A 576,716-nucleotide genomic window follows, 5' to 3' on the forward strand; every position below is an offset into this window, starting at 1 on the left:
GCTTTGCCAACCGCCGCCGCGGTGTAGGTCCCCGACTACGCGTTGGGGATTTGGTATGGCTTTCTTCCCGCTTTGTTCCTATGAAGGTCTCCTCTCCCAAATTTAAACCTCGTTTTATTGGGCCTTACAAGATATTGGAAATCCTTAATCCTGTATCTTTTCGTCTGGATCTTCCTGTGTCATTTGCTATTCACAATGTATTTCATAGGTCCTTGTTGCGGCGGTACATTGTGCCTGTAGTTCCTTCTGCTGAGCCTCCTGCTCCGGTGTTGGTTGAGGGCGAGTTGGAGTACGTGGTGGAGAAGATCTTGGATTCTCGCCTCTCCAGGCGGAGGCTTCAGTACTTGGTCAAGTGGAAGGGCTATGGTCAGGAGGATAATTCCTGGGTGGTCGCCTCTGATGTTCATGCGGCCGATTTAGTTCGTGTCTTTCATGCCGCTCATCCTGATCGCCCTGGTGGTCGTGGTGAGGGTTCGGTGACCCCTCACTAAGGGGGGGGTACTGTTGTGATTTTGCTTTTTGCTCCCTCTAGTGGTTACTAGTTTTTTGACTCTGGTTTTTCTGTCATTCCTTTTATCCGCACCTGAGGTCGTTAGTTAAGGGTGTAGCTATATATTCTCCCTGGACCTTCAGTTCTGTGCCTGGCAACGTAGTTATCAGAGCTAGTCTGCTGTGCTCTTGTCTATTGATCCTGGTTCCAGAAATATCAGCTAAGTCTACTTTTTGCTTTTTGCTATTTGTTTTGGTTTTTGCATTTTTGTCCAGCTTGTTCCTAATCTGCATCCTGACCTTTGCTGGAAGCTCTAGGGGGCTGGTGTTCTCCCCCCGGACCGTTAGACGGTTCGGGGGTTCTTGAATTTCCAGTGTGGATTTTAATAGGGTTTTCGTTGACCATATAAGTTACCTTTCTTTATTCTGCTATTAGTTAGCGGGCCTCTCTGTGCTAAACCTGATTCATTTCTGTGTTTGTCATTTCCTCTTACCTCACCGTTATTATTTGTGGGGGGCTTCTATCCAGCTTTGGGGTCCAATTCTCTGGAGGCAAGAAAGGTCTTTGTTTTCCTCTACTAGGGGTAGCTAGATTCTCCGGCTGGAGCGTGTCATCTAGAATCATCGTAGGAATGATCCCCGGCTACTTCTAGGGTTGGCGTTAGGAGTAGTTATATGGTCATCCCAGTTACCACTGCCCTATGAGCTGGTTTTTTGTATTCCTCAGACTTCCACGTTCCTCTGAGACCCTCGCCATTGGGGTCATAACAGTGCAGTCCTGTGGTACTTGTGCTCGAGCTAAGCCTTGCTGTTCTCGTGCCAGCGGGTTGCTCTTGCCCTTGCCTGTCCCGAAGAGACCTTGGACACACATCTCTATGGATTTCATTTCGGATCTTCCGGTGTCTCAGGGCATGTCTGTCATCTGGGTGATATGTGATCGTTTCTCCAAGATGGTCCATCTGGTTCCTTTGCCTAAGCTGCCTTCCTCTTCTGATCTGGTTCCTGTGTTCTTCCAGAGCGTGGTTCGTTTGCACGGCATTCCTGAGAATATTGTGTCGGACAGAGGATCCCAGTTTGTTTCCAGGTTCTGGCGATCCTTTTGTGGTAGGATGGGCATTGATTTGTCGTTTTCGTCCGCTTTTCATCCACAGACTAACGGACAAACGGAACGAACTAATCAGACTCTGGAGGCGTATTTGAGGTGTTTTGTCTCTTCTGATCAGGATGATTGGGTGACCTTCTTGCCGTTGGCCGAATTTGCCCTTAATAATCGGGCTAGTTCTGCCACCTTGGTTTCGCCATTTTTCTGCAACTCTGGTTTCCATCCTCGTTTTTCCTCGGGACATGTGGAGCCTTCTGACTGTCCTGGAGTGGATTCTGTGGTGGATAGGTTGCAGCAGATCTGGAATCATGTGGTGGACAACTTGAAGTTGTCACAGGAGAAGGCTCAGCGTTTTGCCAACCGCCGCCGCGGTGTGGGTCCCCGACTTCGTGTTGGGGATTTGGTATGGCTGTCTTCTCGATTTGTTCCTATGAAGGTCTCCTCTCCCAAATTTAAGCCTCGATTCATTGGTCCTTACAAGATATTGGAGATCCTTAATCCTGTATCCTTTCGCCTGGATCTTCCGATGTCGTTTGCCATTCACAACGTATTTCATAGGTCCTTGTTGCGGCGGTACGTTGTGCCTGTGGTTCCTTCTGCTGAGCCTCCTGCTCCGGTGTTGGTTGAGGGCGAGTTGGAGTACGTGGTGAAGATCTTAGATTCTCGTCTCTCCAGGCGGAGGCTTCAGTACCTGGTCAAGTGGAAGGGCTATGGTCAGGAGGATAATTCCTGGGTGGTCGCCTCTGATGTGCATGCGGCCGATTTAGTTCGTGCCTTTCACGCCGCTCATCCTGATCGCCCTGGTGGTCTTGGTGAGGGTTCGGTGACCCCTCACTAAGGGGGGGGTACTGTTGTGAATTTACCTTTTGGCTCCCTCTAGTGGCTACTAGTGATTTGACTCTGGGTATGTCTGTCATCCCTTGTATGCTCACCTGGGTCGTTAGGTCAGGGGTGTTGCTATATAAGCTCCCTGGACCTTCAGTTCAATGCCTGGCAACGTTGATATCAGAGCTAATCTGTAGTGCTCTTGTCTGCTGATCCTGGTTCCTGCTTGATTAAGCTAAGTCCGCTTTCTTGCTTTTTGCTATTCGTTTTTGTTTGCATTTTTGTCCAGCTTGTATATAATCTGTATCCTGACCTTGCTGGAAGCTCTAGGGTGGCTGGTGTTCTCCCCCCGGGCCGTTAGAAGGTTCGGGGGTTCTTGAATCTCCAGCGTGGATTTTTGATAGGGTTTTTGTTGACCATATAAGTTATCTTACTACATTCTGCTATTAGTAAGTGGGCCTCTCTTTGCTAAACCTAGTTCATCTCTGTGTTTGTCATTTCCTCTTACCTCACCGTTATTATTTGTGGGGGGCTTGTATCCTACTTTTTGGGGTCTTTTCTCTGGAGGCAAGAGAGGTCTTTGTTTTCCTCTTCTAGGGGTAGTTAGCTCTCCGGCTGGCGCGAGACATCTAGCGACCAACGTAGGCATGTTCCCCGGCTACTTCTAGTGTTGGCGTTAGGAGTAGATATATGGTCAACCCAGTTACCACTGCCCTATGAGCTGGATTTTTGTACTTCGCAGACTTGCTGATATCTCTGAGACCCTCGCCATTGGGGTCATAACAGTGAACCATGACAATTGGTGGCAGCGGTGGGATATTAGAGCATTAGTGATTTGGTTTGAGCAATCATTCCTCTCACTAAAAACTTGCAGAAAGTTCTTGCGAGAACTCTGCACAAATAAGTTTGGGAGAACGAACTCAGTGCTTATTAGTTGTGAGACAATTGTGTACTGGTAATTATCCCTTCCCTTTCTCTTCGTTTTTCTATCCTATCTTTTATTTGGCAACCATGGTTGAGCTGGGAGAAACCTTCTATGAGCAGCAGACCAAAGACACCCTTGTGGCCTTATGCAAGTCACAGCACATTGACTATGCAATCAAAAACAAAAGCCAACTGGTCGCAGTCCTGATGCAATGGGAAGCCACTCTAGACCACTCACAGAGCCCAGAGGCCGCAGATGCCAGCACCAGCGAACATGGTGCTGCAGCAGAGGTCCAACCACTGAATGCTGGCCCTGTTAGCAATCCGGGCGAATTGGACCCCCACCTGCAGGCGGTCTTGAAAGAATTCCCCACTGACGACCATGAGGGACGTCGGCAGCTGATTCAGCAATACCGGAAGGAGGCTGAGGCCCAAGCCCAGCGAGAGGCAGAGAGAGCCGAGCGAGAGGCCCAGCGAGAGGCAGAGAGAGCCGAGCGAGAGGCCCAGCGAGCCGAGCGAGAGGCCCAGGCCCAGCGAGCTGAGCGCCAAGCCCAGCGAGAACATGCACTGGAGATGCTCCGGCAGGGGGGGACGCCTTCCACCGCCCAGAGCCGTGAGCCCAGCAGCGCTCAGACACCAAAGCCCCGGCCCGACCACTTTCCTGTTATGGAAAAGGATGGGGACTTGGACACTTTTCTGCGGGCCTTTGAGAAAGCCTGCAGACAGTACCAGCTGCCTACACAAGAATGGGCACGATACCTGACACTAGGGCTGAGAGGAAAAGCTCTGGAGGCGTTTGCTGCACTCCCTCAAGAACAAGATGGTGACTATGAGGCTATCAAGCAGGCCCTCATAGCCAAGTACCAGCTTACACCCGAGGTGTACCGTAAAAAGTTCTGGACCCTCCAACGTGGCCCACACGACAGTTACAGTGATGTGGTGCATGGACTGGGGACCCACTTTGACCAGTGGACCCAAGGACTGTCAGTGACCACCTTTGCACAGCTGCGAGACCTGATGATCAAAGACTAGTTCTTCCATCTTTGCCCAACTGAGATGCGACAGTTCGTGATGGACAGAGAACCCAAAGACGTGACGAAAGCAACGCAGATTGCCGATTCCTATGTGGCCAACCGTAGATCGGAAGTGCGGAAGCCAGTCACCACCAGCTGGAGAGGGGGTAAGCCTGCACCCAACGCCAGTACCCCTGCCAGCCAACATACCAGAGGTCCTGTCCCCGTGGCCAACAGCCCCAGACCTACCACCGAACTTCGCCAGTGTTACCACTGCAGGCAGACTGATCATATCAGTCCCCAATGTCCAGCCAAGCAGAAGAACTCCTCATCCAAGGCCCCAGGGCCTAATGCAGCAGTTCTTTTGGTGGGTGGTGTGGCTGGGAGGGGGTGTGATAACGTACAGCATGTCATTGTGGGAGGTCATGTTGCTACAGGCCTCAAAGGACACCGGGGCTGAACGAACCCTCATCCGACCCGAACTGGCGGCCCCTGAAGAAATCATTCCGGGGAAAACCCTAACTGTCACTGGGATTGGGGGCATCAGCTGTCCCTTACCGATGGCCCGGGTTTTTATTGATTGGGGTGCCGGGAGCGGGGTGAAGGAAGTGGGGCTGTCTGATAATTTGCCCACTGATGTTTTGTTGGGGACTGATTTGGGGAGGTTGGTGGCACACTTCGTCATTGACACCCCTCCCAATCTACTAATGAGGGTAAAGTTAACCCTGATGATGATGATGGGAAATCACATGTGTTACCTGACCATGCTTTATCTTGTAATGTTGCATCTGATAACCATTTTTTCCCTAGGATTGATGGTGGAAATGTTGTACCTGTGCCATCTGTATCTGATAATGATGTTTCTGTGAAAGTTGATGTGTCCATAGGTACAGGAGTGCTCAGCCACGTCGCTCTGCGGAGTGAGACGGCTGAGGAACCCCTAGCAGGGGCAAGTGTCGGTGCTACAAGAAATGGGGAGATACATGGGAACCGTGAGGAAGGTGATGCCATGCAATTGACCAGTGCCATCGAGGAAGGTAACTGGCCCATAAGTAGCAATGCTCCTGAGGTAATGGGGGTGGATGGGGAGGTAGAGCCCATAGCAGCGTCGGCTGATGGGTCTGTAGAAACCCCCGGGGAGACAGCCTACGTAGCTGCTGTCACCCGCAGTCAGAGTGCCCGGAACGCAGATAACTGTCTGCCTCCCGGACCCTCCTCAGTCATCAGTATGACTGAACCAGAGGTGGACCCAGAGCAGGTCCCAGAGGGCTCCCGTGGGGAAGGGACCCTGACGTCGCTTCTGGCTTCCCCTAGCCAGGAGTTTCAGGCCGCTCTGCACACCGATGCGAGCCTAGAGAGTTTGAGACAACTCGCCGGGACGTCATTCTCCGAGACTGATAAGGAGAAGGTGTTCTGGGAAGGAGGAAGGTTGTACCGGGAGACAGTACCCGGAGAATCACAAAAGGAGTGGTTGAGGGAAAGACAGCTGGTCGTCCCGCAGCAATTCCGGGGTGAGTTGTTGCGGATTGCCCATGAGATCCCGCTAGCTGGACACTTGGGGATAAGCAAAACTAAGGCCCGGCTGTCTCAACACTTCTATTGGCCTAAGATGGGGACAGATGTGTCAAACTACTGCCGCTCCTGTGTCACCTGTCAAAGAGTGGGGAAGGTGGGGCCTGCTCTTAAGGCTTTCCTCATCCCTTTGCCAGTGATAGAGGAGCCTTTCCAGAGGATCGCGGTGGACATTGTGGGCCCGCTGGCCATCCCCAGCAGCTCTGGAAAGCGATATATCCTTACTGTGGTAGACTACGCTACCAGGTACCCAGAGGCAGTAGCTCTGTCGTCAACTAGGGCAGATAAGGTGGCGGATGCCCTGTTGGCCATCTTTTCACGTGTAGGATTTCCCAGGGAAATGCTTACTGATCGAGGGACCCAATTTATGTCTCACCTAATGGAGGCTCTCTGTAAGAAAATGCAGGTGAAGCACCTGGTATCGAGTGCGTATCACCCACAGACCAATGGCTTGTGTGAACGCTTCAATGGTACCCTCAAACAGATGCTACGCATGCTGGTTGAGACACAAGGGCGCGACTGGGAGAGGTACCTCCCACACCTGCTTTTCGCTTACCGAGAGGTTCCGCAGGCCTCGACGGGGTTCTCCCCCTTCGAGCTCCTGTACGGCAGGCGAGTCCGGGGACCCCTTGGGTTGGTAAGAGAATCCTGGGAAGAGGAGCCGAACCCTTCTGAAATGTCCATAGTGGAGTATGTCATGCGCTTCCGTGACAAGATGCAGACCTTGACGCAGTTGGTGCATGACAACATGACGCAGGCTCAGGCTGATCAGAAGCACTGGTACGACCAGAACGCCCGGGAGCGGACCTACCACGTGGGTCAAAAGGTGTGGGTGCTGGTTCCCGTACCAACGGATAAGCTTCAGGCAGCCTGGGAGGGCCCGTACGTCATCCACCAACAGCTCAACCCAGTCACCTATGTGGTCATGCTTGACCACACTCGGGGTAGGCGAAAGGCCTTTCACGTCAACATGATGAAGGCTCATCACGAACGTGAACCTTTCGTCCTACCGGTCTGCAGCGCACCCGAAGAAGGGGAGGAAGACACCCTCCTGGACATGCTGGCCCAAGCCAAGGCCCATGGGTCCATTGAGGACGTGGAGGTGAGCGCCTCGCTAGATGAACCACAGCGGTTGCAGTTGCAAACCACACTGGAACCCTTCCGGGTCGTGTTCTCCAACCGGCCGGGAAGGACTTAGTTAGCCGTCCACGAGGTGGGCACCGGGAATCACGCCCCACTACGGCGAACAGCCTATCGAATCTCTGACCAGGTGCAGCAGATTATGCACCAGGAGATCGATGAGATGTTACAGCTGGGGGTGATTCGACGGTCAAAGAGCGCGTGGGCCTCACCTGTAGTTCTCGTGCCAAAGAAGGACCGGACCACCCGGTTCTGCATGGACTACAGGGGGCTCAACGCCATTGCAGCCTCTGACGCGCACCCAATGCTGCGCATCGAAGAGCTGCTTGAGAAGTTAGCTGGCGCAAAATACCTGACAATAATGGATCTGAGTCGCGGATACTGGCAGATTCCCCTGAGCCCCGAGGCGCAGGAGAAGTCCGCCTTTATCACACCCTTTGGACTGTACGAGTCCACGGTCATGCCCTTCGGCATGAAGAATGCCCCTGCCACTTTCCAGCGGATGGTCAATCTCCTGCTTCAGGGACTGGAGAAGTACGCCGTGGCGTACTTAGATGACATTGCCATCTTCAGTCCCTCCTGGGATGAGCACCTGCAGCATCTCGAGGAGGTGCTCAGGCGAATTCACCAAGCAGGACTGACTATCAAGCCGGGAAAGTGCCAGATGGGCATGAGGGAGGTCCACTACCTGGGGCACCGGGTAGGTGGAGGCACCCTGAAACCAGAGCCTGACAAAGTGGGCATGATCGTGAACTGGCCCACTCCTGGGACCAAGAAACAGGTGATGTCCTTCCTGGGCACTGCAGGGTACTATAGGCGCTTTGTGCAGCACTATAGTAGCCTGGCAAAACCTTTGACGGACCTCACCAGGAAGAAGCTACCCCACATCGTCAACTGGACAGATGGCTGTGAGGGGGCCTTCCAGGTGTTGAAAACAGCACTGTGCAACGCCCCTGTGTTGAAAGCAGTCGACAGCAGTCGACCGTTCTTGGTACAGACCGACGCCAGCGAGTTTGGCCTCGGTGCTGTGCTCAGCCAGGTTGACTCGGAGGACCAAGAGCACCCCGTGTTGTACCTGAGCCGGAAACTTTTGCCGAGGGAAGTGGCCTACTCCACCATCGACAAGGAGTGCCTGGCCATAGTCTGGGCCCTGCAGCGCTTGCAGCCCTACTTGTACGGTCGCACCTTCACTGTGGTGACCGACCACGACCCTCTGCGCTGGCTAAGCACCATGTGTGGAACCAACGGCAGGTTGCTACGCTGGAGCCTTGCCCTTCAGCAATTTGACTTCACCATTAAACACAAAGCGGGCAAAGAGCATGGGAATGCAGATGGACTGTCCCGCCAGGGTGAACCCACTGAGGTGCGCATGGAGGCATACCATGGGGTTCTACCTCCCTAGCGCACGCAAAAAGGGGGAGGTGTCACGATCTCATATAAGTAGTTTCTCTTGCTAGCAAGCTGTGGGCTAAAAAGCTCCCCTTCCCTTTCACTCAGCCAAGAGCTGCCTTGCCAATGTACATGGGGGAAGAGCGTTTTATTGCCTAAAGGAATTTTTACGACCAGGTTAGAAGCTTCCTCCAACAAGAACTGGATTCTAAGTCTCTAGAACCATGCGGTCCTTTGTTCCATTTTTGTAAGATATTAGTCAGACGATGTAAGATAGGAAAATGGTAGATATATCTTCTTATTCTCCCTCGGTAGATCTACGCATCACTCTAAATACGGGCGTCTAACTCCATCGGGTGAAGAAGTAGGGATTGCTCTGTAAATAATAGGACATATTTGATCTCATCGGAATGCCCACGATAATACGAGATGTATGCTGGGTATGGTACGTTTATGACATGTGCTGTAGCGAAGTTATAGAAATTAGACAAATTTAAGGTTGCCTTACTCAAACTGAAGAAAGGGGAGGGCGATCCTAACTCAACCCTTTCTGTGAGGTCACAGGCTGTAGGTTATAAAGTTGCTGGCAGGCTTCCAGGGGGGAGTTGTGAGTTTTTACCTGAAGCGACCTGACTGCGAGTGCTAATGCACTGGGATAGATGGAAACCCTCCTAGCCTGGTTGCCTGCAATGCTCTGAACAACTGTAAGTGTATTTCTCATGTTATTCCCTGTTTTTTATAATTACCTTGTACATATTTGCAATTGTCTCATTTGTAACATCTTTGTAAAATATTTAGATAAAGCACTGCCTAACCTTTCTGGAGTATAATATTCAATACTAGTTCGTTCTTTATGCTCTAAAAACGTACCCTGTCTCTTGAAGGGAAATTACGCTACTGTTTTGGGTTAGCTCCGGACCCGTTTAATCGGAGCTGGTGGCAGCTTACCGTGTGCAGGCTTTTGGGGGTTGTTTCAGCGACTGCGGCTTGATAATTATTGTTCCTGCCTGAGTGGGAGTAGTTATTGCATCGCTGCAGCGCGCCCAATAGCCAGTACATAGCAGGCAACGTTTCTGGCGACTAATCACCCTAGAGCATAAACTCACAGACATAATATGGAGAGGCGGCTAGTGAAGAGAGGGGTGCATGAGGAGGCAAGAGGACGACGGCCGTTTCGCGCCTACGCACTTCCACGGGTCCTGGACCCGTGGAAGCGCGCAGGCGCGAAACGGCCGTCGTCCTCTTGCCTCCTCATGCACCCCTCTCTTCACCAGCCGCCTCTCCATATTATGTCTGTGAGTTTATGCTCTGAATAAAGGACACTATTATACAGCATCATCGGGTGAGTGCCACTTCTGTTTCTTCATGTTCTGGATAAGATAAGCCCCCTGCACATGTGATAGCCGTCTGTTGGTCTAAAGTCACCCTAATCCGGGACATATTGGTGGCAGTGGTCAGAAATCCCTGTGGATTTCGTGACAATCTGCTGGCCGCAGCTAAGGGATCTTGACAGTCACGGTGTGAACCGTGACACCCCAGATCCGGGCTGTGCGGAGATCGGGGGTCAGAAATGTAAGCTCCTGCCGTTACCCCCACGTCCTGCGCCTCATGCCCCAGATCCGGGCTGTGTGGAGATCGGGGGTCAGAAGTGCAATCTCCTGCCGTTACCCCCATGTTTTGAGCCTCATGCCCCAGATCCGGGCAGTGCGGAGATCGGGGGGCAGAAATGTAAGCTCCTGCCGTTACCCCCACGTCCTGCGCCTCATGCCCCAGATCCTGGCAGTGCGGAGATTGGGGGTCAGAAGTGTAAGCTCCTGCCGTTACCCCCATGTCCTGCGCCTCATGCCCCAGATCCGGGCTGTGTGGAGATCGGGGGTCAGAAGTGCAATCTCCTGCCGTTACCCCCACGTCCTGCGCCTCATGCCCCAGATCCGGGCTGTGCGGAGATCTGGGGTCAGAAATGTAAGCTCCTGCCGTTACCCCCTCTGGGGCTGTGCGGAGATCGGGGGTCAGAAATGTAAGCTCCTGCCGTCACCCCCACGTCCTGCGCCTCATGCCCCAGATCCGGGCTGTGCGGAGATCTGGGGTCAGAAATGTAAGCTCCTGCCGTTACCCCCTCTGGGGCTGTGCGGAGATCGGGGGTCAGAAATGTAAGCTCCTGCCGTCACCCCCACGTCCTGCGCCTCATGCCCCAGATCCGGGCTGTGCGGAGATTGGGGGTCAGAAATGTAAGCTCCTGCCGTTACCCCCACGTCCTGCGCCTCATGCCCCAGATCCGGGCTGTGCGGAGATCGGGGGTCAGAAATGTAAGCTCCTGCCGTTACCCCCATGTCCTGCGCCTCATGCCCCAGTTAGAAGTCCCACATGTGGGGGTCATTCTCTGTGGCTTTCTTGATACATGAAGCATTGGAAAGTCACCAGCAGATAAAAGGAGGAGTTTCTCCAGTTACAGGTTTCTACATGTGATGACTGGAAACATATTGTACTTCTTCACTGCACTGGTCTGCAATCTGTCGTATCCAGCAGCTGGGAAATGCCTTGATGTCAATGCTGGGGACAGGACATGATGGCATACCTCCCAACTTTTGAAGATGGGAAAGAGGGACAAAGCTTGCGGCGCGCTTTGCGCGCCGCGGCAAATTTTAGGTCACACCTCTGACCACACCCATTCATAACTAGCCACACCCATATCCACGTCCCAATCACACCCATTTAGCACTGCTGATCACACTTTCATAAAGAATAATTATAAACAAAAAACTATGGCCACACAGTGCTCCATACTGTATAATGGCCACACATGATGCTCCATACTGTATAATAGCCCCACATGATGCTCCATACTGTATAATGGCCATACATGACGCTCCATACTATTATAATGGCCACACATGATGCTCCATACTGTATAATGGCCACACATGACGCTCCATACTATATAATGGCCACACATGACGCTCCATACTATATAATGGCCCCACATGATGCTCCATACTGTATAATGACCGCACATGATGCTCCATACTGTATAATGACTGCACATGATGCTCCATACTGTATAATTTCAAAAAAAGCAGTAAAGCCGCACCCTATAATTATATAGTCTCTATGGACATCGGGGCGCACGTCCTCACCAGGGGGTCTATCCCAGACAGAACAACCAAATCCAATTTGAAGAAAAGGACAGCGCCACACCGGATAGTGAAAAGCAGCTCACATATTTATTCTGCCTCCTGCAGCAATGTTTCGGTCCAAAGACCTTTGTCAAGCATGACAAAGGTCTTTGGACCGAAACGTTGCCGCACGAGGCAGGATAAATATGTGAGCTGCTTTTCACTATCCAGTGTGGCGCTGTCCTTTTCTTCAATTTGGATTTGGCCATACTGTATAATGACTGCACATGATGCTCCATACTGTATAATGGCCACACATGACACTTCGCACCGTATAATGGCCACACATAGCTACTCCTACACACGCGGCTGCGCTCCGTACACACACGCTCTACTCCATACACCTCGTATACACACGGCTCCGCTCCGTACACCTCGTATACACACGGCTCCGCTCCGTACAACTCGTATACACACGGCTCCGCTCCGTACAACTCGTACACACTCAGCTTCGCTCCGTACACATTCAGCTCTGCTCCGTACACCTCGTACAGACACGGCTCCACTCCGTACAACTCGTACACACTCAGCTCCGCACACATTCAGCTCCGCTCCGTACACCTCATACACACACGGCTCCGCTCCGTACACCTCGTACACACACGGCTCCGCTCCGTACACCTCGTACACACACGGCTCCGCTCCGTACACCTCGTACACACACGGCTCCGCTCCGTACACCTCATACACACACGGCTCCGCTCCGTACACCTCATACACACACGGCTCCGCTCCGTACACCTCGTACACACACGGCTCCGCTCCGTACACCTCGTACACACACGGCTCCGCTCCGTACACCTCATACACACACGGCTCCGCTCCATACACTTCATACACACATGGCTCGGCTACATCCACACTGTAAACACCTCCTGACCCCACACATAACAGGCAGCACATCACCAGGGCACGTGCTTCTCACCAGAGAAGGGGCTGTGTGAGCCCTGTGCCAGTGCTGCATGGCGCTCACCTGCGGGTGCCCTCACCAGGGCATGTCTGGCTTCCCTGGCAGTGATGGAGGGGCAGCGACAGCACAAAGCCTCATTAGGTGCAGATCAGTAAATCTGGACACATTTCTCTGCACGGTGAGAACTAGTTTCCTTACAAGCAGAGCAACAAGCAGCCTGCTGCAGCACATGGCTACTGAGCACGCCCACTCCAGCTCATTATCCTGCTGGCACCGCACACAGGGGCAGGAGGGTCGGTGTGCCTGCTCGTCCTGCACAACATCCAGCAGAGCTCCTCGTCTTCCTCCTCCAGCAGATCATGACCCCGTGCCCAGCGCTGGCAGCGCCTCCTTCATGCCACAGGCAGGAAGCCCTAAGAGTAAGACTCAGGAACATGGGGAAGGGGCGTGGCCTAACGCAAGGGGGCGTGACGGCAGCTTCTCCTGTGTTGTATGCGGGATCAGCGCGTCGGGCGCTGGACAGCAGGACAAAGCATCAAATCCGGGGCAATCCCGCAGAATGAGGGACGGTTGGGAGCTATGTGATGGGGGGTTGTAGTTTTAGAGCCACAGGTTACGGACCAGCACTATGCACAGCACTGTTATCTGCGACTGAGCGCCGCCATCTTGTCGGAGCCCGACCGCACAACGTCCGCTGTGAGGAAGAGGCAGTGCGGCCTCTAGTGACGGGATCGGTGACCCGCAAACCCGGAAGTGCTTCCTCGGACGAGAACTGTTGGGCTGAGACAGTTTCAGTTTCAGTTTGTGCTGCGGAGACTGACGAGAAAACAGAGTCCGGACACCGGCGGCTGCATGGACCGGTGAGTATCCGTGACCGGGCCTGTGGTGTACACACGGATATACGCCTGCTGTATACTGCTCCCCTGTATACCTCCCCCCCACCGTCACTGCCCTCCACAGTCACTACGGTTGTGGCTAAATCCCAGTCGGCTAAAGGACCAGGTCCTTCTGTGCACTGGGATTTAGCTTTCTCACACAGAGTGGGCTATTTCCCAGTCGGCAGAGGGACCAGGTCCTTTAGCCGACTGGGATTTAGCCTGCTCTATATAAGAATGCTAAATCCCAGCAGATAGAAGGACCCTTATTGTATATAGATAGATATGAATACTGTCATGTGATTTTTTTGAAGTAATATTGAGCCGCAGCCTGGATATGACATCTGATTACATATTTATTTATATGTGACAATTATACACACAAATTTTCCCCGTAATCCCAGTGTGTACAATATTCTGTGCCAATCTCATCTGCGACACGTTTTATTTACTGGTGATCATTTTTGTAGATCACACAACCACAGATTTTTTTTCCATGCATGCACCTAGGAGTGTTTTAACCCTCGGGTGATTTTCCGTTTTTTTTTTTTTTTTTAAATTTTCTTCCCATAACTTATTTTTCCATCCACATCGCCATTGGGATTTTTTATTTATTTTGGCCCCGGGACGTTCTTATTTATACCATTTTGGCGGGGATTTTTTATTTTTTTTTGTAATGGAGCAAATGCGATTTTTTTTTTTGTTTCTTATATTTTTATGATATATGACGTAACTTGTAGATCATGCAACCACAGATTTTTTCCATGCATGCACCTAGGAGTGATTTAACTCTTTGGCGATTTTCATTTTTTTTTACATTTTTCTTCTTTCCCATAACTTATATTTTCATCCACATCACCGTTGGGAATTTTTTTTATTTTGGCGGGACGTTCGTATTGATACCATTTTGGCGCGGATACCATGTTTTGATCACCTCTTATTTCATTTTATTGCAATGTTGCGGCGACCAAAAAAAACGTAATTATGGCGTTTCTAGTTTTTTTCTCATTATGCCGTTTACCGATCAGATTATTTTACATTTTGATTGGTCAGACCTTTCTGAACACGTCAATTCCAAATTTATTTATTTTTTTAAATGGAGCAAAAGCGATATTTTTTTTTTCTGCTATTTTTATGTTATATGATGTAACTGCATCATGCGTTGTGAAGGGGTCAATACTATAATTATTGGCCAAATGGACCAGGTCCTTCTGCCGACTTGGATTTAGCCTGCTCTCTGTGAGAAAGCTAAATCCCAGTAGGCTAAAGGCCCAAATCCTTCTGTGCACTGGGATTTAGCTTTCTCACACAGAGTGGGCTATTTCCTAGTCGGCAGAGGGACCAGGTCCTTTAGCCGACTTGGATTTAGGGTATGTTTCCACGTTCAGGAAACGCTGCGTTTTTCCGCAGCGTCAAAAACGCAGCGTCCAGATGTTACAGCATAGTGGAGGGGATTTCATGAAATCCAGACTCCACTATGCGTTAAAAAACGCATGCGTTTTTGCCGCGAAAACGCATGCGTGGTGCGTTTTTTCTAAACGCAGCATGTTGCTACTATGAGCAAAACACGCAGGCACACAGCAGGTGACCTGCCAGTGACCTCAGGTGCAGTTTTGGTCAGGATTTTACCTGCATAAAATCCTGACCAAAGCCTGAAGCAAAACTGAACGTGGAAACATACCCTTAGCCTGCTCTATATAAGAATGCTAAATCCCAGTAGATAGAAGGACCCTTATTGTATATAGATAGATATGAATACTGTCATGTGATGTTTTTGCAGTAATATTGAGCCGCAGCCTGGATATGACATCTGATTACATATTTATTTATATGTGACAATTATACACACAAATTTTCCCCCTAATCCCAGTGTGTACAATATTCTGCGCCAATCTCATCCTCGTCCCGTTTTATTTACTGGTGATCATTTTTGTAGATCACACAACCACAGATTTTTTTCCATGCATGCACCTAGGAGTGTTTTAACCCTCAGGCGATTTTCCGTTTTTTAATTTTTTTTTCCTTCCCATAACTTATTTTTCCATCCACATCGCCGTTGGGAATTTTTTTTATTTTGGCGGGACGTTCTTATTGATACCATTTTGGCGCGGATACCATGTTTTGATCACCTCTTATTTCATTTTATTGCAATGTTGCGGCGACCAAAAAAAGTCATTATGGCGTTTCGAGTTTTTTCTCGTTATGCCGTTTACTGATCAGATTATTTTACATTTTGATTGGTCAGACATTTCTAAACATGTCAAGTCCCAATTTGTGTATTTTTTTAATTGAGCAAAATCAATATTTTTTCTTATATTTCTATGATATATGACGTAACTGCATCATGCGTTGTGAAGGGTTAATACTATAATTATTGGCCAAATGGACCAGGTCCTTCTGCCGACTTGGATTTAGCCTGCTCTCTGTGAGAAAGCTAAATCCCAGCTGGCTAAAGGACCAGGTCCCTGTGAGTGTTTTAATACTAGACCTAGCAGGCTAAAGGACCAGGTCCTTCTGCCGACTTGGATTTAGCCTGCTCTCTGTGAGAAAGGTAAATCCCATTTGGGTAAAGGACCAGGTCCCTGTGAGTGTTTTAATACTAAATCTAGCAGGCTAAAGGACCAGGTCCTTCTGCCAACTTGGATTTAGCCTGCTCTCTGTGAGAAAGCTAAATCCCAGCTGGCTAAAGGACCAGGTCCCTGTGAGTGTTTTAATACTAGACCTAGCAGGCTAAAGGACCAGGTCCTTCTGCCGACTTGGATTTAGCCTGCTCTCTGTGAGAAAGGTAAATCCCATTTGGGTAAAGGACCAGGTCCCTGTGAGTGTTTTAATACTAAATCTAGCAGGCTAAAGGACCAGGTCCTTCTGCCAACTTGGATTTAGCCTGCTCACTGTGAGAAAGCTAAATCCAAGTGGGATAAAGGACCAGGTCCCTTGGAGTGGTTTAATACCAGACTTAGTAAGCTAAAACACCAGGTCCTTCTGCCCACTTAGCTTTAGCTTGCTGTATATAACAAAGTCTAGTGGGCAACGCAGTCCACCAGTGATTCACCAATCTGATGCACTGTGATGATTCCACGGTTCACTGTCGGACATCCGTACTGTAGTGCCCCTGTCACGCAGGGGGCAGTCCGGCAATCCAACCTACTACAATGTTTCCGCCAGGTTATGCATATTGCCGGTCACTGTGCTCCTTGACTTCACCTCAAGTGACAGCTCAGAGGGTGCTGTGATAACCGCAAACTGTCATCTCCAGTGACCTCACAGGTGGCGGCTTCCATGCCACCCTTAGTGTGTGTACGGCGGACACGGGGAGGGGTCACGTTTTATGATGTCACTATGGCTTCTGTATGTATTGGAGCAGGGGATCGTCTTGGGACCTCGATGTGGATTACGCTGGACCTTGTGGATCTCATTGAACCTGCAGGTGTTTTTTTGGGGGATAAATGGGTGAAAGAGGGTGTCTGTTTTTATATTTTAATTACATGTTTTTAATCTGTGTTTCTTTAGTTTTACTTACAGTGTTAGTAAACGGGGTGTTTCATAGACACCTCTCTTTTACTAACCCTGGGCTTGATGTCAGCTGTGATTTTTGACAAATCACAGTTGTAATTATACTTACAGCCCTGGCAAAAATGAAGAGACCACTGCAAAATGTCCAGTTTGTCTGATTTTTCTCTTTATAGGTATATTTTTGAGTAAAATGTAAATTGCTCTTTTATTCTATAAACTTCTGACATGTCTCAGAATTTTCAAGCAATAAATTTATTATTTTTTTCTAACAAAGAAAAATGGTCAAAATAAAAAAAACCCAGTGCTTTCAGACCTCAAATGATGCAAAGAAAACAAGTTCATAATCATTTAGAAACAACAGTACTAATTTTTTAATTCAGGAAGAGTTCAGAAATAGTGATGAGTGAAAGTGCTCGCCACTACTCGTTACTCGCCCAGGTATCGGTGTACTCGGCGAGCAGCGAGCATTTCCGGTATTATTCGGCGGTAACTGCAGTCTCCACCCAGCAATTTTGGCGGACTTAAGAGACCCAATCACGGTGCAGGGATTGTCTGCCAGGCCATGAAACGCCGCAGCCATCTTTGTTGTGGTCGTGCAGTGACTGGCTTGGCCGTACAGCATCATCCCGAGTATAAGAGACCTTGTGCCGCCCTGCTCGCCGCATGCTGTTCCTGTTTCAGCGAAGAATAGGGAGAGCTGCTGCCGAGATAGGGTCAGAATCGTGGTTTTAGAGTTAGTGTAGGCCTGCAACTCTTACATCCACAACTCCTCAGAAACCAAAAGTCCTTTGTAGGGCTAATTTGTGGGTCCCGATATTGCAGCGCTAGGCAGGCAGGGCACAGCATATCCACATCAATGCAAGGTCTGCAGGCACTGTATGTGCGTCTGCAGCGCCCCAGAGTCCTGGTCATTGCAGTAATGTCGCTCTGCCACTAAGGGGAGTGATGTTATGTCTGATTGCACTAAAGGAGTTTCTCTGACCAGGTAACACTCGCACTACACTTCACACTCCGGCCACCAGGGGGGGGTGGTTCTATCTAATAGGCCACTCCTCACACTCTGGTAAAACTGGGGGTTGGACAGGAAGACAGAGAGAAGTAACTGGGAAGAGCTAGAGAGAGGACCTGTCAGGGATGGGATCCTGGCAGACTCCTAAGAGCAGAACTAACGAGTGAACAACGGGAATACAGAAAAGAGGCATTAGGACCAGAAGGAGTCGTGCTGTTAGACCGAGGCAACATCCTTCTGAGGCGCAAACAGTCGGTGGCCGGAACGCCGAGCAAGTAAGAGACTCTAAGTACTACTGCAAACCACGGCCGGACAGCCAATTATAGGTTGGCTGTCTCACACAAATCACCTAAGCAGACAACGGAGGCAGCTGTAGGAGAGGGGCGACTCTAGGGTCCCGGAAGAACTCCAGGCCTACCCCATCATACGGGTGCTTCCTACCATATCACCTGGGGGACAGAGAGAACGAACATCAGAGACAGACAGAATCAGTTGTGAGGACTATCCCAGGAGCTCAGCAGGGAAGGACTACAACACACAGCGCTAGAAGGGAGACACTGATTCCCACCTGTAAAGAGAACTCCTGATGTGCCTTTGGACCGGCCGGTCTCAAACAGCCCTGTTGACAGCGCTCTGGACTGAGGACTCTAAAACCTTCAGTAAAGAGGTAAAGAGACTGCAACCTGGTGTCCTCGTTATTTACTACGACCTACACTGCGCTGCAATATCACCACCATTTACCACCACCTTTCACTGGACGCCCCTCAGCAGGGTCACGGACCGGGTCTAGCCACCGTGACAACCCCAGAACAGAGACTCAGAGGCCCGGTACCGGGTGCCCCTCGGCCATGCGGCAGTGGGGGCGCTCCACGTCCATTGCTCCCACTGCATCCCTCCCAAAGCTCCATAACCGCCTGCTGCTGCTGCAGCTTCTTTACTGTCTATATACCTATTTCTCCTTCTTTTTTTTTCCAAAAATCCCCCCCCCCCAAAAAAAAAAAAAAATACAGTCTGTTCTGTCAGACTGAGGCCTGTTGAAAAGTTATAGTTTGTCAGGCATACGTAGCATAGTTGTCTGTGCGATCCTTGTGCTCCCTTTTTTTTGGTGTTTTAAATTCACTGAAAAAGGCCTCATATATCTGCGTCCTCCATGTTTGGTCATTGGAGGCCTGTGTACTTATTTTTTGACTGTGTGATACTCAAATTCTATACGGCGCTATTTCGTATAAAAAAATTCAAAGGCCACAGATTTGCCAGTGTGGTATTTCTGTTAGAGCCGTCATATATCTCTGTGCTCCTAGTTTGGGCATTGGAGACCGGTGTACTTATTTTTTGGCTGTGTGATACTCAAATTCTATACAGCACTATTTTGCATGAATTAACTTAAAAAAATTGAATACAGTCTGTTAGGTCAGGCTGAGGCCTGCCTGGTGTTTGGGTTTGAAAAATCATAGATTTGCAGGCATACTGATCACATATTATTTCGCTACTAATAAAGACATTTGTGTTGAGCATTTGAAATAGTGCAGTAGTCCATTTAAAATGGTTAAGGCAAGGGACAGGGAAGTGGATGTGATGCTGATGGTGCATCCAGAGGATGAGGCCATGGGCAAGGTGAAAGTGGGCAACAACAAAGACCCACATCTTCTCTCTCGACATTCCTGTCCCAGTTTCTAGGGGACCACAGGACACAACTATTGAAGCCAGAGCAGTGTGTATCGGTGGTTGGCTGGATAGCGGAAAATGCTTCCAGTCACTTAGCCACCACCACCTTGTCTTCCACACAGTCAAGTCTGAGTAGCCATGAGTGAGGCCAGGATATTCCTCACCCTGATCCTCCTTCCTCCCACCATGCCGAGTGCCCTGAGACAACTGATCCCACACTTGGACACTCTGAAGAGCTGTTCAGTTTTCCATTTCAAGATTCAGAAATCTCTCCCAGTCAACTTGAAGTGGGGAAAGATGAGATCGCATGTAGAGCTGCCCAAAGCTTTGACCAGCCCCAGTCACACGAAGGCAATGGTGGGAAAGTGTCACAAGAGGTGGACCATGATGAGACACAATTTCTAGAAAGTCAGGAGGAGGATCAGAGTGCAGATGTGGAAGACGAGGTGGTGGATGACATAGTAACTGACCCAAGCTGGCAGGAGGACATGCGTAGCGAGGACAGCAGCACAAATGGGGAAGGAGGCATATCCCTCAACAGGCAGGAAGAAGCAGTGTGGTGGCCACAGACAGAGGGCATGCATCCGTTCCCTGTAACGCCAACATGAGTGAAGTTGCCATTCCACCTGTGAGATCTTCCAGAGTCTGGCTATTTTTTCAAGACTCTGCCGATAACCCTAAACAGGCCATTTGCAGCACCTGCCGTGCCTGCTTCAGCAGGGGTAGTAAAACAACCAGCCTGACCACCAGCATGATCAGGCACATGCAAGCAAAGCACCTGACTTTGTGGGCCGAACCCCCAGGCTCGAGGACCACTGCCTGCTGGTCACACCACTGCTTCTTCCACTGTTTTGCATAGAAGCCAATCCCAAGTACACCGTGCATGTGAAGATGCCTCTAGCCCTGCACCTGTTGTGGCCCACAGTCAAGCAGCACCATCAGCAAGCCCGTCCACGTCCTTGACCCAGCACAGCGTTCAGTTGTCTATAACCCAGTCTTTGGAACGCAAGCAGAAATACCCAGCCAACGCCCCACAGGCCACAGTCCTCAATTCTAATATTTCTCTTCTGCTTGTGCTAGAAATGCTGCCTTTTAGGCTTGTTGAGACAGAAGCATTCCGCAACCTGATGGGGGCGGTTGTCCCAAGGTACTCGGTCCCCAGTCGCCACTATTTCTACCGGTGTGCCGTACCGGCATTACACCAGCATGTGTCCCACAACATTACCCGTGCCCTCAACAATGCTGTTACCGGGAAAGTCCACCTAACCACGGACACGTGGACAAGTGCTTGTGGGCAGGGACGGTACATCTCAATGACGGCACACTGGGTTAACATAGTGGAAGCCGGGACCCAGTTGGACCTTGAGATGGAACACTTCCTCCCCACGCTGAGGATTGCTGGCCCTATGTCAATCAGGGTTGCCCCCACAGTCTACAGCTCCTGCACCTCCTCCTCTTCATCCTCCATCTCTGAAGTCAACACATCAGTCAGAAACTGGAAGCACTGCAGCACTGCCTCAGTCAAGCGGCAACAGGCTGTGCTGAAGCTAATCTGCATAGGTGACAAACCGCACAATGCAGAAGAGTTGTGGACCGCGCTGAAAAAGCAGTCAGATGTTTGGATGACACCACTGAACCTTACAGCCAGGCATGGTCGTGTGTGACAATGGCCGTAACCTGATGGCTACTCTGAGGCAAGGTGAGCTCATACACACACCTTGCTTGGCCCATGTGCTTAACCTCTTGGTTCAACGATTTCTGAAAAGCTACCCGGAGCTGCCGGATCTGCTAGTGAAAGTATGCCGTCTGTCTGACCATTTTAGAAAGCCAGCTACAGCTTCAGCCGCCCTTGCCATGCTTCAGCAGCGTTTTCAGATTCCAGCTCACCGACTATTGTATGATGTCCCCATCCCCACGCGCTGGAACTCTACGCTGCATATGTAGGAAAGGATTTGTGAGCAGAAGAGGGCCGTTGTTGACTACCAACATCAACAAGGCCATCGAATTTCAGATCAGACTCCACACATAAGACCTCAGTAGTGGACATGGATGTAAGACATATGTAACATCCTCCAAAACTTTGAGGACTGCACTAAGATGGTGAGTGGTGATGATGCCATAATTAGCATCACTATCCCGCTTCTCAGCATTCTGAAAAACTATCTGCTCACAATCAGAGAGGATGCATTGCAGGCGGAGCACGAGGACATGGAGCAAGGAAACATACAGGGAGATTACACTCAGCCCAGCCTCATGTCTTCTCAACCTGGATTGTTAGGCAATGAGGAGGAGGAGGAAGAACAGGAGCTACTTTCATGTGCTATAGATGGTACTACAAACACATCTGTATTAGCTTCTGTTCAGTGGGGATGACCTGAGGACAGGGAGGAGGATGAGGACAGCATCATCAGGCGTCCTGTTGATGAGGACACGGAAGTCTTGCCTGTTAGCAGTCTGGCACGCATGGCTGACTTTATGTTGCACTGTATTTCACGTGACCCTCGGATTATCAAAATTTTGGGTGACACTCATTACTGGTTGGTGACACTTCTAGACCCACGCTACCAGGAGAACTTTCAATCTCTTCTGCCTGAGGCAGAGAGGTGTGCTAAAATTTTGCAGTACCACAGGGCCCTTGTAGCGGAATTACTTAGAAACGTGCTCTGTACGGTGCATTTTGGCCAAGGGGGCTGTGATGGCACTCTCTTATTTTTTTTAAAAAGGATCCCACATTGGGGAATTGGGCATGACATTCCATTGGGCCGACTTCTTAACTCGGTCTCCTGCAATCTAAAATGTTCCTGCCACTAGATCACCAGGGTAAACGTGCTCAGTACTGTTATAGGCCGTTGATATTTGGGCTAGGGGCATGCGATGGCACTAGTGTACTTTTAAAAAAGGTACCCCCATTGGGGAATTGTTTGGCAGATCATGCACTGCATTACAAGTCTCAGAGACCCACACCACTACATTGGCCCTAATTCTTAACTGTCTCCTGCAATGTCTCTTCCTTATCTCCGACGACATGACCTGGGTGAACATGCTTTGAATTGTTATAGGCCCGTAAAGTTTGGGCATGGGTGGCTGTGATGGCAATAGTATATTTTTAAAAAAGGTACCCCCCATTGGTGAAACCAGATCCTTGATGGCAAACACTTCACATTTGTGTACCTTAAAGAGCTCACTGGAAAAGCTCCTTTTTGTGTTGCCTGGTTGCGCAAATTGGACACAATACACTTCATATAAATTTGATAATGCAATGATGTTAGTTTGGCTCAGTAGTTTATTACAAATATTTCTTTGTCCACTATATTAGTTTCTCTCCTTGAGAGCCATAACTTTGGCTGCCTCAAATGTACAAATGGCGATTTGTAAACAAGATTTAAATACTGTATACCGAATGCATTCAGACAATCACATAGCTGCATTTCTTGTAAAACATTTACAGATGTGACAGACAATGCTCATAGTGACACAATCTTGATAAATGTTTGTTTTCTCACTTCAGAAACAGTTCGAAGCCTCTATATGTTTGCTGTTTGTCATTGTAAAACATTAAGGTTTACTGAAACTCTGCCTGTGGTGGTTTGGTCTAATTCCTTGTGGCTTTTATATTCTAGTGGTTTATGGCCACTTGTCTGATGACTCCATGATATCTCAGTTTAACCCTGTTTTCTATTTTCTGTAAAAGTACTTTAGTTAGAATTTTGAAAATCTAGGTAATCCTCAGGTATATAGTTGTTAGTAATTTCCAGTTAGTCATATATTTTTATGTTACAGACATTTCGGTATAACAACCTTTTTTTGGGACTACCCCATATTCACGCTCCTGGGGCCTTTTAGGCCTGTACTAGGTTTACATGTGATACTCAATCTTTTTGTCTGTATTGTTGCTGGGGAAGAACTTTTATGACTCTGCTATTGCTGGGAAGAGTGTGGATTCTGCATGACAGCGCTGCTATGTTTGTCCAGCAAAGAAGGAAAGAAAATCGGAGCGTTTCTGTTCTACTTGCGGACAAAATGTATGCAAGGAACATTCAGCCGAAAAAATAATATGCGAGAATTGTCGGGGGAATATGTAAAGTTACAAATAAATATTCCTGCACCAAGTTTGCTACAACCAAAAAATGTTTTCATAAAAAAATTGCATATAAAATGCCTATATTTGGCGTGCCCATTTACTTACTTTTTTGTTGTTTTATGCACATAATTATGTTTTGAAATATACACATCTTAGGCTGTGTTCCCAGTAGCGCTGGGGTTCGCCAGAAGGGTATCCATAATGGATCTGACCTCCTGGTAACTCCAGGATTCTGCCAGCCTTAGCTGGGGTCACCAGGAGGTCAGATCCATTACGGATCACCTCCTGGCGGACCCCAGCGCTAGTTGGAATGCATCCTTACCTTGCAATTGTAAAATCAATTTTGAAAAGTATTTTTGACATTTCCCAGTGAATGCATTTGTAGTGGTTGAAAGCAATGTTAAAGTTGAAAAACGCTTCAAAAACGCTGCGTCTGAACTAAGCCTAAGAGGGAGAGGAAATTTTCGGTCTGGGGTTAAATATTTGGCCTTACAGGCAAGTGGTTAACCTACAAAGGATGTACCTTGACATATTTCGCAGCAAAACCTGTTTTGGTTTCGTTTTTAATGTGGTTTTTGTGGCACCGGGAAAAATGGCATGAATCTCGGAAAAAAATGATTAAGGCCGGTTTCACACTTGCATTGGTAGCAGCTGCGGACTTCCTCCTTGAAGCCCCGCCCTCCGCTGCTAGCTCCGCCTATTTCTGCATGCGGCCGGTATGCAGCCTGTGTACCTATATTTAACATTAGAGATTAGAAAAAGGAAGGCAGCACTCCAATATTTGTAAAGGTGAAAAAAGCTGTGACGTTTATTTCAGACCCACATCTTCATACGACGTTTCGGCTCACACTGAGCCTTTCTCAAGCAGTGGGAGGTTACAATTCATATGCTTATGTACATGTGATTCACAATTATTTGCATACCATATAGCCATAAAAGTGTTTGCAGTGTTAATTAAAAGTTAATTCATTTCATAAGTGTTTGTTTGATATATAAAGTGCATTGTGCTAAGGTGCTGTTTATGGACTGTTTAGACTCCATTAATCCTCCAATCATTTACTTCCAACTTATTACCTTCTCCTATAACCAGATATTGCCATAATGCTTCATATTTACCGGTATCATTAAGGTTTTTAGCGCTTACCCCACCAAATGAACGAGACCCACATGGAGGACTGCATGGACGCCAGTCTCGGCGTTCCCTATACTCTACTGCGCATGTCTGAATATTAACTTCCTGGTGTGCGAGTCAGTGAGATTGCGCCTGCGCATAGGTGCCTTGTCAGTGCCGCTCCACCATCTTAGTTGTGGCATTCCACTTCATGTTGCTTATTATTTAGCGCTTCTGCGCTGGGCACTATATTTGCCACACTGCACCAACCTGTACGTTAATGATGGTATTAATAGCATTGGTCTAATAATTTTTATTACTTATATGGTTCACTCTTGGCTAGCAGGAAAATACCTTATTCAGGCTATCTCCCACTGCCAATGAGCCTCTGCACTGATCCATGTCCTTCTCAGGTCACATGACCACCGCAGCAGGACCCATATGAGTGTATAACTAAAAAATGAGTATTCCTTAGACCAAATTAGTTGAAATTTATTTTATTGACGCCATATTTGTATATTATTCTCATTTCAATCTCACTGGCCAGCAGACCAAGACATTTTTTATATATATGATAAATTACCAAAAATTATACCATATTTTTTGTTTTTTTTTATTTTTTTATTTATTATGTCCTCCTCTGTGGATTTCTTCCATATATCAGTAGGGCAGGGGCCTTTTTGTTGAGGATGGAGTCGTATCTAAAATTACAAACAAAACACTTAGTAAAAATGAAATAATAGAACAGTCCACATTCCATATATTCCATATATATCCAACAGTGTAAAGACACCAAATTTGAAGAACACATAATTTTAAGACTTTTTTCCATATTAATGAATTTTAAACTCTACATTTAGGCCTCTTGGCTTCAGTGTGTCCAACTCATAAATCCAACGCAGTTCCAATTTTTTCAATAGGTATGCTCTATCCCCCCCTCTCCTTTGGACAGGGACTCTGTCTATGATTCTAAATTTCAAGTCCTTTTCCGTGTGGTTAAAGTCCAAGAAGTGTTTTGAGACTGGCAAGTCCTGTCTTTTCTTTCTTATCGTATGCCTATGATTATTCATACGCGTTTTAAGCTCACACGTTGTCTCCCCAATATACCACAGTTTGCAAGGGCATTCCAATAGGTAGATGACATAGTCTGAGTCACATGTGACATATTCCTCAATAGTATATTGTTTATTTGTTACTGGGTGGCTAAACTTAGATCCCTTTATCATATGTTTGCAGTTCACGCATGATAGACACGGGAAGCTACCATGCTGTTTTGCACCTGTTATTGTGGTTTGACCAACAGCCTTTAGAGGGCCAATATCCGATTTAACTATCTGGTCTTTAAGATTTTTACTTCTCCGATATGAGAAGAGTGGAGGTTCTCTAAATTCTTTAATTTTTGGAAGGCACTTTCCCAGCATACTCCAATGTCTCCTAATCACCTCAGCAATGGGCCCACTTTCCTCCGTATATGTTGTGACAAATGGTATTCTTTTTAACACTTTTTTTGCTGTACTGTTTTTAAGCAACTCCCTTCTATTTCTTTTTAGGGTATTGTCTTTTACTCTATTTAACAATTCCTTCGGATATTCTCTCTCCAAAAATTTTTTTGTTAAGCCATCTATTACTTCCTCAATCTCATTTTCATTTTTGACAATTCTACGCACCCTCAACAGTTGGCTAAGAGGAATTGATCTCACCATACTGCGAGGGTGTTGGCTATCAAATACCAAGAGGTTATTCCTGTCTGTCTCTTTAACGAACAGGGTTGTTGTCAACTCCCCATTCTCTTGCTTTATCAGTACATCTAAAAATTGTATACTGGACTTTGAAGAGGTTAGTGTAAACTTAATTGTTTCATCAATTTCATTTAGATACTCATGGAACGTGTTGAGTTCTTTCTCTGTACCTGTCCATAGGAGGAAGATGTCGTCTATGTATCGCCACCACACCAACACATGTTGGAAGTGGTGGGACACATAGACGAGATCCTCCTCCAGTACACTCATTACAAGATTAGCATAAGCGGGGGCCATACTGGCCCCCATTGCTGTTCCGCATTGTTGCGCATAAAATGTATCACCAAAGAGGAAATAGCTACGCCTCAAAATAATTTCCAATAATTTTAGTATAATTTCTTTACCATCCACAGATATTTCAATTGTATTTAGCTTCTTTTCTATTGCTTTCAACCCAGATTGGTGTGTTATTGATGTATATAGAGAGATGACATCATAAGATGCCATAATCACCTCCCCTTTTAATTTCACGTTTTCCAATTTGTTTAAAAAATCTGTTGTGTCTTGGATGTAAGATTTGCTTTCTTTGGCTATCGGATTGAGGATTCTATCAAGAAATGTTCCTAACCCACTGAACACTGAGTCCACCCCCGACACTATAGGGCGTCCCGGGGGGTCCCTCAGTGACTTATGGATTTTTGGTGTAGTATATAGTACTGGCGTTCTAGGAAATTTAACATATAAATAATCCATAAGTTCTTGATCAATTATTTTTTTATTAACTGCATCTTCTAGGCAATTCTTGATTTCCGCCATAATGCTGAATTTAGGGTCCCCCTCTAGTTTTTGATACACTTTTTCGTCTTGCAATTGGCTGTTAATTTCTGCTATATATTTATGCCTGTCCATGATGACGACCGCACCACCCTTATCTGCAGGTTTAATGATGAGGTCGCCATCATGGACAAGTTCCTGCAACGCTTTAGATTCCTCAACAGTCATATTGGGATGTTTAAATTTTTTTATTCCCCCTTTTCTTATTTCCTCAATCTCCTCTCTTACAGCTTTTTCAAAAGCATTAATCACTGCTGAATTAACGGGCGGCGTAAATTCACTACGTTTTTTAAGTTCCAAAGATCTAGAATTAAATTCACTTTCCCCCTCCATGGTTTTTGTATCCTTATTCTGAAACCACTCCTTTAATTTTATGGATCTAAAAAACCTCTCCAAATCTATTTGTAAATTGAACCAATTGGTATGTGCACATGGAGAGAAAGATAGTCCCGTGCTGGGGAGAGTACCTTGTCAGAAATATTGATTACGAGGTCTGCTCCCGCTTCTTGTTGGCTGCCTGTCTCTGGGGCTGTGATCTGTTTTTCTCCGGTTTTCTTTTGTTCCCGGTGGTGCCGCTTGCCTCCTCTCCTCTTACGTTTGATGCTCCTTCTTGTGTCTTTTCCTGGTCTATAAGAAAAATCAACATTATATATCTGCCCAGTTCTTTCATCACCATATCGATTTTGCCCATGGCCACCTTTCTTTTTCCATATGGGTTTGTTATTTTCTCTCTGCCATGTATAAATATTCCCTGCTTCATAATCTTCTAAATCTCTATTCCACTTTTTCCTTTTGATTTCTTCCAAATCATTACGTAATTTAATACTTTCTTTCTCAACTTTTTCTTTAAAAATATTCCATTTATATTTATTCCGTATACTTGATCTCAAGCCAAACACCATCTACATTAGAACTTAAACGCAAGTATGAAAGTGATGTCAAACGTATGATTAATTTGCAGTTACATATGATAACCTTAGGCCAATATTATAAAGAAGGTAAAATTCCAAGAGGCTTGAGATCAAGTATACGCCCAAATTTATTTCAAAGTAACGCTATATACTGTGCACGTTTTGTTATGTTATCCAATAAGTATGCCATGGACACTATCCTGTTAAACATTGAATTTTTGCAAGAAGAAATCAAGAAATTACAACAGAATATAGAAGGATTTGAATGCAAGATTAAATTATTAATAACAATTGAAGAATGGAATATTTTTAAAGAAAAAGTTGAGAAAGAAAGTATTAAATTACGTAATGATTTGGAAGAAATCAAAAGGAAAAAGTGGAATAGAGATTTAGAAGATTATGAAGCAGGGAATATTTATACATGGCAGAGAGAAAATAACAAACCCATATGGAAAAAGAAAGGTGGCCATGGGCAAAATCGATATGGTGATGAAAGAACTGGGCAGATATATAATGTTGATTTTTCTTATAGACCAGGAAAAGACACAAGAAGGAGCATCAAACGTAAGAGGAGAGGAGGCAAGCGGCACCACCGGGAACAAAAGAAAACCGGAGAAAAACAGATCACAGCCCCAGAGACAGGCAGCCAACAAGAAGCGGGAGCAGACCTCGTAATCAATATTTCTGACAAGGTACTCTCCCCAGCACAGGTCTCTATCCTGAGCAAGGGACTATCTTTCTCTCCATGTGCACATACCAATTGGTTCAATTTACAAATAGATTTGGAGAGGTTTTTTAGATCCATAAAATTAAAGGAGTGGTTTCAGAATAAGGATACAAAAACCATGGAGGGGGAAAGTGAATTTAATTCTAGATCTTTGGAACTTAAAAAACGTAGTGAATTTACGCCGCCCGTTAATTCAGCAGTGATTAATGCTTTTGAAAAAGCTGTAAGAGAGGAGATTGAGGAAATAAGAAAAGGGGGAATAAAAAAATTTAAACATCCCAATATGACTGTTGAGGAATCTAAAGCGTTGCAGGAACTTGTCCATGATGGCGACCTCATCATTAAACCTGCAGATAAGGGTGGTGCGGTCGTCATCATGGACAGGCATAAATATATAGCAGAAATTAACAGCCAATTGCAAGACGAAAAAGTGTATCAAAAACTAGAGGGGGACCCTAAATTCAGCATTATGGCGGAAATCAAGAATTGCCTAGAAGATGCAGTTAATAAAAAAATAATTGATCAAGAACTTATGGATTATTTATATGTTAAATTTCCTAGAACGCCAGTACTATATACTACACCAAAAATCCATAAGTCACTGAGGGACCCCCCGGGACGCCCTATAGTGTCGGGGGTGGACTCAGTGTTCAGTGGGTTAGGAACATTTCTTGATAGAATCCTCAATCCGATAGCCAAAGAAAGCAAATCTTACATCCAAGACACAACAGATTTTTTAAACAAATTGGAAAATGTGAAATTAAAAGGGGAGGTGATTATGGCATCTTATGATGTCATCTCTCTATATACATCAATAACACACCAATCTGGGTTGAAAGCAATAGAAAAGAAGCTAAATACAATTGAAATATCTGTGGATGGTAAAGAAATTATACTAAAATTATTGGAAATTATTTTGAGGCGTAGCTATTTCCTCTTTGGTGATACATTTTATGCGCAACAACGCGGAACAGCAATGGGGGCCAGTATGGCCCCCGCTTATGCTAATCTTGTAATGAGTGTACTGGAGGAGGATCTCGTCTATGTGTCCCACCACTTCCAACATGTGTTGGTGTGGTGGCGATACATAGACGACATCTTCCTCCTATGGACAGGTACAGAGAAAGAACTCAACACGTTCCATGAGTATCTAAATGAAATTGATGAAACAATTAAGTTTACACTAACCTCTTCAAAGTCCAGTATACAATTTTTAGATGTACTGATAAAGCAAGAGAATGGGGAGTTGACAACAACCCTGTTCGTTAAAGAGACAGACAGGAATAACCTCTTGGTATTTGATAGCCAACACCCTCGCAGTATGGTGAGATCAATTCCTCTTAGCCAACTGTTGAGGGTGCGTAGAATTGTCAAAAATGAAAATGAGATTGAGGAAGTAATAGATGGCTTAACAAAAAAATTTTTGGAGAGAGGATATCCGAAGGAATTGTTAAATAGAGTAAAAGACAATACCCTAAAAAGAAATAGAAGGGAGTTGCTTAAAAACAGTACAGCAAAAAAAGTGTTAAAAAGAATACCATTTGTCACAACATATACGGAGGAAAGTGGGCCCATTGCTGAGGTGATTAGGAGACATTGGAGTATGCTGGGAAAGTGCCTTCCAAAAATTAAAGAATTTAGAGAACCTCCACTCTTCTCATATCGGAGAAGTAAAAATCTTAAAGACCAGATAGTTAAATCGGATATTGGCCCTCTAAAGGCTGTTGGTCAAACCACAATAACAGGTGCAAAACAGCATGGTAGCTTCCCGTGTCTATCATGCGTGAACTGCAAACATATGATAAAGGGATCTAAGTTTAGCCACCCAGTAACAAATAAACAATATACTATTGAGGAATATGTCACATGTGACTCAGACTATGTCATCTACCTATTGGAATGCCCTTGCAAACTGTGGTATATTGGGGAGACAACGTGTGAGCTTAAAACGCGTATGAATAATCATAGGCATACGATAAGAAAGAAAAGACAGGACTTGCCAGTCTCAAAACACTTCTTGGACTTTAACCACACGGAAAAGGACTTGAAATTTAGAATCATAGACAGAGTCCCTGTCCAAAGGAGAGGGGGGGATAGAGCATACCTATTGAAAAAATTGGAACTGCGTTGGATTTATGAGTTGGACACACTGAAGCCAAGAGGCCTAAATGTAGAGTTTAAAATTCATTAATATGGAAAAAAGTCTTAAAATTATGTGTTCTTCAAATTTGGTGTCTTTACACTGTTGGATATATATGGAATATATGGAATGTGGACTGTTCTATTATTTCATTTTTACTAAGTGTTTTGTTTGTAATTTTAGATACGACTCCATCCTCAACAAAAAGGCCCCTGCCCTACTGATATATGGAAGAAATCCACAGAGGAGGACATAATAAATAAAAAAATAAAAAAAAACAAAAAATATGGTATAATTTTTGGTAATTTATCATATATATAAAAAATGTCTTGGTCTGCTGGCCAGTGAGATTGAAATGAGAATAATATACAAATATGGCGTCAATAAAATAAATTTCAACTAATTTGGTCTAAGGAATACTCATTTTTTAGTTATACACTCATATGGGTCCTGCTGCGGTGGTCATGTGACCTGAGAAGGACATGGATCAGTGCAGAGGCTCATTGGCAGTGGGAGATAGCCTGAATAAGGTATTTTCCTGCTAGCCAAGAGTGAACCATATAAGTAATAAAAATTATTAGACCAATGCTATTAATACCATCATTAACGTACAGGTTGGTGTAGTGTGGCAAATATAGTGCCCAGCGCAGAAGCGCTAAATAATAAGCAACATGAAGTGGAATGCCACAACTAAGATGGTGGAGCGGCACTGACAAGGCACCTATGCGCAGGCGCAATCTCACTGACTCGCACACCAGGAAGTTAATATTCAGACATGCGCAGTAGAGTATAGGGAACGCCGAGACTGGCGTCCATGCAGTCCTCCATGTGGGTCTCGTTCATTTGGTGGGGTAAGCGCTAAAAACCTTAATGATACCGGTAAATATGAAGCATTATGGCAATATCTGGTTATAGGAGAAGGTAATAAGTTGGAAGTAAATGATTGGAGGATTAATGGAGTCTAAACAGTCCATAAACAGCACCTTAGCACAATGCACTTTATATATCAAACAAACACTTATGAAATGAATTAACTTTTAATTAACACTGCAAACACTTTTATGGCTATATGGTATGCAAATAATTGTGAATCACATGTATATAAGCATATGAATTGTAACCTCCCACTGCTTGAGAAAGGCTCAGTGTGAGCCGAAACGTCGTATGAAGATGTGGGTCTGAAATAAACGTCACAGCTTTTTTCACCTTTACAAATATTGGAGTGCTGCCTTCCTTTTTCTAATCTCTGATACTTGGGTGGATAAGTGGACTGTCCTGCCTGGAAGGCCTGGCACCCGTCGGTGAGCTTGTGCTGTTTTCACTTTTTTTGTATATATTTAACATTAGGTACGCAGGTCGTGCCGCAGTATGCAGATGTTGCCGCATGCGTCGTTTTGACGATGCGGAGACCAGCGTAGGACGCAGCTTGTAGCAATTTTTCTTCTCTGCATCGTCAAAACGACGCATGCGGAAGCATCCGCATACTGCGGCACGACCTGCGTACCTAATGTCAAATATAGGTATACAGGCTGCATGCCGGCCGCATGCAGAAATAGGCAGAGCTAGCGGCGGAGCTTCACGGAGGAAGTCCGCAGCTGCTACCAACGCAAGTGTGAAACCGGCCTAAGGGTATGTTTCCACGTTCAGGATTGCATCAGGCTTTGGTCAGGATTTTATGCAAGTAAAATCCTGACCAAAACTGCACCTGAGGTCACTGGCAGGTCACCTGCGGTGTACCTGCGTGTTTTGCTCATAGTAGCAACATGCAGCGTTTTGAAAAAACGCACAACGCATGCGTTTTCGCGGCAAAAACTCATGCGTTTTTTCACACATAGTGCAGTCTGGATTTCATAAAATCCCATCCACTATGCTGTAACATCTGGACGCTGCGTTTTTGACGCTGCGGAAAAACGCAGCGTTTCCTGAATGTGGAAACATACCCTAAGGCTGTGAACTAGGAGTCAGGAATGCTTCTAGGGCTTATCCCCATGATGTTCCTGTGTCTTTTGAGCAGTGTTTCCATCATTTTCAGATGTTTTTAGAAATTAAAAGGACCCCCGGGGGGATCGCAGTAAAAATACTCTGGTCTCACGTAGACTTATATTGGGTTCGCTGTTCTGGCCGAGTACCTGAGAATTCCAATTTGCCCGACCCGAGCAACGAGCACCCGAGCATTTTAGTGCTCGCCCATCACTATTCAGAAATTAATATTTTGTGTAATAACCATAATTTTTAATCACAGCTTACATGCATCTTGGCATGCTTTCCAGCAGTGTTTCACACTGCTTCTGGCGCAAAAATGTAAGCAGTTCTTCTTTGTTTGATGGCTTGTGACTATCCATCATCCTCTTGATTACATTCCAAGTTTTCCAATTGGGTTCAGGTCTGGAGAATGGGCTGCCCATGACAGGGTTTTGATGTGGTGGGTTCTTAATTTTGGCCAGAGCTGTATATATTACCCCAATTGCCACTGCACAAAAGCAATCAGGATGCTCCATTTCTCGTGCAGCTGAGGACTAGTCTTATTAGTGTTGGTAGGGGCCAATATCCATGGACCTTCACAGCTATTTAACATCAGCCCTTAGCGGTCTGTTTTGCCTTAGCTGGTTATTAAAAATGGAGGGGGCCCAATTAATTTTTTGGGTGAGTCCACCCATTTTTTAATAACCAGCTAAGAAAAAGCAGAGAGCTGTTCACTGATTAATAGGCTGAAAAGGTAAATGTTTATTGGGCCCTTCCCAGCATAATGAGACCAGCTCACAGCCAATGTGGTCTCGAACTTTCGTGCTGTAAAATGGGGGTAGTAAGCGGTAAAGGTGAAAAATGGAACAACAGAGAATAAAAAGTAATAATAATAATCTTGAAAAAAGAGGCATAGGTCCAAATGTAGGAGGTGTAGTAGGTGGAGGAGCTTGAGGCGAATGTGGCGATGAAGGTGGAAGAGGCAGGGGATGAGGTATCCAAGTTTGTTTTTTTTTCTTCTAGGGACAGCACTTAGAAGAACATAATATAAAATAAAAAAGAACAATGTAGATACAGTAGTCGGATGTCCTAGTGGAGGAGGAGGTGGTGTAGGTGGACTAGCAGGAGGTGGACATTGCAGTGTAGGTGGAAGAGGCAGGTCTGATGGTATCCAACATTATTTTTGTGGATTTTATTTCTCTTCCTTTTTGGTAAGGCCCCAAAATAAAACAAATGGCAAATAAAATATAACAATGTCTGGGTGCAGATGGTACATTTGTCTGGTTTGCCAGAGGTACAGAAAAGTCCTGTGGACTCCACTCCTGGTTTCTTTTAATGAATGCGAGAGTGCTTATGTTGGCTTTGGACAGGTGGATGCGCCTATGTGTGATATCCCCTGCTGTGATTAACACATGTTCCAACATTACACTTGCAACGGGGCATGCTGGCACTTCCAAGTCAAAAAGTACAAGCCTAGGCCATGTGTCCAGTTTGGAAACCAAGAAGTTAAATGGGCAGACCCAACTTAGACATGTACTCTTCCACCATGTTGTTATAACGCTGGCACCTGGTTGTATAGACCGTATCAGATGGTGGTGCTGGATGATGTGTCATGCTGATGAATTTTTTTCACATTTTAGCCATGTTAACGCTCCCTTCTGAGGTGGTGCCCCAGCTGCGTTGGCGACTTCCTCCTCCTCTGCCTTGTGTTTCTTCTGTCAGGTGGGAATGCCGTCAGTAGTGCCCCTACCAGCATGTGCTTGTATTCACACATTTTGCCATCCCGCTCCAGTGACGGAAGTAATAATGGTACTTTGCAGCAGGGATGCAGCAGGGTGGCCACCCAGTAATCAGTAGGGGTATGATCTGGGCAACTCTGCGGTCGTTGGGCAGGCACAGCAGACTGTATTGGCTCATTCCGCCCTCTCTCTGTTGGAGTCCCTCAAGGCTCTGTCCTGGGGACCCTAATTTTTTCCATCTATACCCTTGGCCTAGGATAACTCAAAGTCCCATGGCTTCCAGTATCACCTGTATGCTGATGACACTCAGATCTACCTCTCTGGCCCAGATGTCACCTCTCCGGTGTCCAGAATCCCGAAGTGTCTATCAGCCATATCCTCCTTCACCTCTCGCTTCCTAAAACTCAATGTAGACAATGCCAATCTCCCCTACCTGATCTATCTATTATGGTAAGCAGAATCACGTTCTCTCCCACACCTGAAATCCGCTACCTCACGGTAACTCTCGACTCTGCCCTGTCCATCAAACCGCACGTCCAAACTCTTGCCACCTCCTGCCGCCTCCAACTCAAACATATTGCCAGAATCCGTCCCTTCCTCTGCCCTCAATCTACTAAAATGCTTGAGCATGCCCTTATCTCTCACCTCGACTACTGCAACATCCTCCTCTGCGGCCTCCCCGCTAACTCTCTTGCACCACTCCAGTCTGTCTTTAACTCTGTTGCCCGGCTAATCCACCTCTCTACTCCCGTTTCTCCCCTCTGCAAATTTCTCCACTGACTCCCAATTCCACATCGAATCCAGTTCAAACTACTAAAACTGATCTACAAAGCCATCCACAACCTGTCCCCTCCTTATATCTCTGAACTAATCTCCCAATATCTTCCCTCACGTAATCTTCGATCCTCCCAAGACCTCCTACTCTCCTCCACACTTATTCATTCCTCACACAACCGCCTCCAAGATTTCTCCCCAATATCCCCCATCCTCTCGAATTCCACGCCTCAACACGTCCAATTATCCACCACCCTTGGATCCTTCAGACGGAACCTGAAAACCCACCTCTTCAGGAAAGCCAACAGCCTGCAATAACCATTCTGCCGCCTCACCACCACCCGAGCTGCTGCACCCCCGACCTTTTGTCTCTTCCCCATAGAATGTAAATCCGCAAGGAAATGAAATTTCAACTCATAGCTGTCAAACAAGTTTATTACAAGTCAAATAGTTAGAAATAAAAAAAAAGAGAAATATAAAAGTATGCATACATACAAATCAATAATAAAGAGTTTTAGAAATTAAAACAATGAATTAAACATTAAAGACAGATTAATTACAAAAAAGAAAAACACATTTTGTACCAAAGTCCCCTGTGCTTTAGCTGCAAAAATTGTATTGTGGTGCTTAAAGGCAACCTGTCACCCCCAAAATCGAGGGCGAGCTAAGCCCACCAGCATCAGGGGCTTATCTCCAGCATTCTGTAATGCTGTAGATAAGCCCCCGATGTATCCTTAAAAATTAGAAAAAGAGGTTATATTATACTCACCCAGGGACAGTCCCAGTCCTGTCCGATGGGCATCGCGGGCCGGTCTGGCGCCTCCTATCTTCATCGGATGATGTCCTCTTCGTGTCTTCACGCTGCGGCTCCAGCACAAAGTACTGCAGTGTGCAGGCCCCAGGCCTCTCTGACCTTTCCCGGCGCCTGCGCACCGCAGTGTGAAGACAAGAAGAGGAAGTCATCCTATCAAGATGGGAGGCCCAGGACCGGACCGCGACTTGGATCAGACCGCCCGCTTGAGTATAATATAACCTCTTTTTCTCATCTTTTAGGATACATTGGAGGCTTAACTACAGCATTACAGAATGCTGTAGATAAGCCCCTGATGCTGGTGGGCTTATCTATAGAGCGGGGAGACAGGGCGCGAGAGCGGGGAGACAGGGCGCGAGAGCGGGGAGACAGGGCGCGAGAAAATCGAGAAAAAGGGTTTATTTTTTGTTTTTTTTAAAGTAATTATACTCATCTATCTGACATTATCAGATGCACACAGTGTCATCCCTTTGGGTCCTCACATGGATTGTGGGGGCACCGCCATTCCACTTGGTGAAAAGAAGTCCAGTGATGTAACGACATCTGCAGGGAGGTCACTGCTCTGGGGGGGGGGGGGGGGGGGCACAGGATGGGGAAAAGTCAGAATACCTAGAATAAAACAGAAAAAAAAATCATGCAGAAAACTGGATACAAGTAGTGGCTGACACCAGTGGCCATCGGGCTAATACTGAGCAGCACAGCGTGCGAGGGGAGAATAAAGCCAGGGATCTGGAGACATTGTTGTAAAGCTGTTTCGCTCCCAGAGGTCATAGGTCTGTCATCAACCTGACAGCATGTGTCCCCAATAATATTAATAATATTAACAGGACCGACTCCTCACCATCAGGCAGAGATTCTCATGCCAAGTAATATCAATCCCTCAGATCTCCATCATCATTCATCCCCTCCCCTGTTCGCCCCCACACACGTAGCACTATACTTCCCTGCACCCCCCACCGCAAGTGACATCACACACACTGACCTGCACAGCACGTGACATCAGCCCCCCACACCACATAGACCCATGCGAGTAGCATCAGCCCCATTCTGCAGGTAGACCCCCCTGCACGCAGATCCCCCATGCAGGCAACATGACCCCCTTCCTAACAGAGACTCCAGCACACAGCCTCTCTTCCCCAGAGACCTGCAGCCCCCCTTCACAACAGACACCCAGCCCCACTAGCAAGAAACATGACCCCCTTCCCACTGAGACCCCCAGCATGCAGTCACCTTTCCCCAGGCAGGCCCCTCCAGCACGCAGTCCCATGCAAACAACATCTCCCCCTTCTCCCCAGGCGGACCCCCCCCCCCCGTCCAGCATGCACATGCAGCCCCATGCAAGCACCACCACCCGATTCTCCCCAGGCAGCCCCATGCAAGCACCACCACCCGATTCTCCCCAGGCAGACCCATGCAAGCAACATCCCCCCATTCTCCCCAGGCAGCCCCATGCAAGCAACATCCCCCCCATTCTCCCCAGGCAGCCCCATGCAAGCATCACCCCCCCCCCATTCTCCCCAGGCAGCCCCATGCAAGCAACACCACCCCATTCTCCCCAGGCAGCCCCATGCAAGCATCACCTCCCCAGGCAGCCCCATGCAAGCATCACCACCCCATTCTCCCCAGGCAGCCCCATGCAAGCAGCACCACCCCATTCTCCCCAGGCAGCCCCATGCAAGCAGCACCACCCCATTCTCCCCCAGGCAGCCCCATGCAAGCAGCACCACCCCATTCTCACCCAGGCAGCCCCATGCAAGCAGCACCACCCCATTCTCCCCAGGCAGCCCCATGCAAGCATCACCACCCCATTCTCCCCAGGCAGCCCCATGCAAGCAGCACCACCCCATTCTCCCCAAGGCAGCCCCATGCAAGCAGCACCACCCTATTCTCCCCCAGGCAGCCCCATGCAAGCAGCACCACCCCATTCTCCCCCAGGCAGCCCCATGCAAGCAGCACCACCCCATTCTCCCCCAGGCAGCCCCATGCAAGCAGCACCACCCCATTCTCCCCAGGCAGCCCCATGCAAGCAGCACCACCCCATTCTCCCCAGGCAGCCCCATGCAAGCAACATCCCCCCCATTCTCCCCAGGCAGCCCCATGCAAGCAACATCCCCCCATTCTCCCCAGGCAGCCCCATGCAAGCATCACCCCCCCCCCATTCTCCCCAGGCAGCCCCATGCAAGCATCACCACCCCATTCTCCCCAGGCAGCCCCATGCAAGCATCACCACCCCATTCTCCCCAGGCAGCCCCATGCAAGCATCACCACCCCATTCTCCCCAGGCAGCCCCATGCAAGCATCACCACCCCATTCTCCCCAGGCAGCCCCATGCAAGCATCACCACCCCATTCTCCCCAGGCAGCCCCATGCAAGCATCACCACCCCATTCTCCCCAGGCAGCCCCATGCAAGCATCACCACCCCATTCTCCCCAGGCAGCCCCATGCAAGCATCACCACCCCATTCTCCCCAGGCAGCCCCATGCAAGCATCACCACCCCATTCTCCCCAGGCAGCCCCATGCAAGCAACACCACCCCATTCTCCCCAGCAGCCCCATGCAAGCAACACCACCCCATTCTCCCCAGGCAGCCCCATGCAAGCATCACCACCCCATTCTCCCCAGGCAGCCCCATGCAAGCATCACCCCATTCAAGCAGCACCACCCCATTCTCCCCAGGCAACCCCATGCAAGCAGCACCACCCCATTCTCCCCAGGCAGCCCCATGCAAGCAGCACCACCCCATTCTCCCCAGGCAGCCCCATGCAAGCAACACCACCCCATTCTCCCCAGGCAGCCCCATGCAAGCAGCACCACCCCATTCTCCCCAGGCAGCCCCATGCAAGCAGCACCACCCCATTCTCCCCAGGCAGCCCCATGCAAGCAGCACCACCCCATTCTCCCCCAGGCAGCCCCATGCAAGCATCACCACCCCATTCTCCCCCAGGCAGCCCCATGCAAGCAGCACCACCCCATTCTCCCCCAGGCAGCCCCATGCAAGCAGCACCACCCCATTCTCCCCCAGGCAGCCCCATGCAAGCAGCACCACCCCATTCTCCCCAGGCAGACCCATGCAAGCAACATCACCCCATTTTCTGCAGGCAGACTCCCACTTACCTGATCTATGACTTTGGAGAATGACCCCCATAATACCCCAAATCTTGCACAAAAATCCTCGAAATCCAGCCATGACATCCACAGCCGCCTCCTGTCTGCTCTGCTCTATGGAGGAAGAGGCAAATCCTGCACAAAACACTCCAAATCCAAACCCTGCACGAAATCCCGCCATGATATCCACAGCTTCCTCGTGTCTGCTCTGTCTGTTCTATGGAGGAAGAGGCACCGCCCCTTCCGGTCACATGGGCAGAGGTCCTTTAGCCGACTTGGATTTAGCCTCTACACAGTCACTACCCTGCTGTATACTGCCCCCCACCGTCACTACCCTGCTGTATACTGCCCTCCACAGTCACTACCCTGCAGTATACTGCCCCCTACCATCACCACCCTGCTGTATACTGCTCCCCCCGTCATTACCCTGCTGTATACTGCGCCCCACCTTCACTGCCCTCCTGTATACTGCCCGCTCACCGTCACTACCCTGCTGTATACTGCCCTCCACCGTCACTACCCTGCTGTATACTGCCCCCCACCGTCACTACCCTGCTGTATACTGTGCCCCACCTTCACTGCCCTCCTGTATACTGCCCCCCCACCGTCACTACCCTGCTGTATACTGCCCCTCCACCGTCACTACCCTGCTGTATACTGCCCCCCCACCGTCACTACCCTGCTGTATACTGCCCCCCACCGTCACTACCATCCTGTATACTGCCCCCCACCGTCACTACCCTGCTGTATACTGCCCCCCTCCGTCACTACCGTGCTGTTTACTGCCCCCCACCGTCACTACCCTCCTGTATACCACCCCTCACAGTTATTACGCTCGTGTTTCACCTCTAGTGGAGCTCTCAGTGCACGTTGTGTCCTCGTTGTTGTACACTCCGGTGTCATCTTCATTATTCATTTGTTATTTGACATAATATTGTTTAGGGGATGAGATAATGCAGATTATTCTACTGACGCTACCTGCACCTATTTTGTCTGACACCTCTGCCGACAGCGCATGTGACAGCCTTGTTACAGTGTGCCATGAATCTGCTTAGTCAGTAGGAATTTCCTTCTGAAAAGGCAAATCGCCCCTTACCTTGTTTTCTCCCAACATTAGATGTTTCTGGGTTCACTTTTCACTCACGGGGTGTCATATTGTCCCTGGACCCCAGTGCGCCCCCTCTGGTTACAGCGGTGTTTGTGGTTTGTGCTGTACCCTCACACCTGTCCACTGTACAAGTAATGATTGGCTCCTGGTGATCGAGTAATCTGATGTTTGTTTTCTATCTCTTCTCGCAGGTCCGCAGCGTCTACAATGAGCACCATTCCGGACTGATCATAACACCAGGGATGGATGACGTGGCCGCGCAGAGCAGGGCAGAAGATGAGACCCCCGGCGCAGATGTGGTGGACAAATTCACCGCCCCTGGAGAACAGTTCTACTCATTGCAGCGGAGCCGCTGCCGGGTGCGTATGTTATTCCCGGTGATATTCACCGTTCTCGGGTCTTTGGAGAAATTTAACTATGAAGAACAAGGAAATGGAAAGAACCCCGGACGCATCTGGCTGCAACTTAAAGGGAAAAGACAAGCGGTGCACAAAGCCAAGGTGCGGTGCAGACAGGGAAAGGAGCAGGGAAAGTCTGACGGTGTCTGTGCACACTCGTAGCGTCCTTGGGGTCCGACTCCTAATCAGTCTCCCTGCCAGTAATTTGGTGTAGGGTCCGTGTTCAGTCCCCTTCATTGTAGACCGAGCACAGCTCTACTGGTTGTTGCGGGTGATGCTGGTACTGATGTGGGACTTTCTCCCTTTCTGTCCTATGTGTGTGGGCCGGGTTCACGGCACATTACTCAGCAGTGCTGGCTCGGAGAGGGGTCACTAATGGGGGGATGTCTTGAGGAGACGACGACTTCAAGAACTGCCTTATTTTGTTGGCAGAAAACCCATTCAGGTGTCAGCAAATTACTGTAAATTCCCCATAAAATGATGAGCAGTCGTCGCAGAGCCGCAGCTTCTCTGCGTCATGTGTCAGAATGTCTTAAAGACGTAATTCCCCACGGAGGAAGCTGGAGTCTCACCAAACCTGTATGTCAGGTGCAGAGGCTCGGATTCCTGTGTACGGTGACACGCGGCGCTGTCATCCAGGGCTGAGAACGCACCTCCCCTTAAGTACCTGTAAAGATGGAAAACAAAGACATATGAGCGCAGCCAACATCTACTTCTGCCGTCTTTGAGTTTCATTCAGCGGACCGTTACTATTTGGACATGGGGGGGGGGGGGTTGGGCAGAGAGGAGTCTGGGGGGGGGGGTTGGATGGCGGTGTCGGACAGATTAGGGGTCTTGGGACTTAGGGTACCGTCTCACAGTGGCACTTTTGTCGCTACGACGGCACGATCCGTGACGTTCCAGCGATATCCATACGATATCGCTGTGTCCCAGATCGTTTGGAACTTTCTTTCGTCGCTGGATCTCCCGCTGTCATCGCTGGAGCGGTGTGTGTGACACTGATCCAACGATGCGTTCGCTTGTAACCGGGGTAAACATCGGGTTACTAAGCGCAGGGCCGCGCTTAGTAACCCGATGTTTACCCTGGTTACCATCGTAAATGTAAAAAAAAAAAAAACAGTACATACTCACATTCTGGTGTCCGTCAGGTCCCTCGCCGTCTGCTTCCCGCACTGACTGACTGCCGGCCGTAAAGTGAAAGCAGAGCACAGCGGTGACGTCACCGCTGTGCTCTACTTTCACTTCACGGCCGGCATCTAGAAAAATACCTCGGGCCCCCGTAACGGAGTTGACCAGCCAGCTGGATTCTGTGTTTTCCAGTGTACCCGAGACAGCAGCTCATCCCGCACTCATGTCGCTCACCCAACAGGACAGATTGTCCAAAAAGAGGCGATGCTCCGAGAATGAAGATCGATGTCCAAAGAAGCCGTTCTCCTTAGACTGCATCCAGAAAGACGGTCCCGTCTCAAGTGCCAGCGTCGCTACTACCAACTTGCCCATCTTAGATCTGATGACTGACTCTAGCGAAGACTCGTTGATCGACATGTACGAATACGATCCCATGAGCTCCGAATCCGAGTACAAGATCCTTGTAAACTTTTTCAAGAAGATGGGATATTCCAAGGAGGTGGTTGAGAAGGTTATCCGTGAGCTGGGGCAGTCCGAGGACATCTTAAAACTTCTTGATGAGATAGAAAAAGAAAGCAACAAGGTGCCGACGGCAAATATTGAGAGACGGCAAAATGCTAAAGACGGTAATGCATCAAAGCTGAGGCAGGAGGTGATGGAGGATCTGGTCAGGACACGCACAGCCGGCAATGAGGACTTGGGGAACGTCATGAAGAACAACCCAACAGCTACTCAAAGACTTCAGACTCAAGTATCAGGAACGGAAGGTAGTTTACCAAAGAATTTTACTTTTGTTGCAAGAGGTGCCTCCAGCCCTCCAAGGAATAATATCATTGTATTCCCAGACACACCGGGACCTTCCAACGTCCTCCCATGGCCGCAGGTAACAAAACAGATTCCCATAAAATGCTTCAATTCTACCCATCCACCGAAACCTGTGCAGAGTGACGTGAAGCCCTCGGCATCTGTGAGACCAGACAAGTACAACCCGCCGGTGACAGGGGAGCAGATATACCTCAACTCCATCAAGACCCCCTATAGGCTGGAGCTAAAAAATGAGCCGGGGAGAGTGGACCTGAAACACATAATCATCGATGGGAGCAACGTCGCTTTCAGGTCAGTGCTTGTTACCAGACTGGTGGGTGAATTACAGTGCATGTCAGGAGCAGCGCTCATTATATTACTGTGCAGGAGCAGCGTTCGTTATATTATTGTGCAATGCAGGAGCAGTACTCATTATATTACTGTGCAATGCAGGAGCAGCGCTCGTTATATTACTGTGCAATGCAGGAGCAGCACTTCTTATATTCCTGTGCGGGGCTGGAGCAGCGCTCGTTATATTCCTGTGCGTGGCTGGAGCAGCGCTCGTTATATTCCTGTGCGAGGCTGGAGCAGCGCTCGTTATATTCCTGTGCGGGGCTGGAGCAGCGCTCGTTATATTCCTGTGCGGGGCTGGAGCAGCGCTCGTTATATTCCTGTGCGGGGCTGGAGCAGCGCTCGTTATATTCCTGTCCTGTGCACCCAGGATTTTGTTTTTATTGTGACATATCTTTGTCTTAAATTTGGGCAGAAAATTTATCAGTGTTTTATGCGACTTATTACACCAATTTTTTTAAGTATCTGCGCCAAAACTTAAAAATAACAAAAGCAACTTGGTAAGCTTTTAGCACGAAATACCCGTATTGTGTATCAGATGTAAGATGTCGCCTGATGTTGCAGCGGGTCTCTCTCGGGGCGCTACTGGATGTCGCAGGACACCACACTCAGGACACTGCCAGATGTATGCGATGCTTTCTCGGGGTCCCACCGGATGTCGCAGTGGGGCGCATTCAGGACACCACAGGATGTTGCAACAGGGCACTCTCAGGATGTCACGGGATGTGGCAGCGGGGTACACTCAGGGCGGTGGCGGATTTGGCAGCAGGGTGCTCTTAGGGTGCAGTTGGATGTGGAAGCGGGGTGCTGTTGGGGTGCAGCCGGATGTGGAAGTGGGGCGCTCTTAGGGTGCAGCCGGAGGTGGCAGTGGGGCGCTCTTGGGGTGCAGCTGGGTGGGGGGGAGCTCTTGGGGTGCAGCCTGATGTGGAAGCTGGGAGCTCTTAAGGTGCAGCCTGATGTGGAAGCTGGGAGCTCTTAGGGTGCAGCTGGACGTGGCAGCAGGGAGCTCTTAGGGTGCAGACGGATGTGGGAGTGGGGCGCTCTTGGGGTGCAGCCGGATGTGGCAGCGGGGGCGCTTTTGGGGTGCAGCCGGATGTGGCAGCGGGGCGCTTTTGGGGTGCAGCCGGATGTGGCAGCGGGGCGCTTTTGGGGTGTGGTAGCAGGGCGATTTTTGGGGATGCAGTAGGGTGTGGCAGTGGGGCGCTTTTGGGGTGCAGCCGGGTGTGGCAGCGGGGTGCTTTTGGGGTGCAGCCGGGTGTGGCAGCGGGGTGCTTTTGGGCATGTGGCATGTGGTTCTTTCTTGGGGTGCCATTGGATGTGGCAGTGGGGTGCTCTTGGGGTGCAGCCGGATGTGGCAGCGGTGCTTTCTTGGGGTGCAGCCGGATTTTGGCCACGGGGCGCTCTCTGGGTGCTGCTGAATGTCACCGCACTTTTTTTTCGGGGCTCTTGTATTGGAAGGTGGACAGGATGACTCACATAATAGAAACTCGTGAGTACAGAGTCAGCGCTTCCCTCCTCTCCGCCGGCTGTGTAATGACTGTACTCCCATCACAACACATTGAAGACCAGTAAAGCGTTTAGTGAGTCCCAATACAAGAAAGAACGTGACCCTGTCTGAGGAGACGGAGCCTCCGCATATAGAAACCTGAGAAATACTGAAACCAAAACTTCTGTGGATAGACGTCGTCATTGGGGCGGCGGTGGCTCGCTCTCGCCATCGCTGTAATATATCAGTTTTTCTTTTTTAATAATTTTGCAAAAATTACTACATTTTTTTTTGTTTTGTTTTTTCAGTTAAGATGGGGTGCAGAATGTACATTAATGAGAAAAAATTAACTTTTTTTTAATTTACCAAATGGCTGCAATGAAACAGTGAAAAATATAAAGGGGTCTGAATACTTTCCGTACCCACTGTACATTCCTGACCCTGCACTGATACTGGGTTACGTCCTGTGCCGTATTATCCGGGTGCTATCTATGAGCCCATGATTGTCCAGATTGATGATTGTCCCGTGGTGACCTGATTATGGGGTCGGTGTTGTCTCACACTTTCTACTTCTTGCAGTCACGGGTTACGTAAGTTCTTTTCCTGTCGGGGAATCGCGATCGCCGTAGAATATTTCTGGAATAAAGGACACCGGAATATAACAGTGTTTGTTCCTCACTGGAGGACGAAGCGAGACCCCAACATTACAGGTAACGGGTGCCGTCACATGTCACTGATGTGTGTGTAAGGTCTGTGAGCTCTTTCTTCATTACAGCCCCAGATGTGTACACCCGGTACACACTCCAGTGAGCGTGCATGTGTGGAAGGAAAGCAGAATAAGCTGTGCGAGACACTCTGCACCCCTCCACCCCTACTTCCTTCCAGTGGTCTTCAGTACAAAGGTAGTGGGGGGTCCATGGTCTGACATTTCGACCAATCACCCGATTGCAGTTCCTGGATGTAGATGGTGAACACAACAGCGCCATACACTGTGTAGTGGCTATTCTCAGGAACTGCAGCCCAGCCCTTTACCTTCAATAGGTTGTCAGTATATAAATCGTGGATGGCCCCTTTAATTGCAGCCGTACTAACACATGACCATTGTGTTTCCCTTTCTACATTTCTACAGAGCAGCACTTCCTCCAGCAGCTGGAAGAGCTGGGAATCCTATCGTTCACCCCCTCAAGGACCGTGCTGGGCTCCCAAATCTGCTCTCACGATGACAGGTGTGTAGGTCTTCGCACGTATCTCTCCCCCCACCCCCATGGCATTGGCACGTATGTTTCCCCCCACACTCGTGGCGTTGGCACGTATCTCTCCCCACACCCTCGTGGCGTCGGCACGTATCTCTCCCCCCACCCTCATGGCGTCGGCACGTATCTCTCCCCCCACCCCCGTGGCGTCGGCACGTATGTTTCCTCCCACCCTCTTGGCGTCAGCACGTATCTCTCCCCCCACCCTCTTGGCGTCGGCACGTATCTCTCCCCCCACCCTCTTGGCGTCGGCACGTATCTCTCCCCCCACCCTCGTGGCGTCGGCACGTATCTCTCCTCCCACCCCCGTGGCGTCGGCACGTATCTCTCCTCCCACCCCCGTGGCGTTGGCACTTATCTCTCCCCCACCCTCGTGGCATGGGCACGTATCTCTCCCCCCACCCTCATGGCGTCGGCACGTACCTCTCCCCCCATGGCGTCGTCTCGTTGCCCCGTACTAACTAATCATCCTCCTGCAGCCGTGCATTAGATATCCGCACGTTAGGGTCTCGGGTATGACGTGCGATGTTCGGCTCCGGGGTAAACTCTATTTCTTCTTGTCCTGCAGGTTCCTGCTGCACTTGGCTGAAAAGACGGGAGGGATCATAGTCACAAATGACAATCTCCGAGAGTTTGTGGTGGAATCTCTGGCATGGACCAAGATTATAAAGGAAAGGTCGGTGCTCCTTGTTCTCTGGGTGCGGAGATCCGTGATTTTTTCATTTCAGTAATTGGTGGGATATTGATCGGATACGTCAGCACTTACTGATCCTGAGAATGGATGTAGTGCTCCGCCGCCTCCGTGCTGCAGATCCTGCACAGTGTTACCTCTGCTGCAGTCAGGGTTATACCTCCTCTGCTCACTCTGCACCCAGAGGCGGGTGGGCAGAGGAGGCGGGTGGGCAGAGGATCCGAGCGTGATCAGCAGATATTGTACACATTCACAAGGCGTGGGATAGGTGCACAATACCTGCCAGACCGTGCCCGGTCCTGTGCCCTTACCGGACGCTAGTGGCTCGGTGTGGACTCCGCAGATTTCTCAGTTTCGTGTTTTTTCTATCTCTTCAGATTATTACAGTTTACATTTGTTGGCGACATTTTCATGATCCCGGATGACCCACTGGGACGACATGGCCCAAACCTGGATAATTTCCTCAGCAAGGACCGAGCACAGGTGAGAGGTCTCGCCATGTCTCCACGTGTCCTTTTACCCTCCATTCGTAGGATGAGGAATTAAAAGGTAAACTTCCAAGACTCTCTATTTTGTGCCTTGATTTGATTTTTCAGGGTGATGCGGAGGCACATACCTTATAATTACTGACGACCTCCAGTGCGGTTACTATACTGGGACCAGCAGACTGACACACCTGCCCATCAAAGCGCCCCTGTCCTCCTCTGTGTTTGTGTCGTGCTTTTAATATTTTTAATAAACAAATTAAAAGCTTTTCAGCCAAATAGGGCTTTTATTTATTTTTTTGGCTCTGGTTTATTTCTGGTCTCCAATCATCTCTGCGCTTTTTGCAGATGGCACTGTGCTCCAATGCGGATTTTGCTGCAGCCGATTCCTCCGTCATTTCCACTCTCGGCCTTAGGCTATGTTCACACTTTGCGGGTTTTGCCGCGGATCCGCAGCGGATTTGACACTGCGGATCCGCAGCAGTTTTCCATGCAGGGTACAGTACAATGTTACCCTATGGAAAACAAAACCCGCTGTGCCCACGCTGCGGATTTCCGCGGAAAAAGCCGCACGGCTTTTCTGCGGAAAAAAAGGAGCATGTCACTTCTTGGTGCAGAATCGCAGCGATTCTGCACCCATAGAAATGCATTGATCCACTCACTTTCCGCATGGGGCTGTGCCCACGTTGCGGGAAGTTAAGCGGATAATGTGCCGATGGTACCCGGGGTGGAGGAGAGGAGACTCTCCTCCAGGCCCTGGGAACCATATTTTGGTGTAAAAAAAAAGAATTAAAATAAAAAATAATGCTATACTTGTCGGGGTCGTAAAACGACAATATACCCTTCCTTCACCAGTCATTCCAAATTAATATGTGTGCAGGGCATCTGGTACCGGATAAGAATAAATCAGACAGGTAGCTGGTTCAAACTTAGTTAATGCCCCGTGCATCCACACATGTCTGCAGCGGTCACACCAACTGGCTTTATTCTACAATACACAATACTATATTGAGTGTTAGGGGAAGGCGTGCATTGGGCGGGGTTTAAGCTAGCATCCAGTCTTCCTGATTTGTCCTGACGTCTTCTGGTGAATCCTCCCTTTCTTCACATTCCTGAGTTTCGATTCTGAAGAAATGAAAGTTATGTCTCCAGACACTAAAGGGAAACGAAACTGAACTCTGGCGGCCATCTTTAAATACAATTACATTTGCTTTAGCTAGCAAATAGGAAAAACTTATTGTTTCACAGTATAAAAGTATAGCAGTACAAAAAGAGTATAAAGATATATATTTTCACCTTGACAATCCCCCCTAAACACTAAGTTTTTCCCTTAAAGAAGGATCCTTCGAGACTGTCCATGTGATGGGAAAAGGGGAGGTGGATTTCTTCATCCAGACACCTCAGAAGCTCTCCCCTAGCGAGAGGCCTCCAGGCAACTGAACCCTTCACTAACCTCACATGGAGTTCTCCCACTGTCCCTAAACTAAATCTCTTGGCATCATCTGAGAATGGGGGGGTTCTGTCTACTCTCTTGAGAGGAATGTACTTAGGGATCTCCCCTGGATCAGTACCATTGTACTCTGGTGGGTCTTCTTCTTGATTGAGAAAGGTGTCAGTCGGAGTTGCTTTGGCAATAATCTTTTTGTACAAAGGAATAACACAACAGAGGATTATCGATTCAATTATGAGGAGGGCAATCAGTACTAAACAAACTTATTGAAGGAATCCCTTGATACCACCTAACCAATTGGAGAAGAAAAATGTGTCTGCTCCAGCATACAAGACACGTCGTCTTATTGTCCTAATTTGTTCAACTTCTTTAGAAACCTTCAGGTCTTTCGGATCTACATTTCGCCATTCAGGTCTGGCTGTATATATTTTGTCTCGTATATCTTTGGTCATACCGTCAATGAATGTATTTACCAATACTCTAACATCAAGTGGGTTTATGGGACTGTACTCCATGTCTTCCCATTTCCGCTGTAACCGTCCAAAGTATAGCTCTACACTCTCTCCTTTGTCACATCTGTAGAAAATCTTAATTTGCGTCCTAGCACGTCACCTGTTTTTGTGCTCACTAACTACCTAGGCCTGCCTAGGTGCACTTAATATGTCCATCATATGGTCATTATTTGTCTGTAGAATGAGAAAGGTTGGTTCTCAGGGTCAGCCAATTATTTTTGCATAGCTAGCTAGTCAGAGGGCCTCCAGGGATAATACTCCTGTATCTGTCTTACCCTACCTGATGTGGTTGGTTCTCTGGTGGTGGGGAGTGACATGACATGCTGGTCTACAGCTCCTTCCCAAAAGGATTACTGTCAGCCTACTCCTAAAAGTTAATGTCCCCACTATCCGCCAACCACAATCCTGTGTCAGCTTCTTATATCACTACATGTGATCTTGTCTGGACAGGATTCAGTGTAATTCTCTTAGGTCGGGTTGCAGCACGAGTCATACAAGTGTTAGGGCCCAAGTCCTCAACTATATCCTGAAAGGCATCACAGCTATAATTAACAAATCTTTGTTCTCTGTAATATATATATTATTGATCCATTCAACATTTTTATTAATCTGCACCTGTGGGATTATAGAAGCAATGCCGGCATAAATCTGGTTCTGGGCTTTAAATTGGTCAGGCACCCCCCTTGGCACTCCAATGGCATCAATATATACTAGTGGATCTTCTTCATAACTCATATGGAGCTGATCGAGACTTCTCCTCTTTCTGGTAGGTTCATCAGGTATCTTTGGTGTACATATATTGTGTATGTTTAATTAGCAAATCAGTATCTAAGAAACTGTTCTCCTTGCAGAAACCTGTCTTGAAGATCCCTACTGGTGTACCTGTGGTGTCGTGGGATTTATAACAGGTGTAATTGTCAGCTAATACGGTTACTTCTCCTGGGACCTTTAGTTTAGGTTCCTTATGAAATAGTGGGACATAATCTGGGCAATCAGTGGACTTCAGACCTTTCAACAGATTCATGACACAGACAATGGTGTTGTCATCAGGAAAAGCAATGCATGTGTGTACAGATGTGTATTCGCAGCAGCACAAGCAATACATCCTACAGAGATATTCTGGACTCTTACATTGTATCTCACCCATTCTAACCATAGGTTTTTCCTTGGGGCTGTTTGTGTTTCTATGGAGAAAACCTCTCGCCAACTGAGACCTGGAATGGGGATCACTTCATTGACTACATTTTTCAAACGCTCACCTGGGCTTGTTTTAGCTGTACTGGTAACAGGGGTCATGGTTGGTCTAGAGCTAATATCCTGGAGCTGTACATGGCCTAAATACCCATGGCATCCACTATTAAATACATAATTAAAATGCCTTCCTAGTACAAACGTCTGCAGATCAGCAGATTGGGGGTTTTCAAGATTTAGGAGGAGGGGGTGACGACTTCTACCCCATTTACAGCCTCTAAGTGGTTGCAGAAGGGCTGTTAGATGCATTTTCTCACGGAGAATCCTACCCGTCCTATCCTTAGAGAACATGGCTTCACTAGGTTTATATCCCCAATCATCCCCCGTATTCCAGGCGGCATCAGTCCAATAATAACAATTATCGTTGTCATTTCTGGTAACACACATATTAAACTGGATGATCCCCTCTACAACCCGTTCAGTCTCGGGGCACTTGACTACATCACAAAAATCAAATCGCCAGATATTTGCCGGGGCTGTCCGGTTTCCCCAGAGAATAGTGGGACCAGAATTCTTATATTTACAATAGGGGCCGAAGAGGTAGGGGCGAGGATAGCCCTCAGTTCCAGGATCAAAAACAACAGCAACATTTCCCTTCAGTCACTTTTGTGACTAAACACTGGTTCGGTCTCTTTTACAGTGTGAGGCGTGGATCCAGGTGCTCTTTCCTTCAAGTTTTACTGCAGTGGGGGTGACCAGGATCACTGTGTGAGGTCCTTCAAATCTCGGCTGGAGACAATCTCTGCGCACAAACTTTTTCACATACACCAGGTCTCCTGGCACAAAGGGATGGTGTCCAGGAACCTTGTCTGGGTCTGGAAAAGAACTGAAAACGGTTAAATGCACTCTGGCAAGGTGTCCATGTAAGGCCTGCACATAGCTAGTCAAGTCCCGGTACTTGAGCTGCAACTGTTGTGGAAAGAAACATTCAAAATTGGGGCCCCTGCCAAACAGAATCTCATACGGTGACAGTCCTGTCCTCCTGTTTGAGGTATATCTTACTGAAAATAAAGCTAGAGGAAGGCATTCTGTCCGTGGTTTACCAGTCTCTGCCATTGCCTTCTGGATTTTAAGCTTAAGAGTTCCATTTAGTCTCTCCACTTTTCCACTACTCTGTGGATGGAGTATGCAATGCTTGACTTACCCCCAGTGCTGCCATTACCTCTGACATGATCTCTCCAGTAAAATAGGAACTCCGATCGCTTTCAATGACTTCAGGAACTCCATACCTGCATATGATCTCAGCCATCAGTTTCTTCGCCGTTGTCCTAGCCGTAGCTTTGGCAACTGGGTAGGCTTCTGGCCAACCTGAAAATAAATCAATGCAGACCAACACATACTCATACGTCCCTACCCTGGGTAACTGAATATAATCATTCTGCAGTCTCTGGAATTGGTTAAAGGGGCCGGGGAGTGTGTTTGGATGGGGTTTTCACTGTCCTACTCTGATTATGTGTGGCACATATCATGCAGCTCTGTACCTGCCTTTCTGCGCAGGTGGAAAACCCGGGGGCAATCCATTGTTTCTGTAGGGTGTCACACATGGCCGTCTTCGAGTGGTGCACATTCCCGTGCAGAACCTGTGCCATCATTGGGTACAGTACCTGTGGTAGGCAGACCTTTTTACCCCTCCCCCATAGTCCAGTAACGGTATCAGAGCAAGCCCCTATCTTTTGCCACCTATTTTTCTCCTCCTTACTTGCCTGTTCTTGTAACCGGGCTAAGATGTCTTTCAACACAAGTGGAGATGGTGGGGTGTCTAGGTGATGTACTTGAGAGGCTACAGGAGTGCTTGCTGCTTTCTTCGCAGCCTGGTCTGCCGGTGCGTTACCCTTTTGTCCGTCCATCAGTGCCTTTGCTATGTGCCTTTACCTTTATGATGCCTGCCTGCTTGGGTGGGAAACTGTAGTGCATTCATAAGTTGCTGGACTGCCTCAGCACGTTTAAAGGGGTGGCCATTTGCTGTCAGGAAAGCCCTGGCTCTCCAGATAGGCCCATAATCGTGTATAATGCCAAAAGCATACCTGGAATCAGTGTAGATATTTACAGTCTTACCTTCTGCTAGTTTGCACGCTTCTGTAAGCGCCTTGAGCTTCTGCTTCTTGTGCAGACATATGAGCTGGCATTGACTCTGCCTTGATTACCTCATGTTCTGAGACCACAGCATATCTGGTACAGTAGCGTCCTCGGTCATCTTGGTGACGGGATCCATCTACAAAAAGCTCAAAATCAGCATTAGAATAGGCACACTAGAGACCAGCCGTTTCCTGAGACATCAATTCTAGACAATCATATAATTTGGAAACCTAATCTTGTTCCTCTGGATCCATTCTAGAAAGAAAAAAAGTGTCCTTGCTCATGTCACCTACTCCTCCCCCCTTTGGATCCAGGGGAACTAGGAGAAAAGTAGCGGGGTTCAGGACAGTGCACCTTTTCAAAATCACATTAGTAGGCATGAGAATAGCACACTGAAGTCGCAGCTGTCTAGCCATGGACATGTGGCTAGGTTGTACCTGATTAGGGATACTATATACATCGTGTGGGGTGGCCATAGCCTCTCCTGGATGCAAGGGGCCATAAACGGCAAGGTAGACCTGACACTCTTGGGCTATGACTGGCCCCCCTTTGGCATAACTGTCCACGTCAATTGTCATCCCTGATAAATGAATGCAAACAGAACTGGCAATCTGGGTGTAATGGAATGCTGAAGAAGCATTGGCAAGATCGATAACTATGAACCAAGCAGCATCCTGAGATATCTGGGACAAAAGAGTATGTGGCTTAGGCACCACCGGAGTTTCTGGAACAGTAACTGCATTAAATGCCTGTAGATCTTGTACCAGCCGGTACACAGGGGGTTGGCCGGGTGGGGTGTGGACCATCAGTGGGTGATCCAAAACAATCTCTGAAGATTTGTGTAGCAACAGCTGGACAGACAACACAGCTCGAACACAGGAGGGCTTTCTCTCGCCACTTTATCCAGGTGGCCGCTGTAATAAGCAACAGGTCTCTGTTTGTCTCCATGAAGCTGAGTCAGCACACCTATAACATATCCTGCATAGATGAGCTCTGTCTGCAAGGCAGTCTGGAGACATAGGGTTAAAAGAAATATTTGAGTAGGGGACTGAATTCATATAAGGTGGGAGAACTGGAGTTGGAGTCTGTTACATAGAGATAAGAAACACTGATCTCGCAGCTGCAACGGTGGGGGCCAGTGAGCGAGCAAGAACTACTACGGCTAGTGATTTAACCCCTGTCTTCTGCTGGGCTAAATTCTTTTGACTAAACCAAGGACAAAGAAAACTTTGGAATGCAATACATGGCCCGCACCCCCCCCCTCTAGCCCACAGCACCGAGGGGAAGAATTGCAGGCAGGTCGCGCAGGGGTTCACACAGCCCCTCCCTTCTAGTAACACGGAGATAAGAACTTCCACTGCATTCTTCAGCGCTGAAGGGAGAGCAAGAGCCCAGATGTTTGCCCCCCTTCCCTACACTACATAGCACTGATACAAAGCTCCGTATCCTCTACAAAGTAACAAATTACGGCAGTTTTCAGACTTAATTTCTACAAAACTTTCCTATAATCCTCCGTGGTCTGGGCGGAGCCCCAAGGACGGTCCGTACGCACACACAAGACAGGTCTCCACCCAGGTTGGATTCTGCACAACACAAACAGGACACACCTATGCTTCTGGAAATCTCTTTCCGCCGCCATTACAGGGCGCTGGCTGAGACTGCATTTTCATCACCAGTGGCACGGCGGCCATTTTACAATCTGTAAGATCACAGTTCAAAGGCATTTTATAACCAAATACGGGCTCTATATTCTCCGATTCTCCCTCTCCACCAACCTATTTTCATCCTTTGTTCTTTAAGCTCCGCGCAACTCGCAGATAAGCTTCTTGACTGTCTCTTGCCCTCCCGTAACCATTGTCTTGACTTCCACAGCATCCTCATCTAACTTGTGGGGCACGGACTTCTACTTTAAGATACGCAGCTTGGCTCCCAGGATACTATGGCCTCCTGCAGTAGGCCACTGGCAGCGATCTTCAACACTGTGTTCCACAGTACGGAGCCTCACGTTCGACGTACTAGGAAAAGAGCCTCGCGCTCAATGTTTCCTGTCCCTAACCTGAACACAGTGATTAACAGACTATCCTGCCACGATATCCCAAACAGTCGGGAGGCGGTCTCCTAGTGAGAGCCCTCCACAAAAATTCTGGTGGTCCCGTACGGAGCGTCTTAATTACCTGTTTCTGGTGGTCCCGTTCCGGGACGTCTTAATTACCTATTTGTACTCAAAATTCTGGTGGTCCCTGACTTGGGACGTCTTAATTACCGGTTAGTACAATATCACAGAGGCTGCGTCTCCTATCCCTTTCTGTAAGCTGCCCCACAATCTACAACTGGCTCAATCTTTCAGTCCACTTCACTACTAGACAATAGTCACGGGTAGGATGGTTGAATGGAGTGCAATGACCGGTAAAGGAGGTGTGGTGTACAGAGATCGCACAGGATGCGACGTCTCTCAGTTGCTGGTTCAGAGCGTGGCACAGGATCGCGTTCGATCTCACCACTCGATCGGTCACCTCCCGGACCCAAAGAGACCACAGACAAACCAATAACGGCTGAGACACTAGCAAGTGTGACACATACAGTGTATATGATATTTTCACCTTGACATACTCACCTCTCAGCGCTGCCCGCGGCGTCCGGTCTCAGTTGCTGTGCTTGCAGGACCTGTGGTGACGTCGCGGTCACATGACCGTGATGACGCCGCGGTCACATGACCGTGACGTCACGAAGTTCCTTGTCGGCACAGCCGCCTGCAGCACTGAGGAGATCGCGACGTCAGAGGGTGAGTATAGCCAATTTTTATTATTTTTTACATTACTATTGATGCTGCATATTGCTGCATATGCAGCATCAATAGTATAGGAGTAATCCCGCAGCAGAAACCGCAGAACAAACCGCGATAAATCTGCTGGGATAACCGCAGCGGTTTTGCCCTGCAGATTTATCAATTCCGCTGCGGGATTAACCCGCAGAACAGGCCGCAAAGTGTGAACGTGGCCTTACAGTCTCCGCACTCTTAGGATTTAGGGCAGAATCGGGATGGGGTGTATATGTTTCCTTATTTCTATATGTTGTACTGACACAACTTGTTTGTTCTCTCCCCTTTCCCCAGAGTTTACCCTCTCACTCCTCGCCCATCGGACAGCGGAGTGTTTTTTCCCAGCAATGACATCTCCGTTTCTGGGAATTTCCCAACAGGCATCGATCACTCCCGTCCCAGAGGTTTCCTACCCATAGACAAAAAACCCACATTCAGTCCAACCATCCAGAACATCCTGTGCCCGCAGGCCGTCGTCCCCCCAAAGAGGACTCCTCAGGAGACATTATTGCTAAAAGACTCGCTCCTAAAAATATTTCCTGAATCCCAACAAGGGGAGAAAATCAACCAGATCCTGTCCGCACATCCGTACATGAGGGATCTCAATGCCTTGTCCGCCATGATCCTCGACTGAGCGCCGTCATGCTGTTTTATTATACCCTTTTTTTGTCCTTTTTTTTTTTTTTTTTTTTTCTTTTCCTTATTCCGGACCCAACACTTATGGAATTGTCAGTTTTGCTGCTTTTGGATTACAAAAAAAACCCCAAAAAACGAAAAATCCGGTGGAAAGTGAGTAATCGGCATAGATTCTCCAGAAATATTCCTAGCAGCTGATAGGGAGAATAGGGCATGATATATGGAGGCCGCAGTTGCTACATACATAGTGTATGTGTATATGGATACAGAACAGTTTTATTTTTATAGTGCTTTGGAACAAAGCACTATATTGTAATCCGATCGTGGATAACTTCTTATTATTATAGTGCTTTGGAACAAAGCACTATATTGTAATCCGATCGTGGATAACTTCTTCTCCTTATTATTATTATTATTCAGTCCGCACGTAATGCGGCCCGAACCGCTTCAGTCAGACTCCAGTGAGGCGTCATTTCGAAGCCAGCGTCCCCAAGAGGTGTGCTAAGTATTTTTCGTGTCGATCGGATTTGTAGTTTTGGCGCAATTTGCGTTTGAAATTTTTTTTCCCCCTCATTGTAATGCATTTTAATAGGGAAATTTTCCCATAGGTTATAATGGCCGGGTTTCTGAGGCAATTTGAAATGTAACTGCCACCTGGCTGATTAGCTCATTGATATGCGCAGTCAGGCCCAGTTACTATGCCAACGCCTACGAACTGTACATGACCACACCAGCACAGTTTTGCCAGATAATATCAGCTCTTAAAGTGATAGCACAGCACAATTCCAAAGCACTATCTGTATTCTTATTATAATTATTGCCCCGCTCACCAAATCGCCCATCTAATCGGTCCCTGAGGTGCCCCCGCCCACCAAATCGGACCCAGTGCCCCCGCCCACCAAATCGGACCCAGAGTGCCCCCGCCCATCAAACCTGAGTGACCCCGCCCATCTAATCGGACCCAGTGCCCCCGCCCCAAATTCGGACCCCGAGTGCCCCCCCGCCCGCCAAATCGGACCCCGAGTGCCCCCTCCCGCCCGCCAAATCGGACCCAGAGTGCCCCCCCGCCCGCCAAATCGGACCCAGAGTGCCCCCCCGCCCGCCAAATCGGACCCAGAGTGACCCGACCACCAAATCGGACCCAGAGTGGCCTCAACCCTGAGGGGCTACAACTACCAAACCAGCGCCTGAGGGGCACCCAAGTGTGAAAGTCTTGCAGGGGCAACCAGGGCACCATTCCAAAGCACTATCTGTAGTTCCTTCAGGAACTCTTTTTTTTATTAAAGTACAAAAAACATATACAAAACAACATCAAATAAATAATCATAAAATGGGGAAACAAAACAAAATTAACTTAAAAACCAGCCTTGAAGATGTCCATTAGACTATTGTCCATAAACAATGCTTGCGTCCTTTAAAACTTATTCAGCTTGAAAAGGACCCCCAGCAGGAACCTCCCTATGCATACTCTAAAAGAAAATAAAAAGAAAACATTAATTTAAACCCACTCATCCACATTCACACCTCCCCCATTCATACTCAAAAAGGAAAAAATAAAAGTCTGGCCCATACTGCCCAAAAGAATAGATGGCCTCACTGGCCGCAAAAACTAAGTTTAATCCTAATATATACAACTTAACCCTAATATATACACAAAACACTTTTTTTTTTTTTTTTTTTCTTTTTTCCCGCCACCCGCACTGCAATCATAGGTCCATGATTAGTCCATGCCTTTTACAAAACACCACAGGTCCATGTAAGTTCATGCCCTTATAACGCAAAACAAAATTTTTTTTTTTTCTTCCTTTTTTTTCCGTTTTACAAACACTACGGGTCCATGTAAGTTCATGCCCTTATAATTTTCTCAAAATGTTTTCCAGGGTCCATATGCCCCTTTACAACCCCCAACATACACCCCCCACCCAACCTAAACTACACCCCCCCACATCATACTAACTATGCACACATAAAGCACAAAAACACAAGAAAAATTACACACATGGTATCAAACAAATAAACAGCAACACTTTACAGAACATAACTAGCATCAATATGTTATACCATCATATCACGAAACAAAACAATAACTGAAACCTGTAAGGCCCAAGTTCAGCACCTGCAAGCCCAAAATCCATATATTTTCACCAGAAACAAAACAAAAAGCTAATCGTGCCACACATCAGCCCACCACCGGGAAAGGAGTCTGGAGAGGCCCTGACCCTAACACCAACACAAACACCCTGTCCCTACCCAACTAAGGCTGTCCCTCAAAAAGCTGACCCTAACTATCCCTACCTGCCCCTACCTATCCCTATTCTACCTAACTTAACAATGCTAACTATCTACCTATCCCTAATACTGTCCCTCCCTGCCCCTATCTATCCCTAAATAACTGTCCCTCAACACCCCACACCACCTTATCTCTCCCTATCCCAATCACACAACCAGTCTGTCCCTAGAGTAAAAAGAGAGACCCCTCCAAAGTGAAGAGGCCCTCCTCATACCCGGCCTCCCAAATCCTAGGAAGCTTTCCCTAATCACTCAAACCAAGCTTTCCCTCGGGTACGTATTAAAAGGAGAGACCCCTCCAAAGCCAAGAGGCCCTCCTCGCACCCAGCCTCCCGAACTCCAAAGAGCGCACCTTACCCAGGTCACCCAAGATGTTACTAACCACCTCACCCGGGGGAGGGTTTTATGCTGTATTGAAACTAGGCACCGTGCATTCCAGGTGTAGAACCTAACAACTACACTAACTAGGAATAAAGTGCCCCGATCTCGGCCACCAAGGGATCTGAATGCCCCATAATCCCACTCCGGATAGGAAAGGGATGCCAGCCTAGGCCAGCCTATGGAAGCACCCACCCGGTTATAGACCCCTGCATTAAAGGGACACTGAAGGAGGAAGTGCTCCATGCTTTCCAGCATGTCGCCACACTCTTCACGGGGACAACCCCGATCATCAGAGTTCCTGTACTTCAGATTGTCCCTCACATACAGCCTCCCGTGGAAGCAGCGCCAGGCCAAGTCCCAAAACTTCGAGGGGATCCGTGAAGAATTTAACAACCCGAGCCCCCCCTCCAGATCCCGGCCTGGGCAATCTCTGAGCACCAGGGGCTTCTGGAAATGGGTCAACAGGACCCTACTGTCAAGGGATTTCCTCGACATGGTCCTGATTTCCCACATTCCCAGACCCCACCGGCGGATCACCTTCAGAGCCGGGGTAGCATAAGCCGGGAGATGTCCATGTGGTGTTCGTAGGTCCTTCACCTGCCCTCCTGTCTCCCATTCCTGGAAGAAAGGCCGAAACCATCCCCTGCAGGAGAATACCCACGGAGGAGCCCTCTCTGTCCAGATGTTGGCAATGTTGGTCTTAAGAAAGGTGTTCACTAAGAACACCACTGGGTTGACCATACCCAACCCACCTAGTCTCCTCGTGCGGTACGTGACCTCCCTCTTGATTAGGTTAAGCCTGTTCCCCCATAATAGTTGGAAGAACAGGCTATAGACCCGCGTCCAGAGAGATTCCGGCAAGATGCAGACACTGCCCAAGTAAATTAACAAAGGAAGCAAATAACCCTTGGCCAAGCTGACCCTTTCCCTCAGGGTTAAAGACCAACCCTTCCACTGGTCCGCCTTCTGGGCGGCAATCTTGAGCCTGCCTTCCCAATTTTGTTGGGGATAGTCCCCTGGGCCAAAATTGATGCCTAAGATCTTAGCGGAGGACTGGGGCCCTGGAAGGGTGTCCGGGAGATCAAAACTTGGATCTCCCCCTCCCAGCCAGAGACTCTCGCACTTTTCCCGGTTGATCATGGACCCGGATGCCTCCGAGTAGCGCACGACCTCAGACATGACCCAATCCGCCTCCTCTCTCGAGGATACAAAAAGGGAGACATCATCGGCGTACGCTACCACCCTCAGAGTGGCCCCCGGCTCCGCCCGGTCCATCCCGACTCCCACCAACGGTCCACGATCTACCCTCCTTAAGAAGGGATCGATCGCGAACACGTATAAAAGTGGGCTCAGAGGACAGCCCTGACGGACCCCGGAGCTCACCTCAAAAGAGTGACCAACCCAACCGTTCACGAGCGGGAAAGTCTCAGCCCCCTCATACAAGGTCTTTAACCAATTGACAAACCTCCCCGGCAGACCATACCTCAGAAGGACAGACCAGAGGTACTCATGATCCACCCGGTCAAAAGCCTTTGCCTGGTCTAAGGACAGCAAGTACCCCTTCCAGCGACCCGCAATGCCCTGCTCCACTGCCTCTCGGACACCGAGCACAGCACTAAAAGTACTGCGGCCTGGAACAGAACAGTGCTGAGCCCCCGAAAGGAGCCGGGGTGCAAACTTCACCAGCCGATTAAACAACACCTTTGCCAGAATCTTTCGGTCCGTATCGAGGAGCGCTATGGGACGCCAATTCTCGATACGGGACGAGTCCTTACCCTTTGACAAGATAATCAGGGCCGACTTCCTCATTGAACTGGGAAGAGCACCCGAGGAGAGGCACTCATTAAACACCTCAGTCAAGAGGGGGACCAAGGAGTCCCTAAAAGTCTTGTAAAACTCGGATGTTAAGCCATCCGGACCTGGCGATTTTTTGGGCCGGAGCCCATCAATGGCCAGTCTCACTTCCTCTTCCCTGATTACCTCGGCCAAAACATGAAGAGAGGGGTCATCTCCTGGCTCAGGAACAGTTTCAGCCAGGAAAGCCGACATCCCATCTCGATCCAGATCCCTCTTCCTCAAGAGGCGTGAGTAAAAGGACCTGACCACCTCCAGGATCCCTGATTTGGATCTGTTCAGGGAACCCGTACTATCGATCAGTCCTGTCACCACCTTACAACTCACTGACATCTTACAGTTTCTGTAAGGGTCGGGCGAGCGGTACTTCCCGAAGTCCCTCTCAAAAACTAAAGATGCGTGCCTATCGTACTGACACCTCTTGAGTAAAGATTTCACTCTGGAGATTTCCTCTCGGTCACCTCCAGTCGAGACGAGCTGCTCGAGTTTCCTCCTCAGGTCCTGATACAAGCGATGCCTGGTCAGGCTTCTGAGGCTCGAGAGCTGACGGAAGAACCCCGCCACCCTTTTCTTGAAGATCTCCCACCACTCAGACTTAGTACTACAGAGATCCAAAAGCGGTACCTGGCTCTGAAGAAAAGCCTCAACAGCTGGACCTTGGTAATTTTGAAATTTTTGAATTTCAGCATGCCGCTCGCGTCGCTCGATCCCGGCGGCCCCCTGAGGAGGAATCAGGTGGCGGAAATTTGATAAACGCTTTCGCTTCCGAAATCATGTTTTCGGCCTCCCGACCGGCCGCGAGGCCGGGCTTGAGGCTGGTATCGCACATGCCGCGGTCTTATGGCGTGCCGGATGTGGCGGTAACGTTTTCGCGCCAAAGAAGTTTTCGAAAGTCAAGTCCAAATAGCCAGACGTGAATGCTCAAAAAACGCACGTTTAACCGGGTCTCACTCAAAATAGCCAGACGTGAATGCTCAAAAAACGCACGTTGAGCCTGCTCTCACTCAAATTTTTGCTAAATTTCACCGCTGAGCGACGAAACGCGTGCCCATTTGCGGCCCAAAGGCCGGGGGGTGCGCCTGACGCCAACGCCGCTTCGAAGTGACGCTTCGTGGGCCCGTTACGGATGTGCAAACTTGGCTATTCTGTGGGATGTGCAAAATATGGGTCTTTAACCGGCTCTCACTCAACTGACCGTCACTGCTTCATTTTCACCACCAGGTGTCATCTGTCGCTTAAAAATCATTCAATCGTTGCCACACATAACTCAGCCGCATTTCTGGAGAATGAACACCGGATGGCAGCTGTGCTTTCTAAAAGCCATTTAGCATAGACGAATGTCTGAGCAAATGTCTGGGGCAGGGGAGGGTGTGGGACGAATCGAGTGCTTGTCACTAATCCCCGGTCCTCTGCACGGTCTGTCCGGTGCGGAGGGGGCGGGGCCAGTGCTGTGCATCCGGGGCCCTCTTCATCTCCCCTGCTGTGTGCAGTAACATCGGCAGTGGCGGGGGAGGGTGTGTGACGCCTCGGGTGCTTGTCACTAATCCCCGGTCCTCTGCACCGTCTGTCCGGTGCGGAGGGGGCGGGGCCAGTGCTGTGCGGTCGGGGGTCTCTTCATCTCCCCTGCTGTGTGCAGTAACATCGGCACTGGCGGGGGAGGGTGTGTGACGCCCCGGGTGCTTGTCACTAATCCCCGGTCCTCTGCACCGTCTGTCCGGTGCGGAGGAGGCGGGGCCAGTGCTGTGCGGTCGGGGGTCTCTTAATTTCCCCTGCTGTGTGCAGTAACATCGGCAGTGGCGGGGGAGGGTGTGTGACGCCCCGGGTGCTTGTCACTAATCCCCGGTCCTCTGCACTGTCTGTCCAGTTTTCGGGGTCATTTTTCCTTGAAGCAGATTTTAAATGTGTGCATTAGCATCAGCTAAGGATTCCTCAGATTTTCCAGCAAAAAACGCATTAAAAAAAAAATCGCATGCGGTTTTCATGCGTTTTTGCGGTAAAAATCTAAGGAAACCTTAGCTGATACTAATGCACACATTAGAAATCTGCTGCAATGAAAAAAGACCCCAAAAACCGGGGTCACAGTGACTTTTTTGTTGTAGATAAGTGTGTGCTGTCTGGTGCACGGTGGGCGGGGTCAGCGCTGTGTGCCCCCGGGGCTCATAGATGCCCCCCTGTGCTCCGGTGTGTGGCGCAGGGTGGGCGGAGTCAGCGCTGCGTGCCTCCGGGGCTTATACATCTCCCCCCGGGTTTTACTGTGTGTGGGTCGGGGTGGGCGAGGTCAGCGCCGTGTGGTGCGGTGTGGGCGGAGTCGGCGCCGTCTGCCCCCGGGGCTCATAGATGCCCCCCTGTGCTCCGGTGAGTGGCGCAGGGTGGGCGAGGTCAGCGCCGTGTGGTGCGGTGTGGGCGGAGTCGGCGCCGTCTGCCCCCGGGGCTCATAGATGCCCCCCTGTGCTCGGGTGTGTGGCTCAGGGTGGGTGGAGTCAGCGCCGTGTGCCCCCGGGGCTCATAGCTCTCCCCCTGTGCTCCGCTGTGTGGTGCAGGGTGGGCGGGGTCAGGGCCAGTGCTGCGCCCCTGGGGCTCATTCATTCCCCGGCTGTGTGCTGTTACGGCGGACAGTGGCGGGGGAGGGGCGGTGTGTGAGGAGGTTGTCACTCATCCCCCTCCTCAGCACTGTCTTGCCGGTGGGCGGGGTCCCCGCTGTGCGGCCGGAACCAGGAAGTCACTCGCCGGCCTGTGTGCATAGTGGAAGGGGGAGGAATCCTGTGACACGTCCCCTGTAGTGAAGGCAGCAAATTAATAATAACATCCTCTGCCCGGCTGTAAGGTGAAGCGGGGGAGGGGCGGCCGGGTTCTGTGTGACATGGCGCCGAGCCCGCCCGCTGCTTTCCCGTTCTGACTTCAGCAACAATGACGTGACCTGTGAGCGCCAGATTTGAATCTTGGAGCTGCCGGCCGGTAAGTATGAGCCCGTATCGGCACCACCGCTGCATGTCTGTATGGGGTCAGCTGTGGGAGGGGGCACTGCGGGGGGAGACAGGCTGTCCTTGGAGGGGGACCGGGAGCTGAGCACAGTGTATGGGGGGGGGGGGCACTGCGGGGGAGACAGGCTGTCCTTGGAGGGGGACCGGGAGCTGAGCACAGTGTATGGGGGGGGGCACTGCGGGGGAGACAGGCTGTCCTTGGAGGGGGACCGGGAGCTTAGCACAGTGTATGGGGGGGGGCACTGCGGGGGAGACAGGCTGTCCTTGGAGGGGGACCGGGAGCTTAGCACAGTGTATGGGGGGGGGGCACTGCGGGGGAGACAGGCTGTCCTTGGAGGGGGACCGGGAGCTTAGCACAGTGTATGGGGGGGGGCACTGCGGGGGAGACAGGCTGTCCTTGGAGGGGGACCGGGAGCTTAGCACAGTGTATGGGGGGGGGCACTGCGGGGGAGACAGGCTGTCCTTGGAGGGGGACCAGGAGCTTAGCACAGTGTATGGGGGGGCACTGCGGGGGAGACAGGCTGTCCCTGGAGGGGGATGGTGAGCTGAGCGCAGTGTATGGGGGCACTGCGGGCGAGACAGGCTGTCCCTGGAGGGGGATGGTGAGCTGAGCGCAGTGTATGGGGCACTGCGTGGGAGACAGGGTCCCTGCAATGGGAAGTGAGGACAATGTATAGGGTCAGCTGTGGGGGGCATGGCAGGATACAGGGGTTCCCTGTGGGGTAGGGGAGGGTTAGGGGGAGCTGAGCACAGTCACTCAGCTGTGAACACTGATTATGAATGCAATGTTTCCCTTATTAATTATTGTTCTTTCTTTCCCTGTCTCTCAGTAGGTAACACTTGGGGCAGTCGCCCGCTCGCTGTGTGTCTGCTGGGAATATACGCTCGTGGAAGAACGGGTTAATGTACCAGTACAATTAATAGGGCTTAGAAGAAAAAATGTCAAAATTCAAAAATTTCCTTTTTTTTCTTCTCTTTTCAAATAGGTAACAAGGCATCGTGCAGACTAAATTCGCTCAAGACCTGGCGGGACAAGGACTCCAAGTTTCCCTAATGGACGACATCGCTATGGAGGAACACTGCTCTCCGGCCTCCATCATCATCATGTGGAGCAGCTAAACCTCTTCAGCCTCGGTTTGGGTAAGTGACAATCCATGTATGGTCTAAGGAGCTGTCATGGCACATGTACATACATGTATGTGTATACATGTATATACAGTCAGCTGTCATGGCACTCAGGAAGTCACACCAGGGGGCTGTGTGGCTCTGTAGTCCTCTACAGCGCCACACAACCCCCTCTACAGCGCCACACAACCCCCTCTACAGCGCCACACAACCCCCTCTACAGCACCACACAACCCCCTCTACACCACCACACAACCCCCTCTACAGCGCCACACAGCCTCCACAGCCCCATACCAGACCCACGGACTCCCTCAGCCCCCCTTTACTGGCCCCTGCAGCACGCCACAGGCTCTGACAGGCTGTCCCACAGCCCCTCAGAGCCAGCATCATGCTCAGCCCCTCAGAGCCAGCATCATGCTCAGCCCCTCAGAGCCAGCATCATGCTCAGCCCCTCAGAGCCAGCATCATGCTCAGCCCCTCAGAGCCAGCATCATGCTCAGCCCCTCAGAGCCAGCATCATGCTCAGCCCCTCAGAGCCAGCATCATGCTCAGCCCCTCAGAGCCAGCATCATGCTCAGCCCCTCAGAGCCAGCATCATGCTCAGCCCCTCAGAGCCAGCATCATGCTCGGGCCCTCAGAGCCAGCATCATGCTCAGCCCCTCAGAGCCAGCATCATGCTCGGCCCCTCAGAGCCAGCATCATGCTCAGCCCCTCAGAGCCAGCATCATGCTCAGCCCCTCAGAGCCAGCATCATGCTCAGCCCCTCAGAGCCAGCATCATGCTCAGCCCCTCAGAGCCAGCATCATGCTCAGCCCCTCAGAGCCAGCATCATGCTCAGCCCCTCAGAGCCAGCATCATGCTCAGCCCCTCAGAGCCAGCATCATGCTCAGCCCCTCAGAGCCAGCATCATGCTCAGCCCCTCAGAGCCAGCATCATGCTCAGCCCCTCAGAGCCAGCATCATGCTCAGCCCCTCAGAGCCAGCATCATGCTCAGCCCCTCAGAGCCAGCATCATGCTCAGCCCCTCAGAGCCAGCATCATGCTCAGCCCCTCAGAGCCAGCATCATGCTCAGCCCCTCAGAGCCAGCATCATGCTCAGCCCCTCAGAGCCAGCATCATGCTCAGCCCCTCAGAGCCAGCATCATGCTCAGCCCCTCAGAGCCAGCATCATGCTCAGCCCCTCAGAGCCAGCATCATGCTCAGCCCCTCAGAGCCAGCATCATGCTCAGCCCCTCAGAGCCAGCATCATGCTCAGCCCCTCAGAGCCAGCATCATGCTCAGCCCCTCAGAGCCAGCATCATGCTCAGCCCCTCAGAGCCAGCATCATGCTCAGCCCCTCAGAGCCAGCATCATGCTCAGCCCCTCAGAGCCAGCATCATGCTCAGCCCCTCAGAGCCAGCATCATGCTCAGCCCCTCAGAGCCAGCATCATGCTCAGCCCCTCAGAGCCAGCATCATGCTCAGCCCCTCAGAGCCAGCATCATGCTCAGCCCCTCAGAGCCAGCATCATGCTCAGCCCCTCAGAGCCAGCATCATGCTCAGCCCCTCAGAGCCAGCATCATGCTCAGCCCCTCAGAGCCAGCATCATGCTCAGCCCCTCAGAGCCAGCATCATGCTCAGCCCCTCAGAGCCAGCATCATGCCCAGCCCCTCAGAGGCAGCACCAGGCTGCCAGCATCATGCCCAGCCCCTCAGAGGCAGCACCAGGCTGCCAGCATCATGCCCAGCCCCTCAGAGGCAGCACCAGGCTGCCAGCATCATGCCCAGCCCCTCAGAGGCAGCACCAGGCTGCCAGCATCATGCCCAGCCCCTCAGAGGCAGCACCAGGCTGCCAGCATCATGCCCAGCCCCTCAGAGGCAGCACCAGGCTGCCAGCATCATGCCCAGCCCCTCAGAGGCAGCACCAGGCTGCCAGCATCATGCCCAGCCCCTCAGAGGCAGCACCAGGCTGCCAGCATCATGCCCAGCCCCTCAGAGGCAGCACCAGGCTGCCAGCATCATGCCCAGCCCCTCAGAGGCAGCACCAGGCTGCCAGCATCATGCCCAGCCCCTCAGAGGCAGCACCAGGCTGCCAGCATCATGCCCAGCCCCTCAGAGGCAGCACCAGGCTGCCAGCATCATGCCCAGCCCCTCAGAGGCAGCACCAGGCTGCCAGCATCATGCCCAGCCCCTCAGAGGCAGCACCAGGCTGCCAGCATCATGCCCAGCCCCTCAGAGGCAGCACCAGGCTGCCAGCATCATGCCCAGCCCCTCAGAGGCAGCACCAGGCTGCCAGCATCATGCCCAGCCCCTCAGAGGCAGCACCAGGCTGCCAGCATCATGCCCAGCCCCTCAGAGGCAGCACCAGGCTGCCAGCATCATGCCCAGCCCCTCAGAGGCAGCACCAGGCTGCCAGCATCATGCCCAGCCCCTCAGAGGCAGCACCAGGCTGCCAGCATCATGCCCAGCCCCTCAGAGGCAGCACCAGGCTGCCAGCATCATGCCCAGCCCCTCAGAGGCAGCACCAGGCTGCCAGCATCATGCCCAGCCCCTCAGAGGCAGCACCAGGCTGCCAGCATCATGCCCAGCCCCTCAGAGGCAGCACCAGGCTGCCAGCATCATGCCCAGCCCCTCAGAGGCAGCACCAGGCTGCCAGCATCATGCCCAGCCCCTCAGAGGCAGCACCAGGCTGCCAGCATCATGCCCAGCCCCTCAGAGGCAGCACCAGGCTGCCAGCATCATGCCCAGCCCCTCAGAGGCAGCACCAGGCTGCCAGCATCATGCCCAGCCCCTCAGAGGCAGCACCAGGCTGCCAGCATCATGCCCAGCCCCTCAGAGGCAGCACCAGGCTGCCAGCATCATGCCCAGCCCCTCAGAGGCAGCACCAGGCTGCCAGCATCATGCCCAGCCCCTCAGAGGCAGCACCAGGCTGCCAGCATCATGCCCAGCCCCTCAGAGGCAGCACCAGGCTGCCAGCATCATGCCCAGCCCCTCAGAGGCAGCGCCAGGCTGCCAGCATCATGCCCAGCCCCTCAGAGGCAGCGCCAGGCTGCCAGCATCATGCCCAGCCCCTCAGAGGCAGCGCCAGGCTGCCAGCATCATGCCCAGCCCCTCAGGGCCTGCCTCATGCTGCCAGCATCATGCCCAGCCCCTCAGGGCCTGCCTCATGCTGCCAGCATCATGCCCAGCCCCTCAGGGCCTGCCTCATGCTGCCAGCATCATGCTCAGCCCCTCAGGGCCTGCCTCATGCTGCCAGCATCATGCCCAGCCCCTCAGGGCCTGCCTCATGCTGCCAGCATCATGCCCAGCCCCTCAGGGCCTGCCTCATGCTGCCAGCATGGCCTGCCTCTGACTTTGACTATATCTGCCTATTATTCTCTGTACCTTCATAGGACTGAGATGTCATATAGAACAGTTCAGCTGTAAATGCATCTTAGAAAGTATACTACACTGTTTAATATATTTTTTTTTTCTCTCCTCAGGTCGAATGCTGGCAAGAAATATGTCACCTCTGCCAAGCTCGTTTATAACAGTTTTCTTCCTTTGCATGTTATTTTTGGCCTACGCCTAATTTCTTACAATAAATAAAATGTTATAAATGTTTGACATGTTTGTTGCCTCTTTAGTGTAGCAGTTGGGTGTAATGTTAATTGAATATAGTTGGGCATATTCAGGAACACCCCAATCACCACTGGTAGGGGACAGCGTGGCAATTCCCCCACAAATGGCACTGCATTCCTAGGCTGTGTCCACCAAAAGTAATGACTTGGGGTATCCCAAGATTTACTCGCCCACTGGAAATTAGTAATGCATGCTGGTGGAGAAAACTGGGGACACCCTGCATGTCATCATTGTGGGCAGGAACAGTCCAGGAAAGCCAAAACACACATCGTTATTGTGATGGTTCTGGAAAAGTTCCCAGGCTTCCCCTGCAGTAACGTGTGCATGGTGGATTTGAGTATCACAGCTTAGATGCAACAATAATACAAATTCAGATGTAATGAAGAATTCTGGTGGTTTATTCAACGCATTTTACGGTCTCCGACCCCTTCATCAGGAAAACACAAAGACAAGGGGCCTTTAGGAGGCAGTGTGGCCTGCCACACAGGCTCAGTAACACAAATTGAGAGACGTCACGGGACGGAAATATGCCATAATGAACTGCTATGATTGTTGCCGATCAGCAACAGAAGATGTGAGTCCTCTCTCTCGCTTTCTGTGCCTCTGCGAGCCCCTCTCTGCCTATATGTGCTTTTCAATGACTATCGGTGCCTTTCTCTGCCTCTCTATCATTCTCTGCCTTCATGTGCCTCTCTGCGCCTTTCTGTGCCTCATTGCGCCGCTTTGTGCCTCTTTCTGTGCCTCCCTGTGCCTCTCTCTCGCTCACTGTGTCTCAGCAATGCAAATTGAGAGACTGGTGAAGTGATTCAAATATGTCACATTGAACAGCCCAGCTTGTTGCTATTCAGCAACAGAAGGTGTGACTCTTTTCTCTATCGTGTTCTGTGCCTCTCTGTGTCTCACTGTGCCTCATTTTGCCTCTGTGCATCTGAAAATATTCAAAAGATGAGAGGCAGCTATTACGTTCATGTTTGGCACAATCAGCCAGCTCTCACTGTTTAAAATGACATAAGGCCCCGTCTCACATAGCGAGATCGCTAGCGAGATCGCTGCTGAGTCACAAGTTTTGTGACGCAACAGCGATCTCAGTAGCGATCTCGCTATGTGTGACACGTACCAGCGATCAGGCCCCTGCTGCGAGATCGCTGGTCGTGTCGGAATGGCCTGGACCTTTTTTTGGTCGTTGAGGTCCCGCTGACATCGCTGAATCGGTGTGTGTGACACCGATCCAGCGATGTCTTCACTGGTAACCAGGGTAAACATCGGGTTACTAAGCGCAGGGCCGCGCTTAGTAACCCGATGTTTACCCTGGTTACCAGCGTAAAAGTAAAAAAAACAAACAGTACATACTCACATGCGTCCCCCAGCGTCTGCTTCCTGACACTGACTGAGCTCCGGCCCTAACAGCAGAGCGGTGACGTCACCGCTGTGCTTTCACTTTCATTTTAGGGCCGGAGCTCAGTCAGTGTCAGGAAGCAGACGCTGGGGGACGCATGTGAGTATGTACTGTTTGTTTTTTTTACTTTTACGCTGGTAACCAGGGTAAACATCGGGTTACTAAGCGCGGCCCTGCGCTTAGTAACCCGATGTTTACCCTGGTTACCCGGGTGCTGCAGGGGGACTTCGGCATCGTTGAAGACAGTTTCAACGATGCCGAAGTCGTTCCCCTGATCGTTGGTCGCTGGAGAGAGCTGTCTGTGTGACAGCTCCCCAGCGACCACACAGCGACAAAACAGCGACGCTGCAGCGATCAGCATCGTTGTCTGTATCGCTGCAGCGTCGCTGTGTGAGACGGGGCCCTTACTGAGGATGAGAGCCGTCTATTGTACTCATTGTTTGCACAATTAGCCGGCTCTCCCTGAACAAAATGACATACTGAGGATGAGAGCCGACTATTGTACTCATTTTTTGCACAATTGGCTGACTCTCACTGATGAAAATGACATACAGAGGATGTCACATTGAACAGCCCAGCTTGTTGCTATTCAGCAACAGAGGATGTGAGTCTTCTCTCTATTGCATTCTGTGCCTCAATGTGCCTCACTGTGGCTCTGTGCCCATCCCAGCCTAAATGTGCCTTTCAATGACTCTCCATCTTTATCTGCCTTCATGTGCCTTTCTGCGCCTCACTGTGCCTCATTGCGCCACTCTGTGCCTCTTTATGTGCCTCCCTGAGCCTCTCTCTCGCTCACGGTGTATCGGCAATGCAAATTGAGAGACTGGTGAAGTGATTCAACTATGTCCCATTGAACAGCCCAGCTTGTTGCTATTCAGCAACAGAAGGTGTGACTCTTTTCTCTATCGTGTTCTGTGCCTCTCTGTGTCTCACTGTGCCTCATTTTGCCTCTGTGCATCTGAAAATATTCAAAAGATGAGAGGCAGCTATTGCGTTCATGTTTGGCACAATCAGCCAGCTCTCACTGTTGAAAATGACATACTGAGGATGAGAGCCGTCTATTGTACTCATTTTTTTGCACAATTAGCCGGCTCTCCCTGAACAAAATGACATACTGAGGATGAGAGCCGACTATTGTACTCATTTTTTGCACAATTAGCTGACTCTCACTGATGAAAATGACATACAGAGGATGTCACATTGAACAGCCCAGCTTGTTGCTATTCAGCAACAGAGGATGTGAGTCTTCTCTCTATTGCATTCTGTGCCTCAATGTGCCTCACTGTGGCTCTGTGCCCATCCCAGCCTAAATGTGCCTTTCAATGACTCTCCATCTTTATCTGCCTTCATGTGCCTTTCTGCGCCTCACTGTGCCTCATTGCGCCACTCTGTGCCTCTTTCTGTGCCTCTCTCTCGCTCACTGTGTATCGGCAATGCAAATTGAGAGACTGGTGAAGTGATTCAAATATGTCCCATTGAACAGCCCAGCTTGTTGCTATTCAGCAACAGAAGGTGTGACTCTTTTCTCTATTATGTTCTGTGCCTCTCTGTGTCTCACTGTGCCTCATTTTGCCTCTGTGCATCTGAAAATGTTCAAAAGATGAGAGGCAGCTATTGCGCTCATGTTTGGCACAATCAGCCAGCTATCACTGTTGAAAATGACATACTGAGGATGAGAGCCGTCTATTGTACTCATTTTTTGCACAATTAGCCGTCTCTCCCTGAACAAAATGACATACTGAGGATGAGAGCCGTCTATTGTACTCATTTTTTGCACAATTAGCCGTCTCTCCCTGAACAAAATGACATACTGAGGATGAGAGCCGACTATTGTACTCATTTTTTGCACAATTAGCCGAGTCTCACTGATGAAAATGAGATACTGAGGATGAGAGCCGTCTATTGTACTCATTTTTTGCACAATTAGCCGAGTCTCACTGATGAAAATGACATGCTGAGGATGAGAGCCGTCTATTGTACTCATTTTTTGCACAATTAGCCGAGTCTCACTGATGAAAATGACATGCTGAGGATGAGAGCCGTCTATTGTACTCATTTTTTGCACAATTAGCCGTCTCTCCCTGAACAAAATGACATACTGAGGATGAGAGCCGACTATTGTAATCATTTTTTGCACAATTAGCTGACTCTCACTGATGAAAATGACATACAGAGGATGTCACATTGAACAGCCCAGCTTGTTGCTATTCAGCAACAGAGGATGTGAGTCTTCTCTCTATTGCATTCTGTGCCTCAATGTGCCTCACTGTGGCTCTGTGCCCATCCCAGCCTAAATGTGCCTTTCAATGACTCTCCATCTTTATCTGCCTTCATGTGCCTTTCTGCGCCTCACTGTGCCTCATTGCGCCACTCTGTGCCTCTTTCTGTGCCTCCCTGTGCCTCTCTCTCGCTCACTGTGTATCGGCAATGCAAATTGAGAGACTGGTGAAGTGATTCAAATATGTCCCATTGAACAGCCCAGCTTGTTGCTATTCAGCAACAGAAGGTGTGAGTCTTTTCTCTATTGTGTTCTGTGCCTCTCTGTGTCTCACTGTGCCTCATTTTGCCTCTGTGCATCTGAAAATGTTCAAAAGATGAGAGGCAGCTATTGCGCTCATGTTTGGCACAATCAGCCAGCTATCACTGTTGAAAATGACATACTGAGGATGAGAGCCGTCTATTGTACTCATTTTTTGCACAATTAGCCGTCTCTCTATGAACAAAATGACATACTGAGGATGAGAGCCAACTATTGTACTCATTTTTTGCACAATTAGCTGACTCTCACTGATGAAAATGACATACAGAGGATGTCACATTGAACAGCCCAGCTTGTTGCTATTCAGCAACAGAGGATGTGAGTCTTCTCTCTATTGCATTCTGTGCCTCAATGTGCCTCACTGTGGCTCTGTGCCCATCCCAGCCTAAATGTGCCTTTCAATGACTCTCCATCTTTATCTGCCTTCATGTGCCTTTCTGCGCCTCACTGTGCCTCATTGCGCCACTCTGTGCCTCTTTCTGTGCCTCCCTGAGCCTCTCTCTCGCTCACTGTGTATCGGCAATGCAAATTGAGAGACTGGTGAAGTGATTCAAATATGTCCCATTGAACAGCCCAGCTTGTTGCTATTCAGCAACAGAAGGTGTGAGTCTTTTCTCTATTGTGTTCTGTGCCTCTCTGTGTCTCACTGTGCCTCATTTTGCCTCTGTGCATCTGAAAATGTTCAAAAGATGAGAGGCAGCTATTGCGCTCATGTTTGGCACAATCAGCCAGCCATCACTGTTGAAAATGACATACTGAGGATGAGAGCCGTCTATTGTACTCATTTTTTGCACAATTAGCCGTCTCTCCCTGAACAAAATGACATACTGAGGATGAGAGCCGACTATTGTACTCATTTTTTGCACAATTAGCCGAGTCTCACTGATGAAAATGAGATACTGAGGATGAGAGCCGTCTATTGTACTCATTTTTTGCACAATTAGCCGAGTCTCACTGATGAAAATGACATGCTGAGGATGAGAGCCGTCTATTGTACTCATTTTTTGCACAATTAGCCGAGTCTCACTGATGAAAATGACATACTGAGGATGAGAGCCGACTATTGTACTCATTTTTTGCACAATTAGCTGACTCTCACTGATGAAAATGACATACAGAGGATGTCACATTGAACAGCCCAGCTTGTTGCTATTTAGCAACAGAGGATGTGAGTCTTCTCTCTATTGCATTCTGTGCCTCAATGTGCCTCACTGTGGCTCTGTGTACCCGTCCCAGCCTAAATGTGCATTTCAATGACTCTCCATCTTTCTCTGCCTTCATGTGCCTCTCTGCTCCTCACTGTGCCTCATTGCGCCACTCTGTGCCTCTTTCTGTGCCTCCCTGTGCCTCTCTCTCGCTCACTGTGTATCGGCAATGCAAACTGAGAGACTGGTGAAGTGATTCAAATATGTCCCATTGAACAGCCCAGCTTGTTGCTATTCAGCAACAGAAGGTGTGAGTCTTTTCTCTATTGTGTTCTGTGCCTCTCTGTGTCTCACTGTGCCTCATTTTGCCTCTGTGCATCTGAAAATGTTCAAAAGATGAGAGGCAGCTATTGCGCTCATGTTTGGCACAATCAGCCAGCTATCACTGTTGAAAATGACATACTGAGGATGAGAGCCGTCTATTGTACTCATTTTTTGCACAATTAGCCGAGTCTCACTGATGAAAATGAGATACTGAGGATGAGAGCCGTCTATTGTACTCATTTTTTGCACAATTAGCCGAGTCTCACTGATGAAAATGACATGCTGAGGATGAGAGCCGTCTATTGTACTCATTTTTTGCACAATTAGCCGTCTCTCCCTGAACAAAATGACATACTGAGGATGAGAGCCGACTATTGTAATCATTTTTTGCACAATTAGCTGACTCTCACTGATGAAAATGACATACAGAGGATGTCACATTGAACAGCCCAGCTTGTTGCTATTCAGCAACAGAGGATGTGAGTCTTCTCTCTATTGCATTCTGTGCCTCACTGTGGCTCTGTGTACCCGTCCCAGCCTAAATGTGCATTTCAATGACTCTCCATCTTTCTCTGCCTTCATGTGCCTCTCTGCTCCTCACTGTGCCTCATTGCGCCACTCTGTGCCTCTTTCTGTGCCTCCCTGTGCCTCTCTCTCGCTCACTGTGTATCGGCAATGCAAATTGAGAGACTGGTGAAGTGATTCAAATATGTCCCATTGAACAGCCCAGCTTGTTGCTATTCAGCAACAGAAGGTGTGAGTCTTTTCTCTATTGTGTTCTGTGCCTCTCTGTGTCTCACTGTGCCTCATTTTGCCTCTGTGCATCTGAAAATGTTCAAAAGATGAGAGGCAGCTATTGCGCTCATGTTTGGCACAATCAGCCAGCTATCACTGTTGAAAATGACATACTGAGGATGAGAGCCGTCTATTGTACTCATTTTTTGCACAATTAGCCGTCTCTCTATGAACAAAATGACATACTGAGGATGAGAGCCGACTATTGTACTCATTTTTTGCACAATTAGCTGACTCTCACTGATGAAAATGACATACAGAGGATGTCACATTGAACAGCCCAGCTTGTTGCTATTCAGCAACAGAGGATGTGAGTCTTCTCTCTATTGCATTCTGTGCCTCAATGTGCCTCACTGTGGCTCTGTGCCCATCCCAGCCTAAATGTGCCTTTCAATGACTCTCCATCTTTCTCTGCCTTCATGTGCCTCTCTGCTCCTCACTGTGCCTCATTGCGCCACTCTGTGCCTCTTTCTGTGCCTCCCTGTGCCTCTCTCTCGCTCACTGTGTATCCGCAATGCAAATTGAGAGACTGGTGAAGTGATTCAAATATGTCCCATTGAACAGCCCAGCTTGTTGCTATTCAGCAACAGAAGCTGTGAGTCTTTTCTCTATTGTGTTCTGTGCCTCTCTGTGTCTCACTGTGCCTCATTTTGCCTCTGTGCATCTGAAAATATTCAAATGATGAGAGGCAGCTATTGCGCTCATGTTTGGCACAATCAGCCAGCTATCACTGTTGAAAATGACATACTGAGGATGAGAGCCGTCTATTGTACTCATTTTTTGCACAATTAGCCGTCTCTCCCTGAACAAAATGACATACTGAGGATGAGAGCCGACTATTGTACTCATTTTTTGCACAATTAGCTGACTCTCACTGATGAAAATAACATACAGAGGATGTCACATTGAACAGCCCAGCTTGTTGCTATTCAGCAACAGAGGATGTGAGTCTTCTCTCTATTGCATTCTGTGCCTCAATGTGCCTCACTGTGGCTCTGTGCCCATCCCAGCCTAAATGTGCCTTTCAATGACTCTCCATCTTTCTCTGCTTTCATGTGCCTCTCTGCTCCTCACTGTGCCTCATTGCGCCACTCTGTGCCTCTTTCTGTGCCTCCCTGTGCCTCTCTCTCGCTCACTGTGTATCGGCAATGCAAATTGAGAGACTGGTGAAGTGATTCAAATATGTCCCATTGAACAGCCCAGCTTGTTGCTATTCAGCAACAGAAGGTGTGAGTCTTTTCTCTATTGTGTTCTGTGCCTCTCTGTGTCTCACTGTGCCTCATTTTGCCTCTGTGCATCTGAAAATGTTCAAAAGATGAGAGGCAGCTATTGCGCTCATGTTTGGCACAATCAGCCAGCTATCACTGTTGAAAATGACATACTGAGGATGAGAGCCGTCTATTGTACTCATTTTTTGCACAATTAGCCGTCTCTCCCTGAACAATATGACATACTGAGGATGAGAGCCGACTATTGTACTCATTTTTTGCACAATTAGCCGAGTCTCACTGATGAAAATGACATACAGAGGATGAGAGCCGTCTATTGTACTCATTTTTTGCACAATTAGCCGAGTCTCACTGATGAAAATGAGATACTGAGGATGAGAGCCGTCTATTGTACTCATTTTTTGCACAATTAGCCGAGTCTCACTGATGAAAATGAGATACTGAGGATGAGAGCCGTCTATTGTACTCATTTTTTGCACAATTAGCTGACTCACTGATGAAAATGACATACAGAGGATGTCACATTGAACAGCCCAGCTTGTTGCTATTCAGCAACAGAGGATGTGAGTCTTCTCTCTATTGCATTCTGTGCCTCAATGTGCCTCATTGTGACTCTGTGCCCATCCCAGCCTAAATGTGCCTTTCAATGACTCTCCATCTTTATCTGCCTTCATGTGCCTTTCTGCGCCTCACTGTGCCTCATTGCGCCACTCTGTGCCTCTTTCTGTGCCTCCCTGAGCCTCTCTCTCGCTCACTGTGTATCGGCAATGCAAATTGAGAGACTGGTGAAGTGATTCAAATATGTCCCATTGAACAGCCCAGCTTGTTGCTATTCAGCAACAGAAGGTGTGACTCTTTTCTCTATCGTGTTCTGTGCCTCTCTGTGTTTCACTGTGCCTCATTTTGCCTCTGTGCATCTGAAAATATTCAAAAGATGAGAGGCAGCTATTGCGTTCATGTTTGGCACAATCAGCCAGCTCTCTCTGTTGAAAATGACACACTGAGGATGAGAGCCGTCTATTGTACTCATTTTTTGCACAATTAGCCGGCTCTCCCTGAACAAAATGACATACTGAGGATGAGACCCGGCTATTTTCATTTTTGGCACAATTAGCCACCTCTCACTGAAGAAAATGACGTACTGAGGATGAGACCCGGCCATTGTATTAATTTTTGGCACAATTAGCCACCTCTCACTGAAGAAAATTATGTACTGAGGATGAGACCCTGCCATTGTATTCATTTTTGGCACAATTAGCCGGCTCTTACTGTTAAATATGACATACTGAGGATGAGACCCGGCTATTATTTTCATTTTTGGCACAATTAGCCACCTCTCACTGAAGAAAATGACGTACTGAGGATGAGACCCGGCCATTGTATTCATTTGTGGCACAATTAGCCAGCTCTTACTGTTAAATATGACATACTGAGGATGAGACCCGGCTATTATTTTCATTTTTGGCACAATTAGCCACCTCTCACTGAAAAAATGACGTACTGAGGATGAGACCCGGCTATTATTTTCATTTTTGGCACAATTAGCCACCTCTCACTGAAAAAAATGACGTACTGAGGATGAGACCCGGCTATTATTTTCATTTTTGGCACAATTAGCCACCTCTCACTGAAGAAAATGACGTACTGAGGATGAGACCCGGCCATTGTATTCTTTTTTGGCACAATTAGCCGGCTCTTACTGAAGAAAATGACGTACTGAGGATGAGACCCGGCCATTGTACTCATTTTTTGCACAATTAGCCGAGTCTCACTGATGAAAATGACATACTGAGGATGAGAGCCGACTATTGTACTCATTTTTTGCACAATTAGCTGACTCTCACTGATGAAAATGACATACAGAGGATTTCACATTGAACAGCCCAGCTTGTTGCTATTCAGCAACAGAGGATGTGAGTCTTCTCTCTATTGCATTCTGTGCCTCAATGTGCCTCACTGTGGCTCTGTGCCCATCCCAGCCTAAATGTGCCTTTCAATGACTCTCCATCTTTATCTGCCTTCATGTGCCTTTCTGCGCCTCACTGTGCCTCATTGCGCCACTCTGTGCCTCTTTCTGTGCCTCTTTCTGTGCCTCCCTGAGCCTCTCTCTCGCTCACGGTGTATCGGCAATGCAAATTGAGAGACTGGTGAAGTGATTCAACTATGTCCTATTGAACAGCCCAGCTTGTTGCTATTCAGCAACAGAAGTTGTGACTCTTTTCTCTATCGTGTTCTGTGCCTCTCTGTGTCTCACTGTGCCTCATTTTGCCTCTGTGCATCTGAAAATATTCAAAAGATGAGAGGCAGCTATTGCGTTCATGTTTGGCACAATCAGCCAGCTCTCACTGTTGAAAATGACATACTGAGGATGAGAGCCGTCTATTGTACTCATTTTTTTGCACAATTAGCCGGCTCTCCCTGAACAAAATGACATACTGAGGATGAGAGCCGACTATTGTACTCATTTTTTGCACAATTAGCCGAGTCTCACTGATGAAAATGACATGCTGAGGATGAGAGCCGTCTATTGTACTCATTTTTTGCACAATTAGCCAAGTCTCACTGATGAAAATGACATGCTGAGGATGAGAGCCGTCTATTGTACTCATTTTTTGCACAATTAGCCGAGTCTCACTGATGAAAATGAGATACTGAGGATGAGAGCCGTCTATTGTACTCATTTTTTGCACAATTAGCCGAGTCTCACTGATGAAAATGAGATAATGAGGATGAGAGCCGTCTATTGTACTCATTTTTTGCACAATTAGCTGACTCTCACTGATGAAAATGACATACAGAGGATGTCACATTGAACAGCCCAGCTTGTTGCTATTCAGCAACAGAGGATGTGAGTCTTCTCTCTATTGCATTCTGTGCCTCAATGTGCCTCACTGTGGCTCTGTGCCCATCCCAGCCTAAATGTGCCTTTCAATGACTCTCCATCTTTATCTGCCTTCATGTGCCTTTCTGCGCCTCACTGTGCCGCATTGCGCCACTCTGTGCCTCTTTCTGTGCCTCCCTGAGCCTCTCTCTCGCTCACGGTGTATCGGCAATGCAAATTGAGAGACTGGTGAAGTGATTCAACTATGTCCCATTGAACAGCCCAGCTTGTTGCTATTCAGCAACAGAAGGTGTGACTCTTTTCTCTATCGTGTTCTGTGCCTCTGTGTCTCACTGTGCCTCATTTTGCCTCTGTGCATCTGAAAATATTCAAAAGATGAGAGGCAGCTATTGCGCTCATGTTTGGCACAATCAGCCAGCTCTCACTGTTGAAAATGACATACTGAGGATGAGAGCCGTCTATTGTACTCATTGTTTGCACAATTAGCCGGCTCTCCCTGAACAAAATGACATACTGAGGATGAGAGCCGACTATTGTACTTATTTTTTGCACAATTAGCCGAGTCTCACTGATGAAAATGACATACTGAGGATGAGAGTCGACTATTGTACTCATTTTTTGCACAATTAGCCGAGTCTCACTGATGAAAATGACATGCTGAGGATGAGAGCCGTCTATTGTACTCATTTTTTGCACAATTAGCCGAGTCTCACTGATGAAAATGAGATACTGAGGATGAGAGCCGTCTATTGTACTCATTTTTTGCACAATTAGCCGAGTCTCACTGATGAAAATGAGATACTGAGGATGAGAGCCGTCTATTGTACTCATTTTTTGCACAATTAGCCGAGTCTCACTGATGAAAATGACATGCTGAGGATGAGAGCCGTCTATTGTACTCATTTTTTGCACAATTAGCCGAGTCTCACTGATGAAAATGAGATACTGAGGATGAGAGCCGTCTATTGTACTCATTTTTTGCACAATTAGCTGACTCTCACTGATGAAAATGACATACAGAGGATGTCACATTCAACAGCCCAGCTTGTTGCTCTTCAGCAACAGAGGATGTGAGTCTTCTCTCTATTGCATTCTGTGCCTCAATGTGCCTCATTGTGGCTCTGTGCCCATCCCAGCCTAAATGTGCCTTTCAATGACTCTCCATCTTTATCTGCCTTCATGTGCCTTTCTGCGCCTCACTGTGCCTCATTGCGCCACTCTGTGCCTCTTTCTGTGCCTCCCTGAGCCTCTCTCTCGCTCACTGTGTATCGGCAATGCAAATTGAGAGACTGGTGAAGTGATTCAAATATGTCCCATTGAACAGCCCAGCTTGTTGCTATTCAGCAACAGAAGGTGTGACTCTTTTCTCTATCGTGTTCTGTGCCTCTCTGTGTCTCACTGTGCCTCATTTTGCCTCTGTGCATCTGAAAATATTCAAAAGATGAGAGGCAGCTATTACGTTCATGTTTGGCACAATCAGCCAGCTCTCACTGTTTAAAATGACATAAGGCCCCGTCTCACATAGCGAGATCGCTAGCGAGATCGCTGCTGAGTCACAAGTTTTGTGACGCAACAGCGATCTCAGTAGCGATCTCGCTATGTGTGACACGTACCAGCGATCAGGCCCCTGCTGCGAGATCGCTGGTCGTGTCGGAATGGCCTGGACCTTTTTTTGGTCGTTGAGGTCCCGCTGACATCGCTGAATCGGTGTGTGTGACACCGATCCAGCGATGTCTTCACTGGTAACCAGGGTAAACATCGGGTTACTAAGCGCAGGGCCGCGCTTAGTAACCCGATGTTTACCCTGGTTACCAGCGTAAAAGTAAAAAAAACAAACAGTACATACTCACATGCGTCCCCCAGCGTCTGCTTCCTGACACTGACTGAGCTCCGGCCCTAACAGCAGAGCGGTGACGTCACCGCTGTGCTTTCACTTTCATTTTAGGGCCGGAGCTCAGTCAGTGTCAGGAAGCAGACGCTGGGGGACGCATGTGAGTATGTACTGTTTGTTTTTTTTACTTTTACGCTGGTAACCAGGGTAAACATCGGGTTACTAAGCGCGGCCCTGCGCTTAGTAACCCGATGTTTACCCTGGTTACCCGGGTGCTGCAGGGGGACTTCGGCATCGTTGAAGACAGTTTCAACGATGCCGAAGTCGTTCCCCTGATCGTTGGTCGCTGGAGAGAGCTGTCTGTGTGACAGCTCCCCAGCGACCACACAGCGACAAAACAGCGACGCTGCAGCGATCAGCATCGTTGTCTGTATCGCTGCAGCGTCGCTGTGTGAGACGGGGCCCTTACTGAGGATGAGAGCCGTCTATTGTACTCATTGTTTGCACAATTAGCCGGCTCTCCCTGAACAAAATGACATACTGAGGATGAGAGCCGACTATTGTACTCATTTTTTGCACAATTGGCTGACTCTCACTGATGAAAATTACATACAGAGGATGTCACATTGAACAGCCCAGCTTGTTGCTATTCAGCAACAGAGGATGTGAGTCTTCTCTCTATTGCATTCTGTGCCTCAATGTGCCTCACTGTGGCTCTGTGCCCATCCCAGCCTAAATGTGCCTTTCAATGACTCTCCATCTTTATCTGCCTTCATGTGCCTTTCTGCGCCTCACTGTGCCTCATTGCGCCACTCTGTGCCTCTTTATGTGCCTCCCTGACCCTCTCTCTCGCTCACGGTGTATCGGCAATGCAAATTGAGAGACTGGTGAAGTGATTCAAATATGTCCCATTGAACAGCCCAGCTTGTTGCTATTCAGCAACAGAAGGTGTGACTCTTTTCTCTATTGTGTTCTGTGCCTCTCTGTGTCTCACTGTGCCTCATTTTGCCTCTGTGCATCTGAAAATGTTCAAAAGATGAGAGGCAGCTATTGCGCTCATGTTTGGCACAATCAGCCAGCTCTCACTGTTTAAAATGACATACTGAGGATGAGAGCCGTCTATTGTACTCATTGTTTGCACAATTAGCCGGCTCTCCCTGAACAAAATGACATACTGAGGATGAGAGCCGACTATTGTACTCATTTTTTGCACAATTGGCTGACTCTCACTGATGAAAATGACATACAGAGGATGTCACATTGAACAGCCCAGCTTGTTGCTATTCAGCAACAGAGGATGTGAGTCTTCTCTCTATTGCATTCTGTGCCTCAATGTGCCTCACTGTGGCTCTGTGCCCATCCCAGCCTAAATGTGCCTTTCAATGACTCTCCATCTTTATCTGCCTTCATGTGCCTTTCTGCGCCTCACTGTGCCTCATTGCGCCACTCTGTGCCTCTTTATGTGCCTCCCTGAGCCTCTCTCTCGCTCACGGTGTATCGGCAATGCAAATTGAGAGACTGGTGAAGTGATTCAACTATGTCCCATTGAACAGCCCAGCTTGTTGCTATTCAGCAACAGAAGGTGTGACTCTTTTCTCTATCGTGTTCTGTGCCTCTCTGTGTCTCACTGTGCCTCATTTTGCCTCTGTGCATCTGAAAATATTCAAAAGATGAGAGGCAGCTATTGCGTTCATGTTTGGCACAATCAGCCAGCTCTCAATGTTGAAAATGACATACTGAGGATGAGAGCCGTCTATTGTACTCATTTTTTTGCACAATTAGCCGGCTCTCCCTGAACAAAATGACATACTGAGGATGAGAGCCGACTATTGTACTCATTTTTTGCACAATTAGCTGACTCTCACTGATGAAAATGACATACAGAGGATGTCACATTGAACAGCCCAGCTTGTTGCTATTCAGCAACAGAGGATGTGAGTCTTCTCTCTATTGCATTCTGTGCCTCAATGTGCCTCACTGTGGCTCTGTGCCCATCCCAGCCTAAATGTGCCTTTCAATGACTCTCCATCTTTATCTGCCTTCATGTGCCTTTCTGCGCCTCACTGTGCCTCATTGCGCCACTCTGTGCCTCTTTCTGTGCCTCCCTGAGCCTCTCTCTCGCTCACTGTGTATCGGCAATGCAAATTGAGAGACTGGTGAAGTGATTCAAATATGTCCCATTGAACAGCCCAGCTTGTTGCTATTCAGCAACAGAAGGTGTGAGTCTTTTCTCTATTGTGTTCTGTGCCTCTCTGTGTCTCACTGTGCCTCATTTTGCCTCTGTGCATCTGAAAATGTTCAAAAGATGAGAGGCAGCTATTGCGCTCATGTTTGGCACAATCAGCCAGCCATCACTGTTGAAAATGACATACTGAGGATGAGAGCCGTCTATTGTACTCATTTTTTGCACAATTAGCCGTCTCTCCCTGAACAAAATGACATACTGAGGATGAGAGCCGACTATTGTACTCATTTTTTGCACAATTAGCCGAGTCTCACTGATGAAAATGAGATACTGAGGATGAGAGCCGTCTATTGTACTCATTTTTTGCACAATTAGCCGAGTCTCACTGATGAAAATGACATGCTGAGGATGAGAGCCGTCTATTGTACTCATTTTTTGCACAATTAGCCGAGTCTCACTGATGAAAATGACATACTGAGGATGAGAGCCGACTATTGTACTCATTTTTTGCACAATTAGCTGACTCTCACTGATGAAAATGACATACAGAGGATGTCACATTGAACAGCCCAGCTTGTTGCTATTCAGCAACAGAGGATGTGAGTCTTCTCTCTATTGCATTCTGTGCCTCAATGTGCCTCACTGTGGCTCTGTGCCCATCCCAGCCTAAATGTGCCTTTCAATGACTCTCCATCTTTATCTGCCTTCATGTGCCTTTCTGCGCCTCACTGTGCCTCATTGCGCCACTTTGTGCCTCTTTCTGTGCCTCCCTGTGCCTCTCTCTCGCTCACTGTGTATCGGCAATGCAAATTGAGAGACTGGTGAAGTGATTCAAATATGTCCCATTGAACAGCCCAGCTTGTTGCTATTCAGCAACAGAAGGTGTGACTCTTTTCTCTATTATGTTCTGTGCCTCTCTGTGTCTCACTGTGCCTCATTTTGCCTCTGTGCATCTGAAAATGTTCAAAAGATGAGAGGCAGCTATTGCGCTCATGTTTGGCACAATCAGCCAGCTATCACTGTTGAAAATGACATACTGAGGATGAGAGCCGTCTATTGTACTCAGTTTTTGCACAATTAGCCGAGTCTCACTGATGAAAATGAGATACTGAGGATGAGAGCCGTCTATTGTACTCATTTTTTGCACAATTAGCCGAGTCTCACTGATGAAAATGACATGCTGAGGATGAGAGCCGTCTATTGTACTCATTTTTTGCACAATTAGCCGTCTCTCCCTGAACAAAATGACATACTGAGGATGAGAGCCGACTATTGTAATCATTTTTTGCACAATTAGCTGACTCTCACTGATGAAAATGACATACAGAGGATGTCACATTGAACAGCCCAGCTTGTTGCTATTCAGCAACAGAAGGTGTGAGTCTTTTCTCTATTATGTTCTGTGCCTCTCTGTGTCTCACTGTGCCTCATTTTGCCTCTGTGCATCTGAAAATGTTCAAAAGATGAGAGGCAGCTATTGCGCTCATGTTTGGCACAATCAGCCAGCTATCACTGTTGAAAATGACATACTGAGGATGAGAGCCGTCTATTGTACTCATTTTTTGCACAATTAGCCGTCTCTCCCTGAACAAAATGACATACTGAGGATGAGAGCCGACTATTGTACTCATTTTTTGCACAATTAGCCGAGTCTCACTGATGAAAATGACATACTGAGGATGAGAGCCGACTATTGTACTCATTTTTTGCACAATTAGCCGAGTCTCACTGATGAAAATAAGATACTGAGGATGAGAGCCGTCTATTGTACTCATTTTTTGCACAATTAGCCGAGTCTCACTGATGAAAATGAGATACTGAGGATGAGAGCCGTCTATTGTACTCATTTTTTGCACAATTAGCCATCTCTCCCTGAACAAAATGACATACTGAGGATGAGAGCCGACTATTGTACTCATTTTTTGCACAATTGGCTGACTCTCACTGATGAAAATGATATATAGAGGATGTCACATTGAACAGCCCAGCTTGTTGCTATTCAGCAACAGAGGATGTGAGTCTTCTCTCTATTGCATTCTGTGCCTCAATGTGCCTCACTGTGGCTCTGTGTACCCGTCCCAGCCTAAATGTGCATTTCAATGACTCTCCATCTTTCTCTGCCTTCATGTGCCTCTCTGCTCCTCACTGTGCCTCATTGCGCCACTCTGTGCCTCTTTCTGTGCCTCCCTGTGCCTCTCTCTCGCTCACTGTGTATCGGCAATGCAAATTGAGAGACTGGTGAAGTGATTCAAATATGTCCCATTGAACAGCCCAGCTTGTTGCTATTCAGCAACAGAAGGTGTGAGTCTTTTCTCTATTGTGTTCTGTGCCTCTCTGTGTCTCACTGTGCCTCATTTTGCCTCTGTGCATCTGAAAATGTTCAAAAGATGAGAGGCAGCTATTGCGCTCATGTTTGGCACAATCAGCCAGCTATCACTGTTGAAAATGACATACTGAGGATGAGAGCCGTCTATTGTACTCATTTTTTGCACAATTAGCCGTTTCTCTATGAACAAAATGACATACTGAGGATGAGAGCCGACTATTGTACTCATTTTTTGCACAATTAGCTGACTCTCACTGATGAAAATGACATACAGAGGATGTCACATTGAACAGCCCAGCTTGTTGCTATTCAGCAACAGAGGATGTGAGTCTTCTCTCTATTGCATTCTGTGCCTCAATGTGCCTCACTGTGGCTCTGTGCCCATCCCAGCCTAAATGTGCCTTTCAATGACTCTCCATCTTTATCTGCCTTCATGTGCCTTTCTGCGCCTCACTGTGCCTCATTGCGCCACTCTGTGCCTCTTTATGTGCCTCCCTGAGCCTCTCTCTCGCTCACTGTGTATCGGCAATGCAAATTGAGAGACTGGTGAAGTGATTCAAATATGTCCCATTGAACAGCCCAGCTTGTTGCTATTCAGCAACAGAAGGTGTGAGTCTTTTCTCTATTATGTTCTGTGCCTCTCTGTGTCTCACTGTGCCTCATTTTGCCTCTGTGCATCTGAAAATGTTCAAAAGATGAGAGGCAGCTATTGCGCTCATGTTTGGCACAATCAGCCAGCCATCACTGTTGAAAATGACGTACTGAGGATGAGAGCCGTCTATTGTACTCAGTTTTTGCACAATTAGCCGTCTCTCCCTGAACAAAATGACATACTGAGGATGAGAGCCGACTATTGTACTCATTTTTTGCACAATTAGCTGACTCTCACTGATGAAAATAACATACAGAGGATGTCACATTGAACAGCCCAGCTTGTTGCTATTCAGCAACAGAGGATGTGAGTCTTCTCTCTATTGCATTCTGTGCCTCAATGTGCCTCACTGTGGCTCTGTGCCCATCCCAGCCTAAATGTGCCTTTCAATGACTCTCCATCTTTCTCTGCCTTCATGTGCCTCTCTGCTCCTCACTGTGCCTCATTGCGCCACTCTGTGCCTCTTTCTGTGCCTCCCTGTGCCTCTCTCTCGCTCACTGTGTATCGGCAATGCAAATTGAGAGACTGGTGAAGTGATTCAAATATGTCCCATTGAACAGCCCAGCTTGTTGCTATTCAGCAACAGAAGGTGTGAGTCTTTTCTCTATTGTGTTCTGTGCCTCTCTGTGTCTCACTGTGCCTCATTTTGCCTCTGTGCATCTGAAAATGTTCAAAAGATGAGAGGCAGCTATTGCGCTCATGTTTGGCACAATCAGCCAGCTATCACTGTTGAAAATGAAATACTGAGGATGAGAGCCGTCTATTGTACTCATTTTTTGCACAATTAGCCGTCTCTCCCTGAACAAAATGACATACTGAGGATGAGAGCCGACTATTGTACTCATTTTTTGCACAATTAGCCGAGTCTCACTGATGAAAATGACATACAGAGGATGAGAGCCGTCTATTGTACTCATTTTTTGCACAATTAGCCGAGTCTCACTGATGAAAATGACATGCTGAGGATGAGAGCCGTCTATTGTACTCATTTTTTGCACAATTAGCCGAGTCTCACTGATGAAAATGAGATACTGAGGATGAGAGCCGTCTATTGTACTCATTTTTTGCACAATTAGCCGAGTCTCACTGATGAAAATGAGATACTGAGGATGAGAGCCGTCTATTGTACTCATTTTTTGCACAATTAGCTGACTCACTGATGAAAATGACATACAGAGGATGTCACATTGAACAGCCCAGCTTGTTGCTATTCAGCAACAGAGGATGTGAGTCTTCTCTCTATTGCATTCTGTGCCTCAATGTGCCTCATTGTGGCTCTGTGCCCATCCCAGCCTAAATGTGCCTTTCAATGACTCTCCATCTTTATCTGCCTTCATGTGCCTTTCTGCGCCTCACTGTGCCTCATTGCGCCACTCTGTGCCTCTTTCTGTGCCTCCCTGAGCCTCTCTCTCACTCACTGTGTATCGGCAATGCAAATTGAGAGACTGGTGAAGTGATTCAAATATGTCCCATTGAACAGCCCAGCTTGTTGCTATTCAGCAACAGAAGGTGTGACTCTTTTCTCTATCGTGTTCTGTGCCTCTCTGTGTCTCACTGTGCCTCATTTTGCCTCTGTGCATCTGAAAATATTCAAAAGATGAGAGGCAGCTATTGCATTCATGTTTGGCACAATCAGCCAGCTCTCTCTGTTGAAAATGACATACTGAGGATGAGAGCCGTCTATTGTACTCATTTTTTGCACAATTAGCCGGCTCTCCCTGAACAAAATGACATACTGAGGATGAGACCCGGCTATTATTTTCATTTTTGGCACAATTAGCCACCTCTCACTGAAGAAAATGACGTACAGAGGATGAGACCCGGCCATTGTATTCATTTTTGGCACAATTAGCCGGCTCTAACTTTTAAATATAAGTGTCGTAATGTAATGTGTCATTTTTCACAAAATCGGAAATTTCTCAAAATTTTTCTAAGTGTCAAGGACGCTTCCAGAAAATCTTCCCCAGGCTCCTGGAAGCGTCCTCGGTATGCCTCCAGCGGCTGCGCCTGCCTGGAAGTCTGACACACGCCTGAAATTTTGAGAGTATGAAAATATGGATTTTCATCCAAAATTCGACTTTCCGCCCGTGCACCGCAAACTTCACCCACAGGTCACTGCCTTGGGGTACTTTACAACATATTGACGCCCCCCTGTGGTGGAAGTAGGGGAAATGTGTCATTTTTCACAAAATGTGGATTTTCTCAAAATGTTTCTAAGTGTCAAGGACTCTTCCAGAAAATCTTCCCCAGGCTCCTGGAAGCGTCCCCGGTACACCTCCGGCGGCTGCCCCCGCCTGGAAGTCTGACACACGCCTGAAATTTTCAAAGTATGACAATATGCATTTTCATCCAAAAATTCAACTTTCCGCCCGTGCACCGCAAACTTCACCCGCATTTAGGTCACTGCCTTGGGGTGCTTTACAACATATTGACGCCCCCCTGGGGTGGAAGTAGGGGAAATGTGTCATTTTTCACAAAATGTGGATTTTCTCAAAATGTTTCTAAGTGTCAAGGACTCTTCCAGAAAATCTTCCCCAGGCTCCTGGAAGCGTCCTCGGTACAGCCCCAGCAGTTTCTCCCGCCTGGAAGTCTGACACACGCCTGAAATTTTTAAAGTATGAAAATATGGATTTTCATCCAAAAATTCAACTTTCCCCCCGTGCACCGCAAACTTTACCCACATTTAGGTCACTGCCCTGGGGTGCTTTACAACATATTGACGCCCCTCTGTGGTGGAAGTAGGGGAAATGTGACATTTTTCACAAAATCGGAAATTTCTCAAAATTTTTCTAAGTGTCAAGGACGCTTCCAGAAAATCTTCCCCAGGCTCCTGGCAGCGTCCTCGGTACGCCTCTTAATTAGCCGGCTCTTACTGAAGAAAATGACGTACTGAGGATGAGACCCGGCCATTGTATTCATTTTTGGCACAATTAGCCGGCTCCTACTGAAGAAAATGACGTACTGAGGATGAGACCCGGCCATTGTATTAATTTTTGGCACAATTAGCCACCTCTCACTGAAGAAAATTATGTACTGAGGATGAGACCCTGCCATTGTATTCATTTTTGGCACAATTAGCCGGCTCTTACTGTTAAATATGACATACTGAGGATGAGACCCGGCTATTATTTTCATTTTTGGCACAATTAGCCACCTCTCACTGAAGAAAATGACGTACTGAGGATGAGACCCGGCCATTGTATTCATTTGTGGCACAATTAGCCGGCTCTTACTGTTAAATATGACATACTGAGGATGAGACCCGGCTATTATTTTCATTTTTGGCACAATTAGCCACCTCTCACTGAAAAAATGACGTACTGAGGATGAGACCCGGCTATTATTTTCATTTTTGGCACAATTAGCCACCTCTCACTGAAAAAAATGACGTACTGAGGATGAGACCCGGCCATTGTATTCTTTTTTGGCACAATTAGCCGGCTCTTACTGAAGAAAATGACGTACTGAGGATGAGACCCGGCCATTGTACTCATTTTTTGCACAATTAGCCGAGTCTCACTGATGAAAATGACATACTGAGGATGAGAGCCGACTATTGTACTCATTTTTTGCACAATTAGCTGACTCTCACTGATGAAAATGACATACAGAGGATTTCACATTGAACAGCCCAGCTTGTTGCTATTCAGCAACAGAGGATGTGAGTCTTCTCTCTATTGCATTCTGTGCCTCAATGTGCCTCACTGTGGCTCTGTGCCCATCCCAGCCTAAATGTGCCTTTCAATGACTCTCCATCTTTATCTGCCTTCATGTGCCTTTCTGCACCTCACTGTGCCTCATTGCGCCACTCTGTGCCTCTTTCTGTGCCTCCCTGAGCCTCTCTCTCGCTCACGGTGTATCGGCAATGCAAATTGAGAGACAGGTGAAGTGATTCAACTATGTCCTATTGAACAGCCCAGCTTGTTGCTATTCAGCAACAGAAGGTGTGACTCTTTTCTCTATCGTGTTCTGTGCCTCTCTGTGTCTCACTGTGCCTCATTTTGCCTCTGTGCATCTGAAAATATTCAAAAGATGAGAGGCAGCTATTGCGTTCATGTTTGGCACAATCAGCCAGCTCTCACTGTTGAAAATGACATACTGAGGATGGGAGCCGTCTATTGTACTCATTTTTTTGCACAATTAGCCGGCTCTCCCTGAACAAAATGACATACTGAGGATGAGAGCTGACTATTGTACTCATTTTTTGCACAATTAGCCGAGTCTCACTGATGAAAATGACATGCTGAGGATGAGAGCCGTCTATTGTACTCATTTTTGCACAATTAGCCGAGTCTCACTGATTAAAATGACATGCTGAGGATGAGAGCCGTCTATTGTACTCATTTTTTGCACAATTAGCCAAGTCTCACTGATGAAAATGACATGCTGAGGATGAGAGCCGTCTATTGTACTCATGTTTTGCACAATTAGCCGAGTCTCACTGATGAAAATGAGATACTGAGGATGAGAGCCGTCTATTGTACTCATTTTTTGCACAATTAGCCGAGTCTCACTGATGAAAATGAGATACTGAGGATGAGAGCCGTCTATTGTACTCATTTTTTGCACAATTAGCTGACTCTCACTGATGAAAATGACATACAGAGGATGTCACATTGAACAGCCCAGCTTGTTGCTATTCAGCAACAGAGGATGTGAGTCTTCTCTCTATTGCATTCTGTGCCTCAATGTGCCTCACTGTGGCTCTGTGCCCATCCCAGCCTAAATGTGCCTTTCAATGACTCTCCATCTTTATCTGCCTTCATGTGACTTTCTGCGCCTCACTGTGCCGCATTGCGCCACTCTGTGCCTCTTTCTGTGCCTCCCTGAGCCTCTCTCTCGCTCACGGTGTATCGGCAATGCAAATTGAGAGACTGGTGAAGTGATTCAACTATGTCCCATTGAACAGCCCAGCTTGTTGCTATTCAGCAACAGAAGGTTTGACTCTTTTCTCTATCGTGTTCTGTGCCTCTCTGTGTCTCACTGTGCCTCATTTTGCCTCTGTGCATCTGAAAATATTCAAAAGATGAGAGGCAGCTATTGCGCTCATGTTTGGCACAATCAGCCAGCTCTCACTGTTGAAAATTACATACTGAGGATGAGAGCCGTCTATTGTACTCATTGTTTGCACAATTAGCCGGCTCTCCCTGAACAAAATGACATACTGAGGATGAGAGCCGACTATTGTACTTATTTTTTGCACAATTAGCCGAGTCTCACTGATGAAAATGACATACTGAGGATGAGAGTCGACTATTGTACTCATTTTTTGCACAATTAGCCGAGTCTCACTGATGAAAATGACATGCTGAGGATGAGAGCCGTCTATTGTACTCATTTTTTGCACAATTAGCCGAGTCTCACTGATGAAAATGAGATACTGAGGATGAGAGCCGTCTATTGTACTCATTTTTTGCACAATTAGCCGAGTCTCACTGATGAAAATGAGATACTGAGGATGAGAGCCGTCTATTGTACTCATTTTTTGCACAATTAGCCGAGTCTCACTGATGAAAATGACATGCTGAGGATGAGAGCCGTCTATTGTACTCATTTTTTGCACAATTAGCCGAGTCTCACTGATGAAAATGAGATACTGAGGATGAGAGCCGTCTATTGTACTCATTTTTTGCACAATTAGCTGACTCTCACTGATGAAAATGACATACAGAGGATGTCACATTCAACAGCCCAGCTTGTTGCTATTCAGCAACAGAGGATGTGAGTCTTCTCTCTATTGCATTCTGTGCCTCAATGTGCCTCATTGTGGCTCTGTGCCCATCCCAGCCTAAATGTGCCTTTCAATGACTCTCCATCTTTATCTGCCTTCATGTGCCTTTCTGCGCCTCACTGTGCCTCATTGCGCCACTCTGTGCCTCTTTCTGTGCCTCCCTGAGCCTCTCTCTCGCTCACTGTGTATCGGCAATGCAAATTGAGAGACTGGTGAAGTGATTCAAATATGTCCCATTGAACAGCCCAGCTTGTTGCTATTCAGCAACAGAAGGTGTGACTCTTTTCTCTATCGTGTTCTGTGCCTCTCTGTGTCTCACTGTGCCTCATTTTGCCTCTGTGCATCTGAAAATATTCAAAAGATGAGAGGCAGCTATTGCGTTCATGTTTGGCACAATCAGCCAGCTCTCTCTGTTGAAAATGACATACTGAGGATGAGAGCCGTCTATTGTACTCATTTTTTGCACAATTAGCCGGCTCTCCCTGAACAAAATGACATACTGAGGATGAGACCCGGCTATTATTTTCATTTTTGGCACAATTAGCCACCTCTCACTGAAGAAAATGACGTACAGAGGATGAGACACGTCCATTGTATTCATTTTTGGCACAATTAGCCGGCTCTAACTTTTAAATATAAGTGTCGTAATGTAATGTGTCTTTTTTCACAAAATCGGAAATTTCTCAAAATTTTTCTAAGTGTCAAGGACGCTTCCAGAAAATCTTCCCCAGGCTCCTGGAAGCGTCCTCGGTACGCCTCCAGCGGCTGCCCCCGCCTGGAAGTCTGACACACGCCTGAAATTTTGAGAGTATGAAAATATGGATTTTCATCCAAAATTCGACTTTCCGCCCGTGCACCGCAAACTTCACCCACAGGTCACTGCCTTGGGGTACTTTACAACATATTGACGCCCCCCTGTGGTGGAAGTAGGGGAAATGTGTCATTTTTCACAAAATGTGGATTTTCTCAAAATGTTTCTAAGTGTCAAGGACTCTTCCAGAAAATCTTCCCCAGGCTCCTGGAAGCGTCCTCGGTACAGCCCCAGCAGTTTCTCCCGCCTGGAAGTCTGACACACGCCTGAAATTTTTAAAGTATGAAAATGTGGATTTTCATTCAAAATTAATTTTTCCGCCCGTGCACCGCAAACTTCACACGCAGTTAGGTCACTGTCCTGGGGTGCCTTACAACATATTGACGCCCCCCTGGGGTGGAAGTAGGGGAAATGTGTCATTTTTCACAAAATGTGGATTTTCTCAAAATTTTTCTAAGTCCCAAGGACTCTTCCAGAAAATCTTCCCCAGGCTCCTGGAAGCGTCCCCGGTACACCTCCGGCGGCTGCCCCCGCCTGGAAGTCTGACATGCCTGAAATTTTCAAAGTATGAAAATATGCATTTTCATCCAAAAATTCAACTTTCCGCCCGTGCACCGCAAACTTCACCCACATTTAGGTCACTGCCTTGGGGTGCTTTACAACATATTGACGCCCCCCTGGGGTGGAAGTAGGGGAAATGTGTCATTTTTCACAAAATGTGGATTTTCTCAAATTTTTTCTAAGTGTCAAGGACTCTTCCAGAAAATCTTCCCCAGGCTCCTGGAAGCGTCCTCGTTACAGCCCCAGCAGTTTCTCCCGCCTGGAAGTCTGACACACGCCTGAAATTTTTAAAGTATGAAAATATGGATTTTCATCCAAAATTCGACTTTCCGCCCATGCACCGCAAACTTCACCCGCATTTAGGTCACTGCCTTGGGGTGCTTTACAACATATTGACGCCCCCCTGGGGTGGAAGTAGGGGAAATGTGTCATTTTTCACAAAATGTGGATTTTCTCAAAATGTTTCTAAGTGTCAAGGACTCTTCCAGAAAATCTTCCCCAGGCTCCTGGAAGCGTCCTCGGTACGCCTCCAGCGGCTGCCCCCGCCTGGAAGTCTGACACACGCCTGAAATTTTCAAAGTATGAAAATATGGATTTTCATCCAAAAATTCAACTTTCCCCCCGTGCACCGCAAACTTTACCCACATTTAGGTCACTGCCCTGGGGTGCTTTACAACATATTGACGCCCCCCTGTGGTGGAAGTAGGGGAAATGTGAGATTTTTCACAAAATCAGAAATTTCTCAACATTTTTCTAAGTGTCAAGGACGCTTCCAGAAAATCTTCCCCAGGCTCCTGGCAGCGTCCTCGGTACGCCTCTTAATTAGCCGGCTCTTACTGAAGAAAATGACGAACTGAGGATGAGACCCGGCCATTGTATTCATTTTTGGCACAATTAGCCGGCTCCTACTGAAGAAAATGACGTACTGAGGATGAGACCCGGCCATTGTATTAATTTTTGGCACAATTAGCCACCTCTCACTGAAGAAAATTATGTACTGAGGATGAGACCCTGCCATTGTATTCATTTTTGGCACAATTAGCCGGCTCTTACTGTTAAATATGACATACTGAGGATGAGACCCGGCTATTATTTTCATTTTTGGCACAATTAGCCACCTCTCACTGAAGAAAATGACGTACTGAGGATGAGACCCGGCCATTGTATTCATTTGTGGCACAATTAGCCGGCTCTTACTGTTAAATATGACATACTGAGGATGAGACCCGGCTATTATTTTCATTTTTGGCACAATTAGCCACCTCTCACTGAAAAAAATGACGTATTGAGGATGAGACCCGGCTCCTATTTTCATTTTTTGGCACAATTAGCCACCTCTCACGGAAAAAAATGACGTACTGAGGATGAGACCCGGCTATTATTTTCATTTTTGGCACAATTAGCCACCTCTCACTGAAGAAAATGATGTACTGAGGATGAGACCCGGCCATTGTATTAATTTTTGGCACAATTAGCCACCTCTCACTGAAAAAAAAATGACGTACTGAGGATGAGACCCGGCCATTGTACTCATTTTTTGCACAATTAGCCGAGTCTCACTGATGAAAATGACATACTGAGGATGAGAGCCGACTATTGTACTCATTTTTTGCACAATTAGCCGAGTCTCACTGATGAAAATGATATACAGAGGATGTCACATTGAACAGCCCAGCTTGTTGCTATTCAGCAACAGAGGATGTGAGTCTTCTCTCTATTGCATTCTGTGCCTCAATGTGCCTCACTGTGGCTCTGTGCCCATCCCAGCCTAAATGTGCCTTTCAATGACTCTCCATCTTTATCTGCCTTCATGTGCCTTTCTGCGCTTCACTGTGCCTCATTGCGCCACTCTGTGCCTCTTTCTGTGCCTCCCTGAGCCTCTCTCTCGCTCACGGTGTATCGGCAATGCAAATTGAGAGACTGGTGAAGTGATTCAACTATGTCCCATTGAACAGCCCAGCTTGTTGCTATTCAGCAACAGAAGGTGTGACTCTTTTCTCTGTCGTGTTCTGTGCCTCTCTGTGTCTCACTGTGCCTCATTTTGCCTCTGTGCATCTGAAAATATTCAAAAGATGAGAGGCAGCTATTGCGTTCATGTTTGGCACAATCAGCCAGCTCTCACTGTTGAAAATTACATACTGAGGATGAGAGCCGTCTATTGTACTCATTTTTTTGCACAATTAGCCAGCTCTCCCTGAACAAAATGACATACTGAGGATGAGAGCCGACTATTGTACTCATTTTTTGCACAATTAGCCGAGTCTCACTGATGAAAATGACATGCTGAGGATGAGAGCCGTCTATTGTACTCATTTTTTGCACAATTAGCCGAGTCTCACTGATGAAAATGAGATACTGAGGATGAGAGCCGTCTATTGTACTCATTTTTTGCACAATTAGCCGAGTCTCACTGATGAAAATGACATGCTGAGGATGAGAGCCGTCTATTGTACTCATTTTTTGCACAATTAGCCGAGTCTCACTGATGAAAATGAGATACTGAGGATGAGAGCCGTCTATTGTACTCATTTTTTGCACAATTAGCCGGCTCTCCCTGAGCAAAATGACATACTGAGGATGAGAGCCGACTATTGTACTTATTTTTTGCACAATTAGCCGAGTCTCACTGATGAAAATGAGATACTGAGGATGAGAGCCGTCTATTGTACTCATTTTTTGCACAATTAGCTGAGTCTCACTGATGAAAATGACATACTGAGGATGAGAGCCGACTATTGTACTCATTTTTTGCACAATTAGCCGAGTCTCACTGATGAAAATGAGATACTGAGGATGAGAGCCGTCTATTGTACTCATTTTTTGCACAATTAGCTGAGTCTCACTGATGAAAATGAGATACTGAGGATGAGAGCCGTCTATTGTACTCATTTTTTGCACAATTAGCTGAGTCTCACTGATGAAAATGAGATACTGAGGATGAGAGCCGTCTATTGTACTGATTTTTTGCACAATTAGCCGAGTCTCACTGATGAAAATGAGATACTGAGGATGAGAGCCGTCTATTGTACTCATTTTTTGCACAATTAGCCGAGTCTCACTGATGAAAATGACATGCTGAGGATGAGAGCTGTCTATTGTACTCATTTTTTGCACAATTAGCCGAGTCTCACTGATGAAAATGACATACTGAGGGTGAGAGCCGACTATTGTACTCATTTTTGGCACAATTAGCCGACTCTCACTGTATAACATAATGCATAAGGAGCAATGCTGCCATCTGGTGGTTTTACACTCATGTTTTAAAAAATCAAGTTTTTAGGCAACAGTGTCACCCGGTGGAATTTCCAATTATTACACTTTCATAAAATTTCATAAGTTAGAGCTCGCTAATTGTCCAAAAAAGCAGCGTCCAAAAGCGTGCTAGCTGGCTCTAACGAAACAACTTTTTTACGTTTTTTCTGCGTAGATCCTCTCAGGAGTCCTATCGGAGGCCGCAGTTTGTGAGCTTTCGAACAGAAACTTTCCTGGACCCCAGAATAAAAACGTGCTATTTTTATCGCGTGCGTAAGCGTCCCGTAGCGCCAAATATAAAATTTTCCCCCGTCAGTCCCTATATTTTACTATAGAGAGATGGTGACTACAGTTTTGTGTAGACTATCGTAAGCTCAATGAGAAAACAGTGACGGATGTGTATCCCATGCCGCGTGTGGATGAGTTGTTAGACCGGCTGGCGAGGGCAAAGTATTTGACCACCATCGATCTATGCAAAGGATACTGGCAGATTCCCCTTAGTCCTGATGTTATTCCCAAGTCAGCATTTGTCAACCCGTTTGGCTTATTCCAGTTTCGAGTTATGCCATTCGGGATGAAGACGGCCCCGGCGACCTTCCAGAGGCTGGCTGACCGACTTCTGTATGGTCTCCAGGACTATGCGTGTGCCTACCTGGATGACATCGCCATCTACAGCGCGACATGGAAAGAGCATCTAAATCACCTAGAGACAGTGTTGGACAGGATCCACAAGGCTGGAATCACCCTGAACCCAAACAAGTGTCACGTGGGCAAAGCAGAGGTTCAGTATTTAGGGCATTAGGTGGGAAGTGGGAAACAGCGACCAGAACCAGCCAAGATTGAGGCAATAGCCAAATGGCCCACCCCACGCACTAAAACCCAGGTCATGGCGTTTCTAGGGACAGCGGGGTATTACAGGAAATTCGTTCCCAATTACAGCAGCGTAGCCAAGCCCCTCACTGATCTGACCCGTAAGAACCAACCCCGCCAGGTAACCTGGACCTCGGAGTGTGAGGAAGCCTACCGCCAGCTACAGGACGCCCTCACCAATACCCCTGTATTGGCCGCACCCGATCCAACTAAACGTTTCCTGGTTCACACAGACGCTTCTATGTTTGGATTGGGGGCAGTACTAAGCCAAGTCGGGCCAGATGGCCAAGAACACCCATAGCTTACCTGAGTTGGAAACTACTGCCCCATGAAGTGAGCTATGCGGCCATCGAGAAGGAGTGCCTGGCAATAGTATGGGCACTCAAAAAGTTACAACCATATTTGTATGGATGACAGTTTTCCCTCCTAACGGACCATAATCCCCTAGTCTGGCTTAATCGGGTCTCCGGAGACAACGCCAGATTACTGAGATGGAGTTTAGCCCTACAACCTCTGGACTTCACCATCCACTACAGACCCGGCAAACAAAACGGTAACGCCGATGGACTAAGTCAACAAACGGAACTTGTACCAACCCCATAAACTTCGGTCATCCCCAAACCGATCCGTTAAGGATCAGACTGTGTATGCCGATCGCGTCGCTGAAAAGGGGAGCCGTGTTACAGAACCCCCCAGCACCAAGAATATGTTATGCAGTATATGTATGTATAATAGGTTCCATGTGAAATGCATCAGTCCACAGGCTGCGCCCCTGGACAAGATATTCTCCTTCTGACCTCCCCCACCTTTGTAATTCCCACACTAAATATCGGCAGGCTCCGGCCACCTGCGGCTATTGTAATGTATGTCTGGCCTGCTGTTTTTCTATTGGCCTGCCCTCTGTATCTGTGTTATATATTCTGTGTGCTGTGAATAAAGTGTAGTTAAGGTACCTTCACACTAAACGATATCGCTAGCGATCCGTGACGTTGCAGCGTCCTGGCTAGCGATATCATTGTGTGTGACAGGCAGCAGCAATCAGGATCCTGATATATCGCTGGTCGTTGAAGAAAGTTCAGAACTTTATTTGGTCGTCAGACCGGCGTGTATCGTCGTGTTTGACACCAAAAGCAACGATGCCAGCGATGTTTTACACTGGTAACCATGGAAAAAAAAGGGTTGCTAAGCGCAGGGCCGCACTTAGTAACCCGATGTTTACCCTGGTTACCATCGTAAAAGTAAAAAAACCAAACAGTACATACTCACCTTCGCGTCCCCCGGCGTCCGCTTCCTGCACTGACTGAGCGCCGGCCGTAAAGTGAAAGTACAGCACAGTGGTGATGTCACCGCTCTGCTGTTAGGGCCGGCACTCACAGTCAGTGCAGGGAAGCGGACGCCGGGGGACGCGAAGGTGAGTATGTACTGTTTTTTTTTTTTTACATTTTACACTGGTAACCAGGGTAAACATCGGGTTACTAAGCGTGGCCCTGCACTTAGCAACCCGATGTTTACCCTGGTTACCCGGGGACCTCGGCATCGTTGGTCGCTGGAGAGCGGTCTGTGTGACAGCTCTCCAGCGACCAAACAGCGACGCTGCAGCGATCGGCATCGTTGTCTGTATCGCTGCAGCTTCGCTTAATATGAAGGTACCTTTAGACTGGAAATACGTGGAGAAGCAGTGAGATTTTATATGCACCCATGTAACGAAGGAATTCCAGCCAGCGTCCTTAATTCAGAATCCAGCAAAAGCAGAGTGGACCTCCTGAACCACGGGGTGGTACTGAAAGAGGTACTACAGCATCTCCTCCAAGTCCTCCTCCTGAATGTTAGGAATCAAGGGTTGCCATTTTCCCTTAACCACCAAAGGGGTAGAGTCCATGTTTGCTGACAATAGATAGGTGTAGAGAGTGGAGATAAGACCTTGTGGTCCCTGTGATTTAAGTATGCAGATCAGTGGGAGAGAAGATATCTGCATGCCTGTACCTATGTGAGATTGGATCGCTGACCTAAAGGCCCCGTCTCACATAGCGAGATCGCTAGCGAGATCGCTGCTGAGTCACAAGTTTTGTGACGCAACAGCGACCTCAGTAGCGATCTCACTATGTGTGACACGTACCAGCAATCAGGCCCCTGCTGTGAGATCGCTGGTCGTGTCGGAATGGCCTGGACCTTTTTTTAGTCGTTGAGGTCCCGCTGACATCGCTGAATCGGTGTGCGGCCCTGCGCTTAGTAACCCGATGTTTACCCTGGTTACCAGCATAAATGTAAAAAAAAACCAGTACATACTCACCATCTGATGTCCGTCAGGTCCCTTGCCGTCTGCTTCCTGCTCTGACTGAGATCCGGCCGTACAGTGAGAGCACAGCACAGCAGTGGCGTCACCGCTGCGCTCTGCTCTCACTGTATGGCCGGCACTGTCAGAGCAGGAAGCAGACGGCAAGGGACCTGACGGACATCAGATGGTGAGTATGTACTGTTTTTTTTTTTTTTACATTTACGCTGGTAACCAGGCCCTGCGCTTAGTAACCCGATGTTTACCCTGGTTACCCGGGTGCTGCAGGGGGACTTTGGCATCGTTGAAGACAGTTTCAACGATGCCGAAGTCGTTCCCCTGATCGTTGGTCGCTGGAGAGAGCTGTCTGTGTGACAGCTCCCCAGCGACCACACAACGACTTACCAGCGATCACGGCCAGGTCATATCGCTGGTCGTGATCGTTGGTAAATCGCTATGTGAGACGGGGCCTTAAGTTGTAGGTACCTGAAGAATTGAGCTGTTGGGACTGCGTACTGAGTCTGTATCTGTTCAAAAGACATTACAATGTTTTGATTATATAAGTCTTTTACTTTCAATACATTTCTGGAGCTCCAGAACGCAGAGGAGGGATGTTCTTGTAGAGAAGGGAAGTATGTGTTGTGCCATAGTGGCATTTCTGCCACATCATCAGTGAAATCATCTACTTTTTTTAGCTTGTCTCCAGATTGTGCGGGCAAGCTTAAGAGGTAACATTCTAGGAATGTTTGGTTTATCCGTTTCCAGAAATCCTAAAAAACAGTTTGTCCCTGCTGCTTGTGCCAAGTGATTCTCTGAGTTAGGCGGGAGTCACACTACAGCGAGATACGCTCGCAGGTTAAAACCAAGCTCTGGCACCGGCACTCCGGAGTGGAGCGTGCAGCTCCATGTATTGCTATGCGGCTGCACGCTCCGCTCTGGAGTGTCAGTGCCAGAGCTTGGTTTTAACCTGCGAGACTCAGCCGTTTCTCGCTGTGTGTGATCCCGGCCTTAGGGTACTGTCACACAGTCACACTTTGGACGCTACGACGGCACGATCCGTGACGTCGCAGCGTCGTATAAGTATCGCTCCAGCGTCGTAGACTGCGGTCACACTTTGCAATCACGGCGCTGGAGCGATGCCGATGTCCCCGGGTAACCAGGGTAAACATCGGGTTACTAAGCGCAGGGCCGCGCTTAGTAACCCGATGTTTACCCTGGTTACCAGCGTAAACGTAAAAAAAACAAACCGTACATACTCACATTCCGGTGTCTGTCCCCGGCGTCTCAGCTTCTCTGCACTGTGTAAGCAGCAGAGCCGGAAAGCACAGTGGTGACGTCACCGCTGTCACCGCTCTGCTCGCTTTCCGGCCGGCAGGCGCTCACAGTGCAGAGAAGCTGAGACGCCGGGGACAGACACCGGAATGTAAGTATGTACTGTTTGGTTTTTTTTTTACGTTTACGCTGGTAACCAGGGTAAACATCGGGTTACTAAGCGCGGCCCTGCGCTTAGTTACCCGATGTTTACCCTGGTTACAAGCAAACACATCGCTGGATCGCTGCCACACACAACGATCCAGCGATGTCAGCGGGAGATCAAGCGACGAAAGAAAGTTCCAAACGATCTGCTACGACGTACGATTCTCAGCAGGGTCCCTGATCGCTGCTGCGTGTCAGACACAGCGATATCGTAACGATATCGCTAGAACGTCACGGATCGTACCGTCGTAGCGATCAAAGTGTGACTGGGTGACAGTACCCTTAGGCAGAGAAGTATCTGGCATCCACGATTCAATTGTCCTAAGCTGTCCTGCTAGGTAGTATAAAAAGAAGTCTGGTAGCGCCACCTCGCCTTGCTTTTTGGGCCTTTGTAAAGTAGACTGCTTAAGTTTAGACCTAGAGTTTCGCTAGATAAATCCAGTGATTAATGAGCTTAAGTTGAAAAGAAGGACTTAGGAATGGGTACCCCACTATGCTGAAATATATAGCTAAATTTAGGGAGTAGAATCATTTAACTAGATTTATCCTTCCAGTGCCTGAAAGTGGTAATTTTCTCCATTGTGTGAATTTAAGTTTAGCGAGGTCAAGCAGTGGGGAGATGATAGATGGGAACTCATTTCTGCTCTTTCTGTATAATAATGTCAGGTATTTAAATTGAGATACAGTTGGGAGCAGAGATAGCCGCTTCAAATGGACCCCTGCTGAATGTTGGAGGAATTAGTTCTGACTTATCCCAGTTTGTAGAGTCCGGAATATTTGCTAAACGTGTCTATAATGGATATGACCTGTGGTAAAGTTCATTCAACCCTGTCAATAAATATTACCATATCGTCCGTGTATAGGCCAATAGTAATCTGTTCAGTCTGCTAAGGTAATGCCCATAATTGTTGTTGTGGAGCGCACACTACCATTCAAAAGTCTGGGGTCACATAGAAATGTCCTTATTTTTTAAAGAAAAGCAGTTTTTTACAATGAAGCCAACATTAAATGATTCAGAAATACACTCTATATATTGTTAATGTGGTAAATGCCCTGTAGACTGTGAGCCCTCGCGGACAGGGTCCTCTCTCCTCCTGTACTTATGTGCGCCTTGTTTCACTCCTGTTTATTGAACTTGTCTATATTTGCCCCGTTCACATATAAAGCGCCATGGAATAAATGGCGCTATAAAAATGAATAATAATAATTGTAGCTGCAAACATCTGGTTTGTAATTCACTATCTTCATAGGTTTATAGAGGCCCATTACCAACAACCAGCAAACACAAGTGAAAAAATGAACGGCACTAGAGCTAATGTGACTAAATCGCTAGATTAGACCTGGAGTAGGATCGCTGTTTTTCTCAGGTGTCACGAACAAGTGTGGGTTATTGGTGCTCTGCATGAAATTGTCATATAGAAGCCAGAACCATTAAAGAAGAATAAATGCGGCACTCACCCCAGGATGATGATAATGTTTGTGAACTTTATTGGACCGTTGAAGCACATTTCTGTGCGAAACGGCCGTAGTCCGTACTCCAACACCGCACCCTCCAATTTACCTGCATAACTGATGTCCTGAAAGATTTCTTCCAGTTATTTTCTCCAATAAAGTTCACGAACATTATCATCATCCTGGGGTGAGTGCCGCATTTATTCTTCTTTAATGATTACCAACAACCATCACTCCAGTGTTCTTATGGTACTTTGTGTTTGCTGTGTAAGAAGGCTAATGGATGGTTAGAATACCCTTGAAAACCCTTGTGCAAGTAAGTTAGCACAGCTGAAAACAGTTTGACTGATTAGAGAACCTATAAACCTGACCTTCCTTTGAGCTATTAATCCCAAAAAGATATGAAGTGACTAAGAGGTAAATGAATAAAAGAATTCTTTATTGAAACAAAGATTAAAATAGTTTAAAAAGACAAGGAAAAGATGGAAAAAGGGACCTCCAAATGATATTAAGGAATGGTACAGATGGAAAATATACAAATTATCTGCATTTAAGACAATGTTTTCCTGAGAAGGTATATGGGCCAGTTAAATCGCGTTGACTACAGTGTCATAATATCCTTTTTTGCACCCCTGTTATGACCCCAATGGTAGGGGGTCTCAAAGACAATAGCGAAGTCTGCAAACATAAAACCCAGCTCATAGGGCAGTGGTAACTGGGCTGACCATATACCTGAACCTAGCACACAAATAACAGCAGCCGGGGAACGTACCTACGTTGATTCTAGACGTCTCGCGCCAGCCGGAGAACTAACTAACCCTAGCAGGGAAAAGAAAGACCTTTCTTGCCTCCAGAGGAAATACCCCAAAAAGTTGGATACAAGCCCCCAACAAATAATAACGGTGAGGTAAGAAGAAAAGACAAACGCAAGAAATGAACTAGGTTTTAGCAAAGAGAGGCCCACTAACTAATAGCAGAATATAGGAAGATGACTTATATGGTCAGCAAAAACCCTCTCTAAAACTCCACGCGGAATATTCAAGAACCCCCGAACCATCTAACGGCACGGGGGGAGAACATCCGCCCCCTAGAGCTTCCAGCAGTATCAGAAATCACATTTAGTACAAGCTGGACAAAAATAGGAGCACAGTAAATAACCAAAAACAAGAAAGCAGGACTTAGCTTAATTTTGCAAAGAACCAGGACCAGCAGGAAGGAGCAAACAGAAGGATCTGATTACAACGATGCCAGGCACCAGACTGAAAATCCAGGAAGTTCAAATAGCGACACCCCTGGACTAACGAGGCCAGGTGGGTGCCAAGCAAGGGAAGGAATAACAAAGTGTCATATCACTAGTGACCACAAGAGGGAGCCAAAAAGTCTAATTCACAACAGTACCCCCCCCTTAAGGAGGGGTCACCGAACCCACACCAAGACCACCAGGGCGATCAGGATGAGCAACGTGAAAGGCACGAACCAAATCGGCCGCATGCACATCAGAGGCGACCACCCAGGAATTATCCTCCTGACCATAGCCCTTCCACTTGACCAGATACTGAAGCCTCCGCCTGGAGAGACGAGAATCCAAGATCTTTTCCACCACGTACTCCAACTCGCCCCCAACCAACACCGGAGCAGGAGGCTCAACAGAAGGAACCACAGGCACAACGTACCGCCGCAACAAAGACCTATGGAACACGTTGTGAATGGCAAACGACACAGGAAGTTCCAAGCGAAAGGACACTGGATTAAGAATTTCCAAAATTTTATAAGGACCGATGAAGCGAGGCTTAAATTTAGGAGAGGAGACCTTCATAGGAACAAAGCGAGAAGACAGCCACACCAAATCCCCAACGCGAAGTCGGGGACCCACACCGCGGCGGCGGTTGGCAAAACGCTGAGCCTTCTCCTGTGACAACTTCAAGTTGTCCACCACATGATCCCAAATCCGCTGCAACCTATCCACCACGGAATCCACCCCAGGACAGTCAGACGACTCCACATGTCCCGAGGAAAAACGAGGATGGAAACCAGAGTTGCAGAAAAATGGCGAAACCAAGGTAGCGGAACTAGCCCGATTATTAAGGGCAAACTCAGCCAACGGCAAGAAGGTCACCCAATCATCCTGATCTGCAGAAACAAAACATCTCAAATAAGCCTCCAGAGTCTGATTTGTTCGCTCAGTTTGGCCATTAGTCTGAGGATGAGAGGCAGATGAAAACGACAAATCAATGCCCATCTTAGCACAAAAGGATCGCCAGAACCTGGAAACAAACTGGGATCCTCTGTCAGACACGATATTCTCAGGAATGCTGTGCAAACTAACCACATTCTGAAAGAATAACGGAACCAGATCGGAAGAGGAAGGCAGCTTAGGCAAGGGCACCAAATGGACCATCTTAGAAAAGCGATCACATACCACCCAGATGACAGACATGCCCCGAGACACTGGAAGATCCGAAATGAAATCCATGGAAATGTGTGTCCAAGGCCTCTTCGGGACAGGCAAGGGCAAAAGCAACCCGCTGGCACGAGAACAGCAAGGCTTAGCCCGAGCACAAGTCCCACAGGACTGCACAAATGACCGCACATCCCGTGACAAAGAAGGCCACCAAAAGGACCTAGCCACCAAATCTCTGGTGCCAAAAATTCCCGGATGCCCTGACAACACCGAGGAGTGAACCTCAGAAATTACTCTACTGGTCCATTTAACAGGGACAAACAGTCTGTCAGGTGGACAAGAGTCAGGTCTACCAGCCTGAAATCTCTGCAACACACGTCGCAAATCCGGAGAAATGGCCGACAGGATTACTCCCTCTTTAAGAATACCAACTGGCTCTGAGGCTCCAGGAGAGTCAGGCACAAAGCTCCTAGAAAGAGCATCAGCCTTAACATTCTTTGAACCAGGTAGGTACGAGACCACGAAGTCAAAACGGGAGAAAAACAATGACCAACGGGCTTGTCTAGGATTCAGGCGTTTAGCAAACTCGAGATCCATCAGATTTTTGTGATCAGTCAAAACCACCACACGATGCTTAGCACCCTCGAGCCAATGACGCCACTCCTCAAATGCCCACTTCATGGCCAACAACTCCCGATTGCCAACATCATAATTCCGCTCAGCAGGCGAAAATTTCCTGGAAAAAAAAAGCACATGGTCTCATTACTGAGCAACCAGGGCTTCTCTGCGACAAAACGGCCCCTGCACCGATCTCAGAAGCATCCACTTCAACCTGAAAGGGAAGCGAGACATCAGGCTGACACAAAACAGGCGCCGAAGTAAACCGGCGCTTCAGCTCCTGAAAAGCCTCCATGGCTGCAGGAGCCCAGTTAGCAACATCAGAACCTTTCTTGGTCATATCCGTCAAAGGTTTAACAACGCTAGAAAAATTAGCGATAAAATGACGGTAGAAGTTAGCAAAACCCAAGAACTTCTGAAGACTCTTAACCGACGTGGGCTGAGTCCAATCATGAATAGCTCGGACCTTGACCGGGTCCATCTCCACAGCAGAAGGGGAGAAGATAAAACCCAAAAAGGGAACCTTCTGCACACCAAAGAGACACATTGAGCCCTTAACAAACAAAGCGTTCTCACGCAAAACCTGAAACACCATCCTGACCTGCCTTACATGGGAGTCCCATTCATCAGAAAAAAACAGAATATCATCCAGATAAACAATCATAAATTTATCCAGATACTTCCGGAAGATGTCATGCATAAAGGACTGAAACACTGAAGGAGCATTAGAGAGCCCAAAAGGCATCACCAAGTACTCAAAATGACCTTCGGGCGTATTAAATGCAGTTTTCCACTCATCTCCCTGCTTAATGCGCACAAGGTTGTACGCACCACGAAGATCTATCTTGGTGAACCACTTGGCACCCTTAATCCGGGCAAACAAGTCCGACAACAGAGGCAAAGGATACTGAAATTTAACAGTGATTTTATTCAGAAGTCGATAGTCTATACAAGGTCTCAAAGATCCGTCCTTCTTGGCCACAAAGAAAAATCCCGCACCAAGAGGGGAAGAGGATGGACGAATATGTCCCTTCTCCAGAGACTCCTTGATATACGAACGCATTGCGGTATGCTCAGGTTCAGACAGATTAAATAATCTTCCCTTAGGAAACTTACTACCCGGAATCAAATCTATAGCGCAGTCACAGTCTCTATGAGGAGGAAGAGCACTGGACCTGGACTCGCTGAATACATCCTGATAATCAGACAAATACTCAGGAATATCCGAAGGAGTAGAGGAAGCAATAGACACCGGCGGAGAATCGCAATGAATTCCCTGACAACCCCAACTTGATACAGACATTGCCTTCCAATCCAAAACTGGATTGTGAGTTTGTAACCATGGCAGACCCAAAACGACCAAATCATGCATTTTATGCAAAACAAGAAAACGAATCACCTCTCGATGTTCAGGAGACATGCACATGGTCACCTGTGTCCAAAACTGCGGCTTATTTTCCGCCAATGGCGTAGCATCAATACCTCTCAGAGGAATAGGATTAACCAAAGGTTCCAGAACAAAACCACAGCGCTTGGCAAATGACAGATCCATAAGACTCAGGGCAGCACCTGAATCCACAAACGCCATAACAGGATAGGAAGACAAAGAGCAAATTAAAGTCACAGACAAAATAAATTTAGGTTGCAAATTACCAATGGCGACCGGACTAACCACCTTGGTTAAGCAGTGTAGTAAAGCACGGCACTCTGGGTATCTGGGAGGTGCTCAAGTTAGGTATCCAACCCGTGGTACATAAGCAATAATATACTTGGCACTCAGGAGAACTTTGTAATGAAGTATAACATGATTTATTCAGTGCATCCAGTTCAACATCAACATGAACGTTTTCGGTCCCAACATAGGACCTTCATCAGAAAGGATTTTTGAACACTGGACTGCACAACGTGTCTGAATGGGCCTGCAAGAGGTTCCAATATCAGACCGGGTTCAGGAGGTGTGGTACGGCCTTAAGCAGAAAAACTGAGGAAGCGCTGTGGACCGGCGAGATACTCGCTGAGGAGGGGAGCGCTGGTGCTGCCGCGATTAGAGCGCGCCGTGCTGCAGGGAGCCCTCCCGGAGAAGGCTTCTCCGGGAGGGCTCCCTGCAGCACGGCGCGCTCTAATCGCGGCAGCACCAGCGCTCCCCTCCTCAGCGAGTATCTCGCCGGTCCACAGCGCTTCCTCAGTTTTTCTGCTTAAGGCCGTACCACACCTCCTGAACCCGGTCTGATATTGGAACCTCTTGCAGGCCCATTCAGACACGTTGTGCAGTCCAGTGTTCAAAAATCCTTTCTGATGAAGGTCCTATGTTGGGACCGAAAACGTTCATGTTGATGTTGAACTGGATGCACTGAATAAATCATGTTATACTTCATTACAAAGTTCTCCTGAGTGCCAAGTATATTATTGCCTATGCACCTTGGTTAAGCGTTTAGAGCATGCTGATATAACATGAGTAGAATCACCACAGTAGAAACACAACCCATTCTGACGTCTATGATTTTTCCGTTCAATTCTAGTCTGAACTCTATCACATTGCATTAACTCAGGTGTCTGTTCAGACAACACCACCAGAGGATTAGCAACTTTGCGCTCCCGTAAACGCCGGTCAATTTGAATAGCCAACGCCATGGAATCATTCAGACTTGTAGGAACGGGGAAACCCACCATCACATTCTTAATGGCTTCAGAAAGGCCATTTCTGAAATTTGCGGCCAGAGCACACTCATTCCACTGAGTAAGCACGGACCATTTCCGAAATTTTTGGCAATAAACTTCAGCTTCATCCTGGCCCTGAGAGATAGCCAGCAAAGCTTTTTCTGCCTGAATTTCAAGATTGGGCTCCTCGTATAGCAACCCAAGCGCCAGAAAAAACGCATCAACATCTGCCAATGCCGGATCGCCTGACGCTAACGAGAAGGCCCAATCCTGAGGGTCGCCCCGTAAAAAAGAGATAACAATTTTTACTTGCTGAGCTGAGTCTTCAGACGAACGAGGTCTCAGAGATAGAAACAATTTGCAATTATTTCTGAAATTTCTAAACTTAAATCGGTCTCCAGAGAACAATTCCAGAATAGGTATTTTAGGTTCTGACATAGGACTGCTAGTAACAAAATCTTGAATACTCTGCACACGAGCAGCAAGCTGATCCACACTAGTAATCAAGGTCTGGACATTCATGTCTGCAGCAAGGCTCCAGCCACTCTGAGATAAAGGGGAGGAAAGAAAGAAAAAAAAAAAAAAAACTCAGAATTTCCTTTCTTATAATCCCACTTCTGCAATGCATTAAATATTCACTTATGGCCTGGCATACTGTTATGACCCCAATGGCAGGGGGTCTCAAAGACAATAGCGAAGTCTGCAAACATAAAACCCAGCTCATATGGCAGTGGTAACTGGGCTGACCATATACCTGAACCTAGCACACAAATAACAGCAGCCGGGGAACGTACCTACGTTGATTCTAGACGTCTCGCGCCAGCCGGAGAACTAACTAACCCTAGCAGGGAAAACAAAGACCTTTCTTGCCTCCAGAGGAAATACCCCAAAAAGTTGGATACAAGCCCCCAACAAATAATAACGGTGAGGTAAGAAGAAAAGACAAACGCAAGAAATGAACTAGGTTTTAGCAAAGAGAGGCCCACTAACTAATAGCAGAATATAGGAAGATGACTTATATGGTCAGCAAAAACCCTCTCAAAAACTCCACGCGGAATATTCAAGAACCCCCGAACCGTCTAACGGCACGGGGGGAGAACATCCGCCCCCTAGAGCTTCCAGCAGTATCAGAAATCACATTTAGTACAAGCTGGACAAAAATAGGAGCACAGTAAATAACCAAAAACAAGAAAGCAGGACTTAGCTTAATTTTGCAAAGAACCAGGACCAGCAGGAAGGAGCAAACAGAAGGATCTGATTACAACGATGCCAGGCACCAGACTGAAAATCCAGGAAGTTCAAATAGCGACACCCCTGGACTAACGAGGCCAGGTGGGTGCCAAGCAAGGGAAGGAATAACAAAGTGTCATATCACTAGTGACCACAAGAGGGAGCCAAAAAGTCTAATTCACAACACACCCCTTTTCAGAAAAATAGAATTATTCTTACCGTTAATTCGGTTTCTAGGAACCTTCCACGACGGCATATGGAGGTTGTCTCTTTGCCCTAATGGGGAACAGGAAACACAGAGAGGTTAAAAGGACCTCCCAGCTCCCACTTGCCAGTGACTTACAACTGAGACCATAGCACCGGTTTACCTTCTGAATCCCAGAATTAATCCAGGAATATATAGAGGGCGGGAATTAGTGCCGTCGTGGAAGGTTCCTAGAAACCGAATTAACGGTAAGAATAATTCTATTTTCTCTAGTCACCTTCCACGACGGCATATGGAGGAATACCAACTAATTTGGCACTAGGGAGGGACAACGGCCTGAAGAACCTTGCGGCCGAAGACTAAATCCTTATTGGATAACACATCCAATCTATAATGTTTAGAGAAGGTATGGAGTGAGGACCACGTAGCTGCCCTGCAGATCTGCTCCGGAGATGCGCCTGCTCATTCTGCCCAGGAAACTGACGTAGATCTGGTTGAGTGGGCCTTGATCCCTACCGGAGGTATTTTATTTTGAGCAAGGTAGGATTCTGTTATGGCTTTTTTATTCCATGTAGCAATGGTATTTTTGGCTACCTTCTTCCCCTTATTTTGCCCCGAGGAATGGACAAAAAGGTTATGATCAATTCTAAGATCTCGAGTTTGATCCAAGTAATGAAGCAGGATACGACGAACGTCCAGAGTGTTAAATTTCCTTTCCTCTGAGTTTGCAGGTTTGTTGCAAAAGGTAGGTAGAACGATTTCTTGAGAACGATGAAATTCAGAGACCACTTTTGGAAGGAAAGAAGGATCCAGACGGAGTACTATTGAGTCATCTCTAACCAGTAAATAAGGTTCTCTTATTGATAAGGCCTGTAATTCACCAACTCTTCTGGCTGAAGTTATAGCTACCAAAAAAACAGTTTTGTAAGCAAGATTTTGTGGGGAACAGGAAGACAGAGGTTCAAAGGGTGGACCCGTAAGACCTTGAAGTACAATGTTAAGATCCCATGGAGGAACTATGATTTGTTGCCTAGGGTTTATTCTGATTGCTGAGGTCATGAATCTTTTGATCCAGCGATGGCCTGCTAGATCTTGATCGAACATAGAACTGAGCGCAGAAATCTGGACCTTCAGAGTACTGGGTTTCAGGCCCATTTCCAAGCCTTTCTGTAAGAAATCTAATATCCTAGGTATATCCGGCCTGAGAGGGTCTGGAAGGATAGGTAGGCAAAAAGATGAAAACTTTTTCCAGATTTTATTGTAAATGGCGTTTGTTACTGGCTTCCTGGATTTTTGTAAGGTGGCTATGACAGGGATTGATAGCCCTTTTGCTCTCAAAACCTGGGCTTCAGAAACCACGCCGCTAAATTCCATTTCTGAGGGTCTGAGTGGAGAACTGGCCCCTGAGAGAGGAGATTGTCTTTTATTGGTAACATAACCGGCCCGTCCACTTGTAGTTGGATGGATGATCAAGTTGAACCAACTTCTTTTGGGCCAAAATGGAGCAATCAGAATAGTTCTGCAGCACCTTTGCAAGGATTGGGATTGGTGGGAATGCGTAGGCCAGATGAAAGTGCCAATCTTGAACTAGAGCATCCACTGCTCTGGGATTGCCTGTTGGATTCAGGGAAAAATATGTTTCGACTTTTGCATTTTGATGGGAGGCAAAGAGGTCGACATCCGGGAGACCCCACCTGCTTACTAAAAGATTGAACGTTTGAGGATCCAGACTCCATTTGCCCGGGTGGATATCTCGCCGGCTCAGATAATCTGCCTGAATATTGGCAGTACCTTTCAGATGAGTTGCCGTTAGGGACAGCAAGTGATTTTCGGCCCAAGCAAAGATTCGAGCAGAGACCTTCTTTAGGCTGGCGAATTTTGTACTGCCCTGGTGTTTGATATGAGCCATCGTGGTCATGTTGTCTGAGTGTATCAGAACATGTTGGCCAGAAATCTGATGATCTGCTGCTAAGAGAGCTTCTTCCACCGCTTTGAGTTCCCGGAAATTCGAAGATCTCCCTCTGATCGTCTGGTCCCAAAGACCCTGATAAGGAACATGATTTATCATGGCTCCCCTGCCCCTCTTGCTGGCATCTGTCTTGATTGTAGTTATTGGGGACTGAACCCAACTCACACCTCTGAGAAGATTTTTCGATCTCATCCACCATGTTAAGAATGCTTTCACCCGACCTGGTGTGCGAATCCTTTTGGTCAGTGAGCTGGGACGACCATCCCAATTGTCTAAGACATGGGTTTGAAGAATTCTTGAGTGGGCTTGAGCCCAAGCCACCGACTGAATGCAGGCTGTCATGGAGCCTAACAGCGACATTCCCTCTCGGAGTGTAGGAGATCTCATCTCCTTGTATTTCCTGATCTTTACTACTAATGTCAGTCTGTGATCGTCTGGAAGAAAGGACATTTGTTTTACCGAGTTCAGAACCACTCCTAAAAACTTCCTGGTTTTTGAGGGTTGAAGCTGAGATTTCTTCATATTCGGAATCCAACCCAGAGACTTCAATATCTCTAATGTAGCTGACACATGGGACATTAGGGTTGCCTCGGTGGGAGCTACTATCAGCAGATCGTCCAGATAGGGCACCACACAAACCCCTTGTCTCCGGATAAAGGACACTGCCTCTGCCATTACTTTGGAGAACACCCTCGGGGCTGATGAAATGCCGAATGGGAGGACTCCGAACTGATAGTGCTCCACCTGGTGATTTCCCTGTATCGCAAACCTGAGATATTTTCTGTGTCTCGGGTGGATAGGAATGTGGAAATATGCATCCTTTAGATTGATAGTTGCCATAAAGGAGTGTTGATTTATTAAAGGGATGGCTGATTTTACAGACTCCATCTTGAATCTTCGATATTTCACATACTGATTCAGACCCTTTAAATTTATAATAATCCGAACTTCCCCTGATGGTTTGGGTACCAGAAATAATCGGGAATAATGTCCCAGACCCTGTTCTGACTGTGGAACCGGGGAGATCACGTTTGATCTCAGAAGATCTCTGAGACCCAATGTTAACAAATTGTGATATCTTGCCGGAAGGGAAGTAATTTTTAGACCCTGAGGGGGGGGAGAAATTAACTCGATCAAAAGGCCCTGCTTGATAACATTGAGGACCCAGTGGGAACTGGTGATGTTTTCCCACTGATCCACATATTTTGAGAGTCTTCCCCCCACCGGGTCAGAGTCATTGTTTATCTTGTTGGGATGACTGCTGCTGCTGCTGTTGTTGAGGGACAAAAATATTTTTCCCTCTCCCTTTTGCATAGCTCCACCTGACGGTTTTGCCTTTACCCCTCGGTTGAGAGGGCTGCGACATAGGGGCACGAAAAAAACGTTTTTTCGGTTGTTTTTGCTCCGGGAGCGCCTTTTTCTTGTCAGTCGCTTTGTCAAGAATGTCGTCTAATGCTGGGCCAAACACATAGTCTCCTTTAAAGGGAATGGCGCACAATTTAGCTTTAGAGGTGATATCGCCACTCCATAGTTTGAGCCAGAGAGCCCTTCTGGCAGAGTTGGAAAGTACTAGAGACCTGGCGGCGATCCTAACGGATTCCAGAGAAGCGTCCACCAGAAAACCAGTAGCTCTAAGCAGTATAGGAAGTGAATCCAATATTTCACCTCTAGGAGTACCCTGCGATATGTGAGACTCTAGTTTTTCTAGCCAACAGGAGAGGGCCCTGGCTACGCAGGTAGAGGCAATATTAGCCTTCAGGACAGATGTAGAGGTTTCCCAAGACTTCTTCAGGAGACTCTCAATCTTCCTGTCCATAGGATCTCTCAATTGCGAAGAGTCCTCAAAGGGGAGTGCCGTTTTTTTGGCGACTCTGGCTACCTGCACATCAACTTTGGGAATGTCAAGTTTGACAAAATCACCCTCTAGAGGAAATCTATGTTTCATCTCTGTAGACATGCTAAGGCGCTTTTCAGGGAGTTCCCATTCCTGCTCAATCATGTTAACCACATTAGCATGAACGGGGAACCCTGTCTTTCTCTCCGATCTGAGCCCACCGAACATATGATCCTGTATGGACTGTGGTACAGGTTCCTCTTCAAGTCCCATCATGTTACGTACAGCAGAGACTAGGTCCTCAATATACTCTGAGGAAAAGAGGTATTTCCTGACCTCAGCTTTAGCGGATGCAGGATCTTCCCAGCCAACAGATGAAGTTTGAGAGTGGTCTGAATCAGAGTCCGATTCAATGACCTGTATCTTCCTTTTCTTAGCTGGGGAGTGTGGTGGCGGAGGTGGAGGTGTGAAAGCTGCCAAGGAAGATTGTACCTCCTGTTTAACAAGAGAGCGAATCTCATCTAGTAGCGATGGTTGCTCCGCTTTAATTATCTTGTCAGTGCAAGGCTGACAGAGTTTTTTATCCCAGTTAGGAGGGAATTTAGCAGCACAGACAGGGCACTTCTTCCTATAGTTAGCTTTAGGGGTAGACCTTTCTCCCTGAAATAAAGAGGGAGAGAGGAGTGAGGAGCTAAACCCCCTAAGGGAACTACCTCCCGGATCCCGTCCCTGCGTACTCACAGTAGCAGGGGCAGCGCTGGGCTCTGCAGACGCAGGGCATAAGGAACCGTCCATACTGAAGAATTTGGTCTTACCTCAGTGGTGGTTCAGCAGGCTTTTCTGGAGAGCGCTCCTAGCACCTGCCTCCAGCGGCGAATCTCCCCCTCCCCCTCCGGTATCCATGTGTGGGACGCCATTGCTCCGACAACGCCTGCCGGGGAAACCCGGAAGTACCGGCTTCAGGGAGCATACGAAAAACCGGAAGTGACGCGCGCGTGACCGCTGACGTCACTTCCGGAACGCCGAGCCGCATGGAGGGGAAGAAGCCGGGAAGCTCAAGGAGGATCCCGGCTGGGGATCCAGGCCTGCTTTACCCTCGCAGGGGCGCAGGAAGGCCTGGAGGGGGTCCTGAGGTACCTGGTATACAGGACGACGGGAGCAGCATAAGGGGAGGCACGGAGCGATGCCAGCTGCCCGGCTAAGCAGGTAAAAACCCGCATAAGAAAAAAACACACTGCAGCCGCCGGCCACTACAGCATATGGAAAGAAAAAACCTCTCCCTGTCCCAAAGGGGAACAGGAAAGACACCGGCAAGTGGGAGGTCCTTTTAACCTCTCTGTGTTTCCTGTTCCCCATTAGGGCAAAGAGACAACCTCCATATGCCGTCGTGGAAGGTGACTAGAGAAATATAAATGTAAATAGTATATATATTAAGATGTCTGACCAGTAGCAGCCTGCTAAGTGGGATAATGAATCATTATGCATCTCAGTAAACCCTTGCGGCTATTCCCCCCCCCCAAAAAAAAAAAAAATAAATAAATATATATATATATATATATATATATATTGGGATCTATGAACAGTAGCAGCATACTAAAAGGGATAACAGATCATTATATACACTGTGTTCCAAATTATTATGCACAAAGAGTTTAGGAGTGATAAGGTTAGAATTTTTTTGTTTGTCATTTAAACTCATTGATGATGATGTGTGTCAGGGCTCTTTATATCACTGAAAGCAATTGCAGATACCTGTGCAAATTAGTTTGGCAGGTGTGTCCAAATAAAGGCAAGACTACTTAAGAAGGCTGTTCCACATTATTAAGCAGCCTACATTTTTGGCCAAAATGGGAAAGAAAAAGGATGTGTCGCCTGCTGAGAAGCAACAAACTGTGGAGTATTTAGGTCAAGGCATGACTACAATCAACATTGCCAAGACACTTCATCGTGATCATCGCACAATCAAGAAGTATGTCGCTGATTCCCAGCACACACGTGTGCGTGCTGATAAGGAAAAATTGAGGACCCTTTCCAACAGGCAATTGCGTAAGGTTAAAAGAGCAGCTGCAAAAATGCCTTGTCATAGCAGCAGACAAGTTTTTGAAGCTGCTGGTGCCTCCAACGTCCCCAGAACAACAAGATTCAGGGTCCTTCAGAGGTGCGTAAGCCATCCTGTCGACCACCTCTATCCACTGCACACAAGCAGAAACAGCTCCAGTGGGCCAAACGATACATGAAGACTGACTTCCAAACTATTTTGTTCACCGATGAGTGCCGTGCAATGCTCGATGTTCCAGTTGGATGGAGTGGAGGATGGCTGGTTGATGGACACCCCATGAAAACAAGGCTAAGGTGCCAACAAGGAGGAGGTGGAGTAATGTTTTGGGCTGGAATCATGGGGAGAGAGATTGTCGGCCCCTTTATGATCTCTGAGGGGGTAAAGATGAACTCCATAATCTATGTGGAGTTTCTAAAAACACTTCCTGCCATGGTTCAAGAGGAAGAACCGTGCTTTCCGCAGCAAGACCATTTTCATGCATAATAATGCACCATCTCATGCTGCAAAAAACACATCTGCATCTCTGGCTGCTATGGGCATAAAAAAGGACAAACTTATGGTGTAGCCACCATCTTCCCCTGGCCTCAACCCCATTGAGAACCTCTGGAGCATCATCAAAAGGAGTATCTATAATGGCGGGAGGCAGTTCACATCTAAGCAACAGCTCTGGGAGGGTATTCTGCCCACATGCAAAACAATTGAAGCAGAAACCATCCAAAAACTGACAAATTCAATGGACGAGAGAGTGCAGAAGCTTCTTTCGAACAAGGGGTCCTATGTGCAAATGTAACATCACCTAGAATAAAGTTTTCACTTGAAAACTGTTTGATTTCATTTTGTAATAAGCTGATAATGCTTATAACTTCACAATTGACCATTTTTTTGTTCAAAATAAAATAAAAAAGGTTGAAAACTCTGCTGTGCATAATAATTTGGAACATGCATTTTGAGTGTTTATTTTTTAAAAAAATATACTGTTTTCATAGGCAGTTTGTTCCAAAACATTGCAATTATACTAGAATAGTAGATGACTGGGAAATAACAATAACTGCAATTCAGATAGGTAATTTAGAGAAAATTTGAGGAAATATTATTTGCATAATAATTTGGAACACAGTGTATATCTAAATAAACCCTTGCGGCTATTTCCAAACAGCCCACTGGAGGGCAGAAAATGTCAAATCAAAGAATGGAATGGATAATATAAGCAGTGGCTGTTGAAAGCTTAAATCTGTAAGGCTATGTGCACACGTATTCTGGTCCACTGCAGATAAATCCGCAGTGCAAAACCGCTGCGGATTTATTGCAGTTTTTCTGCTGATTTCACTGCGGTTTTACAACTGCGGATTTCTATTGGAGCAGTTGCAAAACCACTGCGGAATCCGCAGAAAGAAGTGACATGCTGCGGAATGTAAACCGCTGCGTTTTCTTCCGCAGCATGTGCAGAGCATTTTTTGTTTCCCATAGGTTTACATTGTACTGTAAATTCATGGGAAACTGCTGCGGACCCGCAGCTGCGGAAACGCGACGGATCCGCAGCAAAATCAGCATCGTGTGCACATACCCTAAGGCTATGTGCACACGTTGCAGATTTGACTGTGGAATTTTCTCTGCAGATTCTGAATTTCTTGGCAGAAACCGCAGGTCAGAATCTGCACCTTTGTTTGGTATGTGCACACGCTGCAGATATTTGTGTGCGGATTTCTTCCTTTTTTTTACCCCTGCAGATGTCTATTATGGAAGAGGTGCATAAAAGGAATCTGGTCACAGAAACATCTCTTTACCTGACGTTAGATGCTGAAGTAATATGCAGTGTGGAAGGAGGACTGTACCAAAACCCTGCGCCTGACGAGCACCATTTCGCTATTCAGCTTCTTCACAAAGGGGGCGTTTCACATCCAGAAATTGGGCGTGATGTTTTCGTAGGTCCACCGAGAAGTCATGAAAAATTGAGATTGTGGCGTTATCATGCTTGATGGGGCATTTTTGTGTCACCAAGTGTAGAGTGGTATCTCGGTCCTTACAATTTAGAATACATGCAAGGAATGGATGTAGAGGGCACCGGGTGGGAGAGGTCTGGTTGGGATTCTATGCTCTTTCTACCGCAAACTGTTGAAAGTTTGTCCCCGCGTGTGTTGTTGAGCTACTCCTCCAGAAACCACTCAGGTTGTTGCCCTTCTGTGCGCTCTGGTAATCCGATCATGTGCAAATTATTGCGGTGCAGGTGATTTTCCAAGACATCCGCTTTTTGACGCCAGGCGTTTATTGATCCCGACTAGTGATGAGCGAATATACTCGTTGCTCGAGTTTTCCCAAGCACGCTCGGGAGTACTCCGAGTATTTGTTAGTGTTCTGAGATTTAGTTTTCATCGCCGCAGCTGAATGATTTACAGCTACTAGCCAGGCTGAGTACATGTGGGGGTTGCCTGGTTGCTAGGGAATCCCCACATGTAATCAAGCTGGCTAACAGATGTAAATCATTCAGCTGCGGCGATGAAAACTAAATCTCCGACCAATAACAAATATTCGGAGATCACCCGAGCAACGAGTATACTTGCTCATCACTAATCACAATGTTTCATGAGCTGTACACTTTTTTTTGTGAATCATCTTTTTTTGTAAAGTGGAATTGTCAATTTTGGCAACTTCTCAGAAATCGCACAAAAATAGGGGAGTCCTGTCCAACCTCACTGAATGTTTTTCTGTATGTGATATTGGGTTGTCCCATCATTAGAGCTCTGGTATCTAAGAACATCTAGGGTGCGTGGAGGGGCGATAACTGAAAATGAGGTACGGCAGTGAGCAACGAGTATATTCGCTCATCACTAATCCCGACACTTTTGTTAGATTAGTGGCCAATCCACCCTGTCCTACAAGCTCCACAACCTATTTTCGGCCTCTGTTATACAGCCTCTCAGGGCCTGCATATCTTGCCGGAGAAGCCCCACTTCAGAATGTACCTCCTCAATCTTCCCTGATAGGGATGTTTTACAGCTAGAGATAGCGTGTAGAAGCTGTTCAGTTACTTGCTTCAGAGTCATATCCTCTTGATTTTCATTCCCCTCATTCTCGCTTATTTGAGATCTGCTCTGGTCTGTATTTTTAGCTGTTGAGATATGTTGTTCCCTTGAGGCACGGGGGAGTCACCTTGTTCAGCCCTGGCATATTTTTTAAGCTTTTCTGCCACATTTGAACTCTTCCCAGAACTCATTTTGTAGGGGGTGTGAGCAGTCTTTTAATGAAGTGAGTACAGTTAATGGCTTAGGCCTCTTTCACACTTCAGTAGTGTTGAGCATTCCGATACCGCAAGTATCGGGTATCGGCCGATACTTGCGGTATCGGAATTCCGATACCAAGTTCCGATACTTTTGTGGTATCGGGAATCGGTATCGGATCCATATTAATGTGTAAAATAAAGAATTAAAATAAAAAATATTGATATACTCACCTCTCCGGAGGCCCCTGCACCTTACCGCTGTTAACAGGCAGCCTCCTTTGCTTAAAATGAGCGCGCTTAGGGCCTTCCATGACGTCACGGCTTCTGATTGGTCACGTGGCGGTCACATGCCGCGACGTCATTCTGAGGCCCTAAACTCCTCATTCTAGGAATTCAGGACCTGAGAATGACGTCGCAGCTTGTGATTGGTCGCGTGGCGGTCACATGAGCGGCACGCGACCAATCAGAAGCCATGATGTCATGGAAGGCCCTAAACGCGCTCATTTTAAGCAAAGGAGGCTGCCGGTTAACAGCGGTAAGGTGCAGGGGCCTCCGGAGAGGTGAGTATATCAATATTTTTTATTTTAATTCTTTATTTTACACATTAATATGGATCCCAGGGCCTGAAGGAGAGTTTCCTCTCCTTCAGACCCTGGGAACCATCAGGATACCTTCCGATACTTGGTGTCCCATTGACTTGTATTGGTATCGGTATCGGCGATATCCGATACTTTTCGGGTATCGGCCGATACTATTCGATACCGATACTTTCAAGTATCGGACGGTATCGCTCAAGACTACACTTCAGTCTTCTAGCGTTAGTCAATATCTGCCGTAGCGACGGAGCCATCAAAAATAGTGAAAAACGGAAACAGATCTGTTTGTTTTATACACCAAAAGAGAACGCCTCATATACCAATCTAAGAGGCAAAAGGGAACGAAGGATATATATACCTCCACATAACCATGTGTACCGATAGAAGAAAACAATTGGAGGAGCAAAATCCAATATAAATCATTTATTAATTAAAATATACATAATACAACATGTGATGAGCACAAAAATATATTGCTACAAAAGAGTACAACTAGATGGAACCATCCATCTGTAGATGGGTTTCAGCAGAAAATAGAAAATAACGGGAACAAAGCCCCCAGGCCTAAGAGACCAACTTGAAAACATCCATAGGGTAGTATGATAATCAATCCTAAGTGTTAAAGTGCAAAGAGCAGTACGATATTATAATGCACCTAATAGAAAAACAGTCAGCAATATCTAATACTGCTGCCTCTTAGGGCTCTTTCACACGTCAGTGTCTCCGGTACGTGTAGTGACAGTTTTCTCACGTACCGGAGACACTGACACACGTAGACCCATTTAAATGAATGGGTCTATGCACATGTGCGTGTTTTCACACGGACCGTATGTCTGTGCTGAAAACACGTCGACATGTCCGTTTTCTACCGGCAGCACGTACAGCAATACGGACAGCACACGTGCACACAGAGAACAGTGTGCACTCTCCTCCGTGTGCACGTAGCGCCCGCAGGAGAGACAGCGCTACAGTAAGCGCTGTCCCCCCCGCATGTGGTGCTGAAGGCAGAATTCCTCTCTTCTCCCCCGCCGGAGAGAAGAGATGAAAGATCAAGGTTTTTTTTTTGTTTTTTTTGGGGGGGTGAAAAATAAAGTTTGCATGTGATCCCGCGCCCCCCCCCCCCCCCCCCCCCCGTGCGCCGCCTGGCCCCTTGCCGCAGAAATACTCACCCGGCCAGCTCCTGCGATGTCTCCTGTGTCCTCTCAGCGCTGGCCCCTTCTCCTGTGTGAGCGGTCACGTGGGACCGCTCATTACAGTCAGGGAATATTCACTTGAGCACACGGACATACGGACACGGATATCTCCGGTACCAGTTTTTCCGGTACCGGAAATATCAGGACGTGTGAAAGAGCCCTTATATTGCACTAGCCCTATAGCCTGAAAATGCCAGTTAGACCTAATTGTAACCATTTCACATGGAGGCATAAGGGAAAAGAGAAAAGGTATGTATAGTACCTGTGGTCATGATGGCCTGAGCGTCTGTCCCGCACTAATGCACCTCGACGCGCGTTTCTCCACGCCTGTGGCTTCGTCAGGAGGTAAATAGGCTATGAAGTGACGTCACCGCTGTGCTCTGCTTTACGGCCGGCGCTGACACAGTCAGTGCCGGAAGCTCTCGGCAGCAGCGCGTAACCCTGTGGACGCCGGGAAACGTGACAGGCATCAGAATGTGAGTATGTACGGTTTTATTTTTTAACTTTTACAATGGTAACCAGGGTAAATATTGGTTTCCCCATTCCTACAAGTCTGAATGATTCTATGGCGCTTGCTATTCAAATTGACCGGCGTTTGCGGGAGCGCAAAACCGCTAATCCTCTGGTGGTGTTGTCTGAACAAACACCTGATTTAATGCAATGTGATAGAATTCAGACTAGAAATGAGCGGAAAAATCATAGACGTCAGAATGGGTTGTGTTTTTACTGTGGTGATTCTACACATGTTATATCAGCATGCTCTAAACGCCTAACAAGGGTTGTTAGTCCTGTCGCCATTGGTAATTTGCAACCTAAATTTATTTTGTCTGTGACTTTAATTTGCTCTTTGTCTTCTTACCCTGTTATGGCGTTTGTGGATTCAGGTGCTGCCCTGAGTCTTATGGATCTGTCATTTGCCAAGCGCTGTGGTTTTGTTCTTGAACCGTTAGTAAATCCTATTCCTCTTAGAGGTATTGATGCTACGCCATTGGCGGAAAATAAACTGCAGTTTTGGATGCAGGTGACCATGTGCATGACTCCTGAACATCGGGAGGTGATTCGTTTTCTTGTTCTGCATAAAATGCATGATTTGGTCGTTTTGGGTCTGCCATGGTTACAGACCCACAATCCAGTCTTGGATTGGAAGGCAATGTCTGTATCAATTGAAAAAGAGGGGGTAAACACTGGCGCTGCACTGTCCAAACAAAAGGAGAAGGGGAAGGTAAAGCTGCTGGTGAGGTGACAGAGACTGTGCTGAACCCTGTCTAGAGTAAATAAATAAATAATGTAATAAACCGATACCTCACCTGCGCTAATGGGAAAAAGAACGCTGCGTACACTACAGCGCTGCCTGCTGTGAGGGAAAAAAAACGGGGCCAATTGTGCTCTGCTTAGCGGAGAAGGTCCGTGGTGCAGACAGTTTATGTACATGCACATACACTTACTAGATGTAGGCGTGAGGATAGTCACGGAGATCAGTAGATGTCCAAATCCCTTCTGCTGAGCCGAGCTGAGCCTTCAGGGAGATCCGGAGCCGACTGAACCCAGATAGAAGGTTGAATGCTGGGCGTCTAGCGCGGGCAGAGGCCGCTCACTCCTAGCGTGCCCCGGCCGGAAGCAACGCCGGAGCAGTAGCGGTATGAAGGGGGGGGCGTGGCTAGGGTAGTGACGTCACAAGTTAGGCGGGTGCTTGTCAGGGTAACCAACCAACGCGTTTCGAAGGAGGAGCACCTCCTTCGAAACGCGTTGGTTGGTTACCCTGACAAGCACCCGCCTAACTTGTGACGTCACTACCCTAGCCACGCCCCCCCCTTCATACCGCTACTGCTCCGGCGTTGCTTCCGGCCGGGGCACGCTAGGAGTGAGCGGCCTCTGCCCGCGCTAGACGCCCAGCATTCAACCTTCTATCTGGGTTCAGTCGGCTCCGGATCTCCCTGAAGGCTCAGCTCGGCTCAGCAGAAGGGATTTGGACATCTACTGATCTCCGTGACTATCCTCACGCCTACATCTAGTAAGTGTATGTGCATGTACATAAACTGTCTGCACCACGGACCTTCTCCGCTAAGCAGAGCACAATTGGCCCCGTTTTTTTTCCCTCACAGCAGGCAGCGCTGTAGTGTACGCAGCGTTCTTTTTCCCATTAGCGCAGGTGAGGTATCGGTTTATTACATTATTTATTAATGTCTGTATCAAGTTGGGGCTGTCAGGGAATTCATGCTGATTCCCCGCCGGTGTCTATTGCTTCCTCTACTCCTTCGGAAGTTCCTGAGTATTTGTCTGATTATCAGGATGTATTCAGCGAGTCCAGATCCAGTGCTCTGCCTCCTCATAGGGACTGTGACTGCGCCATAGATTTGATCCCAGGTAGTAAATTTCCTAAGGGAAGATTATTTAATCTCTCTGTACCTGAGCATACCGCAATGCGTTCGTATATCAAGGAGTCTCTAGAGAAGGGGCATATCCGTCCATCCTCTTCCCCTCTTGGTGCGGGATTCTTTTTTGTGGCCAAGAAGGACGGATCTTTGAGACCTTGTATTGACTATCGGCTTCTGAATAAAATCACTGTAAAATTTCAGTATCCTTTGCCTCTGTTGTCGGACTTGTTTGCCCGGATTAAAGGTGCCAAGTGGTTCACCAAGATAGATCTTCGTGGTGCGTACAACCTTGTGCGCATTAAGCAAGGTGATGAATGGAAGACTGCATTTAATACGCCCGAAGGTCATTTTGAGTACTTGGTGATGCCTTTTGGGCTCTCTAATGCTCCCTCAGTGTTTCAGTCCTTTATGCATGATATTTTCCAGAAGTATCTGGATAAATTTATGATTGTTTATCTGGATGATATTCTGGTTTTCTCTGAAGATTGGGACTCACATGTGGAGCAGGTCAGGATGGTGTTTCAGGTTTTGCGTGAGAATGCTTTGTTTGTTAAAGGCTCAAAGTGTCTCTTTGGAGTACAGAAGGTTCCCTTTTTGGGGTTTATTTTTTCCCCTTCTGCTGTGGAGATGGACCTAGTCAAGGTCCGAGCTATTCATGAGTGGACTCAACCCACGTCAATTAAGAGTCTTCAGAAGTTCTTGGGTTTTGCTAACTTCTACCGTCGTTTTATCGCTGATTTTTCTAGCGTTGTTAAACCTTTGACGGATATGACCAAGAAAGGTTCTGATGTTGCTAACTGGGCTCCTGCAGCCGTGGAGGCGTTCCAGGAGTTGAAGCGCCGGTTTACTTCGGCGCCTGTTTTGTGCCAGCCTGATGTCTCACTTCCCTTTCAGGTCGAAGTGGATGCTTCTGAGATTGGGGCAGGGGCCGTTTTGTCACAGAGAGGCCCTGGTTGCTCGGCAATGAGACCATGTGCTTTCTTCTCTAGGAAGTTTTCGCCTGCTGAGCGGAATTATGATGTTGGCAATCGGGAGTTACTGGCCATGAAGTGGGCATTTGAGGAGTGGCGTCATTGGCTCGAGGGTGCTAAGCATCGTGTGGTGGTTTTGACTGATCACAAAAATTTGATGTATCTCGAGTCTGCTAAACGCCTGAATCCTAGACAGGCCCGCTGGTCATTGTTTTTCTCCCGTTTTGACTTTGTGGTCTTGTATTTACCAGGTTCAAAGAATGTGAAAGCTGATGCTCTTTCAAGGAGCTTTGTGCCTGACTCTCCTGGAGTCACAGAACCTGTTGGTATTCTTAAAGAGGGAGTTATCTTGTCAGCCATTTCTCCTGATTTGCGACGTGTGTTGCAGAGATTTCAGGCTGGTAGACCTGACTCTTGTCCACCTGACAGACTGTTTGTTCCTGATAAGTGGACCAGCAGAGTCATTTCCGAGGTTCATTCCTCGGTGTTGGCAGGTCATCCGGGAATTTTTGGCACCAGAGATCTGGTGGCTAGGTCCTTTTGGTGGCCTTCTTTGTCACGGGATGTGCGGTCATTTGTGCAGTCCTGTGGGACTTGTGCTCGAGCTAAGCCTTGCTGTTCTCGTGCCAGCGGGTTGCTCTTGCCCTTGCCTGTCCCGAAGAGGCCTTGGACACACATTTCCATGGATTTCATTTCTGATCTCCCGGTGTCTCAGGGTATGTCTGTCATCTGGGTGGTATGTGATCGCTTTTCGAAAATGGTCCATTTGGTGCCTTTGCCTAAGCTGCTTTCCTCTTCCAATCTGGTTCCTGTGTTCCTTCAGAATGTGGTTCGTTTACACGGCATTCCGGAGAATATTGTGTCTAACAGAGGATCCCAGTTTGTTTCCAGGTTCTGGCGATCTTTTTGCGCTAGGATGGGCATTGATTTGTCGTTCTCGTCTGCCTTTCATCCTCAGACTAATGGACAAACTGAGCGAAATAATCAGACTCTGGAGGCTTATTTGAGGTGTTTTGTTTCAGCAGATCTGGATGATTGGGTGACCTTCTTGCCGTTGGCTGAGTTTGCCCTTAATAATCGGGCTAGTTCCGCTACTTTGGTTTCGCCATTTTTCTGCAACTCTGGTTTCCATCCTCGTTTTTCCTCGGGACATGTGGAGCCTTCTGACTGTCCTGGGGTGGATTCTGTGGTGGATAGGTTGCAGCAGATCTGGAATCATGTGGTGGACAACTTAAAATTGTCACAGGAGAAGGCTCAGCGTTTTGCCAACCGCCGCCGCGGTGTGGGTCCCCGACTTCGTGTTGGGGATTTGGTGTGGCTGTCTTCTCGATTTGTTCCTATGAAGGTCTCCTCTCCTAAATTTAAGCCTCGCTTCATTGGTCCTTACAAGATATTGGAAATCCTTAATCCAGTGTCCTTTCGCTTGGATCTTCCGGTTTCGTTTGCCATTCACGTGTTCCATAGGTCTTTGTTGCGACGCTACGTTGTGCCCGTGGTTCCTTCTGCTGAGCCTCCTGCTCCGGTGTTGGTTGAGGGCGAGTTGGAGTACGTGGTTGAGAAGATCTTGGATTCTCGTCTCTCCAGACGGAGGCTTCAGTATTTGGTCAAGTGGAAGGGCTATGGTCAGGAGGATAATTCCTGGGTGGTTGCCTCTGATGTGCATGCGGCCGATTTAGTTCGTGCCTTTCACGCTGCTCATCCTGATCGCCCTGGTGGTCTTGGTGAGGGTTCGGTGACCCCTCCTTAAGGGGGGGTACTGTTGTGAATTAGACTTTTTGGCTCCCTCTTGTGGTTACTTGTGATATTACTCTGGGATTTTCTTCCCTCAGGTTGCACCCAGCTGGGTCGTTAGTTCAGGGGTGTTGCTATATAAACCTCCTGGATCCTTAGTCCAGTGCCTGGCATCGTTGTAATCAGACACATTCTGTTTGCTCCTATCTGCTGGTCCTGGTTCGTGCAAAATTAAGCTAAGTCCTGCTTCTTTGTTTTTTGGGTTATTTGCTTGCTCTCATTTTTGTCCAGCTTGTACTAAATGTGATTCCTGACCTTGCTGGAAGCTCTAGGGGGCTGGTGTTCTCCCCCCGGGCCGTTAGACGGTTCGGGGGTTCTTGAATTTCCAGTGTGGATATTTTTGATAGGGTTTTTGCTGACCATATAAGTTATCTTTCTATATTCTGCTATTAGCTAGTGGGCCTCTCTTTGCTAGATACCTAGCTCATTCTTATGTTTGTCTTTTCCTCTTACCTCACTGTTATTATTTGTTGGGGGCTTCTATCCAACTTTTGGGATATTTTCTCTGGAGGCAAGAAAGGTCTTTCTTTTCCCTTCTAGGGTTAGCTAGTTCTCCGGCTGGCGCGACACCTCTAGAATCAACGTAGGTACGTTCCCCGGCTGCTGTTATTTGTGGTGCTAGGATTAGATATATGGTCAGCCCAGTTACCACTGCCCTATGAGCTGGTTTTTGTGTTTGCAGACTTAGAAATTATTTCTGAGACCCTCTGCCATTGGGGTCATAACACACGGCCCCGAAACAATCCATCATTATTACTACAAAAGCTGACATGTCAAATTTCAAAAATTAGGTTTGGTCACTAAAGAATTACAATGCATTCTTCCCAATGTACGGTAAGTTCTCTGATGTCTAAGAAGTTGAGATTTAGATAAAAAAATATCCCACATTCAGGACATGAAAATGGCTACTCTCCTGTGTGCATTCTCTCATGTGTAACAAGAGCTGATTTCAGTGTAAAACATTTCCCACATTCCAAACAAGAAAATGGCTTCTCTCCTGTGTGAATTCTCTCGTGTAACAAGAGATGATTTCAGAGTAAAACATTTTCCACATTCTGAGCATGAAAATGGCTTCTCTCCTGTGTGCATTCTCTCATGTGTGACAAGACGATATTTTTTAATAAAACATTTTTCACATTCTGAACATGAAAATGGCTTCTCGCCTGTGTGAATTCTCTCATGTCTAAGAAGAGATGATTTCTCTGTAAAACATTTCCCACATTCTGACCATGAAAATGGCTTCTCTCCTGTGTGAATTCTCTCGTGTGACAAGATATTTTTTAATAAAACATTTTCCACATTCTGAACATGAAAATGGCTTCTCGCCTGTGTGAATTCTCTTATGTTTAAGAAGAGATGATATCTCTGTAAAACATTTCCCACATTCCAAACAAGAAAATGGCTTCTCTCCTGTGTGAATTCTCTCATGTCTAAGAAGAGATGATTTCTCTGTAAACATTTCCCACATTCTGAACATGAAAATGGCTTCTCTCCTGTGTGAATTCTCTCATGTGTAACAAGACGTGATTTTACTGTGAAACATTTTCCACATTCTGAACATGAAAATGGCTTCTCTCCTGTGTGAATTCTCTCATGTGTGACAAGATGATATTTGTTAATAAAACATTTTCCACATTCTGAACATGAAAAAGGCTTCTCTCCTGTGTGAATGCTCTCATGTCTAAGAAGAGATGATTTCTCTGTAAAACATTTTCCACATTCTGAACATGAAAATGGCTTCTCTCCTGTGTGAATTCTCTCATGTGTAACAAGACGTGATTTTACTGTGAAACATTTTCCACATTCTGAACATGAAAATGGCTTCTTCTTTGTGGGAGCTTTTTTATTTTACAAACTTCTTCTGTGACTTTTATTTTGTTTAACAGTCTGTGATGAATTAGGACAGTGTACTTTAAAAGGATCCATGTCTGAGATGTTGGCATGTTCTTCATATGGGTCTTGTGCAATGCTTTTTTGGATTTTGGAGCTGCTGGTACAACCATCTGTTAAGAATTTAATTGATGTGATTTTTGAGTCAAATAACCTTAATACTTATATATATCTAAATATAAAAAAAAACATTAAGACAAGTAAAAATAAAAAAATACATAGAAATTGCAAAGTGTGTAGCAAAGTTCTATTATTAACGGACTAAAAGTGTAATTTACAAGATGTGATGTTTTGACGAAGAATGTTCATTCTCAATCATTGGCCAGTGCAAACATCAAATAAAACATTTGTCATTGGTCGCATATTTTATATGAGAGTAAAAATGATCGTTGTTGACAGCACATCATCCCCTTTGTATAAATTGAGGATGTTCTGCAATAATAAAGTCATGAGATAAGGAAACAAATCATCATTCTTTCATCGAAATGAAAGCTAATAAGCCCCAATCACCTTCCTATACCATCAATCACTGCTTACTGATGAAATTATATTCGCCTTGCAGTCACTCGATTTTATTCTTCAGAAGTAGTGGGATGTAGCAGTCACCTCTCTGTTAGAGCTCCATGCACCACCTCAATGACTTTAACCCCTTAACCCCCAGAGCTTTTTTCAGTTTTCCGCTTTCATTTTTCACTCCCCTTCTTCCCAGAACCATGACTTTTTTTATTTTTCCGTTAATATGGCCATGTGAGTGCTTGTTTTTTGCAGGACGAGTTTTACTTTTGAAAGACACGATTGGTTTTACCACGTCGTGTACTAGAAAATGGGGAAAAAATTCCAAGTGCGGTGAAATTGCAAAAAAGTGCAATCCCAAGCTTGTTTTTTGTTTGGCTTTTTTTTTACTAGGTTCACTAAATGCTAAAACTGACCTGCCATTTTGATTCTCCAGGTCATTACGAGTTCACAGACACCAAACAGGTCTAAGGCCATGTTCACACGATGCGTTTTTCACTGCGGATTTTTCCGGTCCATTTTCGGGAAAATCCGCAGTGGAAAACGTCGGTGATTCTCTCTGCGGTTTTGTGTCCTTTTTCTACTGCGGATTCCACTGCGGGTTTCCAACTGCAGTTTCCTATTGGTGCTGTTGGAAACCCGCTGCGGAATCCGCAGAAAGAATTGACATGGTACTTCTTTTTTCTGCAGGCAAATCCGCTGCGGATTTGCCTGGGGAAAAAAGGATCGTCGGCACAGCGGGTTTTGTTTTCCATAGGGTAACATTGTACTGTACCCTGCATGGAAAACTGCTGCGGATCCGCAGCTGCAATTCCGCTGCGGATCCGCAGCAAAAAACGCATCGTGTGAACATGGCCTAAGTTCTTTAGAATTTAAGTGGTGGAAAAAAAAAATCCAAACTTTGTTAAAAAAAAATGCGCCATTTTCCTATACCCGCAGCGTCTCCATTTTTCATGATCTTGGGTCGGGGGAGGGCTTATTTTTTGCATGCCAAGCTGACATTTTTAATGATACCATTTTGGTGCCGATACGTTCTTTTGATTGCCCGTTATTACATTTTACTGCAATGTTGTGGCGACCAAAAAAAACGTAATTCTGGCATTTAGATTTTTTTTCTCGCTACGCCATTTAGCGATCAGGTTAATTCTTTTTTTTTTTTATTAATAGATCGGGCGATTCTGAATTCATCGATACCAAATATGTGTAGGTTTGATTTTTTTTGTTTTATATTGAATGGGGCGAAAGAAGGGGGATTTGAACTTTTTTTTTTTTAAATGTTTAATATTTTTAAAAACATTTTTCTTTTTACTTTTGGCATGCTTCAATAGTCTCCATGGGAGGCTAGAAGCTGAAAACCCGATCGACTCACCTACATAGAGGTGATGATCAGTTCGCCTCTATGTAGCTGAAGTACTGACTTGTTATGCAGGAAAGAAATATATCTTGGTACCGTGTTAGCCAGTAGATAGAAAAATATTTAGAATTGAGAGTCCTCAGTGGTTGATACCTTTGCCTGATGAAGAGACGTATGTAGTCTCGAAAGCTTGCAATTTGTTACCATCTTTTCAGTTAGCCATTAAAAGGTATCAACCACTGAGGACTCTCAATTCTGACTTGTTATGAGCGCCGACCACTGAGTGGAGCTCACAGCAATCCGGCACTGACAACCAAAGAGGTCTCCAGGAGACCTCTGGTTGTCATGCTGATGAACCGGTGACCCCCGATCACGTGACGGGGGTCACCAGTGTGCGTATTTCTGGCACGAGTGTAGGAAGCGCCATTTAAATGCTGCTGTCAAGAGTTTGATAGAGGCATTTAACTAGTTAATAGCAGCAGGTGAATCGCGATTCCACCCGTGGATATTGCGGGCGCACGTCAGCTGTTCAAAACAGCTGACATGTCCCGGGAAAGATGTGGGCTCACCGCCGGAACCAACATCAAAGGGAGGGATACTGACCTCGGAGTACCATTACACTCAATGTCAGTAAGGGGTTAAGCGAGTAGCTGCAAGGAACATATTTCCATTTCTCCTGGTAGCCGCTCTCCCAGTAAAACAGCCCAACGTGCTTTAAATACTATTTACTTACAGATTACCAATATACCTGCAGGTAAATAGCATTTTTGCAGCTGACATGTTCTCTTTAGGGGTTCATTTACACAGGCAGATATTGACCTGTAACAAGCACTGATTCATGATATGGGAGCAGCTTTGTTCTCTCTCCCCATAGAAAACAGATGAATGATTGGCCGAACCGTCATGGCTATGGTGGATTTCAGAGACAGTGCAGTCAGCAGACTCAGGTACAAGTAATGTCTATACTAACATCTATAATTACATGTCTATGTCTGTGGGCTGGACTATTTTAGAATAATAAAGCACAATTGGATTCCATATTGCATCCTGTGGTGTGTGCTGTGGAAATCTATCTAATATGAGTGCATGTGTGTGGGCAACCAATCATTAAGCATGTGTGTATCAGCCACGCCCACTCCACATAGCAACCAATCACTAAGCAGCTTTCATTTCACCAGAGCTGTTTATAAGAAGCTGAGCTGTGATTGGTTGCTATGAGCAACAGTTTTCCTTGTGGACAGTTGTGGTAACAGAGGCCTATTATTCTTATCATTTCTATGGTGTTATTGTCCCTCTGTAAAGATGGAAATAATTTATTACCGTGCTGACACAGACCACCCTCTGACAGACTGCAGGGGGAGCCCAGTATCACACAATATAGGATTAGATACATGGCTCAGCAGACAGTAGCACACAGGATAGGATTAGATACACAGGTCCGCAGACCGTATGAGACAGGATATGATTAGATACACAGGTCCGCAGACTATCAAACACGATAGGATTAGATACACAGCTCCGCAGACAGTAGCACACAGGATAGAATTAGATACACAGCTCAGCAGACGGTATCACACAGGATAGGATTAGATACACAGCCCAGTATCACACAAGATAGGGTAATTCCATATCAAGTGATCCAAATATGAATTTATTTTTTTTACCTGATGTCTATAGGTTATTTTTTTTTTTATTATTTAGTACAACTTTAGTTCATTACAAATTAAAAGTTTGGAATTTTTTTTTTCATTAGTTAATTTTTTACAGACTACTAAAGTTTTGAAAAACGGGCAAATTTTGGCCTGGAATGGCTTTACATTTTTTATCATATCTCGGGCTAGAATTAAGATAAAGAGGTGGGAGAGGCATCATTTTTCTCAGGACAGTACCAGCTTTCATTTGATATGTCACAAGACTATGTTTCTTTATATTTTGTTTTGGAGAAATCAAATTCAAAATTTTGAAGTGCAATTGTAAAAAAAACGTATGTTTTAAATTTGTGAAAAAATGCCTGTGTGTTACTTCTGTTCTTGTTTATATTTGTACAGGGATTCATCTTGGGACCTATCAAAATTTTTATTTTATTTTTTAAGCCTTGAATCATCTGATTTTATGTTTGTGAGAGTTTCTTCCCTTTTTCTTTTCAAATTACAACTTATTGAATTCAACATTTATATGTAACAATAAAGAAACACAAAAAACAAATACCGAAGTGCCAGAATAAATACATCTTAATCATCATAACACAACTTGCACAGCATTTTTAACCTGAATGCATTGAACAAATCAAAAGAAAAAAGGTGATCATATCCTCAAGTGTGATTTTCGATATTCAGTCTCATCCTAATTATATGTTAAAAACAACATTAAAAGAACCAATATTTTTACCACCTATTTATACATGCAAATTATTTTCTACTATATCACTAAACATGTAATTTATGAAGTGTTTAAGAAGAATAGTACAGTAGTTAAATCCTCGTTCTATAAAATATGAACTAATCAATTTTTTTTATTGTGCCATAAATGCAACGTTTCAACCCCTAAGGGTCTTTGTCAAGCATACATAACAGTGACCATGACGGCCTTAAATAGGAAGTAGACACCTATCCCCAGTTAGGTCCGCCCATAAAAATTAACATACAACATAACCGGTGATCAAAATAACAAAAAAATGTGCAAATAATAACATATACATAGTTAAAAACACATCATAATGTCCATAGGAAACACATTGGTTGATAATTCCATCCATGATCGATTTAGTGAGCACATGTGTCAGGTTCAACATAAACAATGTTAGCTGTCAGTTCTGAACCTATCAGTATAGTCACACATAACGTTAGACTGCCAATAGCTACAGCCGTTTCTCACCCTCAAACAACCCGCCTTTACAAAAGGCCAATCCTATGGTTTGTTACTTTAACGCTAAAGCCAATCCTGGCTCTATACCTGCTTTTTAGCCAGCGTCCCGCAGTACCTGATGACGAAGTCTGCTACTGTTCATATGTCTGACCGGAAGCAGGAAGCAAGATCCAAATTTACTGCGCATGCCCACCGACTCCATGACAACGCTGTATATACACAAATGACAGCGCCGCAGCGTCGGTCACAAGGTCCACCCACCGACAGGAGGGATGACTATTCTAATTCCCGGAGTTAATCCAAACTACATCTAGAGGCTCAAAAGCTTAATCGCTGGGACTATAGCCCGCAATCAAAGGCCTCTGATCGCCATAAAGACTGGGATTTAGAAAACTTATTGCACATGTATGCCGGCCCCATGGTAACAAATATAACGTCACCACGGTTACCTGCAGGTCACGCCCCACCAGGGTAAAAGCTCATCGTTCAAACCCCCCACATAATATATCAGGCGAACAAAAGGCATTAAATGGCCAAAATACAAATTAATGAACAACCATATTGTTTATAAACACCGGCTGTATGTCCAAATATCACAGATAAGTCATAGTTCTTAATGAATCCCTTAGGTAACAAACGTATCTATAAATAGAAAAAAACAGACAATGGGGAGGGAAAAAAACGGGAAACAAACAAAAACAAGGGGAAAAAGAAAGAAAAACAGGAAAAGAAAAAGGGGGAAGGGGGGAAAAAAGAGGGGGGGGAAGGGGGGGAAAAAGGAGGGGAGGGAAGGGGAAGGAGGGGAGGGAAAAAAGGGGGGGAAAAAGGAGGGGAAAAAAAATAAAAAATAGGAAAAACAAGGGAAGAAAAAGCAAGGGAAGAGAAAAGAGAACCTAAACACTAAATCAATATTAACCAATGTTATCAACAGGAATCCTCGAGAAAGACAAAATGATAACCAACCACCTTCTAAAAACATATCCCACAAAATCCGAACCGCATGAACCAAAAAAACGCCTATCAGAATAAGCCAATCAGGATATAAACAATAAAAGGTTGTAATCAATGTTTAACCCACCCGGCTGGCGAGAACCCAACTTAGAAATCCATTTAAGCTCCTTCTTTTTAAGCAACTTGACCCTATCACCACCTCTACGAAGAGGGGGTACACCATCAATTACTCTAAAACGTAACTGACTGACCGAGTGCCCACACTCTACAAAATGTTTAGGTACCGGTAAATCTATTTTTTTAGTTCTGATGGTACTCTTATGTTTGCCGATACGAGATTTAATCTCCATGGTGGTCTCACCTACATAAATAAGCGAACAAGGACAAATAATCAGATAAACAACGAAACTAGAGGTACATGTATATCTCTCTCTAATATAGAATCTCTGTCCAGTGTGTGGGTGACTAAAGTAATCCCCCTTAATCATATTCCCACAACATGCACATCCCAGACAGGGAAAATTACCCAATCTCGGGGGACCCAAAAACCTCTGTATGCTGCCTACTGACGACCCAACATCAGATTTTACAAGTTTATCTTTCAAATTACGTCCTCTCTTATAGGATAAAATCGGTGGTGAGGCAAATTCTTCAATATTAGGTAAGCCTTGATGTAAAATATGCCAATGCTTAAAAATCATATTTTTCACATACCCACTGGCCGTATTGAATGTAGAAACAAAGGGAATTCGCTTTTGCTTTACCTTCACTTTCTTTTCCCTGACCAACGCTCTCGGTGTCTCCTTAGCCCTATTCAAAAAATTTTTTACACCACTCTCAGGGTACCCTCTTCTCAAAAATTTATTACACATCTCATCAAGTCTAATGTCCAGACGGGTGTCATCCGAAACTATTCTCCTTACTCTGAGCATCTGGCTCCAAGGTAATGACTCTAACATATTCTTCGGGTGGTGACTGTTAAATTGCAACAAACTGTTCCTGTCTGTCTTCTTCACGTATAAATCCGTTTTTAGTGAGGACTAGTGTTGAGCGATACCGTCCGATACTTGAAAGTATCGGTATCGGAAAGTATCGGCCGATACCGGCAAAGTATCGGATCCAATCCGATACCGATACCCGATCCCAATACAAGTCAATGGGACTCATGTATCGGACGGTATCCCTGATGGTTCCCAGGGTCTGAAGGAGAGGAAACTCTCCTTCAGGCCCTGGGAACCATATAAATGTGTAAAAGAAAGAATTAAAATAAAAAATATCGCTATACTCACCTCTCCGACGCAGCCGGGACCTCAGCGAGGGAACCAGCAGTGTTGTTTGTTTAAAATTCGCGCTTTTACTTGGTTACGTGAAGTCCCGGCTTGTGATTGGTCAGGGCGGCCATGTTGCCGGGACGCGGACCAATCACAGCAAGCCGTGACGAAATTACGTCACGGCTTGCTGTGATTGGTCCGCGTCCCGGCAACATGGCCGCCATTAACCAATCACAAGCCGTGACGTCACGGGAGGCTGGACTTGCGCGCTTTTTAAAAAGCGCGCATGTCCAGCCTCCAGTGACGTCCCGGCTTGTGATTGGTTGCGCCGCGATCAACCAATCACAAGCCGGGAGGCTGGACACACACGCATTTTAAAATTTTAAAATGCGCGCTTGTCCTGCCTCCCGTGACGTCACGGCTTGTGATTGGTTGCGCCGCGATCAACCAATCACAAGCCGGGAGGCTGGACACGCGCGCATTTTAAAATTTTAAAATGCGCGCTTGTCCTGCCTCCCGTGACGTCCCGGCTTGTGATTGGTTGCGCCGCGATCAACCAATCACAAGCCGGGAGGCTGGACACGCGCGCATTTTAAAATTTTAAAATGCGCGCTTGTCCTGCCTCCCGTGACGTCCCGGCTTGTGATTGGTTGCGCCGCGATCAACCAATCACAAGCCGGGAGGCTGGACACGCGCGCATTTTAAAATTTTAAAATGCGCGCTTGTCCTGCCTCCCGTGACGTCACGGCTTGTGATTGGTTAATGGCGGCCATGTTGCCGGGACGCGGACCAATCACAGCAAGCCGTGACGTAATTTCGTCACGGCTTGCTGTGATTGGTCCGCGTCCCGGCAACATGGCCGCCATTAACCAATCACAAGCCGTGACGTCACGGGAGGCAGGACAAGCGCGCATTTTAAAATTTTAAAATGCGCGCGTGTCCAGCCTCCCGGCTTGTGATTGGTTGATCGCGGCGCAACCAATCACAAGCCGGGACGTCACTGGAGGCTGGACACGCGCGCTTTTTAAAAAGCGCGCAAGTCCAGCCTCCCGTGACGTCACGGCTTGTGATTGGTTAATGGCGGCCATGTTGCCAGGACGCGGACCAATCACAGCAAGCCGTGACGTAATTTCGTCACGGCTTGCTGTGATTGGTCCGCGTCCCGGCAACATGGCTGCCCTGACCAATCACAAGCCGGGACTTCACGTAACCAAGTAAAAGCGCGAATTTTAAACAAACAACGCTGCCGGTTCCTTCGCTGAGGTCCAGGCTGCGTCGGAGAGGTGAGTATAGCGATATTTTTTATTTTAATTCTTTCTTTTACACATTTTTACATTAATGTTGTTTCGATACCGATACCCGATATCACAAAAATATCGGATCTCGGTATCGGAATTCCGATACAGCAAGTATCGGCCGATACCCGATACTTGCAGTATCGGAATGCTCAACACTAGTGAGGACCCATCCTTATACACCATTGTGTCCAGAAATTGTACCTGACCTTGAGAGTATGTTATAGTGAAGCTGAGTTCTGGAAATATATTATTAAGTTCGTTATGAAAGTCCAAAAGTTCCTTAAGTGGTCCCTCCCAGATTACAAATACATCGTCGATGTAGCGCCACCAGGCCTGAACCTGGGGCCAAAACCGGGAAACATACACAAACTGGTCCTCGAGCACCGCCATATAGATGTTAGCATAAGTGGGGGCCACATTGGACCCCATGGCGGTGCCCCTCAGCTGCAGGTAGTAGTCATCCCCAAAGAGGAAATAATTCCTTCTGAGGATGAACTCCAGCAGCTGGAGGACCAGACGTGCACGGTCTGGCCCCACGTCCGAGCCCGATAACACCACATCAACAGCTGCCAAGCCCCTATCGTGCTCTATGGAGGTGTATAACGAAACCACGTCAAAGGATACTAGATACATGTCAGCTGTAACATTAAGACTTTCAATTTTATTCAAAAAATCATCCGTATCACGGATGTAAGACTTCGCCTTTGAGGCAAACCCAGATAACACTTTATCAAGAAAAATTGACACTTTATTGAAAATAGAGCCCCGACCCGACACAATCGGGCGACCTGGAGGGTCAAAATAATCTTTATGAATTTTCGGCAAAACATATATTAATGGCCGAACCGGACAATCAGTAACCAAATACTCTGACAGCTTAGAGTCAATCAGGCCATCCAACAGGGCCTCATTGACTATAAGCTGCAACCCTTGCTGGAAACGCAAAGTTGGGTCATTTGTAAGTTTACAATAAACATTAGTATCAGCTAATTGACGTAATATCTCCCCTTTGTACTTGGTAGTATCCATCACAACCACCGCACCGCCCTTGTCGGCGGCCTTGATTGTGATGGATGTATTCATAGAGAGATTTTCCAAAGCTTGTTTCTCATCAACAGTAAGGTTATGTTGAACACGATTTCTATGTGTCCTTCTTAATGTTTCAAAATCTTTTTCAACCAGCTGTATAAAAGCCTCAACCACATGGGTTTTAGTAGGTGGTACAAAGTCACTCTTATTATATAGACCAAGGCCCTGTGAGGAAAAAACATCAGTATTAACAACATCAGTATTATCAACATCACCCGGACCACTCATATCCTGTTTCTTATCTGCAAAAAAAGATGTTAGGCGACATCTCCTAAAGAAGGCAAATAGATCAGTATCAAGCTCAAACCAGTCAGGTAGATTGGTGGGGCAGAATGAGAGACCCTTCTCGAGAACATTCAATTCAATGGGAGACAAAGTTACAGAGGAAATATTGACTACTAAAGCCTTATCTCTTAGTTGTTGAGTCTCCGTCTCTCCTCTCCAGTCCTCTGCTTCATTGTGGTGTTCCGTGTCATTCTCTGTCCTTGCGTTGTTTTTACTCCTTTGATGTCTCCTCCCACCCCTCCGATATCTCCTCCTGGTGCGGTATCTGTCACTGTTTCCTTCTCCAAAAAATGTGTAGATGCTGAAGCTCCCATGTTTGAATCATCCGTGGAATCAGAGTCGCCGGTTGTAAAACCAAAATGCTGTTTACCCTCCTGGGCTCTCCTACGACGACGAGGTTGAAAAGTTTTGTTATTTCTATATGAGGACGATTGTTTCCCCATATGCCAGGGAAAAACCCGTCCCGTCTTATAGTCGTCATTGTCACGGAACCATTTAGTCCTTTTGGTGCTCTCATTATCCGCACGGAATTTAGTCAGGTTAATATTCAACCGCGTCACATAAGCACTCATGTCGGCTGTAGTCAAATTAACTGTAAGCAATTGCTCATATTCAATGATGGTTTTTTTAAGAGTCTCAATTTCCTTATTCAAAAATTCAATGTTCAACAACATTAGATCAAAACAGTACTTATTTGTTATGGACTCAAATTTCGAGCAAAACAGAGTGTTGTCAGCCAACAATGTGGGCCGAAGGTGCGGACGTAGTCCACGAGGTATCCTACGCACCTTATAATATTCAGTCAATGTAGACATATGCAATTCCAATGAAATCAACCTCCGTTTCTCATTTTCATATTTCCTTTTCAACATGTCGCCAGATGGAACACTCAAGAAGGCAACATCAACCTGTGCAGCGTTAATGATTCGTGCGGCATCATCATCCGTATAGGAAAAAATATTACTGGCACCATCCAGTTCACCAATATCTGGATTAAAGTTAACTTGAGTCATAGTTCACAGGTGCACGCCAACCAAGATCCAAATACAATGCAAAATAATAAGATGGCGGCTGACAGCACTACCGTGTAATGTGGCTGCACGTCCTAGCTCCACAGGATCCAAATGGAGAGTTACATACCAAAAGTTCAAAGTGAAGGACAGCATCCAATCCAGGTGAAGATCAAGAATATTTTTATTGTGCCATAAATGCAACGTTTCAACCGCTAAGGGTCTTTGTCAAGCATACATAACAGTGACCATGACGGCGCATGCCCACCGACTACATGACAACGCTGTATATACACAAATGACAGCGCCGCAGCGTCGGTCACAAGGTCCACCCACTGACAGGAGGGATGACTATTCTAATTCCCGGAGTTAATCCAAACTACATCTAGAGGCTCAAAAGCTTAATCGCTGGGACTATAGCCCGCGATCAAAGGCCTCTGATCGCCATAAAGACTGGGATTTAGAAAACTTATTGCACATGTATGCCGGCCCCATGGTAACAAATATAACGTCACCACGGTTACCTGCAGGTCACGCCCCACCAGGGTAAAAGCTCATCGTTCAAACCCCCCACATAATATATCAGGCGAACAAAAGGCATTAAATGGCCAAAATACAAATTAATGAACAACCATATTGTATATAAACACCGGCTGTATGTCCAAATATCACAGATAAGTTATAGTTCTTAATGAATCCCTTAGGTAACAAACGTATCTATAAATAGAAAAAAACAAATAGAAAAAAACAGACAATGGGGAGGGAAAAAAACGGGAAACAAACAAAAACAAGGGGAAAAAGAAATAAAAACAGGAAAAGAAAAAGGGGGAAGGGGGGGAAAAAGAGGGGGGGGAAGGGGGGGAAAAAGGAGGGGAAGGAAGGGGAAGGAGGGGAGGGAAAAAAGGGGGGGAAAAAAGGAGGGGAAAAAAATAAAAAATAGGAAAAACAAGGGAAGAAAAAGCAAGGGAAGAGAAAAGAGAACCTAAACACTAAATCAATATTAACCAATGTTATCAACAGGAATCCTCGAGAAAGACAAAATGATAACCAACCACCTTCTAAAAACATATCCCACAAAATCCGAACCGCACGAACCAAAAAACCGCCTATCAGAATAATCCAATCAGGATATGAACAATAAAAGGTTGTCCTTATACACCATTGTGTCCAGAAATTGTACCTGATCTTGAGAGTATGTTATAGTGAAGCTGAGTTCTGGAAATATATTATTAAGTTCGTTATGAAAGTCCAAAAGTTCCTTAAGTGGTCCCTCCCAGATTACAAATACATCGTCGATGTAGCGCCACCTGACACATGTGCTCACTAAATCGATCATGGATGGAATTATCAACCAATGTGTTTCCTATGGACATTATGATGTGTTTTTAACTATGTATATGTTATTATTTGCACATTTTTTTGTTATTTTGATCACCGGTTATGTTGTATGTTAATTTTTATGGGCGGACCTAACTGGGGATAGGTGTCTACTTCCTATTTAAGGCCGTCATGGTCACTGTTATGTATGCTTGACAAAGACCCTTAGGGGTTGAAACGTTGCATTTATGGCACAATAAAAATATTCTTGATCTTCACCTGGATTGGATGCTGTCCTTCACTTTGAACTTACAGCAGATAAATATAGCACAGCCAAGTAGCATACAGCCCACATAGTGTATAACACAGCCCACTTAGTATATTATTATTATTTGTTATAGCGCCATTTATTCCATGGCGCTTTACATGTGAGGAGGGGTATACAATAATCTTAAACAATACAAGTCATAACTGGTACAGGATGAGTGAGGACCCTGCCCGCGAAGGCTCACAATCTACAAGGGATGGGTGAGAATACAGTAGGTGAGGATAGCGCTGGTCATGCAGCGGTTTGGTTGATCGGTGGTTAATGCAGGTTGTAGGCTTGTCGGAAGAGGTGGGTCTTCAGGTTCTTTTTGAAGATTTCGATGGTAGGCGAGAGTCTGATGTGTTGTGGTAGAGGGTTCCAGAGTAGGGGTGATACGCGAGAGAAATCTTGTATGCGATTGTGGGAAGAGGAGATAAGAGGGGAGTAGAGAAGGAGATCTTGTGAGGATCGGAGGTTGCGTGTAGGTAAGTACTGGGAGACGAGGTCACAGATGTATGGAGGAGACAAGTTGTGGATGGCTTTGTATGTCATGGTTAGGGTTTTGTACTGGAGTCTCTGGGCAATGGGGAGCCAGTGAAGGGATTAACAGAGGGGAGAGGCAGGGGAATAGTGGGGGGACAGGTGGATTAGTCGGGCAGCAGAGTTTAGAATAGATTGGAGGGGTGCGAGAGTGTTCGAGGGGAGGCCACAGAGCAGGAGGTTGCAGTAGTCAAGGCGAGAGATGATGAGGTCATGGACTAGGGTTTTTGCAGATTCTTGGTTGAGGAATGAACGGATTTGTGAAATATTTTTGAGTTGAAGTCGGCAGAAAGTGGAAAGGGCTTGGATATGTGGTTTGAAGGAGAGATCAGCGTCAAGGATTACCCCGAGGCAGCGAGCTTGTGGGACTGGGGAGAGTGGGCAGCCATTTACTGTAATGGTTAGGTTCGTTGGGGGGGGTCACGTGTGATGGGGGAAAGATGATGAGTTCTGTTTTGTCCATGTTAAGTTTCAGAAATCTAGCGGAGAAGAAGGATGAAATAGTGGACAGTCATTGAGGGATTCTGGTTAGTAGGGAGGTGATATCTGGTCCAGAGATGTAGATCTGTGTGTCATCAGCATAGAGGTGATACTGAAAGCCATGAGATTCTATGAGCTGTCCCAGGCCAAAGGTGTAAATGGAGAAGAGCAGGGGCCCAAGGACTGAACCTTGTGGGACTCCGACAGATCGGGGGCGAGGTGAGGAGGGGGTGTGTGAGTGGGAGACGCTGATTGTCCAGTCTGTTAGATATGATGAGATCCAGGATAGGGCCAAGTCTGTGATGCCAAGGGATGAGAGGGTCTAATAATAGGGAATGGCCCACTGTGTCAAAGGCAGCCGACAGGTCGAGGAGGAGAACAGAGTAGTGTCGCTTGCTCTTGGCGGTTAAGAGGTCGTTGGTGACCTTAGTTAGGGCAGTTTCAGTGGAGTGGTGTGACCGGAAGCCAGATTGTAAGCGGTCAAAGAGGGAGCAAGAAGAGAGATGGGAGGACAGTTCAAGGTAGACGAGTTGTTCCAGTAGTTTGGAGACATAAGGGAGAAGTGATATAGGGCGATAGCTAGATACAGAGGATGGGTCAAGAGAGGGCTTTTTGAGGATAGGTGTGATGGAAGCATGTTTAAAGCTTGAGGGGAAAACACCAGTTGTTAGTGATAGGTTGAAGAGATGGGTTAGGGTTGGGATGAAGACTGTGGTGAGGTTTGGGATGAGGTGGGATGGGAGCGGGTCAAGCACACAGGTGGTGAGATGCGATCTTGAGAGTAGAGTGGAGAGTTGATCTTCTGTAATGGTGGAGAAGTTGGTTTTGGAGGTGGAGGGCAGGGAAGTCGGGAGGAAGGGCTCTGGTGCTTGTTGACCAAAACTGTCTCTGATGCTATCAATCTTCTGCTTGAAGAACGAGGCAAAGTCTTCAGCGGAGATAAGTGGGGAGGGAGGAGGTGCTGGGGGACGGAGGAGAGAATTAAAGGAGTTTATAGCACAGCCACATAGTATATAGCACAGCCACATAGTATATAGCACAGCCACATAGTATATAGCACAGCCACATAGTATAAAGCACAGCGATGTAGTATATTGCCCAGCCACGGAGTATATAACACAGCCCACGCAGTACATAACACAGCCCACGCAGTATATAACACAGCCCACGCAGTATATAACACAGCCCACGCAGTATATAACACAGCCCACGCAGTATATAACACAGCCCACGCAGTATATAACACAGCCAACGCAGTATATAACACAGCCAGGGCCGTATTTAGAGTTTCTGCTGCCCTAGGCACTTTTAGTGCTGCCCCCCCCCCCCCCAATCGGTGAGTATGACACTATTGGCAGGGACTTTGGCAAGAATCGCTGATGTGAAAGTCGCCTTTTGCAGCAGATGGGGCAGTTTTTCTGCATCTGCCACGTAACGGATCACTTACGGCAACACTGCGGTTGGCCTCATTCATTCCCTATGGTATCTGCGGCACTTGCCATGATCTGGCAAATGTGGTACCATACCTCCCAAGTTTTGAAGAAGGGAAGGAGGCACAAAGTGTGCGGCGCGCGTAGCGCACCGCGGCGAATTTTAGGCCACGCCTCTGACCACACCCATTTCACAACTAGTCACACCCATATCCACGTCCCAACCACAGCCATATTAGCACTGCTGATCACAATGTTTTATATACAATAATTATAAACAAAAAAATATGGCCACACAGTGCTCCATACTGTATAATGGCCACACATGATGCTCCATACTGTATAATGATCCCACATGATGCTCCATACTGTATAACGGCCACACATGATGCTCCATACTGTATAATGACCGCACATGATGCTCCATACTGTATAATGGCCACACATGATGCTCCATACTGTATAATGATCCCACATGATGCTCAATACTGTATAACGGCCACACATGATGCTCCATACTGTATAATGATCCCACATGATGCTCAATACTGTATAACGGCCACACATGATGCTCCATACTGTATAATGACCGCACATGATGCTCCATACTGTATAACGGCCACACACAGTTCTCCATACTGTATAACGGCCACACATGATGCTTCATACTGTATAACGGCCACACATGATGCTCAATACTGTATAATGGCCACACACAGTTCTCCATGATACTGTATAATGACCCCCCTCCTGTATGCATGGCTCACACTCCCCCCCTGTATGCATGGCTCATTCACACACACCCCTGTATGCATGGCTCATATTCACCCCCCCCCTGTATGCATGGCTCATATTCACCCCCCCCCTCCTGTATGCATGGCTCATATTCACCCCCCCCCTGTATGCATGGCTCATTCACACACACCCCTGTATGCATGGCTCATATTCACCCCCCCCTGTATGCATGGCTCATATTCACCCCCCCTCCTGTATGCATGGCTCATATTCACCCCCCCTCCTGTATGCATGGCTCATATTCACCCCCCCTGTATGCATGGCTCATATTCACCCCCCCCGTATGCATGGCTCATATTCACCCCCCCCTGTATGCATGGCTCATATTCACCCCCCCCCTGTATGCATGGCTCATATTCACCCCCCCCCTGTATGCATGGCTCATATTCACCCCCCCCCTGTATGCATGGCTCATATTACACCCCCCCCCCTGTATGCATGGCTCATTCACCCCCCCCCCCTGTATGCATGGCTCATTCACCCCCCCCCCCCCTGTATGTATGGCTTATATTCACCCCCCCCCCCTGTATGCATGGCTCATATTCACCCCCCCCCCCAGCCATGCATACGGGGGGGGGGGGAAATATGAGCCATGCATATGGCTCATATATTCCCCCGTAGGACCAGGTATATACCATGCCTGCAGCCCTGGCATACACAGGGGTGCCAGAGCAGGACTTGGATGGCGTGTGGGGAGTTTGCCAGTTAGCCAGACCGGGACCGCTCGGTTCTGCTACATCTGCGCAGCACTCACCTTCAGGTGCCCGTTCAAGTCGTGCGGGTCCCGGTCCGGCTGACTGTCATGCGATTCCTCCAGCGTCAGCATCGGGGCAGAGGAGCGGCTGAACTCGTCCATGAAGATGCGAGCGTCAGCCAGCCTCCTCCTTCTCTAGCCCCATGCCTCCTCCGAGCTGCAGCGCGAGAAGACACTTCCTGGATGGTGCAGCTGCTCTCCACGCCCCCCCCTCCCTCCTATCCGCCCGGTGTGAGTTGTGACTTGTGAGTATTGTCTTCCGGGAGGGCAGGTGGGACTCGGAGGAGGGGGGCGGGGGGGCGGGGCGGTCATTCGCTTGTGACCTGGGGCTAAAAAAACAAAAAAAAAAACAACCTTGCTCAGGTGCCGCCCCCCGCAATGTCGCCGCCCTAGGCACGTGCCCTCGAGTGCCTAGTGGCAAATACGGCCCTGAACACAGCAACGTAATATATTGCACAGCCACGTAGTATACAGCACAGCCACGTAGTATACAGCACAGCCACGTAGTATACAGCACAGCCACGTAGTATACAGCACAGCCACGTAGTATACAGCACAGCCACGTAGTATATAGCACAGCCCATGCAGTATATAACACAGGCCACGTAGTATAGAGCACAGCAATGTAGTATATTAGATGCAGAAATGAACTACACACACTATGGCGCTCGCCACAACAAGGGAAAAAGGGGAGGGGGGGTAGAGTTGGTGACAGGATGAATGGGCGATATATTGGGCACCCCTAGCTGCTGGAACCACACAGGATCTGTGCCTATCCTGGGAAAGAAATAAGTGTAAAAGATATCACATTGTGGATATGGTGGACCGCGCTCAGGGGTATGTGCTCTGTGGTAATGGGCAGCGGAAGGCTTATGATAGTGTACGAGGAATAGTACCTAGATCACTAATATGTACACAGACCTGCTGTGACTGCTGCAAGAATCTAATGACATAGAGGTGTATGCCTGTGATGGCTATGCAAATGGTGCTTACCTAGCTGTGATTGCTGTAGCACTCCAGCGTCCTAAATAGACCCCGACCTGGCGACCGCGGTAGGGTAAGGTACGGCGTCCGTGAAGGGCAGGGGAAGTGAAGGAGGACTCTGCAGCTGATGCGGTACCTGGGAGCCCCGGCCGAAGGCGTCCCTGGTAACCGCGAGGAAAAAAGAGATGGCCGCTAGCGCCGGCTCGTAGGTGCCTAAGAAGTGACGTCACTAAGGTACGGAACGGCGTTGGAGCCAAAAAGGTGGAGACTAACCAACGCGTTTCGAAGGTGCTCGGCCTTCTTCGTCAGGGAACCCTGACGAAGAAGGCCGAGCACCTTCGAAATGCGTTGGTTAGTCTCCACCTTTTTGGTTCCAACGCCGCTCCGTACCTTAGTGACGTCACTTCTTAGGCACCTACGAGCCGGCGCTAGCGGCCATCTCTTTTTTCCTCGCGGTTACCAGGGACGCCTTCGGCCGGGGCTCCCAGGTACCACGTCAGCTGCAGAGTCCTCCTTCACTTCCCCCGCCCTTCACGGATGCCGTACCTTACCCTACCGCGGACGCCAGGTCGGGGTCTATTTAGGACGCTGGAGTGCTACAGCAATCACAGCTAGGTAAGCACCATTTGTATAGCCGTCACAGGCATACACCTCTATGTCATTAGATTCTTGCAGCAGTCACAGCAGGTCTGTGTACATATTAGTGATCTAGGTACTATTCCTCGTACACTATCATAAGCCTTCCGCTGCCCATTACCACAGAGCACATACCCCTGAGCGCGGTCCACCATATCCACAATGTGATATCTTTTACAATGTAGTATATTGCCCAGCCACGTAATATATACCACAGCCACGTAGTATATAGAACAGAGACATAATATATAACACAGCCCATGCAGTATCTATCACAGCCCACGTAGTTTATAGCAATGTGGGCACCATATCCCTGTTAAAAAAAAAAGAATTAAAATAAAAAATAGTTATATACTCACCTTCTGTCGGCCCCCGGAATCCAGCCCAGGCATTTACCGATGCTCCTCGCGACACTCCGGTCTCAAGAATGCATTGTGGTCTCATGAGATGATGACATAGCGGTCTCGAGAGACCGCTACATAATCATCTCGCGAGACCGCAATGTGTGGACCGGAGCGTCGCGAGGAGCAGCGGGAAAGGCGACGGAAGGTGAGAATATAATCATTTTTTATTTTATTATTTTTAACATTAGATCTTTTTACTATTGATGCTGCATAGGCAGCATCAATAGTAAAAAGTTGGTCACACAGGGTTAATAGCAGTGTTAACGGACTGCGTTACACCGCGGCGTAATGCAGCCATTAACCCTGTGTGAGCGCTGACTGGAGGGGGCACTGACAGAGAGTAGGAAGGGGCGAATTCGTGGCCGGACTGTGCCCGTTGCTGATTGGTTGCGGCCGGCAGGCGATACAGGATTTCTGTGACAGACAGACAGAAAGACAAACAGGTATATATATATATGTGTCCCTTCTAGTGGGTGAAATGTAATCTTGTCCATAAGCGCTTACTAGCAATGACCATTTCCTTTTGTGTCAGAGTATGTACGGCCTGTCATGGTGCTTGGCTCCACCTGAGTTAATATCTGATTTTTGTTCACTTTTAAAATGTCTGGCTTTCTTGGATACACAAAGGATGGCGCTGGACCAGAAGGTGCAAAAAAGTCACTTCTACTTCTTCATTTACACAATCTTTGGAGAGTCCAGTAGCCGCCACCAGTGCCAATCATATTCACAGGTCACATAACCAGTTATGTCATTCATTGCCGATCTTGTGCCGCCTTCTACCACTTCATGGACTTCACGGTCTTTGCTGAATGAAAAAATTCATGTTTTTATTTCTGTTTCACTACATGGAATGACAATGCGGTATTGCTGAGTCCGTGATGGGTTCTGCTTCCTGTAACCGATGTTTTCACAATCTCTCCTCCTCCTCGTAGTCCTGGTTTGTACAATACATGAACTGGATTGTTAAGAATCTTTTTCTCCCTCCATTTGAAGAGTTGCATAGGTGTTAAGATTTGGTCTGAATATGGCCTGTGGAGGCCTGAGCTGCCGGCCTGTCATCTGCTCTGCATTAATTGTCTACCCCTTGTCATTCTCAGGTTGAGCCGTAACAAAGCTTTCTCCTCTGTCCTCTCCTGCTTCTAAGCTGTAACATAAAAAAAATACAGTAATATCTAAAAATCATGGATTATTTGGGAAATATAGACCCCACACTTTTAGACCACAGGCTGAACAGATCTGAATTCAAGATTTTTGAACTGACACTGTAATAGTTTTATTTTTTAAAATATGATCCCATCACGATCCCAGCTTGTATTTTGGTACAGATGTGACTAGGAGCATAGCAGGCACATGTGCAGTTTTTGAAATTTTTAAATTAAACTTTTTTTTCGGAAATGCGTTTTAAGGTTTTGCGTTTGCATTCGCATGGGTAAAATATTATCAAAGATACTCTTGTGACATATCTGGCGAAAGGCTGTACAGTTCTGAGTAGAATGGTGATTAATTTGTTTTGCTATCTATTTTCTAGCCTGAGTTATGAGGAGAAATGTAACGGCAGGCAACAACAAAATTAGCACTTTTTCCGAACTTTGAAAATCAATAAAAAAAAATAATGTCTAGAATTTTTTTTCTTCACATTTTGCATTCTCTGACACACTATTACCAAATAACAAAATCTCAAAAGAATTAAAAATATAGGGGTAAAAATCATTGGTTCACTTGAAGTAGAATGACCCGATAGGATTAGATACACGGCTCAGCAGACAGTATCACACAGGACAGAATTAAATACACAGCTCAGCAGATGGTATCACACAGGATAGGATTAGATATACAGCTCAGCAACAGAATGTGCCAAAGGAGAGGACCTTTTCATTCCAAGAATTCCTCTTATTCCATCTGATTTGACTTTTGATTTTAAACACCTCCAGTTTCCAGTTGGACTGGCATTTGCAATGTCCATTAACAAGGCTCAGGGACAGTCCTTGAAAGTAGTAGGGATCGATTTGCAATCTCCATGCTTTTCTCATGGTCAACTTTACGTGGCCTGTTCAAGAGTTGGAACTGCCAAAAAACTGTTAATCTTTGCACCGGAAGGAAAAACCAAAAATGTTGTATATCCAAAAGGCTCTTGAATGAGTTGAAAATAAAATACTATCAATACTTAGGTAATCGTTCAGTTAATTTGTGTTGCAAATCTGTAGTGTTGAGTATGTGATGTGAAATGTTTTTATGTGCAATATAATCATTGTAATTTGTTATAACTAACCACCGTTAGTTACTGTGCTCGGGGAACGCCGGGCTCTTCAGCTAGTCATATCTATGGTTCAGTGAACACTACACATCGACCACTGGCACCCCATCTTCCATGTGACAGAGTGCAGGACTTGCTCACATTGTGTTACTTGTGTCTAGAGAAATGCTCAGATGTCAGTACTACTAGGTGGTGTATTAGGAAGTCATGGCCAAATATAAAGCTGGATAAGCCCAGGCAATTCTCTGCTTTTTCTTATAATCTACTCCTAGCTGTGACTATGAGACAATTGTCATTGTTCAGTATATCAAATAGATTACTTACGATATATATTAATCCTGGAACCAGAACCATGATGGATATCATGTAAAACACTAAACTAGATAGATACTTTGCCAGTGAGGTTTGTCATGTCTTTGATGATCTATCATCCCAGTCTATTCTTAAATCTATATTATAGATACACAACCGGTCTTATTACATATTGCACCATTACATTGTCAGCCCTATATAATCTGTATTTTAGCTGAATGGGGAAATCTATGGCCAAAAAAACTGAGAAAACATAACAAAACTTCAATTTTCCAGTCTGGTGAATGACGAGAATGTGACTATTCTCTGCTTTATTTAATGGTGACTCCTCACTGGGGCAGTTACCTGTAGGAACGTCCTCTTTGCACCTCTCATGATCCTGCACATCATTTTCTCCTTTCTCCATTATGGCCTCAACATCAATATTCTTCAGATATTTGCCTGGATGTCAAAGCTGTGAAAGTAATAAAGTAGAAGTCACAAACAGAAGGAAAACTCACATGGAATGTTCTAGATGGAGGATTTAACTACAAGCTGAGCCGCCTGAGCCGCCAAAAGATGCTGACTACTGATGAGCGAGTGTACTCGTTGCTCAGGTTTTCCCGAGCACGCTCGAATGATCTCCGAGTATTTGTTAGTGCTCGGAGATTTTGTTTTTGTTGATGCAGCTGCATGATTTACAGCTGCTAGCCAGCCTGAGTACATGTGGGGGTTGCCTGGTTGCTAGAGAATCCCCACATGTAATCAAGCTAACAGTCGGAAATCATGCAGCTGCGGCTAGGAAAACTAAATCTCCGAGCACTTACAAATACTCGAAGACCACCCGAGCGTGCTCAGGAAAACCCAAGCAACGAGTATACTCACTCATCACTAATGCGGACATCTCCACCTCAGTGGCACTGCCCGCAGTCACTACGGCGGAGTGTAGTGATAGAAGCAGGCGTTACTGTAAGTAATTACATTATGGCAAAGTCATTTCCTTCATTAACCCCTTAGTGACTGGGACAAATGTTTGAATTCTGACCAATGTCACTTTATGTGGTAATGTAATAACTCTGGAATGCTTCAAGAAATCCCACTGATTTTGAGAATATTTTTTCGTGGCACATTATAATTTATAATAATGATAAATTTAGGTTGATATGTCTTGTGTTTATTTCTAAAAAAAAAAATATCAGAAATTTTACAAAAATGTAAAAAAATTTGCAATTTTCAAAGTTTGAATGATTATCCCTTTAATCCAGATTGTCATACCACACAAAAACATTAATAAATAATATTTCCCTCATGTCTGCTTTACATCAGCACCATTTATAAAATGTTATTTTATTTTGTCAGCCTTTTAGGAGGTTTAAAAATGTAGCAGTAATTTATCATTTTTTTCATGGAAATAAACAAAATTTATTTTTTTGCGGGACCTGTCCAGATTTGAAGTGACTTTGGGGGTCCTATATATTGGAATAAACCTCAGAAGTGATACCATTTAGAAAACATCACGCCCCGACATATTGAAAACTGCTGTCAGGTAGTTTATTAACCCTTCAGGTGAGTTTAAGGAATGTAAAATGGCATGACAGGAATGAAAAAGTGTATTTTTACCACCTAAATGTCCCTAACTTCTGAACAGGCTGCTATAGCCGGGAGACTCTTAGGGTACCGTTACACTAAACGACTTACCAACGATCACGACCAGCGATACGACCTGGCCGTGATTGTTGGTAAGGCTAGTTTCACACTAGCGTTAACTGCAATACGTCGCAAATGCGTCGTTTTTGCGAAACGCCGCATCCAGCAAAAGTTTTTGCTGGATACGTTGTTTCGTCATAGAGTAACATTAGCGACGCATTTGCGACGCATTTGCGACGCATTTCCAAACGGTGAATGCGTTTGGCGGCGTTTGAGCGTATGGTAGCGGTCCGTCGGGAGAAAAAAACGTTACATGTAACGTTTTTTGCTCCCGACGGTCCGCTTTTTCCGACCGCGCATGCGCAGTCGGAACTCCGCCCCCACCTCCCCGCACTTCCCCGCACATCACAATGGGGCAGCGGATGCGTGGGAAATATGCATCCGCTGCCCCCGTTGTGCGGCGGAGACCACACTAGCGTCGGGAACGTCGGCCCGACGCGCAGCGACGGGTTGTTCCGGACGCTAGTGTGAAAGTAGCCTAAGTCGTTGAGTGGTCGCTGGGGAGCTGTCACACAGACAGCTCTCTCCAGCAACCAACGATCAGGGGAACGACTTTGGCATCGTTGAAACTGTCTTCAACTATGCCGAAGTCCCCCTGCAACACCCGGTTAACCAGGGTAAACATCGGGTTATTAAGTGCAGGGCCGCGCTTAGTAACCCGATATTTACCCTGGTTACCATTGTAAAAGTTTAAAAAAAAAAACACTACATACTCACATTCTGATGTCTGTCACGTCCCCCGCCGTCAGCTTCCCGCACTGACTGTGTCAGCGCAGGCCGTAAAGCAGAGCACAGCGGTGACGTCACCGCTGTGCTCTGCTTTACGGCCGGCGCTGACAGTCAGTGCAGGGAAGCTGACTGCGGGGGACGTCACAGACATCAGAATGTGAGTATGTACTGTTTTTTTTTTAACTTTACAATGGTAACCAGGGTAAATATCGGGTTACTAAGCGCGGCCCTGCACTTAGTAACCCGATATTTACACTGGTTACAAGTGAACACATTGCTGGATCGGCGTCACACACGCCGATCCAGCGATGACAGCGGGTGATCAGCGACCAAATAAAGGTCCTGATCATTCCCTACGACCAACGATCTCCCAGCAGGGGCCTGATCGTTGGTCGCTGTGACACATAATGAGATCGTTAAGCGGGATCGTTGCTACGTCACAAAAAGCGTTACGTTGCAACGATATCGTTAACGAAATCGTTATGTGTGAAGGTACCTTTAGGCCGCTATTTGGCCGTGAATTGCTATGGCAAACATCAGGATCACACAATCATGATCTCAGAGTGCCGATGAGATTAAAGCTGAAGCGCCGACAATCTGTTAACCATTTATATGATGTAGTCACTATAGACAGCAGCATCTAAGGGGATAAACAGATATGGACAGTGCCAACACTTATCGTGGCTGATACAGCAAGTGGTCAGCTATAGTGTACAGCAGACAGCTGCTGGATTGTCACTTGTATGGGGATGCTAGTCTCTTATATCTCAGGTCAGTAGAAAGACATATTAATGCTACGTTCACATTTGCGTTGTTGGGCGCAGCGTTGTCGACGCATACGTCATGCGCTTCTATCTTTAACATGGGGAGCGCATGGACATGCGCCGGTATGCGCTGTACTGCGTTTTACGATGCATGTGTCATATAGACGCACAAGACAGGGCGCAGGGGACGCTATTTGTAGCGTTTTCTCTGCGCCAAAAGTCCCGATCTGTAGGATCTTATGACAACGCATGCATCGCAACATGCATTGTTGGTTGCGTCGCCGACGCTGCGCCCAACAATGCAAATGTGAACGTAGCCTAAGGGGTTTAAACGCACTGTTTTATTTTTGCATTATTTAAGCAATGTTTTGTCTGGAGATGTTGCATTTTTGGGATACATGCTATTTTTTTGTGAGGTCGGAAGCATTTTTTTTTTCTTTTTATGGCATTCATTTCTGATATAAATGTCATGTGAGAAAAGTTGTCCACCCATATTTTAATATTTCCATGAAGCCCAGTATGTTTTGAACCACATGTCAAACTCAGGCCTATGGGCCAAATCTGTCTGGCAGGGTGATTCTATTTTGACCACGATGTTCGCACCAATCCCTGCCACCTCCCCGGCATCACTCCTTCAACTGTTCAGCATCCTGGATTCCAATACAGTTGAAGGTACCATATTTTCTGGTGTATAAGACGACTGGGCATATAAGACGACCCCCAACTTTTCCCTATAAAATATGGAATTTGGGATATACCCGCCGTATAAGACGGGGGTCATCTTATACGCCCAGTCATCTTATACGGCGTGTAAGTGAAGGACCTGCGATGACGTCGCGGTCACGTGACCACTCACGTGACCGCGACGTCATCGAAGGTCCTTCACTCACTGCATTCTTAGGAACGGAGGCAGACGCTTGCACCGCTGAGGCCCAGGGTCCGTCGGAGGGGTGAGTATATCCATATTTTTTATTTTTATTCTTTATTTTTTACATGAATATGGATCCCAGGGCCTGAAGGAGTCTCCTCTCCTCCAGACCCTGGGAACCATCCAGGATCGCTCTGTGCACCCGTACCCGGCGTATAAGACAACCCCCGACTTTTGGGACAATTTTTAGGGGTTAAAAAGTCGTCTTATACGCCGGAAAATACGGTAATAATGAATGAGGGATCTCAGCCATAATTCTCCTTCTGCATCTGATGTCTCAGTGCAGCGGGTGTGATAACATCTCTATTGCGCTCCAGCTGTGCAGTGCAGTGAAGAGCTTCAGAGTACTAGCTGTCGAGCCTGGAACACTGGCGAGAGCTGAGTATTTTTCTTTTTAATGTGGGGACCATCATGCCATATGGAGTACTTCTAGGGGCCATTATATTGTATGGAGGACTATGTGGGGCCATTATACTGTATGGAAGACTTTGTGAGGACCATTATTCTGTATGGATGACTATTTGGGGCCCATTATACTGTATGGAGGGGCCCAATAAACTGTATAGAGGACTATGTGGAGTCATTACACTGTATGGATGACAATGTGGAGCCCATTATAATGTATGGACTAAGTGCGGCCATTATAATGTATAGAGGACTATGTGGGACCATTATATACTGTATTGGGGACTATATGGCGTCATTACACTGTATGGAAGACAATTTGGGGCCCATTATACAGTATGTAAGTGTCACGCTGTGACAGAAGTAAGGGAGAGGGGACTAGAGCCCCCCGTCTCACATAGCGAGATCGCTGCTGAGTCACAAGTTTTGTGACGCAACAGCGACCTCAGTAGCGATCTCGCTATGTGTGACACGTACCAGCGACCAGGCCCCTGCTGTGAGATCGCTGGTCGTGTCGGAATGGCCTGGACCTTTTTTTGGTCATTGAGGTCCCGCTGACATCGCTGAATCGGTGTGTGACACCGATCCAGCGATGTCTTCACTGGTAACCAGGGTAAACATCGGGTTACTAAGCGCAGGGCCGCGCTTAGTAACCCGATGTTTACCCTGGTTACCAGTGTAAATGTAAAAAAAAACAAACAGTACATACTCACCATCTGATGTCCGTCAGGTCCCTTGCCGTCTGCTTCCTGCTCTGACTGTCTGCCGGCCGTACAGTGAGAGCACAGCACAGCAGTGACGTCACCGCTGTGCTCTGCTCTCACTGTACGGCGGCACTGTCAGAGCAGGAAGCAGACAGCAAGGGACCTGACGGACATCAGAAGGTGAGTATGTACTGTTTTTGTTTTTTTTTTGGTAACCAGGGTAAACATCAGGTTACTAAGCGCGGCCCTGCGCTTAGTAACCCGATGTTTACCCTGGTTACCCGGGTGCTGCAGGGGGACTTCGGCATCGTTGAAGACAGTTTCAACAATGCCGAAGTCGTTCCCCTGATCGTTGGTCACTGGAGAGAGCTGTCTGTGTGACAGCTCCCCAGCAACCACACAACGACTTACCAACGATCACGGCCAGGTCGTATCGCTGGTCGTGATCGTTGGTAAATCGCTATGTGAGATGGGGCCTTAAAACTGTCCCTGGAACTGGGATCTTAACTATCCCTGTCTCAGGGGTACCTTACTATGATCTTGTTAAACCCTAATCTGTCCCCTCCCCTACCCCATGGGGTTTGGTACAGAAATGTAAGGGAAACAAGACACAAATACAAAAGAGGGATAACTGATTACCACTATCATACAACAGCACTTACCAAAATAGGCAGGAGGATAAGGAAAGGGAGGAATACACAAACAATCTTATTAATTCATCAATCTAATCCCTATTCAGAGCAATACTATATCCACCATGACTGCAGTTTAGGGGTTAGAGTCTCTATCCCTAGGATAAACATGCATCACTTGTGCTATCTAAAACTAACACATAGCTTCCTGTTGTGAAATTGGATTCTGGGCTCCCCCGGTGGCCACTGGTGGAATTGAACTTGTGTGCATCATCCCCTCTGTTCACCTGTTCCCATCAGGATGTGGGAGTCGCTATTTAACCTTGCTCCTCTGTTAGTTCCATGCCGGTCATCAATGTAATCAGAAGCCTTTCTGTGCATGTTCCTGCTTCTAGACAACTCCCAGCTAAGTTGGACTTTAGTCCTTGTTTGTTTTTGTATTTTGTTCCAGTTCACAGCTGTTGTTTCGTTTCTGTGTCTGGAAAGCTCTTGTGAACTGAAATTGCCACTCTGGTGTTATGAGTTAATACTAGAGTCTTAAAGTAATTTCAGGATGGTGTTTTGATAGGGTTTTCAGCTGACCATGAAAGTTCCCTTTCTGTCTTCCTGCTATCTAGTAAGCGGACCTCGATTTTGCTAAACCTATTTTCATACTACGTTTGTCATCTTCATCTAAAATCACCGCCAATATATGTGGGGGCCTCTGTCTGCCTTTTGGGGAAATTTCTCTAGAGGTGAGCCAGGACTGTATTTTCCTCTGCTAGGATTAGTTAGTCCTCCGGCTGGCGCTGGGCGTCTAGGGATAAAACGTAGGCACGCCACCCGGCTACTGTTAGTTGTGCGGCAGGTTTAGTTCATGGTCAGTTTTAGATTCCATCTTCCAAGAGCTAGTTCTTTATATATGCTGGGCTATGTTCTCTTGCCATTGAGAATCATGACAGTTTGACCGGCCAAAAAGGGTTAAATTAATTGGCAGAGAAAGGAGAGAAAAAAGAAGTCTGCTGAAATTTTTTTTTTTCTCTCCAGTTTTGAGTGTGCTCATAATTGAATCACTTGCAAGTCTGCCTATATTGCAGCCTTCCTCTCTCTCTCTCCTTCTAATCCTTGAATGGCTCTGTGTTCACCTGTTTGAAATGGATCCTCAGAGTTTAGCTACTGGTCTGAATAACCTCGCCACGAAGGTTCAAAATTTACAAGATTTTGTTGTTCATGCTCCTATGTCTGAACCTAGAATTCCTTTGCCTGAATTTTTCTCGGGGAATAGATCGTACTTTCAAAATTTCAAAAATAATTGCAAATTGTTTTTGTCCCTGAAGTCTCGCTCTGCTGGAGATCCTGCACAGCAGGTCAGGATTGTAATTTCCTTGCTCCGGGGCGACCCTCAGGATTGGGCTTTTGCATTGGCTCCAGGGGATCCTGCGTTGCTCAATGTGGATGCGTTTTTTCTGGCTTTGGGGTTGCTTTATGAGGAACCTCATTTAGAGCTTCAGGCGGAAAAAGCCTTGATGTCCCTATCTCAGGGGCAAGATGAAGCTGAAATATACTGCCAAAAATTCCGTAAATGGTCTGTGCTTACTCAGTGGAATTAATGCGCCCTGGCGGCGAATTTCAGAGAGGGTCTCTCTGATGCCATTAAGGATGTTATGGTGGGGTTCCCTGTGCCTGCGGGTCTGAATGAGTCCTGTTATGACCCCAATGGCGAGGGTCTCCGAGGAACGTGGAAGTCTGCAGAATACAAAAATCCAGCTCATAGGGCAGTGGTAACTGGGTTGACCATATATCTACTCCTAACGCCAACACTAGAAGTAGCCGGGGATCATTCCTACGTTGGTTCTAGATGACACGCTCCAGCCGGAGAATCTAGCTACCCCTAGTAGAGGAAAATAAAAGACCTTTCTTGCCTCCAGAGAAGGGGACCCCAAAGCTGGATAGAAGCCCCCCACAAATAATAACGGTGAGGTAAGAGGAAATGACAAACACAGAAATGAACCAGGTTTAGCACAGAGAGGCCCGCTTACTGATAGCAGAATAAAGAAAGGTAACTTATATGGTCAACAAAAACCCTGTCAAAATCCACACTGGAAATTCAAGAACCCCCGAACCGTCTAACGGTCCGGGGGGAGAACACCAGCCCCCTAGAGCTTCCAGCAAAGGTCAGGATATAGATTTGGAACAAGCTGGACAAAAATACAAAAACCAAAACAAATAGCAAAAGCAAAAGGCAGACTTAGCTGATATAACTGGAACCAGGATCAGTAGACAAGAGCACAGCAGACTAGCTCTGATAACTACGTTGCCAGGCATTGAACTGAAGGTCCAAGGAGCTTATATAGCAACACCCCTAACTAACGACCCAGGTGCGGATAAAAGGGATGACAGAAAAACCAGAGTCCAAAAAACTAGTAACCACTAGAGGGAGCAAAAAGCGAATTCACAACAGTACCCCCCCCTTAGTGAGGGGTCACCGAACCCTCACCACGACCACCAGGGCGATCAGGATGAGCGGCATGAAAGGCACGAACTAAATCGGCCGCATGAACATCAGAGGCGACCACCCAGGAATGATCCTCCTGACCATAGCCCTTCCACTTGACCAGGTACTGAAGCCTCCGCCTGGAGAGGCGAGAATCCAAGATCTTCTCCACCACGTACTCCAACTCGCCCTCAACCAACACCGGAGCAGGAGGCTCAGCAGAAGGAACTACAGGCACAATGTACCGCCGCAACAAGGACCTATGAAATACATTGTGAATAGCAAACGACACAGGAAGATCCAGACGAAAAGACACAGGATTAAGGATTTCCAATATCTTGTAAGGCCCAATAAAACGAGGTTTAAATTTGGGAGAGGAGACCTTCATAGGAACAAAGCGGGAAGAAAGCCATACCAAATCCCCAACGCGTAGTCGGGGACCCACACCGCGGTGGCGGTTGGCAAAGCGCTGAGCCCTCTCCTGTGACAACTTCAAGTTGTCCACCACATGATTCCAGATCCGCTGCAACCTATCCACCACAGAATCCACCCCAGGACAGTCAGAAGGCTCCACATGACCCGAAGAAAAGCGAGGATGGAAACCAGAGTTGCAGAAAAAAGGCGAAACCAAGGTGGCGGAACTAGCCCGATTATTAAGGGCAAACTCAGCCAACGGCAAGAATTTCACCCAATCGTCCTGATCAGCAGAGACAAAACACCTCAAATAAGCCTCCAAAGTCTGATTGGTTCGCTCCGTCTGTCCATTAGTCTGAGGATGGAAAGCAGACGAAAACGACAAGTCAATGCCCATCCTACTACAAAAGGATCGCCAGAACCTGGAAACGAACTGGGATCCTCTGTCTGACACAATATTCTCAGGGATGCCGTGCAAACGAACCACGTTCTGGAAAAACACAGGAACCAGATCGGAAGAGGAAGGCAGCTTAGGCAAAGGAACCAAATGGACCATCTTGGAGAAGCGATCACATATCACCCAGATAACGGACATGCCCTGAGATAGCGGAAGATCAGAAATGAAATCCATGGAGATATGTGTCCAAGGTCTCTTAGGAACAGGCAAGGGCAAGAGCAAACCGCTGGCACGAGAACAGCAAGGCTTAGCTCGAGCACAAGTCCCACAGGACTGCACAAATGACCGCACATCCCTTGACAAGGAAGGCCACCAAAAGGACCTGGCCACCAGATCTCTGGTGCCAAAAATTCCCGGGTGACCTGCCAACACCGAGGAGTGAACCTCGGAAATGACTCTGCTGGTCCACCTATCCGGGACAAACAGTCTGTCAGGTGGACAAGACTCAGGCCTATCAGCCTGAAATCTCTGCAACACACGTCGCAGATCAGGAGAAATAGCAGACAAAATAACTCCATCTTTAAGAATACCAACAGGATCAGCGACTCCAGGAGCATCAGGCACAAAGCTCCTAGAAAGAGCATCGGCCTTCACATTCTTTGAACCTGGTAAATACGAGACAACAAAATCAAAGCGGGAGAAAAACAATGACCAGCGGGCCTGTCTCGGATTAAGGCATTTAGCAGACTCGAGATACATCAGATTTTTGTGATCAGTCAAGACCACCACACGATGCTTAGCACCCTCGAGCCAATGACGCCACTCCTCAAATGCCCATTTCATGGCCAATAACTCCCGATTGCCCACATCATAATTTCGCTCGGCAGGCGAAAACTTCCTAGAGAAAAAGGCACAAGGTTTCATAACAGAGCAACCAGGGCCTCTCTGCGACAAAACGGCCCCTGCTCCAATCTCTGAAGCATCCACCTCAACCTGAAAGGGAAGTGAGACATCGGGCTGGCACAAAACAGGCGCCGAAGTAAACCGGCGTTTCAACTCCTGGAAAGCCTCCACGGCAGCAGGAGCCCAGTTAGCTACATCGGAGCCCTTCTTGGTCATATCCGTCAAAGGTTTCACAATGCTAGAAAAATTAGCGATAAAACGACGGTAGAAGTTAGCGAAACCCAAGAACTTCTGAAGACTCTTAACTGACGAGGGCTGAGTCTAATCAAGAATAGCTCGGACCTTGACTGGGTCCATCTCCACAGCAGAAGGGGAAAAAATGAACCCCAAAAAGGGAACCTTCTGTACACCAAAGAGACACTTTGAGCCCTTGACAAACAAAGAATTTTCACGCAAAATTTTAAAGACCAACCTGACCTGCTCCACATGCGAGTCCCAATCATCAGAAAAAACCAAAATATCATCCAGATAAACAATCAAAAATTTATCCAGATACTTCCGGAAAATGTCATGCATAAAGGACTGAAAAACTGAAGGCGCATTGGAAAGCCCAAAAGGCATCACCAAGTACTCAAAATGACCTTCGGGCGTATTGAATGCGGTTTTCCATTCATCACCTTGCTTAATGCGCACAAGGTTGTACGCACCACGAAGGTCTATCTTGGTGAACCACTTGGCACCTTTAATCCGGGCAAACAAGTCAGACAACAGCGGTAAAGGATACTGAAATTTGACAGTGATCTTATTTAAAAGCCGATAATCAATACAAGGTCTCAAAGATCCGTCCTTTTTTGCCACAAAAAAGAATCCAGCACCAAGAGGGGAAGAAGACGGACGAATATGTCCTTTCTCCAGAGACTCCTTGATATATGAACGCATAGCGGTATGTTCAGGTACCGACAGATTAAACAGTCTTCCCTTCGGAAACTTACTGCCTGGGATCAAATCTATAGCACAGTCACAGTCCCTATGAGGAGGCAGAGCACTGGACTCAGACTCATTGAAGACATCCTGATAATCAGACAAATACTCCGGAACTTCCGAAGGCGTAGAAGAAGCAATAGACACAGGCAGGGAATCCCCATGAATACCACGACAGCCCCAACTTGAGACTGACATAGCCTTCCAGTCCAGGACTGGATTATGGGTCTGTAACCATGGCAGCCCTAAAACAACCAAATCATGCATTTTATGTAAAACCAGGAAACGTATCACCTCGCGGTGTTCAGGAGTCATGCACATGGTAACCTGTGTCCAATACTGCGGTTTATTTGCTGCCAATGGCGTAGCATCAATTCCCCTAAGAGGAATAGGATTTTCTAATGGTTCAAGAGTAAAACCACAGTGCTTAGCAAATGACAGATCCATAAGACTCAGGGCAGCACCTGAATCTACAAACGCCATGACAGGATAAGACGACAGTGAGCAAATCAAAGTTACAGACAGAATAAATTTAGGTTGCAAATTACCAACGGTGACAGGACTAACAACCTTAGCTATACGTTTAGAGCATGCTGAGATAACATGTGTAGAATCACCACAGTAGTAGCACAAGCCATTCCGGCGTCTATGAATTTTCCGCTCATTTCTAGTCAGGATTCTATCACATTGCATTAAATCAGGTGTCTGTTCAGACAACACCATGAGGGAATTTGCGGTTTTTCGATCACATTGCACAGAATTAGGTGTCTGTTCAGACAACACCATGAGGGAATTTGCGGTTTTGCGCTCCCGCAACCGCCGGTCAATTTGAATAGCTAGTGCCATAGTTTCATTCAGACCTGTGGGAATGGGAAAACCCACCATAACATTCTTAATAGCTTCAGAAAGGCCATTTCTGAAATTAGCGGCCAGTGCACACTCGTTCCAATGTGTCAGCACAGACCATTTCTGAAATTTTTGGCAATACACTTCAGCCTCGTCCTGCCCCTGAGACATAGCCAGCAAGGCCTTTTCTGCCTGAATCTCAAGATTGGGTTCCTCATAAAGTAAACCGAGCGCCAGAAAAAACGCATTAATATCAGCCAATGCCGGATCTCCTGGCGCCAGCGAAAAAGCCCAATCCTGAGGGTCGCCCCGTAAGAACGAAATTACAATTTTTACTTGCTGAGCAGAGTCTCCAGATGAACAGGGTCTCAGGGACAAAAACAATTTACAATTATTCACGAAATTCCTAAACTTAAACCTGTCTCCGGAAAACAGTTCAGGAATCGGTATTTTAGGTTCTGACCTAGGATTTCTGATAACATAGTCTTGTATGCCCTGCACACGAGTAGCCAGCTGGTCCACACTTGTAATCAAGGTCTGGACATTCATGTCTGCAGCAAGCATAGCCACTCTGAGGTAAAGGGGAAGAAGAAAAAAAAAAAAACTCAGAATCTTCTTTCTTATAATCCCTCTTCTACAATGCATTAAACATTTAATACTGGCCTGGCAAACTGTTATGACCCCAATGGCGAGGGTCTCCGAGGAACGTGGAAGTCTGCAGAATACAAAAATCCAGCTCATAGGGCAGTGGTAACTGGGTTGACCATATATCTACTCCTAACGCCAACACTAGAAGTAGCCGGGGATCATTCCTACGTTGGTTCTAGATGACACGCTCCAGCCGGAGAATCTAGCTACCCCTAGTAGAGGAAAATAAAAGACCTTTCTTGCCTCCAGAGAAGGGGACCCCAAAGCTGGATAGAAGCCCCCCACAAATAATAACGGTGAGGTAAGAGGAAATGACAAACACAGAAATGAACCAGGTTTAGCACAGAGAGGCCCGCTTACTGATAGCAGAATAAAGAAAGGTAACTTATATGGTCAACAAAAACCCTGTCAAAATCCACACTGGAAATTCAAGAACCCCCGAACCGTCTAACGGTCCGGGGGGAGAACACCAGCCCCCTAGAGCTTCCAGCAAAGGTCAGGATATAGATTTGGAACAAGCTGGACAAAAATACAAAAACCAAAACAAATAGCAAAAGCAAAAGGCAGACTTAGCTGATATAACTGGAACCAGGATCAGTAGACAAGAGCACAGCAGACTAGCTCTGATAACTACGTTGCCAGGCATTGAACTGAAGGTCCAAGGAGCTTATATAGCAACACCCCTAACTAACGACCCAGGTGCGGATAAAAGGGATGACAGAAAAACCAGAGTCCAAAAAACTAGTAACCACTAGAGGGAGCAAAAAGCGAATTCACAACAGAGTCCATGACAATGGCTATTCAGATCGATAGGCGTCTGCGGGAGCGCAAACCTGTGCACCATTTGGCGGTGTCTACTGAGAAGACGCCAGAGAATATGCAATGTGATAGAATTCTGTCCAGAAGCGAACGGCAGAATTTTAGACGAAAAAATGGGTTGTGCTTCTATTGTGGTGATTCAACTCATGTTATATCAGCATGCTCTAAGCGTACTAAGAAGCTTGACAAGTCTGTTTCTATTAGCACTTTACAGTCTAAGTTTATTCTATCTGTGACCCTGATTTGTTCTTTATCATCTATTACTGCGGACGCCTATGTCGACTCTGGCGCCGCTTTGAGTCTTATGGATTGGTCCTTTGCCAAACGCTGTGGGTATGATTTAGAGCCTCTGGAAGCTCCTATACCTCTGAAGGGGATAGACTCCACCCCATTGGCTAGTAATAAGCCACAATACTGGACACAAGTAACTATGCGTATTAATCCGGATCACCAGGAGATTATTCGCTTTCTCGTGCTGTATAATCTACATGATGTTTTGGTGCTCGGATTGCCATGGCAGCAATCTCATAACCCAGTCCTCGACTGGAAAGCTATGTCTGTGTTAAGCTGGGGATGTAAGGGGACTCATGGGGACGTACCTTTGGTTTCCATTTCATCATCTATTCCCTCTGAGATTCCTGAATTCTTGTCTGACTATCGTGACGTTTTTGAAGAACCCAAGCTTGGTTCACTACCTCCGCACCGAGAGTGCGATTGTGCCATAGATTTGATTCCGGGTAGTAAATACCCTAAGGGTCGTTTATTTAATCTATCTGTGCCTGAACATGCTGCTATGCGAGAATATATAAAGGAGTCCTTGGAAAAGGGACATATTCGTCCTTCGTCATCTCCCTTAGGAGCCGGTTTTTTCTTTGTGTCTAAGAAAGATGGCTCTTTGAGGCCGTGTATTGATTATCGGCTTTTGAATAAAATCACGGTTAAATATCAATATCCGTTGCCACTGCTGACTGATTTGTTTGCTCGTATAAAGGGGGCCAAGTGGTTCTCTAAGATTGATCTCCGTGGGGCGTATAATTTGGTGCGAATTAAGCAGGGGGATGAGTGGAAAACCGCATTTAATACGCCCGAGGGCCACTTTGAGTATTTGGTGATGCCTTTTGGTCTTTCAAATGCCCCTTCAGTCTTTCAGTCCTTTATGCATGACATTTTCCGCGATTATTTGGATAAATTTATGATTGTGTATCTGGATGATATTCTGATTTTTTTGGATGACTGGGACTCTCATGTCCAGCAGGTCAGGAGGGTTTTTCAGGTTTTGCGGTCTAATTCCTTGTGTGTGAAGGGTTCTAAGTGCGTTTTTGGGGTTCAAAAGATTTCCTTCTTGGGATACATTTTTTCCCCCTCTTCCATCGAGATGGATCCTGTCAAGGTTCAGGCTATTTGTGATTGGACGCAACCCTCTTCTCTTAAGAGCCTTCAGAAATTTTTGGGCTTTGCTAACTTTTATCGTCGATTTATTGCTGGTTTTTCTGATGTTGTTAAACCATTGACTGATTTGACTAAGAAGGGTGCTGATGTTGCTGATTGGTCCCCTGCTGCTGTGGAAGCCTTTCAGGAGCTTAAGCGCCGCTTTTCTTCCACCCCTGTGTTGCGTCAGCCTGATGTTGCTCTTCCTTTTCAGGTTGAGGTCGACGCTTCTGAAATCGGAGCTGGGGCGGTGTTGTCGCAGAGAAGTGCCGACTGCTCCGTGATGAGACCTTGTGCTTTTTTTTCTCGTAAATTTTCGCCCGCCGAGCGGAATTATGATATTGGGAATCGGGAGCTTTTGGCCATGAAGTGGGCTTTTGAGGAGTGGCGTCATTGGCTTGAGGGGGCTAGACATCAGGTGGTGGTATTGACCGACCACAAAAATTTAATTTATCTTGAGTCCGCCAGGCGCCTGAATCCTAGACAGGCGCGCTGGTCGTTGTTTTTCTCTCGGTTTGATTTTGTGGTGTCATACCTACCGGGTTCTAAGAATGTTAAGGCGGATGCCCTTTCTAGGAGTTTTGAGCCTGACTCCCCTGGTAATTCTGAACCTACAGGTATCCTTAAGGATGGAGTGATATTGTCTGCCGTTTCTCCAGACCTGCGGCGGGCCTTGCAGGAGTTTCAGGCGGATAGACCTGATCGTTGCCCACCTGGTAGACTGTTTGTTCCTGATGATTGGACCAGTAAAGTCATCTCTGAGGTTCATTCTTCTGCGTTGGCAGGTCATCCTGGAATCTTTGGTACCAGGGATTTGGTGGCAAGGTCCTTCTGGTGGCCTTCCCTGTCACGAGATGTGCGAGGCTTTGTGCAGTCTTGTGACGTTTGTGCTCGGGCCAAGCCTTGTTGTTCTCGGGCTAGTGGATTGTTGTTGCCCTTGCCTATCCCGAAGAGGCCTTGGACGCACATCTCGATGGATTTCATTTCGGATCTTCCTGTTTCTCAGAAGATGTCTGTCATCTGGGTGGTGTGTGACCGTTTCTCTAAGATGGTCCATTTGGTTCCCTTGCCTAAGTTGCCTTCCTCTTCCGAGTTGGTTCCTCTATTTTTTCAAAATGTGGTTCGTTTGCATGGTATTCCAGAGAATATCGTTTCTGACAGAGGAACCCAATTTGTGTCTAGATTTTGGCGGGCATTCTGTGCTAGGATGGGCATAGATTTGTCTTTTTCGTCTGCTTTCCATCCTCAGACTAATGGCCAGACCGAGCGGACTAATCAGACCTTGGAGACATATTTGAGGTGTTTTGTGTCCGCAGATCAGGATGATTGGGTTGCTTTTTTGCCATTAGCGGAGTTCGCCCTCAATAATCGGGCCAGCTCTGCCACCTTGGTGTCTCCGTTTTTCTGTAATTCGGGGTTTCATCCTCGATTTTCCTCCGGTCAGGTGGAATCTTCGGATTGTCCTGGAGTGGATGCTGTGGTGGAGAGGTTGCATCAGATCTGGGGGCAGGTAGTGGACAATTTGAAGCTGTCCCAGGAGAAGACTCAGCTTTTTGCCAACCGCCGTCGTCGTGTTGGTCCTCGGCTTTGTATTGGGGACTTGGTGTGGTTATCTTCTCGTTTTGTCCCTATGAGGGTTTCTTCTCCCAAGTTTAAGCCTCGGTTCATCGGCCCGTACAAGATATTGGAGATTCTTAACCCTGTGTCCTTCCGTTTGGACCTCCCTGCATCTTTTTCTATTCATAATGTTTTTCATCGGTCATTATTGCGCAGGTATGAGGTACCCGTTGTGCCTTCCGTTGAGCCTCCTGCTCCGGTGTTGGTTGAGGGCGAGTTGGAGTACGTTGTGGAAAAGATCTTGGACTCCCGTGTTTCCAGACGGAAACTCCAGTATCTGGTCAAATGGAAGGGATACGGTCAGGAGGATAATTCTTGGGTGACTGCCTCTGATGTTCATGCCTCCGATCTGGTCCGTGCCTTTCATAGGGCTCATCCTGATCGCCCTGGTGGTTCTGGTGAGGGTTCGGTGCCCCCTCCTTGAGGGGGGGGGTACTGTTGTGAAATTGGATTCTGGGCTCCCCCGGTGGCCACTGGTGGAATTGAACTTGTGTGCATCATCCCCTCTGTTCACCTGTTCCCATCAGGATGTGGGAGTCGCTATTTAACCTTGCTCCTCTGTTAGTTCCATGCCAGTCATCAATGTAATCAGAAGCCTTTCTGTGCATGTTCCTGCTTCTAGACAACTCCCAGCTAAGTTGGACTTTAGTCCTTGTTTGTTTTTGTATTTTGTTCCAGTTCACAGCTGTTGTTTCGTTTCTGTGTCTGGAAAGCTCTTGTGAACTGAAATTGCCACTCTGGTGTTATGAGTTAATACTAGAGTCTTAAAGTAATTTCAGGATGGTGTTTTGATAGGGTTTTCAGCTGACCATGAAAGTTCCCTTTCTGTCTTCCTGCTATCTAGTAAGCGGACCTCGATTTTGCTAAACCTATTTTCATACTACGTTTGTCATCTTCATCTAAAATCACCGCCAATATATGTGGGGGCCTCTGTCTGCCTTTTGGGGAAATTTCTCTAGAGGTGAGCCAGGACTGTATTTTCCTCTGCTAGGATTAGTTAGTCCTCCGGCTGGCGCTGGGCGTCTAGGGATAAAACGTAGGCACGCCACCCGGCTACTGTTAGTTGTGCGGCAGGTTTAGTTCATGGTCAGTTTTAGATTCCATCTTCCAAGAGCTAGTTCTTTATATATGCTGGGCTATGTTCTCTTGCCATTGAGAATCATGACAGCTTCCCCAACAAGTTTTACCTAACAAGCTTCCTCATAGGGTTGGGGCTATACCTTTTTTAAAGAGATTATAATAGTGAGAATTAACAGGCACACTGTTGGGTGTTTTTTTAATTTATGTACCACTGTTTTTTAACAAAGTATAATAAAATCCATGTTTTAAAGCATCCTTTAATTAGGACTTATTTACTCTCTGGGTAATTTGGTATTCTGAATTTGCCATCCCTATGGGCCCCATTTAATGCTCCATACAGAATGGACCCCATATAATGCTGCGCTGCATGCAGTATAATGGCCCCATATATTTCTCAATCTACACTCACTGGCCACTTTATTAGGTACACCTGTCCAACTTCTTGTTAACACTTAATTTCTAATCAGCCAATCACATGGCAGCAACTCAGTGCATTTAGGCATGTAGACATGGTCAAGACAATCTCCTGCAGTTCAAACCGAGCATCAGTATGGGGAAGAAAGGTGATTTGAGTGCCTTTGAACGTGGCATGGTTGTTGGTGCCAGAAGGGCTGGTCTGAGTATTTCAGAAACTGCTGATCTACTGGGATTTTCACGCACAACCATCTCTAGGGTTTACAGAGAATGGTCCAAAAAAGAAAAAAATCCAGTCAGCGGCAGTTCTGTGGGCGGAAATGCCTTGTTGATGCCAGAGGTCAGAGGAGAATGGGCAGACTGGTTCGAGCTGATAGAAAGGCAACAGTGACTCAAATCGCCACCCGTTACAACCAAGGTAGGCCTAAGAGCATCTCTGAACGCACAGTGCGTCGAACTTTGAGGCAGATGGGCTACAGCAGCAGAAGACCACACCGGGTACCACTCCTTTCAGCTAAGAACAGGAAACTGAGGCTACAATTTGCACAAGCTCATCGAAATTGGACAGTAGAAGATTGGAAAAACGTTGCTTGGTCTGATGAGTCTCGATTTCTGCTGCGACATTCGGATGGTAGGGTCAGAATTTGGCGTAAACAACATGAAAGCATGGATCCATCCTGCCTTGTATCAACGGTTCAGGCTGGTGGTGGTGGTGTCATGGTGTGGGGAATTTTTTTCTTGGCACTCTTTGGGCCCCTTGGTACCAATTGAGCATTGTTGCAACGCCACAGCCTACCTGAGTATTGTTGCTGACCATGTCCATCCCTTTATGACCACAATGTACCCAACATCTGATGGCTACTTTCAGCAGGATAATGCGCCATGTCATAAAGCTAAAATCATCTCAGATTGGTTTCTTGAACATGACAATGAGTTCACTGTACTCAAATGGCCTCCTCAGTCACCAGATCTCAATCCAGTGGAGCATCTTTGGGATGTGGTGGAACGGGAGATTCGCATCAGGGATGTGCAGCCGACAAATCTGCGGCAACTGTGTGATGCCATCATGTCAATATGGACCAAAATCTCTGAGGAATGCTTCCAGCACCTTGTTGAATCTATGCCACGAAGAATTGAGGCAGTTCTGAAGGCAAAAGGGGGTCCAACCCGTTACTAGCATGGTGTACCTAATAAAGTGGCCAGTGAGTGTATATATATAATTGTCTAAGGGGTACTTCCGTCTGTCTGTCTGTCTGAAACTTCCGTAACAGAAATCCCACGTCGCTGATTGGTCTCGCCAGCTGCCTGTCATGGCTGCCGCGACCAATCAGCGACGGCCACAGTTCGATTAGTCCCTCCCTACTGCCCTGCAGTCAGTGCCCGGCACCAGCATACTCCCCTCTAGTCACCGCTCACACAGGGTTAATCCCAGCGGTAACGGACCGCGTTATGCCGCGGGTAACGCACTCCGTTAACGCTGCTATTAACCCTGTGTGTCCCCAACTTTTTACTATTGATGCTGCCTATGCAGCATCAATAGTAAAAAGATGTAATGTTAAAAATAATAAAAAAACAAAAACCTGCTATTCTCACCTTCCGTAGTCCACCTAGGCACGCGCGGCTGCCGCCTTCTTCTGTTCCCAGAGATGCATTGCGAAATTAGTCATCTGGGTAATTTCGCAATGCATCCTGGGAACGGAAGATGGCGGCAGCTGAGCACGCATCGCCAGAGCTTCGCTGGATCCCAGGGGGTGAGTATATAATTATTTTTTATTTTAATATTTTTATTTTTTTTTTAACAGGGATATGGTGCCCACACTGATATACTACGTGGCCAGTGTTAGATACTATGTGGGCTGTTATGTACTGCGTGGCCTGTGTTATATACTACGTCGCCTGTGTTATATACTGCGTGGCTGATATATACTACGTGGGCTGTGATATATACTGTTTGGCCTGTGTTATATAGTGCGTGGCCACTGTTATATATTGTGTGGCCTGTATTAACGCATCGGGTATTCTACAATATGTATGTATGTATATAGCAGCCACATAGTATATAGCACAGGCCACGTAGTATTTGTCTGCTATATACTACATGGCTTCTATATACTACGTGGCCTGTGCTATATACTATGTGGCTGCTATATACATACATACAGATTCTAGAATGAATACCCGATGCGTTAGAATCGGGCCACCATCTAGAACAGAATAATGGGCCCCATATGTTACTACATTTCTAAAAAAAGAAAAACAACAAATACTCATTTCTCCCTGTTGTATTCCCCGCTGCCAGAGCTCCAGAGTCCACTGCTCCGGTCAGGTCTCCTCAGCACATTCTAAGTTCTGATTATCTGACATCTCAGCACAGAGAGCGCGCTGTAGTGACATCAACGTGAACTCTGCACTGAGACATCTCAGATAGAATGACGCTAAGCAGACTGGAGCAGCGGACACCAGCGTGCTGGCATCGGATTCGGGCCCCCCTACCTGTAGTGCATCGAGTCCCAGATCATCAGCTCAGCTAGCCGGGAGCAGCAGCAGGAAGGTTTGCAGCAGAATTCCGCCATTTTCTGCCACCACCCTTCAGGATCCCACATGACTTTTCTAGTCTTCTTCCGGGACAGGTCCTGTTTGTACTGCACATGGCAGCCATTTTAGCGCATGTACAGTACAAACTTCAGGGGTGGGGAAGGAAATTCACTGGACGGTGTTTTTTTCTGCCGGATGCTACGGACAGCAGAGAAAAGCATCAGGTTTTTATGTATTATCTGTAAATTTACAGACGGTTGGCAACTATGACCTTGATGCAAGCTCAATAATTGAGCCCACATCTCTGCCAGCAGATGATGGATGTGATATTCAGAAAGATTTCTGATTTCACGAAGATCACTCACCCATCTTGCGCAGCCACAGGTACCGGTTCTGGAGGAGGTATAGGATCCTGTATGAGATCCGAAGGCGGTGGTGTCGGCTGGTTAGCCATACTGGAGCCTTTACTCTGCGGTGTGGAATGGCTGCTGGAGCGAGTACTGCGGGTGCCGGCAGAAGATCGCTTTCTTTCCGCATTCGGCTTGCGCTGGTGATGATGCTGCTGCTGCGGCTGTAACTGCTGTGGCGGCTGGAGCTGCTGATCGCTGTCCTCCATTATTAGGACTGCATGCAGCAAGGAGATACTTCCATGTGACTTTTTAAGAGAAATTTGGCGCCAATCCACCCCCTCCTCCAGGGATGCATCATCGGGAAGCGCTGATCCCCATGCATTCATCTGCACACGCGCGTGCTGCCTGGGACCCGGAAGTAGAGATGTACTAGATCCGGGGCGGCGGCCATCTTGGTGCACCTCGCACACCATGCGCATGCGCCTGGCCCTGAATCAGGAAGTGCTTGAATGCGGAAGACAGACATACCGGGTCTCAGAAACCCCTACCACAATCCGGGGAGGCGGCCGCGCTTCCCTCCGAGCACTCTGCAGACCCCTCGGTCCCAGCAGTGGCGGCGGCGGACACCGCACCAGCCGTGACAGGGGCCTCCCCGCCGTCATAGCTCGACTGGTCGGCTCTGGATCTTCAAGGTACCAATCCTAGAGGGTTCCTTGTCAGGGACAGGAAACCAAACTGACGCAGGAGAGAGGTACCACCCTTTTATCCTATAGGTTTCCTGTCCCTGAAGGGCAGATCCCCTCTCTCTGGTAGTGCTGTCATGGGCGACTGAGAAATATAACATCGCCATTTAAATTTAATCCATACAGGAATCCAGGTCTCACAAGTTAAGAAAGCCTTATTAAGGCTATGTGCACACGTTCAGGATTTCTTGCAGAAATTTCCTGAGCAAAACCGGACATTTTCTGCAAGAAATCCGCATGCGTTTTTTGCGCGTTTTTGACTCGTCTTTTTCCGGCGCTTCCCAATGCATTAAATAGCGGAAAAAACACGGAAAATCCGCAAAATTAATGCACATGCTGCGTTTTTTACCACGCTGCGCTTTCTTCGCAGAAAAAAAACGCATCATGTGCACAAAAATTGTGGAATGCATTCTAAATGATGAGATGTATAATGTATGCGTTTTTTATGCGTTTTTATAGCGCAAACTCCGCAACGTGTGCACACAGCCTAAAAGACAAATACTTTCATGGATATACATTAAAATGTGCGAAGTGAGAACATTTTTTTTTTTTAAAGTTATACAAAAAATAATTCAATCCAAATGTGGCAAAATAACCACTACAATATCCCTCTAAGGCTGAAGTCACACAGAACGTATATAAAAAAAAAAAAATCAGTCCGTTTCTCACTGCCGGGAGCCGCACGAGCGTAATGCTAGTGTCACATGTTTTCCATGGAAGTACAATCTGATTTTTCACACCTAACATCCGATTTACATCAGAATGCAGTGCGATTGCTTTCTGATTGCAATGCTATTTTAACATTCGATTTACATAGAGAAATTCTCTGTCATTTACACATACCGTATATACTCGAGTATTAGCCGAGAATTTCAGCCCATTTTTTTTAGGCTGAAATTGCCCCTCTCGGCTTATACTCGAGTCATTCCCAGGGTCGGCAGGGTGGGGGAGCGGCAGCTGTCTAATAATACTCACCTGCTCCTGGCGTGGTCCCTGCACGTCCCTGGTTCACCGGCCCTGGCAGCTTCTTCCTGTATGGAGCGGTCACATGGTAGCGCTCATTACAGTAATGAATATGGACCCGACTCCACTCCCATAGGGGTGGAGCCGCATATTCATTACTGTAATGAGCAGTACCATGTGACCGCTCAATACAGGAAGAAGCTGTCAGAGCCGGAGAAGCAGGGATGTGCAGGGACCGCACCAGGAGCAGGCGAGTATAACGGGGGCATATTCACCTGTCCCACGTTCCACCGTCGGCGCCGCTCTGTTTTCCGCATCCTCTGCAGTGACATTCAGGTCAGAGGGCGTGATGACGCGATTATTGTGCGTGCCGCCCTCTGCCTGAACTTCAGTGCAGAGGACGTGGAAGACACAGCGGCGCCGACGGTGGAACAGGGGACAGATTAATATAGCAAGTGCCGGGGGCCTGAGCGACGAGAGGTGAGCATTTGATTTTTTTTATTTTATATCGCAGCAACAGCATATGGGGCAAATATCTCTATGGACCATCTTATGGGGCCATGTGCAGCATTATATGGGGAAAAATATCTCTGCGGAGCATTTTATGGGGCCATGCGCAGCGTTATATGGGGCAAATATTTCTATGGAGCATCTTATGGGGCCATGTGCAGCGTTATATGGGGCAAATATTTCTATGGAACATCTTATGGGGCCATGTGCAGCATTATATGGGGACAAATATCTCTATGGAGCATCTTATGGGGCCATAATCAGCATTTGTGCAGCATTGTATGGGGCAAATGTCTGTATGGAGCATCTTATGGGGCCATAATCAGCATTTGTGCAGCATTGTATGGGGCAAATGTCTGTATGGAGCATCTTATGGGGCCATAATCAGCATTTGTGCATAATTGTATGGGGCAAATGTCTCTATGGAGCATCTTATGGGGTCATAATCAACATTTTTGCAGCATTATATGGGGCATATTCTAATATGGAGCATCCTATGGGGTCCATCATGAACTGTATGGAGCATTATATAGGGCTCCTGATTCAATATGGATATTCAAAACCACTTAACCTACTGATGTCTCAATTAATTTTACCTTTATTGGTATCTATTTTTATTTTTTAAATTAACCGGTAGCTGCTGCATTTTCCACCCTAGGCTTATACTGGAGTCATTAACTTTTCCCAGTTACTTAAGGCAAAATTAGGGGAGTCAACTTGTACTCGAGTATATACGGTAGATTTCAAAGGAAATAATCTTCAAAACACACACACACACACATATATACACTCACTGGCCACTTTATTAGGTACACCATGCTAGTAATGGGTTGGACCCCCTTTTGCCTTCAGAACTGCCTCAATTCTTCGTGGCATAGATTCAACAAGGTGCTTGAAGCATTCCTCAGAGATTTTGGTCCATATTGACATGATGGCATCACACAGTTGCCGCAGATTTGTCGGCTGCACATCCCTGATGCGAATCTCCCGTTCCACCACATCCCAAAGATTTCATGTTGTTTACGCCAAATTCTGACCCTACCATCCGAATGTCGCAGCAGAAATCGAGACTCATCAGACCAAGCAACGTTTTTCCAATCTTCTACTGTCCAATTTCGATGAGCTTGTGCAAATTGTAGCCTCAGTTTCCTGTTCTTAGCTGAAAGGAGTGGTACCCGGTGTGGTCTTCTGCTGCTGTAGCCCATCTGCCTCAAAGTTCGACGCACTGTGCGTTCAGAGATGCTCTTAGGCCTACCTTGGTTGTAACGGGTGGCGATTTGAGTCACTGTTGCCTTTCTATCAGCTCGAACCAGTCTGCCCATTCTCCTCTGACCTCTGGCATCAACAAGGCATTTCCGCCCACAGAACTGCCGCTCACTGGATTTTTTTTCTTTTTCGGACCATTCTCTGTAAACCCTAGAGATGGTTGTGCGTGAAAATCCCAGTAGATCAGCACTTTCTGAAATACTCAGACCAGCCCTTCTGGCACCAACAACCATGCCACGTTCAAAGGCACTCAAATCACCTTTCTTCCCCATACTGATGCTCGGTTTGAACTGCAGGAGATTGTCTTGACCATGTCTACATGCCTAAATGCACTGAGTTGCCGCCATGTGATTGGCTGATTAGAAATTAAGTGTTAACAAGAAGTTGGACAGGTGTACCTAATAAAGTGGCCAGTGAGTGTATATATATATATATATATATATATATATATATATATATATATATATATACATGTATATATATATATATATATATATATATATATATATATATATACATATATATATGCATACATACATACAGTCATATGAAAAAGTTTGGGCACCCCTATTAATCATAAGCTTAATGTTTTATAAAAATGGTTTATTTTGCAACAGCTATTTCAGTTTCATATATCTAATAACTGTTGGACACAGTAATGTTTCTGCCTTGAAATGAGGTTTATTGTACTAACAGAAAATGTGCAATCTGCATTTAAACAAACTTTGACAGGTGCATAAGTATGGGCACCCTTATCATTTTCTTGTTTTAAATACTCCTACCTACTTTTTACTGACTTACTAAAGCACTTTTTTTGGTTTTGTAACCTCATTGAGTTTTGAACTTCACAGCTAGGTGTATGCAATCATGAGAAAAGCTACTTTAAGTGGCCACTTGCAAGTTGTTCTCCTGTTTGAATCTCCTCTGAAGAGTGGCATCATGGGCTCCTCAAAACAACTGTCAAATGATCTGAAAACAAAGATTATTCAACATAGTTGTTCAGGGGAAGGATACAAAAAGCTGTCTCAGAGATTTAATCTGTCAATTTCCACTGTGAGGAACATAGTAAGGAAATGGAAGAACACAGGTACAGTTCTTGTTAAGGCCAGAAGTGGCAGGCCAAGAAAAACATCAGAAAGGCAGAGAAGAAGAATGGTGAGATCAGTCAAGGACAATTCTCAGACCACCTCCAGAGAGCTGCAGCATCAACTTGCTGCAGATGTTGTCACTGTGCATCGGTCAACTATACAACGCACTGTGTTTTTTTGCCACCATGTATAACGGCTTTTTGTATTACCAAACAACTCATTCTTGATTTCATGAGTCCACAGGACCTTCTTCCAAAAAAAGAAATTGGCTTCTCCAAATGTGCTTTTGCATACCTCAGCCGACTCTGTGGCATGCTTGCAGAAACGGCTTCTTTCGCATCACTCTCCCATACAGCTTCTCCTTGTGCAAAGTGCGTTGTATAGTTGACGGATGCACAGTGACACCATCTGCAGCAAGTTGATGCTGCAGATCTCTGGAGGTGGCCTGAGGATTGTCCTTGACTGATCTCACCATTCTTCTTCTCTGCCTTTCTGATGTTTTTCTTGGCCTGCCACTTCTGGCCTTAACAAGAACTGTACCTGTGTTCTTCCATTTCTTTACTATGTTCCTCACAGTGGAAATTGACAGGTTAAATCTCTGAGACAGCTTTTTGTATCCTTCCCCTGAACAACTATGTCGAATAATCTTTGTTTTCAGATCATTTGACAGTTGTTTTGAGGAGCCCATGATGCCACTCTTCAGAGGAGATTCAAACAGGAGAACAACTTGCAAGTGGCCACTTTAAGTAGCTTTTCTCACGATTGCATACACCTAGCTATGAAGTTCAAAGTTCAATGAGGTTACAAAACCCAAAAAGTGCTTTAGTAAGTCAGTAAAAAGTAGGTAGGAGTATTTAAAATAAGAAAATGATAAGGGTGCCCATACTTATGCACCTGTCAAATTTTGTTTGAATGCAGATTGCACATTTTCTGTTAGGCTAGGTTCACATTGCGTTAATGTGTGCACGCTAACAGACAGCGTTGCACGGCGAAAATGTCGCAATTAACGCAGTGCAACGGGTCCGTTAGCGCACCCATTGACAGCAATGTAAATTTCGCCTGCAGCGCATCGCTAGCGCGTGCCTTTTTCGGCTTGCGCTAGCGATGTGCCTTTCTTCTGTGGCACGCCTCGGATGCTGCTTGCAGCAGGGATCTGCGAGAGCAGGGACGTTAACGCGACCCCTAACGCGGCCCCTAAATAAACATTGCGTTAGCGCAATCCGCTAGCGCTGAACGGATTGCCCTAACGCAATGTGAACCTAGCCTAAGTACAATAAACCTCATTTCAAGGCAGAAACATTACTGTGTCCAACAGTTATTAGATATATGAAACAAAATGTCATAGAAAAAATATTAAAGTGCCCAGAAAAAACAATAAATCACCGAAACCCAGCACTAAATAATCAAATAGGTCTTATATAATAAAACATAACATTTATTGTAAATAGAGATAAAAACAACAATCACGACCTAAAAAACGTCCACTGTTTGGCTATAGAAAAGATACAGGGTGCATGGAGTCCCTAATATCAAACTGTCTAGACCCTACCTTGCTGCGGAGGTTGGCACCCTATGAAAACCTGCGCAATGGTGCCCCCGCTCAAGGTAGGCTCCCCTAACTCACCCTGAGAAGCCCTCAAGTGAGAGAAGATAGATATATGAAACTGAAATAGCTGTTGCAAAAAAAAAACTTTTTTATAAAACATTAAGCTTAAGATTAATAGGGGTGCCCAAACTTTTTCATATGACATATATATATATATATATATATGTATATAATGCGTACAGTAAAATCATAGTGTGGCAGGTTAGAATAGAAATGATATATACACTTAGAATGGGTAGATATAAAGATGTCACTGATGCGCAAGCTGACTTCAGAAAGGTGAAGCTAGTTCATTGGCTATGAACTCGCACGACCTTTCTGATGGCACCGAGAAGAACTTTCTCACACTTGCGGTGCCATCAGACAGGGAATAGAAGTTCACAGGGAGACACTGAGCACATGCTGCTCAGTGTCTCTGCTGGATGACAAGCTGTGTGGCCGCATCATGCAACCTGCCATCTAGATGTAGAAGAGCTAGACCCGTCGTGGGACAAATAGATTTTCATCTTCTCGGCGGAAAGGTGAGGAATATTGTTTGTTTTAACTCTTTTGCAGAAGACAATGGCATCGGTGGAATGGGCGAGCTCGCAAGTATGGTTTGACTAAGATTTACTACAGGAGTCTGTGTTATTCTTTCAATTAAAGGACTTTATTCTGGGTGTCTGTGTTTTTATACAATATGACTATGGGGCTATATGACTAATGGGGTGTCTTATAGACACCTCTCCATTACTAACCTCGGGGCTTCATGTCACCTGACAATACAAAGGTGAAATCAACCCTCCCAACTATCACCCCACTTGCCACCGCTACAGGGCAAGTGGGAAGAGCGAGGCTAAGTGCCAGAATTGGCAAATCTTAGAGATGCACCTTTACTGGGCCGGCTGAGAGCTGATGCTTTTAGTCTGGGGGGCCTAGTATCCATAGTCTCTTCCTAGGCTATTAATATCAGCACGCAGCTGTCTGTTATTAATTATAAGGGGACCCTACATCCTTTTTTTTTTTTTTTTTTGGGGGGGGTCCCATGTTTTAAAAATCATTAAAGGTTAAAAGTATAGAGCTGTGAGCTGGTATTAATAGCCTGGGAAGATCCATGGGTATTACCCCCTTCCCAGGCTATAGACATCAGCTCGCAGCCATCTGCTTACCCTCTGCTGGTTAAGAATATTACACGGGAGCCCACGCCATTTTTTTCAGAGAAATAATCTTTTATTAAACATGTGCAGTAAGCTGCACACACTGTACTAATTGTATGTGTCACTAAGGCTACGTTCACATTTGCGTTGTGCGATGTTGCGTCTGAGACGCAATGCACAACGCAAACAAAAATGCAACAAAACGCACGCAAAAACGATGCATGCGTCCTTTTTTGCTGAAATTTGGACGCAAAAAAATGCAACATGCTGCGTTTTCTGTGCCCAACGCTTGCGGCAAAAAAACCGCATGCGTCGCAAAACGCAGCACAACGCATGTCCATGCGCCCCCCCATGTTAAATATAGGGGCGCTTGACGCATGCGTCGCCGCAGCGGCACCTGACGCTGCATCGCACAACGCTAATGTGAACGTAGCCTAACATCTATATATCTATTCTATGTGTATATACTGTATGTAATCCATCTAAGAGACGCCTCAGTCCGATATGGGCAGCACTGATTTTCCAATGTCAGAGCACTAGGGACCCGCATCCAGCTGTCTTTTTGCTCCAAAATTTCCAAGAATAACAGATGTTATGAGAAAAGTTGCTCCCCAATTTTTGATGAATATTTACTAAAGCAGATGTCAGGAGTGAGGACGGGTCCTTTTTAACCCCTTAATCCCATATGACGTACTATCCCGTCAAGGTGACCTGGGACTTAATTCCCAGTGACGGGATAGTACGTCATATGCGATCGGCTGCGCTCACGGGGGGAGCGCGGCCGATTGCGGCCGGGTGTCAGCTATCACAGCTGACATCCGGCACTATCTGCCAGGAGTGGTCATGGACCGCTCCCGGCACATTAACCCCCGGCACACTGCGATCAAACATGATCGCAGTTGTCATGATCCCCAATGGCAGAGGAACAGGGAAAAAACGGACTAGCTCTAGGAAGATGGTATCTTAGGTAACCGTGATGCGGAACCTAACACGCAACTAAAAGTAGCCAGGGGGTGTTCCTACGTTGTTCCTAGACACCTCGCGCCAGCCGGAGATCTAGCTACCCCTAGTAGAGGAATACACAGACCTGGCTTGCCTCCAGGGAAACCCCAAAAGTTATAGTAGCCCCCCACCTATAATATCGGTTAGGTAAGAGGAAAATACAAACATAGTATGAATATAGATTCAGCAAAGTGAGGCCCTCTAACTAGATAGCGGAAGATACAAAAGAGGACTTCACGGTTACCTCAAAACGCTAAACAGCCATCCAGAAATTACCTTAGCTCCGTTATCAACTCATGACACCGGAGTAGTAATTTCAGATCACTAGAGCTTCCAGCAGCACAAGAAATATAAATGCATGCTGGACAAAACAAATAACAAAATGCCAAAAGATTCAACTTAGCTGAATAGCAGACTTGGAGCAGGTAACAAGCAACAGAGGAGGTCTGGTAACATTGATTGCCGGCACTAGAATGACTGAGCAGCCAGCCTAAGTAGGAAACTCCCAATTGCCTGATGGAAACAGGTGCACTGGGAAACCAAGACAAAAGTCAGCCAGTACCACCAGTAGCCACCAGAGGGAGCCCAAAAACAGAATTCACAACAGTACCCCCCCCATAAGGAGGGGGCACCGAACCCTCATGAGAACCACCAGGGCGATCTGGATGCGCCCTATGAAAGGCGCGAACCAAATCAGAGGCATGAACATCAGAGGCAGTCACCCAAGAATTATCCTCCTGACCGTATCCCTTCCATTTAACTAAATATTGAAGTCTCCGTCTGGAAATGCGAGAGTCCAAAATCTTCTCCACAACATACTCCAATTCACCCTCCACCAGCACAGGAGCAGGAGGCTCAACAGAAGGAACAACCGGCACCTCATACCTCCGCAACAACGACCGATGGAAGACATTATGAATGGTGAAAGATGCTGGTAGGTCCAAACGAAAAGATACAGGATTAAGAATCTCCAAAATCTTATAAGGACCTATAAACCGAGGTTTAAACTTAGGGGAAGAGACCTTCATAGGGACAAAACGAGAAGATAACCACACCAAGTCCCCAACACGGAGACGATGACCCTCACGACGATGACGATTAGCAAACTGCTGAGTCTTCTCTTGAGACAACTTCAAATTGTCCACCACATGACTCCAAATCTGGTGCAGTCTATCCACCACAGTGTCCACTCCAGGACAATCCGAAGATTCCACCTGGCCAGATGAAAAACGAGGGTGAAACCCTGAATTGCAAAAGAAAGGAGAAACCAGAGTGGCAGAACTGGCCCGATTATTGAGGGCAAACTCGGCCAACGGCAAAAAGGCGACCCAATCATCCTGATCAGCAGACACAAAACACCTTAAATAAGTCTCCAAGGTCTGATTAGTTCGCTCCATCTGGCCATTAGTCTGAGGATGGAACGCAGACGAAAAAGACAAATCAATGCCCATCCTGGCACAGAACGCTCGCCAGAACCTAGACACAAATTGAGATCCCCTGTCAGAAACGATGTTTTCCGGGATACCATGTGTTATGACCCCAATGGCGAGGGTCTCAGAGGAACGTGGAAGTCTGCAAGATACAAAAATCCAGCTCATAGGGCAGTGGTAACTGGGTTGACCATATATCTACTCCTAACGCCAACACTAGAAGTAGCCAGGGATCATTCCTACGTTGATTCTAGATGACACGCGCCAGCCGGAGAATCTAACTACCCCTAGTAGAAGAAAACAAAGACCTCTCTTGCCTCCAGAGAAAGGGACCCCAAAGCAGGATAGAAGCCCCCCACAAATAATAACGGTGAGGTAAGAGGAAATGACAAACACAGAAATGAACCAGGTTTAGCACAGAGAGGCCCGCTTACTAATAGCAGAATAAAGAAAGGTAACTTATATGGTCAACAAAAACCCTATCAAAATCCACACTGGAAATTCAAGAACCCCCGAACCGTCTAACGGTCCGGGGGGAGAACACCAGCCCCCTAGAGCTTCCAGCAAAGATCAGGATACAGATTTGGAACAAGCTGGACAAAAATACAAAACAAAACAAATAGCAAAAAGCAAAATAGCAGACTTAGCTGATATAACCGGAACAGGATCAGTAGACAAGAGCACAGCAGATTAGCACTGATAACTACGTTGCCAGGCATTGAACTGAAGGTCCAGGGAGCTTAAATAGCAACACCCCTAACTAACGACCCAGGTGCGGAAAAAAGGAATGACAGAAAAACCAGAGTCAAAAAACTAGTAACCACTAGAGGGAGCCAAAAAGCAAATTCACAACAGTACCCCCCCCTTAGTGAGGGGTCACCGAACCCTCACCACGACCACCAGGGCGATCAGGATGAGCGGCATGAAAGGCACGAACTAAATCGGCCGCATGAACATCAGAGGCGACCACCCAGGAATTATCCTCCTGACCATAGCCCTTCCACTTGACCAGGTACTGAAGCCTCCGCCTGGAGAGGCGCGAATCCAAGATCTTCTCCACCACGTACTCCAACTCGCCCTCAACCAACACCGGAGCAGGCGGCTCAGCAGAAGGAACTACAGGCACAACGTACCGCCGCAACAAGGACCTATGAAATACATTGTGAATAGCAAACGACACAGGAAGATCCAGACGAAAAGATACAGGATTAAGGATTTCCAATATCTTGTAAGGACCAATGAAGCGAGGTTTAAATTTTGGAGAGGAGACCTTCATAGGAATAAAGCGAGAAGAAAGCCACACCAAATCCCCAACGCGAAGTCGGGGACCCACACCGCGGCGGCGGTTGGCAAAGCGCTGAGCCCTCTCCTGTGACAACTTCAAGTTGTCCACCACATGATTCCAGATCCGCTGCAACCTATCCACCACAGAATCCACCCCAGGACAGTCAGAAGGCTCCACATGACCCGAAGAAAAGCGAGGGTGGAAACCAGAGTTGCAGAAAAAAGGCGAAACCAAGGTGGCGGAACTAGCCCGATTATTAAGGGCAAACTCAGCCAACGGCAAGAATGTCACCCAATCGTCCTGATCAGCAGAGACAAAGCACCTCAAATAAGCCTCCAAAGTCTGGTTGGTTCGCTCCGTCTGTCCATTAGTCTGAGGATGGAAAGCAGATGAAAACGACAAATCAATGCCCATCCTATTACAAAAGGATCGCCAGAACCTAGAAACGAACTGGGATCCTCTGTCTGACACAATATTCTCAGGAATGCCGTGCAAACGAACCACGTTCTGGAAAAACACAGGAACCAGATCGGAAGAGGAAGGCAGCTTAGGCAAAGGAACCAAATGGACCATCTTGGAGAAGCGATCACATATCACCCAGATGACAGACATGCCCTGAGACACCGGAAGATCAGAAATGAAATCCATGGAGATATGTGTCCAAGGTCTCTTCGGGACAGGCAAGGGCAAGAGCAACCCGCTGGCACGAGAACAGCAAGGTTTAGCTCGAGCACAAGTACCACAGGACTGCACAAATGACCGCACATCCCTTGACAAGGAAGGCCACCAAAAGGACCTGGCCACCAGATCTCTGGTGCCAAAAATTCCCGGGTGACCTGCCAACACTGAGGAATGAACCTCGGAAATGACTCTGCTGGTCCATTTATCCGGGACAAACAGTCTGTCAGGTGGACAAGACTCAGGCCTATCAGCCTGAAATCTCTGCAACACACGTCGCAGATCCGGAGAAATAGCTGACAAGATAACTCCATCCTTAAGGATACCAACAGGATCAGCGACTCCAGGAGCATCAGGCACAAAGCTCCTAGAAAGAGCATCGGCCTTCACATTCTTTGAACCAGGTAAATACGAGACAACAAAATCAAAGCGGGAGAAAAACAATGACCAGCGGGCCTGTCTCGGATTAAGGCGTTTAGCAGACTCGAGATACATCAGATTTTTGTGATCAGTCAAGACCACCACACGATGCTTAGCACCCTCGAGCCAATGACGCCACTCCTCAAATGCCCATTTCATGGCCAACAACTCCCGATTGCCCACATCATAATTTCGCTCGGCAGGCGAAAATTTCCTAGAGAAAAAGGCACAAGGTTTCATAACAGAGCAACCAGGGCCTCTCTGCGACAAAACGGCCCCTGCTCCAATCTCTGAAGCATCCACCTCAACCTGAAAGGGAAGTGAGATATCGGGCTGGCACAAAACAGGCGCCGAAGTAAACCGGCGTTTTAACTCCTGGAAAGCCTCCACGGCAGCAGGAGCCCAGTTAGCTACATCGGAGCCCTTCTTGGTCATATCCGTCAAAGGTTTCACAATGCTAGAAAAATTTGCGATAAAACGACGGTAGAAGTTAGCGAAACCCAAGAACTTCTGAAGACTCTTAACTGACGAGGGCTGAGTCCAATCAAGAATAGCTCGGACCTTGACTGGGTCCATCTCCACAGCAGAAGGGGAAAAAATGAACCCCAAAAAGGGAACCTTCTGTACACCAAAGAGACACTTTGAGCCCTTGACAAACAAAGAATTTTCACGCAAAATTTTAAAGACCAACCTGACCTGCTCCACATGCGAGTCCCAATTATCAGAAAAAACCAAAATATCATCCAGATAAACTATCAAAAATTTATCCAGATACTTCCGGAAAATGTCATGCATAAAGGACTGAAAAACTGAAGGCGCATTGGAGAGCCCAAAAGGCATCACCAAGTACTCAAAATGACCTTCGGGCGTATTGAATGCGGTTTTCCATTCATCACCTTGCTTAATGCGCACAAGGTTGTACGCACCACGAAGGTCTATCTTGGTGAACCACTTGGCACCTTTAATCCGGGCAAACAAGTCAGACAACAGCGGTAAAGGATACTGAAATTTGACAGTGATCTTATTTAAAAGCCGATAATCAATACAAGGCCTCAAAGATCCGTCCTTTTTAGCCACAAAAAAGAATCCTGCCCCAAGAGGGGAAGAAGAAGGACGAATATGTCCTTTCTCCAGAGACTCCTTGATATACGAACGCATAGCGGTATGTTCAGGTACCGACAGATTAAACAGTCTTCCCTTAGGAAATTTACTGCCTGGGATCAAATCTATAGCACAGTCACAGTCCCTATGAGGAGGCAATGCACTGGACCTGGACTCGCTAAAGACATCCTGATAATCAGACAAATACTCCGGAACTTCCGAAGGCGTAGAAGAAGCAATAGACACAGGCAGGGAATCCCCATGAATACCACGACAGCCCCAACTTGACACTGACATAGCCTTCCAGTCCAGGACGGGATTATGGGTCTGTAACCATGGCAGCCCTAAAACAACCAAATCATGCATTTTATGTAAAACAAGAAAACGTATCACCTCGCGGTGTTCAGGAGTCATGCACATGGTAACCTGTGTCCAATACTGCGGTTTATTTGCTGCCAATGGCGTAGCATCAATACCCCTAAGAGGAATAGGATTTTCTAATGGTTCAAGAATAAAACCACAGTGCTTAGCAAATGACAGATCCATAAGACTCAGGGCAGCACCTGAATCCACAAACGCCATGACAGGATAAGATGACAGTGAGCAAATCAAAGTTACAGACAGAATAAATTTAGGTTGCAAATTACCAACGGTGACCGGACTAACAACCTTAGCTATACGTTTAGAGCATGCTGAGATAACATGTGTAGAATCACCACAGTAGTAACACAAGCCATTCCGGCGTCTATGAATTTTCCGCTCATTTCTAGACAGGATTCTATCACATTGCATTAAATCAGGTGTCTGTTCAGACAACACCATGAGGGAATTTGCGGTTTTTCTATCACATTGCACCGAATTAGGTGTCTGTTCAGACAACACCATGAGGGAATTTGCGGTTTTGCGCTCCCGCAACCGCCGGTCAATTTGAATAGCCAGTGCCATAGTATCATTCAGACCTGTGGGAATGGGAAAACCCACCATAACATTCTTAATGGCATCAGAAAGGCCATTTCTAAAATTAGCGGCCAGTGCACACTCGTTCCAATGTGTCAGCACGGACCATTTCCGAAATTTTTGGCAGTACACTTCAGCCTCGTCCTGCCCCTGAGACATAGCCAGCAAGGCCTTTTCTGCCTGAATCTCAAGATTGGGTTCCTCATAAAGTAAACCGAGCGCCAGAAAAAACGCATCAATATCGGCCAATGCCGGATCTCCAGGCGCCAGCGAAAAAGCCCAATCTTGAGGGTCGCCCCGTAAGAACGAAATAACAATCTTTACTTGCTGAGCGGAGTCTCCAGATGAACAGGGTCTCAGGGACAAAAACAATTTGCAATTATTCATGAAATTCCTAAACTTAAACCTGTCTCCGGAAAACAGTTCAGGAATCGGTATCTTAGGTTCTGACCTAGGACTTCAGATAACATAGTCTTGTAAGCCCTGCACACGAGTAGCCAGCTGGTCCACACTTGTAATCAAGGTCTGGACATTCATGTCTGCAGCAAGCTTAAGCCACTCTGAGGTAAAGGGGATGAAGAAAAAAAAAATGAGAGAGGGAAAAAAAAAACTCAGAATCTTCTTTCTTGTAATCCCTCTTTTGCAATGCATTACACATATAATACTGGCCTGGCAAACTGTTATGACCCCAATGGCGAGGGTCTCAGAGGAACGTGGAAGTCTGCAAGATACAAAAATCCAGCTCATAGGGCAGTGGTAACTGGGTTGACCATATATCTACTCCTAACGCCAACACTAGAAGTAGCCAGGGATCATTCCTACGTTGATTCTAGATGACACGCGCCAGCCGGAGAATCTAACTACCCCTAGTAGAAGAAAACAAAGACCTCTCTTGCCTCCAGAGAAAGGGACCCCAAAGCAGGATAGAAGCCCCCCACAAATAATAACGGTGAGGTAAGAGGAAATGACAAACACAGAAATGAACCAGGTTTAGCACAGAGAGGCCCGCTTACTAATAGCAGAATAAAGAAAGGTAACTTATATGGTCAACAAAAACCCTATCAAAATCCACACTGGAAATTCAAGAACCCCCGAACCGTCTAACGGTCCGGGGGGAGAACACCAGCCCCCTAGAGCTTCCAGCAAAGATCAGGATACAGATTTGGAACAAGCTGGACAAAAATACAAAACAAAACAAATAGCAAAAAGCAAAATAGCAGACTTAGCTGATATAACCGGAACAGGATCAGTAGACAAGAGCACAGCAGATTAGCACTGATAACTACGTTGCCAGGCATTGAACTGAAGGTCCAGGGAGCTTAAATAGCAACACCCCTAACTAACGACCCAGGTGCGGAAAAAAGGAATGACAGAAAAACCAGAGTCAAAAAACTAGTAACCACTAGAGGGAGCCAAAAAGCAAATTCACAACAACCATGTAAACGAACCACATTCTGAAAAAACAAAGGAACCAACTCCGATGAAGAAGGCAACTTGGGCAAGGGTACCAAATGGACCATCTTAGAAAAACGGTCACACACCACCCAAATGACAGACATCTTCTGAGAAACCGGGAGATCCGAGATAAAGTCCATAGAGATGTGCGTCCACGGCCTCTTTGGAATAGGCAAGGACAACAATAATCCACTAGCCCGAGAACAGCAAGGCTTGGCCCGAGCACAAACATCACAAGACTGTACGAAGGTACGCACATCCCGAGACAGGGAAGGCCACCAGAAGAACCTGGCCACCAAATCTCTGGTACCAAAAATTCCAGGGTGGCCTGCCAACACAGAAGAATGAACCTCTGAGATGACTCTACTGGTCCACTCATCTGGAACAAACAATCTCCCAGACGGACAACGATCAGGCCTATCAGTCTGAAACTCCTGCAACGCACGTCGCAAGTCTGGGGAGACAGCAGACAAAATCACTCCATCCTTAAGGATACCAGTAGGCTCAGAATCACCAGAGGAGTCAGGCTCAAAACTCCTAGAAAGAGCATCTGCCTTCACATTTTTCGAGCCCGGCAAGTATGAAACCACAAAATTAAACCGGGAGAAAAACAACGACCAGCGCGCCTGTCTGGGATTCAGACGCCTGGCAGACTCAAGGTAAATCAGATTCTTGTGATCAGTCAAGACCACCACCTGATGTCTAGCACCCTCAAGCCAATGACGCCACTCCTCAAATGCCCACTTCATAGCCAAGAGCTCCCGATTACCGACATCATAATTTCGCTCTGCGGGCGAAAACTTTCGAGAGAAAAATGCACATGGTCTCATCACTGAGCAATCGGGACTTCTCTGTGACAAAACCGCCCCTGCTCCAATCTCGGAAGCATCAACCTCAACCTGAAAAGGGAGCGAAACATCAGGCTGGCGCAACACAGGGGCAGAAGCAAAGCGGCGCTTAAGCTCCCGAAAGGCCTCCACAGCCGCAGAGGACCAATTGGCAACATCAGCACCCTTCTTAGTCAAATCAGTCAAAGGTTTAGCAATACTTGAAAACCCAGTTATAAATCGACGATAGAAATTAGCAAAGCCCAAGAACTTCTGAAGACTCTTCAGGGAAGTAGGCTGCGTCCAATCACAAATAGCCCGAACCTTAACAGGATCCATCTCAACAGAAGGGGAAAAAATATACCCCAAAAAGGAGATCTTCTGAACCCCAAAGATACACTTTGAACCCTTTACAAACAAAGAATTGGACCGCAAAACCTGAAAAACCTTCCTAACCTGTTGAACATGCGACTCCCAGTCATCCGAAAAAATCAAAATATCATCCAAATACACAATCATAAATTTATCCAGATATTTACGGAAAATATCGTGCATAAAGGACTGAAAGACTGAAGGGGCATTAGAAAGACCAAAAGGCATCACCAAATACTCAAAATGGCCCTCGGGCGTATTAAATGCAGTTTTCCACTCATCTCCCTGCTTAATCCGCACCAAATTATATGCACCCCGAAGATCAACCTTAGAGAACCACTTTGCCCCTTTAATACGAGCAAACAAATCAGTCAATAAAGGCAAAGGATACTGGTATTTGACTGTAATCTTATTCAACAGGCGATAATCAATGCAGGGCCTCAGGGAGCCATCCTTTTTACCCACGAAAAAAAAACCTGCTCCTAAAGGGGATGAGGATGGACAGATATGTCCCTTTTCCAAGGACTCCTTAATATACTCTCGCATAGCAGCATGCTCAGGCACAGACAGATTGAACAAACGACCCTTGGGGAACTTGCTGCCAGGAATCAAGTCTATAGCACAATCACAATCCCTGTGGGGGGGAAGAGAACTAAATTTAGGCTCCTCAAAAACATCAGAAAAATCAGACAAAAATGCTGGAATTTCAGAGGGAGTAGATGAAGCAATAGAAACCAAAGGTACTTCCCCATGAGCCCCCCGACATCCCCAGCTTAATACAGACATTGTTTTCCAGTCAAGGACTGGATTATGAGTTTGCAACCATGGCAATCCAAGCACTAAGACATCATGCAAGTTATGCAACACAAGGAAGCGAATCACCTCCTGATGGTCAGGAGTACTACACATAGTCACTTGTGTCCAGAATTGTGGTTTATTCCTAGCCAAAGGTGTGGAATCGATACCCTTCAGAGGGATAGGAACTTCCAATGGCTCTAGGCTAAACCCACAGCGTCTGGCAAAGGACCAATCCATAAGACTCAAGGAAGCGCCAGAATCCACATAGGCATCCACAGTAATAGATGGTAATGAACAGATCAAAGTTACAGACAAAATAAACTTAGACTGTAAGGTGCCAATTGCAAAAGACTTATCAGCCTTTTTTGTGCGTTTAGAGCATGCTGATATAACATGAGCAGAATCACCGCAGTAGAAGCACAACCCATTTTTACGCCTATAATTCTGCCGTTCACTTCTGGACAGTATTCTATCACATTGCATAATCTCCGGTGCCTGCTCAGAAGACACCGCCAAATGGTGCACAGGTTTGCGCTCCCGTAAACGCCGATCAATCTGAATAGCCATAGTCATGGATTCGTTCAGACCTGTGGGCATAGGAAACCCCACCATGACATCTTTAACGGCGTCAGAGAGACCTTCTCTGAAATTCGCCGCCAGGGCGCACTCATTCCACTGAGTAAGCACTGACCATTTTCGAAATTTTTGACAATATATTTCAGCTTCATCATGCCCTTGAGAGAGGGCCATCAAGGCCTTTTCAGCCTGAATCTCCAAATTAGGTTCCTCATAGAGCAACCCCAGTGCCAGAAAAAACGCATCCACATTGAGCAACGCAGGATCCCCTGGTGCCAATGCAAATGCCCAATTCTGGGGGTCACCCCGCAACAAGGAAATAACAATTTTAACCTGTTGAGCGGGGTCTCCAGCGGAGCGAGATCTCAGAGATAGATACAATTTACAATTGTGCTTAAAATTCAAAAAATGAGATCTATCTCCAGAAAAGAACTCAGGTATAGGGATCTTGGGTTCAGACATAGGAGCATGTATAACATAGTCTTGGATATTTTGAACCTTAGAAGCAAGAGTATTCAGGTTGGAAGCTAAACTCTGGATATCCATTTCTCAGCAACTGAGATCTGAGCCATTCAGGGGTTAAGAGGAGAGAAAAAAAAACAGCAGATTGCAATTTTGGCTAGACAGAGCCTCAGGGCAAAAAAAAAAAGTGTCAGAAACTTCTTTTTTTCTCTCTTTCTTCAGCCAATACTTTTAATACATTTGGGCCGGCAATACTGTCATGATCCCCAATGGCAGAGGAACAGGGAAAAAACGGACTAGCTCTAGGAAGATGGTATCTTAGGTAACCGTGATGCTGAACCTAACACGCAACTAAAAGTAGCCAGGGGGTGTTCCTACGTTGTTCCTAGACACCTCGCGCCAGCCGGAGATCTAGCTACCCCTAGTAGAGGAATACACAGACCTGGCTTGCCTCCAGGGAAACCCCAAAAGTTATAGCAGCCCCCCACCTATAATATCGGTTAGGTAAGAGGAAAATACAAACATAGTATGAATATAGATTCAGCAAATTGAGGCCCTCTAACCAGATAGCGGAAGATACAAAAGAGGACTTCACGGTTACCTCAAAACGCTAAACAGCCATCCAGAAATTACCTTAGCTCCGTTATCAACTCATGACACCGGAGTAGTAATTTCAGATCACTAGAGCTTCCAGCAGCACAAGAAATATAAATGCATGCTGGACAAAACAAATAACAAAATGCCAAAAGATTCAACTTAGCTGAATAGCAGACTTGGAGCAGGTAACAAGCAACAGAGGAGGTCTGGTAACATTGATTGCCGGCACTAGAATGACTGAGCAGCCAGCCTAAGTAGGAAACTCCCAATTGCCTGATGGAAACAGGTGCACTGGGAAACCAAGACAAAAGTCAGCCAGTACCACCAGTAGCCACCAGAGGGAGCCCAAAAACAGAATTCACAACACGCAGTGTTCCGGCGGTACAGAGAAGCATCGCGCAGGGAGGGGGCTCCCTGCGTGCTTCCCTGAGACGATCGGTACAAGGCGATGTACTCACCTCGTACCGAGCATCTCCTCCCTAAAGGCCCCAGATCCAAAATGGCCGTGGGGCTACTTCCGGGTCCTGCAAGGACTACTTCCGGGTCTAGAGCAGGCACTGGTAAGCGAGGAGCACTCTCTGTCAGATCGCTGATCTGACCCAGTGCTCTGCAAAGTGTCAGATCAGCGATCTGTCACCATACAGTTATGTCCCCCCTGGGACAAAGTAAAAAAAAATAAAAAAATTCCTAAATAAAGAGAAAAAAAAATATATTGTTCCCATAAATACATTTCTTTATCTAAATAATAATAATAAAAAAAACAATAAAAGTACACATTGAGTATCGCCGCGTCCGTAACGACCCGACCTATGAAACTGGCCTACTAGTTAACCCCGTCAGTGAACACCGTAAGAAAAAAAAAAAAAAGAGGCAAAAAACAACGCTTTATTATCATACCAACGAACAAAAAGTGGAATAACACGCGATCAAAAAGACGGATATAAATCACCATAGTACCGCTGAAAACGACATCTTGTCCCACAAAAAACGAGCCACCATACAGCATCATCAGCAAAAAATAAAAAAGTTATACTCCTCAGAATAAAGCGATGCAAAATTAATTATTTTTTCTATAAAATAGTTTTTATCGTATAAAAGCGCCAAAACATAAAAAAATAATCTAAATGAGGTATCGCTGTAATCGTACTGACCCGAAGAATAAAACTGCTTTATCCATTTTACCAAATGTGGAACGGTATAAACACCCCCCCCCAAAAAGAAATTCATTAACAGCTGGTCATTGGTCATTCTGCCTCACAAAAATCAGAGTAAAAAGCGATCAAAAAATGTCACATGCCCAAAAATGGTACCAATAAAAACGTCAAGTGGTCCCGCAAAAAATAAAAGACCTCACACGACTATGTGGACCAAAATATGGAAAAATTTTAGGTCTCAAAATGTGGGAACGCAAAAAAGATTTTTTGCAATAAAAAGCGTCTTTTAGTGTGTGACAGCTGCCAATTATAAAAATCCACTGAAAAACCCACTATAAAAGTAAATCAAATCCCCCTTCATCACCCCCTTAGTTAGGGAAACATAAAAAAATTATTATTTTTTTTAATTTATTTCCATTTTCCCATTAGGGCTACAGTTAGGGCTGGGGCTAAAGTTAGGGCTGGGGCTAAACTTAGGGCTGGGGCTAAAGCAGGGTGGATTTGATTTAAATCTAACTCATTTAAATCACAATTTAAATCACTAGTCAGTAAGGCTTGATTTAAATCAGTGATTTAAATCAAAGTTTCTACCTAAACTAGTTCTTGCTACTTTAACATGCAAGTAGATGAAGATTTTTAGAATCAATTTTTATATAACTTTTTTCTCCCCAGTTTAATGCATTAATCATTCATATTTGGACACCACTGTTCTGTTGTACTTAGGAAGGAGAAAAATAATCCTGACCTTAATAACAATTTAAATAGATTTATTCAACTGAAACAATAACAACATTACAGCATAAGTTATTTGCTTAAACAAACATCCATGTTTGTTAACTAATTTGGCTAAACAAAATATATATATATTTTAAGAAACTTAGACTGTCAGCCCAGCTGACACATGAAAAACTTAAATACTACTGTCCCTGCTGTCCTCTGTAGCTCACTTGTCGTCGTCATCTTCATCATCATCATCTTCTTCTTTGTTCCTATTCATAATCTGGAAAAGAAAAACAAGCTTTCCTGCTTTATTGGGTCCCAACCGATTTCTCAATTTAGAATGAATGAGTCCAAAGGAAGAGAATATTCTTTCAATGCCTGCAGAAGAAGCTACTGCTGTTAAAAGTGAAATCATTACTTGAACAGTCTCTAAATCCAAGCGCTTAAGTGACTTCCAGCAGTTTACTGGTGTGACCTTCCTTAAAATATCTTCAGCAAACATATATTTCTTGAATGGTTCCCCCTTAGCTCTGAAGTTTATTGTAGTTGGCATTAAAGATGGATGATTGCTGGATACCCATGTAATAGCTAACTCCTCTGCCTCAGCACTTAGGTTTTGACCCTGATATTGGATATTGACAATATTTGCCAAAAAATTAGCTGGAGTCGGTGCTTGTCCCATTCGTTTGTTTACTGCTTGTAATTTAATTCTGTCCATGTATAGTTCTGTTTTTAAGTGTTCACTCAGTTCCTTCCAAATTTCAACAGCATCCGCAATAAAACAGCTATTTTTCTGTATTTTGTTTAAAGCTTGAGAGATGGGTTTCAGGAAGCTCAGCATATGTTCAACATTTCTCTTAAGCCCAATGTTGAGGATTTTGGCCGTGACAGTGCCATCTATTTTATCTTGATTTTCTTCACAAAGTGTCATCAGAATAGGCCAGTTTTTTATATACTGCTCAAAACAGTCTACCACAGAGTTCCATCTAACATCTTGTGGGAGCATTAGCTTGGTCCCACCCATCCTTTTCAGAGCTGCTGCAGCAAAATGATTATTACGGAAGTATTTAGCAATTTCAACAACATTAGCCTTTATTTCTGGAACACTTAAGTCTTTGGCTAAGAGGTGCAGCAAATGAGCACTGCAACCATATGTTATTAGCAGCTTTGTATTCCCTCCCTGTTCTTCTAAATCTCTTCTCATCTTGGATACGTTGCAGCATTGTCAGTGACCGAACTGCGTACTAGACATTTGAATTTTTGTTCACATGTCGTTATAGCTTTTACTGCCACTTCTTGTAAGTATTCTGCTGTGTGTGCATTTCCTGACGTATCAGTTGTTTGTGCAAGGAAGACTTTACCTTCTTCTGTTGTTATACAAGCACATACAATAGGATCATTGTGGACATTACTCCACCCAATACTTAGGTTAACAATTTTACCCTCCAGAGCTGTTGCACATTGCTCCATTTCTCTGTCATACACTTGATCCAGCAGTTTCCCTGCAATATCAGCTCTGCTGGGTGGACTGTATCCTGGTCTCAGTGACTGAACCATATTAATGAAATGTGGGTTCTCAGTCAGACGGAAAGAAGAGTTCGTTGCATAAACTGGGCAATTTTTTCATCAATCAACTCTTTTTCTAATCTGCTAGTTCTTATCACAAACCTATCTATGGTGGTTCCAGGAGGTAAAGGTTTTTTCTTCCTTTTGGGTGATGGTGATATGTGGCTGTGGGTGTCTGATGATGATGCTGCTGCTAATGAAGCACTATCCTGGATGGATCACTCTGAAACTGTAGAACAGGATGATGGTGATCTTGGAGGTGGATAGTTTCCAGAATCCATGAATTCCCCTAAACAAAAAAAGTCAATGCTGTTATTTTATTGTTTATACAATTTCTGCTTATTGTACACAACACATCACTGCCCCTGCCGCAAAAGGAATATTTGTTTTTCTTCATAACTGTACCAAATGACAGTAACATGCAGTAATAAGAAATATAATTTTTCTCACACATGACAGTTCAGTCTTTAGAAATAGGATTCAATAAAAATGTTTACCAACCTGAAGATCCTGCCTGTTCAGAAGTGTTTCTTTGGTCATCTTCATCACCGCACTTCTCATGATGTTGCCTCATTCGCGCCACCAGGCCTTGCATCTCTTTGTTGCATCGTTTGCATTTTGCACGCATGCCCGCCTCACCGATAGGCGAAGGAGCTTCATTAAAATATTCCCAAACTGGGTCTCTTTTATGGCCTGCTGCCATTATAAGGAAAGAATGTAATAAACCTCAGATCGTACACACAGATCCAGACTTGTCTGTCTGTGGCTATGCTGCAGTATTGTGCTCAAAGTTTCACTTTCATTTTCTTGTCTGCTTGCCCTTCCTCCTCCTCACACTTAGATTCACATTCTTCTTGTGTTGTGCAGATCTATTCCACTCCAAACAATCAGAAACATTGTCTAACTAATTGGACTTGGCACTGATGGGGTTGATTCTGTATTCATAGGTTTGTAGAACAATAGGATTAAGGTCTTTTTCTCAACTCTGTTCATGTTGTAACATTTTTGCCGTGAAGAAGAGGCTGGGACCTCTGCGGAGTCAAATTCAGTTTTGAGAACTGCGTAAGTAAAGCGAGCGTCTGTGATAATATAGGAGAGAAACTGCCCACTAATCCTACAGAAACCTCTGGAAGGGCATGGCATTGTGAATGTTACACATATACAGCCTTTATTCTACTGAGTTAAACAACTCAGCTTTATCTCATGATGGAAGAACCTTTGGATGGTAAAATATTTTCCTCAAAAAGCAGTTTATTGAAAAAAATCCGATTTAAATCAATAAAATCCGATTTAAATAAAAAAAATCTGATTTAAAAAAAAAAAAAAAAAACATTGATTTTTATCCACCCTGGGCTAAAGTTAGGGCTGGGGCTAAAGTTAGGGTTGGGGTTTGGATTACATTTACGGTTGGGATTAGGGTTAGATGTGTCAGGGTTAGGGGTGTGGTTAGGGTTATGGTTGGGATTAGGGGTGTGTTTGGATTAGAGTTTCAGTTAGAATTGGGGGTTTCCACTGTTTAGGCACATTAGGGCTCTCAAACGCGACATGGCATCCGATCTCAATTCCAGCCAATTCTGCATTGTAGTAAAACAGTGCTCCTTCCCTTCTGAGCTCTCCCGTGCGCCCAAACAGGGGTTTACCCCAACATATGGGGTATCAGCATACTCAGAACAAATTGGACAACAACTATTGGGGTCCAATTTCTCTTGCTACCCTTGGGAAAATAAAAATTGGGGGGCTAAAAAAACCATTTTTGTGGGAAAAAAATTAATTTTTATTTTCACGGCTCTGCGTTATAAACTGTAGTGAAACACTTGGGGGATCAAAGCTGTCAAAACACATCTAGATAAGTTCCTTAGGGGGTCTACTTTCCAAAATGGTGTCACTTGTGGGGGGTTTCAATGTTTAGGCACATCAGGGGCTCTCCAAACGCAACATGGCGTCCCCTCTCAATTCCAGTCAATTTTGCACTGAAAAGTCAAACTGCGCTCCTTCACTTCCGAGCTCTCCCATGCACCCAAACAGTGGTAAAATAAAACAAATTGGAGCTGAAGTAAATTTTTTGTGAAAAAAAAAGTTAAATGTTCATTTTTTTTTAAACATTCCAAAAATTCCTGTAAAACACCTGAAGGGTTAATAAACTTCTTGAATGTGGTTTTGAGCACCTTGAGGGGTGCAGTTTTTAGAATGGTGTCACACTTGGTTATTTTCTAACATATAGACCCCTCAAAATGACTTCAAATGTGATGTAGTCCCTAACAAATATTGGTGTTGTAAAAATGAGAAATTGCTGGTCAACTTTTAACCCTTATAACTCCCTAACAAAAAAAAATTTTGGTTCCAAAATTGTGCTGATGTAAAGTAGACATGTGGGGAATGTTACTTATTAAGTATTTTGTGTGACATACAGTGGGGCAAAAAAGTATTTAGTCAGTCAGCAATAGTGCAAGTTCCACCACTTAAAAAGATAAGAGGCGTCTGTAATTTACATCATAGGTAGACCTCAACTATGGGAGACAAACTGAGAAAAAAAAATCCAGAAAATCACATTGTCTGTTTTTTTATCATTTTATTTGCATATTATGGTGGCAAATAAGTATTTGGTCAGAAACAAAATTTCATCTCAATACTTTGTAATATATCCTTTGTTGGCAATGACAGAGGTCAAACGTTTTCTGTAAAGGTACCGTCACACTAGGCGATATCGCCAGCGATCCGTGACGTTGCAGCGACCTGGATAGCGATATCGCTGTATTTGACACGCAGCAGCGATCTGGATCCTGCTGTGAAATTGCTGGTCGCTGCTAGAAGGTCTGCACATTATTTGGTCGCTAGGTCGCCGTGTATCGCCGTGTTTGACAGCAAAAGCGACGATACCAGCGATATTTTACACTGGTAACCAGGGTAAACATTGGGTTACTAAGCGCAGGGCCGCGCTTAGTAACCCGATGTTTACCCTGGTTACCAGCGTAAAAGTTAAAAAAACAAACAGTACATACTCACCTGCGCGTCCCCCAGCCTCTGCTTCCTGACACTAAAGCGCCGGCCCTAAACTGAAAGTGAAAGCAACAGCGGTGACGTCACCGCTGTGCTGTTAGGGCCGGAGCTCAGTCAGCGTCAGGAAGCAGAGGCTGGGGGACGCGCAGGTGAGCATGTACTGTTTGTTTTTTTAACTTTTACGCTGGTAACCAGGGTAAACATCGGGTTACTAAGCGCGGCCCTGCGCTTAGCAACCCGATGTTTACCCTGGTTACCCGGGGACCTCGGCATCGCTGGTCGCTGGAGAGCGGTCTGTGTGACAGCTCTCCAGCGACCAAACAGCGACGCTGCAGCGATCGGCATCGCTGTCGCTATCGCTGCAGCGTCGCTTAGTGTGAAGGTACCTTAAGTCTTCACAAGGTTGCCACACACTGTTTTTGGTATGTTGGCCCATTCCTCCATGCAGATCTCCTCTAGAGCAGTGATGTTTTTGGCTTTTCGCTTGGCAACACGGACTTTCAACTCCCTCCAAAGGTTTTCTATAGGGTTGAGATCTGGAGACTGGCTAGGCCACTCCAGGACCTTGAAATGCTTCTTACAAAGCCACTCCTTCGTTGCCCTGGCGGTGTGCTTTGGATCATTGTCATGTTGAAAGACCCAGCCACGTTTCATCTTCAATGCCCTTGCTGATGGAAGGAGGTTTGCACTCAAAATCTCACGATACATGGCCCGATTCATTCTTTCATGTACCCGGATCAGTCGTCCTGGCCCCTTTGCAGAGAAACAGCCCCAAAGCATGATGTTTCCACCACCATGCTTTATAGTAGGTATGGTGTTTGATGGATGCAACTCAGTATTCTTTTTCCTCCAAACACGACAAGTTGTGTTTCTACCAAACAGTTCCAGTTTGGTTTCATCAGACCATAGGACATTCTCCCCAAACTCCTCTGGATCATCCAAATGCTCTCTAGCAAACTTCAGACGGGCCCGGACATGTACTGGCTTAAGCAGTGGGACACGTCTGGCACTGCAGGATCTGAGTCCATGGTGGCGTAGTGTGTTACTTATGGTAGGCCTTGTTACATTGGTCCCAGCTCTCTGCAGTTCATTCACTAGGTCCCCCCGCGTGGTTCTGGGATTTTTGTTCACCGTTCTTGTGATCATTCTGACCCCACGGGGTGGGATTTTGCGTGGAGCCCCAGATCGAGGGAGATTATCAGTGGTCTTGAATGTCTTCCATTTTCTAATTATTGCTCCCACTGTTGATTTCTTCACTCCAAGCTGGTTGGCTATTGCAGATTCAGTCTTCCCAGCCTGGTGCAGGGCTACAATTTTGTTTCTGGTGTCCTTTGACAGCTCTTTGGTCTTCACCATAGTGGAGTTTGGAGTCAGACTGTTTGAGGGTGTGCACAGGTGTCTTTTTATACTGATAACAAGTTTAAACAGGTGCCATTACTACAGGTAATGAGTGGAGGAAAGAGGAGACTCTTAAAGAAGAAGTTACAGGTCTGTGAGTGCCAGAAATCTTGATTGTTTGTTTCTGACCAAATACTTATTTTCCACCATAATATGCAAATAAAATGATAAAAAAACAGACATTGTGATTTTCTGGATTTTTTTTTCTCAGTTTGTCTCCCATAGTTGAGGTCTACCTATGATGTAAATTACAGACGCCTCTCATCTTTTTAAGTGGTGGAACTTGCACTATTGCTGACTGACTAAATACTTTTTTGCCCCACTGTATCTCTGTGATTTAATTGCATAAAAATTCAAAGTTGGAAAATTGCGCTATTTTCAAAATTTTCACCAAATTTCCGTTTATTTCACAAATAAACGCACGTTATATCAAATAAATTTTACCACTATCAAGAAGTACAATATGTCACGAGAAAATGTCAGAATCGCCAAGATCCGTTGAAGCGTTCCAGAGTTATAACCTCATAAAGGGACAGTGGTCAGAATTGTAAAAATCGGCCCGGTCATTAACGTGCAAAACACCCTTGGGGCTTAAGGGGTTAAAGGCGACATTTTGTACTACGGGGTGATGGATAATCTGCACCCCCTGTAAATTGTGCCTCTATCCAGGCAATGATTTCAACAGCACTTGTGGGACCCCCAAGCAGGATCAGGGTGGGGGGACACGAGCTCCATCCCCATTCTACCCTCTAGGTTCAGAGACTGTTTTATATTCAGCTTTTTATTGTCATATAGATTTAGTCACCATCAGTATCTGGTATGGGGGTCTGACTGCAGGATTTGGGGGTTATACGGCCACTCTCCTTTATATGGATATAGAACAGCCCAGCTATAGCCTGCATGTAATGACATGTAAGGGCCCTATAACCAGGCATCACAAGTGAATTGTGGGATTTGTAGTCCCACAGCACTAGAACAATACACTCAGCAGGATGAGTAATAAACAGCTGAAGTATGCGCTGAGCTCAGCAGGCACGTTACCACAGCAACCACCACTACAAGTCCCAGCATATTCACCAGATGAACCTAATCAGCAGCTAAAAGGCTCCGGGAAACACCAGATGAACACTGGCTGTGGCCCAGCGCCGGGCGAATAGCTGCAGCCCCGGCTTGGTGATGGCTGCTGGTCCGCTTCACACAGGACGGAGAAAGAGCTCTGCCGGCAGCGAACTGCTCCTTTCCCGCAGACCGACTGATGGTCACACGACAGCTTCCGTATCCGCCCGTGTGCACCGCTCAGGACATTCCGACCGGAAACAGAGGAGCCTGCGCCAGGTGGCCGCTGGGAGACGTGCAACAACGTCACATGACCGCCAGACACTGTTCCCTTGTTTCTCTTGACTCCTCTTCTTCCCACAACTTTTTCCTTTATTTCATTTTCCAAAATCTTCAATTGCATTTATATTAATGCGAAAGTTGTAAACCTGAACCAAAAACACCAAATCTCAAACGTAACCTGTTCGTTGCCCCTAGCAACCGACCACACAGAGTCCATGTTTGTTAACTCGACTTTCTAGTATAATTAGTTGTCTGGGGTGGGTTGTCTATGTATTTTCTGCCTTTCACACTGGCGGAGCATTATGTCCCTACCACTTGTCCAGTAGTGAGAAAACCCTCTTCCCCCCAGAACATGAATAGTGAAGTTCTTATTTGTCCCTTTCCCGGGTTAAAAAAGCCAGCCCTCAGCTCCCTCAGAAATAGCACTTCATGTGTGAATCGCCAGTTCCAGCACTTAGCCCAGGCTCTTCCAGATACCCTGGTGCAGTGGCATTGGGGTAATGAGATTAGGGGTTGGTGTCCACAACTGTCGCTCACACCAAGCCCTAGGTTTATTGAGAAGGCTACGCGGCAGCCTCTAAGTGTTCAGGGTGCACAAATAGGAATCCACTCCAATAAATTTAGTAAAAGAATTTGGCACTCCGGAATATGATGCAAATAGATTTATTTCACATAGTGCCCATTGTGTTGCAAGAAAATATTTTTGACATTTCAGCCCAAAGTCCTTCCTCAGAACTACAAAAAGATATTACAATAAGTGTATTATAATATAGAAATAAACAACACAAGAAATAACTGTAGCCATTATAAAGCAATAGAAGAAAAATCAAATAAGAGAATGAAAATAAATATAAGTATTGTGCCGAGAGAGGGACTATACATATAGATAGAGCAAAGTGAAGAAAGATTAGAGTTATACAAAAGTTGGTGGAGCACCCCATCAGGGCAAGGGGTACTCGGTACCGGTATTCACAGGGGGGATGTCACGGCGGCGACCCGATCTGTGGCCCTGGGATGTCAATGTAAAAGGGAAAGTGTTGTGAAATTGGATTTTGGGCTCCCCCGGTGGCCACTGGTGGAACTGAACTTGTGTGCATCATCCTTTCTGTTCACCTGTTCCTATCAGGATGTGGGAGTCGCTATTTAACCTTGCTCCTCTGTCACTTCCATGCCGGTCAACATTGTAATCAGAAGCCTTTCTGTGCATGTTCCTGCTGCTAGACAACTCCCAGCTAAGTTGGACTTTAGTCCTCGTTTGTTTTTGTATTTTGTTCCAGTTCACAGCTGAAGTTTTGTTTCTGTGTCTGGAAAGCTCTTGTGATCTGAAATTGCCACTCTGATGTTATGAGTTAATACTAGAGTCTTAAAGTAATTTCAGGATGGTGTTTTGATAGGGTTTTCAGCTGACCATGAAAGTGCCCTTTCTGTCTTCCTGCTATCTAGTAAGCGGACCTCAACTTTGCTAAACCTATTTTCATACTACGTTTGTCATTTCATCTAAAATCACCGCCAATATATGTGGGGGCCTCTGTCTGCCTTTCGGGGAAATTTCTCTAGAGGTGAGCCAGGACTATATTTTCCTCTGCCAGGATTAGGTAGTCCTCCGGCTGGCGCTGGGCATCTAGGGATAAAACGTAGGCAACGCTACCCGGCTACTGTTAGTTGTGCGGCAGGTTTAGTTCATGGTCAGTTTAGTTTCCATCCTTCCAAGAGCTAGTTCTTATGTTTGCTGGGCTATGTTCTCTTGCCATTGAGAACCATAACAGATTGACCGGCCCACAAAGGGTTAAAGTAATTGGCAGAGAAAGGAGAGAAGAGAGAAGTCTGCTGAAGATTTTTTTTTTTTTTTCTTCAGTTCTGAGTGTGCTTATAATTGAATCTCTTGCAAGTCTGCCTATATTGCAGCCTTTCTCTCTCTCTCTCCTTCTAATCCTGGAATGGCTCTGTGTTCACCTGTTTAAAATGGATATTCAGAGTTTAGCTGCAGGTTTGAATAATCTCACCACGAAAGTTCAAAATTTACAAGATTTTGTTGTTCATGTTCCTATATCTGAACCTAGAATTCCTTTGCCTGAATTTTTCTCGGGGAATAGATCATGCTTTCAAAATTTCAAAAATAATTGCAAGTTGTTTTTGTCCCTGAAATCTCGCTCTGCTGGAGATCCTGCTCAGCAGGTCAGGATTGTGATTTCCTTGCTCCGGGGCGACCCGCAAGACTGGGCTTTTGCATTGGCTCCAGGGGATCCTGCGTTGCTCAATGTGGATGCGTTTTTTCTGGCCTTGGGGTTGCTTTATGAGGAACCTCATTTAGAGCTTCAGGCGGAAAAGGCCTTGATGTCCCTATCTCAGGGGCAAGACGAAGCTGAAATATACTGCCAAAAATTCCGTAAATGGGCTGTGCTTACTCAGTGGAATGAGTGCGCCCTGGCGGCGAATTTCAGAGAGGGTCTCTCTGATGCCATTAAGGATGTTATGGTGGGGTTCCCTGTGCCTGCGGGTCTGAATGAGTCCATGACAATGGCTATCCAGATCGATAGGCGTCTGAGGGAGCGCAAACCTGTGCACCATGTGGCGGTGTCTACTGAGAAGACGCCAGAGAATATGCAATGTGATAGAATTCTGTCCAGAAGCGAACGGCAGAATTTTAGACGAAAAAATGGGTTGTGCTTCTATTGCGGTGATTCAACTCATGTTATATCAGCATGCTCTAAGCGTACTAAGAAGCTTGATAAGTCTGTTTCAATTGGCACTTTACAGTCTAAGTTTATTCTATCTGTGACCCTGATTTGTTCTTTATCATCTATTACCGCGGACGCCTATGTCGACTCTGGCGCCGCTTTGAGTCTTATGGATTGGTCCTTTGCCAAACGCTGTGGGTATGATTTAGAGCCTCTTGAAAATCCTATACCTCTGAAGGGGATTGACTCCACCCCATTGGCTAGTAATAAGCCACAATACTGGACACAAGTAACTATGCGGATTAATCCGGATCATCAGGAGATTATTCGCTTTCTTGTGCTGTATAACCTACATGATGTGTTGGTGCTGGGATTGCCATGGCTGCAATCTCATAACCCAGTCCTCGACTGGAAAGCTATGTCTGTGTTAAGCTGGGGATGTAAGGGGATGCATGGGGACGTACCTTTGGTTTCCATTTCATCATCTATTCCCTCTGAGATTCCTGAATTCTTATCTGACTATTGTGACGTTTTTGAAGAACCTAAGCTTGGTTCACTACCTCCGCACCGGGAGTGTGATTGTGCCATAGATTTGATTCCGGGTAGTAAATACCCTAAGGGTCGTTTATTTAATCTGTCTGTGCCTGAACATGCTGCTATGCGAGAATATATAAAGGAGTCCTTGGAAAAGGGACATATTCGTCCTTCGTCATCTCCCTTAGGAGCCGGTTTTTTCTTTGTGGCTAAGAAAGATGGCTCTTTGAGGCCGTGCATTGATTATCGGCTTTTGAATAAAATCACGGTTAAATATCAATATCCGTTGCCACTGTTGACTGATTTGTTTGCTCGCATAAAGGGGGCCAAGTGGTTCTCTAAGATAGATCTCCGTGGGGCGTATAATTTGGTGCGAATTAAGCAGGGGGATGAGTGGAAAATCGCATTTAATACGCCCGAGGGCCACTTTGAGTATTTGGTGATGCCTTTTGGTCTTTCAAATGCCCCTTCAGTCTTTCAGTCCTTTATGCATGACATTTTCCGTGATTATTTGGATAAATTTATGATTGTGTATCTGGATGATATTTTTATTTTTTCGGATGACTGGGACTCTCATGTCCAGCAGGTCAGGAGGGTTTTTCAGGTCTTGCGGTCTAATTCCTTGTGTGTGAAGGGTTCTAAGTGCGTTTTTGGGGTTCAAAAGATTTCCTTCTTGGGATATATTTTTTCCCCCTCTTCCATCGAGATGGATCCTGTCAAGGTTCAGGCTATTTGTGATTGGACGCAGCCCTCTTCCCTTAAGAGTCTTCAGAAATTTTTGGGCTTTGCTAACTTTTATCGTCGATTTATTGCTGGTTTTTCTGATGTTGTTAAGCCATTGACTGATTTGACTAAGAAGGGTGCTGATGTTGCTGATTGGTCCCCTGCTGCTGTGGAGGCCTTTCGGGAGCTTAAGCGCCGCTTTTCTTCCGCCCCTGTGTTGCGTCAGCCTGATGTTGCTCTTCCTTTTCAGGTTGAGGTCGACGCTTCGGAAATCGGAGCTGGGGCGGTTTTGTCGCAGAGAAGTTCCGATTGCGCTGTGATGAGACCTTGTGCTTTTTTTTCGCGTAAATTTTCGCCCGCCGAGCGGAATTATGATATTGGGAATCGGGAGCTTTTGGCCATGAAGTGGGCTTTTGAGGAGTGGCGTCATTGGCTTGAGGGGGCTAGACATCAGGTGGTGGTATTGACTGACCACAAAAATTTAATTTATCTTGAGTCCGCCAGACGCCTGAATCCTAGACAGGCGCGCTGGTCGTTGTTTTTCTCTCGGTTTAATTTTGTGGTGTCCTACCTGCCGGGTTCTAAGAATGTTAAGGCGGATGCCCTTTCTAGGAGTTTTGAGCCTGACTCCCCTGGTAACTCGGAACCTACAGGTATCCTGAAGGATGGAGTGATATTGTCTGCCGTTTCTCCAGACCTGCGGCGGGCCTTGCAGGACTTTCAGGCAGATAGACCTGATCGTTGCCCACCTGGTAGGCTGTTTGTTCCTGAGGATTGGACTAGTAAAGTCATTTCTGAGGTCCATTCTTCTGCGTTGGCAGGTCATCCCGGAATCTTTGGTACCAGGGATTTGGTGGCAAGGTCCTTCTGGTGGCCTTCCCTGTCACGAGATGTGCGAGGCTTTGTGCAGTCTTGTGACGTTTGTGCTCGGGCCAAGCCTTGTTGTTCTCGGGCTAGTGGATTGTTGTTGCCCTTGCCTATCCCGAAGAGGCCTTGGACGCACATCTCGATGGATTTTATTTCGGATCTTCCTGTTTCTCAGAAGATGTCTGTCATCTGGGTGGTGTGTGACCGTTTCTCTAAGATGGTCCATTTGGTTCCCCTGCCTAAGTTGCCTTCTTCTTCCGAGTTGGTTCCTCTATTTTTTCAAAATGTGGTCCGCTTGCATGGTATTCCGGAGAATATCGTTTCTGACAGAGGTACCCAATTCGTGTCTAGATTTTGGCGAGCATTCTGTGCTAGGATGGGCATAGATTTGTCTTTCTCGTCTGCTTTCCATCCTCAGACTAATGGCCAGACCGAGCGGACGAATCAAACCTTGGAGACTTATTTGAGGTGTTTTGTGTCCGCAGATCAGGATGATTGGGTTGCTTTTTTGCCTTTAGCGGAGTTTGCCCTCAATAATCGGGCCAGCTCTGCCACCTTGGTGTCTCCGTTTTTCTGTAATTCGGGGTTTCATCCTCGATTTTCTTCTGGTCAGGTGGAATCTTCGGATTGTCCTGGAGTGGATGCTGTGGTGGAGAGGTTGCATCAGATTTGGGGGCAGGTAGTGGACAATTTGAAGTTGTCCCAGGAGAAGACTCAGCTTTTTGCCAACTGCCGGCGTCGGGTTGGTCCTCGGCTTTGTGTTGGGGACTTGGTGTGGTTGTCTTCTCGTTTTGTCCCTATGAGGGTTTCTTCTCCTAAGTTTAAGCCTCGGTTTATCGGCCCATACAAGATATTGGAGATTCTTAACCCTGTGTCCTTCCGTTTGGACCTCCCTGCATCTTTTTCTATTCATAATGTTTTTCATCGGTCATTATTGCGCAGGTATGAGGTACCGGTTGTGCCTTCCGTTGAGCCTCCTGCTCCGGTGCTGGTTGAAGGCGAGTTGGAGTACGTTGTGGAAAAAATCTTGGACTCCCGTGTTTCCAGACGGAAACTCCAGTATCTGGTCAAATGGAAGGGATACGGTCAGGAGGATAATTCTTGGGTGACTGCCTCTGATGTTCATGCCTCCGATCTGGTCCGTGCCTTTCATAGGGCTCATCCTGATCGCCCTGGTGGTTCTGGTGAGGGTTCGGTGCCCCCTCCTTGAGGGGGGGGTACTGTTGTGAAATTGGATTTTGGGCTCCCCCGGTGGCCACTGGTGGAACTGAACTTGTGTGCATCATCCTTTCTGTTCACCTGTTCCTATCAGGATGTGGGAGTCGCTATTTAACCTTGCTCCTCTGTCACTTCCATGCCGGTCAACATTGTAATCAGAAGCCTTTCTGTGCATGTTCCTGCTGCTAGACAACTCCCAGCTAAGTTGGACTTTAGTCCTCGTTTGTTTTTGTATTTTGTTCCAGTTCACAGCTGAAGTTTTTTTTCTGTGTCTGGAAAGCTCTTGTGATCTGAAATTGCCACTCTGATGTTATGAGTTAATACTAGAGTCTTAAAGTAATTTCAGGATGGTGTTTTGATAGGGTTTTCAGCTGACCATGAAAGTGCCCTTTCTGTCTTCCTGCTATCTAGTAAGCGGACCTCAACTTTGCTAAACCTATTTTCATACTACGTTTGTCATTTCATCTAAAATCACCGCCAATATATGTGGGGGCCTCTGTCTGCCTTTCGGGGAAATTTCTCTAGAGGTGAGCCAGGACTATATTTTCCTCTGCCAGGATTAGGTAGTCCTCCGGCTGGCGCTGGGCGTCTAGGGATAAAACGTAGGCAACGCTACCCGGCTACTGTTAGTTGTGCGGCAGGTTTAGTTCATGGTCAGTTTAGTTTCCATCCTTCCAAGAGCTAGTTTTTATGTTTGCTGGGCTATGTTCTCTTGCCATTGAGAACCATAACAGGAAAGGTCTTTAAAGGGATAAAGTTTGTGTTTGTGACTCCACCTGTGGTATTCGGTCAGGGTGACCGACGCTGCTGGGTCCGCTGGGGTGAGGTTATGGCAGATAGATGGTATACCTTCCCACAGGTGAAGTATGTCCCCAGGGCTTCCCAGCATGGATGATGGAATGGTGAAAGGTGCAATGAAGAATGAGGACACAGGGTTGCAGTCTCTTTACCTTGTTCACTGTTGGTTTCAGCAGCCACAGTCCAGAGCACCAGATCACAGGGCAGGCAGAGTCCAGTCGGTTTGGAGGCAAGTCCAGAGTCCCCTTATCCAGGTGGAAATCAGAAGCCTTCCTTTGCGCTGTAGTGGTGTAGACCCTTACTGCTTAAGCTCGAATATGGTCCTCACAGACGTTATATCTCTCTCTCTGTCCCCCGTAGTCGGATAGGACAATACCCATATGACTGGTGGCTGGAGCCTGTTTATAGAATCTCTTAGATGACCAGGCTCTGTGGAGTGTCACCGTACCTCCTGGGTGTAGGTGCGGACAGGTAACGTGCAATTAGCTGTCCTGCTGGTCTCTGAAGTAAGGCGTAGAGGTCCTTACAACCTTGGTATTCCAGCTACCGGTGTTCTGCGCCTCAGAAAGAGGCAGCCTGCTCCTGGCTGGTCCCCCTCTGGTATCTTCTCCTGTGCTTTGCTTTCCTGCATGCTCACTGCAATATATTCAGCTTTCTATGTGTCTCTTCCCAGGAGCTGCAGCACTTCAGGCTACAGGGCTCCTCTCCTTCCTTTCCCGCTCTCTCTCTGACAGGAACTGACTCCTTTCCCTCCAGATCAGGATGTCTTATAGGGGAGTTCACCTTAAACAGGCTTAGAGCTCCCCCTTCTGGTCTGGAGTGTGAACATTTTACATGCAATGTGTTACCTGCTAAAGAGATCTTTCATTGCCTCCAAATGTAACATCACTCTCCCCGTGAGGAAAGTGACATTACTGTGATGACCAAAGCCCTGGGGCGCCACATTGGCACCAGAGACAAATATATTCCTATAGTTGTTTACCAGGGAACTGATATCAATCAATCGGATTTAAAAGCAGCACAAATCCTGAAAGGAAAAATATAAATCATGTGCATAGCACTTCAGGATTCTCATTGACTTTGCTGGTATAAGGAATCCCTACCATTTTTGGGCCAATTCCGTGCAGAAAAAATGCTGCAAAACTGCACCGTGTGCACACAGCCTTACTAGAAGAAGGTGTGAATGGTTATCAGTGAGGCTGTGTGCACACGTTCAGGATTTTTCGCGTTTTTTCAGCTCCACTATAAAGACATGATAAAACCATTAAAAAACCGCTTACATTAAGCATCCTATTATTAGAATGAAATCCGCATTTTTTGTGCACATGTTGAGTTTTTTTCTGCGGCGGAATCACATTCCGTAAAAAAAAGAAACGCAGCATGTTCATTCTTTGTGTGGAATCGTGGGGATTCTGCACCCATAGGAATGCATTGATCCACTTTCTTCCCGCATGGGGCTATGCCCACCATGCGGTAAGTAAGTGGATCATGTGCGGTTGGTACCCAGGGTGGAGGAGAGGAGAAAAAGAATTAAAATAAAAAAATCGTGATATTCTCACCTTCCGGCGTCCTCATAGCCTTCCCGCTCCTCGCGGTACTCCCGTTCCCAGTGATGCTTTGCGACAATGACCTGTGATGACGTAGTGGTCTCACATGATGCTACATCATCTGGGGTCATTGCCGTGAGGCATTACTGGGAACGGGAGCATCGTGAGGGGGCCGCCGGAAGGTGAGAATATCATGATTTTTTTTTTGGGGGGGGGATTATTTTTAACATTCTATCTTTTACTATTAATGCTGCATGTGCAGCATCAATAGTAAAAAGTTGGTCACACTTGTCAAACACCATGTTTGACAAGTGTGACCAACCTGTCAATCAGTTTTCCAAGCGATGCTACAGATCGCTTGGAAAACACTAGCATTCTGCAAGCTAATTACGCTTGCAAAATGCTAGTGTTTAGCGGGAAAATGCATGCCAATTTCGCATGAGTTTTACCCGCGGCAAGGACTTCCGGAGTTGCTGCGGAAATTTCCACGGCAATTCCGGACGTGTGCACATAGCCATACTATTCAACCTTTCAGTGTAGGACTACTGCACCCAGCCACTGACATCTCATACCCATGTTAAACACTAAGGTACAGTATGTATCAGACAATGGATTCATGGAGTCATCTGGCACATTAGATATTCCGTCACCCATTCTCCTTTGCGAGTTCATTCAGACATTCTGTCGTAGTAGATTGCATCCGAGTGTCGCCTCCAGTGGGCGTATAAGTCTGAAAATGATGCACATCAGAGCCAAGTTGACTCTATCACACCATTATAGTCTATGGCCCCGTTAGCGCCTATGTCCAAATCCTGTTTTGCAGGGGTTCGGATGGAGACCCCAAGGGACCCCTGAAATTCTGCAAGAATGCAATGTGAAAGGGGCCTAAGAATCTTTTTCAGTGGATGATCATATGGAATTAGTTTAGGAAAAACTTATTAAAGAGGTTACCATGGGTAGAATGTCTGACCCCTTTTCCTTATTACCAATAGATAATTTGAGGGTCTCGCCCCTAGGTTTGGTCCTCAAAATGGAGATTGGAAAATGTTATTTGATCCACTATTTGTCATCTCCTAAAGGGGTATCTGTAAATGATGATATTGATGAATCCTTGTGAAGTGTTTCTTACATTTAACGTGTTTAGGCAGTAAGACTGGTTCAGCAGGCGGGTCAGGGTGCTTTATTTTCAAAGGCGGATGTTGAATTGGGAATCTACCTCCTGCTGGTACATCCCAGATTATGTTGACTCCCTATAAAGTAGTCTGCTCCACTTCATGCGCTTATTTTGAGGCTTTTAGAACATGTGTGTCTGGGTCCAGCCCATCGTTTCACAAGTGGTGCTAACATTAAATATTTGACTCTCATTTTTGCTCGTTTTGGAGTTTCACTGGAAGTAGTAAAAACTCTGGACCCGATGACCTCACATTTTTTGAGATGTTTTGAAATTGATTCATTAGAGTATAGAATGTCGCTTACCTGAGCCAAAGCTTCTTGATTTGCGGCGAGCAGTAAAAAAAAGCAATGGTGAAGACAGAGATAACTTTGCAATGCCTTCAATTTCTGCTTGGAAAACTGAACCTGTAGAATAATGACCATGGGGAGGATATTTTGCAGGTGGATGGCACAAGTGATGGCGAGTAAAAGATGACAGCAACATTTCATGCTCTTATGAAGCAAACTTAAGGGTGCACACGTTGTGGATTCTCTGCAGATCCGCAGGGTTTTTTGCGTTGCAGAAATGCTGCAGATCCACAATTGATTTACAGTACAATGTAAATCAATGAGAAAAAAAAAGCTGTGCTAATGGTGCGGAAAATCCGGTGCGGAAACGCTGCGGATTAAAAGAAGTAGCTTGTCACTTCTTTTTTTGAGGAGCTGCAGAGTTTTTGTACCCATTCCATTATAAAAATCCGCAGGGGTAAAAAACGCAGGAAATCCGCAAAAAATCTGCAGCAAAAACGCACAAAAAACGCTGCGGATCCGCACAAAAAACGCGACTAATCCGCAGCTGCGTTTTCTGCCAGGAGGCAGAATCCGCACCAGAAATTCCAAAGGCTAATCCGCGACGTGTGCACATAGCCTAACCCCTTAACGACCGCCGATACGCCTTTTAACGGCGGCCGCTAAGGGTACTTAAACCACAGCGCCGTTAATTAACGGCGCTGTGGAAAAAGTGAATAGCGCCCCCCAGAGTCGGATTTTCTCTGGGGTCTCGGTTGCACATCAGAGGACAGAGAAATAGGGGGATTCGGGGACCCTAACATACTCACCCGGTGTCCCTGGGTCCTCTTCTGTCTTCTCCTGCCAGCCGGCTTTTTCCTCATGGCGGGCGCATGCGCAGTGCGCCCGCCATCTGCTGCCATCTGCCGGCCGGCAGGAGAAGACGAGTTGGGGCTAAAATTAGGGTTAGGGTTGGGGCTAAATTTAGGGTTAGGGTTGGGGCTAAATTTAGGGTTAGGGATAGGGCTAGGGTTAGGGGCTAAATTTAGGGTTAGGGTTAGGCTACTTTCACACTAGCGTTTTTTGGCTTCCGTCGCAATGCGTTGTTGGAGAAAAAACGCATCCTGCAAAAGTGCTTGCAGGATGCGTTTTTTCTCCATTGGCTTGCATTAGCGACGGATTGCCACACGTCGCATCCGTCGTGCGACGGATGCGTCGTGCTTTGGCGGACCATCGGCACAAAAAAGCTACATGTAACTTTTTTGTGCGACGTGTCCGCCATTTCCGACTGCGCATGCGCGGCCGGAACTCCGCCCCCGTCTCCCCACACCTCACAATGGGGCAGCGGATGCGTTGAAAAAACAGCATCTGCTGCACCCGTTGTGCGGCGCTTACAACGCTAGCGTCGGTACGTCGGCCCGACACACTGCGATGGGCCGAGTACGACGCTAGTGTGAAAGTAGCCTTAGGCTTCTTTCACACTTGCGTCGGTACGGGGCGGTCGCAATGCGTCGGCCCGACGTACCGACGCACGTTGTGAAAATTGTGCACAACATGGGCAGCGGATGCAGTTTTTCAACGCATCCGCTGCCCAGTCTATGTCCTGGGGAGGAGGGGGCAGAGTTACGGCCACGCTTGCGCGGAAATGGCGGACGCGACGTACAAAAAAAGGTTACATTGAACTTTTTTTGTGACGACGGGGGCTAAAGTTATGGTTAGGGTTGGGGCTAAAGTTAGGGTTGGGGCTAAAGTTAGGGTTAGAGTTGGGATTAGGGTTAGGGTTTGGATTAGGGTTGGGATTAGGGTTACGTTTGGGATTAGGGTTTGGATTAGGGTTGGGATTAGGGTTAGGGGTGTGTTGGATTTAGGGTTTTGATTAGGGTTATGGTTAGGGTTGAGATTAGGGCTGTTTTGGGGTTAGGGTTGTGATTATCGTTAGGGTTGTGATTAGGATTATGGATCGGGTTGAGATTAGGGTTAGGGGTGTGTTGGAGTTAGGGTTGAAGTTATAATTTGGGGGTTTCCACTGTTTAGGTACATCAGGGGGTCTCCAAACACGACAGCCAATATTGCGCTAAAAAAGTCAAATGGTGCTCCCTCCCTTCTGAGCTCTGCCGTGCGCCCAAACAGTGGTTTACCCCCACATTTGGGGCATCAGCGTACTCTGGATTAATTGGACAACTTTTGGGGTCCAATTTCTCCTGTTACCATTGTGAAAATAAAAACTTGGGGGCTAAAAATCTTTTTTGTGGGAAAAAAAATATTTTTTTTATTTTCACTACTCTGCATTATAAACTTCTGTGAAGCACTTGAGCATTCAAAGTTCTCACCACATATCTAGATAAGTTCCTTAGGGTGTCTAGTTTCCAAAATTTGGTCACTTGTGGGGGTTTCTACTGTTTAGGTACATCAGGGGCTCTGCAAACGCAACATAACACCCACAGACAATTCTATCAAAGTCTGAATTCCAAAATGGCGCTCCTTCTCTTCCGAGCTCTGCCGTGTGCCAAAACAGTGGTTTACCCCCACATATGGGGTACCAGAATACTCAGGACAAATTGGAGAACAAATATTGGCATCCAATTTCTCTTGTTACCCTTGTGAAAATAAAAACTTGGGGACTAAAAAAATCTTTTTTGTGGAAAAAAAAATATTTTCTATTTTCACTACTCTGCATTATAAACTTCTGTGAAGCACTTGGGCATTCAAAGTTCTCACCACATATCTAGATAAGTTCCGTGGGGGGTCTAGTTTTCAAAATGGGGTCACTTGTGGTGTATTTCTACTGTTTAGGTACATCAGTAGCTCTGCAAACGCAACATAACGCCCGCAGACCATTCTATCAAAGCCTGCATTTCTAAATGGCGCTCCTTCCCTTCCGAGCTCTGCCGTGCGCCCAAACAGTGGTTTACCCCCACATATGGGGTACTGTTGTGAACTGTTTTCAGGCTCCCTCTTGTGGTCACAGGTGGTATGGTGTGACTTTTGCTTTGGGCTCCCCCTGGTGGCTTTATTTGTTATCCTGCTGGTCAGCTGTCTCGTTATCCTCTGGGAGGTTCCTATATAGCTCTGTTTCACTTCCTCTTGTTGCCGGCTGTCAATGTAATCAGTGCTACTTAGATTCCTGCTGACTACCTTGCTCCCAGTCCCTCCAAGTCAAGCTAAGTTTTGTTTGCTCATTTTTTGATCATCAGTGTTTATCATGTTTTCTGTCCAGCTTGCTAAGATGTGATTCTCTCGCTTGCTGGTTGCTCTAGTGGACTGAGTGTCTCCCCACACACCGTTAGTTGGTGCGTGGGTTCTTGAAATCTCAGGATGGATATTTTGTAAGGGTTTTTTATTGATCGCATAGACCCCTGCTCTATCTTCTGCTTTCTAGTACTAGTGGGCCTCTTTTGCTGAATCTGATTTCATCCCTATGTATGTGCCTTCCTCTTACTTCACCGTTAATATTTGTTGGGGGCTTCTATATCTTTGGGGATTATTTCTCTGGAGGCAAGCGAGGTCTTTCTCTCTCTTTAGGGGTAGCTAGTTTCTCCGGCTGGCTCGAGACGTCTAGGAATTTTTTAGGCACGTTCACCGGCTACCTCTAGTTGTGTTGGATAGGTTCAGGTTTGCAATCAGTCCAGTTACCATCTCCCTAGAGCTTGTCCTAAGTTTAATCACTTGCTGGTCTATTTGTGATCCTCTGCCACTAAAGGATCATAACAGGGTACCAGCATACTCAGGACAAATTGGACAACTTTTGGGGTCCAATTTCTCTTGTTACCCTTGTGAAAATAAAAACTTGGGGGCTAAAAAATCTTTATTGTTAAAAAATATATATTTTTTATTTTCACGACTCTGCATTATAAACTTCTGTGATGCACTTGGGCATTCAAAGTTCTCACTACACATCTAGATAAGTTCCATGGGGGGTCTAGTTTCCAAAATGGGGTCACTTTTGGGGGGTTTCTACTGTTTAGGCACATCAGGGGCTCTCCAAACGCGACATGGCGTCCAATCTCAATTCCAGTCAATTTTGCATTGAAAAGTCAAATGGCGCTCCTTTGCTTCCGAGCTCAGCCATGTGCCCAAACAGTGGTTTACCCCCACATATGGGGTGTCGGCGTACTCAAGACAAATTGTACAACAACTTCTGGGGTCCATTTTCTCCTGTTACCCTTGGTAAAATAAAAATTTGGAGGCAAAAAGATCATTTTTTGTAGAAAAAATGCGATTTTTTTATTTTCACGGCTCTACGTTATAAACTTCTGTGAAGCACCTGGGGGTTTAAAGTGCTCACCACACATCTAGATAAGTTCCTTAAGGGGTCTAGTTTCCAAAATGGTGTCATTTGTGGGGGGTCTCCACTGTTTAGGCACATCAGCGGCTCTCCAAACGTGACATGGCGTCCGATCTCAATTCCAGCCAATTCTACATTGAAAAAGTAAAACGACACTCCTTATCTTCCAAGCTCTGCGGTGCGCCCAAACAGTGGTTTACCCCCACATATGGGGTATCGACGTACTCAGGAGAAATTGCACAACAACTTTTGTGGTCTAATTTCTCCTGTTACCCTTGTGAAAATAAAAATTTTGGGGCAAAAAGATCATTTTTGTAGAAAAAATGAGATTTTTTATTTTCACGGCTCTACGTTATAAACTTCTGTGAAGCACTTGGGGGTTCAAAGTGCTCACCACACATCTAGATGAGTTCCTTAAGGGGTCTAGTTTCCAAAATGGTATCAATTGTGGGGGGGTTTCCACTGTTTAGGCACATCAGGGGCTCTCCAAACGCGACATGGCATCCGATCTCAATTCCAGCCAATTCTGCATTGAAAAAGTCAAACGGTGCTCCTTCACTTCCAAGCTCTGCGGTGCGCCCAAACAGTGGTTTACCTCCACATATGGGATATCGACGTACTCAGGAGAAATTGCACAACAACTTTTGTGGTCTAATTTCTCCTGTTACCCTTGTGAAAATAAGAATTTGTGAGCGAAAAAATCATTTTTGTGAAAACAAATGCGATTTTTTATTTTCACGGCTCTACGTTATAAACTTCTGTGAAGCACTTGGGGGTTCAAAGTGCTCACCACACATCTAGATAAGTTCCTTAAGGGGTCTAGTTTCCAAAATGGTATCACTTGTGGGGGGTTTCCACTGTTTAGGCACATTAGGGGCTCTCCAAACGCGACTTAGCGTCCGATCTCAATTCCAGCCAATTCTGCATTGAAACAGTCAAACGGTGCTCCTTCACTTCCAAGCTCTGCGGTGCGCCCAAACAGTGGTTTACCTCCACATATGGGGTATCGGCGTACTTAGGAAAAATTGCACAACAAAATTTGTGGTTAAATTTCTGCTTTTACACTTGTGAAAATTAAAAAAAATGGTTCTGAAGTAAAATGTTTGCAAAATAAAGTTAAATGTTCATTTTTTTCTTCCACATTGTTTTAGTTCCTGTGAAGTACGTAAAGGGTTAATAAACTTCTTGAATGTGGTTTTGAGCAGCTTGAGGGGTGCAGTTTTTAGAATGGTGTCACACTTGGTTATTTTCTATCATATAGACCCCTCAAAATGACTTCAAAGGTGATGTGGTCCCTAAAAAAAACATGGTGTTGTAAAAATGAGAAATTGCTGGTCAACTTTTAACCCTTATAACTCCCTAACAAAAAAAAAAAAATTGTTTCCAAAATTGTGCTGATGTAAAGTAGACATGTGAGAAATGTTATTTATTAACTATTTGTTGTGACATATCTCTCTGATTTAAGGGCATAAAAATACAAAGTTTGAAAATTGCAAAATTTAAAAAATTTTCGCCATATTTCCATTTTTTTCATAAATAATCGCAAGTAATATCGAAGAAATGTTACCACTAACTTGAAATACAACATGTCACGAAAAAACAGTCTCAGAATCAGCGGGATCCGATAAAGCGTTCCAGAGTTATAACCTCTTAAAGTGACACTGGTCAGAATTGTAAAAATTGGCTCGGTCATTAAGTACCAAATTGGCTCTGTCACTAAGGGGCTAAATGTGATTTGCAAGTTTTGGACAACTTTTGTCAAACTATACTAGAAAGGCATTGTGGAGATCAGAGGCAGTTTCTACTCTTGATCTACACTGGCTAACAGATGCAGCTTGGTTAACTATGGGGTATTTTTTTAAAGAAGTATGGAGTGTGGGTCTGTGGCCGGAGGACTGGCATACGTCGGGTATTATAGCTAATACTTCATGAATTACTTGTGTGAACAAGGAAATTACTACCATATGGTCACTTTTCTATTTGTCCTATTTATTAGGTTTCCATATAACACACTGGTATATAATACGCACTCCAAATTTTGGGAAGGAAAATAGGAAAAAAATAATTTTTTATGAAATGGTGGTGTTATAATCCGCTTTTACGGTAGCTTACCTGAGGGGTGTCGGTGGAACGGGATTCCAAGTGGCAGGGTCGCTGGTGCAGGAAGCTGGCGGAGGCAGGAGTGGGGTGATGGTGCAGGTCCCAGGCTGGGCTGGTGTAATAGGGTGTTCAGTAGGGTTGAGCGAAACGGATCGGTCAATTTCATAAGTCGCCGACTTTCGGCAAAGTCGGGTTTCGTGAAACCCGAGCCGATCCCAGTGTGGGATCGGCCATGCAATCTGCGTCGCGTTTCGTCTGACGCTTTAACCGCCATTTTTTCAGCCAATGAAGGAGTGTGGGCAGCTTGATGATGTAGGTGTCGTCTTGCTTTCTGCGGCGTCACAGGGGGTGGGGGTATAAACGCCATCTTACCGTTTTGGATGTAGCGATTTACAGAGTCCGAGGAATGTAGCGATTTACACTCTGTCCGAGGAGAGAGAGAGAGAGAGAGAGAGAGAGAAAAATATATATACATTATATATATATATATATAATCCCCATTGACTTGCACTGGGTTTCGTGTTTCAGTCGGTGTTTCGGTCGGCCCACCGACTTTTCACAATAATCGGCCGATTTCACACGATCCAACTTTTGAGAAAGTCGGGTATCACGAAACCTCACTCGATCCTACAAAAAAAAAAATCGCTCAACCCTAGTGTTCAGTAGTGTGGAGGGCTCTGCTGGCATTTTGTGAGAGCCCACAGCCCCGCACTTTCCATATTTTTTAATGCAGTGGACTATTGGAAAATAGCCGCCGGAGGTAGTGCATGTGCAATTGAGATCTCGGGAGCCGAGATCTCTGATGCCAAGATCTCAATCTGCGCGTGCTTGGCCTTCGACTCCAGGCTTTCACAAAATGTCAGCGGAGTCCTTGCAGTCCTACCAGCCTGGGACCTGCAACATCGCCCCACTCCTCCCGCCACTGCCAGTAGCTTCCTGCAGCAGCGAGCCTGGCACCCCACTCCACTGCACCAATAATCTCCACCGCAGCTACAATTTGGATAATAAGACGCACCCCCAAGTGCATTTTATAATCCTAAAAATACAATCTTTACCATTCACTTACCTTTTCCACCTTCATACACTTTTTTGATATATACACAGGATAAAAATAAAAAAGCAAGATTTTTGTTTTTGCTCCCATTTTTCATTAGTTGAACTCTAAGATCTTAGGCCATGTTCACATGTTGCGTTTTTTTACCGCGTATCCGCAGTGTTTTTGACGCTGCGGATCTGCAGCAGTTTTCCATGCGGTCTACAGTACCATGTAAACCTATGGAAAACCAAATCTGCTGTGCACATGCTGCGGAAAAAAGGGGCGGAAACGCAGCGTTGTTTTTTCCTCAGCATGTCAATTCTTTTTGCAGAACTGCAGCGCTTCTGCACCCATTGACTTGCATTGAGTCGGGCACTTCCGCAGCAAAACGGCAGATGTAACAAAGCTCTGCGGTTTAGCTGAGTAAACGCTGCAGTTCGGGAGGGGGGAAGAGTGTGGGCGGTGACTGTGTGTGTGGGCGGGGTCTAAGGGCTCTCCGTGCCGGGTCTGCGGGCTGTCCGGGTGGTCTGCGGGCTGTCCGTGCCGGCTCTGTGAGCTGTCTGGGTAGTCTGAGGCCTGTCCGGGTGGTCTGCGGCCTGTCCGGGAGGTCTGCGGCCTGTCCGGGAGGTCTGTGGCCTGTCTGGGAGGTCTGCGGCCTGTCCGGGTGGTCTGCGGCCTGTCCGGGTGTGTGTGGCACTGTGTGTGTGTTGAGGAGAGCCATAAGATCAAATACTTAATTAACCTCAACACATAAGGTAATTGTGGGAAGCAACCTATAACATGTATTGTTTAACCTTACATAAGTTTTCCTCAGACAAAGTAAGACACTTAAGATGGCTGCCATCTCCTCTACCAGAGCCATGTGCTCTGGTATATGAACAATGAAGACACTGAAGATGGCTGCCATTTCCTGTTTCAGCAGACCATGCGGTCTGGTATCCAAGATGACGCCCACTTTGATGACCTCATGGATCCACCCACAGCGACGCCCACTCTGATGACCTCACGGACCAACCCACCTAGATGACCTCATGGATCCGCCCATGGACTTGCTCATGCCCAACCCACTAACCAATGGAATACATCCGATCACTCCCATTTTAGAACTAACCGAGCCCCCTTACAGGAGATATATAACATTGTGTTTGACTAATAAATTTCTTCTTGGAGCTGAGCCACACTTTGATCAAGGAGAGTTACAGCTGACTGTGTCTGGTGTATTTCTTTAGTGCACATGATCAATATCCATTAGGCCAGGAGTAGGCAACTAGAGAATTGAACATTTATATTAATTGTTCAACCCTAATATTTGGCCGCCCAACGGGGGGCCAGCAGAGGAAGAGCCCTGAACCCTGTAAAACCGGCGAGTGGAACGGCTGGATGCACTGAGTACCCCGAATCTGGAGACTGATCACCTCCTTAACAGAACATGGTAAGTCTGCTGATTTTTATAATCTGTAGTCTTTACCTGTGTCCTTCGGGGTATCCTGTGCAGATTGCCTGACCGTGTCCGGTTTTCTTGGTATCTGTAAGACGGCAGAAAGGGTATCTCCGCTGCTGGTCATTTAATTGCAAGAACCGTCATGTTTTAGTTGCCTACTGCCTGTTACATGTTGTGAAGAGGGGAGATGACTAAAAGATAAAAATAAGCAAGTTTTTTTTTCACCTACAGAGGGCTAGAGGCAAGTGATAAAACAGGAAAAACAGGTTTTTACACTGGTAGTTAAAGAAAAGCATTGTGTTTGGAACAGGATGAGAAGGAAAAGCATGTGGTAGGACGGAAAAAAAAAACAAGTTTGTTTTTTTTTTTTAGGATAGAATAAGCGGGTGTAGAAAAAAAAATAATAATTTTTGTCTGTGGTATACGGTTGTCACCTGTGATAAGATTTTCAGTTCTGTACATGAGGACTAGGACCTGGAGTAATTGACTCGGCCTAGGGGGACCCGGTAAATCTTGGAGCAATTGGCTCAGTTCGGGCATAATAAATTGTGTAGCGGCTCATTGAAACTTGGAGCAATTGGCTCAGTTTGGGCCAATTAAATTTATAGTTTTTCTTTTTTTGCCCCGTGACATCGAGTAATTGACTCTGCACGGGGACCGGTAAGTTAGGGAGCAATTTGACAAAGTAGGGAATAATTGGTTTGTAAAGTACGGAGCACGGAAGTCAGACAGGGACCACGTGACAAGAAGCAATAGGAACTGGGTACTGCAGACTCAGTTCCCTTTAGAATCTCAGGTTTGAGTCATCTCCCCCGTCTTATTGTTTGTTTGGTGTTTGTTATCTTGATAGATAGATATATATATACTGTGTATCTATAGAAAGATGGAGAAAGTAATGCAGTTCTGCCGTATGGGCACTAAGCCAAATTCAGATGGCAAGTTAGACTCATGCACATTAGTGGAAATTGTGTGGAATGCCAGAAGGGGGATGGTTACAGCCCCTGGAGTGGAAGCTTGTCTTGAGATAAAAGAAAAGGTATCCTAGAAGATAATGGATTGTTGTCTATTGCTAGGGCAGGAGAAAGAGTCTCTGAAAGTCTGTAAAAAAAAAAAAAAAAAGGAAAAATTGGAAATTGGGTAGAAGAGAAAAGGAATAGAAAGAATAGAGTTTTGAGTTGTGTATTACAAAGCCATTTTGTTAATGGCCAATGTGTTAAATGTAATAGCAGCCAAAATGGTGGCTCAGAGCCATGTGGTAAATGTAATGGTCGCCATTTTGTTAATGGCCAATGTGTTAAATGTAATAGCAGCCAAAATGGTGGCTCAGAGCCATGTGGTAAATGTAATGGTCGCCATTTTGTTAATGGCCAATGTGTTAAATGTAATAGCAGCCAAAATGGTGGCTCAGAGCCATGTGGTAAATGTAATGGTCGCCATTTTGTTAATGGCCAAAGTGTTAAATGTAATAGCAGCCAAAATGGTGGCTCAGAGCCATGTGGTAAATGTAATGGTCGCCATTTTGTTAATGGCCAAAGTGTTAAATGTAATAGCAGCCAAAATGGTGGCTCAGAGCCATGTGGTAAATGTAATGGTCGCCATTTTGTTAATGGCCAATGTGTTAAATGTAATAGCAGCCAAAATGGTGGCCCAGAGCCAGGTGCTAAATGTAATGGCGGCCATCTTGGTGGTGGTAAATATAATTCTAATGGCGGCCATCTTGGTGGTGGTAAATATAATTCTGACGGCGGCCATCTTGGTGGTGGTAAATATAATTCTGATAGCGGCCATCTTGGTGGTGGTAAATATAATTCTGATAGCGGCCATCTTGGTGGTGGTAAATATAATTCTGACGGCGGCCATCTTGTGGATGGAAAAGGTGTTAATGGTGACAGCGGCCATCTTGTGAATGGCAAAGGTGTTAATTCTGACGGCAGCCATGTTGTGGATGGCGAATGTGCTGCTCCTGGTGGTGAACATCTCAGATTAAGGTTACACGCCACATCACCAAATCCTTGTTACCCAGTAATGACCACTAACGGCCAATACTATATTCCTTCGGGAAGTGAACAGGCTTTACCCATGTTTCCTATCTCTGTTGTTTCCAATGGGGCACCAACCCTTTCCTCTATCACTCCTGTTGTGAATCCAGCAGTCCTCCCACCTGGATCGTCCCCAGCACCTACCCTTTCTACTGTCACTTCCACTGCCAATTTAGCCGCACACCCACATGAGATGCTCCAAGCAGCGGCCTCTCCTCCCAATGCTTCCACAACAGCACTCTCACGCAGCCTACATAACCCTATGCCCAGTACCTCACAGGCTGTCTCGCAGCCAAGCGCACACCTGTATGGGACGGTGGCGACTGTATCAAGGGGGGGCTCAATGTGGGAGGGGGATACCAATAGCACAGGAAGCACAAAGGGGAGGGAATGTTGGCAACCTATTTTTAAAAAAGAACTTCCTGAGGGACCCTTGGTAGTGGTGGGAAAGGGTGACATAACAACAATGGAGACAGAAGCTATTGTTAATGCTGCCAATTCTCGGTTAGAGCACAATGGAGGTGTAGCTAGAGCTATAGTGGAAGCAGGAGGGGTGACTATTCAAGCTGACAGTCAAATCATTGTTGAATCACGTGGTCAGATAGCTGTTGGGGACATAGCGGTGACTAAAGCTGGCAATCTTCCATGTAGAATGATCATACATGCTGTGACCCCTACTTATGACCCTATTCATCCAGACATTAGTGCTCAACAACTTCATGCAGCAATAACTCGCATTAATGAGGACAGGACTGTTAAAGCTTTTAAGACTGCCTGCGTCACCTGGAGCCCATACCATGATACTGGAGCTGCCCAAATAGAGCCCCTCATTCCAGGACTGTTACCTCCTCCTGCTCCTCATAAACAAGGGACTACATCTGCACTCCCGGTGCCATCTCTACTCCCGCCTCAGGTGCCACCACCAACAGTGCCGATGCTCATGTCTGAAGAGCCCACCATCTATGTCAAGTTTACACCCCAGCAAGCTGCTACTCTGTTGAACCAAGTTCTAGATCCAGAAAAACAGCTGATGCCTTTACTTGTTTGTCAGTGAAGTAGCAGGACATGCTTCCGGAGTCCTAGCACAAAAACATGGGGGAAGAACAAGACCAATCGGCTACTACTCTGCCCGCCTGGACTCGGTGTCTCAAGCTTCCCCGACTTGCCTCAGAGCTTCAGAGCTGTTCATGCTGCACATATGCTTCTGGACAAAACTTCTGATATCATCTTAGGACATCCGGTTCTCTTAATGGCTCCACACGACATAAAAGCTATTCTAGGCCAGACTCAACCTAAACACCTGTCGCTACAGCGTCATATGAGACTCCAATGTTCCCTCTTGATTCCGGATAATGTCACTCTTGTCCGCTGCACCATCCTAAACCCGTCCACGCTGCTTCCTCTTTCCAGGGGGGATGTGGATGGGGATGTGGATGATGATACTGATGCTCTCGGAGAAGATGCCTCTACACACTCAGAGGATCATGACTGTCTTGAACAAATGCATGAAGAAGCAGCCTCCAAGAAAAACGTGTCTGAAGACCCACTCCCACATGCTGACCTGACGTTCTTCACTGATGGTTCCAGATTTACAGATGAAACAGGAAGGTTCCATACGGGATATGCCATGGTTACACATGACCAGGTCATCTCAGCCGGATCCCTACCACCGCACGTCTGCACAAGAAGCGGAACTTAAAGCTTTGACGTTGGCTTGTCAGGAAGCGACGGAGAAGATGGTCAACATCTACACGGATTCAAGATACGCTTTTCGAGTGGCTCATAACTTCAGGCAGTATCTGGGCAGCCAGAGGATACCTAACGTCCAGTGGAACTCCTGTAAAACATGCTGCTACCATGCAAGAACTTGTGGTCGCTCTGAATCTACCTTCAGAGGTTGCAGTGATCAAGATCAAAGCTCACCGGAGACTGGATTCTCCAGAAGCAAGGGGGAACTTCTTTGTTGACAAAACAGCAAAAACCTATGCTGTGGATCCATTTAGGAAAGAGAAAGCAGCGGTGTACGTGTCACAAGACACTGAAGAAGGGACTAAAGCCTCTCTTATGAGGATTATCCATATACATCAAGACAAGACATCAGATGATGAAAAGAAGTCATGGCAAGAAGGAGGAGCTAAAAAAGGATGAAGATGGAGTCTGGAGGGTGAACACAAAGGTCTACCCCGTAATCTGTACTCCTCAGTGACAGAATGGGCACACGTTATCACCCACAGAGGCAAGAATCAGATGAATGACCTGACCTGATAATTTGGAAGATTTATATGGCACCTGGGATCTCTACTGTCACCCAAAATTATTTCAAGTCCTGCCTTGTGTGTGCAACATGCAATCCAGCACCACCTCAGAAAGTTACTCAGAAACATTTGGCTAAACCACTATCCCTTTCAGAAAATTCAGATTGACCACATTCAAATGCCAAAAGTAGGGAAGTACGAGTATGTACTGGAAGTGACTGACATGTTCTCAGGATGGCCCGAAGCCTATCCAGTAACCAACATGACTGCCGGAGTGACTGTTAAGAGACTGATGACTGAAGTAGTCTGCAGGTATGGGGTCCCAGAGGGAATTGAGAGTGACCAAGGACCTGCGTTCACTGCAGCACTGACTAAGGAACTATGGACACTGGTGGGAGCGGATTTGGGTTTACATACTCCATATCACCCTCAGAGCAGTGGGAAAGTAGAAACAATGAATGGCACCTTCAAAAATAAACTACTGAAAGCCAGTTAGGAGGTCAGACTTGGGACAGACATTTTGCACGTTGCCTTATACTCAGTCAGAAACACTCCAAGGGGTCCCACTAAACTCACACCATACGAGATTCTTTTTTTGGGGGGCCTCCAAGATTGGGTCAATATTTTCCACAACAGCTAGCCTTGGGAAGTGATACTCTTGTAAATTCTGTAATTGTTGTTACTAAAGAACTGTCAGTAACACATGTACGAGTTTTATCATCCATTCCAGGTCCAGATTCCAGTGAAGGTACCCATGCTCTCCAACCTGGTGACTACGTGCTTGTAAAGAAGTTCATCAGAAAAGACATTCCTGGAGTCGAGATTTAAGGGTCCCTACCAAGTGCTCCTGACTACTCCTACTTCGGTCAGGATTGCTGAGCGCCTCCTGGATCCATCTCTCACATTGTAAACTTCTTAGACAGGTAGGGACAGAGTAGGATCTGACCTGCTTGTCAAAGTCCAGCTACAAAGGGAGGTTTTCCACAAGGGAAAACTTGTCTCAAACTGGTGAAAACTCCAATTCCCCCTCCCGGGCAAGACGGTCAGATCTAGGATGTACAACAGGGTTAGTCGCACATGTGTATTTTACTCCAAGTAACCATGGAGATGGGAGATTGGAGAGTAATAGATCCAGCAGGTTGGGAAGTCCCGAGGACACTGGTAACACGCTCTGATATACCTCCTCAGTATACCCATAATTAGTCACACATTCTCTGGTGTCTATAGCATCCATATTGTCATGAAGCCTCTGATGTCATAATAACACTTAACATCGATGGGTTAGGGAACCACGGTGGGATCAAGATAAAAGAAAAGGTTAATAAAGTATTTAGGGGGGACTGTTGAGGAGAGCCATAAGATCAAATACTTAATTAACCTCAACACATAAGGTAATTGTGGGAAGCAACCTATAACATGTATTGTTTAACCTTACATAAGTTTTCCTCAGACAAAGTAAGACACTTAAGATGGCTGCCATCTCCTCTACCAGAGCCATGTGCTCTGGTATATGAACAATGAAGACACTGAAGATGGCTGCCATTTCCTGTTTCAGCAGACCATGCGGTCTGGTATCCAAGATGACGCCCACTTTGATGACCTCATGGATCCACCCACAGCGACGCCCACTCTGATGACCTCACGGACCAACCCACCTAGATGACCTCATGGATCCGCCCATGGACTTGCTCATGCCCAACCCACTAACCAATGGAATACATCCGATCACTCCCATTTTAGAACTAACCGAGCCCCCTTACAGGAGATATATAACATTGTGTTTGACTAATAAATTTCTTCTTGGAGCTGAGCCACACTTTGATCAAGGAGAGTTACAGCTGACTGTGTCTGGTGTATTTCTTTAGTGCACATGATCAATATCCATTAGGCCAGGAGTAGGCAACTAGAGAATTGAACATTTATATTAATTGTTCAACCCTAATATGTGTGTGTGCACATGTGTGTGTGCTTGTGTGTGTGTGCAGGCATCATCCAATGGGACTACAAGTCCCATCAGGCTATGCCTGCTACAGTGACAGTGAGTGACACATTAGCCAATGATGGGACAGTAGTAGTCCCATCATCCGGCTAATGTGTTGAATGTATAAAAAAAAAAAACATAAACATACAACATACATACAACATACTGCATACATACATACATACAACATGAATACTACATACATACAACGTACTACATACATACTACATACATATGGAGCGCCCCCACGCACAAGGGCAATGGGGTACTCGGCACCGGGTCTCTCTCTCTCTCGGTTCTGGGGATGTCACGGTGGCCCGACCTGGTCCGTGGCCCTTCTGAGGGGCGTCCACTTAATGGGGTACGGTGTTCGTGACTCCACCTGTGGTATTCGGTCAGGGTGACCGACGCTGCTAGGGGTCCGCTGGGGTGATGGAATGGCAGCTAGATGGTATTCCTTCCCACAGGTGAAGTATGTCCCCAGGGCTTCCCAGTTGTATAGGTGGTGATGGTGGACGGTGTAAGGCGCAATGAATAACGAGGATACAAAGGTTGCAGTCTCTTTACCTTTTACTGAAGACTTCGGAGTCCACAGTCCAGAGCACCGTTCACAGGGCTGGCTGAGTCCGGCCAGTCCGAAGGCACATCCAGAGTTCCCTTATGCAGGTGGAAATCAGTAGCCTTCCTACTAGCGCCTGTGTGTTGTAGTACCTCCCTGCTGAGTACCATGGGATAGTCCTCACAACTTTCGTGGATGTTTCTGATGTTCTCTCTCTGTCCCCCAGATGGTATGGATAGGACAACCCGTATGACGGGGTAGGCCTGGAGCTATTTTATAGGGACCCTAGCATCGCCCCTCTCCCACAATTTGCCTCCGTGTCTTCTTAGGTATTAAGGTCGGGTAGCCAACTTGGAATTAACTGCCCTGCCGATTTTTGAAGTAATACGTAGAGTTAATTACTCCCTTGGTGTTCTGGCCACCGGCTACGCGCCTCAGAAGGAGGCTGCTAATCTTGGGGCAGGTCTCCTCCCGGTATTATCTCCTTGTGCTGTGACTTCGTTTCTCACTCTCCACAATATACTTCGCTTCGTGTCCTTTCTTAGGATGCTGCCGCAATGAAGTGCAGGCGCAGCTCCGTAACGTTCTATCTCTTGCTATGTCTCTGTCAGGATCCCACCCTTGACAGGGATCTCTGTCTGCAGCTCAGATGTTCCTCCTTTTCCCCCTGTCTGCCTGACAGATCTTCTCTGGGTCGAACCCAGGTAGCTTCTCCCTAACTTCCTTTCCAACCCACCAGTTTTACCCGAGTGTGAGAAGTGGCCTAGTAAATAGAACCTTTGCTCCCCCTGGTGGACTGGAGTGTGAAGTGTAGTGTGTGACTGTGATACCTGGTCAGGTGAACTCCTTTAGTGCCATCAGACGTAACATCACTCCCCCTGGTGGAAGAGTGACATCACTGCAATGACCAGGACTCTTGGGCGCTGCCCATACAACATGCTACATACATACAACATGCTACATACTACATACAAACGTATGAAACTGAGATGTGAAATGATGAATCTGGCCTCCGAATCCGGTTTTTCATGCATTTTTCCATTGAAATCATGCACATTTTCCGTTCTCTCTCTCTCAAAAAAATCAATTGCATCAGTTTTTCACTATTTGCAACGGATCCGTTTTTTCAAAAATTTGCCGGATTCGCTCAATGGGTGGCACGCCCAGTGAGTATGCTGGCCATGCAAGAACTGGGATGTTTTCAGCTTCCAAGGATTTTGTACAGATCCTTGCAGCATGGGGCCATGCTTTATGATGCTGCAGCATGAGGTGAATGTAGTAGATGAATGGCAAAATGATGGGCCTCAGAATTTCATCACGTTATCTCTGTGCATTCAAAATGGCTTCCATAAAATGCACTTGTGTTTGTTGTCCATAACATACGCCGCCATACCATAACCCCACTTGATTCACAATGATGACATCGGCAAATTGCTTACACGATGCAATATATGCAGTCTGCTATCTGCCCTGTAGAGGGAAAATCAGGATTCATCCATGAAGAGAACACCTCTCCAATGTGCCAGTCACCAACGAATGTGAGCATTTTCCCACTCAAGTCAGTTACAATGACAAACTGCAGTCAGGTGGAGACCCTGATGAGGACAACGAGATTACAGTTGTGCTCAAAAGTTTACATACCCCAGCAGAATTTTTGCTTTCTTGGCCTTTTTCCAAGAGACTATGAATGATAACACCAAAACTTTTTCTCCACTCATGGTTAGTGGTTGGGTGAAGCCATTTATTGTCAAACTACTGTGTTTTCACTTTTTAAATCATGACAACTCAAAACATCCAAATGACCCTGATCAAAAGTTCACATACCTTGGTGATTTTGGCTTGATAACATACACAGAAGTTGACACAAATGGCTACAAAAGGTAACATCCTCACTATTTCTCTGTTACCCTTCTGAAAACAAAAATTCGGTCTAATGTAACATATCAGTAAAAAAAAGTTAAATGCTAATTTTTTTACTTCGACATTCCATTAATTCCTGTGTAGCTCTGTAACAATTATGTGGGTACTATGGAATTTGATTGCGTGGGATAAAACTTATTTGAGACCAAAGCTGAGGCAAATAAGTGTATTTAACAAAATCAGAAATGTAACAAAACTAACAGAGATCTTCCTGCAATTGTAATGAAGTGCACAGCACAATATAGAAATGTTCAGCAAACTGAATAGCGGGGCGCGACCGCTAATACGAACCAGTCCAGCAGTAATATGATGCAGGAGTGCACACAGCACTTTAAAGGAAGAAGTCCAGCAATAATATGAGTGAGAATGCACACAGCACTAGACGTGTAAGTCCAGCAATAATATGAGTGAGAATGCACACAGCACTAAACATGGAAGTCCTGCAATAATATGAGTGAGAATGCACACAGCACTAAACGTAGAAGTCCAGCAATAATATGAGTGAGAATGCACACAGCACTAAACGTGGAAGTTCAGCAATAACATGAGTGAGAATGCACACAGCACTAAACGTGGAAGATCAGCAATAATGAGTGAGAAAGCACACAGCAATAAACGTGGAAGTCCAGCAATAATATGAGTGAGAAAGCACACAGCAATAAACGTGGAAGTCCAGCAATAATATGAGTGAGAAAGCACACAGCACTAAACGTGGAAGTCCAGCAATAATATGAGTGAGAAAGCACAGCACTAAACGTGGAAGTCCAGCAATAATATGAGTGAGAATGCACACAGCACTGTTGTGAATTCCGTTCTCAGGCTCCCTCCTGTGGTCAAGAGTGGTACTGTGTGAGTTCTGTTCTTGGGCTCCCTCTTGTGGCCTTTAGCATTACGGCTGGTCTGTAGGTGGCTCAGCTGTCTCGTTTCCTGCTATTCTGGTTCCTATTTAATTCACCTGGACCTTTACTGGTTGCCTGCTGTCGTTGTATTCAGTACTGGTTCTGATCTCTCCTGGACTTCCCTTGTGACCTGTCTCCTCCTGGAGAAGCTAAGTCTTGCTAGTTCATTTGCTCATTGTTTCCTTGAAAATGTTTCTCACTATATGATGAGTTCAGTCCAGCTTGCTTATATGTGATTTTCTCGCTTGCTGGTAGCTCTGGGGTGCGGAGTGCGCCCCTCGCATCGTGAGTCAGTGTGGGGGTTCTTGTATTCTCTGCGTGGATATTTTTGATAGCATTTTGTACTGACCGCACAGATCCCTCGCTATCTTCTGACTATTTAGTATTAGCGGGCCTCATTTGCTAAAACCTGTTTTCATTTCTACGTTTGTGCTTTCCCCTTAACTCACCGTTATTATTTGTGGGGGGCTGTCTAAACTTTGGGGTTATTTCTCTGAGGCAAGTGAGGCTTGCTTTCTCTCAAGGGGTAGCTAGTTTCTCAGGCTGTGAAGAGGTGTCTAGGTTTTTAGGTAACGCTCCACGGCTGCCTTTAGTGTGTTTGGATATTATCAGGGTCGCAGTCAGTATAGTTACCACATCCCCAGAGCTTGTCCTATTATTCTGGTTTACCTATCAGGTCAGTTTTGTGATCCTTACCACCAGGATCCATAACACAGCACTAAACGTCGAAGTCCAGCAATAATATGAGTGAGAATGCACACAGCACTAAACGTGGAAGTCCAGCAATAATATGAGTGAGAATGCACACAGCACTAAACGTGGAAGATCAGCAATAATGAGTGAGAAAGCACACAGCAATAAACGTGGAAGTCCAGCAATATTATGAGTGAGAATGCACACAGCACTAAACGTGGAAGTCCAGCAATAATATGAGTGAGAAAGCACACAGCACTAAACATGGAAGTCCAGCAATAATATGAGTGAGAATGCACACAGCACTTAAACGTAGAAGTCCAGTAATAATATGATCACAAGTACGCATGGCACTTATTTGTGGAAGTCCAGAAATACACAGGTGGAGCAATAACAGGAAAAGGTCTCTTAATGTACCTTTTGGGCTTAAAAGTATTGCTCAAGTCCAGCACCGCAGCCCAACAGACACAGTCCAATAATGATGTCAGGATTTCTAACATCACAGCAGTTCCAGAGGCAAGTAGCTCCTCACCAGAAGTCTGGCCAAAAGATAACTCCGGTCAGAATCAGGGAGCTGCACAGAGGACTGAAGGTGCCTGAATGTAGAGAGGTAGAGCACCAAGTAACGAGCAGCAGCAGCAGGAAGTCCAGTAGCAAACAGGCAGAAACTAAGGAGCCAACAGAAACAAAATACTCAGGCAAGGAGGATCTCCTGACCCGGACTTAAATAACAGGAAAGACAGGAAGTTCAAGGGCAGGGCTTAGTACCAGTCTCCATCTTGGACAAGGGCAAAACAGGCTCCAGGGAACATCTGGAACCCTTACAAGCTCCTTAAAGGTTAATAAACTACTTGAATGTGGTTTTGAGCACCTCTTTACAAAACAATTCCAGTTCAGTTAAGTTTGATGGTTGCTGAGCATGGACAGCCCTCTTCAAATGATCCCACAGATGTTCAATGATATTCAGGTCTGGGAACTGGGGTGGCCACTCCAGAACAGTGTAATTGTTCCTCTGCATGAATGCCTGGGTAGATTTGGAGCGGTGTTTTGGATCATTGTCTTGCTGAAAGATCCATCCCCTGCGTAACTTCAACTTTGAAACTGATTCATGAAAATTATTGTCAAGAATCTGCTGATACTGAGAGGAATCCATGCGTCCCTCAACTTTAACAAGATTCCCGGTGCCGGCATTGGCCACACAGCCCCAAAGCATGATGGAACCTCCACCAAATTTTACTGTGGGTAGCAAGTGTTTTTCTTGGAATGCTGTGTTTTTTTGCCACCATGCATAACGCCTTTTTGTATGACCAAACAACTCAATCTTGGTTTCATCAGTCCACAGGACCTTCTTCCAAAAAGAAATTGGCTTCTCCAAATGTGCTTTTGCATACCACAGCCGACTCTGTTTGTGGCGTGCTTGCAGAAACGGCTTCTTTCACATCACTCTCCCATACAGCTTCTCCTTGTGCAAAGTGCGTTGTATAGTTGACGGATGCACAGTGACACCATGTGCAGCAAGTTGATGCTGCAGCTCTCTGGAGGTGGTCTGAGGATTGTCCTTGACTGATCTCACCATTCTTCTTCTTTGCCTTTCTGATGTTTTTCTTGGCCTGCCACTTCTGGCCTTAACAAGAACTGTACCTGTGTTCTTCCATTTCCTTACTATGTTCCTCACAGTGGAAATTGACAGGTTAAATCTCTGAGACAGCTTTTTGTATCCTTCCCCTGAACAACTATGTTGAATAATCTTTGTTTTCAGATCATTTGACAGTTGTTTTGAGGAGCCAATGATGCCACTCTTCAGAGAAGATTCAAACAGGAGAACAACTTGCAAGTGGCCACTTTAAGTAGCTTTTCTCATGATTGCATACACCTAGCTATGAAGTTCAAAGCTCAATGAGGTTAGAAAACCAAAAAAAGTGCTTTAGTAAGTCAGTAAAAAGTAGGTAGGAGTATTTAAAACAAGAAAATAAGGGTGCCCATACTTATGCACCTGTCAAATTTTGTTTGAATGCAGATTGCACATTTTCTGTTAGTACAATAAACCTCATTTCAAGGCAGAAACATTACTGTGTCCAACAGTTATTAGATATATGAAACTGAAATAGCTGTGGCAAAAAAAAAACAAATTTTATAAAACATTAAGCTTAAGATTAATAGGGGTGCCCAAACTTTTTCATATAACTGTAAAAAAAAATAAAAGTTTGAAAATTGAAAAATGTTCTACATTTTTTCCAATTTTTTTCACAAATAAACGCAAGTCATATCGAAGAAAGTATACCTCTATTATGAAGTACAATAGAGTGGGGAAAATACTTATTTGATACACTGCAGATTTGGAAAGTTTTCCCACCTACAAAGAAAGGAGAGATCTGTGCAATTAATACAGGTAGTAATAATAATCTTTATTTATATGGCACCAACATATTCCCATATTCCGCTGCACTTTACAATTAAACAATAATAAGGTAATAAGTGCAGAGTAGGAGAAATTCTTAAAGAAAAGCAAATCGGTCTTGTCATGTCGGACGCTGTTCATACTAGGGCGTTCGACAGACAGCGGTAATTCCGCTTTTGTCCACTATGCGCTCAGTGGCGTCGGCTAGATTTTGTCTAGCTGGTCCGGGGTTAATGTAGCTGGTGCTCGGTTTGGAAGCTGGGTCACGCCCACTGCCTTTAAATAGTTCTTATGAACATTGGGCGTCGCCGATTATAGCTTCTGTCTAGTGCTTGGTTATCTCGGTCTGGAGTGGTGAGCTAGGAGTTGGAGTATCGTATCTGGTGGTGTATTTCCCTTTGTCTTATTTATTCCTTCCTATATTTGTATTTGTTTTGCCCTGTGCATTTACAGTGTATTCCTGAGTGACTGCGGCTTGGTTCATATTTTCAGTTATCCTTGTCTGTGCCAACTGTGGGTATTGGTGTATGATCTCTTCACTGGGTGGTGGGTGGTGGTTTCAGCCTAGGGTTGAAACAGGAGTTATGGTGATGGTGGAGGCCTAGACATGCACACCTGTTATGGACCTGGTGGTTAGGAGCACCTGGAATGACCTGATGAGTAAACTAGGAATCGGAACTAGCTCTGGGGAAGTGGGAACTCTGCTGACCGCAAACCCTACTCCTATCACACACACTAAAAATAGCCGTGGAGCGTACCTAACTCTCCCTAGACGCCTCGTCAAAGCCTAAGAGCTAACTACCCCGAAAGATAGAAATAGAAGCCTAACCTTGCCTCAGAGAAATTCCCCAAAGGTAAAGGCAGCCCCCACATATATTGACTGTGAGTTAAGAGGAAAGTCACAAACACAGGAATGAAACAGGTTTTAGCAAAGGAGGCCAGACTTCACTAAATAGTCAGAGGATAGAAAAGGGGAACTATGCGGTCAGCACAAAAAACTACAAAAACCACGCAGAGTATGCAAAAAGACCTCCGCACCGACTCACGGTGCGGAGGTGCAACCCTGCAGCCCCAGAGCTTCCAGCTAGCAAGGAAATATCATAATAGCATGTACTAAGAAATAGGTTCAAATACAATGAACAACAAATGAGCTAGCAGGAAATTAGCTTCTGCTGGAGCAGACAGGTCTTCAGAGAAATCCAAGAGAGATCTGAACCAGTACTGAGACATTGACAGCTGGCATGAAGTAACGATCTGAGTGGAGTTAAATAGGGAAGCCAGCATAGCAATAAACGAGGGCAGCTGAGAAAGCCAACCTCAGTAACCAGCAGTTCCACTCAAAGCCACCAGAGGGAGTCCAAGAGCAGAACCAACCAAAGTACCATTCCCGACCAATCAGTTCCACTCAAAGCCACCAGAGGGAGTCCAAGAGCAGAACCAACCAAAGTACCATTCCCGACCACAGGAGGGAGTCCGAGAACGGAATTCACAACAGTACCCCCCCTTGAGGAGGGGTCACCAAACCCTCACCAGGGCCCCCAGGCCGATCAGGATAAGCCAAATGAAAGGCACGAACTAAATCGGCAGCATGGACATCGGAGGCAATGACCCAGGAATTATCCTCCTGACCATAGCCCTTCCACTTAACCAGGTACTGAAGCTTCCGTCTCGAAATACGAGAATCCAAAATTTTTTCCACCACATACTCCAACTCCCCCTCAACCAACACCGGAGCCGGAGGATCAACGGAAGGAACCATAGGCGCCACATACCTCCGCAGCAACGACCTATGGAACACGTTATGGATGGCAAAAGAAGCTGGAAGGACCAAACAAAATGACACAGGGTTGAGAATTTCAGAAATCTTATAAGGACGAATGAAACGAGGCTTAAACTTAGGAGAAGAAACCTTCAAAGGAACATAACGAGAAGACAACCAAACCAAATCCCCAACACGAAGTCGGGGACCAACACAGCGACGGCGGTTAGCAAAACGTTGAGCCTTCTCCTGGGACAACGCCAGATTGTCCACTACGTGAGTCCAAATTCGCTGCAACCTGTCCACCACAGAATCCACGCCAGGACAATCAGAAGGCTCAACCTGCCCTGAAGAAAAACGAGGATGAAAACCAGAATTGCAAAAAAAAGGCGAAACCAAAGTAGCCGAACTAGCCCGATTATTAAGGGCGAACTCAGCCAATGGCAAGAAGGTCACCCAATCATCCTGATCAGCGGAAACAAAGCATCTCAGATAGGTTTCCATAGTCTGGTTGGTTCGTTCGGTTTGGCCATTTGTCTGAGGATGGAAAGCTGAAGAAAAAGACAAATCAATGCCCATCTTAGCACAAAAGGACCGCCAAAACCTAGAGACTAACTGGGAACCTCTGTCCGACACAATGTTCTCCGGAATGCCATGCAAAGGAACCACATAAAAAATAATGGCACCAAATCAGAGGAGGAAGGTAATTTAGGCAAGGGTACCAATTGGACCATCTTAGAAAAGCGATCACAAACCACCCAAATGACGGACATCCTCTGAGAGACAGGAAGATCTGAAATAAAATCCATGGCAACATGCATCCAGGGCCTTTTTGGGACCGGCAAGGGAAAAAGCAACCCACTTGCACGAGAACAGCAGGGCTTGGCCCGAGCACAAGTCCCACAGGACTGCACAAAAGAACGCACATCCCGCGACAAGGAAGGCCACCAGAAGGACCTAGCAACCAAATCTCTGGTACCAAAAATTCCAGGATGACCAGCCAACACCGAACAATGAACCTCAGAAATAACTCTGCTAGTCCATCTATCAGGGACAAACAGTTTCTCCGCTGGACAACAGTCAGGTCTATCAGCCTGAAACTCCTGCAGCACCCGCCGCAAATCAGGGGAGATGGCAGAGAGAATTACCCCCTCTTTGAGAATTCCGGCCGCCTCAGGAACTCCCAGAGAATCAGGCACAAAACTCCTAGAAAGGGCATCAGCCTTCACATTCTTAGAACCCAGAAGGTATGAAACCACAAAATCAAAACGGGAGAAAAACAGCGACCATCGAGCCTGTCTCGGATTCAACCGCTTGGCAGACTCGAGATAAGTCAGATTCTTGTGATCCGTCAAAACCACCACGCGGTGCTTGGCTCCTTCAAGCCAATGTCGCCACTCCTCAAATGCCCACTTCATAGCCAGCAACTCCCGATTGCCAACATCATAATTACGCTCAGCAGGCGAAAACTTTCTAGAAAAGAAGGCACATGGCTTCATCTCAGAGCCATCAGAACTTCTTTGAGACAAAACAGCCCCTGCTCCAATCTCAGAAGCATCAACCTCGACCTGAAAAGGGAGCGAAACATCTGGCTGACGCAACACAGGGGCAGAAAAAAAAGGACGTTTCAGCTCCTGAAATTCCTCAACGGCCGCAGAGAACCAATTCACCACATCAGCACCTTTCTTTGTCAAATCAGTCAAAGGTTTAACCACACTAGAAAAATTAGCGATGAAACGACGATAAAAATTAGCAAAGCCCAGGAACTTCTGTAGGCTCTTCACAGATGTAGGCTGAGTCCAATCATAAATGGCCCGAACTTTAACAGGATCCATCTCGATAGTAGAAGGGGAAAAAATAAAGCCCAAAAAGGAAACCTTCTGAACTCCGAAAAGACATTTAGACCCCTTCACAAACAAGGAATTAGCACGAAGAACCTGAAACACCATTCTGACCTGCTTCACATGAGACTCCCAATCATCCGAAAAGACCAAAATATCATCCAAATATATAATCATGAATCTATCCAGATACTCTCGGAAGATGTCTTGCATAAAGGACTGAAACACAGATGGAGCATTAGAAAGCCCGAATGGCATTACCAGGTATTCAAAATGACCCTCGGGCGTATTAAATGCTGTTTTCCATTCATCGCCCTGTTTAATACGCACAAGGTTATACGCCCCTTGAAGATCTATCTTGGTGAACCAACTAGCCCCCTTAATCCGAGCAAACAAATCAGACAGCAGAGGCAATGGGTACTGAAATTTGACCGTGATTTTATTGAGAAGGTGGTAATCTATACAGGGTCTAAGAGAACCATCCTTGGCCACAAAAAAGAACCCTGCTCCCAATGGTGATGAAGATGGACGAATATGCCCTTTCTCCAAGGACTCCTTTATATAACTCCGCATAGCGGCGTGCTCTGGCACAGATAAATTGAAAAGTCGGCCCTTAGGAAACTTACTACCAGGAATCAAATTTATAGCACAATCACAATCCCTATGAGGGGGTAGGACACTGGATTTGGGCTCATCAAATACATCCTGGTAATCTGACAGAAACTCAGGGATTTCAGAAGGAGTGGAAGAAGAAATTTACACCAATGGAACATCGCCATGTACCCTGTCATGGTTCTCTAATGGCAAGAGAACATAAATACAAACTAGCTCTTGGAAGATGGCAACTCGAGCTGACCGTGAGCTAAACCTATCGCACAACTAGCAGTGGCCGGGTAGCGTGCCTACGTTTTTATCCCTAGACGCCCAGCGCCAGCCGGAGGACTAAATAACCCTAGCAGAGGAAAGTACAGACCTGGCTTACCTCTAGAAGATTTACCCCAAAGGCAGACAGAAGCCCCCCACATATATTGTCGGTGAATGCAGAGGAAATTGACAAACGTAGTATGATGATAGGTTCAGCAAAGGGAGGTCCGCTTACTAGATAGAAGAAGACAGAAAAGGGAACTTCACGGTCAACTGAAAACCCTTACAAAAATACCATCCTGAAATCACTTTAAGACTCTAATATCAACTCATGATACCAGAGTGGCAATTTCAGCTCAACAAGAGCCTCCAGTCACAGAAATAAACAATCACTGAGAACTGGAACAAAAATGCAAAACAAACATGGGACAAGAGTCCAACTTAGCTGATAGTTGACTAGTAGCAGGAACATGCAACAGAAAGGCTTCTGGTTACATTGATGGCCGGCATAAGAATGACTGAGGAGCAAGGCTAAATAGAAAACTCCCACATCTTGATGGAAGCAGGTGAACAGAGAAGGTGAAACACACAAGTTCAATACCACCATTGACCACCGGGGGAGATTCACAAAAACCAAAATCACAACAGTACCCCCCCCTCAAGGAGGGGGCACCGAACCCTCACAAGAACCACCAGGGCGATCAGGATGAGCCCTATGAAATGCACGGACCAAATCGGAGGCATGAACATCAGAGGCAGTCACCCAAGAATTATCCTCCTGACCGTAGCCCTTCCACTTGACCAGATACTGAAGTTTCCGTCTGGAAACACGGGAGTCCAACGTACTCCAACTCACCCTCAACCAACACCGGAGCAGGAGGCTCAACGGAAGGCACAACCGGTACCTCATACCTGCGCAATAATGACCGATGGAAGACATTATGAATAGAAAAAGATGCAGGAAGGTCCAAACGAAAGGACACAGGGTTAAGAATCTCCAATATCTTGTACGGGCCGATGAACCGAGGCTTAAACTTGGGAGAAGAAACCCTCATAGGGACAAAACGAGAAGACAACCACACCAAGTCCCCAACACTAAGACGAGGACCAACCCGACGACGGCGGTTGGCAAAATGCTGAGTCTTCTCCTGGGACAACTTCAAATTGTCCACCACCTGCCCCCAAATCTGATGCAACCTCTCCACCACAGCATCCACTCCAGGACAATCCGAAGACTCCACCTGACCGGAAGAAAAACGAGGATGAAACCCCGAATTACAGAAAAAAGGAGAAACCAAGGTGGCAGAACTAGCCCGATTATTGAGGGCAAACTCCGCCAACGGCAAAAAGGCAACCCAATCATCCTGATCCGCAGACACAAAACACCTCAAATAAGTCTCCAAGGTCTGATTAGTTCGTTCGGTCTGGCCATTAGTCTGAGGATGGAAAGCAGAAGAAAAAGATAAATCAATGCCCATCCTAGCACAGAATGCCCGCCAAAATCTAGACATGAATTGAGTCCCCCTGTCAGAAACGATATTCTCCGGAATACCATGCAAGCGAACCACATTCTGAAAAAACAGAGGAACCAACTCGGATGAGGAAGGCAATTTAGGCAAGGGAACCAAATGGACCATCTTAGAGAAACGGTCACACACCACCCAGATAACAGACATTTTCTGAGAAACAGGGAGATCCGAAATAAAATCCATCGAGATGTGAGTCCAAGGCCTCTTCGGAATAGGCAAGGATAACAGCAATCCACTAGCCCGAGAACAACAAGGCTTGGCCCGAGCACAAACATCACAAGACTGCACAAAACCTCGCACATCTCGCGACAGGGAAGGCCACCAGAAGGACCTAGCCACCAAATCCCTGGTACCAAAGATTCCAGGATGACCTGCCAATGCGGAAGAATGAACCTCCGAGATGACTCTACTGGTCCAATCATCAGGAACAAACAGTCTACCAGGCGGGCAACGATCAGGTCTATCCGCCTGAAACTCCTGCAAGGCCCGTCGCAGGTCTGGGGAGACAGCAGACAATATCACTCCCTCCTTAAGGATACCTGTAGGTTCAGAATTACCAGGGGAATCAGGCTCAAAACTCCTAGAAAGGGCATCCGCCTTCACATTCTTAGAACCCGGCAGGTAAGAAACCACAAAATTAAACCGAGAGAAAAATAACGACCAGCGCGCCTGTCTAGGATTCAGGCGCCTGGCAGACTCAAGATAAATCAAATTCTTGTGGTCGGTCAATACCACCACCTGATGTCTAGCCCCCTCAAGCCAATGACGCCACTCCTCAAAAGCCCACTTCATAGCCAAGAGCTCCCGATTACCAATATCATAATTTCGCTCGGCGGGCGAAAATTTACGAGAAAAGAACGCACAAGGTCTCATCACGGAGCAGTCAGAACTTTTCTGCGACAAAACCGCCCCAGCTCCAATTTCAGAAGCATCGACCTCAACCTGAAAAGGAAGAGCAACATCAGGCTGACGCATACAGGGGCGGAAGAAAAGCGGCGCTTAAGCTCCCGAAAGGCCTCCACAGCAGCAGGGGACCAATCAGCAACATCAGCACCCTTTTTAGTCAAATCAGTCAATGGTTTAGCAACATCAGAGAAACCAGTTATAAATCGACGATAAAAATTAGCAAAGCCCAAAAATTTCTGAAGGCTTTTAAGAGAAGAGGGTTGCGTCCAATCACAAATAGCCTGAACCTTGACAGGATCCATCTCAATGGAAGAGGGGGAAAAAATGTACCCCAAAAAAGAGATCTTCTGAACCCCAAAAACACACTTAGGACCCTTCACACACAAGGAATTAGACCGCAAAACCTGAAAAACCCTCCTGACCTGTTGGACATGAGAGTCCCAGTCATCCGAAAAAATCAAAATATCATCAAGATACACAATCATAAATTTATCCAAATATTCACGGAAAATGTCATGCATAAAGGACTGAAAGACTGAAGGGGCATTTGAAAGACCAAAAGGCATTACTAAATACTCAAAGTGGCCCTCGGGCGTATTAAATGCGGTTTTCCACTCATCCCCCTGCTTAATTCGCACTAAATTATACGCCCCACGGAGATCGATCTTAGAGAACCACTTAGCCCCCTTTATTCGAGCAAACAAATCAGTCAGTAGTGGCAAAGGATACTGATATTTAACCGTGATTTTATTCAAAAGCCGGTAATCAATACACGGCCTCAAAGGGCCATCTTTTTTAGATACAAAGAAAAAACCGGCTCCTAAGGGAGATGATGAAGGACGGATATGTCCCTTTTCCAAGGACTCCTTAATATATTCACGCATAGCAGCATGTTCAGGCACAGATAGATTAAATAAACGACCCTTAGGGAATTTACCGCCCGGAATCAAATCTATGGCACAATCGCAATCTCTGTGCGGAGGTAGTGAACCAAGCTTAGGTTCCTCAAAAATGTCACGATAATCAGATAAAAATTCCGGAATCTCAGAGGGCATAGATGACGAAATGGAAACCAAAGGAACGTCCCCATGAGCCCCCTGACATCCCCAACTTAACACAGACATAGCTTTCCAGTCAAGGACTGGGTTATGAGATTGCAGCCATGGCAATCCAAGTACCAAAACATCATGTAGATTATACAACACAAGAAAGCGAATAATCTCCTGGTGATCCGGATTAATACGCATAGTCACTTGTGTCCAGTATTGTGGTTTATTACTAGCCAATGGCGTGGAGTCAATACCCTTCAGAGGTATAGGAACTGTTGTGAATTTGGATTCTGGGCTCCCCCGGTGGCTACTGGTGGAATTGAACTTGTGTCCTCATCTTCTCTGTTCACCTGTTCCCATCAAGATGTGGGAGTCGCTATATAACCTTGCTTCTCTGTTAGTTGCTTGCCGGTCAACAATGTTATCAGAAGCCTCTCTGTGCTTGTTCCTGCTCCTAGACAACAACTAGATAAGTTGGACTTTTGTCCATGTTTGTTTTTGCATTTTTGTTCCAGTTCACAGCTGTTGTTTCGTTACTGTGTCTGGAAAGCTCTTGTGATCAGGAATTGCCACTCTGGTATTATGAGTTAATGCCAGAGTCTTAAAGTAATTTCTGGATGGTGTTTTGATAGGGTTTTCAGCTGACCATGAAAGTGTTCTTTCTGTCTTCTGCTATCTAGTAAGTGGACCTCAAATTTGCTAAACCTATTTTCATGCTGCGTTTGTTATTTCATCTTAAATCACCGCCAATACATGTGGGGGGCCTCTGTCTCCTTTCGGGGTATTTCTCTAGAGGTGAGCTAGGACTAATATTTCCCTCTGCTAGCATTATTTAGTCCTCCGGCTGGCGCTGGGCATCTAGGGATAAAAAGTAGGAATGCTACCTGGCCACTTCTAGTTGTGCGGTAGGTTTAGTTCTTGGTCAGTTCAGTTCCCATCTTCCAAGAGCTTGTTCCTATATATGCTGATGCTATGTTCTCTTGCCATTGAGAACATGACAGTTTGACCGGCCCACTAAAGGGTTAAAATCCTTGGCTGAGAAAGGAGAGAAATAAGAAGTTTGCTGAGATTTATTTTTTTTTTTTTCCCCTCTAGTTTTGAGTGTGCTCTTAATTGGACCTCTTGCCAGTCTGTCTATGCTGCAGCCTTTTTTTTTTTCTTTCTCTCCTTCTAATCTTTGAATGGCTCTGTGTTCACCTGTTTGTAATGGATCTTCAGAGTGTAACTGCAGGTTTGAATAATCTCGCCACGAAGGTACAAAATTTGCAAGATTTTGTTGTTCATGCACCTGTGTCTGAGCCGAGAATTCCTTTGCCGGAATTTTTCTCGGGGAATAGATCTGGTTTTCAGAATTTTAGAAATAATTGCAAATTATTTTTGTCCCTGAAGTCTCGCTCTGCCGGAGACCCTGCACAGCAGGTCAGGATTGTGATTTCCTTGCTCCGGGGCGACCCTCAAGACTGGGCTTTTTCATTGACACCAGGGGATCCTGCGTTGCTCAATGTGGATGCGTTTTTTCTGGCCTTGGGGTTGCTTTATGAGGAACCTCATTTGGAGCTTCAGGCAGAAAAAACTTTGATGTCCCTATCTCAGGGGCAAGATGAAGCTGAAATTTACTGCCAAAGATTCCGTAAATGGTCTGTGCTTACTCAGTGGAATGAGTGCGCCCTGGCGGCGACTTTCAGAGAGGGTCTCTCTGATGCCATTAAGGATGTTATGGTGGGGTTCCCTGTGCCTGCGGGTCTGAATGAGTCCATGACAATGGCTATTCAGATCGATAGGCGTCTGCGGGAGCGCAAACCAGTGCACCATCTGGCGGTGTCCACTGAGAAGACGCCAGAAAGTATGCAGTGTGATAGAATTCTGTCCAGAAGCGAGCGGCAGAATTTTAGACGGAAAAATGGGTTGTGTTTCTATTGTGGTGATTCTACTCATGTTATATCAGCATGCTCTAAGCGCACTAAAAAGCTTGATAAATCTGTTTCCATTGGCACTTTACAGTCTAAGTTTATTCTATCTGTGACCCTGATTTGCTCTTTGTCATCCATTACCACGGACGCCTATATCGACTCTGGCGCCGCTTTGAGTCTTATGGATTGGTCCTTTGCCAAATGCTGTGGGTATGATTTAGAGCCTTTGGAGACTCCTATTCCTCTGAAGGGGATTGACTCCACCCCATTGGCTAATAATAAACCACAATTCTGGACACAAGTAACTATGCGTATTAATCCGGATCACCAGGAGATTATTCGCTTTCTGGTGCTGTATAATCTACATGATGTTTTGGTGCTAGGATTGCCATGGCTGCAATCTCACAACCCAGTCCTCGACTGGAGAGCTATGTCTGTGTTGAGCTGGGGATGTAAGGGGACTCATGGGGACGTACCTTTGGTTTCCATTTCATCATCTATTCCCTCTGAAATTCCTGAGTTCTTGTCTGACTATCGTAATGTCTTTGAAGAACCCAAGTTTGGTTCGCTACCTCCGCACCGAGAGTGCGATTGTGCCATAGATTTAATCCCGGGTAGTAAATACCCAAAGGGTCGTTTATTTAATCTGTCTGTGCCTGAACATGCTGCTATGCGAGAATATATAAAGGAGTCCTTGGAAAAGGGACATATTCGTCCATCGTCATCTCCCTTAGGAGCCGGTTTTTTCTTTGTGTCAAAAAAAGACGGCTCTTTGAGACCATGTATTGATTATCGGCTTTTGAATAAAATCACGGTTAAATATCAATACCCATTGCCGTTGCTGACTGATTTGTTTGCTCGCATAAAGGGGGCCAAGTGGTTCTCTAAGATTGATCTCCGTGGGGCGTATAATTTGGTGCGAATCAGGCAGGGGGATGAGTGGAAAACCGCATTTAATACGCCCGAGGGCCACTTTGAGTATTTGGTGATGCCTTTTGGTCTTTCTAATGCCCCTTCAGTCTTCCAGTCCTTTATGCATGACATTTTCCGCGATTATTTGGATAAATTTATGATTGTGTATCTGGATGATATTCTGATTTTTTCGGATGACTGGGACTCTCATGTCCAGCAAGTCAGGAGGGTTTTTCAGGTTTTGCGGTCTAATTCTTTGTGTGTGAATGGTTCTAAGTGCGTTTTTGGGGTTCAGAGGATTTCCTTTTTGGGATATATTTTTTCTCCCTCTTCCATTGAGATGGATCCTGTCAAGGTTCAAGCTATTTGTGATTGGACGCAGCCCTCTTCTCTTAAGAGTCTTCAGAAATTTTTGGGCTTTGCTAACTTTTATCGTCGATTTATTGCTGGTTTTTCGGATGTTGTTAAGCCATTGACCGATTTGACTAAACAGGGTGCTGATGTTGCTGATTGGTCCCCTGATGCTGTGGAGGCCTTTCGGGAGCTTAAGCGCCGTTTTTCTTCTGCCCCTGTGTTGCGTCAGCCTGATGTTGCTCTTCCTTTTCAGGTTGAGGTCGACGCTTCTGAGATCGGAGCTGGGGCAGTGTTGTCGCAGAAAAGTTCCGACTGCTCCGTGATGAGGCCTTGTGCCTTCTTTTCCCGTAAATTTTCACCCGCTGAGCGGAATTATGATGTTGGGAATCGGGAGCTTTTGGCCATGAAGTGGGCTTTTGAGGAGTGGCGCCACTGGCTTGAGGGGGCCAGACATCAGGTGGTGGTATTGACTGACCACAAAAATTTGATTTATCTTGAGATCGCCAGGCGCCTGAATCCTAGACAGGCGCGCTGGTCATTATTTTTCTCTCGGTTTAATTTTGTGGTGTCATACCTACCAGGTTCTAAGAATATTAAGGCGGATGCCCTTTCTAGGAGTTTTGAGCCTGACTCGCCTGGTAACTCTGAGCCCACAGGTATCCTTAAGGATGGAGTGATATTGTCAGCCGTTTCTCCAGACCTGCGGCGGGCCTTGCAGGAGTTTCAGGCGGATAGACCGGATCGTTGCCCACCTGATAGACTGTTTGTTCCTGATGATTGGACCAGTAGAGTCATCTCTGAGGTTCATTCTTCTGCGTTGGCAGGTCATCCTGGAATTTTTGGTACCAGGGATTTGGTGGCAAGGTCCTTCTGGTGGCCTTCCCTGTCACGAGATGTGCGAGGCTTTGTGCAGTCTTGTGACGTTTGTGCTCGGGCCAAGCCTTGTTGTTCTCGGGCAAGTGGATTGTTGTTGCCCTTGCCTATTCCTAAGAGGCCTTGTGTTATGACCCCAATGGCGAGGGTCTCAGAGGAACGTGGAAGTCTGCAGAATACAAAAATCCAGCTCATAGGGCAGTGGTTACTGGGTTGACCATATATCTACTCCTAACGCCAACACTAGAAGTAGCCGGGGATCATTCCTACGTTGGTTCTAGATGACACGCTCCAGCCGGAGAATCTAGCTACCCCTAGTAGAGGAAAATAAAAGACCTTTCTTGCCTCCAGAGAAGGGGACCCCAAAGCTGGATAGAAGCCCCCCACAAATAATAACGGTGAGGTAAGAGGAAATGACAAACACAGAAATGAACCAGGTTTAGCAAAGAGAGGCCCGCTTACTGATAGCAGAATAAAGAAAGGTAACTTATATGGTCAACAAAAACCCTATCAAAATCCACACTGGAAATTCAAGAACCCCCGAACCGTCTAACGGTCCGGGGGGAGAACACCAGCCCCCTAGAGCTTCCAGCAAAGGTCAGGATATAGATATGGAACAAGCTGGACAAAAATACAAAAACCAAAACAAATAGCAAAAGCAAAAGGCAGACTTAGCTGATATAACTGGAACCAGGATCAGTAGACAAGAGCACAGCAGACTAGCTCTGATAACTACGCTGCCAGGCATTGAACTGAAGGTCCAAGGAGCTTATATAGCAACACCCCTAACTAACGACCCAGGTGCGGATAAAAGGGATGACAGAAAAACCAGAGTCCAAAAAACTAGTAACCACTAGAGGGAGCAAAAAGCGAATTCACAACAGTACCCCCCCCTTAGTGAGGGGTCACCGAACCCTCACCACGACCACCAGGGCGATCAGGATGAGCGGCATGAAAGGCACGAACTAAATCGGCCGCATGAACATCAGAGGCGACCACCCAGGAATTATCCTCCTGACCATAGCCCTTCCACTTGACCAGGTACTGAAGCCTCCGCCTGGAGAGGCGAGAATCCAAGATCTTCTCCACCACGTACTCCAACTCGCCCTCAACCAACACCGGAGCAGGAGGCTCAGCAGAAGGAACTACAGGCACAATGTACCGCCGCAACAAGGACCTATGAAATACATTGTGAATAGCAAATGACACAGGAAGATCCAGACGAAAGGACACAGGATTAAGGATTTCCAATATCTTGTAAGGCCCAATAAAACGAGGTTTAAATTTGGGAGAGGAGACCTTCATAGGAACAAAGCGGGAAGAAAGCCATACCAAATCCCCAACGCGTAGTCGGGGACCCACACCGCGGCGGCGGTTGGCAAAGCGCTGAGCCCTCTCCTGTGACAACTTCAAGTTGTCCACCACATGATTCCAGATCCGCTGCAACCTATCCACCACAGAATCCACCCCAGGACAGTCAGAAGGCTCCACATGACCCGAAGAAAAGCGAGGATGGAAACCAGAGTTGCAGAAAAAAGGCGAAACCAAGGTGGCGGAACTAGCCCGATTATTAAGGGCAAACTCAGCCAACGGCAAGAATGTCACCCAATCGTCCTGATCAGCAGAGACAAAACACCTCAAATAAGCCTCCAAAGTCTGATTGGTTCGCTCCGTCTGTCCATTAGTCTGAGGATGGAAAGCAGACGAAAACGACAAATCAATGCCCATCCTACTACAAAAGGATCGCCAGAACCTGGAAACGAACTGGGATCCTCTGTCTGACACAATATTCTCAGGGATGCCGTGCAAACGAACCACGTTCTGGAAAAACACAGGAACCAGATCGGAAGAGGAAGGCAGCTTAGGCAAAGGAACCAAATGGACCATCTTGGAGAAGCGATCACATATCACCCAGATAACGGACATGCCCTGAGATAGCGGAAGATCAGAAATGAAATCCATGGAGATATGTGTCCAAGGTCTCTTCGGAACAGGCAAGGGCAAGAGCAAACCGCTGGCACGAGAACAGCAAGGCTTAGCTCGAGCACAAGTCCCACAGGACTGCACAAATGACCGCACATCCCTTGACAAGGAAGGCCACCAAAAGGACCTGGCCACCAGATCCCTGGTGCCAAAAATTCCCGGGTGACCTGCCAACACCGAGGAGTGAACCTCGGAAATGACTCTGCTGGTCCACCTATCCGGGACAAACAGTCTGTCAGGTGGACAAGACTCAGGCCTATCAGCCTGAAATCTCTGCAACACACGTCGCAGATCAGGAGAAATAGCTGACAAAATAACTCCATCTTTAAGAATACCAACAGGATCAGTGACTGCAGGAGCATCAGGCACAAAGCTCCTAGAAAGAGCATCGGCCTTCACATTCTTTGAACCTGGTAAATACGAGACAACAAAATCAAAGCGGGAGAAAAACAATGACCAGCGGGCCTGTCTCGGATTAAGGCGTTTAGCAGACTCGAGATACATCAGATTTTTGTGATCAGTCAAGACCACCACACGATGCTTAGCACCCTCGAGCCAATGACGCCACTCCTCAAATGCCCATTTCATGGCCAACAACTCCTGATTGCCCACATCATAATTTCGCTCGGCAGGTGAAAACTTCCTAGAGAAAAAGGCACAAGGTTTCATAACAGAGCAACCAGGGCCTCTCTGCGACAAAACGGCCCCTGCTCCAATCTCTGAAGCATCCACCTCAACCTGAAAGGGAAGTGATACATCGGGCTGGCACAAAACAGGCGCCGAAGTAAACCGGCGTTTCAACTCCTGGAAAGCCTCCACGGCAGCAGGAGCCCAGTTAGCTACATCGGAGCCCTTCTTGGTCATATCTGTCAAAGGTTTCACAATGCTAGAAAAATTAGCGATAAAACGACGGTAGAAGTTAGCGAAACCCAAGAACTTCTGAAGACTCTTAACTGACGAGGGCTGAGTCCAATCAAGAATAGCTCGGACCTTGACTGGGTCCATCTCCACAGCAGAAGGGGAAAAAATGAACCCCAAAAAGGGAACCTTCTGTACACCAAAGAGACACTTTGAGCCCTTGACAAACAAAGAATTTTCACGCAAAATTTTAAAGACCAACCTGACCTGCTCCACATGCGAGTCCCAATTATCAGAAAAAACCAAAATATCATCCAGATAAACAATCAAAAATTTATCCAGATACTTCCGGAAAATGTCATGCATAAAGGACTGAAAAACTGAAGGCGCATTGGAGAGCCCAAAAGGCATCACCAAGTACTCAAAATGACCTTCGGGCGTATTGAATGCGGTTTTCCATTCATCACCTTGCTTAATGCGCACAAGGTTGTACGCACCACGAAGGTCTATCTTGGTGAACCACTTGGCACCTTTAATCCGGGCAAACAAGTCAGACAACAGCGGTAAAGGATACTGAAATTTGACAGTGATCTTATTTAAAAGCCGATAATCAATACAAGGTCTCAAAGATCCGTCCTTTTTTGCCACAAAAAAGAATCCAGCACCAAGAGGGGAAGAAGACGGACGAATATGTCCTTTCTCCAGAGACTCCTTGATATACGAACGCATTGCGGTATGCTCAGGTACCGACAGATTAAACAGTCTCCCCTTAGGAAACTTACTGCCTGGGATCAAATCTATAGCACAGTCACAGTCCCTATGAGGAGGCAGTGCACTGGACTCAGACTCATTGAAGACATCCTGATAATCAGACAAATACTCCGGAACTTCCGAAGGCGTAGAAGAAGCAATAGACACAGGCAGGGAATCCCCATGAATACCACGACAGCCCCAACTTGAGACTGACATAGCCTTCCAGTCCAGGACTGGATTATGGGTCTGTAACCATGGCAGCCCTAAAACAACCAAATCATGCATTTTATGTAAAACCAAGAAACGTATCACCTCGCGGTGTTCAGGAGTCATGCACATGGTAACCTGTGTCCAATACTGCGGTTTATTTTCTGCTAATGGCGTAGCATCAATTCCCCTAAGAGGAATAGGATTTTCTAATGGTTCAAGAGTAAAACCACAGTGCTTAGCAAATGACAGATCCATAAGACTCAGGGCAGCACCTGAATCTACAAACGCCATGACAGGATAAGACGACAGTGAGCAAATCAAAGTTACAGACAGAATAAATTTAGGTTGCAAATTACCAACGGTGACAGGACTAACAACCTTAGCTATACGTTTAGAGCATGCTGAGATAACATGTGTAGAATCACCACAGTAGTAGCACAAGCCATTCCGGCGTCTATGAATTTTCCGCTCATTTCTAGTCAGGATTCTATCACATTGCATTAAATCAGGTGTCTGTTCAGACAACACCATGAGGGAATTTGCGGTTTTTCTATCACATTGCACAGAATTAGGTGTCTGTTCAGACAACACCATGAGGGAATTTGCGGTTTTGCGCTCCCGTAACCGCCGGTCAATTTGAATAGCTAGTGCCATAGTATCATTCAGACCTGTGGGAATGGGAAAACCCACCATAACATTCTTAATGGCTTCAGAAAGGCCATTTCTGAAATTAGCGGCCAGTGCACACTCGTTCCAATGTGTCAGCACGGACCATTTCCGAAATTTTTGGCAATACACTTCAGCCTCGTCCTGCCCCTGAGACATAGCCAGCAAGGCCTTTTCTGCCTGAATCTCAAGATTGGGTTCCTCATAAAGTAAACCGAGCGCCAGAAAAAACGCATCAATATCAGCCAATGCCGGATCTCCTGGCGCCAGCGAAAAAGCCCAATCCTAAGGGTCGCCCCGTAAGAACGAAATAACAATTTTTACTTGCTGAGCAGAGTCTCCAGATGAACAGGGTCTCAGGGACAAAAACAATTTACAATTATTCACGAAATTCCTAAACTTAAACCTGTCTCCGGAAAACAGTTCAGGAATCGGTATTTTAGGTTCTGACCTAGGATTTCTGATAACATAGTCTTGTATGCCCTGCACACGAGTAGCCAGCTGGTCCACACTTGTAATCAAGGTCTGGACATTCATGTCTGCAGCAAGCATAGCCACTCTGAGGTAAAGGGGAAGGAGAAAGAAAAAAAAAAAAAAAAAAAACTCAGATCTTCTTTCTTATAATCCCTCTTCTGCAATGCATTAAACATTTAATACTGGCCTGGCAAACTGTTATGACCCCAATGGCGAGGGTCTCAGAGGAACGTGGAAGTCTGCAGAATACAAAAATCCAGCTCATAGGGCAGTGGTTACTGGGTTGACCATATATCTACTCCTAACGCCAACACTAGAAGTAGCCGGGGATCATTCCTACGTTGGTTCTAGATGACACGCTCCAGCCGGAGAATCTAGCTACCCCTAGTAGAGGAAAATAAAAGACCTTTCTTGCCTCCAGAGAAGGGGACCCCAAAGCTGGATAGAAGCCCCCCACAAATAATAACGGTGAGGTAAGAGGAAATGACAAACACAGAAATGAACCAGGTTTAGCAAAGAGAGGCCCGCTTACTGATAGCAGAATAAAGAAAGGTAACTTATATGGTCAACAAAAACCCTATCAAAATCCACACTGGAAATTCAAGAACCCCCGAACCGTCTAACGGTCCGGGGGGAGAACACCAGCCCCCTAGAGCTTCCAGCAAAGGTCAGGATATAGATATGGAACAAGCTGGACAAAAATACAAAAACCAAAACAAATAGCAAAAGCAAAAGGCAGACTTAGCTGATATAACTGGAACCAGGATCAGTAGACAAGAGCACAGCAGACTAGCTCTGATAACTACGTTGCCAGGCATTGAACTGAAGGTCCAAGGAGCTTATATAGCAACACCCCTAACTAACGACCCAGGTGCGGATAAAAGGGATGACAGAAAAACCAGAGTCCAAAAAACTAGTAACCACTAGAGGGAGCAAAAAGCGAATTCACAACAGCCTTGGACGCACATCTCGATGGATTTTATTTCAGATCTGCCTGTTTCTCAGAAGATGTCTGTCATCTGGGTGGTGTGTGACCGTTTCTCTAAGATGGTCCATTTGGTTCCCCTGCCCAAGTTGCCTTCTTCTTCCGAGTTGGTTCCTCTGTTTTTTCAAAATGTTGTTCGTTTGCATGGTATTCCTGAGAATATCGTTTCTGACAGAGGAACCCAATTTGTGTCTAGATTTTGGCGGGCATTCTGTGCTAGGATGGGCATAGATTTATCTTTTTCGTCTGCTTTCCATCCTCAGACTAATGGCCAGACCGAGCGGACTAATCAGACCCTGGAGACATATCTGAGGTGTTTTGTGTCTGCTGACCAGGATGATTGGGTTGCTTTTTTGCCATTGGCGGAGTTCGCCCTCAATAATTGGGCCAGCTCTGCCACCTTGGTGTCCCCGTTTTTCTGTAATTCGGGGTTTCATCCTCGATTTTCCTCCGGTCAGGTGGAATCTTCGGATTGTCCTGGAGTAGATGCTGTGGTGGAGAGATTGCATCAGATCTGGGGGCAGGTGGTGGACAATTTGAAGTTGTCCCAGGAGAAGACTCAGCTTTTTGCCAACCGCCGCCGTCGTGTTGGTCCTCGGCTTTGTGTTGGGGATTTGGTGTGGTTGTCTTCTCGTTTTGTCCCTATGAGGGTCTCTTCTCCTAAATTTAAGCCTCGGTTCATTGGCCCGTATAAGATATTGGAGATTCTTAACCCTGTTTCCTTCCGTTTGGACCTCCCTGCATCCTTTTCTATTCATAACGTTTTTCATCGGTCATTGTTGCGCAGGTATGAGGTACCGGTTGTGCCTTCCGTTGAGCCTCCTGCTCCGGTGTTGGTTGAGGGTGAGTTGGAGTACGTTGTGGAGAAAATCTTAGACTCCCGTGTTTCCAGACGGAGACTCCAGTATCTGGTCAAATGGAAGGGATACGGCCAGGAGGATAATTCTTGGGTGACTGCATCTGATGTTCATGCCTCCGATCTGGTTCGTGCCTTTCATAGGGCCCATCCTGATCGCCCTGGTAGTTCTGGTGAGGGTTCGGTGCCCCCTCCTTGAGGGGGGGGTACTGTTGTGAATTTGGATTCTGGGCTCCCCCGGTGGCTACTGGTGGAATTGAACTTGTGTCCTCATCTTCTCTGTTCACCTGTTCCCATCAAGATGTGGGAGTCGCTATATAACCTTGCTTCTCTGTTAGTTGCTTGCCGGTCAACAATGTTATCAGAAGCCTCTCTGTGCTTGTTCCTGCTCCTAGACAACAACTAGATAAGTTGGACTTTTGTCCATGTTTGTTTTTGCATTTTTGTTCCAGTTCACAGCTGTTGTTTCGTTACTGTGTCTGGAAAGCTCTTGTGATCAGGAATTGCCACTCTGGTATTATGAGTTAATGCCAGAGTCTTAAAGTAATTTCTGGATGGTGTTTTGATAGGGTTTTCAGCTGACCATGAAAGTGTTCTTTCTGTCTTCTGCTATCTAGTAAGTGGACCTCAAATTTGCTAAACCTATTTTCATGCTGCGTTTGTTATTTCATCTTAAATCACCGCCAATACATGTGGGGGGCCTCTGTCTCCTTTCGGGGTATTTCTCTAGAGGTGAGCTAGGACTAATATTTCCCTCTGCTAGCATTATTTAGTCCTCCGGCTGGCGCTGGGCATCTAGGGATAAAAAGTAGGAATGCTACCTGGCCACTTCTAGTTGTGCGGTAGGTTTAGTTCTTGGTCAGTTCAGTTCCCATCTTCCAAGAGCTTGTTCCTATATATGCTGATGCTATGTTCTCTTGCCATTGAGAACATGACAAGGAACCTCCAAAGGCTCTAAATCATACCCACAGCGCTTGGCAAAGGACCAATCCATAAGACTCAAAGCGGCGCCAGAGTCGACATAGGCGTCCGCGGTAATTGATGACAAAGAACAAATCAGGGTCACAGACAGAATAAACTTAGACTGTAAGGTGCCAATTGAAACAGACTTATCAATCTTCTTAGTACGTTTAGAGCATGCTGATATAACATGAGTTGAATCACCACAATAGAAGCACAACCCATTTTTTCGCCTAAAATTCTGCCGTTCGCTTCTGGACAGAATTCTATCACATTGCATATTTTCTGGCGCCTTCACAGTAGACACCGCCAAATGGTGCACAGGTTTGCGCTCCCGCAAACACCGATCAATCTGAATAGCCATTGTCATGGACTCATTCAGACCTGCAGGCACAGGGAACCCCACCATAACATCTTTCACGGCATCAGAGAGACCCTCTCTGAAATTCGCCGCCAGGGCGCACTCATTCCACTGAGTAAGCACAGACCATTTACGAAATTTTTGGCAGTATATTTCAGCTTCATCTTGCCCTTGAGACAGGGCCATCAAGGCTTTTTCAGCCTGAATCTCTAAATGAGGTTCCTCGTAAAGCAACCCCAAGGCCAGAAAAAACACATCCACATTGAGCAACGCAGGATCCCCTGGTGCCAATGCAAATGCCCAATCCTGAGGGTCGCCCCGGAGCAAGGAAATTACAATCCTGACCTGCTGTGCAGGATCTCCAGCGGAGCGAGATCTCAGAGACAAAAACAATTTACAATTATGTCTAAAATTCTGAAAGCGAGATCTATCCCCGGAGAAAAATTCAGGTAAAGGAATTCTAGGTTCAGATACAGGAGCATGAATAACAAAATCCTGCAAACTTTGAACCTTCGTAGCGAGATTATTCAAACCTGTAGCCATACTCTGAAGATCCATGTTAATCAGGTGAGATCAGAGCCATTCAAGGATTAGAAGGAGAGAGAGACGAAGGCTGCAGTATACAAGGAGATGCAAGTGATTCAACTATAAAGCAGTCTCTGAGAAAAAAAAAAAAAAAAAATTTCCTGCAGACTTCTTTTTCTCTCCTTTCTTCTGCCAATTATTTTAACCCCTGGCCGGCCATACTGTCATGGTTCTCTAATGGCAAGAGAACATAAATACAAACTAGCTCTTGGAAGATGGCAACTCGAGCTGACCGTGAGCTAAACCTATCGCACAACTAGCAGTGGCCGGGTAGCGTGCCTACGTTTTTATCCCTAGACGCCCAGCGCCAGCCGGAGGACTAAATAACCCTAGCAGAGGAAAGTACAGACCTGGCTTACCTCTAGAAGATTTACCCCAAAGGCAGACAGAAGCCCCCCACATATATTGTCGGTGAATGCAGAGGAAATTGACAAACGTAGTATGATGATAGGTTCAGCAAAGGGAGGTCCGCTTACTAGATAGAAGAAGACAGAAAAGGGAACTTCACGGTCAACTGAAAACCCTTACAAAAATACCATCCTGAAATCACTTTAAGACTCTAATATCAACTCATGATACCAGAGTGGCAATTTCAGCTCAACAAGAGCTTCCAGTCACAGAAATAAACAATCACTGAGAACTGTAACAAAAATGCAAAACAAACATGGGACAAGAGTCCAACTTAGCTGATAGTTGACTAGTAGCAGGAACATGCAACAGAAAGGCTTCTGGTTACATTGATGGCCGGCATAAGAATGACTGAGGAGCAAGGCTAAATAGAAAACTCCCACATCCTGATGGAAGCAGGTGAACAGAGAAGGTGAAACACACAAGTTCAATACCACCATTGACCACCGGGGGAGATTCACAAAAACCAAAATCACAACAGTACCCCTTGACAACCCCAACTAGACACAGACATTGATTTCCAATCCAATATTGGATTATGAACCTGTAGCCATGGCAAACCCAACACGACCACATCATGCAAATTATGCAACACCAAAAAGCGAATATCTTCCTGATGTGCAGGAGCCATGCACATGGTCAACTGAGTCCAATACTGAGGCTTATTCTTGGCCAAAGGCGTAGCATCAATTCCTCTTAATGGAATAGGATACTGCAAAGGCTCCAAGAAAAAACCACAGCGCCTGGCAAACTCCAAGTCCATCAAATTCAGGGCAGCGCCCGAATCCACAAATGCCATAACCGAGTAGGACGACAAAGAGCAAATCAGAGTAACGGACAAAAGAAATTTAGGCTGTACAGCACCAATGGTGACAGACCTAGCGAACCGCTTAGTGCGCTTAGGACAATCAGAGATAGCATGAGTGGAGTCACCACAGTAAAAACAGCCTATTCTGAAGTCTGTGTTCCTGCCGTTCAGCTCTGGTCAAAGTCCTATCACATTGCATAGGCTCGGGCCTCTGCTCAGAGGACACCGCCAAATGGTGCACAACTTTGCGCTCGCGCAAACGCCGATCGATCTGAATGGCCAAGGACATTGATTCATTCAGACCAGCAGGCGTGGGGAACCCCACCATAACATCCTTAAGGGCTTCAGAGAGACCCTTTCTGAAAATTGCTGCCAGAGCACACTCATTCCACTGAGTAAGCACAGACCACTTTCTAAACTTCTGGCAATATACCTCCGCTTCATCCTGACCCTGACACAAAGCCAGCAAGATTTTCTCTGCCTGATCCACTGAATTAGGTTCATCATAAAGCAATCCAAGCACCAGAAAAAATGCATCTACATTAAGCAATGCAGGATCTCCTGGCGCAAGGGAGAATGCCCAGTCTTGAGGGTCGCCACGCAACAAAGAAATAATTATTTTTACTTGCTGAATGGGGTCACCAGAGGAGCAGGGTTTCAAAGCAAGAAACAGTCTATAATTATTTTTGAAATTCAGAAACTTAGATCTATCCCCAGAAAACAAATCAGGAATTGGAATTCTAGGCTCTAACATAGGATTCTGAACTACATAATCCTGAATGCTTTGTACCCTTGCAGTGAGTTGCTCCACACAAGAGGACAAACCTTGAATATCCATATTTACACCTGAGTCCTGAACCACCCAGAGGTTAAGGGGAAAAGAAAAACAAAACACACTGCAGAGAAAAAAAATGGGCTCAGAACTTCTCTTATCCCTCTTTTGAGATACATTAACACTTTGTTGGCCAGCTGTACTGTTATGGACCTGGTGGTTAGGAGCACCTGGAATGACCTGATGAGTAAACTAGGAATCGGAACTAGCTCTGGGGAAGTGGGAACTCTGCTGACCGCAAACCCTACTCCTATCACACACACTAAAAATAGCCGTGGAGCGTACCTAACTCTCCCTAGACGCCTCGTCACAGCCTAAGAGCTAACTACCCCTAAAGATAGAAATAGAAGCCTAACCTTGCCTCAGAGAAATTCCCCAAAGGTAAAGGCAGCCGCCACATATATTGACTGTGAGTTAAGAGGAAAGTCACAAACACAGGAATGAAACTGGTTTTAGCAAAGGAGGCCAGACTTCACTAAATAGTCAGAGGATAGAAAAGGGAACTATGCGGTCAGCACAAACAACTACAAAAACCACGCAGAGTATGCAAAAAGACCTCCGCACCGACTCACGGTGCGGAGGTGCAACCCTGCACCCCCAGAGCTTCCTGCTAGCAAGGAAATATCATAATAGCAAGCTGGACAGAACTTTGCATGTACTAAGAAATAGGTTCAAACACAATGAACAACAAATGAGCTAGCAGGAACTTAGCTTCTGCTGGAGCAGTCAGGTCTTCAGAGAAATCCAAGAGAGATCTGAACCAGTACTGAGACATTAACAGCTGGCATGAAGTAACGATCTGAGTGGAGTTAAATAGGGAAGCCAGCATAGCAATAAACGAGGGCAGCTGAGAAAGCCAACCTCAGCAACCAGCAGTTCCACTCAAAGCCACCAGAGGGAATCCAAGAGCAGAACCAACCAAAGTACCATTCCCGACCACAGGAGGGAGTCCGAGAACGGAATTCACAACACACACCATCAGTGTAAACTCTAGGAGAGGGTCAGTCAGGATTTCCCTAGTCTGAGGGAAATTGCAGGGGCCCGGGTTATTTGCTGTTGCCCACCTAGGCTTCCCGTGACAGGTCTGTGAGAGACAGGCTGGCTGGTAGGTGATTAAAAACTTTATGCAATAAAATGCAATTTAATTATTTAAAATCATACAATGTGATTTTCTGGTTTTTATTTTTAGATTCTGTCTCTCACAGTTAAAGTTTACTAATGATAATTACAGACCTCTCCATTCTTTGTAGGTGGGAAAACTTGAAAAATCGGCAGTGTATCAACTACTTATCTTCCCCACTGTATATCAGTATGTCTCAGAATCAGTGAGATCCATTGAAGCATTCCAGAGTTATTACCTCATAAAGTGACACTGGTCAGAATTTAAAAAGTTGTTCTGGTCAGGAAGGTGAAAATAGGCATGTGTGCGAAAGGGTTAAAATAGCATCCTTAGCGTAATCCCCAATATATAAGCTCCCTCAAAGTCACTTCAAAACTAAATAGGTCCCTAAAATACCAGTTTCTGAACATTACCCTAAAATAATGAAAAATTACTAAACTACTAAACTTTTAACCCTTCAAACAAAATAAAAGGTTGTTTGAAAAATTACTGACATAGAAGACATAAGGTAAATGTTTTGGCAATTTTTTTATGTAATATAACTATACAGTTTACAGGTATAAACATTCAAAGCTGGAATATTACATATTATTTATTACGGTACATTTATTACCAACATAAAGAACAACATATAAGGAACAAAATATTTTTAGAATAACTGGGATATGAGACATTCCATAATTATAACTGCACAAAGTGACATGTCAGATTTCAAAAATTAGGTTTGGGCACTAAAGGATTACAATGCCTTCTTCCCAATGTGAGTTCTCTGATGTCTAACAAGTTGAGATTTAGAAAAAAAAAATATCCCACAATCTGAACATGAAAATGGCTTCTCCCCTGTGTGAATTCTCTCATGTATAACAAGAGTTGAAGAGCTAGGAGTTGGAGTATCGTATCTGGTGGTGTATTTCCCTTTGTCTTATTTATTCCTTCTTATATTTGTATTTGTTTTGCCCTGTGCATTTATAGTGTGTTCCTGAATGACTGCAGCTTGGTTCATATTTTCAGTTATCCATGTCTGTGCCAACTGTGGGTATTGGTGTATGATCTCTTCACTGGGTGGTGGTTTCAGCCTAGGGTTGAAACAGGAGTTAGGGTGATGGTGGAGGCCTAGACATGCACACCATCAGTGTAAACTCTAGGAGAGGGTCAGTCAGGATTTCCCTAGTCTGAGGGAAATTGCAGGGGCCCGGGTTATTTGCTCTTGCCCACCTAGGCTTCCCGTGACATTATAATCGGCCTTGAAAGAAAAGAAAAAAAAAAGGGTTTCCTTTTTTTTTTCTTGTCATGGATCCCATGACTTCCATAACCCGCCAGTTGGAGGCGCTGTCCCTACAGGTCACTGAGTTGAGTGGGGCAGTGCAGCAACAGGGACTAGCAGTATCTAATGTGCAAGCTGGAACGACAGGTAGAGTTGCTGAACCTAAGTTTCCTTTGCCTGAAAAGTTTGCTGGGGAACTGTTGTGAACTCAGTTTTCAGGCTCCCTCTTGTGGTCACAGATGGTATTGTGTGACTTTGGTTTTTGGGCTCCCCCTGGTGGTTTGGTTTATTATCCTGCGGGTCTGGCTGATCAGCTGTCTCGTTATCCACCAGGGAGGCTCCTATTTAGCTCTGCTTCACTTCCACTTGTCGCCGGCTGGCAATGTATTCAGTGCTATTCTGATTGCTCTTGTTCATCTCGGTTTCTGCCTCTTCAGGATAAGCTAAGTTCTGTTTGAATATTTTTTTCTCATCTGCCTGCAATATTGATTTCTATGTATGATGAGTCTAGTCCAGCTTGCTAATATTTGATTTCCTTTTTGCTGGTAAGCTCTGGGTCGGAGTTGCTTCCCCCGCACCTCTGCGTGGATATTTTGAATAGGGTTTTGTATTGACCGCACAGTCCCCTTCCTATTTTCTGCTATCTAGTTTTAGCGGGCCTCGTTTGCTAAATCTAATTTCATCTCTGCATTTGTGCCTTCCCCTTAACTAACCGTTAATATTTGTGGGGGGCTATTCTATCTCTTTGGGGTCATTTCACGGAGGCAAGCGAGGACTTTCTTTCCCTCTAGGATTAGTCAGTTTCTCCGGCTGTGACGAGACGTCTAGGAATTTTTTAGGTAACGTTCCACGGCTACTTCTAGTTGGTGCGGATAGGATCAGGTTGCGGTCAATCTAGCTACCACTTCCCTAGAGCTAGTTCTCGTTAGTACTTAGCTTGTCAGTCTTGCGATCCTTGCCACTGGGATCATAACAGTACAGCCGGCCAGTAAGGTGTTAATTGCATGGCAGAAGCAGGAGAAAAGAAGCCTGGAGAAATTTTTTTTTTCTCTCTCTTTGCTGCCGTGTGTCTAGTTGCTGTGTGTCTAGCTTCTCTCCTCCTCTTAATCTTGGTGTTTCTCTGAGTTCAGCTGCTGATATGGATATCCAGAGTTTAGCCTCCAGTTTAGATCATCTTGTTGCAAGGGTACAAAGTATTCAGGATTTTGTTGTGCACAGTCCTATGTCAGAGCCTAGGATACCTATTCCGGAGTTGTTTTCTGGAGATAGATCTAGGTTCCTGAATTTTAAGAACAATTGCAAGTTGTTTCTTTCTTTGAAACCTCGTTCCTCTGGGGATTCTGTTCAGCAAGTAAAGATTGTTATTTCTTTCTTGCGTGGCGATCCGCAAGATTGGGCTTTCGCATTGGCTCCAGGGGATCCTGTATTACTTAGTGTGGATGCGTTTTTTCTGGCCCTTGGATTGCTCTATGAGGAACCTAATCTTGAGAATCAGGCTGAAAAAGCATTATTGGCCCTCTCTCAGGGGCAAGATGATGCAGAGGTGTACTGCCAGAAATTTCGTAAATGGTCGGTGCTTACTCAATGGAATGAGTGTGCCCTGGCTGCAAATTTCAGAAAAGGTCTTTCTGAAGCCATTAAGAATGTCATGGTGGGGTTCCCTACGCCTGCAGGTCTGAATGAGTCAATGACTCTGGCCATTCAGATTGATCGGCGTTTGCGGGAGCGCAAACCTGCGCACCATTTGGCGGTGTCTTCTGAACAGACACCTGAGTCTATGCAATGTGATAGAATTCTGACCAGAAGTGAACGGCAAAATTATAGACGGCAAAATGGGTTGTGCTTTTACTGTGGTGATTCAGCTCATGTTATCTCAGCATGCTCTAAACGCACAAAAAGGATTGATAAATCGGTCACCATCGGTACTTTACAGCCTAAGTTTATTTTGTCTGTTACCCTGATTTGTTCTCTGTCATCTTACCCGGTTATGGCTTTTGTGGATTCAGGTGCTGCCCTGAGTCTGATGGATTTGTCATTTGCCAGGCGCTGTGGTTTTGTTTTGGAGCCTTTAAAATTCCCTATCCCACTAAGGGGAATTGATGCTACACCATTGGCTACGAATAAACCTCAGTACTGGACACAAGTGACCATGTGCATGACTCCTGCTCATCAGGAGGTGATTCGTTTTCTTGTATTGCATAACTTGCATGATGTTGTCGTGCTGGGCCTGCCATGGTTGCAGACTCATAATCCATTCCTGGATTGGAAAGCTGTCTGTGGCAAATTGGGGTTGTCAGGGAATTCATGGCGACGCTCCTGTGGTGTAAATTGCTTCATCCACTCCTTCTGAGGTCCCTGCGTTTTTGTCAGATTACCAGGATGTATTTGATGAGCCCAAACTCAGTTCTCTACCTCCTCATAGGGATTGTGATTGTGCTATAAATTTGATTCCTGGTAGTAAATTTCCTAAGGGACGACTTTTCAATTTGTCAGTGCCGGAGCATGCTGCTATGCGGAGTTATATAAAGGAGTCTTTGGAGAAAGGACTTATTCGCCCCTCCTCGTCCCCTCTTGGTGCGGGGTTCTTTTTTGTGGCTAAGAAAGATGGTTCCCTGAGACCTTGTATTGATTATCGCCTTCTAAATAAAATCACGGTCAAATTTCAGTATCCTTTGCCATTGTTATCTGATCTGTTTGCTCGCATTAGGGGGGCTAGTTGATTCACCAAGATAGATCTTCGAGGTGCGTATAACCTTGTGTGTATTAAGCAGGGTGATGAATGGAAAACTACATTTAATACGCCCGAAGGCCATTTTGAGTAGTTGGTGATGCCTTTTGGACTTTCTAACGCTCCTTCTGTCTTTCAGTCCTTTATGCACGACATCTTCCGGGAATATCTGGATAAATTTATGATTGTGTATCTGGATGATATTCTGTTTTTTTCGGATGATTGGGAGTCCCATGTTGAGCAGGTCAGGATGGTGTTTCGGGTCCTGCGTGCCAATGCATTATTTGTGAAGGGCTCAAAATGTCTTTTTGGAGTCCAGAAGGTTTCTTTTTTGGGTTTCATTTTTTCTCCTTCTGCTATTGAGATGGACCCAGTCAAGGTTCAGGCCATTCATGACTGGACTCAGCCTACATCTGTTAAGAGTCTTCAGAAGTTCTTGGGTTTTGCTAACTTTTACCGTCGCTTCATCGCTAATTTTTCTGGTGTTGTTAAGCCATTGACGGATTTGACCAAGAAGGGCTCCGATGTTACTAATTGGTCTCCTGCGGCTGTGAAGGCCTTTCGGGAGCTGAAGCGTCGGTTTTCTTCAGCTCCGGTCTTATGTCAGCCAGATGTCTCCCTTCCCTTCCAGGTTGAGGTTGATGCTTCTGAGATTGGAGTGGGGGCTGTTTTGTCGCAGAGAAGCTCTGATGGCTCTGTGATGAAGCCATGTGCTTTCTTTTCAAGAAAGTTTTCGCCTGCCGAGCGGAATTATGATGTTGGTAATCGGGAGTTGTTGGCTATGAAGTGGGCATTTGAGGAGTGGCGACATTGGCTCGAGGGAGCTAAGCATCGTGTGGTGGTTTTGACTGATCACAAAAATCTGATTTATCTCGAGTCAGCCAAGCACCTGAATTCTAGACAGGCTCGTTGGTCGTTGTTTTTCTCCCGTTTCGATTTTGTGGTTTCGTACCTGCCTGGTTCGAAGAATGTGAAGGCTGATGCTCTTTCTAGGAGCTTCATGCCTGACTCTCCGGAAGATTCAGAGCCGGCTGGTATTCTCAAAGAGGGACTGATTTTGTCTGCCATTTCCCCAGATTTGCGATGTGCGCTGCAGAAATTTCAGGCAGAAAGACCTGACCGTTGCCCACTAGAGAGACTGTTTGTCCCAGATAGATGGACCAGCAGAGTTATTTCCGAGGTTCATTCTTCGGTGTTGGCAGGCCATCCTGGGATTTTTGGTACCAGAGATTTGGTGGCTAGGTCATTTTGGTGGCCGTCCTTGTCGCAGGATGTGCGTTCCTTTGTGCAGTCTTGTGGAATTTGTGCTCGGGCTAAGCCTTGCTGTTCTCGTGCCAGTGGCTTGTTGTTGCCTTTGCCTGTCCCGAAGAGGCCTTGGACGCACATTTCCATGGATTTTATTTCGGATCTCCCTGTCTCTCAGAAAATGTCTGTCATTTGGGTGGTGTGTGATCGTTTTTCTAAGATGGTCCATTTGGTGCCCTTGCCTAAGTTACCTTCCTCCTCCGAGTTGGTTCCGCTGTTTTTTCAAAATGTGGTTTGTTTGCACGGGATCCCTGAAAATATTGTTTCCGACAGAGGATCCCAGTTTGTGTCTAGATTTTGGCGGACCTTTTGTGCTAAGATGGGCATTAATTTGTCTTTTTCGTCGGCCTTCCATCCTCAGACGAATGGCCAAACCGAGCATACTAATCAGACTTTGGAAACCTATTTAAGATGTTTTGTTTCTGCTGATCAGGACGACTGGGTGACTTTTTTGCCATTGGCCGAGTTTGCCCTTAATAATCGGGCTAGTTCTGCTACTTTGGTTTCGCCTTTTTTTTGTAATTCAGGGTTTCATCCTCATCTTTCCTCGGGTCAGGTGGAGCCTTCTGACTGTCCTGGAGTGGATGTTGTGTTGGATAGGTTGCATCAGATTTGGAATCATGTGGTGGACAATTTGAAGTTGTCACAAGACAAGGCTCAGCGCTTTGCCAACCGCCGTCGCTGTGTGGGCCCCCGACTTCGTGTTGGGGACTTGGTGTGGTTGTCTTCTTGCTTTGTTCCTATGAAGGTCTCCTCTCCTAAGTTTAAGCCTCGGTTTATCGGTCCTTATAAGATTTTGGAAGTCCTTAACCCTGTGTCTTTTCGTTTGGACCTCCCGGCATCGTTTGCTATTCATAATGTGTTCCATCGTTCGTTGTTGCGGAGGTATGTGGTGCCTGTGGTTCCTTCGGTTGAGCCTCCTGCCCCTGTGCTGGTTGAGGGAGAATTGGAATACGTGGTGGAGAAGATCTTGGATTCTCGTGTTTCTAGACGGAGGTTTCAGTATTTGGTTAAGTGGAAAGGCTATGGTCAGGAGGATAATACCTGCGTTGTCGCCTCTGATGTTCATGCAGCCGATTTGGTTTGTGCCTTCCATGCGGCTCACCCTGATCGCCCTGGGGATTTTGTTGAGGGTTCGGTGACCCCTCCTCAAGGGGGGGGGTACTGTTGTGAACTCCGTTTTCAGGCTCCCTCTTGTGGTCACAGATGGTATTGTGTGACTTTGGTTTTTGGGCTCCCCCTGGTGGTTTGGTTTATTATCCTGCGGGTCTGGCTGATCAGCTGTCTCGTTATCCACCAGGGAGGCTCCTATTTAGCTCTGCTTCACTTCCACTTGTCGCCAGCTGGCAATGTATTCAGTGCTATTCTGATTGCTCTTGTTCATCTCGGTTTCTGCCTCTTCAGGATAAGCTAAGTTCTGTTTGAATATTTTTTGCTCATCTGCCTGCAATATGATTTCTATGTATGATGAGTCTAGTCCAGCTTGCTAATATTTGATTTCCTTTTTGCTGGTAAGCTCTGGGTCGGAGTTGCTTCCCCCGCACCTTTAGTCGGTGCGGGGGCTCGAGCAATCTCTGCATGGATATTTTGAATAGGGTTTTGTATTGACCGCACAGTCCCCTTCCTATTTTCTGCTATCTAGTTTTAGCGGGCCTCGTTTGCTAAATCTAATTTCATCTCTGCGTTTGTGCTTTCCCCTTAACCGTTAATATTTGTGGGGGGCTATTTTATCTCTTTGGGGTCATTTCACTGAGGCAAGCGAGGACTTTCTTTCCCTCTAGTCAGTTTCTCCGGCTGTGACGAGACGTCTAGGAATTTTTTAGGTAACGTTCCACGGCTACTTTTAGTTGGTGCGGATAGGATCAGGTTGCCGTCAATCTAGCTACCACTTCCCCAGAGCTAGTTCTCGTTAGTACTTAGCTTGTCAGTCCTGCGATCCTTGCCACTGGGATCATAACAGGGAACGCAGTAAATTTGTTTCTTTTCGTGAAGCTTGCAAACTATATTTCCGTATGCGCCCGATCTCCTCGGGTAATGAGGCTCAGCGTGTGGGCCTGGTGTTGTCATTATTAAACGGGGATCCCCAAGCATGGGCGTTTTCTTTGCCATCTGATTCTGCTGCATTTGACTCTGTGGAGACTTTTTTTTCTTCTCTTGGAAACATTTATGATGAGCCTGACTGGCTCTAGCAGAATCTAAGATACACTGCTATTCGCCAGGGGGAGCGAGTTGCAGAGGATTACTGTTCTGAATTTCACCGCTGGGCGGTCGACACACAGTTGAATGATCCAGCGCTGCGGAGTCAGTATATTCACTGGGTTTCTGGAAGGGTTAAAAAAGCCTTCTAATGTACGAGACTCCTGCTTCTCTAGATTCCGCTATGAGTCTGTTTGTCCGCATTGATCACCGTTTGCGTCAGGGGGAGCATGAGACGCCGCCTATGGGAGAGGGTTTAGGTTCACGTGAGGTTGCTGCAGGTGAGCCCACGGAGCCTATGCAAATCGCAGGGGTGTCACATGTTAAGCGTCGAGCCCCTGTCCTCAGGAAGCAGGGAGCCTGTTTTTACTGCGGTAAAACTGGTCATTTTGTTAACATTTGTCCTCTGCTGTCTAAGAAAAATGCAACGGCGGAAAACTTCTAAGCTCAGAGGGTGTGGAGGAGGCCAATCTGAGCTTATGTATATCCTCCATGGTGGTTTCTCAATGCATGTTCCCTGCTAAGGATATTATCGCTGGCAGTGAGCTGCCAATTATTGTTTTTGTGGATAGTGGTTCTGCCACAAATCTCATTGATGAGGAGTTTGCGCGCACTGCTGGTTTTAAGATCGAAAAACTGCCTCATCCTATCCGTGTGGTCACCATCAATGCTGCTCCTCTCTCACAGGGGGAGATTACTGAGTTTGTGGCTGAGGTGAAACTCCACATTGGGGTTCTACATTTCGAGCAGGTTACATGTAAGGTACTCAAGAATCTTCCTGCACAGGTGGTTTTGGGTTTTCCATGGTTGTCTATGCACAACCCGGTTATTGACTGGAAAACTCAGGACATTATTCAGTGGAGCAAGTTCTGCCAGGAGAATTGCCTGGCCACATGTGTGTCTGCTGTGACTTCAAGCGTTCCGGAGTCACTTCTGGATTTTGTGGATGTGTTCTCTGAGAAGGGTTGTTCAGAGTTGCCACCACATCGCTCCTATGACTGTACTATCAGGTTTAAACCAGGGGCCAAATTGCCTAAAGCAAGGATGTTTAACATCTCCGGTCCGGAGAGACAAGCGTTAAAGGATTACATTGCTGAAAGTTTGAGCAAAGGGCACATCAGGCCTTCATCCTCGCCTGTGGCAGCAGGGTTCTTCTTCGTTAAGAAGAAAGATGGCGGACTACACCCGTGTCTGGATTTCAGGGAGTTGAACCAGATTACGGTTCGTGATCCATACCGGCCTATGCCATTGATACCGGATTTGTTCAATCAGGTGGCAGGTGCTAAATGGTTTACCATGCTTGACCTCAGAGGGGCGTACAACCTCATAAGAGTCCGTCAAGGTGATGAGTGGAAGACGGCTTTTAATATCCCTGAGGGTCATTTTGAAAATTTGGTGATGCCATTTGGGTTGACTAACGCACCTGCAGTGTTCCAACATTTCATTAATGATGTGTTCTCGCATGTTTTGAGGAAATTCGTTATCGTGTACCTAGATGACATTCTCATATATTCTTGCGACCGTGATACTCATTTAGATCATGTCAGGCAGGTGTTACAGCTTCTCAGAGAGAATAAGCTGTATGCAAAACTTGAGAAATGTGTATTTTCTGTTCAAGAGTTGCCTTTCTTCGGTTATATTGTGTCTGCTTCTGGTTTTAAAATGGACGCCGCTAAGGTGCAAGCGGTGCTGCATTGGGAACGGCCTGATAACCTGAAAGCACTTCAGCGGTTCCTTGGGTTTTCTAACTACTATAGGAAGTTTATCAAAGATTTTTCCATCATTGCTAAACCGCTAACTGACATTACTAAAAACGGTACCAATTTCTCCATTTGGCCTGAGGCTGCTGTGCGCGCATTTGAATTTCTTAAGAACAGTTTTGTTTCAGCCCCCATTCTTGTGCAGCCAGACGTATCAAAACCTTTTGTTGTGGAAGTTGATGCGTCTGAGGTTGGTGTGGGGGCGGTACTATCACAAGGCTCATCTTTGAGTGATTTGCGTCCATGCGCCTATTTTTCCAAGAAACTGTCGCCCGCCGAACATAACTACGATATCGGCAACTGGGAGTTGTTGGCAATCAAGTTGGCCTTTGAGGAATGGCGACACTTCTTGGAGGGGTCGGTTCATCAGGTTACTGTTATTACTGACCATAAGAATTTGCTTTATTTTGAGTCTGCCAAGCGTCTGTCTCCCAGGCAGGCTCGCTGGGCATTGTTTTTCACGCGGTTCAACTTTGTTGTCACTTACAGACCGGGGTCTAAAAACACTAAGGCGGATGCTCTGTCCAGGTGTTTTCCGGGGGGAGAACCTCGGGAGGATCCAGTACCCATCCTCCAAAAGGGTGTTGTGGTTTTGGCTCTCACTACCGAGGTTGAGGCTGAGATTGCCGAGGCTCAGGAGGAGGTACCATCTGAGCTTCCCATCAACAAATCTTTTGTATCGCTTCATCTCCGCTTAAAGGTTTTGGCGGAGCATCATAATGCTGTCCTGGCTGGCCACCCAGGGGTTAGAGGTACCTTGGAGTTGGTGTCACGTCGGTTTTGGTGGCCCAAGATCCGACAGGACGTGGTCTCATACGTGTCAGCTTGCACCACGTGCGCTAGGGCTAAGAAGCCCCACTCCCATCCTGTTGGCACACTACTTCCTCTTGAGGTACCTAGTAAGCCATGGACGGAAATCTCCATGGATTTCATCACTTATTTGCCCTCCTCAGCTGGGAATACGGTCATCTTGGTGATTGTTGATCGGTTTTCAAAAATGTCGCACTTTGTGTCTTTGCCTTCGTTGCCTAACTCTAAGACTCTGGCTCAGGTATTTGTGCAGGAGGTGGTCAGACTTCATGGGGTTCCATCTGACATTGTGTCTGATAGTTGTACTCAGTTTGTGGCAAAATTTTGGAAAGCATTTTGCTCACGGCTGGGGATCAAGTTGTCTCATTCTTCTGCGTTTCATCCTCAGTCAAATGGTCAGACCGAGCGTATGAACCAAAATTTGGAACAGTACTTACGCTGCTTTGTCTCTGATAACCAGGAGTGGTCGACGTTCCTTCCTTTGGCTGAGTTTGCCATCAATAATCACCACCAGGAGTCGTCTGGGGAGTCTCCGTTTTTTTGTGTTTACGGGCTACATCCTCAATTTTGTACTTTGTCAGAGGGGCTCTTCCGGCGTTCTGGAGGAAGACCAGTTAGGAGCACAATTGTCATCAGTCTGGAGGAGAGTTAAACAGCGCCTGTTGAGTGTGGGTGCTAGGTACAAACGTGTGGCTGACAGTAGGCGTGTGCCAAGTCCAGACCTGAGTGTGGATGACTGGGTGTGGTTATCCACAAAAAACATAAGACTCAAGATACCATCCCTTAAATTGGGTCCAAGGTTTATTGGTCCATTTAGGGTCGCCGCCGTCATTAACCCTGTAGCGTACCGATTGGAGCTTCCTACGGTGTATAAGATACACAACGTGTTCCACAGATCGTTGCTAAAAAAGACGGTGGGTCTTGTGGACGCAACACCAATGCCTTCTCCAGTCTTGGTGGATGGTAATTTGGAATTTGAGTCTCCGAGGTGGTTGACTCTCGTGTAGTGCGTCGCACTTTACAGTACTTGGTTCACTGGCGTGGTTATGGGCCTGAGGAGAGGTCCTGGGTACCAGCCTCGGACGTTCATGCGGATCAGCTGGTCAGTATGTTTCACCGCCGCCATCCGGACAAGCCGGGTCCTATAAGTCGTGAGGGCCCTGGGGTCCCTCGTAGAAGGCGGGGTAATGTCATGTCGGACGCTGTTCATACTAGGGCGTTCAACAGACAGCGGTAATTCCGCTTTTGTCCACTATGCGCTCAGTGGCGTCGGCTAGATTTTGTCTAGCTGGTCCGGGGTTAATGTAGCTGGTGCTCAGATTGGAAGCTGGGCCAAGCCCACTGCCTTTAAATAGTTCTTCGGAACATTGGCCGTCACCGATTATAGCTTCTGTCTAGTGCTTGGTTATCTCGGTCTGGAGTGGTGAGCTAGGAGTTGGAGTATCGTATCTGGTGGTGTATTTCCCTTTGTCTTATTTATTCCTTCCTATATTTGTATTTGTTTTGCCCTGTGCAATTATAGTGTACTCCTGAGTGACTGCGGCTTGGTTCATATTTTCAGTTATCCTTGTCTGTGCCAACTGTGGGTATTGGTGTATGATCTCTTCACTGGGTGGTGGGTGGTGGTTTCAGCCTAGGATTGAAACAGGAGTTAGGGTGATGGTGGAGGCCTAGACATGCACACCATCAGTGTAAACTCTAGGAGAGGGTCAGTCAGGATTTCCCTAGTCTGAGGGAAATTGCAGGGGCCCGGGTTATTTGCTGTTGCACACCTAGGCTTCCCGTGACAGGTCTGTGAGAGACAGGCTGGCTGGTAGGTGATTAAAAACTTTATGCAATAAAATGCAATTTAATTATTTAAAATCATACAATGTGATTTTCTGGTTTTTATTTTTAGATTCTGTCTCTCACAGTTAAAGTATACTAGTGATAATTACAGACCTCTCCATTCTTTGTAGGTGGGAAAACTTGAAAAATCGGCAGTGTATCAACTACTTATCTTCCCCACTGTATATCAGTATGTCTCAGAATCAGTGAGATCCATTGAAGCATTCCAGAGTTATTACCTCATAAAGTGACACTGGTCAGAATTGAAAAAATTGTTCTGGTCAGGAAGCTGAAAATAGGCATGTGTGCGAAAGGGTTAAAATAGCATCCTTAGCGTAATCCCCAATATATAAGCTCCCTCAAAGTCACTTCAAAACTAAATAGGTCCCTAAAATACCAGTTTCTGAACATTGCCCTAAAATAATGAAAAATTACTAAACTACTAAACTTTTAACCCTTCAAACAAAATAAAAGGTTGTTTGAAAAATTACTAACATAGAAGACATAAGGTAAATGTTTTGGCAATTTTTTAATGTAATATAACTATACAGTTTACAGGTATAAACATTCAAAGCTGGAATATTGCATATTATTTATTACATTTATTACCAACATAAAGAACAACATATAAGGAACAAAATATTTTTAGAATAACTGGGATATGAGACATTCCATAATTATAACCGCACAAAGTGACATGTCAGATTTCAAAAATTAGGTTTGGGCACTAATGGATTACAATGCCTTCTTCCCAATGTGAGTTCTCTGATGTCTAACGAGTTGAGATTTAGAAAAAAAAAAAATATCCCACAATCTGAACATGAAAATGGCTTCTCCCCTGTGTGAATTCTCTCATGTATAACAAGAGTTGATTTTTGTGTAAAACATTTTCCACATTCCGAACATGAAAATGGCTTCTCTCCTCTGTGAATTCTCTCATGTGTAATAAGTAGTGTTGAGCATTCCGATACCGCAAGTATCGGGTATCGGCCAATACTTGCGGGTATCGGAATGCCGATACCGAGATCCGATACTTTTGTGGTATCGGGTATCGGTATCGAAACAACATTAATGTGTAAAATAAAGAATTAAAATAAAAAATATTGCTATACTCACCTCTCCGGTGCAGCCTGGACCTTACCGAGGGAACCGGCAGCGTTCTTTGCTTAAAATGCGCGCGTTTCCTGCCTCCCGTGACGTCACGGCTTGTGATTGGTCGCGTGCTGCCCATGTGGCCGCGACGCGACCAATCACAGCAAGCCGTGACGTAATTTTCAGGTCCTGAATGCCTAATTCTAGGCATTCAGGGTTTTAAAATTACGTTACGGCTTGTGATTGGTCGCGTCGCGGTCACATGGGCGACGCGACCAATCACAAGCCGTGACGTCACGGGAGGCAAGAAACGCGCGCATTTTAAAATTACGTCACGGCTTGTGATTGGTTGCGTGCCGCCCATGTGACCGCGACGCGACCAATCACAGCAAGCCGTGACGTAATTTCAGGTCCTGAATGCCTAATTCTGCATTCAGGACCTGAAAATTACGTCACGGCTTGTTCCCTGCTAAGGTTATTATCGCTGGCAGTGAGCTGCCAATTACTGTTTTTGTGGATAGTGGTTCTGCCACAAATCTCATTGATGAGGAGTTTGCGCGCACTGCTGGTTTTAAGATCGAAAAACTGCCTCATCCTATCCGTGTGGTCACCATCAATGCTGCTCCTCTCTCACAGGGGGAGATTACTGAGTTTGTGGCTGAGGTGAAACTCCACATTGGGGTTCTACATTTCGAGCAGGTTACATGTAAGGTACTCAAGAATCTTCCTGCACAGGTGGTTTTGGGTTTTCCATGGTTGTCTATGCACAACCCGGTTATTGACTGGAAAACTCAGGACATTATTCAGTGGAGCAAGTTCTGCCAGGAGAATTGCCTGGCCACATGTGTGTCTGCTGTGACTTCAAGCGTTCCGGAGTCACTTCTGGATTTTGTGGATGTGTTCTCTGAGAAGGGTTGTTCAGAGTTGCCACCACATCGCTCCTATGACTGTACTATCAGGTTTAAACCAGGGGCCAAATTGCCTAAAGCAAGGATGTTTAACATCTCCGGTCCGGAGAGACAAGCGTTAAAGGATTACATTGCTGAAAGTTTGAGCAAAGGGCACATCAGGCCTTCATCCTCGCCTGTGGCAGCAGGGTTCTTCTTCGTTAAGAAGAAAGATGGCGGACTACACCCGTGTCTGGATTTCAGGGAGTTGAACCAGATTACGGTTCGTGATCCATACCGGCCTATGCCATTGATACCGGATTTGTTCAATCAGGTGGCAGGTGCTAAATGGTTTACCAAGCTTGACCTCAGAGGGGCGTACAACCTCATAAGAGTCCGTCAAGGTGATGAGTGGAAGACGGCTTTTAATACCCCTGAGGGTCATTTTGAAAATTTGGTGATGCCATTTGGGTTGACTAACGCACCTGCAGTGTTCCAACATTTCATTAATGATGTGTTCTCGCATGTTTTGAGGAAATTCGTTATCGTGTACCTAGATGACATTCTCATATATTCTTGCGACCGTGATACTCATTTAGATCATGTCAGGCAGGTGTTACAGCTTCTCAGAGAGAATAAGCTGTATGCAAAACTTGAGAAATGTGTATTTTCTGTTCAAGAGTTGCCTTTCTTCGGTTATATTGTGTCTGCTTCTGGTTTTAAAATGGACGCCGCTAAGGTGCAAGCGGTGCTGCATTGGGAACGGCCTGATAACCTGAAAGCACTTCAGCGGTTCCTTGGGTTTTCTAACTACTATAGGAAGTTTATCAAAGATTTTTCCATCATTGCTAAACCGCTAACTGACATTACTAAAAAGGGTACCAATTTCTCCATTTGGCCTGAGGCTGCTGTGCGCGCATTTGAATTTCTTAAGAACAGTTTTGTTTCAGCCCCCATTCTTGTGCAGCCAGACGTATCAAAACCTTTTGTTGTGGAAGTTGATGCGTCTGAGGTTGGTGTGGGGGCGGTACTATCACAAGGCTCATCTTTGAGTGATTTGCGTCCATGCGCCTATTTTTCCAAGAAACTGTCGCCCGCCGAAAGTAACTACGATATCGGCAACTGGGAGTTGTTGGCAATCAAGTTGGCCTTTGAGGAATGGCGACACTTCTTGGAGGGGTCGGTTCATCAGGTTACTGTTATTACTGACCATAAGAATTTGCTTTATTTTGAGTCTGCCAAGCGTCTGTCTCCCAGGCAGGCTCGCTGGGCATTGTTTTTCACGCGGTTCAACTTTGTTGTCACTTACAGACCGGGGTCTAAAAACACTAAGGCGGATGCTCTGTCCAGGTGTTTTCCGGGGGGAGAACCTCGGGAGGATCCAGTACCCATCCTCCAAAAGGGTGTTGTGGTTTTGGCTCTCACTACCGAGGTTGAGGCTGAGATTGTCGAGGCTCAGGAGGAGGTACCATCTGAGCTTCCCATCAACAAATCTTTTGTATCGCTTCATCTCCGCTTAAAGGTTTTGGCGGAGCATCATAATGCTGTCCTGGCTGGCCACCCAGGGGTTAGAGGTACCTTGGAGTTGGTGTCACGTCGGTTTTGGTGGCCCAAGATCCGACAGGACGTGGTCTCATACGTGTCAGCTTGCACCACGTGCGCTAGGGCTAAGACGCCCCACTCCCATCCTGTTGGCACACTACTTCCTCTTGAGGTACCTAGTAAGCCATGGACGGAAATCTCCATGGATTTCATCACTTATTTGCCCTCCTCAGCTGGGAACACGGTCATCTTGGTGATTGTTGATCGGTTTTCAAAAATGTCGCACTTTGTGTCTTTGCCTTCGTTGCCTAACTCTAAGACTCTGGCTCAGGTATTTGTGCAGGAGGTGGTCAGACTTCATGGGGTTCCATCTGACATTGTGTCTGATAGTTGTACTCAGTTTGTGGCAAAATTTTGGAAAGCATTTTGCTCACGGCTGGGGATCAAGTTGTCTCATTCTTCTGCGTTTCATCCTCAGTCAAATGGTCAGACCGAGCGTATGAACCAAAATTTGGAACAGTACTTACGCTGCTTTGTCTCTGATAACCAGGAGTGGTCGACGTTCCTTCCTTTGGCTGAGTTTGCCATCAATAATCACCACCAGGAGTCGTCTGGGGAGTCTCCGTTTTTTTGTGTTTACGGGCTACATCCTCAATTTTGTACTTTGAGTCAGAGGGGCTCTTCCGGCGTTCTGGAGGAAGACCAGTTAGGAGCACAATTGTCATCAGTCTGGAGGAGAGTTAAACAGCGCTTGTTGAGTGTGGGTGCTAGGTACAAACGTGTGGCTGACAGTAGGCGTGTGCCAAGTCCAGACCTGAGTGTGGATGACTGGGTGTGGTTATCCACAAAAAACATAAGACTCAAGATACCATCCCTTAAATTGGGTCCAAGGTTTATTGGTCCATTTAGGGTCGCCGCCGTCATTAACCCTGTAGCGTACCGATTGGAGCTTCCTACGGTGTATAAGATACACAACGTGTTCCACAGATCGTTGCTAAAAAAGACGGTGGGTCTTGTGGACGCAACACCAGTGCCTTCTCCAGTCTTGGTGGATGGTAATTTGGAATTTGAGTCTCCGAGGTGGTTGACTCTCATGTAGTGCGTCGCACTTTACAGTACTTGGTTCACTGGCGTGGTTATGGGCCTGAGGAGAGGTCCTGGGTACCAGCCTCGGACATTCATGCGGATCGGCTGGTCAGTATGTTTCACCGCCGCCATCCGGACAAGCCGGGTCCTATAAGTCGTGAGGGCCCTGGGGTCCCTCGTAGAAGGCGGGGTAATGTCATGTCGGACGCTGTTCATACTAGGGCGTTCAACAGACAGCGGTAATTCCGCTTTTGTCCGCTATGCGCTCAGTGGCGTCGGCTAGATTTTGTCTAGCTGGTCCGGGGTTAATGTAGCTGGTGCTCAGATTGGAAGCTGGGCCAAGCCCACTGCCTTTAAATAGTTCTTCGGAACATTGGCCATCACCGATTATAGCTTCTGTCTAGTGCTTGGTTATCTCGGTCTGGAGTGGTGAGCTAGGAGTTGGAGTATCGTATCTGGTGGTGTATTTCCCTTTGTCTTATTTATTCCTTCCTATATTTGTATTTGTTTTGCCCTGTGCAATTATAGTGTACTCCTGAGTGACTGCGGCTTGGTTCATATTTTCAGTTATCCTTGTCTGTGCCAACTGTGGGTATTGGTGTATGATCTCTTCACTGGGTGGTGGGTGGTGGTTTCAGCCTAGGATTGAAACAGGAGTTAGGGTGATGGTGGAGGCCTAGACATGCACACCATCAGTGTAAACTCTAGGAGAGGGTCAGTCAGGATTTCCCTAGTCTGAGGGAAATTGCAGGGGCCCGGGTTATTTGCTGTTGCACACCTAGGCTTCCCGTGACAGGTCTGTGAGAGACAGGCTGGCTGGTAGGTGATTAAAAACTTTATGCAATAAAATGCAATTTAATTATTTAAAATCATACAATGTGATTTTCTGGTTTTTATTTTTAGATTCTGTCTCTCACAGTTAAAGTTTACTAGTGATAATTACAGACCTCTCCATTCTTTGTAGGTGGGAAAACTTGAAAAATCGGCAGTGTATCAACTACTTATCTTCCCCACTGTATATCAGTATGTCTCAGAATCAGTGAGATCCATTGAAGTATTCCAGAGTTATTACCTCATAAAGTGACACTGGTCAGAATTGAAAAAATTGTTCTGGTCAGGAAACTGAAAATAGGCATGTGTGCGAAAGGGTTAAAATAGCATCCTTAGCGTAATCCCCAATATATAAGCTCCCTCAAAGTCACTTCAAAACTAAATAGGTCCCTAAAATACCAGTTTCTGAACATTGCCCTAAAATAATGAAAAATTACTAAACTACTAAACTTTTAACCCTTCAAACAAAATAAAAGGTTGTTTGAAAAATTACTAACATAGAAGACATAAGGTAAATGTTTTGGCAATTTTTTAATGTAATATAACTATACAGTTTATAGGTATAAACATTCAAAGCTGGAATATTGCATATTATTTATTACATTTATTACCAACATAAAGAACAACATATAAGGAACAAAATATTTTTAGAATAACTGGGATATGAGACATTCCATAATTATAACCGCACAAAGTGACATGTCAGATTTCAAAAATTAGGTTTGGGCACTAATGGATTACAATGCCTTCTTCCCAATGTGAGTTCTCTGATGTCTAACGAGTTGAGATTTAGAAAAAAAAAAATATCCCACAATCTGAACATGAAAATGGCTTCTCCCCTGTGTGAATTCTCTCATGTATAACAAGAGTTGATTTTTGTGTAAAACATTTTCCACATTCCGAACATGAAAATGGCTTCTCTCCTCTGTGAATTCTCTCATGTGTAATAAGTAGTGTTGAGCATTCCGATACCGCAAGTATCGGGTATCGGCCGATACTTGCGGGTATCGGAATGCCGATACCGAGATCCGATACTTTTGTGGTATCGGGTATCGGTATCGAAACAACATTAATGTGTAAAATAAAGAATTAAAATAAAAAATATTGCTATACTCACCTCTCCGGCGCAGCCTGGACCTTACCGAGGGAACCGGCAGCGTTCTTTGCTTAAAATGCGCGTGTTTCCTGCCTCCCGTGATGTCACGGCTTGTGATTGGTCGCGTGCCGCCCATGTGGCCGCGACGCGACCAATCACAGCAAGCCGTGACGTAATTTTCAGGTCCTGAATGCCTAATTCTAGGCATTCAGGGTTTTAAAATTATGTTACGGCTTGTGATTGGTCGCGTCGCGGTCACATGGGCGACGCGACCAATTACAAGCCGTGACGTCACGGGAGGCAAGAAACGCGCGCATTTTAAAATTACGTCACGGCTTGTGATTGGTTGCGTGCCGCCCATGTGACCGCGACGCGACCAATCACAGCAAGCCGTGACGTAATTTCAGGTCCTGAATGCCTAATTCTGCATTCAGGACCTGAAAATTACGTCACGGCTTGTTCCCTGCTAAGGTTATTATCGCTGGCAGTGAGCTGCCAATTACTGTTTTTGTGGATAGTGGTTCTGCCACAAATCTCATTGATGAGGAGTTTGCGCGCACTGCTGGTTTTAAGATCGAAAAACTGCCTCATCCTATCCGTGTGGTCACCATCAATGCTGCTCCTCTCTCACAGGGGGAGATTACTGAGTTTGTGGCTGAGGTGAAACTCCACATTGGGGTTCTACATTTCGAGCAGGTTACATGTAAGGTACTCAAGAATCTTCCTGCACAGGTGGTTTTGGGTTTTCCATGGTTGTCTATGCACAACCCGGTTATTGACTGGAAAACTCAGGACATTATTCAGTGGAGCAAGTTCTGCCAGGAGAATTGCCTGGCCACATGTGTGTCTGCTGTGACTTCAAGCGTTCCGGAGTCACTTCTGGATTTTGTGGATGTGTTCTCTGAGAAGGGTTGTTCAGAGTTGCCACCACATCGCTCCTATGACTGTACTATCAGGTTTAAACCAGGGGCCAAATTGCCTAAAGCAAGGATGTTTAACATCTCCGGTCCGGAGAGACAAGCGTTAAAGGATTACATTGCTGAAAGTTTGAGCAAAGGGCACATCAGGCCTTCATCCTCGCCTGTGGCAGCAGGGTTCTTCTTCGTTAAGAAGAAAGATGGCGGACTACACCCGTGTCTGGATTTCAGGGAGTTGAACCAGATTACGGTTCGTGATCCATACCGGCCTATGCCATTGATACCGGATTTGTTCAATCAGGTGGCAGGTGCTAAATGGTTTACCAAGCTTGACCTCAGAGGGGCGTACAACCTCATAAGAGTCCGTCAAGGTGATGAGTGGAAGACGGCTTTTAATACCCCTGAGGGTCATTTTGAAAATTTGGTGATGCCATTTGGGTTGACTAACGCACCTGCAGTGTTCCAACATTTCATTAATGATGTGTTCTCGCATGTTTTGAGGAAATTCGTTATCGTGTACCTAGATGACATTCTCATATATTCTTGCGACCGTGATACTCATTTAGATCATGTCAGGCAGGTGTTACAGCTTCTCAGAGAGAATAAGCTGTATGCAAAACTTGAGAAATGTGTATTTTCTGTTCAAGAGTTGCCTTTCTTCGGTTATATTGTGTCTGCTTCTGGTTTTAAAATGGACGCCGCTAAGGTGCAAGCGGTGCTGCATTGGGAACGGCCTGATAACCTGAAAGCACTTCAGCGGTTCCTTGGGTTTTCTAACTACTATAGGAAGTTTATCAAAGATTTTTTCATCATTGCTAAACCGCTAACTGACATTACTAAAAAGGGTACCAATTTCTCCATTTGGCCTGAGGCTGCTGTGCGCGCATTTGAATTTCTTAAGAACAGTTTTGTTTCAGCCCCCATTCTTGTGCAGCCAGACGTATCAAAACCTTTTGTTGTGGAAGTTGATGCGTCTGAGGTTGGTGTGGGGGCGGTACTATCACAAGGCTCATCTTTGAGTGATTTGCGTCCATGCGCCTATTTTTCCAAGAAACTGTCGCCCGCCGAAAGTAACTACGATATCGGCAACTGGGAGTTGTTGGCAATCAAGTTGGCCTTTGAGGAATGGCGACACTTCTTGGAGGGGTCGGTTCATCAGGTTACTGTTATTACTGACCATAAGAATTTGCTTTATTTTGAGTCTGCCAAGCGTCTGTCTCCCAGGCAGGCTCGCTGGGCATTGTTTTTCACGCGGTTCAACTTTGTTGTCACTTACAGACCGGGGTCTAAAAACACTAAGGCGGATGCTCTGTCCAGGTGTTTTCCGGGGGGAGAACCTCGGGAGGATCCAGTACCCATCCTCCAAAAGGGTGTTGTGGTTTTGGCTCTCACTACCGAGGTTGAGGCTGAGATTGTCGAGGCTCAGGAGGAGGTACCATCTGAGCTTCCCATCAACAAATCTTTTGTATCGCTTCATCTCCGCTTAAAGGTTTTGGCGGAGCATCATAATGCTGTCCTGGCTGGCCACCCAGGGGTTAGAGGTACCTTGGAGTTGGTGTCACGTCGGTTTTGGTGGCCCAAGATCCGACAGGATGTGGTCTCATACGTGTCAGCTTGCACCACGTGCGCTAGGGCTAAGACGCCCCACTCCCATCCTGTTGGCACACTACTTCCTCTTGAGGTACCTAGTAAGCCATGGACGGAAATCTCCATGGATTTCATCACTTATTTGCCCTCCTCAGCTGGGAACACGGTCATCTTGGTGATTGTTGATCGGTTTTCAAAAATGTCGCACTTTGTGTCTTTGCCTTCGTTGCCTAACTCTAAGACTCTGGCTCAGGTATTTGTGCAGGAGGTGGTCAGACTTCATGGGGTTCCATCTGACATTGTGTCTGATAGTTGTACTCAGTTTGTGGCAAAATTTTGGAAAGCATTTTGCTCACGGCTGGGGATCAAGTTGTCTCATTCTTCTGCGTTTCATCCTCAGTCAAATGGTCAGACCGAGCGTATGAACCAAAATTTGGAACAGTACTTACGCTGCTTTGTCTCTGATAACCAGGAGTGGTCGACGTTCCTTCCTTTGGCTGAGTTTGCCATCAATAATCACCACCAGGAGTCGTCTGGGGAGTCTCCGTTTTTTTGTGTTTACGGGCTACATCCTCAATTTTGTACTTTGAGTCAGAGGGGCTCTTCCGGCGTTCTGGAGGAAGACCAGTTAGGAGCACAATTGTCATCAGTCTGGAGGAGAGTTAAACAGTGCTTGTTGAGTGTGGGTGCTAGGTACAAACGTGTGGCTGACAGTAGGCGTGTGCCAAGTCCAGACCTGAGTGTGGATGACTGGGTGTGGTTATCCACAAAAAACATAAGACTCAAGATACCATCCCTTAAATTGGGTCCAAGGTTTATTGGTCCATTTAGGGTCGCCGCCGTCATTAACCCTGTAGCGTACCGATTGGAGCTTCCTACGGTGTATAAGATACACAACGTGTTCCACAGATCGTTGCTAAAAAAGACGGTGGGTCTTGTGGACGCAACACCAGTGCCTTCTCCAGTCTTGGTGGATGGTAATTTGGAATTTGAGTCTCCGAGGTGGTTGACTCTCATGTAGTGCGTCGCACTTTACAGTACTTGGTTCACTGGCGTGGTTATGGGCCTGAGGAGAGGTCCTGGGTACCAGCCTCGGACATTCATGCGGATCGGCTGGTCAGTATGTTTCACCGCCGCCATCCGGACAAGCCGGGTCCTATAAGTCGTGAGGGCCCTGGGGTCCCTCGTTGAAGGCGGGGTAATGTCATGTCGGACGCTGTTCATACTAGGGCGTTCAACAGACAGCGGTAATTCCGCTTTTGTCCGCTATGCGCTCAGTGGCGTCGGCTAGATTTTGTCTAGCTGGTCCGGGGTTAATGTAGCTGGTGCTCAGATTGGAAGCTGGGCCAAGCCCACTGCCTTTAAATAGTTCTTCGGAACATTGGCCATCACCGATTATAGCTTCTGTCTAGTGCTTGGTTATCTCGGTCTGGAGTGGTGAGCTAGGAGTTGGAGTATCGTATCTGGTGGTGTATTTCCCTTTGTCTTATTTATTCCTTCCTATATTTGTATTTGTTTTGCCCTGTGCAATTATAGTGTACTCCTGAGTGACTGCGGCTTGGTTCATATTTTCAGTTATCCTTGTCTGTGCCAACTGTGGGTATTGGTGTATGATCTCTTCACTGGGTGGTGGGTGGTGGTTTCAGCCTAGGATTGAAACAGGAGTTAGGGTGATGGTGGAGGCCTAGACATGCACACCATCAGTGTAAACTCTAGGAGAGGGTCAGTCAGGATTTCCCTAGTCTGAGGGAAATTGCAGGGGCCCGGGTTATTTGCTGTTGCACACCTAGGCTTCCCGTGACAGGTCTGTGAGAGACAGGCTGGCTGGTAGGTGATTAAAAACTTTATGCAATAAAATGCAATTTAATTATTTAAAATCATACAATGTGATTTTCTGGTTTTTATTTTTAGATTCTGTCTCTCACAGTTAAAGTTTACTAGTGATAATTACAGACCTCTCCATTCTTTGTAGGTGGGAAAACTTGAAAAATCGGCAGTGTATCAACTACTTATCTTCCCCACTGTATATCAGTATGTCTCAGAATCAGTGAGATCCATTGAAGTATTCCAGAGTTATTACCTCATAAAGTGACACTGGTCAGAATTGAAAAAATTGTTCTGGTCAGGAAACTGAAAATAGGCATGTGTGCGAAAGGGTTAAAATAGCATCCTTAGCGTAATCCCCAATATATAAGCTCCCTCAAAGTCACTTCAAAACTAAATAGGTCCCTAAAATACCAGTTTCTGAACATTGCCCTAAAATAATGAAAAATTACTAAACTACTAAACTTTTAACCCTTCAAACAAAATAAAAGGTTGTTTGAAAAATTACTAACATAGAAGACATAAGGTAAATGTTTTGGCAATTTTTTAATGTAATATAACTATACAGTTTATAGGTATAAACATTCAAAGCTGGAATATTGCATATTATTTATTACATTTATTACCAACATAAAGAACAACATATAAGGAACAAAATATTTTTAGAATAACTGGGATATGAGACATTCCATAATTATAACCGCACAAAGTGACATGTCAGATTTCAAAAATTAGGTTTGGGCACTAATGGATTACAATGCCTTCTTCCCAATGTGAGTTCTCTGATGTCTAACGAGTTGAGATTTAGAAAAAAAAAAATATCCCACAATCTGAACATGAAAATGGCTTCTCCCCTGTGTGAATTCTCTCATGTATAACAAGAGTTGATTTTTGTGTAAAACATTTTCCACATTCCGAACATGAAAATGGCTTCTCTCCTCTGTGAATTCTCTCATGTGTAATAAGTAGTGTTGAGCATTCCGATACCGCAAGTATCGGGTATCGGCCGATACTTGCGGGTATCGGAATGCCGATACCGAGATCCGATACTTTTGTGGTATCGGGTATCGGTATCGAAACAACATTAATGTGTAAAATAAAGAATTAAAATAAAAAATATTGCTATACTCACCTCTCCGGCGCAGCCTGGACCTTACCGAGGGAACCGGCAGCGTTCTTTGCTTAAAATGCGCGTGTTTCCTGCCTCCCGTGATGTCACGGCTTGTGATTGGTCGCGTGCCGCCCATGTGGCCGCGACGCGACCAATCACAGCAAGCCGTGACGTAATTTTCAGGTCCTGAATGCCTAATTCTAGGCATTCAGGGTTTTAAAATTATGTTACGGCTTGTGATTGGTCGCGTCGCGGTCACATGGGCGACGCGACCAATTACAAGCCGTGACGTCACGGGAGGCAAGAAACGCGCGCATTTTAAAATTACGTCACGGCTTGTGATTGGTTGCGTGCCGCCCATGTGACCGCGACGCGACCAATCACAGCAAGCCGTGACGTAATTTCAGGTCCTGAATGCCTAATTCTGCATTCAGGACCTGAAAATTACGTCACGGCTTGCTGTGATTGGTCGCGTCGCGGTCACATGGGCGGCACGCAACGAATCACAAGCCGTGACGTAATTTTAAAATGCGCGCGTTTCCTGCCTCCCGTGACGTCACGGCTTGTGATTGGTCGCGTCGCCCATGTGACCGCGACGCGACCAGTCACAAGCAGTAACGTAATTTTAAAATCCTGAATGCCTAGAATTAGGCATTCAGGACCTGAAAATTACATCACGGCTTGCTGTGATTGGTCGCGTCGCGGCCACATGGGCGGCAGGTGACCAATCACAAGCCGTGACGTCACGGGAGGCAGGAAACGCGCGCATTTTAAGCAAAGAACGCTGCCGGTTCCCTCGGTAGGGTCCATGCTGCGTCGGAGAGGTGAGTATAGCAATATTTTTTATTTTAATTCTTTATTTTACACATTGATATGGATCCCAGGGCCTGAAGGAGAGTTTCCTCTCCTTCAGACCCTGGGAACCATCAGGGATACCGTCCGATACTTGAGTCCATTGACTTGTATTGGTATCGGGTATCGGATTAGATCCGATACTTTGCCGGTATCGGCCGATACTTTCCGATACCGATACTTTCAAGTATCGGACGGTATCACTCAACACTAGTAATAAGATGTGATTTTAGAGTAAAACATTTCCCACATTACGAACATGAAAATGGCTTTCTCTCCTGTGTGAATTCTCTCATGTGTAACAAGATTTGATTTGACTGTAAAACATTTTCCACATTCTGAACATGAAAATGGCTTCTCTTCGGTGTGAACTCTCTCATGTGCAACAAGATGTGAGATTCCTGTAAAACATGTCCCACAATCTGAACATGAAAATGGCCTCTCTCCTGTGTGAATTCTCTCATGTTTAAGAGATGATTTCTCTGTAAAACATTTCCCACATTCTGAACATGAAAATGGATTCTCTCCTGTGTGAATTCTCTCGTGTGACAAGATGATATTTTTTAGTAAAACATTTTCCACATTCCGAACATGAAAATTGCTTCTTCCATGTAGGAGCTTTTTTATTTTCCACACATCTTCTGTGACTTTTATTTTGTTTAACAGTCTGTGATAAATTAGGACATGGTACTTTAAAAGGATTCATGTCTAAAGGTACCTTCACACGAAACGACTTTGTAACGATATCGCTAGCGATCCGTGTTGTTGCAGCGTCCTGGCTAGAGATATCGTTTAGTTTGACACGCAGCAGCGATCAGGATCCTGCTGTGATGTCGCTGGTCGCTGAATAAAGTTCAGAACTTTATTTGGTTGTCCGATCGCCGTGTATCGTTGTGTTTGACAGCAAAAGCAACAATACCAGCTATATTTTACACTGGTAACCAGGGTAAAAATCGGGTTACTAAGCGCAGGGCCGCGCTTAGTAACCCGATGTTTACCCTGGTTACCAGCGTAAAATGTAAAAAAAACAAACAGTACATACTTACATGTGTCCCCCGGCGTCCGCTTCCCACACTGACTGAGCGCCGCAAAGTGAAAGTGAAAGCACAGCACAGCGGTGACGTCACCGCTGTGCCCTGCTACTGCCGGCGCTCACACAGTGCAGGAAGCGGACGCCGGGGGAGGCATGTAAGTATGTACTGTTTGTTTTTTTTACATTTTACGCTGGTAACCAGGGTAAACATCGGGTTACTAAGCGCGGCCCTGCGCTTAGCAACCCGATGTTTACCCTGGTTACCCGGGGACCTCGGCATCGTTGGTCGCTGGAGAGCGGTCTGTGTGACAGCTCTCCAGCGACCAAACAGCGACGCTGCAGCGATCGGCATCGTTGTCGCTATCGCTGCAGCGTCGCTTCGTGTGAAGGTACCTTGAGATGTTGGTATGGTCTTCATATTGGTCTTGTGCATTCCTTTTTTGGAGCTGCTGGTACGACCATCTGTCAAGAATACAACTTATGTGATTTTTTTGTCAAATAACCTTAATACTTATATTTATCTAAATATTAAGTAAAAATAAAAAAATGAGATAGAAATTGCAAAGTGTGTAGCAAACATCTATTATTGGGCAGCACGGTGGCGCAGTGGATAGCACAGCAGCCTTGCAGCGCTGAAGGCCTGGGTTCTAATCCCACCTTGGACAACATCTGCAAAGAGTTTGTATGTTCTCTCCGTGTATGCATGGGATTCCTCTGGGCACTCCGGTTTCCTCCCACACTCCAAAGACATACTGATAGGGAATTTAGATTGTGAGCCCCAACGGGGACAGCAATGATAATGTGTACAAACTGTAAAGCGCTGCATATGTTAGCGCGATATAAAGATTATTATTAACTGACTAAACTGCAGGTAAATAGCATTTTTGTAGCTGACAGGTTATCTTTAGGGGTTCATTTACACAGGCAGATATTGACCTGTAACAAGCACTGACAAATGATATGGGAGCAGCTTTGTTCTCTCTCCCCACAGAAAATAGATGAATGCTTGGCCGAACCATCATGACTATGGTGAATTTCGGAGACAGTGCGGTCAGCAGACTCAGGTACAACTAATGTCTGTACTAACATCTCTAATTACATGTCTGTCTGTGGTCTGGACTGTTTTAAAATAATAAAGCATAATTGGTTTCCATATTGCATCCTGTGGTATGTGCTGTGGAAATTATGTCTATCCTTTAATGAGCACTACACGTTGACCACTGGCACCCCATCCTCCATGTGACAGAATGAGGACTTTCTCATATTGTGTCACTTATGTCTAGAGAAATGCTCAGGTGTCAGTACTACTAGGTGGTGTCCGTCTCACACAATCGCTGACCGCTACATGCAGAACAGAGGAGCCATATGGTCGTGTATTAGGAAGTCATGGCCATGGAGACATATAAAGATGGATCAGGCCAGGCAATTCTCTTCTTTCTCTTATAATGCACTACAGGCTGTGACTATGAGACAATTGTCTTAAAACAGTTTTTTTTTTTTAATCTCCAGCTAGTTCAATATATCAAATAGGTTACTTAGGATATATATTACTCCTGGAACCAGAACCATGATGGAGATGATGTAAAACACTAAACTAGATACTTTGCCAATGAGGTGTCACGCGTCTTTGATGATCTATCATTCCAGTCTATTCTTAAATCCATATTATAGATGTCGGAGAAACATGAATCATTTTCTATGGTTTCGATTACACATCCAATGCTTGCTGCTATTTCTCCAGTATTCATTTCTATAGAAGCAGGTCTCACACACACAGCTCCAGGGCTCATGCTCCCCCCACCCCCATTAGGTTTGTGCAGTGTAAACAGGAAGCCCCATGTGCAGGCAGGTAGCTGCAGTCCTCCCCCTCCCTCTGCCTGTGTGTAATTCTATCCCACTCTCACCCTCCCTCTGGAATGTGGTTTATGACCCCTAGTTAACAGAGTTAAGAGTGATTCCCCCCCCCCCCAACCAATACCCCCACACACACACACAAAAATGTCCTCCCATCTTCTAAATACACACACAACACTCAGCTCAGCCTTCCTGTTTTTGTATATGAGGGAACCGCAGCTGGGAATCAACTCTCCAGCAAAAAAAAAAGCATCAGGAGAATGAATTCCAACCACCCGATCCTTATTTACCCCAACATCATCTGTTCATGTAGATTTTCAGCGGAAATCAACCATTTTTAACCCCTTCATGACCCAGCCTATTTTGGCCTTAATGACCTTGCCGTTTTTTGCAATTCTGACCAGTGTCCCTTTATGAGGTAATAACTCCGGAACGCTTCAACGGATCCTAGCGATTCTGAGACTGTTTTTTCGAGACATATTGGGCTTCATGTTAGTGGTAAATTTAGGTCGATAATTTCTGAGTTTGTGAAAAAAACGGAAATTTGGCGAAAATTTTGAAAATTTCGCAATTTTCACATTTTTAATTTTTATTCTGTTAAACCAGAGAGTTATGTGACACAAAATAGTTAATAAATAATGTTTCCCACATGTCTACTTTACATCAGCACAATTTTGGAAACAAATTTTTTTTTTGCTAGGAAGTTATAAGGGTTAAAATTTGACCAGTGATTTCTCATTTTTACAACAAAATTTACAAAACCATTTTTTTTAGGGACCACCTCACATTTGAAGTCAGTTTGAGGGTTCTATATGGCTGAAAATACCAAAAAGTGACACCATTCTAAAAACTGCACCCCTCAAGGTGCTCAAAACCACATTCAAGAAGTTTATTAACCCTTCAGGTGTTTCACAGCAGCAGAAGCAACATGGAAGTAAAAAATGAACATTTAACTTTTTAGTCACAAAAATTATCTTTTAGCAACAATTTTTTTTATTTTCCCAAGGGTAAAAGGAGAAACTGGACCATGGACGTTGTTGTCCAATTTGTCCTGAGTACGCTGATACCTCATATGTGGGGGTAAACCACTGTTTGGGCGCACGGCAAGGCTCAGAAGGGAAGGAGCGCCATTTGACTTTTTCAATGAAAAATTGGCTCCAATCTTTAGCGGACACCATGTCGTGTTTGGAGAGCCCCCGTGTGCCTAAACATTGGAGCTCCCCCACAAGTGACCCCATTTTGGAAACTAGACCCCCAAAGGAACTTATCTAGAAGCATAGTGAGCACTTTAAACCCCCAGGTGCTTCACAAATTGTTCCGTAAAAATGAAAAAGTACTTTTTTTTCACAAAAAAATTATTTTAGCCTCAATTTTTTCATTTTCACATGGGCAACAGGATAAAATGGATCCTATAATTTGTTGGACAATTTCTCCTGAGTACACCAATACCTCACATGTGGGGGTAAACCACTGTTTGGGCCCATGGTAAGGCTTGGAAGGGAAGGAGCGCCATTTGACTTTTTGAATGAAAAATTATCTCCATCGTTAGCGGACACCATGTCGCGTTTGGAAAGCCCCTGTGTGCCTAAACATTGGAGCTCCTCCACAAGTGACCCCATTTTGGAAACTAGACCCACCAAGGAACTTATCTAGATGCATAGTGAGCACTTATAACCCCCAGGTGCTTCACAGAAGTTTATAACGCAGAGCCGTGAAAATAAAAAAAAATTTTTCTTTCCTCAAAAATGATTTTTAGCCCAGAATTTTTTATTTTCCCAAGGGTAATAGGAGAAATTGGACCCCAAATGTTGTTGTCTAGTTTGTCCTGAGTACGATGATACCCCATATGTGGGGGTAAACCACTGTTTGGGTGCACGGCAGGGCTCGGAAGGGAAGGCACGCCATTTGGCTTTTTGAATGGAAAATTAGCTCCAATCATTAGCGGACACCATGTCGCGTTTGGAGAGCCCCTGTGTGCCTAAACATTGGAGCTCACGCACAAGTGACCCCATTTTAGAAACTAGACCTCCCATGGAACTAATCTAGATGTGTGGTGAGCACTTTGAACCCCCAAGTGCTTCACAGAAGTTTATAACGCAGAGCCATGAAAATAAAAAATAATTTTTCTTTTCTCAAAAATGATTTTTTAGCCCACAATTTTTTATTTTCCCAAGGGTAACAGGAGAAATTGGACCCCAAAATTTGTTGTCCAATTTCTCCTGAGTATGCTGATACCCCATATGTGGGAGTAAACCACTGTTTTGGCACACGTCGGGGTTCGGAAGGGAAGTAGTGACGTTTTGAAATGCAGACTTTGATGGAATGCTCTGCGGGCGTCAGGTTGCGTTTGCAGAGCCCCTGATGTGCCTAAACAGTAGGAACTCCCCACAAGTGACTCCACTTTGGAAACTAGACCCCCAAGGGAACTTATCTAGATGTGTGGTGAGCACTTTGAACCCCCAAGTGCTTCACAGAAGTTTATAACGCAGAGCCGTGAAAATAATAAATGTGTTTCATTTCCTCAAAAATATTTTTTAGCCCAGAATTTTTTATTTTTGCAAGAGTAACAGGAGAAATTGGACCCCAAAAGTTGTTGTCCAGTTTCTCCTGAGTACGCTGATACCCCATATGTGGGGGTAAACCACTGTTTGGGCATATGCCGGGGCTCGGAAGGGAAGTAGTGGCATTTGAAATGCAGACTTTGATGGAATGGTCTGCGGGCGTCACATTGCATTTGCAGAGCCCCTGATATGCCTAAACAGTAGAAACACCCCAAAAGTGACCCCATTTTGGAAACTAGACCCCCCAAGGAACTTATCTAGATGTGTGATGAGCACGTTCAACCCCCAAGTGCTTCACAGAAGTTTACAACGCAGAGCCGTGAAAATAAAAAATCATTTTTCTTTCCTCAAAAAAGATGTTTTAGCAAGCAATTTTTTATTTTCCCAAGGGTAACAGGAGAAATTGGACCCCAAAAGTTGTTGTCCAATTTCTCCTGAGTACGCTGATACCCCATATGTGGGGGTAGACCACTGTTTGGGCATATGCCGGGGCTCGGAAGGGAAGTAATGGCATTTGAAATGCAGACTTTGATGGAATGGTCTGCGGGCGTCACATTGCATTTGCAGAGCCCCTGATGTGCCTAAACAGTAGAAACACCCCACAAGTGACCCCATTTTGGAAACTAGACTCCCCAAGGAACTTATCTAGATGTGTGATGAGCACGTTCAACCCCCAAGTGCTTCACAGAAGTTTACAACGCAGAGACGTGAAAATAAAAAATAATTGTTCTTTCCTCAAAAATTATGTTTTAGCAAGTAATTTTTTATTTTTGCAAGGGTAACAGGAGAAATTGGACCCCAACAGTTGTTGCCCAGTTTGTCCTGAGTACGCTGGTACCCCAAATGTGGGGGTAAACCACTGTTTGGGCGCACGTCGGGGCTTGGAAGGGAGGGAGCACCATTTGACTTTTTGAACGCAAGATTGGCTGGAATCAATGGTGGCGCCATGTTGCGTTTGGAGACCCCTGATGTGCCTAAACAGTGGAAACCCCTCAATTCTAACTTCAACACTAACCCCAACACACCCCTAATCCTAATTCCAACTGTAGCCATAACCCTAATCACAACCCTAACCCCAACACACCCCTAACCACAACCCTAACCGCAACACACCCGTAACCCTAATTCCAACCCTAACCCTAATCCCAACCCTAACCACAACTGTAACCCCAACACACCCTTAACCCTATCCGTAACCCTAACCACAAGCCTAATCTTAACCCTATTTCCAACCCTAACTCTAATTCCAACCCTAACCCTAAGGCTATGTGCCCACGTTGCGGATTCGTGTGAGATTTTTCCGCACGATTTTTGAAAAATCTGCAGGTAAAAGGCACTGCGTTTTACCTGCAGATTTACAGCAGATTTCCAGTGTTTTTTTGTGCGGATTTCACCTGCGGATTCCTATTGAGGAACAGGTGTAAAACGCTGCGGAATCCGCACAAAGAATTGACATGCTGCGGAAAATACAACGCAGCGTTTCTGCACGTAATTTTCCGCACCATGGGCACAGTGGATTTGGTTTTCCATAGGTGTACATGGTACTGTAAACCTGATGGAAAACTGCTATGAATTCGCAGCAGCCAATCCGCTGCGGATCCGCAGCCAAATCCGCTGCGGATCCGCGGCCAATCCGCTGCGGATCCGCAGCCAAATCCGCACTGTGTGCACATGCCATAACCCTAACCCTACCCGTAACCCTAACCCTACCCCTAACCCTAACCCTACCCGTAACCCTACCCCTAACCCTACCCGTAACCCTAACCCTACCCCTAGTTCTAACCCTAATCCTAGTGGAAAACAGAAAAAAAAATAATAATATTTTCTTTATTTTATTATTGTCCCTACCTATGGGGGTGATAAAGGGGGGGGTTTATTTATTATTTTTTTTATTTTGATCGCTGTGATAGAACCTACCACAGCGATCAAAATGTACTTGTAAGGAATCTGCCGGCTGGCAGATTCGGCGGGCGCACTGAGCATGCGCCCGCCATTTTGGAAGATGGCGGCGCCCAGCGAGGAGACGTACGGACACCGGGAGGATCGGTAAGTATGAAGGGGTGGTGGGGGGGTGGATCGGAGCACAGGGGGGTGATCGGACCACAGGGGGGGTGAATCCAAACAAGGAGGGAGCGGACAGCAGGACGGGGGAGCCGGCAGGCGGACGGAGGGGACCGGACCCCATAACGGAGGACTGGGGGGGCGATCGGTGGGTGTGGGGGGGTCACTTCAGTATTTCCAGCCATGGCCGATGATATTGCAGCATCGGCCATGGCTGGATTGTAATATTTCACCTGTTTTTTAGGTGAAATATTACAAATCGCTCTGATTGGCAGTTTCACTTTCAACAGCCAATCAGTGCGATCGTAGCCACGGGGGGGGGTGAAGCCACCCCCCCTGGGCTGAAGTACCACTCCCCCTGTCTCTGCAGATCGGGTAAAATGGGAGTTAACCCCTTCACCCGATCTGCAGGGACGCGATCATTCCATGACGCCACATAGGCGTCATGGGTCGGATTGGCACGGGTTTTCATGACGCCTACGTGGTATCATGGGTCGGGAAGGGGTTAAAACAGGATTCCTAGGATTATGTGTAATGCTCGCACCATGGCTGGTTGGCGCGAGGGTGGGAGGTGTGGCCCCACCGGACCACTAACCAGACTACCCTGGGAGGGGCGTAACTAAGCAGCTATCTTGAGCTGCCAGGTGCCAATCCAGGGTGGTGTCTGGCTGTGGCTGCTGATCCCACCGGGGGATGGAACACAGGCAAGCAGGCAGACGGGCACGGCTGAGACACTGGCAGGACAGGTAGGCACCGGAATTCAGGCAGGTATATGGAAACAGGTAGGAACCTGTTCAGACAGGAGGGTATATGGGAACAGGTAGGAACCTGACCCGCAAATTACTGAATGGAGGAAGAGCAAGACCGTGAGAGCGGATGCAAAGCAGAAACACAGGAGGCAGAGCCAAGAGCAGAGAAGAAGGAGGCAGAGCCAAGAGCAGAGGAGGCGGAGCAAAGAGCAGAGAAGGAGGCGGAGCAAAGAGTAGAGAAGAAGGAGGCAGAGCAAAGAGCTGAACCACATGAGGCAGAGCCAAGAGCTGAACCACTGGAGGCAGAGCCAAGAGCTGAACCTCTGGAGGCAGAGCCAAAAGCAGGAAGTCGCAGAGCCACAGGTTGCGGCAAGCAGAGCAGCAAGGCACAGAGCCACAGATTGTGGCAAGCAGAGCAGTAAGGCGCAGAGCCACAGCTGGTGGAGAGCAGAGGAGAGAGGTGCAGAACCACAGGGTGTGGTGAGCAGAGAGGCGCAGAGCCACAGGTTGTGGCGAGCAGAGAGGCACAGAGCCACAGGTTGAGCAGAGCAGGAGGGAGAGAACACAGAGGTACGCACAGCAGAGTGGGAAAGGTAAACAAGCAAGGAACAACAGGAACGGACATAGACCAGAGTACTCACAGGGACAGACACGGATACATGAACTCGACACGGATATAGGCCTGGGTATTGCAGCCCCCAGAAGGCAGAGATAGGACCTGGCAGCTCAGTAACAAGATACTGAGGGAAATAGTTTGCTCAGGCATCCTCCAATGGGTGAGGATGCCTTAAGTATCAGAGGTCTCTAGGCAATTGGCCAGGGACACCTTAGGGAGGTGCACACAGTCTCAATAAGAATCTGGAATTGCCAGTGTCGTACGACAATCCCCCTGGAAGAAGCTATCGCGAAACGCGCATTGGGGCGTAGCTGCTAACACAGGTTATGTATCACTTTATTCAGAGGTTTATTTGTACCTGCACCTTTTGTATATAATGTATCTGCTTCTGCCTATTGATAAAATGAGCACTTAAGATTGCAAATCTGGAGGTCATGTATGCACTAAGCACTTTGCACTTTATGTACTATTGATGCAATTTAGCACTTTATATAATTAATGACACATGACTGACTGAAAATAGTGCTTCTCTAAGGCAGTGGGTTGCAGATATATCTGTGTGGACATTTCATTTAGATTAAGCACACTGTGATACTGTATCATCCCACCCTTCACATGAAGAATTAAAATTTGCACTAGTACTTATCTTTCCTTTGGAAATATTTAAACAGCCCATTAGTAATAGTATTTGGAGCTGACATTCATATTACTATACATCACTTATAATGAGGACCCAGGTATCATAAAGTGTGCTGGTCTTTTAAATTCTAGACTGATATCATTAATCTACCTTATAAACAGGTGCTGAGATACTTTTGTTGAGGTTAATTAAGTATTTGATCTTATGGCTCTCCTCAACGACCATACGAAGATATGTTTATGCATCTAGTAGTGTCCCCCACTTGTCCTACCAACCTTCTGGGAGCAGACCTTCTCCAAAAGCTGAGAGCAACTATAGCTTATTCATCAGATGGTCTCACCATCACCATCACTGACCCGCTCGATCCGAGCGAAGAGTGTCAACTTCAAGCTGCACCTCTGCTTATGATGATGGATGAAGCTGCTAAAACAGTCTCGAGTGTTCCGCCAGAAGTAATGTCACAAGTTCCATCTACTCTATGGTCTACTGGCCCTGAAGATATTGGACGTCTTGCTGTGCCCCCGGTGCGGGTCATTCTTAAACCTGGATCTCAGCTTCCAAGGGTGCCCCAATATCCACTCAAATCTGTCCAAGAAGAGTCTTTAGCCACTCAAATCAAGACTCTCTTGGAGAACGGGGCACTAGTCAAATGTAACTCTCCCTGTAACACACCTTTGTTTCCAGTAAAGAAGAGGACATTAAAAGGAGAAGCTCCAAAGTATCGTATGGTTCAAGATCTCCGGGCTGTTAATGCAGCAACTGTACTAGAAAGTCCAATTGTGCCCAATCCACATACATTGCTGTCGGAAATACCATCAGATGCAGAACGTTTCACTGTCATAGACCTGGCCAATGCTTTCTTCAGCATACCACTGCATTCAGAAGATTGGTACCTGTTTGCTTTCACTTACAGAGGATCACAATATACCTGGACGGTCTTACCACAAGGAGCACAGAACTCACCAAGTCATTTCTCTCAGGCCCTTGCCACTTGTCTACAGCCATGGAGAGAGCTTAACCATCAAGTTGTCCTCCTTCAATATGTGGATGATCTCCTACTATGCTGTCCTAATCAGGCGACCGCTGAAGAGTCAAGTCTCAGTCTTCTTCTTCATCTTGCACAACAAAACTGTAAGGTGTCCCTCAACAAAGTCCAGTGGTGTCAGCCTAAAGTCGTGTTTTTAGGCCACTGTCTCTCTCCGAAATTGAAACACCTAACGGATGAAAGGAAGCTTGCTATTAAGACCGTTCCTCTACCAAAAGGACCTAAGCAGTTACAAGCTTTTTTGGGACTTATCACATATTGTCGCCAATGGATTCCAGACGCCTCCAAGCTGATGCAACCGTTGTACGATGACCTTAAGACGTCAGCATTTCCACTATGTCCCAAATCTGTTGAAGCCTTCTATGCTCTTAAACAGGCCATACAGTCTGCACCAGCTCTTGGAATCCCAAATTATCAACTACCTTTTTACTTGTTTGTCAGTGAAGTAGCAGGACATGCTTCCGGAGTCCTAGCACAAAAACATGGGGGAAGAACAAGACCAATCGGCTACTACTCTGCCCGCCTGGACTCTGTGTCTCAAGCTTCCCTGACTTGCCTCAGAGCTGTTCATGCTGCACATATGCTTCTGGACAAAACTTCTGATATCATCTTAGGACATCCGGTTCTCTTAATGGCTCCACACGACATAAAAGCTATTCTAGGCCAGACTCAACCTAAACACCTGTCGCTACAGCGTCATATGAGACTCCAATGTTCCCTCTTGATTCCGGATAATGTCACTCTTGTCCGCTGCACCATCCTCAACCCGTCCACGCTGCTTCCTCTTTCCAGGGGGGATGTGGATGATGATACTGATGCTCTCGGAGAAGATGCCTCTACACACTCAGAGGATCATGACTGTCTCGAACAAATGCAGGAAGAAGCAGCCTCCAAGAAAAACGTGTCTGAAGACCCACTCCCACATGCTGACCTGACGTTCTTCACTGATGGTTCCAGATTTGCAGATGAAACTGGAAGATTCCATACGGGGTATGCCGTGGTTACACATGACCAGGTCATCTCAGCTGGATCGCTACCACCGCACATGTCTGCACAAGAAGCGGAACTTAAAGCTTTGACGTTGGCTTGTCAGGAAGCGACGGAGAAGGTGGTCAACATCTATACGGATTCAAGATACGCTTTTGGAGTGGCTCATGACTTCGGCAGTATCTGGGCAGCCAGAGGATACCTAACATCCAGTGGAACTCCTGTAAAACATGCTGCTATCATACAAGAACTTGTGGCAGCTCTAGATCTACCTTTGGAGGTTGCAGTGATCAAGATCAAAGCTCACGGGAGATTGGATTCTCCAGAAGCAAGGGGGAACTTCTTTGCTGACAAAACAGCAAAAACCTATGCTGTGGATCCATTTGGGAAAGAAAAAGCAGCGGTGTACGTGTCACAAGACACTGAAGAAGGGACTAAAGGCTCTCTTATGAGGATCATCCATCTACATCAAGACAAGACATCAGATGATGAGAAGAAGTCATGGCAAGAAGGAGGAGCTAAAAAGGATGAAGATGGAGTCTGGAGGATGAACAAAAAGGTCTGTCTACCCCGTAATCTGTACCCTTCAGTGACAGAATGGGCACACGGTATCACCCACAGAGGCAAGAATCAGATGAATGACCTAATTTGGAAGACTTATATGGCACCTGGAATCTCTACTGTTACCCAAAAATATTGCAAGTCCTGCCTTGTGTGTGCAACATGCAATCCAGCACCGCCTCAGAAAGTTACTCAGAAACATTTGGCTAAACCACTTTATCCCTTTCAGAGGATTCAGATTGATCACATTCAAATGCCAAAAGTAGGGAAGTACGAGTATGTACTGATAGTGACTGACATGTTCTCAGGATGGCCCGAAGCCTATCCAGTAACAAACATGACTGCCAGAGTGACTGTTAAGAGACTGATGACTGAAGTAGTCTGCAGATATGGGATCCCAGAGGTAATTGAGAGTGACCAAGGACCTGCGTTCACTGCAGCACTGACTAAGGAACTATGGACACTGGTGGGAGCGGATTTGGGTTTACATACTCCATATCACCCTCAGAGCAGTGGGAAAGTAGAAAGATTGAATGGCACCTTGAAAAATAAAATACTGAAAGCCAGTCAGGAGGTCAGACTTCCTTGGACAGACATTTTGCCCATTGCCTTATACTCAGTCAGAAACACTCCAAGGGGTCCCACTAAACTCACACCATACGAGATTCTTTTTGGGGGGCCTCCAAGGTTGGGTCAATATTTTCCACAACAGCTAGCCTTAGGAAGTGATACTTTGGTGAAATATGTCATTGCCCTTACTAAAGAACTGTCAGTAACACATGCACGAGTTTTATCATCCATTCCAGATCCAGATTCCATTGAAGGTACCCATACTTTCCAACCCGGTGACTACGTGCTGGTTAAGAAGTTCGTCAGAAAGACTTCCCTGGAGTTGAGATTTGAGGGTCCCTACCAAGTGCTCCTGACTACTCCTACTTCAGTCAAACTTGAAGGAAGACCGACGTGGATACACGCCTCTCACTGCAAGAAGTTCGTGCCACCATCAGAACCCTCTACATAATGTTGCATATCCTTTACTTTGTGTGTTGTGCCATTCTATACTCCTTTGTAGGAGCACAACAGGTCGCAATCACCCAAACTGGGGGGGTGATCACATTCTGGTACAATACTACTGCACACGTTGCTTCTTTTAAATTTGATTATTGTGATGTAGTACAGTGCGACACTAAGTGGGTTTCCTCACCTTCCACAATGAGTCAACCGGCACAGCTGAGATCAGGACAATATATATGTGTTACAGGAGATGGATGGGGACGAACATGTAGTTCATGGAGGGAGCGGTTGGGTGGAACACCGGTGAAGATTGGGGGTATAGACCAAACACAGCCTCAAGAAAACAGGACTCACAGGGCAAATCCCTACTCACTAGGATGACACTCTCCCGTACAAAAGTCCTCAAACCCTGTGATACCATTGGCCAATGCAACCCTTTAGTCCTCAACCTGGAGAACCCTCAACCTGGCGATAATGGCACCTATCTGCTGGGTACATATGTAAATGGTGTGTGTGCCAGTTGTGCCCATCTAGGTCAATTCATATTAGCAGATATAAATGAAATGTCCCCAAAAGATAAAAATAAGCATTCAAACCCTCTTAACAAGGTGACAGCCATTGCAAACCCCACATTTGAAGATATTCTTGCTATTGAAACAGGATACACTGAGACCAACTTATGGTTGAAGTGGATGAAATATACAGCCAATCAATATAATAAATCTAATTGCTTTGTCTGTGCAGGAGCGAGACCCCACTTGGGATCTGTCCCTCTAGATTTACCCCCAGATGTGGAAAAGTGTTTCCTGAGTCTGTTTACTAACAAATCCCTTAATGAAACAAATTGCGAAAATTGGAAAAAGAAGTATCCTATAGTCACAAATGGAGCGCCCCCACACCGCCGCAGGGCCGAGGGGTACCCGGAGCCGGGCCTCTAGGTCTCAGTCCTGGGGTTGTCACGGTGGCTAGACCCGATCCGTGGCCCTGTCCGTCAGTGGGGGACGTCCGGTGCAATAAGTGATGTCAATGGTGGTGTAGCGGTGCAGTTGTGGGGTGCAGGTCGCGGTAAATAACGAGGACACCAGGTTGCAGTCTCTTTACCTCTTTACTGGAGATCTCTGGGTCCTCAGTCCAGAATACGGTTCACCAGGCTGCGCAAGTCCGGCCGGTCCAATGGCACCTCCAGAGTTCTCCTCTCAGGTGGAAATCAGTGCCTTCCTTCTAGCGCTGTGTGTTGTAGTCCTTCCCTGCTGTGCTCACGGAAAGTACCCCACAACGGTTGTGTCTGTTTCTTAAGTTCCCTCACAACTCGATTAATTGATGTTCCTCTCGTAATCCATCCCTCCCTGTTATTCAGGTTGGAACGGCACCCGTTTGTCAGGTAGGCCTGGAGTTCTTCCGGGACCCTAGAGACGCCCCTCTCCCGCAATTGCCCCCCAAGACTTCATAGGTGATATGTGGTAGACAGCCCGCCTGAGACTGACTGTCCTGCCGCTGTTTGGAGTATGGCTTTAAAGCTGTATATTATTCCACTCCCTCGGCGTTCCGGCCACTGGTAATGCGCCTCAGTAAGGTGCTGCCTCTTTCAGCAAAACCCCTACTGGTATTCTCCTTCTGCTTGATCTCGTTTCTCACTCAGCACAATCTATCTCGCTTCTAGTCCTTTCTTGGGCACCGCCGCTATACTGAGCAGGCGCGGTCCCGTTACGTTCTTTCCAATGCCAAGCCTCTGTCAGGATCCCACCCCTGACAGAGACCCTACTGTCTCTTCCTCCACAACACCCTCTGCCACCAGGTGTTGCTTCGTTCAATCCAGTCAGCTTTCTCCCTAACTTCCTGCCTGACCCCCAGTTTTACCCACTATGGTGGGGAGTGGCCTAATGAATAGAACCCTTAGCTCCCCCCGGAGGCCCAGCTGTGAAACATATTGGTGTCTGTGATACCTGATTAGAGGAACTCCTTCAGTGCCATCGAACGCACCATGGCTCCCCATAGTGGCGGAGCCACAGTACTGCAACGACCAGGACTCTGGGGCGCTGCACTCCCCCCTGGTTAAACACAGTACTCCGGGACTGGGAAGAAAAACAACAATACAGGTTAGTAAAAAGACATACAATTTTGTTGAGTGCAAATAACAGTAAGTATACTTGAACAGGCTTCCCTTTATGGGAGGTGAGGACACTTTAACGTTACAAACATAATCAAACATCATAGCAACAGGCTACAATTAACTCTCATTACCCAACCGGGTATTCTACTAAGTGCAAATTTTATGAACAATAATTTAACATTGCCCTTAAGGACCCACACTCTAAATCCACTAAAGGCCCTCCTATAATCACATTATAAGGTAAATTAACTTTTACATTCTCCTACTTTGAACCTGCAGGACCGCCTGTCCCTATGGCACCAGACCTACTGCCTCTCCTTTCTTTTACAGGACCGCCCCGTTCAGCCAGGGCCTACTGCCTTTCGCTACTATACATAGTATAGACATAACATTCCTTTCAGTTTGAGAACATGGAGTCCACTCTGCTTGACTCCTATAAGGACTCACTCACTAACCCCTACGGGTTTACTTTCTGTCCTTAGTAACGAACTAACTTTCTATGGGGACGCGGGGTTTACCTTCTATCCTCACCTTCATTATTACTTCTTCACTTCCAGCTAAACGGAACTCTACACCTACCCCTACGGGCTGTCTGCATCCTTTTTCTTTAAGAGAACATTATTTAAATTCCACATTCTAAACAGATTAAAACACACATAACTTTTTCACGTAAAACAGTTACATTTCTTTCAAAGCATCATCGTGACATTACTGTTCTAAACAGTATCTCTTTCAAGTTCAATTCTAACCTCCCCTTTAAGAGGAGGTCAAGTCTTTCTGAGGTAGCTCGTCTTTTCAGCCTACCAGTCCATGCAAAGGCTCCGGAATGGCATCTTCGCAAAGTGTCTTTAAATAAAACCAGTAGGAAGCACCTTTAAGAAGGTGCAAACTATTTACAGGAAAGTTTGAATCATGCAATGTTCATGATTTCGCAGTTCGTGTAACTTTGTAAAACTTTAAGGAAAACAACAATAGTGACCCCGGGTCAACAAAGGAGTCACCTTTTAAAGTTTACCCTGGACGGGTTCAGCAGCAACTTAAAGAACAAACAGTAACTATTTACATTTTCAGGAAACAATAAATTTCAGAATCCCCCACGAGGCGCCACCTGGCGGGTGAACCCCTGCAACACAGGTGGTTCAGGTTCCAGGTTCACTCCCGCGGCCAGGTACACCCCATGGGTGCGGGTCTGTTGCACAACCAGATCGTGTGCGGTGATGAGGGTCTGCGTTCCCACTTCCCTCTGCGCTGGTACATCAGGAACATCGGTCACTCGAAGAGGCACCTCCTTAGCCACTACGGTGGTTGCGGTGGTCAGGCGGCGGATCGCAGGTTCTGTGATCAGACAGGTGGGGGCGACCGGGGTGGCTACAGCTCGGTCACACGGTGGCACTTTGGCTACAGGGGCTGGTTTCTCTTTCTTGTAGACATTCAGAGCGAACCACCCCTTCTCCCCGAGATGCCTAGTATAGATGACGCCGTCTCCCGGGTAGAGGTCTCGATCGGGGTGGCCCTCTCTGAGGTGCGACTCGACATCCCGCCGGTTAACAAAGACCTCCGCGTATAGCCCCAGTTCTTTAATAAAGCCCCAGCCTCCTCGGAGCTTAAAAATGGTGACGATGCCCTGCCTGCGCGGGGCCTGGTGAGTGGTGGGGTCCTTGCGGGCCCGGTCCTTGACCGCCAAATCTTTTTGATGGTGGGCCTCCCGCCCGGCCTGATGTGCTTTCTCTTCCTCCTTCCACCGTTGCTCTAGCTGGGCCCGGTATTCCTCCCAGCTTAGGGCCTGTACCATCTCCCCCTCCTGGGTCTCCACCCCGGGGAACCCCATAAGATTGGATCCGGGGTTCACCCAGCGGCACACCGTGCGCTCCGCGTGGACCTCACACAGCAAGGGAGTAGGGGTGATTGGGGCTCGCATACGGTGTTCCATGCCCGTGGCTTCCTCCCATGGTAGCAGGCGCTGGAGTCTATGGGTTCCCGGGAGAGGTGGTGCTGCTACGGGACCCACTAACACACCCTCGGCTGGCGGGGCAGGATCGGCGGACTCACCAACTGGTACGAGTCCACTTTCCGCGACAGGTCTCGCTGGTTCTTCCGGTGAGAACTCCGATGTCTGGGAACCCTCTGCCGGCACCACCGGGCGCGGAACCTGGACCCTCACATTCAGTTGGAGGAGCTGGTTATATAAGTCCTCCATCTCGGCTCTCAGGAATCTGGTGTTATCCACGGAGAACGGGCTGCCGGGCTCATCCGGGTAGTCGGGGGAGACGTCCACTTCAACCCCACTGTCGGGTTCGGAGCTGCTGGCCATAGCGTCCTCCACGTGGGTCACTTCCTGGTCTTTTTCCCGCTCTCTCCTTCGCGAGCGGTTTCGTTTTCTCTGCCTCCGCCCCCATTAAGGATTAGGAGGCGGATCTCTGCTGCTGACGGACACGTCCTCACCGCGCAGAAATATTTAGACTGGGCGGCCATTGCTGTTCGCGCTTTCCAACTTGCCTACGCCCACTTCACGCCCCTCTTCTCTTCCTGCGCTCTCCTCAGCGCTGCAATGGCGGCGGATTTTGGCGGCAACTGGCACAGCACACAGTCTTTGCAATAAAGTACAGTCCAAGCACAGTAAATCACAGTCTCTAGGCACACATGACCTGATTCTTCAGGCTTAAGTAGATCCTGTTCGTGACGCCAAGTTTGGAGCGCCCCCACACCGCCGCAGGGCCGAGGGGTACCCGGAGCCGGGCCTCTAGGTCTCAGTCCTGGGGTTGTCATGGTGGCTAGACCCGGTCCGTGGCCCTGTCCGTCAGTGGGGGACGTCCGGTGCAATAAGTGATGTCAATGGTGGTGTAGCGGTGCAGTTGTGGGGTGCAGGTCGTGGTAAATAACGAGGACACCAGGTTGCAGTCTCTTTACCTCTTTACTGGAGATCTCTGGGTCCTCAGTCCAGAATACGGTTCACCAGGCTGCGCAAGTCCGGCCGGTCCAATGGCACCTCCAGAGTTCTCCTCTCAGGTGGAAATCAGTGCCTTCCTTCTAGCGCTGTGTGTTGTAGTCCTTCCCTGCTGTGCTCACGGAAAGTACCCCACAACGGTTGTGTCTGTTTCTTAAGTTCCCTCACAACTCGATTAATTGATGTTCCTCTCGTAATCCATCCCTCCCTGTTATTCAGGTTGGAACGGCACCCGTTTGTCAGGTAGGCCTGGAGTTCTTCCGGGACCCTAGAGACGCCCCTCTCCCGCAATTGCCCCCCAAGACTTCATAGGTGATATGTGGTAGACAGCCCGCCTGAGACTGACTGTCCTGCCGCTGTTTGGAGTATGGCTTAAAGCTGTATATTATTCCACTCCCTCGGCGTTCCGGCCACCGGTAATGCGCCTCAGTAAGGTGCTGCCTCTTTCAGCAAAACCCCTACTGGTATTCTCCTTCTGCTTGATCTCGTTTCTCACTCAGCACAATCTATCTCGCTTCTAGTCCTTTCTTGGGCACCGCCGCTAAACTGAGCAGGCGCGGTCCCGTTACGTTCTTTCCAATGCCAAGCCTCTGTCAGGATCCCACCCCTGACAGAGACCCTACTGTCTCTTCCTCCACAACACCCTCTGCCACCAGGTGTTGCTTCGTTCAATCCAGTCAGCTTTCTCCCTAACTTCCTGCCTGACCCCCAGTTTTACCCACTATGGTGGGGAGTGGCCTAATGAATAGAACCCTTAGCTCCCCCCGGAGGCCCAGCTGTGAAACATATTGGTGTCTGTGATACCTGATTAGAGGAACTCCTTCAGTGCCATCGAACGCACCATGGCTCCCCATAGTGGCGGAGCCACAGTACTGCAACGACCAGGACTCTGGGGCGCTGCACAAAAACACCTAATCCAGGTGAAGGCATCACCATATACCCAGGAAAGTACACCTGTTACACTAATACTGAAGGGAGCATATTTTGGGGTAATTTCACAAAGGGATATTGCAGCAGATATAGTAATGCAAGCAGGGGGGACCTGATTAACCAAACCCAGTCTATTTCTGATGTTTTCTGGATATGTGGAGACATGAAGATCAGAACTCATTTAGAAGGAGAGTGGATAGGAGAATGTACACTAGCCAAAGCCATAATGCCCTTCTACATAGCAGCAGAAGCTGAGGAAGCCCTAACTTCAGAAAATCTCCACAGAACAAAACGGGAAACAAATTTAGAACCAAGAGGCAGTTTTGACCCCCACATTTATATCGATGCTATAGGAGTCCCAAGGGGGGTACCAGATGAATTTAAAGCCAGGGATCAAGTCAAAGCAGGTTTTGAATCGTTTATCTTACCCCTAGTGACAATAAATAAAAATGTAGACTGGATCAATTACATCTATTATAATCAACAGAGATTTGTCAATTACACTAGAGAAGCTCTTCAAGGTTTGGCAGACCAACTAGGCCCTACATCAATAATGGCTTTTCAAAACAGAATGGCCCTTGACATGATATTGGCAGAAAAAGGAGGTGTTTGCAAAATGGTGAAATCTGCATGCTGTACCTATATTCCAGATAATACAGGTCCCACAGGGAAGGTTACAGTAGCCATAAAAAAGCTGAACTCCCTACAAAAAGAATTAAAGAAAAATTCAGGTGTAGAAGATCCCTGGGACCAATACTTTTCATGGATGAAAGGGTGGCAGAGATGGCTAGCTCAGATAGGCGTAGTTATCCTCGTCGTCCTAATCGTTGCAGCTATTATTGTTTGTTGTGTTCTTCCCTGTGTAAGGAAAATGATCGAAAGAGGAGTAAAAACATCAGTGCCCATTTTCATAGCTCAGGAGGTGAGTTATTCTGCAGACATAGAACAGCTAGGCCCTCTTCGGTCTTTTACAGTCCACAACTAGGCAGTCAGAGCAGCTGTAAGCAAGTTGTGCCTACTTCACTCAGGGTTGCTGAGCGCCTCCTGGATCCATCTCTCACATTGTAAACTTCTTAGACAGGTAGGGACAGAGTAGGATCTGACCTGCTTGTCAAAGTCCAGCTACAAAGGGAGGTTTTCCACAAGGGAAAACTTGTCTCAAACTGGTGAAAACTCCAATTCCCCCTCCCGGGCAAGACGGTCAGATCTAGGATGTGTACAACAGCGTTAGTCGCATGTGTATTTTACTCTACGTAACCATGGAGATGGGAGATTGGAGAGTAATAGATCCAGCAGGTAGGGAAGTCCCGAAGACATGGGTAACGCGCTCCGATATACCTCCTCAGTATACCCATAATCGGTCACACATTCTCTGGTGTCTATAGCATCCATATTGTCATGAAGCCTCTGATGTCATAATAACACTTAACATCGATGGGTTAGGGAACCACGGTGGGATCAAGATAAAAGAAAAGGTTAATAAAGTATTTAGGGGGGACTGTTGAGGAGAGCCATAAGATCAAATACTTAATTAACCTCAACACATAAGGTAATTGAGGGAAGCAACCTATAACATGTATTGTTTAACCTTACATAAGTTTTCCTCAGACAAAGTAAGACACTTAAGATGGCTGCCATCTCCTATACCAGAGCCGTGTGCTCTGGTGAACAATGAAGACACTGAAGATGGCCGCCATTTCCTGTTTTACCAGACCGTGTGGTCTGGTATCCAAGATGACGCCCATCCTGATGACCTCATGGATCCACCCACAGCGACGCCCACCCTGATGACCTCACGGACCAACCCACCTTGATGACCTCATGGATCCGCCCATGGACTTGCTCATGCCCAACCCAATAACCAATGGAATACATCCGATCACTCCCATTTTAGAGCTAACCGAGCCCCCTTACAGGAGATATATAACATTGTGTTTGACTAATAAATCTCTTCTTGGAGCTGAGCCACACATTGATCAAGGAGAGTTACAGCTGACTGTGTCTGGTGTATTTCTTTAGTGCACATGATCAATATCCATTAGGCCAGGAGTAGGCAACTAGAGAATTGAACATTTATATTAATTGTTCAACCCTAATACTTTGTGGTACACATGAATGTGTTGCAGTTTACTTTGTGTTTGTGTTCCCTTTTATATGTATTTTAAATGTTATGTTTAGTATTATTGCAATAAAAGCTTGTATAAATTTTCATACTTTGGCGTTTGACTTCCTTGATTATTTTTACTATAGATGCTGCTTTTGCAGCATCTATAGTAAAAGATAGAATGTTTAACCCCTTCACGACCTTTGACGCATACGCTGCGTCATGAAAGTCGGTGCCAATACGACCTATGAAGCAGCGTATGCGTCATGGAGAGATCGCGCTCCTGCAGATCGGGTGAAAGGGTTAACTCCAATTTCACCCGATCTCCAGGAACAGGGGGAGTGGTGCTTCAGCCAAGGGGGGGTGGCTTCACCCCCTCATGGCTACGATCGCTCTGATTGGCTGTTGAAAGTGAAACTGCCAATCAGAGCGATTTGTAATATTTCACCCAAAAAAATGGTGAAATATTACAATCCAGCCATGGCCGATGCTGCAATATCATCGGCCATGGCTGGAAAACCTAATCTGCCTCCCCCCCACCCCACCGATCGCCCCCCCAGTGCTCCGTTACGTGGCCGCCCCCCTAATTCGTCCTGTCTGCTCCTCCGTCCTCCTGTCCGCTCCCCCCGTGCTCCGGTGCCCCCTCCCTGTGCTCCGGTCCCCCCCCCCGTGATCCGATCACCCCCCCTTCATACTTACCTGGCCTCCCGGTGTCCGTGCGGCTTCTCCATGGGCGCCGCCATCTTGCAAAATGGCGGGCGCATGCGCACTGCGCCCGCCGAATCTGCCGACTGGCAGATTCGTTTCAGATGTATTTTGATCACTGCGATATAGCCTATCACAGTGATCAAAATAAAAAAATAAGTAAATGACCCCCCCTTTATCACCCCCATAGGGACAATAATAAAAATAAATAAAATATATATATATTTTTTTCTGCTACGGTTAGGGTTAGAACTAGGGTTAGAATTAGGGTTAGAATTAGGGTTAGAATTAGGGGTAATGTTAGGGGTAGGGTTAGGGCATGTGCACACAGTGCGGATTTGGCTGCGAATCCGCAGCGGATTGCCGCGGATCCGCAGCAGATTGCCGCGGATCCGCAACGGATTGGCCGCGGATCCGCAGCGGATTGGCCGCGGATCCGCAGCGGATTGGCCGCGGATCCGCAGCGGATTGGCCGCGGATCCGCAGCGGATTGGCCGCGGATCCGCAGCGGATTGGCCGCTGCGAATTCGTAGCAGTTTTCCATCAGGTTTACAGTACCATGTACACCTATGGAAAACCAAATCTGCTGTGCCCATGGTGCGGAAAATACCATGCGGAAACGCTGTGTTGTATTTTCCGCAGCATGTCAATTTTGTGCAGATTCCGCAGCGTTTTACACCTGTTCCACAATAGGAATCCGCAGGTGAAATCCGCACAAAAAAACACTGGAAATCCGCTGTAAATCCGTAGGTAAAACGCAGTGCCTTTTACCTGCGGATTTTTCAAAAATGGTGCGGAAAAATCTCACACGAATCCGCAAAGTGGGCACATACCCTTAGGGTTAGGGTTGGAATTAGAGTTAGGGTACCGTCTCACAGTGGCACTTTGATCGCTACGACGGTACGATCCGTGACGATCCAGCGATATCCATACGATATCGCTGTGTCTGACACGCAGCAGCGATCAGGGACCCTGCTGAGAATCGTACGTCGTAGTAGATCGTTTGGAACTTTCTTTCGTCGCTGGATCTCCCGCTGTCATCGCTGGATCGTTGTGTGTGACAGCGATCCAGCGATGCGTTTGCTTGTAACCAGGGTAAACATCGGGTTACTAAGCGCAGGGCCGCGCTTAGTAACCCGATGTTTACCGTGGTTACCAGCGTAAAAGTAAAAAAAAAAAAAACGTACATACTCACATTTCGGTGTCCTTCAGGTCCCTTGCCGTCTGCTTCCTGCTCTGACTGTCTGCCGGCCGGAAAGTGAGAGCACAGCACAGCAGTGACGTCACCGCTGCGCTCTGCTCTCACTGTACGGCGGCACTCAGTCAGAGTGGGAAGCAGACGGCAAGGGACCTGAAGGACACCGAAATGTGAGTATGTACGTTTTTTTTTTTTTTTACTTTTACGCTGGTAACCACGGTAAACATCGGATTACTAAGCGCGGCCCTGCGCTTAGTAACCCGATGTTTACCCTGGTTACCCGGGACCTTGGCATCGTTGGTCGCTGGAGAGCGGTCTGTGTGACAGCTCCCCAGCGACCACACAACGACTTTCCAATGATCACGGCCAGGTCGTATCGCTGGTCGTGATCGTTGGTAAATCGTTATGTGAGACGGTACCCTTAGGGTTGGAATTAGGGCTAGGGTTGGAAATAGGGTTAAGATTAGGCTTGTGGTTAGGGTTAAGGATAGGGTTAGGGTTGTCTTGGGGTTACAGTTGTGGGTAGGGTTGGGATTAGGGTTAGGATTAGGGTTGGATTTAGGGTTACGGGTGTGTTGGGGTTAGGGTTGTGGTTAGGGGTGTGTTGGGGTTAGGGTTGTGATTAGGGTTATGGCTACAGTTGGGATTAGGGTTAGGGGTGTGTTGGGGTTAGTGTTGAAGTTAGAATTGAGGGGTTTCCACTGTTTAGGCACATCAGGGGTCTCCAAACGCAACATGGTGCCACCATTGATTCCAGCCAATCTTGCGTTCAAAAAGTCAAATGGTGCGCCCTCCCTTCCAAGCCCCGACGTGCGCCCAAACAGTGGTTTACCCCCACATATGGGATACCAGCGTACTCAGGACAAACTGTGCAACAACTATTGGGGTCCAATTTCTCCTGTTACCCTTGCAAAAATAAAAAATTACTTGCTAAAACATAATTTTGAGGAAAGAACAATTATTTTTTATTTTCACGGCTCTACGTTATAAACTTATGTGAAACACTTGGGGGTTGAAAGTGCTCACCACACATCTAGATAAGATCCTTTTGGGGTCTAGTTTCCAAAATGGGGTCACTTGTGGGGTGTTTCTACTGTTTAGGCACATCAGGGGCTCTGCAAATGCAACGTGACGCCCGCAGACCATTCATCAAAGTCTGCATTTCAAATGTCACTACTTCCCTTCCGAGCCCTGACGTGCGCCCAAACAGTGGTTTACCCCCACATATGAGGTATCAGCGTACTCACAACAAACTGGGCAACAAATATTGGGGTCCAATTTCTCCTGTTACCCTTGTGAAAATAAACAATTGCTTGCTAAAACATCTTTTTTGAGGAAAGAAAAATTATTTTTTATTTTCACGGCTCTGCGTTGTAAACTTCTGTGAAGCACTTGGGGGTTGAACGTGCTCACCACACATCTAGATAAGTTCCTTGGGGGGTCTAGTTTCCAAAATGGGGTCACTTGTGGGGGGTTTCTACTGTTTAGGCACATCAGGGGCTCTGCAAACGTAACATGATTCCCGCAGACCATTCCATCAAAGTCTGTATTCCAAATAGTCACTACTTCCCTTCCGAGCCCCGCCATGTGCCCAAACAGTGGTTTACCCCCACATATGGGGTATCAGCGTACTCAGGAGAAACTGGACAACAACTTTTGGGGTCAAATTTTTCCTGTTACCCTTGGGAAAATTAAAAAATTCTGGGCTAAAAAAATATTTTTGAGGAAAGAAAACACATTTTTTATTTTCACGGCTCTGCGTTATAAACTTCTGTGAAGCACTTGGGGGTTCAAAGTGCTCACCACACATCTAGATAAGTTCCCTTGGGGGTCTAGTTTCCAAAGTGGGGTCAATTGTGGGGAGTTCCTACTGTTTAGGCACATCAGGGGCTCTGCAAATGCAACGTGACGCCCGCAGAGCATTCCATTAAAGTCTGCATTTCAAAACGTCACTACTTCCCTTCCGCTCCCCGACGTGTGCCAAAACAGTGGTTTACCCCCACATATGGGGTATCAGCGTACTCAGGAGAAACTGCACAACAACTTTTGGGGTCCAATTTCTCCTGTTACCCTTGGGAAAATAAAAAATTGTGGGTTAAAAAATCATTTTTGAGGAAAGAAAAATATTTTTTTATTTTCATGGCTCTGCGTTATAAACTTCTGTGAAGCACTTGAGGGTTCAAAGTGCTCACCACACATCTAGATTAGTTCCTTGGGAGGTCTAGTTTCCAAAATGGGGTCACTTGTGTGGGAGCTCCAATGTTTAGGCACACAGGGGCTCTCCAAACGCGACATGGTGTCCGCTAATGATTGAAGCTAATTTTCCATTCAAAAAGCCAAATGGCATGCCTTCCCTTCCGAGCCCTGCCGTGCGCCCAAACAGTGGTTTACCCCCACATATGGGGTATCATCGTACTCAGGACAAACTGGACAACAACATTTGGGGTCCAATTTCTCCTATTATCCTTGAGAAAATAAAAAACTCCGGGCTAAAATTCATTTTTGAGGAAAGAAAAATATTTTTTTTATTTTCATGGCTCTGCGTTATAAACTTCTGTGAAGCACCTGGGGGTTTTAAGTGCTCACTATACATCTAGATTAGTTCCTTGGGGGGTCTAGTTTCCAAAATGGGGTCACTTGTAGGGGAGCTCCAATGTTTAGGCACACAGGGGCTCTCCGAACGCAACATGGTGTCCACTAACGATTGGAGCTAATTTTCCATTGAAAAAGTCAAATGGCGCGCCTTCCCTTCCAAGCCTTGCCGTGCACCCAAACAGTGGTTTACCCCCACATATGAGGTATCGGCGTACTCAGGAGAAATTGCCCAACAAATTTTAGGATCCATTTTATTCTGTTGCCCATGTGAAAATGAAAAAATTGAGGCTAAAAGAAAATTTGTGTGAAAAAAAAGTACTTTTTCATTTTTACGGATCAATTTGTGAAGCACCTGAGGGTTTAAAGTGCTCACTATGCATCTAGATTAGTTCCTTGGGGGGTCTAGTTTCCAAAATGGGGTCACTTGTGGGGGAGCTCCAATGTTTAGGCACACAGGGGCTCTCCAAACCTGACATGGTGTCCGCTAACGATGGAGATAATTTTTCATTCAAAAAGTCAAATGGCGCTCCTTCCCTTCCGAGCCTTACCATGTGCCCAAACAGTAGTTTACCCCCACATATGAGGTATTGGCGTACTCAGGAGAAATTGCCCAACAAATTTTAGGATCCATTTTATTCTGTTGCCCATGTGAAAATGAAAAAATTGAGGCTAAAAGAAAATTTGTGTGAAAAAAAAGTACTTTTTCATTTTTACGGATTAATTTGTGAAGCACCTGGGGGTTTAAAGTGCTCACTATGCTTCTAGATAAGTTCCTTGGGGGGTCTAGTTTCCAAAATGTGGTCACTTGTGGGGGAGCTCCAATGTTTAGGCACACGGGGGCTCTCCAAACGCGACATGGTGTCCGCTAAAGATTGGAGCCAATTTTTCATTCAAAAAGTCAAATGGCGCTCCTTCCGTTCCGAGCCCTGCCGTGCGCCCAAACAGTGGTTTACCCCCACATATGAGGCATCAGCGTACTCACGACAAATTGGACAACAACATTCGTGGTTCAGTTTCTCCTTTTACCCTTGGGAAAATAAAAAAATTGTTGCGAAAATATCATTTTTGTGACTATAAAGTTAAATGTTAATTTTTCCCCTATTTGTTGCTTCTGCTGCTGTGAAACACCTGAAGGGTTAATAAACTTCTTGAATGTGGTTTTGAGCACCTTGAGGGGTGCAGTTTTTAGAATGGTGTCACTTTTGGGTATTTTCAGCCATATAGAACCCTCAAACTGACTTCAAATGTGAGGTGGTCCCTAAAAAAAATGGTTTTGTAAATTTTGTTGTAAAAATGAGAAATCACTGGTCAAATTTTAACCCTTATAACTTCCTAGCAAAAAAAAAATGTATTTCCAAAATTGTGCTGATGTAAAGTAGACATGTGGGAAATGTTATTTATTAACTATTTTGTGTCACATAACTCTCTGGTTTAACAGAATAAAAATTCAAACTGTGAAAATTGCAAAATTTTCAAAATTTTCGCCAAATTTCCGTTTTTTTCACAAATAAACTCAGAAATTATCGACCTAAATTTACCACTAACATGAAGCCCAATATGTCACGAAAAAACAATCTCAGAACCGCAAGGATCCGTTGAAGCGTTCCTGAGTTATTACCTCATAAAGGGACACTGGTCAGAATTGCAAAAAATGGCAAGGTCATTAAGGCCAAAATAGGCTGGGTCACGAAGGGGTTAAAAATAATAAAAAAGATAAAAAAAATGCTTATACTCACGCGCAGACAGCTGATCTCCTCACCGGCGTCCGTTCCGTATAGATGGTGTGTGCGCGCAGGACCTTCCATGACGTCGCGGTCACGTGAGCGGTCACATGACCGGTCTCGACCAATCACAGGACCGTGACGTCATCGCAGGTCCTTCACCGCACACCAGCTACAGAAACCGAAGCGGCAGCGTGCAGCGGAGAGGCGGGAAGACATCGAGGGTGAGTATAGGACTATTTTTTATTTTCATTCTTATTTTTTGACCAATTATATGGTGCCCAGTCCGTGGAGGAGAGTGTCCTCTCCTCCACCCTGGGTACCAACCGCACATAATCTGCTTACTTCCCGCATGGTGTGCACAGCCCCGTGCGGAGCAGATCAATGCACTCCTAGGTGTGCGGAATCCCCTGCAATTCCGCATTTTAATGAACATGTTGCTTTTTTTTCCGCGATGCGATTTTTTCGCGGAAAAAAAGGCTACATTTGCACAAAAAATGCGGAATACACTGAAAATAATGGGAGGCATATGTTAGCGTTTTTTTCGCGTTTTATCACGTTTTTATAGCGAAAAATACTGAATGTGTGCACATGGCCTTACACTGCCACTACTTACTTGGACAGGGAGGGATATCCCTACATTATACACTTTACCATTAACTGGCTTTGAGTTTAATCTAGTTACTAATGCAGGCTTGTTTGAATTAAATTATCGACTGTGGTTGGTCCCTGCTCTGTAAGCAGTTACCTTGGATATTTTCATGTTTTTAAAGGAAAGGTGCCGCAATTTTGTTTTTGTATTAAAAATGACTGTTTATATAAACAATTATTTTTAATACAAAATTATTTTTTTTAACCTTAATATCTTTTTTATTATTAATTATTTTTGCAGCCACTGGGCGCCGCCATTTTGCTTTGCAGGAGTGTAAGAGTCCCAGCACGACACTTACTCTCTGCAACTACGGCGGCCCAGGGCATATGACTCAGCAGTCGGGAGCCGACCGCAGTCACCGCATATCTCCTGCTCTGATGTGGCCACGCCCCCCTGGGCTGTCTCCACATCACAGCAGAGGCAGGAGGGCAGCGCCATGTTTCTTCAGCCCACAGTGTGTGAGCTCCACTCACTGTGACTGAGAGATGCGCTGTTATAGGAGAGACAGCTCCAGCTGCCTCTCCTTTCACACTGTCAGCAGTCGGCCCGGCCGTTCCCTGTCCTCTGCTGCCTGGTGCCCTGGCTCTAATCTCTAGAATCGCTAGAGAGAGTGAAGTGCTCCGGTCTGATGTCCTCTATCAGGAGCTGCAGAGAGGTAACAGGGGGGGAGGGGGAGAATCTCTGTGCTGCTCCCGCCCGGGGCTCCACAGGAGCACTAAGATGATGGCTGCCATGGCAACCTGACAACATGGGCCCCTAGGGGCCATAACCGACGCCCCACTGGGTTTGCGCCTCTTAATGTTGTCAGAGATTGACTCAGCGTATAAGTGGTTAAATAACATCAGCTGTTAGCCACACCAGTTTCATTTAAGCCACACCCCTTTACCATGAAGCCACACCCCTTTACATAGTTCCGTATTAAAGGGATTGTCCATTATTCCAGCTTTTAACCTTCTGTAAAAATGATATGGTCTCTACTCACCGTCCCCTGCCCCAGCACCAGCTCCCTGGCCTTTGTGACATCACAACTACAGTGTGCGACTGCTGCAGCCAATCACTAGGCTCATACCGTCTACTAAGCATCACGATGGAGCTCACTGATTGGCTGCAGCGGTCACATGCTATAGTTGTGATGCGTTTCCTTTTTCAGACGTCTGCACGAAAATAAACCATAGCAATCAGCTCTGATTATTGCAGGTGGTAAACGTTTTCCCTTTTATGCTTAACCCCTTCATGACCTTGGGATTTTCCGTTTTTCAGTGTTCGTTTTTCACTCCCCTCCTTCCCAGAGCCATAACTTTTTTATTTCTCCATCCATATGGCCATGTGGGGGCTTATTTTTTGCAGGACGAGTTGTACTTTTGAACGACATCATTGGTTTTAGCATGTCGTGTACTAGAAAATGGGAAAAAAATTCCAAGTGCGGTGAAATTGCAAAAAAAGTGCAGGCCCACACTTGTTTTTTGTTTGGCTTTTTTGCTAGGTTCACTAAATGCTAAAACTGACCTGCCACTATGATTCTCCAGGTCAGTACGAGTTCATAGACACCTAACATAACTAGGTTATTTTTTATCTAAGTGGTGAAACAAAATTCCAAACTTTGCTAAAAAAAAAATTGCACCATTTTCCGATATCCGTAGCGTTTCCATTTTTCGTGATCTGGGGTCGGTTGAGGGCTTATTTTTTGCGTGCCGAGCTGACATTTTTAATAATAACATTTCGGTGCAGATACATTATTTTGATCGCCTGTTATTGCATTTTAATGCAATGTCACGGCGACCAAAAAAAAACGTAATTCTGGCGTTTCGAATTTTTTTCTCGCTACGCCATTTAGCGATCAGGTTAATGCTTTGTTTATTGATAGATCGGGCCATTCTGAACGCGGCGATACCAAATATGTGTAGGTTTGATTTTTTTGTTATTGATTTACTTTGATTGGGGCGAAAGGGGGGTGATTTAAACTTTTATATTTTTTTTATTTTTTTCACTTTTTTTTAACTTTTGCCATGCTTCTATAGCCTCCATAGGAGGCTAGAAGCAGGCACCACTCGATCATGTGATGGGGGTCGGCGATGCGATCATTTCCGGCCACCCGGCCGGAAGCGGTAGTTAAATGCTGCTGTCTGCGTTTGACAGCGTCATTTAACTAGTTAATAGGCGCGGGCAGATCGCGATTCTGCCCGCGCCTATTACAGGCACATGTCAGCTGTTCAAAACAGCTGACATGTCCCGGTCTTCAAAGCGGGGCTTCTGACCTCGGACGTACTATCCCGTCCGAGGTCAGAAAGGGGTTAAACATGGCGGCTAGATATTAGTCAGATCGTATGGGATAGTGCATTCCAGAAAACTGGGGAAGCTGTTGTGAATTCCGTTCTCAGGCTCCCTCCTGTGGTCATGAGTGGTACTTTGTGAGTTCTGTTCATGGGATCCCTCTAGTGGCTTTGAGGGATACGGCTGGTCTGTAGCTGGGCTCCAGCTGCCTCGTTTTCTGCTATGCTGGATGCCTATTTAACTCCACCTGGACCTTTACTTGTTGCCTGCTGTCGTTGTATTCAGTACTGGTTCAGATCTCTCTGGGACTTCCCTTGTGACCTGTCTCCTCTTGGAGAAGCTAAGTTCATGCTAGTTCATTTTTGCTCAATGCTTTTTGAAAATGTTTCTCAGTATATGATGAGTTCAGTCCAGCTTGCTTATATGCTATTTTCTTGCTAGCTGGAAGCTCTGGGGTGCAGAGTTGCGCCCCTCACATCGTGAGTCGGTGTGGGGGTCTTTTGTATTCTCTGCGTGGATAATTTTTGTAGTATTTTATACTGACCGCACAGATTCCTTGCTATCTTCTGAATATTTAGTTATTAGCGGGCCTCATTTGCTAAAACCTGTTTTCATTTCTATGTTTGTGTTTTCCCCTTAAACTCACCGTTATTGTTTGTGGGGGGCTGTCTATACTTTGGGGAAATTTCTCTGAGGCAAGTGAGGCTTTGTTTCTCTCTAGGGATAGCTAGTTCTCAGGCTGTGAAGAGGCGTCTAGGCAGAGTCAGGAACGCTCCACGGCTGCCTATAGTGTGTGTTGATAGGATCAGGGTTGCGGTCAGTAAAGTTCCCACATTCCCAGAGCATGTCCTTTATATCTGGTTTACCTATCAGGTCATTTCATGTGTTCCTAACCACCAGGACCATAACAGTACAGCAGGCCAGTAAAGTGTTAATGCATCGCAAAAGAGGGATAAGAGAAGTTCTGAGCTCATTTTTTTTTTCCTCTGCAGTGTGTTTAGCCTCTCTCCTCCCCTTAATCTCTGGGTGGTTCAGGACTCAGCTGCAGATATGACAGAAAAAGAAGTCTCGCACTCAACTTAAGTATATTTGCAGATTTATTTGGTGCTGAGGTAGCACTGGAGAAACGTTTCAGCCTCAATTAGGCTTTCATCAGTCACTACAACATTCAGGATGAAAACAAAATATAATACAGTGTACAAATGAACAGCAATAAAAAACAATAAAAAACAAAGTATATACAATTTATCAAAAGAGCCATACTTGTAAGATAATATAAATTTCATATCAGAGTAGTACTATGCCTAATATCATCGCTCAATATAATGATTGGAAATAAACAAAATATATTCTGGAAAAAGTATTCTGGAAAAAAGCACACATACCGTGCTGTGTCTTTCACGCTGCATGAACAGTAGTGATGGTCAGGACACAAGTCATGTGTGATGCCTACAAATGGCGTGATAGAAGAGGGTATTGGTATATGACCGTGTGAACGGAAAGGATATGGATGACAATGTGCTTAGTAAGATAGTAGTACTTACACTAGGTGGTCACCTTGTGGACACGTACAATGGTAATAGAGACCGGATACTGAGTAAATATAAGTCACTGATAGTGAAAAACAAGGAAGGAACAGGTAAAGGTATAGGCCGGTGGTATATAGTAATATATGCTGTACGAGCAAGACTCCCTGTGTATTTACCTCAGATGGGCTGGCCCGGGTATACGGTAATCTGTACCAAGGTAACCAGATGAGGAATCCGTGGCTAGATGAAATATCAAATAGGGGCTAAATGTCACCGGAGGTAGATAATGTAATGGTGCGTCCTGACATATGGTGTGTTCCCGACATACCTGGAGTGGAGCCGCTGTGGAGTAGATGCGATCTTACCAGACGCGGTGTCCACCGCTTGTCTGGGATCCTAATGTGAGCGGCGCTATTTGAATCTTTAGGTGTGCGTCCAACCGGAAGTGACGTGGTGTAATCGCCGTCGGACCGGAAGTCCATGGCTGAGCGTGTGTGAGGAAGTGTATGCGCTCCACGGTGTAGGCGGTGCTGCGTTCCACAGTGTCCGCACTACTAGGGCGAGAAAAACAGCTCAATGCTGCCTAAATAGCCGGTGGCATGTAATGAATTCCAGTATAGGGGCATGAAAGATATAATATTCGTATTGGGACACAATACACATACATTACAAGAGTGCCAACAAACAGGATGGATCTCAGCGTGGTCCGTGGTGAAAAGTGGCACAGTGAATAGTGATCGATCCGGTGAAGATTCGTGCTGTGTCAGACATCATTAATATAGTCGATTCTACAAAACGAGAAAAAATATGTCAATTACACAGATCATATCACATATGCAGTGTAACATCTACTGTAATAATACCAATAAGAGTGATAATATCCTCAGATGAACGCCGTTAACTCATATTCCCTGTTAAGTCCCTTTGGAGATAGTGTATCTAAAGAGTGAATCCAATATGCCTCACGTTTCTTAAGCATAAGTACCCTATTGCCCCCCCTGCGTTGTATGGGGACATGCTCCAAAACCTGGAATTTCAACTGTGAAATACTGTGTCCTGATGTATGAAAATGATAGGGTAAGGGTAACAAAAGATTATTGCAGCGTATAGTAGATTTGTGCTTCGACACTCGATCCCTAATGGGTTGCGTCGTTTCACCTACGTACAAAAGCCCACAGGGGCATTTAACCACATAGACCACGTAGGCGGAACTGCATGTGAAATACCCCCGAATTTTGAACTCCTTACCGGAGTATGGATGTCTGACAACATTCCATTTTAGTACGTTGTTGCACTGGACACAATTTAAACAAGGGAAGGTGCCTTCCCTTGGAGTGTCCAGGAAACTCTGTCTCATATTGGTTTTGGTGCCAATGTCTGCTCTGACTAAATTGTCTCGTAGACTGGGGGCCCTTTTGAAGCATGGGAGGAATGGTTGTTGGAACTCCTTCACTTTGGGAAAAGCATTGGAAAGGATAGTCCAGTTATTCCGTATCGCCCTATGTAATTTGTACATGTAGGGGTGGAACGAATGTACAAAGGGGATTCGTAGGGAGGTATCCATCCTGGGTCTACTTGTAGTGGTTCTAGAAGTTTCTAGTAGGGATGAGGGATAACCTCTAGCCCTAAATTTTGTTGTCATTTCTCTTGTACGTAATTCTCTAGTGTCCCTATTGGAGACTATACGTTCTACCCTTTGGTATTGTGCTCTGGGTATGGATTTCTTGGTCCATCCCCCATCGACCAAGAAATCCATACCCAGAGCATGCAGTTCAGCCTACGTGGTCTATGTGGTTAAATGCCCCTGTGGGCTTTTGTACGTAGGTGAAACGACGCAACCCATGAGGGATCGAGTGTCGAAGCACAAATCTACTATACGCTGCAATAATCTTTTGTTATCCTTACCCTATCATTTTCATACATCAGGACACAGTATTTCACAGTTGAAATTCCAGGTTTTGGAGCATGTCCCCATACAACGCAGGGGGGGCAATAGGGTACTTATGCTTAAGAAACGTGAGGCATATTGGATTCACTCTTTAGACACACTATCTCCAAAGGGACTTAACAGGGAATATGAGTTAACGGCGTTCATCTGAGGATATTATCACTCTTATTGGTATTATTACAGTAGATGTTATACTGCATATGTGATATGATCTGTGTAATTGACATATTTTTTCTCGTTTTGTAGAATCGACTATATTAATGATGTCTGACACAGCATGAATCTTCACTGGATCGATCACTATTCACTGTGCCACTTTTCACCACGGACCACGCTGAGATCCATCCTGTTTGTTGGCACTCTTGTAATGTATGTGTAACCACATTCACCCTGATTTACCATCACTATACCCTATGGTCCACCTAATATACTGAGTAATTGCCCGGATCTTTTTTCCTCTTGGATAATATGCCCAGCTGTACTGCATAGTTCACTGCCTAGCTATATAGGCACGGTGTTCTTTCTCCAACATGAATTACATTCACTAGACTCTCAGAGTCCTATCTCCCCCTGGCTCCCTTTCTTGGCTGATCACGCCCAGGTCTGTTTACATTCACCAATAGCGAGTGTTTTCCACTGCCCCCCTTCTTACGGGTCCACCCATTTTCTCACTACCTCATTAAGGTGTGTCCCAATACGAATATTATATCTTTCATGCCCCTATACTGGACTTCATTACATGCCACCGGCTATTTAGGCAGCATTGAGCTGTTTTTCTCGCCCTAGTAGTGCGGACACTGTGGAACGCAGCACCGCCTACACCATGGAGCGCATACACTTCCTCACACACGCTCAGCCATGGACTTCCGGTCCGACGGCGATTACACCACATCACTTCCGGTTGGACGCACACCTAAAGATTCAAATAGCGCCGCTCACATTAGGATCCCAGACAAGCGGTGGACACCGCGTCTGGTAAGATCGCATCTACTCCACAGTGGCTCCACTCCAGGTATGTTGGGAACACACCATATGTCAGGACGCACCATTACATTATCTACCTCCGGTGACATTTAGCCCCTATTTGATATTTCATCTAGCCACGGATTCCTCATCTGGTTACCTTGGTACAGATTACCGTATACCCGGGCCAGCCCATCTGAGGTAAATACACAGGGAGTCTTGCTCGTACAGCATATATTACTATATACCACCGGCCTATACCTTTACCTGTTCCTTCCTTGTTTTTCACTATCAGTGACTTATATTTACTCAGTATCCGGTCTCTATTACCATTGTACGTGTCCACAAGGTGACCACCTAGTGTAAGTACTACTATCTTACTAAGCACATTGTCATCCATATCCTTTCCGTTCACACGGTCATATACCAATACCCTCTTCTATTACGCCATTTGTAGGCATCACACATGACTTGTGTCCTGACCATCACTAATGTTCATGCAGCGTGAAAGACACAGCACGGTATGTGTGCTTTTTTCCAGAATACTTTTTCCAGAATATATTTTGTTTATTTCCAATCATTATATTGAGCGATGATATTAGGCATAGTACTACTCTGATATGAAATTTATATCTTACAAGTATGGCTCTTTTGATAAATTGTATATACTTTGTTTTTTATTGTTTTTTATTGCTGTTCATTTGTACACTGTATTATATTTTGTTTTCATCCTGAATGTTGTAGTGACTGATGAATGCCTAATTGAGGCTGAAACGTTTCTCCAGTGCTACCTCAGCACCAAATAAATCTGCAAATATACTTAAGTTGAGTGCGAGACTTCTTTTTCTGTCTATAGAAGGATTTGGGTACCTAGTCTCTGCACCAGAAGTAGCAGTGCACACGGTGTTTTTTCTATATCAGCTGCAGATATGGACATTCAAAGTCTGTCCTCTAGTGTGGATTATCTCACTACAAGGATACAAAGCATTCAGGATTATGTAGTTCACAGTCCTATGTCAGAGCCTAAAATACCAATTCCTGAGTTGTTCTCTAGAGATAGATCTAAGTTTTTGAATTTCAAAAATAATTGCAAATTGTTTCTTTCTCTGAGACCTCGTTCCTCTGGTGACCTTGCTCAGCAAGTTAAAATTATTATTTCTTTGTTACGTGATGACCCTCAAGATTGGGCATTCTCCCTGGCGCCAGGAGATCCTGCATTGCTAAATGTGGATGTGTTTTTTCTGGCGCTTGGATTGCTTTATGAGGAACCTAATCTAGTAGACCAGGCAGAAAAGATTTTGCTGGCTCTTTCTCAGGGTCAGGATGAAGCAGAGGTTTACTGTCAGAGGTTTAGGAAGTGGTCTGTGCTCACTCAATGGAATGAGTGTGCCCTGGCAGCGATTTTCAGAAAGGGTCTTTCTGAAGCCCTTAACCCCTTCCCGACCTTTGACGCATACGCTGCATCATGAAAGTCTGTGCCAATCCGACCTATGACGCAGCGTATGCGTCATGGAATGATCGCGTCCCTGCAGATCGGGTGAAAGGGTTAACTCCAATCTCACCCGATCTGCAGAGACAGGGGGAGTGGTGCTTCAGCCCAGGGGGGGTGGCTTCACCCCCCCGTGGCTACGATCGCTCTGATTGGCTGTTGAAAGTGAAACTGCCAATCAGAGCGATTTGTAATATTTCACCTAAAAAACTGGTGAAATATTACAATCCAGCCATGGCCGATGCTGCAATATCATCGGCCATGGCTGGAAATACTTAAGTGACCCCCCCACACCCACCGATCGCCCCCCCAGTTCTCCGTTATGGGGTCCGGTCCCCTCCGTCCGCCTGCCAGCTCCCCCGTCCTCCTGTCCGCTCCCTCCTTGTTTGGATTCACCCCCCCCTGTGCTCCAATCCACCCCCCCACCACCCCTTCATACTTACCGATCCTCCCGGTGTCCGTACGTCTCCTCGCTGGGCGCCGCCATCTTCCAAAATGGCGGGCGCATGCACAGTGCGCCCGCCGAATCTGCCAGCCGGCAGATTCCTTACAAGTACATTTTGATCGCTGTGGTAGGTTCTATCACAGCGATCAAAATAAAAAAAATAATAAATACCCCCCCCCCCTTTATCACCCCCATAGGTAGGGACAATAATAAAATGAAGAAAATATATATATTTTTTTTTTCGTTTTCCACTAGGGCTAGGGTTAGAACTAGGGGTAGGGTTAGGGGTAGGGTTAGGGTTACGGGTAGGGTTAGGGTTATGGCATGTGCGGATTTGGCCGCGGATCCGCAGCGGATTGGCCGCGGATCCGCAGCGGATTTGGCTGCGGATCCGCAGCGGATTGGCCGCTGCAAATTCGTTGCAGTTTTCCATCAGGTTTACAGTACCATGTACACCTATGGAAAACCAAATCCACTGTGCCCATGGTGCGGAAAATTCCGTGCAGAAACACTGCGTTGTATTTTCCGCAGCATGTCAATTCTTTGTGCGGATTCCGCAGCGTTTTACACCTGTTCCTCAATAGGAATCCGCAGGTGAAATCCGCACAAAAAAACACTGGAAATCTGCTGTAAATCTGCAGGTAAAACGCAGTGCCTTTTACCTGCAGATTTTTCAAAAATCGTGCGGAAAAATCTCACACGAATCCACAACGTGGGCACATAGCCTTAGGGTTAGGGTTGGAATTAGAGTTAGGGTTGGAAATAAGGCTAGGGTTGGAAATAGGGTTAAGATTAGGCTTGTGGTTAGGGTTACAGATAGGGTTAGGGGTGTGTTGGGGTTACAGTTGTGGTTAGGGTTGGGATTAGGGTTAGGGTTGGGATTAGGGTTAGGATTAGGGTTAGGGTTGGAATTAGGGTTACGGGTGTGTTGCGGTTAGGGTTGTAGTTAGGGGTGTGTTGGGGTTAGGGTTGTGATTGGGGTTATGGCTACGGCTGGGATTAGGATTAGGGGTGTGTTGGGGTTAGTGTTGAAGTTAGAATTGAGGGGTTTCCACTGTTTAGGCACATCAGGGGTCTCCAAACGCAACATGGCGCCACCATTGATTCCAGCCAATCTTGCGTTCAAAAAGTCAAATGGTGCTCCCTCCCTTCCAAGCCCCAACGTGCGCCCAAACAGTGGTTTACCCCCACATTTGGGGTCCAAGCGTACTAAGGACAAACTGGGCAACAACTGTTGGGGTCCAATTTCTCCTGTTACCCTTGCAAAAATAAAACATTACTTGCTAAAACATAATTTTTGAGGAAAGAACAATTATTTTTTATTTTCACGGCTCTGCGTTATAAACTTCTGTGAAGCACTTTGGGGTTGAAAGTGCTCACCACACATCTAGATAAGTTCCATCAGGGGTCTAGTTTCCAAAATGGGGTCACTTGTGGGGTGTTTCTACTGTTTAGGCACATCAGGGGCTCTGCAAATGCAACGTGATGCCCGCAGACCATTCCATCAAAGTCTGCATTTCAAATGTCACTACTTCCCTTCCGAGCCCTGACATGCGCCCAAACAGTGGTTTACCCCCACATATGGGGTACCAGCACACTCACAACAAACGGGGCAACAAATATTGGGGTCCAATTTCTCCTGTTACCCTTGTGAAAATAAAAAATTGCTTGCTAAAACATCTTTTTTGAGGAAAGAAAAATGATTTTTTATTTTCATGGCTCTGCGTTGTAAACTTCTGTGAAGCACTTGGGGGTTGAACGTGCTCATCACACATCTAGATAAGTTCCTTGGGGGGTCTAGTTTCCAAAATGGGGTCACTTGTGGGGTGTTTCTACTGTTTAGGCACATCAGGGGCTCTGCAAATGCAATGTGACGCCCGCAGACCATTCCATCAAAGTCTGCATTTCAAATGCCACTACTTCCCTTCCGAGCCCCGGCATATGCCCAAACAGTGGTCTACCCCCACATATGGGGTATCAGCGTACTCACAACAAACTGGGCAACAAATATTGGGGTCCAATTTCTCCTGTTACCCTTGTGAAAATAAAAAATTGCTTGCTAAAACATCTTTTTTGAGGAAAGAAAAATGATTTTTTATTTTCACGGCTCTGCGTTGTAAACTTCTGTGAAGCACTTGGGGGTTGAACGTGCTCACCACACATCTAGAAAAGTTCCTTGGGGGGTCTCGTTTCCAAAATGGGGTCAATTGTGGGGGGTTTCTACTGTTTAGGCATATCAGGGGCTCTGCAAATGTAACATGATGCCCGCAGACCATTCCATCAAAGTCTGCATTCCAAAACGTCACTACTTCCCTTCCGAGCCCCGGCATATGCCCAAACAGTGGTTTACCCCCACATATGGGGTATCAGCGTACTCAGGAGAAACTGGACAACAACTTTTGGGGTCCAATTTCTCCTGTTACTCTTAGGAAAATAAAAAATTGTGGGCTAAAAAATCATTTTTGAGAAAAGAAAAATTATTTTTTATTTTCATGGCTCTGCGTTATAAACTTCTGTGAAGCACTTGGGGGTTCAAAGTGCTCACCACACATCTAGATTAGTTCCTTGGGAGGTCTAGTTTCCAAAATGGGGTCACTTGTGTGGGAGCTCCAATGTTTAGGCACACAGGGGCTCTCCAAACGCGACATGGTGTCCGCTAATGATTGGAGCTAATTTTCCATTTAAAAAGCCAAATGGCGTGCCTTCCCTTCCGAGCCCTGCCGTGCGCCCAAACAGTGGTTTACCCCCACATATGGGGTATCATCGTACTCAGGACAAACTGGACAACAACATTTGGGGTCCAATTTCTCCTATTACCCTTGGGAAAATAAAAAATTCTGGGCTAAAAATCATTTTTGAGGAAAGAAATTATTTTTTATTTTCACGGCTCTGCGTTATAAACTTCTGTGAAGCACCTGGGGGTTATAAGTGCTCACTATGCATCTAGATAAGTTCCTTGGGGGGTCTAGTTTCCAAAATGGGGTCACTTGTGCGGGAGCTCCAATGTTTAGGCACACAGGGGCTCTCCAAACGCGACATGGTGTCCGCTAACGATTGGAGCTAATTTTCCATTCAAAAAGTCAAATGGCACGCCTCCCCTTCCGAGCCTTGCCGTGCACCCAAACAGTGGTTTACCCCCACATATGAGGTATCGGCGTACTCAGGAGAAATTGCCCAACAAATTTTAGGATCCATTTTATCCTGTTGCCCATGTGAAAATGAAAGAATTGAGGCTAAAAGAAATTTTGTGTGAAAAAAAAGTACTTTTTCATTTTTGCGGATCAATTTGTGAAGTACCTGGGGGTTTAAAGTGCTCACTATGCCTCTAGATAAGTTCCTTGGGGGGTCTAGTTTCTAAAATGGGGTCACTTGTGGAGGAGCTCCAATGTTTAGGCACACAGGGGCTTTCCAAACGCGACATGGTGTCCGCTAAAGATTGGAGCCAATTTTTCATTGAAAAAGTCAAATTGCGCTCCTTCCCTTCCGAGCCCTGCCGTGCGCCCAAACAGTGGTTTACCCCCACATATGAGGTATCAGCGTACTCAGGACAAATTGACAACAACTTCCATGGTCCAGTTTCTCCTTTTACCCTTGGGAAAGTAAAAAAATTGTTGCTAAAAGATCATTTTTGTGACTAAAAAGTTAAATGTTAATTTTTTCCTTCCATGTTGCTTCTGCTGCTGTGAAACACCTGAAGGGTTAATAAACTTCTTGAATGTGGTTTTGAGCACCTTGAGGGGTGCAGTTTTTAGAATGGTGTCACTTTTGGGTATTTTCAGCCATATAGAACCCTCAAACTGACTTCAAATGTGAGGTGGTCCCTAAAAAAAATGGTTTTGTAAATTTTGTTGTAAAAATGAGAAATCACTGGTCAAATTTTAACCCTTATAACTTCCTAGCAAAAAAAAAATTTGTTTCCAAAATTGTGCTGATGTAAAGTAGACATGTGGGAAACGTTATTTATTAACTATTTTGTGTCACATAACTCTCTGGTTTAACAGAATAAAAATTCAAAATGTGAAAATTGTGAAATTTTCAAAATTTTCACAAAATTCCCGTTTTTTTCACAAATAAACTCAGAAATTATCGACCTAAATTTACCACTAACATGAAGCCCAATATGTCACGAAAAAACAATCTCAGAATCGCTAGGATCCGTTGAAGCGTTCCGGAGTTATTACCTCATAAAGGGACACTGGTCAGAATTGCAAAAAACGGCAAGGTCATTAAGGCCAAAATAGGCTGGGTCATGAAGGGGTTAAGGATGTTATGGTGGGGTTCCCCACGCATGCGGGTCTGAATGAGTCAATGTCTTTGGCCATTCAGATTGATCGGCGTTTGCGGGAGCGCAAACCTGTGCACCATCTGGCGGTGTTTTCTGAGCAGAAGCCTGAGTCTATGCAATGTGACAGGATTCTGACCAGAATTGAACGGCAAAATCACAGACGTCAGAATGGGTTGTGCTTTTACTGTGGTGACTCCACTCATGTTATCTCTGATTGTTCTAAACGCACAAAAAGGTTCGCTAAGTCTGTCACCATTGGTACTGTACAGCCTAAATTCGTTTTGTCTGTTACTTTGATTTGCTCTCTGTCATCCTACTCAGTTATGGCTTTTGTCGATTCAGGCGCTGCCCTCAATTTGATGGATTTGGCATTTGCCAGGCGCTGTGGTTTTATCTTGGAGCCTTTGCAATTCCCTATTCCACTAAAGGGAATTGATGCTACGCCATTGGCCAAGAACAAGCCTCAGTATTGGACTCAAGTGACCATGTGCATGACTCCTGCACATCAGGAGGTTATTCGCTATCTGGTGTTACATAATTTGCATGACGTTGTCGTGTTGGGTCTGCCATGACTGCAGGTTCATAATCCAGTCCTAGATTGGAAAGCAATGTCTGTGTCAAGTTGGGGTTGTCAAGGGGTACATGGCGATGTTCCTTTGGTGTCAATTGCTTCTTCTACTCCTTCTGAAGTCCCTGAATTTTTGTCGGATTACCAGGATGTATTTGATGAGCCCAAATCCAGTGCCCTACCTCCTCATAGGGATTGTGATTGTACTATAAATTTGATTCCTGGTAGTAAGTTCCCTAAGGGTCGACTTTTTAATTTATCTGTACCAGAACATGCCGCTATGCGGAGTTATATAAAGGAGTCTTTGGAGAAAGGGCATATTCGTCCGTCCTCGTCACCTTTGGGTGCAGGGTTCTTTTTTGTGGCCAAGAAGGATGGTTCTCTGAGACCCTGTATAGATTACCGCCTTCTAAATAAAATCACGGTCAAATTTCAGTACGCTTTGCCTCTGCTGTCCGATCTGTTTGCTCGGATTAGGGGGGCTAGTTGGTTCACCAAGATAGATCTTCGAGGAGCTTATAATCTTGTGCGTATAAAGCAGGGCGATGAATGCAAAACAGCATTTAATACGCCCAAAGGCCATTTTGAGTACTTGGTGATGCCTTTTGGGCTTTCTAATGCCCCTTCCGTGTTTCAGTCCTTCATGCACGACATCTTCCGAGAGTATCTGGATAGATTTATGATTGTGTACCTGGATGATATTTTGGTCTTTTCTGATGATTGGGAATCTCATGTGAAGCAGGTCAGGATGGTATTTCAGGTCCTGCGTGCCAATGCCTTGTTTGTGAAGGGCTCTAAATGTCTCTTCGGAGTCCAGAAGGTTTCCTTTTTGGGCTTTATTTTTTCCCCTTCTACTATCGAGATGGATCCAGTTAAAGTCCAGGCCATTTATGACTGGACTCAACCTACATCGGTGAAGAGTCTTCAGAAGTTCTTGGGCTTTGCTAATTTTTACCGTCGCTTCATCACTAGTTTTTCTAGTGTGGTTAAGCCTTTGACGGATTTGACCAAAAAGGGTGCTGATGTGACGAATTGGTCTTCTGCGGCTGTTGAGGCCTTTCAGGAGCTGAAACGTCGGTTTTCTTCGGCTCCTGTCTTGCGTCAGCCGGATGTCTCTCTTCCTTTTCAGGTCGAGGTTGATGCTTCTGAGATTGGAGCAGGGGCTGTCTTGTCGCAGAGAAGCTCTGATGGCTCTGTGATGAGACCATGTGCTTTCTTTTCTAGAAAGTTTTCACCTGCCGAGCGGAATTATGATGTTGGTAATCGGGAGTTGTTGGCAATGAAGTGGGCATTCGAGGAGTGGCGACATTGGCTTGAGGGAGCCAAACATCACGTGGTGGTCTTGACGGATCACAAGAATTTGATTTATCTCGAGTCTGCCAAGCGGTTAAATCCTAGACAAGCTCGATGGTCGCTGTTTTTCTCCCGTTTCGATTTCGTGGTTTCGTACCTTCCAGGCTCAAAGAATGTGAAGGCTGATGCCCTTTCTAGGAGTTTTGTGCCTGACTCTCCGGGAGTTTCTGAACCGGCTGGTATCCTCAGAGAGGGGGTGATTTTGTCTGCCATCTCCCCTGATTTGAGGCGGGTGCTGCAGGAAATTCAGGCAGATAGACCTGACCGTTGTCCACCGGAGAGACTGTTTGTCCCGGATAGATGGACCAGTAGAGTTATTTCCGAGGTTCATTCTTCGGTGTTGGCGGGTCATCCTGGGATTTTTGGTACCAGGGATTTGGTGGATAGGTCCTTTTGGTGGCCTTCCTTGTCACGGGATGTGCGTTCCTTTGTGCAGTCCTGTGGGATTTGTGCTCGGGCCAAGCCTTGCTGTTCTCATGCCAGTGGATTGCTTTTGCCTGTCCCGAAGAGGCCCTGGACGCATATTTCCATGGATTTTATTTCGGATCTTCCAGTCTCTCAGAGGATGTCTGTCATCTGGGTGGTTTGTGATCATTTTTCTAAGATGGTCCATTTGGTGACCTTGCCTAAGTTGCCATAGAAAACAAAAATAGGCTGACAGCACTCACTGTTAAATAGAGCACTCGTTCCACATCCAGGGAACCGTCCTGGATCCAGCAGACCAGAAAATATATTGAACAGCGCTCAGTCCAGGTGTAGAAAGTCTTTAAAAACGAACTTTATTCAAGCCATGGTTCCATGCAACGTTTCGACCATAACATGGTCTTTGTCAAGCATACAATAAAACATAGAGGGCCGTCTTAAGTAGTGTGGAAGCTGCACAATGCTCCAATCACCACTCAGTACCGCCCCTCAATACAATTAGTGAATATCATAAAAATAACAAACAACAGTGGTGTATACATATCACAAATAACACGACATACTTATCCAATATACAAAATCAGACATGTCTCCTCAGTATCGCACATAGATCCCACCGTGATCATATCCGATCGGGCAGTTATTGTTTATAGTTTACTACATCGCCATGGGAACAAGCCGCTCCTCCACAAACCTTGTGGTGCAACCCACCATCCAATCCTGGTTAGTGGCGCCAAGACAATCTGCAACCAATACATGTGCCCCATATAGTAACTCCCACTCGGCTCCAATCGCAGAGGTTCTAGTATCTCCGTACCTGCTCACCACTTCCGGATCAGCGTCATCAAACCGCGCCGTCACATGGAGCAGAGGACGAGCCTACATCACATGACCACAGGCAGTGCCCATTCATGCGTCACAGCGTGCAAGCGCCAATCACCCGGCCACCATGAAAGGTGCCGGAGGAGAGCGCAAGCGCACCGCGCACGACCTGAGCCACACCATGTGATCGCAAATGCAGGCACGCCCCCAGCATAAGCGCCTACCTCCATCCACCCGAGTGCAGCGCAACGGGAGCCATAGCTACATAACGCACGCGCATGATATATCCAAAATGCACAAACAGGACCCTATAATATAGGCACAATCTGACAAGATCTAACACAATATAGAATCCACTCATCCATCCCTATAGGACGGGGGCAGATATCGGCAAAAGATGAGACATAAACGGATTAAAAACAAGAAAACACATATATATTTGTCCATAGTACCATGAGGCAGTCGGTCGGCTATAGAGAAAAATCATTAATATAGATACCACTCAATATCTTGATGGGATATAGGTATTATAAGAAATCCAAACTTTAAGCTCAACCCAATCCATCCTGCCGCCGACTGTCCCAGAGTAACCTAAAAGACAAAGAATAAAATAAGCTAGTATACATAAACCCACCTCCACGTTAAAATCAACATACACTAAACCTAACCACTGCACTGCATAGTCCAAAGCTCATCAGGTACAAGAATGTAAGTTAAAGTCCAGGTTTAGACCCTTAGGATGTAGGGACCCTAACGTGTAGATCCACCTCATCTCTTTCGTTTTCAGCATTTGCACCCTATCACCCCCTCTTCTTAGTGCAGGGACACTGTCAATGACCCTAAATCGCAACTGGTTCACTGAATGTCTCTTTTCAATAAAGTGCTTAGGGACTGGTAGATCCATCAGGCCCGTCCTTATAGTGCTCTTATGTTTGCTCACACGATTCCTTACCTCCATCGTGGTCTCACCAACGTAAGTCAAGCCACATGGGCACACAAGCATGTACACCACATAGCTTGACAAACAGGTGTATCTCTGTTTCACGAAAATCTTTTTTCCCGTGTGAGGGTGATGAAAAAACTCACCCTTCAACATATTGTTACAGCAAGCGCAGCCCAAACATGGAAAATTTCCATGTTTGGCCGCGCTCAACAGGCTTTGAACAACAGTTTTCTCAGGACCAACATCCGACCTCACCAATCTGTCTCTCAAATTGCGGCCTCTCCTAAACGACATCATTGGAAAGGCACCAAAGCCCACTACCGTGGGAAGCCCCCGTTGTAAAAATGACCAGTGTTTCTTAAGGACTTGACCAATCCGTTTACTGACAGAGCTAAAGGTGGACACAAAAGGAATGCGTTCACCAGATTGTCTATTCGACGACATATTCCGAGTACTTCCACGGGTTAAGTCACGAGCCCTAGCCTTATACCTGTCAACCTCCATTTTTGGATACCCCCTCCTCAAAAATTTAGAGCACATTTCATCCAACCGCAGATCCACTCTTTCCTCATCCGCTACAATGCGTCTGACCCGTAACAGCTGACTCCATGGTAAGGAACTGACCATCCTCCTGGGGTGATCACTACTAAATAACAAAAGGCTATTTCTGTCAGTCTCCTTGACATAAATGTCCGTCCTCAATTCAGACCCCTCCTTGTATACAAGTGTATCCAAGAACTGAACCTGAAAGGTGGAGTGGGTAAGAGTAAATTTCAATTCAGGGTATATCTCATTAATCTCACCCCAAAACGCCTCCAGGTCCCTTTGATCACCATCCCATATCACAAAGATGTCATCTATATAGCGCCACCAGGCTCTGACATGGCGCCAGAGGTTGGAATTGTACACAAACCTGTCCCCTGAATTGAAATTTACTCTTACCCACTCCACCTTTCAGGTTCAGTTCTTGGATACACTTGTATACAAGGAGGGGTCTGAATTGAGGACGGACATTTATGTCAAGGAGACTGACAGAAATAGCCTTTTGTTATTTAGTAGTGATCACCCCAGGAGGATGGTCAGTTCCTTACCATGGAGTCAGCTGTTACGGGTCAGACGCATTGTAGCGGATGAGGAAAGAGTGGATCTGCGGTTGGATGAAATGTGCTCTAAATTTTTGAGGAGGGGGTATCCAAAAATGGAGGTTGACAGGTATAAGGCTAGGGCTCGTGACTTAACCCGTGGAAGTACTCGGAATATGTCGTCGAATAGACAATCTGGTGAACGCATTCCTTTTGTGTCCACCTTTAGCTCTGTCAGTAAACGGATTGGTCAAGTCCTTAAGAAACACTGGTCATTTTTACAACGGGGGCTTCCCACGGTAGTGGGCTTTGGTGCCTTTCCAATGATGTCGTTTAGGAGAGGCCGCAATTTGAGAGACAGATTGGTGAGGTCGGATGTTGGTCCTGAGAAAACTGTTGTTCAAAGCCTGTTGAGCGCGGCCAAACATGGAAATTTTCCATGTTTGGGCTGCGCTTGCTGTAACAATATGTTGAAGGGTGAGTTTTTTCATCACCCTCACACGGGAAAAAAGATTTTCGTGAAACAGAGATACACCTGTTTGTCAAGCTATGTGGTGTACATGCTTGTGTGCCCATGTGGCTTGACTTACGTTGGTGAGACCACGATGGAGGTAAGGAATCGTGTGAGCAAACATAAGAGCACTATAAGGACGGGCCTGATGGATCTACCAGTCCCTAAGCACTTTATTGAAAAGAGACATTCAGTGAACCAGTTGCGATTTAGGGTCATTGACAGTGTCCCTGCACTAAGAAGAGGGGGTGATAGGGTGCAAATGCTGAAAACGAAAGAGATGAGGTGGATCTACACGTTAGGGTCCCTACATCCTAAGGGTCTAAACCTGGACTTTAACTTACATTCTTGTACCTGATGAGCTTTGGACTATGCAGTGCAGTGGTTAGGTTTAGTGTATGTTGATTTTAACGTGGAGGTGGGTTTATGTATACTAGCTTATTTTATTCTTTGTCTTTTAGGTTACTCTGGGACAGTCGGCGGCAGGATGGATTGGGTTGAGCTTAAAGTTTGGATTTCTTATAATACCTATATCCCATCAAGATATTGAGTGGTATCTATATTAATGATTTTTCTCTATAGCCGACCGACTGCCTCATGGTACTATGGACAAATATATATGTGTTTTCTTGTTTTTAATCCGTTTATGTCTCATCTTTTGCCGATATCTGCCCCCGTCCTATAGGGATGGATGAGTGGATTCTATATTGTGTTAGATCTTGTCAGATTGTGCCTATATTATAGGGTCCTGTTTGTGCATTTTGGATATATCATGCGCGTGCGTTATGTAGCTATGGCTCCCGTTGCGCTGCACTCGGGTGGATGGAGGTAGGCGCTTATGCTGGGGGCGTGCCTGCATTTGCGATCACATGGTGTGGCTCAGGTCGTGCGCGGTGCGCTTGCGCTCTCCTCCGGCACCTTTCATGGTGGCCGGGTGATTGGCGCTTGCACGCTGTGACGCATGAATGGGCACTGCCTGTGGTCATGTGATGTAGGCTCGTCCTCTGCTCCATGTGACGGCGCGGTTTGATGACGCTGATCCGGAAGTGGTGAGCAGGTACGGAGATACTAGAACCTCTGCGATTGGAGCCGAGTGGGAGTTACTATATGGGGCACATGTATTGGTTGCAGATTGTCTTGGCGCCACTAACCAGGATTGGATGGTGGGTTGCACCACAAGGTTTGTGGAGGAGCGGCTTGTTCCCATGGCGATGTAGTAAACTATAAACAATAACTGCCCGATCGGATATGATCACGGTGGGATCTATGTGCGATACTGAGGAGACATGTCTGATTTTGTATATTGGATAAGTATGTCGTGTTATTTGTGATATGTATACACCACTGTTGTTTGTTATTTTTATGATATTCACTAATTGTATTGAGGGGCGGTACTGAGTGGTGATTGGAGCATTGTGCAGCTTCCACACTACTTAAGACGGCCCTCTATGTTTTATTGTATGCTTGACAAAGACCATGTTATGGTCGAAACGTTGCATGGAACCATGGCTTGAATAAAGTTCGTTTTTAAAGACTTTCTACACCTGGACTGAGCGCTGTTCAATATATTTCCTTTCTTGCCTAAGTTGCCTTCCTCCTCTGATTTGGTTCCGCTGTTTTTTCAGAATGTGGTTCGTTTGCATGGTATTCCGGAGAACATTGTGTCTAACAGAGGGTCCCAGTTTGTGTCCTGATTTTGGCGGTCCTTTTGTGCTAAGATGGGCATTGATTTGTCTTTTTCTTTGGCCTTCCATCCTCAGACGAATGGCCAAACCGAACGAACTAATCAGACCTTGGAAACTTATCTGAGATGTTTTGTTTCTGCTGATCAGGATGATTGGGTGACTTTTTTGCCATTGGCCGAGTTCGCCCTCAATAATCTGGCTAGTTCTGCTACTTTGGTTTCGCCTTTTTTTTTGTAATTCTGGTTTTCATCCTCGTTTTTCCTCAGGTCAAGTTGAGCCTTCTGACTGTCCTGGGGTGGATTCTGTGGTGGATAGGTTGCAGCAGATTTGGAACCACGTAGTGGACAATTTGACGTTGTCACAGGAGAAGGCTCAGCGCTTTGCTAACCGCCGTCGCTGTGTGGGTCCCCGACTTCGTGTGGGGGATTTGGTATGGTTGCCTTCTCGTTATGTTCCTATGAAGGTTTCCTCTCCTAAGTTCAAGCCTCGTTTCATCGGTCCTTATAAGATTTCAGAAATCCTCAATCCTGTGTCATTTCGTTTGGACCTCCCAGCATCTTTTACCATTCATAATGTGTTCCATAGGTCATTGTTGCGGAGGTATGTGGTGCCTGTGGTTCCTTCTGTTGATCCTCCTGCTCCGGTGTTGGTCGACGGAGAATTGGAGTATGTGGTGGAGAAGATCTTGGATTCTCGTATTTCGAGACGGAAGCTTCAGTACTTGGTTAAATGGAAGGGCTATGGTCAGGAGGATAATTCCTGGGTTGTTGCCTCTGATGTCCATGCTGCCGATTTGGTTCATGCCTTTCATTTGGCTCGTCCTGATCGGCCTGGGGGCTCTGGTGAGGGTTCGGTGACCCCTCCTCAAGGGGGGGGTACTGTTGTGAATTCCGTTCTCGGGCTCCCTCTTGTGGTCATGAGTGATACTTTGCGAGTTCTGTTCATGGGCTCCCTCTGGTGGCTTTGAGGGATATGGCTGGTCTGTAGCTGGGCTCCAGCTGCCTCGTTTTCTGCTATGCTGGCTGCCTATTTAACTCCACCTGGACCTTTACTTGTTGCCTGCTGTCGTTGTATTCAGTACTGGTTCAGATCTCTCTGGGACTTCCCTTGTGACCTGTCTCCTCTTGGAGAAGCTAAGTTCATGCTAGTTCATTTTTGCTCATTGCTTTTTGAAAATGTTTCTCAGTATATGATGAGTTCAGTCCAGCTTGCTTATATGCTATTTTCTTGCTAGCTGGAAGCTCTGGGGTGCAGAGTTGCGCCCCTCACATCGTGAGTCGGTGTGGGGGTCTTTTGTATTCTCTGCGTGGATAATTTTTGTAGTATTTTATACTGACCGCACAGATTCCTTGCTATCTTCTGACTATTTAGTTATTAGGGGGCCTCATTTGCTAAAACCTGTTTTCATTTCTATGTTTGTGTTTTCCCCTTAAACTCACCGTTATTATTTGTGGGGGGCTGTCTATACTTTGGGGAAATTTCTCTGAGGCAAGTGAGGCTTTGTTTCTCTCTAGGGATAGCTAGTTCTCAGGCTTTGAAGAGGCGTCTAGGCAGAGTCAGGAACGCTCCATGGCTGCCTATAGTGTGTGTTGATAGGATCAGGGTTGCGGTCAGTAAAGTTCCCACATTCCCAGAGCTTGTCCTTTATATCTGGTTTACCTATCAGGTCATTTCATGTGTTCCTAACCATCAGGACCATAACAGCCAGCACGAGGAAAGTCTTGGAGACGGAGGTGAGAGGTTCAGATTATGGAGGATGATAGTCTTAGATCAGTTGCTGAATGGAGGACACGGGTAGGGTGGTAGACAGAAATGAGGGATAAGATATAGGGCAGTGCTGAACTGTGGAGAGAGATAATTTATATTGTATTCTGTAGCGGATGGGTAACCGGTGCAATGACTGGCACAATGTGGAAGCATTGGTGAAGCGGCTGGACAGAAATACAACCCTGGTTGCCACATTCAGGACAGATTGCAGATGAGAAAGTTTGGTTAGAGGGAGACGGATCAGTAAAGTTGTGACAAAAATGAATAAGGGCGACAGTAAGAGATTTTGCTGTTTCAAAGGTGAGAAAAGGTCGGATTCTGGAGATGTTTTTAAGATGCAGGCGACATGAGCGAGTGAGGGATCGGATATAGGGATTAAGGGAAGGTTCTGAGTCAAATATGACCCCAAAGACAGCGAGCGTCCTGCTGGGGAGTTATGGGTGACTGTTGTGAATTGGACTTTTTGGCTCCCTCTTGTTGTCACTAGTGATATGACTCTGGGATTGTCTTTCTCCTGCTTGGCACCCACCTGTTCGTTAGTCCAGGGGGTGTTGCTATTTAAACTCCTTGGATTCTCAGTCTGGTGCCTGGCATCGTTGTAATCAGTTCCTTTCTGTTTGCTCCTGTCTGCTGGTCCTGTGTTGTGAATTTGTTTTTAGGCTCCCTCTAGTGGCTACTAGTGATTTGACTCTGGGTATGTCTGTTATCCCTTGTATGTTCACCTGGGTCGTTAGTTGGGGGTGTTGCTATATAAGCTCCCTGGACCTTCAGTTCTATGCCTGGCAACGTTGTAATCAGAGCTAATCTGCTGTGCTCTGGTCTTCTGATCCTGGTTCCTGCTTAATTAAGCTAAGTCTGCTTTTTGCTTTTTGTTTTTTGTTTGCATTTTTGTCCAGCTTGTACTTTATCAGTATCCTGACCTTGCTGGAAGCTCTAGGGAGCTGGTGTTCTCCCCCCGGGCCGTTAGACGGTTCGGGGGTTCTTGAATTTCCAGCGTGGATGTTTGATAGGGTTTTTGTTGACCATATAAGTTATCTTACTACTTTCTGCTATTAGTAAGTGGGCCTCTCTTTGCTAAACCTAGTTCATTTCTGTGTTTGTCATTTCCCCTTACCTCACCGTTATTATTTGTGGGGGGCTTGTATCCTACTTTTGGGGTCCTTTCTCTGGAGGCAAGAGAGGTCTTTGTTTTCCTCTTCTAGGGGTAGTTAGTCCTCCGGCTGGCGCGAGACATATAGCGATCAACGTAGGCATGTTCCCCGGCTACTTCTAGTGTTGGCGTTAGGAGTAGATATATGGTCAACCCAGTTACCACTGCCCTATGAGCTGGATTTTTGTATTTCGCAGACTTACTTGTTCCTCTGAGACCCTCGCCATTGGGGTCATAACAGTTTGCCAGGCCAATATTAAATGTTAAATGCATTGCAGAAGCGGGATTATAAGAAAGAAAATTCTGAGTTTTTTTTCCTCTTTCTCATTTTTTTTTTTTTTTCTTTTCCCCTTTACATCTGAGTGGCTTAAGCTTGCTGCAGACATGAATGTCCAGACCTTGATTACAAGTGTGGACCAGCTTGCTGCTCGTGTGCAGGGCATACAAGATTATGTTACCAGACATCCTATGTCAGAACCTAAGATACCGATTCCTGAACTGTTTTCCGGAGACCGATTTAAATTTAGAAATTTCAGGAATAATTGTAAATTGTTTTTTTCCCTCAAACCCTGTTCATCTGGAGACTCCGCTCAGCAAGTAAAAATTGTTATTTCTTTTTTACGGGGCGACCCTCAGGATTGGGCCTTCTCGCTGGCGCCAGGAGATCCTGCATTGGCTGATATTGATGCGTTTTTTCTGGCGCTGGGTTTGCTTTATGAGGAACCCAATCTTGAGATTCAGGCAGAAAAAACCTTGCTGGCTATGTCTCAGGGCCAGGACGAGGCTGAAGTGTATTGCCAAAAATTTCGGAAATGGTCCGTGCTGACCCAGTGGAACGAGTGTGCATTGGCTGCAAATTTTAGAAACGGCCTTTCTGAAAACATTAAGAATGTTATGGTGGGTTTTCCCATTCCCACAGGTCTGAATGATTCCATGGCCCTGGCCATTCAAATAGACCGGCGGTTGCGGGAGCGCAAAACCGCAAATCCCCTCATGGTATTGTCTGAACAGGCACCTGATTTAATGCAATGTGACAGAATCCTGACTAGAAATGAGCGGAAAATTCATAGACACCAGAATGGCTTGTGTTACTACTGTGGTGATTCTACACATGTTATCTCAGCATGCTCTAAACATCTTACTAAGGTTGTTAGTCCTGTCTCTATTGGTAATTTGCAACCTAAATTTATCCTATCTGTAACTTTGATTTGTTCACTATCGTCCTATCCTGTCATGGCGTTTGTGGATTCAGGTACTGCCCTGAGCCTTATGGATCTGTCATTTGCCAAGCGCTGTGGTTTTGTTCTTGAGCCATTAGAAAATCCTATCCCTCTCAGGGGTATTGATGCTACTCCGTTGGCAGAAAATAAACCGCAGTTTTGGACACAGGTCACCATGTGCATGACTCCTGAACATCGGGAGGTGATACGTTTTCTTGTTTTGCATAAAATGCATGATTTAGATGTTTTGGGGTTGCCATGGTTACAGACCCATAATCCAGTCTTGGACTGGAAGGCAATGTCAGTGTCAAGTTGGGGTTGCCGTGGGATTCATGGGGATTCCCTACCCGTGTCTATTGCTTCTTCTACGCCTTCGGAAGTTCCGGAGTATTTGTCTGATTATCAGGATGTCTTCAGCGAGTCCAGGTCCAGTGCAATGCCTCCTCATAGGGAATGTGACTGTGCAATAGATTTGATTCCAGGCAGTAAGTTTCCTAAGGGAAGACTGTTTAATCTGTTGGTACCTGAACATACCGCTATGCGTTCATATATTAAGGAGTCTCTGGAGAAGGGGCATATCCGTCCTTCTTCTTCCCCTCTTGGTGCGGGATTCTTTTTTGTGGCCAAAAAGGACGGATCTTTGAGGCCTTGTATTGACTATCGGCTTTTAAATAAGATCACTGTCAAATTTCAGTATCCTTTGCCGCTGTTGTCAGACTTGTTTGCCCGGATTAAAGGTGCCAAGTGGTTCACCAAGATAGACCTTCGTGGTGCGTACAACCTTGTGCGCATTAAGCAAGGTGATGAATGGAAAACCGCATTCAATACGCCCGAAGGTCATTTTGAGTACTTGGTGATGCCTTTTGGGCTTTCTAATGCGCCTTCAGTTTTTCAGTCCTTTATGCATGACATTTTCCGGAAATACCTGGATAAATTTTTGATCGTTTATCTGGATGATATTCTGTTTTTTTCTGATGATTGGGACTCGCATGTGGAGCAGGTCAGGATGGTCTTTAAGATTTTGCGTGAAAATTCTTTGTTTGTTAAAGGCTCAAAGTGTCTCTTTGGTGTACAGAAGGTTCCTTTTTTAGCGTTCATTTTTTCCCCTTCTGCTGTGGAGATGGACCCAGTCAAGGTCCGAGCTATTCATGATTGGACTCAACCCTCGTCAGTTAAGAGTCTGCAGAAGTTCTTGGGTTTTGCTAACTTCTACCGTCGTTTTATCGCTAATTTTTCTAGCGTTGTTAAACCTTTGACGGATATGACCAGGAAAGGCTCTGATGTAGCTAACTGGGCTCCTGCTGCCGTGGAGGCTTTCCAGGAGTTGAAGCGCCGGTTTACTTCTGCGCCTGTTTTGTGCCAGCCTGATGTCTCACTTCCCTTTCAGGTTGAGGTGGATGCTTCGGAGATTGGGGCAGGGGCCGTGTTGTCACAGAGAGGTCATGGTTGCTCTACTATGAGACCTTGTGCCTTTTTCTCTAGGAAGTTTTCGCCGGCAGAGCGAAATTATGATGTGGGCAATCGGGAGTTGTTGGCCATGAAGTGGGCATTTGAGGAGTGGCGTCATTGGCTCGAGGGTGCTAAGCATCGTGTGGTGGTCTTGACTGATCACAAAAATTTGATGTATCTCGAGTCTGCTAAACGCCTGAATCCTAGACAGGCCCGCTGGTCATTGTTTTTCTCCCGTTTTGACTTTGTGGTCTCGTATTTACCAGGTTCAAAGAACGTGAAGGCCGATGCTCTTTCTAGGAGCTTTGTGCCTGATGCTCCTGGAGTCGCTGAACCTGTTGGTATCCTTAAGGAGGGAGTTATCTTGTCCGCTATTTCTCCGGATCTGCGACGAGTGTTGCAGAGATTTCAGGCTGGTAGGCCTGACTCTTGTCCACCTGATAGACTGTTTGTGCCTGATAAGTGGACCAGCAGAGTCATTTCCGAGGTGCATTCCTCGGTGTTGGCAGGGCACCCGGGAATTTTTGGCACCAAAAATCTGGTGGCCAGGTCCTTTTGGTGGCCTTCCTTGTCTAGGGATGTGCGGTCATTTGTGCAGTCCTGTGGAACTTGTGCTCGAGCTAAGCCTTGCTGTTCTCGTGCCAGCGGGTTGCTCTTGCCCTTGCCTGTCCCGAAGAGACCTTGGACCCACATCTCAATGGATTTCATTTCGGATCTTCCGGTGTCTCAGGGCATGTCTGTCATCTGGGTTATATGTGATCGTTTTTCCAAGATGGTCCATTTGGTCCCTTTGCCTAAGCTGCCTTCCTCTTCCGATCTGGTTCCTGTGTTTTTCCAGAACGTGGTTCGTTTACACGGCATTCCTGAGAATATTGTGTCAGACAGAGTATCTCAGTTTGTGTCCAGATTCTGGCGATCCTTTTGTGGTAGGATGGGCATTGATTTGTCGTTTTCGTCCGCTTTTCATCCACAGACTAATGGACAAACGGAACGAACTAATCAGACTCTGGAGGCTTATTTGAGGTGTTTTGTCTCTGCTGATCAGGATGATTGGGTGGCCTTCTTGCCGTTGGCTGAATTTGCCCTTAATAATCGGGCTAGTTCCGCCACCTTGGTTTCGCCATTTTTCTGCAACTCTGGTTTCCATCCTCGTTTTTCCTCGGGACATGTGGAGTCTTCTGACTGTCCTGGGGTGGATTCTGTGGTGGATAGGTTGCAGCAGATCTGGAATCATGTGGTGGACAACTTGAAGTTGTCACAGGAGAAGGCTCAGCGTTTTGCCAACCGCCGCCGCGGTGTGGGTCCCCGACTTCGTGTTGGGGATTTGGTGTGGCTTTCTTCTCGCTTTGTTCCTATGAAGGTCTCCTCTCCCAAGTTTAAGCCTCGCTTCATTGGTCCTTACAAGATATTGGAAATCCTGAATCCGGTATCCTTTCGCCTGGATCTTCCGTTGTTGTTTGCCATTCACAACGTGTTTCATAGGTCCTTATTGCGGCGGTACGTTGTGCCTGTGGTTCCTTCTGCTGAGCCTCCTGCTCCAGTGTTGGTTGAGGGCGAGTTGGAGTATGTGGTGGAGAAGATCTTAGATTCTCGTCGCTCCAGGCGGAGGCTTCAGTACCTGGTCAAGTGGAAGGGCTATGGTCAGGAGGATAATTCCTGGGTGGTCGCCTCTGATGTGCATGCGGCCGATTTAGTTCGTGCCTTTCACGCCGCTCATCCTGATCGCCCTGGTGGTCTTGGTGAGGGTTCGGTGACCCCTCACTAAGGGGGGGGTACTGTTGTGAATTTGTTTTTAGGCTCCCTCTAGTGGCTACTAGTGATTTGACTCTGGGTATGTCTGTTATCCCTTGTATGTTCACCTGGGTCCTTAGTTGGGGGTGTTGCTATATAAGCTCCCTGGACCTTCAGTTCTATGCCTGGCAATGTTGTAATCAGAGCTAATCTGCTGTGCTCTGGTCTTCTGATCCTGGTTCCTGCTTAATTAAGCTAAGTCTGCTTTTTGCTATTTGTTTTTTGTTTGCATTTTTGTCCAGCTTGTACTTTATCAGTATCCTGACCTTGCTGGAAGCTCTAGGGAGCTGGTGTTCTCCCCCCGGGGCGGTAGACGGTTCGGGGGTTCTTGAATTTCCAGCGTGGATGTTTGATAGGGTTTTTGTTGACCATATAAGTTATCTTACTACTTTCTGCTATTAGTAAGTGGGCCTCTCTTTGCTAAACCTAGTTCATTTCTGTGTTTGTCATTTCCCCTTACCTCACCGTTATTATTTGTGGGGGGCTTGTATCCTACTTTTGGGGTCCTTTCTCTGGAGGCAAGAGAGGTCTTTGTTTTCCTCTTCTAGGGGTAGTTAGTCCTCCGGCTGGCGCGAGACATATAGCGATCAACGTAGGCATGTTCCCCGGCTACTTCTAGTGTTGGCGTTAGGAGTAGATATATGGTCAACCCAGTTACCACTGCCCTATGAGCTGGATTTTTGTATTTCGCAGACTTACTTGTTCCTCTGAGACCCTCGCCATTGGGGTCATAACAGTCCTGGTTCTTTGCAATATAAGCTAAGTCCTGCTTCCTTATTTTTTGGTTATTTGTATTGCTCTTATTTTTGTCCAGCTTGTACTAAATGTGATTCCTGATTTCGCTGGAAGCTCTGGGGGGCTGATATTCTCCCCCCGTGCCGTTAGACGGTACGGGGGTTCTTGAATAATCAGCGTGGAAACTTTGACAGGGTTTTTGCTGACCGTGTAAGTCATCTTCCTATATTCTGCTATTAGTTAGTGGGCCCCTCTTTGCTAAAGCCTAGTTCATTCCTACGTTTGTCTTTTCTTCTTACCTCACCGTTATTATTTGTTGGGGGCTTGTATCAAACTTTTTGGGGTCTTTTCTCTGGAGGCAAGAAAGGTCTATCTTTTCCCTGATAGGGTTAGTTAGTTCTCCGGCTGGCGCGAGACGTCTAGAATCAACGTAGGTACGTTCCCCGGCTGCTGCTATTTGTGTGCTAGGATCAGATATACGGTCAGCCCAGTTACCACTGCCCTATGAGCTGGTTTTAATGTTTGCAGACTTGGCTATAACCTCTGAGACCCTCTGCCACTGGGGTCATAACAGTATGCCAGGCCAAGGTGAATAGTTAATGCATTGCAGAAGTGGGATTAAAAGAAAGGAAATTCTGAGTTGTTTTTTTTTTTTCTTTCTTCCTCCCCTTAATCTCTGTGTGGCTTTGAGCTTTGCTGCAGACATGAATGTCCAGACTCTGATTTCTAGTGTGGATCAGCTTGCTGCTCGTGTGCAGGGCATTCAAGATTTTGTTACTAGTAGTCCTATGTCAGAACCTAAAATACCTATTCCGGAGCTGTTCTCTTGAGACCGATTTAAATTTAGAAATTTCAGGAATAATTGTAAATTGTTTCTATCTCTGAGACCCCGTTCGTCTGGAGACTCAGCTCAGCAAGTTAAAATTGTTATCTCCTTCTTGCGGGGCGACCCTCAGGATTGGGCCTTCTCATTGGCGCCAGGAGATCCGGCATTGGCAAACATTGATGCGTTTTTCCTGGCGCTCGGATTGCTCTATGAGGAGCCCAATCTTGAAATTCAGGCTGAAAAAGCTTTGCTGGCTATCTCTCAGGGCCAGGATGAAGCTGAAGTGTATTGCCAAAAATTTCGGAAATGGTCCGTGCTTACTCAGTGGAATGAGTGTGCTCTGGCCGCAAATTTCAGAAATGGCCTTTCTGAAGCCATTAAGAATGTGATGGTGGGTTTCTCCATTCCTACAAGTCTGAATGATTCCATGGCGCTGGCTATTCAAATTGACCGGCGTTTGCGGGAGCGCAAAGCCGCTAATCCTCTGGTGGTGTTGTCTGAACAGACACCTGATTTAATGCAATGTGATAGAATTCAGACTAGAAATGAACGGAAAAATCATAGACGTCAGAATGGGTTGTGTTTCTACTGTGGTGATTCTACACGTTATGTCAGCATGCTCTAAACGCTTAACAAAAGTGGTTAGTCCAGTCGCCATTGGTAATTTGCAACCTAAATTTATTTTGTCTGTGACTTTAATTTGCTCATTGTCTTCCTACCCTGTCATGGCGTTTGTGGATTCAGGTGCTGCCCTGAGTCTTATGGACTTGTCGTTTACCAAGCGCTGTGGTTTTGTTCTGGAGCCTTTGGTAAATCCTATCCCTCTGAGAGGTATTGATGCTACGCCATTGGCGGAAAATAAGCCGCAGTTTTGGACACAGGTGACCATGTGCATGTCTCCTGAACATCGGGAGGTGATTCGTTTTCTTGTTCTGCATAAAATGCATGATTTGGTCGTTTTGGGTCTGCCATGGTTACAGACCCACAATCCAGTTTTGGATTGGAAGGCAATGTCTGTGTCAATATTTATACATATATTAGTCCAAAAAAGTAAATGTGAACACATTCAAGATAATATAAGACATACGGAGGCCCGTCAGTGAAATCAAACAAGCCACCAGAATGTATTGTTCAAAATATAATTAGAAAACCTTTATTAAGACAACATCAATAAAAACACCAATATTGGTACAAACCAATCAACATATAAAAATGCCTCCGATCATAATGTACAGAGCTAGAACAACCTCCACTAAATGCCTATTATATTAACGCACATCCATAACTGATGAAATGGCACTGGAAAAATATTTGTTCAAGGAGATATATATAACGCTGTAAAAATATATAATTGTTATAAGTATGCCACATATATCGACCATAAACACACTAGATTCAGATGTATATAGTGTTACGCTAGTAACTAACTATAATGCCAAATGGCACAAAAGGAACCCAGGCTACTCAAGACAATCTACTACAATATTCAGACACTGGAAAACGCATTTATTTATTAATTCAAGATGTATATGATACCTGAAGGTATGCAATTATTGTAGGTATGCCACGTGTATCAATCAACAACACAAAGTTCAGGCATATAAAGTGTTACACTGGTAACTAACTGAAATACATGTGACCGCATCGGAAACCAATGTGGTGACCCGATATGTGGCTACTACAGAAAATCACCTATAATATTTACCAGAATGGAGGCTGCACAAGCCCTGCTGAATCCCCAACGCGCGTTTAAAAATGAATTCTTCTTCCGGGGGTATGTGACGAGGAGGGGAAGGGAAATGTATTTAAATACCGATCAGCCAATCAATGCCCGTATGCAATTGCTATAGGGACGCCCATTATGACATCACAGACCCACATGGGGCTGTTGCTATGATACGTGGTGATACTATCAATATCCTATAAAGTGCGCAGTAGCGGAAGTGCCTTAGCATAAGAAGAGTTTCCATGATAAAATTATAAATAAGTATGTTTAAAATACTTTATTAGAAATGGGCACCTCCAAAATATAGCAAAATCGGCACTAAAAGATGAAATCAAGGAAACATACATAAACGGCGTTATGGTTAACGCCCACTATGACGTCACAGAATCATGTGACCGTAACTAGGAAACATAGCAACGCTGCTCTAATATAACAGATGTACCTGATGGTAACGGTACCCTATCAAAAGGAGACAGTGCCTGTCAGATACCGTGTGCATAAAGTGCTAGCTGTGAACAAACGAACATACTAAGGTAATATATTCAGGAGATATGTGGCGCATGTGCTGTCGGACCCACATACCAAGGGACCCACACCCCGGCGGCAATGACTAACCAGCGCTCTGCCCCGGTACCGGGAGAGTGCGTCTGGCCAGCCCAAGTGCCGCTAGGAGGAGGATCCGGCCATGAGTCAAAGGCACATGCGCTCCACCTGAAAAAATGTGTCCCCTAAACCTAAGGGAAGGCAGATGACTAAAACGTCCCTAACGGTAAAGTGCACGTGCAAAGAGAAAATTTGTAGAACTATACCAAGTTAATAAAGGGAACTAAAGCACCCATAAAAAATGTGAATGACCATATATAAGTGACATTGACTACAAAATTAGTGTACAGGAACATATTTAAAAAAATAAGTATATATTTATATATAAAATGCAAATATACAGTACGTCGCCAAATATATAATAGTGAGGTGTCCATAAGGTAATCCAGGCAACAGCTCCTTTTCAGAGATGGCTTGCACTTGTCACTTTTAGAAGAGCATTATTCAAAGGCAATTGGCAATGGCTAGAATATATAGACGGCTGATTATTCACTACTGAAATAAGGAATAAAAGAAAACAGAATTAGCATGAGCAAACAACCAACAATAAAAAATACACAATAAAACCCTAACCCTTAAAATACCGGATAAGTTCAATGGTACAGAGCCAATAACCCAATATACCAAGAGATAATCAGGCAACTCAAAAAGGGAATAGGAAAAAATTTATTTACAAAAAGGCCCCAAAACCATGGCTTTCATTGAGTCCCTGCGGGGCCATAGTGCCCAGCCTGTAAATCCAGCGACTCTCAGTTTGCGCAAGGAGTCGGCTTAAGTTACCACCACGTATGCCCATGGACACTAAATCAATGCCCCTCACCACAAGTCCGGCGGGATTGCAATTATGGAATGATTTAAAATGTCGGGCCAAAGTTTTTAGTTTAACATCATTTTCATCATTATCTTCAACAGTTTTTGCTTTTGCAATATCTCTACAGTGTTCCCTAATCCGGACTCTAAGCTCGCGGGTGGTGAGGCCAATATAGATTTTCCCACAAGGGCAAGTCGCGTGGTAGATAACACCTTTGGTAGCACAATTGATGTATTTCCTAATGTCATATTTTTTAGACCCGTCAAAATTATTGAAGGTTTTGGCCTTGATTGTGTTAGCACAGGCCTTACATAGGCCACATGGAAAGAACCCATTATTGACCCCCGTCCCACTACTATGTCTATTGGGGTTGTAAAAACTGTGCACTAGAGTATCAGATAAATTTCTTGATCTCCTGGGCGTTACAAGAGGTTTGGAAGGTAAGATTTTTTTCAAAATGGGGTCAGTAAATAATACCTGCCAATGCTTATCGATTATGTCCCTGAATTGATGCCATTTATTGTGGTAGGTGGTAATTAGCCTAACCTGTCCAGAGTTTTTGTCTTCATTTTTGTTACTTTGCCCATATAAAAGCTCTTGTCTAGAGCTACGTGCTGCTCTCTTATATCCCCTCCTAATACTTTTTTTACTATCTCCCCTGTCGTAAAAGCGTTCTGCCAAATCCTTGGCCTGGGCTTCAAAGTCCTCCGTCTTAGTACAAATCCTTTTGGCCCGAAGGAACTGTCCTACGGGGATACCTCTAATAGTGGATTGAGGATGAGACGAAGTAGCGTGTAGGAGGGAATTTGTAGATGTAGGCTTTCTAAAAAGGTTGGTTTGTAAACAACCATTTTGAGCTGTGGTAATACAGAGATCCAAAAATTCCACTTTCCTTCCTGCCTTAAACGTAAGTCATTGCCAATTGCCTTTGAATAATGCTCTTCTAAAAGTGACAAGTGCAAGCCATCTCTGAAAAGGAGCTGTTGCCTGGATTACCTTATGGACACCTCACTATTATATATTTGTCGACGTACTGTATATTTGCATTTTATATATAAATATATACTTATTTTTTTAAATATGTTCCTGTACACTAATTTTGTAGTCAATGTCACTTATATATGGTCATTCACATTTTTTATGGGTGCTTTAGTTCCCTTTATTAACTTGGTATAGTTCTACAAATTTTCTCTTTGCACGTGCACTTTACCGTTAGGGACGTTTTAGTCATCTGCCTTCCCTTAGGTTTAGCGGACACATTTTTTCAGGTGGAGCGCATGTGCCTTTGACTCATGGCCGGATCCTCCTCCTAGCGGCACTTGGGCTGGCCAGACGCACTCTCCCGGTACCGGGGCAGAGCGCTGGTTAGTCATTGCCGCCGGGGTGTGGGTCCCTTGGTATGTCGGTCCGACAGCACATGCGCCACATATCTCCTGAATATATTACCTTAGTATGTTCGTTTGTTCACAGCTAGCACTTTATGCACACGGTATCTGACAGGCACTGTCTCCTTTTGATAGGGTACCGTTACCATCAGGTACATCTGTTATATTAGAGCAGCGTTGCTATGTTTCCTAGTTACGGTCACATGATTCTGTGACGTCATAGTGGGTGTTAACCATAACGCCGTTTATGTATGTTCCCTTGATTTCATCTTCTAGTGCCGATTTTGCTATATTTTGGAGGTGCTTATTTCTAATAAAGTATTTTAAACATACTTATTTATAATTTTATCATGGAAACTCTTCTTATGCTAAGGCACTTCCGCTACTGCGCACTTTATAGGATATTGATAGTATCACCACGTATCATAGCAACAGCCCCATGTGGGTCTGTGATGTCATAATGGGCGTCCCTATAGCAATTGCATACGGGCATTGATTGGCTGATCGGTATTTAAATACATTTCCCTTCCCCTCCTCGTCACATACCCCCGGAAGAAGAATTCATTTTGAAACGCGCGTTGGGGATTCAGCAGGGCTTGTGCAGCCTCCATTCTGGTAAATATTATAGGTGATTTTCTGTAGTAGCCACATATCGGGTCACCACATTGGTTTCCGATGCGGTCACATGTATTTCAGTTAGTTACCAGTGTAACACTTTATATGCCTGAACTTTGTGTTGTTGATTGATACACGTGGCATACCTACAATAATTGCATACCTTCAGGTATCATATACATCTTGAATTAATAAATAAATGCGTTTTCCAGTGTCTGAATATTGTAGTAGATTGTCTTGAGTAGCCTGGGTTCCTTTTGTGCCATTTGGCATTATAGTTAGTTACTAGCGTAACACTATATACATCTGAATCTAGTGTGTTTATGGTCGATATATGTGGCATACTTATAACAATTATATATTTTTACAGCATTATATATATCTCCTTGAACAAATATTTTTCCAGTGCCATTTCATCAGTTATGGATGTGCGTTAATATAATAGGCATTTAGTGGAGGTTGTTCTAGCTCTGTACATTATGATCGGAGGCATTTTTATATGTTGATTGGTTTGTACCAATATTGGTGTTTTTATTGATGTTGTATTAATAAAGGTTTTCTAATTATATTTTGAATAATACATTCTGGTGGCTTGTTTGATTTCACTGACGGGCCTCCATATGTCTTATAATGTCTGTGTCAAGTTGGGGCTGTCAGGGAATTCATTGCGATTCCCCGCCGGTGTCTATTGCCACCTCTACTCCTTCAGAGGTTCCTGAGTATTTGTCTGACTATCAGGATGTATTCAATGAGTCCAGTTCCAGTGCGCTTCCTCCTCATAGGGACTGTGACTGCGCTATAGATTTGATTCCGGGTAGTAAATTTCCTAAGGGAAGGTTATTCAATCTGTCTGTACCTGAGCATACCGCAATGCGTTCTTATATCAAGGAGTCTCTGGAGAAGGGGCATATTCATTGACTAAGATCGGGTACGATCGAAATGCGTCGCATGTACTCTGTACTTGGACTTTTGCGCTAAGGCAAGGACTGTTTGTACTACACCAATTTTTAATGGAGAAATAAAGCATTTGAATTTTATGGAGCTGGAACGCCTTCCTTACTTCGTTATGTATATCCATCTTAGTCCAAGATGATGTTCCGTGCACCTGCCTGGATTGGTGAGCTGGCTGTGGCTTCTTATAGCCTTTTCTTTTTTCACGGAGGCTTCAGTATCTGGTCAAGTGGAAGGGCTATGGTCAGGAGGATAATTCCTGGGTGGTCGCCTCTGATGTGCATGCGGCCGATTTGGTTCGTGCCTTTCACGCTGCTCATCCTGATCGCCCTGGTGGTCTTGGTGAGGGTTCGGTGACCCCTCCTTAAAGGGGGGGTACTGTTGTGAATTGGACTTTTTGGCTCCCTCTTGTTGTCACTAGTGATATGACTCTGGGATTGTCTTTCTCCTGCTTGGCACCCACCTGTTCGTTAGTCCAGGGGGTGTTGCTATTTAAACTCCCTGGAATCTCAGTCTGGTGCCTGGAATCGTTGTAATCAGTTCCTTTCTGTTTGCTCCTGTCTGCTGGTCCTGGTTCTTTGCAATATAAGCTAAGTCCTGCTTCCTTATTTTTTGGTTATTTGTATTGCTCTTATTTTTGTACAGCTTGTACTAAATGTGATTCCTGATTTCGCTGGAAGCTCTGGGGGGCTGATATTCTCCCCCCGTGCCGTTAAGACGGTACGGGGGTTCTTGAATAATCAGCGTGGAAACTTTGACAGGGTTTTTGCTGACCGTATAAGTCATCTTCCTATATTCTGCTATTAGTTAGTGGGCCTCTCTTTGCTAAAGCCTAGTTCATTCCTACGTTTGTCTTTTCTTCTTACCCCACCGTTATTATTTGTTGGGGGCTTGTATCCAACTTTTTGGGGTCTTTTCTCTGGAGGCAAGAAAGGTCTATCTTTTCCCTGATAGGGTTAGTTAGTTGTTGTGATTCGGTTTGTGGGCTCCCCCGGTGGTCTCTTTTGGTACTGGTGTCTTGTGAGCCTTGCCTCCTCAGTTCACCTGTTCCTATTAGGATGTGGGAGTATCCTATTTAGCCTTGCTCCTCAGTCATTCTAATGCCGGCCATCAATGTAACCAGAGTCTTTCTGTTGCATGTTCCTGCTCCCAGTCTGCTGATCAGCTAAGTTGGACTATTCAGTCCTTGTCTATTTTTGCATGTTTTGTCCAGTTTGCAGTTATGTGAATCTCTGCAGCTGGAAGCTCTTGTGGACTGAAATTACCACTCCGGTGCCATGAGTTGGCACATGAAGTAAGGTAATTTCAGGATGGTATTTGATAGGGTTTTGTAGCTGACCACGAAGTCCACTATTGTATCCTTCTGCTATCTAGTTAGTGGGCCTCGCTGTGCTAAATCTGCTTTCATACTACGTGTATCTTTTCATCTGCACTCACCGTTATTATATATGGGGGGCTACTATCTCCTGTGGGGACATTCTCTGGAGGCAAGCCAGGACTGTGTTTCTTCTACCAGGGGTAGTTAGTTCTCTGGCTGGCGCGAGGCGTCTAGCGAAAAAATAGGTACGCCCCCTGGCTACTATTAGTTGTGTGTATAGGTTCAGCATCGCGGTCAGCTCTAGTTTCCATCACCCGAGAGCTTGTCCGTTTTTTATATGCTCCTGATGTTCCCTTGCTATTGGGAACCATAACAGTATGGCCGGCCCGCATGTTTAATCTATGGGCTGAAGCAGGAGAGAAGAAGGAACTGTGTGAAATTTTTTTTTTTTTTTCCTTTCCTCTGAAGTTGCACTCCTGCTCTAATTGCAGTCTCCTGCTGTCCTCTCCTCTTAACCCCTGAATGGCTCAGATTTTATCTGTTGAAATATGGATCTCCAGAGTCTGGCTACAAATTTGAATAATCTTGCCGATAAAGTTCACAATATACAAGATTTTCTTATACATGCTCCTCGGTCTGAACCTAAAATTCCTATACCGGAGTTTTTTTCTGGAGATCGATCTTGTTTTCTGAATTTTAAATACAATTGTCAATTGTTTCTTTCTCTGAGATCTCGTTCTGCTGGAGACCCTGCCCAGCAGGTTAAAATTGTTATTTCTTTACTGCGGGGTGACCCTCAAAATTGGGCATTTTCATTGGCGCCAGGGGATCCTGCGTTGCTCAATGTGGATGCGTTTTTTCTGGCCTTAGGGTTGCTTTATGAGGAACCAAATTTAGAGATACAGGCTGAAAAAGCCCTGATAGCCCTCTCTCAGGGGCAAGATGAAGCCGAAATATATTGCCAAAAATTTCGAAAATGGTCTGTGCTTACTCAGTGGAATGAGTGCGCTCTGGCGGCAAATTTCAGTGAAGGTCTCTCTGATGCCGTAAAGGACGTCATGGTGGGGTTTCCTGCGCCTACGGGTCTGAATGAGTCCATGACAATGGCTATTCAGATTGATCGGTGTTTACGGGAACGCAAACCTGTGCACCATTTGGCGGTGTCTTCTGAGAAGGCACCAGAGAGTATGCAATGTGATAGTTTTCTGTCCAGAAGCGAACGACAGAATTATAGGCGCAAAAATGGCTTGTGCTTCTATTGTGGGAATTCTACTCATGTTATATCAGCATGCTCTAAACGAACAAAGAAAGTTGATAAATCCTCTGCTATTGGCACTTTGCAGTCTAAGTTTATTTTGTCTGTGACTTTAATTTGTTCGTTATCTTCTATTGTCACGGATGCTTATGTGGATTCTGGCGCCGCTTTGAGTCTTATGGATTGGTCCTTTGCCATTGCTGACAGATTTATTTGCTCGCATTAAGGGAGCTAAGTGGTTCTCTAAGATTGATCTTCGCGGTGCGTATAATTTGGTGCGAATTAAGCAGGGGGATGAGTGGAAAACCGCATTTAATACGCCCGAGGGCCATTTTGAGTATTTGGTAATGCCTTTTGGTCTGTCAAATGCCCCTTCGGTCTTTCAGTCCTTTATGCACAATATTTTCCGTGAATATCTGGATAAATTTATGATTGTGTATTTGGATGATGTTTTGGTTTTTTCGGATGACTGGGAGTCTCATGTTCAACAGGTTAGGAGGGTTTTTCAGGTTTTACGGACCAATTCTCTGTTTGTAAAGGGTTCAAAGTGTGTTTTTGGGGTTCAGAAGATTTCTTTTTTGGGGTACATTTTTTCCCCCTCTTCTATTGAGATGGATCCTGTTAAGGTTCGGGCTATTTGTGACTGGACGCAACCGACTTCTCTTAAGAGCCTTCAGAAATTTTTGGGCTTTGCTAATTTTTATCGTCGATTCATAACTGGTTTTTCTAGCGTTGTCAAGCCTTTGACTGATTTGACTAAAAAAGGTGCTGATGTTACCGTTTGGTCCCCTGCTGCTGTGGAGGCCTTTCGGGAGCTTAAGCGCCACTTTTCTTCTGCTCCTGTGTTGCGCCAGCCTGATGTTTCACTTCCTTTTCAGGTGGAAGTTGATGCTTCCGAGATCGGAGCGGGGGCGGTTTTGTCACAGAAAAGTTCAGATTGTTCAGTGATGAGACCTTGTGCGTTCTTTTCTCGAAAATTTTCGCCCGCCGAGCGAAACTATGATATTGGTAATCGGGAGCTTTTGGCGATGAAGTGGGCATTCGAGGAGTGGCGTCATTGGCTTGAGGGTGCTAGACATCAGGTGGTGGTCTTGACTGATCACAAAAATTTGATTTATCTTGAGTCGGCCAGACGTCTGAATCCTAGACAGGCGCGCTGGTCGTTGTTTTTCTCCCAGTTTGATTTTGTGGTCTCGTATCTGCCAGGTTCTAAAAATGTGAAGGCGGATGCCCTTTCTAGGAGTTTTGAACCTGATTCCCCTGGTGATTCTAAACCTACTGGTATCCTTAAAGATGGGGTGATATTGTCTGCTGTCTCCCCAGACCTGCGACGTGCTTTACAAGAGTTTCAGGCGGATCGGCCTGATCGTTGTCCGCCTGGTAGATTGTTTGTGCTGGATGAGTGGACCAGTAGAGTTATCTCGTAGGTTCATTCTTCTGCGTTGGCAGGTCATCCAGGAATTTTTGGTACCAGAGATTTGGTGGCTAGGTCCTTCTGGTGGCCTTCCCTGTCTCGGGACGTGCGTACTTTTGTGCAGTCTTGTGATGTTTGTGCTCGGGCCAAGCCTTGTTGTTCTCGGGCTAGTGGTTTGTTGTTGCCCTTGCCTGTTCCAAAGAGGCCTTGGACACACATCTCTATGGATTTTATTTCTGATCTCCCTGTTTCTCAGAAAATGTCTGTCATCTGGGTGGTGTGTGACCGTTTTTCTAAAATGGTTCATTTGGTGCCTTTGCCCAAGCTGCCTTCCTCATCTGAGTTGGTGCCCCTGTTTTTTCAGAATGTGGTTCGGTTGCATGGTATCCCGGAGAATATAGTTTCCGACAGGGGATCCCAGTTTGTGTCCAGATTTTGGCGGGCGTTTTGTGCCAGGATGGGCATTGATTTGTCTTTTTCGTCTGCATTTCATCCCCAGACGAATGGCCAGACGGAGCGTGCTAATCAAACCTTAGAGACTTATTTGAGGTGTTTTGTGTCTGCTGATCAGGATGACTGGGTCACCTTTTTGCCGTTGGCAGAATTTGCCCTTAATAATCGGGCCAGTTCTGCCACTTTGGTTTCCCCTTTCTTTTGCAATTCGGGGTTCCATCCTCGTTTTTCATCTGGTCAGGTGGAATCTTCGGATTGTCCTGGAGTGGATACTATGGTGGATAGGTTGCATCGTATTTGGGGTCAGGTGGTGGACAATTTAAAGTTGTCCCAGGAGAAGACTCAACGTTTTGCTAATCGCCATCGTCGTGTTGGTCCTCATCTTCGTGTTGGGGACTTGGTGTGGTTGTCTTCCCGTTTTGTCCCTATGAGGGTCTCTTCTCCTAAGTTTAAGCCTCGGTTCATCGGTCCTTATAAGATTTTGGAAATTCTTAACCCTGTATCTTTTCGTTTGGACCTCCCAGCATCCTTTGCTATCCATAATGTCTTCCATCGGTCATTATTGCGGAGGTATGAGGTACCAGTTGTGCCTTCCGTTGAGCCTCCTGCTCCTGTGCTGGTTGAGGTTGAATTGGAGTACGTGGTGGAGAAAATCTTGGACTCCCGTGTTTCCAGACGGAGACTTCAGTATCTGGTGAAGTGGAAGGGCTATGGTCAGGAGGATAATTCTTGGGTTACAGCTTCTGATGTTCATGCCTCTGATTTGGTCCGTGCCTTTCATAGGGCTCATCCAGATTGCCCTGGTGGTTCTTGTGAGGGTTCGGTGCCCCCTCCTTAGGGGGGATACTGTTGTGATTCGGTTTGTGGGCTCCCCCGGTGGTCTCTTTTGGTACTGGTGTCTTGTGAGCCTTGCCTCCTCAGTTCACCTGTTCCTATTAGGATGTGGGAGTATCCTATTTAGCCTTGCTCCTCAGTCATTCTAATGCCGGCCATCAATGTAACCAGAGTCTTTCTGTTGCATGTTCCTGCTCCCAGTCTGCTGATCAGCTAAGTTGGACTATTCAGTCCTTGTCAATTTTTGCATGTTTTGTCCAGTTTGCAGTTATGTGAATCTCTGCAGCTGGAAGCTCTTGTGGACTGAAATTACCACTCCGGTGCCATGAGTTGGCACATGAAGTAAGGTAATTTCAGGATGGTATTTGATAGGGTTTTGTAGCTGACCGCGAAGTCCACTATTGTATCCTTCTGCTATCTAGTTAGTGGGCCTCGCTGTGCTAAATCTGCTTTCATACTACGTGTGTCTTTTCATCTGCACTCACCGTTATTATATGTGGGGGGCTACTATCTCCTGTGGGGACATTCTCTGGAGGCAAGCCAGGACTGTGTTTCTTCTACCAGGGGTAGTTAGTTCTCCGGCTGGCGCGAGGCGTCTAGCGAAAAAATAGGTACGCCCCCTGGCTACTATTAGTTGTGTGTATAGGTTCAGCATCGCGGTCAGCTCTAGTTAACATCACCCGAGAGCTTGTCCGTTTTTTATATGCTCCTGATGTTCGCTTGCTATTGGGAACCATAACAGTTAGTTCTCCGGCTGGCGCGAGACGTCTAGAATCAGCGTAGGTACGTTCCCCGGCTGCTGCTATTTGTGTGCTAGGATCAGGTATACGGTCAGCCCAGTTACCACTGCCCTATGAGCTGGTTTTAATGTTTGAAAACTTGGCTATAACCTCTGAGACCCTCTGCCACTGGGGTCATAACAGGTGACCCACCCAAGGTAGCTGGAATATTGGGTATAGGTAGGTTAGTAAAAGGAGAAAACACAAGAAGTGTCAGATAGAGGGAGGACATGACATTAGAGAGAGTGGAGAATCCCTGGCATTTTGTAGTAAACCAGGGGTGATGTCAGGCGACGAGGTGCATAACTGGGTGTCATCATAGAGATGATACTGGAAACCAAATCTATTGATGGCTTGTCCAATAGGGGCTGTGTATAGAGAGAAGAGTGGGGGGCCTAGTATGGAACCCCAACAGAGGAGGACTGAGCCCTGAGGAACCCTGATAGTAAGGGGACGAGGAGGGGAGTAAGAGCCGTCAAACGGTACGAGGAGGGGAATAAGAGCCGTCAAACGGTACAGTGAAGGAGCGGTCAGAGAGGTGAAGAGCAGCTGGTGATCCACAGTGTCAGATGCTGCAGAGATCCAGGATTGTCAGCAGGGAGCAGTAACTATTGGATTTTGTGGTTAGTAGGTTATTAGAGAATTTAGTGAGGGCAGTTTCACCAGAGTGTGAAGAACGTCATGAGGAAACCTCCATGGAAGGTTTTAGGAGACACTCAAAAGGTTTCAGACATTTGCCAGTTTTCATCAAATCAGAGTCGATCGGAGACAAGAACACACAACCAGTGTCTGTTAGTGTACCGGCTTGTCGGACTCTCAGCTAACCAGTCACAAGTTTTGCATAAAGATAAGGAGAAGTGGGAATGGCTTCTTACATTACATTACCTACGACAAAAGATCTTTCAATTGGGAAAAACAACATCGTAAATTATGGATTCTGTCAAATTCCTTTCACACTGGTTTTACCCAGATTACTATACTATCAGAGACAAAGGAATGTTTCACACACAGACACCTCTATTTAAGATATGATGCCCTGTGTTATTGGTTTATTAATAACACTTTTAAAGCTAATACTAAAATATATAAAATTATCAGAGATATACCGGTAGGTTTAATTGTCTAAATAACAATAAAAGCAACATATAAATATTTTACCACAACAAGCAGAAACCAGATTGTAAAGGGTCAAGAAGAGAGTGATCTGAGAGATAGCGGATCAGATGGGAGTGAACCAAGCTTGGTTTGGAGATAAAGGGAAGATTAGAGACCAGTCTGTAGTTAGCAGCGCAGTTCTGATCCAGGGAAGGCATTTTAAGTAAAAGGGTTATGATGGAGTTTTTGAATGAAGAAAAAAATACCACATGAAAGAGGTTCAATATTTTGGTTAGGTGGGTAGAGACAGCTGGGGAGAGGGACTGAAGGAGATGTGAGGAAATAGGGTCACTGTTGCAGTAGTTGTAGGACGCAAAGTAGCAAGGAGTCTGGTCAGTTCTTCTGTGACTGGCTTCTAGATGGAAAGAGAACTTGAGGTGCGAGAGGAAGGGGATCCAGGCTCTGCGGGTTTGCATGAAAATGTCTTGATGGATAGGATTGTTTGTGGGAAATAAGTGGGCAGAACGTCAGCACTTAAGGCCCCGTCTCACACAGCGATTTACCAACGATCACGACCAGCGATACGACCTGGCCGTGATCGTTGGTAAGTCGTTGTGTGGTCGCTGGGGAGCTGTCACACAGACAGCTCTCTCCAGCGACCAACGATCAGGGGAACGACTTCGGTATCGTTGAAACTGTCTTCAACGATGCCGAAGTCCCCCTGCAGCACCCGGGTAACCAGGGTAAACATCGGGTTACTAAGCGCAGGGCCGCGCTTAGTAACCCGATGTTTACCCTGGTTACCAAAAAAAACAAACAGTACATACTCACCATCTGATGTCCGTCAGGTCCCTTGCCGTCTGCTTCCTGCTCTGACTGAATGCCGCCGTACAGTGAGAGCAGAGCGCAGCGGTGACGTCACTGCTGTGCTGTGCTCTCACTGTACGGCCGGATCTCAGTCAGAGCAGGAAGCAGACGGCAAAGGACCTGACGGGCATCAGCTGGTGAGTATGTAGTGTTTGTTTTTTTTTACATTTACGCTGGTAACCAGGGTAAACATCGGGTTACTAAGCGCGGCCCTGCGCTTAGTAACCCGATGTTTACCCTGGTTACCAGTGAAGACATCGCTGGATCGGTGTCACACACACCGATTCAACGATGTCAGCGGGACCTCAACGACCAAAAAAAGGTCCAGGCCATTCCGACACGACCAGTGATCTCACAGCAGGGGCCTGGTCGCTGGTACGTGTCACACATAGCGAGATCGCTACTGAGGTCGCTGTTGCGTCACAAAACTTGTGACTCAGCAGCGATCTCGCTAGCGATCTCGCTATGTGAGACGGGGCCTTTAGTTTAGTGATGGGAGTCTGTACTTTAGGGCTCAGGAGGGAGTGAAAGGTTTCAAAGAGTCATTTTGGATTGTTGGCTAGAGATGTGATAAGGGTGGTAATGTAGATTTGTTTAGCAAGCAGAGTTATAAGTTTCAAGCTAAACTTATAGTGGATGAAGTCATCGTCTGATAGTGATTTTCTGTGTGTGTGGTAAGTGGGGGTGTCTTGGGTGTTGAGACAATTCTTGACAGAGAAGAAAGGAAAGAAGGTTGTGGTCAGAGAGTGGTAGAGGGGAGTTAGTGAAGTCGTGAAGTGAGCAGAGTCTTGAGAATGCCAGGTCCAGAGTATTCCCGTCTTCATGTGTAGGAGAGTTAGTAAACTGTGAGTGGCCAAAGGAGGAGGTTACAGAAAGAAGATGAGAGGCAGATTGGGGGAGGGGATCATCGATGAGGATGTTAAAATCCCCCATGATGAGAGTGGGAATATCACAGAATAGGAAGTGTGGAAGCCAAGTGGCAAAGTGATCCAAACACTGACGGGAGGAGCCTAGAGGGCCATACACAACCGCCACTCGCCGGGAGAAGGGTCTGAAGTGTCTAACGGTGTGGACTTCGAAGGAAGACAACATATGTGAGGGAACCAGGGGGATGACCTGGAAATCACATTGTGATGAAAGGAGCAAACACCTCCACCTTGTCTGCTCTCAAGTCTGGGGGTATGTGAAAATTGTAGCCCACCATATGAGCGAGCAGCAGCGGCAGTGGCATCAGACTGCTGGATCCAGGTTTTAGTGAGAGCAAGAAGGTTGAGCGAATTTGCAAGGAAGAAATGTTGGATGTAGAGGACTTTGTTGCACGCTTATTGTGAGTTCCAAAGGGCATAATTAAAAGACACAGAAGAAGGCAAGAAACAAATGTTTATAAGATTGGTAGGGTTCCTATGTGCTGCAGGATGAGAGTTAGATATAGCAGTGTATGGAGGTCCAGGATTGGGAGAGATGTCGCCAGCGAGTAGGAGAAGGAGACAGAAGAGAAGGAGCAGGTGGCTCAATGATTTGTGTGAGCGTTTTGTGCGCTGTATGGTGGTAGTGGATGGTTTTGCATGGTTGAGAAATATCACCAGAAAAGGGGACAGAAGGCCAGAGTCACACGGAGACAGGTAAGGCTACTTTCACATTTGTGTCCTTTACTCGCCCATCACAAAGTGTCGGCGCGACGTACTTACGGAAGTTTGTCCTTTCACATTTCCGTCTGTAGTCCCGGGGAGAAAAGAGAGTGAGTGCGAGATTTCCTGCTGGGCATGCGTAGTCAGAAACACTGGATACAACGTACAGAAAAACGTTCCCTTGAACGCTTTTTGCCAAAGACGGGCCGTCTTCACAGGATCCAGTGCACAACGGACGAAACGTGTGTCCATCCGTCATGATAAATTGCTAAAACAAGTGTATGGGAAAATGCAGGATCCTGCAAATTCAAAAATCGACGTATTGTGAAGGCAGAAGAAAGACGGAAATGTGAAAGTAGCCTAAGAAGTATAAGAATGGGGGAAATGAACAAACAGAAGATAATAAGAGACAAATACTACTAACACAGCAGAGAACTGAATGGGAAGAAGCCATAGCAGCAAAGACACAGATGTGAATGGGGATAATGAATCTGCAGAGTATCAGATGTGAACAGATGGATTGGCAGGAACGATGGTGGTACTGAAGAATATAAGATGACATTTCTGTAGATACTCTCCAGATCCCCTGAGATAATACAGGAATGTGGAGATTTGGTGTTAATCATCTATTGTGCACGAAAACAATGTAAATGTCACCAGAACCGGATTTTCTTCGGAGGAGGAGGAACAAGATAAATGTACACGAATACTGCGAGACAGGTGTAACGGGGGTAATTCCCAATCACTAGGCTGCTCTTCCACTGTCAGCCATGGGCAAGAGCCGTGGAGACTATTAGTGTATCATGTGTATCACGGTGCACATACACAGGGCCGCCATCAGGACATTACTGCCCTGACTGGCGTATGGGGCCTGGTGGGCAGAGGGGGCCCGCGTTGGGCCCCGTCTCATCTGCCCATCGAACTCCGCAGCAGCAGGCTTCTGACGGTACACTGAACCTGCGTCCGAGACGCAGGTTCAGTGTCCTCTATTGCCATGCGGGCCCCTCCGGGCCTGCAAGGCAACAGTTAAAGCTGCTAGCCAATCGGAGGCTGGCAGCTGACGTCAGCGAGCACGTCGCCGGCGTATGACGTCATTGTCATTCGCCGGCAAGTCCGCGCTGAAATGCCTGGTATGGACGTCGGCGCTGGACAATGGCCAGGTAAGAAAGGTGGGTTTTGTTTTTTTTTACTGAATGAGGCAAGCCTGGGGCATGATGAAGACACGGGGCAGGAATGAAAACACAGGGGGCAGGAATGAAAACACGGGGAAGGAATGGAAACATGGGGCAAGAATGGAAACACTGGGGGCAGGAATGAAAACACTAGGAGCAGGAATGAAAACACAGGGGGCAGGAATGAAAACGGGGCAAGACTGAAAATACAGGGGGCAGGAATGAAAACGGGGCAAGAATGATAACAAAGAGGGCAAAAATGAAAACACAGGGCAGGAAAGAAAACGGGGGGTAGGAATGAAAACACGGGGGGCAGGAATGAAAACACAGGGGGCAGGAATGAAAACGGGGCAAGACTGAAAATACAGGGGGCAGGAATGAAAACGGGGCAAGAATGATAACAAAGAGGGCAGAAATGATAACACAAGACAGGAAAGAAAACGGGGGCAGGAATGAAAACACGGGGGGCAGGAATGAAAATATGGGGGGCAGGAATGAAAACACTGGGGGCAGGAATGGAAACACGGGGCAGGAATGAAAACACAGGGGGCAGGAATGAAAGCAACTCGGGGCAGGAATGAAAACTACACAGGAGGCAGAATGTGTGACAGAGGGCAGAATGTGAGACACGGGGCAGGATGTGTGACACGATGAGCAGGATGAGAGACGGGGGGGCAGGATGTGAGACGGGCAGAATGTGAGACGGCGGGCAGGATGTGGGACACGGGGCAGAATGTGTAACACGGGGCAGAATGTGTGACACGGGGTAGGATGTGAGACACGGGGCAGGATGTGAGACACGGGGCAGGATGTGAGACACGGGGCAGGATGTGAGACACGGGGCAGGATGTGAGACACGGGGCAGGATGTGAGACACGGGGCAGGATGTGAGACACGGGGCAGGATGTGAGACACAGGATGGAGACAGATGGGTCAGAATGTGAGACAAATGGGGCAGGAATATGGTGCAGGATCAAGGGGCAGGATGGATACGATGGAAACAGATGGGGCAGGACCATGGGACAGATGGGGCAGGATCATGTGACAGATGGGGCAGGATCATGGGACAGATGGGGCAGGATCATGGGACAGATGGGGCAGGATGGGGAGATCATATGGGGGCAGAATGGATACTCCTGAGGGCAGGATGTGAGAACAAATGGCTGGAGCCAGGAATGAGATACACGGGGCCAGGATGGGGGATATTATTACCATAGGGGCTAATTAAGGGATATTATTACTGCAGTGATGTATTTATTTTATTTTTTGAGGATACTGTTTTAAATAAGGGGGCGGTCCTGTTACTGTGCAGAGTGACACTAGGTTGCCTTTTTTCTTCATCTGGTGTAGTGTAGAAGTCGGGAAAAATTAAGCAATTTGTTCTGCAAGCGGAGCTCTAGATAACTGTTATTTCCTGCAGAAATGAGTCCTGGCTAGAAAACGTGATGGTGGTCTGTGCTGAATGCTGGAAGTGATGGAAAGCGAGGCTGAAGGCTGAAGGACTTTGCCTAGAGACGTCACTGGTGAGTTAGTGTGTTACCTGTACACAGACACGGCATACTAAGTACAGATCTCCTATGTATAATGGCACTTATGGTGATAGTATTGTGTTTTTTTATTAATGATTAGTATTGCAGTATTCAGTCACTATGTGGTGGTAACATGTGGTCTGGTCATGGTGTGGCGGTATTTGTTCCCTGTATGTGGTATTATTGGTCACTATGTGGTGGCAATATGTGATCTGGACATGGCATGGCTGTGTTTGTTCCTTGTATGTGGTATTATAGGTCATTATGTGGTAGTAATATGGTGTCTGACCATGGTGTGGCGGTATTTTTCCTTGTTTATGATATTATTGGTCATTTTAAAAATTGAAAAATAAATAAAAATATACCTAAATTGTATTGGATATTTTAACAAATGTTTAGTAAGTTACATTAGAATAGAGTCCAGCCAGAAGAGAGTACCTTGTCTTGATGGTGGATTAAAAATTCTTTTGGCGAAAACAAAAGCTGCTGGCTATGTATGTGGTGATGGGAAATGTAAGGTTATGTGCACAAGTTGCGGATTGTATGCGTTTTTGCCGCATTTTTCCACTACTAAAACGCATACACAAAACAACCCATTGAATTCAATGGGATTCCGCAATGCTGTGCTAATGCTGCATATTTTTCCGCGGCGGAATCGCATTGCGGAAAAATATGCAGCATGCTCCTTCTTTGTGCGGAATTGCGGCGATTCCGCACACATTGGAATGCATTGATCCGCTTACTTTCCACATGGGGCTATGCCCACCATGCGCAAAGTAAGTGGAACATGTGCGGATGATGATACCCAGGGTAGAGGAGAGGAGACTCTCCTCCAGGGACTGAGCACCATATCCTGTGTAAAAAAAAAAAAAAAATTAAAAAAAGAAATGAGAATATACTTACCTTCCGATGGCCCCCGGAGTCCTCCTGCCTCTCAGCGGTGCACGCGGCGGCTTCTGTTCCCAGGGATGCATTGCGCAGAGCATCCCTGGGAACGGAAGCCGCCGGGAGCGCTGTTGAGGAGATCGGCAGCCATGAGAAGGTGAGAATAACCATTTTTTAAATTATTTTACACATTCTATCTTTTACTATTGATGCTGCATAGGCAGCATCAATAGTAAAAAGTTGGTCACACTTGTCAAACACTATGTTTGACAAGTGTGACCAACCTGTCAATCAGTTTTCTGCAAGCTAATTACGCTTGCAAAACACTAGTGTTTAGCGGTAATACACATGCCAATTCCACATGCATTTTACCCGTGGCAGGGACTTCCGGAATTGCAGCGGAAATTTCCGCGGCAATTCCACAATGTGTGTGAAGCCCCCCAAACGCAGGGCAGCGGGGCACTCGGTACCGGGTCCCTCGGTCTCGGTTCTAGGGGTGTCATGGTGGCCCGACCCGGTCCGTGGCCCTGCTAAGGGGCGCCCAAATAAAGGTGTAGGTGAGAGTTTGTCAAGTGTTCGTGACGCCACCTGTGGTATTCGGTCAGGGTGACCGACGCTGCTAGGGGTCCGCTGGGGTGGTGGAATGGCAGCTAGATGGTATAACTTCCCACAGGTGAAGTATGTCCCCAGGGCTTCCCTTGATGAGTAGATGGTAATGGTGTAGGTCGCAGTAAATGACGAGGACACAGGGTTGCAGTCTCTTTACCTTTTTACTGAAGGCTTCGGCATCCACAATCCAGAGCACTGCTAACAGGGCTGGCTGAGACTGGCCGGCCTGAAGGCACATCCAGAGTTCCATTTGCAGGTGGAAATCAGTAGCCTTCCTACTAGCGCCTGTGTGTTGTAGTACTTCCCTGCTGAGCACCACGGGATAGTCTTCACAACTGGCGTGTATGTTTCTGTTCTCTCTCTCTCCGTCCCCCAGATGGTATGGATAGGACGCACCCGTATGACGGGGTAGGCCTGGAGTTATTTTATAGGGACCCTAGAGACGCCCCTCTCCCACAATTGCCTCCGTTGTCTTCATTAGGTGTAAAGGTGAGACAGCCAACCTAGAGTTAACCGCCCTGCCGTAGTTCAAAGTAATGCGTAGAGCCTATTACTTCCTCGGCGTTCCGGCCGCCAGCTACGCGCCTCAGAAGGATGTTGCCGATCTTGGGGCACGACTCCTCCTGGTTCTATCGCCTTTGTGCTGTGATCTCGTTTCTCACTTCTCCACAATATACTTCGCTTCGTGTCCTTTCTTAGGATGCCGCCGCAATGAGGTGCAGGCACGGCTCCGTAACGATCTGTCTCGTGCTAGGCCACTGTCAGGATCCCACCCCTGACAGGGACCTCCCTGAGTCTTCCCAAGCAACTCTCTCTCTCGCTAGATGTTACCTGGGCAAAACCTAGTCAGCTTCTCCCTAACTTCCTATCCGACTCCCAGTTTTACCAGAGTGTGAGGAGTGGCCTAATACATAGAACCTTTTGCTCCCCCTGGTGGCCGGAGTGTGAAGTGTAGTGTGTGACTGTGATACCTGGTCAGGTGAACTCCTTTAGTGCCATCAGACGTACCATCACTCCCCCATGTGGAAGAGCGACAATACTGCAACGACCAGGACTCTGGGGCGCTGCATGTGCACATAGCCTAAATCTGTGATTGGTGAGGATGTGGTGCAGAAGTGGAGTTTTCCAAAAGAGGGCAGTGGGACTGTGGATTGTAGAGGGGTGGAGCCTGAGCAAAGTCTCAAGGGGGGCCCCGACAATTTTGCCAGTATGAGGCCCCGAAATTCCTAGTGGCAGCCCTACACATACACATAAATGCCCCAGATCCGAGCTCTGCGGAGATCGGGGTTGCAGAAGAGTAAGCTCCTGCCGTTAACCCCATGTCTTGCACCTCATGCCCCAGATCCGGGCTGTGCGGAGATCGGGGGTCAGAAGCGAAAGCTCCTGCCGTTACCCCCATGTCCTGCGCCTCATGCCCCAGATCCGGGCTGTGCGGAGATCGGGGGTCAGAAATGTAAGCTCCTGCTGTTACCCCATGTCCTGCGCCTCATGCCCCAGATCCGGGCTGTGCAGAGATCGGGGGTCAGAAGTGTAAGCTCCTGCCGTTATCCCCATGTCCTGCGCCTCATGCCCCAGATCCGGGCTGTGCGGATATCGGGGTCAGAAGTGTAAGCTCCTGCCGTTACCCCCACGTCCTGCGCCTCATGCCCCAGATCCAAACTGTGCGGAGATTGGAAGTCAGAAATGTAAGCTCCTGCCGTTACCCCCACGTCCTGCGCCTCATGCCCCAGATCTGGGTTGTGCAGAGATCGGGGGTCAGAAATGTAAGCTCCTGCCATTACCCCCACGTCCTGCGCCTCATGCCCCAGATCCGGGCTGTGCGGAGATCGGGGGTCAGAAGTGTAAGCTCCTGCCGTTACCCCCATGTCCTGCGCCTCATGCCCCAGATCCGGACTGTGCGGAGATCGGGGGTCAGAAGTGTAAGCTCCTGCCGTTACCCCCACGTCCTGCGCCTCATGCCCCAGATCCGGGCTGTGCGGAGATCGGGGGTCAGAAGTGTAAGCTCCTGCCGTTACCCCCACGTCCTGCGCCTCATGCCCCAGATCCGGGCTGTGCGGAGATCGGGGGTCAGAAGTGTAAGCTCCTGCCGTTACCCCCACGTCCTGCACCTCATGCCCCAGATCCGGGCAGTGCGGAGATCGGGGGTCAGAAATGTAAGCTCCTGCCGTTACCCCCACGTCCTGCGCCTCATGCCCCAGATCCGGGCTGTGCGGAGATCGGGGGTTAGAAGTGTAAGCTCCTGCCGTTACCCCCACGTCCTGCACCTCATGCCCCAGATCCGGGCTGTGCGGAGATCGGGGGTCAGAAGTGCAATCTCCTGCCGTTACCCCCACGTCCTGCGCCTCATGCCCCAGATCCGGGCTGTGCGGAGATCGGGGGTCAGAAGTGTAAGCTCCTGCCGTTACCCCCACATCCTGCGCCTCATACCCCAGATCCGGGCTGTGCGGAGATCGGGGGTCAGAAGTGTAAGCTCCTGCCATTACCCCCACGTCCTGCACCTCATGCCCCATGTCACAATATGGTATGAAATCTCATATAAGTAGTTTCTCTTGCTAGCAAGCTGTGGGCTAAAAAGCCCCCCTTCCCTTTCACTCAGCCAAGAGCTGCCTTGCCAATGTACATGGGGGAAGAGCGTTTTATTGCCTAAAGGAATTTTTACGACCAGGTTAGAAGCTTCCTCCAGCAAGAACTGGATTCTAAGTCTCTAGAACCATGCGGTCCTTTGTTCCATTTTTGTAAGATATTAGGCAGACGATGTAAGATAGGAAAATGGTAGATATATCTTCTTATTCTCCCTCGGTAGATCTACGCATCACTCTAAATACGGGCGTCTAACTCCATCGGGTGAAGAAGTAGGGATTGCTCTGTAAATAATAGGACATATTTGATCTCATCGGAATGCCCACGATAATACGAGATGTATGCTGGGTATGGTACGTTTATGACATGTGCTGTAGCGAAGTTATAGAAAGTAGAGAAATTTAAGGTTGCCTTACTCAAACTGAAGAAAGGGGAGGGCGATCCTAACTCAACCCTTTCTGTGAGGTCACAGGCTGTAGGTTATAAAGTTGCTGGCAGGCTTCCAGGGGGGAGTTGTGAGTTTTTACCTGAAGCGACCTGACTGCGGGTGCTAATGCACTGGGATAGATGGAAACCCCCCTAGCCTGGTTGCCTGCAATGCTCTGAACAACTGTAAGTGTATTTCTCATGTTATTCCCTGTTTTTTTATAATTACCTTGTACATATTTGCAATTGTCTCATTTGTAACATCTTTGTAAAATATTTTGATAAAGCACTGCCTAACCTTTCTGGAGTATAATATTCAATACTAGTTCGTTCTTTATGCTCTAAAAACGTACCCTGTCTCTTGAAGGGAAATTACGCTACTGTTTTGGGTTAGCTCCGGACCCGTTTAATCGGAGCTGGTGGCAGCTTACCGTGTGCAGGCTTTTGGGGGTTGTTTCAGCAACTGCGGCTTGATAATTATTGTTCCTGCCTGAGTGGGAGTAGTTATTGCGTCGCTGCCGCGCGCCCAATAGCCAGTACATGGCAGGCAGCGTTTCTGGCGACTAATCGCCCTAGGTGCAGTACCTAATCTGACCTGACAGAAAGGGGGGCGCCAGAGAGCTGCAAGGTTTAAGTGGAACTGTAAGCAGGATACACAAATCCCTGCAGTTCAAGGTATATTGAAGAGCAGTGGGATACCTAAAATAAGCCCCTGCTGTAACCTAAGAGGTCAATAAACGTGTGTTTTTTTTATCACATTGTGACAGTGGAGGGATAACTAAGATAAGCCCCCTGCACATGTGATAGCCGTCTGTTGGTCTAAAGTCACCCCAATCCGGGACATATTGGTGGCAGTGGTCAGAAATCCCTGTGGATTTCGTGACAAACTGCTGGCCGCAGCTAAGGGATAATGACAGTCACGGTGTGAACTGTTGTGAATTTACCTTTTGGCTCCCTCTAGTGGCTACTAGTGATTTGACTCTGGGTATGTCTGTCATCCCTTGTATGCTCACCTGGGTCATTAGGTCAGGGGTGTTGCTATATAAGCTCCCTGGACCTTCAGTTCAATGCCTGGCAACGTTGATATCAGAGCTAATCTGTAGTGCTCTTGTCTGCTGATCCTGGTTCCTGCTTGATTAAGCTAAGTCCGCTTTCTTGCTTTTTGCTATTCGTTTTTGTTTGCATTTTTGTCCAGCTTGTATATAATCTGTATCCTGACCTTGCTGGAAGCTCTAGGGTGGCTGGTGTTCTCCCCCCGGGCCGTTAGACGGTTTGGGGGTTCTTGAATCTCCAGCGTGGATTTTTGATAGGGTTTTTGTTGACCATATAAGTTATCTTACTACATTCTGCTATTAGTAAGTGGGCCTCTCTTTGCTAAACCTAGTTCATCTCTGTGTTTGTCATTTCCTCTTACCTCACCGTTATTATTTGTGGGGGGCTTGTATCCTACTTTTTGGGGTCTTTTCTCTGGAGGCAAGAGAGGTCTTTGTTTTCCTCTTCTAGGGGTAGTTAGCTCTCCGGCTGGCGCGAGACATCTAGCGACCAACGTAGGCATGTTCCCCGGCTACTTCTAGTGTTGGCGTTAGGAGTAGATATATGGTCAACCCAGTTACCACTGCCCTATGAGCTGGATTTTTGTACTTCGCAGACTTGCTGATATCGCTGAGACCCTCGCCATTGGGGTCATAACAGTTTGCCAGGCCAGTATTAAATGTTAAATACATTGCAGAAGCGGGATTATAAGAAAGAAAGTTCTGAGTTTTTTTTTTCTCTCTCTCATTTTTTTTTTTTTCTTTTCCCCTTTACCTCTGAGTGGCTTGTGATTGCTGCAGACATGAATGTCCAGACCTTGATTACAAGTGTGGACCAGCTTGCTGCTCGTGTGCAGGGCATACAAGATTATGTTACCAGAAATCCTATGTCAGAACCTAAGATACCGATTCCTGAACTGTTTTCCGGAGACCGATTTAAGTTTAGAAATTTCAGGAATAATTGTAAATTGTTTTTGTCCCCGAGACCCTGTTCCTCTGGAGACTCCGCTCAGCAAGTGAAAATTGTTATTTCTTTTTTACGGGGCGACCCTCAGGATTGGGCTTTCTCGCTGGCGCCAGGAGATCCGGCATTGGCTGATATTGATGCGTTTTTTCTGGCGCTCGGTTTGCTTTATGAGGAACCCAATCTTGAGATTCAGGCAGAAAAAGCCTTGCTGGCTATGTCTCAGGGCCAGGACGAGGCTGAAGTGTATTGCCAAAAATTTCGGAAATGGTCCGTGCTGACCCAGTGGAACGAGTGTGCATTGGCTGCAAATTTTAGAAATGGCCTTTCTGAAGCCATTAAGAATGTGATGGTGGGTTTTCCCATTCCCACAGGTCTGAATGATTCCATGGCCCTGGCAATTCAAATTGACCGGCGGTTGCGGGAGCGCAAAACCGCAAATTCCCTCATGGTGTTATCTGAACAGGCACCTGATTTAATGCAATGTGATAGAATCCTGACTAGAAATGAGCGGAAAATTCATAGACGCCAGAATGGCTTGTGTTACTACTGTGGTGATTCTACACATGTTATCTCAGCATGCTCTAAGCGTCTTACTAAGGTTGTTAGTCCTGTCGCCATTGGTAATTTGCAACCTAAGTTTATTCTATCTGTAACTTTGATTTGCTCACTGTCATCGTATCCTGTCATGGCGTTTGTGGATTCAGGTGCTGCCCTGAGTCTTATGGATCTGTCATTTGCCAAGCGCTGCGGTTTTGTTCTTGAGCCATTAGAAAATCCTATCCCTCTTAGGGGTATTGATGCTACGCCATTGGCAGAAAATAAACCGCAGTTTTGGACACAGGTTACCATGTGCATGACTCCTGAACATCGGGAGGTGATACGTTTTCTTGTTCTGCATAAGATGCATGATTTGGTTGTTTTGGGTTTGCCATGGTTACAGACCCATAATCCAGTCTTGGACTGGAAGGCAATGTCAGTGTCAAGTTGGGGCTGTCATGGAATTCATGGAGATTCCCTGCCCGTGTCTATTGCTACTTCTACGCCTTCGGAAGTTCCGGCGTATTTGTCTGATTATCAGGATGTCTTCAGCGAGTCTAGGTCAAGTGCATTGCCTCCTCATAGGGAATGTGACTGTTAAATAGATTTGATTCCAGGCAGTAAGTTTCCTAAGGGAAGACTGTTTAATCTGTCGGTACCTGAACATACCGCGATGCGTTCATATATCAAGGAGTCTCTGGAGAAGGGGCATATCCGTCCTTCTTCCCCTCTTGGTGCGGGATTTTTTTTTGTGGCCAAAAAGGACGGATCTTTGAGGCCTTGTATTGACTATCGGCTTTTAAATAAGATCACTGTCAAATTTCAGTATCCTTTGCCGCTGTTGTCAGACTTGTTTGCCTGGATTAAAGGTGCCAACTGGTTCACCAAGATAGACCTTCGTGGTGCGTACAACCTTGTGCGCATTAAGCAAGGAGATGAATGGAAAACCGCATTCAATACGCCCGAAGGTCATTTTGAGTACTTGGTGATGCCATTTGGGCTCTCTAATGCACCTTCAGTTTTTCAGTCCTTTATGCATGACATTTTCCGGAAGTATCTGGATAAATTTTTGATCGTTTATCTGGATGATATTCTGTTTTTTTCTGATGATTGGGACTCGCATGTGGAGCAGGTCAGGATGGTTTTCAAGATTTTGCGTGAAAATTCTTTGTTTGTTAAAGGCTCAAAGTGTCTCTTTGGTGTACAGAAGGTTCCCTTTTTAGGGTTTATTTTTTCCCCTTCTGCTGTGGAGATGGACCCAGTCAAGGTCCGAGCTATTCATGATTGGACTCAACCCTCGTCAGTTAAGAGTCTTCAGAAGTTCTTGGGTTTTGCTAACTTCTACCGTCGTTTTATCGCTAATTTTTCTAGCGTTGTTAAACCGTTGACGGATATGACCAAGAAAGGCTCTGATGTGGCTAACTGGGCTCCTGCTGCCGTGGAGGCTTTCCAGGAGTTGAAACGCCGGTTTACTTCGGCGCCTGTTTTGTGCCAGCCTGACATCTCACTTCCCTTTCAGGTTGAGGTGGATGCTTCGGAGATTGGGGCAGGGGCCGTTTTGTCGCAGAGAGGCCCTGGTTGCTCTACTATGAGACCTTGTGCCTTTTTCTCTAGGAAGTTTTCGCCGGCAGAGCGAAATTATGATGTGGGCAATCGGGAGTTGTTGGCCATGAAGTGGGCATTTGAGGAGTGGCGTCATTGGCTCGAGGGTGCTAAGCATCGTGTGGTGGTCTTGACTGATCACAAAAATCTGATGTACCTCGAGTCTGCTAAACACCTGAATCCTAGACAGGCCCGCTGGTCATTGTTTTTCTCCCGTTTTGACTTTGTGGTCTCGTATTTACCAGGTTCTAAGAATGTGAAGGCCGATGCTCTGTCTAGGAGCTTTGTGCCTGATGCTCCTGGAGTCGCTGAACCTGTGGGTATTCTTAAGGAAGGAGTTATCTTGTCAGCTATTTCTCCAGATCTGCGACATGTGTTGCAGAGATTTCAGGCTGGTAGGCCTGACTCTTGTCCACCTGACAGATTGTTTGTGCCTGCTAAATGGACCAGCAGAGTCATTTCCGAGGTTCATTCCTCAGTGTTGGCAGGGCACCCGGGAATTTTTGGCACCAGAGATCTGGTGGCCAGGTCCTTTTGGTGGCCTTCCTTGTCAAGGGATGTGCGGTCATTTGTGCAGTCCTGTGGTACTTGTGCTCGAGCTAAGCCTTGCTGTTCTCGTGCCAGCGGGTTGCTCTTGCCCTTGCCTGTCCCGAAGAGACCTTGGACACACATCTCTATGGATTTCATTTCGGATCTTCCGGTGTCTCAGGGCATGTCTGTCATCTGGGTGATATGTGATCGTTTCTCCAAGATGGTCCATCTGGTTCCTTTGCCTAAGCTGCCTTCCTCTTCTGATCTGGTTCCTGTGTTCTTCCAGAGCGTGGTTCGTTTGCACGGCATTCCTGAGAATATTGTGTCGGACAGAGGATCCCAGTTTGTTTCCAGGTTCTGGCGATCCTTTTGTGGTAGGATGGGCATTGATTTGTCGTTTTCGTCCGCTTTTCATCCACAGACTAACGGACAAATGGAACGAACTAATCAGACTCTGGAGGCGTATTTGAGGTGTTTTGTCTCTTCTGATCAGGATGATTGGGTGACCTTCTTTGTTGTGAATTCGCTTTTTGCTCCCTCTAGTGGTTACTAGTTTTTTGGACTCTGGTTTTTCTGTCATCCCTTTTATCCGCACCTGGGTCGTTAGTTAGGGGTGTTGCTATATAAGCTCCTTGGACCTTCAGTTCAATGCCTGGCAACGTAGTTATCAGAGCTAGTCTGCTGTGCTCTTGTCTACTGATCCTGGTTCCAGTTATATCAGCTAAGTCTGCCTTTTGCTTTTGCTATTTGTTTTGGTTTTTGTATTTTTGTCCAGCTTGTTCCATATCTATATCCTGACCTTTGCTGGAAGCTCTAGGGGGCTGGTGTTCTCCCCCCGGGCCGTTAGACGGTTCGGGGGTTCTTGAATTTCCAGTGTGGATTTTGATAGGGTTTTTGTTGACCATATAAGTTACCTTTCTTTATTCTGCTATCAGTAAGCGGGCCTCTCTGTGCTAAACCTGGTTCATTTCTGTGTTTGTCATTTCCTCTTACCTCACCGTTATTATTTGTGGGGGGCTTCTATCCAGCTTTGGGGTCCCCTTCTCTGGAGGCAAGAAAGGTCTTTTATTTTCCTCTACTAGGGGTAGCTAGATTCTCCGGCTGGAGCGTGTCATCTAGAACCAACGTAGGAATGATCCCCGGCTACTTCTAGTGTTGGCGTTAGGAGTAGATATATGGTCAACCCAGTTACCACTGCCCTATGAGCTGGATTTTTGTATTCTGCAGACTTCCACGTTCCTCTGAGACCCTCGCCATTGGGGTCATAACAGTTTGCCAGGACAGTATTAAATGTTTAATGCATTGCAGAAGAGGGATTATAAGAAAGAAGATCTGAGTTTTTTTTTTTTTTTTGTTTTTTTTTCTTCTTCTTTCTCCTTCCCCTTTACCTCAGAGTGGCTATGCTTGCTGCAGACATGAATGTCCAGACCTTGATTACAAGTGTGGACCAGCTGGCTACTCATGTGCAGGGCATACAAGACTATGTTATCAGAAATCCTAGGTCAGAACCTAAAATACTGATTCCTGAACTGTTTTCCGGAGACAGGTTTAAGTTTAGGAATTTCGTGAATAATTGTAAATTGTTTTTGTCCCTGAGACCCTGTTCATCTGGAGACTCTGCTCAGCAAGTGAAAATTGTTATTTCGTTCTTACGGGGCGACCCTCAGGATTGGGCTTTTTCGCTGGCGCCAGGAGATCCGGCATTGGCTGATATTAATGCGTTTTTTCTGGCGCTCGGTTTACTTTATGAGGAACCCAATCTTGAGATTCAGGCAGAAAAGGCCTTGCTGGCTATGTCTCAGGGGCAGGACGAGGCTGAAGTGTATTGCCAAAAATTTCGGAAATGGTCCGTGCTGACACATTGGAACGAGTGTGCACTGGCCGCTAATTTCAGAAATGGCCTTTCTGAAGCCATTAAGAATGTTATGGTGGGTTTTCCCATTCCCACAGGTCTGAATGATACTATGGCACTAGCTATTCAAATTGACCGGAGGTTGCGGGAGCGCAAAACCGCAAATTCCCTCATGGTGTTGTCTGAACAGACACCTAATTCTGTGCAATGTGATAGAAAAACCGCAAATTCCCTCATGGTGTTGTCTGAACAGACACCTGATTTAATGCAATGTGATAGAATCCTGACTAGAAATGAGCGGAAAATTCATAGACGCCGGAATGGCTTGTGCTACTACTGTGGTGATTCTACACATGTTATCTCAGCATGCTCTAAACGTATAGCTAAGGTTGTTAGTCCTGTCACCGTTGGTAATTTGCAACCTAAATTTATTCTGTCTGTAACTTTGATTTGCTCACTGTCGTCTTATCCTGTCATGGCGTTTGTAGATTCAGGTGCTGCCCTGAGTCTTATGGATCTGTCATTTGCTAAGCACTGTGGTTTTACTCTTGAACCATTAGAAAATCCTATTCCTCTTAGGGGAATTGATGCTACGCCATTGGCAGCAAATAAACCGCAGTATTGGACACAGGTTACCATGTGCATGACTCCTGAACACCGCGAGGTGATACGTTTCCTGGTTTTACATAAAATGCATGATTTGGTTGTTTTAGGGCTGCCATGGTTACAGACCCATAATCCAGTCCTGGACTGGAAGGCTATGTCAGTCTCAAGTTGGGGCTGTCGTGGTATTCATGGGGATTCCCTGCCTGTGTCTATTGCTTCTTCTACGCCTTCGGAAGTTCCGGAGTATTTGTCTGATTATCAGGATGTCTTCAATGAGTCTGAGTCCAGTGCACTGCCTCCTCATAGGGACTGTGACTGTGCTATAGATTTGATCCCAGGCAGTAAGTTTCCTAAGGGAAGACTGTTTAATCTGTCGGTACCTGAACATACCGCTATGCGTTCATATATCAAGGAGTCTCTGGAGAAAGGACATATTCGTCCGTCTTCTTCCCCTCTTGGTGCTGGATTCTTTTTTGTGGCAAAAAAGGACGGATCTTTGAGACCTTGTATTGATTATCGGCTTTTAAATAAGATCACTGTCAAATTTCAGTATCCTTTACCGCTGTTGTCTGACTTGTTTGCCCGGATTAAAGGTGCCAAGTGGTTCACCAAGATAGACCTTCGTGGTGCGTACAACCTTGTGCGCATTAAGCAAGGTGATGAATGGAAAACCGCATTCAATACGCCCGAAGGTCATTTTGAGTACTTGGTGATGCCTTTTGGGCTCTCCAATGCGCCTTCAGTTTTTCAGTCCTTTATGCATGACATTTTCCGGAAGTATCTGGATAAATTTTTGATTGTTTATCTGGATGATATTTTGTTTTTTTCTGATAATTGGGACTCACATGTGGAGCAGGTCAGGTTGGTCTTTAAAATTTTGCGTGAAAATTCTTTGTTTGTCAAGGGCTCAAAGTGTCTCTTTGGTGTACAGAAGGTTCCCTTTTTGGGGTTCATTTTTTCCCCTTCTGCTGTGGAGATGGACCCAGTCAAGGTCCGAGCTATTCTTGATTGGACTCAGCCCTCGTCAGTTAAGAGTCTTCAGAAGTTCTTGGGTTTCGCTAACTTCTACCGTCGTTTTATCGCTAATTTTTCTAGCATTGTGAAACCTTTGACGGATATGACCAAGAAGGGCTCCGATGTAGCTAACTGGGCTCCTGCTGCCGTGGAGGCTTTCCAGGAGTTGAAACGCCGGTTTACTTCGGCGCCTGTTTTGTGCCAGCCCGATGTATCACTTCCCTTTCAGGTTGAGGTGGATGCTTCAGAGATTGGAGCAGGGGCCGTTTTGTCGCAGAGAGGCCCTGGTTGCTCTGTTATGAAACCTTGTGCCTTTTTCTCTAGGAAGTTTTCGCCTGCCGAGCGAAATTATGATGTGGGCAATCGGGAGTTGTTGGCCATGAAATGGGCATTTGAGGAGTGGCGTCATTGGCTCGAGGGTGCTAAGCATCGTGTGGTGGTCTTGACTGATCACAAAAATCTGATGTATCTCGAGTCTGCTAAACGCCTTAATCCGAGACAGGCCCGCTGGTCATTGTTTTTCTCCCGCTTTGATTTTGTTGTCTCGTATTTACCAGGTTCAAAGAATGTGAAGGCCGATGCTCTTTCTAGGAGCTTTGTGCCTGATGCTCCTGGAGTCGCTGATCCTGTTGGTATTCTTAAAGATGGAGTTATTTTGTCAGCTATTTCTCCTGATCTGCGACGTGTGTTGCAGAGATTTCAGGCTGATAGGCCTGAGTCTTGTCCACCTGACAGACTGTTTGTCCCGGATAGGTGGACCAGCAGAGTCATTTCCGAGGTTCACTCCTCGGTGTTGGCAGGTCACCCGGGAATTTTTGGCACCAGGGATCTGGTGGCCAGGTCCTTTTGGTGGCCTTCCTTGTCAAGGGATGTGCGGTCATTTGTGCAGTCCTGTGGGACTTGTGCTCGAGCTAAGCCTTGCTGTTCTCGTGCCAGCGGTTTGCTCTTGCCCTTGCCTGTTCCGAAGAGACCTTGGACACATATCTCCATGGATTTCATTTCTGATCTTCCGCTATCTCAGGGCATGTCCGTTATCTGGGTGATATGTGATCGCTTCTCCAAGATGGTCCATTTGGTTCCTTTGCCTAAGCTGCCTTCCTCTTCCGATCTGGTTCCTGTGTTTTTCCAGAACGTGGTTCGTTTGCACGGCATCCCTGAGAATATTGTGTCAGACAGAGGATCCCAGTTCGTTTCCAGGTTCTGGCGATCCTTTTGTAGTAGGATGGGCATTGATTTGTCGTTTTCGTCTGCTTTCCATCCTCAGACTAATGGACAGACGGAGCGAACCAATCAGACTTTGGAGGCTTATTTGAGGTGTTTTGTCTCTGCTGATCAGGACGATTGGGTGACATTCTTGCCGTTGGCTGAGTTTGCCCTTAATAATCGGGCTAGTTCCGCCACCTTGGTTTCGCCTTTTTTCTGCAACTCTGGTTTCCATCCTCGCTTTTCTTCGGGTCATGTGGAGTCTTCTGACTGTCCTGGGGTGGATTCTGTGGTGGATAGGTTGCAGCGGATCTGGAATCATGTGGTGGACAACTTGAAGTTGTCACAGGAGAGGGCTCAGCGCTTTGCCAACCGCCGCCGCGGTGTGGGTCCCCGACTACGCGTTGGGGATTTGGTATGGCTTTCTTCCCGCTTTGTTCCTATGAAGGTCTCCTCTCCCAAATTTAAACCTCGTTTTATTGGGCCTTACAAGATATTGGAAATCCTTAATCCTGTGTCTTTTCGTCTGGATCTTCCTGTGTCATTTGGTATTCACAATGTATTTCATAGGTCCTTGTTGCGGCGGTACATTGTGCCTGTAGTTCCTTCTGCTGAGCCTCCTGCTCCGGTGTTGGTTGAGGGCGAGTTGGAGTACGTGGTGGAGAAGATCTTGGATTCTCGCCTCTCCAGGCGGAGGCTTCAGTACCTGGTCAAGTGGAAGGGCTATGGTCAGGAGGATAATTCCTGGGTGGTCGCCTCTGATGTTCATGCGGCCGATTTAGTTCGTGCCTTTCATGCCGCTCATCCTGATCGCCCTGGTGGTCGTGGTGAAGGTTCGGTGACCCCTCACTAAGGGGGGGTACTGTTGTGAATTCGCTTTTTGCTCCCTCTAGTGGTTACTAGTTTTTTGGACTCTGGTTTTTCTGTCATCCCTTTTATCCGCACCTGGGTCGTTAGTTAGGGGTGTTGCTATATAAGCTCCTTGGACCTTCAGTTCAATGCCTGGCAACGTAGTTATCAGAGCTAGTCTGCTGTGCTCTTGTCTACTGATCCTGGTTCCAGTTATATCAGCTAAGTCTGCCTTTTGCTTTTGCTATTTGTTTTGGTTTTTGTATTTTTGTCCAGCTTGTTCCATATCTATATCCTGACCTTTGCTGGAAGCTCTAGGGGGCTGGTGTTCTCCCCCCGGGCCGTTAGACGGTTCGGGGGTTCTTGAATTTCCAGTGTGGATTTTGATAGGGTTTTTGTTGACCATATAAGTTACCTTTCTTTATTCTGCTATCAGTAAGCGGGCCTCTCTGTGCTAAACCTGGTTCATTTCTGTGTTTGTCATTTCCTCTTACCTCACCGTTATTATTTGTGGGGGGCTTCTATCCAGCTTTGGGGTCCCCTTCTCTGGAGGCAAGAAAGGTCTTTTATTTTCCTCTACTAGGGGTAGCTAGATTCTCCGGCTGGAGCGTGTCATCTAGAACCAACGTAGGAATGATCCCCGGCTACTTCTAGTGTTGGCGTTAGGAGTAGATATATGGTCAACCCAGTTACCACTGCCCTATGAGCTGGATTTTTGTATTCTGCAGACTTCCACGTTCCTCTGAGACCCTCGCCATTGGGGTCATAACACTTCTTGCCGTTGGCCGAATTTGCCCTTAATAATCGGGCTAGTTCTGCCACCTTGGTTTCGCCATTTTTCTGCAACTCTGGTTTCCATCCTCGTTTTTCCTCGGGACATATGGAGCCTTCTGACTGTCCTGGAGTGGATTCTGTGGTGGATAGGTTGCAGCAGATCTGGAATCATGTGGTGGACAACTTGAAGTTGTCACAGGAGAAGGCTCAGCGTTTTGCCAACCGCCGCCGCGGTGTGGGTCCCCGACTTCGTGTTGGGGATTTGGTATGGCTGTCTTCTCGATTTGTTCCTATGAAGGTCTCCTCTCCCAAATTTAAGCCTCGATTCATTGGTCCTTACAAGATATTGGAGATCCTTAATCCTGTATCCTTTCGCCTGGATCTTCCGGTGTCGTTTGCCATTCACAACGTATTTCATAGGTCCTTGTTGCGGCGGTACGTTGTGCCTGTGGTTCCTTCTGCTGAGCCTCCTGCTCCGGTGTTGGTTGAGGGCGAGTTGGAGTACGTGGTGGAGAAGATCTTAGATTCTCGTCTCTCCAGGCGGAGGCTTCAGTACCTGGTCAAGTGGAAGGGCTATGGTCAGGAGGATAATTCCTGGGTGGTCGCCTCTGATGTGCATGCGGCCGATTTAGTTCGTGCCTTTCACGCCGCTCATCCTGATCGCCCTGGTGGTCTTGGTGAGGGTTCGGTGACCCCTCACTAAGGGGGGGGTACTGTTGTGAATTTACCTTTTGGCTCCCTCTAGTGGCTACTAGTGATTTGACTCTGGGTATGTCTGTCATCCCTTGTATGCTCACCTGGGTCGTTAGGTCAGGGGTGTTGCTATATAAGCTCCCTGGACCTTCAGTTCAATGCCTGGCAACGTTGATATCAGAGCTAATCTGTAGTGCTCTTGTCTGCTGATCCTGGTTCCTGCTTGATTAAGCTAAGTCCGCTTTCTTGCTTTTTGCTATTCGTTTTTGTTTGCATTTTTGTCCAGCTTGTATATAATCTGTATCCTGACCTTGCTGGAAGCTCTAGGGTGGCTGGTGTTCTCCCCCCGGGCCGTTAGACGGTTCGGGGGTTCTTGAATCTCCAGCGTGGATTTTTGTTAGGGTTTTTGTTGACCATATAAGTTATCTTACTACATTCTGCTATTAGTAAGTGGGCCTCTCTTTGCTAAACCTAGTTCATCTCTGTGTTTGTCATTTCCTCTTACCTCACCGTTATTATTTGTGGGGGGCTTGTATCCTACTTTTTGGGGTCTTTTCTCTGGAGGCAAGAGAGGTCTTTGTTTTCCTCTTCTAGGGGTAGTTAGCTCTCCGGCTGGCGCGAGACATCTAGCGACCAACGTAGGCATGTTCCCCGGCTACTTCTAGTGTTGGCGTTAGGAGTAGATATATGGTCAACCCAGTTACCACTGCCCTATGAGCTGGATTTTTGTACTTCGCAGACTTGCTGATATCTCTGAGACCCTCGCCATTGGGGTCATAACAGTGAACCATGACAATTGGTGGCAGCGGTGGGATATTAGAGCATTAGTGATTTGGTTTGAGCAATCATTCCTCTCACTAAAAACTTGCAGAAAGTTCTTGCGAGAACTCTGCACAAATAAGTTTGGGAGAACGAACTCAGTGCTTATTAGTTGTGAGACAATTGTGTACTGGTAATTATCCCCTCCCTTTCTCTTCGTTTTTCTATCCTATCTTTTATTTGGCAACCATGGTTGAGCTGGGAGAAACCTTCTATGAGCAGCAGACCAAAGACACCCTTGTGGCCTTATGCAAGTCACAGCACATTGACTATGCAAACAAAAACAAAAGCCAACTGGTCGCAGTCCTGATGCAATGGGAAGCCACTCTAGACCACTCACAGAGCCCAGAGGCCGCAGATGCCAGCACCAGCGAACATGGTGCTGCAGCAGAGGTCCAACCACTGAATGCTGGCCCTGTTAGCAATCCGGGCGAATTGGACCCCCACCTGCAGGCGGTCTTGAAAGAATTCCCCACTGACGACCATGAGGGACGTCGGCAGCTGATTCAGCAATACCGGAAGGAGGCTGAGGCCCAAGCCCAGCGAGAGGCAGAGAGAGCCGAGCGAGAGGCCCAGCGAGAGGCAGAGAGAGCCGAGCGAGAGGCCCAGCGAGCCGAGCGAGAGGCCCAGGCCCAGCGAGCCGAGCGCCAAGCCCAGCGAGAACATGCACTGGAGATGCTCCGGCAGGGGGGGACGCCTTCCACCGCCCAGAGCCGTGAGCCCAGCAGCGCTCAGACACCAAAGCCCCGGCCCGACCACTTTCCTGTTATGGAAAAGGATGGGGACTTGGACACTTTTCTGCGGGCCTTTGAGAAAGCCTGCAGACAGTACCAGCTGCCTACACAAGAATGGGCACGATACCTGACACTAGGGCTGAGAGGAAAAGCTCTGGAGGCGTTTGCTGCACTCCCTCAAGAACAAGATGGTGACTATGAGGCTATCAAGCAGGCCCTCATAGCCAAGTACCAGCTTACACCCGAGGTGTACCGTAAAAAGTTCCGGACCCTCCAACGTGGCCCACACGACAGTTACAGTGATGTGGTGCATGGACTGGGGACCCACTTTGACCAGTGGACCCAAGGACTGTCAGTGACCACCTTTGCACAGCTGCGAGACCTGATGATCAAAGACTAGTTCTTCCATCTTTGCCCAACTGAGATGCGACAGTTCGTGATGGACAGAGAACCCAAAGACGTGACGAAAGCAACGCAGATTGCCGATGCCTATGTGGCCAACCGTAGATCGGAAGTGCGGAAGCCAGTCACCACCAGCTGGAGAGGGGGTAAGCCTGCACCCAACGCCAGTACCCCTGCCAGCCAACATACCAGAGGTCCTGTCCCCGTGGCCAACAGCCCCAGACCTACCACCGAACTTCGCCAGTGTTACCACTGCAGGCAGACTGATCATATCAGTCCCCAATGTCCAGCCAAGCAGAAGAACTCCTCATCCAAGGCCCCAGGGCCTAATGCAGCAGTTCTTTTGGTGGGTGGTGTGGCTGGGAGGGGGTGTGATAACGTACAGCATGTCATTGTGGGAGGTCATGTTGCTACAGGCCTCAAGGACACCGGGGCTGAACGAACCCTCATCCGACCCGAACTGGCGGCCCCTGAAGAAATAATTCCGGGGAAAACCCTAACTGTCACTGGGATTGGGGGCATCAGCTGTCCCTTACCGATGGCCCGGGTTTTTATTGATTGGGGTGCCGGGAGCGGGGTGAAGGAAGTGGGGCTGTCTGATAATTTGCCCACTGATGTTTTGTTGGGGACTGATTTGGGGAGGTTGGTGGCACACTTCGTCATTGACACCCCTCCCAATCTACTAATGAGGGTAAAGTTAACCCTGATGATGATGATGGGAAATCGCATGTGTTACCTGACCATGCTTTATCTTGTAATGTTGCATCTGATAACCATTTTTTCCCTAGGATTGATGGTGGAAATGTTGTACCTGTGCCATCTGTATCTGATAATGATGTTTCTGTGAAAGTTGATGTGTCCATAGGTACAGGAGTGCTCAGCCACGTCGCTCTGCGGAGTGAGACGGCTGAGGAACCCCTAGCAGGGGCAAGTGTCGGTGCTACAAGAAATGGGGAGATACATGGGAACCGTGAGGAAGGTGATGCCATGCAATTGACCAGTGCCACCGAGGAAGGTAACTGGCCCATAAGTAGCAATGCTCCTGAGGTAATGGGGGTGGATGGGGAGGTAGAGCCCATAGCAGCGTCGGCTGATGGGTCTGTAGAAACCCCCGGGGAGACAGCCTACGTAGCTGCTGTCACCCGCAGTCAGAGTGCCCGGAACGCAGATAACTGTCTGCCTCCCAGACCCTCCTCAGTCATCAGTATGACTGAACCAGAGGTGGACCCAGAGCAGGTCCCAGAGGGCTCCCATGGGGAAGGGACCCTGACGTCGCTTCTGGCTTCCCCTAGCCAGGAGTTTCAGGCCGCTCTGCACACCGATGCGAGCCTAGAGAGTTTGAGACAACTCGCCGGGACGTCATTCTCCGAGACTGATAAGGAGAAGGTGTTCTGGGAAGGGGGAAGGTTGTACCGGGAGACAGTACCCGGAGAATCACAAAAGGAGTGGTTGAGGGAAAGACAGCTGGTCGTCCCGCAGCAATTCCGGGGTGAGTTGTTGCGGATTGCCCATGAGATCCCGCTAGCTGGACACTTGGGGATAAGCAAAACTAAGGCCCGGCTGTCTCAACACTTCTATTGGCCTAAGATGGGGACAGATGTGTCAAACTACTGCCGCTCCTGTGTCACCTGTCAAAGAGTGGGGAAGGTGGGGCCTGCTCTTAAGGCTTTCCTCATCCCTTTGCCAGTGATAGAGGAGCCTTTCCAGAGGATCGCGGTGGACATTGTGGGCCCGCTGGCCATCCCCAGCAGCTCTGGAAAGCGATATATCCTTACTGTGGTAGACTACGCTACCCGGTACCCAGAGGCAGTAGCTCTGTCGTCAACTAGGGAAGATAAGGTGGCGGATGCCCTGTTGGCCATCTTTTCACGTGTAGGATTTCCCAGGGAAATGCTTACTGATCGAGGGACCCAATTTATGTCTCACCTAATGGAGGCTCTCTGTAAGAAAATGCAGGTGAAGCACCTGGTATCGAGTGCGTATCACCCACAGACCAATGGCTTGTGTGAACGCTTCAATGGTACCCTCAAACAGATGCTACGCATGCTGGTTGAGACACAAGGGCGCGACTGGGAGAGGTACCTCCCACACCTGCTTTTCGCTTACCGAGAGGTTCCGCAGGCCTCGACGGGGTTCTCCCCCTTCGAGCTCCTGTAAGGCAGGCGAGTCCGGGGACCCCTTGGGTTGGTAAGAGAATCCTGGGAAGAGGAGCCGAACCCTTCTGAAATGTCCATAGTGGAGTATGTCATGCGCTTCCGTGACAAGATGCAGACCTTGACGCAGTTGGTGCATGACAACATGACGCAGGCTCAGGCTGATCAGAAGCACTGGTACGACCAGAACGCCCGGGAGCGGACCTACCACGTGGGTCAAAAGGTGTGGGTGCTGGTTCCCGTACCAACGGATAAGCTTCAGGCAGCCTGGGAGGGCCCGTACGTCGTCCACCAACAGCTCAACCCGGTCACCTATGTGGTCATGCTTGACCACACTCGGGGTAGGCGAAAGGCCTTTCACGTCAACATGATGAAGGCTCATCACGAACGTGAACCTTTCGTCCTACCGGTCTGCAGCGCACCCGAAGAAGGGGAGGAAGACACCCTCCTGGACATGCTGGCCCAAGCCAAGGCCAATGGGTCCATTGAGGACGTGGAGGTGAGCGCCTCGCTAGATGAACCACAGCGGTTGCAGTTGCAAACCACACTGGAACCCTTCCGGGTCGTGTTCTCCAACCGGCCGGGAAGGACTTAGTTAGCCGTCCACGAGGTGGGCACTGGGAATCACGCCCCACTACGGCGAACAGCCTATCGAATCTCTGACCAGGTGCAGCAGATTATGCGCCAGGAGATCGATGAGATGTTACAGCTGGGGGTGATTCGACGGTCAAAGAGCGCGTGGGCCTCACCTGTAGTTCTCGTGCCAAAGAAGGACCGGACCACCCGGTTCTGCGTGGACTACAGGGGGCTCAACGCCATTGCAGCCTCTGACGCGCACCCAATGCTGCGCATCGAAGAGCTGCTGGAGAAGTTAGCTGGCGCAAAATACCTGACAATAATGGATCTGAGTCGCGGATACTGGCAGATTCCCCTGAGCCCCGAGGCGCAGGAGAAGTCCGCCTTTATCACACCCTTTGGACTGTACGAGTCCACGGTCATGCCCTTCGGCATGAAGAATGCCCCTGCCACTTTCCAGCGGATGGTCAATCTCCTGCTTCAGGGACTGGAGAAGTACGCCGTGGCGTACTTAGATGACATTGCCATCTTCAGTCCCTCCTGGGATGAGCACCTGCAGCATCTCGAGGAGGTGCTCAGGCGAATTCACCAAGCAGGACTGACTATCAAGCCAGGAAAGTGCCAGATGGGCAAGAGGGAGGTCCACTACCTGGGGCACCGGGTAGGTGGAGGCACCCTGAAACCAGAGCCTGACAAAGTGGGCATGATCGTGAACTGGCCCACTCCTGGGACCAAGAAACAGGTGATGTCCTTCCTGGGCACTGCAGGGTACTATAGGCGCTTTGTGCAGCACTATAGTAGCCTGGCAAAACCTTTGACGGACCTCACCAGGAAGAAGCTACCCCACATCGTCAACTGGACAGATGGCTGTGAGGGGGCCTTCCAGGTGTTGAAAACAGCACTGTGCAACGCCCCTGTGTTGAAAGCAGTCGACAGCAGTCGACCGTTCTTGGTACAGACCGACGCCAGCGAGTTTGGCCTCGGTGCTGTGCTCAGCCAGGTTGACTCGGAGGACCAAGAGCACCCCGTGTTGTACCTGAGCCGGAAACTTTTGCCGAGGGAAGTGGCCTACTCCACCATCGACAAGGAGTGCCTGGCCATAGTCTGGGCCCTGCAGCGCTTGCAGCCCTACTTGTACGGTCGCACCTTCACTGTGGTGACCGACCACGACCCTCTGCGCTGGCTAAGCACCATGTGTGGAACCAACGGCAGGTTGCTACGCTGGAGCCTTGCCCTTCAGCAATTTGACTTCACCATTAAACACAAAGCGGGCAAAGAGCATGGGAATGCAGATGGACTGTCCCGCCAGGGTGAACCCACTGAGGTGCGCATGGAGGCATACCATGGGGTTCTACCTCCCTAGCGCACGCAAAAAGGGGGAGGTGTCACGATATGGTATGAAATCTCATATAAGTAGTTTCTCTTGCTAGCAAGCTGTGGGCTAAAAAGCTCCCCTTCCCTTTCACTCAGCCAAGAGCTGCCTTGCCAATGTACATGGGGGAAGAGCGTTTTATTGCCTAAAGGAATTTTTACGACCAGGTTAGAAGCTTCCTCCAACAAGAACTGGATTCTAAGTCTCTAGAACCATGCGGTCCTTTGTTCCATTTTTGTAAGATATTAGTCAGACGATGTAAGATAGGAAAATGGTAGATATATCTTCTTATTCTCCCTCGGTAGATCTACGCATCACTCTAAATACGGGCGTCTAACTCCATCGGGTGAAGAAGTAGGGATTGCTCTGTAAATAATAGGACATATTTGATCTCATCGGAATGCCCACGATAATACGAGATGTATGCTGGGTATGGTACGTTTATGACATGTGCTGTAGCGAAGTTATAGAAATTAGACAAATTTAAGGTTGCCTTACTCAAACTGAAGAAAGGGGAGGGCGATCCTAACTCAACCCTTTCTGTGAGGTCACAGGCTGTAGGTTATAAAGTTGCTGGCAGGCTTCCAGGGGGGAGTTGTGAGTTTTTACCTGAAGCGACCTGACTGCGAGTGCTAATGCACTGGGATAGATGGAAACCCTCCTAGCCTGGTTGCCTGCAATGCTCTGAACAACTGTAAGTGTATTTCTCATGTTATTCCCTGTTTTTTATAATTACCTTGTACATATTTGCAATTGTCTCATTTGTAACATCTTTGTAAAATATTTAGATAAAGCACTGCCTAACCTTTCTGGAGTATAATATTCAATACTAGTTCGTTCTTTATGCTCTAAAAACGTACCCTGTCTCTTGAAGGGAAATTACGCTACTGTTTTGGGTTAGCTCCGGACCCGTTTAATCGGAGCTGGTGGCAGCTTACCGTGTGCAGGCTTTTGGGGGTTGTTTCAGCGACTGCGGCTTGATAATTATTGTTCCTGCCTGAGTGGGAGTAGTTATTGCATCGCTGCAGCGCGCCCAATAGCCAGTACATAGCAGGCAACGTTTCTGGCGACTAATCACCCTAGAGCATAAACTCACAGACATAATATGGAGAGGCGGCTGGTGAAGAGAGGGGTGCATGAGGAGGCAAGAGGACGACGGCCGTTTCGCGCCTACGCACTTCCACGGGTCCTGGACCCGTGGAAGCGCGCAGGCGCGAAACGGCCGTCGTCCTCTTGCCTCCTCATGCACCCCTCTCTTCACCAGCCGCCTCTCCATATTATGTCTGTGAGTTTATGCTCTGAATAAAGGACACTATTATACAGCATCATCGGGTGAGTGCCACTTCTGTTTCTTCATGTTCTGGATAAGATAAGCCCCCTGCACATGTGATAGCCGTCTGTTGGTCTAAAGTCACCCTAATCCGGGACATATTGGTGGCAGTGGTCAGAAATCCCTGTGGATTTCGTGACAATCTGCTGGCCGCAGCTAAGGGATCTTGACAGTCACGGTGTGAACCGTGACACCCCAGATCCGGGCTGTGCGGAGATCGGGGGTCAGAAATGTAAGCTCCTGCCGTTACCCCCACGTCCTGCGCCTCATGCCCCAGATCCGGGCTGTGTGGAGATCGGGGGTCAGAAGTGCAATCTCCTGCCGTTACCCCCATGTTTTGAGCCTCATGCCCCAGATCCGGGCAGTGCGGAGATCGGGGGGCAGAAATGTAAGCTCCTGCCGTTACCCCCACGTCCTGCGCCTCATGCCCCAGATCCTGGCAGTGCGGAGATTGGGGGTCAGAAGTGTAAGCTCCTGCCGTTACCCCCATGTCCTGCGCCTCATGCCCCAGATCCGGGCTGTGTGGAGATCGGGGGTCAGAAGTGCAATCTCCTGCCGTTACCCCCACGTCCTGCGCCTCATGCCCCAGATCCGGGCTGTGCGGAGATCTGGGGTCAGAAATGTAAGCTCCTGCCGTTACCCCCTCTGGGGCTGTGCGGAGATCGGGGGTCAGAAATGTAAGCTCCTGCCGTTACCCCCACGTCCTGCACCTCATGCCCCAGATCCGGGCTGTGCGGAGATCGGGGGTCAGAAATGTAAGCTCCTGCCGTTACCCCCACGTCCTGCGCCTCATGCCCCAGATCCGGGCTGTGCGGAGATTGGGGGTCAGAAATGTAAGCTCCTGCCGTTACCCCCACGTCCTGTGCCTCATGCCCCAGATCCGGGCTGTGCGGAGATCGGGGGTCAGAAATGTAAGCTCCTGCCGTTACCCCCATGTCCTGCGCCTCATGCCCCAGTTAGAAGTCCCACATGTGGGGGTCATTCTCTGTGGCTTTCTTGATACATGAAGCATTGGAAAGTCACCAGCAGATAAAAGGAGGAGTTTCTCCAGTTACAGGTTTCTACATGTGATGACTGGAAACATATTGTACTTCTTCACTGCACTGGTCTGCAATCTGTCGTATCCAGCAGCTGGGAAATGCCTTGATGTCAATGCTGGGGACAGGACATGATGGCATACCTCCCAACTTTTGAAGATGGGAAAGAGGGACAAAGCTTGCGGCGCGCTTTGCGCGCCGCGGCAAATTTTAGGTCACACCTCTGACCACACCCATTCATAACTAGCCACACCCATATCCACGTCCCAATCACACCCATTTAGCACTGCTGATCACACTTTCATAAAGAATAATTATAAACAAAAAACTATGGCCACACAGTGCTCCATACTGTATAATGGCCACACATGATGCTCCATACTGTATAATAGCCCCACATGATGCTCCATACTGTATAATGGCCATACATGACGCTCCATACTATTATAATGGCCACACATGACGCTCCATACTATATAATGGCCACACATGACGCTCCATACTATATAATGGCCCCACATGATGCTCCATACTGTATAATGACCGCACATGATGCTCCATACTGTATAATGACTGCACATGATGCTCCATACTGTATAATTTCAAAAAAAGCAGTAAAGCCGCACCCTATAATTATATAGTCTCTATGGACATCGGGGCGCACGTCCTCACCAGGGGGTCTATCCCAGACAGAACAACCAAATCCAATTTGAAGAAAAGGACAGCGCCACACCGGATAGTGAAAAGCAGCTCACATATTTATTCTGCCTCCTGCAGCAATGTTTCGGTCCAAAGACCTTTGTCAAGCATGACAAAGGTCTTTGGACCGAAACGTTGCCGCACGAGGCAGGATAAATATGTGAGCTGCTTTTCACTATCCGGTGTGGCGCTGTCCTTTTCTTCAATTTGGATTTGGCCATACTGTATAATGACTGCACATGATGCTCCATACTGTATAATGGCCACACATGACACTTCGCACCGTATAATGGCCACACATAGCTACTCCTACACACGCGGCTGCGCTCCGTACACACACGCTCTACTCCATACACCTCGTACACACGCGGCTCCGCTTCGTACACCTCGTACACATTTAGCTCTGCTCCATACACCTCATACACACGACTCCGCTCCGTACACCTCATACACACGGCTCCGCTCTGTACACCTCATATACACGGCTCCGCTCACCTCATACACTCAGCTCCGCTCCGTACACCTTGTACACATTCAGCTCTGCTCTGTACACCTCGTACACATTCAGCTCCGCTCCGTACACCTCATACACACACGGCTCCGCTCCGTACACCTCATACACACACGGCTCCGCTCCGTACACCTCATACACACGGCTCCGCTCCGTACACCTCATACACACGGCTCCGCTCCGTACACCTCATACACACGGCTCCGCTCCGTACACCTCATACACACGGCTCCGCTCCGTACACCTCATACACACGGCTCCGCTCCGTACACCTCATACACACGGCTCCGCTCCGTACACCTCATACACACGGCTCCGCTCCGTACAACTCGTACACACTCCGCTCCGTACACACACATGGCTCCGCTCCATGCACCACACACACACACGGCTCCGCTCCATACACCTCGTACACACACGGCTCCGCTCCGTACACCTCGTATACACACGGCTCCGCTCCGTACAACTCGTATACACACGGCTCCGCTCCGTACAACTCGTACACACTCAGCTTCGCTCCGTACACATTCAGCTCTGCTCCGTACACCTCGTACAGACACGGCTCCACTCCGTACAACTCGTACACACTCAGCTCCGCACACATTCAGCTCCGCTCCGTACACCTCATACACACACGGCTCCGCTCCGTACACCTCGTACACACACGGCTCCGCTCCGTACACCTCGTACACACACGGCTCCGCTCCGTACACCTCGTACACACACGGCTCCGCTCCGTACACCTCGTACACACACGGCTCCGCTCCGTACACCTCATACACACACGGCTCCGCTCCATACACTTCATACACACATGGCTCGGCTACATCCACACTGTAAACACCTCCTGACCCCACACATAACAGGCAGCACATCACCAGGGCACGTGCTTCTCACCAGAGAAGGGGCTGTGTGAGCCCTGTGCCAGTGCTGCATGGCGCTCACCTGCGGGTGCCCTCACCAGGGCATGTCTGGCTTCCCTGGCAGTGATGGAGGGGCAGCGACAGCACAAAGCCTCATTAGGTGCAGATCAGTAAATCTGGACACATTTCTCTGCACGGTGAGAACTAGTTTCCTTACAAGCAGAGCAACAAGCAGCCTGCTGCAGCACATGGCTACTGAGCACGCCCACTCCAGCTCATTATCCTGCTGGCACCGCACACAGGGGCAGGAGGGTCGGTGTGCCTGCTCGTCCTGCACAACATCCAGCAGAGCTCCTCGTCTTCCTCCTCCAGCAGATCATGACCCCGTGCCCAGCGCTGGCAGCGCCTCCTTCATGCCACAGGCAGGAAGCCCTAAGAGTAAGACTCAGGAACATGGGGAAGGGGCGTGGCCTAACGCAAGGGGGCGTGACGGCAGCTTCTCCTGTGTTGTATGCGGGATCAGCGCGTCGGGCGCTGGACAGCAGGACAAAGCATCAAATCCGGGGCAATCCCGCAGAATGAGGGACGGTTGGGAGCTATGTGATGGGGGGTTGTAGTTTTAGAGCCACAGGTTACGGACCAGCACTATGCACAGCACTGTTATCTGCGACTGAGCGCCGCCATCTTGTCGGAGCCCGACCGCACAACGTCCGCTGTGAGGAAGAGGCAGTGCGGCCTCTAGTGACGGGATCGGTGACCCGCAAACCCGGAAGTGCTTCCTCGGACGAGAACTGTTGGGCTGAGACAGTTTCAGTTTCAGTTTGTGCTGCGGAGACTGACGAGAAAACAGAGTCCGGACACCGGCGGCTGCATGGACCGGTGAGTATCCGTGACCGGGCCTGTGGTGTACACACGGATATACGCCTGCTGTATACTGCTCCCCTGTATACCTCCCCCCCCACCGTCACTGCCCTCCACAGTCACTACGGTTGTGGCTAAATCCCAGTCGGCTAAAGGACCAGGTCCTTCTGTGCACTGGGATTTAGCTTTCTCACACAGAGTGGGCTATTTCCCAGTCGGCAGAGGGACCAGGTCCTTTAGCCGACTGGGATTTAGCCTGCTCTATATAAGAATGCTAAATCCCAGCAGATAGAAGGACCCTTATTGTATATAGATAGATATGAATACTGTCATGTGATTTTTTTGCAGTAATATTGAGCCGCAGCCTGGATATGACATCTGATTACATATTTATTTATATGTGACAATTATACACACAAATTTTCCCCGTAATCCCAGTGTGTACAATATTCTGCGCCAATCTCATCCTCGTCCCGTTTTATTTACTGGTGATCATTTTTGTAGATCACACAACCACAGATTTTTTTCCATGCATGCACCTAGGAGTGTTTTAACCCTCAGGCGATTTTCCGTTTTTTAATTTTTTTTTCCTTCCCATAACTTATTTTTCCATCCACATCGCCGTTGGGAATTTTTTTTATTTTGGCGGGACGTTCTTATTGATACCATTTTGGCGCGGATACCATGTTTTGATCACCTCTTATTTCATTTTATTGCAATGTTGCGGCGACCAAAAAAAGTCATTATGGCGTTTCGAGTTTTTTCTCGTTATGCCGTTTACTGATCAGATTATTTTACATTTTGATTGGTCAGACATTTCTAAACATGTCAAGTCCCAATTTGTGTATTTTTTTAATTGAGCAAAATCAATATTTTTTCTTATATTTCTATGATATATGACGTAACTGCATCATGCGTTGTGAAGGGGTTAATACTATAATTATTGGCCAAATGGACCAGGTCCTTCTGCCGACTTGGATTTAGCCTGCTCTCTGTGAGAAAGCTAAATCCCAGCTGGCTAAAGGACCAGGTCCCTGTGAGTGTTTTAATACTAGACCTAGCAGGCTAAAGGACCAGGTCCATCTGCCGACTTGGATTTAGCCTGCTCTCTGTGAGAAAGGTAAATCCCATTTGGGTAAAGGACCAGGTCCCTGTGAGTGTTTTAATACTAAATCTAGCAGGCTAAAGGACCAGGTCCTTCTGCCAACTTGGATTTAGCCTGCTCACTGTGAGAAAGCTAAATCCAAGTGGGATAAAGGACCAGGTCCCTTGGAGTGGTTTAATACCAGACTTAGTAAGCTAAAACACCAGGTCCTTCTGCCCACTTAGCTTTAGCTTGCTGTATATAACAAAGTCTAGTGGGCAACGCAGTCCACCAGTGATTCACCAATCTGATGCACTGTGATGATTCCACGGTTCACTGTCGGACATCCGTACTGTAGTGCCCCTGTCACGCAGGGGGCAGTCCGGCAATCCAACCTACTACAATGTTTCCGCCAGGTTATGCATATTGCCGGTCACTGTGCTCCTTGACTTCACCTCAAGTGACAGCTCAGAGGGTGCTGTGATAACCGCAAACTGTCATCTCCAGTGACCTCACAGGTGGCGGCTTCCATGCCACCCTTAGTGTGTGTACGGCGGACACGGGGAGGGGTCACGTTTTATGATGTCACTATGGCTTCTGTATGTATTGGAGCAGGGGATCGTCTTGGGACCTCGATGTGGATTACGCTGGACCTTGTGGATCTCATTGAACCTGCAGGTGTTTTTTGGGGGGGTAAATGGGTGAAAGAGGGTGTCTGTTTTTATATTTTAATTACATGTTTTTAATCTGTGTTTCTTTAGTTTTACTTACAGTGTTAGTAAACGGGGTGTTTCATAGACACCTCTCTTTTACTAACCCTGGGCTTGATGTCAGCTGTGATTTTTGACAAATCACAGTTGTAATTATACTTACAGCCCTGGCAAAAATGAAGAGACCACTGCAAAATGTCCAGTTTGTCTGATTTTTCTCTTTATAGGTATATTTTTGAGTAAAATGTAAATTGCTCTTTTATTCTATAAACTTCTGACATGTCTCAGAATTTTCAAGCAATAAATTTATTATTTTTTTCTAACAAAGAAAAATGGTCAAAATAAAAAAAACCCAGTGCTTTCAGACCTCAAATGATGCAAAGAAAACAAGTTCATAATCATTTAGAAACAACAGTACTAATTTTTTAATTCAGGAAGAGTTCAGAAATAGTGATGAGTGAAAGTGCTCGCCACTACTCGTTCCTCGCCCAGGTATCGGTGTACTCGGCGAGCAGCGAGCATTTCCGGTATTATTCGGCGGTAACTGCAGTCTCCACCCAGCAATTTTGGCGGACTTAAGAGACCCAATCACGGTGCAGGGATTGTCTGCCAGGCCATGAAACGCCGCAGCCATCTTTGTTGTGGTCGTGCAGTGACTGGCTTGGCCGTACAGCATCATCCCGAGTATAAGAGACCTTGTGCCGCCCTGCTCGCCGCATGCTGTTCCTGTTTCAGCGAAGAATAGGGAGAGCTGCTGCCGAGATAGGGTCAGAATCGTGGTTTTAGAGTTAGTGTAGGCCTGCAACTCTTACATCCACAACTCCTCAGAAACCAAAAGTCCTTTGTAGGGCTAATTTGTGGGTCCCGATATTGCAGCGCTAGGCAGGCAGGGCACAGCATATCCACATCAATGCAAGGTCTGCAGGCACTGTATGTGCGTCTGCAGCGCCCCAGAGTCCTGGTCATTGCAGTAATGTCGCTCTGCCACTAAGGGGAGTGATGTTATGTCTGATTGCACTAAAGGAGTTTCTCTGACCAGGTAACACTCGCACTACACTTCACACTCCGGCCACCAGGGGGGGGGGGTGGTTCTATCTAATAGGCCACTCCTCACACTCTGGTAAAACTGGGGGTTGGACAGGAAGACAGAGAGAAGTAACTGGGAAGAGCTAGAGAGAGGACCTGTCAGGGATGGGATCCTGGCAGACTCCTAAGAGCAGAACTAACGAGTGAACAACGGGAATACAGAAAAGAGGCATTAGGACCAGAAGGAGTCGTGCTGTTAGACCGAGGCAACATCCTTCTGAGGCGCAAACAGTCGGTGGCCGGAACGCCGAGCAAGTAAGAGACTCTAAGTACTACTGCAAACCACGGCCGGACAGCCAATTATAGGTTGGCTGTCTCACACAAATCACCTAAGCAGACAACGGAGGCAGCTGTAGGAGAGGGGCGACTCTAGGGTCCCGGAAGAACTCCAGGCCTACCCCATCATACGGGTGCTTCCTACCATATCACCTGGGGGACAGAGAGAACGAACATCAGAGACAGACAGAATCAGTTGTGAGGACTATCCCAGGAGCTCAGCAGGGAAGGACTACAACACACAGCGCTAGAAGGGAGACACTGATTTCCACCTGTAAAGAGAACTCCTGATGTGCCTTTGGACCGGCCGGTCTCAAACAGCCCTGTTGACAGCGCTCTGGACTGAGGACTCTAAAACCTTCAGTAAAGAGGTAAAGAGACTGCAACCTGGTGTCCTCGTTATTTACTACGACCTACACTGCGCTGCAATATCACCACCATTTACCACCACCTTTCACTGGACGCCCCTCAGCAGGGTCACGGACCGGGTCTAGCCACCGTGACAACCCCAGAACAGAGACTCAGAGGCCCGGTACCGGGTGCCCCTCGGCCATGCGGCAGTGGAGGCGCTCCACGTCCATTGCTCCCACTGCATCCCTCCCAAAGCTCCATAACCGCCTGCTGCTGCTGCAGCTTCTTTACTGTCTATATACCTATTTCTCCTTTTTTTTTCCAAAAATCCCCCCCCCCCCCAAAAAAAAAAAAAAATACAGTCTGTTCTGTCAGACTGAGGCCTGTTGAAAAGTTATAGTTTGTCAGGCATACGTAGCATAGTTGTCTGTGCGATCCTTGTGCTCCCTTTTTTTTGGTGTTTTAAATTCACTGAAAAAGGCCTCATATATCTGCGTCCTCCATGTTTGGTCATTGGAGGCCTGTGTACTTATTTTTTGACTGTGTGATACTCAAATTCTATACGGCGCTATTTCGTATCAAAAAATTCAAAGGCCACAGATTTGCCAGTGTGGTATTTCCGTTAGAGCCGTCATATATCTCTGTGCTCCTAGTTTGGGCATTGGAGACCGGTGTACTTATTTTTTGGCTGTGTGATACTCAAATTCTATACAGCACTATTTTGCATGAATTAACTTAAAAAAATTGAATACAGTCTGTTAGGTCAGGCTGAGGCCTGCCTGGTGTTTGGGTTTGAAAAATCATAGATTTGCAGGCATACTGATCACATATTATTTCGCTACTAATAAAGACATTTGTGTTGAGCATTTGAAATAGTGCAGTAGTCCATTTAAAATGGTTAAGGCAAGGGGCAAGGGACAGGGAAGTGGATGTGATGCTGATGGTGCATCCAGAGGATGAGGCCATGGGCAAGGTGAAAGTGGGCAACAACAAAGACCCACATCTTCTCTCTCGACATTCCTGTCCCAGTTTCTAGGGGACCACAGGACACAACTATTGAAGCCAGAGCAGTGTGTATCGGTGGTTGGCTGGATAGCGGAAAATGCTTCCAGTCACTTAGCCACCACCACCTTGTCTTCCACACAGTCAAGTCTGAGTAGCCGTGAGTGAGGCCAGGATATTCCTCACCCTGATCCTCCTTCCTCCCACCATGCCGAGTGCCCTGAGACAACTGATCCCACACTTGGACACTCTGAAGAGCTGTTCAGTTTTCCATTTCAAGATTCAGAAATCTCTCCCAGTCAACTTGAAGTGGGGAAAGATGAGATCGCATGTAGAGCTGCCCAAAGCTTTGACCAGCCCCAGTCACACGAAGGCAATGGTGGGAAAGTGTCACAAGAGGTGGACCATGATGAGACACAATTTCTAGAAAGTCAGGAGGAGGATCAGAGTGCAGATGTGGAAGACGAGGTGGTGGATGACATAGTAACTGACCCAAGCTGGCAGGAGGACATGCGTAGCGAGGACAGCAGCACAAATGGGGAAGGAGGCATATCCCTCAACAGGCAGGAAGAAGCAGTGTGGTGGCCACAGACAGAGGGCATGCATCCGTTCCCTGTAACGCCAACATGAGTGAAGTTGCCATTCCACCTGTGAGATCTTCCAGAGTCTGGCTATTTTTTCAAGACTCTGCCGATAACCCTAAACAGGCCATTTGCAGCACCTGCCGTGCCTGCTTCAGCAGGGGTAGTAAAACAACCAGCCTGACCACCAGCATGATCAGGCACATGCAAGCAAAGCACCTGACTTTGTGGGCCGAACCCCCAGGCTCGAGGACCACTGCCTGCTGGTCACACCACTGCTTCTTCCACTGTTTTGCATAGAAGCCAATCCCAAGTACACCGTGCATGTGAAGATGCCTCTAGCCCTGCACCTGTTGTGGCCCACAGTCAAGCAGCACCATCAGCAAGCCCGTCCACGTCCTTGACCCAGCACAGCGTTCAGTTGTCTATAACCCAGTCTTTGGAACGCAAGCAGAAATACCCAGCCAACGCCCCACAGGCCACAGTCCTCAATTCTAATATTTCTCTTCTGCTTGTGCTAGAAATGCTGCCTTTTAGGCTTGTTGAGACAGAAGCATTCCGCAACCTGATGGGGGCGGTTGTCCCAAGGTACTCGGTCCCCAGTCGCCACTATTTCTACCGGTGTGCCATACCGGCATTACACCAGCATGTGTCCCACAACATTACCCGTGCCCTCAACAATGCTGTTACCGGGAAAGTCCACCTAACCACGGACACGTGGACAAGTGCTTGTGGGCAGGGACGGTACATCTCAATGACGGCACACTGGGTTAACATAGTGGAAGCCGGGACCCAGTTGGACCTTGAGATGGAACACTTCCTCCCCACGCTGAGGATTGCTGGCCCTATGTCAATCAGGGTTGCCCCCACAGTCTACAGCTCCTGCACCTCCTCCTCTTCATCCTCCATCTCTGAAGTCAACACATCAGTCAGAAACTGGAAGCACTGCAGCACTGCCTCAGTCAAGCGGCAACAGGCTGTGCTGAAGCTAATCTGCATAGGTGACAAACCGCACAATGCAGAAGAGTTGTGGACCGCGCTGAAAAAGCAGTCAGATGTTTGGATGACACCACTGAACCTTACAGCCAGGCATGGTCGTGTGTGACAATGGCCGTAACCTGATGGCTACTCTGAGGCAAGGTGAGCTCATACACACACCTTGCTTGGCCCATGTGCTTAACCTCTTGGTTCAACGATTTCTGAAAAGCTACCCGGAGCTGCCGGATCTGCTAGTGAAAGTATGCCGTCTGTCTGACCATTTTAGAAAGCCAGCTACAGCTTCAGCCGCCCTTGCCATGCTTCAGCAGCGTTTTCAGATTCCAGCTCACCGACTATTGTATGATGTCCCCATCCCCACGCGCTGGAACTCTACGCTGCATATGTAGGAAAGGATTTGTGAGCAGAAGAGGGCCGTTGTTGACTACCAACATCAACAAGGCCATCGAATTTCAGATCAGACTCCACACATAAGACCTCAGTAGTGGACATGGATGTAAGACATATGTAACATCCTCCAAAACTTTGAGGACTGCACTAAGATGGTGAGTGGTGATGATGCCATAATTAGCATCACTATCCCGCTTCTCAGCATTCTGAAAAACTATCTGCTCACAATCAGAGAGGATGCATTGCAGGCGGAGCACGAGGACATGGAGCAAGGAAACATACAGGGAGATTACACTCAGCCCAGCCTCATGTCTTCTCAACCTGGATTGTTAGGCAATGAGGAGGAGGAGGAAGAACAGGAGCTACTTTCATGTGCTATAGATGGTACTACAAACACATCTGTATTAGCTTCTGTTCAGTGGGGATGACCTGAGGACAGGGAGGAGGATGAGGACAGCATCATCAGGCGTCCTGTTGATGAGGACACGGAAGTCTTGCCTGTTAGCAGTCTGGCACGCATGGCTGACTTTATGTTGCACTGTATTTCACGTGACCCTCGGATTATCAAAATTTTGGGTGACACTCATTACTGGTTGGTGACACTTCTAGACCCACGCTACCAGGAGAACTTTCAATCTCTTCTGCCTGAGGCAGAGAGGTGTGCTAAAATTTTGCAGTACCACAGGGCCCTTGTAGCGGAATTACTTAGAAAATTCCCATGTGAGAACGCTGGCAGCAGACGTCAAGGGTTTGTTGTACAACCAAGGACTCCAAGCAAGAGAGAGACAGAAGTACAATCCAGCTCAGGCAGGGGAACAATGGCCAAGTTCTGGGACAGTTTTCTCAGACATTCCCATTGTGGCGGCACAGAGGCAAGGGGCGCTGTCACAAGAAGTGCAATGTTTGGGAAGATGGTGAGGGAGTACCTTGCAGATCGTACAAACATCCTCCGGGATTCCTATGTGCCTTTGAATTATTGGGTATCCAAGCTGGACACGTGACATGAACTGGCTCTCTACACCTTGGAGGTCCTGGCCTGCCCTGCTGCTAGCGTTCTGTCAGAGAGGGGTTTTAGTGCCGCTGGTGGAATTATAACAGAAAAGCGCATCCGCCTGTCAACTGAAAATGCTGACAGGCTGACTCTTATAAAAATGAACAAGGCCTGGATTGGGAAAGTCTTTTGTACACCACCAAGTGAAAACAGCGAAACATAACCTCAAATACATTCTCTCTTTTGGGGAGGCGTATTCTCATGCACCTCTTCACAACCCCACATGGGTATACGCTTACAGATTTGGTCTGTTTGTTCTTATCCTCATCCTCCTCATCCAGAACCAATATATCACCAGGGTGAACATGGTCTGTACGGTGCATTTTGGCCAAGGATGCTGTGATGGCACTTATTTTTTTTTAAAAAAGGACAACACATTGGGGAACTGGGCATGACATTACATTGGGCCTACTTCTTAACTCGGTCGCCTGCAATCTATCCTGTGTCTGCCAGTAGATCACCAGGGTGAACGTGCTCTGTACGGTGCATTTTGGCCAAGGGGGCTGTGATGGCACTCTCTTATTTTTTTTAAAAAGGATCCCACATTGGGGAATTGGGCATGACATTCCATTGGGCCGACTTCTTAACTCGGTCTCCTGCAATCTAAAATGTTCCTGCCACTAGATCACCAGGGTAAACGTGCTCAGTACTGTTATAGGCCGTTGATATTTGGGCTAGGGGCATGCGATGGCACTAGTGTACTTTTAAAAAAGGTACCCCCATTGGGGAATTGTTTGGCAGATCATGCACTGCATTACAAGTCTCAGAGACCCACACCACTACATTGGCCCTAATTCTTAACTGTCTCCTGCAATGTCTCTTCCTTATCTCCGACGACATGACCTGGGTGAACATGCTTTGAATTGTTATAGGCCCGTAAAGTTTGGGCATGGGTGGCTGTGATGGCAATAGTATATTTTTAAAAAAGGTACCCCCCATTGGTGAAACCAGATCCTTGATGGCAAACACTTCACATTTGTGTACCTTAAAGAGCTCACTGGAAAAGCTCCTTTTTGTGTTGCCTGGTTGCGCAAATTGGACACAATACACTTCATATAAATTTGATAATGCAATGATGTTAGTTTGGCTCAGTAGTTTATTACAAATATTTCTTTGTCCACTATATTAGTTTCTCTCCTTGAGAGCCATAACTTTGGCTGCCTCAAATGTACAAATGGCGATTTGTAAACAAGATTTAAATACTTTATTCTATACAACACCAGAAGCAATCACTGACCCATGTAGGTATAACAACTCATGTGACAATTATTTATCCGGAGAACTCTTGAGTAAATAATATACCAAACCATCAAATTTAGATTGAATAGCTATTTTTATTTATCGCCATAAGACCATATGAATACCAATAAATACAAAGGTCATATATACAATTTCATGTGAATCCTACTAAAGTGCAATTTTCTGACACAGGGTAGAGCAGGTTAAGCTGCAAATGTTAGGGCAAGCAATGGGGGATCATCTTATTTCATGTATATTATATACTGACAACTTCATATATTATTGCTGAAACTGATAATTACCCCTTATATTGCCATATTAACCCCCTCCATAGTGGATAGCTAATGAAATAAAGTGCCAAGTGCTAAAACCCATTATCCACATTGTATACTAAACACAGCTTAATTCCTCATTATATCTATTCAGAACAGAAATGTCATTTACCCATAGTGAGATGAGGCGTCCTGTTTCCAGCCTGTGTCAGGGTCCCCAACGCTGCGTTTCGCGTGCAACGTGTGCCGCTTCCTCAGGGGGCGTGGTTTAGGTGATAATTACCTTAGGTTTAAATAGTGCGCCGTTCCGGTCACAAGACCAGGCGGCAGCCTATCAGTGACCGTGATTAATGTGCATGCGCGTGCGCACCGCGTCTCGTCGTCATATCAACCCAGCAAGAGCCTACCAGTGACGGTGAGCAACGCGCGTGCGCACTGCGTCCCGTCGTCATATCAGCTGGACCCAGGGCGGACGTCATCCCCCGATCACGTGGGCGGGCCGGCGCCAGGCCTCGCACCACGTTCTCACAGGACAAGACGGCCGCACAGGGGCCAGGAGAATGACAACCTGGGACGCCAGGTGTGCCATTAGTGATAAAAATGTGCCGCTATTACTTACCATAAAGTGCTCGTATTAAATTATTAATTAAAGTGCTCAGTGCATATAGGTTCCTTTCAGGGGCATATATAGCCTCTTCTGATAAAGTGCAATGTGTTATAATAAAGTGTACAGTGCATAATAAAGACCTTTGTAAACCAATTTATGGCCGAACTATATATATATATATCTATATTTACACAATAATAACATAAAGAAACAAAATACACCGGAACGAAAAAACCATAACAATGATGGAAAAGGGATCAAATAAAGGATGAATTATCCAGAGCTGCTGACATAACATACCTTTAAGAATTAATTACATAGGGGCTACTACAAGATACACTATTTCATATATATATATTCATCTCTCAATTCAGACAGTCCAACAAAGTTCCATACATGATGTACTCCAAAGGATTAGTTTAAAAATAGCCATTGCATTAGTTGTGATCTTTTACCACCATATTAAACTCTTTTTCTTTTTTTCTTCTCTTTTTTTCACTCTTTTTTCTCTCCTTCTGTCATTCTCCCTTTTTCTTAATATTTCAGGTATGGTTGCATGACTGCAGATGTTACTTCTGGACCACCGATGTATCCATCAGCTGCTCACTCATTCTCCATCAATTTGTTATAAACACAGGTAAGTACTCTAAATTAAACAACGCAAAAAATAATAAAAATTAAAAACATAATAAACCACACATTAAAATCTGGAAGGTTCTGACCTATATCGTAGAGGAGGATATAGAGGCCTAAATCTATCATCACCCTGAGGAGGATTTCAAAGAAAGGATGAAAACCCCTGGTTTTCATTTAAACCCATAGGGGTCATGGTTTTAAGGAGGGTTATCCACCGACACTCCTTTTGTGCCAGGAGGCGTTTGATATTACCTCCCCTAATACCACATTGTATGTGTTCAATGCCTCTTACCAAGAAGGATTTGGGATTACATTCATGATATTCCTTAAAATGGCGCGGGATGGTTTTTAGTTGGGAGGAATCTTCCTCCTTTTCTGCTGCCATAATATCTCGGACGTGTTCTCTTGTCCTTGTTCCCAAACGTCTAGAGGTTAAGCCTATATACACCTTGGGGCAGCTGCATTTCGCGTAATATATGACCTGGGTTGTATTACACGTGATGTGATGTCTTATAGAAAAATTTCTTGTCCCATCCGTAGATTGAAAATCCACTGCCCGGCATATATTTTTACAAGAAATGCATCTGCCACATGGAAAGCACCCCACAGGGCAGCCACTTGAACCAAATACATTTTTGGTGACCGAAGGTATATAGTGGCTAGATACCAATATATCTTTCAAATTTTTACTTTTTTTGGGGGTCATCATAGGATGTTGTGACAAAATTTTGGACAATATTGGGTCAGTTTTTAGCACACCCCAATGCCTTTTTAGGCAATCTCTCATGGATGTCCACTCCCCATTATAAGTCGATATAAACCGAACGGTCTCGTCCTTATTGTCCCTACTCTTTTGTCGCGGATATAGCAAGGCATCACGAGATTGTGATTTGGCTTTTAAATAACCCTTGTGACCGGAACGGCGCACTATTTAAACCTAAGGTAATTATCACCTAAACCACGCCCCCTGAGGAAGCGGCACACGTTGCACGCGAAACGCAGCGTTGGGGACCCTGACACAGGCTGGAAACAGGACGCCTCATCTCACTATGGGTAAATGACATTTCTGTTCTGAATAGATATAATGAGGAATTAAGCTGTGTTTAGTATACAATGTGGATAATGGGTTTTAGCACTTGGCACTTTATTTCATTAGCTATCCACTATGGAGGGGGTTAATATGGCAATATAAGGGGTAATTATCAGTTTCAGCAATAATATATGAAGTTGTCAGTATATAATATACATGAAATAAGATGATCCCCCATTGCTTGCCCTAACATTTGCAGCTTAACCTGCTCTACCCTGTGTCAGAAAATTGCACTTTAGTAGGATTCACATGAAATTGTATATATGACCTTTGTATTTATTGGTATTCATATGGTCTTATGGCGATAAATAAAAATAGCTATTCAATCTAAATTTGATGGTTTGGTATATTATTTACTCAAGAGTTCTCCGGATAAATAAGATTTAAATACTGTATACCGAATGCATTCAGACAATCACATAGCTGCATTTCTTGTAAAACATTTACAGATGTGACAGACAATGCTCATAGTGACACAATCTTGATAAATGTTTGTTTTCTCACTTCAGAAACAGTTCGAAGCCTCTATATGTTTGCTGTTTGTCATTGTAAAACATTAAGGTTTACTGAAACTCTGCCTGTGGTGGTTTGGTCTAATTCCTTGTGGCTTTTATATTCTAGTGGTTTATGGCCACTTGTCTGATGACTCCATGATATCTCAGTTTAACCCTGTTTTCTATTTTCTGTAAAAGTACTTTAGTTAGAATTTTGAAAATCTAGGTAATCCTCAGGTATATAGTTGTTAGTAATTTCCAGTTAGTCATATATTTTTATGTTACAGACATTTCGGTATAACAACCTTTTTTTGGGACTACCCCATATTCACGCTCCTGGGGCCTTTTAGGCCTGTACTAGGTTTACATGTGATACTCAATCTTTTTGTCTGTATTGTTGCTGGGGAAGAACTTTTATGACTCTGCTATTACTGGGAAGAGTGTGGATTCTGCATGACAGCGCTGCTATGTTTGTCCAGCAAAGAAGGAAAGAAAATCGGAGCGTTTCTGTTCTACTTGCGGACAAAATGTATGCAAGGAACATTCAGCCGAAAAAATAATATGCGAGAATTGTCGGGGGAATATGTAAAGTTACAAATAAATATTCCTGCACCAAGTTTGCTACAACCAAAAAATGTTTTCATAAAAAAATTGCATATAAAATGCCTATATTTGGCGTGCCCATTTACTTACTTTTTTGTTGTTTTATGCACATAATTATGTTTTGAAATATACAAATCTTAGGCTGTGTTCCCAGTAGCGCTGGGGTTCGCCAGAAGGGTATCCATAATGGATCTGACCTCCTGGTAACTCCAGGATTCTGCCAGCCTTAGCTGGGGTCACCAGGAGGTCAGATCCATTACGGATCACCTCCTGGCGGACCCCAGCGCTAGTTGGAATGCATCCTTACCTTGCAATTGTAAAATCAATTTTGAAAAGTATTTTTGACATTTCCCAGTGAATGCATTTGTAGTGGTTGAAAGCAATGTTAAAGTTGAAAAACGCTTCAAAAACGCTGCGTCTGAACTAAGCCTAAGAGGGAGAGGAAATTTTCGGTCTGGGGTTAAATATTTGGCCTTACAGGCAAGTGGTTAACCTACAAAGGATGTACCTTGACATATTTCGCAGCAAAACCTGTTTTGGTTTCGTTTTTAATGTGGTTTTTGTGGCACCGGGAAAAATGGCATGAATCTCGGAAAAAAATGATTAAGGCCGGTTTCACACTTGCATTGGTAGCAGCTGCGGAGGGCTGCGGACTTCCTCCTTGAAGCCCCGCCCTCCGCTGCTAGCTCCGCCTATTTCTGCATGCGGCCGGTATGCAGCCTGTGTACCTATATTTAACATTAGAGATTAGAAAAAGGAAGGCAGCACTCCAATATTTGTAAAGGTGAAAAAAGCTGTGACGTTTATTTCAGACCCACATCTTCATACGACGTTTCGGCTCACACTGAGCCTTTCTCAAGCAGTGGGAGGTTACAATTCATATGCTTATGTACATGTGATTCACAATTATTTGCATACCATATAGCCATAAAAGTGTTTGCAGTGTTAATTAAAAGTTAATTCATTTCATAAGTGTTTGTTTGATATATAAAGTGCATTGTGCTAAGGTGCTGTTTATGGACTGTTTAGACTCCATTAATCCTCCAATCATTTACTTCCAACTTATTACCTTCTCCTATAACCAGATATTGCCATAATGCTTCATATTTACCGGTATCATTAAGGTTTTTAGCGCTTACCCCACCAAATGAACGAGACCCACATGGAGGACTGCATGGACGCCAGTCTCGGCGTTCCCTATACTCTACTGCGCATGTCTGAATATTAACTTCCTGGTGTGCGAGTCAGTGAGATTGCGCCTGCGCATAGGTGCCTTGTCAGTGCCGCTCCACCATCTTAGTTGTGGCATTCCACTTCATGTTGCTTATTATTTAGCGCTTCTGCGCTGGGCACTATATTTGCCACACTGCACCAACCTGTACGTTAATGATGGTATTAATAGCATTGGTCTAATAATTTTTATTACTTATATGGTTCACTCTTGGCTAGCAGGAAAATACCTTATTCAGGCTATCTCCCACTGCCAATGAGCCTCTGCACTGATCCATGTCCTTCTCAGGTCACATGACCACCGCAGCAGGACCCATATGAGTGTATAACTAAAAAATGAGTATTCCTTAGACCAAATTAGTTGAAATTTATTTTATTGACGCCATATTTGTATATTATTCTCATTTCAATCTCACTGGCTAGCAGACCAAGACATTTTTTATATATATGATAAATTACCAAAAATTATACCATATTTTTTGTTTTTTTTATTTTTTTATTTATTATGTCCTCCTCTGTGGATTTCTTCCATATATCAGTAGGGCAGGGGCCTTTTTGTTGAGGATGGAGTCGTATCTAAAATTACAAACAAAACACTTAGTAAAAATGAAATAATAGAACAGTCCACATTCCATATATTCCATATATATCCAACAGTGTAAAGACACCAAATTTGAAGAACACATAATTTTAAGACTTTTTTCCATATTAATGAATTTTAAACTCTACATTTAGGCCTCTTGGCTTCAGTGTGTCCAACTCATAAATCCAACGCAGTTCCAATTTTTTCAATAGGTATGCTCTATCCCCCCCTCTCCTTTGGACAGGGACTCTGTCTATGATTCTAAATTTCAAGTCCTTTTCCGTGTGGTTAAAGTCCAAGAAGTGTTTTGAGACTGGCAAGTCCTGTCTTTTCTTTCTTATCGTATGCCTATGATTATTCATACGCGTTTTAAGCTCACACGTTGTCTCCCCAATATACCACAGTTTGCAAGGGCATTCCAATAGGTAGATGACATAGTCTGAGTCACATGTGACATATTCCTCAATAGTATATTGTTTATTTGTTACTGGGTGGCTAAACTTAGATCCCTTTATCATATGTTTGCAGTTCACGCATGATAGACACGGGAAGCTACCATGCTGTTTTGCACCTGTTATTGTGGTTTGACCAACAGCCTTTAGAGGGCCAATATCCGATTTAACTATCTGGTCTTTAAGATTTTTACTTCTCCGATATGAGAAGAGTGGAGGTTCTCTAAATTCTTTAATTTTTGGAAGGCACTTTCCCAGCATACTCCAATGTCTCCTAATCACCTCAGCAATGGGCCCACTTTCCTCCGTATATGTTGTGACAAATGGTATTCTTTTTAACACTTTTTTTGCTGTACTGTTTTTAAGCAACTCCCTTCTATTTCTTTTTAGGGTATTGTCTTTTACTCTATTTAACAATTCCTTCGGATATCCTCTCTCCAAAAATTTTTTTGTTAAGCCATCTATTACTTCCTCAATCTCATTTTCATTTTTGACAATTCTACGCACCCTCAACAGTTGGCTAAGAGGAATTGATCTCACCATACTGCGAGGGTGTTGGCTATCAAATACCAAGAGGTTATTCCTGTCTGTCTCTTTAACGAACAGGGTTGTTGTCAACTCCCCATTCTCTTGCTTTATCAGTACATCTAAAAATTGTATACTGGACTTTGAAGAGGTTAGTGTAAACTTAATTGTTTCATCAATTTCATTTAGATACTCATGGAACGTGTTGAGTTCTTTCTCTGTACCTGTCCATAGGAGGAAGATGTCGTCTATGTATCGCCACCACACCAACACATGTTGGAAGTGGTGGGACACATAGACGAGATCCTCCTCCAGTACACTCATTACAAGATTAGCATAAGCGGGGGCCATACTGGCCCCCATTGCTGTTCCGCATTGTTGCGCATAAAATGTATCACCAAAGAGGAAATAGCTACGCCTCAAAATAATTTCCAATAATTTTAGTATAATTTCTTTACCATCCACAGATATTTCAATTGTATTTAGCTTCTTTTCTATTGCTTTCAACCCAGATTGGTGTGTTATTGATGTATATAGAGAGATGACATCATAAGATGCCATAATCACCTCCCCTTTTAATTTCACGTTTTCCAATTTGTTTAAAAAATCTGTTGTGTCTTGGATGTAAGATTTGCTTTCTTTGGCTATCGGATTGAGGATTCTATCAAGAAATGTTCCTAACCCACTGAACACTGAGTCCACCCCCGACACTATAGGGCGTCCCGGGGGGTCCCTCAGTGACTTATGGATTTTTGGTGTAGTATATAGTACTGGCGTTCTAGGAAATTTAACATATAAATAATCCATAAGTTCTTGATCAATTATTTTTTTATTAACTGCATCTTCTAGGCAATTCTTGATTTCCGCCATAATGCTGAATTTAGGGTCCCCCTCTAGTTTTTGATACACTTTTTCGTCTTGCAATTGGCTGTTAATTTCTGCTATATATTTATGCCTGTCCATGATGACGACCGCACCACCCTTATCTGCAGGTTTAATGATGAGGTCGCCATCATGGACAAGTTCCTGCAACGCTTTAGATTCCTCAACAGTCATATTGGGATGTTTAAATTTTTTTATTCCCCCTTTTCTTATTTCCTCAATCTCCTCTCTTACAGCTTTTTCAAAAGCATTAATCACTGCTGAATTAACGGGCGGCGTAAATTCACTACGTTTTTTAAGTTCCAAAGATCTAGAATTAAATTCACTTTCCCCCTCCATGGTTTTTGTATCCTTATTCTGAAACCACTCCTTTAATTTTATGGATCTAAAAAACCTCTCCAAATCTATTTGTAAATTGAACCAATTGGTATGTGCACATGGAGAGAAAGATAGTCCCGTGCTGGGGAGAGTACCTTGTCAGAAATATTGATTACGAGGTCTGCTCCCGCTTCTTGTTGGCTGCCTGTCTCTGGGGCTGTGATCTGTTTTTCTCCGGTTTTCTTTTGTTCCCGGTGGTGCCGCTTGCCTCCTCTCCTCTTACGTTTGATGCTCCTTCTTGTGTCTTTTCCTGGTCTATAAGAAAAATCAACATTATATATCTGCCCAGTTCTTTCATCACCATATCGATTTTGCCCATGGCCACCTTTCTTTTTCCATATGGGTTTGTTATTTTCTCTCTGCCATGTATAAATATTCCCTGCTTCATAATCTTCTAAATCTCTATTCCACTTTTTCCTTTTGATTTCTTCCAAATCATTACGTAATTTAATACTTTCTTTCTCAACTTTTTCTTTAAAAATATTCCATTTATATTTATTCCGTATACTTGATCTCAAGCCAAACACCATCTACATTAGAACTTAAACGCAAGTATGAAAGTGATGTCAAACGTATGATTAATTTGCAGTTACATATGATAACCTTAGGCCAATATTATAAAGAAGGTAAAATTCCAAGAGGCTTGAGATCAAGTATACGCCCAAATTTATTTCAAAGTAACGCTATATACTGTGCACGTTTTGTTATGTTATCCAATAAGTATGCCATGGACACTATCCTGTTAAACATTGAATTTTTGCAAGAAGAAATCAAGAAATTACAACAGAATATAGAAGGATTTGAATGCAAGATTAAATTATTAATAACAATTGAAGAATGGAATATTTTTAAAGAAAAAGTTGAGAAAGAAAGTATTAAATTACGTAATGATTTGGAAGAAATCAAAAGGAAAAAGTGGAATAGAGATTTAGAAGATTATGAAGCAGGGAATATTTATACATGGCAGAGAGAAAATAACAAACCCATATGGAAAAAGAAAGGTGGCCATGGGCAAAATCGATATGGTGATGAAAGAACTGGGCAGATATATAATGTTGATTTTTCTTATAGACCAGGAAAAGACACAAGAAGGAGCATCAAACGTAAGAGGAGAGGAGGCAAGCGGCACCACCGGGAACAAAAGAAAACCGGAGAAAAACAGATCACAGCCCCAGAGACAGGCAGCCAACAAGAAGCGGGAGCAGACCTCGTAATCAATATTTCTGACAAGGTACTCTCCCCAGCACAGGTCTCTATCCTGAGCAAGGGACTATCTTTCTCTCCATGTGCACATACCAATTGGTTCAATTTACAAATAGATTTGGAGAGGTTTTTTAGATCCATAAAATTAAAGGAGTGGTTTCAGAATAAGGATACAAAAACCATGGAGGGGGAAAGTGAATTTAATTCTAGATCTTTGGAACTTAAAAAACGTAGTGAATTTACGCCGCCCGTTAATTCAGCAGTGATTAATGCTTTTGAAAAAGCTGTAAGAGAGGAGATTGAGGAAATAAGAAAAGGGGGAATAAAAAAATTTAAACATCCCAATATGACTGTTGAGGAATCTAAAGCGTTGCAGGAACTTGTCCATGATGGCGACCTCATCATTAAACCTGCAGATAAGGGTGGTGCGGTCGTCATCATGGACAGGCATAAATATATAGCAGAAATTAACAGCCAATTGCAAGACGAAAAAGTGTATCAAAAACTAGAGGGGGACCCTAAATTCAGCATTATGGCGGAAATCAAGAATTGCCTAGAAGATGCAGTTAATAAAAAAATAATTGATCAAGAACTTATGGATTATTTATATGTTAAATTTCCTAGAACGCCAGTACTATATACTACACCAAAAATCCATAAGTCACTGAGGGACCCCCCGGGACGCCCTATAGTGTCGGGGGTGGACTCAGTGTTCAGTGGGTTAGGAACATTTCTTGATAGAATCCTCAATCCGATAGCCAAAGAAAGCAAATCTTACATCCAAGACACAACAGATTTTTTAAACAAATTGGAAAACGTGAAATTAAAAGGGGAGGTGATTATGGCATCTTATGATGTCATCTCTCTATATACATCAATAACACACCAATCTGGGTTGAAAGCAATAGAAAAGAAGCTAAATACAATTGAAATATCTGTGGATGGTAAAGAAATTATACTAAAATTATTGGAAATTATTTTGAGGCGTAGCTATTTCCTCTTTGGTGATACATTTTATGCGCAACAACGCGGAACAGCAATGGGGGCCAGTATGGCCCCCGCTTATGCTAATCTTGTAATGAGTGTACTGGAGGAGGATCTCGTCTATGTGTCCCACCACTTCCAACATGTGTTGGTGTGGTGGCGATACATAGACGACATCTTCCTCCTATGGACAGGTACAGAGAAAGAACTCAACACGTTCCATGAGTATCTAAATGAAATTGATGAAACAATTAAGTTTACACTAACCTCTTCAAAGTCCAGTATACAATTTTTAGATGTACTGATAAAGCAAGAGAATGGGGAGTTGACAACAACCCTGTTCGTTAAAGAGACAGACAGGAATAACCTCTTGGTATTTGATAGCCAACACCCTCGCAGTATGGTGAGATCAATTCCTCTTAGCCAACTGTTGAGGGTGCGTAGAATTGTCAAAAATGAAAATGAGATTGAGGAAGTAATAGATGGCTTAACAAAAAAATTTTTGGAGAGAGGATATCCGAAGGAATTGTTAAATAGAGTAAAAGACAATACCCTAAAAAGAAATAGAAGGGAGTTGCTTAAAAACAGTACAGCAAAAAAAGTGTTAAAAAGAATACCATTTGTCACAACATATACGGAGGAAAGTGGGCCCATTGCTGAGGTGATTAGGAGACATTGGAGTATGCTGGGAAAGTGCCTTCCAAAAATTAAAGAATTTAGAGAACCTCCACTCTTCTCATATCGGAGAAGTAAAAATCTTAAAGACCAGATAGTTAAATCGGATATTGGCCCTCTAAAGGCTGTTGGTCAAACCACAATAACAGGTGCAAAACAGCATGGTAGCTTCCCGTGTCTATCATGCGTGAACTGCAAACATATGATAAAGGGATCTAAGTTTAGCCACCCAGTAACAAATAAACAATATACTATTGAGGAATATGTCACATGTGACTCAGACTATGTCATCTACCTATTGGAATGCCCTTGCAAACTGTGGTATATTGGGGAGACAACGTGTGAGCTTAAAACGCGTATGAATAATCATAGGCATACGATAAGAAAGAAAAGACAGGACTTGCCAGTCTCAAAACACTTCTTGGACTTTAACCACACGGAAAAGGACTTGAAATTTAGAATCATAGACAGAGTCCCTGTCCAAAGGAGAGGGGGGGATAGAGCATACCTATTGAAAAAATTGGAACTGCGTTGGATTTATGAGTTGGACACACTGAAGCCAAGAGGCCTAAATGTAGAGTTTAAAATTCATTAATATGGAAAAAAGTCTTAAAATTATGTGTTCTTCAAATTTGGTGTCTTTACACTGTTGGATATATATGGAATATATGGAATGTGGACTGTTCTATTATTTCATTTTTACTAAGTGTTTTGTTTGTAATTTTAGATACGACTCCATCCTCAACAAAAAGGCCCCTGCCCTACTGATATATGGAAGAAATCCACAGAGGAGGACATAATAAATAAAAAAATAAAAAAAAACAAAAAATATGGTATAATTTTTGGTAATTTATCATATATATAAAAAAATGTCTTGGTCTGCTGGCCAGTGAGATTGAAATGAGAATAATATACAAATATGGCGTCAATAAAATAAATTTCAACTAATTTGGTCTAAGGAATACTCATTTTTTAGTTATACACTCATATGGGTCCTGCTGCGGTGGTCATGTGACCTGAGAAGGACATGGATCAGTGCAGAGGCTCATTGGCAGTGGGAGATAGCCTGAATAAGGTATTTTCCTGCTAGCCAAGAGTGAACCATATAAGTAATAAAAATTATTAGACCAATGCTATTAATACCATCATTAACGTACAGGTTGGTGCAGTGTGGCAAATATAGTGCCCAGCGCAGAAGCGCTAAATAATAAGCAACATGAAGTGGAATGCCACAACTAAGATGGTGGAGCGGCACTGACAAGGCACCTATGCGCAGGCGCAATCTCACTGACTCGCACACCAGGAAGTTAATATTCAGACATGCGCAGTAGAGTATAGGGAACGCCGAGACTGGCGTCCATGCAGTCCTCCATGTGGGTCTCGTTCATTTGGTGGGGTAAGCGCTAAAAACCTTAATGATACCGGTAAATATGAAGCATTATGGCAATATCTGGTTATAGGAGAAGGTAATAAGTTGGAAGTAAATGATTGGAGGATTAATGGAGTCTAAACAGTCCATAAACAGCACCTTAGCACAATGCACTTTATATATCAAACAAACACTTATGAAATGAATTAACTTTTAATTAACACTGCAAACACTTTTATGGCTATATGGTATGCAAATAATTGTGAATCACATGTATATAAGCATATGAATTGTAACCTCCCACTGCTTGAGAAAGGCTCAGTGTGAGCCGAAACGTCGTATGAAGATGTGGGTCTGAAATAAACGTCACAGCTTTTTTCACCTTTACAAATATTGGAGTGCTGCCTTCCTTTTTCTAATCTCTGATACTTGGGTGGATAAGTGGACTGTCCTGCCTGGAAGGCCTGGCACCCGTCGGTGAGCTTGTGCTGTTTTCACTTTTTTTGTATATATTTAACATTAGGTACGCAGGTCGTGCCGCAGTATGCAGATGTTGCCGCATGCGTCGTTTTGACGATGCGGAGACCAGCGTAGGACGCAGCTTGTAGCAATTTTTCTTCTCTGCATCGTCAAAACGACGCATGCGGAAGCATCCGCATACTGCGGCACGACCTGCGTACCTAATGTCAAATATAGGTATACAGGCTGCATGCCGGCCGCATGCAGAAATAGGCAGAGCTAGCGGCGGAGCTTCACGGAGGAAGTCCGCAGCTGCTACCAACGCAAGTGTGAAACCGGCCTAAGGGTATGTTTCCACGTTCAGGATTGCATCAGGCTTTGGTCAGGATTTTATGCAAGTAAAATCCTGACCAAAACTGCACCTGAGGTCACTGGCAGGTCACCTGCGGTGTACCTGCGTGTTTTGCTCATAGTAGCAACATGCAGCGTTTTGAAAAAACGCACAACGCATGCGTTTTCGCGGCAAAAACTCATGCGTTTTTTCACACATAGTGCAGTCTGGATTTCATAAAATCCCATCCACTATGCTGTAACATCTGGACGCTGCGTTTTTGACGCTGCGGAAAAACGCAGCGTTTCCTGAATGTGGAAACATACCCTAAGGCTGTGAACTAGGAGTCAGGAATGCTTCTAGGGCTTATCCCCATGATGTTCCTGTGTCTTTTGAGCAGTGTTTCCATCATTTTCAGATGTTTTTAGAAATTAAAAGGACCCCCGGGGGGATCGCAGTAAAAATACTCTGGTCTCACGTAGACTTATATTGGGTTCGCTGTTCTGGCCGAGTACCTGAGAATTCCAATTTGCCCGACCCGAGCAACGAGCACCCGAGCATTTTAGTGCTCGCCCATCACTATTCAGAAATTAATATTTTGTGTAATAACCATAATTTTTAATCACAGCTTACATGCATCTTGGCATGCTTTCCAGCAGTGTTTCACACTGCTTCTGGCGCAAAAATGTAAGCAGTTCTTCTTTGTTTGATGGCTTGTGACTATCCATCATCCTCTTGATTACATTCCAAGTTTTCCAATTGGGTTCAGGTCTGGAGAATGGGCTGCCCATGACAGGGTTTTGATGTGGTGGGTTCTTAATTTTGGCCAGAGCTGTATATATTACCCCAATTGCCACTGCACAAAAGCAATCAGGATGCTCCATTTCTCGTGCAGCTGAGGGCTAGTCTTATTAGTGTTGGTAGGGGCCAATATCCATGGACCTTCACAGCTATTTAACATCAGCCCTTAGCGGTCTGTTTTGCCTTAGCTGGTTATTAAAAATGGAGGGGGCCCAATTAATTTTTTGGGTGAGTCCACCCATTTTTTAATAACCAGCTAAGAAAAAGCAGAGAGCTGTTCACTGATTAATAGGCTGAAAAGGTAAATGTTTATTGGGCCCTTCCCAGCATAATGAGACCAGCTCACAGCCAATGTGGTCTCGAACTTTCGTGCTGTAAAATGGGGGTAGTAAGCGGTAAAGGTGAAAAATGGAACAACAGAGAATAAAAAGTAATAATAATAATCTTGAAAAAAGAGGCATAGGTCCAAATGTAGGAGGTGTAGTAGGTGGAGGAGCTTGAGGCGAATGTGGCGATGAAGGTGGAAGAGGCAGGGGATGAGGTATCCAAGTTTGTTTTTTTTTCTTCTAGGGACAGCACTTAGAAGAACATAATATAAAATAAAAAAGAACAATGTAGATACAGTAGTCGGATGTCCTAGTGGAGGAGGAGGTGGTGTAGGTGGACTAGCAGGAGGTGGACATTGCAGTGTAGGTGGAAGAGGCAGGTCTGATGGTATCCAACATTATTTTTGTGGATTTTATTTCTCTTCCTTTTTGGTAAGGCCCCAAAATAAAACAAATGGCAAATAAAATATAACAATGTCTGGGTGCAGATGGTACATTTGTCTGGTTTGCCAGAGGTACAGAAAAGTCCTGTGGACTCCACTCCTGGTTTCTTTTAATGAATGCGAGAGTGCTTATGTTGGCTTTGGACAGGTGGATGCGCCTATGTGTGATATCCCCTGCTGTGATTAACACATGTTCCAACATTACACTTGCAACGGGGCATGCTGGCACTTCCAAGTCAAAAAGTACAAGCCTAGGCCATGTGTCCAGTTTGGAAACCAAGAAGTTAAATGGGCAGACCCAACTTAGACATGTACTCTTCCACCATGTTGTTATAACGCTGGCACCTGGTTGTATAGACCGTATCAGATGGTGGTGCTGGATGATGTGTCATGCTGATGAATTTTTTTCACATTTTAGCCATGTTAACGCTCCCTTCTGAGGTGGTGCCCCAGCTGCGTTGGCGACTTCCTCCTCCTCTGCCTTGTGTTTCTTCTGTCAGGTGGGAATGCCGTCAGTAGTGCCCCTACCAGCATGTGCTTGTATTCACACATTTTGCCATCCCGCTCCAGTGACGGAAGTAATAATGGTACTTTGCAGCAGGGATGCAGCAGGGTGGCCACCCAGTAATCAGTAGGGGTATGATCTGGGCAACTCTGCGGTCGTTGGGCAGGCACAGCAGACTGTATTGGCTCATTCCGCCCTCTCTCTGTTGGAGTCCCTCAAGGCTCTGTCCTGGGGACCCTAATTTTTTCCATCTATACCCTTGGCCTAGGATAACTCAAAGTCCCATGGCTTCCAGTATCACCTGTATGCTGATGACACTCAGATCTACCTCTCTGGCCCAGATGTCACCTCTCCGGTGTCCAGAATCCCGAAGTGTCTATCAGCCATATCCTCCTTCACCTCTCGCTTCCTAAAACTCAATGTAGACAATGCCAATCTCCCCTACCTGATCTATCTATTATGGTAAGCAGAATCACGTTCTCTCCCACACCTGAAATCCGCTACCTCACGGTAACTCTCGACTCTGCCCTGTCCATCAAACCGCACGTCCAAACTCTTGCCACCTCCTGCCGCCTCCAACTCAAACATATTGCCAGAATCCGTCCCTTCCTCTGCCCTCAATCTACTAAAATGCTTGAGCATGCCCTTATCTCTCACCTCGACTACTGCAACATCCTCCTCTGCGGCCTCCCCGCTAACTCTCTTGCACCACTCCAGTCTGTCTTTAACTCTGTTGCCCGGCTAATCCACCTCTCTACTCCCGTTTCTCCCCTCTGCAAATTTCTCCACTGACTCCCAATTCCACATCGAATCCAGTTCAAACTACTAAAACTGATCTACAAAGCCATCCACAACCTGTCCCCTCCTTATATCTCTGAACTAATCTCCCAATATCTTCCCTCACGTAATCTTCGATCCTCCCAAGACCTCCTACTCTCCTCCACACTTATTCATTCCTCACACAACCGCCTCCAAGATTTCTCCCCAATATCCCCCATCCTCTCGAATTCCACGCCTCAACACGTCCAATTATCCACCACCCTTGGATCCTTCAGACGGAACCTGAAAACCCACCTCTTCAGGAAAGCCAACAGCCTGCAATAACCATTCTGCCGCCTCACCACCACCCGAGCTGCTGCACCCCCGACCTTTTGTCTCTTCCCCATAGAATGTAAATCCGCAAGGAAATGAAATTTCAACTCATAGCTGTCAAACAAGTTTATTACAAGTCAAATAGTTAGAAATAAAAAAAAAGAGAAATATAAAAGTATGCATACATACAAATCAATAATAAAGAGTTTTAGAAATTAAAACAATGAATTAAACATTAAAGACAGATTAATTACAAAAAAGAAAAACACATTTTGTACCAAAGTCCCCTGTGCTTTAGCTGCAAAAATTGTATTGTGGTGCTTAAAGGCAACCTGTCACCCCCAAAATCGAGGGCGAGCTAAGCCCACCAGCATCAGGGGCTTATCTCCAGCATTCTGTAATGCTGTAGATAAGCCCCCGATGTATCCTTAAAAATTAGAAAAAGAGGTTATATTATACTCACCCAGGGACAGTCCCAGTCCTGTCCGATGGGCATCGCGGGCCGGTCTGGCGCCTCCTATCTTCATCGGATGATGTCCTCTTCGTGTCTTCACGCTGCGGCTCCAGCACAAAGTACTGCAGTGTGCAGGCCCCAGGCCTCTCTGACCTTTCCCGGCGCCTGCGCACCGCAGTGTGAAGACAAGAAGAGGAAGTCATCCGATCAAGATGGGAGGCCCAGGACCGGACCGCGACTTGGATCAGACCGCCCGCTTGAGTATAATATAACCTCTTTTTCTCATCTTTTAGGATACATTGGAGGCTTAACTACAGCATTACAGAATGCTGTAGATAAGCCCCTGATGCTGGTGGGCTTATCTATAGAGCGGGGAGACAGGGCGCGAGAGCGGGGAGACAGGGCGCGAGAGCGGGGAGACAGGGCGCGAGAAAATCGAGAAAAAGGGTTTATTTTTTGTTTTTTTTAAAGTAATTATACTCATCTATCTGACATTATCAGATGCACACAGTGTCATCCCTTTGGGTCCTCACATGGATTGTGGGGGCACCGCCATTCCACTTGGTGAAAAGAAGTCCAGTGGTGTAACGACATCTGCAGGGAGGTCACTGCTCTGGGGGGGGGGGGGGGGGGGCACAGGATGGGGAAAAGTCAGAATACCTAGAAGAAAACAGAAAAAAAAATCATGCAGAAAACTGGATACAAGTAGTGGCTGACACCAGTGGCCATCGGGCTAATACTGAGCAGCACAGCGTGCGAGGGGAGAATAAAGCCAGGGATCTGGAGACATTGTTGTAAAGCTGTTTCGCTCCCAGAGGTCATAGGTCAGTCATCAACCTGACAGCATGTGTCCCCAATAATATTAATAATATTAACAGGACCGACTCCTCACCATCAGGCAGAGATTCTCATGCCAAGTAATATCAATCCCTCAGATCTCCATCATCATTCATCCCCTCCCCTGTTCGCCCCCACACACGTAGCACTATACTTCCCTGCACCCCCCACCGCAAGTGACATCACACACACTGACCTGCACAGCACGTGACATCAGCCCCCCACACCACATAGACCCATGCGAGTAGCATCAGCCCCATTCTGCAGGTAGACCCCCCTGCACGCAGATCCCCCATGCAGGCAACATGACCCCCTTCCTAACAGAGACTCCAGCACACAGCCTCTCTTCCCCAGAGACCTGCAGCCCCCCTTCACAACAGACACCCAGCCCCACTAGCAAGAAACATGACCCCCTTCCCACTGAGACCCCCAGCATGCAGTCACCTTTCCCCAGGCAGGCCCCTCCAGCACGCAGTCCCATGCAAACAACATCTCCCCCTTCTCCCCAGGCGGACCCCCCCCCCCGTCCAGCATGCACATGCAGCCCCATGCAAGCACCACCACCCGATTCTCCCCAGGCAGCCCCATGCAAGCACCACCACCCGATTCTCCCCAGGCAGACCCATGCAAGCAACATCCCCCCATTCTCCCCAGGCAGCCCCATGCAAGCAACATCCCCCCCATTCTCCCCAGGCAGCCCCATGCAAGCATCACCCCCCCCATTCTCCCCAGGCAGCCCCATGCAAGCAACACCACCCCATTCTCCCCAGGCAGCCCCATGCAAGCATCACCTCCCCAGGCAGCCCCATGCAAGCATCACCACCCCATTCTCCCCAGGCAGCCCCATGCAAGCAGCACCACCCCATTCTCCCCAGGCAGCCCCATGCAAGCAGCACCACCCCATTCTCCCCCAGGCAGCCCCATGCAAGCATCACCACCCCATTCTCCCCCAGGCAGCCCCATGCAAGCATCACCACCCCATTCTCCCCAGGCAGCCCCGTGCAAGCATCACCACCCCATTCTCCCCAGGCAGCCCCATGCAAGCAGCACCACCCCATTCTCCCCAAGGCAGCCCCATGCAAGCAGCACCACCCTATTCTCCCCCAGGCAGCCCCATGCAAGCAGCACCACCCCATTCTCCCCCAGGCAGCCCCATGCAAGCAGCACCACCCCATTCTCCCCCAGGCAGCCCCATGCAAGCAGCACCACCCCATTCTCCCCAGGCAGCCCCATGCAAGCAGCACCACCCCATTCTCCCCAGGCAGCCCCATGCAAGCAACATCCCCCCCATTCTCCCCAGGCAGCCCCATGCAAGCAACATCCCCCCATTCTCCCCAGGCAGCCCCATGCAAGCATCACCCCCCCCCATTCTCCCAAGGCAACCCCATGCAAGCAGCACCACCCCATTCTCCCCAGGCAGCCCCATGCAAGCAACATCCCCCCCATTCTCCCCAGGCAGCCCCATGCAAGCAACATCCCCCCATTCTCCCCAGGCAGCCCCATGCAAGCATCACCACCCCATTCTCCCAAGGCAACCCCATGCAAGCAGCACCACCCCATTCTCCCCAGGCAGCCCCATGCAAGCAGCACCACCCCATTCTCCCCAGGCAGCCCCATGCAAGCAACACCACCCCATTCTCCCCAGGCAGCCCCATGCAAGCAGCACCACCCCATTCTCCCCCAGGCAGCCCCATGCAAGCAGCACCACCCCATTCTCCCCCAGGCAGCCCCATGCAAGCAGCACCACCCCATTCTCCCCCAGGCAGCCCCATGCAAGCAGCACCACCCCATTCTCCCCCAGGCAGACCCATGCAAGCAGCACCACCCCATTCTCCCCAGGCAGACCCATGCAAGCAACATCACCCCATTTTCTGCAGGCAGACTCCCACTTACCTGATCTATGACTTTGGAGAATGACCCCCATAATACCCCAAATCTTGCACAAAAATCCTCGAAATCCAGCCATGACATCCACAGCCGCCTCCTGTCTGCTCTGCTCTATGGAGGAAGAGGCAAATCCTGCACAAAACACTCCAAATCCAAACCCTGCACGAAATCCCGCCATGATATCCACAGCTTCCTCGTGTCTGCTCTGTCTGTTCTATGGAGGAAGAGGCACCGCCCCTTCCGGTCACATGGGCAGAGGTCCTTTAGCCGACTTGGATTTAGCCTCTACCCAGTCACTACCCTGCTGTATACTGCCCCCCACCGTCACTACCCTGCTGTATACTGCCCTCCACAGTCACTACCCTGCAGTATACTGCCCCCTACCATCACCACCCTGCTGTATACTGCTCCCCCCGTCATTACCCTGCTGTATACTGCGCCCCACCTTCACTGCCCTCCTGTATACTGCCCGCTCACCGTCACTACCCTGCTGTATACTGCCCTCCACCGTCACTACCCTGCTGTATACTGCCCCCCACCGTCACTACCCTGCTGTATACTGTGCCCCACCTTCACTGCCCTCCTGTATACTGCCCCCCCACCGTCACTACCCTGCTGTATACTGCCCCTCCACCGTCACTACCCTGCTGTATACTGCCCCCCCACCGTCACTACCCTGCTGTATACTGCCCCCCACCGTCACTACCATCCTGTATACTGCCCCCCACCGTCACTACCCTGCTGTATACTGCCCCCCTCCGTCACTACCGTGCTGTTTACTGCCCCCCACCGTCACTACCCTCCTGTATACCACCCCTCACAGTTATTACGCTCGTGTTTCACCTCTAGTGGAGCTCTCAGTGCACGTTGTGTCCTCGTTGTTGTACACTCCGGTGTCATCTTCATTATTCATTTGTTATTTGACATAATATTGTTTAGGGGATGAGATAATGCAGATTATTCTACTGACGCTACCTGCACCTATTTTGTCTGACACCTCTGCCGACAGCGCATGTGACAGCCTTGTTACAGTGTGCCATGAATCTGCTTAGTCAGTAGGAATTTCCTTCTGACAAGGCAAATCGCCCCTTACCTTGTTTTCTCCCAACATTAGATGTTTCTGGGTTCACTTTTCACTCACGGGGTGTCATATTGTCCCTGGACCCCAGTGCGCCCCCTCTGGTTACAGCGGTGTTTGTGGTTTGTGCTGTACCCTCACACCTGTCCACTGTACAAGTAATGATTGGCTCCTGGTGATCGAGTAATCTGATGTTTGTTTTCTATCTCTTCTCGCAGGTCCGCAGCGTCTACAATGAGCACCATTCCGGACTGATCATAACACCAGGGATGGATGACGTGGCCGCGCAGAGCAGGGCAGAAGATGAGACCCCCGGCGCAGATGTGGTGGACAAATTCACCGCCCCTGGAGAACAGTTCTACTCATTGCAGCGGAGCCGCTGCCGGGTGCGTATGTTATTCCCGGTGATATTCACCGTTCTCGGGTCTTTGGAGAAATTTAACTATGAAGAACAAGGAAATGGAAAGAACCCCGGACGCATCTGGCTGCAACTTAAAGGGAAAAGACAAGCGGTGCACAAAGCCAAGGTGCGGTGCAGACAGGGAAAGGAGCAGGGAAAGTCTGACGGTGTCTGTGCACGCTCGTAGCGTCCTTGGGGTCCGACTCCTAATCAGTCTCCCTGCCAGTAATTTGGTGTAGGGTCCGTGTTCAGTCCCCTTCATTGTAGACCGAGCACAGCTCTACTGGTTGTTGCGGGTGATGCTGGTACTGATGTGGGACTTTCTCCCTTTCTGTCCTATGTGTGTGGGCCGGGTTCACGGCACATTACTCAGCAGTGCTGGCTCGGAGAGGGGTCACTAATGGGGGGATGTCTTGAGGAGACGACGACTTCAAGAACTGCCTTATTTTGTTGGCAGAAAACCCATTCAGGTGTCAGCAAATTACTGTAAATTCCCCATAAAATGATGAGCAGTCGTCGCAGAGCCGCAGCTTCTCTGCGTCATGTGTCAGAATGTCTTAAAGACGTAATTCCCCACGGAGGAAGCTGGAGTCTCACCAAACCTGTATGTCAGGTGCAGAGGCTCGGATTCCTGTGTACGGTGACACGCGGCGCTGTCATCCAGGGCTGAGAACGCACCTCCCCTTAAGTACCTGTAAAGATGGAAAACAAAGACATATGAGCGCAGCCAACATCTACTTCTGCCGTCTTTGAGTTTCATTCAGCGGACCGTTACTATTTGGACATGGGGGGGGGGGGGTTGGGCAGAGAGGAGTCTGGGGGGGGGGGGGTTGGATGGCGGTGTCGGACAGATTAGGGGTCTTGGGACTTAGGGTACCGTCTCACAGTGGCACTTTTGTCGCTACGACGGCACGATCCGTGACGTTCCAGCGATATCCATACGATATCGCTGTGTCCCAGATCGTTTGGAACTTTCTTTCGTCGCTGGATCTCCCGCTGTCATCGCTGGAGCGGTGTGTGTGACACTGATCCAACGATGCGTTCGCTTGTAACCGGGGTAAACATCGGGTTACTAAGCGCAGGGCCGCGCTTAGTAACCCGATGTTTACCCTGGTTACCATCGTAAATGTAAAAAAAAAAAAACCAGTACATACTCACATTCTGGTGTCCGTCAGGTCCCTCGCCGTCTGCTTCCCGCACTGACTGACTGCCGGCCGTAAAGTGAAAGCAGAGCACAGCGGTGACGTCACCGCTGTGCTCTACTTTCACTTCACGGCCGGCATCTAGAAAAATACCTCGGGCCCCCGTAACGGAGTTGACCAGCCAGCTGGATTCTGTGTTTTCCAGTGTACCCGAGACAGCAGCTCATCCCGCACTCATGTCGCTCACCCAACAGGACAGATTGTCCAAAAAGAGGCGATGCTCCGAGAATGAAGATCGATGTCCAAAGAAGCCGTTCTCCTTAGACTGCATCCAGAAAGACGGTCCCGTCTCAAGTGCCAGCGTCGCTACTACCAACTTGCCCATCTTAGATCTGATGACTGACTCTAGCGAAGACTCGTTGATCGACATGTACGAATACGATCCCATGAGCTCCGAATCCGAGTACAAGATCCTTGTAAACTTTTTCAAGAAGATGGGATATTCCAAGGAGGTGGTTGAGAAGGTTATCCGTGAGCTGGGGCAGTCCGAGGACATCTTAAAACTTCTTGATGAGATAGAAAAAGAAAGCAACAAGGTGCCGACGGCAAATATTGAGAGACGGCAAAATGCTAAAGACGGTAATGCATCAAAGCTGAGGCAGGAGGTGATGGAGGATCTGGTCAGGACACGCACAGCCGGCAATGAGGACTTGGGGAACGTCATGAAGAACAACCCAACAGCTACTCAAAGACTTCAGACTCAAGTATCAGGAACGGAAGGTAGTTTACCAAAGAATTTTACTTTTGTTGCAAGAGGTGCCTCCAGCCCTCCAAGGAATAATATCATTGTATTCCCAGACACACCGGGACCTTCCAACGTCCTCCCATGGCCGCAGGTAACAAAACAGATTCCCATAAAATGCTTCAATTCTACCCATCCACCGAAACCTGTGCAGAGTGACGTGAAGCCCTCTGCATCTGTGAGACCAGACAAGTACAACCCGCCGGTGACCGGGGAGCAGATATACCTCAACTCCATCAAGACCCCCTATAGGCTGGAGCTAAAAAATGAGCCGGGGAGAGTGGACCTGAAACACATAATCATCGATGGGAGCAACGTCGCTTTCAGGTCAGTGCTTGTTACCAGACTGGTGGGTGAATTACAGTGCATGTCAGGAGCAGCGCTCATTATATTACTGTGCAGGAGCAGCGTTCGTTATATTATTGTGCAATGCAGGAGCAGTACTCATTATATTACTGTGCAATGCAGGAGCAGCGCTCGTTATATTACTGTGCAATGCAGGAGCAGCACTTCTTATATTCCTGTGCGGGGCTGGAGCAGCGCTCGTTATATTCCTGTGCGTGGCTGGAGCAGCGCTCGTTATATTCCTGTGCGAGGCTGGAGCAGCGCTCGTTATATTCCTGTGCGGGGCTGGAGCAGCGCTCGTTATATTCCTGTGCGGGGCTGGAGCAGCGCTCGTTATATTCCTGTGCGGGGCTGGAGCAGCGCTCGTTATATTCCTGTCCTGTGCACCCAGGATTTTGTTTTTATTGTGACATATCTTTGTCTTAAATTTGGGCAGAAAATTTATCAGTGTTTTATGCGACTTATTACACCAATTTTTTTAAGTATCTGCGCCAAAACTTAAAAATAACAAAAGCAACTTGGTAAGCTTTTAGCACGAAATACCCGTATTGTGTATCAGATGTAAGATGTCGCCTGATGTTGCAGCGGGTCTCTCTCGGGGCGCTGCTGGATGTCGCAGGACACCACACTCAGGACACTGCCAGATGTATGCGATGCTTTCTCGGGGTCCCACCGGATGTCGCAGTGGGGCGCATTCAGGACACCACAGGATGTTGCAACAGGGCACTCTCAGGATGTCACGGGATGTGGCAGCGGGGTACACTCAGGGCGGTGGCGGATTTGGCAGCAGGGTGCTCTTAGGGTGCAGTTGGATGTGGAAGCGGGGTGCTGTTGGGGTGCAGCCGGATGTGGAAGTGGGGCGCTCTTAGGGTGCAGCCGGAGGTGGCAGTGGGGCGCTCTTGGGGTGCAGCTGGGTGGGGGGGAGCTCTTGGGGTGCAGCCTGATGTGGAAGCTGGGAGCTCTTAAGGTGCAGCCTGATGTGGAAGCTGGGAGCTCTTAGGGTGCAGCTGGACGTGGCAGCAGGGAGCTCTTAGGGTGCAGACGGATGTGGGAGTGGGGCGCTCTTGGGGTGCAGCCGGATGTGGCAGCGGGGGCGCTTTTGGGGTGCAGCCGGATGTGGCAGCGGGGCGCTTTTGGGGTGCAGCCGGATGTGGCAGCGGGGCGCTTTTGGGGTGTGGTAGCAGGGCGATTTTTGGGGATGCAGCAGGGTGTGGCAGCGGGGCACTTTTGGGGTGCAGCCGGGTTTGGCAGCGGGGTGCAGTAGGGTGTGGCAGTGGGGCGCTTTTGGGGTGCAGCCGGGTGTGGCAGCGGGGTGCTTTTGGGGTGCAGCCGGGTGTGGCAGCGGGGTGCTTTTGGGGTGCAGCCGGGTGTAGCAGCGGGGCGCCGTTGGGCTGCTGCTGGATGTGGCATGTGGTTCTTTCTTGGGGTGCCATTGGATGTGGCAGTGGGGTGCTCTTGGGGTGCAGCCGGATGTGGCAGCGGTGCTTTCTTGGGGTGCAGCCGGATTTTGGCCACGGGGCGCTCTCTGGGTGCTGCTGAATGTCACCGCACTTTTTTTTCGGGGCTCTTGTATTGGAAGGTGGACAGGATGACTCACATAATAGAAACTCGTGAGTACAGAGTCAGCGCTTCCCTCCTCTCCGCCGGCTGTGTAATGACTGTACTCCCATCACAACACATTGAAGACCAGTAAAGCGTTTAGTGAGTCCCAATACAAGAAAGAACGTGACCCTGTCTGAGGAGACGGAGCCTCCGCATATAGAAACCTGAGAAATACTGAAACCAAAACTTCTGTGGATAGACGTCGTCATTGGGGCGGCGGTGGCTCGCTCTCGCCATCGCTGTAATATATCAGTTTTTCTTTTTTAATAATTTTGCAAAAATTACTACATTTTTTTTTGTTTTGTTTTTTCAGTTAAGATGGGGTGCAGAATGTACATTAATGAGAAAAAATTAACTTTTTTTTAATTTACCAAATGGCTGCAATGAAACAGTGAAAAATATAAAGGGGTCTGAATACTTTCCGTACCCACTGTACATTCCTGACCCTGCACTGATACTGGGTTACGTCCTGTGCCGTATTATCCGGGTGCTATCTATGAGCCCATGATTGTCCAGATTGATGATTGTCCCGTGGTGACCTGATTATGGGGTCGGTGTTGTCTCACACTTTCTACTTCTTGCAGTCACGGGTTACGTAAGTTCTTTTCCTGTCGGGGAATCGCGATCGCCGTAGAATATTTCTGGAATAAAGGACACCGGAATATAACAGTGTTTGTTCCTCACTGGAGGACGAAGCGAGACCCCAACATTACAGGTAACGGGTGCCGTCACATGTCACTGATGTGTGTGTAAGGTCTGTGAGCTCTTTCTTCATTACAGCCCCAGATGTGTACACCCGGTACACACTCCAGTGAGCGTGCATGTGTGGAAGGAAAGCAGAATAAGCTGTGCGAGACACTCTGCACCCCTCCACCCCTACTTCCTTCCAGTGGTCTTCAGTACAAAGGTAGTGGGGGGTCCATGGTCTGACATTTCGACCAATCACCCGATTGCAGTTCCTGGATGTAGATGGTGAACACAACAGCGCCATACACTGTGTAGTGGCTATTCTCAGGAACTGCAGCCCAGCCCTTTACCTTCAATAGGTTGTCAGTATATAAATCGTGGATGGCCCCTTTAATTGCAGCCGTACTAACACATGACCATTGTGTTTCCCTTTCTACATTTCTACAGAGCAGCACTTCCTCCAGCAGCTGGAAGAGCTGGGAATCCTATCGTTCACCCCCTCAAGGACCGTGCTGGGCTCCCAAATCTGCTCTCATGATGACAGGTGTGTAGGTCTTCGCACGTATCTCTCCCCCCACCCCCATGGCATTGGCACGTATGTTTCCCCCCACACTCGTGGCGTTGGCACGTATCTCTCCCCACACCCTCGTGGCGTCGGCACGTATCTCTCCCCCCACCCTCATGGCGTCGGCACGTATCTCTCCCCCCACCCTCATGGCGTCGGCACGTATCTCTCCCCCCACCCCCGTGGCGTCGGCACGTATGTTTCCTCCCACCCTCTTGGCGTCAGCACGTATCTCTCCCCCCACCCTCTTGGCGTCGGCACGTATCTCTCCCCCCACCCTCTTGGCGTCGGCACGTATCTCTCCCCCCACCCTCGTGGCGTCGGCACGTATCTCTCCTCCCACCCCCGTGGCGTCGGCACGTATCTCTCCTCCCACCCCCGTGGCGTTGGCACTTATCTCTCCCCCACCCTCGTGGCATGGGCACGTATCTCTCCCCCCACCCTCATGGCGTCGGCACGTACCTCTCCCCCCATGGCGTCGTCTCGTTGCCCCGTACTAACTAATCATCCTCCTGCAGCCGTGCATTAGATATCCGCACGTTAGGGTCTCGGGTATGACGTGCGATGTTCGGCTCCGGGGTAAACTCTATTTCTTCTTGTCCTGCAGGTTCCTGCTGCACTTGGCTGAAAAGACGGGAGGGATCATAGTCACAAATGACAATCTCCGAGAGTTTGTGGTGGAATCTCTGGCATGGACCAAGATTATAAAGGAAAGGTCGGTGCTCCTTGTTCTCTGGGTGCGGAGATCCGTGATTTTTTCATTTCAGTAATTGGTGGGATATTGATCGGATACGTCAGCACTTACTGATCCTGAGAATGGATGTAGTGCTCCGCCGCCTCCGTGCTGCAGATCCTGCACAGTGTTACCTCTGCTGCAGTCAGGGTTATACCTCCTCTGCTCACTCTGCACCCAGAGGCGGGTGGGCAGAGGAGGCGGGTGGGCAGAGGATCCGAGCGTGATCAGCAGATATTGTACACATTCACAAGGCGTGGGATAGGTGCACAATACCTGCCAGACCGTGCCCGGTCCTGTGCCCTTACCGGACGCTAGTGGCTCGGTGTGGACTCCGCAGATTTCTCAGTTTCGTGTTTTTTCTATCTCTTCAGATTATTACAGTTTACATTTGTTGGCGACATTTTCATGATCCCGGATGACCCACTGGGACGACATGGCCCAAACCTGGATAATTTCCTCAGCAAGGACCGAGCACAGGTGAGAGGTCTCGCCATGTCTCCACGTGTCCTTTTACCCTCCATTCGTAGGATGAGGAATTAAAAGGTAAACTTCCAAGACTCTCTATTTTGTGCCTTGATTTGATTTTTCAGGGTGATGCGGAGGCACATACCTTATAATTACTGACGACCTCCAGTGCGGTTACTATACTGGGACCAGCAGACTGACACACCTGCCCATCAAAGCGCCCCTGTCCTCCTCTGTGTTTGTGTCGTGCTTTTAATATTTTTAATAAACAAATTAAAAGCTTTTCAGCCAAATAAGGCTTTTATTTATTTTTTTGGCTCTGGTTTATTTCTGGTCTCCAATCATCTCTGCGCTTTTTGCAGATGGCACTGTGCTCCAATGCGGATTTTGCTGCAGCCGATTCCTCCGTCATTTCCACTCTCGGCCTTAGGCTATGTTCACACTTTGCGGGTTTTGCCGCGGATCCGCAGCGGATTTGACACTGCGGATCCGCAGCAGTTTTCCATGCAGGGTACAGTACAATGTTACCCTATGGAAAACAAAACCCGCTGTGCCCACGCTGCGGATTTCCGCGGAAAAAGCCGCACGGCTTTTCTGCGGAAAAAAAGGAGCATGTCACTTCTTGGTGCAGAATCGCAGCGATTCTGCACCCATAGAAATGCATTGATCCACTCACTTTCCGCATGGGGCTGTGCCCACGTTGCGGGAAGTTAAGCGGATAATGTGCCGATGGTACCCGGGGTGGAGGAGAGGAGACTCTCCTCCAGGCCCTGGGAACCATATTTTGGTGTAAAAAAAAGAATTAAAATAAAAAATAATGCTATACTTGTCGGGGTCGTAAAACGACAATATACCCTTCCTTCACCAGTCATTCCAAATTAATATGTGTGCAGGGCATCTGGTACCGGATAAGAATAAATCAGACAGGTAGCTGGTTCAAACTTAGTTAATGCCCCGTGCATCCACACATGTCTGCAGCGGTCACACCAACTGGCTTTATTCTACAATACACAATACTATATTGAGTGTTAGGGGAAGGCGTGCATTGGGCGGGGTTTAAGCTAGCATCCAGTCTTCCTGATTTGTCCTGACGTCTTCTGGTGAATCCTCCCTTTCTTCACATTCCTGAGTTTCGATTCTGAAGAAATGAAAGTTATGTCTCCAGACACTAAAGGGAAACGAAACTGAACTCTGGCGGCCATCTTTAAATACAATTACATTTGCTTTAGCTAGCAAATAGGAAAAACTTATTGTTTCACAGTATAAAAGTATAGCAGTACAAAAAGAGTATAAAGATATATATTTTCACCTTGACAATCCCCCCTAAACACTAAGTTTTTCCCTTAAAGAAGGATCCTTCGAGACTGTCCATGTGATGGGAAAAGGGGAGGTGGATTTCTTCATCCAGACACCTCAGAAGCTCTCCCCTAGCGAGAGGCCTCCAGGCAACTGAACCCTTCACTAACCTCACATGGAGTTCTCCCACTGTCCCTAAACTAAATCTCTTGGCATCATCTGAGAATGGGGGGGTTCTGTCTACTCTCTTGAGAGGAATGTACTTAGGGATCTCCCCTGGATCAGTACCATTGTACTCTGGTGGGTCTTCTTCTTGATTGAGAAAGGTGTCAGTCGGAGTTGCTTTGGCAATAATCTTTTTGTACAAAGGAATAACACAACAGAGGATTATCGATTCAATTATGAGGAGGGCAATCAGTACTAAACAAACTTATTGAAGGAATCCCTTGATACCACCTAACCAATTGGAGAAGAAAAATGTGTCTGCTCCAGCATACACGACACGTCGTCTTATTGTCCTAATTTGTTCAACTTCTTTAGAAACCTTCAGGTCTTTCGGATCTACATTTCGCCATTCAGGTCTGGCTGTATATATTTTGTCTCGTATATCTTTGGTCATACCGTCAATGAATGTATTTACCAATACTCTAACATCAAGTGGGTTTATGGGACTGTACTCCATGTCTTCCCATTTCCGCTGTAACCGTCCAAAGTATAGCTCTACACTCTCTCCTTTGTCACATCTGTAGAAAATCTTAATTTGCGTCCTAGCACGTCACCTGTTTTTGTGCTCACTACCTAGGCCTGCCTAGGTGCACTTAATATGTCCATCATATGGTCATTATTTGTCTGTAGAATGAGAAAGGTTGGTTCTCAGGGTCAGCCAATTATTTTTGCATAGCTAGCTAGTCAGAGGGCCTCCAGGGATAATACTCCTGTATCTGTCTTACCCTACCTGATGTGGTTGGTTCTCTGGTGGTGGGGAGTGACATGACATGCTGGTCTACAGCTCCTTCCCAAAAGGATTACTGTCAGCCTACTCCTAAAAGTTAATGTCCCCACTATCCGCCAACCACAATCCTGTGTCAGCTTCTTATATCACTACATGTGATCTTGTCTGGACAGGATTCAGTGTAATTCTCTTAGGTCGGGTTGCAGCACGAGTCATACAAGTGTTAGGGCCCAAGTCCTCAACTATATCCTGAAAGGCATCACAGCTATAATTAACAAATCTTTGTTCTCTGTAATATATATATTATTGATCCATTCAACATTTTTATTAATCTGCACCTGTGGGATTATAGAAGCAATGCCGGCATAAATCTGGTTCTGGGCTTTAAATTGGTCAGGCACCCCCCTTGGCACTCCAATGGCATCAATATATACTAGTGGATCTTCTTCATAACTCATATGGAGCTGATCGAGACTTCTCCTCTTTCTGGTAGGTTCATCAGGTATCTTTGGTGTACATATATTGTGTATGTTTAATTAGCAAATCAGTATCTAAGAAACTGTTCTCCTTGCAGAAACCTGTCTTGAAGATCCCTACTGGTGTACCTGTGGTGTCGTGGGATTTATAACAGGTGTAATTGTCAGCTAATACGGTTACTTCTCCTGGGACCTTTAGTTTAGGTTCCTTATGAAATAGTGGGACATAATCTGGGCAATCAGTGGACTTCAGACCTTTCAACAGATTCATGACACAGACAATGGTGTTGTCATCAGGAAAAGCAATGCATGTGTGTACAGATGTGTATTCGCAGCAGCACAAGCAATACATCCTACAGAGATATTCTGGACTCTTACATTGTATCTCACCCATTCTAACCATAGGTTTTTCCTTGGGGCTGTTTGTGTTTCTATGGAGAAAACCTCTCGCCAACTGAGACCTGGAATGGGGATCACTTCATTGACTACATTTTTCAAACGCTCACCTGGGCTTGTTTTAGCTGTACTGGTAACAGGGGTCATGGTTGGTCTAGAGCTAATATCCTGGAGCTGTACATGGCCTAAATACCCATGGCATCCACTATTAAATACATAATTAAAATGCCTTCCTAGTACAAACGTCTGCAGATCAGCAGATTGGGGGTTTTCAAGATTTAGGAGGAGGGGGTGACGACTTCTACCCCATTTACAGCCTCTAAGTGGTTGCAGAAGGGCTGTTAGATGCATTTTCTCACGGAGAATCCTACCCGTCCTATCCTTAGAGAACATGGCTTCACTAGGTTTATATCCCCAATCATCCCCCGTATTCCAGGCGGCATCAGTCCAATAATAACAATTATCGTTGTCATTTCTGGTAACACACATATTAAACTGGATGATCCCCTCTACAACCCGTTCAGTCTCGGGGCACTTGACTACATCACAAAAATCAAATCGCCAGATATTTGCCGGGGCTGTCCGGTTTCCCCAGAGAATAGTGGGACCAGAATTCTTATATTTACAATAGGGGCCGAAGAGGTAGGGGCGAGGATAGCCCTCAGTTCCAGGATCAAAAACAACAGCAACATTTCCCTTCAGTCACTTTTGTGACTAAACACTGGTTCGGTCTCTTTTACAGTGTGAGGCGTGGATCCAGGTGCTCTTTCCTTCAAGTTTTACTGCAGTGGGGGTGACCAGGATCACTGTGTGAGGTCCTTCAAATCTCGGCTGGAGACAATCTCTGCGCACAAACTTTTTCACATACACCAGGTCTCCTGGCACAAAGGGATGGTGTCCAGGAACCTTGTCTGGGTCTGGAAAAGAACTGAAAACGGTTAAATGCACTCTGGCAAGGTGTCCATGTAAGGCCTGCACATAGCTAGTCAAGTCCCGGTACTTGAGCTGCAACTGTTGTGGAAAGAAACATTCAAAATTGGGGCCCCTGCCAAACAGAATCTCATACGGTGACAGTCCTGTCCTCCTGTTTGAGGTATATCTTACTGAAAATAAAGCTAGAGGAAGGCATTCTGTCCGTGGTTTACCAGTCTCTGCCATTGCCTTCTGGATTTTAAGCTTGAGTTCCATTTAGTCTCTCCACTTTTCCACTACTCTGTGGATGGAGTATGCAATGCTTGACTTACCCCCAGTGCTGCCATTACCTCTGACATGATCTCTCCAGTAAAATAGGAACTCCGATCGCTTTCAATGACTTCAGGAACTCCATACCTGCATATGATCTCAGCCATCAGTTTCTTCGCCGTTGTCCTAGCCGTAGCTTTGGCAACTGGGTAGGCTTCTGGCCAACCTGAAAATAAATCAATGCAGACCAACACATACTCATACGTCCCTACCCTGGGTAACTGAATATAATCATTCTGCAGTCTCTGGAATTGGTTAAAGGGGCCGGGGAGTGTGTTTGGATGGGGTTTTCACTGTCCTACTCTGATTATGTGTGGCACATATCATGCAGCTCTGTACCTGCCTTTCTGCGCAGGTGGAAAACCCGGGGGCAATCCATTGTTTCTGTAGGGTGTCACACATGGCCGTCTTCGAGTGGTGCACATTCCCGTGCAGAACCTGTGCCATCATTGGGTACAGTACCTGTGGTAGGCAGACCTTTTTACCCCTCCCCCATAGTCCAGTAACGGTATCAGAGCAAGCCCCTATCTTTTGCCACCTATTTTTCTCCTCCTTACTTGCCTGTTCTTGTAACCGGGCTAAGATGTCTTTCAACACAAGTGGAGATGGTGGGGTGTCTAGGTGATGTACTTGAGAGGCTACAGGAGTGCTTGCTGCTTTCTTCGCAGCCTGGTCTGCCAGTGCGTTACCCTTTTGTCCGTCCATCAGTGCCTTTGCTATGTGCCTTTACCTTTATGATGCCTGCCTGCTTGGGTGGGAAACTGTAGTGCATTCATAAGTTGCTGGACTGCCTCAGCACGTTTAAAGGGGTGGCCATTTGCTGTCAGGAAAGCCCTGGCTCTCCAGATAGGCCCATAATCGTGTATAATGCCAAAAGCATACCTGGAATCAGTGTAGATATTTACAGTCTTACCTTCTGCTAGTTTGCACGCTTCTGTAAGCGCCTTGAGCTTCTGCTTCTTGTGCAGACATATGAGCTGGCATTGACTCTGCCTTGATTACCTCATGTTCTGAGACCACAGCATATCTGGTACAGTAGCGTCCTCGGTCATCTTGGTGACGGGATCCATCTACAAAAAGCTCAAAATCAGCATTAGAATAGGCACACTAGAGACCAGCCGTTTCCTGAGACATCAATTCTAGACAATCATATAATTTGGAAACCTAATCTTGTTCCTCTGGATCCATTCTAGAAAGAAAAAAAGTGTCCTTGCTCATGTCACCTACTCCTCCCCCCTTTGGATCCAGGGGAACTAGGAGAAAAGTAGCGGGGTTCAGGACAGTGCACCTTTTCAAAATCACATTAGTAGGCATGAGAATAGCACACTGAAGTCGCAGCTGTCTAGCCATGGACATGTGGCTAGGTTGTACCTGATTAGGGATACTATATACATCGTGTGGGGTGGCCATAGCCTCTCCTGGATGCAAGGGGCCATAAACGGCAAGGTAGACCTGACACTCTTGGGCTATGACTGGCCCCCCTTTGGCATAACTGTCCACGTCAATTGTCATCCCTGATAAATGAATGCAAACAGAACTGGCAATCTGGGTGTAATGGAATGCTGAAGAAGCATTGGCAAGATCGATAACTATGAACCAAGCAGCATCCTGAGATATCTGGGACAAAAGAGTATGTGGCTTAGGCACCACCGGAGTTTCTGGAACAGTAACTGCATTAAATGCCTGTAGATCTTGTACCAGCCGGTACACAGGGGGTTGGCCGGGTGGGGTGTGGACCATCAGTGGGTGATCCAAAACAATCTCTGAAGATTTGTGTAGCAACAGCTGGACAGACAACACAGCTCGAACACAGGAGGGCTTTCTCTCGCCACTTTATCCAGGTGGCCGCTGTAATAAGCAACAGGTCTCTGTTTGTCTCCATGAAGCTGAGTCAGCACACCTATAACATATCCTGCATAGATGAGCTCTGTCTGCAAGGCAGTCTGGAGACATAGGGTTAAAAGAAATATTTGAGTAGGGGACTGAATTCATATAAGGTGGGAGAACTGGAGTTGGAGTCTGTTACATAGAGATAAGAAACACTGATCTCGCAGCTGCAACGGTGGGGGCCAGTGAGCGAGCAAGAACTACTACGGCTAGTGATTTAACCCCTGTCTTCTGCTGGGCTAAATTCTTTTGACTAAACCAAGGACAAAGAAAACTTTGGAATGCAATACATGGCCCGCACCCCCCCCCCCCCTCTAGCCCACAGCACCGAGGGGAAGAATTGCAGGCAGGTCGCGCAGGGGTTCACACAGCCCCTCCCTTCTAGTAACATGGAGATAAGAACTTCCACTGCATTCTTCAGCGCTGAAGGGAGAGCAAGAGCCCAGATGTTTGCCCCCCTTCCCTACACTACATAGCACTGATACAAAGCTCCGTATCCTCTACAAAGTAACAAATTACGGCAGTTTTCAGACTTAATTTCTACAAAACTTTCCTATAATCCTCCGTGGTCTGGGCGGAGCCCCAAGGACGGTCCGTACGCACACACAAGACAGGTCTCCACCCAGGTTGGATTCTGCACAACACAAACAGGACACACCTATGCTTCTGGAAATCTCTTTCCGCCGCCATTACAGGGCGCTGGCTGAGACTGCATTTTCATCACCAGTGGCACGGCGGCCATTTTACAATCTGTAAGATCACAGTTCAAAGGCATTTTATAACCAAATACGGGCTCTATATTCTCCGATTCTCCCTCTCCACCAACCTATTTTCATCCTTTGTTCTTTAAGCTCCGCGCAACTCGCAGATAAGCTTCTTGACTGTCTCTTGCCCTCCCGTAACCATTGTCTTGACTTCCACAGCATCCTCATCTAACTTGTGGGGCACGGACTTCTACTTTAAGATACGCAGCTTGGCTCCCAGGATACTATGGCCTCCTGCAGTAGGCCACTGGCAGCGATCTTCAACACTGTGTTCCACAGTACGGAGCCTCACGTTCGACGTACTAGGAAAAGAGCCTCGCGCTCAATGTTTCCTGTCCCTAACCTGAACACAGTGATTAACAGACTATCCTGCCACGATATCTCAAACAGTCGGGAGGCGGTCTCCTAGTGAGAGCCCTCCACAAAAATTCTGGTGGTCCCGTACGGAGCGTCTTAATTACCTGTTTCTGGTGGTCCCGTTCCGGGACGTCTTAATTACCTATTTGTACTCAAAATTCTGGTGGTCCCTGACTTGGGACGTCTTAATTACCGGTTAGTACAATATCACAGAGGCTGCGTCTCCTATCCCTTTCTGTAAGCTGCCCCACAATCTACAACTGGCTCAATCTTTCAGTCCACTTCACTACTAGACAATAGTCACGGGTAGGATGGTTGAATGGAGTGCAATGACCGGTAAAGGAGGTGTGGTGTACAGAGATCGCACAGGATGCGACGTCTCTCAGTTGCTGGTTCAGAGCGTGGCACAGGATCGCGTTCGATCTCACCACTCGATCGGTCACCTCCCGGACCCAAAGAGACCACAGACAAACCAATAACGGCTGAGACACTAGCAAGTGTGACACATACAGTGTATATGATATTTTCACCTTGACATACTCACCTCTCAGCGCTGCCCGCGGCGTCCGGTCTCAGTTGCTGTGCTTGCAGGACCTGTGGTGACGTCGCGGTCACATGACCGTGATGACGCCGCGGTCACATGACCGTGACGTCACGAAGTTCCTTGTCGGCACAGCCGCCTGCAGCACTGAGGAGATCGCGACGTCAGAGGGTGAGTATAGCCAATTTTTATTATTTTTTACATTACTATTGATGCTGCATATTGCTGCATATGCAGCATCAATAGTATAGGAGTAATCCCGCAGCAGAAACCGCAGAACAAACCGCGATAAATCTGCTGGGATAACCGCAGCGGTTTTGCCCTGCAGATTTATCAATTCCGCTGCGGGATTAACCCGCAGAACAGGCCGCAAAGTGTGAACGTGGCCTTACAGTCTCCGCACTCTTAGGATTTAGGGCAGAATCGGGATGGGGTGTATATGTTTCCTTATTTCTATATGTTGTACTGACACAACTTGTTTGTTCTCTCCCCTTTCCCCAGAGTTTACCCTCTCACTCCTCGCCCATCGGACAGCGGAGTGTTTTTTCCCAGCAATGACATCTCCGTTTCTGGGAATTTCCCAACAGGCATCGATCACTCCCGTCCCAGAGGTTTCCTACCCATAGACAAAAAACCCACATTCAGTCCAACCATCCAGAACATCCTGTGCCCGCAGGCCGTCGTCCCCCCAAAGAGGACTCCTCAGGAGACATTATTGCTAAAAGACTCGCTCCTAAAAATATTTCCTGAATCCCAACAAGGGGAGAAAATCAACCAGATCCTGTCCGCACATCCGTACATGAGGGATCTCAATGCCTTGTCCGCCATGATCCTCGACTGAGCGCCGTCATGCTGTTTTATTATACCCTTTTTTTGTCCTTTTTTTTTTTTTTTTTTTTCTTTTCCTTATTCCGGACCCAACACTTATGGAATTGTCAGTTTTGCTGCTTTTGGATTACAAAAAAACCCCCAAAAAACGAAAAATCCGGTGGAAAGTGAGTAATCGGCATAGATTCTCCAGAAATATTCCTAGCAGCTGATAGGGAGAATAGGGCATGATATATGGAGGCCGCAGTTGCTACATACATAGTGTATGTGTATATGGATACAGAACAGTTTTATTTTTATAGTGCTTTGGAACAAAGCACTATATTGTAATCCGATCGTGGATAACTTCTTATTATTATAGTGCTTTGGAACAAAGCACTATATTGTAATCCGATCGTGGATAACTTCTTCTCCTTATTATTATTATTATTCAGTCCGCACGTAATGCGGCCCGAACCGCTTCACTCAGACTCCAGTGAGGCGTCATTTCGAAGCCAGCGTCCCCAAGAGGTGTGCTAAGTATTTTTCGTGTCGATCGGATTTGTAGTTTTGGCGCAATTTGCGTTTGAAATTTTTTTTCCCCCTCATTGTAATGCATTTTAATAGGGAAATTTTCCCATAGGTTATAATGGCCGGGTTTCTGAGGCAATTTGAAATGTAACTGCCACCTGGCTGATTAGCTCATTGATATGCGCAGTCAGGCCCAGTTACTATGCCAACGCCTACGAACTGTACATGACCACACCAGCACAGTTTTGCCAGATAATATCAGCTCTTAAAGTGATAGCACAGCACAATTCCAAAGCACTATCTGTATTCTTATTATAATTATTGCCCCGCTCACCAAATCGCCCATCTAATCGGTCCCTGAGGTGCCCCCGCCCACCAAATCGGACCCAGTGCCCCCGCCCACCAAATCGGACCCAGAGTGCCCCCGCCCATCAAACCTGAGTGACCCCGCCCATCTAATCGGACCCAGTGCCCCCGCCCCAAATTCGGACCCCGAGTGCCCCCCCGCCCGCCAAATCGGACCCCGAGTGCCCCCTCCCGCCCGCCAAATCGGACCCAGAGTGCCCCCCCGCCCGCCAAATCGGACCCAGAGTGCCCCCCCGCCCGCCAAATCGGACCCAGAGTGACCCGACCACCAAATCGGACCCAGAGTGGCCTCAACCCTGAGGGGCTACAACTACCAAACCAGCGCCTGAGGGGCACCCAAGTGTGAAAGTCTTGCAGGGGCAACCAGGGCACCATTCCAAAGCACTATCTGTAGTTCCTTCAGGAACTCTTTTTTTTATTAAAGTACAAAAAACATATACAAAACAACATCAAATAAATAATCATAAAATGGGGAAACAAAACAAAATTAACTTAAAAACCAGCCTTGAAGATGTCCATTAGACTATTGTCCATAAACAATGCTTGCGTCCTTTAAAACTTATTCAGCTTGAAAAGGACCCCCAGCAGGAACCTCCCTATGCATACTCTAAAAGAAAATAAAAAGAAAACATTAATTTAAACCCACTCATCCACATTCACACCTCCCCCATTCATACTCAAAAAGGAAAAAATAAAAGTCTGGCCCATACTGCCCAAAAGAATAGATGGCCTCACTGGCCGCAAAAACTAAGTTTAATCCTAATATATACAACTTAACCCTAATATATACACAAAACACTTTTTTTTTTTTTTTTTTTTCTTTTTTCCCGCCACCCGCACTGCAATCATAGGTCCATGATTAGTCCATGCCTTTTACAAAACACCACAGGTCCATGTAAGTTCATGCCCTTATAACGCAAAACAAAATTTTTTTTTTTTCTTCCTTTTTTTTCCGTTTTACAAACACTACGGGTCCATGTAAGTTCATGCCCTTATAATTTTCTCAAAATGTTTTCCAGGGTCCATATGCCCCTTTACAACCCCCAACATACACCCCCCACCCAACCTAAACTACACCCCCCCACATCATACTAACTATGCACACATAAAGCACAAAAACACAAGAAAAATTACACACATGGTATCAAACAAATAAACAGCAACACTTTACAGAACATAACTAGCATCAATATGTTATACCATCATATCACGAAACAAAACAATAACTGAAACCTGTAAGGCCCAAGTTCAGCACCTGCAAGCCCAAAATCCATATATTTTCACCAGAAACAAAACAAAAAGCTAATCGTGCCACACATCAGCCCACCACCGGGAAAGGAGTCTGGAGAGGCCCTGACCCTAACACCAACACAAACACCCTGTCCCTACCCAACTAAGGCTGTCCCTCAAAAAGCTGACCCTAACTATCCCTACCTGCCCCTACCTATCCCTATTCTACCTAACTTAACAATGCTAACTATATACCTATCCCTAATACTGTCCCTCCCTGCCCCTATCTATCCCTAAATAACTGTCCCTCAACACCCCACACCACCTTATCTCTCCCTATCCCAATCACACAACCAGTCTGTCCCTAGAGTAAAAAGAGAGACCCCTCCAAAGTGAAGAGGCCCTCCTCATACCCGGCCTCCCAAATCCTAGGAAGCTTTCCCTAATCACTCAAACCAAGCTTTCCCTCGGGTACGTATTAAAAGGAGAGACCCCTCCAAAGCCAAGAGGCCCTCCTCGCACCCAGCCTCCCGAACTCCAAAGAGCGCACCTTACCCAGGTCACCCAAGATGTTACTAACCACCTCACCCGGGGGAGGGTTTTATGCTGTATTGAAACTAGGCACCGTGCATTCCAGGTGTAGAACCTAACAACTACACTAACTAGGAATAAAGTGCCCCGATCTCGGCCACCAAGGGATCTGAATGCCCCATAATCCCACTCCGGATAGGAAAGGGATGCCAGCCTAGGCCAGCCTATGGAAGCACCCACCCGGTTATAGACCCCTGCATTAAAGGGACACTGAAGGAGGAAGTGCTCCATGCTTTCCAGCATGTCGCCACACTCTTCACGGGGACAACCCCGATCATCAGAGTTCCTGTACTTCAGATTGTCCCTCACATACAGCCTCCCGTGGAAGCAGCGCCAGGCCAAGTCCCAAAACTTCGAGGGGATCCGTGAAGAATTTAACAACCCGAGCCCCCCCTCCAGATCCCGGCCTGGGCAATCTCTGAGCACCAGGGGCTTCTGGAAATGGGTCAACAGGACCCTACTGTCAAGGGATTTCCTCGACATGGTCCTGATTTCCCACATTCCCAGACCCCACCGGCGGATCACCTTCAGAGCCGGGGTAGCATAAGCCGGGAGATGTCCATGTGGTGTTCGTAGGTCCTTCACCTGCCCTCCTGTCTCCCATTCCTGGAAGAAAGGCCGAAACCATCCCCTGCAGGAGAATACCCACGGAGGAGCCCTCTCTGTCCAGATGTTGGCAATGTTGGTCTTAAGAAAGGTGTTCACTAAGAACACCACTGGGTTGACCATACCCAACCCACCTAGTCTCCTCGTGCGGTACGTGACCTCCCTCTTGATTAGGTTAAGCCTGTTCCCCCATAATAGTTGGAAGAACAGGCTATAGACCCGCGTCCAGAGAGATTCCGGCAAGATGCAGACACTGCCCAAGTAAATTAACAAAGGAAGCAAATAACCCTTGGCCAAGCTGACCCTTTCCCTCAGGGTTAAAGACCAACCCTTCCACTGGTCCGCCTTCTGGGCGGCAATCTTGAGCCTGCCTTCCCAATTTTGTTGGGGATAGTCCCCTGGGCCAAAATTGATGCCTAAGATCTTAGCGGAGGACTGGGGCCCTGGAAGGGTGTCCGGGAGATCAAAACTTGGATCTCCCCCTCCCAGCCAGAGACTCTCGCACTTTTCCCGGTTGATCATGGACCCGGATGCCTCCGAGTAGCGCACGACCTCAGACATGACCCAATCCGCCTCCTCTCTCGAGGATACAAAAAGGGAGACATCATCGGCGTACGCTACCACCCTCAGAGTGGCCCCCGGCTCCGCCCGGTCCATCCCGACTCCCACCAACGGTCCACGATCTACCCTCCTTAAGAAGGGATCGATCGCGAACACGTATAAAAGTGGGCTCAGAGGACAGCCCTGACGGACCCCGGAGCTCACCTCAAAAGAGTGACCAACCCAACCGTTCACGAGCGGGAAAGTCTCAGCCCCCTCATACAAGGTCTTTAACCAATTGACAAACCTCCCCGGCAGACCATACCTCAGAAGGACAGACCAGAGGTACTCATGATCCACCCGGTCAAAAGCCTTTGCCTGGTCTAAGGACAGCAAGTACCCCTTCCAGCGACCCGCAATGCCCTGCTCCACTGCCTCTCGGACACCGAGCACAGCACTAAAAGTACTGCGGCCTGGAACAGAACAGTGCTGAGCCCCCGAAAGGAGCCGGGGTGCAAACTTCACCAGCCGATTAAACAACACCTTTGCCAGAATCTTTCGGTCCGTATCGAGGAGCGCTATGGGACGCCAATTCTCGATACGGGACGAGTCCTTACCCTTTGACAAGATAATCAGGGCCGACTTCCTCATTGAACTGGGAAGAGCACCCGAGGAGAGGCACTCATTAAACACCTCAGTCAAGAGGGGGACCAAGGAGTCCCTAAAAGTCTTGTAAAACTCGGATGTTAAGCCATCCGGACCTGGCGATTTTTTTGGGCCGGAGCCCATCAATGGCCAGTCTCACTTCCTCTTCCCTGATTACCTCGGCCAAAACATGAAGAGAGGGGTCATCTCCTGGCTCAGGAACAGTTTCAGCCAGGAAAGCCGACATCCCATCTCGATCCAGATCCCTCTTCCTCAAGAGGCGTGAGTAAAAGGACCTGACCACCTCCAGGATCCCTGATTTGGATCTGTTCAGGGAACCCGTACTATCGATCAGTCCTGTCACCACCTTACAACTCACTGACATCTTACAGTTTCTGTAAGGGTCGGGCGAGCGGTACTTCCCGAAGTCCCTCTCAAAAACTAAAGATGCGTGCCTATCGTACTGACACCTCTTGAGTAAAGATTTCACTCTGGAGATTTCCTCTCGGTCACCTCCAGTCGAGACGAGCTGCTCGAGTTTCCTCCTCAGGTCCTGATACAAGCGATGCCTGGTCAGGCTTCTGAGGCTCGAGAGCTGACGGAAGAACCCCGCCACCCTTTTCTTGAAGATCTCCCACCACTCAGACTTAGTACTACAGAGATCCAAAAGCGGTACCTGGCTCTGAAGAAAAGCCTCAACAGCTGGACCTTGGTAATTTTGAAATTTTTGAATTTCAGCATGCCGCTCGCGTCGCTCGATCCCGGCGGCCCCCTGAGGAGGAATCAGGTGGCGGAAATTTGATAAACGCTTTCGCTTCCGAAATCATGTTTTCGGCCTCCCGACCGGCCGCGAGGCCGGGCTTGAGGCTGGTATCGCGCATGCCGCGGTCTTATGGCGTGCCGGATGTGGCGGTAACGTTTTCGCGCCAAAGAAGTTTTCGAAAGTCAAGTCCAAATAGCCAGACGTGAATGCTCAAAAAACGCACGTTTAACCGGGTCTCACTCAAAATAGCCAGACGTGAATGCTCAAAAAACACACGTTGAGCCTGCTCTCACTCAAATTTTTTCTAAATTTCACCGCTGAGCGACGAAACGCGTGCCCATTTGCGGCCCAAAGGCCGGGGGGTGCGCCTGACGCCAACGCCGCTTCGAAGTGACGCTTCACGGGCCCGTTACGGATGTGCAAACTTGGCTATTCTGTGGGATGTGCAAAATATGGGTCTTTAACCGGCTCTCACTCAACTGACCGTCACTGCTTCATTTTCACCACCAGGTGTCATCTGTCGCTTAAAAATCATTCAATCGTTGCCACACATAACTCAGCCGCATTTCTGGAGAATGAACACCGGATGGCAGCTGTGCTTTCTAAAAGCCATTTAGCATAGACGAATGTCTGAGCAAATGTCTGGGGCAGGGGAGGGTGTGGGACGAATCGAGTGCTTGTCACTAATCCCCGGTCCTCTGCACGGTCTGTCCGGTGCGGAGGGGGCGGGGCCAGTGCTGTGCATCCGGGGCCCTCTTCATCTCCCCTGCTGTGTGCAGTAACATCGGCAGTGGCGGGGGAGGGTGTGTGACGCCTCGGGTGCTTGTCACTAATCCCCGGTCCTCTGCACCGTCTGTCCGGTGCGGAGGGGGCGGGGCCAGTGCTGTGCGGTCGGGGGTCTCTTCATCTCCCCTGCTGTGTGCAGTAACATCGGCACTGGCGGGGGAGGGTGTGTGACGCCCCGGGTGCTTGTCACTAATCCCCGGTCCTCTGCACCGTCTGTCCGGTGCGGAGGAGGCGGGGCCAGTGCTGTGCGGTCGGGGGTCTCTTAATTTCCCCTGCTGTGTGCAGTAACATCGGCAGTGGCGGGGGAGGGTGTGTGACGCCCCGGGTGCTTGTCACTAATCCCCGGTCCTCTGCACTGTCTGTCCAGTTTTCGGGGTCATTTTTCCTTGAAGCAGATTTTAAATGTGTGCATTAGCATCAGCTAAGGATTCCTCAGATTTTCCAGCAAAAAACGCATTAAAAAAAAAATCGCATGCGGTTTTCATGCGTTTTTGCGGTAAAAATCTAAGGAAACCTTAGCTGATACTAATGCACACATTAGAAATCTGCTGCAATGAAAAAAGACCCCAAAAACCGGGGTCACAGTGACTTTTTTGTTGTAGATAAGTGTGTGCTGTCTGGTGCACGGTGGGCGGGGTCAGCGCTGTGTGCCCCCGGGGCTCATAGATGCCCCCCTGTGCTCCGGTGTGTGGCGCAGGGTGGGCGGAGTCAGCGCTGCGTGCCTCCGGGGCTTATACATCTCCCCCCGGGTTTTACTGTGTGTGGGTCGGGGTGGGCGAGGTCAGCGCCGTGTGGTGCGGTGTGGGCGGAGTCGGCGCCGTCTGCCCCCGGGGCTCATAGATGCCCCCCTGTGCTCCGGTGAGTGGCGCAGGGTGGGCGAGGTCAGCGCCGTGTGGTGCGGTGTGGGCGGAGTCGGCGCCGTCTGCCCCCGGGGCTCATAGATGCCCCCCTGTGCTCGGGTGTGTGGCGCAGGGTGGGCGGAGTCAGCGCCGTGTGCCCCCGGGGCTCATAGCTCTCCCCCTGTGCTCCGCTGTGTGGTGCAGGGTGGGCGGGGTCAGGGCCAGTGCTGCGCCCCTGGGGCTCATTCATTCCCCGGCTGTGTGCTGTTACGGCGGACAGTGGCGGGGGAGGGGCGGTGTGTGAGGAGGTTGTCACTCATCCCCCTCCTCAGCACTGTCTTGCCGGTGGGCGGGGTCCCCGCTGTGCGGCCGGAACCAGGAAGTCACTCGCCGGCCTGTGTGCATAGTGGAAGGGGGAGGAATCCTGTGACACGTCCCCTGTAGTGAAGGCAGCAAATTAATAATAACATCCTCTGCCCGGCTGTAAGGTGAAGCGGGGGAGGGGCGGCCGGGTTCTGTGTGACATGGCGCCGAGCCCGCCCGCTGCTTTCCCGTTCTGACTTCAGCAACAATAACGTGACCTGTGAGCGCCAGATTTGAATCTTGGAGCTGCCGGCCGGTAAGTATGAGCCCGTATCGGCACCACCGCTGCATGTCTGTATGGGGTCAGCTGTGGGAGGGGGCACTGCGGGGGGAGACAGGCTGTCCTTGGAGGGGGACCGGGAGCTGAGCACAGTGTATGGGGGGGGGGGGGCACTGCGGGGGAGACAGGCTGTCCTTGGAGGGGGACCGGGAGCTGAGCAGAGTGTATGGGGGGGGGGCACTGCGGGGGAGACAGGCTGTCCTTGGAGGGGGACCGGGAGCTTAGCACAGTGTATGGGGGGGGGGCACTGCGGGGGAGACAGGCTGTCCTTGGAGGGGGACCGGGAGCTTAGCACAGTGTATGGGGGGGGGCACTGCGGGGGAGACAGGCTGTCCTTGGAGGGGGACCGGGAGCTTAGCACAGTGTATGGGGGGGGGCACTGCGGGGGAGACAGGCTGTCCTTGGAGGGGGACCGGGAGCTTAGCACAGTGTATGGGGGGGGCACTGCGGGGGAGACAGGCTGTCCTTGGAGGGGGACCGGGAGCTTAGCACAGTGTATGGGGGGCACTGCGGGGGAGACAGGCTGTCCCTGGAGGGGGATGGTGAGCTGAGCGCAGTGTATGGGGGCACTGCGGGCGAGACAGGCTGTCCCTGGAGGGGGATGGTGAGCTGAGCGCAGTGTATGGGGCACTGCGTGGGAGACAGGGTCCCTGCAATGGGAAGTGAGGACAATGTATAGGGTCAGCTGTGGGGGGCATGGCAGGATACAGGGGTTCCCTGTGGGGTAGGGGAGGGTTAGGGGGAGCTGAGCACAGTCACTCAGCTGTGAACACTGATTATGAATGCAATGTTTCCCTTATTAATTATTGTTCTTTCTTTCCCTGTCTCTCAGTAGGTAACACTTGGGGCAGTCGCCCGCTCGCTGTGTGTCTGCTGGGAATATACGCTCGTGGAAGAACGGGTTAATGTACCAGTACAATTAATAGGGCTTAGAAGAAAAAATGTCAAAATTCAAAAATTTCCTTTTTTTTCTTCTCTTTTCAAATAGGTAACAAGGCATCGTGCAGACTAAACTCGCTCAAGACCTGGCGGGACAAGGACTCCAAGTTTCCCTAATGGACGACATCGCTATGGAGGAACACTGCTCTCCGGCCTCCATCATCATCATGTGGAGCAGCTAAACCTCTTCAGCCTCGGTTTGGGTAAGTGACAATCCATGTATGGTCTAAGGAGCTGTCATGGCACATGTACATACATGTATGTGTATACATGTATATACAGTCAGCTGTCATGGCACTCAGGAAGTCACACCAGGGGGCTGTGTGGCTCTGTAGTCCTCTACAGCGCCACACAACCCCCTCTACAGCGCCACACAACCCCCTCTACAGCGCCACACAACCCCCTCTACAGCACCACACAACCCCCTCTACACCACCACGCAACCCCCTCTACAGCGCCACACAGCCTCCACAGCCCCATACCAGACCCACGGACTCCCTCAGCCCCCCTTTACTGGCCCCTGCAGCACGCCACAGGCTCTGACAGGCTGTCCCACAGCCCCTCAGAGCCAGCATCATGCTCAGCCCCTCAGAGCCAGCATCATGCTCAGCCCCTCAGAGCCAGCATCATGCTCAGCCCCTCAGAGCCAGCATCATGCTCAGCCCCTCAGAGCCAGCATCATGCTCAGCCCCTCAGAGCCAGCATCATGCTCAGCCCCTCAGAGCCAGCATCATGCTCAGCCCCTCAGAGCCAGCATCATGCTCAGCCCCTCAGAGCCAGCATCATGCTCAGCCCCTCAGAGCCAGCATCATGCTCAGCCCCTCAGAGCCAGCATCATGCTCAGCCCCTCAGAGCCAGCATCATGCTCAGCCCCTCAGAGCCAGCATCATGCTCAGCCCCTCAGAGCCAGCATCATGCTCAGCCCCTCAGAGCCAGCATCATGCTCAGCCCCTCAGAGCCAGCATCATGCTCAGCCCCTCAGAGCCAGCATCATGCTCAGCCCCTCAGAGCCAGCATCATGCTCAGCCCCTCAGAGCCAGCATCATGCTCAGCCCCTCAGAGCCAGCATCATGCTCAGCCCCTCAGAGCCAGCATCATGCTCAGCCCCTCAGAGCCAGCATCATGCTCAGCCCCTCAGAGCCAGCATCATGCTCAGCCCCTCAGAGCCAGCATCATGCTCAGCCCCTCAGAGCCAGCATCATGCTCAGCCCCTCAGAGCCAGCATCATGCTCAGCCCCTCAGAGCCAGCATCATGCTCAGCCCCTCAGAGCCAGCATCATGCTCAGCCCCTCAGAGCCAGCATCATGCTCAGCCCCTCAGAGCCAGCATCATGCTCAGCCCCTCAGAGCCAGCATCATGCTCAGCCCCTCAGAGCCAGCATCATGCTCAGCCCCTCAGAGCCAGCATCATGCTCAGCCCCTCAGAGCCAGCATCATGCTCAGCCCCTCAGAGCCAGCATCATGCTCAGCCCCTCAGAGCCAGCATCATGCTCAGCCCCTCAGAGCCAGCATCATGCTCAGCCCCTCAGAGCCAGCATCATGCTCAGCCCCTCAGAGCCAGCATCATGCTCAGCCCCTCAGCCAGCATCATGCTCAGCCCCTCAGAGCCAGCATCATGCTCAGCCCCTCAGAGCCAGCATCATGCTCAGCCCCTCAGAGCCAGCATCATGCTCAGCCCCTCAGAGCCAGCATCATGCTCAGCCCCTCAGAGCCAGCATCATGCTCAGCCCCTCAGAGCCAGCATCATGCTCAGCCCCTCAGAGCCAGCATCATGCTCAGCCCCTCAGAGCCAGCATCATGCTCAGCCCCTCAGAGCCAGCATCATGCTCAGCCCCTCAGAGCCAGCATCATGCTCAGCCCCTCAGAGCCAGCATCATGCTCAGCCCCTCAGAGCCAGCATCATGCTCAGCCCCTCAGAGCCAGCATCATGCTCAGCCCATCAGAGCCAGCATCATGCTCAGCCCCTCAGAGCCAGCATCATGCTCAGCCCCTCAGAGGCAGCACCAGGCTGCCAGCATCATGCCCAGCCCCTCAGAGGCAGCACCAGGCTGCCAGCATCATGCCCAGCCCCTCAGAGGCAGCACCAGGCTGCCAGCATCATGCCCAGCCCCTCAGAGGCAGCACCAGGCTGCCAGCATCATGCCCAGCCCCTCAGAGGCAGCACCAGGCTGCCAGCATCATGCCCAGCCCCTCAGAGGCAGCACCAGGCTGTCAGCATCATGCCCAGCCCCTCAGAGGCAGCACCAGGCTGCCAGCATCATGCCCAGCCCCTCAGAGGCAGCACCAGGCTGCCAGCATCATATCATGCCCAGCCCCTAAGAGGCAGCACCAGGCTGCCAGCATCATGCCCAGCCCCTCAGAGGCAGCACCAGGCTGCCAGCATCATGCCCAGCCCCTCAGAGGCAGCGCCAGGCTGCCAGCATCATGCCCAGCCCCTCAGAGGCAGCGCCAGGCTGCCAGCATCATGCCCAGCCCCTCAGAGGCAGCGCCAGGCTGCCAGCATCATGCCCAGCCCCTCAGAGGCAGCGCCAGGCTGCCAGCATCATGCCCAGCCCCTCAGAGGCAGCGCCAGGCTGCCAGCATCATGCCCAGCCCCTCAGAGGCAGCGCCAGGCTGCCAGCATCATGCCCAGCCCCTCAGAGGCAGCGCCAGGCTGCCAGCATCATGCCCAGCCCCTCAGAGGCAGCGCCAGGCTGCCAGCATCATGCCCAGCCCCTCAGAGGCAGCGCCAGGCTGCCAGCATCATGCCCAGCCCCTCAGAGGCAGCGCCAGGCTGCCAGCATCATGCCCAGCCCCTCAGAGGCAGCGCCAGGCTGCCAGCATCATGCCCAGCCCCTCAGAGGCAGCGCCAGGCTGCCAGCATCATGCCCAGCCCCTCAGAGGCAGCGCCAGGCTGCCAGCATCATGCCCAGCCCCTCAGAGGCAGCGCCAGGCTGCCAGCATCATGCCCAGCCCCTCAGAGGCAGCACCAGGCTGCCAGCATCATGCCCAGCCCCTCAGAGGCAGCACCAGGCTGCCAGCATCATGCCCAGCCCCTCAGAGGCAGCACCAGGCTGCCAGCATCATGCCCAGCCCCTCAGAGGCAGCACCAGGCTGCCAGCATCATGCCCAGCCCCTCAGAGGCAGCACCAGGCTGCCAGCATCATGCCCAGCCCCTCAGAGGCAGCACCAGGCTGCCAGCATCATGCCCAGCCCCTCAGGGCCAGCACCAGGCTGCCAGCATCATGCCCAGCCCCTCAGGGCCTGCCTCATGCTGCCAGCATCATGCCCAGCCCCTCAGGGCCTGCCTCATGCTGCCAGCATCATGCCCAGCCCCTCAGGGCCTGCCTCATGCTGCCAGCATCATGCCCAGCCCCTCAGGGCCTGCCTCATGCTGCCAGCATCATGCCCAGCCCCTCAGGGCCTGCCTCATGCTGCCAGCATCATGCCCAGCCCCTCAGGGCCTGCCTCATGCTGCCAGCATGGCCTGCCTCTGACTTTGACTATCTCTGCCTATTATTCTCTGTACCTTCATAGGACTGAGATGTCATATAGAACAGTTCAGCTGTAAATGCATCTTAGAAAGTATACTACACTGTTTAATATATTTTTTTTTTCTCTCCTCAGGTCGAATGCTGGCAAGAAATATGTCACCTCTGCCAAGCTCGTTTATAACAGTTTTCTTCCTTTGCATGTTATTTTTGGCCTACGCCTAATTTCTTACAATAAATAAAATGTTATAAATGTTTGACATGTTTGTTGCCTCTTTAGTGTAGCAGTTGGGTGTAATGTTAATTGAATATAGTTGGGCATATTCAGGAACACCCCAATCACCACTGGTAGGGGACAGCGTGGCAATTCCCCCACAAATGGCACTGCATTCCTAGGCTGTGTCCACCAAAAGTAATGACTTGGGGTATCCCAAGATTTACTCGCCCACTGGAAATTAGTAATGCATGCTGGTGGAGAAAACTGGGGACACCCTGCATGTCATCATTGTGGGCAGGAACCGTCCAGGAAAGCCAAAACACACATCGTTATTGTGATGGTTCTGGAAAAGTTCCCAGGCTTCCCCTGCAGTAACGTGTGCATGGTGGATTTGAGTATCACAGCTTAGATGCAACAATAATACAAATTCAGATGTAATGAAGAATTCTGGTGGTTTATTCAACGCATTTTACGGTCTCCGACCCCTTCATCAGGAAAACACAAAGACAAGGGGCCTTTAGGAGGCAGTGTGGCCTGCCACACAGGCTCAGTAACACAAATTGAGAGACGTCACGGGACGGAAATATGCCATAATGAACTGCTATGATTGTTGCCGATCAGCAACAGAAGATGTGAGTCCTCTCTCTCGCTTTCTGTGCCTCTGCGAGCCCCTCTCTGCCTATATGTGCTTTTCAATGACTATCGGTGCCTTTCTCTGCCTCTCTATCATTCTCTGCCTTCATGTGCCTCTCTGCGCCTTTCTGTGCCTCATTGCGCCGCTCTGTGCCTCCCTGTGCCTCTCTCTCGCTCACTGTGTCTCAGCAATGCAAATTGAGAGACTGGTGAAGTGATTCAAATATGTCACATTGAACAGCCCAGCTTGTTGCTATTCAGCAACAGAAGGTGTGACTCTTTTCTCTATCGTGTTCTGTGCCTCTCTGTGTCTCACTGTGCCTCATTTTGCCTCTGTGCATCTGAAAATATTCAAAAGATGAGAGGCAGCTATTACGTTCATGTTTGGCACAATCAGCCAGCTCTCACTGTTTAAAATGACATAAGGCCCCGTCTCACATAGCGAGATCGCTAGCGAGATCGCTGCTGAGTCACAAGTTTTGTGACGCAACAGCGATCTCAGTAGCGATCTCGCTATGTGTGACACGTACCAGCGATCAGGCCCCTGCTGCGAGATCGCTGGTCGTGTCGGAATGGCCTGGACCTTTTTTTGGTCGTTGAGGTCCCGCTGACATCGCTGAATCGGTGTGTGTGACACCGATCCAGCGATGTCTTCACTGGTAACTAGGGTAAACATCGGGTTACTAAGCGCAGGGCCGCGCTTAGTAACCCGATGTTTACCCTGGTTACCAGCGTAAAAGTAAAAAAAACAAACAGTACATACTCACATGCGTCCCCCAGCGTCTGCTTCCTGACACTGACTGAGCTCCGGCCCTAACAGCAGAGCGGTGACGTCACCGCTGTGCTTTCACTTTCATTTTAGGGCCGGAGCTCAGTCAGTGTCAGGAAGCAGACGCTGGGGGACGCATGTGAGTATGTACTGTTTGTTTTTTTTACTTTTACGCTGGTAACCAGGGTAAACATCGGGTTACTAAGCGCGGCCCTGCGCTTAGTAACCCGATGTTTACCCTGGTTACCCGGGTGCTGCAGGGGGACTTCGGCATCGTTGAAGACAGTTTCAACGATGCCGAAGTCGTTCCCCTGATCGTTGGTCGCTGGAGAGAGCTGTCTGTGTGACAGCTCCCCAGCGACCACACAGCGACAAAACAGCAACGCTGCAGCGATCAGCATCGTTGTCTGTATCGCTGCAGCGTCGCTGTGTGAGACGGGGCCCTTACTGAGGATGAGAGCCGTCTATTGTACTCATTGTTTGCACAATTAGCCGGCTCTCCCTGAACAAAATGACATACTGAGGATGAGAGCCGACTATTGTACTCATTTTTTGCACAATTAGCTGACTCTCACTGATGAAAATGACATACAGAGGATGTCACATTGAACAGCCCAGCTTGTTGCTATTCAGCAACAGAGGATGTGAGTCTTCTCTCTATTGCATTCTGTGCCTCAATGTGCCTCACTGTGGCTCTGTGTACCCGTCCCAGCCTAAATGTGCATTTCAATGACTCTCCATCTTTCTCTGCCTTCATGTGCCTCTCTGCTCCTCACTGTGCCTCATTGCGCCACTCTGTGCCTCTTTCTGTGCCTCCCTGTGCCTCTCTCTCGCTCACTGTGTATCGGCAATGCAAATTGAGAGACTGGTGAAGTGATTCAAATATGTCCCATTGAACAGCCCAGCTTGTTGCTATTCAGCAACAGAAGGTGTGAGTCTTTTCTCTATTGTGTTCTGTGCCTCTCTGTGTCTCACTGTGCCTCATTTTGCCTCTGTGCATCTGAAAATGTTCAAAAGATGAGAGGCAGCTATTGCGCTCATGTTTGGCACAATCAGCCAGCTATCACTGTTGAAAATGACATACTGAGGATGAGAGCCGTCTATTGTACTCATTTTTTGCACAATTAGCCGAGTCTCACTGATGAAAATGAGATACTGAGGATGAGAGCCGTCTATTGTACTCATTTTTTGCACAATTAGCCGAGTCTCACTGATGAAAATGACATGCTGAGGATGAGAGCCGTCTATTGTACTCATTTTTTGCACAATTAGCCGTCTCTCCCTGAACAAAATGACATACTGAGGATGAGAGCCGACTATTGTAATCATTTTTTGCACAAGTAGCCGAGTCTCACTGATGAAAATGACATACTGAGGATGTCACATTGAACAGCCCAGCTTGTTGCTATTCAGCAACAGAAGGTGTGAGTCTTTTCTCTATTATGTTCTGTGCCTCTCTGTGTCTCACTGTGCCTCATTTTGCCTCTGTGCATCTGAAAATGTTCAAAAGATGAGAGGCAGCTATTGCGCTCATGTTTGGCACAATCAGCCAGCTATCACTGTTGAAAATGACATACTGAGGATGAGAGCCGTCTATTGTACTCATTTTTTGCACAATTAGCCGTCTCTACCTGAACAAAATGACATACTGAGGATGAGAGCCGACTATTGTACTCATTTTTTGCACAAGTAGCCGAGTCTCACTGATGAAAATGACATACTGAGGATGAGAGCCGACTATTGTACTCATTTTTTGCACAATTAGCCGAGTCTCACTGATGAAAATAAGATACTGAGGATGAGAGCCGTCTATTGTACTCATTTTTTGCACAATTAGCCGAGTCTCACTGATGAAAATGAGATACTGAGGATGAGAGCCGTCTATTGTACTCATTTTTTGCACAATTAGCCGTCTCTCCCTGAACAAAATGACATACTGAGGATGAGAGCCGACTATTGTACTCTTTTTGCACAATTGGCTGACTCTCACTGATGAAAATGACATACAGAGGATGTCACATTGAACAGCCCAGCTTGTTGCTATTCAGCAACAGAGGATGTGAGTCTTCTCTCTATTGCATTCTGTGCCTCAATGTGCCTCACTGTGGCTCTGTGTACCCGTCCCAGCCTAAATGTGCATTTCAATGACTCTCCATCTTTCTCTGCCTTCATGTGCCTCTCTGCTCCTCACTGTGCCTCATTGCGCCACTCTGTGCCTCTTTCTGTGCCTCCCTGTGCCTCTCTCTCGCTCACTGTGTATCGGCAATGCAAATTGAGAGACTGGTGAAGTGATTCAAATATGTCCCATTGAACAGCCCAGCTTGTTGCTATTCAGCAACAGAAGGTGTGAGTCTTTTCTCTATTGTGTTCTGTGCCTCTCTGTGTCTCACTGTGCCTCATTTTGCCTCTGTGCATCTGAAAATGTTCAAAAGATGAGAGGCAGCTATTGCGCTCATGTTTGGCACAATCAGCCAGCTATCACTGTTGAAAATGACATACTGAGGATGAGAACCATCTATTGTACTCATTTTTTGCACAATTAGCCGTTTCTCTATGAACAAAATGACATACTGAGGATGAGAGCCGACTATTGTACTCATTTTTTGCACAATTAGCTGACTCTCACTGATGAAAATGACATACAGAGGATGTCACATTGAACAGCCCAGCTTGTTGCTATTCAGCAACAGAGGATGTGAGTCTTCTCTCTATTGCATTCTGTGCCTCAATGTGCCTCACTGTGGCTCTGTGCCCATCCCAGCCTAAATGTGCCTTTCAATGACTCTCCATCTTTATCTGCCTTCATGTGCCTTTCTGCGCCTCACTGTGCCTCATTGCGCCACTCTGTGCCTCTTTATGTGCCTCCCTGAGCCTCTCTCTCGCTCACTGTGTATCGGCAATGCAAATTGAGAGACTGGTGAAGTGATTCAAATATGTCCCATTGAACAGCCCAGCTTGTTGCTATTCAGCAACAGAAGGTGTGAGTCTTTTCTCTATTATGTTCTGTGCCTCTCTGTGTCTCACTGTGCCTCATTTTGCCTCTGTGCATCTGAAAATGTTCAAAAGATGAGAGGCAGCTATTGCGCTCATGTTTGGCACAATCAGCCAGCCATCACTGTTGAAAATGACGTACTGAGGATGAGAGCCGTCTATTGTACTCATTTTTTGCACAATTAGCCATCTCTCCCTGAACAAAATGACATACTGAGGATGAGAGCCGACTATTGTACTCATTTTTTGCACAATTAGCTGACTCTCACTGATGAAAATAACATACAGAGGATGTCACATTGAACAGCCCAGCTTGTTGCTATTCAGCAACAGAGGATGTGAGTCTTCTCTCTATTGCATTCTGTGCCTCAATGTGCCTCACTGTGGCTCTGTGCCCATCCCAGCCTAAATGTGCCTTTCAATGACTCTCCATCTTTCTCTGCCTTCATGTGCCTCTCTGCTCCTCACTGTGCCTCATTGCGCCACTCTGTGCCTCTTTCTGTGCCTCTCTGTGCCTCTCTCTCGCTCACTGTTTATCGGCAATGCAAATTGAGAGACTGGTGAAGTGATTCAAATATGTCCCATTGAACAGCCCAGCTTGTTGCTATTCAGCAACAGAAGGTGTGAGTCTTTTCTCTATTGTGTTCTGTGCCTCTCTGTGTCTCACTGTGCCTCATTTTGCCTCTGTGCATCTGAAAATGTTCAAAAGATGAGAGGCAGCTATTGCGCTCATGTTTGGCACAATCAGCCAGCTATCACTGTTGAAAATGAAATACTGAGGATGAGAGACGTCTATTGTACTCATTTTTTGCACAATTAGCCGTCTCTCCCTGAACAAAATGACATACTGAGGATGAGAGCCGACTATTGTACTCATTTTTTGCACAATTAGCCGAGTCTCACTGATGAAAATGACATACAGAGGATGAGAGCCGTCTATTGTACTCATTTTTTGCACAATTAGCCGAGTCTCACTGATGAAAATGACATGCTGAGGATGAGAGCCGTCTATTGTACTCATTTTTTGCACAATTAGCCGAGTCTCACTGATGAAAATGAGATACTGAGGATGAGAGCCGTCTATTGTACTCATTTTTTGCACAATTAGCCGAGTCTCACTGATGAAAATGAGATACTGAGGATGAGAGCCGTCTATTGTACTCATTTTTTGCACAATTAGCTGACTCACTGATGAAAATGACATACAGAGGATGTCACATTGAACAGCCCAGCTTGTTGCTATTCAGCAACAGAGGATGTGAGTCTTCTCTCTATTGCATTCTGTGCCTCAATGTGCCTCATTGTGGCTCTGTGCCCATCCCAGCCTAAATGTGCCTTTCAATGACTCTCCATCTTTATCTGCCTTCATGTGCCTTTCTGCGCCTCACTGTGCCTCATTGCGCCACTCTGTGCCTCTTTCTGTGCCTCCCTGAGCCTCTCTCTCACTCACTGTGTATCGGCAATGCAAATTGAGAGACTGGTGAAGTGATTCAAATATGTCCCATTGAACAGCCCAGCTTGTTGCTATTCAGCAACAGAAGGTGTGACTCTTTTCTCTATCGTGTTCTGTGCCTCTCTGTGTCTCACTGTGCCTCATTTTGCCTCTGTGCATCTGAAAATATTCAAAAGATGAGAGGCAGCTATTGCGTTCATGTTTGGCACAATCAGCCAGCTCTCTCTGTTGAAAATGACATACTGAGGATGAGAGCCGTCTATTGTACTCATTTTTTGCACAATTAGCCGGCTCTCCCTGAACAAAATGACATACTGAGGATGAGACCCGGCTATTATTTTCATTTTTGGCACAATTAGCCACCTCTCACTGAAGAAAATGACGTACAGAGGATGAGACCCGGCCATTGTATTCATTTTTGGCACAATTAGTCGGCTCTAACTTTTAAATATAAGTGTCGTAATGTAATGTGTCATTTTTCACAAAATCGGAAATTTCTCAAAATGTTTCTAAGTGTCAAGGACGCTTCCAGAAAATCTTCCCCAGGCTCCTGGAAGCGTCCTCGGTATGCCTCCAGCGGCTGCGCCCGCCTGGAAGTCTGACACACGCCTGAAATTTTGAGAGTATGAAAATATGGATTTTCATCCAAAATTCGACTTTCCGCCCGTGCACCGCAAACTTCACCCACAGGTCACTGCCTTGGGGTACTTTACAACATATTGACGCCCCCCTGTGGTGGAAGTAGGGGAAATGTGTCATTTTTCACAAAATGTGGATTTTCTCAAAATGTTTCTAAGTGTCAAGGACTCTTCCAGAAAATCTTCCCCAGGCTCCTGGAAGCGTCCCCGGTACACTTCCGGCGGCTGCCCCCGCCTGGAAGTCTGACACACGCCTGAAATTTTCAAAGTATGAAAATATGCATTTTCATCCAAAAATTCAACTTTCCGCCCGTGCACCGCAAACTTCACCCGCATTTAGGTCACTGCCTTGGGGTGCTTTACAACATATTGACGCCCCCCTTGGGGTGGAAGTAGGGGAAATGTGTCATTTTTCACAAAATGTGGATTTTCTCAAAATGTTTCTAAGTGTCAAGGACTCTTCCAGAAAATCTTCCCCAGGCTCCTGGAAGCGTCCTCGGTACAGCCCCAGCAGTTTCTCCCACCTGGAAGTCTGACACACGCCTGAAATTTTCAAAGTATGAAAATATGGATTTTCATCCAAAAATTCAACTTTCCCCCCATGCACCGCAAACTTTACCCACATTTAGGTCACTGCCCTGGGGTGCTTTACAACATATTGACGCCGCTCTGTGGTGGAAGTAGGGGAAATGTGACATTTTTCACAAAATCGGAAATTTCTCAAAATTTTTCTAAGTGTCAAGGACGCTTCCAGAAAATCTTCCCCAGGCTCCTGGCAGCGTCCTCGGTACGCCTCTTAATTAGCCGGCTCTTACTGAAGAAAATGACGTACTGAGGATGAGACCCGGCCATTGTATTCATTTTTGGCACAATTAGCCGGCTCCTACTGAAGAAAATGACGTACTGAGGATGAGACCCGGCCATTGTATTAATTTTTGGCACAATTAGCCACCTCTCACTGAATAAAATTATGTACTGAGGATGAGACCCTGCCATTGTATTCATTTTTGGCACAGTTAGCCGGCTCTTACTGTTAAATATGACATACTGAGGATGAGACCCGGCTATTATTTTCATTTTTGGCACAATTAGCCACCTCTCACTGAAGAAAATGACATACTGAGGATGAGACCCGGCCATTGTATTCATTTGTGGCACAATTAGCCGGCTCTTACTGTTAAATATGACATACTGAGGATGAGACCCGGCTATTATTTTCATTTTTGGCACAATTAGCCACCTCTCACTGAAAAAATGACGTACTGAGGATGAGACCCGGCTATTATTTTCATTTTTGGCACAATTAGCCACCTCTCACTGAAAAAAATGACGTACTGAGGATGAGACCCGGCTATTATTTTCATTTTTGGCACAATTAGCCACCTCTCACTGAAGAAAATGACGTACTGAGGATGAGACCCGGCCATTGTATTCTTTTTTGGCACAATTAGCCGGCTCTTACTGAAGAAAATGACGTACTGAGGATGAGACCCGGCCATTGTACTCATTTTTTGCATAATTAGCCGAGTCTCACTGATGAAAATGACATACTGAGGATGAGAGCCGACTATTGTACTCATTTTTGGCACAATTAGCTGACTCTCACTGATGAAAATGACATACAGAGGATTTCACATTGAACAGCCCAGCTTGTTGCTATTCAGCAACAGAGGATGTGAGTCTTCTCTCTATTGCATTCTGTGCCTCAATGTGCCTCACTGTGGCTCTGTGCCCATCCCAGCCTAAATGTGCCTTTCAATGACTCTCCATCTTTATCTGCCTTCATGTGCCTTTCTGCGCCTCACTGTGCCTCATTGCGCCACTCTGTGCCTCTTTCTGTGCCTCCCTGAGCCTCTCTCTCGCTCACGGTGTATCGGCAATGCAAATGGAGAGACTGGTGAAGTGATTCAACTATGTCCTATTGAACAGCCCAGCTTGTTGCTATTCAGCAACAGAAGGTGTGACTCTTTTCTCTATCGTGTTCTGTGCCTCTCTGTGTCTCACTGTGCCTCATTTTGCCTCTGTGCATCTGAAAATATTCAAAAGATGAGAGGCAGCTATTGCGTTCATGTTTGGCACAATCAGCCAGCTCTCACTGTTGAAAATGACATACTGAGGATGGGAGCCGTCTATTGTACTCATTTTTTTGCACAATTAGCCGGCTCTCCCTGAACAAAATGACATACTGAGGATGAGAGCCGACTATTGTACTCATTTTTTGCACAATTAGCCGAGTCTCACTGATGAAAATGACATGCTGAGGATGAGAGCCGTCTATTGTACTCATTTTTGCACAATTAGCCGAGTCTCACTGATGAAAATGACATGCTGAGGATGAGAGCCGTCTATTGTACTCATTTTTTGCACAATTAGCCAAGTCTCACTGATGAAAATGACATGCTGAGGATGAGAGCCGTCTATTGTACTCATTTTTTGCACAATTAGCCGAGTCTCACTGATGAAAATGAGATACTGAGGATGAGAGCCGTCAATTGTACTCATTTTTTGCACAATTAGCCGAGTCTCACTGATGAAAATGAGATACTGAGGATGAGAGCCGTCTATTGTACTCATTTTTTGCACAATTAGCTGACTCTCACTGATGAAAATGACATACAGAGGATGTCACATTGAACAGCCCAGCTTGTTGCTATTCAGCAACAGAGGATGTGAGTCTTCTCTCTATTGCATTCTGTGCCTCAATGTGCCTCACTGTGGCTCTGTGCCCATCCCAGCCTAAATGTGCCTTTCAATGACTCTCCATCTTTATCTGCCTTCATGTGCCTTTCTGCGCCTCACTGTGCCGCATTGCGCCACTCTGTGCCTCTTTCTGTGCCTCCCTGAGCCTCTCTCTCGCTCACGGTGTATCGGCAATGCAAATTGAGAGACTGGTGAAGTGATTCAACTATGTCCCATTGAACAGCCCAGCTTGTTGCTATTCAGCAACAGAAGGTGTGACTCTTTTCTCTATCGTGTTCTGTGCCTCTCTGTGTCTCACTGTGCCTCATTTTGCCTCTGTGCATCTGAAAATATTCAAAAGATGAGAGGCAGCTATTGCGCTCATGTTTGGCACAATCAGCCAGCTCTCACTGTTGAAAATTACATACTGAGGATGAGAGCCGTCTATTGTACTCATTGTTTGCACAATTAGCCGGCTCTCCCTGAACAAAATGATATACTGAGGATGAGAGCCGACTATTGTACTTATTTTTTGCACAATTAGCCGAGTCTCACTGATGAAAATGACATACTGAGGATGAGAGTCGACTATTGTACTCATTTTTTGCACAATTAGCCGAGTCTCACTGATGAAAATGACATGCTGAGGATGAGAGCCGTCTATTGTACTCATTTTTTGCACAATTAGCCGAGTCTCACTGATGAAAATGAGATACTGAGGATGAGAGCCGTCTATTGTACTCATTTTTTGCACAATTAGCCGAGTCTCACTGATGAAAATGAGATACTGAGGATGAGAGCCGTCTATTGTACTCATTTTTTGCACAATTAGCCGAGTCTCACTGATGAAAATGACATGCTGAGGATGAGAGCCGTCTATTGTACTCATTTTTTGCACAATTAGCCGAGTCTCACTGATGAAAATGAGATACTGAGGATGAGAGCCGTCTATTGTACTCATTTTTTGCACAATTAGCTGACTCTCACTGATGAAAATGACATACAGAGGATGTCACATTCAACAGCCCAGCTTGTTGCTATTCAGCAACAGAGGATGTGAGTCTTCTCTCTATTGCATTCTGTGCCTCAATGTGCCTCATTGTGGCTCTGTGCCCATCCCAGCCTAAATGTGCCTTTCAATGACTCTCCATCTTTATCTGCCTTCATGTGCCTTTCTGCGCCTCACTGTGCCTCATTGCGCCACTCTGTGCCTCTTTCTGTGCCTCCCTGAGCCTCTCTCTCGCTCACTGTGTATCGGCAATGCAAATTGAGAGACTGGTGAAGTGATTCAAATATGTCCCATTGAACAGCCCAGCTTGTTGCTATTCAGCAACAGAAGGTGTGACTCTTTTCTCTATCGTGTTCTGTGCCTCTCTGTGTCTCACTGTGCCTCATTTTGCCTCTGTGCATCTGAAAATATTCAAAAGATGAGAGGCAGCTATTGCGTTCATGTTTGGCACAATCAGCCAGCTCTCTCTGTTGAAAATGACATACTGAGGATGAGAGCCGTCTATTGTACTCATTTTTTGCACAATTAGCCGGCTCTCCCTGAACAAAATGACATACTGAGGATGAGACCCGGCTATTATTTTCATTTTTGGCACAATTAGCCACCTCTCACTGAAGAAAATGACGTACAGAGGATGAGACACGGCCATTGTATTCATTTTTGGCACAATTAGCCGGCTCTAACTTTTAAATATAAGTGTCGTAATGTAATGTGTCATTTTTCACAAAATCGGAAATTTCTCAAAATTTTTCTAAGTGTCAAGGACGCTTCCAGAAAATCTTCCCCAGGCTCCTGGAAGCGTCCTCGGTATGCCTCCAGCGGCTGCCCCCGCCTGGAAGTCTGACACACGCCTGAAATTTTCAAAGTATGAAAATATGGATTTTCATCCAAAATTCGACTTTCCGCCCGTGCACCGCAAACTTCACCCACAGGTCACTGCCTTGGGGTACTTTACAACATATTGACGCCCCCCTGTGGTGGAAGTAGGGGAAATGTGTCATTTTTCACAAAATGTGGATTTTCTCAAAATGTTTCTAAGTGTCAAGGACTCTTCCAGAAAATCTTCCCCAGGCTCCTGGAAGCGTCCCCGGTACACTTCCGGCGGCTGCCCCCGCCTGGAAGTCTGACACACGCCTGAAATTTTCAAAGTATGAAAATATGCATTTTCATCCAAAAATTCAACTTTCCGCCCGTGCACCGCAAACTTCACCCGCATTTAGGTCACTGCCTTGGGGTGCTTTACAACATATTGACGCCCCCCTGGGGTGGAAGTAGGGGAAATGTGTCATTTTTCACAAAATGTGGATTTTCTCAAAATGTTTCTAAGTGTCAAGGACTCTTCCAGAAAATCTTCCCCAGGCTCCTGGAAGCGTCCTCGGTACAGCCCCAGCAGTTTCTCCCGCCTGGAAGTCTGACACACGCCTGAAATTTTCAAAGTATGAAAATATGGATTTTCATCCAAAAATTCAACTTTCCCCCCATGCACCGCAAACTTTACCCACATTTAGGTCACTGCCCTGGGGTGCTTTACAACATATTGACGCCGCTCTGTGGTGGAAGTAGGGGAAATGTGACATTTTTCACAAAATCGGAAATTTCTCAAAATTTTTCTAAGTGTCAAGGACGCTTCCAGAAAATCTTCCCCAGGCTCCTGGCAGCGTCCTCGGTACGCCTCTTAATTAGCCGGCTCTTACTGAAGAAAATGACGTACTGAGGATGAGACCCGGCCATTGTATTCATTTTTGGCACAATTAGCCGGCTCCTACTGAAGAAAATGACGTACTGAGGATGAGACCCGGCCATTGTATTAATTTTTGGCACAATTAGCCACCTCTCACTGAATAAAATTATGTACTGAGGATGAGACCCTGCCATTGTATTCATTTTTGGCACAATTAGCCGGCTCTTACTGTTAAATATGACATACTGAGGATGAGACCCGGCTATTATTTTCATTTTTGGCACAATTAGCCACCTCTCACTGAAGAAAATGACATACTGAGGATGAGACCCGGCCATTGTATTCATTTGTGGCACAATTAGCCGGCTCTTACTGTTAAATATGACATACTGAGGATGAGACCCGGCTATTATTTTCATTTTTGGCACAATTAGCCACCTCTCACTGAAAAAATGACGTACTGAGGATGAGACCCGGCTATTATTTTCATTTTTGGCACAATTAGCCACCTCTCACTGAAAAAAATGACGTACTGAGGATGAGACCCGGCTATTATTTTCATTTTTGGCACAATTAGCCACCTCTCACTGAAGAAAATGACGTACTGAGGATGAGACCTGGCCATTGTATTCTTTTTTGGCACAATTAGCCGGCTCTTACTGAAGAAAATGACGTACTGAGGATGAGACCCGGCCATTGTACTCATTTTTTGCATAATTAGCCGAGTCTCACTGATGAAAATGACATACTGAGGATGAGAGCCGACTATTGTACTCATTTTTTGCACAATTAGCTGACTCTCACTGATGAAAATGACATACAGAGGATTTCACATTGAACAGCCCAGCTTGTTGCTATTCAGCAACAGAGGATGTGAGTCTTCTCTCTATTGCATTCTGTGCCTCAATGTGCCTCACTGTGGCTCTGTGCCCATCCCAGCCTAAATGTGCCTTTCAATGACTCTCCATCTTTATCTGCCTTCATGTGCCTTTCTGCGCCTCACTGTGCCTCATTGCGCCACTCTGTGCCTCTTTATGTGCCTCCCTGAGCCTCTCTCTCGCTCACTGTGTATCGGCAATGCAAATTGAGAGACTGGTGAAGTGATTCAAATATGTCCCATTGAACAGCCCAGCTTGTTGCTATTCAGCAACAGAAGGTGTGAGTCTTTTCTCTATTATGTTCTGTGCCTCTCTGTGTCTCACTGTGCCTCATTTTGCCTCTGTGCATCTGAAAATGTTCAAAAGATGAGAGGCAGCTATTGCGCTCATGTTTGGCACAATCAGCCAGCCATCACTGTTGAAAATGACGTACTGAGGATGAGAGCCGTCTATTGTACTCATTTTTTGCACAATTAGCCATCTCTCCCTGAACAAAATGACATACTGAGGATGAGAGCCGACTATTGTACTCATTTTTTGCACAATTAGCTGACTCTCACTGATGAAAATAACATACAGAGGATGTCACATTGAACAGCCCAGCTTGTTGCTATTCAGCAACAGAGGATGTGAGTCTTCTCTCTATTGCATTCTGTGCCTCAATGTGCCTCACTGTGGCTCTGTGCCCATCCCAGCCTAAATGTGCCTTTCAATGACTCTCCATCTTTCTCTGCCTTCATGTGCCTCTCTGCTCCTCACTGTGCCTCATTGCGCCACTCTGTGCCTCTTTCTGTGCCTCTCTGTGCCTCTCTCTCGCTCACTGTTTATCGGCAATGCAAATTGAGAGACTGGTGAAGTGATTCAAATATGTCCCATTGAACAGCCCAGCTTGTTGCTATTCAGCAACAGAAGGTGTGAGTCTTTTCTCTATTGTGTTCTGTGCCTCTCTGTGTCTCACTGTGCCTCATTTTGCCTCTGTGCATCTGAAAATGTTCAAAAGATGAGAGGCAGCTATTGCGCTCATGTTTGGCACAATCAGCCAGCTATCACTGTTGAAAATGAAATACTGAGGATGAGAGACGTCTATTGTACTCATTTTTTGCACAATTAGTCGTCTCTCCCTGAACAAAATGACATACTGAGGATGAGAGCCGACTATTGTACTCATTTTTTGCACAATTAGCCGAGTCTCACTGATGAAAATGACATACAGAGGATGAGAGCCGTCTATTGTACTCATTTTTTGCACAATTAGCCGAGTCTCACTGATGAAAATGATATGCTGAGGATGAGAGCCGTCTATTGTACTCATTTTTTGCACAATTAGCCGAGTCTCACTGATGAAAATGAGATACTGAGGATGAGAGCCGTCTATTGTACTCATTTTTTGCACAATTAGCCGAGTCTCACTGATGAAAATGAGATACTGAGGATGAGAGCCGTCTATTGTACTCATTTTTTGCACAATTAGCTGACTCACTGATGAAAATGACATACAGAGGATGTCACATTGAACAGCCCAGCTTGTTGCTATTCAGCAACAGAGGATGTGAGTCTTCTCTCTATTGCATTCTGTGCCTCAATGTGCCTCATTGTGGCTCTGTGCCCATCCCAGCCTAAATGTGCCTTTCAATGACTCTCCATCTTTATCTGCCTTCATGTGCCTTTCTGCGCCTCACTGTGCCTCATTGCGCCACTCTGTGCCTCTTTCTGTGCCTCCCTGAGCCTCTCTCTCACTCACTGTGTATCGGCAATGCAAATTGAGAGACTGGTGAAGTGATTCAAATATGTCCCATTGAACAGCCCAGCTTGTTGCTATTCAGCAACAGAAGGTGTGACTCTTTTCTCTATCGTGTTCTGTGCCTCTCTGTGTCTCACTGTGCCTCATTTTGCCTCTGTGCATCTGAAAATATTCAAAAGATGAGAGGCAGCTATTGCGTTCATGTTTGGCACAATCAGCCAGCTCTCTCTGTTGAAAATGACATACTGAGGATGAGAGCCGTCTATTGTACTCATTTTTTGCACAATTAGCCGGCTCTCCCTGAACAAAATGACATACTGAGGATGAGACCCGGCTATTATTTTCATTTTTGGCACAATTAGCCACCTCTCACTGAAGAAAATGACGTACAGAGGATGAGACCCGGCCATTGTATTCATTTTTGGCACAATTAGTCGGCTCTAACTTTTAAATATAAGTGTCGTAATGTAATGTGTCATTTTTCACAAAATCGGAAATTTCTCAAAATGTTTCTAAGTGTCAAGGACGCTTCCAGAAAATCTTCCCCAGGCTCCTGGAAGCGTCCTCGGTATGCCTCCAGCGGCTGCGCCCGCCTGGAAGTCTGACACACGCCTGAAATTTTGAGAGTATGAAAATATGGATTTTCATCCAAAATTCGACTTTCCGCCCGTGCACCGCAAACTTCACCCACAGGTCACTGCCTTGGGGTACTTTACAACATATTGACGCCCCCCTGGGGTGGAAGTAGGGGAAATGTGTCATTTTTCACAAAATGTGGATTTTCTCAAAATGTTTCTAAGTGTCAAGGACTCTTCCAGAAAATCTTCCCCATGCTCCTGGAAGCGTCCTCGGTACAGCCCCAGCAGTTTCTCCCGCCTGGAAGTCTGACACACGCCTGAAATTTTCAAAGTATGAAAATATGGATTTTCATCCAAAAATTCAACTTTCCCCCCATGCACCGCAAACTTTACCCACATTTAGGTCACTGCCCTGGGGTGCTTTACAACATATTGACGCCGCTCTGTGGTGGAAGTAGGGGAAATGTGACATTTTTCACAAAATCGGAAATTTCTCAAAATTTTTCTAAGTGTCAAGGACGCTTCCAGAAAATCTTCCCCAGGCTCCTGGCAGCGTCATCGGTACGCCTCTTAATTAGCCGGCTCTTACTGAAGAAAATGACGTACTGAGGATGAGACCCGGCCATTGTATTCATTTTTGGCACAATTAGCCGGCTCCTACTGAAGAAAATGACGTACTGAGGATGAGACCCGGCCATTGTATTAATTTTTGGCACAATTAGCCACCTCTCACTGAAGAAAATTATGTACTGAGGATGAGACCCTGCCATTGTATTCATTTTTGGCACAATTAGCCGGCTCTTACTGTTAAATATGACATACTGAGGATGAGACCCGGCTATTATTTTCATTTTTGGCACAATTAGCCACCTCTCACTGAAGAAAATGACATACTGAGGATGAGACCCGGCCATTGTATTCATTTGTGGCACAATTAGCCGGCTCTTACTGTTAAATATGACATACTGAGGATGAGACCCGGCTATTATTTTCATTTTTGGCACAATTAGCCACCTCTCACTGAAAAAATGACGTACTGAGGATGAGACCCGGCTATTATTTTCATTTTTGGCACAATTAGCCACCTCTCACTGAAAAAAATGACGTACTGAGGATGAGACCCGGCTATTATTTTCATTTTTGGCACAATTAGCCACCTCTCACTGAAGAAAATGACGTACTGAGGATGAGACCCGGCCATTGTATTCTTTTTTGGCACAATTAGCCGGCTCTTACTGAAGAAAATGACGTACTGAGGATGAGACCCGGCCATTGTACTCATTTTTTGCATAATTAGCCGAGTCTCACTGATGAAAATGACATACTGAGGATGAGAGCCGACTATTGTACTCATTTTTTGCACAATTAGCTGACTCTCACTGATGAAAATGACATACAGAGGATTTCACATTGAACAGCCCAGCTTGTTGCTATTCAGCAACAGAGGATGTGAGTCTTCTCTCTATTGCATTCTGTGCCTCAATGTGCCTCACTGTGGCTCTGTGCCCATCCCAGCCTAAATGTGCCTTTCAATGACTCTCCATCTTTATCTGCCTTCATGTGCCTTTCTGCGCCTCACTGTGCCTCATTGCGCCACTCTGTGCCTCTTTCTGTGCCTCCCTGAGCCTCTCTCTCGCTCACGGTGTATCGGCAATGCAAATGGAGAGACTGGTGAAGTGATTCAACTATGTCCTATTGAACAGCCCAGCTTGTTGCTATTCAGCAACAGAAGGTGTGACTCTTTTCTCTATCGTGTTCTGTGCCTCTCTGTGTCTCACTGTGCCTCATTTTGCCTCTGTGCATCTGAAAATATTCAAAAGATGAGAGGCAGCTATTGCGTTCATGTTTGGCACAATCAGCCAGCTCTCACTGTTGAAAATGACATACTGAGGATGGGAGCCGTCTATTGTACTCATTTTTTTGCACAATTAGCCGGCTCTCCCTGAACAAAATGACATACTGAGGATGAGAGCCGACTATTGTACTCATTTTTTGCACAATTAGCCGAGTCTCACTGATGAAAATGACATGCTGAGGATGAGAGCCGTCTATTGTACTCATTTTTGCACAATTAGCCGAGTCTCACTGATGAAAATGACATGCTGAGGATGAGAGCCGTCTATTGTACTCATTTTTTGCACAATTAGCCAAGTCTCACTGATGAAAATGACATGCTGAGGATGAGAGCCGTCTATTGTACTCATTTTTTGCACAATTAGCCGAGTCTCACTGATGAAAATGAGATACTGAGGATGAGAGCCGTCAATTGTACTCATTTTTTGCACAATTAGCCGAGTCTCACTGATGAAAATGAGATACTGAGGATGAGAGCCGTCTATTGTACTCATTTTTTGCACAATTAGCTGACTCTCACTGATGAAAATGACATACAGAGGATGTCACATTGAACAGCCCAGCTTGTTGCTATTCAGCAACAGAGGATGTGAGTCTTCTCTCTATTGCATTCTGTGCCTCAATGTGCCTCACTGTGGCTCTGTGCCCATCCCAGCCTAAATGTGCCTTTCAATGACTCTCCATCTTTATCTGCCTTCATGTGCCTTTCTGCGCCTCACTGTGCCGCATTGCGCCACTCTGTGCCTCTTTCTGTGCCTCCCTGAGCCTCTCTCTCGCTCACGGTGTATCGGCAATGCAAATTGAGAGACTGGTGAAGTGATTCAACTATGTCCCATTGAACAGCCCAGCTTGTTGCTATTCAGCAACAGAAGGTGTGACTCTTTTCTCTATCGTGTTCTGTGCCTCTCTGTGTCTCACTGTGCCTCATTTTGCCTCTGTGCATCTGAAAATATTCAAAAGATGAGAGGCAGCTATTGCGCTCATGTTTGGCACAATCAGCCAGCTCTCACTGTTGAAAATTACATACTGAGGATGAGAGCCGTCTATTGTACTCATTGTTTGCACAATTAGCCGGCTCTCCCTGAACAAAATGATATACTGAGGATGAGAGCCGACTATTGTACTTATTTTTTGCACAATTAGCCGAGTCTCACTGATGAAAATGACATACTGAGGATGAGAGTCGACTATTGTACTCATTTTTTGCACAATTAGCCGAGTCTCACTGATGAAAATGACATGCTGAGGATGAGAGCCGTCTATTGTACTCATTTTTTGCACAATTAGCCGAGTCTCACTGATGAAAATGAGATACTGAGGATGAGAGCCGTCTATTGTACTCATTTTTTGCACAATTAGCTGACTCTCACTGATGAAAATGACATACAGAGGATGTCACATTCAACAGCCCAGCTTGTTGCTATTCAGCAACAGAGGATGTGAGTCTTCTCTCTATTGCATTCTGTGCCTCAATGTGCCTCATTGTGGCTCTGTGCCCATCCCAGCCTAAATGTGCCTTTCAATGACTCTCCATCTTTATCTGCCTTCATGTGCCTTTCTGCGCCTCACTGTGCCTCATTGCGCCACTCTGTGCCTCTTTCTGTGCCTCCCTGAGCCTCTCTCTCGCTCACTGTGTATCGGCAATGCAAATTGAGAGACTGGTGAAGTGATTCAAATATGTCCCATTGAACAGCCCAGCTTGTTGCTATTCAGCAACAGAAGGTGTGACTCTTTTCTCTATCGTGTTCTGTGCCTCTCTGTGTCTCACTGTGCCTCATTTTGCCTCTGTGCATCTGAAAATATTCAAAAGATGAGAGGCAGCTATTGCGTTCATGTTTGGCACAATCAGCCAGCTCTCTCTGTTGAAAATGACATACTGAGGATGAGAGCCGTCTATTGTACTCATTTTTTGCACAATTAGCCGGCTCTCCCTGAACAAAATGACATACTGAGGATGAGACCCGGCTATTATTTTCATTTTTGGCACAATTAGCCACCTCTCACTGAAGAAAATGACGTACAGAGGATGAGACACGGCCATTGTATTCATTTTTGGCACAATTAGCCGGCTCTAACTTTTAAATATAAGTGTCGTAATGTAATGTGTCATTTTTCACAAAATCGGAAATTTCTCAAAATTTTTCTAAGTGTCAAGGACGCTTCCAGAAAATCTTCCCCAGGCTCCTGGAAGCGTCCTCGGTACGCCTCCAGCGGCTGCCCCCGCCTGGAAGTCTGACACACGCCTGAAATTTTCAAAGTATGAAAATATGGATTTTCATCCAAAATTCGACTTTCCGCCCGTGCACCGCAAACTTCACCCACAGGTCACTGCCTTGGGGTACTTTACAACATATTGACGCCCCCCTGTGGTGGAAGTAGGGGAAATGTGTCATTTTTCACAAAATGTGGATTTTCTCAAAATGTTTCTAAGTGTCAAGGACTCTTCCAGAAAATCTTCCCCAGGCTCCTGGAAGCGTCCCCGGTACACTTCCGGCGGCTGCCCCCGCCTGGAAGTCTGACACACGCCTGAAATTTTCAAAGTATGAAAATATGCATTTTCATCCAAAAATTCAACTTTCCGCCCGTGCACCGCAAACTTCACCCGCATTTAGGTCACTGCCTTGGGGTGCTTTACAACATATTGACGCCCCCCTGGGGTGGAAGTAGGGGAAATGTGTCATTTTTCACAAAATGTGGATTTTCTCAAAATGTTTCTAAGTGTCAAGGACTCTTCCAGAAAATCTTCCCCAGGCTCCTGGAAGCGTCCTCGGTACAGCCCCAGCAGTTTCTCCCGCCTGGAAGTCTGACACACGCCTGAAATTTTCAAAGTATGAAAATATGGATTTTCATCCAAAAATTCAACTTTCCCCCCATGCACCGCAAACTTTACCCACATTTAGGTCACTGCCCTGGGGTGCTTTACAACATATTGACGCCGCTCTGTGGTGGAAGTAGGGGAAATGTGACATTTTTCACAAAATCGGAAATTTCTCAAAATTTTTCTAAGTGTCAAGGACGCTTCCAGAAAATCTTCCCCAGGCTCCTGGCAGCGTCCTCGGTACGCCTCTTAATTAGCCGGCTCTTACTGAAGAAAATGACGTACTGAGGATGAGACCCGGCCATTGTATTCATTTTTGGCACAATTAGCCGGCTCCTACTGAAGAAAATGACGTACTGAGGATGAGACCCGGCCATTGTATTAATTTTTGGCACAATTAGCCACCTCTCACTGAAGAAAATTATGTACTGAGGATGAGACCCTGCCATTGTATTCATTTTTGGCACAATTAGCCGGCTCTTACTGTTAAATATGACATACTGAGGATGAGACCCGGCTATTATTTTCATTTTTGGCACAATTAGCCACCTCTCACTGAAGAAAATGACATACTGAGGATGAGACCCGGCCATTGTATTCATTTGTGGCACAATTAGCCGGCTCTTACTGTTAAATATGACATACTGAGGATGAGACCCGGCTATTATTTTCATTTTTGGCACAATTAGCCACCTCTCACTGAAAAAATGACGTACTGAGGATGAGACCCGGCTATTATTTTCATTTTTGGCACAATTAGCCACCTCTCACTGAAAAAAATGACGTACTGAGGATGAGACCCGGCTATTATTTTCATTTTTGGCACAATTAGCCACCTCTCACTGAAGAAAATGACGTACTGAGGATGAGACCCGGCCATTGTATTCTTTTTTGGCACAATTAGCCGGCTCTTACTGAAGAAAATGACGTACTGAGGATGAGACCCGGCCATTGTACTCATTTTTTGCATAATTAGCCGAGTCTCACTGATGAAAATGACATACTGAGGATGAGAGCCGACTATTGTACTCATTTTTTGCACAATTAGCTGACTCTCACTGATGAAAATGACATACAGAGGATTTCACATTGAACAGCCCAGCTTGTTGCTATTCAGCAACAGAGGATGTGAGTCTTCTCTCTATTGCATTCTGTGCCTCAATGTGCCTCACTGTGGCTCTGTGCCCATCCCAGCCTAAATGTGCCTTTCAATGACTCTCCATCTTTATCTGCCTTCATGTGCCTTTCTGCGCCTCACTGTGCCTCATTGCGCCACTCTGTGCCTCTTTCTGTGCCTCCCTGAGCCTCTCTCTCGCTCACGGTGTATCGGCAATGCAAATGGAGAGACTGGTGAAGTGATTCAACTATGTCCTATTGAACAGCCCAGCTTGTTGCTATTCAGCAACAGAAGGTGTGACTCTTTTCTCTATCGTGTTCTGTGCCTCTCTGTGTCTCACTGTGCCTCATTTTGCCTCTGTGCATCTGAAAATATTCAAAAGATGAGAGGCAGCTATTGCGTTCATGTTTGGCACAATCAGCCAGCTCTCACTGTTGAAAATGACATACTGAGGATGGGAGCCGTCTATTGTACTCATTTTTTTGCACAATTAGCCGGCTCTCCCTGAACAAAATGACATACTGAGGATGAGAGCCGACTATTGTACTCATTTTTTGCACAATTAGCCGAGTCTCACTGATGAAAATGACATGCTGAGGATGAGAGCCGTCTATTGTACTCATTTTTGCACAATTAGCCGAGTCTCACTGATGAAAATGACATGCTGAGGATGAGAGCCGTCTATTGTACTCATTTTTTGCACAATTAGCCAAGTCTCACTGATGAAAATGACATGCTGAGGATGAGAGCCGTCTATTGTACTCATTTTTTGCACAATTAGCCAAGTCTCACTGATGAAAATGAGATACTGAGGATGAGAGCCGTCAATTGTACTCATTTTTTGCACAATTAGCCGAGTCTCACTGATGAAAATGAGATACTGAGGATGAGAGCCGTCTATTGTACTCATTTTTTGCACAATTAGCTGACTCTCACTGATGAAAATGACATACAGAGGATGTCACATTGAACAGCCCAGCTTGTTGCTATTCAGCAACAGAGGATGTGAGTCTTCTCTCTATTGCATTCTGTGCCTCAATGTGCCTCACTGTGGCTCTGTGCCCATCCCAGCCTAAATGTGCCTTTCAATGACTCTCCATCTTTATCTGCCTTCATGTGCCTTTCTGCGCCTCACTGTGCCGCATTGCGCCACTCTGTGCCTCTTTCTGTGCCTCCCTGAGCCTCTCTCTCGCTCACTGTGTATCGGCAATGCAAATTGAGAGACTGGTGAAGTGATTCAAATATGTCCCATTGAACAGCCCAGCTTGTTGCTATTCAGCAACAGAAGGTGTGACTCTTTTCTCTATCGTGTTCTGTGCCTCTCTGTGTCTCACTGTGCCTCATTTTGCCTCTGTGCATCTGAAAATATTCAAAAGATGAGAGGCAGCTATTGCGTTCATGTTTGGCACAATCAGCCAGCTCTCTCTGTTGAAAATGACATACTGAGGATGAGAGCCGTCTATTGTACTCATTTTTTGCACAATTAGCCGGCTCTCCCTGAACAAAATGACATACTGAGGATGAGACCCGGCTATTATTTTCATTTTTGGCACAATTAGCCACCTCTCACTGAAGAAAATGACGTACAGAGGATGAGACACGGCCATTGTATTCATTTTTGGCACAATTAGCCGGCTCTAACTTTTAAATATAAGTGTCGTAATGTAATGTGTCATTTTTCACAAAATCGGAAATTTCTCAAAATTTTTCTAAGTGTCAAGGACGCTTCCAGAAAATCTTCCCCAGGCTCCTGGAAGCGTCCTCGGTACGCCTCCAGCGGCTGCCCCCGCCTGGAAGTCTGACACACGCCTGAAATTTTCAAAGTATGAAAATATGGATTTTCATCCAAAATTCGACTTTCCGCCCGTGCACCGCAAACTTCACCCACAGGTCACTGCCTTGGGGTACTTTACAACATATTGACGCCCCCCTGTGGTGGAAGTAGGGGAAATGTGTCATTTTTCACAAAATGTGGATTTTCTCAAAATGTTTCTAAGTGTCAAGGACTCTTCCAGAAAATCTTCCCCAGGCTCCTGGAAGCGTCCCCGGTACACTTCCGGCGGCTGCCCCCGCCTGGAAGTCTGACACACGCCTGAAATTTTCAAAGTATGAAAATATGCATTTTCATCCAAAAATTCAACTTTCCGCCCGTGCACCGCAAACTTCACCCGCATTTAGGTCACTGCCTTGGGGTGCTTTACAACATATTGACGCCCCCCTGGGGTGGAAGTAGGGGAAATGTGTCATTTTTCACAAAATGTGGATTTTCTCAAAATGTTTCTAAGTGTCAAGGACTCTTCCAGAAAATCTTCCCCAGGCTCCTGGAAGCGTCCTCGGTACAGCCCCAGCAGTTTCTCCCGCCTGGAAGTCTGACACACGCCTGAAATTTTCAAAGTATGAAAATATGGATTTTCATCCAAAAATTCAACTTTCCCCCCATGCACCGCAAACTTTACCCACATTTAGGTCACTGCCCTGGGGTGCTTTACAACATATTGACGCCGCTCTGTGGTGGAAGTAGGGGAAATGTGACATTTTTCACAAAATCGGAAATTTCTCAAAATTTTTCTAAGTGTCAAGGACGCTTCCAGAAAATCTTCCCCAGGCTCCTGGCAGCGTCCTCGGTACGCCTCTTAATTAGCCGGCTCTTACTGAAGAAAATGACGTACTGAGGATGAGACCCGGCCATTGTATTCATTTTTGGCACAATTAGCCGGCTCCTACTGAAGAAAATGACGTACTGAGGATGAGACCCGGCCATTGTATTAATTTTTGGCACAATTAGCCACCTCTCACTGAAGAAAATTATGTACTGAGGATGAGACCCTGCCATTGTATTCATTTTTGGCACAATTAGCCGGCTCTTACTGTTAAATATGACATACTGAGGATGAGACCCGGCTATTATTTTCATTTTTGGCACAATTAGCCACCTCTCACTGAAGAAAATGACATACTGAGGATGAGACCCGGCCATTGTATTCATTTGTGGCACAATTAGCTGGCTCTTACTGTTAAATATGACATACTGAGGATGAGACCCGGCTATTATTTTCATTTTTGGCACAATTAGCCACCTCTCACTGAAAAAATGACGTACTGAGGATGAGACCCGGCTATTATTTTCATTTTTGGCACAATTAGCCACCTCTCACTGAAAAAAATGACGTACTGAGGATGAGACCCGGCTATTATTTTCATTTTTGGCACAATTAGCCACCTCTCACTGAAGAAAATGACGTACTGAGGATGAGACCCGGCCATTGTATTCTTTTTTGGCACAATTAGCCGGCTCTTACTGAAGAAAATGACGTACTGAGGATGAGACCCGGCCATTGTACTCATTTTTTGCATAATTAGCCGAGTCTCACTGATGAAAATGACATACTGAGGATGAGAGCCGACTATTGTACTCATTTTTTGCACAATTAGCTGACTCTCACTGATGAAAATGACATACAGAGGATTTCACATTGAACAGCCCAGCTTGTTGCTATTCAGCAACAGAGGATGTGAGTCTTCTCTCTATTGCATTCTGTGCCTCAATGTGCCTCACTGTGGCTCTGTGCCCATCCCAGCCTAAATGTGCCTTTCAATGACTCTCCATCTTTATCTGCCTTCATGTGCCTTTCTGCGCCTCACTGTGCCTCATTGCGCCACTCTGTGCCTCTTTCTGTGCCTCCCTGAGCCTCTCTCTCGCTCACGGTGTATCGGCAATGCAAATGGAGAGACTGGTGAAGTGATTCAACTATGTCCTATTGAACAGCCCAGCTTGTTGCTATTCAGCAACAGAAGGTGTGACTCTTTTCTCTATCGTGTTCTGTGCCTCTCTGTGTCTCACTGTGCCTCATTTTGCCTCTGTGCATCTGAAAATATTCAAAAGATGAGAGGCAGCTATTGCGTTCATGTTTGGCACAATCAGCCAGCTCTCACTGTTGAAAATGACATACTGAGGATGGGAGCCGTCTATTGTACTCATTTTTTTGCACAATTAGCCGGCTCTCCCTGAACAAAATGACATACTGAGGATGAGAGCCGACTATTGTACTCATTTTTTGCACAATTAGCCGAGTCTCACTGATGAAAATGACATGCTGAGGATGAGAGCCGTCTATTGTACTCATTTTTGCACAATTAGCCGAGTCTCACTGATGAAAATGACATGCTGAGGATGAGAGCCGTCTATTGTACTCATTTTTTGCACAATTAGCCAAGTCTCACTGATGAAAATGACATGCTGAGGATGAGAGCCGTCTATTGTACTCATTTTTTGCACAATTAGCCGAGTCTCACTGATGAAAATGAGATACTGAGGATGAGAGCCGTCAATTGTACTCATTTTTTGCACAATTAGCCGAGTCTCACTGATGAAAATGAGATACTGAGGATGAGAGCCGTCTATTGTACTCATTTTTTGCACAATTAGCTGACTCTCACTGATGAAAATGACATACAGAGGATGTCACATTGAACAGCCCAGCTTGTTGCTATTCAGCAACAGAGGATGTGAGTCTTCTCTCTATTGCATTCTGTGCCTCAATGTGCCTCACTGTGGCTCTGTGCCCATCCCAGCCTAAATGTGCCTTTCAATGACTCTCCATCTTTATCTGCCTTCATGTGCCTTTCTGCGCCTCACTGTGCCGCATTGCGCCACTCTGTGCCTCTTTCTGTGCCTCCCTGAGCCTCTCTCTCGCTCACGGTGTATCGGCAATGCAAATTGAGAGACTGGTGAAGTGATTCAACTATGTCCCATTGAACAGCCCAGCTTGTTGCTATTCAGCAACAGAAGGTGTGACTCTTTTCTCTATCGTGTTCTGTGCCTCTCTGTGTCTCACTGTGCCTCATTTTGCCTCTGTGCATCTGAAAATATTCAAAAGATGAGAGGCAGCTATTGCGCTCATGTTTGGCACAATCAGCCAGCTCTCACTGTTGAAAATTACATACTGAGGATGAGAGCCGTCTATTGTACTCATTGTTTGCACAATTAGCCGGCTCTCCCTGAACAAAATGATATACTGAGGATGAGAGCCGACTATTGTACTTATTTTTTGCACAATTAGCCGAGTCTCACTGATGAAAATGACATACTGAGGATGAGAGTCGACTATTGTACTCATTTTTTGCACAATTAGCCGAGTCTCACTGATGAAAATGACATGCTGAGGATGAGAGCCGTCTATTGTACTCATTTTTTGCACAATTAGCCGAGTCTCACTGATGAAAATGAGATACTGAGGATGAGAGCCGTCTATTGTACTCATTTTTTGCACAATTAGCCGAGTCTCACTGATGAAAATGAGATACTGAGGATGAGAGCCGTCTATTGTACTCATTTTTTGCACAATTAGCCGAGTCTCACTGATGAAAATGACATGCTGAGGATGAGAGCCGTCTATTGTACTCATTTTTTGCACAATTAGCCGAGTCTCACTGATGAAAATGAGATACTGAGGATGAGAGCCGTCTATTGTACTCATTTTTTGCACAATTAGCTGACTCTCACTGATGAAAATGACATACAGAGGATGTCACATTCAACAGCCCAGCTTGTTGCTATTCAGCAACAGAGGATGTGAGTCTTCTCTCTATTGCATTCTGTGCCTCAATGTGCCTCATTGTGGCTCTGTGCCCATCCCAGCCTAAATGTGCCTTTCAATGACTCTCCATCTTTATCTGCCTTCATGTGCCTTTCTGCGCCTCACTGTGCCTCATTGCGCCACTCTGTGCCTCTTTCTGTGCCTCCCTGAGCCTCTCTCTCGCTCACTGTGTATCGGCAATGCAAATTGAGAGACTGGTGAAGTGATTCAAATATGTCCCATTGAACAGCCCAGCTTGTTGCTATTCAGCAACAGAAGGTGTGACTCTTTTCTCTATCGTGTTCTGTGCCTCTCTGTGTCTCACTGTGCCTCATTTTGCCTCTTTGCATCTGAAAATATTCAAAAGATGAGAGGCAGCTATTGCGTTCATGTTTGGCACAATCAGCCAGCTCTCTCTGTTGAAAATGACATACTGAGGATGAGAGCCGTCTATTGTACTCATTTTTTGCACAATTAGCCGGCTCTCCCTGAACAAAATGACATACTGAGGATGAGACCCGGCTATTATTTTCATTTTTGGCACAATTAGCCACCTCTCACTGAAGAAAATGACGTACAGAGGATGAGACACGGCCATTGTATTCATTTTTGGCACAATTAGCCGGCTCTAACTTTTAAATATAAGTGTCGTAATGTAATGTGTCATTTTTCACAAAATCGGAAATTTCTCAAAATTTTTCTAAGTGTCAAGGACGCTTCCAGAAAATCTTCCCCAGGCTCCTGGAAGCGTCCTCGGTACGCCTCCAGCGGCTGCCCCCGCCTGGAAGTCTGACACACGCCTGAAATTTTCAAAGTATGAAAATATGGATTTTCATCCAAAATTCGACTTTCCGCCCGTGCACCGCAAACTTCACCCACAGGTCACTGCCTTGGGGTACTTTACAACATATTGACGCCCCCCTGTGGTGGAAGTAGGGGAAATGTGTCATTTTTCACAAAATGTGGATTTTCTCAAAATGTTTCTAAGTGTCAAGGACTCTTCCAGAAAATCTTCCCCAGGCTCCTGGAAGCGTCCCCGGTACACTTCCGGCGGCTGCCCCCGCCTGGAAGTCTGACACACGCCTGAAATTTTCAAAGTATGAAAATATGCATTTTCATCCAAAAATTCAACTTTCCGCCCGTGCACCGCAAACTTCACCCGCATTTAGGTCACTGCCTTGGGGTGCTTTACAACATATTGACGCCCCCCTGGGGTGGAAGTAGGGGAAATGTGTCATTTTTCACAAAATGTGGATTTTCTCAAAATGTTTCTAAGTGTCAAGGACTCTTCCAGAAAATCTTCCCCAGGCTCCTGGAAGCGTCCTCGGTACAGCCCCAGCAGTTTCTCCTGCCTGGAAGTCTGACACACGCCTGAAATTTTCAAAGTATGAAAATATGGATTTTCATCCAAAAATTCAACTTTCCCCCCATGCACCGCAAACTTTACCCACATTTAGGTCACTGCCCTGGGGTGCTTTACAACATATTGACGCCGCTCTGTGGTGGAAGTAGGGGAAATGTGACATTTTTCACAAAATCGGAAATTTCTCAAAATTTTTCTAAGTGTCAAGGACGCTTCCAGAAAATCTTCCCCAGGCTCCTGGCAGCGTCCTCGGTACGCCTCTTAATTAGCCGGCTCTTACTGAAGAAAATGACGTACTGAGGATGAGACCCGGCCATTGTATTCATTTTTGGCACAATTAGCCGGCTCCTACTGAAGAAAATGACGTACTGAGGATGAGACCCGGCCATTGTATTAATTTTTGGCACAATTAGCCACCTCTCACTGAATAAAATTATGTACTGAGGATGAGACCCTGCCATTGTATTCATTTTTGGCACAATTAGCCGGCTCTTACTGTTAAATATGACATACTGAGGATGAGACCCGGCTATTATTTTCATTTTTGGCACAATTAGCCACCTCTCACTGAAAAAATGACGTACTGAGGATGAGACCCGGCTATTATTTTCATTTTTGGCACAATTAGCCACCTCTCACTGAAAAAATGACGTACTGAGGATGAGACCCGGCTATTATTTTCATTTTTGGCACAATTAGCCACCTCTCACTGAAGAAAATGACGTACTGAGGATGAGACCCGGCCATTGTATTCTTTTTTGGCACAATTAGCCGGCTCTTACTGAAGAAAATGACGTACTGAGGATGAGACCCGGCCATTGTACTCATTTTTTGCATAATTAGCCGAGTCTCACTGATGAAAATGACATACTGAGGATGAGAGCCGACTATTGTACTCATTTTTTGCACAATTAGCTGACTCTCACTGATGAAAATGACATACAGAGGATTTCACATTGAACAGCCCAGCTTGTTGCTATTCAGCAACAGAGGATGTGAGTCTTCTCTCTATTGCATTCTGTGCCTCAATGTGCCTCACTGTGGCTCTGTGCCCATCCCAGCCTAAATGTGCCTTTCAATGACTCTCCATCTTTATCTGCCTTCATGTGCCTTTCTGCGCCTCACTGTGCCTCATTGCGCCACTCTGTGCCTCTTTCTGTGCCTCCCTGAGCCTCTCTCTCGCTCACGGTGTATCGGCAATGCAAATGGAGAGACTGGTGAAGTGATTCAACTATGTCCTATTGAACAGCCCAGCTTGTTGCTATTCAGCAACAGAAGGTGTGACTCTTTTCTCTATCGTGTTCTGTGCCTCTCTGTGTCTCACTGTGCCTCATTTTGCCTCTGTGCATCTGAAAATATTCAAAAGATGAGAGGCAGCTATTGCGTTCATGTTTGGCACAATCAGCCAGCTCTCACTGTTGAAAATGACATACTGAGGATGGGAGCCGTCTATTGTACTCATTTTTTTGCACAATTAGCCGGCTCTCCCTGAACAAAATGACATACTGAGGATGAGAGCCGACTATTGTACTCATTTTTTGCACAATTAGCCGAGTCTCACTGATGAAAATGACATGCTGAGGATGAGAGCCGTCTATTGTACTCATTTTTGCACAATTAGCCGAGTCTCACTGATGAAAATGACATGCTGAGGATGAGAGCCGTCTATTGTACTCATTTTTTGCACAATTAGCCAAGTCTCACTGATGAAAATGACATGCTGAGGATGAGAGCCGTCTATTGTACTCATTTTTTGCACAATTAGCCGAGTCTCACTGATGAAAATGAGATACTGAGGATGAGAGCCGTCAATTGTACTCATTTTTTGCACAATTAGCCGAGTCTCACTGATGAAAATGAGATACTGAGGATGAGAGCCGTCTATTGTACTCATTTTTTGCACAATTAGCTGACTCTCACTGATGAAAATGACATACAGAGGATGTCACATTGAACAGCCCAGCTTGTTGCTATTCAGCAACAGAGGATGTGAGTCTTCTCTCTATTGCATTCTGTGCCTCAATGTGCCTCACTGTGGCTCTGTGCCCATCCCAGCCTAAATGTGCCTTTCAATGACTCTCCATCTTTATCTGCCTTCATGTGCCTTTCTGCGCCTCACTGTGCCGCATTGCGCCACTCTGTGCCTCTTTCTGTGCCTCCCTGAGCCTCTCTCTCGCTCACGGTGTATCGGCAATGCAAATTGAGAGACTGGTGAAGTGATTCAACTATGTCCCATTGAACAGCCCAGCTTGTTGCTATTCAGCAACAGAAGGTGTGACTCTTTTCTCTATCGTGTTCTGTGCCTCTCTGTGTCTCACTGTGCCTCATTTTGCCTCTGTGCATCTGAAAATATTCAAAAGATGAGAGGCAGCTATTGCGCTCATGTTTGGCACAATCAGCCAGCTCTCACTGTTGAAAATTACATACTGAGGATGAGAGCCGTCTATTGTACTCATTGTTTGCACAATTAGCCGGCTCTCCCTGAACAAAATGATATACTGAGGATGAGAGCCGACTATTGTACTTATTTTTTGCACAATTAGCCGAGTCTCACTGATGAAAATGACATACTGAGGATGAGAGTCGACTATTGTACTCATTTTTTGCACAATTAGCCGAGTCTCACTGATGAAAATGACATGCTGAGGATGAGAGCCGTCTATTGTACTCATTTTTTGCACAATTAGCCGAGTCTCACTGATGAAAATGAGATACTGAGGATGAGAGCCGTCTATTGTACTCATTTTTTGCACAATTAGCCGAGTCTCACTGATGAAAATGAGATACTGAGGATGAGAGCCGTCTATTGTACTCATTTTTTGCACAATTAGCCGAGTCTCACTGATGAAAATGACATGCTGAGGATGAGAGCCGTCTATTGTACTCATTTTTTGCACAATTAGCCGAGTCTCACTGATGAAAATGAGATACTGAGGATGAGAGCCGTCTATTGTACTCATTTTTTGCACAATTAGCTGACTCTCACTGATGAAAATGACATACAGAGGATGTCACATTCAACAGCCCAGCTTGTTGCTATTCAGCAACAGAGGATGTGAGTCTTCTCTCTATTGCATTCTGTGCCTCAATGTGCCTCATTGTGGCTCTGTGCCCATCCCAGCCTAAATGTGCCTTTCAATGACTCTCCATCTTTATCTGCCTTCATGTGCCTTTCTGCGCCTCACTGTGCCTCATTGCGCCACTCTGTGCCTCTTTCTGTGCCTCCCTGAGCCTCTCTCTCGCTCACTGTGTATCGGCAATGCAAATTGAGAGACTGGTGAAGTGATTCAAATATGTCCCATTGAACAGCCCAGCTTGTTGCTATTCAGCAACAGAAGGTGTGACTCTTTTCTCTATCGTGTTCTGTGCCTCTCTGTGTCTCACTGTGCCTCATTTTGCCTCTGTGCATCTGAAAATATTCAAAAGATGAGAGGCAGCTATTGCGTTCATGTTTGGCACAATCAGCCAGCTCTCTCTGTTGAAAATGACATACTGAGGATGAGAGCCGTCTATTGTACTCATTTTTTGCACAATTAGCCGGCTCTCCCTGAACAAAATGACATACTGAGGATGAGACCCGGCTATTATTTTCATTTTTGGCACAATTAGCCACCTCTCACTGAAGAAAATGACGTACAGAGGATGAGACACGGCCATTGTATTCATTTTTGGCACAATTAGCCGGCTCTAACTTTTAAATATAAGTGTCGTAATGTAATGTGTCATTTTTCACAAAATCGGAAATTTCTCAAAATTTTTCTAAGTGTCAAGGACGCTTCCAGAAAATCTTCCCCAGGCTCCTGGAAGCGTCCTCGGTACGCCTCCAGCGGCTGCCCCCGCCTGGAAGTCTGACACACGCCTGAAATTTTCAAAGTATGAAAATATGGATTTTCATCCAAAATTCGACTTTCCGCCCGTGCACCGCAAACTTCACCCACAGGTCACTGCCTTGGGGTACTTTACAACATATTGACGCCCCCCTGTGGTGGAAGTAGGGGAAATGTGTCATTTTTCACAAAATGTGGATTTTCTCAAAATTTTTCTAAGTCCCAAGGACTCTTCCAGAAAATCTTCCCCAGGCTCCTGGAAGCGTCCCCGGTACACCTCCGGCGGCTGCCCCCGCCTGGAAGTCTGACACGCCTGAAATTTTCAAAGTATGAAAATATGCATTTTCATCCAAAAATTCAACTTTCCGCCCGTGCACCGCAAACTTCACCCGCATTTAGGTCACTGCCTTGGGGTGCTTTACAACATGTTGACGCCCCCCTGGGGTGGAAGTAGGAAAAATGTGTCATTTTTCACAAAATGTGGATTTTCTCAAAATGTTTCTAAGTGTCAAGGACTCTTCCAGAAAATCTTCCCCAGGCTCCTGGAAGCGTCCTCGGTACAGCCCCAGCAGTTTCTCCCGCCTGGAAGTCTGACACACGCCTGAAATTTTCAAAATATGAAAATATGGATTTTCATCCAAAAATTCAACTTTCCCCCCGTGCACCGCAAACTTTACCCACATTTAGGTCACTGCCCTGGGGTGCTTTACAACATATTGACGCCCCCCTGTGGTGGAAGTAGGGGAAATGTGACATTTTTCACAAAATCGGAAATTTCTCAACATTTTTCTAAGTGTCAAGGACGCTTCCAGAAAATCTTCCCCAGGCTCCTGGCAGCGTCCTCGGTACGCCTCTTAATTAGCCGGCTCTTACTGAAGAAAATGACGAACTGAGGATGAGACCCGGCCATTGTATTCATTTTTGGCACAATTAGCCGGCTCCTACTGAAGAAAATGACGTACTGAGGATGAGACCCGGCCATTGTATTAATTTTTGGCACAATTAGCCACCTCTCACTGAAGAAAATTATGTACTGAGGATGAGACCCTGCCATTGTATTCATTTTTGGCACAATTAGCCGGCTCTTACTGTTAAATATGACATACTGAGGATGAGACCCGGCTATTATTTTCATTTTTGGCACAATTAGCCACCTCTCACTGAAGAAAATGACGTACTGAGGATGAGACCCGGCCATTGTATTCATTTGTGGCACAATTAGCCGGCTCTTACTGTTAAATATGACATACTGAGGATGAGACCCGGCTATTATTTTCATTTTTGGCACAATTAGCCACCTCTCACTGAAAAAAATGACGTATTGAGGATGAGACCCGGCTCCTATTTTCATTTTTTGGCACAATTAGCCACCTCTCACGGAAAAAAATGACGTACTGAGGATGAGACCCGGCTATTATTTTCATTTTTGGCACAATTAGCCACCTCTCACTGAAGAAAATGACGTACTGAGGATGAGACCCGGCCATTGTATTAATTTTTGGCACAATTAGCCACCTCTCACTGAAAAAAAAATGACGTACTGAGGATGAGACCCGGCCATTGTACTCATTTTTTGCACAATTAGCCGAGTCTCACTGATGAAAATGACATACTGAGGATGAGAGCCGACTATTGTACTCATTTTTTGCACAATTAGCCGAGTCTCACTGATGAAAATGACATACAGAGGATGTCACATTGAACAGCCCAGCTTGTTGCTATTCAGCAACAGAGGATGTGAGTCTTCTCTCTATTGCATTCTGTGCCTCAATGTGCCTCACTGTGGCTCTGTGCCCATCCCAGCCTAAATGTGCCTTTCAATGACTCTCCATCTTTATCTGCCTTCATGTGCCTTTCTGCGCCTCACTGTGCCGCATTGCGCCACTCTGTGCCTCTTTCTGTGCCTCCCTGAGCCTCTCTCTCGCTCACGGTGTATCGGCAATGCAAATTGAGAGACTGGTGAAGTGATTCAACTATGTCCCATTGAACAGCCCAGCTTGTTGCTATTCAGCAACAGAAGGTGTGACTCTTTTCTCTATCGTGTTCTGTGCCTCTCTGTGTCTCACTGTGCCTCATTTTGCCTCTGTGCATCTGAAAATATTCAAAAGATGAGAGGCAGCTATTGCGTTCATGTTTGGCACAATCAGCCAGCTCTCACTGTTGAAAATTACATACTGAGGATGAGAGCCGTCTATTGTACTCATTTTTTTGCACAATTAGCCAGCTCTCCCTGAACAAAATGACATACTGAGGATGAGAGCCGTCTATTGTACTCATTTTTTGCACAATTAGCCGAGTCTCACTGATGAAAATGACATGCTGAGGATGAGAGCCGTCTATTGTACTCATTTTTTGCACAATTAGCCGAGTCTCACTGATGAAAATGAGATACTGAGGATGAGAGCCGTCTATTGTACTCATTTTTTGCACAATTAGCCGAGTCTCACTGATGAAAATGACATGCTGAGGATGAGAGCCGTCTATTGTACTCATTTTTTGCACAATTAGCCGAGTCTCACTGATGAAAATGAGATACTGAGGATGAGAGCCGTCTATTGTACTCATTTTTTGCACAATTAGCCGGCTCTCCCTGAGCAAAATGACATACTGAGGATGAGAGCCGACTATTGTACTCATTTTTTGCACAATTAGCCGAGTCTCACTGATGAAAATGAGATACTGAGGATGAGAGCCGTCTATTGTACTCATTTTTTGCACAATTAGCTGAGTCTCACTGATGAAAATGAGATACTGAGGATGAGAGCCGTCTATTGTACTGATTTTTTGCACAATTAGCCGAGTCTCACTGATGAAAATGAGATACTGAGGATGAGAGCCGTCTATTGTACTCATTTTTTGCACAATTAGCCGAGTCTCACTGATGAAAATGACATGCTGAGGATGAGAGCTGTCTATTGTACTCATTTTTTGCACAATTAGCCGAGTCTCACTGATGAAAATGACATACTGAGGGTGAGAGCCGACTATTGTACTCATTTTTGGCACAATTAGCCGACTCTCACTGTATAACATAATGCATAAGGAGCAATGCTGCCATCTGGTGGTTTTACACTCATGTTTTAAAAAATCAAGTTTTTAGGCAACAGTGTCACCCGGTGGAATTTCCAGTTATTACACTTTCATAAAATTTCATAAGTTAGAGCTCGCTAATTGTCCAAAAAAGCAGCGTCCAAAAGCGTGCTAGCTGGCTCTAACGAAACAACTTTTTTACGTTTTTTCTGCGTAGATCCTCTCAGGAGTCCTATCGGAGGCCGCAGTTTGTGAGCTTTCGAACAGAAACTTTCCCGGACCCCAGAATAAAAACGTGCTATTTTTATCGCGTGCGTAAGCGTCCCGTAGCGCCAAATATAAAATTTTCCCCCGTCAGTCCCTATATTTTACTATAGAGAGATGGTGACTTACAGTTTTGTGTAGACTATCGTAAGCTCAATGAGAAAACAGTGACGGATGTGTATCCCATGCCGCGTGTGGATGAATTGTTAGACCGGCTGGCGAGGGCAAAGTATTTGACCACCATCGATCTATGCAAAGGATACTGGCAGATTCCCCTTAGTCCTGATGTTATTCCCAAGTCAGCATTTGTCAACCCGTTTGGCTTATTCCAGTTTCGAGTTATGCCATTCGGGATGAAGACGGCCCCGGCGACCTTCCAGAGGCTGGCTGACCGACTTCTGTATGGTCTCCAGGACTATGCGTGTGCCTACCTGGATGACATCGCCATCTACAGCGCGACATGGAAAGAGCATCTAAATCACCTAGAGACAGTGTTGGACAGGATCCACAAGGCTGGAATCACCCTGAACCCAAACAAGTGTCACGTGGGCAAAGCAGAGGTTCAGTATTTAGGGCATTAGGTGGGAAGTGGGAAACAGCGACCAGAACCAGCCAAGATTGAGGCAATAGCCAAATGGCCCACCCCACGCACTAAAACCCAGGTCATGGCGTTTCTAGGGACAGCGGGGTATTACAGGAAATTCGTTCCCAATTACAGCAGCGTAGCCAAGCCCCTCACTGATCTGACCCGTAAGAACCAACCCCGCCAGGTAACCTGGACCTCGGAGTGTGAGGAAGCCTACCGCCAGCTACAGGACGCCCTCACCAATACCCCTGTATTGGCCGCACCCGATCCAACTAAACGTTTCCTGGTTCACACAGACGCTTCTATGTTTGGATTGGGGGCAGTACTAAGCCAAGTCGGGCCAGATGGCCAAGAACACCCATAGCTTACCTGAGTTGGAAACTACTGCCCCATGAAGTGAGCTATGCGGCCATCGAGAAGGAGTGCCTGGCAATAGTATGGGCACTCAAAAAGTTACAACCATATTTGTATGGATGACAGTTTTCCCTCCTAACGGACCATAATCCCCTAGTCTGGCTTAATCGGGTCTCCGGAGACAACGCCAGATTACTGAGATGGAGTTTAGCCCTACAACCTCTGGACTTCACCATCCACTACAGACCCGGCAAACAAAACGGTAACGCCGATGGACTAAGTCAACAAACGGAACTTGTACCAACCCCATAAACTTCGGTCATCCCCAAACCGATCCGTTAAGGATCAGACTGTGTATGCCGATCGCGTCGCTGAAAAGGGGAGCCGTGTTACAGAACCCCCCAGCACCAAGAATATGTTATGCAGTATATGTATGTATAATAGGTTCCATGTGAAATGCATCAGTCCACAGGCTGCGCCCCTGGACAAGATATTCTCCTTCTGACCTCCCCCACCTTTGTAATTCCCACACTAAATATCGGCAGGCTCCGGCCACCTGCGGCTATTGTAATGTATGTCTGGCCTGCTGTTTTTCTATTGGCCTGCCCTCTGTATCTGTGTTATATATTCTGTGTGCTGTGAATAAAGTGTAGTTAAGGTACCTTCACACTAAACGATATCGCTAGCGATCCGTGACGTTGCAGCGTCCTGGCTAGCGATATCGTTGTGTGTGACAGGCAGCAGCGATCAGGATCCTGATATATCGCTGGTCGTTGAAGAAAGTTCAGAACTTTATTTGGTCGTCAGACCGGCGTGTATCGTCGTGTTTGACACCAAAAGCAACGATGCCAGCGATGTTTTACACTGGTAACCAGGGAAAAAAAAGGGTTGCTAAGCGCAGGGCCGCACTTAGTAACCCGATGTTTACCCTGGTTACCATCGTAAAAGTAAAAAAACCAAACAGTACATACTCACCTTCGCGTCCCCCGGCGTCCGCTTCCTGCACTGACTGAGCGCCGGCCGTAAAGTGAAAGTACAGCACAGTGGTGATGTCACCGCTCTGCTGTTAGGGCCGGCACTCACAGTCAGTGCAGGGAAGCGGACGCCGGGGGACGCGAAGGTGAGTATGTACTGTTTTTTTTTTTTTACATTTTACACTGGTAACCAGGGTAAACATCGGGTTACTAAGCGTGGCCCTGCACTTAGCAACCCGATGTTTACCCTGGTTACCCGGGGACCTCGGCATCGTTGGTCGCTGGAGAGCGGTCTGTGTGACAGCTCTCCAGCGACCAAACAGCGACGCTGCAGCGATCAGCATCGTTGTCTGTATCGCTGCAGCTTCGCTTAATATGAAGGTACCTTTAGACTGGAAATACGTGGAGAAGCAGTGAGATTTTATATGCACCCATGTAACGAAGGAATTCCAGCCAGCGTCCTTCATTCAGAATCCAGCAAAAGCAGAGTGGACCTCCTGAACCACGGGGTGGTACTGAAAGAGGTACTACAGCATCTCCTCCAAGTCCTCCTCCTGAATGTTAGGAATCAAGGGTTGCCATTTTCCCTTAACCACCAAAGGGGTAGAGTCCATGTTTGCTGACAATAGATAGGTGTAGAGAGTGGAGATAAGACCTTGTGGTCCCTGTGATTTAAGTATGCAGATCAGTGGGAGAGAAGATATCTGCATGCCTGTACCTATGTGAGATTGGATCGCTGACCTAAAGGCCCCGTCTCACATAGCGAGATCGCTAGCGAGATCGCTGCTGAGTCACAAGTTTTGTGACGCAACAGCGACCTCAGTAGCGATCTCACTATGTGTGACACGTACCAGCAATCAGGCCCCTGCTGTGAGATCGCTGGTCGTGTCGGAATGGCCTGGACCTTTTTTTAGTCGTTGAGGTCCCGCTGACATCGCTGAATCGGTGTGCGGCCCTGCGCTTAGTAACCCGATGTTTACCCTGGTTACCAGCATAAATGTAAAAAAAAAACAGTACATACTCACCATCTGATGTCCGTCAGGTCCCTTGCCGTCTGCTTCCTGCTCTGACTGAGATCCGGCCGTACAGTGAGAGCACAGCACAGCAGTGGCGTCACCGCTGCGCTCTGCTCTCACTGTATGGCCGGCACTGTCAGAGCAGGAAGCAGACGGCAAGGGACCTGACGGACATCAGATGGTGAGTATGTACTGTTTTTTTTTTTTTACATTTACGCTGGTAACCAGGCCCTGCGCTTAGTAACCCGATGTTTACCCTGGTTACCCGGGTGCTGCAGGGGGACTTTGGCATCGTTGAAGACAGTTTCAACGATGCCGAAGTCGTTCCCCTGATCGTTGGTCGCTGGAGAAAGCTGTCTGTGTGACAGCTCCCCAGCGACCGCACAACGACTTACCAACGATCACGGCCAGGTCATATCGCTGGTCGTGATCGTTGGTAAATCGCTATGTGAGACGGGGCCTTAAGTTGTAGGTACCTGAAGAATTGAGCTGTTGGGACTGCGTACTGAGTCTGTATCTGTTCAAAAGACATTACAATGTTTTGATTATATAAGTCTTTTACTTTCAATACATTTCTGGAGCTCCAGAACGCAGAGGAGGGATGTTCTTGTAGAGAAGGGAAGTATGTGTTGTGCCATAGTGGCATTTCTGCCACATCATCAGTGAAATCATCTACTTTTTTTAGCTTGTCTCCAGATTGTGCGGGCAAGCTTAAGAGGTAACATTCTAGGAATGTTTGGTTTATCCGTTTCCAGAAATCCTAAAAAACAGTTTGTCCCTGCTGCTTGTGCCAAGTGATTCTCTGAGTTAGGCGGGAGTCACACTACAGCGAGATACGCTCGCAGGTTAAAACCAAGCTCTGGCACCGGCACTCCGGAGTGGAGCGTGCAGCTCCATGTATTGCTATGCGGCTGCACGCTCCGCTCTGGAGTGTCAGTGCCAGAGCTTGGTTTTAACCTGCGAGACTCAGCCGTTTCTCGCTGTGTGTGATCCCAGCCTTAGGGTACTGTCACACAGTCACACTTTGGACGCTACGACGGCACGATCCGTGACGTCGCAGCGTCGTATAAGTATTGCTCCAGCGTCGTAGACTGCGGTCACACTTTGCAATCACGGCGCTGGAGCGATGCCGATGTCCCCGGGTAACCAGGGTAAACATCGGGTTACTAAGCGCAGGGCCGCGCTTAGTAACCCGATGTTTACCCTGGTTACCAGCGTAAACGTAAAAAAAACAAACCGTACATACTCACATTCCGGTGTCTGTCCCCGGCGTCTCAGCTTCTCTGCACTGTGTAAGCAGCAGAGCCGGAAAGCACAGTGGTGACGTCACTGCTGTCACCGCTCTGCTCGCTTTCCGGCCGGCAGGCGCTCACAGTGCAGAGAAGCTGAGACGCCGGGGACAGACACCGGAATGTAAGTATGTACTGTTTGGTTTTTTTTTTACGTTTACGCTGGTAACCAGGGTAAACATCGGGTTACTAAGCGCGGCCCTGCGCTTAGTTACCCGATGTTTACCCTGGTTACAAGCAAACACATCGCTGGATCGCTGCCACACACAACGATCCAGCGATGTCAGCGGGAGATCAAGCGACGAAAGAAAGTTCCAAACGATCTGCTACGACGTACGATTCTCAGCAGGGTCCCTGATCGCTGCTGCGTGTCAGACACAGCGATATCGTAACGATATCGCTAGAACGTCACGGATCGTACCGTCGTAGCGATCAAAGTGTGACTGGGTGACAGTACCCTTAGGCAGAGAAGTATCTGGCATCCACGATTCAATTGTCCTAAGCTGTCCTGCTAGGTAGTATAAAAAGAAGTCTGGTAGCGCCACCTCGCCTTGCTTTTTGGGCCTTTGTAAAGTAGACTGCTTAAGTTTAGACCTAGAGTTTCGCTAGATAAATCCAGTGATTAATGAGCTTAAGTTGAAAAGAAGGACTTAGGAATGGGTACCCCACTATGCTGAAATATATAGCTAAATTTAGGGAGTAGAATCATTTAACTAGATTTATCCTTCCAGTGCCTGAAAGTGGTAATTTTCTCCATTGTGTGAATTTAAGTTTAGCGAGGTCAAGCAGTGGGGAGATGATAGATGGGAACTCATTTCTGCTCTTTCTGTATAATAATGTCAGGTATTTAAATTGAGATACAGTTGGGAGCAGAGATAGCCGCTTCAAATGGACCCCTGCTGAATGTTGGAGGAATTAGTTCTGACTTATCCCAGTTTGTAGAGTCCGGAATATTTGCTAAACGTGTCTATAATGGATATGACCTGTGGTAAAGTTCATTCAACCCTGTCAATAAATATTACCATATCGTCCGTGTATAGGCCAATAGTATTCTGTTCAGTCTGCTAAGGTAATGCCCATAATTGTTGTTGTGGAGCGCACACTACCATTCAAAAGTCTGGGGTCACATAGAAATGTCCTTATTTTTTAAAGAAAAGCAGTTTTTTACAATGAAGCCAACATTAAATGATTCAGAAATACACTCTATATATTGTTAATGTGGTAAATGCCCTGTAGACTGTGAGCCCTCGCGGACAGGGTCCTCTCTCCTCCTGTACTTATGTGCGCCTTGTTTCACTCCTGTTTATTGAACTTGTCTATATTTGCCCCGTTCACATATAAAGCGCCATGGAATAAATGGCGCTATAAAAATGAATAATAATAATTGTAGCTGCAAACATCTGGTTTGTAATTCACTATCTTCATAGGTTTATAGAGGCCCATTACCAACAACCAGCAAACACAAGTGAAAAAATGAACGGCACTAGAGCTAATGTGACTAAATCGCTAGATTAGACCTGGAGTAGGATCGCTGTTTTTCTCAGGTGTCACGAACAAGTGTGGGTTATTGGTGCTCTGCATGAAATTGTCATATAGAAGCCAGAACCATTAAAGAAGAATAAATGCGGCATTCACCCCAGGATGATGATAATGTTTGTGAACTTTATTGGACCGTTGAAGCACATTTCTGTGCGAAACGGCCGTAGTCCGTACTCCAACACCGCACCCTCCAATTTACCTGCATAACTGATGTCCTGAAAGATTTCTTCCAGTTATTTTCTCCAATAAAGTTCACGAACATTATCATCATCCTGGGGTGAGTGCCGCATTTATTCTTCTTTAATGATTACCAAAAACCATCACTCCAGTGTTCTTATGGTACTTTGTGTTTGCTGTGTAAGAAGGCTAATGGATGGTTAGAATACCCTTGAAAACCCTTGTGCAAGTAAGTTAGCACAGCTGAAAACAGTTTGACTGATTAGAGAACCTATAAACCTGACCTTCCTTTGAGCTATTAATCCCAAAAAGATATGAAGTGACTAAGAGGTAAATGAATAAAAGAATTCTTTATTGAAACAAAGATTAAAATAGTTTAAAAAGACAAGGAAAAGATGGAAAAAGGGACCTCCAAATGATATTAAGGAATGGTACAGATGGAAAATATACAAATTATCTGCATTTAAGACAATGTTTTCCTGAGAAGGTATATGGGCCAGTTAAATCGCGTTGACTACAGTGTCATAATATCCTTTTTTGCACCCCTGTTATTACCCCAATGGTAGGGGGTCTCAAAGACAATAGCGAAGTCTGCAAACATAAAACCCAGCTCATAGGGCAGTGGTAACTGGGCTGACCATATACCTGAACCTAGCACACAAATAACAGCAGCCGGGGAACGTACCTACGTTGATTCTAGACGTCTCGCGCCAGCCGGAGAACTAACTAACCCTAGCAGGGAAAAGAAAGACCTTTCTTGCCTCCAGAGGAAATACCCCAAAAAGTTGGATACAAGCCCCCAACAAATAATAACGGTGAGGTAAGAAGAAAAGACAAACGCAAGAAATGAACTAGGTTTTAGCAAAGAGAGGCCCACTAACTAATAGCAGAATATAGGAAGATGACTTATATGGTCAGCAAAAACCCTCTCTAAAACTCCACGCGGAATATTCAAGAACCCCCGAACCGTCTAACGGCACGGGGGGAGAACATCCGCCCCCTAGAGCTTCCAGCAGTATCAGAAATCACATTTAGTACAAGCTGGACAAAAATAGGAGCACAGTAAATAACCAAAAACAAGAAAGCAGGACTTAGCTTAATTTTGCAAAGAACCAGGACCAGCAGGAAGGAGCAAACAGAAGGATCTGATTACAACGATGCCAGGCACCAGACTGAAAATCCAGGAAGTTCAAATAGCGACACCCCTGGACTAACGAGGCCAGGTGGGTGCCAAGCAAGGGAAGGAATAACAAAGTGTCATATCACTAGTGACCACAAGAGGGAGCCAAAAAGTCTAATTCACAACAGTACCCCCCCCTTAAGGAGGGGTCACCGAACCCTCACCAAGACCACCAGGGCGATCAGGATGAGCAACGTGAAAGGCACGAACCAAATCGGCCGCATGCACATCAGAGGCGACCACCCAGGAATTATCCTCCTGACCATAGCCCTTCCACTTGACCAGATACTGAAGCCTCCGCCTGGAGAGACGAGAATCCAAGATCTTTTCCACCACGTACTCCAACTCGCCCCCAACCAACACCGGAGCAGGAGGCTCAACAGAAGGAACCACAGGCACAACGTACCGCCGCAACAAAGACCTATGGAACACGTTGTGAATGGCAAACGACACAGGAAGTTCCAAGCGAAAGGACACTGGATTAAGAATTTCCAAAATTTTATAAGGACCGATGAAGCGAGGCTTAAATTTAGGAGAGGAGACCTTCATAGGAACAAAGCGAGAAGACAGCCACACCAAATCCCCAACGCGAAGTCGGGGACCCACACCGCGGCGGCGGTTGGCAAAACGCTGAGCCTTCTCCTGTGACAACTTCAAGTTGTCCACCACATGATCCCAAATCCGCTGCAACCTATCCACCACGGAATCCACCCCAGGACAGTCAGACGACTCCACATGTCCCGAGGAAAAACGAGGATGGAAACCAGAGTTGCAGAAAAATGGCGAAACCAAGGTAGCGGAACTAGCCCGATTATTAAGGGCAAACTCAGCCAACGGCAAGAAGGTCACCCAATCATCCTGATCTGCAGAAACAAAACATCTCAAATAAGCCTCCAGAGTCTGATTTGTTCGCTCAGTTTGGCCATTAGTCTGAGGATGAGAGGCAGATGAAAACGACAAATCAATGCCCATCTTAGCACAAAAGGATCGCCAGAACCTGGAAACAAACTGGGATCCTCTGTCAGACACGATATTCTCAGGAATGCTGTGCAAACTAACCACATTCTGAAAGAATAACGGAACCAGATCGGAAGAGGAAGGCAGCTTAGGCAAGGGCACCAAATGGACCATCTTAGAAAAGCGATCACATACCACCCAGATGACAGACATGCCCCGAGACACTGGAAGATCCGAAATGAAATCCATGGAAATGTGTGTCCAAGGCCTCTTCGGGACAGGCAAGGGCAAAAGCAACCCGCTGGCACGAGAACAGCAAGGCTTAGCCCGAGCACAAGTCCCACAGGACTGCACAAATGACCGCACATCCCGTGACAAAGAAGGCCACCAAAAGGACCTAGCCACCAAATCTCTGGTGCCAAAAATTCCCGGATGCCCTGACAACACCGAGGAGTGAACCTCGGAAATTACTCTACTGGTCCATTTAACAGGGACAAACAGTCTGTCAGGTGGACAAGAGTCAGGTCTACCAGCCTGAAATCTCTGCAACACACGTCGCAAATCCGGAGAAATGGCCGACAGGATTACTCCCTCTTTAAGAATACCAACTGGCTCTGAGGCTCCAGGAGAGTCAGGCACAAAGCTCCTAGAAAGAGCATCAGCCTTAACATTCTTTGAACCAGGTAGGTACGAGACCACGAAGTCAAAACGGGAGAAAAACAATGACCAACGGGCTTGTCTAGGATTCAGGCGTTTAGCAGACTCGAGATCCATCAGATTTTTGTGATCAGTCAAAACCATCACACGATGCTTAGCACCCTCGAGCCAATGACGCCACTCCTCAAATGCCCACTTCATGGCCAACAACTCCCGATTGCCAACATCATAATTCCGCTCAGCAGGCGAAAATTTCCTGGAAAAAAAAAGCACATGGTCTCATTACTGAGCAACCAGGGCTTCTCTGCGACAAAACGGCCCCTGCACCGATCTCAGAAGCATCCACTTCAACCTGAAAGGGAAGCGAGACATCAGGCTGACACAAAACAGGCGCCGAAGTAAACCGGCGCTTCAGCTCCTGAAAAGCCTCCATGGCTGCAGGAGCCCAGTTAGCAACATCAGAACCTTTCTTGGTCATATCCGTCAAAGGTTTAACAACGCTAGAAAAATTAGCGATAAAATGACGGTAGAAGTTAGCAAAACCCAAGAACTTCTGAAGACTCTTAACCGACGTGGGCTGAGTCCAATCATGAATAGCTCGGACCTTGACCGGGTCCATCTCCACAGCAGAAGGGGAGAAGATAAAACCCAAAAAGGGAACCTTCTGCACACCAAAGAGACACTTTGAGCCCTTAACAAACAAAGCGTTCTCACGCAAAACCTGAAACACCATCCTGACCTGCCTTACATGGGAGTCCCATTCATCAGAAAAAAACAGAATATCATCCAGATAAACAATCATAAATTTATCCAGATACTTCCGGAAGATGTCATGCATAAAGGACTGAAACACTGAAGGAGCATTAGAGAGCCCAAAAGGCATCACCAAGTACTCAAAATGACCTTCGGGCGTATTAAATGCAGTTTTCCACTCATCTCCCTGCTTAATGCGCACAAGGTTGTACGCACCACGAAGATCTATCTTGGTGAACCACTTGGCACCCTTAATCCGGGCAAACAAGTCCGACAACAGAGGCAAAGGATACTGAAATTTAACAGTGATTTTATTCAGAAGTCGATAGTCTATACAAGGTCTCAAAGATCCGTCCTTCTTGGCCACAAAGAAAAATCCCGCACCAAGAGGGGAAGAGGATGGACGAATATGTCCCTTCTCCAGAGACTCCTTGATATACGAACGCATTGCGGTATGCTCAGGTTCAGACAGATTAAATAATCTTCCCTTAGGAAACTTACTACCCGGAATCAAATCTATAGCGCAGTCACAGTCCCTATGAGGAGGAAGAGCACTGGACCTGGACTCGCTGAATACATCCTGATAATCAGACAAATACTCAGGAATATCCGAAGGAGTAGAGGAAGCAATAGACACCGGCAGAGAATCGCAATGAATTCCCTGACAACCCCAACTTGATACAGACATTGCCTTCCAATCCAAAACTGGATTGTGAGTTTGTAACCATGGCAGACCCAAAACGACCAAATCATGCATTTTATGCAAAACAAGAAAACGAATCACCTCTCGATGTTCAGGAGACATGCACATGGTCACCTGTGTCCAAAACTGCGGCTTATTTTCCGCCAATGGCATAGCATCAATACCTCTCAGAGGAATAGGATTAACCAAAGGTTCCAGAACAAAACCACAGCGCTTGGCAAATGACAGATCCATAAGACTCAGGGCAGCACCTGAATCCACAAACGCCATAACAGGATAGGAAGACAAAGAGCAAATTAAAGTCACAGACAAAATAAATTTAGGTTGCAAATTACCAATGGCGACCGGACTAACCACCTTGGTTAAGCAGTGTAGTAAAGCACGGCACTCTGGGTATCTGGGAGGTGCTCAAGTTAGGTATCCAACCCGTGGTACATAAGCAATAATATACTTGGCACTCAGGAGAACTTTGTAATGAAGTATAACATGATTTATTCAGTGCATCCAGTTCAACATCAACATGAACGTTTTCGGTCCCAACATAGGACCTTCATCAGAAAGGATTTTTGAACACTGGACTGCACAACGTGTCTGAATGGGCCTGCAAGAGGTTCCAATATCAGACCGGGTTCAGGAGGTGTGGTGCGGCCTTAAGCAGAAAAACTGAGGAAGCGCTGTGGACCGGCGAGATACTCGCTGAGGAGGGGAGCGCTGGTGCTGCCGCGATTAGAGCGCGCCGTGCTGCAGGGAGCCCTCCCGGAGAAGGCTTCTCCGGGAGGGCTCCCTGCAGCACGGCGCGCTCTAATCGCGGCAGCACCAGCGCTCCCCTCCTCAGCGAGTATCTCGCCGGTCCACAGCGCTTCCTCAGTTTTTCTGCTTAAGGCCGTACCACACCTCCTGAACCCGGTCTGATATTGGAACCTCTTGCAGGCCCATTCAGACACGTTGTGCAGTCCAGTGTTCAAAAATCCTTTCTGATGAAGGTCCTATGTTGGGACCGAAAACGTTTATGTTGATGTTGAACTGGATGCACTGAATAAATCATGTTATACTTCATTACAAAGTTCTCCTGAGTGCCAAGTATATTATTGCCTATGCACCTTGGTTAAGCGTTTAGAGCATGCTGATATAACATGAGTAGAATCACCACAGTAGAAACACAACCCATTCTGACATCTATGATTTTTCCGTTCAATTCTAGTCTGAACTCTATCACATTGCATTAACTCAGGTGTCTGTTCAGACAACACCACCAGAGGATTAGCAACTTTGCGCTCCCCTAAACGCCGGTCAATTTGAATAGCCAACGCCATGGAATCATTCAGACTTGTAGGAACGGGGAAACCCACCATCACATTCTTAATGGCTTCAGAAAGGCCATTTCTGAAATTTGCGGCCAGAGCACACTCATTCCACTGAGTAAGCACGGACCATTTCCGAAATTTTTGGCAATAAACTTCAGCTTCATCCTGGCCCTGAGAGATAGCCAGCAAAGCTTTTTCTGCCTGAATTTCAAGATTGGGCTCCTCGTATAGCAACCCAAGCGCCAGAAAAAACGCATCAACATCTGCCAATGCCGGATCGCCTGACGCTAACGAGAAGGCCCAATCCTGAGGGTCGCCCCGTAAAAAAGAGATAACAATTTTTACTTGCTGAGCTGAGTCTTCAGACGAACGAGGTCTCAGAGATAGAAACAATTTGCAATTATTTCTGAAATTTCTAAACTTAAATCGGTCTCCAGAGAACAATTCCAGAATAGGTATTTTAGGTTCTGACATAGGACTGCTAGTAACAAAATCTTGAATACTCTGCACACGAGCAGCAAGCTGATCCACACTAGTAATCAAGGTCTGGACATTCATGTCTGCAGCAAGGCTCCAGCCACTCTGAGATAAAGGGGAGGAAAGAAAGAAAAAAAAAAAAAAAAACTCAGAATTTCCTTTCTTATAATCCCACTTCTGCAATGCATTAAATATTCACTTATGGCCTGGCATACTGTTATGACCCCAATGGCAGGGGGTCTCAAAGACAATAGCGAAGTCTGCAAACATAAAACCCAGCTCATATGGCAGTGGTAACTGGGCTGACCATATACCTGAACCTAGCACACAAATAACAGCAGCCGGGGAACGTACCTACGTTGATTCTAGACGTCTCGCGCCAGCCGGAGAACTAACTAACCCTAGCAGGGAAAACAAAGACCTTTCTTGCCTCCAGAGGAAATACCCCAAAAAGTTGGATACAAGCCCCCAACAAATAATAACGGTGAGGTAAGAAGAAAAGACAAACGCAAGAAATGAACTAGGTTTTAGCAAAGAGAGGCCCACTAACTAATAGCAGAATATAGGAAGATGACTTATATGGTCAGCAAAAACCCTCTCAAAAACTCCACGTGGAATATTCAAGAACCCCCGAACCGTCTAACGGCACGGGGGGAGAACATCCGCCCCCTAGAGCTTCCAGCAGTATCAGAAATCACATTTAGTACAAGCTGGACAAAAATAGGAGCACAGTAAATAACCAAAAACAAGAAAGCAGGACTTAGCTTAATTTTGCAAAGAACCAGGACCAGCAGGAAGGAGCAAACAGAAGGATCTGATTACAACGATGCCAGGCACCAGACTGAAAATCCAGGAAGTTCAAATAGCGACACCCCTGGACTAACGAGGCCAGGTGGGTGCCAAGCAAGGGAAGGAATAACAAAGTGTCATATCACTAGTGACCACAAGAGGGAGCCAAAAAGTCTAATTCACAACACACCCCTTTTCAGAAAAATAGAATTATTCTTACCGTTAATTCGGTTTCTAGGAACCTTCCACGACGGCATATGGAGGTTGTCTCTTTGCCCTAATGGGGAACAGGAAACACAGAGAGGTTAAAAGGACCTCCCAGCTCCCACTTGCCAGTGACTTACAACTGAGACCATAGCACCGGTTTACCTTCTGAATCCCAGAATTAATCCAGGAATATATAGAGGGCGGGAATTAGTGCCGTCGTGGAAGGTTCCTAGAAACCGAATTAACGGTAAGAATAATTCTATTTTCTCTAGTCACCTTCCACGACGGCATATGGAGGAATACCAACTAATTTGGCACTAGGGAGGGACAACGGCCTGAAGAACCTTGCGGCCGAAGACTAAATCCTTATTGGATAACACATCCAATCTATAATGTTTAGAGAAGGTATGGAGTGAGGACCACGTAGCTGCCCTGCAGATCTGCTCCGGAGATGCGCCTGCTCTTTCTGCCCAGGAAACTGACGTAGATCTGGTTGAGTGGGCCTTGATCCCTACCGGAGGTATTTTATTTTGAGCAAGGTAGGATTCTGTTATGGCTTTTTTATTCCATGTAGCAATGGTATTTTTGGCTACCTTCTTCCCCTTATTTTGCCCCGAGGAATGGACAAAAAGGTTATGATCAATTCTAAGATCTCGAGTTTGATCCAAGTAATGAAGCAGGATACGACGAACGTCCAGAGTGTTAAATTTCCTTTCCTCTGAGTTTGCAGGTTTGTTGCAAAAGGTAGGTAGAACGATTTCTTGAGAACGATGAAATTCAGAGACCACTTTTGGAAGGAAAGAAGGATCCAGACGGAGTACTATTGAGTCATCTCTAACCAGTAAATAAGGTTCTCTTATTGATAAGGCCTGTAATTCACCAACTCTTCTGGCTGAAGTTATAGCTACCAAAAAAACAGTTTTGTAAGCAAGATTTTGTGGGGAACAGGAAGACAGAGGTTCAAAGGGTGGACCCGTAAGACCTTGAAGTACAATGTTAAGATCCCATGGAGGAACTATGATTTGTTGCCTAGGGTTTATTCTGATTGCTGAGGTCATGAATCTTTTGATCCAGCGATGGCCTGCTAGATCTTGATCGAACATAGAACTGAGCGCAGAAATCTGGACCTTCAGAGTACTGGGTTTCAGGCCCATTTCCAAGCCTTTCTGTAAGAAATCTAATATCCTAGGTATATCCGGCCTGAGAGGGTCTGGAAGGATAGGTAGGCAAAAAGATGAAAACTTTTTCCAGATTTTATTGTAAATGGCGTTTGTTACTGGCTTCCTGGATTTTTGTAAGGTGGCTATGACAGGGATTGATAGCCCTTTTGCTCTCAAAACCTGGGCTTCAGAAACCACGCCGCTAAATTCCATTTCTGAGGGTCTGAGTGGAGAACTGGCCCCTGAGAGAGGAGATTGTCTTTTATTGGTAACATAACCGGCCCGTCCACTTGTAGTTGGATGGATGATCAAGTTGAACCAACTTCTTTTGGGCCAAAATGGAGCAATCAGAATAGTTCCGCAGCACCTTTGCAAGGATTGGGATTGGTGGGAATGCGTAGGCCAGATGAAAGTGCCAATCTTGAACTAGAGCATCCACTGCTCTGGGATTGCCTGTTGGATTCAGGGAAAAATATGTTTCGACTTTTGCATTTTGATGGGAGGCAAAGAGGTCGACATCCGGGAGACCCCACCTGCTTACTAAAAGATTGAACGTTTGAGGATCCAGACTCCATTTGCCCGGGTGGATATCTCGCCGGCTCAGATAATCTGCCTGAATATTGGCAGTACCTTTCAGATGAGTTGCCGTTAGGGACAGCAAGTGATTTTCGGCCCAAGCAAAGATTCGAGCAGAGACCTTCTTTAGGCTGGCGAATTTTGTACTGCCCTGGTGTTTGATATGAGCCATCGTGGTCATGTTGTCTGAGTGTATCAGAACATGTTGGCCAGAAATCTGATGATCTGCTGCTAAGAGAGCTTCTTCCACCGCTTTGAGTTCCCGGAAATTCGAAGATCTCCCTCTGATCGTCTGGTCCCAAAGACCCTGATAAGGAACATGATTTATCATGGCTCCCCTGCCCCTCTTGCTGGCATCTGTCTTGATTGTAGTTATTGGGGACTGAACCCAACTCACACCTCTGAGAAGATTTTTCGATCTCATCCACCATGTTAAGGATGCTTTCACCCGACCTGGTGTGCGAATCCTTTTGGTCAGTGAGCTGGGACGACCATCCCAATTGTCTAAGACATGGGTTTGAAGAATTCTTGAGTGGGCTTGAGCCCAAGCCACCGACTGAATGCAGGCTGTCATGGAGCCTAACAGCGACATTCCCTCTCGGAGTGTAGGAGATCTCATCTCCTTGTATTTCCTGATCTTTACTACTAATGTCAGTCTGTGATCGTCTGGAAGAAAGGACATTTGTTTTACCGAGTTCAGAACCACTCCTAAAAACTTCCTGGTTTTTGAGGGTTGAAGCTGAGATTTCTTCATATTCGGAATCCAACCCAGAGACTTCAATATCTCTAATGTAGCTGACACATGGGACATTAGGGTTGCCTCGGTGGGAGCTACTATCAGCAGATCGTCCAGATAGGGCACCACACAAACCCCTTGTCTCCGGATAAAGGACACTGCCTCTGCCATTACTTTGGAGAACACCCTCGGGGCTGATGAAATGCCGAATGGGAGGACTCCGAACTGATAGTGCTCCACCTGGTGATTTCCCTGTATCGCAAACCTGAGATATTTTCTGTGTCTCGGGTGGATAGGAATGTGGAAATATGCATCCTTTAGATTGATAGTTGCCATAAAGGAGTGTTGATTTATTAAAGGGATGGCTGATTTTACAGACTCCATCTTGAATCTTCGATATTTCACATACTGATTCAGACCCTTTAAATTTATAATAATCCGAACTTCCCCTGATGGTTTGGGTACCAGAAATAATCGGGAATAATGTCCCAGACCCTGTTCTGACTGTGGAACCGGGGAGATCACGTTTGATCTCAGAAGATCTCTGAGACCCAATGTTAACAAATTGTGATATCTTGCCGGAAGGGAAGTAATTTTTAGACCCTGAGGGGGGGGAGAAATTAACTCGATCAAAAGGCCCTGCTTGATAACATTGAGGACCCAGTGGGAACTGGTGATGTTTTCCCACTGATCCACATATTTTGAGAGTCTTCCCCCCACCGGGTCAGAGTCATTGTTTATCTTGTTGGGATGACTGCTGCTGCTGCTGTTGTTGAGGGACAAAAATATTTTTCCCTCTCCCTTTTGCATAGCTCCACCTGACGGTTTTGCCTTTACCCCTCGGTTGAGAGGGCTGCGACATTGGGGCACGAAAAAACCGTTTTTTCGGTTGTTTTTGCTCCGGGAGCGCCTTTTTCTTGTCAGTCGCTTTGTCAAGAATGTCGTCTAATGCTGGGCCAAACACATAGTCTCCTTTAAAGGGAATGGCGCACAATTTAGCTTTAGAGGTGATATCGCCACTCCATAGTTTGAGCCAGAGAGCCCTTCTGGCAGAGTTGGAAAGTACTAGAGACCTGGCGGCGATCCTAACGGATTCCAGAGAAGCGTCCACCAGAAAACCAGTAGCTCTAAGCAGTATAGGAAGTGAATCCAACATTTCACCTCTAGGAGTACCCTGGGATATGTGAGACTCTAGTTTTTCTAGCCAACAGGAGAGGGCCCTGGCTACGCAGGTAGAGGCAATATTAGCCTTCAGGACAGATGTAGAGGTTTCCCAAGACTTCTTCAGGAGACTCTCAATCTTCCTGTCCATAGGATCTCTCAATTGCGAAGAGTCCTCAAAGGGGAGTGCTGTTTTTTTGGCGACTCTGGCTACCTGCACATCAACTTTGGGAATGTCAAGTTTGACAAAATCACCCTCTAGAGGAAATCTATGTTTCATCTCTGTAGACATGCTAAGGCGCTTTTCAGGGAGTTCCCATTCCTGCTCAATCATGTTAACCACATTAGCATGAACGGGGAACCCTGTCTTTCTCTCCGATCTGAGCCCACCGAACATATGATCCTGTATGGACTGTGGTACAGGTTCCTCTTCAAGTCCCATCATGTTACGTACAGCAGAGACTAGGTCCTCAATATACTCTGAGGAAAAGAGGTATTTCCTGACCTCAGCTTTAGCGGATGCAGGATCTTCCCAGCCAACAGATGAAGTTTGAGAGTGGTCTGAATCAGAGTCCGATTCAATGACCTGTATCTTCCTTTTCTTAGCTGGGGAGTGTGGTGGCGGAGGTGGAGGTGTGAAAGCTGCCAAGGAAGATTGTACCTCCTGTTTAACAAGAGAGCGAATCTCATCTAGTAGCGATGGTTGCTCCGCTTTAATTATCTTGTCAGTGCAAGGCTGACAGAGTTTTTTATCCCAGTTAGGAGGGAATTTAGCAGCATAGACAGGGCACTTCTTCCTATAGTTAGCTTTAGGGGTAGACCTTTCTCCCTGAAATAAAGAGGGAGAGAGGAGTGAGGAGCTAAACCCCCTAAGGGAACTACCTCCCGGATCCCGTCCCTGCGTACTCACAGTAGCAGGGGCAGCGCTGGGCTCTGCAGACGCAGGGCATAAGGAACCGTCCATACTGAAGAATTTGGTCTTACCTCAGTGGTGGTTCAGCAGGCTTTTCTGGAGAGCGCTCCTAGCACCTGCCTCCAGCGGCGAATCTCCCCCTCCCCCTCCGGTATCCATGTGTGGGACGCCATTGCTCCGACAACGCCTGCCGGGGAAACCCGGAAGTACCGGCTTCAGGGAGCATACGAAAAACCGGAAGTGACGCGCGCGTGACCGCTGACGTCACTTCCGGAACGCCGAGCCGCATGGAGGGGAAGAAGCCGGGAAGCTCAAGGAGGATCCCGGCTGGGGATCCAGGCCTGCTTTACCCTCGCGGGGGCGCAGGAAGGCCTGGAGGGGGTCCTGAGGTACCTGGTATACAGGACGACGGGAGCAGCATAAGGGGAGGCACGGAGCGATGCCAGCTGCCCGGCTAAGCAGGTAAAAACCCGCATAAGAAAAAAACACACTGCAGCCGCCGGCCACTACAGCATATGGAAAGAAAAAACCTCTCCCTGTCCCAAAGGGGAACAGGAAAGACACCGGCAAGTGGGAGGTCCTTTTAACCTCTCTGTGTTTCCTGTTTCCCATTAGGGCAAAGAGACAACCTCCATATGCCGTCGTGGAAGGTGACTAGAGAAATATAAATGTAAATAGTATATATATTAAGATGTCTGACCAGTAGCAGCCTGCTAAGTGGGATAATGAATCATTATGCATCTCAGTAAACCCTTGCGGCTATTCCCCCCCCCAAAAAAAAATAAAAAAAAATAAATATATATATATATATATATATATATATATATATATATATATATTGGGATCTATGAACAGTAGCAGCATACTAAAAGGGATAACAGATCATTATATACACTGTGTTCCAAATTATTATGCACAAAGAGTTTAGGAGTGATAAGGTTAGAATTTTTTTGTTTGTCATTTAAACTCATTGATGGTGATGTGTGTCAGGGCTCTTTATATCACTGAAAGCAATTGCAGATACCTGTGCAAATTAGTTTGGCAGGTGTGTCCAAATAAAGGCAAGACTACTTAAGAAGGCTGTTCCACATTATTAAGCAGCCTACATTTTTGGCCAAAATGGGAAAGAAAAAGGATGTGTCGCCTGCTGAGAAGCAACAAACTGTGGAGTATTTAGGTCAAGGCATGACTACAATCAACATTGCCAAGACACTTCATCGTGATCATCGCACAATCAAGAAGTATGTCGCTGATTCCCAGCACACACGTGTGCGTGCTGATAAGGAAAAATTGAGGACCCTTTCCAACAGGCAATTGCGTAAGGTTAAAAGAGCAGCTGCAAAAATGCCTTGTCATAGCAGCAGACAAGTTTTTGAAGCTGCTGGTGCCTCCAACGTCCCCAGAACAACAAGATTCAGGGTCCTTCAGAGGTGCGTAAGCCATCCTGTCGACCACCTCTATCCACTGCACACAAGCAGAAACAGCTCCAGTGGGCCAAACGATACATGAAGACTGACTTCCAAACTATTTTGTTCACCGATGAGTGCCGTGCAATGCTCGATGTTCCAGTTGGATGGAGTGGAGGATGGCTGGTTGATGGACACCCCATGAAAACACGGCTAAGGTGCCAACAAGGAGGAGGTGGAGTAATGTTTTGGGCTGGAATCATGGGGAGAGAGATTGTCGGCCCCTTTATGATCTCTGAGGGGGTAAAGATGAACTCCATAATCTATGTGGAGTTTCTAAAAACACTTCCTGCCATGGTTCAAGAGGAAGAACCGTGCTTTCCGCAGCAAGACCATTTTCATGCATAATAATGCACCATCTCATGCTGCAAAAAACACATCTGCATCTCTGGCTGCTATGGGCATAAAAAAGGACAAACTTATGGTGTAGCCACCATCTTCCCCTGGCCTCAACCCCATTGAGAACCTCTGGAGCATCATCAAAAGGAGTATCTATAATGGCGGGAGGCAGTTCACATCTAAGCAACAGCTCTGGGAGGGTATTCTGCCCACATGCAAAACAATTGAAGCAGAAACCATCCAAAAACTGACAAATTCAATGGACGAGAGAGTTCAGAAGCTTCTTTCGAACAAGGGGTCCTATGTGCAAATGTAACATCACCTAGAATAAAGTTTTCACTTGAAAACTGTTTGATTTCATTTTGTAATAAGCTGATAATGCTTATAACTTCACAATTGACCATTTTTTTGTTCAAAATAAAATAAAAAAGGTTGAAAACTCTGCTGTGCATAATAATTTGGAACATGCATTTTGAGTGTTTATTTTTTAAAAAAATATACTGTTTTCATAGGCAGTTTGTTCCAAAACATTGCAATTATACTAGAATAGTAGATGACTGGGAAATAACAATAACTGCAATTCAGATAGGTAATTTAGAGAAAATTTGAGGAAATATTATTTGCATAATAATTTGGAACACAGTGTATATCTAAATAAACCCTTGCGGCTATTTCCAAACAGCCCACTGGAGGGCAGAAAATGTCAAATCAAAGAATGGAATGGATAATATAAGCAGTGGCTGTTGAAAGCTTAAATCTGTAAGGCTATGTGCACACGTATTCTGGTCCACTGCAGATAAATCCGCAGTGCAAAACCGCTGCGGATTTATTGCAGTTTTTCTGCTGATTTCACTGCGGTTTTACAACTGCGGATTTCTATTGGAGCAGTTGCAAAACCACTGCGGAATCCGCAGAAAGAAGTGACATGCTGCGGAATGTAAACCGCTGCGTTTTCTTCCGCAGCATGTGCACAGCATTTTTTGTTTCCCATAGGTTTACATTGTACTGTAAACTCATGGGAAACTGCTGCGGACCCGCAGCTGCGGAAACGCGACGGATCCGCAGCAAAATCAGCATCGTGTGCACATACCCTAAGGCTATGTGCACACGTTGCAGATTTGACTGTGGAATTTTCTCTGCAGATTCTGAATTTCTTGGCAGAAACCGCAGGTCAGAATCTGCACCTTTGTTTGGTATGTGCACACGCTGCAGATATTTGTGTGCGGATTTCTTCCTTTTTTTTACCCCTGCAGATGTCTATTATGGAAGAGGTGCATAAAAGGAATCTGGTCACAGAAACATCTCTTTACCTGACGTTAGATGCTGAAGTAATATGCAGTGTGGAAGGAGGACTGTACCAAAACCCTGCGCCTGACGAGCACCATTTCGCTATTCAGCTTCTTCACAAAGGGGGCGTTTCACATCCAGAAATTGGGCGTGATGTTTTCGTAGGTCCACCGAGAAGTCATGAAAAATTGAGATTGTGGCGTTATCATGCTTGATGGGGCATTTTTGTGTCACCAAGCGTAGAGTGGTATCTCGGTCCTTACAATTTAGAATACATGCAAGGAATGGATGTAGAGGGCACCGGGTGGGAGAGGTCTGGTTGGGATTCTATGCTCTTTCTACCGCAAACTGTTGAAAGTTTGTCCCCGCGTGTGTTGTTGAGCTACTCCTCCAGAAACCACTCAGGTTGTTGCCCTTCTGTGCGCTCTGGTAATCCGATCATGTGCAAATTATTGCGGTGCAGGTGATTTTCCAAGACATCCGCTTTTTGACGCCAGGCGTTTATTGATCCCGACTAGTGATGAGCGAATATACTCGTTGCTCGAGTTTTCCCAAGCACGCTCGGGAGTACTCCGAGTATTTGTTAGTGTTCTGAGATTTAGTTTTCATCGCCGCAGCTGAATGATTTACAGCTACTAGCCAGGCTGAGTACATGTGGGGGTTGCCTGGTTGCTAGGGAATCCCCACATGTAATCAAGCTGGCTAACAGATGTAAATCATTCAGCTGCGGCGATGAAAACTAAATCTCCGACCAATAACAAATATTCGGAGATCACCCGAGCAACGAGTATACTTGCTCATCACTACTCACAATGTTTCATGAGCTGTACACTTTTTTTTGTGAATCATCTTTTTTTGTAAAGTGGAATTGTCAATTTTGGCAACTTCTCAGAAATCGCACAAAAATAGGGGAGTCCTGTCCAACCTCACTGAATGTTTTTCTGTATGTGATATTGGGTTGTCCCATCATTAGAGCTCTGGTATCTAAGAACATCTAGGGTGCGTGGAGGGGCGATAACTGAAAATGAGGTACGGCAGTGAGCAACGAGTATATTCGCTCATCACTAATCCCGACACTTTTGTTAGTTTAGTGGCCAATCCACCCTGTCCTACAAGCTCCACAACCTATTTTCGGCCTCTGTTATACAGCCTCTCAGGGCCTGCATATCTTGCCGGAGAAGCCCCACTTCAGAATGTACCTCCTCAATCTTCCCTGATAGGGATGTTTTAGAGCTAGAGATAGCGTGTAGAAGCTGTTCAGTTACTTGCTTCAGAGTCATATCCTCTTGATTTTCATTCCCCTCATTCTCGCTTATTTGAGATCTGCTCTGGTCTGTATTTTTAGCTGTTGAGATATGTTGTTCCCTTGAGGCACGGGGCAGTCACCTTGTTCAGCCCTGGCATATTTTTTAAGCTTTTCTGCCACATTTGAACTCTTCCCAGAACTCATTTTGTAGGGGGTGTGAGCAGTCTTTTAATGAAGTGAGTACAGTTAATGGCTTAGGCCTCTTTCACACTTCAGTAGTGTTGAGCATTCCGATACCGCAAGTATCGGGTATCGGCCGATACTTGCGGTATCGGAATTCCGATACCAAGTTCCGATACTTTTGTGGTATCGGGAATCGGTATCGGATCCATATTAATGTGTAAAATAAAGAATTAAAATAAAAAATATTGATATACTCACCTCTCCGGAGGCCCCTGCACCTTACCGCTGTTAACAGGCAGCCTCCTTTGCTTAAAATGAGCGCGCTTAGGGCCTTCCATGACATCACGGCTTCTGATTGGTCACGTGCCGCTCATGTGACCGCCACGCGACCAATCACAAGCCGCGACGTCATTCTGAGGCCCTAAACTCCTCATTCTAGGAATTCAGGACCTGAGAATGACGTCGCAGCTTGTGATTGGTCGCGTGGCGGTCACATGAGCGGCACGCGACCAATCAGAAGCCGTGATGTCATGGAAGGCCCTAAACGCGCTCATTTTAAGCAAAGGAGGCTGCCGGTTAACAGCGGTAAGGTGCAGGGGCCTCCGGAGAGGTGAGTATATCAATATTTTTTATTTTAATTCTTTATTTTACACATTAATATGGATCCCAGGGCCTGAAGGAGAGTTTCCTCTCCTTCAGACCCTGGGAACCATCAGGATACCTTCCGATACTTGGTGTCCCATTGACTTGTATTGGTATCGGTATCGGCGATATCCGATACTTTTCGGGTATCGGCCGATACTATTCGATACCGATACTTTCAAGTATCGGACGGTATCGCTCAAGACTACACTTCAGTCTTCTAGCGTTAGTCAATATCTGCCGTAGCGACGGAGCCATCAAAAATAGTGAAAAACAGAAACAGATCTGTTTGTTTTATACACCAAAAGAGAACGCCTCATATACCAATCTAAGAGGCAAAAGGGAACGAAGGATATATATACCTCCACATAACCATGTGTACCGATAGAAGAAAACAATTGGAGGAGCAAAATCCAATATAAATCATTTATTAATTAAAATATACATAATACAACATGTGATGAGCACAAAAATATATTGCTACAAAAGAGTACAACTAGATGGAACCATCCATCTGTAGATGGGTTTCAGCAGAAAATAGAAAATAACGGGAACAAAGCCCCCAGGCCTAAGAGACCAACTTGAAAACATCCATAGGGTAGTATGATAATCAATCCTAAGTGTTAAAGTGCAAAGAGCAGTACGATATTATAATGCACCTAATAGAAAAACAGTCAGCAATATCTAATACTGCTGCCTCTTAGGGCTCTTTCACACGTCAGTGTCTCCGGTACGTGTAGTGACAGTTTTCTCACGTACCGGAGACACTGACACACGTAGACCCATTTAAATGAATGGGTCTATGCACATGTGCGTGTTTTCACACGGACCGTATGTCTGTGCTGAAAACACGTCGACATGTCCGTTTTCTACCGGCAGCACGTACAGCAATACGGACAGCACACGTGCACACAGAGAACAGTGTGCACTCTCCTCCGTGTGCACGTAGCGCCCGCAGGAGAGACAGCGCTACAGTAAGCGCTGTCCCCCCCGCATGTGGTGCTGAAGGCAGAATTCCTCTCTTCTCCCCCGCCGGAGAGAAGAGATGAAAGATCAAGGTTTTTTTTTTTGTTTTTTTTGGGGGGGTGAAAAATAAAGTTTGCATGTGATCCCGCGCCCCCCCCCCCCCCCCGTGCGCCGCCTGGCCCCTTGCCGCAGAAATACTCACCCGGCCAGCTCCTGTGATGTCTCCTGTGTCCTCTCAGCGCTGGCCCCTTCTCCTGTGTGAGCGGTCACGTGGGACCGCTCATTACAGTCAGTCAGGGAATATTCACTTGAGCACACGGACATACGGACACGGATATCTCCGGTACCGGTTTTTCCGGTACCGGAAATATCAGGACGTGTGAAAGAGCCCTTATATTGCACTAGCCCTATAGCCTGAAAATGCCAGTTAGACCTAATTGTAACCATTTCACATGGAGGCATAAGGGAAAAGAGAAAAGGTATGTATAGTACCTGTGGTCATGATGGCCTGAGCGTCTGTCCCGCACTAATGCACCTCGACGCGCGTTTCTCCACGCCTGTGGCTTCGTCAGGAGGTAAATAGGCTATGAAGTGACGTCACCGCTGTGCTCTGCTTTACGGCCGGCGCTGACACAGTCAGTGCCGGAAGCTCTCGGCAGCAGCGCGTAACCCTGTGGACGCCGGGAAACGTGACAGGCATCAGAATGTGAGTATGTACAGTTTTATTTTTTAACTTTTACAATGGTAACCAGGGTAAATATTGGTTTCCCCATTCCTACAAGTCTGAATGATTCTATGGCGCTTGCTATTCAAATTGACCGGCGTTTGCGGGAGCGCAAAACCGCTAATCCTCTGGTGGTGTTGTCTGAACAAACACCTGATTTAATGCAATGTGATAGAATTCAGACTAGAAATGAGCGGAAAAATCATAGACGTCAGAATGGGTTGTGTTTTTACTGTGGTGATTCTACACATGTTATATCAGCATGCTCTAAACGCCTAACAAGGGTTGTTAGTCCTGTCGCCATTGGTAATTTGCAACCTAAATTTATTTTGTCTGTGACTTTAATTTGCTCTTTGTCTTCTTACCCTGTTATGGCGTTTGTGGATTCAGGTGCTGCCCTGAGTCTTATGGATCTGTCATTTGCCAAGCGCTGTGGTTTTGTTCTTGAACCGTTAGTAAATCCTATTCCTCTTAGAGGTATTGATGCTACGCCATTGGCGGAAAATAAACTGCAGTTTTGGATGCAGGTGACCATGTGCATGACTCCTGAACATCGGGAGGTGATTCGTTTTCTTGTTCTGCATAAAATGCATGATTTGGTCGTTTTGGGTCTGCCATGGTTACAGACCCACAATCCAGTCTTGGATTGGAAGGCAATGTCTGTATCAAGTTGGGGCTGTCAGGGAATTCATGCTGATTCCCCGCCGGTGTCTATTGCTTCCTCTACTCCTTCGGAAGTTCCTGAGTATTTGTCTGATTATCAGGATGTATTCAGCGAGTCCAGATCCAGTGCTCTGCCTCCTCATAGGGACTGTGACTGCGCCATAGATTTGATCCCAGGTAGTAAATTTCCTAAGGGAAGATTATTTAATCTCTCTGTACCTGAGCATACCGCAATGCGTTCGTATATCAAGGAGTCTCTAGAGAAGGGGCATATCCGTCCATCCTCTTCCCCTCTTGGTGCGGGATTCTTTTTTGTGGCCAAGAAGGACGGATCTTTGAGACCTTGTATTGACTATCGGCTTCTGAATAAAATCACTGTAAAATTTCAGTATCCTTTGCCTCTGTTGTCGGACTTGTTTGCCCGGATTAAAGGTGCCAAGTGGTTCACCAAGATAGATCTTCGTGGTGCGTACAACCTTGTGCGCATTAAGCAAGGTGATGAATGGAAGACTGCATTTAATACGCCCGAAGGTCATTTTGAGTACTTGGTGATGCCTTTTGGGCTCTCTAATGCTCCCTCAGTGTTTCAGTCCTTTATGCATGATATTTTCCGGAAGTATCTGGATAAATTTATGATTGTTTATCTGGATGATATTCTGGTTTTCTCTGAAGATTGGGACTCACATGTGGAGCAGGTCAGGATGGTGTTTCAGGTTTTGCGTGAGAATGCTTTGTTTGTTAAAGGCTCAAAGTGTCTCTTTGGAGTACAGAAGGTTCCCTTTTTGGGGTTTATTTTTTCCCCTTCTGCTGTGGAGATGGACCCAGTCAAGGTCCGAGCTATTCATGAGTGGACTCAACCCACGTCAATTAAGAGTCTTCAGAAGTTCTTGGGTTTTGCTAACTTCTACCGTCGTTTTATCGCTAATTTTTCTAGCGTTGTTAAACCTTTGACGGATATGACCAAGAAAGGTTCTGATGTTGCTAACTGGGCTCCTGCAGCCGTGGAGGCGTTCCAGGAGTTGAAGCGCCGGTTTACTTTGGCGCCTGTTTTGTGCCAGCCTGATGTCTCACTTCCCTTTCAGGTCGAAGTGGATGCTTCTGAGATTGGGGCAGGGGCCGTTTTGTCACAGAGAGGCCCTGGTTGCTCGGCAATGAGACCATGTGCTTTCTTCTCTAGGAAGTTTTCGCCTGCTGAGCGGAATTATGATGTTGGTAATCGGGAGTTACTGGCCATGAAGTGGGCATTTGAGGAGTGGCGTCATTGGCTCGAGGGTGCTAAGCATCGTGTGGTGGTTTTGACTGATCACAAAAATTTGATGTATCTCGAGTCTGCTAAACGCCTGAATCCTAGACAGGCCCGCTGGTCATTGTTTTTCTCCCGTTTTGACTTTGTGGTCTTGTATTTACCAGGTTCAAAGAATGTGAAAGCTGATGCTCTTTCAAGGAGCTTTGTGCCTGACTCTCCTGGAGTCACAGAACCTGTTGGTATTCTTAAAGAGGGAGTTATCTTGTCAGCCATTTCTCCTGATTTGCGACGTGTGTTGCAGAGATTTCAGGCTGGTAGACCTGACTCTTGTCCACCTGACAGACTGTTTGTTCCTGATAAGTGGACCAGCAGAGTCATTTCCGAGGTTCATTCCTCGGTGTTGGCAGGTCATCCGGGAATTTTTGGCACCAGAGATCTGGTGGCTAGGTCCTTTTGGTGGCCTTCTTTGTCACGGGATGTGCGGTCATTTGTGCAGTCCTGTGGGACTTGTGCTCGAGCTAAGCCTTGCTGTTCTCGTGCCAGCGGGTTGCTCTTGCCCTTGCCTGTCCCGAAGAGGCCTTGGACACACATTTCCATGGATTTCATTTCTGATCTCCCGGTGTCTCAGGGTATGTCTGTCATCTGGGTGGTATGTGATCGCTTTTCGAAAATGGTCCATTTGGTGCCTTTGCCTAAGCTGCTTTCCTCTTCCAATCTGGTTCCTGTGTTCCTTCAGAATGTGGTTCGTTTACACGGCATTCCGGAGAATATTGTGTCTAACAGAGGATCCCAGTTTGTTTCCAGGTTCTGGCGATCTTTTTGCGCTAGGATGGGCATTGATTTGTCGTTCTCGTCTGCCTTTCATCCTCAGACTAATGGACAAACTGAGCGAAATAATCAGACTCTGGAGGCTTATTTGAGGTGTTTTGTTTCAGCAGATCTGGATGATTGGGTGACCTTCTTGCCATTGGCTGAGTTTGCCCTTAATAATCGGGCTAGTTCCGCTACTTTGGTTTCGCCATTTTTCTGCAACTCTGGTTTCCATCCTCGTTTTTCCTCGGGACATGTGGAGCCTTCTGACTGTCCTGGGGTGGATTCTGTGGTGGATAGGTTGCAGCAGATCTGGAATCATGTGGTGGACAACTTAAAATTGTCACAGGAGAAGGCTCAGCGTTTTGCCAACCGCCGCCGCGGTGTGGGTCCCCGACTTCGTGTTGGGGATTTGGTGTGGCTGTCTTCTCGATTTGTTCCTATGAAGGTCTCCTCTCCTAAATTTAAGCCTCGCTTCATTGGTCCTTACAAGATATTGGAAATCCTTAATCCAGTGTCCTTTCGCTTGGATCTTCCGGTTTCGTTTGCCATTCACGTGTTCCATAGGTCTTTGTTGCGACGCTACGTTGTGCCCGTGGTTCCTTCTGCTGAGCCTCCTGCTCCGGTGTTGGTTGAGGGCAAGTTGGAGTACGTGGTTGAGAAGATCTTGGATTCTCGTCTCTCCAGACGGAGGCTTCAGTATTTGGTCAAGTGGAAGGGCTATGGTCAGGAGGATAATTCCTGGGTGGTTGCCTCTGATGTGCATGCGGCCGATTTAGTTCGTGCCTTTCACGCTGCTCATCCTGATCGCCCTGGTGGTCTTGGTGAGGGTTCGGTGACCCCTCCTTAAGGGGGGGTACTGTTGTGAATTAGACTTTTTGGCTCCCTCTTGTGGTTACTTGTGATATTACTCTGGGATTTTCTTCCCTCAGGTTGCACCCAGCTGGGTCGTTAGTTCAGGGGTGTTGCTATATAAACCTCCTGGATCCTTAGTCCAGTGCCTGGCATCGTTGTAATCAGACACATTCTGTTTGCTCCTATCTGCTGGTCCTGGTTCGTGCAAAATTAAGCTAAGTCCTGCTTCTTTGTTTTTTGGGTTATTTGCTTGCTCTCATTTTTGTCCAGCTTGTACTAAATGTGATTCCTGACCTTGCTGGAAGCTCTAGGGGGCTGGTGTTCTCCCCCCGGGCCGTTAGACGGTTCGGGGGTTCTTGAATTTCCAGTGTGGATATTTTTGATAGGGTTTTTGCTGACCATATAAGTTATCTTTCTATATTCTGCTATTAGCTAGTGGGCCTCTCTTTGCTAGATACCTAGCTCATTCTTATGTTTGTCTTTTCCTCTTACCTCACTGTTATTATTTGTTGGGGGCTTCTATCCAACTTTTGGGGTATTTTCTCTGGAGGCAAGAAAGGTCTTTCTTTTCCCTTCTAGGGTTAGCTAGTTCTCCGGCTGGCGCGACACCTCTAGAATCAACGTAGGTACGTTCCCCGGCTGCTGTTATTTGTGGTGCTAGGATTAGATATATGGTCAGCCCAGTTACCACTGCCCTATGAGCTGGTTTTTGTGTTTGCAGACTTAGAAATTATTTCTGAGACCCTCTGCCATTGGGGTCATAACACACGGCCCCGAAACAATCCATCATTATTACTACAAAAGCTGACATGTCAAATTTCAAAAATTAGGTTTGGTCACTAAAGAATTACAATGCATTCTTCCCAATGTACGGTAAGTTCTCTGATGTCTAAGAAGTTGAGATTTAGATAAAAAAATATCCCACATTCAGGACATGAAAATGGCTACTCTCCTGTGTGCATTCTCTCATGTGTAACAAGAGCTGATTTCAGTGTAAAACATTTCCCACATTCCAAACAAGAAAATGGCTTCTCTCCTGTGTGAATTCTCTCGTGTAACAAGAGATGATTTCAGAGTAAAACATTTTCCACATTCTGAGCATGAAAATGGCTTCTCTCCTGTGTGCATTCTCTCATGTGTGACAAGACGATATTTTTTAATAAAACATTTTTCACATTCTGAACATGAAAATGGCTTCTCGCCTGTGTGAATTCTCTCATGTCTAAGAAGAGATGATTTCTCTGTAAAACATTTCCCACATTCTGACCATGAAAATGGCTTCTCTCCTGTGTGAATTCTCTCGTGTGACAAGATATTTTTTAATAAAACATTTTCCACATTCTGAACATGAAAATGGCTTCTCGCCTGTGTGAATTCTCTTATGTTTAAGAAGAGATGATATCTCTGTAAAACATTTCCCACATTCCAAACAAGAAAATGGCTTCTCTCCTGTGTGAATTCTCTCATGTCTAAGAAGAGATGATTTCTCTGTAAACATTTCCCACATTCTGAACATGAAAATGGCTTCTCTCCTGTGTGAATTCTCTCATGTGTAACAAGACGTGATTTTACTGTGAAACATTTTCCACATTCTGAACATGAAAATGGCTTCTCTCCTGTGTGAATTCTCTCATGTGTGACAAGATGATATTTGTTAATAAAACATTTTCCACATTCTGAACATGAAAAAGGCTTCTCTCCTGTGTGAATGCTCTCATGTCTAAGAAGAGATGATTTCTCTGTAAAACATTTTCCACATTCTGAACATGAAAATGGCTTCTCTCCTGTGTGAATTCTCTCATGTGTAACAAGACGTGATTTTACTGTGAAACATTTTCCACATTCTGAACATGAAAATGGCTTCTTCTTTGTGGGAGCTTTTTTATTTTACAAACTTCTTCTGTGACTTTTATTTTGTTTAACAGTCTGTGATGAATTAGGACAGTGTACTTTAAAAGGATCCATGTCTGAGATGTTGGCATGTTCTTCATATGGGTCTTGTGCAATGCTTTTTTGGATTTTGGAGCTGCTGGTACAACCATCTGTTAAGAATTTAATTGATGTGATTTTTGAGTCAAATAACCTTAATACTTATATATATCTAAATATAAAAAAAAACATTAAGACAAGTAAAAATAAAAAAATACATAGAAATTGCAAAGTGTGTAGCAAAGTTCTATTATTAACGGACTAAAGGTGTAATTTACAAGATGTGATGTTTTGACGAAGAATGTTCATTCTCAATCATTGGCCAGTGCAAACATCAAATAAAACATTTGTCATTGGTCGCATATTTTATATGAGAGTAAAAATGATCGTTGTTGACAGCACATCATCCCCTTTGTATAAATTGAGGATGTTCTGCAATAATAAAGTCATGAGATAAGGAAACAAATCATCATTCTTTCATCGAAATGAAAGCTAATAAGCCCCAATCACCTTCCTATACCATCAATCACTGCTTACTGATGAAATTATATTCGCCTTGCAGCCACTCGATTTTATTCTTCAGAAGTAGTGGGATGTAGCAGTCACCTCTCTGTTAGAGCTCCATGCACCACCTCAATGACTTTAACCCCTTAACCCCCAGAGCTTTTTTCAGTTTTCCGCTTTCATTTTTCACTCCCCTTCTTCCCAGAACCATGACTTTTTTTATTTTTCCGTTAATATGGCCATGTGAGTGCTTGTTTTTTGCAGGACGAGTTTTACTTTTGAAAGACACGATTGGTTTTACCACGTCGTGTACTAGAAAATGGGGAAAAAATTCCAAGTGCGGTGAAATTGCAAAAAAGTGCAATCCCAAGCTTGTTTTTTGTTTGGCTTTTTTTTTACTAGGTTCACTAAATGCTAAAACTGACCTGCCATTTTGATTCTCCAGGTCATTACGAGTTCACAGACACCAAACAGGTCTAAGGCCATGTTCACACGATGCGTTTTTCACTGCGGATTTTTCCGGTCCTTTTTCGGGAAAATCCGCAGTGGAAAACGTCGGTGATTCTCTCTGCGGTTTTGTGTCCTTTTTCTACTGCGGATTCCACTGCGGGTTTCCAACTGCAGTTTCCTATTGGTGCTGTTGGAAACCCGCTGCGGAATCCGCAGAAAGAATTGACATGGTACTTCTTTTTTCTGCAGGCAAATCCGCTGCGGATTTGCCTGGGGAAAAAAGGATCGTCGGCACAGCGGGTTTTGTTTTCCATAGGGTAACATTGTACTGTACCCTGCATGGAAAACTGCTGCGGATCCGCAGCTGCAATTCCGCTGCGGATCCGCAGCAAAAAACGCATCGTGTGAACATGGCCTAAGTTCTTTAGAATTTAAGTGGTGGAAAAAAAAAATCCAAACTTTGTTAAAAAAAAATGCGCCATTTTCCTATACCCGCAGCGTCTCCATTTTTCATGATCTTGGGTCGGGGGAGGGCTTATTTTTTGCATGCCAAGCTGACATTTTTAATGATACCATTTTGGTGCCGATACGTTCTTTTGATTGCCCGTTATTACATTTTACTGCAATGTTGTGGCGACCAAAAAAACGTAATTCTGGCATTTAGATTTTTTTTCTCGCTACGCCATTTAGCGATCAGGTTAATTCTTTTTTTTTTTATTAATAGATCGGGCGATTCTGAATTCATCGATACCAAATATGTGTAGGTTTGATTTTTTTTGTTTTATATTGAATGGGGCGAAAGAAGGGGGATTTGAACTTTTTTTTTTTTAAATGTTTAATATTTTTAAAAACATTTTTCTTTTTACTTTTGGCATGCTTCAATAGTCTCCATGGGAGGCTAGAAGCTGAAAACCCGATCGACTCACCTACATAGAGGTGATGATCAGTTCGCCTCTATGTAGCTGAAGTACTGACTTGTTATGCAGGAAAGAAATATATCTTGGTACCGTGTTAGCCAGTAGATAGAAAAATATTTAGAATTGAGAGTCCTCAGTGGTTGATACCTTTGCCTGATGAAGAGACGTATGTAGTCTCGAAAGCTTGCAATTTGTTACCATCTTTTCAGTTAGCCATTAAAAGGTATCAACCACTGAGGACTCTCAATTCTGACTTGTTATGAGCGCCGACCACTGAGTGGAGCTCACAGCAATCCGGCACTGACAACCAAAGAGGTCTCCAGGAGACCTCTGGTTGTCATGCTGATGAACCGGTGACCCCCGATCACGTGACGGGGGTCACCAGTGTGCGTATTTCTGGCACGAGTGTAGGAAGCGCCATTTAAATGCTGCTGTCAAGAGTTTGATAGAGGCATTTAACTAGTTAATAGCAGCAGGTGAATCGCGATTCCACCCGTGGATATTGCGGGCGCACGTCAGCTGTTCAAAACAGCTGACATGTCTCGGGAAAGATGTGGGCTCACCGCCGGAACCAACATCAAAGGGAGGGATACTGACCTCGGAGTACCATTACACTCAATGTCAGTAAGGGGTTAAGCGAGTAGCTGCAAGGAACATATTTCCATTTCTCCTGGTAGCCGCTCTCCCAGTAAAACAGCCCAACGTGCTTTAAATACTATTTACTTACAGATTACCAATATACCTGCAGGTAAATAGCATTTTTGCAGCTGACATGTTCTCTTTAGGGGTTCATTTACACAGGCAGATATTGACCTGTAACAAGCACTGATTCATGATATGGGAGCAGCTTTGTTCTCTCTCCCCATAGAAAACAGATGAATGATTGGCCGAACCGTCATGGCTATGGTGGATTTCAGAGACAGTGCAGTCAGCAGACTCAGGTACAAGTAATGTCTATACTAACATCTATAATTACATGTCTATGTCTGTGGGCTGGACTATTTTAGAATAATAAAGCACAATTGGATTCCATATTGCATCCTGTGGTGTGTGCTGTGGAAATCTATCTAATATGAGTGCATGTGTGTGGGCAACCAATCATTAAGCATGTGTGTATCAGCCACGCCCACTCCACATAGCAACCAATCACTAAGCAGCTTTCATTTCACCAGAGCTGTTTATAAGAAGCTGAGCTGTGATTGGTTGCTATGAGCAACAGTTTTCCTTGTGGACAGTTGTGGTAACAGAGGCCTATTATTCTTATCATTTCTATGGTGTTATTGTCCCTCTGTAAAGATGGAAATAATTTATTACCGTGCTGACACAGACCACCCTCTGACAGACTGCAGGGGGAGCCCAGTATCACACAATATAGGATTAGATACATGGCTCAGCAGACAGTAGCACACAGGATAGGATTAGATACACAGGTCCGCAGACCGTATGAGACAGGATATGATTAGATACACAGGTCCGCAGACTATCAAACACGATAGGATTAGATACACAGCTCCGCAGACAGTAGCACACAGGATAGAATTAGATACACAGCTCAGCAGACGGTATCACACAGGATAGGATTAGATACACAGCCCAGTATCACACAAGATAGGGTAATTCCATATCAAGTGATCCAAATATGAATTTATTTTTTTTACCTGATGTCTATAGGTTATTTTTTTTTTTATTATTTAGTACAACTTTAGTTCATTACAAATTAAAAGTTTGGAATTTTTTTTTTCATTAGTTAATTTTTCACAGACTACTAAAGTTTTGAAAAACGGGCAAATTTTGGCCTGGAATGGCTTTACATTTTTTATCATATCTCGGGCTAGAATTAAGATAAAGAGGTGGGAGAGGCATCATTTTTCTCAGGACAGTACCAGCTTTCATTTGATATGTCACAAGACTATGTTTCTTTATATTTTGTTTTGGAGAAATCAAATTCAAAATTTTGAAGCGCAATTGTGAAAAAAACGTATGTTTTAAATTTGTGAAAAAATGCCTGTGTGTTACTTCTGTTCTTGTTTATATTTGTACAGGGATTCATCTTGGGACCTATCAAAATTTTTATTTTATTTTTTAAGCCTTGAATCATCTGATTTTATGTTTGTGAGAGTTTCTTCCCTTTTTCTTTTCAAATTACAACTTATTGAATTCAACATTTATATGTAACAATAAAGAAACACAAAAAACAAATACCGAAGTGCCAGAATAAATACATCTTAATCATCATAACACAACTTGCACAGCATTTTTAACCTGAATGCATTGAACAAATCAAAAGAAAAAAGGTGATCATATCCTCAAGTGTGATTTTCGATATTCAGTCTCATCCTAATTATATGTTAAAAACAACATTAAAAGAACCAATATTTTTACCACCTATTTATACATGCAAATTATTTTCTACTATATCACTAAACATGTAATTTATGAAGTGTTTAAGAAGAATAGTACAGTAGTTAAATTCTCGTTCTATAAAATATGAACTAATCAATTTTTTTTATTGTGCCATAAATGCAACGTTTCAACCCCTAAGGGTCTTTGTCAAGCATACATAACAGTGACCATGACGGCCTTAAATAGGAAGTAGACACCTATCCCCAGTTAGGTCCGCCCATAAAAATTAACATACAACATAACCGGTGATCAAAATAACAAAAAAATGTGCAAATAATAACATATACATAGTTAAAAACACATCATAATGTCCATAGGAAACACATTGGTTGATAATTCCATCCATGATCGATTTAGTGAGCACATGTGTCAGGTTCAACATAAACAAACAATGTTAGCTGTCAGTTCTGAACCTATCAGTATAGTCACACATAACGTTAGACTGCCAATAGCTACAGCCGTTTCTCACCCTCAAACAACCCGCCTTTACAAAAGGCCAATCCTATGGTTTGTTACTTTAACGCTAAAGCCAATCCTGGCTCTATACCTGCTTTTTAGCCAGCGTCCCGCAGTACCTGATGACGAAGTCTGCTACTGTTCATATGTCTGACCGGAAGCAGGAAGCAAGATCCAAAGTTACTGCGCATGCCCACCGACTCCATGACAACGCTGTATATACACAAATGACAGCGCCGCAGCGTCGGTCACAAGGTCCACCCACCGACAGGAGGGATGACTATTCTAATTCCCGGAGTTAATCCAAACTACATCTAGAGGCTCAAAAGCTTAATCGCTGGGACTATAGCCCGCAATCAAAGGCCTCTGATCGCCATAAAGACTGGGATTTAGAAAACTTATTGCACATGTATGCCGGCCCCATGGTAACAAATATAACGTCACCACGGTTACCTGCAGGTCACGCCCCACCAGGGTAAAAGCTCATCGTTCAAACCCCCCACATAATATATCAGGCGAACAAAAGGCATTAAATGGCCAAAATACAAATTAATGAACAACCATATTGTTTATAAACACCGGCTGTATGTCCAAATATCACAGATAAGTCATAGTTCTTAATGAATCCCTTAGGTAACAAACGTATCTATAAATAGAAAAAAACAGACAATGGGGAGGGAAAAAAACGGGAAACAAACAAAAACAAGGGGAAAAAGAAATAAAAACAGGAAAAGAAAAAGGGGGAAGGGGGGAAAAAAGAGGGGGGGGAAGGGGGGAAAAAAGAGGGGGGGGAAGGGGGGAAAAAAGAGGGGGGGGAAGGGGGGGAAAAAGGAGGGGAGGGAAGGGGAAGGAGGGGAGGGAAAAAAGGGGGGGAAAAAGGAGGGGGAAAAAAATAAAAAATAGGAAAAACAAGGGAAGAAAAAGCAAGGGAAGAGAAAAGAGAACCTAAACACTAAATCAATATTAACCAATGTTATCAACAGGAATCCTCGAGAAAGACAAAATGATAACCAACCACCTTCTAAAAACATATCCCACAAAATCCGAACCGCATGAACCAAAAAAACGCCTATCAGAATAAGCCAATCAGGATATAAACAATAAAAGGTTGTAATCAATGTTTAACCCACCCGGCTGGCGAGAACCCAACTTAGAAATCCATTTAAGCTCCTTCTTTTTAAGCAACTTGACCCTATCACCACCTCTACGAAGAGGGGGTACACCATCAATTACTCTAAAACGTAACTGACTGACCGAGTGCCCACACTCTACAAAATGTTTAGGTACCGGTAAATCTATTTTTTTAGTTCTGATGGTACTCTTATGTTTGCCGATACGAGATTTAATCTCCATGGTGGTCTCACCTACATAAATAAGCGAACAAGGACAAATAATCAGATAAACAACGAAACTAGAGGTACATGTATATCTCTCTCTAATATAGAATCTCTGTCCAGTGTGTGGGTGACTAAAGTAATCCCCCTTAATCATATTCCCACAACATGCACATCCCAGACAGGGAAAATTACCCAATCTCGGGGGACCCAAAAACCTCTGTATGCTGCCTACTGACGACCCAACATCAGATTTTACAAGTTTATCTTTCAAATTACGTCCTCTCTTATAGGATAAAATCGGTGGTGAGGCAAATTCTTCAATATTAGGTAAGCCTTGATGTAAAATATGCCAATGCTTAAAAATCATATTTTTCACATACCCACTGGCCGTATTGAATGTAGAAACAAAGGGAATTCGCTTTTGCTTTACCTTCACTTTCTTTTCCCTGACCAACGCTCTCGGTGTCTCCTTAGCCCTATTCAAAAAATTTTTTACACCACTCTCAGGGTACCCTCTTCTCAAAAATTTATTACACATCTCATCAAGTCTAATGTCCAGACGGGTGTCATCCGAAACTATTCTCCTTACTCTGAGCATCTGGCTCCAAGGTAATGACTCTAACATATTCTTCGGGTGGTGACTGTTAAATTGCAACAAACTGTTCCTGTCTGTCTTCTTCACGTATAAATCCGTTTTTAGTGAGGACTAGTGTTGAGCGATACCGTCCGATACTTGAAAGTATCGGTATCGGAAAGTATCGGCCGATACCGGCAAAGTATCGGATCCAATCCGATACCGATACCCGATCCCAATACAAGTCAATGGGACTCATGTATCGGACGGTATCCCTGATGGTTCCCAGGGTCTGAAGGAGAGGAAACTCTCCTTCAGGCCCTGGGAACCATATAAATGTGTAAAAGAAAGAATTAAAATAAAAAATATCGCTATACTCACCTCTCCGACGCAGCCGGGACCTCAGCGAGGGAACCAGCAGCGTTGTTTGTTTAAAATTCGCGCTTTTACTTGGTTACGTGAAGTCCCGGCTTGTGATTGGTCAGGGCGGCCATGTTGCCGGGACGCGGACCAATCACAGCAAGCCGTGACGAAATTACGTCACGGCTTGCTGTGATTGGTCCGCGTCCCGGCAACATGGCCGCCATTAACCAATCACAAGCCGTGACGTCACGGGAGGCTGGACTTGCGCGCTTTTTAAAAAGCGCGCGTGTCCAGCCTCCAGTGACGTCCCGGCTTGTGATTGGTTGCGCCGCGATCAACCAATCACAAGCCGGGAGGCTGGACACACACGCATTTTAAAATTTTAAAATGCGCGCTTGTCCTGCCTCCCGTGACGTCACGGCTTGTGATTGGTTGCGCCGCGATCAACCAATCACAAGCCGGGAGGCTGGACACGCGCGCATTTTAAAATTTTAAAATGCGCGCTTGTCCTGCCTCCCGTGACGTCCCGGCTTGTGATTGGTTGCGCCGCGATCAACCAATCACAAGCCGGGAGGCTGGACACGCGCGCATTTTAAAATTTTAAAATGCGCGCTTGTCCTGCCTCCCGTGACGTCCCGGCTTGTGATTGGTTGCGCCGCGATCAACCAATCACAAGCCGGGAGGCTGGACACGCGCGCATTTTAAAATTTTAAAATGCGCGCTTGTCCTGCCTCCCGTGACGTCACGGCTTGTGATTGGTTGCGCCGCGATCAACCAATCACAAGCCGGGAGGCTGGACACGCGCGCATTTTAAAATTTTAAAATGCGCACTTGTCCTGCCTCCCGTGACGTCACGGCTTGTGATTGGTTAATGGCGGCCATGTTGCCGGGACGCGGACCAATCACAGCAAGCCGTGACGTAATTTCGTCACGGCTTGCTGTGATTGGTCCGCGTCCCGGCAACATGGCGCCGTGACCAATCATAAGCCGGGACGTCACTGGAGGCTGGACATGCGCGCTTTTTAAAAAGCGCGCAAGTCCAGCCTCCCGTGACGTCACGGCTTGTGATTGGTTAATGGCGGCCATGTTGCCGGGACGCGGACCAATCACAGCAAGCCGTGACGTAATTTCGTCACGGCTTGCTGTGATTGGTCCGCGTCCCGGCAACATGGCCGCCCTGACCAATCACAAGCCGGGACTTCACGTAACCAAGTAAAAGCGCGAATTTTAAACAAACAACGCTGCCGGTTCCTTCGCTGAGGTCCAGGCTGCGTCGGAGAGGTGAGTATAGCGATATTTTTTATTTTAATTCTTTCTTTTACACATTTTTACATTAATGTTGTTTCGATACCGATACCCGATATCACAAAAATATCGGATCTCGGTATCGGAATTCCGATACAGCAAGTATCGGCCGATACCCGATACTTGCAGTATCGGAATGCTCAACACTAGTGAGGACCCATCCTTATACACCATTGTGTCCAGAAATTGTACCTGACCTTGAGAGTATGTTATAGTGAAGCTGAGTTCTGGAAATATATTATTAAGTTCGTTATGAAAGTCCAAAAGTTCCTTAAGTGGTCCCTCCCAGATTACAAATACATCGTCGATGTAGCGCCACCAGGCCTGAACCTGGGGCCAAAGCCGGGAAACATACACGTACTGGTCCTCGAGCACCGCCATATAGATGTTAGCATAAGTGGGGGCCACATTGGACCCCATGGCGGTGCCCCTCAGCTGCAGGTAGTAGTCATCCCCAAAGAGGAAATAATTCCTTCTGAGGATGAACTCCAGCAGCTGGAGGACCAGACGTGCACGGTCTGGCCCCACGTCCGAGCCCGATAACACCACATCAACAGCTGCCAAGCCCCTATCGTGCTCTATGGAGGTGTATAACGAAACCACGTCAAAGGATACTAGATACATGTCAGCTGTAACATTAAGACTTTCAATTTTATTCAAAAAATCATCCGTATCACGGATGTAAGACTTCGCCTTTGAGGCAAACCCAGATAACACTTTATCAAGAAAAATTGACACTTTATTGAAAATAGAGCCCCGACCCGACACAATCGGGCGACCTGGAGGGTCAAAATAATCTTTATGAATTTTCGGCAAAACATATATTAATGGCCGAACCGGACAATCAGTAACCAAATACTCTGACAGCTTAGAGTCAATCAGGCCATCCAACAGGGCCTCATTGACTATAAGCTGCAACCCTTGCTGGAAACGCAAAGTTGGGTCATTTGTAAGTTTACAATAAACATTAGTATCAGCTAATTGACGTAATATCTCCCCTTTGTACTTGGTAGTATCCATCACAACCACCGCACCGCCCTTGTCGGCGGCCTTGATTGTGATGGATGTATTCATAGAGAGATTTTCCAAAGCTTGTTTCTCATCAACAGTAAGGTTATGTTGAACACGATTTCTATGTGTCCTTCTTAATGTTTCAAAATCTTTTTCAACCAGCTGTATAAAAGCCTCAACCACATGGGTTTTAGTAGGTGGTACAAAGTCACTGTTATTATATAGACCAAGGCCCTGTGAGGAAAAAACATCAGTATTAACAACATCAGTATTATCAACATCACCCGGACCACTCATATCCTGTTTCTTATCTGCAAAAAAAGATGTTAGGCGACATCTCCTAAAGAAGGCAAATAGATCAGTATCAAGCTCAAACCAGTCAGGTAGATTGGTGGGGCAGAATGAGAGACCCTTCTCGAGAACATTCAATTCAATGGGAGACAAAGTTACAGAGGAAATATTGACTACTAAAGCCTTATCTCTTAGTTGTTGAGTCTCCGTCTCTCCTCTCCAGTCCTCTGCTTCATTGTGGTGTTCCGTGTCATTCTCTGTCCTTGCGTTGTTTTTACTCCTTTGATGTCTCCTCCCGCCCCTCCGATATCTCCTCCTGGTGCGGTATCTGTCACTGTTTCCTTCTCCAAAAAATGTGTAGATGCTGAAGCTCCCATGTTTGAATCATCCGTGGAATCAGAGTCGCCGGTTGTAAAACCAAAATGCTGTTTACCCTCCTGGGCTCTCCTACGACGACGAGGTTGAAAAGTTTTGTTATTTCTATATGAGGACGATTGTTTCCCCATATGCCAGGGAAAAACCCGTCCCGTCTTATAGTCGTCATTGTCACGGAACCATTTAGTCCTTTTGGTGCTCTCATTATCCGCACGGAATTTAGTCAGGTTAATATTCAACCGCGTCACATAAGCACTCATGTCGGCTGTAGTCAAATTAACTGTAAGCAATTGCTCATATTCAATGATGGTTTTTTTAAGAGTCTCAATTTCCTTATTCAAAAATTCAATGTTCAACAACATTAGATCAAAACAGTACTTATTTGTTATGGACTCAAATTTCGAGCAAAACAGAGTGTTGTCAGCCAACAATGTGGGCCGAAGGTGCGGACGTAGTCCACGAGGTATCCTACGCACCTTATAATATTCAGTCAATGTAGACATATGCAATTCCAATGAAATCAACCTCCGTTTCTCATTTTCATATTTCCTTTTCAACATGTCGCCAGATGGAACACTCAAGAAGGCAACATCAACCTGTGCAGCGTTAATGATTCGTGCGGCATCATCATCCGTATAGGAAAAAATATTACTGGCACCATCCAGTTCACCAATATCTGGATTAAAGTTAACTTGAGTCATAGTTCACAGGTGCACGCCAACCAAGATCCAAATACAATGCAAAATAATAAGATGGCGGCTGACAGCACTACCGTGTAATGTGGCTGCACGTCCTAGCTCCACAGGATCCAAATGGAGAGTTACATACCAAAAGTTCAAAGTGAAGGACAGCATCCAATCCAGGTGAAGATCAATAATATTTTTATTGTGCCATAAATGCAACGTTTCAACCCCTAAGGGTCTTTGTCAAGCATACATAACAGTGACCATGACGGCGCATGCCCACCGACTACATGACAACGCTGTATATACACAAATGACAGCGCCGCAGCGTCGGTCACAAGGTCCACCCACTGACAGGAGGGATGACTATTCTAATTCCCGGAGTTAATCCAAACTACATCTAGAGGCTCAAAAGCTTAATCGCTGGGACTATAGCCCGCGATCAAAGGCCTCTGATCGCCATAAAGACTGGGATTTAGAAAACTTATTGCACATGTATGCCGGCCCCATGGTAACAAATATAACGTCACCACGGTTACCTGCAGGTCACGCCCCACCAGGGTAAAAGCTCATCGTTCAAACCCCCCACATAATATATCAGGCAAACAAAAGGCATTAAATGGCCAAAATACAAATTAATGAACAACCATATTGTATATAAACACCGGCTGTATGTCCAAATATCACAGATAAGTTATAGTTCTTAATGAATCCCTTAGGTAACAAACGTATCTATAAATAGAAAAAAACAAATAGAAAAAAACAGACAATGGGGAGGGAAAAAAACGGGAAACAAACAAAAACAAGGGGAAAAAGAAATAAAAACAGGAAAAGAAAAAGGGGGAAGGGGGGGAAAAAGAGGGGGGGGAAGGGGGGGGGAAAGGAGGGGAAGGAAGGGGAAGGAGGGGAGGGAAAAAAGGGGGGGAAAAAAGGAGGGGAAAAAAATAAAAAATAGGAAAAACAAGGGAAGAAAAAGCAAGGGAAGAGAAAAGAGAACCTAAACACTAAATCAATATTAACCAATGTTATCAACAGGAATCCTCGAGAAAGACAAAATGATAACCAACCACCTTCTAAAAACATATCCCACAAAATCCGAACCGCACGAACCAAAAAACCGCCTATCAGAATAAGCCAATCAGGATATGAACAATAAAAGGTTGTCCTTATACACCATTGTGTCCAGAAATTGTACCTGATCTTGAGAGTATGTTATAGTGAAGCTGAGTTCTGGAAATATATTATTAAGTTCGTTATGAAAGTCCAAAAGTTCCTTAAGTGGTCCCTCCCAGATTACAAATACATCGTCGATGTAGCGCCACCTGACACATGTGCTCACTAAATCGATCATGGATGGAATTATCAACCAATGTGTTTCCTATGGACATTATGATGTGTTTTTAACTATGTATATGTTATTATTTGCACATTTTTTTGTTATTTTGATCACCGGTTATGTTGTATGTTAATTTTTATGGGCGGACCTAACTGGGGATAGGTGTCTACTTCCTATTTAAGGCCGTCATGGTCACTGTTATGTATGCTTGACAAAGACCCTTAGGGGTTGAAACGTTGCATTTATGGCACAATAAAAATATTCTTGATCTTCACCTGGATTGGATGCTGTCCTTCACTTTGAACTTACAGCAGATAAATATAGCACAGCCAAGTAGCATACAGCCCACATAGTGTATAACACAGCCCACTTAGTATATTATTATTATTTGTTATAGCGCCATTTATTCCATGGCGCTTTACATGTGAGGAGGGGTATACATAATAAAAACAAGTACAATAATCTTAAACAATACAAGTCATAACTGGTACAGGATGAGTGAGGACCCTGCCCGCGAAGGCTCACAATCTACAAGGGATGGGTGAGAATACAGTAGGTGAGGATAGCGCTGGTCATGCAGCGGTTTGGTTGATCGGTGGTTAATGCAGGTTGTAGGCTTGTCGGAAGAGGTGGGTCTTCAGGTTCTTTTTGAAGATTTCGATGGTAGGCGAGAGTCTGATGTGTTGTGGTAGAGGGTTCCAGAGTAGGGGTGATACGCGAGAGAAATCTTGTATGCGATTGTGGGAAGAGGAGATAAGAGGGGAGTAGAGAAGGAGATCTTGTGAGGATCGGAGGTTGCGTGTAGGTAAGTACTGGGAGACGAGGTCACAGATGTATGGAGGAGACAAGTTGTGGATGGCTTTGTATGTCATGGTTAGGGTTTTGTACTGGAGTCTCTGGGCAATGAGGAGCCAGTGAAGGGATTAACAGAGGGGAGAGGCAGGGGAATAGTGGGGGGACAGGTGGATTAGTCGGGCAGCAGAGTTTAGAATAGATTGGAGGGGTGCGAGAGTGTTCGAGGGGAGGCCACAGAGCAGGAGGTTGCAGTAGTCAAGGCGAGAGATGATGAGGTCATGGACTAGGGTTTTTGCAGATTCTTGGTTGAGGAATGAACGGATTTGTGAAATATTTTTGAGTTGAAGTCGGCAGGAAGTGGAAAGGGCTTGGATATGTGGTTTGAAGGAGAGATCAGCGTCAAGGATTACCCCGAGGCAGCGAGCTTGTGGGACTGGGGAGAGTGGGCAGCCATTTACTGTAATGGTTAGGTTCGTTGGGGGGGGTCACGTGTGATGGGGGAAAGATGATGAGTTCTGTTTTGTCCATGTTAAGTTTCAGAAATCTAGCGGAGAAGAAGGATGAAATAGTGGACAGTCATTGAGGGATTCTGGTTAGTAGGGAGGTGATATCTGGTCCAGAGATGTAGATCTGTGTGTCATCAGCATAGAGGTGATACTGAAAGCCATGAGATTCTATGAGCTGTCCCAGGCCAAAGGTGTAAATGGAGAAGAGCAGGGGCCCAAGGACTGAACCTTGTGGGACTCCGACAGATCGGGGGCGAGGTGAGGAGGGGGTGTGTGAGTGGGAGACGCTGATTGTCCAGTCTGTTAGATATGATGAGATCCAGGATAGGGCCAAGTCTGTGATGCCAAGGGATGAGAGGGTCTAATAATAGGGAATGGCCCACTGTGTCAAAGGCAGCCGACAGGTCGAGGAGGAGAACAGAGTAGTGTCGCTTGCTCTTGGCGGTTAAGAGGTCGTTGGTGACCTTAGTTAGGGCAGTTTCAGTGGAGTGGTGTGACCGGAAGCCAGATTGTAAGCGGTCAAAGAGGGAGCAAGAAGAGAGATGGGAGGACAGTTCAAGGTAGACGAGTTGTTCCAGTAGTTTGGAGACATAAGGGAGAAGTGATATAGGGCGATAGCTAGATACAGAGGATGGGTCAAGAGAGGGCTTTTTGAGGATAGGTGTGATGGAAGCATGTTTAAAGCTTGAGGGGAAAACACCAGTTGTTAGTGATAGGTTGAAGAGATGGGTTAGGGTTGGGATGAAGACTGTGGTGAGGTTTGGGATGAGGTGGGATGGGAGCGGGTCAAGCACACAGGTGGTGAGATGCGATCTTGAGAGTAGAGTGGAGAGTTGATCTTCTGTAATGGTGGAGAAGTTGGTTTTGGAGGTGGAGGGCAGGGAAGTCGGGAGGAAGGGCTCTGGTGCTTGTTGACCAAAACTGTCTCTGATGCTATCAATCTTCTGCTTGAAGAACGAGGCAAAGTCTTCAGCGGAGATAAGTGGGGAGGGAGGAGGTGCTGGGGGATGGAGGAGAGAATTAAAGGAGTTTATAGCACAGCCACATAGTATATAGCACAGCCACATAGTATATAGCACAGCCACATAGTATATAGCACAGCCACATAGTATAAAGCACAGCGATGTAGTATATTGCCCAGCCACGGAGTATATAACACAGCCCACGCAGTATATAACACAGCCCACGCAGTATATAACACAGCCCACGCAGTATATAACACAGCCCACGCAGTATATAACACAGCCAACGCAGTATATAACACAGCCAGGGCCGTATTTAGAGTTTCTGCTGCCCTAGGCACTTTTAGTGCTGCCCCCCCCCCCCCCAATCGGTGAGTATGACACTATTGGCAGGGACTTTGGCAAGAATCGCTGATGTGAAAGTCGCCTTTTGCAGCAGATGGGGCAGTTTTTCTGCATCTGCCACGTAACGGATCACTTACGGCAACACTGCGGTTGGCCTCATTCATTCCCTATGGTATCTGCGGCACTTGCCATGATCTGGCAAATGTGGTACCATACCTCCCAAGTTTTGAAGAAGGGAAGGAGGCACAAAGTGTGCGGCGCGCGTAGCGCACCGCGGCGAATTTTAGGCCACGCCTCTGACCACACCCATTTCACAACTAGTCACACCCATATCCACGTCCCAACCACAGCCATATTAGCACTGCTGATCACAATGTTTTATATACAATAATTATAAACAAAAAAATATGGCCACACAGTGCTCCATACTGTATAATGGCCACACATGATGCTCCATACTGTATAATGATCCCACATGATGCTCCATACTGTATAACGGCCACACATGATGCTCCATACTGTATAATGACCGCACATGATGCTCCATACTGTATAATGGCCACACATGATGCTCCATACTGTATAATGATCCCACATGATGCTCAATACTGTATAACGGCCACACATGATGCTCCATACTGTATAATGATCCCACATGATGCTCAATACTGTATAACGGCCACACATGATGCTCCATACTGTATAATGACCGCACATGATGCTCCATACTGTATAACGGCCACACACAGTTCTCCATACTGTATAACGGCCACACATGATGCTCCATACTGTATAACGGCCACACATGATGCTCAATACTGTATAATGGCCACACACAGTTCTCCATGATACTGTATAATGACCCCCCTCCTGTATGCATGGCTCACACTCCCCCCCTGTATGCATGGCTCATTCACACACACCCCTGTATGCATGGCTCATATTCACCCCCCCCTGTATGCATGGCTCATATTCACCCCCCCCTCCTGTATGCATGGCTCATATTCACCCCCCCCCCTGTATGCATGGCTCATTCACACACACCCCTGTATGCATGGCTCATATTCACCCCCCCCCCTGTATGCATGGCTCATATTCACCCCCCCCTCCTGTATGCATGGCTCATATTCACCCCCCCTCCTGTATGCATGGCTCATATTCACCCCCCCTGTATGCATGGCTCATATTCACCCCCCCCCGTATGCATGGCTCATATTCACCCCCCCCTGTATGCATGGCTCATATTCACCCCCCCCCCTGTATGCATGGCTCATATTCACCCCCCCCCTGTATGCATGGCTCATATTCACCCCCCCCCCTGTATGCATGGCTCATATTACACCCCCCCCCTGTATGCATGGCTCATTCACCCCCCCCCCCTGTATGCATGGCTCATTCACCCCCCCCCCTGTATGTATGGCTTATATTCACCCCCCCCCCTGTATGCATGGCTCATATTCACACCCCCCCCAGCCATGCATACGGGGGGGGGGGGAAATATGAGCCATGCATATGGCTCATATATTCCCCCGTAGGACCAGGTATATACCATGCCTGCAGCCCTGGCATACACAGGGGTGCCAGAGCAGGACTTGGATGGCGTGTGGGGAGTTTGCCAGTTAGCCAGACCGGGACCGCTCGGTTCTGCTACATCTGCGCAGCACTCACCTTCAGGTGCCCGTTCAAGTCGTGCGGGTCCCGGTCCGGCTGACTGTCATGCGATTCCTCCAGCGTCAGCATCGGGGCAGAGGAGCGGCTGAACTCGTCCATGAAGATGCGAGCGTCAGCCAGCCTCCTCCTTCTCTAGCCCCATGCCTCCTCCGAGCTGCAGCGCGAGAAGACACTTCCTGGATGGTGCAGCTGCTCTCCACGCCCCCCCCTCCCTCCTATCCGCCCGGTGTGAGTTGTGACTTGTGAGTATTGTCTTCCGGGAGGGCAGGTGGGACTCGGAGGAGGGGGGCGGGGGGGCGGGGGGGCGGGGCGGTCATTCGCTTGTGACCTGGGGCTAAAAAAAAACAAACAAAAAAAAACAACCTTGCTCAGGTGCCGCCCCCCGCAATGTCGCCGCCCTAGGCACGTGCCCTCGAGTGCCTAGTGGCAAATACGGCCCTGAACACAGCAACGTAATATATTGCACAGCCACGTAGTATACAGCACAGCCACGTAGTATACAGCACAGCCACGTAGTATACAGCACAGCCACGTAGTATATAGCACAGCCCATGCAGTATATAACACAGGCCACGTAGTATAGAGCACAGCAATGTAGTATATTAGATGCAGAAATGAACTACACACACTATGGCGCTCGCCACAACAAGGGAAAAAGGGGAGGGGGGGTAGAGTTGGTGACAGGATGAATGGGCGATATATTGGGCACCCCTAGCTGCTGGAACCACACAGGATCTGTGCCTATCCTGGGAAAGAAATAAGTGTAAAAGATATCACATTGTGGATATGGTGGACCGCGCTCAGGGGTATGTGCTCTGTGGTAATGGGCAGCGGAAGGCTTATGATAGTGTACGAGGAATAGTACCTAGATCACTAATATGTACACAGACCTGCTGTGACTGCTGCAAGAATCTAATGACATAGAGGTGTATGCCTGTGACGGCTATGCAAATGGTGCTTACCTAGCTGTGATTGCTGTAGCACTCCAGCGTCCTAAATAGACCCCGACCTGGCGACCGCGGTAGGGTAAGGTACGGCGTCCGTGAAGGGCAGGGGAAGTGAAGGAGGACTCTGCAGCTGATGCGGTACCTGGGAGCCCCGGCCGAAGGCGTCCCTGGTAACCGCGAGGAAAAAAGAGATGGCCGCTAGCGCCGGCTCGTAGGTGCCTAAGAAGTGACGTCACTAAGGTACGGAACGGCGTTGGAGCCAAAAAGGTGGAGACTAACCAACGCGTTTCGAAGGTGCTCGGCCTTCTTCGTCAGGGAACCCTGACGAAGAAGGCCGAGCACCTTCGAAACGCGTTGGTTAGTCTCCACCTTTTTGGTTCCAACGCCGCTCCGTACCTTAGTGACGTCACTTCTTAGGCACCTACGAGCCGGCGCTAGCGGCCATCTCTTTTTTCCTCGCGGTTACCAGGGACGCCTTCGGCCGGGGCTCCCAGGTACCACGTCAGCTGCAGAGTCCTCCTTCACTTCCCCCGCCCTTCACGGATGCCGTACCTTACCCTACCGCGGACGCCAGGTCGGGGTCTATTTAGGACGCTGGAGTGCTACAGCAATCACAGCTAGGTAAGCACCATTTGTATAGCCGTCACAGGCATACACCTCTATGTCATTAGATTCTTGCAGCAGTCACAGCAGGTCTGTGTACATATTAGTGATCTAGGTACTATTCCTCGTACACTATCATAAGCCTTCCGCTGCCCATTACCACAGAGCACATACCCCTGAGCGCGGTCCACCATATCCACAATGTGATATCTTTTACAATGTAGTATATTGCCCAGCCACGTAATATATACCACAGCCACGTAGTATATAGAACAGAGACATAATATATAACACAGCCCATGCAGTATCTATCACAGCCCACGTAGTTTATAGCAATGTGGGCACCATATCCCTGTTAAAAAAAAAAGAATTAAAATAAAAAATAGTTATATACTCACCTTCTGTCGGCCCCCGGAATCCAGCCCAGGCATTTACCGATGCTCCTCGCGACACTCCGGTCTCAAGAATGCATTGTGGTCTCATGAGATGATGACATAGCGGTCTCGAGAGACCGCTACATAATCATCTCGCGAGACCGCAATGTGTGGACCGGAGCGTCGCGAGGAGCAGCGGGAAAGGCGACGGAAGGTGAGAATATAATCATTTTTAATTTTATTATTTTTAACATTAGATCTTTTTACTATTGATGCTGCATAGGCAGCATCAATAGTAAAAAGTTGGTCACACAGGGTTAATAGCAGTGTTAACGGACTGCGTTACACCGCGGCGTAATGCAGCCATTAACCCTGTGTGAGCGCTGACTGGAGGGGGCACTGACAGAGAGTAGGAAGGGGCGAATTCGTGGCCGGACTGTGCCCGTTGCTGATTGGTTGCGGCCGGCAGGCGATACAGGATTTCTGTGACAGACAGACAGAAAGACAAACAGGTATATATATATATGTGTCCCTTCTAGTGGGTGAAATGTAATCTTGTCCATAAGCGCTTACTAGCAATGACCATTTCCTTTTGTGTCAGAGTATGTACGGCCTGTCATGGTGCTTGGCTCCACCTGAGTTAATATCTGATTTTTGTTCACTTTTAAAATGTCTGGCTTTCTTGGATACACAAAGGATGGCGCTGGACCAGAAGGTGCAAAAAAGTCACTTCTACTTCTTCATTTACACAATCTTTGGAGAGTCCAGTAGCCGCCACCAGTGCCAATCATATTCACAGGTCACATAACCAGTTATGTCATTCATTGCCGATCTTGTGCCGCCTTCTACCACTTCATGGACTTCACGGTCTTTGCTGAATGAAAAAATTCATGTTTTTATTTCTGTTTCACTACATGGAATGACAATGCGGTATTGCTGAGTCCGTGATGGGTTCTGCTTCCTGTAACCGATGTTTTCACAAACTCTCCTCCTCCTCGTAGTCCTGGTTTGTACAATACATGAACTGGATTGTTAAGAATCTTTTTCTCCCTCCATTTGAAGAGTTGCATAGGTGTTAAGATTTGGTCTGAATATGGCCTGTGGAGGCCTGAGCTGCCGGCCTGTCATCTGCTCTGCATTAATTGTCTACCCCTTGTCATTCTCAGGTTGAGCCGTAACAAAGCTTTCTCCTCTGTCCTCTCCTGCTTCTAAGCTGTAACATAAAAAAAATACAGTAATATCTAAAAATCATGGATTATTTGGGAAATATAGACCCCACACTTTTAGACCACAGGCTGAACAGATCTGAATTCAAGATTTTTGAACTGACACTGTAATAGTTTTATTTTTTAAAATATGATCCCATCACGATCCCAGCTTGTATTTTGGTACAGATGTGACTAGGAGCATAGCAGGCACATGTGCAGTTTTTGAAATTTTTAAATTAAACTTTTTTTTCGGAAATGCGTTTTAAGGTTTTGCGTTTGCATTCGCATGGGTAAAATATTATCAAAGATACTCTTGTGACATATCTGGCGAAAGGCTGTACAGTTCTGAGTAGAATGGTGATTAATTTGTTTTGCTATCTATTTTCTAGCCTGAGTTATGAGGAGAAATGTAACGGCAGGCAACAACAAAATTAGCACTTTTTCCGAACTTTGAAAATCAATAAAAAAAAATAATGTCTAGAATTTTTTTTCTTCACATTTTGCATTCTCTGACACACTATTACCAAATAACAAAATCTCAAAAGAATTAAAAATATAGGGGTAAAAATCATTGGTTCACTTGAAGTAGAATGACCCGATAGGATTAGATACACGGCTCAGCAGACAGTATCACACAGGACAGAATTAAATACACAGCTCAGCAGATGGTATCACACAGGATAGGATTAGATATACAGCTCAGCAACAGAATGTGCCAAAGGAGAGGACCTTTTCATTCCAAGAATTCCTCTTATTCCATCTGATTTGACTTTTGATTTTAAACACCTCCAGTTTCCAGTTGGACTGGCATTTGCAATGTCCATTAACAAGGCTCAGGGACAGTCCTTGAAAGTAGTAGGGATCGATTTGCAATCTCCATGCTTTTCTCATGGTCAACTTTACGTGGCCTGTTCAAGAGTTGGAACTGCCAAAAAACTGTTAATCTTTGCACCGGAAGGAAAAACCAAAAATGTTGTATATCCAAAAGGCTCTTGAATGAGTTGAAAATAAAATACTATCAATACTTAGGTAATCGTTCAGTTAATTTGTGTTGCAAATCTGTAGTGTTGAGTATGTGATGTGAAATGTTTTTATGTGCAATATAATCATTGTAATTTGTTATAACTAACCACCGTTAGTTACTGTGCTCGGGGAACGCCGGGCTCTTCAGCTAGTCATATCTATGGTTCAGTGAACACTACACATCGACCACTGGCACCCCATCTTCCATGTGACAGAGTACAGGACTTGCTCACATTGTGTTACTTGTGTCTAGAGAAATGCTCAGATGTCAGTACTACTAGGTGGTGTATTAGGAAGTCATGGCCAAATATAAAGCTGGATAAGCCCAGGCAATTCTCTGCTTTTTCTTATAATCTACTCCTAGCTGTGACTATGAGACAATTGTCATTGTTCAGTATATCAAATAGATTACTTACGATATATATTAATCCTGGAACCAGAACCATGATGGATATCATGTAAAACACTAAACTAGATAGATACTTTGCCAGTGAGGTTTGTCATGTCTTTGATGATCTATCATCCCAGTCTATTCTTAAATCTATATTATAGATACACAACCGGTCTTATTACATATTGCACCATTACATTGTCAGCCCTATATAATCTGTATTTTAGCTGAATGGGGAAATCTATGGCCAAAAAAACTGAGAAAACATAACAAAACTTCAATTTTCCAGTCTGGTGAATGACGAGAATGTGACTATTCTCTGCTTTATTTAATGGTGACTCCTCACTGGGGCAGTTACCTGTAGGAACGTCCTCTTTGCACCTCTCATGATCCTGCACATCATTTTCTCCTTTCTCCATTATGGCCTCAACATCAATATTCTTCAGATATTTGCCTGGATGTCAAAGCTGTGAAAGTAATAAAGTAGAAGTCACAAACAGAAGGAAAACTCACATGGAATGTTCTAGATGGAGGATTTAACTACAAGCTCATGGGGCACCTGAGCCGCCAAAAGATGCTGACTACTGATGAGCGAGTGTACTCGTTGCTCAGGTTTTCCCGAGCACGCTCGAATGATCTCCGAGTATTTGTTAGTGCTCGGAGATTTTGTTTTTGTTGATGCAGCTGCATGATTTACAGCTGCTAGCCAGCCTGAGTACATGTGGGGGTTGCCTGGTTGCTAGAGAATCCCCACATGTAATCAAGCTAACAGTCGGAAATCATGCAGCTGCGGCTAGGAAAACTAAATCTCCGAGCACTTACAAATACTCGAAGACCACCCGAGCGTGCTCAGGAAAACCCAAGCAACGAGTATACTCACTCATCACTAATGCGGACATCTCCACCTCAGTGGCACTGCCCGCAGTCACTACGGCGGAGTGTAGTGATAGAAGCAGGCGTTACTGTAAGTAATTACATTATGGCAAAGTCATTTCCTTCATTAACCCCTTAGTGACTGGGACAAATGTTTGAATTCTGACCAATGTCACTTTATGTGGTAATGTAATAACTCTGGAATGCTTCAAGAAATCCCACTGATTTTGAGAATATTTTTTCGTGGCACATTATAATTTATAATAATGATAAATTTAGGTTGATATGTCTTGTGTTTATTTCTAAAAAAAAAAATATCAGAAATTTTACAAAAATGTAAAAAAATTTGCAATTTTCAAAGTTTGAATGATTATCCCTTTAATCCAGATTGTCATACCACACAAAAACATTAATAAATAATATTTCCCTCATGTCTGCTTTACATCAGCACCATTTATAAAATGTTATTTTATTTTGTCAGCCTTTTAGGAGGTTTAAAAATGTAGCAGTAATTTATCATTTTTTTCATGGAAATAAACAAAATTTATTTTTTTGCGGGACCTGTCCAGATTTGAAGTGACTTTGGGGGTCCTATATATTGGAATAAACCTCAGAAGTGATACCATTTAGAAAACATCACGCCCCGACATATTGAAAACTGCTGTCAGGTAGTTTATTAACCCTTCAGGTGAGTTTAAGGAATGTAAAATGGCATGACAGGAATGAAAAAGTGTATTTTTACCACCTAAATGTCCCTAACTTCTGAACAGGCTGCTATAGCCGGGAGACTCTTAGGGTACCGTTACACTAAACGACTTACCAACGATCACGACCAGCGATACGACCTGGCCGTGATTGTTGGTAAGTCGTTGAGTGGTCGCTGGGGAGCTGTCACACAGACAGCTCTCTCCAGCAACCAACGATCAGGGGAACGACTTTGGCATCGTTGAAACTGTCTTCAACTATGCCGAAGTCCCCCTGCAACACCCGGTTAACCAGGGTAAACATCGGATTATTAAGTGCAGGGCCGCGCTTAGTAACCCGATATTTACCCTGGTTACCATTGTAAAAGTTTAAAAAAAAAAACACTACATACTCACATTCTGATGTCTGTCACGTCCCCCGCCGTCAGCTTCCCGCACTGACTGTGTCAGCGCAGGCCGTAAAGCAGAGCACAGCGGTGACGTCACCGCTGTGCTCTGCTTTACGGCCGGCGCTGACAGTCAGTGCAGGGAAGCTGACTGCGGGGGACGTCACAGACATCAGAATGTGAGTATGTACTGGTTTTTTTTTAACTTTACAATGGTAACCAGGGTAAATATCGGGTTACTAAGCGCGGCCCTGCACTTAGTAACCCGATATTTACACTGGTTACAAGTGAACACATCGCTGGATCGGCGTCACACACGCCGATCCAGCGATGACAGCGGGTGATCAGCGACCAAATAAAGGTCCTGATCATTCCCTACGACCAACGATCTCCCAGCAGGGGCCTGATCGTTGGTCGCTGTGACACATAATGAGATCGTTAAGCGGGATCGTTGCTACGTCACAAAAAGCGTTACGTTGCAACGATATCGTTAACGAAATCGTTATGTGTGAAGGTACCTTTAGGCCGCTATTTGGCCGTGAATTGCTATGGCAGACATCAGGATCACACAATCATGATCTCAGAGTGCCGATGAGATTAAAGCTGAAGCGCCGACAATCTGTTAACCATTTATATGATGTAGTCACTATAGACAGCAGCATCTAAGGGGATAAACAGATATGGACAGTGCCAACACTTATCGTGGCTGATACAGCAAGTGGTCAGCTATAGTGTACAGCAGACAGCTGCTGGATTGTCACTTGTATGGGGATGCTAGTCTCTTATATCTCAGGTCAGTAGAAAGACATATTAATGCTACGTTCACATTTGCGTTGTTGGGCGCAGCGTTGTCGACGCATACGTCATGCGCTTCTATCTTTAACATGGGGAGCGCATGGACATGCGCCGGTATGCGCTGTACTGCGTTTTACGATGCATGTGTCATATAGACGCACAAGACAGGACGCAGGGGACGCTATTTGTAGCGTTTTCTCTGCGCCAAAAGTCCCGATCTGTAGGATCTTATGACAACGCATGCATCGCAACATGCATTGTTGGTTGCGTCGCCGACGCTGCGCCTAACAATGCAAATGTGAACGTAGCCTAAGGGGTTTAAACGCACTGTTTTATTTTTGCATTATTTAAGCAATGTTTTGTCTGGAGATGTTGCATTTTTGGGATACATGCTATTTTTTTGTGAGGTCGGAAGCATTTTTTTTTTCTTTTTATGGCATTCATTTCTGATATAAATGTCATGTGAGAAAAGTTGTCCACCCATATTTTAATATTTCCATGAAGCCCAGTATGTTTTGAACCACATGTCAAACTCAGGCCTATGGGCCAAATCTGTCTGGCAGGGTGATTCTATTTTGACCACGATGTTCGCACCAATCCCTGCCACCTCCCCGGCATCACTCCTTCAACTGTTCAGCATCCTGGATTCCAATACAGTTGAAGGTACCATATTTTCTGGTGTATAAGACGACTGGGCATATAAGACGACCCCCAACTTTTCCCTATAAAATATGGAATTTGGGATATACCCGCCGTATAAGACGGGGGACATCTTATACGCCCAGTCATCTTATACGGCGTGTAAGTGAAGGACCTGCGATGACGTCGCGGTCACGTGACCACTCACGTGACCGCGACGTCATCGAAGGTCCTTCACTCACTGCATTCTTAGGAACGGAGGCAGACGCTTGCACCGCTGAGGCCCAGGGTCCGTCGGAGGGGTGAGTATATCCATATTTTTTATTTTTATTCTTTATTTTTTACATGAATATGGATCCCAGGGCCTGAAGGAGTCTCCTCTCCTCCAGACCCTGGGAACCATCCAGGATCGCTCTGTGCACCCGTACCCGGCGTATAAGACAACCCCCGACTTTTGGGACAATGTTTAGGGGTTAAAAAGTCATCTTATACGCCGGAAAATACGGTAATAATGAATGAGGGATCTCAGCCATAATTCTCCTTCTGCATCTGATGTCTCAGTGCAGCGGGTGCGATAACATCTCTATTGCGCTCCAGCTGTGCAGTGCAGTGAAGAGCTTCAGAGTACTAGCTGTCAAGCCTGGAACACTGGCGAGAGCTGAGTATTTTTCTTTTTAATGTGGGGACCATCATGCCATATGGAGTACTTCTAGGGGCCATTATATTGTATGGAGGACTATGTGGGGCCATTATACTGTATGGAAGACTTTGTGAGGACCATTATTCTGTATGGATGACTATTTGGGGCCCATTATACTGTATGGAGGGGCCCAATAAACTGTATAGAGGACTATGTGGAGTCATTACACTGTATGGATGACAATGTGGAGCCCATTATAATGTATGGACTAAGTGCGGCCATTATAATGTATAGAGGACTATGTGGGACCATTATATACTGTATTGGGGACTATATGGCGTCATTACACTGTATGGAAGACAATTTGGGGCCCATTATACAGTATGTAAGTGTCACGCTGTGACAGAAGTAAGGGAGAGGGGACTAGAGCCCCCCGTCTCACATAGCGAGATCGCTGCTGAGTCACAAGTTTTGTGACGCAACAGCGACCTCAGTAGCGATCTCGCTATGTGTGACACGTACCAGCGACCAGGCCCCTGCTGTGAGATCGCTGGTCGTGTCGGAATGGCCTGGACCTTTTTTTGGTCATTGAGGTCCCGCTGACATCGCTGAATCGGTGTGTGACACCGATCCAGCGATGTCTTCACTGGTAACCAGGGTAAACATCGGGTTACTAAGCGCAGGGCCGCGCTTAGTAACCCGATGTTTACCCTGGTTACCAGTGTAAATGTAAAAAAAACCAAACAGTACATACTCACCATCTGATGTCCGTCAGGTCCCTTGCCGTCTGCTTCCTGCTCTGACTGTCTGCCGGCCGTACAGTGAGAGCACAGCACAGCAGTGACGTCACCGCTGTGCTCTGCTCTCACTGTACGGCGGCACTGTCAGAGCAGGAAGCAGACAGCAAGGGACCTGACGGACATCAGAAGGTGAGTATGTACTGTTTTTGTTTTTTTTTTGGTAACCAGGGTAAACATCAGGTTACTAAGCGCGGCCCTGCGCTTAGTAACCCGATGTTTACCCTGGTTACCCGGGTGCTGCAGGGGGACTTCGGCATCGTTGAAGACAGTTTCAACAATGCCGAAGTCGTTCCCCTGATCGTTGGTCACTGGAGAGAGCTGTCTGTGTGACAGCTCCCCAGCAACCACACAACGACTTACCAACGATCACGGCCAGGTCGTATCGCTGGTCGTGATCGTTGGTAAATCGCTATGTGAGACGGGGCCTTAAAACTGTCCCTGGAACTGGGATCTTAACTATCCCTGTCTCAGGGGTACCTTACTATGATCTTGTTAAACCCTAATCTGTCCCCTCCCCTACCCCATGGGGTTTGGTACAGAAATGTAAGGGAAACAAGACACAAATACAAAAGAGGGATAACTGATTACCACTATCATACAACAGCACTTACCAAAATAGGCAGGAGGATAAGGAAAGGGAGGAATACACAAACAATCTTATTAATTCATCAATCTAATCCCTATTCAGAGCAATACTATATCCTCCATGACTGCAGTTTAGGGGTTAGAGTCTCTATCCCTAGGATACACATGCATCACTTGTGCTATCTAAAACTAACACATAGCTTCCTGTTGTGAAATTGGATTCTGGGCTCCCCCGGTGGCCACTGGTGGAATTGAACTTGTGTGCATCATCCCCTCTGTTCACCTGTTCCCATCAGGATGTGGGAGTCGCTATTTAACCTTGCTCCTCTGTTAGTTCCATGCCGGTCATCAATGTAATCAGAAGCCTTTCTGTGCATGTTCCTGCTTCTAGACAACTCCCAGCTAAGTTGGACTTTAGTCCTTGTTTGTTTTTGTATTTTGTTCCAGTTCACAGCTGTTGTTTCGTTTCTGTGTCTGGAAAGCTCTTGTGAACTGAAATTGCCACTCTGGTGTTATGAGTTAATACTAGAGTCTTAAAGTAATTTCAGGATGGTGTTTTGATAGGGTTTTCAGCTGACCATGAAAGTTCCCTTTCTGTCTTCCTGCTATCTAGTAAGCGGACCTCGATTTTGCTAAACCTATTTTCATACTACGTTTGTCATCTTCATCTAAAATCACCGCCAATATATGTGGGGGCCTCTGTCTGCCTTTTGGGGAAATTTCTCTAGAGGTGAGCCAGGACTGTATTTTCCTCTGCTAGGATTAGTTAGTCCTCCGGCTGGCGCTGGGCGTCTAGGGATAAAACGTAGGCACGCCACCCGGCTACTGTTAGTTGTGCGGCAGGTTTAGTTCATGGTCAGTTTTAGATTCCATCTTCCAAGAGCTAGTTCTTTATATATGCTGGGCTATGTTCTCTTGCCATTGAGAATCATGACAGTTTGACCGGCCAAAAAGGGTTAAATTAATTGGCAGAGAAAGGAGAGAAAAAAGAAGTCTGCTGAAATTTTTTTTTTTTTCTCTCCAGTTTTGAGTGTGCTCATAATTGAATCACTTGCAAGTCTGCCTATATTGCAGCCTTCCTCTCTCTCTCTCCTTCTAATCCTTGAATGGCTCTGTGTTCACCTGTTTGAAATGGATCCTCAGAGTTTAGCTACTGGTCTGAATAACCTCGCCACGAAGGTTCAAAATTTACAAGATTTTGTTGTTCATGCTCCTATGTCTGAACCTAGAATTCCTTTGCCTGAATTTTTCTCGGGGAATAGATCGTACTTTCAAAATTTCAAAAATAATTGCAAATTGTTTTTGTCCCTGAAGTCTCGCTCTGCTGGAGATCCTGCACAGCAGGTCAGGATTGTAATTTCCTTGCTCCGGGGCGACCCTCAGGATTGGGCTTTTGCATTGGCTCCAGGGGATCCTGCGTTGCTCAATGTGGATGCGTTTTTTCTGGCTTTGGGGTTGCTTTATGAGGAACCTCATTTAGAGCTTCAGGCGGAAAATGCCTTGATGTCCCTATCTCAGGGGCAAGATGAAGCTGAAATATACTGCCAAAAATTCCGTAAATGGTCTGTGCTTACTCAGTGGAATGAGTGCGCCCTGGCGGCGAATTTCAGAGAGGGTCTCTCTGATGCCATTAAGGATGTTATGGTGGGGTTCCCTGTGCCTGCGGGTCTGAATGAGTCCATGACAATGGCTATTCAGATCGATAGGCGTCTGCGGGAGCGCAAACCTGTGCACCATTTGGCGGTGTCTACTGAGAAGACGCCAGAGAATATGCAATGTGATAGAATTCTGTCCAGAAGCGAACGGCAGAATTTTAGACGAAAAAATGGGTTGTGCTTCTATTGTGGTGATTCAACTCATGTTATATCAGCATGCTCTAAGCGTACTAAGAAGCTTGACAAGTCTGTTTCTATTAGCACTTTACAGTCTAAGTTTATTCTATCTGTGACCCTGATTTGTTCTTTATCATCTATTACTGCGGACGCCTATGTCGACTCTGGCGCCGCTTTGAGTCTTATGGATTGGTCCTTTGCCAAACGCTGTGGGTATGATTTAGAGCCTCTGGAAGCTCCTATACCTCTGAAGGGGATAGACTCCACCCCATTGGCAAGTAATAAGCCACAATACTGGACACAAGTAACTATGCGTATTAATCCGGATCACCAGGAGATTATTCGCTTTCTCGTGCTGTATAATCTACATGATGTTTTGGTGCTCGGATTGCCATGGCTGCAATCTCATAACCCAGTCCTCGACTGGAAAGCTATGTCTGTGTTAAGCTGGGGATGTAAGGGGACTCATGGGGACGTACCTTTGGTTTCCATTTCATCATCTATTCCCTCTGAGATTCCTGAATTCTTGTCTGACTATCGTGACGTTTTTGAAGAACCCAAGCTTGGTTCACTACCTCCGCACCGAGAGTGCGATTGTGCCATAGATTTGATTCCGGGTAGTAAATACCCTAAGGGTCGTTTATTTAATCTATCTGTGCCTGAACATGCTGCTATGCGAGAATATATAAAGGAGTCCTTGGAAAAGGGACATATTCGTCCTTCGTCATCTCCCTTAGGAGCCGGTTTTTTCTTTGTGTCTAAGAAAGATGGCTCTTTGAGGCCGTGTATTGATTATCGGCTTTTGAATAAAATCACGGTTAAATATCAATATCCGTTGCCACTGCTGACTGATTTGTTTGCTCGTATAAAGGGGGCCAAGTGGTTCTCTAAGATTGATCTCCGTGGGGCGTATAATTTGGTGCGAATTAAGCAGGGGGATGAGTGGAAAACCGCATTTAATACGCCCGAGGGCCACTTTGAGTATTTGGTGATGCCTTTTGGTCTTTCAAATGCCCCTTCAGTCTTTCAGTCCTTTATGCATGACATTTTCCGCGATTATTTGGATAAATTTATGATTGTGTATCTGGATGATATTCTGATTTTTTCGGATGACTGGGACTCTCATGTCCAGCAGGTCAGGAGGGTTTTTCAGGTTTTGCGGTCTAATTCCTTGTGTGTGAAGGGTTCTAAGTGCGTTTTTGGGGTTCAAAAGATTTCCTTCTTGGGATACATTTTTTCCCCCTCTTCCATCGAGATGGATCCTGTCAAGGTTCAGGCTATTTGTGATTGGACGCAACCCTCTTCTCTTAAGAGCCTTCAGAAATTTTTGGGCTTTGCTAACTTTTATCGTCGATTTATTGCTGGTTTTTCTGATGTTGTTAAACCATTGACTGATTTGACTAAGAAGGGTGCTGATGTTGCTGATTGGTCCCCTGCTGCTGTGGAAGCCTTTCAGGAGCTTAAGCGCCGCTTTTCTTCCACCCCTGTGTTGCGTCAGCCTGATGTTGCTCTTCCTTTTCAGGTTGAGGTCGACGCTTCTGAAATCGGAGCTGGGGCGGTGTTGTCGCAGAGAAGTGCCGACTGCTCCGTGATGAGACCTTGTGCTTTTTTTTCTCGTAAATTTTCGCCCGCCGAGCGGAATTATGATATTGGGAATCGGGAGCTTTTGGCCATGAAGTGGGCTTTTGAGGAGTGGCGTCATTGGCTTGAGGGGGCTAGACATCAGGTGGTGGTATTGACCGACCACAAAAATTTAATTTATCTTGAGTCCGCCAGGCGCCTGAATCCTAGACAGGCGCGCTGGTCGTTGTTTTTCTCTCGGTTTGATTTTGTGGTGTCATACCTACCGGGTTCTAAGAATGTTAAGGCGGATGCCCTTTCTAGGAGTTTTGAGCCTGACTCCCCTGGTAATTCTGAACCTACAGGTATCCTTAAGGATGGAGTGATATTGTCTGCCGTTTCTCCAGACCTGCGGCGGGCCTTGCAGGAGTTTCAGGCGGATAGACCTGATCGTTGCCCACCTGGTAGACTGTTTGTTCCTGATGATTGGACCAGTAAAGTCATCTCTGAGGTTCATTCTTCTGCGTTGGCAGGTCATCCTGGAATCTTTGGTACCAGGGATTTGGTGGCAAGGTCCTTCTGGTGGCCTTCCCTGTCACGAGATGTGCGAGGCTTTGTGCAGTCTTGTGACGTTTGTGCTCGGGCCAAGCCTTGTTGTTCTCGGGCTAGTGGATTGTTGTTGCCCTTGCCTATCCCGAAGAGGCCTTGGACGCACATCTCGATGGATTTCATTTCGGATCTTCCTGTTTCTCAGAAGATGTCTGTCATCTGGGTGGTGTGTGACCGTTTCTCTAAGATGGTCCATTTGGTTCCCTTGCCTAAGTTGCCTTCCTCTTCCGAGTTGGTTCCTCTATTTTTTCAAAATGTGGTTCGTTTGCATGGTATTCCAGAGAATATCGTTTCTGACAGAGGAACCCAATTTGTGTCTAGATTTTGGCGGGCATTCTGTGCTAGGATGGGCATAGATTTGTCTTTTTCGTCTGCTTTCCATCCTCAGACTAATGGCCAGACCGAGCGGACTAATCAGACCTTGGAGACATATTTGAGGTGCTTTGTGTCCGCAGATCAGGATGATTGGGTTGCTTTTTTGCCATTAGCGGAGTTCGCCCTCAATAATCGGCCAGCTCTGCCACCTTGGTGTCTCCGTTTTTCTGTAATTCGGGGTTTCATCCTCGATTTTCCTCCGGTCAGGTGGAATCTTCGGATTGTCCTGGAGTGGATGCTGTGGTGGAGAGGTTGCATCAGATCTGGGGGCAGGTAGTGGACAATTTGAAGCTGTCCCAGGAGAAGACTCAGCTTTTTGCCAACCGCCGTCGTCGTGTTGGTCCTCGGCTTTGTGTTGGGGACTTGGTGTGGTTGTCTTCTCGTTTTGTCCCTATGAGGGTTAATTCTCCCAAGTTTAAGCCTCGGTTCATCGGCCCGTACAAGATATTGGAGATTCTTAACCCTGTGTCCTTCCGTTTGGACCTCCCTGCATCTTTTTCTATTCATAATGTTTTTCATCGGTCATTATTGCGCAGGTATGAGGTACCCGTTGTGCCTTCCGTTGAGCCTCCTGCTCCGGTGTTGGTTGAGGGCGAGTTGGAGTACGTTGTGGAAAAGATCTTGGACTCCCGTGTTTCCAGACGGAAACTCCAGTATCTGGTCAAATGGAAGGGATACGGTCAGGAGGATAATTCTTGGGTGACTGCCTCTGATGTTCATGCCTCCGATCTGGTCCGTGCCTTTCATAGGGCTCATCTGATCGCCCTGGTGGTTCTGGTGAGGGTTCGGTGCCCCCTCCTTGAGGGGGGGGTACTGTTGTGAAATTGGATTCTGGGCTCCCCCGGTGGCCACTGGTGGAATTGAACTTGTGTGCATCATCCCCTCTGTTCACCTGTTCCCATCAGGATGTGGGAGTCGCTATTTAACCTTGCTCCTCTGTTAGTTCCATGCCAGTCATCAATGTAATCAGAAGCCTTTCTGTGCATGTTCCTGCTTCTAGACAACTCCCAGCTAAGTTGGACTTTAGTCCTTGTTTGTTTTTGTATTTTGTTCCAGTTCACAGCTGTTGTTTCGTTTCTGTGTCTGGAAAGCTCTTGTGAACTGAAATTGCCACTCTGGTGTTATGAGTTAATACTAGAGTCTTAAAGTAATTTCAGGATGGTGTTTTGATAGGGTTTTCAGCTGACCATGAAAGTTCCCTTTCTGTCTTCCTGCTATCTAGTAAGCGGACCTCGATTTTGCTAAACCTATTTTCATACTACGTTTGTCATCTTCATCTAAAATCACCGCCAATATATGTGGGGGCCTCTGTCTGCCTTTTGGGGAAATTTCTCTAGAGGTGAGCCAGGACTGTATTTTCCTCTGCTAGGATTAGTTAGTCCTCCGGCTGGCGCTGGGCGTCTAGGGATAAAACGTAGGCACGCCACCCGGCTACTGTTAGTTGTGCGGCAGGTTTAGTTCATGGTCAGTTTTAGATTTCATCTTCCAAGAGCTAGTTCTTTATATATGCTGGGCTATGTTCTCTTGCCATTGAGAATCATGACAGCTTCCCCAACAAGTTTTACCTAACAAGCTTCCTCATAGGGTTGGGGCTATACCTTTTTTAAAGAGATTATAATAGTGAGAATTAACAGGCACACTGTTGGGTGTTTTTTTAATTTATGTACCGCTGTTTTTTAACAAAGTATAATAAAATCCATGTTTTAAAGCATCCTTTAATTAGGACTTATTTACTCTCTGGGTAATTTGGTATTCTGAATTTGCCATCCCTATGGGCCCCATTTAATGCTCCATACAGAATGGACCCCATATAATGCTGCGCTGCATGCAGTATAATGGCCCCATATATTTCTCAATCTACACTCACTGGCCACTTTATTAGGTACACCTGTCCAACTTCTTGTTAACACTTAATTTCTAATCAGCCAATCACATGGCGGCAACTCAGTGCATTTAGGCATGTAGACATGGTCAAGACAATCTCCTGCAGTTCAAACCGAGCATCAGTATGGGGAAGAAAGGTGATTTGAGTGCCTTTGAACGTGGCATGGTTGTTGGTGCCAGAAGGGCTGGTCTGAGTATTTCAGAAACTGCTGATCTACTGGGATTTTCACGCACAACCATCTCTAGGGTTTACAGAGAATGGTCCAAAAAAGAAAAAAAATCCAGTCAGCGGCAGTTCTGTGGGCGGAAATGCCTTGTTGATGCCAGAGGTCAGAGGAGAATGGGCAGACTGGTTCGAGCTGATAGAAAGGCAACAGTGACTCAAATCGCCACCCGTTACAACCAAGGTAGGCCTAAGAGCATCTCTGAACGCACAGTGCGTCGAACTTTGAGGCAGATGGGCTACAGCAGCAGAAGACCACACCGGGTACCACTCCTTTCAGCTAAGAACAGGAAACTGAGGCTACAATTTGCACAAGCTCATCGAAATTGGACAGTAGAAGATTGGAAAAACGTTGCTTGGTCTGATGAGTCTCGATTTCTGCTGTGACATTCGGATGGTAGGGTCAGAATTTGGCGTAAACAACATGAAAGCATGGATCCATCCTGCCTTGTATCAACGGTTCAGGCTGGTGGTGGTGGTGTCATGGTGTGGGGAATTTTTTTCTTGGCACTCTTTGGGCCCCTTGGTACCAATTGAGCATTGTTGCAACGCCACAGCCTACCTGAGTATTGTTGCTGACCATGTCCATCCCTTTATGACCACAATGTACCCAACATCTGATGGCTACTTTCAGCAGGATAATGCGCCATGTCATAAAGCTAAAATCATCTCAGATTGGTTTCTTGAACATGACAATGAGTTCACTGTACTCAAATGGCCTCCTCAGTCACCAGATCTCAATCCAGTGGAGCATCTTTGGGATGTGGTGGAACGGGAGATTCGCATCAGGGATGTGCAGCCGACAAATCTGCGGCAACTGTGTGATGCCATCATGTCAATATGGACCAAAATCTCTGAGGAATGCTTCCAGCACCTTGTTGAATCTATGCCACGAAGAATTGAGGCAGTTCTGAAGGCAAAAGGGGGTCCAACCCGTTACTAGCATGGTGTACCTAATAAAGTGGCCAGTGAGTGTATATATATAATTGTCTAAGGGGTACTTCCGTCTGTCTGTCTGTCTGCAACTTCCGTAACAGAAATCCCACGTCGCTGATTGGTCTCGCCAGCTGCCTGTCATGGCTGCCGCGACCAATCAGCGACGGCCACAGTTTGATTAGTCCCTCCCTACTGCCCTGCAGTCAGTGCCCGGCACCAGCATACTCCCCTCTAGTCACCGCTCACACAGGGTTAATCCCAGCGGTAACGGACCGCGTTATGCCGCGGGTAACGCACTCCGTTAACGCTGCTATTAACCCTGTGTGTCCCCAACTTTTTACTATTGATGCTGCCTATGCAGCATCAATAGTAAAAAGATGTAATGTTAAAAATAATAAAAAAAACAAAAACCTGCTATTCTCACCTTCCGTAGTCCACCTAGGCACGCGCGGCTGCCGCCTTCTTCTGTTCCCAGAGATGCATTGCGAAATTAGTCATCTGGGTAATTTCGCAATGCATCCTGGGAACGGAAGATGGCGGCAGCTGAGCACGCATCGCCAGAGCTTCGCTGGATCCCAGGGGGTGAGTATATAATTATTTTTTATTTTAATATTTTTATTTTTTTTTTAACAGGGATATGGTGCCCACACTGATATACTACGTGGCCAGTGTTAGATACTATGTGGGCTGTTATGTACTGCGTGGCCTGTGTTATATACTACGTCGCCTGTGTTATATACTGCGTGGCTGATATATACTACGTGGGCTGTGATATATACTGTTTGGCCTGTGTTATATAGTGCGTGGCCACTGTTATATATTGTGTGGCCTGTATTAACGCATCGGGTATTCTACAATATGTATGTATGTATATAGCAGCCACATAGTATATAGCACAGGCCACGTAGTATTTGTCTGCTATATACTACATGGCTTCTATATACTACGTGGCCTGTGCTATATACTATGTGGCTGCTATATACATACATACAGATTCTAGAATGAATACCCGATGCGTTAGAATCGGGCCACCATCTAGAACAGAATAATGGGCCCCATATGTTACTACATTTCTAAAAAAAGAAAAACAACAAATACTCATTTCTCCCTGTTGTATTCCCCGCTGCCAGAGCTCCAGAGTCCACTGCTCCGGTCAGGTCTCCTCAGCACATTCTAAGTTCTGATTATCTGACATCTCAGCACAGAGAGCGCGCTGTAGTGACATCAACGTGAACTCTGCACTGAGACATCTCAGATAGAATGACGCTAAGCAGACTGGAGCAGCGGACACCAGCGTGCTGGCATCGGATTCGGGCCCCCCTACCTGTAGTGCATCGAGTCCCAGATCATCAGCTCAGCTAGCCGGGAGCAGCAGCAGGAAGGTTTGCAGCAGAATTCCGCCATTTTCTGCCACCACCCTTCAGGATCCCACATGACTTTTCAAGTCTTCTTCCGGGACAGGTCCTGTTTGTACTGCACATGGCAGCCATTTTAGCGCATGTACAGTACAAACTTCAGGGGTGGGGAAGGAAATTCACTGGACGGTGTTTTTTTCTGCCGGATGCTACGGACAGCAGAGAAAAGCATCAGGTTTTTATGTATTATCTGTAAATTTACAGACGGTTGGCAACTATGACCTTGATGCAAGCTCAATAATTGAGCCCACATCTCTGCCAGCAGATGATGGATGTGATATTCAGAAAGATTTCTGATTTCACGAAGATCACTCACCCATCTTGCGCAGCCACAGGTACCGGTTCTGGAGGAGGTATAGGATCCTGTATGAGATCCGAAGGCGGTGGTGTCGGCTGGTTAGCCATACTGGAGCCTTTACTCTGCGGTGTGGAATGGCTGCTGGAGCGAGTACTGCGGGTGCCGGCAGAAGATCGCTTTCTTTCCGCATTCGGCTTGCGCTGGTGATGATGCTGCTGCTGCGGCTGTAACTGCTGTGGCGGCTGGAGCTGCTGATCGCTGTCCTCCATTATTAGGACTGCATGCAGCAAGGAGATACTTCCATGTGACTTTTTAAGAGAAATTTGGCGCCAATCCACCCCCTCCTCCAGGGATGCATCATCGGGAAGCGCTGATCCCCATGCATTCATCTGCGCACGCGCGTGCTGCCTGGGACCCGGAAGTAGAGATGTACTAGATCCGGGGCGGCGGCCATCTTGGTGCACCTCGCACACCATGCGCATGCGCCTGGCCCTGAATCAGGAAGTGCTTGAATGCGGAAGACAGACATACCGGGTCTCAGAAACCCCTACCACAATCCGGGGAGGCGGCCGCGCTTCCCACCGAGCACTCTGCAGACCCCTCGGTCCCAGCAGTGGTGGCGGCGGACACCGCACCAGCCGTGACAGGGGCCTCCCCGCCGTCATAGCTCGACTGGTCGGCTCTGGATCTTCAAGGTACCAATCCTAGAGGGTTCCTTGTCAGGGACAGGAAACCAAACTGACGCAGGAGAGAGGTACCACCCTTTTATCCTATAGGTTTCCTGTCCCTGAAGGGCAGATCCCCTCTCTCTGGTAGTGCTGTCATGGGCGACTGAGAAATATAACATCGCCATTTAAATTTAATCCATACAGGAATCCAGGTCTCACAAGTTAAGAAAGCCTTATTAAGGCTATGTGCACACGTTCAGGATTTCTTGCAGAAATTTCCTGAGCAAAACCGGACATTTTCTGCAAGAAATCCGCATGCGTTTTTTGCGCGTTTTTGACTCGTCTTTTTCCGGCGCTTCCCAATGCATTAAATAGCGGAAAAAACACGGAAAATCCGCAAAATTAATGCACATGCTGCGTTTTTTACCACGCTGCGCTTTCTTCGCAGAAAAAAAACGCATCATGTGCACAAAAATTGTGGAATGCATTCTAAATGATGGGATGTATAATGTATGCGTTTTTTATGCGTTTTTATAGCGCAAACTCCGCAACGTGTGCACACAGCCTAAAAGACAAATACTTTCATGGATATACATTAAAATGTGCGAAGTGAGAACATTTTTTTTTTTTAAAGTTATACAAAAAATAATTCAATCCAAATGTGGCAAAATAACCACTACAATATCCCTCTAAGGCTGGAGTCACACAGAACGTATATAAAAAAAAAAAATCAGTCCGTTTCTCACTGCCGGGAGCCGCACGAGCGTAATGCTAGTGTCACATGTTTTCCATGGAAGTACAATCTGATTTTTCACACCTAACATCCGATTTACATCAGAATGCAGTGCGATTGCTTTCTGATTGCAATGCTATTTTAACATTCGATTTACATAGAGAAATTCTCTGTCATTTACACATACCGTATATACTCGAGTATTAGCCGAGAATTTCAGCCCATTTTTTTTAGGCTGAAATTGCCCCTCTCGGCTTATACTCGAGTCATTCCCAGGGTCGGCAGGGTGGGGGAGCGGCAGCTGTCTAATAATACTCACCTGCTCCTGGCATGGTCCCTGCACGTCCCTGGTTCACCGGCCCTGGCATCTTCTTCCTGTATGGAGCGGTCACATGGTAGCGCTCATTACAGTAATGAATATGGACCCGACTCCACTCCCATAGGGGTGGAGCCGCATATTCATTACTGTAATGAGCAGTACCATGTGACCGCTCAATACAGGAAGAAGCTGTCAGAGCCGGAGAAGCAGGGATGTGCAGGGACCGCACCAGGAGCAGGCGAGTATAACGGGGGCATATTCACCTGTCCCACGTTCCACCGTCGGCGCCGCTCTGTTTTCCGCATCCTCTGCAGTGACATTCAGGTCAGAGGGCGTGATGACGCGATTATTGTGCGTGCCGCCCTCTGCCTGAACTTCAGTGCAGAGGACGTGGAAGACACAGCGGCGCCGACGGTGGAACAGGGGACAGATTAATATAGCAAGTGCCGGGGGCCTGAGCGACGAGAGGTGAGCATTTGATTTTTTTTATTTTATATCGCAGCAACAGCATATGGGGCAAATATCTCTATGGACCATCTTATGGGGCCATGTGCAGCATTATATGGGGAAAAATATCTCTGCGGAGCATTTTATGGGGCCATGCGCAGCGTTATATGGGGCAAATATTTCTATGGAGCATCTTATGGGGCCATGTGCAGCGTTATATGGGGCAAATATTTCTATGGAACATCTTATGGGGCCATGTGCAGCATTATATGGGGACAAATATCTCTATGGAGCATCTTATGGGGCCATAATCAGCATTTGTGCAGCATTGTATGGGGCAAATGTCTGTATGGAGCATCTTATGGGGCCATAATCAGCATTTGTGCATAATTGTATGGGGCAAATGTCTCTATGGAGCATCTTATGGGGTCATAATCAACATTTTTGCAGCATTATATGGGGCATATTCTAATATGGAGCATCCTATGGGGTCCATCATGAACTGTATGGAGCATTATATAGGGCTCCTGATTCAATATGGATATTCAAAACCACTTAACCTACTGATGTCTCAATTAATTTTACCTTTATTGGTATCTATTTTTATTTTTTAAATTAACCGGTAGCTGCTGCATTTTCCACCCTAGGCTTATACTGGAGTCATTAACTTTTCCCAGTTACTTAAGGCAAAATTAGGGGAGTCAACTTGTACTCGAGTATATACGGTAGATTTCAAAGGAAATAATCTTCAAAACACACACACATATATACACTCACTGGCCACTTTATTAGGTACACCATGCTAGTAACGGGTTGGACCCCCTTTTGCCTTCAGAACTGCCTCAATTCTTCGTGGCATAGATTCAACAAGGTGCTTGAAGCATTCCTCAGAGATTTTGGTCCATATTGACATGATGGCATCACACAGTTACCGCAGATTTGTCGGCTGCACATCCCTGATGCGAATCTCCCGTTCCACCACATCCCAAAGATTTCATGTTGTTTACGCCAAATTCTGACCCTACCATCCGAATGTCGCAGCAGAAATCGAGACTCATCAGACCAAGCAACGTTTTTCCAATCTTCTACTGTCCAATTTCGATGAGCTTGTGCAAATTGTAGCCTCAGTTTCCTGTTCTTAGCTGAAAGGAGTGGTACCCGGTGTGGTCTTCTGCTGCTGTAGCCCATCTGCCTCAAAGTTCGACGCACTGTGCGTTCAGAGATGCTCTTAGGCCTACCTTGGTTGTAACGGGTGGCGATTTGAGTCACTGTTGCCTTTCTATCAGCTCGAACCAGTCTGCCCATTCTCCTCTGACCTCTGGCATCAACAAGGCATTTCCGCCCACAGAACTGCCGCTGACTGGATTTTTTTTCTTTTTTGGACCATTCTCTGTAAACCCTAGAGATGGTTGTGCGTGAAAATCCCAGTAGATCAGCACTTTCTGAAATACTCAGACCAGCCCTTCTGGCACCAACAACCATGCCACGTTCAAAGGCACTCAAATCACCTTTCTTCCCCATACTGATGCTCGGTTTGAACTGCAGGAGATTGTCTTGACCATGTCTACATGCCTAAATGCACTGAGTTGCCGCCATGTGATTGGCTGATTAGAAATTAAGTGTTAACAAGAAGTTGGACAGGTGTACCTAATAAAGTGGCCAGTGAGTGTATATATATATATATATATATATATATATATATATATATATATATATATATATATATATACATATATACATGTATATATATATATATATATATATATATATATATATATATATATATATATATATATATATATATACATATATATATGCATACATACATACAGTCATATGAAAAAGTTTGGGCACCCCTATTAATCATAAGCTTAATGTTTTATAAAAATGGTTTATTTTGCAACAGCTATTTCAGTTTCATATATCTAATAACTGTTGGACACAGTAATGTTTCTGCCTTGAAATGAGGTTTATTGTACTAACAGAAAATGTGCAATCTGCATTTAAACAAACTTTGACAGGTGCATAAGTATGGGCACCCTTATCATTTTCTTGTTTTAAATACTCCTACCTACTTTTTACTGACTTACTAAAGCACTTTTTTTGGTTTTGTAACCTCATTGAGTTTTGAACTTCACAGCTAGGTGTATGCAATCATGAGAAAAGCTACTTTAAGTGGCCACTTGCAAGTTGTTCTCCTGTTTGAATCTCCTCTGAAGAGTGGCATCATGGGCTCCTCAAAACAACTGTCAAATGATCTGAAAACAAAGATTATTCAACATAGTTGTTCAGGGGAAGGATACAAAAAGCTGTCTCAGAGATTTAATCTGTCAATTTCCACTGTGAGGAACATAGTAAGGAAATGGAAGAACACAGGTACAGTTCTTGTTAAGGCCAGAAGTGGCAGGCCAAGAAAAACATCAGAAAGGCAGAGAAGAAGAATGGTGAGATCAGTCAAGGACAATTCTCAGACCACCTCCAGAGAGCTGCAGCATCAACTTGCTGCAGATGTTGTCACTGTGCATCGGTCAACTATACAACGCACTGTGTTTTTTTGCCACCATGTATAACGGCTTTTTGTATTACCAAACAACTCATTCTTGATTTCATGAGTCCACAGGACCTTCTTCCAAAAAAAGAAATTGGCTTCTCCAAATGTGCTTTTGCATACCTCAGCCGACTCTGTGGCGTGCTTGCAGAAACGGCTTCTTTCGCATCACTCTCCCATACAGCTTCTCCTTGTGCAAAGTGCGTTGTATAGTTGACGGATGCACAGTGACACCATCTGCAGCAAGTTGATGCTGCAGATCTCTGGAGGTGGCCTGAGGATTGTCCTTGACTGATCTCACCATTCTTCTTCTCTGCCTTTCTGATGTTTTTCTTGGCCTGCCACTTCTGGCCTTAACAAGAACTGTACCTGTGTTCTTCCATTTCTTTACTATGTTCCTCACAGTGGAAATTGACAGGTTAAATCTCTGAGACAGCTTTTTGTATCCTTCCCCTGAACAACTATGTCGAATAATCTTTGTTTTCAGATCATTTGACAGTTGTTTTGAGGAGCCCATGATGCCACTCTTCAGAGGAGATTCAAACAGGAGAACAACTTGCAAGTGGCCACTTTAAGTAGCTTTTCTCACGATTGCATACACCTAGCTATGAAGTTCAAAGTTCAATGAGGTTACAAAACCCAAAAAGTGCTTTAGTAAGTCAGTAAAAAGTAGGTAGGAGTATTTAAAATAAGAAAATGATAAGGGTGCCCATACTTATGCACCTGTCAAATTTTGTTTGAATGCAGATTGCACATTTTCTGTTAGGCTAGGTTCACATTGCGTTAATGTGTGCACGCTAACAGACAGCATTGCACGGCGAAAATGTCGCAATTAACGCAGTGCAACGGGTCCGTTAGCGCACCCATTGACAGCAATGTAAATTTCGCCTGCAGCGCATCGCTAGCGCGTGCCTTTTTCGGCTTGCGCTAGCGATGTGCCTTTCTTCTGTGGCACGCCTCGGATGCTGCTTGCAGCAGGGATCTGCGAGAGCAGGGACGTTAACGCGACCCCTAACGCGGCCCCTAAATAAACATTGCGTTAGCGCAATCCGCTAGCGCTGAACGGATTGCCCTAACGCAATGTGAACCTAGCCTAAGTACAATAAACCTCATTTCAAGGCAGAAACATTACTGTGTCCAACAGTTATTAGATATATGAAACAAAATGTCATAGAAAAAATATTAAAGTGCCCAGAAAAAACAATAAATCACCGAAACCCAGCACTAAATAATCAAATAGGTCTTATATAATAAAACATAACATTTATTGTAAATAGAGATAAAAACAACAATCACGACCTAAAAAACGTCCACTGTTTGGCTATAGAAAAGATACAGGGTGCATGGAGTCCCTAATATCAAACTGTCTAGACCCTACCTTGCTGCGGAGGTTGGCACCCTATGAAAACCTGCGCAATGGCGCCCCCGCTCAAGGTAGGCTCCCCTAACTCACCCTGAGAAGCCCTCAAGTGAGAGAAGATAGATATATGAAACTGAAATAGCTGTTGCAAAAAAAAAACTTTTTTATAAAACATTAAGCTTAAGATTAATAGGGGTGCCCAAACTTTTTCATATGACATATATATATATATGTATATAATGCGTACAGTAAAATCATAGTGTGGCAGGTTAGAATAGAAATGATATATACACTTAGAATGGGTAGATATAAAGATGTCACTGATGCGCAAGCTGACTTCAGAAAGGTGAAGCTAGTTCATTGGCTATGAACTCGCACGACCTTTCTGATGGCACCGAGAAGAACTTTCTCACACTTGCGGTGCCATCAGACAGGGAATAGAAGTTCACAGGGAGACACTGAGCACATGCTGCTCAGTGTCTCTGCTGGATGACAGGCTGTGTGGCCGCATCATGCAACCTGCCATCTAGATGTAGAAGAGCTAGACCCGTCGTGGGACAAATAGATTTTCATCTTCTCGGCGGAAAGGTGAGGAATATTGTTTGTTTTAACTCTTTTGCAGAAGACAATGGCATCGGTGGAATGGGCGAGCTCGCAAGTATGGTTTGACTAAGATTTACTACAGGAGTCTGTGTTATTCTTTCAATTAAAGGACTTTATTCTGGGTGTCTGTGTTTTTATACAATATGACTATGGGGCTATATGACTAATGGGGTGTCTTATAGACACCTCTCCATTACTAACCTCGGGGCTTCATGTCACCTGACAATACAAAGGTGAAATCAACCCTCCCAACTATCACCCCACTTGCCACCGCTACAGGGCAAGTGGGAAGAGCGAGGCTAAGTGCCAGAATTGGCAAATCTTAGAGATGCACCTTTACTGGGCCGGCTGAGAGCTGATGCTTTTAGTCTGGGGGGCCTAGTATCCATAGTCTCTTCCTAGGCTATTAATATCAGCACGCAGCTGTCTGTTATTAATTATAAGGGGACCCTACATCCTTTTTTTTTTTTTTTTTGGGGGGGGGTCCCATGTTTTAAAAATCATTAAAGGTTAAAAGTATAGAGCTGTGAGCTGGTATTAATAGCCTGGGAAGATCCATGGGTATTACCCCCTTCCCAGGCTATAGACATCAGCTCGCAGCCATTTGCTTACCCTCTGCTGGTTAAGAATATTACACGGGAGCCCACGCCATTTTTTTCAGAGAAATAATCTTTTATTAAACATGTGCAGTAAGCTGCACACACTGTACTAATTGTATGTGTCACTAAGGCTACGTTCACATTTGCGTTGTGCGATGTTGCGTCTGAGACGCAATGCACAACGCAAACAAAAATGCAACAAAACGCACGCAAAAACTATGCATGCGTCCTTTTTTGCTGAAATTTGGACGCAAAAAAATGCAACATGCTGCGTTTTCTGTGCCCAACGCTTGCGGCAAAAAAACCGCATGCGTCGCAAAACGCAGCACAACGCATGTCCATGCGCCCCCCCATGTTAAATATAGGGGCGCTTGACGCATGCGTCGCCGCAGCGGCACCTGACGCTGCATCGCACAACGCTAATGTGAACGTAGCCTAACATCTATATATCTATTCTATGTGTATATACTGTATGTAATCCATCTAAGAGACGCCTCAGTCCGATATGGGCAGCACTGATTTTCCAATGTCAGAGCACTAGGGACCCGCATCCAGCTGTCTTTTTGCTCCAAAATTTCCAAGAATAACAGATGTTATGAGAAAAGTTGCTCCCCAATTTTTGATGAATATTTACTAAAGCAGATGTCAGGAGTGAGGACGGGTCCTTTTTAACCCCTTAATCCCATATGACGTACTATCCCGTCAAGGTGACCTGGGACTTAATTCCCAGTGACGGGATAGTACGTCATATGCGATCGGCTGCGCTCACGGGGGGAGCGCGGCCGATTGCGGCCGGGTGTCAGCTATCACAGCTGACATCCGGCACTATCTGCCAGGAGTGGTCATGGACCGCTCCCGGCACATTAACCCCCGGCACACTGCAATCAAACATGATCGCAGTTGTCATGATCCCCAATGCCAGAGGAACAGGGAAAAAACGGACTAGCTCTAGGAAGATGGTATCTTAGGTAACCGTGATGCTGAACCTAACACGCAACTAAAAGTAGCCAGGGGGTGTTCCTACGTTGTTCCTAGACACCTCGCGCCAGCCGGAGATCTAGCTACCCCTAGTAGAGGAATACACAGACCTGGCTTGCCTCCAGGGAAACCCCAAAAGTTATAGTAGCCCCCCACCTATAATATCGGTTAGGTAAGAGGAAAATACAAACATAGTATGAATATAGATTCAGCAAAGTGAGGCCCTCTAACTAGATAGCGGAAGATACAAAAGAGGACTTCACGGTTACCTCAAAACGCTAAACAGCCATCCAGAAATTACCTTAGCTCCGTTATCAACTCATGACACCGGAGTAGTAATTTCAGATCACTAGAGCTTCCAGCAGCACAAGAAATATAAATGCATGCTGGACAAAACAAATAACAAAATGCCAAAAGATTCAACTTAGCTGAATAGCAGACTTGGAGCAGGTAACAAGCAACAGAGGAGGTCTGGTAACATTGATTGCCGGCACTAGAATGACTGAGCAGCCAGCCTAAGTAGGAAACTCCCAATTGCCTGATGGAAACAGGTGCACTGGGAAACCAAGACAAAAGTCAGCCAGTACCACCAGTAGCCACCAGAGGGAGCCCAAAAACAGAATTCACAACAGCACCCCCCCCATAAGGAGGGGGCACCGAACCCTCATGAGAACCACCAGGGCGATCTGGATGCGCCCTATGAAAGGCGCGAACCAAATCAGAGGCATGAACATCAGAGGCAGTCACCCAAGAATTATCCTCCTGACCGTATCCCTTCCATTTAACTAAATATTGAAGTCTCCGTCTGGAAATGCGAGAGTCCAAAATCTTCTCCACAACATACTCCAATTCACCCTCCACCAGCACAGGAGCAGGAGGCTCAACAGAAGGAACAACCGGCACCTCATACCTCCGCAACAACGACCGATGGAAGACATTATGAATGGTGAAAGATGCTGGTAGGTCCAAACGAAAAGATACAGGATTAAGAATCTCCAAAATCTTATAAGGACCTATAAACCGAGGTTTAAACTTAGGGGAAGAGACCTTCATAGGGACAAAACGAGAAGATAACCACACCAAGTCCCCAACACGGAGACGATGACCCTCACGACGATGACGATTAGCAAACTGCTGAGTCTTCTCTTGAGACAACTTCAAATTGTCCACCACATGACTCCAAATCTGGTGCAGTCTATCCACCACAGTGTCCACTCCAGGACAATCCGAAGATTCCACCTGGCCAGATGAAAAACGAGGGTGAAACCCTGAATTGCAAAAGAAAGGAGAAACCAGAGTGGCAGAACTGGCCCGATTATTGAGGGCAAACTCGGCCAACGGCAAAAAGGCGACCCAATCATCCTGATCAGCAGACACAAAACACCTTAAATAAGTCTCCAAGGTCTGATTAGTTCGCTCCATCTGGCCATTAGTCTGAGGATGGAACGCAGACGAAAAAGACAAATCAATGCCCATCCTGGCACAGAACGCTCGCCAGAACCTAGACACAAATTGAGATCCCCTGTCAGAAACGATGTTTTCCGGGATACCATGTAAACGAACCACATTCTGAAAAAACAAAGGAACCAACTCCGATGAAGAAGGCAACTTGGGCAAGGGTACCAAATGGACCATCTTAGAAAAACGGTCACACACCACCCAAATGACAGACATCTTCTGAGAAACCGGGAGATCCGAGATAAAGTCCATAGAGATGTGCGTCCACGGCCTCTTTGGAATAGGCAAGGACAACAATAATCCACTAGCCCGAGAACAGCAAGGCTTGGCCCGAGCACAAACATCACAAGACTGTACGAAGGTACGCACATCCCGAGACAGGGAAGGCCACCAGAAGAACCTGGCCACCAAATCTCTGGTACCAAAAATTCCAGGGTGGCCTGCCAACACAGAAGAATGAACCTCTGAGATGACTCTACTGGTCCACTCATCTGGAACAAACAATCTCCCAGACGGACAACGATCAGGCCTATCAGTCTGAAACTCCTGCAACGCACGTCGCAAGTCTGGGGAGACAGCAGACAAAATCACTCCATCCTTAAGGATACCAGTAGGCTCAGAATCACCAGAGGAGTCAGGCTCAAAACTCCTAGAAAGAGCATCTGCCTTCACATTTTTCGAGCCCGGCAAGTATGAAACCACAAAATTAAACCGGGAGAAAAACAACGACCAGCGCGCCTGTCTGGGATTCAGACGCCTGGCAGACTCAAGGTAAATCAGATTCTTGTGATCAGTCAAGACCACCACCTGATGTCTAGCACCCTCAAGCCAATGACGCCACTCCTCAAATGCCCACTTCATAGCCAAGAGCTCCCGATTACCGACATCATAATTTCGCTCTGCGGGCGAAAACTTTCGAGAGAAAAATGCACATGGTCTCATCACTGAGCAATCGGGACTTCTCTGTGACAAAACCGCCCCTGCTCCAATCTCGGAAGCATCAACCTCAATCTGAAAAGGGAGCGAAACATCAGGCTGGCGCAACACAGGGGCAGAAGCAAAGCGGCGCTTAAGCTCCCGAAAGGCCTCCACAGCCGCAGAGGACCAATTGGCAACATCAGCACCCTTCTTAGTCAAATCAGTCAAAGGTTTAGCAATACTTGAAAACCCAGTTATAAATCGACGATAGAAATTAGCAAAGCCCAAGAACTTCTGAAGACTCTTCAGGGAAGTAGGCTGCGTCCAATCACAAATAGCCCGAACCTTAACAGGATCCATCTCAACAGAAGAAGGGGAAAAAATATACCCCAAAAAGGAGATCTTCTGAACCCCAAAGATACACTTTGAACCCTTTACAAACAAAGAATTGGACCGCAAAACCTGAAAAACCTTCCTAACCTGTTGAACATGCGACTCCCAGTCATCCGAAAAAATCAAAATATCATCCAAATACACAATCATAAATTTATCCAGATATTTACGGAAAATATCGTGCATAAAGGACTGAAAGACTGAAGGGGCATTAGAAAGACCAAAAGGCATCACCAAATACTCAAAATGGCCCTCGGGCGTATTAAATGCAGTTTTCCACTCATCTCCCTGCTTAATCCGCACCAAATTATATGCACCCCGAAGATCAACCTTAGAGAACCACTTTGCCCCTTTAATACGAGCAAACAAATCAGTCAATAAAGGCAAAGGATACTGGTATTTGACTGTAATCTTATTCAACAGGCGATAATCAATGCAGGGCCTCAGGGAGCCATCCTTTTTACCCACGAAAAAAAAACCTGCTCCTAAAGGGGATGAGGATGGACAGATATGTCCCTTTTCCAAGGACTCCTTAATATACTCTCGCATAGCAGCATGCTCAGGCACAGACAGATTGAACAAACGACCCTTGGGGAACTTGCTGCCAGGAATCAAGTCTATAGCACAATCACAATCCCTGTGGGGGGGAAGAGAACTAAATTTAGGCTCCTCAAAAACATCAGAAAAATCAGACAAAAATGCTGGAATTTCAGAGGGAGTAGATGAAGCAATAGAAACCAAAGGTACTTCCCCATGAGCCCCCCGACATCCCCAGCTTAATACAGACATTGTTTTCCAGTCAAGGACTGGATTATGAGTTTGCAACCATGGCAATCCAAGCACTAAGACATCATGCAAGTTATGCAACACAAGGAAGCGAATCACCTCCTGATGGTCAGGAGTACTACACATAGTCACTTGTGTCCAGAATTGTGGTTTATTCCTAGCCAAAGGTGTGGAATCGATACCCTTCAGAGGGATAGGAACTTCCAATGGCTCTAGGCTAAACCCACAGCGTCTGGCAAAGGATCAATCCATAAGACTCAAGGAAGCGCCAGAATCCACATAGGCATCCACAGTAATAGATGATAATGAACAGATCAAAGTTACAGACAAAATAAACTTAGACTGTAAGGTGCCAATTGCAAAAGACTTATCAGCCTTTTTTGTGCGTTTAGAGCATGCTGATATAACATGAGCAGAATCACCGCAGTAGAAGCACAACCCATTTTTACGCCTATAATTCTGCCGTTCACTTCTGGACAGTATTCTATCACATTGCATAATCTCCGGTGCCTGCTCAGAAGACACCGCCAAATGGTGCACAGGTTTGCGCTCCCGTAAACGCCGATCAATCTGAATAGCCATAGTCATGGATTCGTTCAGACCTGTGGGCGTAGGAAACCCCACCATGACATCTTTAACGGCGTCAGAGAGACCTTCTCTGAAATTCGCCGCCAGGGCGCACTCATTCCACTGAGTAAGCACTGACCATTTTCGAAATTTTTGACAATATATTTCAGCTTCATCATGCCCTTGAGAGAGGGCCATCAAGGCCTTTTCAGCCTGAATCTCCAAATTAGGTTCCTCATAGAGCAACCCCAGTGCCAGAAAAAACGCATCCACATTGAGCAACGCAGGATCCCCTGGTGCCAATGCAAATGCCCAATTCTGGGGGTCACCCCGCAACAAGGAAATAACAATTTTAACCTGTTGAGCGGGGTCTCCAGCGGAGCGAGATCTCAGATATAGATACAATTTACAATTGTGCTTAAAATTCAAAAAATGAGATCTATCTCCAGAAAAGAACTCAGGTATAGGGATCTTGGGTTCAGACATAGGAGCATGTATAACATAGTCTTGGATATTTTGAACCTTAGAAGCAAGAGTATTCAGGTTGGAAGCTAAACTCTGGATATCCATTTCTCAGCAACTGAGATCTGAGCCATTCAGGGGTTAAGAGGAGAGAAAAAAAAAAAAAACAGCAGATTGCAATTTTGGCTAGACAGAGCCTCAGGGCAAAAAAAAAAAGTGTCAGAAACTTCTTTTTTTCTCTCTTTCTTCAGCCAATACTTTTAATACATTTGGGCCGGCAATACTGTCATGATCCCCAATGGCAGAGGAACAGGGAAAAAACGGACTAGCTCTAGGAAGATGGTATCTTAGGTAACCGTGATGCTGAACCTAACACGCAACTAAAAGAAGCCAGGGGGTGTTCCTACGTTGTTCCTAGACACCTCGCGCCAGCCAGAGATCTAGCTACCCCTAGTAGAGGAATACACAGACCTGGCTTGCCTCCAGGGAAACCCCAAAAGTTATAGCAGCCCCCCACCTATAATATCGGTTAGGTAAGAGGAAAATACAAACATAGTATGAATATAGATTCAGCAAATTGAGGCCCTCTAACCAGATAGCGGAAGATACAAAAGAGGACTTCACGGTTACCTCAAAACGCTAAACAGCCATCCAGAAATTACCTTAGCTCCGTTATCAACTCATGACACCGGATGTTATGACCCCAATGGCGAGGGTCTCAGAGGAACGTGGAAGTCTGCAGAATACAAAAATCCAGCTCATAGGGCAGTGGTAACTGGGTTGACCATATATCTACTCCTAATGCCAACACTAGAAGTAGCCGGGGATCATTCCTACGTTGGTTCTAGATGACTCGCTCCAGCCGGAGAATCTAGCTACCCCTAGTAGAGGAAAATAAAAGACCTTTCTTGCCTCCAGAGAAGGGGACCCCAAAGCTGGATAGAAGCCCCCCACAAATAATAACGGTGAGGTAAGAGGAAATGACAAACACAGAAATGAACCAGATTTAGCACAGAGAGGCCCGCTTACTGATAGCAGAATAAAGAAAGGTAACTTATATGGTCAACAAAAACCCTATCAAAATCCACACTGGAAATTCAAGAACCCCCGAACCGTCTAACGGTCCGGGGGGAGAACACCAGCCCCCTAGAGCTTCCAGCAAAGGTCAGGATATAGATTAGGAACAAGCTGGACAAAAATACAAAAACCAAAACAAATAGCAAAAGCAAAAGGCAGACTTAGCTGAATTACTGGAACCAGGATCAGTAGACAAGAGCACAGCAGACTAGCTCAGATAACTACGTTGCCAGGCATAGAACTGAAGGTCCAAGGAGCTTATATAGCAACACCCCTAACTAACGACCCAGGTGCGGATAAAAGGGATGACAGAAAAACCAGTGTCCAAAAAACTAGTAACCACTAGAGGGAGCAAAAAGCGAATACACAACAGTACCCCCCCCTTAGTGAGGGGTCACCGAACCCTCACCACGACCACCAGGGCGATCAGGATGAGCGGCATGAAAGGCACGAACTAAATCGGCCGCATGAACATCAGAGGCGACCACCCAGGAATTATCCTCCTGACCATAGCCCTTCCACTTGACCAGGTACTGAAGCCTCCGCCTGGAGAGGCGAGAATCCAAGATCTTCTCCACCACGTACTCCAACTCGCCCTCAACCAACACCGGAGCAGGAGGCTCAGCAGAAGGAACTACAGGCACAATGTACCGCCGCAACAAGGACCTATGAAATACATTGTGAATGGCAAACGACACAGGAAGATCCAGACGAAAAGACACAGGATTAAGGATTTCCAATATCTTGTAAGGCCCAATAAAACGAGGTTTAAATTTGGGAGAGGAGACCTTCATAGGAACAAAGCGGGAAGAAAGCCATACCAAATCCCCAACGCGTAGTCGGGGACCCACACCGCGGCGGCGGTTGGCAAAGCGCTGAGCCCTCTCCTGTGACAACTTCAAGTTGTCCACCACATGATTCCAGATCTGCTGCAATCTATCCACCACAGAATCCACCCCAGGACAGTCAGAAGGCTCCACATGACCCGAAGAAAAGCGAGGATGGAAACCAGAGTTGCAGAAAAAAGGCGAAACCAAGGTGGCGGAACTAGCCCGATTATTAAGGGCAAACTCAGCCAACGGCAAGAATGTCACCCAATCGTCCTGATCAGCAGAGACAAAACACCTCAAATAAGCCTCCAAAGTCTGATTGGTTCGCTCCGTCTGTCCATTAGTCTGAGGATGGAAAGCAGACGAAAACGACAAATCAATGCCCATCCTACTACAAAAGGATCGCCAGAACCTGGACACGAACTGGGATCCTCTGTCTGACACAATATTCTCAGGGATGCCGTGCAAACGAACCACGTTCTGGAAAAACACAGGAACCAGATCGGAAGAGGAAGGCAGCTTAGGCAAAGGAACCAAATGGACCATCTTGGAGAAGCGATCACATATCACCCAAATAACGGACATGCCCTGAGATAGCGGAAGATCAGAAATGAAATCCATGGAGATATGTGTCCAAGGTCTCTTCGGAACAGGCAAGGGCAAGAGCAAACCGCTGGCACGAGAACAGCAAGGCTTAGCTCGAGCACAAGTCCCACAGGACTGCACAATTGACCTCACATCCCTTGACAAGGAAGGCCACCAAAAGGACCTGGCCACCAGATCTCTGGTGCCAAAAATTCCTGGGTGACCTGCCAACACCGAGGAGTGAACCTCGGAAATGACTCTGCTGGTCCACCTATCCGGGACAAACAGTCTGTCAGGTGGACAAGACTCAGGCCTATCAGCCTGAAATCTCTGCAACACACGTCGCAGATCAGGAGAAATAGCTGACAAAATAACTCCATCTTTAAGAATACCAACAGGATCAGCGACTCCAGGAGCATCAGGCACAAAGCTCCTAGAAAGAGCATCGGCCTTCACATTCTTTGAACCTGGTAAATACGAGACAACAAAATCAAAGCGGGAGAAAAACAATGACCAGCGGGCCTGTCTCGGATTAAGGCGTTTAGCAGACTCGAGATACATCAGATTCTTGTGATCAGTCAAGACCACCACACGATGCTTAGCACCCTCGAGCCAATGACGCCACTCCTCAAATGCCCATTTCATGGCCAACAACTCCCGATTGCCCACATCATAATTTCGCTCGGCAGGCGAAAACTTCCAAGAGAAAAAGGCACAAGGTTTCATAACAGAGCAACCAGGGCCTCTCTGCGACAAAACGGCCCCTGCTCCAATCTCTGAAGCATCCACCTCAACCTGAAAGGGAAGTGAGATATCGGGCTGGCACAAAACAGGCGCCGAAGTAAACCGGCGTTTCAACTCCTGGAAAGCCTCCACGGCAGCAGGAGCCCAGTTAGCCACATCGGAGCCCTTCTTGGTCATATCCGTCAAAGGTTTCACAACGCTAGAAAAATTAGCGATAAAACGACGGTAGAAGTTAGCGAAACCCAAGAACTTCTGAAGACTCTTAACTGACGAGGGCTGAGTCCAATCAAGAATAGCTCGGACCTTGACTGGGTCCATCTCCACAGCAGAAGGGGAAAAAATGAACCCCAAAAAGGGAACCTTCTGTACACCAAAGAGACACTTAGAGCCCTTGACAAACAAAGAATTTTCACGCAAAATTTTAAAGACCAACCTGACCTGCTCCACATGCGAGTCCCAATCATCAGAAAAAACCAAAATATCATCCAGATAAACAATCAAAAATTTATCCAGATACTTCCGGAAAATGTCATGCATAAAGGACTGAAAAACTGAAGGCGCATTGGAGAGCCCAAAAGGCATCACCAAGTACTCAAAATGACCCTCGGGCGTATTGAATGCGGTTTTCCATTCATCACCTTGCCTAATGCGCACAAGGTTGTACGCACCACGAAGGTCTATCTTGGTGAACCACTTGGCACCTTTAATCCGGGCAAACAAGTTAGACAACAGTGGTAAAGGATACTGAAATTTGACAGTGATCTTATTTAAAAGCCGATAATCAATACCAGGTCTCAAAGATCCGTCCTTTTTTGCCACAAAAAAGAATCCAGCACCAAGAGGGGAAGAAGACGGACGAATATGTCCTTTCTCCAAAGACTCCTTGATATAAGAACGCATAGCGGCATGTTCAGGTACCGACAGATTAAACAGTCTTCCCTTAGGAAACTTACTGCCTGGGATCAAATCTATAGCACAGTCACAGTCCCTATGAGGAGGCAGTGCACTGGACTCAGACTCATTGAAGACATCCTGATAATCAGACAAATACTCCGGAACTTCCGAAGGCGTAGAAGAAGCAATAGACACAGGCAGGGAATCCCCATGAATACCACGACAACCCCAACTTGAGACTGACATAGCCTTCCAGTCCAGGACTGGATTATGGGTCTGTAACCATGGCAGCCCTAAAACAACCAAATCATGCATTTTATGTAAAACCAGGAAACGTATCACCTCGCGGTGTTCAGGAGTCATGCACATGGTAACCTGTGTCCAATACTGCGGTTTATTTGCTGCCAATGGCGTAGCATCAATTCCCCTAAGAGGAATAGGATTTTCTAATGGTTCAAGAGTAAAACCACAGTGCTTAGCAAATGACAGATCCATAAGACTCAGGGCAGCACCTGAATCTACAAATGCCATGACAGGATAAGACGACAGTGAGCAAATCAAAGTTACAGACAGAATAAATTTAGGTTGCAAATTACCAACGGTGACAGGAGTAACAACCTTAGCTATACGTTTAGAGCATGCTGAGATAACATGTGTAGAATCACCACAGTAGTAGCACAAGCCATTCCGGCGTCTATGAATTTTCCGCTCATTTCTAGTCAGGATTCTATCACATTGCATTAAATCAGGTGTCTGTTCAGACAACACCATGAGGGAATTTGCGGTTTTTCTATCACATTGCACAGAATTAGGTGTCTGTTCAGACAACACCATGAGGGAATTTGCGGTTTTGCGCTCCCGCAACCGCCGGTCAATTTGAATAGCTAGTGCCATAGTATCATTCAGACCTGTGGGAATGGGAAAACCCACCATAACATTCTTAATGGCTTCAGAAAGGCCATTTCTGAAATTAGCGGCCAGTGCACACTCGTTCCAATGTGTCAGCACGGACCATTTCCGAAATTTTTGGCAATACACTTCAGCCTCGTCCTGCCCCTGAGACATAGCCAGCAAGGCCTTTTCTGCCTGAATCTCAAGATTGGGTTCCTCATAAAGTAAACCGAGCGCCAGAAAAAACGCATCAATATCAGCCAATGCCGGATCTCCTGGCGCCAGCGAAAAAGCCCAATCCTGAGGGTCGCCCCGTAAGAACGAAATCACAATTTTTACTTGCTGAGCAGAGTCTCCAGATGAACAGGGTCTCAGGGACAAAAACAATTTACAATTATTCACGAAATACCTAAACTTAAACCTGTCTCCGGAAAACAGTTCAGGAATCGGTATTCTAGGTTCTGACCTAGGATTTCTGATAACATAGTCTTGTATGCCCTGCACACGAGTAGCCAGCTGGTCCACACTTGTAATCAAGGTCTGGACATTCATGTCTGCAGCAAGCATAGCCACTCTGAGGTAAAGGGGAAGAAGAAAAAAAAAAAAAAAAAAAAAACTCAGATCTTCTTTCTTATAATCCCTCTTCTGCAATGCATTACACATTTAATACTGGCCTGGCAAACTGTTATGACCCCAATGGCGAGGGTCTCAGAGGAACGTGGAAGTCTGCAGAATACAAAAATCCAGCTCATAGGGCAGTGGTAACTGGGTTGACCATATATCTACTCCTAACGCCAACACTAGAAGTAGCCGGGGATCATTCCTACGTTGGTTCTAGATGACTCGCTCCAGCCGGAGAATCTAGCTACCCCTAGTAGAGGAAAATAAAAGACCTTTCTTGCCTCCAGAGAAGGGGACCCCAAAGCTGGATAGAAGCCCCCCACAAATAATAACGGTGAGGTAAGAGGAAATGACAAACACAGAAATGAACCAGATTTAGCACAGAGAGGCCCGCTTACTGATAGCAGAATAAAGAAAGGTAACTTATATGGTCAACAAAAACCCTATCAAAATCCACACTGGAAATTCAAGAACCCCCGAACCGTCTAACGGTCCGGGGGGAGAACACCAGCCCCCTAGAGCTTCCAGCAAAGGTCAGGATATAGATTAGGAACAAGCTGGACAAAAATACAAAAACCAAAACAAATAGCAAAAGCAAAAGGCAGACTTAGCTGAATTACTGGAACCAGGATCAGTAGACAAGAGCACAGCAGACTAGCTCAGATAACTACGTTGCCAGGCATAGAACTGAAGGTCCAAGGAGCTTATATAGCAACACCCCTAACTAACGACCCAGGTGCGGATAAAAGGGATGACAGAAAAACCAGTGTCCAAAAAACTAGTAACCACTAGAGGGAGCAAAAAGCGAATACACAACAACCGGAGTAGTAATTTCAGATCACTAGAGCTTCCAGCAGCACAAGAAATATAAATGCATGCTGGACAAAACAAATAACAAAATGCCAAAAGATTCAACTTAGCTGAATAGCAGACTTGGAGCAGGTAACAAGCAACAGAGGAGGTCTGGTAACATTGATTGCCGGCACTAGAATGACTGAGCAGCCAGCCTAAGTAGGAAACTCCCAATTGCCTGATGGAAACAGGTGCACTGGGAAACCAAGACAAAAGTCAGCCAGTACCACCAGTAGCCACCAGAGGGAGCCCAAAAACAGAATTCACAACACGCAGTGTTCCGGCGGTACAGAGAAGCATCGCGCAGGGAGGGGGCTCCCTGCGTGCTTCCCTGAGACGATCGGTACAAGGCGATGTACTCACCTCGTACCGAGCATCTCCTCCCTAAAGGCCCCAGATCCAAAATGGCCGTGGGGCTACTTCCGGGTCCTGCAAGGACTACTTCCGGGTCCAGAGCAGGCACTGGTAAGCGAGGAGCACTCTCTGTCAGATCGCTGATCTGACCCAGTGCTCTGCAAAGTGTCAGATCAGCAATCTGTCACCATACAGTTATGTCCCCCCTGGGACAAAGTAAAAAAAAATAAAAAAATTCCTAAATAAAGAGAAAAAAATATATATTGTTCCCATAAATACATTTCTTTATCTAAATAATAATAATAAAAAAAACAATAAAAGTACACATTGAGTATCGCCGCGTCCGTAACGACCCGACCTATGAAACTGGCCTACTAGTTAACCCCGTCAGTGAACACCGTAAGAAAAAAAAAAAAAGAGGCAAAAAACAACGCTTTATTATCATACCAACGAACAAAAAGTGGAATAACACGCGATCAAAAAGACGGATATAAATCACCATAGTACCGCTGAAAACGGCATCTTGTCCCACAAAAAACGAGCCACCATACAGCATCATCAGCAAAAAATAAAAAAGTTATACTCCTCAGAATAAAGCGATGCAAAATTAATTATTTTTTCTATAAAATAGTTTTTATCGTATAAAAGCGCCAAAACATAAAAAAATAATCTAAATGAGGTATCGCTGTAATCGTACTGACCCGAAGAATAAAACTGCTTTATCCATTTTACCAAATGTGGAACGGTATAAACACCCCCCCCCCAAAAGAAATTCATTAACAGCTGGTCATTGGTCATTCTGCCTCACAAAAATCAGAGTAAAAAGCGATCAAAAAATGTCACATGCCCAAAAATGGTACCAATAAAAACGTCAAGTGGTCCCGCAAAAAAATAAAAGACCTCACACGACTATGTGGACCAAAATATGGAAAAATTTTAGGTCTCAAAATGTGGGAACGCAAAAAAGATTTTTTGCAATAAAAAGCGTCTTTTAGTGTGTGGCAGCTGCCAATTATAAAAATCCACTGAAAAACCCACTATAAAAGTAAATCAAACCCCCCTTCATCACCCCCTTAGTTAGGGAAACATAAAAAAATTATTATTTTTTTTAATTTATTTCCATTTTCCCATTAGGGCTACAGTTAGGGCTGGGGCTAAAGTTAGGGCTGGGGCTAAACTTAGGGCTGGGGCTAAAGCAGGGTGGATTTGATTTAAATCTAACTGATTTAAATCACAATTTAAATCACTAGTCAGTAAGGCTTGATTTAAATCAGTGATTTAAATCAAAGTTTCTACCTAAACTAGTTCTTGCTACTTTAACATGCAAGTAGATGAAGATTTTTAGAATCAATTTTTATATAACTTTTTTCTCCCCAGTTTAATGGGTTAATCATTCATATTTGGACACCACTGTTCTGTTGTACTTAGGAAGGAGAAAAATAATCCTGACCTCAATAACAATTTAAATAGATTTATTCAACTGAAACAATAACAACATTACAGCATAAGTTATTTGCTTAAACAAACATCCATGTTTGTTAACTAATTTGGCTAAACAAAATATATATATATTTTAAGAAACTTAGACTGTCAGCCCAGCTGACACATGAAAAACTTAAATACTACTGTCCCTGCTGTCCTCTGTAGCTCACTTGTCGTCGTCATCTTCATCATCATCTTCTTCTTTGTTCCTATTCATAATCTGGAAAAGAAAAACAAGCTTTCCTGCTTTATTGGGTCCCAACCGATTTCTCAATTTAGAATGAATGAGTCCAAAGGAAGAGAATATTCTTTCAACGCCTGCAGAAGAAGCTACTGCTGTTAAAAGTGAAATCATTACTTGAACAGTCTCTAAATCCAAGCGCTTAAGTGACTTCCAGCAGTTTACTGGTGTGACCTTCCTTAAAATATCTTCAGCAAACATATATTTCTTGAATGGTTCCCCCTTAGCTCTGAAGTTTATTATAGTTGGCATTAAAGATGGATGATTGCTGGATACCCATGTCATAGCTAACTCCTCTGCCTCAGCACTTAGGTTTTGACCCTGATATTGGATATTGACAATATTTGCCAAAAAATTAGCTGGAGTCGGTGCTTGTCCCATTCGTTTGTTTACTGCTTGTAATTTAATTCTGTCCATGTATAGTTCTGTTTTTAAGTGTTCACTCAGTTCCTTCCAAATTTCAACAGCATCCGCAATAAAACAGCTATTTTTCTGTATTTTGTTTAAAGCTTGAGAGATGGGTTTCAGGAAGCTCAGCATATGTTCAACATTTCTCTTAAGCCCAATGTTGAGGATTTTGGCCGTGACAGTGCCATCTATTTTATCTTGATTTTCTTCACAAAGTGTCATCAGAATAGGCCAGTTTTTTATATACTGCTCAAAACAGTCTACCACAGAGTTCCATCTAACATCTTGTGGGAGCATTAGCTTGGTTCCACCCATCCTTTTCAGAGCTGCTGCAGCAAAATGATTATTACGGAAGTATTTAGCAATTTCAACAACATTAGCCTTTATTTCTGGAACACTTAAGTCTTTGGCTAAGAGGTGCAGCAAATGAGCACTGCAACCATATGTTATTAGCAGCTTTGTATTCCCTCCCTGTTCTTCTAAATCTCTTCTCATCTTGGATACGTTGCAGCATTGTCAGTGACCGAACTGCGTACTAGACATTTGAATTTTTGTTCACATGTCGTTATAGCTTTTACTGCCACTTCTTGTAAGTATTCTGCTGTGTGTGCATTTCCTGACGTATCAGTTGTTTGTGCAAGGAAGACTTTACCTTCTTCTGTTGTTATACAAGCACATACAATAGGATCATTGTGGACATTACTCCACCCAATACTTAGGTTAACAATTTTACCCTCCAGAGCTGTTGCACATTGCTCCATTTCTCTGTCATACACTTGATCCAGCAGTTTCCCTGCAATATCAGCTCTGCTGGGTGGACTGTATCCTGGTCTCAGTGACTGAACCATATTAATGAAATGTGGGTTCTCAGTCAGACGGAAAGAAGAGTTCGTTGCATAAACTGGGCAATTTTTTCATCAATCAACTCTTTTTCTAATCTGCTAGTTCTTATCACAAACCTATCTATGGTGGTTCCAGGAGGTAAAGGTTTTTTCTTCCTTTTGGGTGATGGTGATATGTGGCTGTGGGTGTCTGATGATGATGCTGCTGCTAATGAAGCACTATCCTGGATGGATCACTCTGAAACTGTAGAACAGGATGATGGTGATCTTGGAGGTGGATAGTTTCCAGAATCCATGAATTCCCCTAAACAAAAAAAGTCAATGCTGTTATTTTATTGTTTATACAATTTCTGCTTATTGTACACAACACATCACTGCCCCTGCCGCAAAAGGAATATTTGTTTTTCTTCATAACTGTACCAAATGACAGTAACATGCAGTAATAAGAAATATAATTTTTCTCACACATGACAGTTCAGTCTTTAGAAATAGGATTCAATAAAAATGTTTACCAACCTGAAGATCCTGCCTGTTCAGAAGTGTTTCTTTGGTCATCTTCATCACCGCACTTCTCATGATGTTGCCTCATTCGCGCCACCAGGCCTTGCATCTCTTTGTTGCATCGTTTGCATTTTGCACGCATGCCTGCCTCACCGATAGGCGAAGGAGCTTCATTAAAATATTCCCAAACTGGGTCTCTTTTATGGCCTGCTGCCATTATAAGGAAAGAATGTAATAAACCTCAGATCGTACACACAGATCCAGACTTGTCTGTCTGTGGCTATGCTGCAGTATTGTGCTCAAAGTTTCACTTTCATTTTCTTGTCTGCTTGCCCTTCCTCCTCCTCACACTTAGATTCACATTCTTCTTGTGTTGTGCAGATCTATTCCACTCCAAACAATCAGAAACATTGTCTAACTAATTGGACTTGGCACTGATGGGGTTGATTCTGTATTCATAGGTTTGTAGAACAATAGGATTAAGGTCTTTTTCTCAACTCTGTTCATGTTGTAACATTTTTGCCGTGAAGAAGAGGCTGGGACCTCTGCGGAGTCAAATTCAGTTTTGAGAACTGCGTAAGTAAAGCGAGCGTCTGTGATAATATAGGAGAGAAACTGCCCACTAATCCTACAGAAACCTCTGGAAGGGCATGGCATTGTGAATGTTACACATATACAGCCTTTATTCTACTGAGTTAAACAACTCAGCTTTATCTCATGATGGAAGAACCTTTGGATGGTAAAATATTTTCCTCAAAAAGCAGTTTATTGAAAAAAATCCGATTTAAATCAATAAAATCCGATTTAAATAAAAAAAATCTGATTTAAAAAAAAAAAAAAAAACATTGATTTTTATCCACCCTGGGCTAAAGTTAGGGCTGGGGCTAAAGTTAGGGTTGGGGTTTGGATTACATTTACGGTTGGGATTAGGGTTAGATGTGTCAGGGTTAGGGGTGTGGTTAGGGTTATGGTTGGGATTAGGGGTGTGTTTGGATTAGAGTTTCAGTTAGAATTGGGGGTTTCCACTGTTTAGGCACATTAGGGCTCTCAAACGCGACATGGCATCCGATCTCAATTCCAGCCAATTCTGCATTGTAGTAAAACAGTGCTCCTTCCCTTCTGAGCTCTCCCGTGCGCCCAAACAGGGGTTTACCCCAACATATGGGGTATCAGCATACTCAGAACAAATTGGACAACAACTATTGGGGTCCAATTTCTCTTGTTACCCTTGGGAAAATAAAAATTGGGGGGCTAAAAAAACCATTTTTGTGGGAAAAAAATTAATTTTTATTTTCACGGCTCTGCGTTATAAACTGTAGTGAAACACTTGGGGGTTCAAAGCTGTCAAAACACATCTAGATAAGTTCCTTAGGGGGTCTACTTTCCAAAATGGTGTCACTTGTGGGGGGTTTCAATGTTTAGGCACATCAGGGGCTCTCCAAACGCAACATGGCGTCCCCTCTCAATTCCAGTCAATTTTGCACTGAAAAGTCAAACTGCGCTCCTTCACTTCCGAGCTCTCCCATGCACCCAAACAGTGGTAAAATAAAACAAATTGGAGCTGAAGTAAATTTTTTGTGAAAAAAAAAGTTAAATGTTCATTTTTTTTTAAACATTCCAAAAATTCCTGTAAAACACCTGAAGGGTTAATAAACTTCTTGAATGTGGTTTTGAGCACCTTGAGGGGTGCAGTTTTTAGAATGGTGTCACACTTGGTTATTTTCTAACATATAGACCCCTCAAAATGACTTCAAATGTGATGTAGTCCCTAACAAATATTGGTGTTGTAAAAATGAGAAATTGCTGGTCAACTTTTAACCCTTATAACTCCCTAACAAAAAAAAATTTTGGTTCCAAAATTGTGCTGATGTAAAGTAGACATGTGGGGAATGTTACTTATTAAGTATTTTGTGTGACATACAGTGGGGCAAAAAAGTATTTAGTCAGTCAGCAATAGTGCAAGTTCCACCACTTAAAAAGATAAGAGGCGTCTGTAATTTACATCATAGGTAGACCTCAACTATGGGAGACAAACTGAGAAAAAAAAATCCAGAAAATCACATTGTCTGTTTTTTTATCATTTTATTTGCATATTATGGTGGCAAATAAGTATTTGGTCAGAAACAAAATTTCATCTCAATACTTTGTAATATATCCTTTGTTGGCAATGACAGAGGTCAAACGTTTTCTGTAAAGGTACCGTCACACTAGGCGATATCGCCAGCGATCCGTGACGTTGCAGCGACCTGGATAGCGATATCGCTGTATTTGACACGCAGCAGCGATCTGGATCCTGCTGTGAAATTGCTGGTCGCTGCTAGAAGGTCTGCACATTATTTGGTCGCTAGGTCGCCGTGTATCGCCGTGTTTGACAGCAAAAGCGACGATACCAGCGATATTTTACACTGGTAACCAGGGTAAACATTGGGTTACTAAGCGCAGGGCCGCGCTTAGTAACCCGATGTTTACCCTGGTTACCAGCGTAAAAGTTAAAAAAACAAACAGTACATACTCACCTGCGCGTCCCCCAGCCTCTGCTTCCTGACACTAAAGCGCCGGCCCTAAACTGAAAGTGAAAGCAACAGCGGTGACGTCACCGCTGTGCTGTTAGGGCCGGAGCTCAGTCAGCGTCAGGAAGCAGAGGCTGGGGGACGCGCAGGTGAGCATGTACTGTTTGTTTTTTTAACTTTTACGCTGGTAACCAGGGTAAACATCGGGTTACTAAGCGCGGCCCTGCGCTTAGCAACCCGATGTTTACCCTGGTTACCCGGGGACCTCGGCATCGCTGGTCGCTGGAGAGCGGTCTGTGTGACAGCTCTCCAGCGACCAAACAGCGACGCTGCAGCAATCGGCATCGCTGTCGCTATCGCTGCAGCGTCGCTTAGTGTGAAGGTACCTTAAGTCTTCACAAGGTTGCCACACACTGTTTTTGGTATGTTGGCCCATTCCTCCATGCAGATCTCCTCTAGAGCAGTGATGTTTTTGGCTTTTCGCTTGGCAACACGGACTTTCAACTCCCTCCAAAGGTTTTCTATAGGGTTGAGATCTGGAGACTGGCTAGGCCACTCCAGGACCTTGAAATGCTTCTTACAAAGACACTCCTTCGTTGCCCTGGCGGTGTGCTTTGGATCATTGTCATGTTGAAAGACCCAGCCACGTTTCATCTTCAATGCCCTTGCTGATGGAAGGAGGTTTGCACTCAAAATCTCACGATACATGGCCCGATTCATTCTTTCATGTACCCGGATCAGTCGTCCTGGCCCCTTTGCAGAGAAACAGCCCCAAAGCATGATGTTTCCACCACCATGCTTTATAGTAGGTATGGTGTTTGATGGATGCAACTCAGTATTCTTTTTCCTCCAAACACGACAAGTTGTGTTTCTACCAAACAGTTCCAGTTTGGTTTCATCAGACCATAGGACATTCTCCCCAAACTCCTCTGGATCATCCAAATGCTCTCTAGCAAACTTCAGACGGGCCCGGACATGTACTGGCTTAAGCAGTGGGACACGTCTGGCACTGCAGGATCTGAGTCCATGGTGGCGTAGTGTGTTACTTATGGTAGGCCTTGTTACATTGGTCCCAGCTCTCTGCAGTTCATTCACTAGGTCCCCCCGCGTGGTTCTGGGATTTTTGCTCACCGTTCTTGTGATCATTCTGACCCCACGGGGTGGGATTTTGCGTGGAGCCCCAGATCGAGGGAGATTATCAGTGGTCTTGAATGTCTTCCATTTTCTAATTATTGCTCCCACTGTTGATTTCTTCACTCCAAGCTGGTTGGCTATTGCAGATTCAGTCTTCCCAGCCTGGTGCAGGGCTACAATTTTGTTTCTGGTGTCCTTTGACAGCTCTTTGGTCTTCACCATAGTGGAGTTTGGAGTCAGACTGTTTGAGGGTGTGCACAGGTGTCTTTTTATACTGATAACAAGTTTAAACAGGTGCCATTACTACAGGTAATGAGTGGAGGAAAGAGGAGACTCTTAAAGAAGAAGTTACAGGTCTGTGAGTGCCAGAAATCTTGATTGTTTGTTTCTGACCAAATACTTATTTTCCACCATAATATGCAAATAAAATGATAAAAAAACCGACATTGTGATTTTCTGGATTTTTTTTTCTCAGTTTGTCTCCCATAGTTGAGGTCTACCTATGATGTAAATTACAGACGCCTCTCATCTTTTTAACCCCTTCACCCCCAAGGGTGGTTTGCACGTTAATGACCGGGCCAATTTTTACAATTCTGACCACTGTCCCTTTATGAGGCTATAACTCTGGAACGCTTTGACGGATCTTGGCGATTCTGACATTGTTTTCTCGTGACATATTGTACTTCATGTTAGTGGTAAAATTTATTCGATATAACTTGCGTTTATTTGTGAAAAAAATGGAAATTTGGCGAAAATTATGAAAATTTTGCAATTTTCCAACTTTGAATTTTTATGCCCTTAAATCACAGACATATGTCACGCAAAATACTTAATAAGTAACATTTCCCACATGTCTACTTTACATCAGTACAATTTTGGAACCAAAATTTTTTTTTGTGACGGAGTTATAAGGGTTAAAAGTTGACCAGCAATTTCTCATTTTTACAACACCATTTTTTTTTAGGGACCACATCTCATTTGAAGTCATTTTGAGGGGTCTATATGATAGAAAATACTCAAGTGTGACACCATTCTAAAAACTGCACCCCTCAAGGTGCTCAAAACCACATTCAAGAAGTTTATTAACCCTTCAGGTGTTTCACAGGAATTTTTGGAATGTTTAAATAAAAATGAACATTTAACTTTTTTTCACACAAAATTTATTTCAGCTCCAATTTGTTTTATTTTACCAAGGGTAACAGGAGAAAATGGACCCCCAAAGTTGTTGTATAATTTGTCCTGAGTACGCTGATACCCCATATGTGGGGGTAAACCATTGTTTGGGCGCATGGCAGAGCTTGGAAGGGAAGGAGCGCCATTTGACTTTTCAATGCAAAATTGACTGGAATTGAGATCGGACGCCATGTTGCGTTTGGAGAGCCCCTGATGTGCCTAAACATTGAAACTCCCTACAAGTGACACCATTTTGGAAAGTAGACCCCCTAAGGAACTTATCTAGATGTGTGGTGAGCACTTTGACCCACCAAGTGCTTCACAGAAGTTTATAATGCAGAGCCGTAAAAATAAAAAATCATATTTTTTCACAAAAATGATCTTTTCGCCCCCAATTTTTTATTTTCCCAAGGGTAAGAGAAGAAATTGGACCCCAAAAAATGTTGTGCAATTTGTCCTGAGTACGCTGATACCCCATATGTGGGTGTAAACCATTGTTTGGGCGCATGGCAGAGCTTGGAAGGGAAGGAGCGCCATTTGACTTTTCAATGCAAAATTGACTGGAATTGAGATGGGACGCCATGTTGCGTTTGGAGAGCCCCTGATGTGCCTAAACATTGAAACTCCCTACAAGTGACACCATTTTGGAAAGTAGACCCCCTAAGGAACTTATCTAGATGTGTGGTGAGCACTTTGACCCACCAAGTGCTTCACAGAAGTTTATAATGCAGAGCCGTAAAAATAAAAAATCATATTTTTTCACAAAAATGATCTTTTCGCCCCCAATTTTTTATTTTCCCAAGGGTAAGAGAAGAAATTGGACCGCAAAAAATGTTGTGCAATTTGTCCTGAGTACGCTGATACCCCATATGTGGGTGTAAACCATTGTTTGGGCGCATGGTAGAGCTTGGAAGGGAAGGAGCGCCATTTGACTTTTCAATGCAAAATTGACTGGAATTGAGATGGGACGCCATGTTGCGTTTGGAGAGCCCCTGATGTGCCTAAACATTGAAACTCCCTACAAGTGACACCATTTTGGAAAGTAGACCCCCTAAGGAACTTATCTAGATGTGTGGTGAGCACTTTGACCCACCAAGTGCTTCACAGAAGTTTATAATGCAGAGCCGTAAAAATAAAAAATCATATTTTTTCACACAAATGATCTTTTCGCCCCCAATTTTTTATTTTCCCAAGGGTAAGAGAAGAAATTGGACCCCAAAAAATGTTGTGCAATTTGTCCTGAGTACGCTGATACCCCATATGTGGGTGTAAACCATTGTTTGGGCGCATGGCAGAGCTTGGAAGGGAAGGAGCGCCATTTGACTTTTCAATGCAAAATTGACTGGAATTGAGATGGGACGCCATGTTGCGTTTGGAGAGCCCCTGATGTGCCTAAACATTGAAACTCCCTACAAGTGACACCATTTTGGAAAGTAGACCCCCTAAGGAACTTATCTAGATGTGTTTTGAGAGCTTTGAACCCCCAAGTGTTTCACTACAGATTATAACGCAGAGCCGTGAAAATAATTTTTTTTTTTTTTTCTCAAAAATGATTTTTTAGCCCCCAGCTTTGTATTTTTACAAGGGTAACAGAATAAATTGGACCCCAAAATTTGTTTTCCAATTTGTCCTGAGTACGCTGATACCCCATATGTGGGGGGGAACCACTGTTTGGGCGCATGACAGAGCTCGGAAGGGAAGGAGCGCCATTTGGAATGCAGACTTAAATGGATTGGTCAGCAGCCGTCACGTTGCATTTGCAGAGCCCCTGATGTACCCAAACAGTACAAACCCCCCACAAGTGACCCCATATTGGAAACTAGACCTCCCAAGGAACTTATCTAGATGTGTTTTGAGAACTTTGAACCCCCAAGTGTTTCACTAAAGTTTATAGCGCAAATCCGTGAAAATAAAAATTCTTTTTTTTTTTCACAAAAATGATTTTTTAGCCCCCAGTTTTGTATTTTCACAAGGGTAACAGGATAAATTGGACCCCAAAAGTTTTTGTCCAATTTGTCCTGAGTACGCTGATACCCCATATGTGGGGGGGAACCACTGTTTGGGTGCATGACAGAGCTCGGAAGGGAAGGAGCACCATTTGGAATGCAGCCTTAAATGGATTGGTCTGCAGGCGTCACGTTGCATTTGCAGAGCCCCTGATGTACCCAAACAGTACAAACCCCCCACAAGTGACCCCATATTGGAAACTAGACCTCCCAAGGAACTTATCTAGATGTGTTGTGAGAACTTTGAACCCCCAAGTGTTTCACTACAGTTTATAACGCAGAGCCGTGAAAATAAAACATCTTTTTTTTCCCACAAAAATGATTTTTAGCCCCCCAAATTTTTATTTTCCTAAGGATAACAAGAGAGCTTGGACCCCAGAAGTTGTTGTTCAATTTGTCCCGAGTACGCTGATAACACATATGTTGGGGTAAACCCCTTTTTGGGCGCACGGGAGAGCTCGGAAGGGAAGGAGCACTGTTTTACTTTTTCAATGCAGAATTGGCTGGAATTGAGATTGGACGCCATGTCGCGCTTGGAGAGCCCCTGATGTGCCTGGACAGTGGAAACTCCCCAATTCTACCTGAAACCCTAACCCAAACACACCCCTAACCCTAATCCCAACGGTAACCCTAACCACACCCCTAGCCCTGACACACCCATAATTCTAATCCCAACCCTAATCCAAACGTAAATGTAATCCAAACCCTAACCCTAACTTTAGCCCCAACCTTAACTTTAGCCCCAACCCTAACTTTAGCCCCAACCCTAACTTTACCTCCAACCCTAGCCCTAACCCTAACCCTACCCCTAACCCTAAACGTGACTGAAATACGTGGCACTGAAATACGTGGCACTGAAATACGTGGCACTGAAATACGTGGCACTGAAATACGTGGCACTGAAATACGTGGCACTGAAATACGTGGCACTGAAATACGTGGCACTTAAATTCGTGGCACTGAAATACGTGGCACTGAAATACGTGGCACTGAAATACGTGGCACTTAAATACGTGGCACTTAAATACGTGGCACTGAAATACGTGGCACTGAAATACGTGGCACTGAAATACGTGGCACTGAAACACGTGGCACTGAAACACGTGGCACTGAAATACGTGATACGTGGCACTGAAATACGTGGCACTGAAATACGTGGCACTGAAATACGTGGCACTGAAATACGTGGCACTGAAATATGTGATACGTGGCACTTAAATACGTGGCACTGAAATACGTGGCACTGAAATACGTGGCACTGAAATACGTGGCACTGAAATACGTGGCACTGAAATATGTGATACGTGGCACTTAAATACGTGGCACTGAAACACGTGGCACTGAAATACGTGATACATGGCACTGAAATACGTGGCACTGAAATACGTGGCACTGAAATACGTGGCACTGAAATACGTGGCACTGAAACACGTGCAACTGAAATACGTGATACGTGGCACTGAAATACGTGGCACTGAAACACGTGGCACTGAAATATGTGATACGTTGCCCTGAAATACATGGCACTGAAATACGTGGCACTGAAATACGTGGCACTGAAATACGTGGCACTGAAATACGTGGCACTGAAATACGTGGCACTATGACTGTCAGAAAATGTTCATTAAACGGTTAGGGGTGAGGTTAGGGGTAGAGTTAGGGTTAGGGTTTGGATCCCTTTATCACAATGATGGTGGTGGGTGGCTTTTCAGTGTGTTTTCTGTTTTTTTTTTCGATAAAAATGCATGCGTTTTTAACGCAAACAAACGCATGTGCTTAAAAACGCAAGAAAATACTGCAGGTTGTATTTCTGAAAATTAACGCATGCAGAAAAAAACCGCATGCGTTTGAAAACGCGACCAAACGTGTACAAAAAAAACGCATGCGTTTTCAATGTTAAATATAGGGAAAAAACGCATGCGTTTTTTTGTGCAAAAAACGCTGCAGACAAAAACGCAAGTGTGAAACCAGCGACGCTTTTTATAGCAAAAAAGTTTTTGCGTCTCCACATTTTGAGAGCTATAATTTTTCCACATTTTGCTCCACAGAGTCATGTGAGGTCTTGTTTTTTGCGGGACGAGTTGACGTTTTTATTGGTAACATTTTCGGACACGTGACCGTTTTTGATCGCTTTTTATTCCGATTTTTGTGAGGCAGAATGACCAAAAACCAGCAATTCCTGAATTTCTTTTGGGAGAGGCGTTTATACCGTTCCGTGTTTGGTAAAATTGATAAAGCAGTTTTATTCTTCGGGTCAGTACGATTACAGCGATATCTCATTTATATCATTTTTTTATGTTTTGGCGCTTTTATACGATAAAAACTATTTTATAGAAAAAATAATTATTTTGGTATCGCTTTATTCTCAGGACTATAACTTTTTTATTTTTTTGCTGATGATGCTGTGTGGCGGCTTGTTTTTTGCAGGACAAGATGACGTTTTCAGTGGTACCATGGTTATTTATATCAGTCTTTTTGATCGCGTGTTATTCCACTTTTTGTTCGGCGGTATGGTAATAAAGCGTTGTTTTTTGCCTCGTTTTTTTTTTTTTTTTCTTACGGTGTTTACTGAAGGGGTTAACTAGTGGGGCAGTTTTATAGGTGGGGTCGTTACGGACGCGGCGATACTAAACATGTGTACTTTTATTGTTTTTTTTTTTTATTTAGATAAAGAAATGTATTTATGGGAATAATATATATATTTTTTTTTTCATTATTTTGGAATATTTTTTTTTATTTTTTTTTACACATTTGGAAATTTTTTTTTTTACTTTTTTACTTTGCCCCAGGGGGGGACAATACAGATCGGTGATCTGTCAGTTTGCATAGCACTCTGACAGATCACCGATCTGCGAGAGGTGCAGGCTGCTTCACAGTGCCTGCTCTGAGCAGGCTTCTGTGAAGCCACCTCCCTCCCTGCAGGACCCGGATCCGCGGCCATCTTGGATCCGGGTCTGGAGCAGGCAGGGAGGGAGGTAAGACCCTCGCAGCAACGCGATCACATCGCGTTGCTGCGGGGGGCTCAGGGAAGCCCGCAGGGAGCCCCCTCCCTGCGCGATGCTTCCCTGCACCGCCGGCACATCGCGATCATGTTTGATCGCGGTGTGCCGGGGGTTAATGTGCCGGGAGCGGTCCGTGACCGCTCCTGGCACATAGTGCCGGATGTCAGCTGCGATATGCAGCCGACACCCGGCCGCGATCGGCCGCGCTCCCCCCGTGAGCGCGGCCGATCGGCTATGACGTACTATCCCGTCGGCGGTCATGGGGGCCCACCCCACCTCGACGGGATAGTACGTCGGATGTCAGGAAGGGGTTAAGTGGTGGAACTTGCACTATTGCTGACTGACTAAATACTTTTTTGCCCCACTGTATCTCTGTGATTTAATTGCAGAAAAATTCAAAGTTGGAAAATTGCGCTATTTTCAAAATTTTCACCAAATTTCCGTTTATTTCACAAATAAACGCACGTTATATCAAATAAATTTTACCACTATCAAGAAGTACAATATGTCACGAGAAAATGTCAGAATCGCCAAGATCCGTTGAAGCGTTCCAGAGTTATAACCTCATAAAGGGACAGTGGTCAGAATTGTAAAAATCGGCCCGGTCATTAACGTGCAAAACACCCTTGGGGCTTAAGGGGTTAAAGGCGACATTTTGTACTACGGGGTGATGGATAATCTGCACCCCCTGTAAATTGTGCCTCTATCCAGGCAATGATTTCCACAGCACTTGTGGGACCCCCAAGCAGGATCAGGGTGGGGGGACACGAGCTCCATCCCCATTCTACCCTCTAGGTTCAGAGACTGTTTTATATTCAGCTTTTTATTGTCATATAGATTTAGTCACCATCAGTATCTGGTATGGGGGTCTGACTGCAGGATTTGGGGGTTATACGGCCACTCTCCTTTATATGGATATAGAACAGCCCAGCTATAGCCTGCATGTAATGACATGTAAGGGCCCTATAACCAGGCATCACAAGTGAATTGTGGGATTTGTAGTCCCACAGCACTAGAACAATACACTCAGCAGGATGAGTAATAAACAGCTGAAGTATGCGCTGAGCTCAGCAGGCACGTTACCACAGCAACCACCACTACAAGTCCCAGCATATTCACCAGATGAACCTAATCAGCAGCTAAAAGGCTCCGGGAAACACCAGATGAACACTGGCTGTGGCCCAGCGCCGGGCGAATAGCTGCAGCCCCGGCTTGGTGATGGCTGCTGGTCCGCTTCACACAGGACGGAGAAAGAGCTCTGCCGGCAGCGAACTGCTCCTTTCCCGCAGACCGACTGATGGTCACACGACAGCTTCCGTATCCGCCCGTGTGCACCGCTCAGGACATTCCGACCGGAAACAGAGGAGCCTGCGCCAGGTGGCCGCTGGGAGACGTGCAACAACGTCACGTGACCGCCAGACACTGTTCCCTTGTTTCTCTTGACTCCTCTTCTTCCCACAACTTTTTCCTTTATTTCATTTTCCAAAATCTTCAATTGCATTTATATTAATGGGAAAGTTGTAAACCTGAACCAAAAACACCAAATCTCAAACGTAAGCTGTTCGTTGCCCCTAGCAACCGACCACACAGAGTCCATGTTTGTTAACTCGACTTTCTAGTATAATTAGTTGTCTGGGGTGGGTTGTCTATGTATTTTCTGCCTTTCACACTGGCGGAGCATTATGTCCCTACCACTTGTCCAGTAGTGAGAAAACCCTCTTCCCCCCAGAACATGAATAGTGAAGTTCTTATTTGTCCCTTTCCCGGGTTAAAAAAGCCAGCCCTCAGCTCCCTCAGAAATAGCACTTCATGTGTGAATCGCCAGTTCCAGCACTTAGCCCAGGCTCTTCCAGATACCCTGGTGCAGTGGCATTGGGGTAATGAGATTAGGGGTTGGTGTCCACAACTGTCGCTCACACCAAGCCCTAGGTTTATTGAGAAGGCTACGCGGCAGCCTCTAAGTGTTCAGGGTGCACAAATAGGAATCCACTCCAATAAATTTAGTAAAAGAATTTGGCACTCCGGAATATGATGCAAATAGATTTATTTCACATAGTGCCCATTGTGTTGCAAGAAAATATTTTTGACATTTCAGCCCAAAGTCCTTCCTCAGAACTACAAAAAGATATTACAATAAGTGTATTATAATATAGAAATAAACAACACAAGAAATAACTGTAGCCATTATAAAGCAATAGAAGAAAAATCAAATAAGAGAATGAAAATAAATATAAGTATTGTGCCGAGAGAGGGACTATACATATAGATAGAGCAAAGTGAAGAAAGATTAGAGTTATACAAAAGTTGGTGGAGCACCCCATCAGGGCAAGGGGTACTCGGTACCGGTATTCACAGGGGGGATGTCACGGCGGCGACCCGATCTGTGGCCCTGGGATGTCCATGTAAAAGGGAAAGTGTTGTGAAATTGGATTTTGGGCTCCCCCGGTGGCCACTGGTGGAACTGAACTTGTGTGCATCATCCTTTCTGTTCACCTGTTCCTATCAGGATGTGGGAGTCGCTATTTAACCTTGCTCCTCTGTCACTTCCATGCCGGTCAACATTGTAATCAGAAGCCTTTCTGTGCATGTTCCTGCTGCTAGACAACTCCCAGCTAAGTTGGACTTTAGTCCTCGTTTGTTTTTGTATTTTGTTCCAGTTCACAGCTGAAGTTTTGTTTCTGTGTCTGGAAAGCTCTTGTGATCTGAAATTGCCACTCTGATGTTATGAGTTAATACTAGAGTCTTAAAGTAATTTCAGGATGGTGTTTTGATAGGGTTTTCAGCTGACCATGAAAGTGCCCTTTCTGTCTTCCTGCTGTCTAGTAAGCGGACCTCAACTTTGCTAAACCTATTTTCATACTACGTTTGTCATTTCATCTAAAATCACCGCCAATATATGTGGGGGCCTCTGTCTGCCTTTCGGGGAAATTTCTCTAGAGGTGAGCCAGGACTATATTTTCCTCTGCCAGGATTAGGTAGTCCTCCGGCTGGCGCTGGGCGTCTAGGGATAAAACGTAGGCAACGCTACCCGGCTACTGTTAGTTGTGCGGCAGGTTTAGTTCATGGTCAGTTTAGTTTCCATCCTTCCAAGAGCTAGTTCTTATGTTTGCTGGGCTATGTTCTCTTGCCATTGAGAACCATAACAGATTGACCGGCCCACAAAGGGTTAAAGTAATTGGCAGAGAAAGGAGAGAAGAGAGAAGTCTGCTGAAGATTTTTTTTTTTTTTTTTCTTCAGTTCTGAGTGTGCTTATAATTGAATCTCTTGCAAGTCTGCCTATATTGCAGCCTTTCTCTCTCTCTCTCCTTCTAATCCTGGAATGGCTCTGTGTTCACCTGTTTAAAATGGATATTCAGAGTTTAGCTGCAGGTTTGAATAATCTCACCACGAAAGTTCAAAATTTACAAGATTTTGTTGTTCATGTTCCTATATCTGAACCTAGAATTCCTTTGCCTGAATTTTTCTCGGGGAATAGATCATGCTTTCAAAATTTCAAAAATAATTGCAAGTTGTTTTTGTCCCTGAAATCTCGCTCTGCTGGAGATCCTGCTCAGCAGGTCAGGATTGTGATTTCCTTGCTCCGGGGCGACCCGCAAGACTGGGCTTTTGCATTGGCACCAGGGGATCCTGCGTTGCTCAATGTGGATGTGTTTTTTCTGGCCTTGGGGTTGCTTTATGAGGAACCTCATTTAGAGCTTCAGGCGGAAAAGGCCTTGATGTCCCTATCTCAGGGGCAAGACGAAGCTGAAATATACTGCCAAAAATTCCGTAAATGGGCTGTGCTTACTCAGTGGAATGAGTGCGCCCTGGCGGCGAATTTCAGAGAGGGTCTCTCTGATGCCATTAAGGATGTTATGGTGGGGTTCCCTGTGCCTGCGGGTCTGAATGAGTCCATGACAATGGCTATCCAGATCGATAGGCGTCTGAGGGAGCGCAAACCTGTGCACCATGTGGCGGTGTCTACTGAGAAGACGCCAGAGAATATGCAATGTGATAGAATTCTGTCCAGAAGCGAACGGCAGAATTTTAGACGAAAAAATGGGTTGTGCTTCTATTGCGGTGATTCAACTCATGTTATATCAGCATGCTCTAAGCGTACTAAGAAGCTTGATAAGTCTGTTTCAATTGGCACTTTACAGTCTAAGTTTATTCTATCTGTGACCCTGATTTGTTCTTTATCATCTATTACCGCGGACGCCTATGTCGACTCTGGCGCCGCTTTGAGTCTTATGGATTGGTCCTTTGCCAAACGCTGTGGGTATGATTTAGAGCCTCTTGAAAATCCTATACCTCTGAAGGGGATTGACTCCACCCCATTGGCTAGTAATAAGCCACAATACTGGACACAAGTAACTATGCGGATTAATCCGGATCATCAGGAGATTATTCGCTTTCTTGTGCTGTGTAACCTACATGATGTGTTGGTGCTGGGATTGCCATGGCTGCAATCTCATAACCCAGTCCTCGACTGGAAAGCTATGTCTGTGTTAAGCTGGGGATGTAAGGGGATGCATGGGGACGTACCTTTGGTTTCCATTTCATCATCTATTCCCTCTGAGATTCCTGAATTCTTATCTGACTATTGTGACGTTTTTGAAGAACCTAAGCTTGGTTCACTACCTCCGCACCGGGAGTGTGATTGTGCCATAGATTTGATTCCGGGTAGTAAATACCCTAAGGGTCGTTTATTTAATCTGTCTGTGCCTGAACATGCTGCTATGCGAGAATATATAAAGGAGTCCTTGGAAAAGGGACATATTCGTCCTTCGTCATCTCCCTTAGGAGCCGGTTTTTTCTTTGTGGCTAAGAAAGATGGCTCTTTGAGGCCGTGCATTGATTATCGGCTTTTGAATAAAATCACGGTTAAATATCAATATCCGTTGCCACTGTTGACTGATTTGTTTGCTCGCATAAAGGGGGCCAAGTGGTTCTCTAAGATAGATCTCCGTGGGGCGTATAATTTGGTGCGAATTAAGCAGGGGGATGAGTGGAAAACCGCATTTAATACGCCCGAGGGCCACTTTGAGTATTTGGTGATGCCTTTTGGTCTTTCAAATGCCCCTTCAGTCTTTCAGTCCTTTATGCATGACATTTTCCGTGATTATTTGGATAAATTTATGATTGTGTATCTGGATGATATTTTGATTTTTTCGGATGACTGGGACTCTCATGTCCAGCAGGTCAGGAGGGTTTTTCAGGTCTTGCGGTCTAATTCCTTGTGTGTGAAGGGTTCTAAGTGCGTTTTTGGGGTTCAAAAGATTTCCTTCTTGGGATATATTTTTTCCCCCTCTTCCATCGAGATGGATCCTGTCAAGGTTCAGGCTATTTGTGATTGGATGCAGCCCTCTTCCCTTAAGAGTCTTCAGAAATTTTTGGGCTTTGCTAACTTTTATCGTCGATTTATTGCTGGTTTTTCTGATGTTGTTAAGCCATTGACTGATTTGACTAAGAAGGGTGCTGATGTTGCTGATTGGTCCCCTGCTGCTGTGGAGGCCTTTCGGGAGCTTAAGCGCCGCTTTTCTTCCGCCCCTGTGTTGCGTCAGCCTGATGTTGCTCTTCCTTTTCAGGTTGAGGTCGACGCTTCGGAAATCGGAGCTGGGGCGGTTTTGTCGCAGAGAAGTTCCGATTGCGCTGTGATGAGACCTTGTGCTTTTTTTTCGCGTAAATTTTCGCCCGCCGAGCGGAATTATGATATTGGGAATCGGGAGCTTTTGGCCATGAAGTGGGCTTTTGAGGAGTGGCGTCATTGGCTTGAGGGGGCTAGACATCAGGTGGTGGTATTGACTGACCACAAAAATTTAATTTATCTTGAGTCCGCCAGACGCCTGAATCCTAGACAGGCGCGCTGGTCGTTGTTTTTCTCTCGGTTTAATTTTGTGGTGTCCTACCTGCCGGGTTCTAAGAATGTTAAGGCGGATGCCCTTTCTAGGAGTTTTGAGCCTGACTCCCCTGGTAACTCGGAACCTACAGGTATCCTTAAGGATGGAGTGATATTGTCTGCCGTTTCTCCAGACCTGCGGCGGGCCTTGCAGGACTTTCAGGCGGATAGACCTGATCGTTGCCCACCTGGTAGACTGTTTGTTCCTGAGGATTGGACCAGTAAAGTCATTTCTGAGGTCCATTCTTCTGCGTTGGCAGGTCATCCCGGAATCTTTGGTACCAGGGATTTGGTGGCAAGGTCCTTCTGGTGGCCTTCCCTGTCACGAGATGTGCGAGGCTTTGTGCAGTCTTGTGACGTTTGTGCTCGGGCCAAGCCTTGTTGTTCTCGGGCTAGTGGATTGTTGTTGCCCTTGCCTATCCCGAAGAGGCCTTGGACGCACATCTCGATGGATTTTATTTCGGATCTTCCTGTTTCTCAGAAGATGTCTGTCATCTGGGTGGTGTGTGACCGTTTCTCTAAGATGGTCCATTTGGTTCCCCTGCCTAAGTTGCCTTCTTCTTCCGAGTTGGTTCCTCTGTTTTTTCAAAATGTGGTCCGCTTGCATGGTATTCCGGAGAATATCGTTTCTGACAGAGGTACCCAATTCGTGTCTAGATTTTGGCGAGCATTCTGTGCTAGGATGGGCATAGATTTGTCTTTCTCGTCTGCTTTCCATCCTCAGACTAATGGCCAGACCGAGCGGACGAATCAAACCTTGGAGACTTATTTGAGGTGTTTTGTGTCCGCAGATCAGGATGATTGGGTTGCTTTTTTGCCTTTAGCGGAGTTTGCCCTCAATAATCGGGCCAGCTCTGCCACCTTGGTGTCTCCGTTTTTCTGTAATTCGGGGTTTCA

At 46.4% G+C, this 576,716-nt stretch overlaps 3 protein-coding genes and 2 long non-coding RNA genes across 14 annotated transcripts; 4 read left to right on the plus strand and 1 right to left on the minus strand.

Moving 5' to 3' along the window:
• Positions 1-13,035: 13,035 nt before the first annotated feature.
• On the plus strand, positions 13,036-57,894 carry LOC143786280 (NEDD4-binding protein 1-like). Its single transcript, XM_077275556.1, is given in 12 exon segments — positions 13,036-13,397; positions 40,834-41,011; positions 41,013-41,142; positions 42,361-42,935; positions 43,014-43,284; positions 45,389-45,519; positions 45,939-46,035; positions 46,631-46,738; positions 47,131-47,236; positions 47,350-47,373; positions 47,587-47,654; positions 55,640-57,894. Coding segments are annotated over 12 exon segments (2,304 nt in total). The 5' UTR covers positions 13,036-13,121; the 3' UTR covers positions 55,980-57,894.
• On the plus strand, positions 40,883-426,592 carry LOC143784332 (NEDD4-binding protein 1-like). Of its 10 annotated transcripts, none has more exons than XM_077272501.1 (11): positions 380,118-380,237; positions 390,411-390,501; positions 397,809-397,968; positions 409,400-409,567; positions 410,978-411,503; positions 411,582-411,852; positions 414,057-414,187; positions 414,607-414,703; positions 415,332-415,439; positions 415,832-416,003; positions 424,338-426,592. In XM_077272501.1, the coding sequence occupies exons 2-10, from the start codon at positions 390,431-390,433 to the stop codon at positions 415,998-416,000; spliced, it is 1,701 nt and encodes a 566-aa protein (XP_077128616.1). In that variant the 5' UTR covers positions 380,118-380,237; positions 390,411-390,430; the 3' UTR covers positions 416,001-416,003; positions 424,338-426,592. The 10 variants fall into 10 exon arrangements, with proteins under 10 accessions (XP_077128621.1, XP_077128614.1, XP_077128617.1 ...); XM_077272505.1 differs by lacking the exon at positions 397,809-397,968 and adding an exon at positions 403,747-403,828 and having other exon boundaries at positions 380,215-380,237; positions 410,929-411,503; XM_077272503.1 differs by lacking the exon at positions 397,809-397,968 and having other exon boundaries at positions 380,194-380,237; positions 410,929-411,503.
• Positions 63,857-68,190, plus strand: LOC143785833 (uncharacterized). The gene is made up of 2 exons (XR_013218103.1): positions 63,857-64,626; positions 68,070-68,190. It is a non-coding gene; the product is annotated as an uncharacterized LOC143785833 (long non-coding RNA).
• Positions 157,274-160,952, minus strand: LOC143784333 (uncharacterized). Its single transcript, XM_077272510.1, has 2 exons — positions 159,234-160,952; positions 157,274-158,528 (listed from the first exon to the last, which is right to left on the minus strand). Exons 1-2 carry the CDS (start codon positions 160,354-160,356, stop codon positions 158,110-158,112), a joined length of 1,542 nt encoding a protein of 513 aa, XP_077128625.1. The 5' UTR covers positions 160,357-160,952; the 3' UTR covers positions 157,274-158,109.
• A 6,078-nt stretch (positions 426,593-432,670) lies between the features above and the next one.
• Positions 432,671-436,848, plus strand: LOC143785834 (uncharacterized). Its single transcript, XR_013218104.1, has 2 exons — positions 432,671-433,325; positions 436,728-436,848. It is a non-coding gene; the product is annotated as an uncharacterized LOC143785834 (long non-coding RNA).
• The last annotated feature ends 139,868 nt before the right edge of the window (positions 436,849-576,716 follow it).

Source organism: Ranitomeya variabilis, chromosome 7 (genome assembly GCF_051348905.1).
Source record: "Ranitomeya variabilis isolate aRanVar5 chromosome 7, aRanVar5.hap1, whole genome shotgun sequence".
Lineage (NCBI taxonomy): Eukaryota > Metazoa > Chordata > Amphibia > Anura > Dendrobatidae > Ranitomeya > Ranitomeya variabilis.

Bases quoted from the DNA above. Each gene is read 5' to 3' on its own strand.
- LOC143784333 (XM_077272510.1), bottom strand. From the start codon at position 160,356: ATGAGCTGGATTTTTGTATTCTGCAGACTTCCACGTTCCTCGGAGACC. The intron at 158,529-159,233 runs GTGCTGCCCTGA...CCCGGATTAAAG, and splicing joins CATGGCGTTTGTAGATTCAG to GTGCCAAGTGGTTCACCAAG.
- LOC143784332 (XM_077272499.1), top strand. From the start codon at position 379,962: ATGGGGGGTTGTAGTTTTAGAGCCACAGGTTACGGACCAGCACTATGC. The intron at 380,238-409,399 runs GTGAGTATCCGT...CTCTTCTCGCAG, and splicing joins ACCGGCGGCTGCATGGACCG to GTCCGCAGCGTCTACAATGA. The intron at 414,188-414,606 runs GTAACGGGTGCC...ACATTTCTACAG, and splicing joins GCGAGACCCCAACATTACAG to AGCAGCACTTCCTCCAGCAG.